The 576716-nt window shown below is 42.1% G+C and overlaps 5 protein-coding genes across 6 annotated transcripts; 1 reads left to right on the top strand and 4 right to left on the bottom strand.

Moving 5' to 3' along the window:
- Positions 1 to 76650: 76650 nt before the first annotated feature.
- Positions 76651 to 79367, bottom strand: LOC127043705 (zinc finger and SCAN domain-containing protein 29-like). The gene is made up of 2 exons (XM_050937775.1): positions 78450 to 79367; positions 76651 to 77318 (listed from the first exon to the last, which is right to left on the bottom strand). Exons 1-2 carry the CDS (start codon positions 78970 to 78972, stop codon positions 76735 to 76737), a joined length of 1107 nt encoding a protein of 368 aa, XP_050793732.1. The 5' UTR covers positions 78973 to 79367; the 3' UTR covers positions 76651 to 76734.
- A 63397-nt stretch (positions 79368 to 142764) lies between these two features.
- IGFBP3 (insulin like growth factor binding protein 3) lies at positions 142765 to 160570 on the top strand. Its single transcript, XM_050937801.1, has 4 exons — positions 142765 to 143853; positions 147713 to 147939; positions 149280 to 149399; positions 158473 to 160570. The coding sequence occupies exons 1-4, from the start codon at positions 143481 to 143483 to the stop codon at positions 158596 to 158598; spliced, it is 846 nt and encodes a 281-aa protein (XP_050793758.1). The 5' UTR covers positions 142765 to 143480; the 3' UTR covers positions 158599 to 160570.
- Positions 160571 to 192559: 31989 nt separating this feature from the next.
- On the bottom strand, positions 192560 to 198601 carry IGFBP1 (insulin like growth factor binding protein 1). Its single transcript, XM_050937802.1, has 4 exons — positions 198241 to 198601; positions 196371 to 196549; positions 194492 to 194620; positions 192560 to 192874 (listed from the first exon to the last, which is right to left on the bottom strand). The coding sequence occupies exons 1-4, from the start codon at positions 198599 to 198601 to the stop codon at positions 192743 to 192745; spliced, it is 801 nt and encodes a 266-aa protein (XP_050793759.1). The 3' UTR covers positions 192560 to 192742.
- A 22494-nt stretch (positions 198602 to 221095) lies between these two features.
- On the bottom strand, positions 221096 to 224354 carry CCDC201 (coiled-coil domain containing 201). Its single transcript, XM_050939725.1, has 2 exons — positions 223785 to 224354; positions 221096 to 221179 (listed from the first exon to the last, which is right to left on the bottom strand). Exons 1-2 carry the CDS (start codon positions 224352 to 224354, stop codon positions 221096 to 221098), a joined length of 654 nt encoding a protein of 217 aa, XP_050795682.1.
- Positions 224355 to 238425: 14071 nt separating this feature from the next.
- ADCY1 (adenylate cyclase 1) lies at positions 238426 to 479266 on the bottom strand. 2 transcript variants are annotated; one of them, XM_050937673.1, is made up of 21 exons: positions 478060 to 479266; positions 401254 to 401403; positions 376990 to 377108; positions 359881 to 359992; positions 336679 to 336806; positions 318474 to 318632; positions 316502 to 316643; positions 292247 to 292402; positions 288790 to 288984; positions 286330 to 286427; positions 279480 to 279564; positions 276094 to 276183; positions 272656 to 272912; positions 271787 to 271913; positions 260804 to 260920; positions 258836 to 258982; positions 258325 to 258423; positions 254657 to 254771; positions 252634 to 252758; positions 251519 to 251576; positions 238426 to 244792 (listed from the first exon to the last, which is right to left on the bottom strand). In XM_050937673.1, exons 1-21 carry the CDS (start codon positions 478720 to 478722, stop codon positions 244701 to 244703), a joined length of 3234 nt encoding a protein of 1077 aa, XP_050793630.1. In that variant the 5' UTR covers positions 478723 to 479266; the 3' UTR covers positions 238426 to 244700. The 2 variants fall into 2 exon arrangements, with proteins under 2 accessions (XP_050793630.1, XP_050793629.1); XM_050937672.1 differs by lacking the exon at positions 238426 to 244792 and having other exon boundaries at positions 250917 to 251576.
- Positions 479267 to 576716: the final 97450 nt, after the last annotated feature.

Genomic DNA, 576716 nt, shown 5'->3' with positions numbered 1-576716 from the left:
CTTCCACCTTAGGTCAAGAGGCATGCATTTGACTGCCATCTGTCTGATCCAGAATGTCAGGTAATAGACTGTTTGCTCCACCCTGCCTAAGGGCCTGAGCTCCTTTAGACTGCTTATAGTCCTACCCAGCCTAAGGCTCCAAGCTCCCTAAGACTGCCTGGTGGCTCTGCCTGTCCTGAGAGCCAAGGCTGTGTTATTGCTCAGCCCTGCCCCACCTGGGGCCCTTGTGCTCAATTTGCTAATTCCCTGATAGTGGGTGGTTCACCGGTGATGTAGTGAGGCCGAGTGGCCTCCCACTGAACCAGAGGGGGAGGGCCAACCGCCAGTCCACTACAGGCAACATCTATAACCCACCCTGGCAACACAAAATGAGTGTATAGGAAAGCTATTTGTTTTTCTTAAGGATACCGCTGACTCCCCATAAAAGCTTGGTGGATAGTGGCTGCTGTGCCCAGGAGAAGATTGGACTGGTACATGGTTCAGCAATACCTGACCATGATTCTAGATGCTTTCCTTCAAAAGCTGGATTTACCAGTTATAATACTTGAAGTTCATGTTAGGATATGTCAGCCATTCAGAGCCAAATAAACATATTCTCTCTCCAAAGAGAAATATATATGGAATTTAAGAACATGATTTGTGAAGATATAGGCAGTACCAGATGGTCTTGTGGCTAATGCATTGATCTGGGCTCCACACCTAGCTCTGCCAAAAATCATTTAATCTCACTGTGCCTCCATTCCCCATCTGAAAAGCAACGATGGCAATACTCCCTATGCCACAAAGATAAATTCATTAATATTTATGAGGTGTTAAAATGAGCACCATAGAAAAGCCTATAAATAAATAAACACAAAGTTGAGGTAACCTTTGGTGTCACTTACATCAGATTCAAAATCTTTTCATTGTTGTTGTCTGATACATCTCCAATAAGACAGTTTGTCTGTTAGTTGCTGCTGTTAGTTAGTGAAGGGAGAGTAATTTTTGTTTTACAAATTAACTTTGTGCTTTATTGTAGTTCATATTATAAGGAAGTATAATTTCTTTCCAGTTAATCATTTCCATACAGGTTTCTGTAGCTTCAGAGAGATCCAGATGTGAATTTCAAACACAGAGTAAAGTTCAGGCATGTTTGGATCCAAGACTTTGTTTCAGCCTATAATAAATACAGAGACTAGAAATTTGGATCTAAATCCACATTCAAATTCAAACCTTTCCAAGTTCCAAGGATATTTGGATCTGGGGATTTGGTTTAGACACATTTCTAGTGCTGCATTGTCTGCAGAACTGTATTTTGTTTATATGGTTGGTTCCCATGCTGTCGTTTGGACAGCATGGAGGCCATCAAACATGTTTGGCTACCAAACGCATTCTGTGCCTCCATGATGTTCTGTCCTGAGCCAGATATGATATTCTGGGGTAAGATGCCTGTGAGGGACAGATGTCTGTTGATGCCGTCCAGACATCATATTTTAGGTGTTATGGGAGGTCTTTTCCATCCTGCTTTCATTGGGTCAAAGTCTAAGGTGACTGGAAGTTGGTAGACATGCAGAGCGAAAAACCTCCAGGGCCTCTGCCAATCTGCCCTGGAGGAAAATTCCTTACTGACCCCAAAAATTCCTTACTGACCCAAGAAAGAATTCTCTGTAGTAACTCAGATCCCACGCCATCTAACATCCCATCGGGCATATTTACCTGCTAATAATCAAAGATGAATTAATTGCCAGAATAAGGCTATGCCATCATACCATCCCCTCCATAAACTTATCAAGCTTAGTCTTGAAGCCAATATGTCTTTTGCCCCCACTGCTCCCCTTGGAAGTCTGTTCCAGAACTTCACTCCTCTAATGATTAGAAACCTTCATCTAATTCCAAGTCTAATGTCCAGTTTATATCCATTTGTTCTTGTGTCCACATTGGTACTGAGCTTAAATAATTTCTCTCCCTCCCTGGTATTTATCCCTCTGATATATTTATAAAGAGCAATTATATCTCCCCTCAGCCTTCTTTTGGTTAGGCTGAACAAGCCAAGCTCTTTGAGTCTCCTTTTGTATGACAGATTTTCCATTCCTCGGATCATCCTAGTAGCCCTTTTCTGTACCTGTTCCAGTTTGAATTCATCCTTCTTAAACATGGGAAACCAGAACTGCACACAATACTCCAGATGAGGTCTAACCAGTGCCTTGTATAACGGTACTAACACCTTTACTGGAAATACCTCGCCTGATGCACCCCAAGACTGCATTAGCTTTTTTAACAGCCATATCACATTGGCAGCTCATAGTCATCCTGCAACCAACCACTACTCCAAGGTCCTTCTTCTCCTCTGTTACTTCCAACTGATGCGTCCCCAATTTATAACCAAAATTCTTTTTATTAATCCCTAAATGTGTGACCTTGCACTTTTCACCATTAAATTTCATCCTATTACTATTACTCCAGTTTACAAGGTCATCCAGATCTTCCTGTATGATATCCTGGTCCTTCTCTGTGTTAGCAATATCTCTCAGCTTTGTGTCATCCGCAAACTTTATTAGCACATTCCCACCTTTTGTGCCAAGGTCAGTAATAAAAAGATTAAATAAGATTGGTCCCAAAACCAATCCCTGAGGAACTGCACTAGTAACCTCCCTCCAGCCTGACAATTTACCTTTCAGTATGACCCATTGTAGTCTCCCCTTTAACCAGTTCCTTATCCACCTTTCCATTTTCATATTGATCCCCATCTTTTCCAATTTAACTAATAATTCCCCATGTGGAACCATATCAAATGCCTTACTGAAATTGAGGTAAATTAGATCCATTGTTTTTCCTTTGTCTAAAAAATCTGTTAGCTTCTCATACCCATGCCTGTATCCTTTCTTACTTCATTTTCTTCCCTCTCAATGTTAAATTCCAGTGTGGAGATTACCTGAACATGTCCCAACCATCTCCCCCAAATTCCTAGTTTAAAGCTCTCTTAATCAGTTGTGCCAGCCTTCATCCTAGAAGTCCATTTCCCTCCTTACTCAGGTGAAGTCCATCCTGAAAGAACAGTCCTCTGTCCATGAATTCTTCCCAGTGGCCATAGATCCCAAAGCCCTCCCTATAGCATACTGCCTGAGCCAACTGTTGATCACCATAATCTTGTCACACCTTTGTTGCCCTTCTCTAGGAACGGGCAGAATCCCACTGAAGATCACCTGAGCCTCGATTTCCTTAAGTGTCTTCCCCAGTCTGACATAGTCTCCCTTGATACATTCCAGTGAGAATCTAGCTGTATCATTCGTTCCCACATGAAGGACAATCAGCAGATTCTTTCCCGCTCCTGTTAGGATCCTTTTCAGCCCCAGGTCCACATCCCGTATCTTAGCACCCGGCAGATAGCATACCCTTCTGTTCTCCGGATCAGCTCTAGTTACATGCCTGTTTATTCTTCTCAGTAAGGAGTTCCCAATCACGTAGACCTGCCTAGCTCTCTTAGTTTCCACAGCAAACTCCCCTTGCAAACTCCCACTGAAATTTTCCTGTTTACAACTCTGTTTGCTGGCTCCTGTGCTGCTGCAGCTGTCTATGCCGCTGCCTGACTGGCTGACTACCTTTATAGGACCCCTAAGCAGAGAAGCCCTGTCCCCTAATCAGGGCTTAGCTTCTCTCCCAGCACACTGCCCCTACCAGCCTCCACACATATAACTACAAAATACAATACACAAAATAGTTGAATTCGTACTATTTAATGTTTTTCAATCAGTCAGAGGTGCTTCATCTGAATGGTGTCTAACTGCTTTTTAGTCTTGTTAGAGGGGGGCCATGTAAGTGAAATCACTGACAATCTCAACTAGCTGGTCACCCACCCATTCAGATCTTAGAGCCTGCAATATGTTCAAAATTGCCTACTAGAAGAATTTGGATTTTACTCCAATCAAGTTTCATGCTCATTTTTGCCACGGAACTTTCCAGCTTGCCTTAATTAGCTCAACCATCGATTTAACAGCTAGAGATATGTTGTTGTCAAAATCAGTGTTTGCGAGGTTCTTATTATCAAGGCATACATCTAAAATGCAGTCATTTAGTGTCTGGTCAAGTCTATGATAGCAGCGAAGAGCGCTTGTGTGGCAACGCAGTCTGATTAAACGCCCAACCTAATTCAAAATAAGGTGGATCTTTTCCCATTTACAGGAATGCAACTTAAGGACACAGAAGGTGAAACATTCTATACAGCTTGTCAGGGAGGCCTGCAAGTTTTAAACTGAGTCAAAACAATTTCCTGTCAACAGAATCAAATGCCTGGCTTGTATTCCATAAATGAAATGTGAACATGGGACTTGAATTCTCCTGACTTCTCAATAAGTTGACACACTGAAGATTTGCTTCATTATGAAACGGCTCAGGATGAATCCAGGTTCTTGATCTTCTCTTGCTCCTTAAAATATCAGAAACTCAGGTCAACAATTAAAAAAGCACAAGTGTTCCCTAGTATGGATAGAAGAGTAATGCTGTGGTAGTTACAACAGTCTCCTTTGCTGCCGTTACATTTCCAAAGCGATAAAATAATGTCTTCATGTTGGCCGCATGGGACCGACTCTGTTCTCCAGAAGATACTGTATAGTGTTTGCAGGCACAAAAGAATAGCTGGTCCAGCAGCTTTTAACAGTTCTGCAGGAATTCCACAAATTCCTCACACCTTATTTCCCTTAAGCTTCTTTACAGTTCTGTAGATTACATTGATAGTAAATTTGCCAGGATCATTTTGTCAACTTGGCAGCAGCCTTATGGTCAGGGTCCAAAGAAACTGAGGGTGTATTTAGCAGCTGGATGAAATGTTCATTCCAGTGTGCCATGCACTCTGATTCTGTATTGATTACCTGCACAGAACTGGAGTGTACCGCACCAAGTGAATGACCTTTCTTGTCAGTGAGGTTGCACAAATATTTATATAAGGAAGCAACGTCATACCTCGCAGAAGCTTCCTTGAATGCAATACCTTTGGCTTCCATCAAAGCTCTTTGCTCAATGTGTATTGCTTTATTATGAGTGCCATTTAGCTTATGGTACATGGCCATATCATCTCTCAAACACTCTGTGCAATGCTGTTCAGTGATGGTTAAGGTATTAGCAGAGATGCAGAGCTTCTTGGCTCTTTTTCGGAGACCAATGACAGTCATAGTGGCATCGATTTATCTGGGATCTGAAGTCTGGCCAGCCAGATTCAGCATCAGTATATTCTGGTAGGGTCTAAAACCTGTTTGAGATTGCTATCAATGCTATCAATTTTTAGGTTAGATCATTCAAGTTTTGGTAACCCAGTTGTAGCTTTACCTGTGCTCTTTAATCTAAAATGAGAAATTTGCAGAGACTAATTATCATCAATCATTATCTTTGTTTGGCTGTCATTACTTGATCAAATAAACTGGTGAATTTTCTTCCTATAAAACCAGGTGTTTGTAATGACAATCTCAACAGAAACACACAACTGTAAAAGGTATTCATGTTGTCATTTAAGGCATATGAGCAACAGGTCCAAGAGTGTTTTAATTATTTAGTCTACCAAAAATAAGGATTAAAAAAACCCCACTAGTGATGGCAATTGTGAAGTTTCTGAAAAATCTGGGTATTTTCTTTTTCTTTTCTTATCTCATCTTTTTGATTTGTTCAGAAACTCTGGGTTATGAAAACCATGGATGATGGCTCTTTTTCATCAAACTTGACAAAAAAAAACAGCTTCTTAAACTGCAGGCAGAAAAATTACACTATAAATTACAACTCAACCAACTTTATTTTTTTGCAGAAAAAAATGGTTATGAGCTTGTAAGCTCCTGTGCCAAGTTAAAATCTAATTGAATTTGAAACAGCCAAGATATTTACATCTTGAAAATCCAACCATCCATAGAAAGGATTTAGAACTGCTTGAAATAATTAATGGCTTCAGAATGACTAAGTGTTACCCGCAGAACATAACCAAAAAGCGTCTGAAACCATTAAAAGGCTGTTTTAAAATCAATATAATCTAATTACTAGTAACAGTGGTACCTAAAAACCACACACCAATTTCACAATGCTCTCAGCCCATTTACATTATAAAAATATGTCACACCACTGACAGTAAACATAGAGCCCAGAATTTAGCTACTTATTACCACCATAAAAGAAAAGAGACTCAAACACAAACACCAGCCAGCTCTTTAAACATGAGGTAATTTCTCCAAGCCGTTATGGAGGCCTAGATCCCATGCTCCTAAACTGGGCTTGGAGAACCAATGCTAGGAAAGAGTTCTAGGTCCAAATCCCGATCCCACTAAAATTGCTAGTAAACTTCCCATTGACTTCAACAGACCAGAGTTGAGGAGTTTTAGAGTTGAGGATGTTCAACCAAAAGCTCCCTGCAAATACTCCTTTGGGACTGTTTACAGGAATTCTTTAGCTATTCTCTGCTTTTGGGAGAAGATGTGTGGAAAAAGGTGGTCACTTAATGCCATTCCATGCATCTCTGGATCCTGGTCAGTTGTTGAGTCCGGACGGTTTTGAATACTTGAGGGCTGTGGTGAATTGGGTAATCAGTGAGATGGAGAAGGGTGCGAACCCTGCTGATAGGGACAATCTCCGCCAAGATCTGAGCCCTTTTTCACATTCCCAATAAGGCTAGGCGCTAAGCTGACAGGGACCACTCAGTGAGGAAAGTCTCTGGATGGCAAGTCCTACCGCCACCTCCTCTTGATGAGAGTCAGTAACTGGCTTGGATAGCCTGGCGGAATGCAAAGGGTGAACCGCTACCCTTATTGAGGTGGTCGGTTGGGGCAGGCAGCCCCAAGAAAATCTGCTCCCCTGGTAAAGATAGTTTCCCCTGGCAAGAGTAACTTCCTCCAGATACAGGTGAATCCCCCTGGTAAGGGATAGTTTCCACCTGGTAAGGGATAATCTTCCCCTGTGAACAGTTACATCTTTTTAGCTATGGAGGAAAGTAATTTTAATTTATATACAGAGTGGTGTGGGTAAACCATGCCCCTGCTGCCGGCTTTGGTGCCCCGGCCGGCAGTGTTAAATATATTAGGGGACTAATTGGGGTTGCTGGACCTTTGGACAGAACATTTTTGGGTGATTAGATTTCTCACGAGACTGAGAGAGGTTACCTCCCCATCAGAGTTGATATGGGAGTGGAGAAATCTGGATTGATAGGTGAGGACCAGGGTCAATAATGATTTATCATTTTTACCAATGGTTTTTACCAATAACACCTTTAATAATTTAGATGTGGACTATTTTAATTCTGGTTTTAAGTATTTGGATACATTGGAAAATCCATATTTTAAAGAGTATGGGCATTTTAGCACTAATTTAACTACTGTTTTTGTTAATACAAATAATTTATCAAATTTAACAAATAGCAGTTAATGGAAGGATGGAGTTTTTTATTTAAAATGTCCCATCGATTGTTATAATTGTCCTATCTGCCCACAGACTTTAGCTACATTTGGAAAGTGGGCTAAGCATATAAATGTGGTCCATAAGAGCAAGGCCATTAGAGTTGTTTGTAAAAAGTGTGGTAAATCTTCTCAATTCTACAATATAGCTTGCCAGTACCCCAAGTGTGTGCCCAAAGAAGTGGATAACCCGGAGATGGGTTGTGCCTCTTCGATCTGTGGGTTGGCTTTCCACACTAAATCAGATTTGAGCCAATATTTTAGACACAGACATCCCACAGCTAGGAATGAACAATGAAAAGAAAACAAGGTAGCTAGGATTGGTGGTAGGGAGTCAACTCGATCTCGCATCTGGAATGAACAGGAGATTGAGCTGCTTACCCAATTAGAGACTAAATATACAGGTAAGAGAAACATAAACAAGTGCATAGAAAGTGAACTGGGGATGAAAACCAACAAGTAAATTTCTGATAAAAGATGCAAATTGGCAAAGAAAAGGGCTAAGAGGGATATTGTGATTGATGAAGTGAGTAATGTAGATATTGGTGAGAAGTGTGTATTGGCGGCTCCTTCTCCAAGAAAAATTTTTTGCCACTAATGGAGCATCCATATGTGGGCACAGTGGGTATGTTGTGTAGACAGAAAAGATGAAGTAGGAAGGCCAGACAAATTTTAAATAGTCTAGAGGAGAAGATCATACAATGTTGGTTGGGTGGGCAATGATAGAGATGGTATGTAATTCATTGATAGATGTTGATTTGAGTAGAGATGAGGAGGAACAGGAGATGAGGAATGAAAACAGAATAAGGAATAAAGGAAAGGGAGATAAGAAAAGGCAATCTAACTCTATTCGAAGATATGCCATTAAGAAGGCTAGATATAAATCAAAACTAAGTGATTGGGCAACAAAATGGCAAATGAAATTTAATGTGGATAAATGTAAAGTAATGCACATGGGAAAAATAACCCCAACAATATGATGGGGGCTAATTTATCTACAACGAGTCAGGAAAAAGATCTTGAAGTCATCGTGGATAGTTCTCTGAAGATGTCCACGCAGTGTGCAGAGGCTGTCAAAACAGCAAACAGGATGTTAGGAATCATTAAAAAGGGGATAGAGAATAAGACTGAGAATATATTATGGCCCTTATATAAATCAATGGTACGCCCACATCTTGAATACTGCATACAGATGTGGTCTCCTCATCTGGCACTAGAAAAGTTTCAGAAAAGGGCAACTACAATGATTAGGGGTTGGAGAGGGTCCCATTTGAGGAAAGATTAATGAGGCTAGGACTCTTCAGCTTGGAAAAGAGGAGACTGAGGGGGATATGATAGAGGTATATAAAATCATGAGTGATGTGGAGAAAGTGGATAAGGAAAAGTTATTTACTTATTCCCATAAGACAAGAACTAGGGATCACCAAATGAAATTAATAGGCAGCAGGTTTAAAACAAATAAAAGGAAGTTCTTCTTCACACAGCGCACAGTCAACTTGTGGAACTCCTTACCTGAGGAGGTTGGGAAGGCTAGGATTATAACAGCGTTTAAAAGGGAACTAGATAAATTCATGGTGGTTAAGTCCATAAATGGCTATTAGCCAGGATGGGTAAGGAATGGTGTCCCTAGCCTCTGTTTGTCAGAGGGTGGAGATGGATGACAGGAGAGAGATCACTTGATCATTGCCTGTTAGGTTCACTCCCTCTGGGGCATTAGCCGCTGTCGGTAGACAGGATACTGGGCTAGATGGACCTTTGGTCTGACCCAGTACGGCCGTTCTTATGTTCTTATGTTAACAATAATTATTCGCTAAAGACAAAAAAAGATTAGCACGTGTTATTATGGGACAACCTGATAGGGCTAAGTATAATATTCCCCTTACAGAGATTGAAACATATTATGTAGATACATTGGATAATATTGGTCATGGAAGTATGATAGGGTGGCCCCCAGCTATCGAAAGTGCGGATAATGATTTATTATTGAGTCTGATTTCGGTGGATGAAGATAGGAAGACCTTGAGAAAGATTCAGAAAGAGAGTTCCCCAGGCCCTAATAAAGTCACTGTGAATGATTTATGGAATTTTTGTACCCGGACTCTCAAATTCTCACTAAGATTTTTAATATATGTATTTAAATATGCAGGTCCCAGACATTTTTAAAGAAAATAGAACTATTTTAATCCCAAAAGTACAGGATGAGGAAGAATTAACTGAACTGTGCTCATGGAGACCACTAACAATTGGATCTGTTTGGGTTAGGCTGTACATGAAAATTTTAGCTAAAACATTGATGACTGCGGTTAAAATTTGTAACAGACAAATGATTTATTTCAGCTCCAGGATACGAAGAAAATATTTCAATTTTAGATAATTTACTAAGGGGTGCAAAGTGGAATGTAGATGAATTAGCCATAGTACTTGTTGATTTAGCTAAGGCTTTTGACTCAGTAGGACATGTGCACATTATGCCCTGCCTTAAGAGATTTGGACTTGATGAACATTTTATAGAAATCGTTAGGTACCTATATAATAATTGCACAATTAAGATTTGGGTTGGTGATAAAAGTACTCAGTCTATTTTAACAAGGAGAGGGGTTAAACAAGGTAATCCTTTATCTCCAATTTTATTTAGTATATCTTTGGATCCCTTGTTAACTAAACTAGAAACTGAGGGCTCGGGGTTTTATGTTCAGGGGAATAGTATCACGTCATTGTCATTCGCTGACTATATTGCAATATTAAGTGGATGGGGTGGTTAAAAACCTTGGGATTTTAGACTGCTTTTGTAGAAACACCAATTTACGAGTCAGTGTTAAAAAGACTAAAGGGTTTCACATATTATCTAAATACAAAATTTATGTGATTAATCCCAGGGAGAACTGGGGATTGGGCACTGAGAGCATTGACTATGAACAACCAGGTCAATTTGAAGTACTTGGGGGCAAGAATAAACCCCTGGATAGGGGTGGGAGGCTTGTCTCTTAAGGATAAATAGACTGAGTGGAGTGACAGTTTGTGCAAGGCTCCTCTTAAACCTACCCAAAAATTGATGATTTTACAGAAGTACATTTTATCTAGGTTATTTTATAATTTGCTTTTAGTTGAGCCTCTTTTTTATATTTTAAATGAACTTGATGTTTTATTTAGGAAAATTGTCAAAAAGATTTTACACCTCCCACAGAGTACTATAGACAGGCTATTTTATATTAGGGGAAGAAATGCAGGACTTGATACCAGTCAGCTCTGTGTTCTTGGGGAACCAGGGCGCAGTATCCAGCCTACCTGACTCATGAAACAACATCCCACCCCCAGCGTCTGCTTGAACCAAAACCAATCAGAGAAAAGACTTGCAGAGAGCAATAAAGAGCAGTGGGAAACACACCTAGACCCCTCCTGACAAGGGTGATAGGATTAAGACAACTACCCTAGCCTCATCTGCATCAAAGATGGGAGAGGGAGGCATCTCCATTAGCATACAGAATGGAGAACAGAGATTCCAAGGCAAGAACCACACGGAACTCTGGGACCAGAAAAGCAGGGAAGAACTGCATGATGGGGGATCTCTGCTCCAGATGTTAATGAACCTATGCCTGCACACACCCAGCTCAGCAGTTATCAGACGAATTCTAGTAATGAATCCTTGATTGATATCTAAAATACTGAAGCTGCCTAATTGCATTGTGAGCTCCCTGGAAGGAACACCTCTCATAGCCAAGAGTGATCAGCTCCTATTGTCTAGCCTAAAGAAAACCCTTGAGTTATCAGTTTACCCATAAACAAATCTAGTGTTCTCCCTTGAACCAGTGTTGTTTCCCTACCAAAAAAAACCCTACCCACACTCAAGTAAGTGTTCTGATGCACAGCTCCAAAATCTGCATCAGTTCCACTGGGATTTTGTCTTCTACTGACTGATCGTGCTGGGGGCTCTGCCTGTGTCCAGCACCCAGGACCACCATCACCTGGGAACCCTGACCAGTTCAAACTTCATGGAAGTGGTGAAATATCTCTCTCTGTTTCTCTCTGTCTCTGTTTTCTTTTCTACCTCAGGTATAACTTTCTAACCCTGACTTGTTTGATCAGGTATAGTTTTCTATATATGACTTTTGTAACCTTTAATAATGTAACTGTTATGTTGGTTTAGGCTCTCCTTGTGTGGTTATCACTATTATTCAATAAATAACTTTTATGGTTAAGCTGGTTGCTTCCCTCTCTCTCTCACCTTATCTCTCTCTCAAATCTTTACTCTTGTGTTTTTAGCTTCCCCATTCACTCTGCAGCAACGCATCTCTTATCTAAGCTAAAAATCCCTATACCGCTCAAAAATACTGTGGAGTTGGCTCATCAAGTGGGTTATTGCCAGTACAATTGTAATGTTAAAGTGGGGATAGGGACATGCTGAACCTGGGACATACAAGGGAGCCAGCTTGGAAGTGCTGCTTGACCCAGCCTGCTCAGGCTTACGCTATTCTGCTGTGGTACCTGTGGCACATAAGGATGGCAGCTTGAAAGTGCTGCTTGACCTGGTTCGCTCAGACTTGCTCTGTGTGTGTGTGTGTGTGTGTGTGTGTGTGTGTGTGTGTGTGTGTTCCACCTGTTCTGGGACTGGTGGAACCAAGACCTGGGGAACCTAGGTCCTGCAGGATAGCTCCATTGGGAGGAGATTTGCAGAAGGGAGAAGTAGAACTCCATATGAAAACACAAGTGACAAAAGCAGTACATTAATAGAATTACAGTACCACCCCCCCCCCAAAAGTAACCCTAATGAATGAGCATACCCCAAAGTAATGGGCACATCTGGTAAGAGGCTTGCACTAACTAAGTTTAGTGTACAGATACCTAATAGACTAATTCATAAGTGGAGGAGGTATATCGTATCTAGGGATAATTGGATCGATTTATCCTTTATACATGCCAGAGAAAACTTAGTTGATAAGATTATGATTTTTAGTGCAGCTACTCCAAATCCAAAGAAATGGAGAGAGGAGGAGTTCTCCAGATGGTGTAGCCTGAGATGTCAGGGTGTAGATATCAAGTATTTTTAAAATGACATAATTAGTAATTCATTTTTAAAAAAGATCTTATATGGTTAAATCTTTCTCTTTTATTGCCACACTGCAGCTGAAGACTAATGTCTATCCAACCAGGGAAACACTGGCAAGAGATAGAGAGGGAGCAAATGCCGTGTGCAGATGGTGTGGAAAGGTGAGGGAAACAGTACCACATATATCTGGGCAATGTTTTAAAACTAAGGATGCACAGATTAGCAGACACAATAGGGTAGGCTCTGCAGTAATTGACAAAGTTAGTAAATTTGGATGGAAATCAATAGTGGAACCTGATCTGAGGAATGGAGAAGGAAATTTGCTTAAGCCAGACATTGTTTTTGTAAAGGGTGATACTACAGTGGTTGTTGATGTTACTGTTCGTTGGGAAGATAATTCCAATAGTTTGGAAAGATCCCACAGGGAGAAAGTTGCCTTTTACTCCAAGTTGGAGGAAGATATCAAGAAGATATTGGGGAGTACAAATATTCACTTCTTTGGTCTCGTAACTGGGGCTCATGGTAAGTGGAGTGAAGGTAATGATGATCTCTTAAGACTCCTAGGAATTGAGAGAGGTAAGAATTTTAAAGATAATCTTTGCAGACTCGTTTTATATGCCACTACAGTGATCCTGGAACGTCATTCCTTGTATCCTACTATTATTTAAATTCTAGTCATTTCTCTATATTTTAATCTCAATGGATTATTGGTTGTCAGTACCTCTATATCCATTGGCTACTTGCTCACCTGTCCCTTTATATAATGGTTTTAATTTATAAATAAATGCTTATTAATTTGGATTAATGTCCTACTTTAATTTTTTTTACTGGAGTTGGATGCGGACTGGCTGTGTACAGTAACCAGGAAAGGACAGGTAGTCACATCTGTACAAATGTAGCCAGGACTCAGAGCATGTCATTAGTCTTTGTGACAATTCCTAGAGGCTTCAACTAAGATCTATCTCCTATGTCTCACTCTAGTGCCTTAATCATAAGATTATCTTTCCTCTCAAGAGGTGCTTTACATATTGTCACCAATATCTTGAATTTTACTCTGAAACAAAGAAGAAGTCACAATTTTAATGTATTCAGCATGGTTAATCTCACTAAGTACAGCACTAGCTGAAGTTTCTGCACTAGCTGAAGCTTCTGATTGGTCTTTAACTGTAGTCCAAAGGAGAGTATAATACATCCAGCCTCTATGAGGCAAAAAAATAATAATTTATTTAAATTAATATCTGTGATGAGGTCTGTATACCTGCGATGAGGGCAAAGGTCAGATTCCTTTGCGCAGTCAATCATATATGAAATAAGTACTTTTGGCCGCTGTTGGTCCCTGAGACTGCAGGAGTAAAGAGGAATCAAAAAGACTTCCTGGACAGTGTACCTCCTTGACAATGAGTTGGTACATTCCTTCAACTGAGTTTGAAGACACAATCTCTACAAAATTTTCTACAAGCTTTCTTCTAACTCTGGCTCACCTCCATCTTTTCTTGATGAATCTAAAGCCAACTCACCTTCACTCATGCCCAGCCTTCATCCAGGAACCTCTTTCAGTCACAAAATGAAAGTAAAGAGATTGCACCATGAGGCTTTTGATGAAAAAGAGCCACAGATCTGAATATCATCAGCATGCTGGTGGCAATGTAGCCCAAAATATCTTTCACTCTTCCCCAGAAGCTTCACATACATAAGGAACACAAGTACAGACAGAACATATTTCTGCAGAACTCCACATTAAAGAGCCTTCAGGGTGAATGATATATTACCCAACAACAATCTCTGGTGTCCCTTACAGACAAGAATAGATCCACTGTTTTTTGCTGCCAGAGTCTGCAGACAAGTTAGAACACTTCATAGAATATGATATGAAAGATAAATGGTTGATCAAACATTGTGATTGTGAAGACTTGAACTCTGTCCACTGGCAGGAATAAATTGTTAACTAAGGAAATCTATGCATTCTTTGTGCCACACTTGGGCTTAACCTCAGATGGGATAAAAGGAAATCAGAAGAATCAAGACAACACTAGAATTTCTTCACTATCACCTCCTTGAGTGACTTTGCCCAAAAGGGGAAGATTCAAGAGAGTGCAGTACATATACTGATTATTAAACATTCAGGTACAATACCGAACAGTTGATATATTGTACATAAATTATTTAATATTGGAATTCTAATACTGATAGAAACTTAATTTTGTGCAACATTGCAATATGCCAACTAATTTTATATTCAGTACAGAATTTGGACAAAAGACAGCTAGGTTTTTGGGTGCCTCCATTTTGGGAGTCCAGTCTGAGTCACTTGGGCTGTCTTTGTTACCTAATAAACCACTAATCAATTAAGGTGGGCTATTATCAGCAGACAAAAAAAACATTTGTCGTGATAATCAGGATGGCCCATTTCCAACAGCTGACAAGAAGGTGTGAGTAACAGTAGGGGGGGAAATTAGTATGGGGAAATACATTTTACTTTGTGTAATGACCCATCCACTCCCAGTCTTTATTCAAGCCTAATTTAATCGTGTGCAGTTTACAAATTAATTCCAATTCAGCAGTTTCTTGTTGGAGTCTGTTTTTGAAGTTTTTTTATTGGAGTATTGTGACTTTTAGGTCTGTAACTGAGTGACCAGGGAGGTCGAAGTGTTCTCCAACTGATTTTTGAATGTTATAATTTTTGATATCTTATTTGTGTCCGTTTATTCTTTTGCATAGAGACTGTCCAGTTGGTCAATGTACATGGCAGAAGGGCATTACTGGCACATGATGGCATATATCACATTGGTAGATGTGTAGGTGAACGAGTCTCTGATGGTGTGGCTGATGTGATTAGGTCCTATGATGGTGTCCCTTGAATAGATATGCAGACTGAGCTGGCAATGGGCTTTGTTGCAAGGATAGGTTCCTGGGTTAGTGTTTTTGTCATGTGGTGTGTGGTTGCTGGTGAGTATTTGCTTCAGGTTGGGGGGCTGTCTGTAAGCGAGGACTGTCCTGTCTCCCAAGATCTGGGAGAGTGAGGGATCATCCTTCAGGACAGGTCGTAGATCCTTGATGATGCGCTGGAGAGGTTTTAGTTGGGGTGAAGGTGATGGCTAGTGGCGTTCTGTTACTTTCATTGTTGGGTCTGTCTTGGAGTAGGTGACTTCTGGGTATTCTTCTGGCTCTGTCAATCTGTTTCTCCACTTCAGCAGGTGGGTATTGTAGTTTTAAGAACTACAATAAAGATCTTGTAGGTGTTTGTCTCTGTCTGAGGGATTGGAGAAAACGTGGTTGTATTTTAGAGCTTAGCTGTAGACAATGGATTGTGTGATGTGGTCTGGATGAAAGTTGGAGCATGTAGGTAAGGTCATGTGGGCTGTGGTGAATTGGGTAATCAGTGAGATGGAGATGGAGAAGGTTGATGGTGGAATGGAAATTGTTGAAATCATGGTGGAATTCCTCAAAGGCTTCTTTTCCATGGGTCCAGATGATGATGTCATCAATGTAGCGCAAGTAGAGTAGGTGTGTTAGAGAACGAGAGCTGAGGAAGCGTTGTTCTAAGTCAGCCATAAAAATGTTAGAAAAGCTAAGTATTACTATTATTTAACTTTTGGAAAGCTGAACAACGTGTCTCTTTTGCATAAAGGAGAACGACGGCCTACCTCTTTCACATTTTGGATATTAGGAGGCCTTTGGCATGCACGTTGATTATATGCTCTATAATTTTAATTGTTGATTTAGTCATGTATTTTTTTGTTATTTTTAACTAGTTAATTGTCTGATACCTTTACATGTGAAAAGATTGCACTAACCTTAATTGCACCATTTCCTAATTTTGAGAGCTTAACTTTGTAAAATGAATAATATTCTTTAGCATGTAGTATAACATACCTAAGCTATACCAAAACATGTTTTCGTAGTGAGTTTGTCATAAACATATAGCTAAGGGTTAATGTCTCTTTCACTTGTAAAGGGTTAACAAACAGTGACCTGCAACACCTGACCAGAGGACCAATCAGGAGACAAGATACTTTCAAATCTGGGTGGAGGGAAGCCTTTGTTTGTAGTTTTTGGGTTTTGCTTTGTTCTCTCTAGGCTCTGAGAGTGACCACACTTACCTACAGGCTCTCTAATCTTCTGTTCCAATTTTGTAAGTACAAAAGTAGAAAGACAGTTTAGTCTTTTTAATTGTTTTTCTGTATTTGCAACTGTGTATCTGGCTGGTAGAGTTTTACTGTGTATTTGGGTGAAAGTATTCTAAATTGTATTTCTGCTGGAGAAAGCTTTCTTTCTATTGTCTATAAGCTGAAAAACCCTGTAACTTTTTACCATCTAAATTGCAGAGATAGACCTTTTATTTTTTCTTTCTTTTTATTAAAAGTTTTGCTTTTAAGACCTGTCTGATTTTTCCTCTTGTTGAGGCTCAAGGGAATTGAGTCTGTACTTAACAGGGAAGGAGAAGGGAGAGGGAGAAAAAGGGTGGGGGAACCCACCTGATTTCCCTGTGTTGTGATTCAAAAAGTTTGAATCACGGTGATCTGCTAGTGTACCCAGGGCGGGAAAGATCTGGGAGGAAGAAAGGAGAAGGGGGAATCCCTTTGTTTAGATTCACAGAGCTTGAATCTGTATATTTCTCCAGGAGCCCAGGGAGGGAACACCTGGAAGGGAGGAGGGGGAAGGGAAATGGTTTATTCCCCTTTGTTGTGGGACTCAAGGAATTTGGGTCTTAGGACCCCCAGGGAAGGTTTTGGGGGAGACCAGAGTCTATCAGGCGCTTTACTCTAAGTCCTGATTGGTGTCAGCGGTACAGGATCTAAGCTGGTAATTAAGCTTAGGAGAATTCAAGCTAGTACCCATATTTTGGACACTAAGGTCCAGATTTGGGAATTATACTATGACAGAGTTATAACAACATTGCACCAATTTCATGTCTATCAAACTATGTATACTGATCCTGAACTAAAAGAATCTGTGTCGTGTATAACACTTTCTAACTTCTCTAACGCTTAAAAAAGATTTTTGAAAAATATGAATAAATCTTTTTCTTTGAAAAACCACAAATATCTACATAAGTTTACACTGAATTACTTCATGTACATATGTGTACATCTCTTGACTGATGAGCTGTGATATTATGTGTCCAGTTTCTCTTCTACTACAGGAATCTCATCATCATAGCAGGGTTCCTCTCCAGGGACTGACAGGCACTGTAAGCAGCAGGGAAGTGTACTCCTAATGGCTTCTGATGGCTATTTGCTGCTTTTGACAAATGCACGTATTAACGAGTAGAGCTGGACAAATAATGGATTTTTCAATTTGCTGGAAATTCCAAAAAAAATGGAAAAGCAATTTTGCTTGGAATTAAATTTTTCAAATTTTTCAATGACTCAAAAAGCATAAAAAACATTGAAATGTTTGTGGAGCTCTTTGTGAATTCATTGAATATACATGCCTCTGCTGTGAAGAGTAACTTTTAAAAAATATATATTTACTTATTAAGTATGTTTAAAAAAAGCCATGAAAGAAAGGTCTCACTTCAGCAATAATAAACAGAATAAAATCGTAGAACAGGACACAGAGTAATGAATGTGTAAAAGCCCCAGCAGAGTCTATAGAGTTGAAGGTAGTAGACTAAGGGGTTACCATATAGTAGTAGCAATAGTAAAAATGTGCTCTTTTCACACATGACGGTGAGATAGATTGTGCTTCTATATCCAGGGTGATATGCAGCCCATCCTCCTCCCTTGCGCCTGAGAAGAGGTAAACTGCTGATGGCCCAAACTAGCAACAGATTACTAACCCCAGCTCTCCAGGCTGGCTCAGTGTGCTGGTTTGGTTGCAATAGGGGGGAGCCAAAACTCTGCCCACTCTCTATCTACTCCATGCCCACCTTTCTGAGGAGGGGAAATACAGGATACACAAGCCTTGCTTACCTCTCTGTGCAGGCAGCAGGGATTCAGGGAGGCCACACGGGAGGCTCTTACTCCTTCATTACATCCTTGTGTGGTGACATAGGCCAGGGCCCAGGTAAGTATTGCAGCCAGATTGCTTTTTAGTTCCTTTGCATTTGCAGTAGACCACTTAAATTAAGAATGACCCAAAGAATAACTTTTGACAGAAAGAGGCAATGTTTTCTGCTCAGCCTAGTTTTTTCTAGCTTGAGGTGGTAGAAACAGGGTTGTGGGTGCGCGGAGAGGGGCTACTGTGCAATGGAAATATTGTTGTGTCAGATGTATGTTTCTGCCTCCCCCACAATGTTTCCACCACCACATTATCTTGCAGAGGCAGGAACAGATGGCAGGTAGGTTTCTGCCCCTGTGTGCCTGAAGGAAGAGGGCAGAGGCAAAATCAGGACCAAGAGGAGGAGCTGGAGCAGCAGCTGCAGTGCACGGGATTGGGCTGGCTGCCATGGAGCAGATAGGAACAGCTCTTCTCTCTCTGTTTTCTTTCACTTGGGTGGCTGTTGCAGCCACGCTGGCCTCAGCTGGTGGGCAGGGACCACATGGGGGTGGCACAGTGTATAGAGAGGTTCTGTCAGAGACACCCAGCCTCATGGGGGGGCAAGACCATGTGCCCCAGCCGCTGGGGTGAGGGACAGGGCACCTGCACGTGGGTGGGGGACAGTGGGTGTCAGTGCACAGGGCACCAGTTGCCAAAGGCAGAGAAGCATAGGATACTAGCTGCTGCGGGAGGAATGAGGTGTGCAGGACACAAGCCACTAAGGAACTCCCAGAAAACCCTTTCCAGCTGGAGCCAGCTCCCCTCCCTCCACCCTGCTGAGTCTCAGTAGCTCCCTCTTCTATCCCTCCACACCTCTACCCACAGTGAGCTTCTTCCACCCACCCATCCCCCACCGGCTTGATGTATATGTATATTGTTGACTGAGAGGATAAAAGACACAATGAGGACAGTTATCAGTCCTCTTTCACCTGCATACACCAGGTCTGAATTTAGTCCAAAGCTAGGAAAGCAATTTATTATTGAAAGAAGAAAGGATTTCATAGATATCCATGAAATAAAACTTTTCCTTATGCACCATACCATTTTGTAAAATCATCATGTAGTAAATTGCATAAGTGAACCGGCTGAAGACAATGTACTAGTGTGTTTTCACTGTGACTCAAATGAAACCTTTGTGTATATCCCATGAGCATGGATTTTCCCAGGCACTAATCAGAGCTTGTAAATGTCACTGAACACATTTTTATTGATTCCCACAAGCTATGAATGTCCAAAGATGGTGTCATCTGGTAAAATGATTAGTCTCTGAAAGAGAATTAAGTACAGTTTTGTTGATATACTAGTTTTAAAATCACTTGTGCTATTCAAAGTCTCTATTATAGCACCACAAAAGTACTATAACCAACCCCACTTCAGGATGTTGCTGAGAGTGCTGTGGTACCTCAGTCCCCTAGATCTCTGGGAGCATGTTACGTGCGCCAAAAACTTGGTGGCAAGTGTAGGTGCTCCACGCACTAGGCCCTTCAGGTTATCCCCCTTGGTGGGTTCCCGTGAACAAATAACAAAGCATTGCTTTATTTGGGCTGCCAGAAATAAATGTTGCAATTACTCTCAATGTGGGCTTTAAATTACAGCAAAAGATGAACAAACAGTTCCTAATTCAGCCCCTAAGGGGCAGGGGTATGAAAGTCCATTTTGTTAGGGTCTATCTGCACAGCCTCCCTTTTCGCAGGCCACTCCAGAGCATCTTCCTGTCACACATTACCACTGGCCCCCTTGCCAATAACAGGCTGCTTCCCGGCCTTTCAGCCTGGCTCCCCAGACTACTCTGCATAGCCAATGCTCAAGCTGCTGCCTCCAGCCTGCTGCTCTAGTTCCCATGCATCCTCCAGCAACCCTCTCTTAAGCCAGGTGCCTTCTGCCATCTGGTATTGCTGTCCCTTTCCTGTGCTGAAGGGATTATGAAGCCTTCTGCTGGCTGGATGTTGCATTTGAAGTTTACAGCAGTGTCACTGCAATATTATGACACTATAGAAAACCAGATTGATTTCATATCAGTAAGGCCTTATTCTGCCATCCTCATTCACACTAGGTAGGTTATGGTCAACTCATAAGTCTCATTGAAACCTGAATCTATATTACTGAGCCCTCTATTTAGTAAGAACTTTTAAGCAGTGCCTCCAGTCATTCAATATCCTTCTGGAAAAATTGTGTGGGCAGAGTTCCGTACAGAATTTTCTTGTTTTGTATTGCTCATATGATTTGTATGCTGTTCTGAAGTTCAATACCACAGGCAGTTTGGAGGTGGGGAAATTGATCTGATTTGAACTACTAGATCTGATTTGAAAACATCCATTGTATTTTGAGGGAAATATTGATTTTTTTTTTATGCAACAGAAAGCTAAAATATTTTTGGTTTTCAAAAAGTACTTTTAGCAAAAATGTTAAACTTCCAGTAAAATTTTTAATAATGACACTTCTCTTATGGCTGTGGGTGGTGCCCCCTTTCATTCTCAAACTAAAAAAAAAAAAGTTTTTTACCATCTCCCACTCTTCTGCCTGCCTGTTTTGGGTTTCTGTTCATATATATACAAAATATTCTTTCTGTTCTTCTTTTAAGGATGGCCCACCTATACCTCTGATTACCATGGCTCTGTTAGCCCTACATTCTCTCCTTCTTTCTCTGTCTAGCAACTCCTCAAGGAAACACAAGATATCTTGTCTAACAGAAAGGCTAGATTAAGAATTTACCGTGTTCCTGATTAAGGTTTTGTAATAATAAAACAGTGCTGGAAGCTGTCTGTTGGGAGCTGCTGAAGAAGCAAAGACTGGGCTCTGGAGGGAAGTTTGGAAGCAGCTGCCTTGCTGTTTCTCTCTCAGGCAGCAGTTCACCAGCATCTTTTAATTTTCACATTGCCCAAAATTCAGTGGAAAGCATGGACATTCATTGTAAGGATTATATTGGTAGTGCTGGCTGAAGGAGTGTCCATCCCACTTATCCCATCTCTACTGCAGTAGTGATAATACTTGACTGGCACTATTCCTCCAAGGATCTCATACCAAACTAGGCATCATTATCCTCATTTTACAGATAGGGAAGCTGAGTTAGAAAGAAATTAAGTAACTCACCCAACATCACACAGCATGGAAGTGGCAGTGCTAAGACTAGAAGCCAGTTTCCTGACTCTTATTCAAGTAAAAGCAGCAAAGAATTCTGTGGCACCTTATAGACTAACAGACGTTTTGGAGCATGAGCTTTCGTGGGTGAATACCCACTTCTTCAGATGCATGTGGTGGAAATATCCAGGGGCAGGTATATATATGCTAGCAAGCAAGCTAGAGATAACGAGGTCAGTTCAATCAGGGAGGATGAGGCCCTGTTCTAGCAGTTGAGGTGTGAAAACCAAGAGAGGAGAAACTGGTTCTGTAGTTGGCAAGCCATTCACAGTCTTTGTTCAATCCTGAGCTGATGGTGTCAAATTTGCAGATGAACTGAAGCTCAGCAGTTTCTCTTTGAAGTCGGGTCCTGAAGTTTTTTTGCTGCAGGATGGCCACCTTAAGGTCTGCTATAGTGTGGCCAGGGAGGTTGAAGTGCTCTCCTACAGGTTTTTGTATATTGCCATTCCTAATGTCTGATTTGTGTCCATTTATCCTTTTCCGTAAAGACTGTCCAGTTTGGCCGATGTACATAGCAGAGGGGCATTGCTGGCATATGATGGTGTATATTACATTGGTGGATGTGCAGGTGAATGAACCAGTGATGGCGTGGCTGATCTGGTTAGGTCCTGTGATGGTGTCGCTGGTGTAAATATGTGGGCAGAGTTGGCATCGAGGTTTGTTGCATGGATTGGTTCCTGAGCTAGAGTTATTATGGTGCGGTGTGCAGTTACTGGTGAGAATATGTTTCAAGTTGGCAGGCAGTCTGTGGGCAAGGACTGGCCTGCCACCCAAGGCCTGTGAAAGTGTGGGATCATTGTCCAGGATGGGTTGTAGATCCCTGATGATGCGTTGGAGGGTTTTAGATGGGGGCTGTATGTGATGGCCAGTGGAGTCCTGTTGGTTTCTTTCTTGGGTTTGTCTTGCAGCAGGAGGCTTCTGGGTACACGTCTGGCTCTGTTGATCTGTTTCCTTATTTCCTCGTGCGGATATTATAGTTTTGAGAATGCTTGGTGGAGATTTTGTAGGTGTTGGTCTCTGTCTGAGGGGTTAGAGCAGATGCGGTTGTACCTCAGTGCTTGGCTGTAGACAATGGATCGTGTGATGTGTCCGGGATGGAAGCTGGAGGCATGAAGGTAGGCATAGCAGTCAGTAGGTTTTCGATATAGGGTGGTGTTAATGTGACCATCACTTATTTGCACCATGGTGTCAAGAAAGTGGACCTCCCGTGTAGATTGGTCCCGGCTGAGGTTGATGGTGGGGTGGAAGCGGTTGAAATCATGGTGGAATTTTTCCAGAGTCTCCTTCCCATGGGTCCAGATGATGAAGATGTCATCAATGTAGCGTAGTTAGAGAAGGGGCGTGAGTGGACGAGAGCTGAGGAAGCGTTGTTCCAGGTCAGCCATAAAGATATTGGCATATTGTGGGGCCATGCGGGTGCCCATAGCGGTGCCACTGATCTGGAGATATATATTGTCATCAAATTTGAAATAGTTGTGTGTAAGTATAAAGGCACAGAGCTCAGCAGCCAGTTGTGCTGTGGCATCATCAGGGATAGTGTTCCTGACAGCTTGTATTCCATCTGTGTGTGGGATGTTAGTGTAGAGAGCCTCTACATCCATGGTGGCTAGGATGGTGTTTTCTGGGAGGTGACCAATGCATTGTAGTTTCCTCAGGAAATCAGTGGTGTCACGGAAATAGCTGGGAGTGCTGGTGGCATAGGGTCTGAGTAGAGAGTCCATATATCCAGACAGTCCTTCAGTGAGAGTGCCAATGCCCGAGATGATGGGGCATCCAGGATTTGCGGGTTTGTGGATCTTGGGTAGTAGATAGAATAACCCTGGTCGGGGCTCTAGGGGTATGTTGATTTCTTCTGGTGTTAGTGTAGGGAGTGTCCTGAGTAGATGCTGTAGTTTCTTAGTGTATTCCTCAGTGGGATCTGAGGGAAGTGGCCTGTAGAATTTGGTATTGGAGAGTTGTCTGGCGGCCTCCTTTTGGTAGTCAGACCTGTTCATGATGACAACGGCACCTCCTTTATCAGCCTCTTTGATGATAATGTCAGGGTGGTTTCTGAGGCTGTGGATGGCATTGCGTTCTGCACGACTTAGGTTGAATGTTGTTCAAGTGCCTTCTTTGTAGATGATATAGTAGTAGAAGGGAGATTAAGTACCATAGTGTGCAAGCAGCCCCATAAAGTATTAGTTTATCCACCTTGGCAGAACAGAGAGGACCATATTTACAGTACCAGAACATTACATTTCTGCTTGTGTTACAGAGGATGTTCTATTTTGCGATGTAAATTCTATTGATGAGCCCTGAATTCCTATACAAAACAGACTGCAGCCATTCAGCACCAGAAAGATGTTAAGGTTCCAGGATTGTACCATGTGGAATGTTTTCCACAATGAGACAGCACAGAACAGTTTACCTTAGCAAACCACAGTAGTACCAGCTATCTCAATGGTATACGGTGCTGATGGGATGGGATGGGATGTTCCACCACACTGGCACAGCTATTATGGGTAACAAGTACATGCAATTATGTCTTAATATCCTGAGGCTTCAGTGATATTATCCCTAATTTACAATGGCGTGCATGGTGAGATTGGCATCAGGTCAGAGTGTAAAACTTTCCTATTAAATACAGCACAGCATGTATGGTGTACAGTTAAGGAAAAGACTGATAGAACTGTAAGTAAGGTTGACATAATGGCATGACACTATGTGCAATACTTGAATGAAGGGAAAGAGTTTTGACTATGAAATGAATATGAACTGCAGGATTTTAACCCGTTAGTAATAGTTTCTTTATTAACACATGTATGGGCGCATGTTCACATTCTGTCATGCACCATTTTAAAAAGTAATGAAACTTCTTTCCTATTCATTGCAATTAGACCTCCTGCAGGTGGTCAGAGATACCAAACACCTGAATGCTGCAAAGATCTGATGGGGCTCTGCACCGAGCATGGGTGAGCAAGGTGGGAATATATAAGGAGTTTTCCCTAATTTGCATCACACAGCCAGAGGCTGGTCACATTTGTGATCCCTTGAGTTCAAGCACCAGTCCTGGTTAGAGCCATTCACCTCCCCAAAAGAGATAGGGAAGATGTTGAGGCCGTGATAGCAGACCAGGCCAGCTGGAAAAGCGAAATATTTTTAAGAATGACATTTCCTGGGAGGTGTAGTGTCTTCTGAAGCTCTCACTGGGTAGACTAATCATTTGTATTACAGTATCTCTTAAAGGCTCCAGCTGAAACTGGGGGTCCCCTGGTACTAGGCACTGTACAAACACATAGCAAGAGCCAGCGTCCCTGCCCTGAAAAGTTTACAACCTAGACAGAAATCATGGACAAAGGGTGTGTGGGGAAGCAGTGACACAGAGTTGAAGCAACATGCCTAAGGTCACGCAGAAGGTCAGGGGCAGACCTGAGATTAATAACCAGGTCGTCTGACTCCCAGTCAAGTACTTTAAACCATTAGATTATCTGGGAAAAACATCCAATTTTTCAGGTTGTGGCCCTTGTTGGTAAGAGCAGCACCCAGTCTGTGCTGCTGCAGAGCATCTCTCCAACTCAGAAAACTGCATAGGAATTCTTTTAAAGTTTCCTTTTTTCTTAAGCCACCGATGACTCAGTTTTTTCACATGACAGTGACTTTTGATGATGCCTTTCAGTGATGCCAAACTAAACTAAAGTCAGATCATGTAAAATTAATTTTGGCAGTAGCGTCACACTGTGAAGTCCTTCATGCATGTCATTGTTCAGCAGCAGCAGCAAAAGGCTTTCAAAATGGATGCCATACTCTGCCTGCACACTAGTATTGGTTCCAATCATCTGGAATTTTGTTACATGAAGAAAAAATGTAGTACTCGTTGCATTGGACACAACAGTTATTGTTTGCAGTGTTGTAGTAACCATGTTGGACCCATGATATTAGAGATACAAGGTGGGTAAGGTAATATCCTTTATTGGACCAGCTTTTGTTGGTGAGAGAGACAAGCTTTCGATATGTCTTTTATCATTTTTCTGTGGGAGTTCAAGTGCACTAAATGGCCCAGTAACAACTACGTGAGTGAAACAAGACACTCACTGCACTCTTGAATGAACTCTCACAGAAAATGATAAAAGACAAACACCATAACACCCGTGGATGAGCACTTTTCACAAAGCAATCACTATATCTGACCTCTGAGTCCTCACCTTCAATGGAAACCTGTGCACCACTTTCAAAAGACAAGCCTGGGAGCTTAAATTCATAACTTTGCTAGACACTAAAAATCATGGACTGAATGGAGATACTGGATTTATGGCTTATTACAACAATCTATAACCTTCAACCTTCCCCTCCCCCTAGCGCACACACACCTCTTTTTTTTTCTCCTTTCCCCCCATGACTGGAGAATTGTTAATGCACCACTTCACCTTGAATGGTCCCTTGAAATGTGTTAACAACATATGCTAAAGAATCTGTTACACCTTGTACTTAGCTGTGATGCTCTGCCTACATTTCCCAGTCTTGAAGAAGAGCTTCATAGAACTTAAAAGTTTGTCTCTCACACCAATAGAAGTTGGTCCAATAAAAGATAGTACCTCACCCACAATAGTTATTGTCAGCAGTAAATACGTAGGGTCCAGAAACCAACATCATCAGCAGGACCACATGAACAGCAAAGGGGATAGAATTCAGGCAGGCCAGTTCCCAAAACTCAAGCCTCTGCCACTTGAGCTAAAAGAAAACTGTCTGCTGCAGGTTAGCATTATAGGTTTCTAGCCTCTCTGTAAGTCAGCCATGAGCAGGTGACAGTACCTCAAAGGCCAAATCCTGGTCCTTTCACTTAGCCTGAGTAAACAGGTCAAAATTGCTCCAGCCTAGAAGCAGCACAAAGAGCACACATTGAAATTGTTCCTGTAGCCTTCTCTAGTGTGAAGCCCCACCCCACAGATCAGTAGCTATGCTGTGAAAGCTGCCCCCCCCCCCAACTGGCAGGAGGATGAGCAAAGCTACTGGCCTCTCCCCTCTGACAGAGCTCTGGTTGGCTGGAGAGCCAGCAGGAAATCCTGCCCCACTCCCTGCTGCCATTCTCCCCCAACTGAAGAGGGATCTGCCCAGCCTGTGGAAAAGAGTATGCATGGTTGCTGCTGCAGATATAAAACAGGTGGAGAATCAAAGCTTCTGAGCACTGGCAACTGTGATCCTGCAGCATACAGAAGAACAGCCAAAGATCATAGGGAAGTAGGCTGCTGATTGGTAACTGAGGGAATGATGTTGAGGGGCACTGGGGCTGTTGGTTTGCTCATAAATTGAATAAAGTTTGTTACTAGTAGCTATGTGGGAGTGATCTCTGGGTGATTTCCTGCTGCTGCATGGGGTGGAGGAAGGTGGGCAGAGGGAGCCAGGGGCCTAGCTCTGACAGCCCATCTGGGAAAGCTTTTGTTAATTTCATGGCAGAAAGAAAGATTAACATGAGTCTTCCAGCTGGGGAGCTCTCATTTCAATTTTCCCTGACAGAAAACTTAATTTTTGGTGGGGAAAACCTGAAATTTTCTAGTGGAAAACTTTGGTTTTGCCAAAAGGGCATATTTTTTTATTGGGAAGTCATTCCACTGAAAAATTTGCAGCCAGCTCTAGTTACAAGCGTGATTCAGACATCAATAGTATGTGTTATGGCTGGTTCTAAGTCAGTGATATCAACAGCCTGTTGACCTGTGTGCTCCATAGTCTGTAAATGGAACCTCAACATAAAGTGACCCAAAAAGTTGTGTTGGAGTGATGATAACAGTATCATTAGACATGGGAACCTCTGTTGGGGAGGGGAAATGTTTTGTAGTCAAACTATTTTGTAGAACTGGACTTCTCAAAACATTTGGTGCTTTAGGGCAACTCATGATTTTTTAAGTTCTTATCTACAGATTTTTACTAGTTATACTGTCCTTCTCACAGATGTTAATTTAAAGTTCCAGGGAACACCTTGCTGATATCTCTTTTCTTTCATATGCTTGTTCAGTAATAATTCTTTTCTTAGTTTAGTGGCTTTCAGGTTCTTTTCCATAGCATTGTGAGGAGTATACAAATCTTTGAAAAAATGCTGCATTGGGTCTTAGTTTTGTGGTGCAGTTTGCTCTCTGCTTTCATCTCTCTAACTAGAGTAAATTATTGGGACACAACTGCTCCCTGTGAACCAGGTATTGGTGTTAGGGCTGAGATACCTGGAAGAAGAAATACCTCTGTATTGTTTGTGACCACCTTTGTGCAAGGTTCATGGTGTATGCATGTTAATAAATTAAGTTACAGTAAAAATATAGCCAGATTCTCCCTCACTAATTTCTCCTCCAGTGGAAAACTGACCTGCAAGGCACCAACACTTGCTACTGTTCAGACAAGGGGCAATGCTAATAAGAAGCCTGTCGCCTAGTATCCCTGCAGTGTTCTCTGGTTTCCTGCTCTCCAAGGATCAGTGAAGGTCTGTGCACCACTTAAGTCCTCAATAGGCTGTGTAGCAACAGCAATTAACTACACTTTTGGGCGTGTATACCCATTAATCCCCTCTCTACGCAAGTTACTAGAAAAAAGCAATGTGTGCAAATCCATGGATTTACTGCCCCCTTATGAGCTGGTAAACAGAACTGACAGGACATATGGGGAGAGAACTGTATGCCTCAAAAAGGTGTGTAGTAAATGATTCCCCTCTGTACAAGATGGGGAGCCCAAAGAAGTAATGAGTCTGAATCATAATTGGCTCCCAATGTTCCTCCTGGCTAATGCAGCTATGCACCACTCAACATTCTGGGCTGAGCGTAAAGGTATAATCTTGTCCTAGGATTGCAAAGTGTAGTCAGAAAGTGACAAAAGACAAAGTTAAGATTCCTTGAGCTAAACTTCCTCCCCAGTTTGCACCATGAGTGCTGTGAGGAGGCTCTCTACCACGCCTTAGTTGGCATGTTGTTCAGTTTGCACAATCAAGCCCTATATTAATATTTTGAATCCAGAAAGGATTAATGAGGGAGACATATGTGCTTGATCTGTGTCCAGTGCATGTAGACCTTTTGTCTAAAACCCTAACCACACCATACTTCACTAATGTGTAGTATGCATTAAACTTATTGTCAGTAATGGTTGGTGGCACTGGTAGTCATGGTCTAAAATCAAATCTCATACATCTTCTGGGAAATAGACTTTACATAAAGTAATCCAGCACCTAATAAATATAAGAAGAAGAATGAACCAGTGCGGGCTATTTAATTTCCAGATCAATGTATAATGAGAGGTGTTATTCCAATAAAAATGGCCAACTTTTTAAAAAACGTCTATTGTAAGCCCAAATATCACTGACTACTTAGAATATGACCTTTTGAATGTTCTAAATCTAAATTGCTGGATGAAAAAGCAAATATTTATTAGCTTAAATTGTACTTTAATCTGGTTATACTTTTACTAGATTTTATTAAAAAATGAGTATTTTAAAGTCCACAATCACCACAGACAATTTTTAAGCAAATGTTCTGTTTTAACGTTGCCATAAAGTGAGTATGTGAACCATTCAGCTGTCTCAAGTACATTTTTATCAGCTTCTATAAACAGAGATTTTGCTTTTATTAAAATCACTATTAAAGTGTCTGCATTTTTTGCTACTGCTGCAAGCTATAAAAAGTGCCTCTTAAATGATTTCTCATAAACTTAGAGAATACTATTTTGTGCTATAAAATGTAAAACTACAGTATGGTTTGGAAAGCAGAACTTTATTGACTAACTTGGCATGTACGCAACCTTAGATCTTGGCTCCACTATAAAGTAAAGTAATCAGAAGCTTACCTTCCACTAGACATTCCTATCCACTGTTCTTAGCAATGTTTATATTATACTGTTAAAAGAATATTTTTCCATCTGTAGCGACCAGTTTGTGTATGTACACACCCACGTACAGCCACACGTGTGTATGTGCTGTAAATTGGGCAAGAGGAAAAGAAGAATCTGGTTGCTACTCAGAACTTTGACTGTCTGTATGCATTATAGGTCTATCTTATCTATCTAAGGGAATTATACATAGACAGGATAGATACTTATATACAAAATGTATTTATCCTCACAACACCTCTGTGAGGTAGGGAAGTACTATTATCCTCATTATATAGATGAGAAAGTGAGGCTCAGAGAAGCTAAATGACTTGCCTGAGGTCTCACGGGAAGTTTGTGACAGAGAAGGGTATTCAAACTTGGGTCTCCCATGACCCAGGGTAGTGGCCTGGCTAACCACTGACCATCCTTCCTCTCAATAATTCAATAAGTCAGAATTTATTACCCAATATTCCCTCTTGGATCATTTTTCTCATCAAATATAACAATCTACCCCCTCCTCCCCCACAAATTTAAGAGATTATCTCTACACTGGTTTTAATGTAATCATCATTTTTCTAATTCAAAAGTATTACTAACAGGCCAAAAATATCCCAGTGTCTGTCAATACTGCATTTTTGTAAACCAGCAGCCCCTATGAAGGAAGAACTTTGAATTTCTGACCATAAAGTACCAATCACAAACAAGAATGTGGGCTCCAATATAGTGCTGGCAGTTTTCCTTCCAACTTTACTGGGGTTGTATCCCACAGGCTAACTTTTCTCTTGGATGGGTAATCAATCAATCAATTAGCCCTGAACTTAAATCATAGAATATCAGGGTTAGAAGGAACCTCATCTAGTCCAACTCCCTGCTCAAAGCAGGACCAATCCCCAGACAGATTTTTACCCCAGATCCCTAAATGGCCCCCTCAAAGATTGAACTCGTCTCCCTAGGTTTAGCAGCCCAATGCTCAAGCCACTGAGCTCGCTCTCTTTTTCTCTCTCTCTCAGCTAAGTCAAGCCAACACAAGGTAAACTACCAGACAATAGTACAGTTAATAGCATATTTTATATTAGATAGTTTTCACTTCCATTAATGATGAGCCTTGAATTTAAGAGAAAAATACTCATCTAAACGCATCAATAACATATTTAATCATTAACACATTCCAGTAATCCAAAAGACTCAACATGATTTTAGTTGTACAGTGTCCGTTCCATATGAAATTTGGCAACAGAATGTCATTGTGGAAAGCTGATTGAAAGCAGGAAAGGAGGCAGTGCTGTCACTTGAAAAGTAAAGGCATTTTGCCATGGCGTGACTTGCCGCACAGTATTTTTTCAGGCTTCCAAGAGAGCTTGTATTCAAAATGGCAACTCCAGCGCCAAGTGTAACCTGATAGCAGTGTAATACTCCCTGTTTTGTTTTAAAAATTTTTAAAAGAGATTTGAACATAGGAATTTGGGCCTGTGTCCAAAGCCAAGGGTGTAGGACAATTTTCATCCTTCCCACGCAAATATAGATGTATTTAAATGTCAGCCTTAAAAGTGCCTAATAAGATAAAAGGACCAAATTTTGCTCTGAACTCCAACAAATGGAAATGTGGAGTAAAGCCAGTGGGTTACATAACAGGCTTAGAACTTTCCCCAAATCCTAGTGAAGTCAAGGAGAGTTCTTTGACTGATTTTTAAAGGGTTTGAAACAGACCCTTTCATCCTGTGCAATCCAATTGATTTCATTGGGTCTTTGGCCCCTTGACATCAGTGGAGTTATTCTGGATTCACACTTGTATATATTGCAGAGTCTTTTCAATCTTCACTTACCCTATTCTGGTCTTAAGTCTACTTCATACATCTATTATAAATATGCTTCTCTGGTTGAGGACTAGAATAAAGAAGGCTCTAGAAAGACAGAGATAGGATAAACGCCAAATTTCTGTGAGGTCCAGAAATGCTGAGACTCTGTCACTAAGGTCAATGTTCAAAGTGTTTATACATTGAAAAGAGTTCCTCACCATACAACATATGAGAGGTCAGTTGAATTGTTTGGGATTTTTTGCTTTTTTAAAATGTTTATTAAAATGGACATTAAACTGATTCTAGTGGCAAACCTTTTTTCCAAAACTGCCCTCATTTGTAATATGACATAGAAAATACTGCAAACATGCTTCTATTCTGCTTTAACATGTATTTCACAATGACAGTCATTAACATTTGCTTTAGTTGCTTGGATAAAACAGGATGGATGACAAGTCAAATTATGCTGGGCCAAATGTCATCCTCATTGACACCTGTGCTATTCCTACTGACATCAGTGAGCTGAAATTCTTCTCTCCAGCATTGCCCTGTAGACCTAAAGATCAAGCTTGGTTCTTTCTACCTGCTACATCATCACCACATTAGCAAATATTCTCCAGTTAGGAGCCTGATCCTGTTTCCAATGAAGCCAATGGCAAAAACTCTGTAACTTCTATGGAAGCAGGAATGGGCCTTACAACGTAACTGAAGATCTTGTTGATTACTCATGAGGAATCAGTCCAGCTCACCTTGAATAATGGCTTTGCTGCTCTAAAAATAGTGAAACTTGTTTCTGGCTATAGGTTAAGCAGTTCTGCCCTTAAGAAGCACAGGAAGGGAATTTGTTGAGTGAGAAGGTGCCATTTGTACCACAGGTTGTCAACATTCTAGCCATAACCACTTGAACTTTTTTTTTTTTAAGAAAATAATGTTCAAGAATGAAGCTCTCCTTTGATGGTCAAATTAGTAGTAAAAACTGTTTACAGTTTATATATGATGGGAAAAGCTAAAATCTATGCTGAGAAAAATGGCCACAGCTTTCCATTAAATCACAAAGCCAATAAGAACCATAGTTAGCCATATTTAAGGGTATATAAATGATATTTGCCATTTTAGCAACAATCATATCAAATACTTGGTGACTCCACCGGAATTAGCTATTTTAGAAGAAAAGTAGAAGTTCAAACTGTAAAAAGAGGAGCTTTAATAGTAAAGCACAGTTACTGAATGGAAAAGAAGATTTTAAAGATTATTTTTGAATTACATCTCTGAGTCTTACATTGTACAGAAATGCCTTGTAATACAGTAGTAATGATAACTTCTCAAAACCCAGAGAAAATAGAGAATTTTAACAATTAGCAGGTATATCCCCTTTCCCTCAAGATGCTTTATAACATTTAACATACCTACAGGCAGCTCTAGTTTTCAGCAAGGTTAAGCCAGAATGATTGGTAGCATGATAAAAATGCAGTTTTTTGTAGACCCGGCCAACAACAGCGGTTAAGTTTGAATATAGTATCAGCCTATAAGAGACAAACTTTTGAGCTACACAGACCTGAAGAGCTCTGTGTAAGCTCAAAAGCTTCTCTCTCTTTCACCAACAGAAATTGGTCCTATAAAAGATATTACCTCACCCATGTTGTGTTGTCTCTCTAGCCTATAAATAGGGAAGTGAGTTTGCCATGGAAAATACAAAGGTGAGTTGGAAATTTTTAATAAAAAACAGAGGCCCAGTCCTGCACAATATCAAGTGGTCTCGGTTCTTGGGATCTGGGCATCTTGTTGCCCTGAGCCCTAGAGTTTTATTAAAACATTTGTATCTAATCAAGATTCTTTTACAAATTATTCTGTTCCTCTGTCTCTTGTGATGTTTTGTGGGCCTTCCTTCACCTAGTAAGATGTCCCAGGCATCAACAAGATGTCTACACGGACCGTAGGGAGCACTGCAACCTGTCTAGCTGGCTGGGAAGCCTGATAAAACTCATTATTTTTGATTTAACAAACAAGACAAAGCCTAAAAATGCACAGATATAGTCATAGCCATGACAAAACCAGTGTCCTGGTCATGTGAAATAATAAAAAGGCTTACATGATGGTAACTACTGTTGGGAGGCGAGGCATGAGAGAGAGGGACTCTCCTTTAACCTCTTTGCACACCTGTACAAAGTAAGGCACAAATGCTTTAGGGGTCAAAAGCTTCCTGATGGTTTTTTAACTGTAAAAAAATAGTATTTAAGAAAACTTCCAGACTGTCTACTTTGGACAGAGGGACATGCATCTGAACTCAGACGTTTCCTCATTTCTTCCTTTAAGGCAGAATTCATTTCTTTCCCTAGCAGAGATGATCTTCATGAACAACTTACAAAACAGCCCTTCTTTAATACAAACTTGTGCTATAGAGGGTTTAATTTCATTTCAATTAATTTCAGTTGTCAACAATAGCCAAATGTATCTCCCATTGGCAGCCTTATAGTTACAAATTGTAGGAACAGTACTTACTGATTTGACAACAAAGAAGCCTCTGGAAAAGAGCTCCATTAACTAAAACTTTTAACTGGAGAAAAATATTTCTCTTCTGACTTGCCAATTATTCAAAAAGTGTTTTTATAATCCTTAATATTGGTATCTAAATCTCTGCTTATCCAAGTTACTTAATCCTGTGCTTCATTTTGAGAACCTGTGTGGTTCTATTGACTCATTATGTGGGACTAGTAAGATACTTGGAATTAGGCACATGCTTAAAGTACCTTGATGGTTCATGGCTTAAATCCTGAATAATATAGGAGTGTTCAGAGGTACCACTTGTTGCCCTATATTCTAAACAGCATTTGCAAATGAACAAGATTAGAGCTGCAAATCATCCCAAACCTCAGTGAAGAGCCACGTAGCTGGGACTGGAGCTCTGGAATCCTGTCTCCCTTGGGATAGAACATCGTTTGGCATCCTCCATGGAAAAGGTCAAGATTTTTGGTTTCGACGCTAATTCTGGTCTCTGTGTGTGGGTGTTCTTTGTTATTTATTCCACATGTACAGACTGGATAACCATCACATAAACTGTGATGTTTCACCAATCGTGGAATAAACTGTGAACTGTTTGCTTTATTCTGCACTTTACGGATGTCACTAAGTTCCAACCATAGCACTGTGACATCATTGTTTCCAAAATAAAGTCCTGAAAATAAAATGGAAAAAAGCAGTGAGCGACTGAAAACACATGCACATATTTTTGTCTGATTTTTGCTGCATATATATCTAATAAAATGCAACACGTTCTGGTATCATGTTTTGTTTTGAGATTTATTTGAAACCTTCATAAAGTAGGGGTCTGATTCTTCCACCTGTGCCAGATATTTAGCTGAGAGTCACTCTGACTTACACAACATTGGATCTGGCGCATTGTACAGTACATTAGGGCCTGATCCAATGCCCTTATGTGTCTGCCTGCACAGCATTTTGGAGAGAGCCTGAGTTTGACAAATTCTGGTTAGCGGCACTCACACTAGTGCTCTAAAAATAGTTCTTTGAAGTTGTGGCTTGGGCTGGACCTTGGGATCCAAAGGCCACCCCCTCTGCCAAGGGTTCAGAGCTTTCAATGCTATTTTTAGAGGGCTAACCAGAGTCTGTTTACCCAAGCTGGGAGACTCACTCCAAAATGCTGGGTAGACATAGCCTATATGTTCATGGAAAGACTTCAGTGGGCTTTGGATCAGCCCCTTACTTCACATGTAGTCCCAACGAAATCAGTGAGACTAGACAGGGAGTAAGTTACTAAGTGCTTGTAAGGGTGCAAAAAAATCAGGCTATAAAAAATTGACATAGCCCTCTCAAACACATTGCCAGAAAATCTTTATATCCAAGCACACCATCATATTCTATAAGTGTTTATTATATGCAGGGATTGGACAATAGTTGAGGATGAGTTTATATTAGTTTTTTTCACTCTTGGAGAAACACAAGGTCTGGTATTTTTAACCATATGATGGCCAGAAGCTGCTATGCAAAGACATGGGAAAAAACATACAAATGCAAGTTTTAATATTGGTTTTGTTATCATCTCAGTCACTGAAACACATGGCCTGTTGACTTTACTCTATTCATCATGGGCCAGATCCTCAGCTGGTGTAAAATGGTACCACTCCTGTAATGATTTCCATAAGATGAGGATCTAACTCTTACAGTCTTAGAATTTATCAATTTTTTTCACTTCCTAAATGTATGCTTACCCATGATTGTGAATTCAATGATAACTGATCTTGCTCGGGCACATCCTTCTGGATACAGGCTGATTCTAAGAATGGCTTTCCTGAGAACAGTGCCTCCAATCTGTCACTGATAATCTTGCTGCTCAGAACCCAGACTATTTTGTAGCTCTTTCACATCCATCTAGTTATGCATTTTCCACAGTGGGACAATTACATCAGTAGTTTCAAGAGTGTGAGTGTTAAACCACATTTTCTTCCAAATCTCTATTATCCACCAAATGTAAAGTCCCCATATGTTGTTTTAGTCTCTTGATGTGCGATTTGGATTTTTTGAATATGGATGAACTCCCTCCTGCTTTGAAGGTACAATATGTCTTCGTCTCATAAAATACTTCCTCTGAGCAGTGTGAACCTGCACATATGTTCAGCTAATTTTTTTATATCTATGCCATGCCTATACATCTGAATGTGTTCATTACATATTATTATATTATTGGTTAGTAAAATAACATTAAAATGGCTGAAGAGTCCTGTTCTTCATGTACAGGTGTTTCCATGGGTTGGGTAGGAATATGGAGCAGTGTTTTTCTGGTTGTACGTAACTCCTCATGTGGAGTAGTACCTTGCTTCACCAGTAGTTCCACGGTATGACTCAATGAGAGCGAGAATGGCAGCTCTTGCCCCTCTGTTTCAGAAAAGCTCTTTTCTCTCATTTTTGAGAAACATAGCTTCCATACCTTCTGCACCAAAAATTACTTTGTCTGTCCAAACTGCCTGACTTGCCTTGTAACCTCCTTCCTGATGATATTTATGTCAACAGATGAAATATTTTTCAGGACAACTTTTTCCTCTCTTCTCTTGCCTGTCTCTTGATCTTTTTTAAGCCATTAGAAATAAACTATCCAATATTTTCTTTGGGAGTCAGATATCCACCATGGAAAGTTGTACATTTTGAAAGTATCACTGTAGTGCAGTTTAGCCCAACTCTATGCAGAACCATCCTTACTGGTCTTGTCTTATCTTCCCACTTGACAGAGTTTCTGTAGACCAAGCTCATTGCGCTCACCTGAGGTTCCTTGTATTCCTCCATTTCACCCACGCCCACAAGCCTCCTGCATACCACTTTCCCATCTCCCTCTATTTCAGGGATTCCCTGCAACTCCTCCCACACTTCCATCGTTCCAGGGACCATGGTCCCCCATTTCTCCCACCACACATACCCAGTCCTCCATTCTCCATCCTAGGCCAGGGACTGTCTGTACTTCCCATTCTCCTTTCCTCGGACATAGCCTCTCCATTCTCCTCCAATACCAGGGACTGTGTGCACTCCCATTCTCCCTTCCCTCTTTTCCTCTATGTCCACCTTCCCTCATGGTTCCACATTTCCCTCCTACCATGTTTGAATTATAGGATCCCCTGTGCCAGGGGCTCTGTTTGCCTTTCCCCCCCCATCCTCCTTTTTCTTCTATTCCAGTGTTCCCCAACCTTCTTCCCCCCAGGGAGCTCCATGTGTCTCCGACTTTCACCCTTCTGGTTTTCTGGAAAAAAAATTCCTCAAAATCACTAGAGTTCTGTCCATTGACGCCTAGAACATTCCCTGAAATTTTGGAATTAATCGGATGTGGCAAACCTGAGAAATGTCATCAAATTGAGTGTAGGGCCTTGCAAGTTTGGCCAACAAATCAAAAATGCTATTAGTTGATTTACTGAAAAAATGGTGGTGGCAAATTCAGCCAGAGCTGTCCAGAGCGGAGCACGAGTAAATATTTTCAAACCTGCAGGAGTCCTGGTGTACCCCATGGCACTGAAGCTCCAAGCCCTAGGGCTCTCCAAAATAATATGGAGAATTTAAGCCTTGATTAATATAATGATCCACTCATAAGAAGCCTGAAGCATAAACAGGTCCTTCTACAGTCGGGTGCCATTTCTAAGCAGTGCAATAACCAGTAGGATAATGGGGTGGCCAGTCTGAGCAAAATACTTTTATTAGTGCATAGCATTAAAGACCCACTGACTCCTCCCTTCTTTCTGCACTTATTGAACTCTTCAGACTGCATAGCTAGCAAAAAATCTAATGGGTATGCTAAGGATTAAATCTTGTTGTCTTATTGATTACTGGTCTGGTCTTTATCTGACAGGGAAAGACCATTACTATAAACAGAACACAATATCCATAGCAATGTGCAGTTCAACTTATTACTAATCACTAACAGTTTCCTTGGCGCTATACGAGACAGCATACAGACAGACACTGCCCTGAATAGCTTAAAAGATAAAATTTCTAACTATTCAGCACATAATTACATGTTTTTCCTTTTTATATTTTCACCTCTGTCCCTCAACTCCTTAAACTGGTAATTTAATTGCTAGGAGTTGCCCTCCCTGTTAGTTACTATTGCTTAACTTATTTACCACTTTTACTCACCAAACATCAGCTCAAACAAGCTGTCGCATAGTTATGGAGAAAAGAAGGTTATGGAGGAAAGCCAAAGCCTATTTTGAAGAATGCTTTACATGCTCCTTAAATTGATTTAAGAGTCACTATATCTAAAAGAAGAATTGATGCGATTAAATACACCTCTATCCTCATATAACGCGACCTGATATAACACAGATTTGTATATAACACGGTACAGCAGCGCTAAAGGGGGGCGGTGCTGCGCACTCCAGCATATCAAAGCAAGTTCAATATAATATGGTTTCACCTATAACACGGTAAGATTTTTTGGCTCCAGGGCACAGTGTTATATCAGGGTAGAGGTGTAGTGAAACACTAAGATTATGATAGAGAAGCCACTGGCCCAAGTTGAGTGAGAAGATGTTCCTGTGCACAAAGAGCTACAAACTAGGGCATTGTCCTTTTCTCAAGCACAATTAAGGAACAATGTGGTTTTTCTTCTCACTTTTAATTTTCTTTCCTTCCCAAGCCTCTTGATTTTTTGCTTTGCTTCATGTGATGGTTAAAGCAGATGATGAGACAGTACTTGCAATGGCCCCAGGCAGTCCTCGATTGAGTACAGAACACCCAACCCACACTTGGTACCAGACAGGCCAGTTATTTCAATACCCACCCATGTCTGAGTTTGCACACTCATTTCTATAAAGGCTATTCTAATATCAGCAATTTTCTTTGTCCTCTCTCTCTCCCTCTCCCTTGCTCCTTCAGTTGTCCGAGTGATTTTGTATGTTGTGTTATATATTACTGCATGGAAATATCATCTTTAATGAAGTTAAATTCCAAAAAGAGAATGGATGATATGCCAAATCCAAGTTGAGGGTTGTTGTTTTTTACTGACCAACTATTTACAGAAACATATGAACTTAATTCAGATAAAGGACCTATGAAGCTCAGGTCCTTTTCCTTCACTAAAGAATAACAAGTGGAGTTTTCTAGCTCTCATGCTTTGGCACCAGGCTGAAGATGCCAAAAATGGAACAAGAACAGAACCAAAAAAAAGTAGTTAGGTCTAGAATCTCGGGGAGAGCTCTGAAGCCTTCCTCCCACCCCCAGTGGTTTTTTAATTCTGAAGATTCCAGCCTCCAGAGTAGTCTTTCCAACAGCCTCAAAGCAAACATTTTCTAAAAAAGAGATTTCAGAAGAAAATAAAACTAAAACTCAAAACAGATGGCTGAAATCTGTCATATGGAAAATGCTAATTAATGTTATTCCCTCTTTTGACTTGCACAGGCAGGAGCATTAAAAAATGTGTTCACTGGTACAACCTGATATACTGTATATCCTTGAATTTCATTGAGCATACACAGTCTAGGAAATTGTTAGAAAGTAGGGCAAACCTTATTATAAATATGGCATCTTAAAGGGCTTCAGACTAGACTACTCAAGCCTGAGTGCATAAAGTTAGGCTCCTAAATCCATATTAGGTCACTTTTATGTTGGTGTCTAGATTTTCAAAGGTACTGAACATCTGTAAATCGCATTGGAATCAATGATTGCTGCTGGATGTTCAGCACCTTACATATGGATTTCAGGAGCCTTATTTTAATCAAACAAACCTGACAATTCTGGCCCCACTGTGTGCATTGTAAGAACTCGGTATTATTTGGTTCTATACTGAACTCGATAAATTATAAAGGGAAAAAATGCTTACTGATGTAAAATTACTATCTGAACATAGCTATCTCCAGTTGGTTAGGCAGCCAGCAAGTTGTTATTTTAACAAACAGAGGCAAGACTTATTGGAGCCTTCAGTATACAAATACGTAATGAAGGGATTAGCAGACTTAACCTATGGTTCAATGGAGGACATGCTGAGGATTAGGTGCGGGAGATTTTAGACCCTTTGGTAAACAATATTCTAAAACAAATGTACCCAGTTAGTTATATGTTTAATTTTATTGTGTTTTAGCTGGAAGCAGCTCCCCAGACTGCAATGCATTCCTGACAAGGTTCAAATCTCACATGATCTCAGGCTTCTGATATGTGCCAAGCATGCTGGGGCATCACAATTGGGAAAAGGGAGACTGTAATATTCAAAAGGAGAAGCTGTGGGTCCAGTATCACTGTAATTTTGAACTGTTGCTGGGGAGAGTTCTCAAATCTCTTACGAGTTTTTTTAGATGGGCTGGGGGTGGGGCACAGAATGCACAGGTTGGCAACCAGCCTTCTCTGTCAGTGTGAGGGATGGAGACTCCCTCTGGAAAAGTGCTGTATGACGTATGTCCAGAATGAGAGGGGCACAGCATTTTCAGTAAAGGAACCCAACTGTGCAACACTTTACTAGGGAACAGACCTTGACCTAAGGGTCAAGTGTTTATGTCTAAATGAAAGACCTACTGTCATAAACTGATAAGTAAGAGTTAATAGAACAGAAGTACTTCATATCTCTTTTGCCTGTAAAGGGTTAACAAAATCAGTGAGCCTGGCTGTCACCTGACCAGAGGACCAATCAGGGGACAGGATACTTTCAAATCTTGAGGGAGGGAAGTTTTTGTGTGTGCTGTTAGTTTTTGGTGGTTGTTCTCTCTGGGTTCTGAGAGTGACCAGACGTGCAACCAGGTTTCTCTCCAATCTCCCTGATACAAGTTCTTATAGATTCAAAATAGTAAGTACTAGGTGATAAGGTGAGTTAGGCTTATGGTTGTTTTCTTTATTTGCAAATGTGTATTTGGCTGGAAGGAGTTCAAATGTGTATTTGGCTGGGAGGAGTTCAAATTTGTATTTTGCTGAAAGGATTTTACTTTGTACTTGTATACTTAGGCTGGGAGGGTATTCCCAGTGTCTATAGCTAAAAGACCCTGTAACATATTCCATCTTAAATTTACAAAGATAATTTTTACTGTTTTTTCTTTCTTTAATTAAAAGCTTTTCTTGTTTAAGAACCTGATTTTTTTTTATTCTGGTGTGAGATCCCAGGGGATGGGGTCTGGATCCACCAGGGAATTGGTGGGGAGAAAGGAGGGAAGGGGGAGAGAAAGGTTAATTTTCTCTCTGTGTTAGGATTACTCTCTCTCTCAGGGAGAGTCTGAGAAGGGGAGAGAGAAGGAGGGGGGAAGATGAATTTTCCTCTCTGTTTTAAGATTCAAGGAGTTTGAATCACAGTAATCTTCCAGGGTAACCCAGGGAGGGGAAGCCTGGGAGAAGCAACGGTGAGGGAAAGGGTTTACTTTCCTTGTGTTAAGGTCCAGAGGGTCTGGGTCTTGGGGGTCCCCGGGCAAGATTTTGGGGGGACCAGAGTGTACCAGGGACTGGAATTCCTGGTTGGTGGCAGTGCTACAAGTACTAAGCTGGTAATTGAGCTTAGAAGAATTCATGCTGGTACCCCATCTTTTGGACGCTAAGGTTCAGAGTGGGGAATTATACCATGACACCTACTTATTGGATAAATGCCTACACACACACAAATGAAAGGGTTGTTGCTCTTTTTTTAATGTTTTAAATGTTATATGTAATTCCCACAAGCAAATCCACCCAATCCTCACTTCTCTCTTCGCTCTTCAATCTCCCACAGATGTGAATTGGTGGCCAGTGGCAGTCTCAGATCAATGAATTTCACATGGAAAGTTTGACAGACCCAGCTCAGTGATGGAGCTTCAAGTTCTGCTTGTCAGGAAAAATTAGTCTGTCAGTTCTTCTCTCCTCTTGGCCCTCATTTCTTTTATAGGATGGAAAATGGGGGCAAAGAGAGAAGTGGGGATAGCAATGTGGGAATTAGGGAAGAGGGCAAAATCAGTACTGCCAAATTCAAGCATTCAAAAATCATGACTCAGGCCCACAAAATTAGGACACAATCTTAAAAACCATTAGACAACAAATCATCCCCACCTCCACCCCCCCCCCCGCTGCCCCGTCTTTTGATTATTATTTTTTGAGCTTTTAGAATGAAATTGTCCACCACAGGCAGTAGGTGCTCTTCTTTGCCCCCACTCTCTGTGTGAGTGGCAGGCGGGGCCTCAGGGGGCAGGGGCTGAGCAGGTCCTTGGGGCAGAGCACAGGTGAGGCCTCAAGGCAGGGCCATGGTCTGGATGCCAGGGCCCACAAAAGATTAATCCAGCCCTACAAGTGCACCCCCTTTTTTTTCAGTGGATGCTTGAGCCCCAGAGTACCCATTGAGTTGGTGCCTAGGTTGTCCACCCCTAATTTGTGTGTATGAGCTTTTCAGATTAAAAGGTCAATCCTAAGTGCACAAACAAAACGGTGAGACTTTCCATTAGCTGTTTGAAGTGGCCTCTCCAGTCCTCTCTCCTCTCATCTTCTTTGCTGTGAGTCACAAGTCAATACCTAGATTGTTCAGCCATCTAACTGCTACACCACTGATGGTAGCAAGATGTTGCAATCCACCATCGAATCTTCTAATTGTGTACTCTTCCACTACATGTTTCACTGTAGGCATTGCTGCCCACTGCAAAGACTGGACTAAACCAATTATTTGGGTTGTGGCAGTCACTCTGTCCACTCCAGTCAGCAGCCTGCTAACCCTATTCCAGGATCTGTGTCACAGGGTTCAAACAGGTGGATGTATATTAGGGTTATGAAATTCATCAGCATGCCTATCTCTCTCTTCTACGGTGGCTGCCACTCTGCAAGGACCTAGCATTGGCCTTTATATGCCATTCATCCAAGACTGACGCTGGGCTGGCAGCACTGGACAGGAGTGCATTAACAGTCATTGCAATAGGATGTTGCAAAGTCAGTCATGGCAACTGCATATGTTGGTGTGTTTTCTGTGACTTTTTTTTTTCCCGGTGGCAGGCAGATTTTCTTGTATTGCTTATTTGCACCTATTCGAACCATTGTCAGCCTTGTGTGTGGCAGATTATTTTCATCCATCATAGCTTTTTATGCAGTTTTAAGAGCTGTATGAGCCAACACATATAAATTAGATGTCAATGTGTGACTAAGGCAACAACTAATGATATTGGCAGCTGTATTCAGTTCCAAATCAATGAGATGTGTATTCCAACTTCTGCTGCTTAATATTCGCTGGAGTGAATGCCAGCACCAGGACTGAAGTAGAATATTTGCCTCCGCTCCCGAGGAGGTTCCTGCTAGTTTCTAGATGAAGGCAATGCGGGAGATGATCATTTTTTTAAACTGTTCTAGATGGGATTAGTATGTTACACTGTAGTCCAGTTTGACTCCCAAATAAGCAATAAGTGGCTGGAAAGGGAGCGGACGAAACTCAACACCTACTATAAGGGATTGACTGGCCAAGCAATTGTTCAGATGGAAACTTGTGGTCACTGTTTTAGACTCACTTAAGGTAAATCTCCACTGTTGAAGGTAAGTGGCCAGAGCATTCATACCCTGGCTGTGTGACTGTTCAATATTGTGTAAATTATTACCCACGTCAGCAAGATAGATGTCATCTTCCAATATGTACTTATTGGCTTAGTTGTTCATAGGTCATAAGTATATATGTTGAAATGGAGAGGAGCTAGATGGTTTCCTGGCCTTCAACTACAGACCATCTCTCTTCCCATATATGTCACATACCATATGCATTGTGGGGGTGGGGGGAAGGTTGTTTTATATGGCATAAATAACATCATCATCAAACATGCAAAGTCTACTAAGGACCATTGTGCCAGCCAAAGTGATCACAGACAATTGTTGTTACACCAGGCATTGTGTGGCATGGTTCCCAGATCTTGCACAAACCTGCAAATCTATGAACTATAGGGCAGCCCTGCCAGTGTCACCACATAGGATCAGGGCATGCACCCCTTTGTGTGTCAATGGAGAGTTTGAGAGCATGGTGTGCTGGAGTGTTTTGGCCATCCTGGTGACATAGTCAAAGAGCATGCAATCCCACTTTTCAATATTATAAATGATTGAAGGAGGGACAGATCTTTGTGACATTTTGTACACAGTTAAATCACTTTATGCTCGGAATTTTGCACTGATTTCAATTATCTATCACATCTTCAATATGACCTTTCACCCAGAACAATGTACATAATGAATGCACAGAGTTAAGTAGATTAAATTGACAAAAAATGTGCACATCTTTAACCACATTTCTTTTATGCATCCAATGTGCATAGCTGCATATGCCAAATTCAGATTGATTCCAAAGTTTCTGTGCCTTTGAACCACCTCAGTTATGCTCTGAAGAATGAGCTGGCCAAAATGAAGGAATGTGGAAGTCTATTTTTTTAACCCTTTGGTTATTCATTAAAGATAAACCTCAAAAACAGTTAGGTAAAGATTAGGATGTTAATTTCAGATAAATACTCAAAAACCTTGATGTTTACCCAGATTGTTTCCAAATTAGCCAAACCTCTTCTGTCTAAAAAACGTGACTGGAAATCTCCTGAGAATAGGGTGACCGGACAGCAAATGTGAAAAATCAGGACGGGGGTGGAGGGTAATAGGAGCCTATATAGGAAAAAGACCGAAAAATCGGGACAGTCCCTATAAAATCAGGACATCTGGTCACCCTTCCTGAGAAGACTGTTATTTGTTAAAAAGATCATGGTGTCTTTCTCCAATCACACTGAAAATATTAAAATTACTGCTGTTTTTCAATTCCTTTGGGGTTTTTTTTCTAGTACCAGCCTTTACATTCAGTGCAGATGTGCATGAAACTGGAAAAAAATATTTTTAAAAAACTGCATGAACTTTTCCAAATGACTATCAAGTCTCCCAGCTGAGTTTACAGTGAAGGTTTGGACTGATCCTTATGTTACCTAAACTATTTCACTGATATCTAATCATCCACATTGTTAAAATCTGCCTCTCTCATTTGGATGCTGGTAAAACTTTAAATTCCTTGTGGGTTTAAACAAAAAGAAGAATGGCTAATTGACTAGACTTGATTTTGGCTTCTTTATCAAACTAGAATTTCCACATAAAAGTATTTACAAGTCTTTTGTACTTTTGTGATTTTTGGTAAATTATTTAACTCCCAGTTTTTCCCCATTTTTAACATACTTCTATTTAAGATACATCATTTACAATTCTTCACTGTAGGTGTATTTACACTAATCTTTTGGAATAAACCTTACACAAGAAGCTATACACGTGCAAAATACATGAGTCCAGTATTGCATATCTTTTCAAAAGGTCTTTTCATTCCCTATCTTGACTTGGCTGATACTACCAAAAAAGAACATTCAGGATGGAAAATGCACGGTCCAACTGTTATGCTCCATTCCTGCCTTCACAAATCCTCATGTTGAGTTTCTGAGTGAGGTGCCTGAGTTGATCTTATGGCTGCAAGGCATAGGTCTCCCTGATCAGATTACCACGTGGTCCTGACATGAGTTAGAAATGCAGGCAGTTGTAGAGGAGTAGTACAAGCATGTAGGCTGGATAGATTTGCAGCATTCATTTTTGTTCATCTTCTGCATTAACCTTGAAAGCATCAGGATTTTGTGTTATGTTTTCTTATGTTGCTGAAGAAAGCATTATTTTATTGATGTCACTAGGACTGAAACCTGGGAAGATTTAAACCAGGGGATGGGCAAACATTTTGGCCTGAGGGCCACATCTGAGTATGGAAATTGTATGGCAGACCATGAATGCTCACATAATTGGGGGCTGGGGTGCAGGAGGGAGTGAGGGCTCCATCTCGGGGTGTGGGCTCTGGGGTGGGGCTGGGGATGAGGGGTTGGAGGTGCAGGAGGGTGCTCCAGGCTGGAACCAAGGGGTTTGAGGGCAGGAGAGGGATCAGAGCTGGTACAGGGGTTGGGGCACAGAAACCAGTCAGAGGTGCAGGTTCCAGGTGGCGCTTACCTCAGGCAGCTCCCAGAAGCAGTGGCATGCCCCCCCTCTGGCTCCTACACAGAGGTGTGGCCAGGCAACTCTGCATGCTGCCCCATCTGCAGTCGCCGCCCCTGCAGCTCCCATTGGCCATGTTTCCCAGCCAATGGAGGTGTGGGGGTGGTGCTTGGGGCAGCATGCGGGGCACCCTGGCTACCCCTACACATAGGAGCCAGAGGGGTGACATGCCGCTGCTTCCAGGAGCCACACGGAGTAGGGCAAGCCCCTGAGCCCATACCTCGGCTAGCGCGCCAAAGCGGGGCAGCCCCGGACTCTGCTCCCCAGCGGAAGCTCGAGGGCCAGATTAAAACATCTGGAGGGCCGGATGCAGCCCCCGGGCCATAGTCTGCCCAGCCCTGATTTAAACAATAGCTGTATACCAATTGTTTTTGAACATATTGCCTCTCTAGCCAAACCTTTTCCTTGGTTTTCTTTCTTTCTTTCTTTTATCCAGTTCATATTTTTCTTCCTAATTTTCAAGTTTTTATGCACCCCCAGTCCCACTTGCATCTCTTTTTACTTTATTTGAATATTGTTGCTATGTCCTCTGTCCAATCTGCTCTCCATGGTGCCTGCTTCATCATCTACTTAATCTCCAGCTTTGTGATTTTTTTTTTCTTCACACAATCTCCATTGGATAGAACAGACTCACTCTTTCCTGTAGCAAACATCTACCATCTCCTCCTTCAAATCCCATCTAGAAAACCGCTGTGTCTTCAAATGTTAATCTTTGTATTGTCTGCCCTCTCTCATCTAATTGAATATTTTTCTATGTTGTTCCATTGTATCTGAGTCTCCAGTTCAGGACAACAACCATATTATTAAGTATGTGTTCTCCTAAATAGATATGGATTTAAATTTATGCTTAAGTGATTTCTTGAATCCAGGCCTGAACACTTCACAAACATTAATGAAAATTAAGGCTCACAATGATCCTGTACTTGGGCAAGGTTGTAATTTCTTGGGACAGGGACTTTTTTTGTATGGGTTTGTCAGATGTTTTGTGAAGTTTAGGGTGTAATGATATATAATAACCCCAAGTTTTTCCAGTCAATCTCAGAACAGCTGAATCTAAATTTTCTATATTATTCTTCACATGGAGCCAAGAAACAGAAGTAAAAATACTTCTGTATTTGAAAACAATGTGCAATTAATTGTGTTCACAAGGAGTACGCTAAAAGGTAATCTTTCTCATTAAGTGATATGCAATCAAAATCCAACAAACCTTGTATTTTAATAACCTTCAATAGCATGCAAACTTACTGTGCACCAAGTATATTTCAATTAAGGCTTTTTAAAGGGGCTTAGCCAGCGAGGAAAAATATAACTTGGTTCATGAAAAATAAATGTGTATATGGCTTAGTTGCAGATGCCCCAGTTGAAATGCCTCTGTTGTCTCGCAGGGCCAGACTTGAAGCCCAGTGAAGTCAATGGGAGTCTTTTCACAGGCATCAATGGGCTTTGGCTCAGATCCATACTTTGGAAGTTCAAAATATATTTGTTAATGAACAAAATATTAAATTCAGAGGGTAAAGAATCATGGCTATGAATAATTTAGACAGCCTAGAAAAGTAAAGTAAATTCACCATTCTAATATTTGCACTCACAAATGGGTATATTTGTTCTTCCTCTAGATCTTTGTATAGCATGATAGGTGCATTGGCTACATGGCCTTCACCAGCATCCAAAATATGCAGCTCTTCACTGGCATCTAAGCAAGCTCTGACTGACTGTGCACTTGGCTACAGATTTCAAGTAGAGACTGGTGCCCAGGATATTTTTAACTAGATAAAGGAACTCTGTCTCGCAATACAAACTCCACACTTTGCAGTCTAGCCATCAACCAAGAAACAGATGAGGTAGGTTGATTCCATAGTGTCAGTGACAGACCACAGCCTCAGTGCAGCCTAATCACAGCAAAACTCCTAATGCTGCCACTTCTGGTGCCTACAAAGCTTTTAAATGTTTAATGTTGTCTCGTCGTGCACCTTTCCAGATTGCGCTCACATGCCAAAATGAAGGCAATTCATTCCCAGTCTGCCAAATTATGGGTGCCGAAGGTCCTGACATATTTCTAATCTTTCTTTGGTACAGGAGTCTTTTTCAAAGGAAAGTCAGTGGTGGGTTTTTTTGTGTTTTTTGTTTGTTTGTTTGTTTGTTTTAAGTGAACATGGTAGCAAGATTTCAAACTCTCTCAATAACTGGAATGCCACAAGCACTTCTAAAATGGAGAATGGGATTTGGTTTACATTGTCATAATAAAATTGGCGAGGGGGACGTCTGTTTGGTTCATGGCTTTTTTTTGGTTATTGGGGTGGGTTGTTTGTTTTTAAAGAATGAATTGCAATTAAAAAGCATGTATATATTTAAGAGTAAACAGGTTTTTGTGGGGGAGATCTGCAGAAACAGAGAGCTGACAGAATCCTCCCCTACCACCAAGCTATCAAACAGCCTCACAACCACCACCAGTGTTCTCCCTTCACCTTCTCTAATAAGGATGGGAATAATGGCAGATGGATCCCATACTCACAGACCCACTGGCTGCTTCTTTCTCCCCTGGCTCCATGCTATAATAGCTCAGTCTTCCCTCTCTGCCCCCTTCTCCCAATAAGAAATACTCTAACAGAGATTTATTGCAGCCTGCCCCCACAGCCACTGCAACACCCAAAATCTTCCTTGGTCTTTTCTTGAACCAAATATTAGCCTAATGGAAGCAGTGCTAAGCTGGGCAAGCGACGTATTTAACTTTTTTTTTTCATAATACAAATGGATTCATGGTACCAAGTGGATTTCTGAGTTCAAAGAAGTTGAGCCTTTACTAGGTGTCAACAGTTACAGCCCTCTCTCACTGTAGCGGAAAAAAGCTTGTTCCTAACCAATTGGGGCAGAGAACGGTGAATCCTTGGCCCTAAAATGTACCAGATCTCTCAAAATCACTTTGTCTTAAAATTACACTCCGGTGTTAGTTGGTTAATTGGTTTTTGGTATCAACTTTAAAATGAAGTCAACATCTAGAAAACAACTAGACCTGCATCAATGGTTGATTCAACAATGTCTACTACACTCTTACCTTTGCTTTCACTGAACATTTTTAATCTTAACTAGTATAAGCAACCACAAAAGAGCAAAATTTTAATCTGAATGCTTGAATATTTGCTGAAAGTATATTTGAAGGTGAGGACAAGAAGATAGCATGGTCACATGGAAGGCAAATGCTAATGCATCCTGAGGGCTACAGTTCTTAATAGGGTAAAAATTAATTGTTTTGATTTGACTAAAGCTATACTGTATAGTTTGAAGAAATAAGTTTTGAGAAGAAACTTCTAGGAGGGCAGGGGGATGCAAGGCAGATTGGATCAGACAACAGTTCTTCACTGAAGAAAGTAGGGATCCAAACAAAAATACCTGAAGTCAGTTGCAGGGAAAAGACTTGGGTAGCAAAATGCAGTGTAATTTACTGTTAGCTAAAGGGTATTGGCTTTATGAGAATGAATCAAATCTTCAGGTTGTGGGAGCTGATAGTTGGAGGAGGCAGCTGGTTTTCGGTTAGACTGATAGATTGACCTTAACATGAGTTAAGATGACCTGAGTTAAGATGCTTGTAAATTGTATATATGTTAACTATGTATTTAATAAAGACTCTTGTTAAGTTACTAGCAATTATTATTAAGACTAGTGGATTGCTTGAATATAAAACAACACAGGCATAAGAATATCTATCTGTAGAAACAAACAACAGAGAGAAACCCACTTTGACACAGTATCATGAGCCGATGGAGTTACCTGAGTCCTTTTCTTCCATCCAAAGTGTTTTATAACAAAATTTTATATTATGTGTTCATACTTTCTTTTTTTGTTAATGGCTGAAAGATTGAAATGCTTATTTAAAGTTCTTAACAATAAAAATAAAGAATGGGTCCGTTTGTTGCTAGAACTGCAGGCCCACAAAATTCTTTGAAACAAACACTTTTCTTTTGCTGCCATCCACACTAGCATTCTTCCAAACTGGTTTATCACAGGTAACAAGAATGCTACATACGAACACCTCTGAGGTAAAAATAGTCAGATTGCAATGAGTGTCGCAAAACAATCTGTCCAACAGTTGTGTGATGTGGTCTAACAGTAACACAAGCACTAACAGTGATCTATTGGCAGAATAAGGTATTAAAGGAGCTGCTTTATTTTCTCATTCATTTTCTTCTCTGCCTTTATGAAGGCCAGAATTGTCAGAAAGGGCCAGCGGATTGGAATAACAAAGAACCCAACAGCTCTTTCTTGCAGAGAAAACTTGGTGCTTGCCATTTTAGAATCTGTGCTATCCTCACACAAGTTCACATCTGTCCATTCTGCTAATGATGCTAGCCATTCTAATGGTCAGCTCAGCCATGCTAGTCATTCTTGCTTAGCCTGAACTTCATTGTTGTAATTTGCTATCAAAGTTCTTCAGCTGGTCCCTTGAGCTAGGCACACAGAATCTGATTTTTCTGTGCCAATCAGACATCAGTATACCAACTAGAGATGACTACTAGCAGAAATACGCACAATGGCTTGTGATGGGATGTTAGATGGGGTGAGATCTGAGTTACTACAGAGAATTCTTTCCTGAGTGTCTGGCTGGTGAGTATTGCCCACATGCTCAGGGTTTAGCTGATTGCCATATTTGCGATCAGGAAGGAATTTTCATCTAGGGCAGATTGGCAGAAGCCCTGGGAGTTTTTTGCCTTCCTCTGCAGCATGGGGCACGGGTCACTTGCTGGAAGATTCTCTGCACCTTGAAGTCTTTAAACCATGATTTGAGGACTTCAATGGCTCAGACACAGGTTTGATACAGGAGTGGGTGGGTGAGATTCTGTGGCCTGCATTGTGCAGGAGGTCAGACTAGATGATCATAATGGTCCCTTCTGACCTTAAAGTCTATGATTCTATGATTCTAGTGTCACGGCTACCAAAGGAGATCCGTCAAGTCATGGCTACTTTACCCAGCACTTGAAGATCTTTTAGGGAGGCCCAGCACACTGATGATGACATGAAGGGATTCGGAGGAGTAAATCTAGCTGGTCTAAACCAATTGTTCCAAAGTTAAAAATCAAATCCTCCTATAGTACGCAGAGAGCAGTGGTGGAGGGAAAAGTGAACACAGAACTCTCCAGCGGAAGTAATATCTTTATTAAAACATATTCCGGATTCCATAGTCTGCCCAATAGCTATAAAGTGGTAGAACCTTTGGCCTCCTAGGTTCATTGGTGTGTATTGTCTGCCCTCTCTCATCTAATTGAATATTTTTCTATGTTGTTCCATTGTATCTGAGTCTCCAGTTCAGGACAACAACCATATTATTAAGTATGTGTTCTCCTAAATAGATATGGATTTAAATTTATGCTTAAGTGATTTCTTGAATCCAGGCCTGAACACTTCACAAACATTAATGAAAATTAAGGCTCACAATGATCCTGTACTTGGGCAAGGTTGTAATTTCTTGGGACAGGGACTTTTTTTGTATGGGTTTGTCAGATGTTTTGTGAAGTTTAGGGTGTAATGATATATAATAACCCCAAGTTTTTCCAGTCAATCTCAGAACAGCTGAATCTAAATTTTCTATATTATTCTTCACATGGAGCCAAGAAACAGAAGTAAAAATACTTCTGTATTTGAAAACAATGTGCAATTAATTGTGTTCACAAGGAGTACGCTAAAAGGTAATCTTTCTCATTAAGTGATATGCAATCAAAATCCAACAAACCTTGTATTTTAATAACCTTCAATAGCATGCAAACTTACTGTGCACCAAGTATATTTCAATTAAGGCTTTTTAAAGGGGCTTAGCCAGCGAGGAAAAATATAACTTGGTTCATGAAAAATAAATGTGTATATGGCTTAGTTGCAGATGCCCCAGTTGAAATGCCTCTGTTGTCTCGCAGGGCCAGACTTGAAGCCCAGTGAAGTCAATGGGAGTCTTTTCACAGGCATCAATGGGCTTTGGCTCAGATCCATACTTTGGAAGTTCAAAATATATTTGTTAATGAACAAAATATTAAATTCAGAGGGTAAAGAATCATGGCTATGAATAATTTAGACAGCCTAGAAAAGTAAAGTAAATTCACCATTCTAATATTTGCACTCACAAATGGGTATATTTGTTCTTCCTCTAGATCTTTGTATAGCATGATAGGTGCATTGGCTACATGGCCTTCACCAGCATCCAAAATATGCAGCTCTTCACTGGCATCTAAGCAAGCTCTGACTGACTGTGCACTTGGCTACAGATTTCAAGTAGAGACTGGTGCCCAGGATATTTTTAACTAGATAAAGGAACTCTGTCTCGCAATACAAACTCCACACTTTGCAGTCTAGCCATCAACCAAGAAACAGATGAGGTAGGTTGATTCCATAGTGTCAGTGACAGACCACAGCCTCAGTGCAGCCTAATCACAGCAAAACTCCTAATGCTGCCACTTCTGGTGCCTACAAAGCTTTTAAATGTTTAATGTTGTCTCGTCGTGCACCTTTCCAGATTGCGCTCACATGCCAAAATGAAGGCAATTCATTCCCAGTCTGCCAAATTATGGGTGCCGAAGGTCCTGACATATTTCTAATCTTTCTTTGGTACAGGAGTCTTTTTCAAAGGAAAGTCAGTGGTGGGTTTTTTTGTGTTTTTTGTTTGTTTGTTTGTTTGTTTTAAGTGAACATGGTAGCAAGATTTCAAACTCTCTCAATAACTGGAATGCCACAAGCACTTCTAAAATGGAGAATGGGATTTGGTTTACATTGTCATAATAAAATTGGCGAGGGGGACGTCTGTTTGGTTCATGGCTTTTTTTTGGTTATTGGGGTGGGTTGTTTGTTTTTAAAGAATGAATTGCAATTAAAAAGCATGTATATATTTAAGAGTAAACAGGTTTTTGTGGGGGAGATCTGCAGAAACAGAGAGCTGACAGAATCCTCCCCTACCACCAAGCTATCAAACAGCCTCACAACCACCACCAGTGTTCTCCCTTCACCTTCTCTAATAAGGATGGGAATAATGGCAGATGGATCCCATACTCACAGACCCACTGGCTGCTTCTTTCTCCCCTGGCTCCATGCTATAATAGCTCAGTCTTCCCTCTCTGCCCCCTTCTCCCAATAAGAAATACTCTAACAGAGATTTATTGCAGCCTGCCCCCACAGCCACTGCAACACCCAAAATCTTCCTTGGTCTTTTCTTGAACCAAATATTAGCCTAATGGAAGCAGTGCTAAGCTGGGCAAGCGACGTATTTAACTTTTTTTTTTCATAATACAAATGGATTCATGGTACCAAGTGGATTTCTGAGTTCAAAGAAGTTGAGCCTTTACTAGGTGTCAACAGTTACAGCCCTCTCTCACTGTAGCGGAAAAAAGCTTGTTCCTAACCAATTGGGGCAGAGAACGGTGAATCCTTGGCCCTAAAATGTACCAGATCTCTCAAAATCACTTTGTCTTAAAATTACACTCCGGTGTTAGTTGGTTAATTGGTTTTTGGTATCAACTTTAAAATGAAGTCAACATCTAGAAAACAACTAGACCTGCATCAATGGTTGATTCAACAATGTCTACTACACTCTTACCTTTGCTTTCACTGAACATTTTTAATCTTAACTAGTATAAGCAACCACAAAAGAGCAAAATTTTAATCTGAATGCTTGAATATTTGCTGAAAGTATATTTGAAGGTGAGGACAAGAAGATAGCATGGTCACATGGAAGGCAAATGCTAATGCATCCTGAGGGCTACAGTTCTTAATAGGGTAAAAATTAATTGTTTTGATTTGACTAAAGCTATACTGTATAGTTTGAAGAAATAAGTTTTGAGAAGAAACTTCTAGGAGGGCAGGGGGATGCAAGGCAGATTGGATCAGACAACAGTTCTTCACTGAAGAAAGTAGGGATCCAAACAAAAATACCTGAAGTCAGTTGCAGGGAAAAGACTTGGGTAGCAAAATGCAGTGTAATTTACTGTTAGCTAAAGGGTATTGGCTTTATGAGAATGAATCAAATCTTCAGGTTGTGGGAGCTGATAGTTGGAGGAGGCAGCTGGTTTTCGGTTAGACTGATAGATTGACCTTAACATGAGTTAAGATGACCTGAGTTAAGATGCTTGTAAATTGTATATATGTTAACTATGTATTTAATAAAGACTCTTGTTAAGTTACTAGCAATTATTATTAAGACTAGTGGATTGCTTGAATATAAAACAACACAGGCATAAGAATATCTATCTGTAGAAACAAACAACAGAGAGAAACCCACTTTGACACAGTATCATGAGCCGATGGAGTTACCTGAGTCCTTTTCTTCCATCCAAAGTGTTTTATAACAAAATTTTATATTATGTGTTCATACTTTCTTTTTTTGTTAATGGCTGAAAGATTGAAATGCTTATTTAAAGTTCTTAACAATAAAAATAAAGAATGGGTCCGTTTGTTGCTAGAACTGCAGGCCCACAAAATTCTTTGAAACAAACACTTTTCTTTTGCTGCCATCCACACTAGCATTCTTCCAAACTGGTTTATCACAGGTAACAAGAATGCTACATACGAACACCTCTGAGGTAAAAATAGTCAGATTGCAATGAGTGTCGCAAAACAATCTGTCCAACAGTTGTGTGATGTGGTCTAACAGTAACACAAGCACTAACAGTGATCTATTGGCAGAATAAGGTATTAAAGGAGCTGCTTTATTTTCTCATTCATTTTCTTCTCTGCCTTTATGAAGGCCAGAATTGTCAGAAAGGGCCAGCGGATTGGAATAACAAAGAACCCAACAGCTCTTTCTTGCAGAGAAAACTTGGTGCTTGCCATTTTAGAATCTGTGCTATCCTCACACAAGTTCACATCTGTCCATTCTGCTAATGATGCTAGCCATTCTAATGGTCAGCTCAGCCATGCTAGTCATTCTTGCTTAGCCTGAACTTCATTGTTGTAATTTGCTATCAAAGTTCTTCAGCTGGTCCCTTGAGCTAGGCACACAGAATCTGATTTTTCTGTGCCAATCAGACATCAGTATACCAACTAGAGATGACTACTAGCAGAAATACGCACAATGGCTTGTGATGGGATGTTAGATGGGGTGAGATCTGAGTTACTACAGAGAATTCTTTCCTGAGTGTCTGGCTGGTGAGTATTGCCCACATGCTCAGGGTTTAGCTGATTGCCATATTTGCGATCAGGAAGGAATTTTCATCTAGGGCAGATTGGCAGAAGCCCTGGGAGTTTTTTGCCTTCCTCTGCAGCATGGGGCACGGGTCACTTGCTGGAAGATTCTCTGCACCTTGAAGTCTTTAAACCATGATTTGAGGACTTCAATGGCTCAGACACAGGTTTGATACAGGAGTGGGTGGGTGAGATTCTGTGGCCTGCATTGTGCAGGAGGTCAGACTAGATGATCATAATGGTCCCTTCTGACCTTAAAGTCTATGATTCTATGATTCTAGTGTCACGGCTACCAAAGGAGATCCGTCAAGTCATGGCTACTTTACCCAGCACTTGAAGATCTTTTAGGGAGGCCCAGCACACTGATGATGACATGAAGGGATTCGGAGGAGTAAATCTAGCTGGTCTAAACCAATTGTTCCAAAGTTAAAAATCAAATCCTCCTATAGTACGCAGAGAGCAGTGGTGGAGGGAAAAGTGAACCCCTGTTCATTAGAAGGTTATATAAACAGTAACTCTCCATGGAAGTAATATCTTTATTTATACCATTTCCATTCCATATTATGGAGTGTCCTAGGTTCTGACCAATAGCTATTTTTTTAAAGTGAAGTATCATTAACCTACATTTAAACTCCATTAAAGAACCTATGGCACTATATTTCAGGTTTATTATGGAGTATCATACTCTGAGAATATATGAGTACTTTCCAAAAAACACAGTAAGGGATGCAGTGGTAACGCCCCTGAAAGACTTGGGTTATCACAGATTTTTCACAAAGTGGAGAATGTCTATGTCTATTGACACAAGGTGCTCTGCAATCCCTCAAAAGTTCTATACTCCACTTCTTATTTAAAAAAAAACTATTTCGTTATGAAATGTCTCATTATGTCTTTGCATGCAATTATCCATGCTAAGGTGCAGCTGCAGCATTCATCCAGTCCCAGGGCATGCATTGGATGTGAACAGCTCCTGAGTAAGTATTGTAGCGCTATAAATACTATACATTTTTATTCCAGGAACATCTCCCTAATCCCCCAAAGCTCTGAAAATATGGCACATCACATTATACAGGGCTCTGTCTTGCACGGTTTAATATCAAACTTTTTTCTTTTCTACAGGTTTCCTTATCATATCATTCTTATCATTTAATACTTATATTGTGGTAGAAACCAGGGAACTCAATCAAGATCAGAACCCTCATGTGATGGGCATTGTCCAAACACAGTTGTAGACATAATCTTTGCCCTGAAGAGCTTACAATCTAAAGTGGCAAAGGGGACAAAACAATATATACAACACCTTTTAATACAAAAAAAACATATTTCCTCCTTTTGGTTTTGTATTCTATTAACAGATAAAACAGCAGCTATCTGTAATGGCCCCCAAGCCTTGTTATAATTTGTTGACTTTTTTTTTCCAAGCATGGCAGAAAGGTATATGATTTGAATTGTTATTTCTGGAACAAATTTTTTCTAGAAAATACTGCAATGAATATATGGAACACCTTGAGGATGTGCTACTATTGTAATTGAAAAGGGAGGAACTGCCAGTAGCAGGTAGCTAGGAAAACACTGTCCTCTTTTTGTACATGGACTTCACGTTGCTGTTGTCTTTTCCTAACTGCTTATTTGAGTCCAGAAAGGAATTTTACTGATTCTTAACTTTTATTCCCACATATACATATCTACGCCTATCTATATATAGCTAATAGATCTGTGTGGGAAATTGCCTTCCTGTCCCATGAAAAATGTTGAGATTTTGACACTTTTTCCCATTCTGTATCAGGATGGCGCTGAGACCATGGATGGTAACTGCAAGCCAACTGCATCAGCTGAGAGTTCTCTGTTGCTCACTAGTGGGGTGGAGCTAGCTGGTCCCAGGCTCAGTTGCAAGCTTTAATTCCTGACAGGGATGAAAGTTGCATTTAAATTGACCCTTTTTGCAAAAATTTTGTTCAAATTAATTGGCATTTCCTTAAGAAAAAACATTTTGATAAAAATTTCCCAACCAGTGCTAATATCCATATCTACAGTTATTTATATATCCATATATATAGCTATCTATATTTCTATATATGGGGCTATTTTACAAGCATGGTTTCACTTCCCTCTTTTAGAATTAGCTGGTGGAAGGTGAGCATGAGGAAGGCATTATTATCTTGACATCCTTCCAGGATCTCAAATCCAGCTTCTGCAAAATCAGTTGCTTGAAAACCTAGTGAAGACAAAGCTAAGGTATTGGGGGAACCCTGCAAGGGAGCTTCCACACAATGCAAACTAAAGGATAGGCTGTAGAGATATGTAGAACAATGAGTCAATAGGCAGAACTGCACTCTGCATCTTAGATATTTGGCATAAGAAGGGAGAAAGGGAAGGTAATAATTCTTTGTCATACATCTACTGCATTTGCTTCCGAAGTCAATGACTTCAAAAAGCCTACAAGGGGTCACAAAAACCAAGGAACTGATTAACTGTTTGCAGCATTTTCCACATCTGATATTTCAGGTGGAATAGGTGGGAATTTCATACATTGGGACACCTTTTCCCTGTAAATACTGTGCAACCTGTCCAGAAATAGCCTTGGCAAAGAAGTTAAGCAAAGGTATGTACTGTAACTTATTATGTTTTTAATAAAGTCATTGTATGTCTAGGTAGCATAAAGGCCTACATTTCTGTATCACATAGCCAGGACTCACACATAGGAAATCAAGAGTTCACTGAGATATGTGTAACCAAATTGGCAGAGAGCTTGAGCAAAAGCTTGGAAGCCAAAGCTTGGAAGCCAGGGGAGAGAATGTAATATGGGAAAATATTCTCAGCTATCATCAGACTGAAAGGAAAGAAATTGTAGCTTACAGTTGTTCTTTGCAAGCATGGAACAAACTGATGATTAAAAAAATATGGCAACTTATCTTTTTACATTCATTTTTTGGCTCTTCAAGGTAGGAGCCAAAGACCCTAATGGAGTGCTGTTTGACAAAATATGTTTTAGTTCTCATTCTTCAGAGAAGTCTGCAGTAACATAGTAAAATGTTTGCACACAAAATCACACATCCTGATTAGGAGGTATATGTATGTACAATATTCACTCAGACAATTACTTGGTACAAATGTAAGAAAAGATGCATCAGTACTCAACATGTGCTCAATCAAGAGCCAGAAAAAACATGTTCATGCCAGTGTGAAGTGCAGTTCAAAGAGCTGGAAAATTCAAAAGACTGCCTAAAAGTTTCCACTATTGTTTTTACTAAAAATACTTCCATTTAAACTAGGGGTTTACCTTTTATAAGGTAGACTATTCCATTTGTTCTTTTGATTGAAGGAGATAAACTTAAAGGTCATATTCTTCTACATACCATTAACAAGTTGTAAAAGACTCTAATTAGGAAAAAAAACTTGTTTGACTCTGATCTCATCTCATGAGTTTAACAGTCTTTCCTTAAACCATTAAATACGTAACCACTCCTCGTTATTATTATGATGTGTGTTAGATCATCAAAGGAACAATGTGATTTCTAAATTAGTGGGAAGTCTTCACTGGTTTCAGAAAAGCAAACATCATACTGTGAAAGTCTGAACCTAACTATCTCCTACCACAGCAACAGACAAATGCAGAGAAATTTTCAAAGTGTTTTAATGGCACAGCCCTCATTAAAGTCCATTGAAGTCATACAAATAAAATAGAAACAAACCTTTGAAAATTTCCCCTTTAAAGTTTACCAATCTTAATATATACAAAACCTAAAATATAGGTTTTGTATATATTAGAACCTTCAATTCTCTCTCACACACACAGCCCTCTACTGAGCGGTCTTCGGAAAATCCAGAGTTAGCGGGAAAATATCCTGCTATGCAATATATATACCTACTCCATGTAAATACCAAGGATTTCAGAAAATTTGACTGGCTTGCTTTACATAGTTAAACACTCAATCTATTACAGATGGGGTGCACGGAAGACACCAGTATTCCTGGACTAAGGTGTAGTTTTGGAAGTCTGCTTATGGAGTGTATGTTTTCTTATCCACACCAATATTTCTTCCACAGAGGACAAAACTGTGTTTTTCATGTCATTCCCTGAAGTATGTCTTCCGGCAACAATAGTAGTATTGGATTGGGATGGTGTTAGTGTTGGAAAAACAGATGGATTTGGCACTCTGATGATGCCAATGTAAGACATAGTGGAGGAAACTTAAAAGATGTTGCAGGATAGCAGTTCCCACATATTTGATTTTGGCTCTGCCAAGCTACAAACCAAGTGTAACTTCCTTTGGATAGTAGAAAGGAAGAGAAACCCAAACTAGGAGCATGTTATAAGCAATTAAAACAAAATAAAGGAGATTTTGCTTGTTTTCATGCATGTAATGTGTATATGTATGAGTGTACATGTTTGTATATATGCATATTTATGTGGTATGAGTGTGTGGTTGAAAATGAGGATATAGCTCTTTATCAGAATTCTGCCCTAGGTATAGTGGAAATCAGTAGCTTTGTAGTGTGCTTTTATATTTTAACTACTTGTTTACCCCATTTTATTACAAACCTGCGGAGAAATTACTTTAAATATTGGCCCAGCGTAACTGATATGAACATCTAGGCAATGTGTAAAGCATAAAATTTTCATTTCAGCACTAAGTGTAAGCAAGAGTACATCTCTGAGAAACAAGGTTTTGAAATAAAACCAAAATCAATTAATTTCTGTAAACACCACCAAACAAGTTCCAAAAACTCTGAGCTGTAAATTGCTAAAAAACAAGGACTGTGCCGAGTTAGAAATATTTGAAATCCATTCTTTCCACAGTTCATTTAAATCCAAACTCCAAATGGAACTTGAAACTTAAAAAAACAGAAACTATTTTACAGCATTTTACTGTTGGAAGGTGGTCAAGAGGATGTAGCCTAGCCTTAACAGGCTAAGGCTGGCACCTGAGGTTAGATCTTCAAAGAACAAACCATTGGCAACAACGGCTAGAAGACAAAAGTGAAATGTCTAGTGTAGGGCTCTGGATTATAATGATTTAATAAGTATTTTATGTCCAAAAGGGAAAAGAAAAAAATTAAGTGTACTTAGTGGACGCTCACATCCACGGTATTTCCACTCAAAATCTGTATTTGCTTTCTTAATTTTTTACATAAATAAATAGGAATGTTTCCCAACTTGGAACTTTAATGAAAAAACTGTGCTGCTGTCTTTTTTTTTCTTTTTTTAATTCCTTGTGACCTCTGAAAATATTAATTGTACATTTCCTTGGTTTTGAAAGTTTGCTGTAGTATAGGTTTGCTACTTGTTCGCAGTTATACAGGGAACTCTGAGAGAAATGTGGATTCATTAAAAGAAAGGCACACAGGCTCTGGACACCCAAAATGAGTGTCCTTAAGTGTATTAGTAGGCTGCCCCAAAGATCTAGTTGCCAGGTTATAGGACGCTGTTTTATTACAGGGCTGACTAGTCATGTGTCAACTGTGCCTTCCCTCCTATGAGGTTCTTCATGTCATAGATGGCAGTTCTCAGGAAAAAAGCCACCACACTCTGCTTCTCTTCAAGTCTATCTTGCCAGTTCTGTGAGGAGTGGAAGTTTCTCTTTGGCCAGTGCTGTATGCTGTTGTCTCCATTTCCTGTAGAACATCCCCTTGGCAGTACAGAAGCACCACCTCCCTGAAGGGTAAGCCCTCTCAAGTCGGATTTTCCCTGTGATGGCTGGCAGGTTTTGTGGGATCCCTGGGATAGTGCGGATTGGGAAAAAGTGGACATCATCCCTGAGGTGAAGGCAGGGCCAGTCTGGAATACTGTGGGGCTGCTGTTGATGAGAGGAAGGGGGAGAGAGGCTTGGACTTGTCCCATCTCTTAGCTCAAGTCCAAGCTGGGGCTGGTCTTCCCAGGAAAGGGACTGTCAGGGTGAGATGGGGATAAGATGTTTCAGCCCTTGCCCCAGCATCCTCTTCCTCCTTCATTGTCTCAGGGGAGCCCTCTGGGGCTGGATGGGCTAGTAAAAGTCCTGGGCTCATAAAGCCTGAGTGGGGATAAAGAAGGAAGGGTGCTCTTCTTTGCTTGTTGTTCCTGTGGGAAAGGAAACAGTGAAAGTACTGTCCAAATTGAACGGTCACCATGCAGAGTACAGCAATGCTAGGAAGACACTACACCATATCAAAAATGAGGCTCTATCTGCAAAGCTGTAGAAGAAGAGGAAGGAAAGGAAGAATGGAAGAAAATTCTTTCAGTCAACTGATTCTGTCTCCAGAATTAGATAACTCCCATGCATAGTAGTGGTTGAGTCCGTGAAAGTGTGTTCTCATGGTGCCAATGCACAGTGGAAGGAGAAGGAGGGCTGGGAATTGGAGAAAGGAGGGGAAGAGCAGGTAGCTGCCGTAGACAGGACTGCCCACTCTTAAACAAACAAACAAACATTTAATTCTAGTGCTAAACTTTTCCACTTCAAGGTCAAGCTAATGTATCAGATTCCCACAGTGCTAGAATGGCCAAGAGTACTGCAAGAAGCCCCTGCTTGGTCTGGCCCCTCCTAACAAGAGACAGCCCCTATCTAATTTCAGTTTTTTCAACATTAAGTATCTGCTTGACCAGTTCCAGGGCAACATTTAGCCAAAGGGTGTGATATTGTAAAGGGTCTTGAGGAAGTTAAGTGCCCAACTCCCATTAAAAGTGTATGGGAGTCAGCCCTTAATTCCAGTAGATGCTTTTGGAAATTTCATTTAAACTGTAGAGAGGATTCTGGGTAGTGAGTGGAATGTTCAGCATTGTTATGGCATGTGACTGGCTTCCTTGGATGTTCCTGGCAGTTTTATTAGTGTACAAAAAGAGGAAATTTATTAGAGGGCTGTTCCTGTGCATGCCCCTGCTCCTGCTTCCTTGGCTGTCAAAGAGCAAGCAGTCAAAGTCCATGTCCGTGGAGGCCTCCTTGCAAGTTCAATGTATATTTGATCCAGGTATCAAAAGACTGTTTCTATTGTAAACAAGCCAAGGAATTTGGAAAGAAAGCTGTGTTGCTATATACTTGAATGCCAGCTAAGCAACTTATTTTTGAAAACCTTCCAGTTTAACAATTAAGCTGCAAATTACTAGATGGCAAATTAATATAAAACTGTGTCCAATAACTGGGAAGGTTCCCTCTTAGATGCAAAACTTGATTACTACATTTGAATTACCAGGGAAGTTATGGGTAACCGAATGCAAAGCATACGTCCTTTTGAAAATCCCATCTCTTGTGCTCATGCAACTACTCATTGGCAGCCAGAGTGTCCTGAAGTATTTAGACAAAATTTTAAACACTGTCGGTGACTGTTACTAAAAATACCCCTAACTAAATATTACCTTCTGGGTGTGTGTGGGGGCGAAACTCCAGTGGACGCTGCTGCTCCTGTGGGTTGAGAGTGGCTTGGGGCCCTGCTGCCGCTGCTGCTGCTCCAAGGGGTGGGTCTTGGCCATAGGCCACACAGCCACCACTCTAGGCCTCCACTCTAGGCCCAGGGCCCCAACACTGCTGCTTCTCCTCTGGACGGGGATGACTCCACTGCTGCTCCCAGACCGCTGCTTCAGTGCAGCGCCTGGGACCAGTTGCCTGGGGCTGCCAGAGCAGTGGCCAGTGCAGCTGGCCCCAGGGCTACCCCAGCTGCTTGGGCAGCCTTGGGGTCAGCCACACCAGCCACTGCAACTGTGGAAGTCACAGAGGTCCTGGAAAGTCACGGAATCTGTGACTTCTGTGACCTCCATGAAAGATTTGCAGCCTTACTTATTATATGAGACTGACCTTGGATCAGAGCTAGCTGGCTGAAGCTCAGTCTAGACAACACTTGCGTAATATTGGTAGTGTGGTGACAACTACAAGAAGAAATAACAGAGATAAATATCAGCCACTTAGTAGGCATACTCAATCAGCTACTTGGGAGTCCTGTCAGATCCTGGACTGCTCCTGGCTTATTATGTACAATCTGTGGCCAAGGTAGCCTTAAGTCAACTTGAGATTTAGACTACTGTAGTATACACTGCATGTAGCTACATGGTGGGGCCATTTAGAAACTTAAATCAGTGCAAATTGGCACTATTATAGTGTGGTAATTTTAATCTATAAAGCCTTAAATGGTTTACAGCCTGTCAAACTGCAATACCTCTCACTTCTTCTTTGATACTGATGCACTTGTGATCAACAGAGAGCTAAGGTTAAGCGCCCTTAGTTTGTAAAAGGAGAGGCTGGCTACAGAGCATTCTCCATTAATGGTTTTTGACACTGAAACTCACTACACCTGGGTCTGACAGAGCCTGAATTTGTTGATATTTGAGGCATGCTACAATGTTCATGTATTTTCCCGGGTTTGGCGGAAACAGGTGAATTGAGGAATACGAAGGCCAGATGAGGCTGGTAATGCTTCTGGAAGTGGTTATTATTTGGGAAGGGGTTGTACAGTGAGCCATGGCCTAATACTTGAAACTTCTATCTTTTGCTGTATTTAATTTTTTTGTAAAGGTGCTTAAAACTTTGTATAAATTCTTTATTGAAATAAATGTGACTAAATAAATATGTGGTCATGATACCCAAATGATTACCTGTTTTTCTTATGCACCTTTGACCACTTAGCCATGTACATTTTGCCCACTAATCCATCTCCATTCTAGGACTCATTTCAGCATTACAAGCCTCGGAGCAGCTTCAAACAGATGCTGTTGTATTTTTTTAAGCCAGAAAACGATTTCCTTCTTATCCCTGCAAAACCTAGAATTCCCTCCCCTAGTCCCTTCCCACCTAAAGTTACTCTGGTCTGAGGCAACATTTAGTCCTTGACCAGTGTCAAGTTCAAAGTCTTCAAAGTGAAGGTGAAAGTGTGTTGTATTTTCTATCAGTATTAAATATTACTATACAATATGAACTAATCTGTTTGTTTATCATAGTACCACATACAATACTGCTTATTGCTGCAGTATCTTTATGCCCAGTTTTCTCCCACAGGAGATAAGTAATTCCAATTAATTTCAATGAACACTATGTGTAAGGTTAAATAAATGAAATCATATACTACACTGTTTCTCTGAGCAGATTTCCAAGAATCATTTTTCTTGCTATTCTTCTTTGCAATGAAATTTTTAGAACAGAAGTGATTTATGATTTAAGCCAACTTTAATTCTCCTTTGTGCTGTCAGAGAGCAACTAAGCATTGACAGTGTGTTTCTGGACAAACTTAGTAAACCAGGTTTCTTAAAGTGTTTTATTGAATTTCTAAGAGCACTGAATGTCATTGCCATTGGAAAAGAAAACCCCAAAATATTCAGTAGACAAGATGAGGTAAACAGCGAAACTTCATTCTTTATACACATCCTGCTTGGAATTATTAACTCACTTGAGAGTAGCCCACTATTCAATCAGAATTTGTCCACATCTTCTACCCTATATTTGAAGGGAGGAACACAACATCTAATTTTCAAATTCATTTTTAGAACAAGGTCATCATTTCTCAACATTTCATGTACTTAGTAAAGAAAGTGGTTACTTGGCACTATGTATAGTACATACATAAACGCCCTCCTGTTTTCTGTGCAGTGCACAGTGCCCATTATGTCTATATTCTTATTCCCAACATTTGCACATGTAACCTCTTTGGGATTTAAAGAGCATGGCCCCTTTGGGATTTAAAGAGCATGGTCCCTTTAAATCTTTTTCCTGCGGGGAGGGGGAGAGTGAGAAAAAAGGAGGGAAACTCCAGGTGGGGGCTCTGGAGCTCAGAGGGAGAGAGAGGCAGCAGCCCCCAGGCCCTCGCAAAGTGAAGCAGCAGAGAACCTGCCTAATGCCTGGGAAGGACAGAGTGGCTGATCGGGGACACCCCAGGGCAGGAGCCAGGAGGAGCCTGTGCCAGGGAGAAATCGCCCAGAAGGACAGGCAGGAGCTGGGCCCAGTATCATGGCTGCCCAGAGCTGCATGGAGCTGTGAGTACTGGGGCTTGTGACTCTGCACTGGGAGGGAGGCTGTAGCTAGTTAAGTGAGGAGATGGTCGCTCTGTGTGGCTTTGCAGAGAGAGGCGGAAAGGGCACCGGAGCGGTTTGCTTGGGAAAATTCACTGGTGCCAAAGATGACCAGGTGCACCCAAGACTCGGCACTGGACTGGAACTTTGCTCAGGCCTCCTGAACTCTGTGTGCAGGCACATTGCTCAGTGTCTGCCCCTCCAGACTGTGCTACCACTGGGCCTGTGGGGCCTTGGCTTGGATGCAGCCCTGTTTTGCTGCTTCCCCTATATTTCCCCTTGTTGGTTTTCTCCTCTCATCCCTCTGCAAATAAATACTTCCTTTTGTTATATCCATTGTACTTTCCCTGTGGGGGAGGGGTGTCCACTTTGCGGGGAGGGTTGGAACAGGCGCCCCTGGGGTGGAAGGTATTTCTCCTGCTGCACTCCTACGCACGCCTTCTCTTGGCCAGAGCTGTCTGCAGAGCAGACTCCATCTTGGCCATGGGGGTGCTAAAATTACACACAAAATTCTCGACATCTATTATCTTAAGAGGAAGTGGCAAGCATCTTATAGAAGTACATGTTCAAAGTACGCAAGAATATTTTGTGAACATCAAAAGCAACTCAGTAGCCTGGCTCGTAGGGCTTTCCCTTTATTCCTGAGGTTTATTTATGCATGTTTTGCTGTTGTGACATTGTTTTGAAAGCTTACTGATGAAGTATATGGGAAAATGTAAGTCGATATACAGTACATGAAAAGATGGGAGTTGCCTTACCTTACCAACTCCCATCTTTTCATGTGCTGTATATTTATACCTGCCTACTGTATTTTTCACTCCATGCATCTGATGAAGTGGGTTATAGCCCACAAAAACTTATGCCCAAATACATTTGTTAGTCTCTAAGGTGCACAAGGACTCCTAGTTGTTTTTACTATTTATTTAGGAAGTTTTAACAGGTTTACAAATCCTTGCTATTTAAATATCAGACAAAAAGATAATCATTGTAACAGAGAGCTTTTGGTTAATGAGACATTACATAGGAATATAATTGTCAAATCTCTCTATTTAATAGGGTGTAATTATATTACATCATGAGCATCATTACAATACCCATGACATGGCATTTCTAGTGATTTTATTAAATTAAGAGCAATCTCTGATTGCTCATATTAGAATCATAGAATATCAAGGTTGGAAGGGACCTCAGGAGGTCATCTAGTCCAACCCCCTGCTCAAAGCAGGACTAATCCCCAGACAGATTTTTATCCCAGTTCCCTAAATGGCCACCTCAAGGATTGAACTCACAACCCTTGGTTTAGCAGGCCAATGCTCAAACCAGATCAGACACATCTATTGAGTGTTAATATTCAAAAACATGTTTTTTGCAGATTTTATATATAGCTGTTGGCAGTTGCCAGGCATAATGTCCAGTTTGGGTAATAAGAATCATATTAAAGAAATCTGTTGGGCCAAACTTTTGAAACTTGCATAGATTCTTGGGACCAGAACTGTACTTGTTTCAAAACACTGCACTATATGTTTATTTCCAAAATATATCTAAATGAAAAAACAAACAAAACTAAAAGTTTAATTGCACATGGCTAGCTTTAACTTTCTTAACCCCTTATACTATATGTTGCCACAGAGAAATTTTGGGGGTATTTCTGCCTCCAATCACAGTCAATTATATCACTATCAGTAATATAGCAACATCTCCCTGGATTCTAAATAATGCAATTGGTATAGTTCCTCTATTATTCATAAGCTACTAATAGAGCAAGCAGCAAATGGTCTGTCTAAGGAAAGAGTGAGCTCTGACCATTCATCTTGGCCTCCATTTTGAGAGGAAGCCTCAGTCATGGCAGCAATTTCCATGGAGTTATGGGAATTTGACCCCTTCTCCCACAATTCCTGGGACCCTATTGAAATCCTTCACAAGCCACTGGAGATGCTGGGTAAGTACCCCAAATGCAGTGCCACAGCAACAGCAGAGTGCGGGCAATGTGGACATGCAGTTCTGCTAGATCCCCTTCCTTTTCAGAGCTGGAGTCCTTTTAAGGTTTAGTATCCCCTTTGATCCTAGGTTCAGGTCTGGGGAGAATAACCCTGGTCAACCTGGTTGGAGCCAGGCAGGAGTCTTCTCCAATTAATAGTTCCCTTTATTGATCCCTGAAGGTATCTTATCTCTGCCATTGTTGTGTTTCTCTCCTAGCAGCCTCCTTTGATTTAACCCTGTGCACTCAGGCAGGGTAATGCCAACAGGTAAACTGAAGTCTACGCAGTATTCAGAAAAAAAAGACTACACATAACTCCCTCATTCTTCACACCCAGTTACCCCAGCTTCCTCTCCCACAGACCTCTACCCTCTACTTTCCCAGCGACTGCACTTGATCCAATCTTCCCCTTCCCTGGACACTGCCATAAACCTACTATCCCTAGCTACCTCCCTGAACATCCCCACAAACCCACCTTCTCTTGGTTACCACCCAACTTACCCCATCCAACCCCCTCTTCTACACAGTCATCTCCATAAACCAGGTGTCCTGGCTTCCCCAGCACCCAAGTTCTTCCTAGACACCTTTCAGCCGCCAACCAGCTGCCAAGTTTGGTGCTGTTCCCATGTCCTACACTCACCACTGCTTGGAGCAGACTATATCGAACTTAAGATGCAATGTCTAGACATATGCAAATTACATGATGGGCTGATTTGCAAATAATATCACATGCATGGAGCTATTTTGTCACAACATAAAACCTGGTAGCTTTGACTTTATCCACAGTAGAACAATGATTGGACTAGAGAGAGAGAGAGCAGGAATGACGCTGTAGACCAGTGATCCAAGGGACCCACCGAGGAGGTAGGAGACCACAGTTCCCCTTCTTCACTCCTTTCAATATTTATCCACAGTGGAACAGATGAAACAGGAGAGATTGAAAGAGCCTCCTCCACCCCCATGAATCAGACTATCCCAGACCCCAGTGACTAGAGCAGTCTCCTGAGAGGTGGGAGACTGCTATTCAAATCCTTTCTCGCCCTCTAGCAGAGGCAGGAATTGAACCTGGATATCCCACGTCCAGGTGAGTGCACTAACCACTGGGCTAAAAGTTATAAAATCAGCATGAGAACCACCTCCTCCTTTTCCTGTATCGAGATTTTGAAGGGTAACTGATACAGTAGACGGCCTCTGAGCCCATCTATCAGATTGGGCATTGCAGGAAAATTAGGTAGATAACTCCCCTGGCTCACGAGTCACTTTGGGGCTTAGGCAGGAAATAGGAGATTGGTCAACTAAAGGGAGGCTGCAATGTACATGCCCAGAGGCAGAAACAGAGGTGCCTAAGGAAATTTTACCCTGAAAATGTAAGTACCAAGTGAGTTTGAGCACCTATAGGGTCTGTTGAGAGTTTTGTGCAACGCAGTGGTCCCAGAACTGTGACTCAGATGCCTACAATATGTCTTATGTGCCTAATTGCTTATGTACATCTCGGCCTATGTATCTTTGCAATGTTGGTAATGATAGTTTTTATTATAAACATGGAAGGTATTAAATTATAACTTTGCTTTTCATCAACTATACTATCTGTTTTCTTTGCACTTCAATCAGCTTGGACATTAGGCAATAGCTTAATCAGGGTCCCCTTTTGTTGTGATTTCAATGCTGGCGAGGTTGTTTAGACACAAAACTCAGATTAATTTCAATTAATCAGACAGCTTTGAAAAACCTCAACCTTTGTTTCTAGTCAGTTTCACTTGTGGGTTCTCAATGCTGAAAAAGTTTGATTGCAAACCCTGAAAGGCAATGCTTAAATTCAAATGAGGACTGTTTTCCTTGGACATACACTATTGATATGAAATATTAGTTTCATATTTAAAAAAAAACTGTCTGCCAGTAAATGTAGAATCTAAACTACCTGACAATGTCCCTTTAAACCAAATATTTTCAATACAAACAAATTAACAAAGGTATTAAATACAAAAAGATCCTAGAATTTTCCCCAACTTCACATTCCTTATTTTTTTAGTATATGAACTACCCTATCTTGTTACAGAAAATCAAAAGAAAACTCAAACTTACACTGTAGTGTAGTTAGAGATCTGACTTGGGAGCCTGTAATGCTATTTTTCCAGCATGCCACGTCTTCAGTGTATCAGCATTTTTCAACATATCAGTGATTCAACAAGAATAGTTTCATGAAACTGCAGTGATTAATAACAGCCGATAAAGCTTCAACTCCTGTTTTATTTTGCAGATAAACACAGATCTCTCATGAGAGAACGAACTACAGAAATATTGATTTTAAAATGCACCATTTTTAGGAACCTGTTTGCCCCCTCCTTCTTAAATGAAGGGAGAAGCTTTCATGTCACTTGCTGATTTAAAGGTGAATGGCTTAAAGGTGAACTGCATGGTTTGGCACAACTGGCAGTCACAGATGATACGCCAAGGACTGGAATAGCAAAGCTGTTGCACAGGAAGTGCACTGCCAGATGATGTTGGCAAAAAATGAGATAATAGTAGGCTGTGCTATACCCAGCACTAGCTAATGCACTGACTTTCATTTCCCTCAGATATAAAATTTATGCTGTGCTTGTGAGAGAGAGAGAGAGAGAGAGCATCAACTTTATTCAAGTGCATTGCATTTATATCAGCAAAGTGTTTCAGTGCACAAGACTGAGCAACTGGTATTTTTAATATTCTTTAAAAAGCTATATAAGGAAATATCTACATGCTGTTTAGATGAGTTTGAGCATGCTTGATACTTGGCTGACCACCAGCACTACACTGAATTATTCATCACAATACTTGACATCATTGAAATTTGATGCATGCAGAACTAAAGATTAAGATCCTTATGTAATTTTTATCCTGGCCTTATATAGGTAAACTGCCACTAATCCCCAAATAGCAAACAGGGAGAGTTTCTCTCCAAATAGTAAAGCTATTGGTTTTTAGAAGGTACAAAGACCCTGGGCCAGTACCCTCAGTGCTACAGCCCACTACAAAACCATCAGGTTGGTGAAACTCAGCAGTATTAGTCCCACTGCTTAAGGTGAACAGCCTCTCTTCACCTTCTCTCCTGCTGCAGTCTTGTCAGCCTGTCCCAGCTGTCATTTGGGGCTTCAGCTGAGTGGAATAGAAGAGGCAGTGTTACCTGGGAGGTTGCCAGCGGGTGCCAATCCCACAAGTGTGAATGCACAGAGGTAACTCCCAAAGAATAACATTTGCCAGTAAGTAACCTTTCTTTGACAGTGCATATACCAAACACACCAGTACATTGTAATGACCTGGCTAATGTGTATGTGTAACATTGCCTTCTGCCAGATGCAATCAGGACTGCCCAATTGTGTGCCCTATAGGCCAACAGTTCTCAAACTCTGGTCTGGGGGCCACTGGTGGTTTGTAAAGAACTGGCTGATCACTTGGTGCGGGTTCTTCTTGTTTACACTAAATCATATTCAAAGAAGCTTAAAGCAGTGGTTCTCAAAGCCGGTCCACCGCTTGTTCAGGGAAAGCCCCTGGCGAGCAGGGCCGGTTTGTTTTCCTGCCACGTCTGCAGGTTTGGCCGATTGTGGCTCCCACTGGCCGCGGTTCACCACTCCAAGCCAATGGAGGCTGTGGGAAGCGGTGCGGGCCAAGGGATGTGCTGGCCACCCTTCCCACAGCCCCCATTGGCCTGGAGCAGCGAACCACGGCCAGGGGGAGCTGCGATCGGCCGAACCTGCAGATGCAGCAGGTAAACAAACCAGCCCAGCCCACCAGGGGCTTTCCTGAACAAGTGGTGGAGCGTCTTTGAGAATCACTGACTTAAAGTACATTCCATACTTATCTAATATTGCTTTTCAATGTTTCCAGTTGCTGTAGTTGCTACAGGGATGTTATGTGAGTGTGAATGGAAGGGGGGGTGGTCTTCAGGATTACAGATAAAGCAGAAGATTGAGAAATAACTTGGAATGATATAAAGGCATGTAGAGCCAGATCCTCAGTTGGTGTAAATCGCCATAGCTCCATTGATGTTAAAGTTAACTTTGAATATGTCTACACTGCAATTAAAAACCCACAACTGGCCCAAGCCAGCTGACTTGGGCTCCTGGGGCTCGGTCTGCAAGGCTATTTAACTGCAGTGTAGATGTTTGGACCATGTGAGGCGGGAACTCAGGCTTCAGCCTGAGTCCAAATGTCTGCACTGCAATTTAACAGCCCTTTAGCATCTGAATCCGCTGACTGCAAGCCCAAGTCAGCTGGTGTGGGCCGGCCACGGGTTTTTAATTGCAGCGCAGACATACCCTTTGAGCTTTCTGTATTATCTCTGCATTTCTTGAATGCTGAGTGCTTGATTTCTCAAGCTTTAACATTTCGTTAATGCTAATCCTTTGACATGGAATAGATATGGGCATTTGGTCTTACCACATGAATATGCTATTCAGATTAATCAACCAAGTGGAGCCAACTTTTCCTAATGTTGCAATTCACCTAGGAGGCAACAAGGTAGTTTTGACTTTTTTCCCCTCAGTCAAATTTTCTCTCTGCTTGCCTGGTCTTGGGGTGGGGGGAGGGGGGAAAGAGGAGAGAACATTTAGAAGAGCTCTTTAGAAATTCACAAAAAGCTGAAATAAGTTCCTATGGGTCAAATCTTCAGCTAATATAGATGGGCATAAGTCCATCGATGATAAAGGAAGTATGCTGAGGATCAGACCCTGTAAAAGTACATTATTCAGGGATGTTTGGGAGGGAGTTCTTTTTTAAATAAATTGCTGTCTTTAAAATAGCAATATCAAACAGTCCAGGCTGACTTTCTATCCCTCTGAACTCAGTCGTGCTTCCAGAAAAAAACTGGTTCAGAAAAAGGTCACGATGCGAGAATCTCATTTAGAATTCTGTTTCTGCCTTGCATTGTAGTATCAGTGCAGACAGCTCTGACAGCTTGCAGCAACAGTTCAGATTCCGGAGCATGGTGTCAATTTGATGCCATTGTCAAAAGTTTTCAGGCTTGAGTTTTCATTACAAAGCAAACAGCAGCATTTTCACACGCATTTCCATGTGAGCTTGGAGCAGCTTGTTTCCCGAGAGTAATAATTTCTGGCTACTAGTTAGTTATACCTCTGTTCTCTGAGCCTTTTGATTTTTACTCAGAGGTTTCTCTTAGTTTTTGCACAAGGAGACTTGACTGTCTTTAGACTTTTGCATTGACAATAGAATGATTCAGCAAAATTAACAGTGCTGATGGCACTGATGGCTATAAAGGTTTTATTTACTCTACCCAAACCCATCCATTACACTTTGTTCCAATGACACAATCGAACATAATTCCCTTATGTTTTCTTTTTAATAGATTCCACCCCCCTGCCTTTTGCTACTTTCTTTGGCATGTTACTTTGGTAGCAGTGGGTGCCCATCTGTGTATTCCATCAAGCCACATTGGACAAAGAGCGTTCTCTTCCCTCACACAGTCTGCATCGGGGAGGCCAAACTACAGCCGGTGGGCCTGATCCAGCCTGCCAGCCGTTTTAATCAGGCCCTCGAACTCCTGCTGGGGAGTGGGTTCTGGGGCTTGCCCTGCTCCGGCACTCCAGCCAAGGAGCAGGGTCAGGGGCCGTTCCATGCAGCTCCCGGAAACAGCGGCTTTGCCCCACTCCAGCTCCTACGCGTAGGGGCAGCCAGGAGTCTCTACTCTGTATGCTGCCCTAGCCCCAAGCACCACTCCTTCAGCTCCCATTGGCTGGGAACTGTAACCAATGGGACCTGCAGGGGCAGTGCCTGTGGACAGGGCAGCGCGCAGAGCTGCCTGGCCACAGCTCTGTGTAGGAGCTGGAAGGGGGACATGGCTGCTGCTTCTGGGAGCCGCTTGAGGTAAGCGCCGCCCAGAGCCTGCACCCCAGAGCCTCTCCCCACACCCCAACCCCCTGACCCAGCCCATATCCCCTTCCCACCCTCCAAACCCCTCAGTCCCAGCCAGGAGCACCCTCCTGCACCACAAACTCCTCATCCCCAGCCCCACCCCAGCCCGCACCCCCAGCCAAAGCCCTCACCCCCTCCCACACCCCAACCCCAATTTTGTGAGCATTCATGGCCCGCCCATGATCCTTGGGCCAAAAAGTCTGCCCACCCCTCGTCTACATAGAATATATAGTTTGGTTTCTCATAAGCTTTTGCAAACCTTGTATATCTTTTCAAACTCTTTTAAAAAGCATTCAGACTCCTATATTGTAGCGTTGCTGCCATGTAAGAAAGATTCAGACTAAAGTTTTACTAAAGGTAGATCATGTCAAACCAACCTGATCTCCTTCTTTGAGAAGGTGACAGACTATTTAGACAAAGGAAATGCAGTAGACCTAATTTACTTCTATCATAACCTTAGTCCCAGATTTGGACCTTAGCGTCCAAAATATGGGGGTTAGCATGAAAACCTCCAAGCTTAGTTACCAGCTTGGACCTGGTACCTGCTGCCACCACCCAAAAAATTAGAGTGTTTTGGGGCACTCTGGTCCCCCTGAAAAACCTTCCCTGGGGACCCCAAGACCCAAATCCCTTGAGTCTCACAACAAAGGGAAATAATCCTTTTTCCCTTCCCCCCTCCAGGTGCTCCTGGAGAGATACACAGACACAAGCTCTGTGAAACTACACAGAGTGACTCCCCCTCTCTGTTTCCAGTCCTGGAAACAAAAAAGTACTTTCCTATTCCCCCAGAGGGAATGCAAAATCAGGCTAGCAAATCCAACACACAGATCTCCCCCCTGATTTCTTCCTCCCACCAATTCCCTGGTGAGTACAGACTCAATTTCCCTGAAGTAAAGAAAAACTCCAACAGGTCTTAAAAGAAAGCTTTATATAAAAAGAAAGAAAAATACATACAAATGGGCTCTCTGTATTAAGATGATACAATACAGGGTCAATTGCTTAAAAGAATATTGAATAAACAGCCTTATTCAAAAAGAATACAAATCAAAGCACTCCAGCACTTATATTCATGCAAATACCAAAGAAAAGAAACCATAGAACTTACTATCTGATCTCTTTGTCCTTACACTTAGAAACAGAAGACTAGAAAGTAGAAACTGCTTCTCCAAAGCTCAGAGAAAGCAGGCAGACAGACAAAAGACTCAGACACAAACTTCCCTCCACCCAAAGTTGAAAAAATCCGGTTTCCTGATTGGTCCTCTGGTCAGGTGCTTCAGGTGAAAGAGACATTAACCCTTAGCTATCTGTTTATGACAACCTCGATTTCAGTAAGGCATTTGACACAGTTCCACATGAGGAATTATAGTCAAATTGGAAAAGATGGGGATCAATATGAAAATTGAAAGGTGGATAAGGAACTGGTTAAAGGGGAGACTACAACAGGTCGTACTGAAGGGTGAACTGTCAGGCTGGAAGGAGGTTACTAGTGGATTTCCTCAAGGATCGGTTTTGAGACCAATCTTATTTAACCTTTTTATTACTGACCTTGGCACAAAAAGCGGGAATGTGCTAATAAAGTTTGCGGATGACACGAAGCTGGGAGGTATTGCTAACACAGAGAAGGACCGGGATATCATACAGGAAGATCTGGATGACCTTGTAAACTGGAGTAATAGTAATAGGATGAAATTTAATAGTGAAAAGTGCACTTAGGGATTAATAATAAGAATTTTAGATATACATTGGGGACACATCAGTTGGAAGCAACAGAGGAGGAGAAGGACCTTGAGGTATTGGTTGATCACAGGATGACTATGAGCCGCCAATGTGATATGGCTGTTAAAAAAGCTAATGCGGTTTTAGGATGCATCAGGCGAGGTATTTCCAGCAAAGATAAGGAGGTGTTAGTACCGTTATATAAGGCACTGGTGAGACCCCACCTGGAATGCTGTGTGCAGTTCTGGTCTCCCATGTTTAAGAAGGATGAATTCAAACTGGAACAGGTTCAGAGACGGGCTACTAGGATGATCCAAGGAATGGAAAACCTGTTATATGAAAGGAGACTCAAAGAGCTTGGCTTGTTTAGTCTAGCCAAAAGAAGACTGAGGGGGGATATGCTTGCTCTTTATAAATATATAGAGGGATTAATATTAGGGAGGGAGAGGAATTATTTAAGCTTAGTACCAATGTAGACACAAGAACAAATGGGTATAAATTGGACACTAGGAAGTTTAGACTTGAAATTAGACAAAGGTTTCTAACCATTAGAGGCGTGAAGTTCTGGAACAGCCTTCCAAGGGGAGTAGTGGGGGCAAAAGACATATCTGGCTTTAAGACTAAGGGTATGTCTACACTTACGGTTTTGCAGCGCTGGTAGTTACAGCTGTGTTAGTACAGCTGTATAGGGCCAGCGCTGCAGAGTGGCCACTCTTACAGCAACCAGCGCTGCAGTGTGGCCACATTTAACAGCACTTGCAGCGCTGTTGGGAGTGGTGCATTGTGGGCAGCTATCCCACAGAGCACCTCGTCCCATTTCGGCGCTGCGGCTTGTGGGTAGGGGAAGGAAGTGTGATTGTCTTTCCGCTTCCTGTTCCAACGCCCCGTGGTGCTTTGCTACACATTCCGAGCAGTTTGGCGGCATTGTGATTGTACAGCGTTTATTCTGCGATTTTCGTTATAAATGGATCCTGAGCAGCTGACGACCTTATTGATGAATGTTGCCAGCACATCGCGCTTGGCAGTGGAGCTATTCCTTCAGCTGCAAAATGAGAGTGAGAGTGACAGTGAGAGTGCCAGTGACAGTGAGGAGTCAGACGATGATATTGAATCGCCTCACTGTGAAGACAGTAAATTGCTTGTAGCAGTAACAGACGTGCTCAGCTCCGTGGACCGGCGCGTTTGGGCTCAGGAAACCAGCACTCAGTGGTGGGATCAAATCATCCTGCAATCGTGGGATGACGAGCAGTGGCTGCAGAACTTTCGGATGAGAAAAGCCACTTTCATGGCACTGTGTGCTGAGCTCGCCCTTGCCCTGCGGCGCAGGGACACAAGATTGAGAGCTGCCCTGCCAGTGGAGAAGCAGGTGGCTATTGCAGTCTGGAAGCTGGCAACTCCAGACTGCTTCAGATCGGTGGCGAACCAGTTTGGAGTGGGAAAGTCTACCATTGGAATGGTGCTGATGCAAGTTTGCAGGGCCATTAATCGCACCCTGCTAAGAAGAACCATGACTCTTGGGAACGTGCAGGACATTGTGGATGGCTTTGCAGAAATGGGGTTCCCTAACTGTGGAGGTGCAATAGATGGGACGCATATTCCTATTCTGTCATCACCCCACCTGGCATCAGAGTACGTTAATCGCAAGGGGTATTTCTCCGTGGTTCTGCAAGCGCTTGTGGATCACCGTGGGCGTTTCACTGACATTTACTCAGGATGGCCTGGAAAGGTGCACGATGCACGCATCTTTAGGAACAGTTCCCTGTTCAGGAGGCTGAGGGCCGGGACTTTTTTCCCAGACCGCAAGATAACAGTAGGGGACGTCGAAATGCCCACTGTGATCCTTGGAGACCCCGCTTACCCCTTAATGCCCCTTAATGCCCTGGCTCATGAAACCATATACAGGGAAGCTTGACAGGAGCAAGGACCGGTTCAACTACAGGCTGAGCCGGTGCAGAATGACTGTGGAGTGTGCCTTTGGCCGTTTGAAAGCACGCTGGCGCTGTCTTTATGGGAAGCTAGATTTGGTGGAAAGCAGCATCACCGCTGTTATATCCGCATGCTGTACCCTCCATAATATTTATGAACGGAAGGGTGAAAGATTCAGTGAGGAATGGACCTCCGAGGTTCGACGCCTAGAGGATGAGTTTGCTCAGCCAGAGAGCAGGGCTAATAGGGAGGCCCAGGAAAGGGCTTCCAGGATTAGGGATGCTTTAAGGGAGCAATTTGATGCTGAGAGCCAACAGTAATGTTTGATGCATTTTATATGCTTTGCTTTACCTTGGTGTATAATATTTACCACTTCCAGCAACAATATAACGTAGTGAAATAGAAAAAAAGAACTTTATTCAACATACAGTACATAACAGGCAAGGGGGTTGGGGTGGTGGATTGTGGATTCTCAGGTTTTAATATGTCCTATTTTGATCACTATTCAATGTCTGCTGCAATTCAGGATTACTATGCTGCAGAATAATGGGGGTGGAGTGAACAGGGTAAGAATTATAGTTCTCAGGGCTGGTAGGTGATCTTACAGGTGTTGGGGGCAGCTGGGGATAATAAGGAACTGGCTGCTGGAGAAAGTTGTTTTGTGGAAATACTGGGGAACAAGGAAGAGGGCTTTGGGAGGGCTGTGGGTTACCACGGTACATATTTGTCTGCATGGCTACAATAGACTCGAAAGACTCAGTTTGGCGAGCCAGGAGGCTTATCATCTGCTTTGTGGTTTTTTTGGAAGACAATTCCTTTCTCCTGCTTTCTGTTTGCCTCCATTCATGCACACTCTTTCTCCATTCATGTACACTCTTTCTCCATTCATGTACACTGCTTCTCCATTCATAGGTCTCCTCTCTCCATTCCTCTGTCTTCCTACTTTCTCTGTTGTAGTGGCTCATAACAGATTTCATCAATTCCTCTTTTGATTTTCTAGGATTCCGTCTCAAGTTCTGCAACCTACGTGAGGCCGGTGATCCGGCTGCAGTAGTCAAGGTCACTAGAAAAAAGAGAGATAGAAACATGTAATACACAGAGGCTACATTATTTATTATCACTTGGTGAAGGACTTTTTAGACTTTTGGTAGCATCCTTCTCACATACCTCACAGAGGGCAGGCAAGCTAAGTCATGGCGAGCAATGGGGTGAGTGGTTTTGCCCTGATTTCCCCTTGGGAGTGGGAATTGACCAGTGGGTCACTGGGGTTTATCAGCAATGGGTACAGGAGGTAGCTGGTGTCCTGAAGAGGGGACAGTAGTGAACAGGAAGGTGGTGAGCTAGCTGCTTGGGGGGGGGGGGGGTGGTCTATGGTCCGCGTTCACGCTGTCCTGCTGGTGGGGGGGGGGAAGCAACGCAGTGCTGGATGCCTGCTTGGAGGGGGGGGTGGGGAACACCGGAGCACATCGCGGTGCTGGATGCCTGCTTGGAGGGGGGGGTGGGGAACACCGGAGCACACCGCGGTGCTGGATGCCTGCTTGGAGGGGGGGGTGGGGAACACCGGAGCACACCGCGGTGCTGGATGCCTGCTTGGAGGGGGGGGTGGGGAACACCGGAGCACACCACAGTGCTGGATGCCTGCTTGGAGGGGGGGGTGGGGAACACCGGAGCACACCGCGGTGCTGGATGCCTGCTTGGGGGGGGGGGAAACACAGGAGCGCACCGCGTGGCTGCCTACGTGCTGGGAGGGGGGGTTAAAAACAGAGCACCATGGGCTGGGGAAACGCGAACCTGGCGCCCTGCACTCAATTATCCCTAAACTCTCAACAGGGTTTCCTACTGCCAGACATATCACTGCTGCGTGTTACCTGGGAAGAGAGGGAGGGTCTTCTACAGGAATGTGGATACTGCCCTGGCTCCTATACAGCTTGCCTGTGTGCAGCCATGGTCCCCCCATCCCTCGCTGCACAGTGGATCGGATGAGTTAGCCTGACCGGGACAGGGACCATGGTGGCTCTCCCGATCAATTTGAGAAAGCAAATTGCAAACGCTCTTGCAGCAACATTTCAAGAGATTACCGAGGCAGATTACAGAGACGTGATAGAGCAAATCAATGGGCTATTCCACGTTTAGGCATGCATGCAGGCAGCCATAACCAAAACCCTCCTCTCCCAAAACATAAAAATCTACTTACCCCGAGCACGATCCTCAGCTTCTTCCTCAACATCAACTTCCAGCTGCTGCGACTGGCTAGCCTCCTCCGGGCTTGAGAAGAGCTCCTGGCTGCATGTGTACTGGGACTCCGGGGTGTCTCCCTCCACGCCAGTAGCCTCACTGTCGCCGTCCTCTACACCCTCCCCCACTTCTCCCTGCTCTGAACTCTCCATCGTGCTCCTAGGATTGGCAGTGGGGTCACACCCAAGTATGGCATCCAGCTCCTTGTAAAAACGGCAGGTTGTGGGGGCAGCTCCTGAGCGGCGATTTCCCTCATGGGCTTTGCAGTAAGCACTCCTCAGCTCTTTAATTTTTACCCTGCACTGCAACGCGTCCCGTTCATGGCCCCTTCTCATCAAGGACTGCGATATCTGCCCATAGGTATCATAATTTCTCCTTCTGGAGCGCAGCTGTGCCTGCACAGCCTCCTCTCCCCAAACACTAATGAGGTCCTGCAGCTCTGCATTGGTCCATGCTGGGGCTCGTTTGGTGCATGGAGGCATGGTCGCTGAGTGATTGATTGATTGATTGATTGATTGCACTCCACGCCTGGCTGAGCAAACAGGAAGGGGATTTTTAAAATTCCCGGGGCATTTAAAGGAGGGGTCAGGTGAGCCCAGGGCAGTGGAGTTTGCATGATTACCAGAGAGGCTTCTCAGGTATGCTGGGATACCTGCTTATGCCACGGAGGTCAGTAAAAACGCTGGTGAGTATCTACACTTGAGGACCAGCGCTGGTGATCCAGTGCTGCATCCTCTACACCCGAGGCTCGACCGGGTGTACGGCCAGCGCTGCAACCAGGGAGTTGCAGCGCTGGCCGTGCTGTGCAAGCGTGTACACCACCTAGGTTGCAGCGCTGTAACCCCCTCACCAGCGCTGCAACTCTGTAGTGTAGACAAGGCCATTGCTTGATAAGTTTATGGAAGGGATGGTATGATGGGATAGCTTAATTTTGGCAACTGATCTTTGGTTATCAGCAGATAAGTATGCCCAGTGATTGGTGATGGGATGTTGGATGGGATGGGATCTGAGTTACTGCAGAGAATTCTTTTCTGAGTGCTGGCTGGTGAGTCTTGCCCACATGCTCAGAGTTTAGCTGATCACCATATTTGGGGTCGGGAAGGAATTTTCCTCCGGGGCAGATTGGCAGAGGCCCTGGAGGTTTTTCGCCTTCCTCTGCAGCGTGGGGCATGGGTCACTTGCTGGTGGATTCTCTGCAGCTTGAGGTCTTCAAACCACAATTTGAAGACTTCAATAACTCGGACATAGGTTAGGGGTTTGTTATAGAAGTGGATGTGTACGGTTCTGTGGCCTGCTTTGTGCAGGGGGTCAGACTAGATGATCACACTGGTCCCCTCTGACCCTGGAGTCTATGAGTCTATGAGTCTAAATGTAAATGGGGATGATCAGCTATTTAACTAGAGGCAAAGCTTTAACTTTTTATATTTCCAAAGAAAATGGGCTAAATTTAGACCATTTTCCATTTAATAAAATACTAATAATGTTATAATAAGAATGGATTTTTGTGTTTGTTTTTATAAGAATAATTTTTAGATTTTTATTGAAAGACCAGAAATACTGGAATTTCAATAGTTCATATTTTGGAAACTGTTCTAATTTTGGGTAGGATTCTGCTCCCCTTCCTCGTGTGGAATAGGGTCTTACTATGCAATGTTGATCGCAATACAACTGAATGTGTGTAGTGATGAAAGAATTGGGTCCCTGATGATTTTTGGTATTGGACATTCTGTTTCTCACTGTATTTATCAACATTTGTATCAAATGTATCAACATTTGGTTGATATTGAAATGATTATGTCTCTAGAGCTTTTTGGTATTAAGAACAAAATTAACATAATTATAAACTGCTAACCACTGGTTACATTCTGCAAAAAATCAGTTTTGCAAATCTGGCCGCAGTTTCACTGCTACAGACGCTCAGTGTGAGTCAAAAGCTAGAAATTTCTTCTCGGATGACTCATGCAGAATACAAAGTCCAGGAACCAGCATAAAGTCTCAGTTTCCACCCTTTGCTTATAAAAGGAGGATAATCATTCCTGATGACATAGCACTGTCTCAACTGAGCATGCTCCAACAAGACTGATTTTAGCACACCAGGAACACCATAGAAAGACCTACTGTCAATATATCTGCAAGTGACTGTCTTCAAAGGGGAATGTACTGTGTATCTTTTCTGCCTAGTTTATACTTGACTGTGCTCTGCTATATCTAAGAGCTAGGTTATGCAACTCTTTTTCATATTGGTAGTATGGGACTTCTCATCTGATTAAGGGTAGCACAGTCTAAGACAAAGATTACAAGGCTCTGGATTTGGATATTTGAAACCAGCAAATTTAATTTATTCTACCGTTAGGATAGAGGCATAATACCCATGTCAGTGCTTTTGCTGTACCTTTACATGTGCTTCATATCAACATATACAACATACCTAATGTATGAACTCTCCTTGATCCTTTGTACCCTTTCCCCAAAGACAAAAATTTGAGGGCTGGCAACCACTAGAAGAACTCTCTGTAGATATATAGATATAAAGGCTTGCCATGTTAATTAGAAAATTTACCAGCCTGGGCATAGAATCTACTTGACCATTCTTTGCCATGGTGACTGATGTTAACAAGACAATGAATGTTTTTTAATTAATTCCTACTTACTTGACAGAGTGAGTAGAATTTTGCAAATCTGCCCTCTCCCACTGCCATATGGCCTTTAGAGGGAAAGCCAGTAACTAGCCAGAGGCTCCAGCCAGTACAAGCAGCTGCAGACATGTTGTGTTATAATATATGACTGTCGTAATATACTGCTACTACTCTTGATATGCCATGGTATAATGTAAAAAATAATAAAAGTAGTATATAAAAAAAGAAAAACTACAAAATAATCAAACTGAACATATCATTTTGAAAGGAAATTTAGAACATTTTCAGAAATGAAATTTTCCTAAATGCAAACTTTTCAGAATTTCCATTTCATGAGAAATTTCAAAAATTACTCTTTTCATTCTAATTTATGAAACCACATTTCAAAATGTAGAAATTTCCCATGAAACAGAAAATCTGAGTGTCAGTCGGCTCTATTTGTGATACCATACTAACAAGACAAACCACTTTTAAGTCATATGCACATTTACTATTGAATATTTACTTATATGCAAAGGATCATATGATATCAAAGAGAGAGATACAGACAACCTAGGTACAGAAAGGATCACAAACCCTGACCCTATTGAAGTCAATGAGATTTCAAAGAAACCAGGATTTCACCCAACTTGTTTACTGTTTACAAATATTTACAAATGGAGATGTGATTCTTCAAATAACAAGAGCCTGGCCATCATCTGAAAAATAAGAACAAAAGGCTCCCATTTTCAAGGTAAACTGCATCGTACTCTGCAGCTTCCTGAAAACACAATCTATTGGTCACTGAAACATGACTGGGGCCACACATAGGTCAAATGGAATAGTTATAAATGGAAAGAATCCATGGGCCTGGTTCTTTTTCAAATTTCCCTGGTTTTAGACTGGTAACTTCACTGATGTCAATGGGTAACTTCTGATTTACAGTTATGTGAGAGATAAATCAGGCTTCTTGACCAAAAGTTGCATTTGTGACTGTACAAGATTCTGAACTCTGCTTGCTACCATTGGTTAAGGCAAGACTGATATATAGAAAACCCCAATTACTTTATCAATATCTTCATCTATTCTGTACGTTGAATAGTTAGTAAATCAAATACAAATGAGCACTTGTCATAGACATTATTTCAATGGTCTATGGATCAAAAAACCTCCCCTGTACCCCATTGGCATGTCACCAGTATCAACCATCATTTTTCATTTGTTTCATGTTCCAAGTATCTTTGAAAAGGTGGCCCGTATTACCTCCATCTTCCTATTTTCTTTTCTCTCTGAAGTGATTCTTGATTATATCAGATCTCTCTTCATTGGTTTGGTATTCCTACATGGATTATAATTAGTATGAAATTGCCCAGTGTTTATATTTTTATGGTAATATCATTAGGAAGGCATCATGCTATACTTACTTTTCTATATCTGGGCTACATATGTCTCAGTCTATGTTCCTTGCTCTTGAGTCACCATCACAATTACTTGGCCTTTCCTTTTGGTGACTCCTTTTCTGTGCTCAATCAATAATTGGGCTGCTGATCCTCCTTTGGGCTTCTCATAGTCCTTTCCTTCTGGGCCTTGTTGAGGTACAGGTAGAGTTCCATGTTAGCACAATTAATTGGCTCCTGTTTCTCTATATCCTTTAAACACCTACTGATTCTTGAGGCCATATTCCTTTATCTTCTGTCATTTTTCAACTGATTTTCATTCAGCCTGTCAGTGGTTTCACTTGCTATGGTTTATTCCCTTGGAGCTAATTTTCTGTAGAATTTTATGCATGTGCTCAATCAAGTTTTTGGTTTTCTATGTATCTCTTAGGGATTATAATTGCTCTCAATTTTGTGTTCTAATAGCCCATGAGTTTGTGGGTGATGCGGGATATTTCCCAGTACCTGAGCTCCCCCAAAAGACACAGTTCTGGGTAGAAGACTGCAATATTTCCCTCTGTATGACGTGTGAGAGCTCTGGCTCAGTTGTGGGTCCCAAAAAGTCTTATCTAGTCAACTATGATCTCAACCAATTCTGGACACTTCTGACAGAATATAAATGAATTGCTTGATCATATCCCAAAAGTCAGATATTTAGGCAACACTTAACATATTTGGTTTCAGTTTCAGCCAAATTTTTCTGGAAGATTTCAGGACAATTCATTTAATCTATTTTTCTCCTATTTTTTGCTTAAGTGACCAGGAAGAAAATATGCTATTTTATTTTTTCAGAATTTGTGCACAAATTATTTTTTTTAAAAGCAGAATTTTAAATGCATGACAGAGACTATTCCACAGTGAGGACTAGTCAAGTGCAAATGTTGACATTTTGTTAAAATGACAAAGTTATTACAAAGTTTTGTTTGCAGCTTGAGCGTCCCAGGGCAGAGGCCATGCCTTCGTTTGTGTTTGTACAGTGACTAGTGCATTGTGTTTGTACAGTGACTAGTGCCACCAAAAACAATGTATTATTAATATAGACACAACAAGAAAATAAAAATACATTTTCATATATAGGTAATAAGAAATTTCCCTCAGATTTTAGTTATATATTTGTTGTGATAGACCCAGGCCAGTTGGGTATAGCAGAAGGCAGATATACTGGCCACTGGATTAACAGTTTTCTGTTCCCTGACTGACCAGAGCAGGGGCTACTCCAGGCTAATGAGAACACCTGACTCCAATTAACCTGCAAAGAGTCAGGTGAGGCTATTAAGCTAATGTGATCACCTGACTCTAATTAAGGCCCCAGTGATACTATAAAAAGGGCTCATTCCGGTCAGGCAAGAGAAAGCCAGGGAGCCAGAGGAGAGGAAGTGTGGCTGAAGGGCTGATTAATGAAGACTCCCTCAAACCATCGGTAAGGGAGCCCTAAGGTAAGGGTGAAGAAGGGAGAAGCAGGAGAGCTTTGGGGAAGTGGCCCAGGGAAATGTAGCAGCTCTGGCAGTGAAAGGTTGGCTGCCAACAGTTGCTACCATTAGGGTCCCTGGGCTGGAACCCGGAGTAGAGGACAGGCCTGGGTTCCCACCACTACAGGAACATCTCCTGGGTGGGGAAGTCAGGCTCCTGTCAGGAGAGGAGGCTAAACTGTTCTGAAATAAGCCCCCAGGGACAATAGAGACTGTGGGAGTTCTCTCACCAACCTCCTTGCTGGCCTAAAATGAAAAGGGCTCAGTAGACTGTAACCCTGGCCCTAGAGAGAGAAGGGCTATGTGGAGGGCCACAGTGAGCCACTGAGGCTAGCAATAACCCCCTGGAAGTGCAGGACCCACGGGGGCAAGGTCAGAGCTCTGCCACATTGTCTGTGGCATTATGGAGTTACACAAAATTAATTCTTCAGGTTTTGTACAACTCCATAGTAGCAAAGTCAGGTTTTTGTTTATCTACTGAGAGGAAGTATTAAAAACTTTTGGAATTAGGAAAAATATAATTGCAGCACTCTGTATTGCTAGGTTCTATTTCTTTTTCATATTTCTTTTCTCTCCCTGTCCTATCAGAAGGCACTTAAGTATACACAAATTCATTAAGGCTACACAGTTTAAAACCAGAAAGTCAGAAAATGCTAAGGCTTTTCTAGCAACTATAATCCACTGACATTATATTCATATGTAATATTTACCTTTACCTATTAAACTGTTAGAAATTCCTCTTAATTCCCAGGCAAAAACTACATTAAGATGTATTTAAGGTAGAGAATACTTATGAGTAATTTAAGGTAAAATGCATGAAAGGAATAATATAATTACTCCACAAACAGGTATCATAAACCCAGGAAATTTGGAGTTAAGATTAAACTTAAAAGAAATCCAAATATTTATGGAAATGCACAGCAGGCACAGGTGCTGCCTTGTAGCAATACTATCAATCGTATGATTATGTTTAAAGCATTTCAATGTTTGTTTCCAAGATTATATTAAATTGACTTTTAAAATATCTATTAGATTTTTTGCTTTTCTTTGTATTCTCTGCACAGAAGCCATTCATCTGTAGGACCCCCTTACTTCTCTCTCCAATATCCCCCTGCGCACAACTGTTCCTAGTGTACTCCTCACTCAGGACATCTGTGTAGACTATAGCTGGTACAACTGACACTTTTAAATAGGAACCTTTGGGATTAATGATAATTGTTTTCCTAACGGACAGTTTATCTCTCTGTGGAATCTAGTGCGTAAAATAGTCTCCTTCAGAGAAACTCAGACAGAATTGCTCTCTTTCAAAATGGCCACTCTATTCCACAGTTCTCAATGTAAATGAAGACACTGTCTTCAAAGAAGATGGTAGCTCTCTTTATGCTGCCAGGAGGTGAATAGAAGCAGCTATCATCTTTGCTAAAGGTAGCCTGTGGCCCCAAATCCCCTTGATGGCAGTGATTTTGAAAAAGAGCAATTCGTCATGGAATTTTCTGACTATTATTTTTCAGCCTCTACTGAAGGAGAAACATTCAGTTACAAAGAATAATGGTAACAAATGAATACTAATCCTAAAACACAAACAACCTTCAAATGTGGTCAATACACAAGATTTCACTGAGTTTTAACTATATAGGAAGTTTGAAGAATCCATCATTCAGGACAAAACACAGGTCTGACACAGGATGTTACGTTTCTTCAAGGGGACATTTTAAATTGATTTTTTAACTCATACATTAATTAACAGCTTTATTGGAAAATTCTCACAACACTCATTCTGTAGTCAAAAAGTTCTGTATTTTTGGTAAGGATATGCTGCATTGGTCATACAAAACGGAGAGGTCGAGTCCCTGCTTTAAGTGCAAAACTATTTGCTCTCATTTTCAGTGCTCTGCACAAGTATGACCTCTGTTTACATCTCTTCTCTCATTTTCCTCAACATGCCAGCCCGTTCCTTGTCTGCTCTATTTCAGCAACACACACACACACCCGAAGGCCCACCTGTTCCGTAGAGCATTCCAGCTTTAAAAAGTCCACACCCTGGCTGTGTTTGTTCTGTTCCGCTTTGTTCTGCAATGGACTTGACTTATAGACTAAGTTCCTTCAGGCAGGGACTCTGTTATCTGGTTGGTAAATGTTCCCATTGTTCATTCTCATGCACTCTAATGATGCTGCATAAATAATTAATAATAAGGATCAGCTTGGACATAGTTCATTTGATTTTCTTTGATGTTTTCAAAGATAGAAAAGAATTTCACACTCTTCTGAATGCCACTTGGCTGCAGGAAAAGACTGTTAAACTTGTGGGAGTGCCAGTTAGAGCCCATTATAACTTAACTAACTTGCCTTGGCATGAAAACTAGTGGAACTTGCTCTGCCTTGGTAAAATAGAGATTTTACTTCTATGCACATGTCTGAATTTGGGATATTGTTTTATGGGTCTGGATGTACTGATGTTTTGGGTATAAGGATCAAAATAGGGTTGCCAAAACTAACCCCAGGGTTCCACGGCAGTACAATACAATTATACTTTGCACAGTGCAAACTGCATCACAAAATGATTTACAGATTTTATAAAAATGATTTCAGAGTTAAATAAAATAACAGCTCATGAGGGAAAGTGAGAGCAATCTGTAATGGAGGGGAAAAAAGTATGACTAAAGGTGATTAAATAGATTCTGTCAGCACTAAAGTTGTTTTTTTAAAATATCCTGCCATTATCAGTACGGATTCTGCAAAAATGGGAACCTTCATGTAGACAGGGCTCTAGTATTTTTAACCACACATCAGTTAGCCCTTTTATGAACAGGATTTTGTGACAGAGTGTTAAAAGCTCTGACAGCAAACTGTTCGCTCTAGGGCTACCAGCATTACTAACCTCAGTGGAGCTAGATGAATGTTTAGAAAATATTCCTTGTGTACACAGAGTAATAAACAGTTCCAGTGTTGTCTAGTGGTTGGAACTGGGGATGAGGACTCCTGCATTCTGTTCCCATCTGTAGCAAGGTCACAGTTGGTTTGCCGAGCTGCTCTGGGGCAGTGGGGAGCTACTGCCTCTCCAAAAGGCCTTGGTCACACCTCTCCGACGACGGAGAATTAGTGAAGAGAGGTGTGCCATTGCAATTGGTGCGACACGGGAGTACTAGCCAGAGTCAGTGGCACGCCCCTCAGGCAGGGGAGCGCCAGCAAGAGTATGTGATGTGCCCCTCAGGCCAGGGATCATCGGAAGAGTCCGTGACGTGCCCCTCAGGCAGGGGAGCGCCGGCAAGAGTCCGTGACGTGCCCCTCAAGCAGGGGAGCTCTGACAAGAGTCAGTGACATGCCCCTCAGGCAGGGGAGTGCCAGCAAGAGTCCTTAGCACTTTATCCGGGTTCTGCCACCCCGAGACAGAGTAGCAGGGGTAGGGGAACGCAGATTCACCCAACTCCACTGCGTTCCAGCTCAGGGCCGGGACAGTGGCGGGAGGAGAGGGTCCCGCCACTGGATGAGCGGGGATCTGTCTATAACACGCTGATCAAACACTAACTCACCTCACTGTCCAGTTCTGCCCCTGGGCTACTTCCTACCCGGTTTCTTGAGTGGGTCCCTCTGGTTCCTCCAACTCGTCAGGGTATTCAGCCACTGGTAGCCTCGGTAGCTCCAGCTCGCCCTCAGTGTTGGGCTCACTTGGGCTCGGGTCACTGCTCAGCTCCTTCAGTTCCTCAGGGTACTCTGCCACTGGCAGTCCTGGTAGCCCAAGTCCTTCCTCTGGGTCAGGTTTCCCCTGATCCTGGGCATACCCTGGTTCGGTAGCAGGGTCTACAGGGAACAGCCACCAGCCTGTGTCTGTCTCCTTCCCTGGTCCTGCCCACACTGGGCTAAGGGCCCCACCTTTTGTATTTCCTGTTCAACCCTTCCCCTTCTGCGGGGGTGAAGTAAGCTTGGCCTGGCTCCATCCACTCAGGCTGAGAGAGTGGCTCCTTACCCTCTGGTTCGGAAGGAGGCCACCCCAGCTCCCTACACCATCTCTGTAACTGACTGTGTGACCTGGGCAAGTCACTTTAGCTGCTGTGTGTCTCAGTTTACCCATGTATAAAATAATTGTAATAGAACCTACTTCTCTGCGTTGCCGTGAAGCTCAGTTCAGGCTTTCACATATATCGACATTCTCAGCTGAAAGGCATTACAGTTGTAAAGTGTAATGTTTTCATGACTGTGACTCTCCCAATGGTGATGTAAAAGCATGAGTACCAACCTCAGGGCAGACTGTAACAAACCAGGGCACAAACCCCAACTTGGCTGGGAGCTCTAAACTTAGGTGTCACCAAGCAACTGCAAACTGCTCAGGCAGCCTTAGCACGGAGTCACAGACAGTCCCCTGGGGTACTCTAGTCTGTCTTGCTACTAAGGTGAGGGTACTGCTGTGATAGATGGCCCCTTTCACCAAGATTCACAGCAACATTCAGCTTACTGCTAATCCCAAAAGATCACTCATTTACCTTAAGTCAATTGTGCTTTTAGTTCTTGCACCAAAGATGATGTTTGTAGTTAATCCTATAGCAAACTATAGGAAGATTTATTAAATAGGAAAAGGTAAATTAGAAAGTTATTGACAAGGTTAAAGCAAACAACCATAGACTCATGACTGAGTTATGATCTTAGGCTTCAAGCTTCTATAATCAGCAAACTCTATTTGTTCTTTAGGGCTAACCCAGGCAAAGCAGCTAGCTTATGCCTAGAAACAGCTTGCCCACCCAGAGTCCAAGCAGCTTTGGTTTGGAGTTTTTATCCTCCTCCTGCCATGTGCTCTGAGTTGAAAACTCAGCTGATGTGAGGAGTCATCTTCACAGGGAGCAGAGAAGAACAATAAGAGTCTTTAGACCCTTTGTTGATGGCTTCTCAATACAAATGTAGGGAGGGTCCAATTGCTAGTTCCAACCACAGCCTGTCTGGTATTGATGGGTCTCCTCTGTTAGCAGGGGCATTACAATTTCTGTAGGAGAGCGGCTTGTCACACTAATTAATGACCTTCTCCTGAATGGCAATACATACAGTCACAAGAGCTCACAATACAACCACTCAAATATTACATTTTAACATGGAACACAGATATTACAAGTAAAATTAAATCAGGAAACAATTCACAGGCATTCAATAGAGTTTAAACCCTAAACACTTTCTTATAATTCTAATACCTATTTTATCAATATGAACCCACAAGTGAGTCAAGCAGAGTCCAGCTATGTATCTGTTAGTGTCCAGTTGAGAAATGGGGACCTAGGCATGAGCTGGCACCTGACCTTCCAGTGTCACAATGAACATTATGGGAGCTATGAACTGAGATACAGAATTGAGGGAAATGGAGAGGCACAGGAAGACTTATCTAGATAGTAGGCACTAATGAGGAGCTCAAGCTAATAGCAGAGAGAGCGTCTGAAGGGGTAGAAAGGAAACTTGTGCTGGATAAGCAAAGGAAATGCTAGAAAATGCTACCATAATTTTTGTATGGCTTGTTTTATATTAAAAAAGCCAGGTGTGGTGGTGGATAGTCTGTTACGTAATTTATGTTCAGGCTAGCTTAGAGTTTGGACAAATGGATTGTTGTATTTATAATGTTGTAAGCATAATATTTTCTACATGTTTATTAACTTAAGTATCTTTCATATACACATGATTAAAAACATTTATCTCAGACCACTGACTCAGGGTACCAAAGGTTCCAGCTTCTATTACGCAATGCATTTGTTATTTTAATTTCATTTTTCAAGCTGATTTAATTGTATATGAAACATTATTAGTCAGAAGTTCCTCAAGACAATTTGTTTAAGGGGGGAGGATGAAAAAAGGAAAACTGTGCTTCTTTGTTTACCAAAACTGGGAATAGTGAAATTAATATTCTAGATTAAAAATCTACACATTTTAAATGTTGCTTTGCCATAAATCTTGACTAAAATGTGGCTGCAAAATAAATGAATGCTAACTTACCATCTAACTAATAACAATGATTCTCAGATATTCTTACCTTGTTATAATACTCCCTTATTTTTTGGAGGAATTGCTCCAGAACATAATGTACTTGAGAGTTCTCTGTTTGATACATTTTAATATATATTGGAAATAGGAATGATGCCACCAAGTTAAAAGAAAAGTGTTAAATCTCTGTTGCTTAAGAAGAGAGGATAATCTTTGTTTTATATTTTTTCACTACTGCAATTTTGTTTAGTCTTCTAAAATTATACATTTCTGCTAGGGTTGTTGATTAATCGCTCTTAACTCATGCAATTAACTCAAAAAATTAATCTTGATTAAAAAAATGAATCATGACTAATAGCAGTTTTAATTGCACAGTTAAGCAAAAGAATACCAATTGAAATGTATTAAATATTTTTGGATTTTTTCTATATTGATTTCAATTTCAGCACAGAATACAAAGTGTATAATGCTCACTTTATCATTTTTACTGTGCAAATATTTGTAATACAAATAATACTATAAACAAAATAAATAATATTTTTAAATTCACCTCATACAAGTACTGTAGTGCAATTTCTTCATCATGAAAGTGCAACTTACAAATGTAGAATTTTTTGTTACATAACTGCACTCAAAAACAAAACAATGTAAAACTTTAGAGCCTACAGGTCCACTTAGTCCTACTTCTTGTTCAGCCAGTCGCTAAGACAAACAAATTTGTTTACATTTATGGGCGATAATGTTGCCTGTTTCTTATTTACAATGTCATCAGAAAGTGAGAACAGGCATTCGCATGGCACTTTTGTAGCCAGTATTGCAAGGTATTTACATGCCAGATATGCTAAACATTCCTATGCCCCTTCATGCTTTGGCCACCATTTCAGAGGACATGCTTCCATGCCGTTGATGCTTATTAAAAAAAATGTATTAATTAATTTTTGACTGAACTGCTTGGGGGAGAATGGTATGTCTCCTGCTCTGTTTTACCCGCATTCTGCCATATATTTCATGTCATAGCAGTCTAGGATGAAGACCCAGCACATGCTGTTCGTTTTAAGAACACTTTCACTGCAAATCTGACAAAACGCAAAGAAGGTACCAATGTAAGATTTCTAAACATAGATACAGCACTTGATCCAAGGCTTAAGAATCTGAAGTGCCTTCCAAAATCTGAGAGGGACAATGTGTAGCACGTGCTTTCAGAAGTCTTAAAAGAGCACCACTCCAATGTGGAAACTACAGAACATGAATCACCAAAAAAGAAAATCAACCTTCTGCTGGTGGCATCTGACTCAGATGATGGAAGTGAACATGTGTTGGTCTGCACTGCTCTGGATCATTATCGAGCAGAACCGATCATCAGCATGGATGCATGTCCTCTGGAATGGTGGTTGAAGCATGAATGGACATACAAATCTTTAGTACATCTGGCTTGTAAATATCTTGCAATGGTGTCTACAACAATACCATGCGAACGCCTATTCTCACTTTCAGGTGATATTGTAAACAAGAAGTGAGCAGCATTATCTTCTGCAAATATAAACGGACTTGTTTGTCTTAGTGATTGGCTGAACAAGAAGTAGAACACAGTGGACTTGTAGGCTCTAAAGTTTTACATTGTTTTAGTTTTGAATGCAGTTATTTTTTGTACATAATTCTACATTTCTAAGTTCAATTGTCATGACAAAGAGATTGCACTGCAATACTTGTATGAGGTGAATTGAAAAATACTATTTCTTTTGTTTTTTACAGCGCAAATATTTGTATTAAAAATAAATACAAGGTGGGCACTGTACAATTCTGTGTTGTAACTGAAATACATATATTTGAAAATGTAGAAAACATCCACAAATATTGAAATAAATGGTATTCTATTATTGTTTAACAGTGCGATTAATCATGATCAATTTTTAATCGTGCGATTAATTGCAATTACTTTTTTTAATTGCTTGACTGCCCTAATTTCTACATCAGGCAAGTACAACTGGCAGTAGTCCAGATCTCTAAAACTACTACATATAAAGCAGTTGACAGTGTAGTATCTTAAAGACCTCTCATAAACATACAGCATGTGAACACGAACTTACATGAGCTGTGAATGTTCATGTACTTGAACAGTATGTATGAACTCACAGTTAGCTGTTCTTTTAAAAAAAATCAAACTTTTCAAACTTCTTTTTTGGCTTGCAGCACAAAGATCTCTGGTGTTTTGTTCAGTTTCTTTTTCAAAGATTTCCAGTGGTGAAATGCCAGTGAGAAACTTCCCCATACTTAGTAGCAAAGTGGGTCAAATCAGTGTACATTAGTATGTATGTTCAGTTTTCCTTTAATTCACATTTATAAGTATCTTTTAAGTTATTTTGGAAGTGAAATCTCCATAACTATTCCATTTTGCATTGACACTACCAGTAAAGATTTTAAGCAAAACATGCTTTGTGCCTTCTTTATAATAGCCCATTCAGGGTGACTGAAAACTGATTTCTTTCCCTAAAGAGCCTGATCAGTGGGAGTTTTCACATCAGACCCTTAATGAATAAAATGTCTGGGTGTGGGGAAGTATAAGTTAAAACAGGCCACCCTCTACTTTAACTTACAGTTATAATTGATGAAGATGATGATGATTTATTTCCAGTGGTACCCAAATTATGTTAGCTGCCTTCCAAACCAAAGTGGCACAATCCCTGCCCTGATCAAAATTTAAAGTCTTATTAAATTAATCTTATTTTAATTAATCTGAAATTATTTTGGGGGTGGGCGGGTTTTTAATTACATGTTGTGATATTTGATTACCATAAAGTGCACAGCAGCTGAAGGCAAGCCAGGGAGAACACACTGTGCATACCACAGTCCCAGTTAGCCTAACTCATGTGTGAGTATCTCCACAGCAAAGTCTTACCCGCGTTATTGTGTCTTCACTGTTTCTGAACTAACTTATGGGCAAATTGGGGGCATATCCCATTGTTCTGTGTGATGAGATGTGCTAGGATTCTCTCTTAGTCAGCTGTGTCAATTGAAGGAGAACTTGGAGAATGTATCTGTCCTTCATGGAGAATTGTGGGGGCGGGCTTTTGAAGACCATCGTAATGATTATCGTTAATGATTTTGCCTGCATCCTCATGCAAAGTGTGTGGGCTAAAACCCAGGTAAGAACCTGGGTTAACTGTGCAGTATTGACATAGCTTACATAGATAGATCTAAGCAGGGCTTGTGGAAGGCCAGCAAAATGGAAAAAACACCATTGGCCAGATTACGTGTAAGGGTTGGTGTAGCGGGGTGAGCATCCGCTCCGGCCCTGGAGGGTTGGAAAAGCCTGCAGAGGGCTGGGTGCAAGATAAAATCCTAGCTAATTAGGGGAAGTGGCTGCAGCTGGGGCCACACCCCAAACTAAGCAACTGGGCCTTATAAGAAGGCCAGGGATGCCAGAGGAAACAGTCTCTCTCTGACTGGAGAGGGAGACAGGCCTGGCCGCTGGGGAACTCGCCCAGGGGACTTAGAGTGAGGCAGGGCTGAGGAAAGGCCTTAGGAGCTGGGAAGCCCTAGGCCAGCAACTCCCCAGGCTGCAGGGCCTAGTTCTAGGCCTCCTAGGTATTGGGCTTGCAGAGGGGCAGCCGGAGCATGGGTAAAGGTAGCCAGTCCAAACCCCTTGTTGCCTGTGATGAGTGGCTGATATTGCAGTCTGCCTCAGTGAATGGGGGCTAGATGGAGACTGGGCAGTAGCCAAAACTGAGGCAAAGTGGGGATAGTGGGCTGGGGGTTCCCTGGGAGGGGAGACCCAGATTGGTGGGGTACTGCCAGGGGGCAGCACCCCAGTTAAAGAGGCACTGGGGTCCAGGGAGGGACATGGGGGCCAGGAGGACAGGCGGATCACTGTCCTGCAGAGGGCGCTCCGGAGCTGGAAGAGCTAATTCCCAAGGATGACCAGCAGGAGGTGCTGTAGGGATGAGTCCACTTCTCTACAGTTGGATTCTCAACTTCACTTATTTTTACACTCTGCACAACTAAGGAGGACAATGAAGACGGAGGGAAAAGTGGCTCTAAACTAGATAGGTTCATTCCCCTATCCTGGGTCAGGTGGGGACTGACATAGCCGTTGGTATTATTTAAAGCAGTGTAGGGCTTTGAGCCCTGCCCTAACATGTCCCCTTCAGACATGGTGGGGAGAATGGGTTATGTAGAGTAGGAATAGCCATGCACAAATTCTCCTGACCAAGGAACCTTCCACTGCCCTCTTCTGGCTAGCATTCCGCCTGCTTTGGTTGATGAGGCAAACTGTACATTAAGTACTGAGGCAACTGTATATGGAGCATTCACTTAAATTCATTAGTCTGTTTGTTTACTTTACCACAGAACTCAAACTCTGTTGAAGGCTTATGATCAAGATAGATCATGAGTCATAGGAAGTAGCTGTCCTGGGTTCATTTCTGCTCTCCAATACTTTGTTGGGTGTCTATAGCTGGTCAGCTTGTAAAATTGGCAACTGCAGGTGAAAGAAGAAAGCTAACAAAGGTGTAGTGCACTAGTTTAATGTAATTGTCTAACATCTATAGAAGTTTAATTCCTGGAGATCAGCGGTAAACAAGTCTTTACTTAATGACCCTAAGGAGGATCAACAATGTTACAAAGCCAGGTCTGTTTCTACTAACAGCCACTGGAAAGAGACAAAGTGATTTTCATTTGCAATGTAAGTAATTCTGAACTGCCTTTGCCATGGCCACTGGAAGACAAGAATTTGGGCTCAATCCAAGATGCTTTCAAGTTTTCTTTCCCAGCTAAGTATGTTTAAAGTGCAAAGACCAACTAGCCCATCAAAAGGATTTTATTTCAGTCTTTCACCACAAACTCAACTCTGTTTGTCCAACCATAGTAACGAAGAAAAAGTTTATTTATAAAATTTTGCTGAAGAAGTTCAGTAATATCTTATTAATTCAGGCACAAAGAAACTTACAATATGATAACAGTGCCTCAGCAGAACAGTAGAGATAAGACAGCTGAATGTTTCTGTTATAAATCTTGTTATTTTTATAACATCAGTTAAATGCTGAACAAAAATACATGTAGTCTCATTTGACCAGATTCTCGTTTACACTAGTGCAAATTAGAAATTGCTTCACTGAAGTGGCGTAGAACTGGAGTAAGAGTCTGATTCAAAATCCATGAAGTCAATGGGAGTCTTTTCTTTGACTTCAGTGGGCTTTGGAACAGGCCCTAAATGAGAGGCAAATCAGGCCTTCTGTCTCGTTCATCTATTATTCTGTCTCTCTAAATATAGTATAAGCTAGTGCCCAGAAATTATGTAATAGCAACACAAGCTTGGCAATATTCCAACCCTAATGTTATCACATCAAACATCCTGCCTGCCTTAGGTGGGAGCCTGTTAAGTCAGCTGGTCTTGCCATTCCTTTCCATGTGTATCCTGCTGGAAATAGAGGACGGCATTAGCCACTATTTTCAGAGGCTCTTCTCATGGGTTCTCTTTCTATCCCCAAGCAAGGATATTCTTGGAACGTGGAGTGCAGGCCTCTGGTGCTTTTTTTTCTGTTGAGGGGACGAAGAAGGCCAGTTAGGTCCCCTAATGCAGGTGACAGAGAAAGGGCACAGGAGTTTTTCTATTGCCTTAAAACAAGGGAGGTTGGAAGGGGGACTAGCCGGGGCTCACTGTATTGCCAGTTGCAAGTGTTCGGATATTATAAGTCAGGCCTCGGAAATCATGAGATTTTTAAAAAAAGAATTCACTTTGTATTCTTTTTTTCTTGCTTTCTGTTTTTCAAGCCTTTGAGCTCACATTTTCAGTCTTTTCTCTGTAACCATGAGGGCTATAATCTTTCTCTTTTAGAAAAAAAATGAAAGCTGAGCTTTGTATGTAATCATATGACTCTGGGAGCAGGGGAATCTAAGAAAAATACCAAAATTAACAAGACTCTCAATACTATCATGCGTAGTGGCAACACCATGCTCATAACTATGAAACTGTACCTGGAATCATCACTCAATAAACAATCAATTAATAGTTCAGTGGTTTGAGCATTAGCCTGCTGAACCCAGGGTTGTGAGTTCAATGCTTGAGGGGGCCATTTGGGGATTGATCGTACCTTCAGCAGTGGGTTGGACTAGATGATCTCCTGCGGTCCCTTCCAACCTAATAATCTATGATTTTATGAAAACAGAAGATTTAACAAAATAAACACCAACGGTCTCCAAGTATTGAGAAAAGAAGCAATGCCTTCATATTAAAAATGGTCCTTCAGTGGTTCAGCTTTAGATAATATAATTGTCTAAACAGATTCAGGAGCCATTATAGCCCTTAGGCAATATCTTACTGCTATTTTGTGAAAGAACGTGTTTCAGTTTTACATTTTTTTTCACACTGCTGCATGGCCCCTTCAAGCAGGCATGGACCCTTGTCCATTACTAGAAATAATCCTTGTACATTAGGTTTTTTTCTACCAGTAAAATTCATGCATGTGCAGGGGCGTGGTAATACAGAGGTTAAAGTGGACACAAATGTTGCGCAGGGCCCTCTATGTTAAGTGCTGATGTTAAGGGCAGCACAAAGGAAGCTATTTGCATTACGCACAACAAGTTTTACTGGTCTTACAACACCCAGGAACTATGCTAAATATTATTGAGTGTCTTCTACTGGCATTTTATTAACTAATGTTTTCCACATACACAGTCAAAACACTCCTGTAATTCTCTGCACATGGATGAATTTCACCCACAGCTAAATTGAATTTACAAGAGATTTCCAGTTTTTACAGTAAATACTCTGTAGCCCAGTGGGTAGAACCTATAGTTAGGCAGGGCCAGCTCCAGGCACCAGCCCAGCAAGCAGCTGCTTGGGGCGGCCAACGGAGAAGGGCGGTACGTCGGTGTCTTTGGTGGCGGGTCCCTCACTCCCTCTCGGAGTGAAGGACCAGCCACCGAATTGCCACCGAAGACTGAAGTGGCGGCGATAAAGCTGCAGATTGTGATTGCGGGGGAGGGGGTGGGTTGTTGTTTGGGGTTTTTTTTTGTTTTTTTTTCTGCTTGGGGTGGCAAAAACCCTGGAGCCAGCCCTGTAGATAGTTATCCCCAAGGATATTATCCCACAGGAGGAAAAAAATCTCATCATGGCAATATCACAAAGAGTATGTCCAATCATCTATATAAAAATATTTTTACTGTCCCCTGTTAAGTATGTATATTTAAAATGTAAATCATTTTTCTACTTTACGATTCTTCTTAAATATGTAACAAAGAAAAAAACAACGGCGTCTCTTGAGACTAGCAACTGTTGACCAGATACTAGAGGTGAAGTAAAGTCCCCAGTGATGTGACTGTACTTGTGTGTGCAGCCTGTACATTGGCCCCAGCAGGATGCTGGAACTGGGTGCTTTATAATGGAACTGGGTGCTTCATAGTCGAAGAAGCAAGAGCATTCAAAGAATGATTTGCCTGTTAGTTTGGATACTTTAATCGTAGGAGGCACTTTCCTACCATGGTTATTCAATTCAGCACTTGAATTGAATAACCATGGTAGGAATCACTGAAGGACTGTCTGGATATATGGACTCTCTACTCAGACCCTATGCCACCAGCACTCCCAGCTATCTCTGCGACACCACTGATTTCCTGAGGAAACTACAATGCATTGGTGACCTCCCAGAAAACACCATCCTAGCCACCATGGATGTAGAGGCTCTCTACACTAACATCCCACACACAGATGGAATACAAGCTGTCAGGAACACTATCCCTGATGATGCCACAGCACAACTGGCTGCTGAGCTCTGTGCCTTTATACTTACACACAACTATTTCAAATTTGATGACAATATATATCTCCAGATCAGTGGCACTGCTATGGGCACCCGCATGGACCCACAATAGGCCAATATCTTCATGGCCGACCTGGAACAACGCTTCCTCAGCTCTCGTCCACTCACACCCCTTCTCTATCTACGCTACATTGATGACATCTTCATCATCTGGACTCATGGGAAGGAGACTCTGGAAAAATTCCACCATGATTTCAACAGCTTCCACCCCACCATCAACCTCAGCCTGGACCAATCTACACGGGAGGTCCACTTTCTTGACACCACGGTGCAAATAAGTGATGGTCACATTAACACCACCCTATATCGAAAACCCACCGACCGCTATGCCTACCTTCATGCCTCCAGCTTCCATCCTGGGCACATCACACGATCCATTGTCTACAGCCAAGCACTGAGGTACAACCGCATCTGCTCTGACCCCTCAGACAGACACCAACACCTACAAAATCTCCACCAAGCATTCTCAAAACTACAATACCCGCACGAGGAAATAAGGAAACAGATCAACAGAGCCAGACGTGTACCCAGAAGCCTCCTACTGCAAGACAAACCCAAGAGAGAAACCAACAGGACTCCACTGGCCATCAAATACAGCCCCCAGCTAAAACCCCTCCAACGCATCATCAAGGATCTACAACCCATCTTGGACAATGATCCCACACTTTCACAGGCCTTGGGTGGCAGGCCAATCCTTGCCCACAGACAACCTGCCAACCTGAAACATATTCTCACCAGTAACTGCACACCACACCATAATAACTCTAGCTCAGGAACCAATCCATGCAACAAACCTCAATGCCAACTCTGCCCACATATCTACACCAGCGACACCATCACAGGACCTAACCAGATCAGCCACACCATCACTGGTTCATTCACCTGCACGTCCACCAATGTAATATACGCCATCATATGCCAGCAATGCCCCTCTGCTATGTACATCGGCCAAACTGGACAGTCTCTACGGAAAAGGATAAATGGACACAAATCAGACATTAGGAATGGCAATATACAAAAACCTGTAGGAGAGCACTTCAACCTCCCTGGCCACACTATAGCAGACCTTAAGGTGGCCATCCTGCAGCAAAAAAACTTCAGGACCAGACTTCAAAGAGAAACTGCTGAGCTTCAGTTCATCTGCAAATTTGACACCATCAGCTCAGGATTGAACAAAGACTGTGAATGGCTTGCCAATTACAGAACCAGTTTCTCCTCTCTTGGTTTTCACACCTCAACTGCTAGAACAGGGCCTCATCCTCCCTGATTGAACTGACCTCGTTATCTCTAGCTTGCTTGCTAGCACACATATATATACCTGCCCCTGGATATTTCCATTACATGCATCTGAGGAAGTGGGTATTCACCCACGAAAGCTCATGCTCCAAAACGTCTGTTAGTCTATAAGGTGCCACAGGATTCTTTGCTGCTTTTACAATTCAGCAAGGTCCATCATCTTATTTTGTTTGCAACAACTCTATGAACAAGTAGAGGCTTTCACAGCCTCTAATGTTCCAAGTGCACTACTGTGATCTCAGTCTCTTTCAAAGTGGTGTTATGGCTGTGGTGATTCCATCCTGCAGAGAGAGACCATAGAAACCCAACCCCTCAGCCTCTCTGCCAATCTGAGGGAAAATTCCTTCCTGGCCCTAAATATGGTGATCATGACCCTGAGCATGTCAGTGAGCCCCACCTGGTAAAGAATTTGCTCTAGTAACTCAAAGCCCTCCCCATCTAGTGTCTCATCTCCAGCTGTTTGTTTGTATCAGGAGGGGATGGGCGATATGCCACTGTAGGCCATTTCATCATACCATCCCCTCCATAAACTTATCAAGCTCAGTCTTGAAACAAGTTTAGAGAAGGCAAGGAAACAGGAGATGATAACCAGGCAGTCAATGATGGCATCACTGGTACTCCCTTCTGATGCCCTCACTGGAGGCCCTGGTTTCTGTAAATGCACGATCAAGACGGGGCTCAGATTCTCTTAATTTGAGCCAAGTTTGCACAAAAGTTTTGCAAACCTTTCAGCAAAACCAGGGCTGCTCAACATTGTAATAAAGCTCAAACCCAATAGATCTGGCATGGTTTTGGGGTTCCACGATGGATGTTTCATACAGCTCGAAAAGAAATCTTGAAGAGCCATTGCTTTGACTAGAAGAAGGAAAACATTATTTTTGCCAGGCTTGCCACACTGTTCCCTGACAGATGCTTATGGGTCAGTCTGGACCCATTGAAGTCAGCAGGAGTTTTGTAATTGACTTCAATGGGGCCAGGATTTAGGCCCTGAATAAGAAACATTTCAGAAACAACCTTCTTGGTAAAGTAGAGTCTATGAAAACAAAAATCTACCTGCTTTCCAAGTAGCTGAGGCATGCAACGCATTACAATTAATGTTCATAAGCTATAGCATACTTTATACCCAGTAGTGCAAAATACTTAACAGAAAAAGTAGTTCAGCTAAAGGGGAAAAAAGAGAGACTGTCCATAGGGATTTTAAAAGGTTTTACTGGAAGAGGGGAAGTGACTCAGAAGAAAGGAAAGAGTTCCCAGATAGAGGAAATAAAAGAGTGATGTCCCCTTCCCTTCCCACCCAGGGCTGGTGCAAGGAAGTTTCGCGCCCTAGGTGAAACTTCCACCTTGCACGCCCCCCAGTTAACCCCCCCCCCCACAGCAGCTAACTCAGCCCCTGTCATAAACGGATAGGTAAGAGTTAATAGAACAGAAGTACTTCATATCTCTTTTGCCTGGAAAGGGTTAACAAGATCAGTGAGCCGGCTGTCACCTGACCAGAGGACCAATCAGGGGACAGGATACTTTCAAATCTTGAAGGAGGGAAGTTTGTGTGTGTGCTGTTAGTGTTTGGTTGTTGTTCACTCTGGGGGCTTAAAGGGACTGGACATGCAATCAGGTTTCTCTCCAATCTCTCCAATACAGGCTTTTATAAGTTTAAAATAGTGAGTACTGGATAAATAAGGCGAGCTAAGCTTATGTTTGCTTTTTTTTATTTGCAAATGTGTATTTGGCTGGGAGGAGTTTAATTTGTATTTGTATACTTAGGCTGGGAGGGTGTTCCCAGTGTCTATAGCTGAAAGACCCTGTAACATATTCCATCTTAAATTTACAAAGATAATTTTTATTGTTTTTTCTTTCTTTAATTAAAAGCTTTTCTTGTTTAAGAACCTAATTGTTTTTTATTCTGGTGAGACCCCAGAGGACTGGGTCTGGATTCACCAGGGAATAGGTGGGGAGAAAGGAGGGAAGGGGGAGAGAGAGGCTGATTTCTCTCTGTGTTAGGATTACTTTCTCTCTCAGGGAGAGTCTGGGAGGGGGAGAGAGAAGGAGGGGGGAAGGTGGATTTTCCTCTCTGTTTTGTGATTCAAGGAGTTAGAATCACAGTGATCTTCCAGGGTAACCCAGGGAGGGGAAGCCTGGGAGAGGCAACGGTGAGGGAAAGGATTTACTTTCCTTGTGTTAAGATCCAGAAGGTCTGGGTCTTGGGGGTCCCTGGGCAAGGTTTTAGGGGGACCAGAGTGTACCAGGCACTGGAATTTCTGGTTGGTGGCAGCGCTACAAGTACTAAGCTGGTAATTGATCTTAGAGGAATTCATGCTGGTACCCCATCTTTTGGACGCTAAGGTTCAGAGTGGGGAATTATACCATGACAGCCCCCCACCTGGGGAGCCCCCCCCCAGCAGCTATCCCCCCCACCGCGACAGCTAACCCCCCTCAACCCCCCGTCCCCCCATGGCAGCTAACCCTGCCTGGGGAGACTTCCCCACCCTTCCCCCTCCCCCAGCAGCTAACCCTGCCTGGGGAGACTCCCCCCCCGCCCCCGGCAGCTAACCTTCCGCAGAGACCTCCTGCGGAAACTAAGTCTGCCTGGGTAGCCCGCCCCGGCTCACCTCGGCTCCGCCTCCTCCACTGAGCACGTCGGCGCTGCTCTAATTCTCCTCCCCGCCCAGGCTTGCGGCGCTGATTGGAGGAGACTTAGATCTGGGCTGTCTGCTCAGCGGAGGAGCCAGAGAGGAGGTGAGCTGGGGCAGGGAGCGGTTCCCCTGTGCGCCCCCTCCCAGGTTATTGCAGGCAACCCTCTCCGCGCGCCCCACCACCCAGCTCACCCCCACCTCCTCGCCTGAGGGGGCTCTTAGGCGCCCCCAACCACTAGGCGCCCTAGGCGGCCACCTAGTTTGCCTAAATGGTTGCACCGGCCCTGTTCCCACCTCAAACTGTAGTGAGTCAAAGGGATGGAAGCATCAGTCTAGTATGTTCTCAGCACAGTGGGGTGCTGGTCAATTGCTGAGACTTGTAGGTCCTAGTGCAATACAAATAATAATAATCATAATCTATAAAAATGACATATTCTGTGCTGCTGCATCACCAATATATTCATCCAAAATATTGATTATATTCATGGTAGAATATAAACACAGGTACTATCACGATAGTAAAATATCTTGGCATCAATATATTTGAAAAAAAAAACAGGTTTCAGCTTCACCTCAGTATTTATTTCCCTCCAAATGCCTCCTCAACTTTGCCTCAGAATTTGTGCAGCAGCTGAGGATTACTCTATTCCATTGGTATTAATTTTTCATCATGTAGCAAAATCAGCATTCCCACAGACTTCTAATTTTGACAGGGAAAATAAAGGTCAAAAGTGTTTTTCCTTCTGACTGTAAATCATCTCTCAAGGAGTTTTTGTGTCTCACAGTGCAGCTTGCCAATGGCTGGCATTCCATTCTGTCACACTGCCTGTGAGTTAATCAGTTTTCACTGTATAAAGCAGGTCCGACAGACTGCATTTGGGTCACTTCAGGTGAGTGCATCCAGTATCACCTGAACACCTTGTCAGCAAGTGACGTGACATTGCTGTGAACTGACTGTAGTGTTTATTAGGTAACATCCTGAAGAATTATGGCTGATAATAATCACTGTACAGATTGTGCACACCCATTCAATCAAGCCCTCAGCTTGTTGACAAAAATGTCAGGTGCTCTAATTTACTGTTTAAATATTATGAAATGAATTGGTGGTTTCATCACCTAGTCAGCAGGTGAGGTCTCGTTTCATACACACAAACAAAATGTCACAATTGTTTCTAACTGGCAACCTTGTTGACATTTCAGCAGAAGCAAGTATAGAATTAGCACAGAGAGTGGCTCATCCTCTCAACTTTCTCTGGGACACAGATGAGGCACATTGGTAGGGAAATGTGGGGAAGCTTTCATTGCTGTTATCCAGGCAATACCTGATCTGTGGATAAGTCTTCTGCCATTAAACTTGAAGTTTGGATCAGGCCCTAAGGGGATTTGGGGTAATCTAGACTTGGGTAGCATCTTCTTCCAAACATCTCAGCATGTAAATTAAATCAATTTAAACTTGGTTGGTCTCAGTTAGATTTCCCCAGACTTGCATCCACTTGCTGATATGGGTCTTACATCCCATTACACCTCACCTCTAAATTTGGTCATTGAGTCTAAGGTATATTAAATCAGTTCTCTTCTCCTCTTTCCTGAGATGCAGAGAACACTGCAGCAGGAAAAGCAACTAACAAAGTATGTAAGTTAAACTAGTGGGTGACTCTTGGAACCAAAGCTGACTTCTCCTGTAGGCAGAGGTTTTGTTTGTTTTAAGTATATCACATTGTAAAGTTTTCCCAGATTAAAAATGTGACAGGCTGGTGAACCATTATTTTAAGAATGGTTTAATGACTGGTGTCTTTTATCAATAAGTATGCAAGGCTGGTATACAGCAAGGCTGAAATGCTGACACTAATTCTACACATTTTGTATAACAAGCTGATTGTAGTAGTTTTCATTTCCTGCCAGCACAGGGAGCTGGGGGGAAATGCTGACTCAGGTCTATTTTCTCCAGCAGCTGAACATGACTCTCTGAAGACTTACTTAAACAAATAAATATAATCCTATGGCATAGAAGGTGCTTTGTTTATTGTTCTTTTTCAGTTGGGTTACCCTAGGAGCAAAGTATTAATAAATGACAACAGAATTATAGCAGGGTGTCCAAACGGAGGGTGCTCTTTGTTGTTGTTTTTAAAAGGCACAGCAATATGTTAAGTTATTTATTTATACAGACTGCCTATTATTCCGTTTATTACTTTATTTTAATGTGCTCTGGCTGAGCAGGCACATGGTGGCTGAAAGAATAAAAAATCTGCTTCTGAACAGTCTGTCACTATAGGTAAAGTGCAGGACAGAGCCTGTTCATAAGACTTGACCTCAATTAAGCACTCTCTCTGGGAATTACATGAGGTGATTTAACCGCCGAAGCCTTTCAAGTCTGTGTTCTGTTTAACAATCAGCTGAAAGCTTGACGAATTTGGTAGCTTTGCCTTAAAGAATTTCCTTAAAGAATAAACTCATTGCTTCTGGGTTATTTTTTTTCCCACCATTTGTAGCTGAATTTAAAACTAGAGAATATTAATGAAAACAAATGGCTGTCATTTGTGACACACATTTGGCTTTTTACTGTCCCTGTAAAAGGAATGATACTATACTGGCATAAAGTTCAAAGAAGCAATTGAGATGGCAAGTTGAATTTAGAATACTGGCATCTATTTCCTAAAACTTACAAAAGTCAAGATAAAGTGGCTCATTGTATAAGACCCTGAGAGCTAGACTGTGATATATCGTTACTCATGCTGAGTGCTATCTTACTCAACAAGTAGTTCTGCTAATTTCAGTGGGTCTGCTTGAGGACCAAAATACCACTAAGTAAGGGTATCACAAATACAGACTGAAAAAGTTATATTTAAGTTACCCTTTCCCTCTTATCTATGGCCAGACCATGGCATGGGATAGCATTGATTTTTAGGTAATAGATTCAATGGGAATTTCTGCTTTTATAATCACTGGCTTGACATGGCCCCTAAGCTTTTCAGGTAGCTTAGGAGCACACCAATCTTTTATATATCAAAATAAATTCTGATTCTAAGTGGCTTAACCATCTGCTGGTGAAATCTTAATACAGGCCACCACGATACACAATACGTTTAATTTAGGGTAAGTCCACATTGCAGACAGGTGTGAATGGGTTGTGTAGACATACCCAGACTTGTTATTCTCTAGCTAGCTCACGAGAAATAGAAGTGAGGATGCCGCAGTGCTGGCTGCCTGATTCTTTCGAGTACATACTTGCTTGTACAGCCAGTGCTAAAGCCTCACTTCTATTTTTAGCAAGCTAGCTAGAGTACAGCTATTGGGGTTATGTCTACACAAGCAGCTATTCATAACTCTGGCTGCAGTATAGATATACCATTAGAGTTAGCTGATCTCATACCCTGTGGAACTCCCTCTCTCTCTGGCTCGCTCTCTCGTGGTGGTTCATTTCCAAAGAAACTAAAACTCAGATTACTCTGGCAATGGGGATTATCAAACACTCTTGGTGACTTGACCTTACTGTCCACCATTAGGACTAGAGTTTTTCAAGTTAAAGTAGATTAATAGTGATTTAGAATTCCTTATATAGTTAAATATTTACTAAATAAAGGCCAGACTCTAATACCCTTACTCACATTAAGCAGTAACTTACCCCCAAAAATCAGTGAGGTCAGGGCCGGCTGTAGGCCGATTCCCCTGATTCCCCGGAATCAGGCCCTGCACCTAAGAGGGCCCCGTGCCTGCATCAAAGAGGGCCCCGCTCCAGGGGGTCTTCGGCGGTGGGGGGATTGCTCCGGGGGTCTTCAGCAGCAAGGGATCCTTCAGTGCCGCAGAAGATCCAGAGCAGACCTCCTGCTGCCAAAGTGCGGCCGAAGCCCCGGACCACCCCTGGGTATTTGAATTAGGCCTTGCGGGTGATAAAACCGGCCCTGAGTGAGCCTACTTATGAAGTAAGGGAATGCTTCATGTGAGTAAGGATATCACAATCTTCCCTTCGGTGTTTTATGCTGCGTGTCCCCTCCATTTTTCATTTCCAGCAAATATACTACCTCATTGTCCAATTGCATTTCCTGTCTGAACAGTATCCTTTCTTTTACAGGAACAGCACAAAGACTGTATAAGCATCATAAAAGGCAGCCATTTGGTTTCACTGCAACAAAGTATATTCCATTCTGGCCCTACATGTGGGGGGTTGTTTGTGTATTTAGACAGATAGGTGCCACAAGGAATGAGATTTAGAGACATTCCCCTATTATTTTCAGAGAGATTTAACAGATACAAACATATAGGGTGTCATGCACTTCTGTACCAGATATGGACTGGCTACAAAACTTGCTTATACATACCAGATGAGTTCATCAGAAGATCCTTTAATGCTCTCTTCCCTATGGCTGTTAGGTTTAAATAAGGCATTTTATGCACAGTGCCACCTACTGGCTGAACAGCATAATACAATTTAGCATTCCATTACATCGCTTCCTTTGTTTTACATTCCTACCATGCACAACATTTACACTATCACAATGCCTTTGAAGTTCAGTATGTATGAGTCTGTTAAGTGTCTCTGAATAGTATTGTTTTTTTAATTGCACAATTCGAACACATAACAACTTGGTCATCTGGCTGTCCATTAGTTGCAATGACTGACTGTGGTTGCTTTGGAATCCTTGAGTCATCATCATCTTCTTGTTCTGCATGTGTCATCCGTAGAGTTTGCTCTGGTTTTTTTTTGTTTGTTTTGTGGTGGGGGGAGTGAGGAACAAACTATGGATGTTGATGGTTTCTATTGAACCTCTCCATTGTTGGTCTTGATCACATACAATCTGGGTGCTGAATTCTTTTTCTTAACAACATCTGGAGTTGTCCCTCCCTTTTCTCGTCCAATTTGACATGAACATGGTCACCAGGTTCTAGATCCAGCAATTCTCTAACGGAGTGAGGTCTGTTGTAAAAGTGTTCACAAGCTCTTTTAAACTTTTTATCCAATTTGTCTACCCTCTTCATGTTTGGCCACTTTGGAGATAGATTCTGTTCCAAAGTTGGAACAGTAATTCTGAGTTTTCTTCCCATCAGGAGTTGTATTATGCCCAAATAGAAGACTAAATGACCCAGAAGCACCAGGAAATCATTACAAGTGACTATCCTTTTCACTGTGCTGTTTAGTCATATATATAAAACAGCAAAATATTCTGAAAACATTTTAAACATAATATATTCCATGTTAGCTGCTGTTGGTGTTGATCTGTAACTCGGAAGAGGAAGGAATGGATCTTCCTGCTGTAGTATTTTCTTGGCTATCTGTACAACTGACGGTCTCTCCATTTGCTTGTCAAGGCAATGTGGGCTGCTAGTAATATGATCAAAATCATATTTTGTTCAGAAGGATTTAAATGCTGCTGCAGTGAATTGTGGTCCATTGTCCATCTGAATTTGCAGAAATCTGCAGTTAGTCTCTTCCAAGGACTGTCTGGTAGAAGTATTGTTATTAAAGTTTCATGTGTTGTGTTGGTCCGTTAGTCCTTCAATGTTCACATGCAGATGCTTATTCTTTATGTCCTTGCTGATGCCTGGCCACCACACTGACTGGTTGGCCCATTCACAGCATTTAGTTAATCCTCAATGTCCTTCATGGAGGAGATTTAAGATTTCTCTTCTCATTTTGTCTGGAATTACAATTCAGTTGTCTTTAATCATAAGTCCATTTGATATTGGCTTAATTGTCCACGTGCCACAAAACAATTTCTTGTTGCTTCCTTGGTGTTCTTTAGGTACTTGGTCCAGCCACCCCAATGTATCTTAGAAGTTTCTTAGTAGCTGAATGTCTATCAAGATTGCTTTTTTGTAGACTGTTTTCTGACACTGGTCTGTATGTATCCACAGCAGCCTCCATCTACATATGCATTTGTGTCATCTTCAAACTCACAGGTTGTTGAGAGCAATGCTGGGCTCCCTGTGAGTGTCGACTTGGGGCGGCGAGCAGCAGTAGGCAGGCAGTGGGGGGCAGCCAGCGGGACTGGTGGGGAAGCGGCAGTCAACAGGGAGCAAGTGTTCAGGTGAAGCAAGGTAGGTGTCTTTTTCCCCGGGTGGGAGGTGAACTCACACAGATGCACCTCTGAACCCTGGATCCTCAATGATCAGGGACAACCATTGTGAGTGGGGCACGATGAGGGAGCAGAGAGGGGCACATTAAAGGAATTTTGGTTGTAGAACTCAAGAACATGAGGTAGAAAACACTGCCCCATGCACTCTGGGGTAGGTGTCCTGCTCATAGTTTTATGATTATTAATCCTGCTTGTGGCATTTTCCCTAATTAATGTTGGGGACTTTCCTCTTTTCATTAAAAGTTTTCTTTTCTATACTCAGACTCTATGCTTGCGAGTGGGGAAATATTGCCTCTCAGTGGTGCCTAGGGATGGTGTGTAACTTTCCCATGTTACTGGGTGGGAGCTTGAGCCGGTACTGTGTTGTATTATTGAAAAGGAAACCCTAGATATTGAAACTGCCCCTAGTTGCTGTGGGCCCCACCTAGCAGAAGGGTTACACTTTTACTGTCTCAGGCTTAGGACTTTCCATCTTTGTTTATTATCTGTCCCAAAAATTCAATTTGGGGTAGGCAGAAAATGCATTTTCCTTGTTTAGTCTGGACTGAAGCTAACAAATTAAGCTTAAGACTCTGAGAGTTTTGTTGTTCTTCCATCAAAGATTCATATGTCAGGATATCATCCATGAAAATGATAGCTCCATTCCTTTTCCTTAACAATTCTGCCATCTTTCTTTGGAAAATTTCGGGTGCATTGATCAAATATAATGTTCAAAAGCAAAATCTCTCAAAGGGTGTGATAAATGTAGTCTGTTTAGCACTTGGAATTTTCCAGAATCTGCTTGAGGCATCTTGCTTGGAGTATACTGTAGCTCCTTTCACTTTGAGGAGGAAGTCATGCAATAGTAGGAGGAAATATTTTTCTGTTACAACCGTTTCATTAACTCTTTAAGATCCATATGGATTCATATTTTTTCCATTTTTCTTTGTAACTGGTAATGCTAGGACACACCCATGTTGTTGGCTCAGAGACTGGCATAATCAAGAGAATCTGCTCCATTCTCTTTAACTCAGTATGAAGTAATGTGAAAGGAATCCTATGAGGTGAATGTATACTATATGGTTCTGCATTGTCTTTTAAGGTTATTTGTACTGGATTTTCTTTCAAAAGTCCAGTTTCACCAAATATTCTATTGAATTATTCCACCTTTATCACTAGGCCCCTCGTGGCTGCCATACTGAGGCAAGAGGCTGTTGGTCTGTGGTCCTTTGATCACATAGACTCTAAATGCATAGCTTTGTCTGTGTAAGTTGTTTTTGTGGTGAACTGGCCTGTGCAGTTCAGAATACCTCTAGGGCCAGTCAGAGCTGTGGCAGGTGACTTCAGCTCTGGAAGGGGCTGAAGCTGACTATAAATCCCTTATACATTCACCCCAGTGCAGAGGGTAGTGGTACCAGTTCAAACTTTTAAGGTCATAAGTCAGGCCCCAAAACATCATGAGAATGGCATAAACATGAGATTATAAAAAATAACAAATTAAGGCATTTTTGTAAACATGCCTGCTGATTGTGAGTCTTTATCGTTTCAATTTCTAAAAAGTTTTTGCCCCTCAGAGTTGCAGAGAAAAGCTTGTTAATGAAAGCTGGAATTCTCATGTAATAAAAAGACTCTAGGAGTTGTGGATATAGAAAAACATGGTGAGATTCTTGATAAAATCATGACTTGGCACATTGAGGGAGCCAGCAAAAGGCCTATGCACACTGGAATCATTTCAAAATAAGATTTAATAGGCCTAACGCTGGCTCCTTGCAGAGGGGGAAATTTCATCTGGTCTGAGCAGTTGTTTACAGGGCCATTAGCTGACAGTAGGGAATATTGGTATAGAGGTCAGTGGAGCTCCCCAAAAAGATCCATACTATTCTGGCCATAATTGGAACGGGGGAAATCATTTCCTGAAACAATAATGGTGTGAATGGTAAATAAGGCATTGGCCATGGTGACAGAAAGGTGAAGTGTCCTAAAGCCTGGTGTCCAGGGGTTTCACAAGTATATCCTCTGTGACTGTAAGCAAAGTCTGGGTAGTCTGATAAAGCAAACCCTGTTTACTCTGTTTCCTGAATAGGGAGACAGTAGGGACATGGACCACTATTTTAATGCTGTCATCATTCAAAGATAAAAACATAAAGGTAAAATTGCATCTAATTCAGGGATTCTCAGGACAAGTTATCTGGTGGCCTCACAGTGCAGCTGGTGGCTGCTCTCACATTTTTTCCTAAAATACTTGATTAACTTAGGGAAAATAAATAAATATGCACATATACACTTCCAACTCACTGTAATTTATTTATTGCTAGCTAGTAAGTCTGCTGTGAAAAGTGATATTAACATATATATATATATATATATATACTTATATATATATATATATATATATATATAAGTATCACTTTTCACAGCAGATGTACTCAGCCCCAGCAAGTCTGGGGACAGATTAAGCCCTGGATGGGAGGGCTGGGGGAGGCAGCAGCAGGGGCCAAGGGTGATGGGGGTGGGGGTTGGCTTGGGGAGACAGCAGGGGGCTGGAGCCTGAAGCCCCACAGCTAGGGGACGGAACCCAAAGCCGCAGGGCCGGAGCCGAAGGCTGGAGCCCAAAGCCTCATGGCCAGAGCATACCTCCACACCACTCCCAGGCTGAAGCCCAAAGCCTGAGCCCCACCATCCCTGGGAAGGTGGGGAACTCACCGGCTGCCTGCCTCTCCAGCACTGTGTCTCAGGTGTTTTTAGAGGGGGTCAGGGCCCAACCCTTGCTGAAAGCCCCAGCAAGCAACACCAAGGCATCCAGGAGCACCAGGGAAGAGCTGCTGCTTCCCCCCCACACTCCATCACAGCCCAGGAGGCTGTGGCCACATTTGGGAAACACTGATTTAATTCATCACTACACTGGCACAGATGGAATAGATGATTTAACAGGTGTTTTCCACCTCTCTAATTTGATTTTATGGGCCCTTCAGTTGCTTGTTGCCACTCTGGTGATACAAAGCAGATGGAAATTCAGCTTAAACTGATTATTACTTGGGAGTTCTCCCTGCAAAAGTGGAATTGCAAGGTGGTATAGAGTTGATGTGGCAGCTCTGCACCACCATCACGACACCCATTTTCAACCTCTAACATCAGAGGCATGATTAAGGTTGCCAGTTACGCTTGGACATATTCTTGGAGGTTTCATTCATCATATGACATAAACTTTAATTAAAGATTGAGCTTTAATACCTGGAGACTCCAGGGCAATCCTGGAGAGTTGGCTACCTTAGGCATGATCAGACACACAAGGGACATGACCACAACACCTCTGTGCCCAGGCTATTCTAGAAGGCCGGAATGGCCCCTTTGTTGAGGTAAAATATTGTTTTGGTATGTTTCTCCTCTAATCTCCATCTTGTTCTGTAAAAACAACGAGTAGCACTCCATTTTGGACACCCTCCTTTATGGAGAGCTTCCCACCCCTCCCTTTGCCTCTTTCAAATTAGAGCAGGAAGGGCAGGGAGTGGTTAAAACATGTGACTGCATAGTCTGCCTAGCAACAGCAGACTATATAGATGATAGCCTTGGGGCTGTCCATCCTAGAGGCAGCCAGTGTCTCCCAGTTACCAGCCTGTGGAAGGAGTCCAGCTAGGCCAGGATTATAGGTGTCAGGTTCCATCGGTGTCACACAGTGCATGCACCCGTTCTCCTTTTTCCACCTATAAGTCCGCACACTACCACTCAGGATGATGCATAGGGGACAGAAGAAAGGAGACGAGCCACTTATCTGGTGATCATTGCATCTTGTTCCACTGTTCCTGTGGTCCAGCGTTTCCAGTTTTCATTAGTTCTGTCCAGGATTCGTTGCAGAGTCAGGGTTTGTTGCATGGGACAGTTGGGGGGTCCATCCCTTGGACAGTCAGGGTTTGTGCCTAGGACAAGGAGAGCGATGGTACCGTAGTTTCCTTTTATTGCCTTTTGGCTATCCCAGTGTATCAGGTTTGTGGGTTCCAGACTTCAAGTCCATTTTCAGCTGCTGTTAACAACTGAGCCATTTGTTATTGTGCTTTGTTATTACTTGTGCTTATGTTATTTAGCTTTGTAACAAGGGTTCTGCTTCTCAGACCACGTTGGTCTAATAAATCATGTTGTACCTGCACCTTACCCTCTTAACTACCCTACGGGGGGATTGCAGGTTAGCCCATCTTCTGAGTGGCCTCAGAAGGTAAACACCTTAAAATCTGTTTCAGGCTAACATCTTGATGCCATGGACTACCAGCTGCTCTAACATATGCTAAGGACCAAACCAGCTCACAACTTGCCCCAGATTCTGGGGCCTGCAAATGTGGCTTAATGTCACCTTTGCCTCCGTCTTGGGCTGAAGATTGGACTCAAGCCATAGAGCTAACGTGGTTTCAGAAAGGTTAGGTGCTGTGCTAGGGGGCCAAATTCTGATCTCCGTTACACCAATATGATTCTGGAGTAATATTATTGAAGCCAGTGGGGTTACTCCAAATTCATATAGACAAAATAATCAGAAACTGGCTCCTAGGGTTTCCTTACTTATCAGATATGCACAATCTTCACCTCCTATTTGTTTTGAAAATGTATAAAGCCAATCAAGTTTGGCCTTTTTTGGTTTATTTCTATAACTAAAATTAACACAGTGAAAATGAGGCAGGCTCCCCTACCACTCATCCAAACAAAAGGAAAAGCACAGTAGCTGGTCAAAGGGATGTTTGCTAATCATGTTACTGTCATCATCTCATTTGTCAGTGTCCATATCTGTGATTCTTCCCATTATAAAGAGAAAACACTGTTGAATTAATGCTTCTCAGTATGAACAGGAAACCCAAACTGAGAATGAAACCCCTATCTACTGCCATGGGAGGGCACACTTCTTCTCCCTTTGAAGATAATTGGGAGTTTGCCATTGATTTAAATGGGAGCAGGACAGGGCCCTTAGCCTACTGCTGATGCTGAAGCATGTAGATTTGAAGGAGGAAGCGACCTGCTCATCTGCAAAATCTGCTACAAAGGACCATTAAAATAATGGTTGGGAAGAGAGTGTTAGTCAAAAAGACAAAATTTGACATGAAATAGAAGCACTCCCCCACCACCACCCTATACTCTCTTGAGACAATTTTAAAACACTAAGGGGTAGACTGAGCCTTAAGGTTCCATCCTGAGTAAGGGGTTGTACATAGCTACTCAGTTCCAGGATGAGGCCAAGGAAGGAATCAGAGGGTATGTCTGTTCTGCAATTAGACACCCATGGCTGGCCCATGCCAGATGACTTGGGCTAAGGGGCTGTTTCATTGCAATATAAGCATACGGGCTCAGACTGCAGCCTGAGGTCTGGGTCTAGGATGACCAGATGTCCTGATATTATCAGGACCATCCCGATATTAGGGGCTTTGTCTTATAGAGGCAACTATATCCTTCCCCCTCCACCCCCCCCAAAAAAAAAAGTGTCCTGATTTTTCACATTACTATCTGGTCACCCTCTCTGGGACCCTCCCACCTTGTAGTGTCCTAGAGCCTGGGCTCAAGCCCAAATGTCTTCACCGCAATTAAACAGCCCCTTAGCTCAAGACTCACGAGCCCAAATCAGCTGCCACGGGTGAGCCATGGTTTTTTAATTGCAGCGTAGACATACCTTGCATCACAACTCCTGCCCTGCTCCAAGGAATTAGTTATTTACTGCAGTCCTGAACCCTTTAACCCAGTTCAGCTCTGCTAGCTGGCACTTTGATGGGACAGGGCCAAAGCTCTACCCATGCCCCTCCCCAACTGGAAAAGTTGGTAACACTGATTTAGTCATTTTGCCATTTTCCTGCATTTAAATTAATCACCAAGGGTCACATGTCAGCTGACCTTCCATAATTGTGCAAGGCAGTGAGTAAATGAAAGAAGTTTACTCATCCTTGCATCCCTGTGCCAGGGCAGTAACAATCACATTCCTTGTGCTCTCTAAATTCAAGGACCAGAGAAGTGTAAGAATCACTAGACACCCTCAAGGGGGAAAAACAGAGCCATGACTCCTCCCATTTCTTTCCTGCCTTGGGAGAGTGCAAGCAGCACGTGTTGAGCATAGACTATACCTTCAAAATGGAAGAGGAGGAACCTTTTTTGAGCATGCACACCAGATGGTAGTCTGCTTGCCTGTGTGTTGTGTTGTGCTTTACCAGTGCACGTGTTCCTTTTGAAGGCTGCTTCTTATAAAGGCACAGAAAAGCTGCAAGTTAAAAATTAATTCACAATTTCACTATCTCCTCTCCTGCTTTCTTAGGGCTTATCTACACAGGGAAATTCACTGGCATGTCCCTACCACTACAATTATACTGGTATAACTCCCCATATGAACACATTTGCTGAAATAAGAATGCCTTTTCATGGTCAAGAGTGAAACTTAGTAGGGGTCCGGGGCCCTAAGGTAGGCCAGTAATAGGTAGAGAAAGATGTAACCTTACCCAAGTCAAACCTTTAAACTCTGAAGCTTTGCCCATCACTAGTATCTTCTCAGAGAGAACAATAACAAATTCTTTTTAGTACAATAAAGCCAACAAATGTCATATGTATCTATTCGTCTCTGTTTATGATTCAGGAGGAGTGATGCAGACTGAGTAATCTGTGTGAGCTTACTGAGGCCAGCGTCAGCCAAAGACATGCCTTTTTCTACTGAAATATGTTATACATACATACATTTCTACTTCCTACTGAAGCTGGCAAGGATTTGATGCTCACGAAGGATGCCAGAATGACTGTACTAAAGGCTGAAGTCTTATATTTATTTATAGAGTATGCACAACATGGATATCAGCATAAACAACCCTAAATCACACAACAGTTGTGCCTCAACCCTCTCCTGGATGAAGTCTCATTAGTGTCCAAAGAGCAGTTCAAGTTCCATGATCATTCAATTATTGTTATTTGTGATATAAGATACTAGTTAGTGCCAGCTGTGGAAATGTTGTCTGTGACATGGCCATGTGTCTGCTAGAAAGTGAACTAAGACCACCACCTCCTTTCACACAAATCATGAAATTATCTACTTTTAGTAACAACTTCTGACATGAGCTAGGCTAAAAACAATCCAGTGATGAAAGTTTCTATATCCTATTATCAAATCCTTTAAGCCATTCAGACCTTCCACTCCCAAGGCTTGGATATAGAGTTGTAAGGGCTTCTGGAACCTATATGTTACCACAACACAGAGTGTACACTCTGCTGCACAAGGGATGAAAAGGGGAGAGGTTCAAACCCATTAGAGATTGTGGGATAGGAAGGGGATGGTTGTTACCGGGCAGCCATCTGCCCTGTAGGTCTAATGGAGAATGGGAGCGCTTCGCAGCCCACCAAAGAGAAGGAGGAGGAGCCTCTTCCACAAAGACAGTAAAGGTATGTGCAGTTTGAGAGCCCCGGTTGAGAGGGATGTTGCCTGAGGGAATGGACTGGCTGCGTGGGAAGGAGGGTGCTGAGTGCAGTGGAGGGTGTCAGGTGGGTGACATGCATGGGAGGTCAGGTCAGGGGAAGTAAGAGTGCCAGGTAGTATAGACATGTTGGGTGGGTTCTGAGAAGCTGAAAGGGGTGCCATCTTTCTGTCAGCCTTCATATGATTCCTGGGGGAGGAGGGGGAAGACATATTGCTGAAGTTTACTTTTTCAAGACTGCTATGAGCCTTTACCAGTCCAAAAGTGTTATAGATATTGTGCTGTCTTAGAAGAGGTAATGATTTGTTTGTTATAAGGAAATTGCCACCCCTGTCTCCACAATTTGGCTCTAAATCTCCACTAATTTCAGCCAAGGAACGCATTTTTCAACCCCCTCCATATGTTTATCCATAGTTTATATTATCATTTGCTAAATATATTAAGTCATGCTATTTACTTCATTCTGCAGCTTCAAGACCTTTGCATGGCTTTTCAACGCCCTACAAATTTGACATATAAATCACCGGAAAAAGGCTAACCTCCTATTGTTTGCCTGTTCAGCTTTCCAAAGACTTCAGTAGGAAAAAAGCCACCAGTTGAGATTGTTCATTTTACTGCCACCTCATCCAAATATATAGGGCTGAAAATGACAAAGATCTGCAGTAGGGCTAAAATGTTCAGATTTACATGTTAGGTACTTAGAGTCAGATTTTCAAAGGTATGAAGAAGCCTAAGAGGCAGATAGACTCCCCGTGATATTTTCAAAAGCTAGTTTCCTAACTCCCTTTGGAAGCAATGGGAATTAGGCACCTAACCTGCTTAGATGCTTTTGAAAATCCCACTAGGTACCTATATGCATCTTTAGGGGCCTAGATAACTTTAAAAATCTGGTCCCTAACTTTGTATTTAAGTTGCCTGGTCTTCATAGCTGCTGAGCAGTAGGAGCTGTGAGGTCGCAACACCTCTGAAAATCAGACCACTTCTTTAGATGCTTAAATTAAAGCACCCAGGTTTGAAAATGTTGGCCTGTATATCTACTTTGTACACATATACATGCTTATTAGGGAGCATACTTTTAACTGTTTAGAGTATACTTACTGTACCATATCGTTATGTTATATAAGGCCACTTCACCAGCCTGTCCACAAACAAAGTCTATAATGATTATGCAGATTTCTTCTCCCTTGCACAACCAGGGCATACGGAATGAAGTAAAGCATATTAAAAGTGAAAACAAATTACAGTAATATTGTTAAAGTCACACTAAGGTTTAACTGCTTGATTAAACTCTCCTTGGAACATGTCTGTTCCTAAACATTCATGGCATCTATTCTCCCTGGGGATGCACAGCATGTGAATGTATAGAGAGATGATGTCATCCCACATTAGCTCTAAGGGAAGCACTCTGTCACCTCAATGAGATGTTGCTGAAGGGTGGCAGGAGCTGCACTTGCTGCATGTGTTTAAATCTAAGATTTCCAAAGGGTCCTTTGTCTGGCTCAGTCTGACAGACAAGTTTGGTTGCTTATAGATGGTGGGTCTTTAGTTTCCATAAGAATGCTATACTGGGGCTTAACAAAAAAAATCCATTATATAATAGATTCAATTAGCTTAGATTAGAGATATCAAAAGAAGCAGGTATAGCCTGGACTAAAGAATCCATCTTTAAAGCCTAGGCCAGAAGGTTTTCAAAGAAAATTAGGGAGAAAGAAGAAATTGAGGTTTTGTCAAGAAGTCATTGGGAACTGGCAGACATAAAGGGGCAGATAATGAAGAACTGCAATGACCAGCAGTTACAGGATAAAAGTTTAGGAAGGGGAAAAGCCACTGAAATTAAAGCTGATGACCATTATTACTTAAGGATATGAAATGATTATGCGGTTGTTTGACCTGTAGACGATATAAGGAATTGAAGTGAGAGCAATTTGCCAGTTGCCCTTCCTATTGGGTACCTTCAGCCAGTTTCAACACAGAGTTCCCACATGACTACTCTAACTCAAATTTACAAACTAGGTAAGTGTTAAGACTTTGTTTTTTCTTTGGGTTTCACCTTTAAATTTCCAATGAATCTGCCTATCTGGAGGGGTACTTGCCATTTTGTGAGGCAGAATTAGTGCAGCATGTTGCACAGAAGACACTATGCTCTCTCGTGGAGACACTACTAGGCACTATTCTTTTGTTGTTGTTGTTTAGTTCCATGGAGCTATGCTGATTTTCATCAGCTGAGGTTCTGGCCTAAAGTGTACGCTTACTTCTTGTATTGAAAAAACATCCACCCACACAGTTAAAAACCTCTCATCCAGGCTCTCATCTCAATTTTGCAACATCTTCTTCCCTGGCCTTGACAAATGCAAGCTTGCTCTGCTCATATCTGTTCAGAGTGCTGCTGCAAAGGTCATTAGGAAATTAAACTGTAGTGCTATCCCCCTCTTTTTCCAGGAGATGCTGCATTAACCTCACTCTCCTAAAGCCAAGTTGCTGCCCCAAACAAGTGTCTAAAAGCCACTTCAGACAGTCAGTATAATTTAATTTTTATTCATCATTGGTTATTTTTGTTATTTTCATCTCTGGAGGGGATGACTTAGTGCTGTGAGCGTCAGATTTTAAATATCTTGACACTCTGGAACAGATTCCACAAATAATGGCATGGTTAATTCAGTCCTTCACCCTTCTCTGTAAGATAAGCTGAATATCATGCATTTTACTCTGGGCCCAGTTAAATACTGGGATATATAGAAAAGGTGGCTGTGCAGCTCCTGAGATGGGCAGTGACATTGCAACAATTTTTACAATGGGGGTGCTGAAAGCCATTGAACAAAACTGTAATCCCTGCATCTGATGGAAACAATTTCATCCTAACACCCCTAGTTCAATCACCCCTGGAGATGGGTCAAATTTATGCTGTTTCCAATTAAGTTCAGCAGTACCTTGGAGAACAAAATTAACTTCATATTCAGTACATGGCTCTGGAGCAGCTTCTGCAGCCCCTGCTCAATTGCAGTTTCTTATCACTGTACAAAAAACTGTGGACTGCCCACAGTAAATTATAAACAAAAAAAGTGTGTCAAGCTTTAAGGTCTACATATACCATCCCTGCAAAATACACAGTGATCCAAGTCACCGTCATTCACAGTTATGTTTCCATACACAAAGAGCAAGGTCTCATTCTTTATTAACTTAGGCCTGTGTAAACAAGAGTAAATCCATTTACATCCATTTGTCTTCACTGCTGTGAGAGGATAATTATACCCTATTAGAATAAATAAAATAATTTGATTTTTAAATTTAAAAAAAATTAAGAAAGAACAAAAATAAAGTCTCTATGAGACTGGTGTAAATTAGAGTAGTTCCATTGAAGTCCATTGGATCTACACTGATTTACACCAGTTGAGGTTTTGGCCCAGAATATGTAGGTCCTCTGTAGCAAGAGCAATTTTGAGAATAAAGTAATTGTTATCTTTGTAGAACCGTGAAGGTGCAGTACTTAGTATGGCATTGGAATAGTTGTAGATTTACTTTACATGGTATCACTAGTCAGTCAGGGGGAAGTTTGAGGACTTACAGTGTCATTAATCAGTACATATTAATCATTTGGGGATGGTTAGGGACTTATACACATCTTTATTATCAATTATAATTTGGGAGTGATTGGGGCAAGGATTTTATGTCACAGAGTCATTACTGCTTAAGTATGTGAGAGTTGTTTGGGAGAAATAGTGGGGGTCATATTCTGCTCTCCTTTATATGAGTTAGAGTCACCAGGAATCTTGCTATTACCAGCACCATCCCGATTTAGGGCTTTGTCTTATATATGCAACTATACTCCTCCCATCCACCCCCAAAAAAGTGTTTTGATTTTTTACACTTGCAATCTGGCCACCCTAAAATCCCACCCCAAATCACTCCAGATTTAAAGGAGATTAACACAGTGCAGAAAATAGCCCATTACCCTTCACAATGAACTGCTAACTAGTTGCGAGTAGCTGAGGTCATTAATGATCCCTTATGATTATTTGGGGGTAGCTGGCTGGTGCACCGTGTTTTTGTTAGTTAGATGTATAGGTTAGGGGCCCAGCCAGAGAAATCTGGTGCATGTTCGCTCTCCCGTTTCACTTTATTGACACATGGAGGTTACAGGGGTTTTTTGGATGGGGAGCTGATTTGGGGGCCCTGGTGCAATTGCCCACCCTTTGCTCCGCACTCGCCTCACCAATGGGGCCAGTGCCTCTCCATCAGGGCGGGGGTCCTGCAGGAACGGGGGAGCGATCCCCTCCGCGCTGCTGCTCCCCCCGCCCTCCTCGGATTATGTGCTGAGGGCCAGGCACCAGCCCGGCAGCCAGGGAGGCGGTGGCCGGGGCCAGGTGGATGTTGTGTGTCGGGCTCTGCGTCAGCGGCGGCTGCCGCAGGACACGGGCTGGCGGCACAGGCCGCCCGGTGACACATTCTTCCGCCACCAGCGGCTGGGAGCCGGCGCTGGACGGAAGCGTGGGGGACGTGCAGCTCTGCCGGGAGGAGGAAGTGGCCACGGCGAAGAGGGGCCGCCTCACCCCCGGCTGACCCGGCTGAATCATGCCGCTTCCAGCTGCCTCCGAAAGGACAAAAGGCAAATGCCGCGCGCTTTGTTCGGCTTCCCGGGTCTCGATAGGCTGGCGAGCGGGGAGCGGAGGTGGGTCCCGCTGGCGGCTGCATGTTCCGCACTCTCCAGTCCCGCCGCTCCCTGCCCCGCGCCCATGCGCTGCGGGCCGCTGCCTACCTCCAGCCCTGCCCCGCCCCGTCCCACCATTGTCCGCTCGGCGATGTGCGAAACGTGCGCGCTGCCTGCTTCGGGCTTCCCTTCCAGCCGGGCTGCTAGGTAACTCGCTGCAGATCCTCGTGCTCTTTACGTGCTGAAATGGAAAGGGGTTGGCAAACGTTTGTCATGACAGGCTTCTCTAGCGCTGCCTCTGCCTTGGGCAGGAACACGTAGCCTGGGCAGCGTTCGGCAGTGACTGGAGCATGTAGCCACACAAAGACAGGAAACTCACATGGTGGCCGCGGCGTTGTTATGCTTTAGTGTGAATGGTTAGAAAGCCCCACCCTAATAACACTTCGCGCACTAGGTGAGCGTTATGAAAGGGGAAGCAGATTTCCCTGAGCAACACGTCCCTGCTCAAGGTGCTACTTCGCTTCTGTCGCTAGCCCTGCAAATAATTTATTAGTATTATACAGTAAGCTCCTCTAGTTTAATGGATTTTTACATAGCTGAAAAGAGATTGGTTTTGACATGCTTAGATCAAACAGCATACCTAAAAGCATGAGATTTTTCAAATGGAGCATCAAACTTTTCCTACCCTGTAAAGTGTTTCAGCCCTAGGTCAATGTTGTCTAGGACTGAAAAAGTGAAGGCTCTGGATGCTTTTATAAAATGTTTTCTCACTCTGTTTTCAGTTTCATATCATATTTCTGTGTTACCCAAGCATTTAATCCCTATGTTTTTTCTTACTCTCAATTTACAGTTATTCTTCAGGCAAATTACAAAAGATGGGTTTTATTACAAATGAGTGAAACAGCCTGAAATGCCCTCTACATAATCATGTGGGAAATTCAATTAGGCTCAAATTCTGGGGATTGGCACACAGCTGAGTCCAGAAATGTGTACCGTTCTGCTCAGGGCACTCTGGGAGTCATTTTGGGGCCATTACTACTGAAGTCCCTAGGTTGTAGACATAGCGTGACTCTGTAGCTTCAATATGGGCGGTCTCTGGGAGGGGGAGGATAGGACGATTCAGGAAGCAGTTATCCTGTCACCCGGTTCCCTCCTATATTGGCACACAAAGGTCCCCAAGCAACTGAGCTTTGTGCTGTATGTGAGGACTAAGCACACTGTGTTCCCCCTGGAATCTTGCCGCCTCAATGTGCAGCTGGTAGGAAATCCTCCATGGCCTCTGTTCCAGGTGCTAGGTTTTCCTCTTTTAATCTGAAGAGGACCTCTCCTTTAAAAAGAGTTAACTAGGTTTCACTTAAAATAAACTAATTATTCACACATTTTTTTGAACTGATAGAATAAAGAGCTGAATACAGATACAGGTTATTTTTGGAGGCCTATTTAAATCTTGGAGTCATGGGAGGAGCTCACCAGAGCAATGAATGGCTCCGCCCCTTAAGGGAAGGGAAGGGCCACAGAATCTTGAATTTTAGTGATTATGGAGGACAACTATGGAGGTTGGAATCTTCCCTCCATAGAATAAGTAAAAGCATAGGTGCTGGAACCAGGGGTGCTGGGGGTGTTACCGCCAGGGCCGACTCCATGCACCAGCGAAGGAAGCAGGTGCCTGGGACGGCCAATAGAAAGGGGCAGCAGTTCATCTGTTGCTGGAGCGGCACGTCCGGGTTGGCGACGGTGGCACTTTGGTGGCAGCTCAGTTAGCCTGCTTGAGTCTTCAGCGGCAATTTGCTGGCGGGTCCTTCACTCTCTGTCATCCTCTTTGGCGGCACTTTGGCAGCAGCTCAATCGTTTGTTTTGTTTTGTTTTGTTTGTTTGTTTGTTTTCCGCCACTTGGGGCAGCAAAAAAGCTGGAGCTGGCCCTGGCTACCGCATCCCCTGGTTTGAAGTGGTTTCCATTATATGCAGGCTTACAGTTTGGTTCCATGGCTTTCAGCACCCCCATTGTACAAATTGTTCCAGCACCCCTGAGTAAAGAGTAAGGCAATAGCAGGTAAAGCAACAGCTCTGCTCCAGTAATCTGCTTCAAATCTGATTTGGAGAGATCACTAGGGGTAAGAACATAATGGCCATACTGGGTCAGACCAATGGTCCATCTAGCCCAATATCCTGCCTTCTGAACCTGGCCAATGCCAAGAGGTTCAGAAGGAATGAACACACCAAGATAATTATCCCGTCATCCACTCCCAGCTTCTGGCAGTCAGAGGCTAGGGATGCCCAGAGCATGGGGTGGCATCCTTGACCATCTTGGCTAATAGCCTTTGATGGACCTATCCTCCATGAATTAATCTAATCCATTTTTGAACCCAGTTATAGTTTTTGCCTTCACAACATCCCCTGGCAACAAATTCCACAGGTTGACTGTGCGTTGTGTGAGAGAGTATTTTACTTTCCATATCCACTCAGTGTTTGTTCCCTGTGGTGAACTGCTGTCTAGGTTGCCAGTTTGCATATAAATTTCCAAGGACAAAGAAATGGTCAATCCATTTGCCCTTTGTCAGATTATAAAAATGTAGCATGTTGTTGAAGGTGGATCCTTGTTAGATTACCTGTCTCTCAAACTCTCTCGCTTGTCATCTGTTTTCTCAGTTGTTTTCCCTTTTATTTTATGTTTGTATAGCTCTCTGCACAGTGGGGTTCTGATTCGAATTAGGGAATTTGAGTATTGCTGTTATCACTATTATTTATTATTAGTAATATAATCTCATTACAATCTATTGTAACTATAATCATAAAACTAGGGGGAATGTAAAGCTATAATTTGATTATATATTATTTTATGCTAACCTTCAAATCCATAGCAGATATAGATGAAAATAAGCAGAAATAATATTTATAATAAAGCAAACACATTCATATACAGTAAAAGCTGTGTTATCATGCCCTGTACCAGCCGATAAGCTCTATAACCCAGCATTTCTAATCTTCATAGAAAGTCCGATTTATAGTCCAGTTGGCACGGGGCCAGCAGGCTCCCTACTGGCTCCACATGGCTCCCTGGAAGCAGTGACATATTCCTGCTGCTCCTATGCGGAGGTGTGATTAGGTGTCTCTCCGCACTGCCTCCGCCTGCAGGCGCCGCTCCCAGAGCTCCCATTGGCCGTGGTTCCTAGCCCATGGGAGCTTCAGAGCCAGTACTTGGGGCAGGGTGGGAGCAGCATGCAGAGCCGCCTAGCCATGCCTCTGCCTAGGAGCAGCAGAGACAGGTCAACCCTTGTGGGGAGCTGCCTGAGGTGAGCGCCGCCTGGATCCAGCACCCCAAAACCCCTCCTGCCTCCCAACCCCCTGCCCCAAGACCCCACCTGCACCCAAACTCCCAGAGCCCACACCCTGCACCCCCTCCACACCCCCTCCCCATACCCCTTCCACACCCAAACTCCTTCCCTCTTAGTTAACCAGAATTTTTCACTTACCCGCACCCCCCTTTCCTCCAGCATGCCAGATAAAAAAACTTCTACTGTACATGAGACTATACAAACGAACTAAGTGTCAGAGGTCTTTAACTCTAGATAATCTAAAGTATTAATCATCATAATCCATAGACCCATTTGTCTGACAGATGACACTTAGATCCTTTTTAAGTGGATACATGGTTACCTGGATAAAGTAATGAATGTTGTCCTTTCCCACTTTCCTATTTGTCTGGCATGGTCTCAGAAAGAATTTAAGTAACTAGAGATTCCAATAGTCTACCTCATCTATATTCTATGGATTTAGAAATCCAAGTTTCTCCTTAATAAATCCTATCATCAGTACCTCTTCTGAGTTGACACAATGCAGTGTCAAACGAACAATCACTGCCAGATCCAAAGCACATGAAAGAGAACTGGAACCTTCATTTCTGATTTCACTAGACTGAAAAATATAAAAAATACCTGACTCCATCATCAGTGTCTCCTTCTAACAGAAATAACCCATAAGATTCTTAACATTAGCCAATTGTTTGTGTCAAAAGGGGTAACAAATATACAAGATAAAATAGAGGGGTACTGAAGTATTTTTCCATTGACTCAATTGATGTTGGATCTGACCTCTGATCTGTTGTTTGCATGGAAATCAGTTTGAAAAAAATAAAAACTAATCTTCACCTGCACACATTGCACCTTTTTTTTCTTTTCAGAAGGTTCAATTGATACTTCTGTGCAGTTGCCAGCTCTCACAATTTTATCCCAAGTCTTGAGATAATTGTTTTCTGAAAGCCCCAGCTCGTAGATGCATTTGATTAGGTGAAAATTTCAACTTTTATTAAAGAAAAGTTTCTAGCTGTCCCACGCTTTGGGGGAAAGCTTGAAAATGCAACTGAAGTGCACCATAAAAAGCTCAAAAAGCAGAAGACAAATGTAAACATTTACAGTTTTTAAAAATCTCATTATTTTTAAGCCAGTGTTGATTTTTGGGCCAGACTCATTATTTTTAAATACTTGGGCATGACAGTACTTGCAGTATTAGGGCCCAAATCTAAAAACTCTTATTCACGTGAGAAAATAAGCATATAAGGACAATGAATAAGGATCACCACATGAATGAGCATTTGGAGAACTGGGCCTTTACTCTTCTGTTTTTCCAGGACTGAAAGCAGAAATACAACAACAACAAATCAAAACTGGATAATTTTCTGGTGAGACTTGTACTTGTGAGATTTCTATCCTGATTTCTAGACCAAAGAGTATCAGATAATCTTTGGATAAGTTTTCAAATCAAACTTCTGTAACTTTTAGGCCATGGCTACACTCACACTTTACAGCGCTGCAACTTTCGCGCTCAAGGGTGTGAAAAAACACCCCCCTGAGCGCTGCAAGATACAGCGCTGTAAAGCGTCAGTGTAATCAGGGCGGCAGCTCCCAGCGCTGCACGCTACACCCGTAAAGGATGTGGTTTACATGCAGCTCTGGGAGAGCTCTCTCCCAGCGCTGCCGCTCCGACTACACTCACACTTCAAAGCGCTGCCGCGGTAGCGCTTTGAAATTCCAAATGTAGCCATACCCTCAGGTTCACACTAGTTAGTGTTTTGCTTATACTTTGCATGAGTTTACAGTTGCCCATTGGTATTGTAAGCAGGGTCTGAATGAATTCTCCCCTGACAGCTAGCTGGGACGAGGAGAGACTTCAGGAACTAACTGTATTTACATGAACACATTTATCTGCTTAGATATCCAGCAGATAGAGCGATGTTTCTCAAAGTAATCGACTTTGACTGGTGTTGGGTTACAGATCACTTTACTGAATGCAGGGGTAATTAAATGCTGTTACCAATGTTATCATTATTTTATGAATAAAGAGGAGTAGAACTGTGCTTAACCTGTTCCAAATGAGGGAGTCACCCTCAGCTGAAAGGACCTCATTAAGCCAGAGGCTTGAATACCAGAGCCCCATGAAAGGAAGAGGTGTGGGGCTGGAATACCAGAGCCCTGTAAAAGAAGAGGGGTATCCTAGCCAGGAGGTGTGGACTCTTTCTAAGGGTCCCCAGTCTGATTTAACCTTTTCCTCCCTGCTGTTCAAAGAATGAGCTAACTAGGCTTCATTAGGAGCCTCTTTGTTATGTTACCGTGCTCAAATGAGAGCTGAAATCACCTGAGATGGAGCAGTGTTTCTGCCCAGACTGCAGAGAGCTGAAAATCACTAAGATACTGATGTGCAGAGGTCACAGCAGAGAGACAGGTCACAGCAGAGAGACAGGTAGCAGCAGAAGGAGATGAGTCAGCCAGCAAAGGAGTGGCTGATGAGGCTGTAAGCAGCAATGAGCGGCTGGCAGGGCAGCCAGCAGAGACGAACCATAGCTGGTGGGACACCCAGCAGAGATAAACTGCAGCTGGCGGGGCAGCCAGGTTATGAGGAACAGCGGCTGGCAGGACAGCCAGCCAGAGCAAGCACAAGCAAGGTTCCTTCTTCTTTGAATGGGAGGTGAACTCAATATATGCACCTCTGACCAAGGACAACCACTGTGAATGGGGTATGGTGAGGGAGCAGAGTGGGGCACAGAAAAGGAACTTTTGGTTGTAGAACTCAAGAACATGGGCAGAAGACACTGCCCCACGCACTCGGGGGTGGATGTCCTGCTCGCAGTTTTATGATTATGAATCCGGCTTGTGGCATTATCCTTAATTAATATCAGGTGACTTCACTTCCTTTCATTAAAAGTTTCTTTTCTACACTCAGACTCTGTGCTTGCAAGTGGGGAAGTATTGCTTCTCAGAGGTGCCCAGGGTGATGTGTAATTTTCCCAGGTTACTGGGTAGGGGCTCGAGCCAGTTCTGTGTTGTGTTGTTGAAAAGGAACCCCTAGATATTAAACCTGGCCCTGGTTGCTGCTGGCTCCACCTGGCAGAAGGGTTACACTATTATACAAAAAAGTATGTCACAGTTACAATGTCAGGAAACTGGACAACCACAGTTATGGTAAGTTCTTTCACCTTGAGCTGATCAAATAAAATCCAGCCTCCCAACTGCCGAAAATCAGTTTCCCACAAAACACCACAAGCTGCCATAGGAGAGAATTATCTATCCTAAATAAAGGATGGCTGTTTCCCTGGCTTCAGATATCAACCCCCTGAATATCAAGTGATACTTACAAATGATGGTCTTTGCATCTTCTTCATCCTTCTTACAACAATAGAGTTAAAGAATATAAAAATGTTTTACCTGGCACCCATTTACCAAGGATTTGATCCTGTAACTCTTATATAAACTTCCTATGGAAGGCAATGGAAATTGCATACACTACAACTTCAGGATCCCTCCCTTACTAATAAAATATTACCATTGCATGTTATTTAAACACATCTAAAACAATAAATTTAAGTCCGAACAGTTACCATGACAAGCAATGTTATTGTGTAATACTGTGAAAGATACTGCACCATATGGAAATGATAGTATCTTCAAAAGGCATAAAATATCACATTTATCTTATTACTATTAGCACATTTTAATGTGCTGTTGAAAATCATGGTTCTGTTACTTATGAAAATGCAAAAATCAGAGTATGACAAATTAATTCCAAATGTAGATTTCTTCTAAGAATTTGTTTTTATGTCTTCTGTTATTGCCACATGTTGCCGATCCCACAACATAGGACAGCAGATGACTTAGCTGAAATGGTTCTTCACTGTTTTTAATATTTTTAACATCCCAAAGGGCTTTTTATTTATATGTGTAATAATTTCCAGATTTTTGAACTGTTGGACTGTGCAGTGGTCTGAAAAATCTAGGGGCTATTATACATATTTTTCTCTCAAAGATGGCTTTGGAGTGTGGGAAGATGGACCTTTGGGTTGAATTATTAAAGTCGCCATGATGAGTTTTTTCAATTTTTGTTTACATCTACTTGGGAATTACTAAATAATTTCCTTTTTTTAAAAAGGGTATATTTTGCTGAATTCCTTTCCTTCGGTCATTTGGGACATAATGGGCCAAATTCAGAGGTGACTGTGTCTAAGTCTAGAGGGAGTATGAAGTTTATATAACTTATACTTTCTTTTTACCTTCTCTCTCTCTCTCTCTCTCTCTCTGTTACACCAACTTAGACTCAGTTTGACTCCCTTAGCATTGCTTTCTTAGTACCAGATTCTGCCACCATTAGACTGAATAGCATATGGCTCTACAAGTAGTCCCACTGATTTTAACAAGACCAGGGGTCCCAAACGTGGTGCCCGCGGGCGCTATGGTGCCCGCGGGCACATCTAACTATGCCCACGTCCTGGCCGGCGGTCGAGCATCCGCTGAAATGCCACTGTAATTCGGCAGCATTTCAGCAGCGACGTGTCTGGATGACGCCGCTTGCTGCTGACAAGTGGCGTCATCCAGAGGCGTCGCCACTGAAATTCGGCAGCATTTCGGCAGATGCTCGACCGCAGCCCTGGTCCTTCGTCTGGTGCCTGCCAGACGAAAAAGGTTGGGGACCACTGAACAAGACTATATCCAGAGTAAGATGTTATTCAGTATGAGAAAGAGGACTGAAACAATGCTCTTACTTAGCAGTGAATCCTACTAACACTTAATACTGAATGTACTAGCATTTGAAGTTAATGGTGTCATTAGAGGAGGTTTTGGAATAAATTGATAACCTAAACAGTAATAAGTCACCAGAACCAGATGGTATTCATCCACAAGTTCTGAAAGAATTCAAATATGAAATTGCAGAACTACTAACTGTAGTTTGTAGCCTATCATTTAAATCAGCTTCTGAACCAAATGACTGGAGGATAACTAATGTGATGCCAATTTTTAAAAAGAGGTCCAGAGGTGATCCTGGCAATTACAGGCCTGACTTCAGTACCGGGCAAACTGGTTGAAACTACAGTAAAGAACAAAATTGTCAGACACGTAGATGAACATAATTTGTTTGGGAAAAGTCAACATGGTTTTTGTAAAGGGAAATCATGCCTCACCAATCTCCTAGAATTCTTTGAGGGATCAACAAGCATGTGGACAAGGGAGATCCAGTGGAAATAGTGTACTTAGATTTAGATTTTCAGAAAGCCTTTGACAAGGTCCCTCACCAAAGTCTCTTAAGTAAAGTAAGCTGTCATGGGATAAGAGGGAGGTCCTCTCATCAATTGGTAACTGGTTAAGATAGGAAATAAAGGGTAAGAATAAATGGTCAAGTTTTCAGAATGGAGAGAGGTAAATAATTATGTCCCCCAAGGGTCTGTACTGAGACCACTCCTATTCAACATATTCATAGATGTTCTGGAAAAAGGGGTAAGCAGTGAGGTGACAAAATTTGCAGATCATACAAAACTGCTCAAGATAGTTAAGTCCCAAGCAGACTGCAAAGAGCTGCAAAAGGATCTCACAAAACTGGGTGACTGGGCAACAAAATGGCAGATGAAATTCAATGTTGATAAATGCAAAGTAATGCACATTGGAAAACATAATCCCAACTATACATATAAAATGATGGAGTCTAAATTGGATGTTACTACTAAAGAAAGAGATCTTGGAGTCATTTTGGATAGTTTTCTGAAAATATCCACTCAATGTGCAGTGGCAGTCAAAAAAGCGAGCAGAATGTTGGGACTCATTAGGAAAGGGATAGATAATAAGACAGAAAATATCATATTGCCTCTGTATAAATCCATGGTACGCTCACATCTTGAATACTGTGTGCAGATGTGGTCACCCCATCTCAAAAAAGAAATACTGAAATTGGAAAAGGTTCAGAAAAGGGCAAAAAAAATGATTAGGGAGATGGAACGGCTTCCATATGAGGAGAGATTAAGAAGACTGGGATTTTTCAGCTTGGAAAAGAGATGACTAAGGGAGGATATGATAGAGATCTATAAAATCATGACTGGTGTGGAGAAAGTAAATAAGGAAGTGTTATTTACTCTTTCTCATAACATACGAAGTAGGAGTCACCAAATGAAATGAATATGCAGCAGGTTTAAAACAAACAAAAGGAAGTATTTTTTCACATAACACACAGTCAACCTGTGGAACTCCTTGCCAGAGGATGTTGTGAAAGCCAGGACTATAACAGGATTCAAAAAGAACTAGATAATTCATGGAGGATAGGTCCATCAATGGCTATTAGCCAGGATGGGTAAGTATGGTGTTCCTAGCCTCCATTTGCCAGAAGCTGGGAATAGATTATGAGGATGGATCACTTGGTGATTACCTGTTCTGTTCATTCCCTCTAGGGCACCTGGCATTGGTCACTGTCAGAAGACAGGATCCTAGGCTAGATGGACTTTTGGTCTGACCCACCGTTCTTATGTTCTACTCATGGTAATTAAGTGTTTGTAGGATCATGCCCTTAGATTCATGTAGGGCTTGTCTATATTAGCAAACTTTCACCACTGTAACTAAATAGATTAAAATCATTCTAGTCTAACTGATTTAGCTTAATCAAGTAAATTAACAGCAACCCCAGTGATGTTAAGGTGGAAAATTATCGGAAGGACTAGAGTAGGTGACAATGTGCCAATCTTTTGATACAAATAGAATTGGAATAAAGGACATAGTTGCAGATGTAGACCATTGAAGAATGTGGCCATATTTTTGGTACAGGTGTTTGCTTCTTTAAGACAGAAAAATATTCATAAGTTAGAAGCACTTAAAAAAAAGTTCAGTGGACTGTTTGGGGAAAGGGGCGGTTAAATGAGAGCTATACTTCTTAACTGGACCATTGGGAGGAGCTATTAATTAGAGCGTCCATCTGTCAGAACAACAGGCCTGCTCAGGGTAGTATGAGAGTGAATGGGTCCAGAATAACTGAGGAGGAATCAGTTGCTGAACTGATGGGCAAGAAGAGAAGTGAGGGGGCACATTTATTTCACATAAAAATGATTCCAGGTTGCATCAGTCTTTCAAAAAATTTCCGGGGAGAGCTTCAGAGCAACTTCTTCCCGTGCTAGGGCCTGGACTCAAAACCAGTTAAACACCTTCCTTTCCTCCCTTTATTCTGATAATCAGTTGCAGTACAAATGCTAACATATTAATAATACTTTGCACTTTTGCACCCAAGGGTGTCAAGCATGAAGGTATCATTCTTCCATTTTACAGATGAGTAAAATGAGATACATTGGGCTGGATTCTCCTTTTACATCAGTTTTAAACCCGTGAAACTCAATTGATCTTAGTGGAGTTACAGTTGAACCTTAGGGAATGGAGGTTGTTTGTAATTCTGAAATGTTCATAACTCTAAACAAAATGTTATGGTTGTTCTTTCAAAAGTTTACAACTGAACATTGACTGAATACAGCTTTGAAACTTTATTATGCTGAAGAAAAATGCTGCTTTTAACCATCTTAATTTAAATGAAACGAACACAGAGACAGTTTCCTTACCTTGTCAAATCTTTTTTTTAAAGTTTCCCTTTATTTTTTTAGTAGTTTATGTTTAATACAGTGCGGTACTGTGTTTGCTTTTGAAGGGGGGGGCGGTCTCTGCTGCTTCCTGATTATGTGCTTCTGGTTCCAAATGAGGTGTGTGGTTGACTGGTCAGTTCGTAACTCTGGTATTCATAACGCTGAGGTTCTGCTGTACCCTTGATTCCCAGTGCTGTAAGTGAAAAGAGAATAAGCCCAGTGAGTCATTAGTATAGACTGAAACAGGTCCCAGGAATCCTGACTCTTATGTTCGCTAGATAACATTCCTTTGTAGATTTTCCTGTCAAATATTTTTTTTTATGCAGACCCCACTAATAACTAAGCTGCTTCCCACTTTCCCTCCATACGGGCTGCTCTTCAAAAATTTTCAATACGTGATTCTGCAGAACCCATATTTTCAAAATTGCTTCTACACCACTATTTATTATTTATGTAACAGATTGTCCCTTATAATACCAGTGTGTGGTTCCATTGAAGTCAGTAGTAAATTTCTCATTTCCAAAGGGACCGGTATTGGGCTATTGTATTGTTATACATTATCACATCACACTATAAAATACAAGGTTAAACCCTGGTCAATGGGAGTTTTGCCACTGAGATCAGTGGAAGCAAGATTTGATTTGGCCCCTTCTGCACAGATTGTACTTGTGTATTAAAAATAGATTTCTTGCATCATTTATGACATCAGTGTTTCTGGGAAACTGCTGGTTTTCTACTGTACACTGAAGGATCACAATGTTTGTTTATGTATTGTGCTTTAACTTTCCAAAGTATCCTAACAACTGTTTGTGGCATATATCCAAAAGCTGAGATGTGTACAACACTCCATTGAATTGCTTAGATAGTTTTCTTTGCACAAAATGTAACCTATGCTGAAACTTTGAATCAGTTTATTTACAATTTGTTTTAAAATATCATAAGAATTTGCTTGGTTTTTTTTTTTTTTTTTTAAGAAACAGGATAACAGCAAGAAGCACTAGACAGCATGGATACCAAACATGCGCCATCCAATAGCTCACAAATGTTTCTGTTTTTCTCCTTCTAGATATGTCTTCTAATGCTGAAGCATGTGGCTGCACTTTGCAAAAAAAATATTTTGTGGTTTTCCTGAAACAGTCCTCCTATCAATCTCTAGCTTGTGTGTCAAGTTTAAGGGCCTAGTCCTGCATTCCCGCAAACTCCCACTGCCAAATCCATGCACTTAGATTTGCACAAACCAAAGAGACTGATCTGCAGCCCACTAAAGTCCATGCAGAAACTTCTGTTGACTCTGAAATCAGACTCCTATTGGGTTTGGGATCAGACCCATTCAGAGCAGTGTTCAGTGCATTGTGCTGATCTTTTGGCACCTAGATATACTACAGCCTTTTTGAGACATTTATTGTTTCTAACAAAGATAAAACTGGAGTCCTGCTTTGCTTTTGCTACTGGTGTTTTGGATGGAAAGGGTGAAATGTCCATTGTAATTATTATCTATCTGTGTAGTCAACAAAGGCAACACATTAAGCGAATCTTTCTTGTGAATACAGTCAATCAAACCATTTATATTTATATTTATTTTATATATATACGTACAGTGAAGAGGTGGGAGCCCATGAATGGACTGAGATAGGGGATGGCGTAGTCACAACGATTATTTTAGCAACAACTTTTTCGGCATGCTAAATGGTAGAAAGACTTCGAAACAAAAACTTTATTTGATGGTTGTTATTTCTTCCCTCTCCTCCCCCCATGCCCTGCTTTATGATTTCCAATTTATTTTGATATAGAGACATTTTGAAGTATCTATTCAAATTATTTTTAGTATTATTTTTCACCTAAAATTGGCCCTTGGTTGATATTATGTATTACCAATATATAAGTGGCAGGGTGGATAGCAATCTGTGATTTTTTTTAAAATAAATCAGATTTTTTTCATTTCAATTTGATTTTTTAATATAAGGAAATACAAGTTTATTTTAAAAAACTATTGAAAATTAAAGTTGAAATTGCCAACCTATGTTAAGGCTTACATTTATTATAATTTATTAAAATCATTTACATTAAATCCAAAAATAATATTAAACCATACATGTTTGCTGCCAAATTTTAAAGAGAAGTCCAATCACTGAACCAATGAAAGTCACCAGATAAACATCTGGAACCAGTTTGCTGAAGTGCTAAACCAGATTTTGACAGCAGTAGCTTCTTCTGCAGGTTGAGAGAGAATATTTTCTTCATTTCTATTTATTCAATTCAATGACTAGTTCATTCAAAGTTAAGAAACTGACCTGGAATAGAAAAAGCAGGAAATATTGTTTTCCTTTTTCAAGCTGTAAATAAAAACTAGGTTTGAGATGATGAGATCTACTAGTTCTAAAATCTTGAAGGCCATGGAAACAATCAATTTAATTTACTAACTACAGAGAATACTTCTTTTGCTTAATGAAACAGTTTTAAATGCATGTTTTATTATGTATTTAGCATGTTTAAGGAATTTTGTTTAATTTTAAAAAATACCATTTGTATGCACTTTTAATTAAATTCAAATTTCCATCCAAACAAAGCTTGACACAAATCACAAGTAAAAAGGTATCATTATCTAGTAAATAAAAAATGCATCATTCACCATTTTCTAACATAATAAAAATGTAAAAATTAAGAAGCTGAATAAATATTATTTAAGCTATATGATTATTTAAATAAACATGTATAGATATAGTGTATCCTCTTGGTTTGCAAAAAGAAGCACCAGTTTTAGTGTAAAGCCTATATTTAATTGCAAATCAATATGGTTTAATGGTTATCAAATAATAAGAATCAGCCTTTCTTTAGGAAAACATCTAAAAAGTACAAATGCAAAATACAATTAAAATTGATTATTTAAAGCAAGATTTCCTGCTTTATTACTTTAATCGTGATTAAAATTGGTGTTTTTAATTGCTTTGATTTAATTCTATCCACCCTGGTGAGTGGAAATAATTCATGTGTTCAGGTTGTAAACTCCTGAACAGAACTTTATTGTTTGAAAATAAGTGTTACTATGGAGTAATGCTTCTAGCCAGCTCTTAGGCAGTGGTTAGTTTTCAAGTAACATTTTATTGGGTATGTCTGTCATTTGATCTATCCATCCGTCTACTTTTCTCATCTTTCCATCTATTTCTCTGCCTTTCCACATCTAAAGCATCTATCACCATAATATCTAAGGTGCCTAACGGTATGTCTACACTACGAAATTAGGTTGATTTTTAGAAATCGATTTTATACAGTCAATTATGTATGTCCATACTAAGAGCATTAAGTTGGCGGAGTTCGTCCTCACTACCGTGGCTAGCATCGACTTACAGAGCAGTGCACTGTGGGTAGCTATCGCACAGTTCCTGCAGTCTCCACCATCCACTGGAATTATGGCTTAAGTTCCCAATGGGTTAAGTTGCCCTGATGGGGCAAAAACATTGTTGCGGGTGGTTTTGGGTACATGTCATCAGTTGCCCCTCCCTCTGTGAAAGCAACAGCAGACAACCGTTTCGCACCTTTTTTCGTGGGTTACCCATGCAGATGCCATACCATGGCAAGCATGGAGCCCTCTCAGCTCACCGTCACCACTGCTGTTGCATCAGAGAGGCTTTGAAAACCAGTTTCATGACTGGCCAGGCTTCAGTATAAGTTGTGTGTGTTTCTCCTTGATGCAAACCTTCCCCCTTAATTGATTTTAATTCCCTGTAAGCCAACCACCCTCCCCTTTGAAATAAAGTAATGGTTGTTTTGAAACCATGTATTCTTTCTTTATTAATTAAAAAAAATGAGATAACAGACAAGGTAGCCCAGGCGGGGTCGGGGAGGAGGGAAGGACAAGGCCACATTGCTTATTGTAGCCACACTAAAAATCAAACTGTTTGAATGACAGCCTTCTGTTGCTTAGCCATCTTCTGTAGTGGAGTGGCTGGGTGCCTGGAGCCTCCCCTCCCCGGCCCCCCTCCCTCCCACATTCTTGGGTGTCTGGGTAAGGAGTCTATGGAACATGGGGAGGAGGGTAGGTGGTTATACAGTGGATGCAGCGGGGGTCTGTGCTCTTGTTGGCTTTCCTGCAGCTCCAACAGATGCTTCATCATGTCCATTTGCTCCCCCAATAGATGCTTCATCATGTCCGTTTGCTCCCCCATTAGCCTCAGCATCATGTCCTTCCTCTGGTCTTTGCGCTCACTTAATTCTTTTCTGTCGTCTGCCACTGAATGCCTTCTTGCATTAAGCTGTGCCCTATCAGTGTGGGAGGACTGCATGAGCTCGGAAAACATGTCATTGTGAGTGCATTTTTTTTTTCTTCTAATCAGCAATAACCTCAGGGACGGAGATGATAGAGGGAGCGTAGAAACATCATACACTCTACGATTCGGGGGGGACTGCATGGTCACCTGTGCTGCTGAGTTGCCACGCTGACCAAACAGGAAATGAAATTCAAAAGTTTCCAGGGCTTTTCCTGTGTACCTGGCTCGTGGATCGGAGTTCAAAGTGCTGTCCAGAGTGGTCACAATGGTGCACTCTGCGATAGATCCTGGAGAGCAATACCGTCGATTTGTGCCCACACTACCCCAAGTTCATCCCAGCAAAGTCAATTTTAGCACTACAACCCTCACTGAGGAGGAGTAAAGAAGTTGATTTTAAGAGCCTTTTAGGTCAACAGTACAGGGTTGGTTGTGTGATCACAGTCACTTTTAAATGGACCTAAAGCGGCTAAATTAGACCTAAGTATCTTTGCAGATCAGAGCCTAAGTGCTTTGGATAACTTAAACACATTTTGTGTTGACCTTAAAGGAAAGAAATTATTATAAATACATAAAAATGGAGAGGAATGACAGTGAAGGAATTATAAATTAAACCATTTAAAATTTACAGCATTCAGAATGCTGTGTATAAATCTATATCTAGATAACATCCCTCTCTGCAAATTGCCCCAGAAATGTTTCCTTTTCACTCCAAATGCACAGTTTTCCAGGGCTGTCCAGAAGGGGGGCAAGTGGGGCAATTTGCCCCGGGCCCTGCAGGGGCCCCCATGAGAGTTTTTCAGAGCCCCTGGAGCGGGGTCCTTCACTCGCTCCGGGGGCCCCGGAAAACTCTCACGGGGCCCGGGCCCCTGGAGCTTCTTCCGCTCCAGGTCTTTGGCGCCCCCGCCGCTGAAGACCCCAGGCCTCCTGAATCCTCTCGGTGTCCCTGCAGTTTTCTCCAAAATTATACCATCCAGTCATCTAAGATAAGTAATATATCATCTACAGTGTTGTTGTAGTCATGTTGTTCCCAGGGTATAAAAGAGACAAGGTGGATGAGGTCATATTTCAACTTCTGTTGGGGAAAGGACAAGCTTTCGAGCTGTGTAGAGCTTCCCAACAAAGTTGGTTCAATAAAAGAAGATAAATAATAGCCAGTTATGGGCCAGTAAATTTTCTAAAATTATAAAATATTACAGTTTTAAATTACATTATCACATGGCCCTGCAAATATAAAAATGAAAATTTTATACCATTGGAAAGGAGAAATTTCCAGCTGCTCACTGGGATGCTCTCCTACCACATACTTTTAGCGCTGGCTCAGTCTGTGATAATAGACTTTAAAATTGTATTTTTTGTAGACATATTTATAGAGGGGTTTTAAAAGAGGTTTTTATGACTCAGTTGAACTCATGGTAACTAAAGCACCTGACTTTGAAGAGAGGTGAAAAAAATACCAATTTTTTTTAGAAAACCTCTAAAACATTTGAAAACCTTTTTTTTCCCTGTAAATATCTGTGATATATATTGAATCTATCATGGGCTGGGGGAGTGGTATAAAAGAAGAATGCTATCATTTCACACTCATGCTGATAAATACTTTGTACATCAATGTGTATATATATCCTTTATACATCTCTGGGTTTGTGTACACGCACACACACAGACACACACACACACACATGAACTTTCCATGACCCAGCAATTTGCAGAATGTTCTAAAAGTAAATGTGTCCAAGGACAGTCAGCTGCGTATCTGGAGAGTGTCAGTGCTTCTTACTTCCATTGTATTAACTGGAATGTCTTTCTTTTTTTTGGCAATCCAGAGTCAACTGTCTTTCTACCTTCCCTCCCTTTGAGATATAAAGGTAGAATCTGATTCTTTCACCTGATATTCATGAACAGAAGTTCATGTGTGTCAGTAAACGTAGCTCTGAGCACATCTATGCACTCTCATGGAAGCCACAGCAGCATTTCTCCTGTTGTTATTTCTTTTGACACCTGCATCTCTGGATATTACACAATAGCCAGATTGCTGGTGGTGGGATGGATATGGGAGATTTCTAGCCAAAAATCAATCTTTGCTGCTCCTACTGAAAAGTCTTGAGAGTTAGCCACCTCCCACCTCCCCCTCCCCAATCTCTTTCAGTTCTGTTCAGTAAAACTTTTGGACATGAAAAACTAAACAAGAATTATGAAAGCATAAAAGAGACAGCCTCCTTCAAGTGTCTGAGGTAGGCACAATCCACTCAGGAATGTGGAGGTTGAACAGTTTTAATACTTCAGTTCTTTGACTAGGAATATCTATGAGCTAGCCTCTCTTTTTTGATTGCTGTAACTGGAAGGATCACTTAGTAAACAGAAGTGTTGGAAAGATCACCCTGCAATACTGCCGAAGCATGTTTCCTTCATATCAGCCTTTGTTGCCAAAGTAGGGCCAAATTCTATAAACCAGTGCCTGTGAATAAAGTTACACTTCAGTGGATTACTCACATGAAAAACTTTATTCATATCTGTAGATGTTTGCAGATCACACCTTTTGTTTAGATAAGCATTCTTCACAAACACACATCCTGTCTTTGTTATCCCCACCCCCACCCCCAATTCTTCTAACTTTTTTGTCTATTTACAAGCATGGTCCTCATTTGTTGTGTTATGCTGAATTTACATTATATGGTCTCCAGAGCAGAGACATATTTTACTTGGATTTGTGAGGCATCTGGCATATTTTTGAGCCTTCACAAAAGTCGTAACTAAGAACTAGAGGGTAGTGCACTTTGTTGCTTATGTAGGCTGAGCTGCCAGATGGTGGGAGCTCTCTATCTCTGATCCTCTACCAATCATAAAAGTATTTGCCAGTAAACCTAAATTTGCTATAGACAGACAGAGAAAAGCCATTGAGTTGAGTTTTAGGTCTCACTTCTGTCAGCCAGCTATCTACAAAGAATCATGTAAATTAAAACTTCAGATACTCTGGCCAAAATTTTCAAAAGTGCCCATTCATTTTGGGTGCCCAATTTGAAATGTCTAATGCTTGATTTTCTGAGGTTCAGCGTACCTACAGCTCCCATTGACTTCATTTGGAGTAGTGGGCACTCATTATTTTTTGAAAAATAAGACCCTACAAGTGCAAGCCTTGACCTCCATTGAAGTCAATGGTGAAACTCCCATTAATCTCAATGCAGGCCCAGATTTCACCCCAGGTCTCTAAAGTTTGGAGATCCAAAACCAGAAGCACCTTAAGAGTTAACATTTTTGGATATTTGGATCTTTGTGCTCAGCTCAGCTCAAGAATGACTGAATTTTAATACTATAAACGTTCCAGGAGGGTCTATTTCAATGAAGAAGAGTTGCTGTATAGATCTGGAAAAGAGTAATTGTTAAGTTTTATGTGATTTAAAAATGATGTTATGCAAGCACAATAACATTTTTTTAAATTAAATTTTATGTGGCATAATTAGTTGCAGTACACTGGAACTGCACAAAAAACTGTGGTCTATGTTGTCATTAGCCCTATTGTGACTGTACAGTAGAATGAGAAGGAGTAACAGATGCCTCCTTGTGCAGCCACATGAGAGCTACCTAGATCAAGGCTTCAGTTCCCATGCAGTCCCTGGCACCACTTCAACCAGCAAGTAAGTAGATGGGGAAGAGGTGAAATGAGTGGGTTCACCCAGGACGTCAGTTAGCAGAGGTGGCTGGGTGCAAGGGATGAAATAAGATGCATCTTTTTTAGGGCTGCAGTAGAGTACTTAGCCCTCCCAGAGCACACAGGTGGGAAGTACAGGAGGAAATGAGACTCTCTCAGGCACAATTCCTGTCTGGTGCTCTTCCTGGGATGGTGCAACTGTGCACCCCCACCTTCCTGATTAACGGCTGCATCTAAAGGCTCAATGTAGGTCTGTGTAACTGTGAAGTACTATAACTTGTGTTGTTTTCCGTCATTCCCTCTCTTCCTCCTTTTTTCTTTCTGTCTTTGAAAATAAAAACAATCGAAGGAAATTAAATGCAAAAGTTATATTAATGCAAAAAGATTACAAATTTAAATAAAGGAAAGGGAATGGCAATTTAATAGTTCAGGTTTTTATAAAGTTTTATAAACATGGCCCTACGAAATTCATGGTCCATTTTCATAAATGTCAGTCATAGCTAGAGCCCTACCAAATTCACAGCCTTGAAAAATGCATCACAGACTGTGAATTCTGGTCTCTGCTGTGAAATCTGGTTTTTGTGTGTGTACTTTTACCCTATAGCAGAGTTTCTCAAACAGGGGTTCCAACCCAAAAGGGGATTGCAAGGCTATTGTAAGGGGATCACGGTATTGTCATCCAGCTCTCTAGCTGCCCAGCTCTGAATGCAGTGCCACTGCCAGCAGCAGCACAGAAGTAAAGATGGCAATACCATACCACGACACCCTTACTTCTGCATTGCTTCCAGTGGTGGCGCTGCTTTCAGAACTGGGTGTCCAGCCAGTAGCTGCCGCCCTCCAGCCACCCAGCTCTGAAGGCAGCGCAGAAGTAATGATGGCAATACCACAACCCCTCTACAATAGCCTTGAGACCCCTTTTTGGGTCAAGATCCCATTTAAGAAATGCTGCTATTGGATAAAAGTACACGAAAGACCAGATTTCATGGAGGGGTCCAGATTTCACAGTCCGTGATGAGTTTTTCATGGCCGTGAGTTTGGTAGGACCCTATTTATTAACCTTGCCACATTGCATGTTTTGCCTTTGGCCTTGTCCGTACACCAGACATTGGACCAATTTAATTAAGAACTGGTCTACACTTAAAAGTTTTATCAATATGCTTGTCAACTAGGAGAGGGATTTTTTTTGTCAACATAGTTATACCATTAAAAGCCCCAGTGTAGACACAGTTATACCAGTACATAGGTGCCTTATACCAGTATAGCTTATTTTGGTCCCAAGCTGGAATAAGCTATACTGGTACAAACACATTTATACCAGTGTAACTATGTCCTCCCATGGGGTTATTTTCTAGTGCAGATACGCTTTAATTTGGTTTAGAAACCAAATTAGCTAAATTGGTGCAACTTCCTTGTGCAGACTCATAGGGTACGTCTACATTACGTGCCAGATCGGCGAGTAGCGATTGATCTATCGAGGATTGATTTATCGCATGTAGTGTAGACATGATAAATCAATCCCGGATCTCTCGTCGACTGCTGAACTCCAGCTTGGCAAGAGGCAGAAGCAAAGTCGACGGGGGAGATGTGGCACGCTGCGAGGACGCGAAGTAAGTAATTTTAATACTTTGACTCAGCTACGCTATTCTTGTAGCTGAAGTTGCGTATCTTAGATCGATCCCCCCTCCTCCCCAGTATAGACCAGGCCTTAGATTGATTTAAGAGGTCCTAGTTTCTAAATTGATTTAGCTAAATCAGTGCAATTTTTGTGTGTTGGCAAGACTTCTGACTTTAATTGGTGGCCTTGATGTGTACAGGTGGTATTACTGATTGCTGGTTACAGCCAAATTCTGTGCTGATTCTGTGTCATTTGTTGCAATGGAATTGCACTGGGTGTATATCAGTGTAGAATGATGCCCATAAATGGTTAGTTTAATATATGTTAGGCCAAATTCAGCCCTGGCTAAGTGGGTACAACTACATATCCTTGGATCTATACTCAGAATAGAGCTAAATCTAACCTGTGGGTGGGTTCTTTAGTAATGGAATCTTAATTTTTGCATTTCCTAATTTTTGTTCAAATGTAGAACCTTCAAGTTGCCTAGGTTTTATTATTCAATTGGCATATAAGCTAATTTCACCAAAGGTAGCTTTTCTTAAAAATTCTTAAAATACTTTTATTTGGTGGCATTGCAAATATTTCCTAGTGTAAAAAGTGAAATAAATAATAACAGTGTACACAAGGATTGCAAATCATTGTAATTGAGGGGTGAGGGTGGACTGACAGTGGAGATTACATTGCTGGTTGATGGAAATGTCCATAAAGCAATATTAAGTAGAAGTTACTTCCAGACACAATGATGTGTACTTTGAGAACAATTTATGTGTGTTTTTGTGGGAAGGGAATTGCTGTTTTTGTATTATGTATTTATTTTGCTCAGTGTCTCCTTACCTTTTTGCTTCAATTTTGAAATCAGTGAACTATAAAAATTGTTTGTGGCTGAAAATGATGCTTTTATACATATTTGATCTACTGTGCTATCCTGCAGTGCTATTGCTGGGATGGAAAAGAGGAAGGTCTAATCCTTCTTTTGGACCTAATCTTTGAGCAATGTTGTGAGTCCTCCTGATACTAACCCTAAAATGATCCCAAAGATTTTCAGACTTTGCCATCTATAAGAATGTGGGGGTGAGGGAAGGCAACAGAAAGCTTTCCTGAGATAGTCTCTAAACAAAATGCATTCCGTTTAGAGCAAATTCATCAATCCCCTCTTTGTAAATGGGCTCAATCAAGTTTATTCAGTCTTTGACTCAATCCTGGGCAACCAGCGACCTCTATTGGTAAATTTATAAAATGAGCCGGAGGACAAAGAAGTCTGCAAATCATCGTGCATTATGGGGAGATTAAATGTGGCGGATCACTCTCTCCGTACACTTTAAATTCATTTTCAAATTTAAAATCTTGCATAAAGATCTCTTACGCATATTCTTTAGGATAGAAAATCAGACCTAGTTTAAAGTTGTTAAAAGGGCCACCTAGGACTGTAGCAGAAAAGTATGGGTGCCGAATAAAGAACAGGGAAGAGTAACTAGAAAGTTGACCTTAATGCTGAAAACATTTTATTTTAAATGTGCAGTGTTCTGAATAGACAATCTATGTAGAGTGGCAATATATTGGGTAATAAAGTAAACCCTTTACTCTTTTGTCTGGACTTAGACAACCGGATCGACAAGAATCACTGAAAGGGGAATCTCAGTGCCAAGAAATGGTTTGGAAACAGATTCGTATTCTGGTTCGTTTCGTTTCCATGACAGGAAACAGTTTTGCTAGACAGTATTTTGGAAGCGCTATTAATTTTCACTCACGAGGAAAAATGTTTACGGGTGAAAGGCCATACGTATGTACATAAACAAATTAGGGTCTAAGTATCTGTAGTATGTAACATATTTAGATACAATATACAGAAACATCGCCTATGCTACTTTAAAAGTTTTCTTGGTTAAGGTTATAACCAAGCACAGTGGGATGTTTAAAAAAAACAAGAACAGAAGTTGCAATTGCACTGATAAAAGTTTAAATTCACTGTGCAAAATCCAGTTTTGCATTTCAGAATTGGAAAAGGAAGTAGTTATGTAAACTGTTTTGTCTTGGCAAGGAGGTAAAGTCTTAAGAGCTCAGAGAGCACTTTTAAAAAGGTACTTAGGAGGAACATTCAAACATCAGCTTCACCGAAAGTACTGTGTTCCAGTGACAGAGAGAGAGAGAGAGAGAGATAAATAGATATTCCAGTTTTCCCAAGAAGTTGCAACTGTCAATGTGAGATGGAAGCTAGTCCAAGGTATGTCCTAAACCTGACTGTGTTAACAGGCACGCCTCCCAGGTTGTCTTGGGCTATCAATCAGCTCCAGTGTGGACAGGATTGTAGACAGGAATCCAAAAAGGGCACTCTCATTTAGCCAAGGGGAGTGGAGGAAGGAGAACAAAACGCATACGATGTAGTCTCTCTCTCTGCCCAAAGTCAGTCCCAGCGGCCATCTCCTCAAAGAGGGGTTTCTCAGAAGGGCACTTAAACTCAGCTCACAACCATGGGGTCCCCCCCCGCGCTTTACAGTGCTTTCTGAACCGAAATCTGGATTTCGATAGTCACTCCCCTTCTCCTGCAGTGCCAGAGTTGTTCATTATTCATAGTCCGGGGCGTGTCCTAAGCAGGAGTTGTATATAGGCAAGAAGTTCTGCTGAATGAGGGAACAGATGGGAGCCCAGAGTTACAGAGAGTAGAAGCCAATAGCAGGCAACAAAGAGAATAAAAAGAAGGGAACTTTGCTCTCTTAATTTATTTTTTCTCCTTCATTTCCCCTCTGCTCTCTTCTCTTTCCGTGATCATTTTGGGACCACGTTTCCTCCTAGCCAGACCATTTTGCTCGGTTTGGGTATTTTTTTTGTTGATTTTTTTTAATTTATTTTATTTTCAAATTTGTGTCTGCGGCAAGAAATCAGTGTGAAAGCCAAGTGATCTGGGAGCTATTGGAGGGGAAGGAAGCAACAAGCCGTCTTGGGCGCTAGCTGCTCTTCCTCCTGCAAGGGGGGCTGTGAGGGGGTGGCGGGTCCCGGCTGCAGACAGGGGGTGACGGTAGCTTTAGCCTCCTGGGCTCTGTTAGCGGGGCGAGCGGTTGGGGCTTGAGCCTTCTGCTCTGAACCTCCGTGGCAGGGGTCTGGGCTGGTCTCCCCTCGCCTGTGTTGGGGGGCGAGTGCCTGTGAGTCCCCCTCGTGTGGTGGGGGCGGCTCTGCCCCGGGCTAGGTGCGCGTGTGGCTGCGGCTCTGTCCCTCTCCTGCTCTCTCTGCGGCTGCTGCTCCTCGTCCCCTCTCCAGCCCCCCCTGCGCTTGTTGCTATGGTGGCGCGGCTCTGCGCGCTGTGGGCAGTGGCAGCGCTGGCGCTGCTGAGCCGGCGGGCGGTGGCGGTGGGGCCGGTGGTGCGGTGCGAGCCCTGCGACTCGCGGGCGCTGGAGCAGTGCAAGCCGCTGGCGCCCGAGTGCTCCGAGCTGGTGCGGGAGCCGGGCTGCGGCTGCTGCTTGACCTGCGCCCTGCAGGAGGGGCACCCGTGCGGGGTGTACAGCGAGCGCTGCGGAGCCGGCCTCAGCTGCCAGCCGCGCCGAGGGGAGCTCAGACCTTTGCAGGCGCTGCTGGAGGGCAGAGGGCTTTGCACCAACGTGACCACGGGCAGCAAGCTGCGGACCTTCTTCCTGCAAGGACCACATGTTCCAGGTAAGGAGAGCAGGCTCCAGCCGTTCACTCTACGTGTGTTTGTGTTGTTTAATGCCACCGGAAAAAAAGCCCCTCCAAAAAGGTTTGATGCAAATCAATCTATCAATCAGTTGCCTTTATGCAAAAAAAAAAATAAGTTTAGTTTGCACACACCAAAACAAAAAGAAAAGAAAAGAAAACCACTCTCTTACTGCAAAAATGTTTCTGTTAAGCGCCACCCAAGTATTGCAGCCAACTCCTGGCGGATGGATTCTTAAACAAAACTCCAGTCTTAGTGCACTGTTAAGACTGACGTGGTAATTCCTGCTCTTCAAAATAAATGGTCGTGTTTTCTGATCTCGTGGTCAGATCTAGGGCTGTGTGTCAAGTTTAGGATCATTTGGATGAGGGACAGGACAAGAAAGGTTCTTTAATCTCTGCTGTTGCAAAATCCTTCCTTGCAACAGAGGTGAGGATGCTTTTTTTAAAAAAATATGAGGGATTCTTTCTCCCTTTGAACTGGGTGACTGAGGAGGCAGGTCTGCCAGGCTGAGAGATTAAAAATGGATGAATTACTTGTAAAATTCATAGAAGAAACGAGTACACAGAAAATGGGACAAATATTTTCCCAGGCTGGAAAGTTATTGACTATTTAAAACAAAGTATCAGAGGCTGGTAGTTTTAAAAGGGGTGAATACTATGGGTACACTTTTGCAAATAACCGATAGGTAAAAACTAACCTTTCCAGTGCTCTCATGTAAGTAAAATCATTTAGAGTGTGTTTCTTTAAGAGGGAGGGAAGGTTGGAACAACTTCTGTAAGAATGCACATTTTGCAATGTTCAGAATCAGAGAAAGTTGGGATTCAGATCAGGAAAGCACAATTAATATTTGCACAAATTCCATTAGAGTGTTTACTAAGCAATATCGAGGATGTAACATCTACTATATAAGAAAGCATGTCAAAAGGTTTGGCGCTGTTGTTTTTAAAGCAGCGTGGAGTTTTTCTTCTGGGTTGCAGGCACTGGCTGGCCTCTCCTTAGCTGTGTGAGAGGAAGTGGCCGCCAGGGCTGCAGGAGCACAAAATGCCTTATTTTTGTGCTGCTCACCAGCAGTAACAATTTGAAAGAGGGAGAGTTCAGAACGTGCTGAGTGAAGTTTTAAACCTCATTGAAAGACATGGCAACATCCTTCATATAAGAGCTTGATGCTGTTAACTCTACCTTAAAAGGAATCCTGGATGAGTGGGGTATCCATCCAAAGGGTGGAAATTGACAATGCTAATTATCAGATATCATTATTATTTTGGAGCTGTATATATAATGAGGAAAGGAAGAGGTAGATGGCTTTGGACTCTCACTTCTGTTCCGGATCTCTTACTAACTTCAGCCCTACATAGTTAAAATACTAAAGCCCTATTCTTGCACTCCTTATTCAGACAAAATCTTGTTAAAGTCAATGGGAACTTTGACCCTGTGTATAAAGTGAAAGGTAGGCCCCTTCCTGGGAATACAAGTTGAGTGCTTAGTTTTCAAGAGGGAAGAAATCTGCTGAACCAATGCCATGCATAGTGCCTGCCTCTTTAAGGGACTACTAGAGTTTCAATCCTGAATCCAAGTTTCCAGTACAGATTCTAGCATACAACAAACTCTCAGAATAGGATTGAATCTGTTCCCACATATACAGATAGGTAGAATACCATGTAAAATTGTTTTTTGTCCTTGTTAAGTTACAGCAAATGCTAAAAAAAAGTTTTACATAGATTTATATTTTAAAATGTTATTTTAATGCCTGATTTAGAAGGCCACTAACTTCTAGTGCGTTAGATCTTTCTGGCATTAATACAGCTCACATTTTAAGGGACTATTATAATATTATTAGTAAAAGAAAAAGGCAACTCTCCCTGTGCTTTTCTCATGATGGTTTTGAATGTGATAGGAATGAGTATGTAATTAACATGACAACAGCTCTGTAGAATAAATTGTAGTCATAGCTCTTAAATCTGATTTGAGAACTGCTTAAGCACAGATTGCCATGATTAATTATATAAACTGTGAAGTGGCCGTTGTAATCTGTTGGTTATATAATGCTTGTTAAAATACTTTCTATATGTACATGGTTAATAAATTAGAATGGCTGCAAAATGCTATTGGGCAAATCATTTAGATTTAAGAGATCTAGATTATTATGTTCTATTGTATTAACACTTCCAAACATCATTGAGAATGAGAAAAAAAATACTACTAAAAAAAAAAGAAATTAAACCACAAAAAATATGTTCAAATACCGCTGAGAGTCTGAGTTAAACCCACAAAAGCCAGAAATTCAGAGTTAAGACTTAAACTTCCTTAATCCATTTGCGCTGGGAGTTGGATTTTCCTGGTCAATTATGTCTACTGCCAGCAGTGGCTACACCACAACCACTGGCACACGATGTTAACTCTGATCCCTCCTTCTCCTCCTTGTGCCTCTGTATTGCAGGGGCCTTAGTGCCATATGTGCTAAAATTGTTGGACTCAGTGGGATATGTTAGGAAGGCTTTCAGTCTTAATGATGAATTTCTTGGCTTTAGTGCTTTTTAGTGAGCCTTTTAGCACTATTTTAATATAGCTTTTATGCTTTAAGTTTAGTATAGCATGGAAGCAACAGTATTAAAAGTAATCTATGCCCTGAACATAAGTTATCATTTTACATTTCCAATGTGATTTCCTTTCCTTTTTTAAAAAAAGTTCAGATGGCCTGCAGCCAAAGGGCTGAAATGCAGCAAGCAGTCTGACTTAACTGATAAAGAGATATAAACTTTAAAAATATCTTAGAGGAAATGCAGCCATCTGCATTTACACTGGAAGAGTCCTGTATAGTATAGTATAGTATAGTCACATAATCTTAAGTATATGGAAACATTATGCCTGAACAATATTCTGGGGTACTTTATTTTCTTTTACTTCTATGGAAAGTAGATAGAGAAGAAAATATTTTTAAACTCTTCTGACTCAGAGTGAAAAGCAAATAAGCAAGATGTTTGTTCTTTGATACTATGGAAGAGTGGATGGCAGTGTTGTGTTCATAATCTGAAATGTGTTTCATATAAAAATAGAATCAAATTGGAAAATTCTCTATCAACTAAGTAAAATTTAACTTACCAAACTTTTGCAGTATGTGGGAGAAAATTAAGAAATAACTGTATTAAGGCCCATTAAAAATAAACATGGTAGTATTCTATTTAGTAATATCTCTTTGTTAATTCCCTTCCTGGAGAAGATATACAGGAGAGACACTACCTTACAGAATACTAATCATAAGACATTACAGGAATTCATTATTGTTACTAAGTGATAATAAAATCAGTTCTAGGGCAGAAATAAATTATTTGAATTTTTTGCATGTCTTTTATTGGTAAAGTTGATAACAGATTTCTGATTCAGATCCAACTCTGGAAATGATCAAGTCCCAGTGCAAATCTGCCCCCTTCTGGTGAGAAAAAACACTTCCAATTAAGGGAAGCAATTGGCTGTATATTCAGCTTAAATAGCCGTGATTTAAAAAAACAAATTGATGTAAAGTATAAATGAAATTTTTCATACAATTAAGTAGAAAAGCAAGATTTATAATTAGTAGCAAACAACAGTGACAATGGAATGGCAGAGTTTAAAAGAATTACTAGGAGTTTACAAGATATTTCAGTCCTGAGGACATTAGAATTCTTTCTGGTCACGAAATACAGACATTGCTGCTCAGAGAACGCTATGCATTTAAGGCTTTCTGTGTTTCTTAATAAAAAAGAAAAGAAAAAATAGATTTTTTAAAAAATAAGCTATTGTGTTCGTAGGCTTAACTGAATAATTAACTTTGTTTCTTTGTTGAATTTATTTTATTTGAAGGAAATTCCAGTGATTCAGAAGAAGACCAGAATGCCAGTAGCATAGAGAATCAGGCCATCCCTAACTCTCACAGGGTGTCAGATTCCAAATCACATCCACATCACACCAAAATAGATATCATCAGGAAAGGACAAGCCAAAAATACACAGCGGTACAAAGTGGAATATGATTCACAAAGTACAGATACACTGAATTTCTCTTCTGAATCCAAACAAGAGACTGAATATGTAAGTATTTTTATAAGTAGAAAAGATGAATACATTCTCATGCTTTTTTTTTTTTTTTTTTTTTTTTTTTTTGGCATGCTGTATTTGACAAGATAAATAGAAAACCAGATGGTGGTAATTGTTGTAGCCATTTAAGGAGTTTTGACTGTGTGACCAGTAAAACTATTGGAGATGCAAATACAGAGGGTCAGCAGGCCAGACAGATTACATTTGGAAAACACAGAGGCCTAGTGTTTGTTTTTAATCTGATTATCAATAGTAAACCTTGGACAGTAAAAAGCTTAATCTCACCTGTAGTTATCACATGTGGGTGTGAACAGATTCAGACTAGGACTAATAACTGCTTGATGAGATTTGATTACCCACTGGCAAGAAAGAAAGGGTAACGCAAAAAAGAAGAAGGCCTTACATTCAATCCAAAGGTCTGAGTCTGTGCTCCAGGAAGCAAAGTATGGAAAGTGCTCTAGCATGGCACTGAGTACCAGCTTTTGACTGATTATCAAATGTGCCTAGTGCACACAAATCTGTATCTAGATTTGTAGCGATTGTTCTGTCACACTGTAAATGTCAGCAGGTAATGACCATAGGGATAAGAGCTGCCACTGTTTCTTATTCCTTATTTACAGTATATGGGAAGATTTGCAGGGCAGCCTAGGTACAGGGAATGTGGGCAGGTAAAACTATGATTCATGTACTGCTCTTGGCAGACAATCTGGTTATCTTCATACCAGTGCCAACAGGCATACAAAATGTTGCTTGGGTATACTTTGGCACTTCATCAGTATGTTCATGGGTGATCCAGACGTATCTTTCTTCTGCAAAAAGAAGGCTTCAAAATCTATACAAAGTAGTGAGTTCCATGTAGAGAGTTTATGGCAGCTGAGATAAATTAGCAAGGTTGATTTTCCTGCATGTTCAATGTATTACTGAAGTCAGACATTCCAGTTAAAGCACATCAGTGTATGACGGGTTCAGAATGTCCTTCTTTCAAAAAATAAATCTGTGTATAGCAGAATTATCATTTTAGGTAGCTGTAAGGGCTGATGATAGATTATGGGCCACTGGTCCAGAACTAGGGCTTCTAGGGTATGGCTACACAGCAGCTGGGAGCAAGCCTGTCAGTAGTCAGACTTGTGCTTGCAGGATTCAAGCTAGCATGCTAAAAAATGAAGTGTGGCTCTTTCTATTCATTTCTGGTCAGATCCATCACCCTATTTTTCAGAGTTTTTTGCTGCTTAGTGCTTTTTAATGTCTACAGATTTACTATTTTTAAGAATATAGGAGACAGGGTTTGAGTAAGAAGATTTCATTTGTGTTTTCTAAAACGTGTTCATTGACAGGGTCCCTGCCGTAGAGAAATGGAAGATACATTAAATCACTTAAAGATCCAGAATGTCTTGAGTCCAAGAGGATTCCATATTCCAAATTGTGACAAGAAGGGATTTTACAAGAAAAAACAAGTGAGTAATATTTCTTGATCATTTCAGTAAGTGTATTTCAGCTTTTCCACATCGTTATCTGTTAATACGAAGTCAAATTTAATATTACTAGTAATGTTCATGTGCATTACATAGCACTTCACTGAAACATTACTTTTGGACCTGGTGGCATAGCACCAAGCCATGTCAGGTGTGGACAGTGTTTTTATTTGCTGTCGTTCCTGACAACAGATTAATCTGAGAAACTTCATACCCAATCACACATGGGTTGGCCAGAGCCCTGGATATCAGTGCCCATCAGTTTAAAAAAAGCATTACCTCTGTAATAACCCACTGTGTTAGCTGTTGGAGTCACCATATGACTGTAATAGATAAATGCTTTGAATTGTAAATAGCTGCTTAAGAGTTCCTAGAAGAACTGGATTAGGTCACATTACAAAAAGCAACTTGAGAAAGCCATGTATCTGTCCTTTATACACTGCAGAGATCACTTCCAAAATCTATGTCGTGTTATAGTGAAAGTGATACACTCAGTATTTACTCTTCAGTAATGATGGTCTCTCAACCACTTTGGTTTTCCATTTGCATTTGGTTTCTTGACAAATGCAGACACCACCACAGCTATTCATGTCTTGTTATCTCCATACTGAATTATTGCAACATGCTCTACTTAAGGCTGCCCATGAAGGGCTCTCAAGAAACTTTGGCTAGTGGAGAATAAATATCAGGGCCCTTGCTTAGTGTTTTTTCATGTCAGAGCCCATAATTCCAATGTTTAGTAGATTGCAATGGCTCTGAATTAGTTTCTTGGTGCAATTTAAGGTGTAGTTTTAAATTTACAGAGCTTTATATCAGAGGATCTCAAGCTTTTTCAGAGGCTGGATCACGTCTTTAAAGAGAATTTGTATTGTGGTGCACCTTCCTTCCCCCTCCCTTTCGTGATTACTCAAACCCATTTCTCCCTTCACATCCCTGTGGTAACCACAGCAGTGCTTATGCTAGAAAATAAAATTATGAAAGCATTCCATGTATTTTTAGCTGTCTTCTACTGTTTTTTATCAGTTGGAAATGAAAGTGAAGTGAGCAACCGTCCCGACTTTGCTACCACTCATCCATGGACTTCACTTTAAGTCCTGCTGCTCTCTGTTGCTTGGATCATGGATTTCTTCAAGTATGACTAGTCTGAAAAAAACAAAACAAAAAACCTCCAAAAAACGTATGTTCTTAACTTGGTTAGCTAATCTGCATTAGCTAACTTGAATTCAAGTAGCAGTGAAGGCACAGCAACTCGGCTTTTAGTTTGGGTTAGCAGCTCAAGTTCAACCCCAGGCTGCTTCATAAACTTTAACTCAAGCTTCTAACCTGAGTTAAAAGCCAAGTTGCTGTGGCATCACTACTGTTTTAACCCAGGTTAGCTAACATGAGTTAAGAACACACCTTTTTTCAGCACAGGTGTACCCTTAGAGACAGCCCTTCCTCTTATGTAGCATCTCAACAACTGAGATCAGCAATCTCTGCAGATTTGATGATGGGCAGTCTCAGTGAGAACTCTTGGCTCTAGAATACACTTCTTCCACTGGTCTGACAGTGCCTATGTTTGTTGACCTTTAGGGCATGCTGCATAGCTCATCTATTCACTCTAGCTTTTCCTGAGCAGCTGGTCATGTTCTTAAGTGGGGCAAGTTTCTTTTTTTGGGTTGAAGATCTCATTTAAGCTGGTGTGAATTCTTGTTCCATGATATTTTAACTTGATGTAAATTAACGTAGGGCCATATGCAGGTGGCAGCCCTCAATCTGCCTTCATTCCAAAATACCATTGATTTCAATGAAGTTATTCAGTGGACTAAGGACAACACTGACCCTCGGAGTGGGAACCAAGATTGTGTGCTTGTTCCTATGGCATAGAAGTGTTTAGTTTATTTAAAGCAGTAGATATTTTAACAGATTTCCAAGAGATATGCTTTTTGTTACTAACTATAGTCCTTGTGCTGCTTTAGCTATTGGAGAAGACCGAAGAATATGCTCTACTTTGTCCACTTGCAGAACTTGTCTGCAGTACTTTTGTCAACTTGCAGCTCGAATTGTGAGCTCTTTATGGAATGGACTTTCTTTCTTCGTATTATTCTATGCTAGGTGCTTTCCTGGGTACTACCATAAATAAATAATAAATAACAAGATCCACAGGCACCAAAATGTTGAGGTGCATTTTTGAGCAATGGCAATGGGCACTTCCCCATTCCAAAAAATGATATTAAAATAAGTGTACCTTGATGTCAATTCTAGTCATCATTCAAAGCTATTCATTTAATAGATTAAGATGAAGATGCCATGTAAGGGGGGCTGCTTCTGCACTCTAAATTATGTAGTGCATGTTCCACCAGAAGCTTTAAAACTGCATCTGCTGAATTTCAGAGAGAGTTCCTGCACTACATTTAGTGGCCTATCACGGTGGCATCTATGGCAAAGGATTGAGGGGTAGTTACAGATATGCCCTGTCCTGCCAGATGCCTGTATGTCGCACTGGCTTCAACAGGAATTGAGGGAGCCTCAGCATCTTGCAGAATCAAGCCCTCAATGAGCACAGGTGGAATCAACATGAGCTAGGACTGAGCTAGTGCCAAACAACACTTAGTACTGCTATCAAATTGTAATGCAGGCCTTAACTTTAGGGTAGGTGTCAAGGGTACAGTCTGCAGCTCGCAAAAATGCAAAGTAATATGTTTACAATATCTTTCTAAAATTAAATACCACAATAGGTCTGAGAAATAAGTACATATATAATAGATTGCACTTGCTGCCCTATGGAAAATGTAGTGATTGCCCTGCTTTTTGCAGCATCGTAAATTTAGGTCTGATACTTTAGGAACTGAGAGAACATATGTAATCTGAATAACATAAAACTAGGTTATCGTATGAATTTCCTGCATTGCTACTATTGACATCATTTAGCATTTGTAACTCATTAGTATCCACATTATGACAGAAGAATTCAGCGTGTTATACTAGGAAATAGTAAATCATCCCTAAATAATAAGATTTTCACTGTCCTATAAGGCAGGCATTTTTAATAATGGAAATATTGGCTTTCTGCTAGTACCTCTAAAGTAGCTGGATATGCAGCTCAGTGCACTATGGTGGCACACCACCTCCAAAGAATACTGCCCTGAGAAGGTTAGCAAGTTGTTTGCATATTTTGTAAAAGTAGTTCATTCTTTACCAAAGCAGTTTAGCTGTCATATCGGAAGCTTTGTGGTGTAATGGTTAGAACAGTGAGTTGGAATCAAAACTCCTCCAGTGTTCCTCTTTGGCTCTGCCACTGATATGAACCTTGATCCTGCAAGCTGCTCCACACAGGCAAACACACTCATGCCTAAATGAATCCCCATTGAATTCATGGACATAAGCATTTGCTCCTACAGAGCAAATTGCATGATTAGGGCCTTTTGGCATCAGCTTAATGTCATATTAGTACCCACCTCATAAGGTGCTGTGAGAATCAAATAAAATGTTAATAAATGCTCTGAGATGTTAAGACAATAAAGGCATTTTGTGAGTGCAAATTGTATGTTTGTAGATAGATATAGATACAGTCCAGTAGTACAATGTATTTCAGCATAGTGCCAGGCTATACAGTGCAGTGCAGAACTGACACAAAGAAACAATATGGTTATAAATAGGGCCCTACCAATCCCCCATGAAATCCGGTCTTTTGTGTACTTTTACCCTATGCTATACTCTTTTATACCATAGGGTAAAAGTATATACAAGTACACAGCATTTTTCCAACGCAAAAGAGGGTCTCAAGCCTATTGTAAAGGGGTTGCAGCATTGCCACCCTTACTTCTGCGCTGTTGCTGGTGGCGGCACTGCCTTCAGAGCTGGGTGGCCAGAGAGCAGCGGCTGCTGGCCAGGAATCCAGCTCTGAAGGCTGCACTGCTCCTAGTGGCGGTGCTGCCTTCAGAGCTTGGCACCTGTCCAGCAGCCGCTGTGCTCCAGCTATCCAGTTATGAAGGCAGAGCAGAAGTAAAGGTGGCAATACCGTGAACCTCCTCCCCAGCCCCAACAGCTTTGCCACCCCCATTTGGGTCAGGAACCCCAGTTTGAGAAACTCTGACTTAAGGGATTTACATATTTATATTTTGCCATTTTTCAATAAATATTCATGCTTTGTTACAACTCTGTGAAATTTAAGATTTAAATATCTGAAATAGTGAAATTCAAGATTTTTAAAATGCTATGGCCATGGAATTTATTAAAATGGACCATAAATTTGGTAGGGCCGTAGTTATGAAGGACCAGCATTTGACAGATAAGTGTTAGGTCTGGGATAAATCTAGTGAGGTATCATGATCATCTAGAAGAGCCATATAAAGTCTTACATAAGAAAGCTTTCCTCTTCATGTTCACATGAACCACCTCTTTTCCTCACTGACTGGCTCTTCGGGAACATGTTGAATGCAGTTGTTCTTCAGGTTTGATTTGGGTTATCTAATAATTGACTTTCCAGACACCCTCAGGGGTAGTTTTAATGAGTGAGAGGTTTGCTGTAAAGGAATTTTATCTATCCAGATACATCATGTAAAGCAATTGAAAGTATTTTTTTATATTTAATTATTTTTAAATCAGGAGCATGGGGAAATTATCAAATAAATGTGGTGGCCAATATAAACTTATCATCTTGCCAAGCCATGTGATGTACAACATGAAATCAAATAGGAGAGTCAGTGGTACTGGAAGCTACATGAACAGTTCTGAAAGGAATTCTGCCCTCCACTCTCTGTCCATTTAAATGAATATTTGTTATTTACTTCACTTTTCTTGACCGATGCTTCTTGGTAAACATCGGTTTAAAGGTAAAACTGGAAGACTGGCTTCGTGGTTATTCTAGAGTAGCGGGATCAGAGTCTGAGTCCCTAATTTAATTTTTGCTCCTAGATCCTCAGAACCTGGAAACATGACACAGAGTCACTGTCATCATGCCCCCTGGAAGTGAGGAGTGACACTGATGGGCTGTAAAGAAATCTGTGTTCAATCCTTAAGTAAATCGTGTAAAAGACAGGAAGTGATAAAGAGGAATTTGGAGGGACTTCTCCAGAGCATAATAGGACCCCTTTGTTTATTATATACCACACCAGATCTATTAGACGTTGATCCCTACTTACTCATGCCTCAGTCATTTATGTAAGGTTATACGATAGTACTGTGGTATATGGGTATAGTTTCATGGTGCGGGGGTATATCTGTCTCAAGCAAGCAAACAATTTTGTATAGAACTAAGATTCTCTACGAATTATCCCAAATCCACATAAATGACCAGCTTTTCAGGAGATGTGAATTGGCATAGCTCCATTTAAGAGAAAGCTCCCCCAATCCTGGGCCAGCCAGAGGCCAAAATAACCTTTGCTGTAAATTAGAGCTTTCTAAAGGCTACTCCAAGTTATGCCAATTGCAGTCCCATAGGGACGACTGTACTGACCAGGAATTAAGTGGTGGCCCTTATGCTTTGCCATGTCCCTTCTGCACTCCTCTGTGGAGGGGACGGAGCAGGGGGCAGTAGGGCTGGCATCTGGCCCCTCTGTCAGAGGAAATCCTCAGCTGCCCCATTTAGGGCATCATTCCAGCTGTTTTGCACTTCTGAGGCAGCACAAAGGCTGAGGCTGAACCAGGATTGGGGAAGCTTCTGAGGCAGAGGTACAGTCTAGTATAACAGTACTATCGTATAACCTGGTCAGTACAGTCGTCCCTATGGGACAGATGCCAGCCTTTAGAAAGCTCTATTATGACAGTTATGGAGAAGTCCCTCCAAATTCCTCTTTATCACTTCCTGTCTTTTACACGATTTACTTAAGGATTGAACACAGATTTCTTTACAGCCCATCAGTGTCACTCCTCACTTCCAGGGGGCATGATGACAGTGACTCTGTGTCATGTTTCCAGGTTCTGAGGATCTAGGAGCAAAAATTAAATTAGGGACTCAGCTGGAGCTGAGCCCAAGAATCTGGCCCCACTGGTATACAAAACACAGAATAAGAGATGTCTTTTTGATATGCACTGTCTATCATTTCACTTGATGTCAGGGCAAGAGAATGCAAAATATGGGATTTTAGAATAAAAACATCCCTTTGGGGCCAGATAAAACTATTATGACAGCTATGTTTGTCCCTTGCCCCAGTGCTGGGCAATCAGTGCAAATCCTTGTTTTGAACTTGAGAGATCTGAAAAACATTTCCATGTTGCTTTGGAGACAAAGCATTATTTTTGCTTCTTATCTCTAAGGCACACAGCAGATCTGAGAGTTTTGCCCAAAACAAGCTAATTAGAAGAAATGAAAGGTGGCTTCTAGCTGTATTTAATTCTGAAAGTCAATGATGAGATTGTAGAAAATAAAATGATATTAAAAATGAGACCAACTTTTTAAACTGATAATTTGGTTTACATATGTATGTCTTTGACAGTAATCAAAGTCAGTTCCTTTGAACCATTGAGATTTGTGCAACACACTTCATACAGTACCTCTAAAAGCAAGGAGGATATGTTACAGTTATTAGCAGAGGTACAGTCTAGTGGACTGAATATCAGGCTGGGAGTTAGGAAATCCTTACTCAAACACTCACTGTGTGTCCTTTGGAAAATCACTTAATAATTTCTGCCTTAGTTTCCTGATTTATGAACTTGTTATAATAAAAGAAATGTGGACTGTGGATTAAATTATTTTGATGCCAAAGAATTTTTAGGATTAAACATTACCACTTCAGTTAGGTCCTGATCCAGTGCCCATTAAAGTTAATGGAAAAATTCCCATTAATGGGCTTGTTAAATAATGTAAAAGGATAAAATCCATGTTGGATTTATATTTAAGGACAACTGACTGAATGGCTAACTTGTGATTCAAATAAAGGTAATCAGATAATTAGGCAAATTACTAATTCAGCTCTTTTTTCAATTGGCCAGTGATGCTTTTCTCTCTCAGAAAACAAGCATTTGTTTAGTTTGGACCTGATCTTGCAGACATTCTTCTGGCACAACTGCCATTTAAGTGACTACGATTGTTGCATGCAGGACGGCTGCAAAAGAAAGGTTCTGAAGAAGAGAAAGCTTTGTGTTATTTCGGCATGTGACATGATATTTGGTCTTCCTGCCCAAAGATGTAACAAGAATATAGACTTAGATAATCATCTTCTGGTCTTTGGAATCAGTGAATCTAAATGACTGCTTATTTTCAGTTAGACTGAGTGCTCTTAGTTCATGTACCATAATAAACATGGTAAAACTAAACATTCCTCAGGGAGAAGAGTCTGTTCAGCACAATATCTAGCTTTCTGAACCATGCAAGCCCTGAAAAGCTGTGGGTGACCTTCGCTTCATGGCAGGATGATGGAATCCAAAGAAAATTTTCCAATGATGGAAACCCCAAAGAGATCTCTTTCCCCAAAAGTCCATGGTGGGGAGTTGTGGAGCTGGCTAGGGATAGAGATAAAGGAGCAAATGAGTTCACCACTTTCCACAGTCTTCGACTAGCAGGGACTGTATGTGCTGCACTGTGCGGCCTTGGATGGGAAAATTAGTGGCTCCTGGATCATGGACTAATCAGCTTTGTTATAAGGGTGAAATGGATTCCTATGCAGAGGCCTATGCGCCGTTTAAATCCTACTTAAACCTTCTTTTGAGGACTTAATTGGTGCCTGCATAGGTCTTCTGTAGACTCTTTCAATATGGATACATTTCATCCTTAATTAATAAAATTTGTGAGCTGGAAATGTGTACAGACCACCCGCTTGCTATGGAGAATGAGTTCTCTTGTTCCTTCCAAAGAAGGTGGAGGTAGGCTTCTTTTTTTTGTGTATTTTTATTTTTGGTGGCAGAGGGCGGGCAAGGTCTTCAGGCTACATGGCTTCTCTGTTCTTGTCCCTAGGTAACATATCTGTTGTAGTTGTCATCTAGCAAGAGCCTGGTAAATTTGTGCCACAGATTCTTTAAAAGTCTTCACCAACTAAATGGTGGTCATTGTAGTTCTGATGAACTTGTCTCTGCAATAGATCATTCAGTGAGTCTGCAACCATAAAATCCCACAAGTCCAGTTGACATAGATTGTGACTCCATCCTGGGAAGGAGTTGACTGTAGAATGCTTAATATGACATTGCACAACTATTAGAGAGAGATGCTTCCCCTTGTAATAGAAGAAAACCGTCACAGTTACCTTTCAGCTGGACTGGGTCTAGCTGAGGAATGTGATATGCAATATGTGATCAGGAACTGTGTATGCTGCCTTAGATTCTCTTTGTAATTCTTGGGGTCTTTAGAAGAATCTCTTAGTGTACTTGGTTTTCCATCTTTCCTGTACTAAATTATTATTTCTAGGCAAAGTTTCATCTTTTATATAGATATATAAATAATTTATAGCGAAAGCATACGCACACTATGTATTACAATTTCAGGTTGGCTTGTATAGATAATTAGTCCTGCTAGGCAAGTGCTTTCTCTATAAATTACTTAGGTCATGGATTAATATGCAGGCAACATTATTTATAGGAAATTATATATGTAAAGCTCTAATATACCTAGCAGTTGTTGAAGTGATAACTCTGTTTCAGGGTATTATATATCTGCTAATAAACATCAACTACAGTACTGAAATGCCTTTGTCAAACAGATGCAAGCTGAGGTGTTATTGCTGCGAGTGCAGTCTCTGCCAAACGTACTCCCTTAGTATGGCAAGAGTAATCTGTTGAGTTTTTTCCCAAATGAAGGACCAGATCCTACAACCTTTACAGTTGCAAGTAGTGTCACTGAAGTTGGTTTTGCTCAATAATGGACAACTGTGCTGTGTAATATCATGTGGAGTGGTTTATAAAGCTGCCTTTTTGTGCTTCTAAGAATAGTTTTTTTGTAGGATTATTAGATCCCTAAGAGTTGACTGGCAGTAGAAATAAAATATCATTATAATCGTTTGTGCTGGTAATCAGAATTCCATTTACTCACTTTGATTTGGCCATGTTATATTACTGAAGCTATCAAAGAGATTAGAATTCACTGAAATCCCTGCTGCACCCCAAAAAATGGTACTAACTGAACCTTACATTCATTTTGTTTCAGTGCCGCCCATCCAAAGGCCGAAAGAGAGGCTATTGCTGGTGTGTGGATAAATATGGACAGCCACTTCCTGGATATGATGGGAAGGGAAAAGGAGATGTCCACTGCTACAACTTGGAAAGCAAATGAGGGGCTGGTGCCATCTCCTGTGGAATCTGTGTGTGGCAGTTCAACCCATCAGAGACCTTGGAGGGGCTGGGGAAAAAGCATGGACTGCATTGGACTTGGAGTTACGAGTTCTGTCTCCTACTGATATTGGGGGATTCATTGACTCTACGGACTCTGCAACTGCACCCCGTCACTGACACACTTCCTGCTTTCTATAAAACATAGGGAGCTCTGAATTCCCAAGTAAATCTGCACTATTTATCCCCAGAAAGAAAAAAAGGCACTTCAGAATGGATTCAGGGAGTCTCCACTGACTTTTTAAAATAACGGCCTGTGACCAATTTGATCCCGAAAGATACTGTGTTTTATTTTAAAGAATTTATAGATTGTAAGCTTGTAAAAATGTTAAAAAAAAACCCAAGGATTTAAAGTTTAAGCTTTTTCTATACAGGTCTGACGGGACACTTATCTTCACGGGTAAAATGTTTTATAAAAATCTCAAAGAACTTTTTAAAGAAACATGTTTCTAAAATAAAGACATGGCTATTTTTTTCTGTAAAGTATATTATGAATATTCTGTTAGTCTGTATTTAATATAATTGTTTTTTAATAAACGTTATTTAAATGTAACATGTGAATACTAAATGTTACACATTCATTTTGGTGTGTGCTACTGAATTCATGAAGTCAAAAAACAAAGGAGATTGTAAATAGAATGGCATATATACCTTTACTTAACATGGATGAGCCAAAATAGATTTACTGGCTGAAGAAAAAGTTTCCTAAAGAGGCTGAGTTTCCCTATTTGAAGTAGCTAAAACCATCAAAATAACTTTTTAATGAACCTTTCTGTTGTTTTTTCTAGTGTATACCTCACTGTAGTACTTAGATGTTAGATAAGCAATTAATAGTTGCATTGAAATTGACCATAAACGACTCTTCTGTCCTACTTGTTTCAGCTATTCAAACACAATTTTTTCCCTTCTTCCCCTTTTTTAAAACTGTTAACACTAGATTAATTTTCTGTCTGTGGATATTCTGCCTTCCTCTTATGATACTTCTTTTAAACACAAGCTTGTATCCATTTTTAATGCTCTTACTACAAAAACCTAATTAAAGGCCATATTCTACCTTCATTCTACATGAGGAACTCCTGTTAAAGTCCGTGCCAAACATATACAGAAAAGAGGATATAGACCTAAATTTTAGGACTTTCCAGGCTCAACTCTTCTATTGCATTGTCATAACTTCCACTGACTTCATTGGGAGTTGTCTGCTTGCCTTTAAGAGCGGAAGAGTAACCATCTGGTTCTGAAAAATATGTCTCTGTCATGAATTCACTTAAATTTTCAATCTGAAGAGAGGTTCTATGTTCTTAATTTGTGGTTCTTTCAAATATCTGGCATATGGCATCAATTGGAGTCAGATTCCCATTAAAATTAATGGGAAGGTCTACATGAAAATCAGTAGTGGGATATGGCCTACGGAATTGAGCATCTTTTCCTTCTGGGATAAGATTTGAAAAGTAATAATGTTTTATTACAAGCTGCATATAAGTGAGTGGTATAACTAAAAAAAATCAACATTAATTGAATGTCCTATTGAATATTTGGTGAGTCAGGAATTGTTGTGACTGCAGCCACCAACCTTGTATTTGGCTTGGGCTATTTGAACAGCCTTACTTGCATCCCATGCAGTTTCTAAGTTTATAATCTTAACAAAATGATCTTGCATCATGAGTAAAACTGAAATCCTAACTCAAATCCTAATCCAAACTCAGGTTTGTGAAATAATTGTTACTCCAAAATGTATACAGTCCTGAATATTTGGGTTTCAGACAGATTTGTGAACAGATGAAAATACTGCAATTGTAAAAGTTTTACCAAGAAAACATTGAAATAACATTTTTTTAAAGCTATAATCAATCTACTCTCATACTCTTACACGAGGAAGAAATTGTATACAGCACCATTATGCCATGTAACTGTAGACATGAAACTAAGGGCTGGATTCATGAAATGGAGTCAATATTTAACAATATTCAGTAATAATAATTAATAATGACAATTGTTCTTCGAGTGCTTGTTCATGTCAATTCCAATGAGGTGTGACAAGTATCAGAGGGGTAGCTGTGTTAGTCTGGATCTGTAAAAGCAGCAAAGAGTCCTGTGGCACCTTATAGACTAACAGACGTTTTGGAGCATGAGCTTTCGTGGGTGAATACCCACTTCGTCAGATGCAACATGCATCTGACGAAGTGGGTATTCACCCACGAAAGCTCATGCTCCAAAACGTCTGTTAGTCTATAAGGTGCCACAGGACTCTTTGCTGCTTTTAATGAGGTGTGTGTGCACGCACATGCATAGTAGCTGGAAGATTTTTCCCCTAGCAGCATCCGTTGGCGTCCTGGGCACCCCCTGGAGTAGCTCCTACATGGCCATCAATATAGAGGCCTGCCGACCCACCACTCCCTCACTTCCTTCTTACCACCAATGATGGTTAGCTGGAACTTCCCTGTGCTTGTCTCAACAAGCGCATTTAGCTGTTTCTTACATTGTTCTCCATGGTTTTCCATTGTTCATTAATAGCGAGTAGTTAGTAGTTCGTTAGTATTAGATAAGTTTCCTTGGGAGAGGGGGGGAAATCCCCTCCCACACTCTCCCTATGCCGGGGCATGCCGGGGTCTCCAGGCTTCAAGACCTGCGAAGCCTGCAGCAAGTGTATGCCCAGAAGCGATCCTCACATCTCCTGTCTAAAGTGTTTAGGAGAGGGCCATCGGAAGGATTGTTGTGCCATTTGTAAGACCTTTCGGCCCAGGATTTTAAAAGAGAGAGAGCAGCACTCTTTCCCCAGTCTGACCCTGGGTCGGCAGATCCTGCGCTGAGTACTTCCTCCTTGGTGCAGAGTGCTCCAGCACCATCAGCATGCGTACCAGTGCCAGGTAAGGATAAGGACTCACGGCACCGTCCTGGTTCCACTTGCGGCTTGCCGCACACAAGTATTGTTCACAATCGCCGGTGCCGCAAAAGAAGACGAAGCCAGAGAAGGGTCGCTCTCCCCCTGCAAGGCCTGAGGAGCCTGCTGCTGTTAGACCCGAGTCAGGCCACAGTAGTGCTGCTCCACCGGTGATGGTCACGCCAACTCCTGCCCATGTAGAAGGGCGGTTAAGTCTGGACCCTCCTCTCTCACTGAGGCTGAGCCGTGAGCTGCACCTCCCTTCAACACTGGAGGCGTCTGAAGTGGCCTAAGAACTGCTTCATCTAACGTCACCGTTCTCTCCTCCCAGATGGGACAGGTCGATGGCAACGTCGTTCCCTGGGCTCCTTCAAGAGGAAAGCCTGCTATGATGGCCCGCTGATTTCCGACCCTGACACGCCACTCCCCGGCACCGGAGCACACCCAGCAGCCACCCTGGTCCCTGAGCCCTCGGTGTGAAAACTCGGTGCCTAAAAGTACCGCTCCCCCGTGGTTATTGTTTTCATACACCTCAGAGTCAGTGTCTGTCCTGGAGGAGTAGGAGCAGACGGTCCACATCAACTCGAGATCGGCACCCTTACCCGGCACCTTGGCCTGCCCAATGGCAGATCCTGGTGCAGTGGCCCTTTTGGACTCCCTTATCTTTTCATCAAAGCCTAGGTCACAGCCAAGGGTCTCATTCCAGGGCACCGGAGGTAGCCTCGGCCTCGTTTGTATCCCCGCCAGCATCACCGGCACCGGCAGCGTTGGGGGTAGGCCCATTACTGCCCTGTGCTACCGTCTCGATGCCTCTGGTGCAGCCGGCATTGGGTCTGGGGGTCCTGGCAGCACCAGCACCGGTGCGGGCACTAGTGGTGATGTCGACTCCGACTTCAGAACCAATAGTGATTTCTGCACTGATGGCGATTCTGACATCAAGGATGACATCAGCACCGATAGCACTTTCAGCACCAGCAGTGCCTGCATTGGTGTATGCAGCCCCTACACTGAGCTCAAGAAAGGCTCAAGAAACCCAGGTTCCGTGGGACCCCTGGGGTGAGGAAGGAAGGGAGCAGCCACCCCTCACGGGGGTCTCTTCCTCATCCTCACCAGATGAGGCATTGGCAGGCACGGCGACAGCCCCAGCCTTGGAGGACAACAGGGTTCTGCAGCAATTGTTGCAGAGAGTTGCCCAGGGCCTGGGCATTCAGGCAGAGGAGGTAGTGGAGGATGCAGATCCAATGGTGGACATCCTCGCCCCCTCCAGACCTGCACATATTGCCCTGCCTCTCATAAAGACCATCTCTGACATCACGAAAACTCTGTGGCAGACCCCAGCTTTGTTGCCCCCTATGGCTAAGCACAAGGAAAGATGCTACTTTGTGCCATCCAAGGGTTATGAGCATTTATACACGCATCTCACACCTGACTCTCTCGTGGTCAATGCTGCCAACCAACACGAGCATCAGGGCTTCCAGGGACCATCCCCAAAGAATCAGGAGGCGAAAAGGCTTGACCTTTATGGGAGAAAGATCTACTCCACTGGAGACTTACAGCTCTGCATATCCAACCAGCAGGCCATCGTCAGCAGGTACTCCTACTATATCAGCTTGGCAATGGCTAAATTAATGGAGTTGCTCCCCTCAGACTCCCATGCCGAGTTTTGAGCATTGGTTGAGGAAGGGAAACTGATCTCAAAGGCGTCCCTTCAGGCAGCACTTAACAGGGCAGATGTGGCCACCAGGGTTATGGCCACAGGAGTGTCAATGAGAAGGGGCTCATGGCTCCAGGTTTCTGGCCTCCTCCAAGAGGTACAGCAAACCATTCAGGACCTGCCTTTTGAAGGTGATACTCTCTTCTCAGAGAAAACTGACAAAAGGCTAAACTGTCTTAAAGACTACAGAGCCACCCTCAGGTCCGTGGGTCTCTATACACCTTTAACGCAGCAGAGACACTTCTGTCCGCAGCCTCCACAACGGTTCAGTTGTCAGAACTGCCAAGATGGCTCCAGAAGGAGAAGTCGGAGTGACCGGAGAAGGCTGCGTCAACCCTCTGGCCAGAGCTCGGGACAATCCAAGCGCTCTTCAGGGGCCAAAACGACCTTTTGAAGGACAGTGCACCAGAGCGAGATCTGGATCCACCTCACCTTACTTTTTCATCCCAACCATCCCCTTTCTACTATGCTAGGTCCTGTATTACTCTGAACTACTGGGTGCTCCACACAGTGGAGAGGGGATACTCCATCCAATTCTGTGTCGTCCCACCCTTCTCCCCTCTTCTCTGTCCCTCTTCAGGGACCCCTCTCAGGAGCAACTCCTTATCTAGGAGGTGCAATCGCTCCTATCGCTAGGGGCATTGGAAGAGGTTCCTCAGGAGCAGAAGAGCAAGGGCTTCTATTCCTGGTATTTCCTAATACCGAAAGCCAATGGCAGCCTCAGGCCCATCTTGGACCTGAGACAACTCAACAAGTTCATGAAGAAACTCAAGCTCCACATGGTCTCTTTGGCCTCTGTCATCTACTCACTGGATCCAACAGACTGGTATGCCGCTCTCATCTTGAAGGACACATATTTTCATATCACAATCACTCAGTCCCACAGAAAGTATCTCATGTTTGTGCTGAACAGCACCTACTACCAATTCACAGTCCCTCCGTTTGGCCTGTCAGCAGCACCTCAAGTCTTCACCAAGAGCATGGCAGTCGTCGCCGCATTCCTGCACAGGCACCAGGTACAAGTGTTTCTGTACCTCAATGACTGGCTGATCAAGGGCTGCTCCAGGACCCAAGTGGAAGCTCAGGTCAGATACATCAGAGCCACTTTGACAACCTGAGTCTCCTTCTGAATGAAGCAAAATCGACTCTGTCTCCCGTCAAGAGAATAGAGGTTATAGGGGCAGTACTGTCTCCCGTCCAGAGAATAGAGGTTCTTCTTCGAGTGATTGCTCACATCCATTCCAGTTAGGTGTGCGCGCCGTGCGTGCACGTTCGTCGGAAACTTTTTACCCTAGCAACTCCAGTGGGCCGGCAGGTCGCCCCCTGGAGTGGCGCCGCCATGGCGCTCGATATATACCCTTGCCGGCCCACCCGCTCCTCAGTTCCTTCTTACCGCCGTGTCGGTCGTTGGAACTGTGGAGCACGGCATAGCTGTCCTCCACGTCCTTAGCTCTCCTTGTTAACTATCGTTATTGTTATAGTTGTTAGTTAGATCGTTAAGTGTAGTTAGTTAAGTAATTAGGTGTAAATAGTGTTGTAGATAGTTGTTCGCCGGGGGCTGTAGCCCTTCCCGGCACCCGGCACCGGGCTCATGCCTGGTTCGCCGGGCTTTAAGCAGTGTGCGGCCTGTAAGAAGCCTATGCCTACCAGCGACCCCCACGACGCGTGCCTGAAGTGCCTGGGGGAATCGCACAGATCGGACAAGTGCCGCATCTGCAAGGCTTTTAAGCCCAGGACAAAAAAGGAGAGGGACCAAAGACTCAGGACTCTCCTCATGGAGGCGGCACTTGACCCGGCAGCTTCGCAGGCCGTGATCTCGGCGCCGGCACCGGATCGCACCGGCACCGAGAAGACTCCCCGGCACCGACCTTCTCCGGCACCGGGTGCAGAGACGAGACCGTCAGCGTCTGCTACTCCAGCCAGGCAGACCCGATTGGAGCGCCCGGTATCGACATCGGCCGCGGCGCCACCGGCACTGTCGACTCCGGGCCCGGTGGGTCCGTCGAGTCCGGTGCCGCCAAGCTCCCCCATAAGATCTGGGGTTGAGCTATTGGTCCCATCCACGCCGGAGACCTTCGCCTCGGCACGGGACCTTATCGCCCTAACGGAGTCTACTCAGCTGCCACCCCCGGTACCTCCGGTGCGGGTCGCATCTAGAGGCAAGCCCATGATGTCGGCACCGTCTCGGGACTCGCGCTCGCGATCCAGGTCCCGACGCCACGGTCGATCAAGATCCCACCGCCGCTCGCAGTCCCGGCACCGCTCCCCTCGGCGGTACCGGTCGCACTCGCGGCACCGACTCCAGCCGCCGATACCGGCACCGTGACTCCAGGAGCCAGTCCCGCCGTCACTCACCGCGCCGGTCGACCTCCCGGCACCGAGCTGGTGGCAGGTCCCGGTCCCAGTCGACCTCCCGGCACCGCGTCGGTGGCAGGTCCCGGTCCCGATCCCGGCACCAAAGCACCGGCCGGTACCGTTCCAGATCCCGGCACCGAGACAGAACCCGGTCCCGATCCCGGCACCGCTATGACTCCCGGTACCGATCCCCGGCACCGAGAAGATCTTCGGTGCCGACCCGTGCAGACCCTTACCAGCCGGGGTCGGCCCTGCCATGGCCTTCTAGGCAGCCGTCGGTGTCTTCACAGACAGACAGCGTGTATGCGCTGGGCACCGACAGGCAGGCGGCACTATTTCAAGACCCTCCGCAACAGGACCAAGGTCTGCAGCAGTGGGGGTTTTGGACCCCCTGGGCATACCATCAAGCCCAGGGGCCCCAACAGCTTCCTGCTAGGCCTGCGACGGCGGAGCACAGGGTGCCGGAAGCTTCGTTGTCTCGCCCCCCTCCCTCCCCGGATGGAGAGGAAGGATCCAAGCAGCAAGACTCTGCTCTGGCTCCTGAGACAGAGGCGAGGGCCGAGGGAGACCCCCCATTGGACACTTTCTTGCCGGGGGTCTCCTCATCCTCCTCCCCTGATGAAGCGGTGGCTGGCATCTCCTCCAGTAGCCCTCCCCCGCTGGATCTCAGGGCGCACCAAGACCTCCTTAGGCGAGTAGCTCAGAATCTGAGCCTGCAAGCCGAGGAGGTCTCTGAGATCGAGGACCCGATCGTCACCATCCTCTCGTCTGATGCTCCCACCAGGGTCGCCCTACCCTTTATTAGGACGATCCAGGCCAACGCCAATACAATCTGGCAGTCACCGGCCTCCATCCCCCCTACGGCGAGGGGCATCGAGAGGAAGTACATGGCCCCCTCCAAGGGCTACGAGTACCTCCACGTCCACCCGACACCGTGTTCCCTGGTGGTGCAGTCGGTGAACGAGAGGGAGCGTCATGGGCAGGAAGCTCCAGCCCCCAAATCCAAGGAGGCCAGACGTATGGACCTCCTTGGACGCAAAGTCTACTCGGCTGGGGCCCTTCAGCTCAGGGTTTCGAACCAACAAGCCCTGCTCAGCAGATACGCGTTTAACTCGTGGGTGGCAGTGGACAAATTCAAAGAGCTGCTACCACAAGACGCCCGCCAAGAATTTGCGGCCATTTTGGACGAGGGCAAGAAGGTTGCACGAACCTCGTTGCAAGCTTCTTTAGACGCTGCAGACTCGGCTGCCCGCACCCTCGCCTCGGGGGTAACGATGCGCCGTATCTCCTGGCTGCAGGTCTCTGGCCTTCCACCGGAGCTCCAATATACCATTCAGGACCTCCCGTTCGAAGGCCAGGGCCTGTTTTCGGAAAAGACAGACCCCAGACTTAAGAGTCTCAAAGACAATCGGGTCATTATGCGCTCCCTAGGGATGCACACGCCGGGAACGCAGCGCAGACCCTTCCGGCCACAGCAGCAGCAGCAGCGCAGGCCATACCCCCAGTTCCGCCAACGGCAGGACCTCAATAGGCGCCGTGGCAGGAATGGAAGGCGTAGGCATTCGGGGAACCAAGGGGGGCAGAATCAAAGCTCCTCTAAGCCCCCGCCTGGACCCAAGCCTTCGTTTTGAAGGTGCGCCCGAGGGCGCAGTAACAGTTTCCCCCACGGATCCTTCCCCCCCGTTTTCCAACCGCCTTTCGTTTTTCCTTCCGGCGTGGACCCAAATAACATCGGACCGCTGGGTCTTGCGCACGGTGCAGACGGGATACCGCCTGCAGTTTATATCGTTTCCTCCCTCCCGCCCCCCTTCCTCGTCCCTCTTCAGGGACCCCTCTCACGAGCAATTCCTTCGACAGGAGGTACAGACGCTCCTCAACAAAGGAGCTATAGAGGCGGTTCCGGAAAACGAGAAAGGCAAGGGGTTTTATTCCCGGTACTTTCTGATCCCCAAGGCCAAGGGAGGCCTCAGGCCTATCCTCGACCTGCGAGAGCTCAACAAATACCTAGTGAAGTTGAAGTTCCGCATGGTATCCCTGGGGACCATTATCCCATCCCTGGATCCGGGAGACTGGTACGCCGCCCTCGACATGCAGGATGCTTATTTTCACATCGCCATTTGGCCACACCACAGACGTTTCCTTCGATTCGTGGTGGGCCCCCTTCACTACCAATTTGCAGTCCTCCCATTTGGCCTTTCTACGGCCCCGAGGGTATTTACAAAATGCATGGCAGTCGTTGTGGCACATCTTCGGCGCAGTCGTATCCACGTGTTCCCTTACCTAGACGATTGGTTAATTCGGGGCACGTCGGAACTACAGGTTTGCAGCCACGTCCGCGTGATCACCGGCCTGTTTGCTACCTTGGGCCTCATGATCAACATAGACAAGTCCACCCTGCTCCCCACGCAGAGGGTGGAGTTCATTGGGGCCGTCCTGGACTCCACCGTGGCCAGGGCTCTTCTGCCGTTACCGAGGTTCCAGGCATTGTCGGCGATCGTTCAGCGATTGCGGGCAGCCCCCTTGACATCAGTACGGTCATGTCTAACCCTGTTAGGCCACATGGCAGCATGCACATTTGTGACCGGTTACGCTCGGCTCCGCATGAGGCCCCTCCAGTTGTGGCTCATCGCACATTACCGGCCGGGAAGGCAACCGTTAGACATGCTGATCACAATCCCCCAGGGGGTGTTAGATTCTCTCGGCTGGTGGCTAGACCAGTCCGTAGTGTGTGCGGGGCTCCCTTTCCACCCACCTCAGCCCTCGGTGTCCCTAACAACGGATGCCTCAGATCTCGGCTGGGGGGCCCACCTGGGAACCCTGAGAACACAGGGCCTGTGGTCTCCGCAGGAGGTGAGGATGCACATCAACATGCGGGAGTTGAGAGCGGTCCGCCTTGCTTGTCAAACGTTCTGTCACCAGCTTCGAGGTCGTTGTGTCGCGGTGTTTACCGACAACACGACGACCATGTACTATATCAACAAGCAGGTCGGCACCAGATCCTCTCCCCTATGTCATGAGGCGATGCGACTCTGGGACTTTTGTGTAGCCCACTCCATTCACCTCACGGCTTCCTCCCCGGAGTACGGAACACGCTGGCAGATCGCCTGAGCAGATCCTTTCTATCACACGAGTGGTCCCTTCGCCCGGACGTCGCCCTCTCAATCTTCCAGAGGTGGGGTTATCCCCGTGTGGACCTCTTCGCGTCCGGGGGGAACAAGAAGTGCCAGGCGTTCTGCTCCTTTCAGGGCAGGGAGCCCAGGTCTATAGCGGATGCCTTCCTTATTCCGTGGACGACCCACTTGTACTACGCGTTTCCCCCGTTCCCACTGGTCCACAGGGTCCTTCTGAAGGTGCGCAGGGACAGGGCTCGTGTGATCATGGTAGCCCCGGCGTGGCCCAGGCAACATTGGTACCCCATGCTGCTGGACCTGGCCATAGCTGACCCAGTTCCCCTGCCCCTTCACCCGGACCTGATCACCCAGGAACACGGGACTCTCTGTCACCCGGACCTGCAGTCGCTGCACCTAGCGGCGTGGTTCCTGCGTGGCTGACCGGTTCTGAACTGCGCTGTTCCACCCCGGTACGGGAGGTTCTTTTGGGCAGCAGGAAGCCTTCCACTAGAGCGACATACTCGGCCAAGTGGAAGCGTTTCTCCTGTTGGTGCGTGGAGAAAGGTCTCCGCCCTATGGAAGTTTCGGTGGCCAATATCTTAGACTATGTTTGTTCCCTCAAACAACAGGGTCTGGCGATATCGTCGTTGCGGGTCCACCTGGCAGCTATCTTCACCTTTCACCCTGGTGGGGATGGCCGCTCCGTTTTTTCTCACCCGACAGTGTCTAGATTCCTGAAGGGGCTGGAACGTTTATACCCTAACGTCCGACTCCCTGCTCCAACCTGGGATCTTAACCTGGTGTTGTCTCGGCTCATGGGGCCCTCCTTTGAGCCGTTAGCTACTTGCTCCCTACTCTATCTCTCTTGGAAGACTGCCTTTCTAGTAGCTATCACCTCAGCTAGGCGGGTGTCGGAACTCCGGGCTCTTGTGGTAGACCCCCCGTATACAGTCTTCCACAAAGATAAGGTGCAGCTGAGGCCACACCCTGCCTTTCTCCCCAAGGTGGTCTCGACCTTCCACATCAACCAAGAGATATTCCTCCCGGTTTTTTTCCCGAAACCTCACTCTTCAGGCAGGGAGCAACAGCTCCACTCGCTTGATGTCCGTAGGGCTCTCGCGTTCTATGTGGAGAGGACCAAACCGTTCCGCAAATCCCCCCAACTTTTCGTGGCAGTAGCGGACCTCATGAAGGGGCTTCCTATCTCCTCGCAGAGGTTATCCTCATGGGTAACGTCCTGTATCAGGACCTGCTATGAGCTGGCCCATGTTCCTACGGGCCGTGTGACTGCGCATTCTACCAGGGCGCAGGCGTCGTCGCTGGCTTTCCTCGCCCGTGTGCCCATCCAGGAAATCTGTCGGGCAGCGACCTGGTCATCGGTCCACACCTTTGCTTCCCACTACGCCCTGGTCCAGCAGTCAAGAGAGGATGCGGCCTTCGGATCTGCAGTGCTCCATGCCGCGACTTCTCACTCCGACCCCACCGCCTAGGTATGGCTTGGGATTCACCTAACTGGAATGGATGTGAGCAATCACTCGAAGAAGAAAAGACGGTTACTCACCTTTGTAACTGTTGTTCTTCGAGATGTGTTGCTCACATCCATTCCACACCCGCCCTCCTTCCCCACTGTCGGAGTAGCCAGCAAGAAGGAACTGAGGAGCTGGTGGGCCGGCAAGGGTATATATCGAGCGCCATGGCGGCGCCACTCCAGGGGGCGACCTGCCGGCCCACTGGAGTTGCTAGGGTAAAAAGTTTCCGACGAACGTGCACGCGCGGCGCGCACACCTAACTGGAATGGATGTGAGCAACACATCTCGAAGAACAGTTACAAAGGTGAGTAACCGTCTTTTATAGGGGCAGTACTGGACTTGACCCAAGCCAGGGCTCCTTTATGCCTTTATGTCCATACCGCTCATTCACAAGATACACAAGATACTCCTCAAGATCCGGAGGGAACGATCTCAGGTTGTACTGATAGCACTAGCCTGGGCCTGTCAACACTGGTACACATCTCTCCTAGACATGTCTGTGGAAGCCTCGGTCACTCTTCCGCTCTTCCCAGACCTTCTGATGCAAGATCACGGTCGTCTTCAACATCCAAATCTTGAGTCACTTCACCTCACAGCATGGAAGCTCCATGGATGAACCTGATGGAACTTTACTGTTCAGCCCAGGTTAGACAAGTCCTCCTTGGCAGCAGGAAACCCTCTACGAAAGCCACCTACCTTGCCAAATGGAAGAGATTTTCAATCTGGTCAGCACAGCACCATTCGTTCCCAACACTGGCCTCAGTGCCGCTCATTCTGGACTACCTCCTCCATCTGAAGCAGCAGGGGCTTTCGTTGTCTTCAATAAGGGTGTACTTAGCTACCATATCGGCCTTCCATCCAGACACAGGGGGCCACGCGGTGTTTGCTAACCCTATGGTCAGCTGATTTTTAAAAGGACTCAACAGACTGTACCCTCACGTCTGTCAGCCTATCCCCACTTGGGACCTCAACCTGGTCCTCTCTAGGCTTATGGGACAACCATTTGAACCACTGGCAACATGCTCCCTGCTCTACCTCTCTTACAAGGTGTTGTTCCTGGTAGCGATAACCTCAGCCAAGAGGGTGTCTGAGCTCAGGGCACTAACGTCAGAGCCTTCCTACACAATGTTCTATAAGGACAAGGTTTAGCTCAGGCCTCACCCTGCTTTCCTCCCAAAGGTTGTATCGCAGTTTCACATTAACCAGGACATTTTTCTCCCGGTATTCTATGCTAAGCCTCATTCCAGCATCATGGAACAGAGACTCCACTCTTTCAATGTCCACAGGGTGCTAGCCTTTTACATCGAGTGAACGAAACCATTCAGAAAATCATGTCAGTTATTCATGGCAGTGGTGGACAGAATGAAGGATCTGCCCATATCTTCACAATGCATCTTGTCATGGATAGTGTCCTGTATTTTTGAGTGCTACAACCAGGTAGGGGTTCCTGCACCTCCAATCACTGGGCACTCCACCAGGGAGCAGGCTTCATCAACAGCTTTCTGGCTCAGGTTCCCATTCAGGAAATCTGCAGGGCAGTGACATTGTCCTCCATCCATACTTTCGCCATGCACAATGCGATTACGCAGCAAGCCAGAGACAATGCTGCCTTCGGGCGAGCAGTGCTCCAATCAGTGGAAGACCTGACCCCACCACCTAAACTTAGGCTTGTGAGTCACCTGACTGGAATCGAAGAAGAAAAAACGGTTACCTTCTCATAACCGTTATTCTTCAAGATGTGTTGTTCGTGTCCATTCCAATACCCACCCTCCTAACCCTCTGTCAGAGTAGCTGGCAAGAAGGAATTGAGGGGGTAGCGAGTCGTCAGAGCTCTATATTGAGAGGCATGAAGGTGCGACTCCAGAGGGCACCCAGGCCAATCTGATGAATGCTGCTAGGAAAAAATCTTCCGGCTACCATGCATGTGCGCGCACACACACCTGATTGGAATGCACATGAACAACAGATCTCAAAGAACAAGAGTTACGAGAGGGTGAGTAACTGTTTTTTCAAACATTCCTGAGCTGCTGGGAATATAAGATAGTATCTTAACAGAAAAGGAGGATGGCTGCCTTCCAAGCAACATTCTTCCTGCATGCAAGAAAAGTTTTAAAAAACTTCACCACCTGTAGTAACATTTCTGGTTAGCTTTTAAGTCCTTTAAAGTTTAGTTTTTGTCCCTTGACAGCAATGAAAAATATCTAAATAGAGGCAAAATGGGATGGTTGGTTAAGGTTCTTTAATGACACAAAGCCCTTTAATGGGCCATTGATAAGGCTGTGATTTGGTCACAGAAGTCAAAGACATCCGTGACTTCAGCTAGCGGCAACTGGGAGCTGCAGGGTCCCCTGCTGCCTGTGGAGGTAGAGGGGAGCCCCACAGCTCCTCGCTGCTTCTCCCAGCCACCATGGATAGGGTGGATCTGCTGCTTCCCGCCCCCGTGGGCATCAGGGAGATGTCAAGGGGAATCCCTGCCACTCCCAGATGCTGTGGGCAGCGGGAGATCCGCCACTCCCATCCATCAGGGGGACCGTCACCAGTCACTGCCATCCTGGGCAGCAGGGGAACCCCACTCACTCACTGCTGTCCCAGGTAGCAGGGGAGATCTGGCAGTAGGGGGATCCCTGCTGTACTCACCCACTGAAGACAGCGGGGGGACCCCTGCTGCTCCTTGCTGCCTTGGGTGGCAGGAGAGACCCCTAGAGCTCGTGGCTGCTGTGAGCAGCAGGGGGAACCCCGGCAGCTCCTAGTCGTGGTCAGCAAGGAGGATCCTCAGAGCTCCCTGCTGCTGCGGGAGGCAGGGGAACCCCACTGCTTGGAGCTGCCAATGGAGGGGGACCCTGGAGCTCCCCACACCTCATCCCGAGCTGCCCAGGCGACTCATTTTGTCATGAGTGTTTTTAGTAAAAGTCAAAGACAGGTCACAGGCTTCCATGAATTTTTCATTATTGCCCATGACCAGTCCGTGACTTTTATTAAAAATATCTATGATAAAAACTTAGCTTTAGCCATTGATAGTTTATAAAAATGCAAAATCTTTAACAGCTCAAACAAATTCCTTAATTCATGAAGGCAACTTGGGAGACACATACATTATTTTAAAAATATGATTCATTAATTAACTTTCATGCCGGTGCAATGTTAATGACTCTAGTCTTTTTGTGACATACAAAACACATAACCTTAGCAGTAAAAAGGATTTTATGGCTATGCACCAGCCAGTCAACTTTTCAACTTTATTTTTAAAAAAAGGTGAATGTATCTAAAAATAGTAAATAAAATGTTTCTCGTGTGTGTGTGTACCATTTCCTTGATGAGTAGTTAACTGCTATATATTTCACATGACCATGTGTGGCAAACTCAGGACACTTAGCTACCAGGAGAGGGGCAGTAATTAGTCCCAGAAGGCTTAACCATGGAGGAATAAGGTTCAGCTGGAACAGGGGTTACCAGGGAGCTAATTAGTTTCAGCTGGCCCCAATGGCTGGAGACCTTTTTAAATCCTCCCTGGCAGGGAAGCAGGGAGGAGGAGAGAAGTAGAGTAGCTGCCAGCGAGTAGGGGCAGCTGAACTCTGAAACTTTTCTTGCAAGGCAGATTGCACTTTCCCCAGAAGGAGAGGAAAACAGAACAAGGGCCTGACTGAGAAGGGGTCAGCCAGACCCTGCGTGACTGTGAAGGGCTTTTTGCTTTGCCCAAGCCTGTGTCTCCAAGGCTAAGAAGGACTGAGCTAGCAGAGGAGAGACAGGTACTTTGCCACGCGTGGTGTCAGGAGTGGGATGTACTAGTGAGTGAGGCTTGGTGGCAAGCCATCACAGGGCAAGGTACAAAAAAAAAAAAGAGAGAAAAAAGAGAGAGAAAAAAATTTGGGGGGGGGTGGAAATGGAGGATGTACTGAAGGCATTGATGCAGGCCACCGTGGCTCAACAAGAGGCTACCCAAGTACAGGTGGCGGCCCAGCGAGAGTCCGTACGGGTACAACAGGAGACCAACCAGCTGCTGATGAGCCAGGCGGCCCAAGATCGAGCCACCCTGACCGAGGTGGTGAACCAGTTGAAGGCCCTGACCACGATGACGCACGAGGCCCAGGGGACCCGGCCGCTACGGGCAAGCAACTACTTACAGAAGATGACAACAGGTGACGATATAGAGGCGTATCTCCTCGTGTTCGAGAGGACAGCACTGTGGGAGGCCTGGCTCCAAGACCAGTGGGCAGGTCTGCTGGCTCCATTCCTGTGTGGGGAGGCCCAGAAAGCCTACTTCGACATGACCGCAGAAGCAGCTATGGATTACCCTCGGCTGAAGGCGGAAATCCTGGCGAGGGCAGGCATGACGCCAGCCATAAGGGCCCAGCGCTTCCACGAGTGGAAGTACCAGGAGGACAAATCACCGAGGTCCCAGCTATTTGATTTGATACACCTTGTGCGGAAGTGGCTCCGCCCCGAGGCCCGTGGGCCAGAGAAGGTAGTAGAAACCCTGGTATTGGACAGGTACATGAAAGGGTTGCTGCCGGACATACGGGGGTGGGTCCGCCAAAATGATCCCTCCTCTTATGACAATCTAGTTGCTGTCGTGGAGAGGCACCTAGCAGCCCAAGAACTTTCTCACACCACCAGGGGAGGAAGGCTGCAGTATCAGAGACCAGCCTCTGCGCTGAGGCCCCAGTTTGCCCTAGCTCCAGGCCGGAAAATGGAGGGGAGGCAGGAGGCGGAAGAGCCGCCGGCAGTCCTGGAGAGACTGGAGGACTGGGGAAGAAAGGCTCAGGGGATAAATCCCAGGAGCCCGAAAAATAGGGGGCTGCCCCGATGGGGGTACCGATGTTATGCCTGTGGTGAATTAAGGCATTTTGCTGCCCAATGCCCTAATCTAGGACAGCCCATGCAGTGTGAACTGGGAGATATAGGGGGACCATGCGAGCTAATAAGTCTAGTCAGGGTTGCGATGGTCCCCCATAGGTACACTAGGCCTGTTAAGCTGAATGGTATAGAGACCACAGCATTAATAGACTCGGGAAGTGCAGTCACACTGGTCTCAGGGAAGCTGGTCAGGCCGGGCCAACTATCCCAGGCCAAGTGCTCGGGAATATCCTGTGTACATGGGGATATCAGCTATTACCCGACCGTCCCCGTCCGCATAGAAGTTCTTGGGAACCCCGCTGAGTTGACAGTGGGAGTAGTTCCGAAACTCCCTTACCCTGTCCTTATTGGACGAGACTTCCCGGGGTTTGATGGCCTACTCCCCGGGGACGAGGGAGAAGGAAAGAAGGACCCTGGGACCCAAAGGGTGGCCCAGATTGGGGATCCTCTCCCCGCCTTCCACGAGTTTAGCCAGGATGTGTTCTTCCCACTGGGGAAGTCCAGGAAGACTCAGAGGGAACGGAGGGCCGATAAAAGGAGGGGGACGAGGATCCTGACCCGGTACCTGACGCCTACACTGGCAGGGGAAAGAGGGGACTCAGCTGACAGCGGGACGGGGTCTGCCAACTACAACTCAGTTGTTGGACCGGGTTCCCCAGGCGCTGTCCCTGAGGGGGAGACGGAGGTAGACCCCCCCGAAATAGGGCCAATAGGGACCGCACGCGGGACTTTTGGTCAGGATCAGGCCAATGATCCCATATACCACAACATTTTTAAGGAAGTAGTCGAGGTAAATGGGGTCCCAGTGGAGGGGAGAACTAAAGGCCCAGGGCCGTATTATATGATTAAAAAAGATCTGCTGTATAGAGTAGTCCGTGTCCAAGAGCAAGTCATTGAACAACTCTTGGTCCCCTGGAAGCATCAAAAAGCAGTAATGGATCTGGCCCATAGTCATCTATTTGGGGCTCACCTAGGGATGGATAAGACCCTCGATCGGATTCTACAGAGGTTTTTTTGGCCTGGTATTTATGCGGCCGTCTGGCGATATTGTTCCTCCTGTCCAGAGTGCCAAATACATGGGCCTCGACCATACTTAAGGGCCCCTCTGGTACCTCTGCCAATTATTGAGGTTCCATTAGAGCGAATAGCTATGGACTTAGTGGGGCCATTGGAGAAGTCGGCCCGGGGCCATCAATACATCCTGGTAGTACTAGATTATACCACCCGATACCCAGAGGCCATCCCCCTATGGAATGCCATGTCCAAGACCATAGCCAAAGAGTTAGTCCAGATATTCTCCAGAGTAGGGATACCTAAGGAGATCCTGACGGACCAAGGGACCCCCTTTGTTTCTAAACTGATGATGGACTTGTGTACCATGCTCCACATACGGACCCTCAGAACGTCGGTCTACCATCCCCAGACCGATGGTCTCATTGAACGTTTTAATAGGACATTGAAGAGCCTGTTACGGAAGGTGATTAGCCGCGATGGAAAAGACTGGGATGCCCTGCTACCTTATGTACTGTTTGCCGTACGGGAAGTTCCTCAGGCTTCCACTGGATTCTCCCCTTTCGAGCTGTTATATGGTCGACACCCCAGGGGCATACTGGACCTGGCTACAGAAGACTGGGAAGAACAGCTGAACCCAGGGAGAAACATTGTGGAACATGTGCTGCAAATGAAAGACCGAATAGCCCAAGTAACCCCCCTTGTGCTCGAACATATGGAGAAGGCCCAAGGGACGCAACAGACGTACTACAATCGTCAAGCACGGTCCCGGAAGTTCCAGGTGGGAGACCGCGTGATGGTGCTCATACCCATGGTGGAGAGCAAGCTCCTGGCCAGATGGCAGGGGCCCTATGAGGTAATCGAAGCTGTAGGAGAAGTCGACTATAAGGTCCGGCAGCCAGGTCGCCGGAAGCTGGAGCAGATCTACCATACAAATCTATTGAAATCTTAGCAGGATAGAGAAGCTCTGGTAGCTGCGCTGGGGGCACCATCCCTTAAAGGCGATCAGCCCAACCTGGTAGGAATATCCCCGGAGCTGACGCCGGAACAACGATTCAAAGTGGTCAGCCTGATCAAACGCAACCAGGATGTGTTCTCGGAAAAGCCAAGCAGGACTACTGAGGTTCACCATCACATCTTCACAGAACCTGGAGTGAAGGTGCATGTCAAGCCATACTGGATCTCGGAGGCCAAGAGAGAAGAGATTACAAAAGAGGTCAGGAAGATGCTGGCCTTAGGAGTCATTGAAGAGTCTCATAGTCAATGGTCCAGTCCCGTGGTTTTAGTGCCTAAGCCAGACGACAGTATGAGGTTCTGCAATGTCTACCACAAGCTAAACGAGGTGTCTTGATTTGACGCCTACCCTTTACTCAGGACAGATGAGCTGATTGACAGACTGGGAAAAGCCCCGTTTCATGTCTACCTTGATCTTACTAAGGGCTATTGGCAGATCCCCCTGGCTAAAGCCAACAAGGAGAAGATGGCCTTTGCAACCCCAGAAGGACTATATCAGTACACTGTTCTTCCCTTTGGGTTGCATGGAGCCCCCGCTACCTTCCAGCGGCTGATGGACAAACTGTTACTGTCCCAGGGGGAGTACGCTGCTGCCTATCTTGATGACATCATCATATATAGCCCCGACTGGGAGATGCACCTCAGAAAGGTAGAGGCAGTCCTGGATACCCTGAGAAAGGTCAGACTGACTGCAAATCCCTCCAAATGTTCGATCAGGTTAGCTGAGGCCAAATACCTTGGATATATAGTGGGGAGGGGCATGGGGAGGCCCCAACTCAACAAGCTAGACGCCATACAGAAGTGGCCCCAACCACTCCAGAAAAAACAGGTCCAAGCATTCCTGGGACTCGTGGGGTACTATAGACGTTTCATTCCCCACTTCGCCACCAGGGTATGCCCATTAATGGACCTGACCAGAGCTCGGGGCCCAGACATAGTAAAATGGTCTGCTGCGGCCAAAGCCGCTTTTGCAGATCTGCGAATGGCCCTCTGCACAGACCCCATACTGCTAGCCCCAGACTGGAGTGAGGAGTTTATCCTTCAAACAGATGCCTCTGAAGTAGGGCTAGGGGCGGTGCTTTCACAAATGGTCGGAGATGACGAACACCCCGTCCTCTTCCTCAGTAGAAAGCTCCTGTCTAGGGAACGGAAGTACGCCATAGTGGAAAAGGAATGCTTGGCAGTAAAATGGGCCGTTGAAAGCCTCCACTACTATCTACTGGGACGGAGGTTTACCCTGGTCACGGACCATGCCCCGTTGCAGTGGATGCACCAAAACAAGGACAAAAATGCGAGAGTAACGAGATGGTTCCTATCGCTTCAACCCTTCCACTTCACGGTGCGACACAGGTCAGGAACCCAACATGGCAATGCGGATGGCCTGTTGAGGGTGCACTGCTTTCCGACCCAAGTAGCCCAACCCCGTAGTGTTGAGCGGTGGTGGGGGGGATATGTGGCAAACTCAGGACACTTAGCTACCAGGAGAGGGGTAGTAATTAGTCCCAGAAGGCTTAACCATGGAGGAATAAGGTTCAGCTGGAACAGGGGTTACCAGGGAGCTAATTAGTTTCAGCTGGCCCCAATGGCTGGAGACCTTTTTAAATCCTCCCTGGCAGGGAAGCAGGGGGGAGGAAAGAAGTAGAGTAGCTGCCAGCGAGTAGGGGCAGCTGAACTCTGAAACTTTTCTTGCAAGGCAGATTGCACTCTCCCCAGAAGGAGAGGAAAACAGAACAAGGGCCTGACTGAGAAGGGGTCAGCCAGACCCTGCGCGACTGTGAAAGGCTTTTTGCTTTGCCCAAGCCTGTGTCTCCAAGGCTAAGAAGGACTGAGCTAGCAGAGGAGAGGCAGGTACTTTGCCACACATGGTATACTTACTCTAATACCAGACACTGCAGTTTGTATATACAAGTATCCCAGCAGACAACATTCTTGGTGTGAAACACAAAGTAACCTTATTGCTATCACAAAAACACTCATTAAAATGAAGATGAACTGTGCTTTTTTCATGTTACTATTTCGGTTGAGACAGGGATTCAATTCAACAAACAAGGTACATGGGCATGTAATGATTTTCCCATGGAATGTTGCATGGGAGTTGGACTGTATAATGAGTGCCCGATTTAAACACAAAATATTTGTGGGTTATGTTTGAGCAGTAGAATGTGGGCAGAATCAGGTGAACATGCAAATATATATAGGTCAATCAATATCAGTTTAGGGAAAGATCTCCTTTCACCCCACCCAAATGTTAAAAAACTAGTCCTGTTAATAGCTGTAATTAGTGGAGGACTTTATTCAGTAAAAATGTGTTGCAGTTGCTATGTTATTGATGGCAGAAATAGAATCAATGTATTAGATAAAATACTGCTGTTTTTCATGCGTTCCCTATCTTCTGCTCAATATTTTATTAAGCGAACTTGTATTAGCTAATATTTTTGAAACGCTATTCTGAGAATTACAGACTCTGCAGATGAAAACATTGTAAAATTCTCAAGAAAAACATGATTATTTCAGACATTTTTTTCCCATTAGGTAGTGCAGAGAAGTAGAAAAGTTAATCTTAATGTCCATATTGTGAATAATGGCTTTTCTGATAGATAATTCATCTCTAGGTATTACATAAGTACCATATGCAGAACATATTGAGGTAGTAAGTGTTTATTTTAACCAGAGTAATAAATAGCTGCATAATAAGTCCCCATAAATGACCAGAATGCAAGTTAAATCTGCCTGCAGGCAGCTCTATTATCTTTCAAGCCATTTGAGAAAGTTTCCTTTTTAAATAAACATACTTTGCTATAATCTTTTGAGCTCAGAATATACTTGTCCACCATTTTGGCATGCACATCCTTCAGGGCATAATGTTAGCTATTTGTGACAAGGGAAAGGAGGCTTCAATGAATACCAAAACCACAGAATTAATTAGTTTTTAGTACAGTCTGAACTTTTTTTTTTAAGACTAAATTCCATAGAAACAGTAACACAGAATAATTCTTTATTGAACTGAACCCTAAAATTAAGTAATGGTTCTACAAATCTTTTGGGAAATCATTTTTTGGTATCTTGATTCACTCTTTAAAACTGGGTGCCCATGGATGGCTCCACAGAGATTTTATGTTAGCCATACAAATTATAGTTAAAGTATGAAAAGTGCCGAGCAACTTTGCTGGAGCTTCACATGTAAAATGACATGTTTATAGGGTTGCTATTTTGTAACCAATGTAACCATTTTGTAATGGGCATGTTGTGCATTTTAAAATTATTGATGTCTGAATTATTAATTTCTATGAGGATGTTTGCTTCTTATAAAATGATCTTGCTCCCCTTTGTTTATTTATTTATTTATAAATAATTCTAAAGACTGAGGATGTGTGACTATTCCAAGGTGGCTGGGTTTTTTGGGGGGAGGAGGTGCGGGGGGTTGGTTTTTTGCTTTTAGTCATCGCTGCTTGTAATAAGACTATGTTTGCCAGTGTGGGAAGTTCATTCTAGGTAATACTTACTATTAGGACGAAAATGTTTTTGTATATCCATTGGGGATAGAGATCATCTTTTATCTTGAACTCATTTAGTCTATTAACATGTGGTGTCTGGGTGACCACTGCTCCACTGCATTAGATCAGCTGAGAGGATATGATGTATCTTTCTACTAAAAGAAAACAGTCCTAGGTGCACTGCTAAGAAACATAAATGTGTTTTCCATTAGGAGAAGAACTTTTTAAACTCACTGTCTGTTTTTTGTGTGGCATAACTGCTGCTGTCCTGGTGATAATTTCACAGGAAGTTAAAAAAAAGTCCTAGTCAAGCTGTGGTTTTGCCCTATTCCTCCTCCTAACAGGTGAGAGGGCCATGAGGTATGATCTGAAACCCTGCAGAACACAACCACAAAGGCGAAGGATAATGCTCCAGATCCCGGCTCATCCTTGCAAAAAGCCTGCCACTTGTATTACTCTCCATTTACGCTAGCTAACTTGGCATCCTTAAGCAGTGTTGCCAAATGCATGCAGCCCTGTCATGCATTTCCATAGCCCAGCTGAAATGCCATGTATCCAGCTAAGCTGCAGGAATGGCTTGCAACTAATGGCTGCTGTGGCACCTACTGAGCTGCAGTCCTCTTTACTTCTCTTCTCCCATTGGTAGATCTAAGTGGAGAAGGAACAGCAAACGGAAGTGTCAAGAATACAAGGCAATGCACCCAACATGGGTCCCATGCTTACCTAGACACCCCTAAAACCAGCTAATTCCCCCACACACATCCCCACACACAGGAGCCAAAGCACCCATTCATGTACCCTAGCACCTCCCAGCCACTCTCCAGCACAGTGGTTGCATCAGGGTGTGTTGATCAGAAGCTGAAGGTGATGGTTATAACCAAAATATTGCAATATGCAAATTGGCTGATTAACTTATTTGCATACAAAGGTCTCCATGGAGCACAACAGAACTTGTCAGCGATGGTTTACATTGAGTTTTTGGAGTACTGTTCCCAAGATAAGAACATGATCAATCTTTCCTTAAACCTGTTTACTACTGAACTAACTTAGGGGGTAGAAGGTTACATTTTGTCAAGGAAATAAGCCTTAATGAGGAGAAGAGTCTTTGAGGGTTTGTGTACAATTTATTAGTTTACTGAGCCTGTGGGGGTAACCTTTGCAAATTCTGTGCTGGTGATACACAGTTCATTCTGTGCAGGGTTTTTTGCAAAGGCAGTAGTGTGCGTAATTAAGAAAGGCTTCATGGGGGAGACATAACTGCCTAAAAGTTGTGGAGTGAAAACCCTGCTGTAGATGTATGTAGTGTTGTTGTAGCCATGTTGGTCTCGGGATATTAGAGATACAAAATGGGTGAGGTAATAGTTTTCATTGGACCAACTTCTGTGGGTGAGAGACAAGCTTTTGATCTTATGCAGAGCATCATAGTAAAATACAAGGTGGAACAGATTGTATAGCATAAGCAGTTAAAACATATTTCAATGGACCATTAAAGGTGACGTGGCTCCTTATGGGGTGACAGAACTCGGGGGGGGGAGGTGGAACCTAAGGAGGGGCTATAACCCCTCCAGTTTTAAAAGGGCTATGCCATCCACTTTTTAACAAAAGAAACCTACCTTAAGGGAGGAAAAGAGCAGAGCACTCCACATCATCAACCGTATCAGCCCCTGCTCTGCTGAGGCAGCCTCTGACCTGCAGCCTCATGGGCAGGCTTCTGTGTGTGGCTGCATCTCCCAGCCCAGGCTCCACAGCTGGAAGGTGTCCCATTCTGAGCAGAGGGAGCTTGGCTCGGGGCAGGGAGTGTAGTGCCAGGACTAGAGACGGGGAAGGGATGGTTGTAGTTTGGGGGGCGCATTGCCCCCCAAAAAGAAGTGAGGCATGTGGGGTGCATATGGAGGTCACATACCAATGCCCTCCCCATTTCTGCATGCTCTAAGCTGCTCTGTTTGGCCCATGCTGGGGTGGAGGGAGAGGGGCAGTGGGAGAGGCAGTGGGGAAGGGAGATGGGATAGGCAAGAGACAGGGATAGGGGACTAGGTAGTGGGAGTGAAGAGGGATCCCGGCATAGGGTGTCCCCTTAGCAGCTGAAACATCCACAGCAGGAAGGCGGTGCAGAGGCGCCAGAGCAGCAACATCACTGCAGCACTCAGGTCACCGCAGGTGCCCCTGTGGCTCCCCCATTAGGCTGGCCCATCTCCCACCGCTCCCCTCCACCTGAGCACCAGCAGCGCAGGTACCATTCCAAATGGGGGGAGAGAGCAAGTGAACCAGGGGAACTGGCTCAGCACACACGTGTCCTCACATGCACGCTGCCCCACCCAAATATAGTAGTCAAACTTTTGCCCTGGTGGCCAATCTTGGCTCTTGCTACCCATTAAGCAATGTTTAAATCTGCGGTTCATACAAGCCACCCCTCCCCCATCATAAGAATAGCCTACTGGGTCAGACCAATGGGCCATCTAGCCCAGTATCCTGTCTTCCAACACTGGCTAATGCCAGCTGCTTCAGAGGGACTGAGCAGAACAGGAAATCATCATGTGATCCAACCTGGGTCACCCATTCCCAGTTTCTGGCAAACAGAGAGGGACACTCAGAGAATGGTGTTGTACCCTACCCAGCCTCGCTAATAGCCATTGATGGACCTATCCTCCATGAACTTATCTGGTTCTTTTTTGAACCCTGTTATAGTTTTGACCTCCACAACATCACCAGCAATGAGTTCCACAGGTTAACTGTGTGTTGTCTGAAGAAATACTTCCTTACGTTTGTTTTAGATCTGCTGCCTATTAATTTTGGCCTTGGCTACACTGGCGCTTTACAGCACTGCAACTTTCTCGCTCAGGGGTGTGAAAACACCCCCCCGAGCGCTGCAAGATACAGCGTTGTAAAGCGCCAGTGTAAACAGTGCAGCAGCACTGGAAGCGTGGCTTCCAGCGCTGCAAGCTAATCCCCATGAGGAGGTGGAGCCCATGCAGTGCTGGGGGAGCTCTCTCCCAGTGCTGGCGTTGCGACCACACTCACACTTCAAAGCGCTGCTGCGGCAGTGCTCCCGTGGCAGTGCTTTGAAGTTTCGAGTGTAGCCAAGCCCTTTATCGTGTTCCCCCCCCAAGGAGTAAATAACATTTCTTTTCTCCACACAAGTCAAGATTTTATAAACTTCTAGCTTATCCCCCTTAGTTGTCTCTTTTCCAAGCTGAAAAGTCCCAGTCTTTTTAATCTCTCCTCATATGGAAGCCATTCCATAACCCCTAATCATTTTTGTTGTCCTTTTCTTTACCTTTTCCAATTCCAATATACATTTTTTTTTGAGATGGGGTGACCAGATCTGAACAAAATATTTAAGATGTGGGTGTGAAGTTCCCCTCTGGTGTTATCTAGCCCGGTGATCTGCTCGGTCACTCCAATCCTTGACTCTGGGAGCCAGTCTTATCCTGCTCTGCTGTGAGAACCTTCTCCCCCCGCCAGGCTGTTCATGCACAGCCTCTGGCATACAAGTTGCTCCTTGGATTGTGCAATCAAATGACACTAGCCCATATCTCCCGTCCCACACACAACCCTTGGAACCTCCATCCTGCAGTATCCAGTTATGCCCACTGGATACACCTATATCCTAGAACTGGAAGGGACCTTGAAAGGTTATTGAGTCCAGCCCCCTGCCTTCACTAGCAGGACCAAGTACTGATTTTTGCCCTCAATCCCTATGTGGCCCCCTCAAAGATTGAGCTCACAACCCTGGGTTTAGCAGGCAAATGCTCACACCACTGAGCTATCCCTCCCCATATTGCAAGCTTGTATGAGTTTGTCAATTTAATAAAGAAATTGATATGTACCAGGCTTGTTATCCCAAGGGGAGACGCTGACATGCTTCAAATCAAACACACTGCTTCAGGTAGGATAAACAAACAGATTTATTAACTACAAAAATAAATTTTAAGTGATTATAAGTCAAATCATAACAAGTCAGATTTGGTCAAATGAAATAAAAGCAAAATGCATTCTAAGCTGATATTAACACTTTCAGTGCCCTTACAAACTTAGATGATGCTCACCACAGGCTGGCTGGTTGCTCTTCAGCCAGGTTTTCCCCTTTGATCAGGGCTTCAGTCGCTTGGTGTGTGGTGTCTGTAGATGTAGGCGGAAGAGAGAGAGAGAGAGCATGGGAAATCTCTCTCCCTTTTATCATGTTCTTTCTTCCCTCTTCGCTTTGCCCCCCACTTCAGAGTCAGGTGAGCATTACTTCATCGCAGTTCCAACCTGACCAAAGGGCCGAGGCGGGGGGGGACTCCTCAAGAGTCCAACAGATTATTTTGTTGCTGCCTAGGCCAGTGTCCTTTGTTCCTGTGAGGCTGGGCTGAGTTTGTCCCATACATGCCCTGATGAGGGCTGAACTGCCTCTCTGCTCTTGGAGAGTTTTTGCCTGGGCTTATTTTAAGCCATGAGGACACATTTTCAGCCTCGTAACTATATACATTAAATTATAACCTATTACCTTACTGTAACAATTACTATAAGCATCACTATAACAACCATGCTTGGTGCATCATGAGCCTTCTGAAGACACCCAACATGACAAACTGTACATTGGTTACCATACTATCATTTTACAATTCTTTTTTGGCCTGCCAAATTGTATTTTTACACTTGACTTGCCAGAGTTTATGATCCTTTCTGGTTTCCAGTTTTTAAAGGATGCCTTTTTGCCTCTAATAACTTCTTTTACTTGGTTGTTTAGGCAGAGTGGCAGTTTTCGCAGGAATAGCTCAGTGGTTTGAGCATTGGCTGGACTTGATGACCTTTCAGGGTCTCTTCCATTTCTATGAGATAGGTATATCTCTTATTATAATTTTTAATTTGGAGGTATACATTTAATTTGACCCTCTATTATGGTGTTTTCTTAAAGTTTCCATGCAGCTTGCAGGCATTTCACTTTGGGGACTGTACCTTTTTATTTCTGTTTAACTAACCTCCCCATTTTTGTGTAGTTCTCCTTTCTGAAATTAAATGCTACTGCAGTAGGCTGCTTTGGTGTTATCCTCCCACACACGGATGTTAAATTGACTAAATCAAGCATTGCCTCTCTTGTGGGTTCCAGGAGTAGCTGTTCCAAGAAACAGTCATTAAAGGTGTCAAGAAATTTTCTCTCTGTATCCTCGCCTGAGGAGACATGCACCCAGTCAATATAAGGATAGCTGAAATCCCCCATTATTATTGAGGTTTTATTATTTTTATAGCCTTTCTAATCTCCCTGAGCATTTCACAGTCACCATCAACATCCTGGTCAGATAATCGGTAGTAAATCCCTACTGCTATAGTCTTATAATTCAAGCACGGAATTTCTATCCATAGAGATCCTATGGCACAATTTTTTTCACTTAAGTTTTTTTTACTAAATTTGACTTTATGTTTTCTGTCACATATAGTATCACTCCCCGACCAGCATGACCTTTTCTGTCATTCTTATATATCTTGTACCCTGGTATTCTCATGTCCCATTGATTATCATAATTCCACCAAGATTCTTGATACCTATTATATCAACATCCTCATTTAATACCAGGCACTCAGACTCACCCATCTTAGTATTTAGACTTCTAGTATTTGTATATAAGGGTTGTCAGACGGCACCAGTGTGGCGCTCTGCTCTGTTCAATGATGATAACAGTCGGCAGTGTGTGTGTGTTCCCTCTGTGTGCTGCCCTGTCTCTGCAAAGAGCTGACACAGCAGACCCTGAGAGAACCCCCAATGACCACAGACTCCGATAAAGTACGAAGGGATCCAGCCAGGTTAATGGCCAAATGAAACACAGTCTCTAGCTCCCTGGATCAGATGTCTACAGTTCTGCTGGTACATATGTGCTCCCTGACAATGGACCAGCTCAGTCAGTGTCGGGATTCTCCACTGCCCTGAAGGCCAGAACAAGACAACTCCTCAAGGGTGCATTCTTATACACAGATACAAACAAGTTACACATCACTCCTGACATACTGAGGTACAACCCCTCTACATGTTAGTGTCCTGCCTCTCACCTTGTACATGTTGGTTCGAACAAAACAACTCTATCTATCCTCTTACCCTTTTGCCCCTGTCTTTAGGATGCGTCAGCCTGTTCCTTGTTAGCTGTGTGGAATGTGCAAGTATCAGAATGTTCTGGTACCATCCTAGCGTATGTTTATCTCTCTAGTGTCCAGTACCTTTTAAGTCTGTGTATTTTTGCAACATCAGCCTTTCCTTGCCAGCTTCTGTGAGGAGGGCCTGCCTCCGGCTCACAGTTTAACTTTGCTTTATGTTAACAAAGTCTTGACCATTACTTTACTTCAAGCCTTAGGCCTCATACCAGGCCTCTCATATAATAGTTTATGTTTCAGGGCCTCATCTTACATGAAGTACTTATAAAATTTGTCACTCTTTAGTGGTCAGCCTTCATATGATGCAATTGAATGGAAATCCTTTTCATTTGTTGTTTCTCATCATACACTACCTGTAATTTATCATCTGCCGTCCTTTCCTCCTTACTAGAATATAGAGAATTCCCATTTATAGATCCTGCCCCAAGGGATATCTCTGTCTGCGCCATGTGCTCCTCCACACCTGTCGGCTTTCCCCTAGTCCTCAGTTTAAAAAATCCTCTATGACCTTTTTAATTTACATGCCAGCCATCTGGTTCTGTTTTAGTTTAGGTGGAGACCAACCTTCCTGCGTAGACACCTCCTCTTCCAAAAGGTTCCCATCAGACTCTTCCCCCCCCCACACACACCCCCCTCAGTGGCCAGGCCACTCAGCAGTTTTGGCATTGGCATCCGCCCCCCCCATTTGCACAAATGTTCCACCCCCAGGCTCATTACCACCCCTCCAGTCATGGAGTGTGGGAGAAGGAATGAAGGAGGATTGTTAGTGGGTTATAGATTGTTGTAATAAGCCTTAAATCCATAGCAAGAAAGCTATTATCTCCAGCCAGGCACTCAGATACCACAGAATACACTCCAAGGAGAAAGTCTGAGATATATCTCTTAATACACTAAAATCATCTTCACCAAAGAAGGACACTCCACCACAGAAGTAGATTGCATCATGCAACAGGCCATCCAAATACCCCAAGAAAATCTGCTTCAATAGGGAAATCAAACCCCCTCCATCTGCACATCCCTAGTTGTCACCTACCACCCCACACTGGAACCCATACAGGGTATCACTGAACAATTACAACCTATACTCGATGGGAACCACATCCTGAAAGAAATATTTCCTGAACTCCTTTGTCAGGCCTTCAAACACAGATACCCTGCCTTGTCAAGCTCATCATGAGAAACAACTTCCCTATAGACGACTAAACACCAATTCAAAATAGCACCAGACCCTGCAGAGCAACAGATGAAAAATCTGGACAAATCTCCTCTACTACAATGCACAACAACCCCAAGACACACCTTTCGAGATCCATGGGTTCCCAAGTACCTATCACAACATGTGGTGTATCTCCTCCAGTGCGCTAAATGCGCCAACAACAACTATGTGGGTGAAACTGAAGAATCACAATGCTCTCGAATGAACTCACACAGGAAAGTGATAAAAGACAAAAATACCATCTCACCCTATGAATGAACACTTTTTACAAAGTGATCACTCTATATCTGACCTCTCAGCTCTCATTCTCAAAGGAAATCCGCATGCCTTCAAAAGATGAGCCCTGGAGCTTAAATTCACTTTGTTAGATACTAAAAATCATGGGTTGACTAGGGACACTAGATTTCTAGCTTATTACAACAATCTGTAACCCACTAACCCCCGCCCCCAACATCACCACCACCCCCATGCTGCTGTTTTTCCCTCTCCCTTCCTTCCCCCTCCCATGACTAGAGGGATGTTAATGGGCCACTTCCATAAGTGCCAACTCCATAGGTGCTCTGGGGCTCAAGCACCCACAGAAAAAAAAATTGTGGGTACTTAGCCCCTAGCAGGCACAGCTATTCGGAGGCACCGCCAATGAGCTGTTTGGTGGCTGCGGGAGATGCTTCAGGGAGGACAGAGAGCAATGAGATGCTGGTGGGGGCCTTGGTGGAGAGGACAGGGTGCGGGGGGGGGGAAAGAGGTGGAGCAAGGGTGGGGGCCTCGGGATGGGACAGAGCGAGGGGTGGGAAGAGGCTTAGCAAGGACAGGGCCTTGGAGGAAGAGGCAGAGTCAGGGCAGGGCCTTGGGGAGGAGCAGGGGTGGAGCACACTCAGGGAAAAATAGAAGTCAGCATCTATGGCCACTTCACCGTGAATGGGCCCTTGAAATATGTATTAACTACTTATGCTAAACAATCTATTTCAACTTAACTATGACTGTGAGTACGTTTCCTTGGCTGGAAGAAGAACCATGTAAGCTCAAAATATCTCTCTCTCTCGCTCTCTCTCTCTCTCTCACGCTTCCCGACAGACACGGATGCAATAAAAAGCTACCTCACCCACCTCGTCTCAGTCAGGCCAGGTATACACTACACACTTTGGTATAACTATGTCCCTCAGGGATGTAAAAATACACACCCCGAGCAATGTAGTTATATCGACCGTAGCCTCCTGTGTAGACAGCACTATGTTGGTAGAAGACCCTCTCCCGGAGCACCAACCCCAGAGTGGCGAACAGGTGGAAGATGCAGTTTCTAGTCCTGGAGTGCCAGGTGGGTGGACAGTGCGAGCATTGGCTCCAGCCGCCCAGAGTCCCTGGCCGCAGGCTGGCCCCCAACTAGGCCCAGACCCAGCCTGGGGTTCCCGCCAACAGAGGAAGAGCCACAGAGCACCGGGAAGCTGGAGGAGACCTGGGGGAGAAGCATGGGTGGGGCCATGCAGGACTGTTTGTGGAGGCTCAGTCTCCCTTGGCCTTTGATACCCATGTCCATGGCTACTGCATCTCATGGACGTGGCGTTATTAAGCCGACGGGCGAGTTCTCTCCTCTCGGCTTAGAGCATCTTCATTAGAAGTTCCAGTGCAGCTATGCCAATGCAAGTCTGTAGTGTAGACCTGCCCTAAGCCTACTCTAGGTGCATTTTGCCTGAGCATGCAACCCTTCACATGGTCCCTGAAGAGCTAATTGAAATATGAAAGTGCTAAGAGGGTGCTGTCCACCATGCAAGATTTGTTTGCTCATTCTCATGCACTTACGGAGGTTAGCAGCATGTGTTTTCAGAAGAGCAAGTTCTTCATCTAGTCCTCTTAATGTGCATGGAATAGGGTGATCCAGTTGTGGTTATGGAATTTACTGGCACTGTTGTGGCCAATTTTTTGCAAGCCAGGAAAGATTCAAAAGGCCTTCTGAGGGAAAGAAACTTTTTTTTAATGGTCTTTTTCCACCCCAACATTTTTAATTAAAAAATTATAAAATTCTTTACAAAAAAATTTATCCAAGATAACCTTATGGATGCACATTTGAGTATTAAAGTGTCAGGGATTAACACAAGATTGCATGTGTAACAGTAACTCTCTATATGTATGCATTATGGTACTCATTAAATCAGTGGTCCTCAAATTTTTCACAATCACGCTTCCCCCAAGTGCTGCTGGGCCATGATACACCTCTGCTCCCAGTCACAACTCATTAATTTGGAGGAGAGGGAAATCACAAATTCCTAGAATATGGATGATTGTGAGATTTGGAGCAGTGGGGGAAGCAGTACCAGGAGCACAGCTGAACTTCAAATTTATCATTTAGGTCAGAAGTGGGGCTCTCTTCTTAAAGGGCAGAGGCTTTGTCATTTGTGGGCACCTCTCCAGATGACCTTTCAGGAGGGAGCAGCCCTCATCTATTTTTCTATGAGCTTCTGTTTAGGTTCTTATACCACGCCCATTACCACAGTATGTCTATGCCTTCAAGAGTACCTTAAGCAACGTGACTAGTCTCTGTTACCTGTGACTCCTTCCCCAGTCCATTCCCCAGGGGAAAAGCCGTGTGTGAGTTTTATGTTTGTTTGAAGTTTTTATTAGTGAAAACAGGGCCCAAGGAGTGTGCTTTGCTCTTGGAAAGGAAAGTGGTGAGGTTTGAGGTCGTCCTTAGTCCTTGCTGGCGTCTTGGACCAGCCCCCAAGAGAGCTCTGCTCCCTGCACAAACAAACTTTGCAGCGGACACGTCCACTGTGGAAGCAAAGCAGAGCTGACGCTATTGATCTTTCAATCCCTACACTTTGCTGCCCCTCCAAAGTCTGCTACGAGGCACAGCTGCTGATACCCTCTAGGTAAGTGACGCACAGGCAACATTACCTAACGCTTAGCGGAGCCCAGTACTAGGAGACACAAGAGTGGGGGGAAATTCTCTGCTGTACTAAAGCCAAGCCACTTTGGGGTAGGGCATGGCAAAGAGGCGATCTGGTTGGAGCAGACTTGGCTACCTACGATTCCCTGCTGGTGCAAACCCAACAAAGCTATGGCAGCAGAAGGCACAAGTTAGGGCAGCCCCAGGGCTGGCTTAGAGTCTTTCTTGGCTGGGAGCAGCAGTAAAACAGGGGAGATGCAAGCAGCTTATGCTCTATCTCTGCCTTGACTCTACTCCTGGGGCAGCGATTAATGTGGCCTAAGTTAAGCAGTGGTGCCCTGCAGAATTCTCTTCGGGGAGCACCTCCAGCCAAAAAGTTGTACAGTGTCTGAATCATATTCTATGGGAGGGAGCCCTGTCTACAAACACTCAGACCTGCTGTTTGTGTTTACTATTTAAAGGGACAAGATATCTAAAAGCTAGTCATTTTTAAGAGTTGTGATCCACTTTTTCCTAGCAAGCTGACTGAGGTTAAAAAAAGATTCCTCTGCACAGGAAACCATATCTTGATAAGATGCCACATGAGAAATATTACAGCTCATTGTCCATGAGGTTGTGTCTTGGTTTAAGTGTATTTCCTTAAGCCCTGATAAAATAGCTGTAATGTACTGAAGTCCAACAAATATACCCAATGACAAGGATAGAGAGGAAAGAGAGCAATTACCCACTCTCCCTATGGAGAACATTTTCGTGTGTGTGTGTGTGTGTATAATCCCTAAGGAGTGATTTTTTTTCTGTATCCTACTCCCTCTTGAGTCTTGCTGCTCTCATCACACGCCAGCAAACAGCACAAGGAGTTTGTGACCTCTTTGCAAGCTGATACCTGCCTCCAACTATACTGCCCACTCTGCTTGTCTGCTGAGAGCAGACTGCAGTTTCACTCCTGCTCCACGGAAAGGATTCCATTCTGACTCTACAGCTTAGAGTTACAGTACAGTATATCTCCGAAAGCAACACGCCAGCAGTGTCCAAAGGAAATTATTTAATAGCTCATCTTAAATAACACGACAATGTCAGCATGTGAACCATTTACACCTGTTAAAAGTTGTACAATATTTCCTGTTATTTTTACAATATATCCAGTGCATATGTTTGGAAAATACAAAGTAATATTCTCCTGTCAGTGTTTCACTATATATTCCAGAGTCACTGTTCCTTAAACAGCAAAAAACAAAACAGATTGACATTGAAACTGAGGTGCAAAGCAACATGATATACAAACAAGATGGGTTTTTAATAAGTTCCTAACCCTGTTCTTTTCTGACAGCTTTTTTTTTTTAAATTCAGCTTTACAGCTGCAATCTATAAATACATAATACAGAATACAAGTTTTACATGCTATTTCCCCGTGATATTTAGTGTTATTCCAACTGAAGTTTAACTAGCAGTGCTCTTCCAGAATAGAAAAACGCATATCTTTAAGAGCAATAATATTATGTATTTACATATAAAGTTATGAAGTGTTTGAGGATATAAATTAATAACAACACAGACACAAAAATAAATTTACTAAGAAATAAATAATTCAACGGGTTTACATATCATGGAATCTGTAGAGTACAAAAGCAGTTCATTATTATATATATATATATATATAATATTATAATATAATATATAGGTTAAGGGGCCCAATTCTGCAATCACTTAGACATGTGTGTCACTTTAAGCATATGACTAGTCCTGCTGAATTCAGTGGTACTCCTTGTGGGAGTGAGCCTTACCACATGCTCACATGCTTAAAGTTGGCACATATTGAAGTACTTTGGTGAATCGGGCCTAAATGATGGCAGGATCAGGCCCTGCAACAGACTTCATATGAGCGAATGGAAATGCCATCATGTGTTTGGTCTTACTCTTGTGAGCTGAGATACTGTTGGCATTCAGGGTCGCCTTTCAGTTCAGGAGAGCCAGGAATTCTTTTCCCACTCCTTGGATAGACACACCAACATCCAGCAGGCTCTCCAGCCAGCGAAGTTTCACACTGGGATGATTGGGGGGAAAAAAATGACACTATGAAACTAAATGCATAAGTGTTTGGAAATAGCAAGAACTAGAAATCAGGAAGCTGCACTGCACAGGCTTTTTGTATTATCACACCCAATTCCTACAGAACCTCTCATCCTCCTCACTCATGGCTTAGCTTTTAGAAGCCATATAGCAACTGGGCCTGTGACCCCAGTTGAACTACACTGGATGCAATATTGCAGCCTACTGATATTTAAAGCAGTTTGCAAAATTCTGCTTGCAGACTTCCTGATGGGCAATCATAAATTTCTCCTGGGGGAGGGGAAGGGAAGGCAGAGTATAGAAGTTGGGGGTAAGAACATTGACGCAGGGGCCTGATTCTCACTCTACTGAAGTAAGTGGGAGTTTGGACATTGATTTCAGATGGTTCACCTAAGACAATGGCATGTAACTCTGTATTAGAAGAGAACAAGAGGGAGGGGATTGGGCTGTCGGGGTGTGAGGGAAGGATGAAATCAGGAATGCAAACAGTGGAGACTGTGGATATGGTGTAAATTTAAGGAACCTCAAATGGACTGGTAACTTTTCTTGACAGTTTTTCAAGGTTATATTAAATCATGACAAATCATCCAGAATTTGGAGAGTCACGCTAGTCTCAGCCGTGAAAAGACAGATATGAACTAAGCAGGTATGCATGGAGTTTAGCCTAAAGTCTGAATTCCTTCCATGTTAGATTTAATCTGGACTCTTATTATTTGAATATAGTGTTGTGATTCTTCTAAAAAGGGGAGGAACTTAACCCATGTACATGGTCATGCGTACAAGACTTCTGTGAACCTGATATAATAGCCAAAGTTTGTAGATTGTTCTTAATATCCATTCATAATAAATCTCATAATGACTTCTTCAGATTAACTATACAGTTTATGAATCTTATCGGTAATATCTTCCATATATCTTCCATATGCAATGTATTCAGCTGTATTTTGTGTTCTGTTCTTAGAAGGATAATCTCATCTCAAAACACGGAGGGTAAAATCCTGACCTGATGTCCATGGGGCCCTAGGGTGACCAGATGTCCTGATTTTATAGGGACAGTCCCGATATTTGGGTTTGTTTCTTATATAGGCTCCTATTACCCCCACCCTCTGTCCTAATTTTTCACACTTGCTATCCGGTCACCCTAAGCCTAATGTCGCCCACAGTACATAGATTTCCTTCCCTCTACATAGGCCTTATTACACAATTACCATGCTGACTACAAAGCATATTGTGAATGTAGATCAACTACAAATGCCATAATGGCTTAGGAGCATAGAGATAGAATTTGTTTAAGGATAGGCAGGAGGTTAAAGTACTTTGGAGGGGCTCTGTACTGCATCTGTTCTATGTGTAACATGAGGACTTTGGCCTCCTTTTCTGCCAATCTGAGCATTAAGATCACATAAAAAGAAAAAAAAAAGAAAAGAAACCCAATTCGCTCCAAATCTGAAAACTCAATATTCTTATTTTCACGATCAATTCATATAACCACTGAAAACTCTGAGTTTGGGGATCGGTAATTATAATGGAAAGTTGGCGGTAACTGACCACTAGACACAGTAGCTTGAGAGGGCAATAAAAAGAAAAGTACCTGTTTGCTGTGGTAAAATCCATTCTTGTTGCAGTTTGGTAAATAGAATTTGTATATGTCTTCTCCAGCTCTCTGTTGAGCTTTAGCTAGTTTATCCAGTGCTCTGTAGAGATCTTTCTGGCAAGGCCCCTGAAAGAATATTTATATACGTAATGGGTAAATGCTAACTTAAAAAAAAAATCTGTAAAAATAGGCATAAAGTCAACTAAGAGATGAAGCTGCAATTTGGGCCTAAAATCTTCATTTTGACATATTGCCTGCAGTTTCCATTCATGTCACTAAGTAGGAACCAAAATGGAATATGTCTTTTAGTCATTAGGGTTATTTTCTGATCCCCAAAACATGAGGATTTATGTTCCTAAATTCCCATGCATTCCCCTTACTAAATAATCACGTTAATGATTAGACGCGATTGGCCATATCATCAGCTGGTATAAATCAGAATAGCCCTGTTTACTTCAAAGAAGCTATCCCAGTTTATAACACCTGAGGATCTGGCTTTACATTTTCAGGTATGTACGTTTCCTGTGTTATTTTTAATGTATACAGAATAGGCTTTTTGCAAAAATGAATACCATAATGTTTGTTGCCCTCTGTATGTACTGTATTGATATTGCAAGAGTAGATGGCAAATTCAGTCAAATGAATCATTATTCCTGATACATGCACAAAACATAATAAAATGTTTGATTTTCAAAGATTCTTACTTAAAAATTATTTTCTGCTATTTATTTTTGCAAATAATTATAATACAGTTAAACAATTGGACATGGTTGTCAACCAATCCTTAAAATGCACTCGACAATAATTTTATAGCAAAGGATCATATCAAATCAGTAATAAGAAACAACAAAATCCAGAAATGTAAAATTGAGGGTAACAGATGCTCTGTAATTCTCACTGTTATTTAAAAAAAAAGCATAACTGCATGACCAAAGAACTGAACAGTAGCTGACGTGTTTAATTTTGAATAATGGTAAACAGGAGTGCTAAGATCAAACTCATATTTTTACTTTAGCAAAACAAAAATAACCTGAGTGTGTGATCTGCAAAACTTTACATAGTGGAACCCTCATGTAAGCACTTGTGGCCCCAATTCAGGAAAGCACTTAAAAAAACATAGAGCTCAACTTTAAGCTCTGAAGTCAACGGGATTTAAACAGAACACTTAAAGCTAAGCATCTGCTTAAATGCTTTGCTGAATACCAACAGACTAAGCACATGCTTCTGTGCTCCTTTGAACTGAGGGCCATACAAGTAAGGACGACTACTGTAAGGGTTGCAGGATTGGGTCCATACCACGTCTCTATCTAGTTTAGATCCATCCACGTTATACAAATACTCTGGGTGATGTCTTCTAATGTCTATTCTTTGGTGCCCTCAAGTGGTGCTTTAAATTACCGATATATACACCACACTGGATTTTAGTAGTCTGGCAGTGTCAAATGTAGAAATCAATCATTATTATTTGCCTTCCTAAATGTTTTATGTGCACCTGTTTAATACTATTTTTGTGATCGTAAATAGGCAAATATATGTGGTTTTAGCTAGTATCTCATTATCAGTGTCTGGAATTTCTGGGCACTGGAGAGCTCTGACAAAATCAGGTATTTATCATGGGATGAAATTTACCTCTGTGCAGGGGCTTACAAGGAGCTTAAGTGATACAGAGACCTTTTGCATTTACTTCTAATTTGCCTATCATTTAAGCACCCGATCAAGATATTCCAAAGGAAAAGGGCTATTGGCCGGTTGCACAAAATAATGTGAAGTCAATGGAGCTACTAAGCTCATATGAAAATTTCATTCTGAATTTTCTTAATTCTAAATCAAAAGTTTATTAATAAAAGGCTACTTGAAAGCTTGTAGGAGAACCCACCTGCTCCTTCCATTTCTTTAGTTCGGTGATTCTCTTTGCTTTCATGTTTTCATAAGCACTGATGGCGTTCCAAGGCAAAGACTTGTCCTGGCCAGTGGGAAACATCAGTTGATAGTTAAACAGCTGATCCTGTGTTATTTCAGTACTTTCTAGAGGTGCATCTTCAGGTTCCAGAGAGTCTATATGAGAACAATGGTACCATTAGGATAATAATCTATGATACAGTAATCTTCTGCATTTATTTGAGTGAACCAATAAAATGAGTCTAAGAAAATTCAGTTAGTTCTCGTAGCTCACACAGGAATTAAACTTTACGTGTGTATCACAGCTAAATAAACCCATCATAAATTTGTGTCAGCATAAATATAGCAGAGGATCTTTCATGAGCCAATTATTTTGTTACCATTTAGAATGCAAACTACTAGAAATGAATGATCTCACCCAACCACGGTATGCAGTGCAGGTGGTGGGCTAAACTAGAGGAGACTCAGATCAAAATTGTAACCCATTTGGAGCCTTCAGTAGTGTAAGGAGGTGCAGTTTTCAATCTTGGAAGGGACTGCCCTACACATGCACTCAAGAGTGTTTCAGTTAGTTCCAGGACCTAGCTAACACATGCCAACAAAATAATTCATACAAATAGGCAACAGATCTGGCCAACATGCAGTAGATCAAATAAACAGGAACAAGCCCAAACAATGAAGCACTCGGGCCCTGATTCAGCAAGATACCTGTACCTAACTTTAAGAATGTGAACAGTTTCACTGAAATCAACAGAGGCTGTTAACACTCATTGAGACTACTCATATGGTTAAAGTTAGGCACATACTTAAGTTTCTTATTGGATCAAGGTTTTAAACAGTAAAAAGTGAAAAAAATAGCAATTAGTACTTTTCCTGTGATCATATTTTGGGCAAACTGAGGGGGACAAGAGTGTAAAATCACCTACTGGCCCTTTTTACCTGGATTTCAATCACAAAAATTGCTGAAATTCTGCAATAATATCCAAATGCATCTCTCCTTGTAATACTTGAGCAACTGTGACTGGTTTTGACCTCCGTGCAAAAATCTTCTGTCCACTACCATCTAACCATGTGTTACAGTTCAAATTAAGTTTTTCATGAGCTTCTGACCATTTAACACTAAACAAACAAAAAAACCATAGATCCCTGGGAATCCCTTTCCAATGAGGTGTAGCTGATTCTGTCACTTCCACAACCTATGTTTTGGTTTCTCCCCTGTCCTGCCTTCTCACCTTGAGACTGCTATAAGCTTGTCTGACACTTGGAAGGGGATGTGTCATCAAATATCAGGGCTGGAAGGGACCTCAGGAGATCATCTAGTCCAACCCCCTGCTCAAAGCAGGACCAATCCCCAGACAGATTTTTGCCTCAGGTCCCTAAATGGTCCCCTCAAGGATTGAACTCACAACCCTGGGTTTAGCAGGCCAATGCTCAAACCACTCTGAGGGAGAGTGGCTCAAATGATGGGAAATTTTGTCAAGGAAAAAGTGCTGATTCTTCCCCCAACCCTGTTTTGCATCTAAATTTTAAATTTTTCTAAATTTTCCAACCAGCTCAACCACAGCTGATCATTGTTAATGTCCTCTCCTTCAGTGGTGCTGGAACAAGGGGTGCTGCTGCTGCACCCCCTGGCTTGAGGTAGCAATAACAAACCCCACATTGGTGATTTGCATCAGCAGCACCCCCACTATAAAAATTGTGCCAGCACCCCTAATCTCTTTCTATCACTGCTTATTCCATGCACCCTGTTCCCACAGTATAATCAACAGTAGCTAAGCTTTAAGTTCGGTATGGCACCTGCCGTAAGAAGCCTGGAGTATATGTAGGGAGACAAAGTATTGATATACCTGCAGCCTCTGCCATCTGCATCCCTTCTGCATCTGCTGTTGGCAGGCATGCCCCTTGCCCACGGGTCAGGGCATACAGGGGTCTGAGCTCCCCTGGCCGCACCTGGCAGCTGAGCCCCCGGCCACAGCCCGCTGTGTACACCCCACAGGCCTCCCCCAGCTGGAGGGCACAAGTCTGGCAGCAGCCACAGCCTGGCTGGTGGGTCCTCTCTGGGCAAGCGGCAGCCACCGGCGGGCACAGCGCCAGTTTCTCCTCCGTGCAAGGGGCGCAGTGCAGCGGCTGGAGGGCGGCCCCGGAGGCGAGGCAGGGGCCGAGGAGCAGCAGCCAGCAGCCGCAGATCAGAGCCCTTCTACTGGTCATGGTGGCGTGGAGCTAGGTCCGCTACACTCCGTGGCTACAGGCTGCAGGCAGAGTATTCTCAGGCGGGCCCAACCGCGGCCCTTTATACCCTGCTTTGCTGCCTATTAATCTTTAACCCCAGGTTAGCTATTATCTGAGCGGGAGGGTTGGCGAAGCATCCTGTCATTGGCAGTTCGGCTCTCCTGCCTCTTTCGCCCCCCTGCAGGTCTCCCCCCCCCTTAATTAATTTTCTCTTTAAAGTTGCGATCATACTTTTATTTGTTCCGCTCTGCTCCAGCCTGCTTGAAAAACAGGCGTGGGAGTGAGCAGTGGGGAAACGGATGATGATGGGCTGTTGGTTTTCCCTCTTTCTCCTTTTGTTTGTCACCAGACTCCCCTTTTTCTGGACTGACTCTCAATAAAGATTTAAATACAAAAAGGAAGGAGGGGGGAGGCGGCGGGGGAAAACCCCTTGACACAGAAGCAGCTGAGCTAATAGCTCCACAGCGAGGAAGGAGGGGGAAAAAAACCACAACCCCCCTTGTTTAATTTTCGTCATGTGGCTGTGGGTTATGAGGACACAGACATACCAAGCGAGAGGCCCCGAGGGCAATAAAACTATCAGGATCCGGTAACTACTGAACGCATGCACGTAGGAGCTCATGTCATTAACCTGTTGGGAAGGGTTGTTTAGCCAAGACTGGGCTGGTTTCCTGTGGATGTACTCAGTTTTTGCCGCTCTTTGATGAAAGTTACGGGGAGCGGGGGAGGGATCTCAGCCATGAGCACTTGGTGCTGTGGGAAAACAATGCTTGTCAAACAGATAAAGAAATGTATCTTTCCTGCATCTCTCAGCCACTTTGCCTCCCCATCTCGTCTCAGATCTCATCTGACATTTGTTTCCTCTTTTGCATACAGTGGTTGTCACTAAAATAAAGGAAAAAGAAATCAACCTTTACTGCTGTACCACAGTAAAATAAATGTATCATGGCATTTGCACTATGTCCTAGACTTGAAATAACGAATTCCTCAGTAAAGGTTTCCTGTTTGTTCTTTAAACTGAATTCCTCTCCCCCTCTGCTCCTGAAAACATTTTGGGATACATTTTGCATGAAAGAAAGTGAAATAAAGATGCCTTGTACTGTGAATTGTTTTGCATTGTGTCCTTTGGTCTTGTCTTCAAGCTGAAGACATCCCTCATTTACAGCTGGAGGGCTACATTTTCAAAAGCGACTAGTAATCTTAGGTACTCAGCTTGACATATTTTGATGAGGTCTGGTTTTCAGAAGCTGCTAAGCACTGACCCTCTGAAAATCTGGTTCCTTTAGGTGTTTTCAGTTGCATACCCAAAAATCAAAGCACTCCAAATCGCTAGTCACTTGCAAAAGTTGTAAGCCAGAGTATCTTCAGTGACTTTAAAAGAGTTACTCTGGATTTACATTGATGGAAATAGGAGCAGAATTTGGCCCAACGTCCTGGCACGGGAGTTCCATGGTAAAAGTACAGCACTTGTGTCTTTTCCAAGTCTGATGCTTATTTTCTCATGAGCTTGTACTTTCTTCTCCACCTGCAAATCTTGCACAGAAAGAAGCTAAGGAGTCCCAGGCAGTCTGCTGGGTGAGGAAAATTACAATGTTGTGAAATTCTCTTAAACTAGTTACTGGAAATGGTAAAGACCCAAAGATCATATATGTTTTTGCTTTTGAAATGGACTATTTTGCACAGAATTGAGTATAACTACTGATTGTTCAGCATCAAGAATCTCCTGCACATCAAATGACTGTATAGCACATATTTTAGCGACCCTAATTGCTATCTCAAGTTCCTTGAAGCAAAAGGGGGACATGGAAAGAGGTGAAGCACCACTTTCACTATAACAAAGTGCAGCCCTTTAAAAAAATGTTTTGTTTGTTTTTAACTACATTATTAAAGGTTTAAATAAAGGAAGAAAATGCTAATGCATATGTTACCACTCCTAGTTGAGCATTACCAACAGTAGGGCTGATCTGCCAAATTCCAATTACAATCTTTTTCTTCCCAGGGTCCCTGGTGTTCAGGTCCTTGAAGTTTTATTTTTGGTTCATTATGTTGATAAGAGACAGCTACAAATACCTGAGCCAGATCAGAATTTTTTCTATTAGTTGGGGGTATGTGGCTCTGGGATTTGTTCAGACTCATCTCTAATTATGAGCAAACAAAATTATGAATTATACAGTATCCTGAGGATTTTTTTCTTTCTACAGTTGCTGGTGCACATCAAATTACAGGCCTTCTCCACTGTTTCCATCTTCTGTGGTTATTTACACCTCTACACAGAGAGAGTAAAAATCTGCTAAACCAGATGTTGCATGGGTTTAAATGACTGCTCCGAGGTCAAGGCAGTGGGGAATCAGGCTCTAGCTATCTTTTACTATGTAAGTAGTTTACTTACTTTAGAACAGAACAGAACAGAACTACCAAAGACAGCCATAATCAATGAAGTGATGCTTGTGCAGCTGTTTATGTATGCTCTGTTTGATGTAATACTACAACTTCCCAACCCAACCACATCCCTGACCTTGACATAGCTTTAAAGAACACAAACAGTGCAGATAAGAGTCATAGGATAAAAAAAAAGTGTTCACCGTGTAAAATTGTGTTTACTGAAAACTGTTGACAGTAATTTTTAGGTGTTCTTACTAGTGTCATCTTATCTGAGCTATTCATCATGGAACAGCACATGAATCATAGTCTCTGTGTACTTGTATGCACTCACCAGTCTCATGTCATTCAGTGACCTCATTTTGTATGTTAAAATAAGTTGCTTTTTTTTAAAGAAAGATACGATTAAGGTGCTCCTTGAGGGATCATGTCACATAAGTGTTATGTGAACCTTGTCTCAGTGTACGGAAACGTGGAGGTGATAATTGCTCCTCCTTTTCCCCTATTCAGCAGTCTTGTAAAATAATGTCCTGCTATTTCTCCTAGCCGTTCCCCAGGCAGTAGAATCATTGTTATAATTTCCCTCTACATGCGATATTGATCCTGAGTTCCAAATTTAATATCCTAAACTGGTCCTTGCATACTAGAGAGCAGCAAATAATGCATTCAACCAACTTAGCCCTTTATTCTGTTTGAGAAACTTGTTTGAGATTATGATTTTTTTCAAATGTATTCATTATTCAAATGTATTTATCAAATAATTTCTAGGAATAATTGTTGGTCTGTAGATTGCTCACAAGCAGTTTCTTACAAGTGTCTGAAATCACATCTATTTTTGGTTAATTTTGATTGGATACACAGGTCACATGGTGTTGTTTCTGTATTCAGAACGGATACGGATAAGTCTTAGGGTGCGTTTACACTAAACACTTAAGTCAACCCATATTAAGTCAGTTTACTTCCACCACAGTAATTACTGTGGTGATTCATGTCCACACAACCCACCTTGGGTTGGTGGTATGTGTCCTCACCAGGTGCGTGTTCCCACCGATCTAAGAGGGGCAGTGTGGGGAGCTGAGAGCCTGGTCTCTCAGCTATGCTAGCAGTTCCCTCCCGGGAACTCTGTCACATTGGCTCAGCTGCCCCACAGGCTTCTGGGTTCCCGGGGTTCTGCTCTTCCCGTCCCTCAGCTCCCTGTTCCCCGCTGCGAGTGCGCTTCTTGCCTCCCTGTTCCCGGCCTGGAGTGGGGTCCATTCTTGCCCTAGCTCCCAGCTGGGAGTGGGGTCCAGCCACCCAGCTCTCCAGAGGAGCAGGGGGTAAATGGGCTCTAGATGTCAGCTTTCTTGTCAATTTCACAGATCCGCTAGAGCCATGAAATTTACAACAGCGATAACAGCCAGTGTAGGTAACACAGTGTCTACACAAGCACTGGGTCTCCCTAACTCAGGGGTTCTCAAACTGGGGGGGGTCAGGACCCCTCAGGGGGTCATGAGGTCATCACATGGGGGGGTTGCGAGCTGTCAATCTCCACCCTAAACCTGCTTGCCTCCAGCATTTATAATATGTTAAATATATTAAAAGGTGTGTTTAATTTATTAGAAGAGGTCGCACTCAGAGGCTTGCTATGTGAAAGGGATTGCCTGTTAAAAAGTTTGAACCCACTCCCCTAACTACACTGACATAAGCCCTACGCCTCTTGTGGAGATGGAGTTATGTCAGTGTAGCAGGGCACTTATGTCGGCAGGACAAGACTGTAGTATGGACACTGACATAATTCAGTATAAGCTGCCTTAGGTTGACCTGTGGTGTGTAAACCAGGCATATGAATCAGAGCCAATATTCAAGTTTATGTGTTCAAAATTTGCTTTTCACAAATATTTTCTAGCATTTGCTTAAAATTTGCTCTTTCCATTTACTTTCCTGCTAGAATATTTGTGGGCAGCTGTGAGATTTTCAAAAGCACCTCAGTAAATTAGGAGCACAAGCCCTATGGTAAGTCAGTAAGACTTGTACTCCCAAGTAGGGTTGCCAGGCATCTGTTTTCAACCAGAACGTCCAGTCGAAAAGGGACCCTGGCTGCTCTAGTCAATGCCACTGACCTGGCAGTTAAAAGTCTGGTGGGCGGCTCAGTGACGCTAAAGCAGGCTCCCTGCCTGTCGTGGCTCTGTGTGGCTCTCGGAAGCAGCTGGCAAGTCTGGCTTTTAGACACGGGGGCAGCTAGGGAGGCTCTGCATGCTGCCCCCACCCTGAGCACCACCCCTGCAACTCCTGTTGGCCAGCAAATGTGGGGGGTGGCACCTGCGGGCAGCATGCGTAGACCACTGTCCCCCCTTTGCCTAGGAGCCAGATGGACATGCTGGCCACTTCCTGGGAGCTGCCTGAGGTAAGCGCCACCTGGATCCTGCATCCCTCACTTTCTCCTGCACCCCAACCCTCTGCCCCAACTCTGAGGCCCTTCCTACACTCCAAACCCCTCAGCCCCAGGCTGGAGCCCCCTCCTGCAACCCAAACCCCTCATCTCTTTCCTCACTCCAGCGCCTGCACCCCCAGCCGTATCCCTCACCTCCTCCCATCCCCAACCCCCTGTCCCACCCCGGAAGTCCCTCCCACACTCCAAACCCTTCAGCCCCAGCCCCCAACCCAGAACCCTCTCCTGCAACCCAGACCCTTCATCCCTGGGCCAATGCCAGAGCCCACATCCCCAGCCACAGCCCTGAGCCTCCTCCTGCACCTCAAACCCCTAACTTCGGGCCCAACCCCATAGCCCACACCCCCAGCTGAAGCCCACACCCCCTCCCACATTGTGAACCTCTCAGCCCCAGCCCAGAGCCCCCTCCTGCACCCAAAACCCCTTAATCCCCCCTTATTCCCAGCCTCACCCCATAGTCCGCACCCCCAGACAGAGCCCTCACTCCCTCCCACATCTCACCCCCCTGCCCCAGCCTGGAACTCCCTCCCACACTTCGAATCCCTCGTTTCTGGCTCCACCCTGGAGCCCACACACACCCTCAACCCCATGGCACCCCAAGCCCCTACCCCAGCCTGGTGAAAGTGAGTGAGGATGGGGGAGAGTGAGTGATGGAGGGATGGGGGATGGCGTGAGCAGGGGAAGGGCCTCAGGGAAGGGACAGGGCCTCCGGGCAGGGCTGGGGCAGGGCAAGAGTGTTCAGTTTTGTGCGATTATAAAGTTGGTACCCTAGGCCTAAGTCACTTTGGCCTAGATGCTCAATGGAAGTTAGGACCTAAATACCATTAAAAATCTGGTTCTTAGGCTCTTCTGAAAATGCCACTTACTGACCACAAAATGGAGCAAACACAACTCCTAGGTCACACAACAATGGTCCTGCCTGTCCCATTCCCATCTAATTCAGAAAGTGGCAGGTGTGGGAACAGAGTTCTTGCATATTTAAACAGGAGACATGCAGTATGTGTTTCTTTTTTTTTTTTTTTTACAAGCACTTGCTTTTCACTTTCTGCAGGAATCCGCATAGAAGCTGAACATTAATGTCTAGTGTGCCCTTTACTCAAAATTGAATTAACCACAATAATTCACTACTAATTTACTATGTACTGTACATCAATAAATAAATCCATTGACCAATGATGACATCCCATGTGCCAAGTTATGTCTGCACAGTGCAGCTAGGGCTAGGGGCATGCCAAAGAAAGGGAGGGTAAGAGGGAAGCCTTCCACTCTGTTTTTGTCTCCCAAGCCTACCCTGCACCTCTCATAAATGCAGGAAGGCTTCTCTTCAATCCTTTGTGACTTGGAACATTCCAGGGTGGGGCTTAAGGTTCAAAGACTAATTATTATTATTATTAATTTGTGCTCTGGTAGCATCTGGTGACCCTACTCCTGCCTCAGGACCCCACTGTGCAAGGAGGTATAAAACCCAATACAAAGAGACAATTCCTGTCCCAAAGATCTGAAAATCTAAATATATGATGACACTTATGCCCCCAGTTTGACAACTGACATATCCTTTAAGCACCCCCCAGCTTATCTGCTAACATAACAATCTTTATCTATTCTGGAACATAGAATGGCAGCTGCCTGAGCCACTACTCCTGCTGCAGGCATTTATTTAAAATTGCGGTGAAGAGAAAATGAATGATATCTCCTTTCAGTTACAGGGGTACATACATCAGCAGGGCCGTATCGTAAGAGTAATTTGTGTAGGCGTACCATTTCCAATCACAAAAGAGGAACATATCATGCCACTGCCTTTTCTACCCTACTCTGGCACAAAGAAACTCTCAACAATGAGAGTAGAGCTCGTCTATGTGGAAAAGAAAACTTTCTTTGGGGCTGGTCGAAACTGCAGCATGAAATCCCTCCAGGTACTAAGGACGATCACAAAGCTCCCCACCTTCTCCTCCAAGTGCAAGGCATATTTCTTTGATCTTTCCTTCTCTGACATAAACACATAGCAACAGATATATTTAAAAAAAACAAAAAAACCTGCCAAAACAAAACACTCCACTGCACATGCCTCTTTCCTTAGGGAGACGATGAGGGAACAAACAACACATGACAAGTGTGTAGTCACATCTCGCAATGCACTACTGGAATGCACTCAGCTACTCCTAGTGGTGAGTGACATTTAAAAAAAACCTATTCAGAGTAGAATAGAGTGTACATGTGAGTCCCTATGGGAGAGAAGGAATGATGCATCTATTTGTTTTTATTTCTTAAACCAAAATTCCAGGCCTTTGATGAAACAAAATGGCAGAGGTCCAAATCCTCCAAAGTAGTTAAGTGCCTAGCAGTCACACAAATCAATGGGAATTAGGCACCTAAATACCACTGAAAGTCTGGGCTGGCTGCAAAATATAGTGCCCTGCTTCACAGCTCATGTGAGTCAAGGAGGTACGCTTTTTGCCTCCAGGAGCTCAGTTCAAATACATCCCAAGGTTGGTAGTGACTGAAAGTTTTCTGCTAGCTGACTTAGAACCCTTAGTGCAGTGAACACTTAGACTGTGGTTTGCGAGCCGCAAGTGGCTCTTTAATGCCTCTCCTGTGGCCCTTTGCAGCACATGCTATTAAAACATTGTGTGATTTATTTATTAACTAATCAGGATGCTTTAACTGTGTTATTACCCAATTAAATTATCCACTTGAACTGTTATTAATGTATTTGCTATGAGAATAATATACTAAACATTTTGCCTGCCATACTGTTTAACTATGAATATATAGTACCATAGTAAGGGAAACAGTTAATTCACACTGCTGTGGCCCTTTTAGGTAATATTGAAGGCTAATTTGGCTCCTGAGCAATTGAGGTCTGGGTATCACTGCCTTAGTATGAAATGATTTTCTAGCTTCATGTGGCGTTCCTGGTGAACAAGTATCCAGATCATAAACAGATCATCACAACTAGCACAATTGTTAGCAGCCTAATAGAAACTAAGGCGACGGCTACACTATGCACCTCTTGGCCACACAGCCGTGCCACTAAAAGGTGTACAGTGTAGCCGCTCTTTGTCAGCAGAAGAAAGCTATCCTGCCCGCAAAAAAATTCCACACCCAACGAGAGGCGGTAGCTTTGTTGGCAGAAGAGCTCTCCCGCTGACAAAGCGCTGTTCAAACCGGCGCTTTTCGTTGGTGAAACTTTTGTTGTTCAGAGTGTGTGTTTTTTTAACACCTCTGAATGACAGAAGTTTTATTGATGAAAGTCCAGTGTAGACAAAGCCTAAGCTACCCTCCAGGCCTGCCGACAGCAATTCCGAGCCCGAGGATAGAACAGCCAATGGAGCCCCTAGAAAGGGATAGCTGAGGTTTACGACACTATGTTTTATCCTACTGCTAACCCAGTAGAAGTTGTGACATTGCTTGATCTAGTTACATTTTTTTTCTAGTATTAAACAAATTGTGAGCCTAAATATAGGATGTAGACTTTTTTATTTTGAATTATATATTTAAATTAAATAAATACATTATGGAATGAAATTAATTAATATATACAACATTTAAAGACACACAAAGTAAGAAAATACCTGAAGTATCAAGTAGGCTAATTAAACATCTAATCATGATCCATGCGTAATCTAAAGACAAGGGGGAAAAACTGATATAAAAGGTGTAACTGAATATGACCAACAAAGTTAAAATACACACTACAATAATTGCGCTGCTGGTGCTCTGGGACATCAACACCCAAAGCAATGAGGAGACGGCAGCCATGATGTGCCATATGTACTGGGAGATCTCCAAGGAGGTGACCAGGGGTGAAGGCAGAGGCTGGGGTGAATTCCTCATTCCCTGGCTGAGCGATGGAGGTGGCCCCTCATCTTGCGCTCCTGATAGAGGCTCGTCAGCCAGTGCTAGCGGCTGCAAAGTAGGGGCTAGCTTAAGCTGCCTCTAGGCAAACTTAGGGCAGTTCAGTTGGGTAAGTGAACTTTCTGGCTTGTGTTTGGCAAGGAGCTACCTGCTTGGGAATGAAATCTGGTAGCACAGAGGGACCTTGTTGCTCTTTAAAGTCTCCCTCTCCTCAGCCCTGCAGCTCATAGGCACCGACTTCCCTTCTACCTGGGAGGTGCTCAACTCCCCACTCCTCTCAGGTCCTGACCCCATTCCACCCCTTCCCCAAGTCTCTGCCTCGCCTCTTCCTGCCCCTGCCCCTGCTCTGCTCCTGCCCCACCCCCACTCCACCCCTTCCTCCAAGTCCCCACCCCATTCCGCCTATTCCTGCCGCTACCCCGTCTCTTCCCCACTTCTTTCTGCCCCCCTCCCTCGAGCGTGCCCATCCCCGCTCCTCCCCCTCATTCCCATAGCCAATCTGCATGCTGCAAAACAGCTGTTAGTGGCGGGCGGAAGGAGGTGGGAGGGAGGGGGAGAAGTGATCAGCGGGGCCGCTGGATGGGGAGAGGCACTGGGGAGTGGTGGGAGCTTGGCTGCCAGCGGGTGCTGAGTACCCACTAATTTTTCTCTGCGGGTGCTCCAGCCCTGGACTACCCAGGGAGTCAGTGCCTATGCCTCAGCCAGAGGGCCAGCACGGCAGGCACAGTGGCTCCCTAGCAGCCAGAGGAGGCGGCAAGCTCTGCGGTTCCCCCGGCTGCTGTTGCTGATGCTCTGCCAGACTGCCAGTCCAGCAGGCAGTGCTCCGGCAGACTGTTCCTGTCACAATGAGGGGCGGCGCTCACTACAGAGCAGCAGGAAACCGGATTTCTTTTTTTTTTTTATTCTTAATTTTTATCCATCCGCATGGGCCCTTTTAAATTGCTGCGCCTCTGGGCAATTAACTCTCTCCATCGGCAGGCCTGCCTCTCTCCCTAGGGGCACTGTTATCTGTCAGGACAGAAGCACATGGACTAGGTAGTATAGACTAGCTTGGCTGTTGCCCGCTGGGTAGTAAATATTGAGTTCATAGAAAGTGGCCTTGATCCTCATGGACTGTCATTCCAAAGCCCTTTGCAAGTGCTGCATTTTTTTTTTTTTTAAAGTTTGAAATTCTATGCTGGTCAAACAAACACATTCATCCCTGAGTTATTTTCACAATTTAAACACAGTAGCGCTTTCAAACACACATTAAAGCATCTCCTTCAAATTATGGCTTTGAATAGTAACAGAAGGAGAATTGTTTAACTTAAAATAAAGTCAGAGTCCGTACTGTGGGCCAGATGCTGCCAATGTTGTGGAAGGCCCCTAGGTCCTCGCTGGCGGAAAGACATATAGAAACGATATTGGAAATCTTAACATCCTGATGCATCATGAGGCAGTACAGTGCATCTTGGCATGGTGAGGATAGGCTATAGATGGGGGAGGCAACCTATGGCACGTGTGCCGAAGGCGGCATGCGAGCTGATTTTCAGTGGCAATCACACTGCCTGGGTCCTGGTCACCAGTCCGGGGGGCTCTGCATTTTAATTTAATTTTAAATGAAGCTTCTTAAACATTTTAAAAGCCTTGTTTACTTTACATACAACAGTAGTTTAGTTATATATTATAGATGTATACAAAAAGCCCGTCTAAAAACGTTAAAATGTATTACTGGCACGCGAAACCTTAAATTGAATAAATTAAAACTCTGCACATCACTTCTGAAAGGTTGCCGACCCCTGGGCTATAGGATTACTTGAGCATCTCCTGTGCTGCATTGATTTACTGTCCCATGTACAGTAGGGTGATTAGGGTGATTAGGAACTTCCCTACCAAATCAGACCAGTGCTCTGTCACCAACAGAAGCTGGTCCAAGAAACATTATTACCTCACCCACTCTGTCTAGCTTGTATGCATGGAATGCAAGTGTGAATGGTCTCATTCACCATATAAAGATGGGATTTTCAAAGGAGCCTAAGGCCACGTCCAGACTACCCGCCGTATCGGCAGGTTAAAATCGATTGCTCGGGGATCGATATATCGCGTCTAATCTAGACGCGATATATCGATCCCAGAGCGCGCTTATATCAATTCCGGAACTCCATCAACCCCAACGGAGTTCCGGAATCGACAGGGGGAGCCGAGAACATCGATCCCGCGCGGTGTGGACGGGTGAATAATCCGATCTTAGATATTCGACTTCAGCTATGTTATTCACGTAGCTGAAGTTGCGTATCTAAGATCGATTTCCCCCCCCTAGCGTGGACCAGCCCTAAGGGAGGTACATGACCTCAATGGGATTTGAGCATAGGGTGACCAGACAGAAAATGTGAAAAATCGGGATGGGGGTGGGAGGTAATAGGATCCTATATAAGAAAAAGACCCCAAAATTGGGACAGTCCCTATAAAATTGGGACATCTGGTCACCCTATTTGAGCACCTAACTCCCTCAGGCCCTTTTCTGAATGCTGCTAAAAGCTTTGTCTCAGTGATACCTTTTGGCAGTGAGTCCTACAGGTGGATTATGTGTTTGTTTCCTTACAGTCTTTCAATGCCATTGACCATCATGTTTTAGGAGAAATGGTAACTAGGCGTGCAGGATTTATCTTCCCTACATGGTTTATTATTATGTGCATATCTGGTATATTCCCTCAGATCCAGGTTCTTGCTAAACTACCCACACCCCAATTTTCTCAGTCTCTTCTCAGACAGAAATCTATCTGTGCCTTTGATCACTTTTGTCACCTGTCTCTGGACAGCTTCTAGTGCAGCCAAATCATTTTGTGAGATTGCAGAGATAGCAGCTATTATTACAACTCCAGGGCATAGGCGAGAGAGAAGTCCATTTCCTCTGGGTCCCATGGAGATCTTTTGAACAAAGCCCGTTTACTCAGGCTGTGCACGCGGGACTAGAATTTTTGCATTATGTATTTTCAGATTCACAGTCTTCTATCTCATTAGCTCAGTTTTATTAAGATCAGAATCTGGCCCCTGAGCTTTGTCTAGTAGGTCAAAATTAATTATTCCTGTTTACCATCTTAAGCTCTAACACCATGACACATTTGCATGGGGTAGGGAAGCACTCAGTATTGCAGGGGTTAACCCAATCTGTTAATATATCGAAATCACACTGGAGCCCAGTCTAAATGTCACACTAATATTTGCCTGCCCTCCCATATAAATAATCTGATCCATCAGGCACAGAGATCACATACAGTTACTGGATAAAAAAAGAATCAATACTATTAATGTATAATGAAACAAAACATAAGGCCAAGATTAGATTGTTGAGCTACTTCGCTAAAGATGAAAGCAGAATGCCCTCTTTTACAGACAGCTGTTGACTGCTTTCAGTAAATGAGTACTCTTTCTCCTCTGTGACTGAACCACGATATATAACCTTTGGTACAGGAAAATAACAAGATTTTAGTGACCTAAAATCAGTGATTTAGGACCATCTTTTCAATGGTACTTAAGCACCTAATGATGAAGACAGGCATCTAGTAGGATTTTCAAAAGCAGATTCACAGAGGAGAGCCTTGCATGAATTACCTGAGTATTCATGGAGGTGGGGCTGAAATAGGGTCTCCCAGGTGAGTGCCCCTAACCACTAGACACTAGTGTCATTCTCACAGTCTCTCAGGACCAATGACTATTGTAAGCATTGCATACAAATAGCAGTTAGTCAGCTAAGTGCCTTTGTGGCTCTGCTGCTAGGTGCTAAATCTGACCCCTACTGACCAGTTAGTGGTGGTTTTATGCCCTGAAGTGTGAGTTTATAAAAACAAATGTTTTAAACCTGTAGCTATTCCTATTCCATAATATGTCTAACCCTTTTCTGAATCTTACAGATTCCTTAGCCTCAATGATATCTAGTGACACTGAGATCCACACATTAATTATGCACTGTACAAACAGTATTATATCAGTTTTAAAACTGACTTCTTTAAAAACATCTTTCAGTTTCATTGATTTTCTCCTTGTTCTTGTATTGTAAGACACAAGAGTGTCTGATTTATCTTTTTTCTACTCGTTCATTATTTTCTATACCTCTATCATGTCCTCTTGAAACTAAGCAGTCTCATTCTTTTCATTTTCACCTCACTTTTATTCTTTCTTCTGTTTTTTTTTTTTTTGTCACTTATCCCTGAATCCTGTTTCATTCAATGACATCTTTTTTAGCTATAGGGTGGCCACAGTATTCCAGGTCAGGCCATACTCCTGATTTATCTAATGGCATCATAACATTTGTGGCATCATTTTTTTATTCCATCCTTTATGCAGCCTAACTTTTTCTTTCTTTTTTTAGATCATCCATGCACATTCAGCTGAGGATTTCATTGAGCTTCATTAAGTGTCACTCAAGCCCCACACCCCTCTTTTTTTTTTTTGGACCGTCACAGTTAACATAGCTCCCAATCAGGTTTAGGAATTCAACTTATTCCTCCTATTGTGCTTTACCTCCCATTTGGCACCAATGAAATCAGTAGTCACCATATTGCCTATTTTTCTAGTATTATGAGACTCCTTTTTAAATACAAAAATTTGCTACCCACTAGTCTCCCTGCTAGGTACTTGTGAGGAACATTCTGTTTGACCTACTTGCCAATTTGATCATGCAGTCAATTGATCAATGATCTATTAGCTGGAATTACACATCTAAGCCTACTTTATCTCTGTTTTGTACTTTTTCCTGGCAAAAGATGCATCAGTTTGAATGTTTAAATAAGTCTCAACCTTCATGTGAGGTGATCCTGAACTATTTTGTTTTCCTAGGGAATTTTGATAGCAATATTGCTCAATCCTTAGTTTATTTGTTCCCAACTTACTGTATCTGAACTCATGACTCCCCTCTCCCATTCCAGAGAGTTGGATCACCCTTTTTCAGGGGCATACACATTCAAGTCTCTCTCAAGGTTGCATGCAAGTTCTTTTCTACTTTTGCAGTTGCCATGTTTTTCTTGCATCATTTAGATGTCCCAAGGCAGCAACCAGTGGGTCAGTGGCATATAAGCAATTTAAAGACATAGAACTGCAAGAAAGTGACCAGACATAAGCAAAAACCTTGTAGAAGAGGAGCTGGAAGAAGTAGAGAGCCGGGATGGAGTAGGAGGTGAGGACGGGAAATAGGGAGAGATGAAAAGGTAGTGGCAAAGTATGAAGAGAGAGAAGAGACGAGGTGCTTCTGAGAGTAATCAAAAACGTTTTCTCTGTTGAGACTGATTTTAGGTCACACAGCTACTTTATTGGATTGAACAGAGGAAGAGTCCAATTTGCTGCTTGCATAAATAGGCACAGCTCTGTTGACTTCAGTGGATTTGCAGCTGTGTATGGGGTGAATTTGGCTTACTCTCTTGTCTTTCTTTCAGTCGGTTAGCTTTGTAGCTCTGTGATAGTCAGTGGGCGGGATTTTGAAAAACAGCTCCTCAAAGGTATTTAGGTTCCTATCTGCTGCTGTAGTCCTCCATTTAGGTGTCACTGACATTTTCAAAACAATTGCTCAGCTGCTGCCAAATACCATAGGTGCCAAAGTCCCAAAGGCAGCTAATTTCCACTGGTCGGCATTCACAAAGCCACCAAAGCACTGATGCTGCCCAACAGCAAATGAGCAACTCTGAGCTGTCACTCAAACCAATGCCTTAGAGGACCTGAAGTGGAATTCTCCAAGGATGTAGATGAATGCCTATTTGCCAGCAGGACCCAATCCCCCCAGAGGCAAATTCAGAGTATGCCTAAGACCTGATAGCTGTCAAACCCCACATTAGGAGGGCTGGATGCAGGCCAGCAATAGGCTGTAGGGGGCAGCACAGGTCTTGTACAAATGACACACATGGGCACAAGGAAACAAGGTGAGCATGAGGGCGGTATCAAGCAGGAGACAGAGACACGGTTTTGGCTGCTAGGTCAAGGGCTATCTAAGCAGCTGACCTGGCTTAGGTGCCTAACTCCATAAGAGGGTTTGTTGCTGAGAATCCTAAGTGGAAGAGGGCCCCAGTCTCTGGCCCATCAGTCAGACCCATCAGGTCTAAGCCCTTCTCCCTAATCTTCTTCTCAACATTTAATACTGATTAGCTTAGGTCACACCCGATCAGCTTGCTGGCTTCTGTGAATCCTTTTTTAGGCACTTAACTCTCCCCATGCATTGTATGAGGTGCCTGGGTCATTCACTCAGGGCTGTGCATTCCATTATGCTGCAGGGTGCCTAAAAGTTAGGATTTAAATGGCTAAGCCTCAGTCCCCTTTGTTGAGCTGGTCCCTAGTCAATATTAGCCTATAGCTTCAGTTTTATCAGCTTCTTCTCTTGTTATATGGGAGACTACAAGAGCTGGCCAACATTTTTCAAGTTTCAAGATTTTGATCACATTTTGCAATATCATAATAAATACAAATAAAAACACAGGGAATAATGTTGAGGCACTTTTTCCCCCCTCCAATTTTTCCTTCCCTTTTTGAACCAGCTCTTCAGAGTACAGATGTTCCTGAGCTGAGAGAGAGTCTCCAAGCATTGTGAGAAACTGAATACAAGGAGGGAATTTAGACTGAGAGGTTGTCTTCGCTAGGAAAAAAGGTGGAATTTTATCACGTTATCTCACACGGTAAAATCCAACATGGACACGGCTGCTGCGGTTTTAACGTGTGTTAACAGGTTGAGATAAACACTTGTAAGCCACCCCAAACATGGCAGCTCTCAGGGGATCTGTGGACAGTGAGTGCCATCCAACTGGAAGCCCTGTATGCTCAGAGCAGTCTTTCCGTTCATGTTGCAGCACTGGTGCTGACACAGCTTGCAAGCAGCCATGCTACCAGGGTCCCCCTCTGGCCAGGATTTGCAAGGTGCAAGGCAACATCTGCATTAAATTTAATACAGCCTGGGCCTGTGTGAACACCTGTAGAGGTAGCATTGTGCATCTCTCTGTTACCATCCTCAGTCTGTCCCTTTTTTCCCTGGCCCTCCCTGACTCCACCCCATTTCTTCGACATGGACCCTTTAGAGGACCAATAGAGGAACGCAGAGAGGAGGGTGCCATGAGGCCTAGGAACCCCACTTATGCATGGAATGGCTCATCCATGTATGGATTTCAGGGGGCATGATCTGGTTCTATGGTCTTATGTAACCGTACATAGCGGAACACAGTTCCGTAATACAGTACCGCACTGTGCTGCTAGTAATTTGCTACAGAGTATTTTTTCGTTTTGTTTTTATTGGCTATGAAATTGTACTGTGACTTCCGAGGAAATAATCAATTACTATTAAGTTGTTTTTCTTTTCAAATAGCCATTAATGCATTAAGTGAATCATTAAAGAGAGAAGCTAGACAAAATATGGCAAATTATTTCTTTACTATGAAGCTATTTCAAAAAATATATTTTAACCTGTCTCTTTAAAATTATCTCTATATAATAGTGCGCTAGATTTTTTACCCAACAGGAGTATTACTAGTTCTTGCACCTCTGATGTGAGTGGCAATTTTGCCATTGCCTTCAGTGGAAGCAATATCAGTGTCCTATGCTTAACCTGAAGTCAATCTATGGCATTTGTTTTCAAGTAACCCACTTCTATAGCGTCTTTGTGGTATTTTGCACTTCTCCATCCAACATCCTGCTTAGTCACTATCAGCAGGTAGATTGTGTAACAAATGAACTGAAAAACAATGTTTGGGTCAAGGTCACCATTTAACTTCTAAAGGGAAAAATATTGTCATGAGGGGGAACCCTCCAAGGGAAGGTTGTTCCGAACTTCAGGAAAAACACATCCTTTGTCACGTTTGAAAGGCAGCCGGATAGCATGATTGAAGAACTTGTTCAAACCCTTGTTTTCACTTGAATCCTACAAAAGGAACTTTCCAGACTCCCGTGCAAAGAGATGAGGACCAAGGTCTAATGTCCAAAGGTGTTTACGGGAGCTAGCCCCTTCCTCCCACTTCTGCACTTTAGGCCCTTTTGGAAATGCCGTCCCAAATTTTCAAACCTGGTTGTCTAAACTTCAGCACCTAAATCTACATTTAGGCACCCAACTAAAGAAGCCTAGTACTGAAAGGTGCTGGGCACCCGCAGCTTCCATTGACTTCAGCTGGATTTGTGGGTGCTTAGCTGTGCTGACAAGCAGGATTTTTGTTATGCAGTAGGCACTGCCAGAATGCAAATAAATAATAATAATAATACACAAAAATAAACTTTTTCACAATGTGTAAAGCAAGTAGCAGAACAAATCAGCAATTCACCTTTGTCGCCACTAGAGGATGAAAATTATAACATTGAAATGACGTGTTGCTAGTTCCTATGGCTACTCTGGACCTGCATGCTGCAGAGGAGAAACAAGTAAAATATCCGGTATTTAACTCAAATCATAAATATCTGTAACCAAAATAAACATTGGGTTGTTTTTCCTTGGATATTGTACTCAAATATACAGTTGCTGAATAATAAATTAGTCAGCACATAGCCTTTTCTTTTAAAATAGTTGAACTGATGACACTGAAATGGCTCTTCTCAGCTCTTTGGGCAGTGGCTGTTAATGACTATATGGCCATACACTGTCTAGCACAATGGGGGTCTTGACCCTGTTGAGATCTCCTCCTACTATCTGCACATAGATCATAATTAACAATAATACTGTTATCATACCATGGTTACCTGTCAAGGTCTCAAACTTTGCTGAAATTCAATTTGCTTTGATGAGCCTTTTAAGTGAGAGACTAAAAGCGGTGATAATTGAGTGTGACTTTTTTCTAATCCACAAAGACCTGAATTATGGCAAGGAAATGCTTTAATTGTTTCCATTTATCATTTCATAGTCATAATTCAGATAATTTAGACTATCCAATTGTACTTAAAATAAGAAAAACAAATCCATGGATAAATCAAATGCTTTTCTCACATGGAAAAGAAAATGAAAGTGACATGCAACATTTTGGAAAGGGTTAGTTCTTTCTGCCTGCTGCAGTTTCTGGAAAAATACAGATTCTGTGAGTGAAATTCAGCCCTCACTAACACTTGTGCAATCTGCTTCCCCCACTGAGGAAATCCCAGTGGAGTTCATTAGAATCTTACAGCTGGCCTCTATAGTTGTTTCCTGATCTCTGTTGGTTTCTACTAAATGTTACTTACCACTTTCTATCATAGTACTGCCTAGAGGCCAACTCTGAAACTGAGGCTCCATTGCACAAGGGGCTGTATATACACATAATGTGAGAGTCCTTAATCAAAAGAGCTTCCAGCATACATAGACAAATGAGAGAGAACAAAGTATTATTATCCCCATTTTACAGCTGGGAATTTACAAACAGGGAGGTTACATGACTTGGCTAGGCTCACACAAAGTCTGTGGTAGAGCCAACAACTGAATCCAAGTCTCCACCATCACAGTCCACAACTTTAGCCACAAGACAACCTTAGCCTCAGTGATTAGATCCACAAAATAACTTAGGCTCCTAAATCTAACATTTCAGCACCACTGTGAACCTCAAACTCCACACCCAACTGCTGCCTAACCTTGGAGGCACCTGAAGGCCCTAGGTGCTTATATTTCTGCCAGTAATGTCCCCTAGGCACATATGTCCTGATGCTACTGAGCTGCTCAGCATCTTAGCAGGATTCTCAGACTGGGCAATCCCTGCTTATCTCACCTGTGACCTCATCTGGTAGGTATGCTCTGCCCATATGTACCAGATTGGGCCCTGCACAAAAGACAGCAGGGGTGAGAAGGTCATAAATCTAGGGTGCGTGTGTTCTATTATGCCCAAAGGACCAGAGGTTGTTGGAAAGCCCAATGGACCTTTGGGTTGGTAGAAAGCCAGGTTCAAATCCCCTCCTCCTGATCTGGAGCAGGAACTTGAAGCTGACTTTCCCACCTGCAAGAGGAATGCACTAATCACTCTGCCATAGAGTCACTCTTATTTTTTGCTCTCTAGACCAATGAAGATTTGTTTATTTACTACAAAGTGGAACAGGTTCACCAGGAGAGATTGAGAGAGAGAGCCTTCACGCAATAGCTTGGTGGTCAAAGCACTCAGCTGGGAGACTTTGGTTCAGGTCCCTGCTCCAAATCAGACAGAATAGGGGATTTGAAAAAAGATCTTCTGTATTCCAGGAGAGTGCCTTAACTACAAGGATAGTGGCTCTACCTCTAAGGAGTGGGGAGGAAGGCTGAGCAGTCTGAGGAGTAGGTCTAGGATGCACCTAACTCCAGGCAAGGACTCATGACTGCAAACCCTGAGTGAAGGGAGATGCCTCCTTTTGCCTAGCGTAAGATGCCTATGTAAGTCTTGCCCCATCCCTTTCCTCAACATTTCCTTCAGGCAGCTCCCCACTCAGTTGCTGGCCTTCCTTTCTTAGGCAACTAATTCTCCTCATGCAATTCATAGGGAGCTTGGGCACCTAACTTGGGGTGCAAATTCCACTGAGCAGCCGAGTGCCTAGGAGTTAGGCACTGCAACATCTAATTCCTGTTTGTGGATCTAGCCCCAGGAGACTAGAAGATCCACTGTTGTGTTCCAAACTCTAATTGCCAATGGGAATAGGACCAGACAGCTCTGCCCACTATTAAAGATTAATTAGGAAGCTCTTGCTATTAGTTCTTGGAATGAAACTCTCCAGGACAGGCATTAGATCGATCTCAATGGTGTCTTCTTTGGAGTACCTGCTCCTCGGCAATGTGACAGAGGCTAGCTGTGGTGGCCATCAGGTCATGATCCAAGGCATATTCATTTGGTTTAGTATGTAGCTAATTTTCTGGTGCTTGTTTGTCCATGCTACTTTAGCTGTTGATCTGACCTCCCTAGGTTTCCACTTGCGAAAAGGGAATCCCTTCCTGGCAGAAGTAGAATCAGGGCTACCCCTGGGAGAAATTAGGGGTAGCTGCATAGTCTTCAGGCCAAAGCAATCCCCTTGGAATCATAGGCAACTGGGCAGCTGCAGTCATAGGCACCGACTCCATGGGTGCTCCAGGGAATGTGAGTGCTTAGCACTCACTGGCAGCCTCCCTATCAGCATCTCCCCCTTCCTCCCAGCACCTCCTGAGGCCCTGCCAGTCAGTCCCCACCCCCCTCAGCATCTCCCACCCACTGCAATCAGCTGCTCCACAGCATGCAGGAGGCGCTGGAGGGGAGCAGTGAGGGTGGGGTGCGCCTGGAGGAGGGGGTGGAATGGAGCAGGAAGAGGCAGAAAGTAGGGGCCTTGAGGGATGGGATAGAGTGGGGGCAGGGCCTGGGACAGAGCCAGAGGGGAAACCCCCCCAGCATATTAGTGAGTCGGCACCTAAGGCTGCAGTAATTTGTGCCAGAAACAGACTTAGGAGCAGACAGCTAAAAGGATGGTATAAACGCCCCTATTCCTGGGCTCAGTACAAATTGGTCTGACCACTGCAAGATCGATTCCAGCCTCCTTGTGCATATGTGTTAGGATATAGTCATTAATTACATGGTCACAAGTTATTTTTTCCCATAGGATCCATCTTGTCTCTTCCCCGCTCCTAGCTCCTTGTTTCAGTCATATTTTCCTCACCTAGCGTGGCCCACTCCTCAGGGCTCTCATCCCAGTCTACTTGTCCATCACATCCTAGTCTCTTCCCTTCAGACTCCCAGTCCCACTACCCTTGCCCAGCCATTACCAGTTCCCTCTCTCAACTCCTACTCCTTTACCCCTGCATCCTTGGCCAGGCAGTCCCAATCCGCCACTTCCATCTCCTTATCCAATCTCTCTCTTCTTCACACTCGCCTTCTGCCCCACACTTCCCCATTCCCCTTGGCTCCCACTCCCAATCTTCCTCCTGGGGCAGCGACTCCTTGTCCAAGCTCAGCATCTGCACGCACCCCTTCCTAGCTCTCTTGTCCAAGTCTCTTCATTAACCCAGTCCCAGATCTCCCACTTGAAGATCTTGGCTTCTCATCTGATCTATCTTATCCCCTCTCTCCCTTGTTCTCCATCCCAGTCACCTTCCCAACCAGTTCAAATCTCTCCACCCACTCCTCATCTGCTCTCAGTTTCACCCACCCCTACTGGCTTCCTTTCCAGCTCCCAGATTCTGCCCCACTTCCCCACCACCATCACAAGATACTTGTCTTAGTGTATGCCCCACACGGACACCAGTCCAGCTCCTTCATGCTGCCTGGGACCAGCGAGGGGTGGGGGTGAGAGGGAGAGAGTTCACTGGAAGCACAGGAGAGACAGGCTTCCTGCTCTCAGTTCCACTTCTGTGACCTGGATGTGGTACAGCCTGCAATCACCCAGAGCTGCAATTGCAGGAGAAGCGCTGCTTAGCCCCAGGTTGGAGCATGCCCAGTGCAGACAGAATTTAGCTGCTAAAATTTAAGAAGCGCCACTGAGTATGTGTAAGCTGCCATTTTGCAAATACTTATAACTTGGCTGAATTTGGCTGAATATTCACAGAAACAGTGAGACACACATTACCCTCCCCCATCCCATCAAATCTCTACTCTAACATGAGGGCACTAGAACTTTTCCAAGAAAGACTTTAACAAAGGGAAAATAGAAAAGTTTGTCCTAGCTTTGTTTTCGGAAATGGGTGATCCATTTTGGCTGAAACTTCCAAAAATATTCTGCCTGAAATAGACATACTACCTGTAAAATTTCAAACCAAACAGTTGCTAATGGGACTGTCAGGTAACCTTAGTAATGTGTAGTGCTACCAGCCTCACCCCTAATAATTCCATTATAAACTGTTGGTTGAAACCAGAGGTGTATCAGGTGGTTTATAATGGAGTTATATTCTCTACATTATGTAGTGGCCATTATTAACATAGTTGAATGTCTACAGTGAATTGAACAGACATTTCAGTGATGTCTTTCAAAACAGGTTGATTTTTTTTCCAGGGTACAGTAGTTCCAGTGAGCACTCATAATGGCAGGAAGTGCTTGGGGCAAGTGGCAACAGGGGAAGACTCAGTCAGCCATACATGGTGCATTTAGCAGAATATCAAGGGCTAAAGCAAGTTCAGTTAGAGTCAACTATTCAAAACAAACTGCAATTAATTAGTAATCTCCAGAGGCTGTCCTCCCTCCTTTGTGCCTCTCACTATTTCCTCATATCCCCAGCCAACAGCAAGAACATTCCTGATTGCATCAGCATTGATTACTCTATAGATGAAGAAATTCTTGCAATATAAACTTATTAGCTAGAGAAGAAGCCTCGTGAAGCAGTTACTCATGTTATTTAAACTACATCCAAAGTCCTAGAAGATTTAGGCTGTGTCTACGCCACAAATTACTTTGGTATAATTTACGTCACTTGGGAGTGTGAATAATCGACACCCCATAGAGACATAAATTATACCAGCCTAAGCGCTGGCATGGATAGTGCTATGTTGGCAGGAGAGGCAGGAATTATTAAGCCGAGGGGATACCTCTCTCCTGTCAGCTTAGAGCATCTTCACCAGCAGCTCTACGGTGATGTAGCTGCACTGCTGTAGTGTAGATATAGCCTTAGATATTACATGAAGAAACGTGGGCCCTTACAAGATGAAGTATAACCCTTGTAGAGGGGCAGTTTTCCACCCCTGGGGCCTGCTTGTAAGCTGGTGTTAGTGGCATGGGCTCTGCTAAGGATCTGCCCCCGTGGCATCAGGCCTCTTAATGCTCTGGAGGTTCCTTATTTAAAAAATTTGCTACAGGGTTTGCTTTAATGCCGTCCTTTCCTCCCCGCTCCCTGTTTGCCACACAGTTACAGCAGACCCAGTAGCCGAATCTATAGTTTAATGGAACCACTTTTTCCAGTTGTACAACGTGCAGCAATACTCACTTGGGAATTCACTACATCAAACTTCAATTGTCAGCTCATGTCTAGTCGCCTCTTCGATATTTTTGAGTTGACGTAATTCCCATTCTCGCTGTTTTGCTTCCTATTTTAAAGAGAAAAATGTTTAGCCTAGCAAACCGTTCTGCACAACCAACACAACAGGACTTTTTTCTGCAATTAAACAAACCAAACATCTGCTCTATTTAGTAAAAGCCTGACCCTTCTTCCACACTACTTACCTTTAGTGCAGTAAAACTGCTGTGTAACAGTTACTATGGATTCACACTGGCATAACAACTATCAGACGTTGATGCCGAGTCTGGACAAGTCGAGAACCTGATCCAAAGCCCATGGAAGTTAATAGAAGGACTCTACTTTGTGACAGCCAATAGACTAAATTGCAGGAGGTGGCGTCAGTACTTAGTGGAAAGCCGGGAGAAAGAAATGCATCTCACATAGGCTTTTTCTACACACATTTCCTTAACATTCAAACTAAGTCTAAGTTTTAACTAAACCAGATATTTAAACAAATACATAATGAAAGGTTCCAGTTACTGGATCCTTTCCTACATTAGTGCTGACATCTGGTTTAAAACCAGTTTGAATTGCTGGGAGAGTTTCCACTTGTGAAGACAAAGGCTATGGGTGTTCTAGAAATGAGCAGAATTTGACATGTTTTCATTAGAAGCAAATCCTAGAGATGAGGGCCTAACTTTAAGCAGTGCCCGGCAGTAGCTTAATTCACGGTCTCCAGCGTTCTACGAGGAGTTAAATCTTTTTGTGTTGTTTTGTTTCATTCCGTTGTTATTTTGGCTTGTTTATAGTTTGAGCTTGAAGCATGATAAACGTAATGCTTTGCAAACTCAATTCATGCAGCCTCCAACCAAGAATCTGTTCCTTCGTTCTGCATATTTACCAGTTTATCTCCAAAACGTAATCATTAAGCATGTTCCCAGAAGAGGTTTATAGAAGGCAAATAGTCATTGCTAAATAGAGGCAAAAATATTAATTAATCCACCCAATGTGAGTAAACTTTGCATTAGAACTGTGTGTGAGTTTTCCAACAGAGAATGCTTATTTTATTGAAATAGTAAAATATAGATTTTGACAAAGCCTGATGTAACCAAGGCTAGTTTCCGACAGAAACCTGCCTGGTTTCCTGACAAGTTATCCACCTGTCTACTTCCCCAGCTCCTTGGCAGCTGTGGTTTCCACGAAGCCTATTTTGTTTTATTGTTTCCTAAACAAAATATTGTAGAATTTCACTTCAGCAAGAAATTGAAGGGGTGGGGGAAGGGGGAAAGGAAATTTGTTCCAAATTAGGATGAAAAGCAAAACCTTGACATTTTTCACAGAGAAATTCAGGTTTCCAGTGAGCAATACTTATCATTAATCACTATTAAAAGGACACACATAAATGCAATATAAGTACAACCCTCCTAAATTGAAATTATTGTTTGAAATTTTGTAACACTCCCCTTGATCAAATTAAAAAGCGCCAGAGTTTTGAAGTATCTGGACCAGGTCTATAACTGAACAAAACATTGGATGTGCAAAAACACCACCACCCTCTCCCACACTACAAACAAAGAAAACCACATTCCCCCCCAAAAAAACTTGCAAAAATATCCCCCACCTGCTGAATTTCAATTTTTCACAACAAGCTTTACTAAGGATGTTTGTGTGGAAAGCCCAATTATAAGGAAGGCTATTGTGTATGTGCACAATAGCCCTTTTCTGGATTAAATCTGAACTGCTTAAATTCGTGTAGTGAGCAAGGCTATGATGTAGCCATGGATATTTTTAGTAAAAAAGTCATGGACAGGTCACGGGCAATAAACAAAAATTCACAGCCCATGACCTTTACTATAAGTACCCTGACTACATCTTAACTGGGGGGGAGGGGGAGCGAGGGGCAGGGTACTGCTGCTCTGTGGGGCCTCTGGAGAGCCGCTGCTCAGGCAGTCCCTGAGGCCAGCCACACTGGCTGCTGCAGAAGTTATGGAGGTCTCAGAAAGTCATGGAATCCGTGACTTCCATGCCCTCCATGACACAGACATGGGCCATTTAGCAGTAACAATCAATGGAGATTCTCCCTTAATTCAAGAGGTAGTGCTTGTTACCGGAGAATGTGGGTTCTATTACATAACTATTTTTTCCCTTGTGTATTGTCTTCACAAAGATTGAAAGAGCCTCAAATGTATTCGTTATTTGAAATTAATCACTAATTTCTGCAAGCAAATAATTCTTGGGCTGCAGATTGTTCTATTAAAATGGAATATACATTTTGCAGTTCAAGCTAGTTAATTAGCTTGTTATACATTTGACAGTACAGTACACAAGTCACAGTTGATGCTGTATTTAAATATGGCATTTAAGAGAGTAACACAGGTTATCCAGCCAGGGAACTGAAATAGAAGCACATGACTTATGTAACTAACCATCAACATCTCATAAATTGAGTTATACATTCAAAAATATTACTTGAAATTTGCTGTTGGCAGATATTGAGCATATAGGCTACACATTTACTTTGTGAGTATTCATGCTAGTAGAGTACAAGCAAAGAATTTAAATTACACAACTTTTATCAGCAGATTTAAGACTGTCCTGAACAGCCACTGAAAAGATTTGGATTCACCCGCCAGATATTGATAGAATGTCACGCAACTTAATCACCTCAGAAAATGTATGAAAATTGTATTTACCAAAAGGTTTTTTTCAAATTTCTTTTTTCTTCTTTTTCTTAATGTGGGATTTTTTATCCCAGGAATTTCGGTAACAAGCCATGCAAATATACTTTTAGAAGTTACTGTGGCTGCCTTCTTAGATGGTTCAGCAGGGACTTCAGCTGCTGCACTTACTATAGGGGGAACCATTGTCTTGAAGCTTGGCTCTTCACTGGATTCCTCTGAAGCCAACACTGTTGAAAGTCTTTTTCTAGGAACTGCAACCCAAGAGCTGAGGCTCACCTCTTCACTTGATTCCTCTGGGTCCAATACTGTGGAAAGCTTTTTTGGAAAAGTGACTTGAGAAATGAGCTTGTCAAGGTGCATTAGTTGTTCTTGAGATGATGCTTGTTTCTGGAAGGATGATTTTGGCACTGGAGACCCATAGACTCTCTTACTTATGTTTTGTTCTCTGATAGATTGATTCGTCATATCCACCAGAGATAACATACTTTGGGAGAACATTGAATCCACCGGAGTGCTATGTTTCACCACTGCCTTTTTCAAAGATCTTTTGACATTCAAGAAAGAATCTTCTTCCTCTGACATATTCTAATTTGGTTCTGTTCTTCAATGCAAAAACAAACAAACAAGTAAGTCTTTGAAGGACTATGGAATCTATTACCATGTGTAACATGATAGCACAATAGCACTATTAGGGCAATTTCATTGTAAAACTCTATCATGTATATTCTCTGCCACAAGTTATGCATTTGTTTGTTTGTTTTTAAGGGGGGGAATGGCAGTTTAAGTCACCCACGTGTTTAAAAAAATACTAACAAGTGCTTTTATTTATGCTCAGAAGTTACATGGAGTTAGTCCTTTTTGAGGACTAATGCACTGGAAATGTTTGAAGAAATGTCATTTTAAAATAAAAGGAAGGAACATTAGAAGATTGCTTACTGCACAACTGATCATGCAGTTTTCTTTCTTTTAAAAAATAAGAGGAGGAGGAACTCTCAGGTGTGGAGCTGTACACTAGGATCTTCATTTATTTAAAGATATTTCAGGATATCTGAAACATTCATTAAAATAATGGCGGTTGGGATACTCAGGTTCCTCCTAGGTCAGTACAGAGAGCTAATAATCCACTTAGGTTGCAAAATTTCAGTGGTAGGGGATAACTGCTGCATTCCAAGTCAATCAGTGTAGTATAACCCAATTATAGAAGTGAAACTTCACTATAAAAAGGGAGAAAACCCAAGAAATAAACAAACAATCTGAGAATATTCCACTCTACTCTGAGCAAGAGCTTGAAGTCACTGGCAACACTCCCCTTGATTTCAGTGGGACAGGATCAGATCACATGTTGCATTCAGCTATGCTCACATTGACTATAAAGTCAATGTATTTAAAAATAATTCTTTCTTTTACTTACTTGCCAGACCCTAATGTCAGAATCCTGCAAAGGCCTGCCTGAAGACAACACAAACACCTAAAGAAGAAGCAAAAAAGCAGCTTTGGTCTCTGCTTTAGGTGTTCTGGTCAGATCCTGTAGTAGGAATCTGCCCAGGCACAGCCCTGTACAATATATGGGCCTTAATAATGCCACAAAAGCTTGCAGAGAAACCTTTGACTTTTTAAGAGAAAAATCTGTCACCTTAAGATTTTTTTTTTTGAAGGTCATGAAAGTATTGGGTCAGTGTTCTTATACATTTTGTATTTTATAAAACAGTTCTTTTATAAAATTTGTAGTGTTAACTATTTAAATGGCTTTTTAAACTAAACCAACAAATGTCTACACTCCAAACAAAATAGAGCAAAAAGATCTTACAACAATCAATTCTTCTACTGAAGAAGTGAGGTCTGATTCTCTGCTGCCTTCCACCCTTTGCACCTGTGCCAGATACTATCATTTGGGTTTAGTAGAGTTTAACATCCATCTTGCACAGGTGTTAAGCAAAACAGGGTGAGAAGCCCTAGAGAATCAGGAACATTAACACTTTAAAAACCATTAAAACATCCTTTCAAAGATATTTCTCATCAGGACTACTTTCATCCAGGTGTATCTTTTTCAAAGAAAATTAGTTTCTGCTGCATTGTAATAGAAGTTATAGATTAGAGGAGCTGCTTTTTCCTATGAAAGGTGTATGTGGCCACAGATTTATTCCTTTAATCAAATCATGACTTTAAAAGAAAATAATATTTTTGTTTCTATAGAAGCCCAGTGGAGGTAGTTACAGGGCTAGTAGTATTAAGTGGGATTCCTTTTAATTAGTAAAACTTAGGGGTAACTAGCAGCTAATTTTAAAAGCCTTCCTTAATAAGCACTTTAATTAAAGAAAGAAAATAATTACAAGCATTGGTTAAAGCTTAACTATATTAAATTGAACATTAGTTCTCTTCTAAAGTTGGATTTCTGTTTTAGACTTCATTTCTAATATAAGTGTTGGATGAGGCTTGCCATAAAGTGTGATAAGTCTTTTGCTATAGTCAGATGGATTCTCTCCCTCCAGGTCACTCATTTTAACAGATAAACAGGAGATAAAAGAAAAACCACCTCAAAACAACACATACTGAAACATTAGGTTCTTTGGCATCACTCTCCTGGTTCCAAGTCAGATGTTTTAGGTTTCACTACATTTGGGCTCTTGTAGCCCAAAGAGCTTCCCAGAATCCTTTGTTGTAGTGGGGGATGGTAATTAATCCTCTAAATTCCCCTAATCACAAACTTGGCACCTCTAATCTGCTCCAAATTTCAAAGAGAAGAAAAAGCAAAAACAAAATGAGGCTCATGACAGGGACCTGGGGTTAGAATCCCTCTAGAGTTTGCAGACTAAGGACATGTTCAATTGTGGAAATGGCAAATCCTTGTCTTGAAACAAACCTCAATGGATGAGAAACGTGCAGAACTGAAATGATAGAGTCTACATATAGCACCAAATTTAGCTTTCAGTGCCTATTAGAAATTTATTAAGGTTCTGATTTTGTCACGGAGGTCATGGAGGTAACAGAATCTGTAACTTCCAGAGACTTCCGTGACTTTGGCCATGGTGGTCAAGAGCTGCAGAGTCTCCCCGCTGATGGTGGTGCCTCTTCCCCACCCCCCCCCCAAGCTCCCAGCCACCACTGGCAGCAGGGGGACTCTGCAGCTCCCAGCCACCATGGGTAGCAGGGACCTCCAGAGTTCCGGGCAGCCGTGGGTGGTGGGGGTACCCCGCTGCAGCTGGGTCCTGCAGGTGGTGGGGGTACCCTCCAGCTCTTAGCCACTATGAGCGGGGGGGGGACCCCAGAACTCCCAGTTGCCATGGGTAATGGGGGACCACGAAGCTCTGAGACACCACAGGAAGTGGGAGCCCTCGGAGCACCGAGTGGGGCTCCTGCATTTGCCTAACCGAAAGGGGGTTGTGGAGACCCAGCAGTTCCCCATGGATATGGTCATATGCTTCCATTAATTTTTCTTTATTGCCCATGACTTGTCCCTGACTTTTACTAAAAATATCTGTGACAAAATCTTAGCCTTAGAAATTATATATGCACAGCACCACCACTGAACTACAGCCATCTCTGAGGTGCATGATGGTAAACAACTTATGCACAGGACACTGCAAAACAAATTTTGTTGGTGGGGTCCACTTACAAGGACACTGAGGCAACTCCCTTCTCAGAATGTGCCATGTGATCTGTAATATCCACACAGCACAGCCAAGACCTGACCTCATTTCAGTGTGTTATCCAAGTGACCCCCACTTTGTAAAGTGCATGGAATGTATTTAATCTGTGACAGAAGGAGGAAGGGCTGAGTTGACCTTGCTGGGACTTGAACTTGCAGTTCCAAGGAGTCTAGGTATAGCAAACCTAATCTTAGAGAACTAAATCACCCCTTGTTAGCTGTATTAATAATTGCACTATGAATAGAGAACTAGGAGATGCCATTTAGGAATAACAATCTGTTAGTATATGGGCAAGATGCTTGCTTTAAGTTATGTGCCCCAGAGGAATTGAAAGAGAACTTGAGAAATGGAGGCACACAATCACATGGCTTGCACAAGTAAACATCCTGAAAATAAGCAGTTTGTTCAGAATAAGCTATTTATTTCATAGATTCCCAGTGGAGGTTCCTGACAAGAACATTTAGAGAACTGAACAAAAGCTATTTTGAGATATTTGTGGCTGGGCAAAAATCCCAGAGTAAAGCCCTCAGTTCTTTACAAACATAGGAGAAAGTAGACCAGCCCTTACCTCATTTTGAATATTAGTAGTTAGTTTTTCAAACGAGAGGTGTTGTGGCTTGGTGGAAGAACCAGCTAGGTCATTACTGTACCTTGGAGGGCTGGAAAGTCAATTCATTATATAATGCAGAGCAGAGAGTGATGTCCCGACATAGCATTGGCGTATTTTTACTGTCGCGTTGTGTCACACGGGGACACAACATTGTTGCTTGTTTCAGCAGGGCTATGAGGCAAACATCACTGTGTAATGCTAGGCAGTTGAGGCTCTGAGTATTATTTTGTGGCTCTGAGTAATAGTGCATCACCTCATTCTATGGATACGTCTCCACAGAGCCACAGGATGGGCCGAGGAGGACACAGCATGGGCTACCAAGCCACATTCATACTCAGGCCTGTGTCTCACGTATACTACTTGCACTGAAGCCTTGGCTGTGCAGTTTTTGCTGTTAATGTTGCCCATACTAGTTGGATTCAAGCTAGCTCAATTAAGCCAGTTTGTGCACAGCTTTTGCTGTGTATACATACCTTATGCATCCCTTTGCTGATTTTTTATTGTATATCAGAGCAAGTTGAAACTTTTCATCCTTGCCTCAAGCCCCTATATAACTTTGTCCCGTACCTGCGTCTTTTTCCATACTGCCCCCTAGGCATAGAGCTCTATTTCACAAAACCATTTCCCTTTGCTTCATTCCAATTCCTCTTTCAGAACCCATCTTTTCTGGCATGAACACAAGAAGGACGTTGATAATGTAACAGTAATTTCGGTGCTGATTTGCAGGCAAGTATCGCTATTGTTTAATCTGCCGATTTGTCTCTTTTGAGGGGTTTGTGCTCAGAGTAGGGCCACTGTGAGCTTTCTCACACCAGAAGGGGGTGGTTTTGATTGGCATCTTCACCAAGTATCTGGACATACATTTCACAACACATAGCAATGACCAGTGGGCCCCGGCTTTCATGAAATGTGTGTGTTAGCTTCTGCGATTTCTGGGAGCTTGTGATAACTAGATTGCTTTACATGGAGAGAGTAGACTTGGGATGCTTTAGCAACATACTAAGGAACAGCTCATGCCACCATTGTGCAAATTTCCCCACACTCTGTGCCCAGGTCTTGACTTGTGTGACCACGTCTTCCGTCTCTGCTGACAATGTGTGCCTTTTGCTGGGCACTCATTAGCGATAGGCTCAAAACAGTACCCTGGCCTGGGTCCAAGACTTCCCTAATGAGTGCCTTGTTGGTCCAGAGGTGTAACTCCAGCCTGAGAAGTCATATGTTCAACTAGCCTCTAACACTGGTCCCAATGCAGCTATAACAAAAATACCTAGTTCTTATACAATGCTTTTTATCAGTAGCTCTCAATGTGCCTCACAGTCTTTAATGTATTTATCCTCACAACACCCCTGCGGAGCAGGAAAGTATTAGCCCCATTTTATAGGCACTTAGCAGTTAAGGCTCAGATTTTTAAAGCAACTTAAATGTGGCCACATTCAACCTCTCACCTCCTAACTGATTTAGGAACCTCAATCACATTTTCCAAAGAGATTTAGACACTTGGGAGTCTGAATTCCATTGCCAGTCTATGGGCTTTTGAGTCCTAAGTGCCTAAATCCCTTAGGTTCCTCAATCAGTTAGGTATTGCTATGCTGAGCATAGCAATGCCTAAAAACAGGTTTAAGTGACTTAGGAAGCTTTAGGTAAAGCAGAGAATGGAACCCTCCTTTGTTAAGTGCTAGGATAGTGTCCAAACCACTGGACCATCCCTCAGCTACTAGAAAGTATTAAGTCAGGTTCTTTGACTGTTATGCAGGAGGTCAGACCCCCTACAATGGTCCCTTCACTATTGCTCATGCTACCATTCTGCTGGCCTTTGGTGCAAAGGTTCCAGATCCCATGGTGAGCAAAATCTGCCATGCAGTGGAAAAAAAAGACTCTTCCTTCCATGCCTTCCTCCTCTCCCATTTCCCACTGCCAGCTTCACCGTCTGGCTGTGGTGTGATGTCAGTGAACACTCTTCAGTTTGGAGAAATGAAAATGAAACTGGGAGGAGGTGGGGAGCTTGATGGAGAATATAGCATGAACACACACAATGCAATGACAGCTAGAACAGAAGGAGAATAGATGGGGCAGGCAAGACCAAGAGTAAATATACAGCAGAAAAAAATGTGTTAGCTGGAAGGAATGGGACGGGGAGGAGAAGACAGAAGAAATAAAGTAAATGATGATGGAAGTAAAACTACATTTTTAAGGTCACCAGGTAAATTTTTCAAAAGGGCCTAGGTGATTTAGAAGCCTGAGTCCCATTTTCAAAAGTAATTTAGTTAGGTATTTAGATGCCTAAAGATGCTAGTTGGATTTTTCAGAGGTGCCTGTCTGTAGATTTAGGTGCCCCAAAAATCATGCCCCTGGGTGGTGGTTTTTTGTTTTTTTTAAATAGGACGGATTTAGAATCATAAATTCCAAAGAGCCCATTGTGATCATCTGACTTCTAGTGTTACACAGGCCATAGAATGTCCCCAAGCTTATAAGGCACCTAGAAGTAGGTATTTAAAGATATTTTAGGCATTGTTGTGTTCAGTGTCACAATGTCTAACAGATTTAGGAACCTAAGACTCATTGTTGCTAAGGATTTAGGCACTTAGGAGCCTAAGTCCAATTCACTGTTGTCTCACAGGCACCTAAATTTCATTTGACAATGATACAGTCTCCTAAATCAGCTAGTCATTAAAAAGCTAGGGGATAGGGGCGGGGCTTCGGCTTTTTTTGAAATGTTTAACTCATAGTCAGTCAATAGTTGCATGGCACTGTTACCTTTAAATAACCACTAATAAGCTTTTTTTTAAACAACAGAAAAGTGATGGTCCTGCTTCTGGTGGACTATTGCTTATTGAGGAATACTGTTGACCCTTTCCTACCAAAGGTGAAACCAATAGGTTTTGTAGATGCTCAGCAACCTTGGGGAGAACCCCTCCCCCGACCCCTTAGTTAGGTGCCAAAATATGGCTTCAGGATGAAAATTTCAAAGGCTTTAATGGAGTCTGAAAATCATTGGGAACTGGGTGCCTATCGGCCCTTTGTACTCTTGAACATCTCCTCTTTAATTGCCTTTAACTTTAGGCATCCATTTTGGCCTAGGTTGCCCCACATCCCTACATGGCCGAGGAGTAAAAGTTAGCATCCCTCTAGCAGAACCTTTTCTGGACTGATATGCTGCCGGTACTGGCATAAACAAAGCATTGAAGAGTACATACGTGAGAAATATTGCATAGACAGGGCTATGTCGGGGAGGTAAAAATTCATGTACAAGCTCAGAAATGAGTATTTTACTACCACCTACACCCAAATGGCCCAATATGCCCATCAAATATATAACTTCAATAGGATCCTTACTTGTGTCTGCAAGAGGAGAATTGGGCCTTATGTATTTAAAGATTTTTTTAATGCCTTCAAATGTTTTCAGTGGATCATGGGATAAAATCACTATGGCACTTTTTAATTTATTAAAAGGGGATTGAAATGTATAGGTGGTTGTTTTTAAAATGTCCCAGGGAATGCCAATCAAGGGAAAATATTTATTTTGCCCTATGAGCTAGCTACTTAGTTTTTGACCTCTTTTGTCTAATTACCTTGCTGATAATGACCTAGGCACCATTTGATAGTTGTACAGGTCATTAACCGTCTGAAAATCAATACATCATCTGCTTTATAGTGATGTCAATGATTCCTCTGCATGTACCCCATCTCACTCATACATTGTGCCCATTCATTCCTGTCATAGCTTCATGCCACATACTGCTCTGTCTTTGTGTGTCACTTGGCCTCCTATACAATTCCTGCATGGTTCTACAGAGTTGAAGTCAACCGTAGTTAATGTTCAACAGGAATCCTTCCCCTGTACTTGCTGTGTATTTTCTGATGTGACTGCTCCCTTCTAATTCTGTTGGCAGTGTTGCTAAGCAGCACAGGATACTATTGCCAAAGTTCAATGAACATACATAGTAACTATACAGTTTGAGGGGAAAACAGTCAGTGATGCTTTCAAAACCTTTGGCAACAATATGAGTGCTGTTTGACCAATGCCAAAGAAATGTCTAAACTCCAGCTCTCTCAGTAGTCAGTAAGTGATGGATTTTCATTACTTTGTTCCAGCTACTAAAAAACAAAAAAGTTTGTGTCATATTCGAGTGGTCGGATTGTAACCCAGATCTAAAATGCACTGAACTGTTGAAAAGATGCAGGAATTAATGGGTGAAATTCTATGGGCTGTAAAAACAATGAGGAGTCGTTTCGGCACCTTAGAGACTAACAAATTTATTTGGGCATAAGCTTTCGTGGGCTAGAACCCACTTCATCAAATGAAGGAAGTGAAAAATACAAGAGTGGAATATAAATAGATGAAAGGATGGGGGTTGCTTTACGAAGTGTGAGGTCAGTTTAACGAGATAAATCAATTAACAACAGGATACCAAGGGAGGAAAAATAACTTTTGAAGCGATAAGAGAGTGGCCCATTATAGACAGTTGACAAGAAGGTCTGAGTAACAGTAGGGAGAAATTAGTAATGGGTAAGTTAAGTTTAGGTTTTGTAATGACCCAACCACTCCCAATCTTCATTCAGGCCTAATCTGATGGTATCCAGTTTGCAAATTAATTCCAGTTCTGCAGCTTCACGTTGGAGTCTGTTTTTGAAGTTTTTTTGTTGAAGAATTGCCACTTTTAGGCCTCTTATTGAGTGACCAGAGAGACTGAAGTGTTCTTCAACTGGTTTTTGAATGTTATGATTCTTGATGTCATATTTTTGTCCATTTATTCTTTTGTGTAGAGGCTGTCTGGTTTGGCCAAGGTACATGGCAGAAGGGCATTGCTGGCACATGATGGCATATATCACATTGGTAGATGTGCAGGTGAATGAGCCCTGGATGATGTGGCTGATGTGGTTAGGTCCTATGATGGTGTTCCTTGAATAGATATGTGGACAGAGTTGGCACTGGGGTTTGTAGAAGGGTTTGGTTCCTGGGTTGGTGTTTTTGTTGTGTGATGTGTAGTTGCTGGTGAGTATTTGCTTCAGGTTGTGGGGGCTGTCTGTAGGCGAGGACTGGCCTGACTCCCAAGATCTGTGAGAGTGAAGGATCTCTTTCAGGGTAGGTTGCAGATCCTTGGTGATGTGCTAGAGAGGGGGATGTAGGTGACAGCTAGTGGTATTCTGTTACTTTCTTTGTTGGGCCTGTCTTGTAGCAGGTGACTTCTTGGTACCCTTCTGTCTCTGTCAGTCTGTTTCTTCACTTCACCAGGTGGATATCGCAGTTTTAAGAACGTTTGATAGAGATTTTGTAGGTGTTTGTCTCTGTCTGAGGGATCAGAGCAAATGCAGCTGTATCTTAGAGCTTGGCTGTAGACAATGGATCATGTGATGTGGTCTGGATGGAAGCTAGAGGCATGTAGATAAGTATAGTGGTCAGTAGGTTTCCGGTATCGGGTAGTGTTTATGTTGCCATCACTTATTAGCACTGTAGTATCTAAGAAGTGGCCCTCTTGTGTGGACTGGTCCAGGGTGAGGTTGATGGTAGGGTGGAAATCGTTGAAATCTTGGTGGAATTCCTCAAAGGCCTCCTTCCCATGGGTCCAGATGATGAAGATGAAATCAGTGTAGCGCAAGTAGAGTAAGGGCATAAAGGGAAGAGATCTGAGGAAGCGTTGTTCTAAGTCAGTCATAAAAGCGTTGCCATACTGAGGGGCCATGCAGGTACTCATAGCAGTGCCACTGACTTGAAGGTATACATTGTCCCCAAATGTGAAATAGTTGTGGGTGAGGACAAAATCACAAAGTTTAGCAACAGGTTTGCCATGACTTTATCGGGGATACTGTTTCTGACGGCTTGTAGTCCATCTTTGTGTGGAATGTTGGTGTAGAGGGCTTCTACATGCGCAGTGACTAGGATAGTGTTTTCTGGAAGATCACCAAAGGACTATAGTTTCCTCAGGAAGTCAGTGGTGTCTTGAAGATAGCTGGGAATGCTGGTAGCGTAGGGCCTGAAGAGAGTCTACATAGCCAGAAAATCCTGCAGTCAGGGTGCCAGTGCCTGAGATGATGGGGTGTCCAGGATTCCCAGGTTTATGGACTTCAACGTGAAGCTGCAGAACTGGAATTAATTTGCAAACTGGATACCATCAGATTGGGCCTGAATAAAGACTGAGAGTGGTTGTGTCATTACAAAACCTAAACTTAATTTACCCAATTCTTATTTCTCCCTACTGTTACTCACACCTTCTTTTCAATTGTCCGTAATGGGCCACTGTCTTACCACTTCAAAAGTTATTTTTCCTCCCTTGGTATCCTGTTGTTAATTGATTTATCTCATTAGCCTGACCTCACACTTGGTAAAGCAATCCCCATCCTTTCATGTATTTATACCTGCTCCTGTATTTTTCACTTCATTCATCTGATAAAGTGGGTTCTAGCCCACGAAAGCTTATGTCCAAAAAAATTTTGTTAGTCCCTAAGGTGCCAAAAGGATTCCTCATAGTTTTTGCTGATACAGACTAACATGGCTACCACTCTGAAACCTGTCTCTCTGGTCTGTGTTATGTAGGAGATTAGACTACATGGTGGTTACAGTACCTTCTGGCCTTACAGTCTATGGGCAAGAACCTCAGCTGGTGTAAAATGCTGTAGCTGCAATGAAATTGGCTTTACATTGACTAAACAACAGCTGAGGATCTATATCTGTTGTAGTTTAACAATACTAGTATGACATGTCAATTGCTAGAACCGCACCAACTGTTTCTATTGATGCACTCACTGGTATATCCAGACCATGTCTAGCTACAAACAAATGTAAAGTAGACACCTACCCTATTCAGTCAATATTCATCCTAAGTATATAGAAAACTATAATAATATTGGGCCAAATTCTGGCTTCAGGCATGAAATTGCATAAAAATGTGTCAAACAGTGGGCTCAAGTGAAGCCTTGTTAATGTAAGCACATATTCTGACTGTCCTTGGCTTCATACACAGTAAACCTATGCACATTACTACTGCTGCCAGCAGCAGGAATAATCTGCATGGGACTGGGTATGTAGGATCAGGTCAGGACTCGTATGCATCAAACCGTGTGAGCCATGCTCCCTAAGGCCCATCCTCAAGTATACCCTGCACAACTCCCTGGGCCTGATAGGGAGCCAGAATCACAGTGACAGTTTTTGACATATGGTTCCCTTTCCAGCTGTGGCATTTTGGGTACGTGTGTGGGGGCAGCCGCAGCCAGCATATGGGCCGTGATTAGTACGTGTATAACTGTGCTAGTCTATTATGCGACAGCACATCATGTTCCACCATCAGCAATGGGAACCCAATTGACCTACTGATTCAAGAAAAGGTTGCAGAACTCTGGATGAAACTGGCATGCTTTGACATAGGTATAACCCAATGACAACCAACCAATAATGCCCAGGCAATGCACAGAATGTTCTCTTTTATTTTAAAGGTATACAACTATTTCTTAACAGCAAGAAGTGTAATTCCACTCCTTGGGTGGTTTGGCCTTCTTGTCCCAGAATATCACTCGAGGCTATGAATCAATTGCAATGTAGCACACTACCTGTAGTACTTCATTGCTTAAGCAATACAAAAATCTCAGAGCGTGTGATTATGCTACTGACCCAATTCAGCTGTGTAGGGGGGCACAAGAGGAAACAAACTGTTCCCAAGGTTCAAGGTACTTGAGCGGGTCATTAATCTGCACAGCTGCATGAGCTAAAGTGTCTCACTGAGACTGTTTAAAGAGAAACACTGTGAAAGTTACAAATTTTAATATTAAAAAAATGGCATTAAGTACTTATGTGGAAAAGAATTCCAAGCACAAAAGGCCAGCTCTTTAGCGAGTGTAGCTCAGCATATCTCCATTGACATCAGTGGAGCTCCACTGATTTACGCCAGACAACAATCTGCTCCACAGAAAAAATGAATGAAAATAAACGGTTATTTAAGGTCTGATACTACACCTCTGACTTATACCAGGGTAAATCAGACATGATTGCATTACATTCAGTGTCATTGTGATCACTGTCCAGCATAAGCTGTGTTCTTTAAGTTACAAGCTAGAGTGTCTGGGAACTACAGTCCAGCATGTTGAATAAAGAATTCACATGAATCCTGACTGGTTTCCATCACACGGGGCCTCCACACTTCCAGTCTTTCCAAGGTACCTATGAGATCTCCTTTTCTGCAGTGCTAAGCTCTGACTACAGAACCCATGTCCCAAAGCAGAGTGGACTGACCATGGCACACACAGCTTTCAGATCAAAATGCAAAACCTGCTTCTTTGCTATACCTTCCCCCCATCATACACTAGGAAGAGAGACGAGAATGGTGTTTCATTGTCTGTCTCTTGCTGCCCATGCCTTGGGCTGAGCCCACCTGCCCCATTGAACATATGTGAGAATTGTTTGTATATATTAGAGGGCAGAATCTAGGCCTCATTTTGAGTGAATGCAGCATGAATTTTCCTCAAAGCAATGTAAATTCTTTATGCTTATCTTCTCAATAGCTTCAGACTTTTCCTCTAGGGGATAATCAACGCTCCATCCCAGTCAATGGAAAGACTCCAACTGCTTTCAATGGGCTTTGGAACAGGCCATTAATGAATGAAGCTTTCTGGTAGTATCCATCGCTTTTTCACACCCTGATCATAACATCAAGGCTTTGTCTTCGCACATTTTAAGCACTGCCACCACCTCCTGTGATCACTCTTATTTCAGATTAAAAGCCTGCCCTATTCTGGACCTTAAGTCTGTAAGGGACTGATTTAAGCACAGTCAATGTGTTTAAGAAAGTCCACACAGGGGTTTTGTGTTAGTGTAACTACATCTGTTTTAAAAGCAGTTCTCTTTAACTGCTACCCATTCTGAACATTGTGTGGATCCCTAAATAGTTACTTGCTTGGAAGGACTGCTGTTAGGGTGGCAGCATATAATCTAGCTGCCATTCCCCTTCTACTCTTCTCCCTGGACACACGCTGCCATTATTTGAATTTCCCTTTGCATAGCTCAATAAATGGGAGCATATGGCCTGAGCTAGCTCCAGTTGTAGCCAATGCAAAGACTCCCAATGACTAAAATGGGAGACGGATTGGGCCCCATAGGATTTTGTAGTCCAAGGCAATCCTGAATGTACAATGGCAATCCTAGAATGTAAATGTAAAAGCAGCGCTGTGAGCCCTCTGAAGCACAGCTTAGTGTGGTTAATATACAGAATGTAGTAAAAGAAACAGCAGTTGTTTACTCAAGCAGATTTTTCCTTTATTTTTTTAGTTAGATTTCAGAAATTATAATTAGTGCAAACACTCAGTATAAAAGTTGCAATAAGAAATTTACATTCACATTTACCATTTCAGCCCATTCACTTTTTAACATAAAAATAGGACAAATATTCAATTGCTCTTCTCAAATTTAACAATGCTGAAAAAGAGTGGAAGATACTCTACAGTATTCTATTTACATAAAAATAGACCCGTATTTATGCAAAACTAACATTAGATGTTACCCAGTGTTATTGTATTAATATTATATATATATAGTATATGTGTATGTATGTGTATATAATCTTTCTTTGAAGCATCAGTGGGCTACAGTAGTTGGAAAACAATGACATCTTGGCCCATTAGTCCATTCCTCAAAGCTATGAATATCCATGTTGTTTTACCTAGAGATGTTCTATTACAACACAACGAGCCTCACTCTATTCCCATAGAAGTCAATGGCAAAACCTCCTTTGGGGAGCAGACTCAATATAAAACCTGATACAAATCCCATTGAAGTTGATGCTTCCATTGATGGCAGTGGATTTTGGATCAGGCTGACGGGATCTTCTGATGTCTCTCAGACCAATATAACTGAAGAAAATGTCTGATTGGCTTCCCATAATTAAAGATGGAATTACAGTATATGTGGTGATAATGAACTCAAATACTTTCATTAAAGTATGCAAGTTAGTTTGGAAGCCACATCGAATTTACTGCAATCATCTATGGTACAGGTAAAACAGCAGATAAGATTACTGTAACATGGTCTTCTTACTTAATGGCTGGATTCAAGTTAGTTCACAATAAGGTAGAATAAATGAAGTTTTAATCCCAAAATTGCACAGTTCAGAGTCAATCTTTGCTTTGATTTTTGGAGGAAAATATCCCTATAACACTCAGACTAAATGATCATTTCTGAATGATCATCTTTACATATGTCATGTATTTTCAGCAGAAGAAAAAAAATCAAGTTGCTTACACTATATCATTTGGGCCACATTAGTGCTTTCCTAAGTCTCTCTAATAATATACATACTGTGTGTAAGCCGCATCAAAGCATGTATTGACATATATATCTTAATACACAAAACAGAATTATGTTACCTTCTGAAGAGTGAGAGAGAGAGAGAGAGAGAGAGAGAGAGAGAGAGAGAGAGAGTGTGTGTGTGTGTGTGTGTGTGCGCGCACGTGCACACGCCTGGCTCTTTTTCTTCTTAGCATCATTCTATTTGTGGATAGGAGTTTAAATGTCTTTGGCATACTTTCAAGCATTCCGTGGGGCTACAATGGATAGTATGGCTGGCTGTCATCTGACCAGACCAGTTTTGATTGTGAAACATAATGCTCCATTTTTGCTATCTATCTGCATGGTGCGGGACAGTTTGTGGTAGAAAGCAGAGACCCGGGAGTCAGAAAGCCGGATAGTGCATCACATCTATCCTTTTCTATTCAACCATTTATAATTGTTTGTTTGCTATCTTGTGAGGTGAAATCAAGCCCACAGAGAGGCTAGGACAAAGACTCACCAACACTTGAAAGTGCAGTAAGTCAAGGCACACTCTTGGAACTTCAGCAAGCTGTAGCAGTGTCCACATTGGATGTTGCATGGCAAGCTGATGCTCTGGAGATTCACACACTCGCTTGCCAGGCAATTACTTGCCATGTAGACAAGCCCTTAGTCCTACTTGAGAACCACATAGGAGGTGGATAGTTGTTGAGTGAAATCCCGGATCCACTGAAGTCAATGGGAGGTTTGCCGTTGACATTAATGGGACCAGGCTTTCAGTCCTTGTGCTGACTCTTTGAACAAAGCCAAGCTCACTCTTTAAACACACATCTAGGACACTTTAAAGGACCCAGGATTTCTCAGAGGAGAAACATAAGTTAAAACAAGGCATATTAAACTTTGTAGGCCAGATCCTGCAGAATTTGGTTGTGTTTTGTGCTAAACACCCAATCTTCCCAACAGCACAGTTAGTAGGAGATGGGGACAACCCATAATGTCAAATGATGTTCAACTCAGATTGCATTTTTGATTTACAATTCAAATCACGGGGTGAAATCCTGTCCCCACTGAGGTCAATCCATAGACTTCCACAGAGCTCAGATTTAACTTAGGGTCTTTAATTAAGCTGTTGAAATAATAAATAACAATATGGAATTGATTCTGTTTTAATAAAAGGAAAGTTGAAAATTAAAATACATGCAGGCTGCCATATATTAAAAATGATTTAGAGTAGGGGAAATGCAGCAAAGGAGCATAGCAATATATGTTAACAACAATGCCATACGAGAGAGTCAGGCAACTACTGAGCTTCTGAAAAGGACAATCTTTGTGTAAATGGGAACAGACACGGCAACAAAACTTACTCATGTCAATAGCCTCATTAACTTTAATGGGACTATTTGTATGAGTAAAGTGAGCAGAATTTTGCCCATAGTGTTATGCAATAAGTAGACTTTTCATACTTAAACCAACAATTCTTTCAAGATAATGGAGGAAAAAATAGGTACAACATTGTGATGGGGTTTACAGACCTGATACTAAGGCTAAGGGCATGAAGCAGCAACATTGGGCCAAGAAGGCCCTGACCCTCAGCAGCTGCAGAGCATGCGACAAATGGAGGATCTACTTAAAAAGGGACTCAGACAGTCAAGCAGGAGGGAGAGTGAAGGAGAAACTGACTGTCTGAAGCTTTTGGGACACAGAGATCTGGAGTGTGAGCAAAACCTGACTGGGAGAATAGGGGCCTGACCCCCCCTTCACCCCGACAAGGGAGAAATGGGGATGCTGAAAGTGAGGTGGGAAATCCCAGCTGATTATCTGAATTGTTGACCAACCCCCTTCTGAGAGGGAAGCAGAGTGCTGGGACTATGCTCCAAAGCAAAGAGAGAATCAGGGAGGTATGAAGGGGCACAGGGGAGGCTGGTCTGGTGAATCAGCTAAGAGGGGGCTGAGACTCTCTCTCCCCTCTTTCCCCTGGGGCCCTGGGCTGGGAGCTGGTGGAGCAGAAGGGGCTGGGTCCCCTTACCCTTCCTTTCTCCTCTGGCTAATTGCGAGAACCCCAGGAGTACCACACTGACTGTTACTTGGCTGCTGAGCCCTCACACTGCCTGGCAAGGCCATTCCAAGGCTCTGAGAGACTGTTGAGCTGTGGCCTGCCCACTAGGCCTGCTGACCCCCAGTGAAACCTGCTACAGACATTGAAAGAAAATCACTTTCTATATAAAACATATTGTACAAACTCCAAATGTTAAGGGCATGTTCACATGAACATGAAAGCAGGCCAAAGATCTGTAAATCTGCAACATTTAAAAGCAAGTTGTTATAGCTCCTGTACTATTGACTCCTGTTAAAAATGTTTGTGCATGAAAATGTATGTACGCACACATACATTGCTGTAAGACATAATACTAATGGCCAAATTCTGGTATAAGCAAAATGATCCCCCTAAATGAATATTTTTGGAAAAGCAGCGTTAATATGCACCTGTGTTCTGGCTGATAACAGCTTCACATCCTGTTCCCAAATGGAGGCATAAATCTGTGCAAGTGTATGTGCATATGACCATTGCTGGATCAAAAGTGTAAATGCATCAACAAGTGAATCATACTTCCTGACTGCAGTACAGATTACACCTTGGCAGTTGTCACGCAGATTGTGGAATGTCTTCTCTCAAAGGACATACAGGGCCAGAATAAGGGTTGTTGCTACGGGATTTCTAGCTTGCTAGGTAAAATTTGTCCCCAAAAGCTATAATTTTGAAAGGCATTTTTTAAATGTTACAGTGCCTTATTTTCAAAATTGCATGCTTAATTTTTGTGTAGAATTACACCAAATCTGCGCAACAATTGGTCATTTGCACATCTATACCATGTGGAAAAAACTTAATAGAATTTAACAGAAAATTATACCTATCTATAGAATTTCTGAACCACCTGTAGAATTCCATAGAGAATTATGTCCATGCTAGTTGCTATGGAATTCTATAGATTGGTTTAAAGTTCTAAAGAACAGATGTTCTCTATTGAATTCTGTTTTTAGAATAGTTTCTACAGAAGCTTATTGGCTCCATCCCTATTAAGTTTTATAGGACTTTCCCATCTGGTTGCCTACTTGTGAGTTTAACTGCCTGTCTGGATGCACAGATAACTCACTATTTGCATATGCTAAATACAAATCTGTAAATGCAAATGTTACAAATTTGCTGTGTGTGCGTGCAAATCAGGTAGTCAATTTACCGTTACATAGTTTTGAAAATCAGGCTGCAAATGTTCAATGTGGTTATCAAAGCAAAAACAAGAGTAACAAGAGAAGGTTTTTATTGGGGCTACTCTTTAAAAACGTTAAGTAATTTTATTTAGTAGTACACACAATTAACCTTAATCTACATTTAATTAGAACACATTGATGTATCACTTGGATTTCCAACTGAAAGTGAAGAAAAAAAATCTCTAGGTTTCTAAATAATACAAGTTTTACAATAGTCTAAAATGACTTCAATTTGCTAATTCCAATCTGTCATAACTGCTCCCAGCATCAACACATCTGGGACAAAAGTCATGTGCCAGGCACTTTAGCAGTAAGACACATGGAGTGTGCAATAGCAGTAATTAATCCACACCTTGGCCTAGTCTACAATGAGAATTTTTAGCAGTTTTAACACCATTGGTCTAGCACAGATACAGTTACATTGGTGCTAATAAATGTGAGAGTGCTACTGTAGATTGGAAATTGGTGTTTTTATCAAGATGTCTATACTGTACAATATAGGGCCAGCTCCCCCATTTAAGCACCAAAATAACCAGCCAAATTTTCAAACTAGATTAGCATGTTGAATGCTGAGGATTTAGGAGAATCTGGCCCTTATTTAGCTTTCTAAATGGGAGCTGAACACTTTTTAAAAGCAGGCTCCTTAATGATAAATAACAATAATGGTGGTAAACATTCCTGTGTGTGGACAACACAAGCACTTCCACCGCTGATGGCACTGGTGCAGTTGTGTTTGTGCTAGATCAAATTGGGGAAGAAGTGGTAAAAATGCTCTATACAGATACAGCTTTGCGGCCTGACTCTCCATTCTGTTCCACCAGTTTTCAGACGGCGTGACTGACTTCTTTGATTTCAATGGAAGCACAGTGGATAAAACTGGAGTAGCGGAAAGGAGAACCGGTCCCCTAAACCATATGGTAAGGCACAAGCAAAGCCAAGTGCTTAGGCACATTGGCCATGTACATTAATCAGCGCTAAGCCACAGTCTGAAATACTGTGATTATAAAACAGACATTTAAAAAAAGAGAAAAATAACATTCCAAATTAGTTTAAAATTCTCAATACAGGTGAAAAACCAGCCTATTGAGAGATCTTACACCTTATTGTGAAAATGTAACAAACAATACAAATCTGGTCCTGATTCAGCTAAGCACTTACTTAATTTTAAGTACATGCCTAAATCCAGTTGAAACTAGGCACATGCTTGAATACCTTGCTGACTCGGGGCCTACGCACCACTAAATCCATTGGGAATTTCACCACTAGTTTCAAAGGCTGCAGTATCAGACCAGTACTATTCCTCTTCTTTACCACAGATTTTCATCCCCTTCAGCATTTTGGACCCACTACCTGCTTTGTGCTTTTTAATTGCCCTCCCAGTCCTTGCCCTTGCTGAAGTCTGGCCCATGCTAGGTGAGTCAGCCTGTGAGGTGCTGTCTGGCAGTTCGAAAAGAGAAATAAGGACCAACAGGCAGCTCCCAGTTAAAACGACACTACCAGCAAGATGGGCTGTGATGGGGCAGGTTGGATGGCTGTGACAGGAGAATGTGTGTAAGGTGTAGTACAAACACTCGGTAAGGAAGGGGACAAAATGGAGAAAGAGAGAGAAAATTAGATGGAAAGGGGGAAAAAGCAATATATGAATGCGAAGAAGAGGGTTAGGGTGATGATGGGAGTAGGGGAAGAGATAAGCAGAGGTGTAAGAGTCCAGACTGTCATTACTCATAACAAATATATCACATTTACAATAAAAACATACTGAATTTGAGATGAATTAATCTATACATACTATTAAATGGGTTTAGAAAATCCTTAATTGTCATATGAAGCCAGTCATTCAATAGGATATAATGATTCATGTATGAAGCCAATTTAGATACATGGATCGATGTCTGCCTTTATGATGACAAGGTTACTTATAGAAACACTAGTGTTAATTAACCAGGCAGTCATGTGAAAGGATTTCAAGCCCTATAATAATACCAGATAAAAGTCTGCAAAATGTAAGAAGTCCATGTTAACCCACAGCATAAATTATGTGTACTATACAAAGTGCATACACTTTTTCCACTTCCATCAGCCTCAGTGCTGTTCTGTGGTTAGTGGTCTCAAATATATTATTGAATTATTATGTAGCAGAATTGCAGTTGTGTAAATAGTTTGTCAAATCTTATTAGCTATAGTAACAGATATTACAGCACAACATTATAAGGATTTAAAGTTTTCATGAGACATTGAATAGGAAATTGGCTTTGGAATAATTTTCCCATCTTCCCTGCAATGAATGGGATTAAATTGCTTTGAAGCATAAACTACAATCAGTTAAAGGGACAGATTCTGATCTGTTATACAAATGCACTTGACATCAAAAGCTGGCTCAGGGCCTGATACTGTACCATTGCAGCCAATGGTAGATTTGCCATTGACTTCAGTGGGAGTACGATTGGTGCCTTATACAGGAGGTCCCAGAAAAACCAACACAGAAAAGCCAAGTTTACATATTTTTTTATCACAATTATATGCAGCACTCTTATATTTTGAACTATGGGTCATTTTGCAACATGAGTCAAAAAATAAGGCCATAGAATGAAATGTTTATTATATACACACATATATATTTATATGAAAATGATGTATTTGTATAGTGTATTTCTCAGATACAATAACTGTAGTATTTATTACTACATTAAAAAACAATCTGGGTAACACCAATGGGCCAAATTTACTTTTTTTCCCCTTCAAATGAATTGTGCCTGCTCACCGCACTTATGAATTTGACAATGGCTCTTTCTCCCTTGATGCCTGTCCTAAATCAAACAGTACCTGTTGAATGCCAGACTTGTTACACAGTTAGAAACTAATATGTCCATTCATTTTTATTTTACAGTAAATGGTGTTTAATTTATTGCTTCTGATGACCAAAAGGTACTTTTTAAAAGATAGCATAGATGTCGATAGCACATTTCATATACCATAACATGGATTTAGCAACACTGAGGTTGGCGTGATTATTAGGTTACAGTTTCTCTTTGTTTTGTTGGTATTTTGCTTTTGCTTTGCAGAATGCACATGCAACTAGTGGATTAAACTCCGTCAAAAGTGATATGTCAAAAATATTTAGGAAAAACTTACTGTTTTCTTTTGTTTTACTGAAGTCAGGCATGTGCAGCATGCAGTAGATTGCAAGGAAAAACAAAAGGATGTCCATTTCCAAAGGATTTATAATCTTCATGCGCATGTAAAACCTCTGTTACAAAAATCATTAACATTTGTTAAAAGTGTGCCTTTTTGTTTGTTTTTTATACAAGTGTACATGCAACAACCTGTCATAGCTAAAACTATTTACAAAATTTCATACAATATCTCTTAAGTGAATAATACATGAAAGGCCAATGTTTAACACTGTACAAGATTACAAATAAATAAGGCATTATAATACAGTTTTATCACAAATTAAAAAATGTTGGTTGTCACTGCAATACAAAACTGTAACTTGAAAGAACATTATGGCTAAATAGTCCTCCTGACTGGACAGAACATGTACAGAATTTGGACTTGCTGATGGTAGAGTAAATGCTTAACTTGTGCTACAAGCAGATAATCAGATGAATTAAAATTATTCATATTGACCGCTTACTAATATATTCAATTCCTCAGTTTTGAAATGGCACAGGACAAACACACACAGATGTTTCCCAAGTACTTTCTTTGCCTTATAGTTACAATACAGGCAAAAATAGTAAAGACATTTAAGTCTGTAGTCTATTCTGTTACACTGTTGTAAATAAGGAGCAACTTCAATGGCATTACTGGAGATTTACTTTAGTGAAACCAAAAGCACAATCTGGCATGCACGGGGCCAAGTACTAAACTCCTGCTGCACCCCAGACATTCATTGATTTCCATAGAACTTTTGGGTGCATAAAGAATGCAGGTTCAGGCCTGATGAGATGAAAGTTCAGGCTCTCCCAAAATCTCACCTAAAGGGAGCAGAGCTCACTATTACAAGGTGTGCTTGTGTTTCAGGTGATGGTAATGGAATGTCAATACTCACAGGTGAGAACATCTACAGAGAAACAATGCACTTTACCTGTTGGGTAAAATTGCTTTTTAATCGATCTGTGTGTTAAATGTTTGGAAATATCTAGCCAGCAATTCAGCTGAATGCCAGTTTGTAATCATGGTAGAATAAAAAATAATCATTTAAACATAAATGTAACATAGGAACATTTTGAAATTAGTTCCCAAGAGAGAAGAAAGTTTGAAGACTTCTGATGTTCATCTGCTTATGTAAAGAATGAAAGACTTTAAAATTATTACTATTATCTTAAGAGAAAACATGCAAACTGATGTGAAATATTGTGCTTGCAATTGACAGACATTAACGACATCTTGCCAAAACTGGCACCAGTTTATTGTAGGGCTCCTCCCAGTTAAGTGTTCAAGCCAACAGCTACACAAGAATAAATGTAAACTTAGGACACTATTCTGCCCATGATGTGTCCATGTAACTTCCCTTAATTAAAATGGGAAGTACATATGTGTATCAAAGGGCAGCACTGACGCCTTAATGGGGCTACAGCAAGATCATCCAGTGCAAAACCTCAGAGCATGAATTGAAAAAATAATAAATCTAATATAGGAGAAATGCACCCTGATCCAAAGCCCACTGAAATCAATGGGAAGCTTTATATTTACTTCCATGGTCTTTGGATCAGGCCAATTATTATCTTCAGATGGTTGCCACAAAGAAACATAAGGATATTTCTTAAATTTGTCAAGAATCACATGCTTTTGTGGGCTGAGCACAGTTATTACTGCTATTTTCTTTCCTGCATAAAGCTTGCCAAAGGCATACATGGGGACGCAAAAGGGTGGAGAGACTACAGAAATATGTCATTCAAAGGAGGATACAAAAATGTACACAGAGAAATTAAATTTGGAAGGTCAGACAAATAGGAAATGAGAGCAGAAAGGCAAAAATACACTTTTAATACAACATTAGTAGAGTGAGTACCTAGTAGTGCCTGCTGTAATGGCTGCAAAACAGTTTCTATTGTAACTTTGTTTTAATTTCTGAACCATCTGTTTTTCCCATTGGAAAGATGCGGCCATCACAATGTAAACCGATGTACTGCTGCCTTGTTAAACCAGTGCTGCAGAATTGCCTCCAACTACAGCAACAGCAAAGGGAGGAATTCACTCTTCCTCAATCCATCACTTCAGTGACATTAGATGCCAAGGCCATTTCCCCTTCATATTTCCTGCTTTTAAACATCCTAGACAATTATTTAGATTGTAAGTTCTTGGAGCCAGGGACCAGCTTATTGTTCTGTTTGTACAGCATCGAGTGCAATGGAGTCCTGGTCCATGACTGGGGCTCCTGGGGCTACAGTAATTTTACTACTAAAAGTAATAATAAATGAAAAAAAATGGTTTTAATTTGACATAACTGGAATTGTAGTAGGAATGAATGACCCTAAACTGCACGGTTTAACTCACAACGTCAGTAAGTGCATAAGTTAATGGATGGTATTGCACCTATACAGAATTGTCCATTTTGGTTAAATGTCTAGTTTAACATAGGTTGGTTTACTTCATAAAATGCATATTATACAAGATACAGGATATGCAATGTGACCAAGTTCTCATAGCTCTTGGAACATCATCCTTTGCATTTCCTGATAACTTTTTATTTGAACAATACAATCTCAATGTTGCATTAATACAGTTTGCTTCAATTTAAATTATGCAATTTTTTGTTCTTGCTAATATGTGTGATCTGTTAACTTAGAGGGCCCTCATCACTATAGTTTTTGAATTAATGATTTTATTCCCAGCAACACCCTTGTGAGGCAGGGAACTATTATTATCCACACTCTGAAGACAGAAATACACAGAGATGAAGTGACTAGGCCAAGGTCACACAGGAAATCTGTGGCAGAGCCTGGAATTGAATAGATCAATCTAGTTCAGTGCTTTAACCGCAAATCTAGCCTTTCAATCTCTGTACTGACACACTGAAAATTGCTACAGAAATGAATAAAATAACTTCTACAAATCCATGATACACAATATAGTATTGATTTGGCTACATGGAGAGCTGAAAACAAACTTCATCATGTTTACTCCCACACTCTGCAACTGTTGGGACAACATTTGTCCATAAAGAGACCCCATTAAAAACTCTTTAAAATAAGAACAAAAGAGCTGCTATAGTGGGCTGACCCAGTATCCTGTGTCCAAGAATGGTCCATGGCAGAGGTTTAGGGGAAGTGTACAGAAAGGGAAATTGTGGAGTGATCCATCCATCTTCCACTGCCAGCTTCTGGCAGTCAAGAGATTTAGGGTTGGCATCCCTGACCATCCCAGCTAATAGCTATTGATAGACCTATCCTTCCTGAAGTTACCCAGTAATTTTTTTAACCCATTTGTGCTTTTTGACATCACAACATCCCATGGCAATGAGTTCCACAGATGAGTTGTGTGAAAAACTACTTCCTTTTCTTTGCATTAAACCTGCTGCCTACTAATTTTATCAGGTGACCCCTGGTTTTTGTTTTTTTCTATACCATTCATGATTTTATAGACTTCTATCATATACCCACTTAGTCATTTCTCTTCTAAAATGAACAGCCCCAATCTTTTTAATTATTCTCATATGGAAGCTGTTAATCTTTGTTGCCCTTCTCTGAAACCTTTTCCAGTTCCACTATATCCTTTTGGAGATGGGGCGACTAGAACTGGACACAGTATTCAAGGTGTGGGCATACTATGGTTTTATATAGTGGCATTATGATATTTTCTGTGGTTTTTTTTATCCCCTTACTAATAGTTGCTAGGATATAGTTAGCCTTTTTGATTGCTGCTGCACACTGAGCAGGAGTTTTCAGAGAACTATCCAAAGTAATTCTGAGATCTTTCTTGGGTGGGAACAGCTAATTTAGAATTCATCATTATATATGTACAGCTGGGATTATTTTTTCCAAGGTGCATTATTTTGCACTTAGCAACACTAAATTTAATCTGCCATTTTGTTGCCCAGCACCCAGCTTTGGGAGATCCCTTTGTAACTCCTCAGTCTGCTTTGGACTTAACTATCTTGAATAATTTTGTGTCAACTTTAAACCGTGACACTTCATTATTCACTCCCTTTTCCAGATCATTAATAAATATGTTGAACAGCACAGGTCTCAGTACGGATGGCTGGGGGACCCCGCTGTTCACCTCGCTCCATTGTGAAAACTCACTGTTTATTCCTACTCTTTGTTTCCTATCTTGCAACCAGTTACTGATCCATTGATCCCTCTTATCCCATGGTTACTTAGTTTCCTTAAGAGCCTACGGTGAGGGACCTTGTCAAAGACTTTCTGAAAATCCAAGTACGCTATATTTACTGTATCACTCTTATCCACATACTTGTTGACGCTCTCAATAAATTCTAATAGATTGGTGAGGCATGATTTCCCTTTACAAAAGCCTTGTTGACTCTTCCCCCCCAAAATTGTGTGCTTCTGTGTGTTTTATTCTTTATTACAGTTTCTACCAATTTGCCTGGTACTGAAGTTAGGCTCACTGGCCTGTAATTGCCAGAATCTACTCTGAAGTCTCTTCAAAAATTGGCATTAGATTAGCTACCTTCCAGTCATCTGGTACAGAGTGATTTCAGTGATAGGTTACATACAACAATTAGTAGCTCTGCAATTTCATATTTGAGTTCCTTCTGAACTCTTGGGTGAATGCAAGGATCATTGCAAGCACACTGGCATATGGATGGGCAGTTTACAAAAGAAGTGGCCTATAGAACTTGACTGGGTGTATGCCTTAAGACTTAATATAGGTGTTTGGATACCACAGTAATGGATGTGGTATAAGATGATAGACAGACTTATCCATGACAAAAGCCTACTCCAAATAAGAGCCTCTAGTATCAGAATCACAGTCAGAATTTAAAACCCAATCCTGTTCCTACTGAAGTCAATAATAAACTTCTAGTGGCTCCTGCACTGAGATGGGAACTGTGCAACTGACGTGTGCATTAGATAGTAGGAAACTTGTACAGCAAATACAACAGTTTTGTTCTGTTGTACATTCTGCATATTTAAAAATATTTTTTAAACAAAACTAGCTTCTAGCCTCTCCCAGTGGCAATGTGTATTTCACTTGTGTGTGCTGCCTGTACCTTGGAGTGTTGTATGGCAGCAACCCCTGGACTACCTGTGGCCTAGGCCTCTCCGCAATATGACCTGCTGTCCTCATCTTTAATACATAAGTGCATTCCACATCATCTTGACTCAAGATGAAACACTGTATGCTGGGACACGTAATCTTTGTGGATTGCATCTGTTTATTAGAGATCATGAGAGTGGCTGAAATATGTTCTCTTTTATGCAAATTAAGAGCAGCCCTCTAACTCAGGGGAAGTTTACCAACATGATCGTCATTTGGAGAAAGTTTGATGTGCTTGCCTTTCAGAGTCCTATCTTCAAAAATAGGTATATACTTTCTGTAATTGTGTAACTAAGAAGAACAAGCCTGGTGCTGAATTAGGATATATAATAAAACAGTGGCATCAATTTTTTAAAAAAAAATATTGGCAAATATACAAATATAACAATACTAACAGCACATTTGTAACTGATACTGGTCAGCCCTTTGAAGAGTTCCAACAGGCCTAAATCCTCACTGAGCAAAAAAATCTGTGCTTTCAGTGGAAGTCTGCTACTGCAAAAAGAGAGAGTGTCTCACTGTTCTCTACCTTCAATACAATTGGCAATGTGCATAAAACAGGAAAGATTGTTTCTATATTGCATAAGCATATTGCTGTGCTTGCAGGATGGCACCTCTGTCTCATACAAGGCCAAAAAGGCCTACCGAAAGAGTAATTTAGCAACCTTCTTTGTCAATGGAAAGAACATTTATTAGTATCTGGTCAAATTCCTAAGCCCTGTCTCTTGTCTAGCTCATAGCATTGTGCTGTAATTGTAACTGGAAAGCATTCAAAGCTACTGAACATGCAAATAAAACTTAAAAGATACCTCAATTTAGCAGTTGGCTTTAATTCAGCCTTCATTTACCAATCTCAGATGAATTCTTGTTTCCTTATTTCAAGCAGTGAAGCAAGATTTCCATAACTCTTGCTATAGACCCAAATAATTTTCAATCATCTCACCCTCCTTTCCTAATAGCAGTTTTACTAACCTCAGACCCAACAATACTGGATATGGTGGTAAGAGAAATCTCTCCCTTATGCCACTGCAGGTGGATGTGTAAATAAATACATATTATATATATATATATATATATATATATATATATATATATATATATATATAAATCTCTATTATCTATCTCTATATAGGAGTGTTTGTATATGTGCATATATAGATTTAATATATATATATACACACACAAATACAGTGTCACGTGTACACTTTTTTCAGTTATAGCATTTATCCTTTAAAAATGCCAAGAAAATATTCCCTATTTCCAAAAAATTGGGTTTAGACTTTTCCTAACAGAATTGCTAGCCCTTATTTGTTCCATTCCAAGAGTTTGTTTATGCAGTTCCCAAGTTCTCTTTGGTTGGGTTGTAGTGATCCTTGGTTGATGCCATGGCCTATGATCCTTGACCTCCTGGTGAAAATTCAGGCAATCTCTGCTCTCTGAGTTCACTGCGAATTTTATCTGCTCTATGCTTCTTTCACAGCTAGCACAGAAGGAAGGTAATGTAATGTTTGATTTGTGTGGGTTGTTGATGCTTGAAGTGCTCCAAGCCCAGCTTTTACAGTAAAGCTGGCGACTGAGGACACTGATGGACAACTGGTGCCGAGTTTGGTTTGAATGTTTGTTCTCCCGTAAGAGTACATTTTCCGCTCTAAGTTTAAAGACCGTGGTTGCGAATTATTTCCATTGGTCTTTCCTTCAAGAAAATAGGTCAACATTTCGCCTTTTCCCTTTACACTGACTTTACCTCGGCACACAAACTCGTAAGTGCACCTCTTCAATATCCGCTGAGCTTCTTCTGTCACCTGTGGGTAAGAAAAGCCAGTATTATATTTTACCATTCCTATCAATTAGCTAGGGTTAAGCCTAGACTAAGAAAACAGAATTATACTTCTCTATGACACTTTCATAGATGCGGGGAGGGATAGCTCAGTGGTTTGAGTATTGGCCTGCTAAACCCAGGGTTATGAGTTCAATCCTTGAGGGGGCCATTTAGGGAACTGGGGTAAATATCTGTCTGGGGATTGGTCCTGCTTTGAGCAAGCGGTTGGACTAGATGATCTCCTGAGGTCCCCTCCAACCCTGATATTCTATTCCTTTAACTGTGATGAAAGATGTTCCATGGAATGAATGAGTAACTATTGGTTTATGGTTTCCCCTGGTATGTGCTTTGGTGCTAATAATTATAATAATGAATAATGAGATGGGCCCTAAGGAGCTGGGGTTTTGGTTCTCTCATTAGAAACACAGGGTCTAATTCTCTGGTGGTACAAGCTAGCACAGCTTCATTGAAGCTAGTTTACAGTAACAGAGATTTTGGCCAAATGTGAAGTTCAGATACAGGTGTCCCCAAAGTTCAGTCTGTGCTAGGAGTTGCAGCTTTGTTTCAGGACAGTCTCAAAGATTATTAATATTTTACAAGTGTGCGGCGCCTTTCATCCAGAAAGATTCCACAAGCTATAGAAGATGTGACTGAATGCAATCTGATATAGGTCCTTATCCTGTAGACCTTATTCAGGCAAAATTCCCAGAGTGAAGTGGAAGTTTAGGGGTGATTGGCCTGCGTAAAGACTGCAGATTCAGGCCTATAATCCAGCGGAGTGCAGTACAGCAGGAATTTGAAGGTGAAACTTCCCTTTGTGGTTTGTTGATCCTTTGATTTCACCACCTCAAAGCAGTGGAGCAGATAACAGAAGAATAACTACACAGCAGGCACCTGAATCACCTTGGGGATGTTGTCACATTCATAAGAAACATGAAGAGATTGAGGCTGAGCTTTCTAAGTAGCCTTGAAAATGTAATCATAGGATTGTTAATAAACAGGAACTTCAAACTGATACAGAGTGATTGGAATGTACTCACCTGAATTTTACCCTGCACTCCAGTACTATCCATTCTGCTGGCAACGTTTACAGTGTTGCCCCAGATATCGTATTGTGGTCTTCTGGCCCCAATAACTCCTGCCACTACAGGCCCAACATTAATACCTAAAATCAGAACAATGGCTTTTATTTTGTTGTTGCTGCTTCAAGTGCTGTGACATAGATCTAAGAGAAACAGTCACTCTTTCCAACTGTTTCGCCATAAATGACTTCAGTGTTTTTACCTGTCATAGTACACAATAGCATCATCTTATATTAGAGCTTTTCAACACCCAGGATCCCGAAGAGTGCTAGAAATTGAACTACACAGGCACACGGAGCACACTTGAAATGTAACATTATTTTAACTCATATTAAAAAACTGTTCTAATCTCATGAGGGAAATTCTCAATTTCAATCTTCCTGGGGGGAGGAGGAGGAGAAGAAGAATCACCTATGGCATAAAATGTATCAGCTATTTAGTAGCACATGTCATGGCACGAGGTTATTGACCCTTGATTACTTCTTATGGGCTCTATTGTGCTTTTTAAGAGACAGCATCCTAAGCAGGAATACACTGACCAGGCACCGGAATTGGGCTGGGAAACATCAGAAGATGGGGCAAGGGGAAGCAGGTCCAGACAAGGGATATATTCTGCATGCAGAGGCACACAGGTTCCCCTGGGAGTGCTATCAGGGGAGAAGCACTCAGAACTGGCACACACATTTCCTTTTTGGAGGCACAGTATTAGCTCCCAGGCCCTATGCTGATTTCACCAGCTAGTGTGGAAGTGGGGAGCGGCATGACCCTACCACTTTTTGCGGTTTCTTGCACAGCTGCTGGTTCTAATGGTCTCAGGTCCTATGCAAGGATGAGAATTGTGGCTTCCCCATGACAAGTTGCATAAGTTAAGTGGGGAGAGGGATCCTGGTGCTCTGTCTGTCCCTTGCACACTTGTGCATGGCCAGCCACACTGTGGTCTTCTAAGGACACTTTGGAGGAAGTCATTATACCAGTGATGGAGGAAATCTTCTAGTTGCTGGGCAGTGGGGGAGTTTAGGACCGTAGCATGACTTGCCTCTCCTCACTATTGATGTCATGGTCTATGACCACTTTCACCACTTGGCTGCTAGTGTATCCAGTCCACTTTATGTGCACAACTGATCCGCTCCAGTTTGAGCGCACAACTCAACCAATGGGATAGGAAACAAAAGGAGTGAGGGTGGGGGAAGCATGTCAAATTAGAGGATTTCACTGAGATGAGAACAGCCATGGAATTACTGTTGAGGAAGGGCCAGAAGGAGGGATGGCACTGAAGCAACAAAGGCTGCAGAAGGGAATTGGCTTTTAGGGGTGAGGATCACAGTGCAATTCTTCATGTGGAGGAGAGAATGTGTGTGTGGCACGAGAGGGCTGAAGGAGGAAGCAGGGGGGTTTGATTTGTTGGAGGAAGCAGAAGCTGCAGCAACTAGGAGAGGAAATGAGCTAAACGACCTTTCTTGATACCGTAAGAAAAGTCTCAAAGATTCCAAAGCATTTTCCAAACTATATATGCACACAAAACATGTACACACACCAGTGAAGTACAGCTAGCTCTGGAGTGGAATGCTGCAGCAGTTTAACAAAGCACAGCAATGTTAGAGAACAGAGCATGTCAGGGAATGAAAGCAAACCATACGCAACTGAAACTCTAAAAGAATTTTAGCTAAGCATCACATAACTAACCAAACTGGAATTGGTCCTGAACATAAAGACTAGCACCCTTAATCTCGATGCTTTCATTCCCACCTTCTGCATGTGTAACTCCCCTTAAATTAATGGCAGTTGTGCAAACATGCTGATGATATAATAGCCATCGATCTAGACTCGTCTGGTTCCATGCTCTTGAGTGAAACTTGAATATGAGCAATTTTCATTAAAATATATGGGCAATTCTCTACTACTGAACCTCTTCGGATAAAATGGGGAAGGCAGCCAACAGCAATGCTACGTTTTTTAGGCTAATTCTAGAAACATGACTTACCAACTCGGAGGACAAAATCGTTGTAAGACTGATAGTTGATTTCATCAAGAACGTCAAACATCTCTATTGCAAAATCTGCCAGTGTACTCAAGTGGGAAACAATTGATTTTTTAGCCTAGATAAAAAGTAACATTTTACATTAGATTTACACAGTAGTATGAGCCAGATGAAACACTGCCATACCCTTTCATTCTCAACTGCATCTAAACTATTTTGCTAAACGTGAAAGGGAACTTTCAATTGTGTTTCAGATGTTTGCATTATTTTTTCCAGTGCTGAAATGTTTTTGTTTCTCTTTTTGACTTCTGGGAGTCATGGGGGCAAATCAGGAGACATAGATACTCAATGGGAAAAAGGGATCACAACAAGAAGTCAGATGTGGCCAAAGCCTAAGGTTACATGAAGCTCCTCCTTCTATATTCCATTAATTGAAATTCTTTGTCAATTTATTATGGATTAGCATTCCGGCTCTGGCACATGACTTACCAAGGACTTACTACCAGCTTAAACTTCAAGACAGAGCTGTCCTTACTTTTGATCATCATCTTTTCTGTCTGAAACTCAAATGCTCTGGATTCCTGCCTTCCTCAGGTGTTTTTGAGAGGAGAAACAGACGCGTAAACACCAGGAAAGCAAAACTGATGTGGAAAAAAGTGTTTCTGCTGCTGGGCAACAGCTATTTGCTCAGAGCTGTAAGCACTGCTTCTTGTGGTAACTAATAACTGGGGCTTTTGCTAGCTATGTGAGTTCTGGGAGCTTCATGCTGCTCCTGTTGACAACATTCCCATTGACCTCAGTGGTGCAGGATTGGACTCAATCCTGTGAGGAATGGAGAAGCCTTATCTCCCTTGCTTTCAGTAGAAGGTGAAGGCTGATCAGACCCTTCAAGGTCTAGGTCCTTTGTAGAGATTTAGTCTGAATTATGTCAAGATTAAATATGAATAGGTAGAACAGATTTTCAAAGTGAAAAGCTTGGAACAACTGTATAGGGTGGGAGAGAGGTGGAGGGGCCAGTGCAAGGGATGGCAGGAAGGTTTGCACAGGAGGGCTTTGGTAACTGGCATGGGATGAATCATGGTAGGTGAGAAGGGAGCTCACTGTATGGGCTCATGATGGTGAAGATGTGACACGTCTGGCTGGGGGAAGTCCAGAGTGGTCCCCAGAGAGTTTACTGTATTGCTGCTCTGTTGTCTAGCATTATTCTGATTGGGTGGCCCTTGATGTGTGGTGGGAACTATTGGCGAGTATAACAAACTGCTCAGAGCGTCAGTATGTTGACATGGAGGCTCATCTCCTGAGGGGTCCATTTGCCCTGTGCTGTCACTTTCTGGAACTGTGCGCCCCAACCTATCAGGGAACATCTGGGATAATAATCCTTGTGGGAGGAAAATGTAAGAAGGGAACTCCCACACATTTTGTGGGTTCTTCTACCAATTTAGTGAAGTGAGGACCTTTTGAGAAACACACCTGCTTGGATAGACTATGATTGTTGGGGATGTGGATGTTTTTCAACCATGCTTGAAGACACCAAGATTGAAGTCTTGCTAAAGGAGTCAAGAATGAAAAGGCTGTCATATGTCCCAGGAGTTATAGGCAGACCTTTGCAGTGATTTGGCAACATTGTTGAATTGTTGAAACAAGGTTGGACATTGTGGCGAATCTGTTGTTGGGGAAGTACACTCTGGCAAACAGAGTGCAGTGTGGACCTGATGAAATCTATACACAGGGGTGAAAGTAAGTGAGGCCATTTACTGGTATGGGCCTGGGGGGCGGGAGGGGCGCGGCTACAGCTCCTAGAAGGGGTGGGGCCTCAGGTGGCAGGGGCAGGGCTGGGGTCAGCATCTTCCAACCAGCCCTTTCAAGTCGCCTGGCCTGCGCCACCCGGGGCTCCTGTGTTGATTTAAAGGCCCTTTTCTCTTAGTCTTTAGTTATTTTTTCTTTACTTGGTCTGTTAATTAGCAGAGTTTGTGCTTTGAGTGGCATTTTCCGTCTCTGTCCTTGTTTGCCCATCTTGGGCTTTGTATGTTTCTCTTCAAGTTCAGGTTCTGCCTAAGACCCTGGGTTTCAAATCCTACTATAGACGTCTGAGTGAATATTTTCAGTACTGGACTAATTCAAATGACTCCTCTGCTAGCAAATACACAATACATGAGATAAACATATTTAGCTTTTGGACCATACACAGCTGGAGTTACCCAACATCATACTTGTTTTTAGGATTCTAGTTCAAAGAGCATTTATACCAGACATACTGATATGCCTCTGCTTGTTTGCCTGAGATCACACTGATACAAAATTCAAGTGATCAATTTTTGTCTGTCTCAGGACCTCAATTAGAGTCAACAATTTTACCACACACATGTATTTTAAAAATACATCTCTGTAGGTTTGGACTGATGTTCATTTAATAGTAGCACAGAAATGAAGAGAATTAGGAACGGCAAAAAAAGCATCAATCAGAGGCATCCTACAATCACAGAATATTCATTATTCTGGGATATATTCCAAACTGATCCCAATAATTGATTCAGCTGTAGTCTTGTTTTTTATTTATTTAACAAAGTTAATTGTATCCTTGAAAAGTTCATGGCTCGTTCTAGCCCTATTGCCCTCCAGTGCACTGTTATTCTGCAAAATCTATTTCAGCTCACTCAAGGGTGCCTCTGTGATTCGTGCACACGGATATCAGATCAGGCATGGACAAATTAGGGAGTACATGCTAAAATGCATTCACCATGGCCTCTGATATAGTAGTCCAACACCAGATTTGCTGTGATTATTCTGATTTATACTAGGTTAATGCCCAAAGGATCCCCCATTGTGCTAGCTTCTGTACAAACCCTTGGAAAAGTGTGATCCCTGCCCCCAAAAGCTTACAGTGTAATTTAAAATAAGACAATAAATAATAGGAGGAAAAAGTGTAGGGGAGAGGACAAGGGTAGCAGTAATAAGTTCACACAGTTACACGGGCTAACTGCACATGGGCAGATGCTCAGAACTATGCTTAAAACTAGATGGTTCTGATGTCATTTAAAATTTAAAAGGGAAAAAAAGTTTAACTATGGGGTTGGGGCTAGAGAAAGGATGAGGGGAAGGACAGAAATGGATAGGTTTTGGAGGAACCAGAATGGCAGTTCAACTATCATACCTGAGTTACTTTCCTTGTTTCTGGGTGTTTGGCTGGAAATGTAGACCAATGTCTACATTTGGCCTCAGACTCTTTAACAAACAAACAATCCCTAAGTTATATTCTGGTGGAACTGTCACTGCAGGACTTCCTGCTTCTCTGTTGCACTTAGGGAGCTGACCCGAGTATAAAGTAGGTGTAAAACACTTCCATTCTGCTCGGGTAGCCTTCACACTGAATTTGCACTGGTGAAGATAACTACATAGGGTGCAGAGGAGCACAGGATCAAGCCCCAATTCTTAACCATCTCGGTAATGCTCAGCACACCATGCTTGCATTGTATCTCTAGAGTCTTAAGTTATTGTTTGTTTTTCAGATGTAAAAGGTTAAATTGTTGCAAAGAAATCAAATTGTTATCAGTTATTATTTCTAGCCACATTTTTACAACTGATGGTGTTTAGTTGTTCAGTTGGAGACTGAATTAACATCATTTGCACATGGAGTACACAGAGTCTTTCATTATACTGTGTGACCAGCTTACCTTAGTTCCTGTAGTTGGTACAAGTCCTACGGCTGCCATATATGTACTGCCAATTGTCTTGATCTTTTCTATGTCCTTATAACATTCTTTGTCCAGAAGCTTTGTTTAAAACATAAAACTGTTAAACATTACATAATATTTTAGACAATAAACCCCATAGCTATCAGATAATATGTGCATATTAAAGTTGATAAACCACTTCAGTCTTTACAGGACCAGTCTTGGCAGTGGCAATATTCTCAGTGCCTTCTGTGGGAGCCACATCAGACATTAATGTTTTTAAAGGCATTTTGGGCCAGATTTTATAAGATATTTAAGCATGTAAAGAAGCAGATAGGTGCCTAATGGGATCTACAAAAGCACTTAGACTCCTAACTCCCACTGAAATCAGATGTTTACAGAGTCACATTATTAGATAGCCAAACTAAGACGAATTTTCCACAAATAACCTTGAATTGGCAGAAGTCTGGTGGACTCAGTAAGATCAAATGACAGAGAGTTTAGACCTTACCTCATCAAAATCAGCAATAATTTCATTTAAGAGGCGTAAACACTCCACTCCCATGTTATTGCCATCCAGTTCAATGTAGAAATCGTTGAAATTTGGGATGGAAGCAAACATCACTCCCACTTGTGAATATGACTGGTAATAAAGGTCCTGAAATTTTTGAATTATATGGGGTTTTAAAATTAGAGATTAACATAAACAGGCAGTATCATCCTTGTGATTTCTTGAGCTCAGATTTACTTTTGTTAAAGAGAAATTCCATAATGTTTACCAAGCTCTGTCCTACAAATGAAACAGGTCATAGAACGTTGTTTTATTTCCTATGACATATCCTGCCCCATTTTCCACCCCTGTGCCTGGGAGGTGTAGAGGGTCTGAGATGCAGCACAAACAGTGTAATTTTGGATTTACAGAACTCCTAGAAGGTTGCATGCTTGAGAGATGGGAGCTTGAAGCAAGGTGTGTGATGAAAGCAAAGAAAGACTGTGCAGGTTCACAGGCCATTCTTCCCTGTGAAAGAGGAGCAATGATGGTTGTATAGGCTACTGCAGCACTGAAGATGCTGTAAACACTATAGAGTGGCTTTGCTACCACGGAGCAGGCCGAGGGAGGAAGGGACAACTTCCTCCTCTTACAAGATATTACATATAGATCCAAGTCCTTCACTCAACACACAACCAGAGTATTGAGGCTTTGAGCTGGGGAAATCTATAGGGTTGTATCTGTTTATTTGCTCCACCATCTTTTTACTGCGAGACATAAATATAGTCCACGCATGCATTGCATTTGTACAACAAATAATTATAAGAGCTCAATCATGCCTCTCCCAAGGCTAGGCCAGGCGGGGGATAGGCAGCAGAAGTATTGCTGGAGCACTGGTGCCTGTGGGAGAGCTGCTCCTTTCTCCATTTAGTCAATGTGTGCAGTATAAGCCCAGTGGTGCAGCTGTCTGGCATGGGGAAGGGAAGGGCGTTGGACTTACCCTCACACTGGGCCAGAACTAATGGCCAAGCTGGGTCCATTAGTTCTGACTGTAGCTTTAACACCTTCTCCTACACCCACATTTCCATACAGATGTGCAATGGAGGCATGCGAGGTGGGTAAGGAACTCTGCACAATCCTTCCCCACCCCACTAGCTGCATCGGGGCAACCATAATGTAGCCCTAAACATTTTTATGAATTTCACATTACTACCTAGCATAATGGGATGCTGACCTCAGACTGGGCCTTCTAGGTGCTATTGCAACACTAGCAATAACAGTAACAATTCATAGTGTCATTAGTTGGTCAACTGGTCCATCCCCTGCATTACTACAGGATTTAATTACTCCCACACTCTTCCCTTAACGAATAGGTGCCTAGATATTATTATTATTATTAATTATTATTCTAATCACAAGTATTCCCAATTATCATGATTCCGCGCTATCCTGTAGCAGTTTGTTCCCTTGCCCAAGCTTTAAGATCAGTTTTCACCCTCAGAGTTACTGTATCCTTCTAGGGTGTGTAGAATTCCTTATTTTGACTTTTAGATTTATGTTTTTATAAATGAGGCACATTTCAAGAACCTTGAGTGGCTCAGCTGGAAGCGTCTGACACGTCACACTATATTCCATTCGGAACCAAACTGATCTCAGTGGAAGATTGTAATAAACTCTGATCTTTTGACTTGATTGGAAAAGAAATTGGTTACTTGCATGTAGGCACTCAACTTCATTGATCCAGAATGACACCTCATTCACCTGAACAGTATTGTACTTAAGTCCTTCAGAAAAGTTGAATGCTACTGAGAAAGGGAAAATAACCCCGAACTGACATCTGACAATGGCTTTTACCAGAACTATTCACTTTAATGAGTATGAAATGTAAATGTTTCAAGCTTTTAAAAAAATATATCATTTCCCTGACCTGGGTGTCACACAAAAATCATGCATATCATTACGTGCTTATTTTCCTTCCCATAGCCTTACCATGTTCCTAGGGTTAGACATAAGAAAGTGCTGTGCAACATGTGCTGGCAAGAGATTGAAGAGAATTCTTTTATTATCCAGCTTTACTCTCTCCATATCATCTCTCTCTTCTTCTGCCTAAGGGCGAGAGTGGGAAAAGCTCTTTAAAATTACTGTTTTATAATGAGCATAACATTAATTCAGATTATCAAATTGCTTCGTCCGGCTCCAGGCTTTAAAAATCAGATTGCACGGCAAAATAATAAATATCACCCTCTATTACAGTTGCAAGATCTGTCTGCTTTTAACATACAGGGAAAAATCCTGAACTCCTTATTATGGCAAACTCCCACTAAAGTCTGTGGGCCAATTTCTGCTACTAGGTCTTGATCCGAAGTCCACAAAAGTCTCCCATTGACTTCAATGGGCTTTTGATCAGGACCTTAGTTACAGGTGTAACTCCACTGAAGGCAATTTGGTCCAATGAGAGTTTGTATGAGCAAGGATTGAGTCAATACTTCAGGATTTGGCCCAAAAATCCTTCAATGGCTTTTTAAAATTTCAAGTATGCAGATGACAGTTTCCTAAGAAATATTTGCATTCTTGTATGATTTCTACATTATACAGGAGTTCTTTGTGCTTCTATAGAGACTTTATCACTTGCAAATGACAGAATTTCTCCAAATGGGGCTGAAGATTCCTACACATTCAAGCAACAGATTCTGTCAATTGCTGTAGCAGGTGATAATGCTCTAAAGGATGTTTTAAAACGTTTGTACAGGCTAAGGAGCATGCGCACAAAAAGAGCTTGGATGTTGCAAGCTAATCTAACCCTGGGTGCCTAAAGTTAGATTCCTGGATCCATATTCAGGCATCCAAATATAAATGATTTGATCTGCAGAAGACAGAGGTAACTGCGGATTTTCAGCACTTTTGAAAATCAGACCACTTTTATTTAGCTGTGTAGCAAGGCGGTGGGATATCCCACAGCCCCACTGTGGGACAAACCTTTCCCAACCCTGCTGTGGGCGGGGCCACCGCGGCCTGCGCCCGCCCCTCAGAGGTCATGGTGCAGACCCAGAAGTACAAAAGCTGACCCGCAGAACTCAGTGGGCCCCCAGCTCCGGCAGCGGCCAGAGGCCTGCGGCCCCTGCTCGCCAACGCTCACGCTCGGACAGCTGAGCCTGCTCTGCGTTCGCTACCCTGAGGAGGACCGGCCGAGCCTGCCCTGCGTTCGCTACCCTGAGGAGGACCGGCCGAGCCTGCCCTGCGCTCGCTACCCTGAGGAGGACTGGCCAAGTCTGCCCCATGCCAGCGACCCTGAGGAAGACTGGCCGGGACCGCCCCGCTCCAGCTACCCCAAGGACCCGCTGAGCCCACCGGTGAACACTTACCCTGAGGAGCCGATGGTGGTTGACCCCTCTGCTGACACCATGAAGACTCAGGTACTCGATAAGGGGGAGAGTGGAAGTGGCCCGGGGGTAGCCGACCCCAGTTTGGCTGCAGCACTGCCAGAACCAATGTCAGTGTGTTGCGGCTTGGACCCCACTGACAGCAGCGACTCCACGACACTGCTAGGGCCCCGGGCCGGCACGCAAAGGAGTGGGAGGGCCTGTGTCCCCCTCTGCCACCCAACTCCTAGGTGGCGGGCTCCACCTTTTCCCCTGCTCTGAGGAGGCCGAAAGCCACCTAGTGACTTGCTGTGTTTGCTGCTCCGCCCTGACCCAAGGGCCGGGCCTAGAACTGTTACTGCTCAGCCCTGCCTAAGGGCCTGAGCCTATTAACTTACTGTGCTTGCTGCTCAGCCCTGCCTAAGGGCCCGAGCGTAGTGACTCATGGTGGTTGTTTCCCCGTCCTGACCAGGGCCCGGGCTTAAGGCTACTGACAGCGAGGCCGTGGGATATTGCACAGCCCCGCTGCGGGACAAACCATGGCTGCGCCGCGTCACAAGCTGCCTAAACATGGACTTAGGAATCTGACTTTAGGCACCCTGGTTTGAAAATGTTAGCCTCCGCTCTGAGCAAACACATTCCCCCCTAATTGTACATCCCTAGTCTTTTCTCAAGACAAAGTACTAATCAGATCTTTCATCCAAACACTCCTTGTAAATCAGACAACTGCTGATCAGGAGGGTAAAATTCAGCCTACAGAAATCACAGCAAGTAGAATTTATTCTTTTAACTTCAACTCCTTCACAAAGCTGTAACATACACTCCATTTGTCATCAAGCACAACAATAATTCTTGTTTACCTATTTGCAAAGTCAGCAAAAAGATGGAGGGCCAAATTCTCTGGTATTATAAATGAGTATATCTCAACTGAAGTCAATGGTGGATTTACACCATCTGAGAATCCAGTCTAAAATTTCCCAATGTCTTTTTTATATGTAGACCTTGTCACACTACTAATATTGCAAAATCTGTTTGCTCTTCCGACAAAGACTATGCACATACTAACGTGGAGGGTTGCCTGGTACACATTTGCCTCGGAGAAAAATCAGCATGCTATCTCCCATATACATACATCCTTATGATTAGAAGAAAAGTTTTCATGAAAACTCTCCCTTTTGAGGAGAAAGCAGGTTTTGCTGTTTTTGATGAAAAGTTTTCAATGGAATTCCCTGCATATTTTTTTTTATAATCTCTACACAACAGTCATTGTTCAATTATAGATGGCTTTGCTTAGCAGCCATTTTCTGCAGAGTGTTCTTTGAACTTCTTGTCATTCTTTAAAGAGACACAGAAAAAGCAAGCTGAAAAACCCTAATTTTGTCAAGTAAACCTCTTTGGGAATCATCATCCCCTTTGGAAATACACATTCAGCTTCTGCTCTAATTTGGACTGCAAGAATGTATTATAATTTATTCCTGATCCCTTACTGAAGCTGAGCCCTCCAGTGACTTTGAATGCAATTTGCAGTCCAACCAAAGTCTCTGTTTTCCATCTGTGAAGTATTTTCTTGACACTTTTTAATGCTTAGTGTTCACACTCTGTCTGCTTTCTCAAAACAGCATCGCCTCCTCCTATTTTAGAGACACAAACACTGTTCCGTTTCTTTATCATTATCTACAAGCATTTGAATATGTGAATGATGACAATCACAGCCTTATTGGTGGAGTCTGAGTATTTTACGGTAAAAACAAGAATCTTTTCTTGAACTGCAAACTGAAACTGAGTTGTGTACATCCTGGCTTGTGTTACACTCAATGCATGAAGCTAGGGTTCTGAGAACAGCAATAGGTGTCCTGCACTTCTGAATATTTACTCTACCTGTAGGCCTTACCAAATGCTTCTATTCCTTCATCTTTAACTCCGGGGAGTGTTATGAGGATTAGTTAGTAATGGTCTGATTTTAGAGGTGTGGAATACTTGCAGATCCCATTGAATCGTTGCTGCTGAGAGCTCAGCATTTCTGAAAATCAGAGCACTTATTTAGGTGCCCTTGTAAGGCTTTTGGGGCACAATTTTAGGTGTCTATTTTTTAAGGCCACCATTTTCAAAAACAGGAACTTAGGAAATCTAGAGAAACTCTTGAAGGTCAGTATGGTAATATTATGCAGGAGGTCGGACTAGATGATCATAATGGTACTCTCTGGCCTTAAAAATCTGTAAAAGGATACTTGTTAGTTAGCTGTGTCTTTACCAAAATGGAAGTGTGAATGATAAACAAGAAATACACATCAATAAACCAGAATACAAAAATTTATAAAGTTCGATGTGAAGAACATCCCATGTAACCATCAGGTAAACGTTCTGTGGTGATGTGCACATCATGACATAAGACAGATGTAATGTTCTCTTTTGGGAGCGCTTCCAGTTTTGGCCTTTTTTCTTGTTAGCATTTATTAGGATCAAGATACCTTTAAATGGTGAATATGCATAGTCATGTAGTCACCACAATCAGTGAACTATGGGTGTTATCATATAACTTTGTATGAAGCAAAATACTCTCCAGATTAACATAATGGGGCAGATCAGAAGTTAAAATAATAGTATACCAAATTCTTCCAGTCAGGTAACAGATGTGTGGACACATATGGTCAAATCAGAGTAGCCTAACAGTAAAGCTGGGTAAGTGGAGTAGAAAATTTGAAGCACTGCATGGACATTAATGCTATCCAGTCACTATTTGTTTGGCCATCTGAGGCAGGAGTGTATGATTAGCATTCCTCTAACTCTGATTTGTCCAGTTTAGGCCAAGCTTCCGACTCTTGGGAAAAATAATTGAGCAAGTACTAACCATCAAACTTCATCAAAGTGTAATATCAGCCAACATCCTAGATGCCTCACCATCAGGGTTCAGACCAGGACACAGCAGAAACAGCTCTAGTGGCACTAAAAAAGGTAGGGAGCCCAAGGTTTTACCACACCTCCATGACACAACAGGAGTCTATAGCCCAGCACTACAGTGGCTCCAACCACTCCTCTCCAACAGAACTCAGAGTGGTGTTCTCCTTTCCAAATGTCCTCATCTGCAGGGCCTTGCAGGAATCCATATCATTCCTGCTGATCTTCAATATCTATGTAACTACCACTGGGTGATATGTAGTGGATTCAACTGCCAAGAGGAGGTTGACAACACTCAACCACAACTACTAAAATGTCAGAATGCCTGCAAGAAATTAGTTCTTGGATGAAGAGCAGCTGCTCAAGCTGACCCCAGGGAAGACCAAAGTGATGCTGGGTGCAAAGAGGAGACACTTCCAAGAGCCAACACTGGCCAAGATGGTATCTCCACCTTTCACCAAAGTTATGCGGTCTCCGTTAGTCATAGTGGTACAAAGTCTCAGGGTCTTGTTTGACTTTTCACTAAACTTGGATCATCAAGTAGCATCAGTTTCCAAAACTGCCCTCTTTCACTTCTAGTTTGCTATGAAATGTCATTCCTTTCTCCCCAGTGAGAAACTGGCCACAGTGATACATACATTTGTCACCTGCAGGCTGGACTGCTGTAACTTACTGAATATGAAGACAATGCACCGGCTCTAGCAGCAACTTGCCATTTCCATACCTTAGCCACAATGGATCAAGACTTACCAATGTCTTCATCAGCTTCTGATGCCAGCTTAAAGCTTTGGTCCTAATTTTCAAACTAATAAATGGATTAAGCCACAGCTACATCAAAGACTGATTTTAAATCTATGAACCCCCACGACATCTGGCACAATGCAGATCACAAAATCCTGGAGGGAAGCACTTGAGAGGGGGTACAAAGAATTCCCTGTTGCAGGGATCCAGCAAGAGAGAAGGTGAATCCCGAGACTGACTATCTTTAGGAAATCCTGCAAAGCATTCCTCTGAGGAAGAGTTTCCAATATAAATGACACTCACAGTATAACCCCCCCCCACACACACTATTCCAAAGCCCTTACCAATTCCATAACTCTACCCCCTCCACAAAAATACCCAAACCATATCCTACGTAAAGCTTTGACTCAAAAAAGGACAGGTGCCAGAGACCCCATGAAGTCCACTAGGGACTTTGCTATTGCTGTTGATTTTATAAGGAAGGACTCGGATACTAGAGTAATGACAGCAGTATAAAACTCTCAGATAGATAGCAGAGTTTGGCGGATGCAGAAGGTAGTGTTTCAGCTCATGCACTCTCCTCTCCTCCCCACCAGATAGTGGGTGTGAGGAATAGAACCTTCCCCAAGTCTCAGGGGAAAGGGGAGTAAAGAATTCCACAGGTGCTCCCCTCTCATTTTGCCCTGTTAGGGAAGAGGACTAAAAATTCTGCTGCTGCTAGGCTCTGGAGATCCTTCCTCCCCATACCTCTTAAGGCAGTGCTCATCTTCATCTCCATGGAAATCAGTAGGGAGGAGAGAGAAGATCTCTTTGCCTCAGTACAACTGCAGACTTCCTACCAGGTGCTAAGGAATGAAGACATCCCAGCTCTCAAAGTGAGGTGAGGAAAGACTTCCTTTGATTTTCATCAGCAGAGAGAACTCCAGTACTCCCCTCCTCAGGTGTCTGAGGTGAGGGGAGTGAGGCAGTCACTGTTTCCCTTATGGGCCCCATTATCCTTCAGAAGGATGGACATGACTGCTATGACTCTAGCTCCGCTCCTTGGGCCTCCTGAAGAGGATAGCAAAGACTCCTGCTGCCCTCCCTCCATGTAGCTGAGATGAGAAGATCTGGCTGGGCCCTTTCCCTGCCCAGACAGACAGAGGCTGACAAAGAAGAAAAAATGGCGTGAGGTCTGCAGAAGGAGGAATAGACCTATATTCATAGGGGATGATATTTACATTCAGGGACTGAATATTATCCATATAGTTTAATGCCTGAATATTATCCAAGCATTGGGTTGTGTGCCCCCTGTTTCTATTGGTTAGTTCAGGATAGCTGACAGCGTGCTGTTTATATAAGAACAAAGTAGATTATTGAGAAAAAGCATGAGCAGGAACTCAGCAGAAATAGCAACAAGAAAAGTAACTGTCATATGGACCACAGTAGTTTAGTAGTTATAGCATTTACTGGCATTTTGGTATCATTTTGAGAAATCAAAATTGCAATATTATTAAATTAGGACTTTTTTTTCTCTGATAAAAGTAAACAGTTCTCTGATGTCATGTTTTCTAATGTCAACATGAGATCTGGGTAGACTTATAGCTTTGCATTACATAGTTGCATAACAGCCAGACTTACAAAAAGCTAAGGCAGAGTAACTTCCCTTTATCAAGTAAAAATTGTGTACAAGTACTGACAAATTCTCAAGCTCTATATTACATAGAGGTCAGCTGAAATGTTCTATGCAATTAGTTAATAAACAAGAAAGGATCTGCTTTGATAAGGTAACTAACTAGGTAAAAATTATCACACAAAGTTTCACTATCTGATGACATAGCTAAAAATAACTTGGGCTACCACGGTTCCTTTACCAATACATTCATATGACCTGAAGGGGGCACTAAAATCACAAGAAAGAGCCAGTATATCAATAAGCAATTTTGTGAACATGGAATATACAGGGCCAGGTTTTCAGCATTAGGTATGTAAAAAACTTAGAAATTCTGGCCTACAGACTACAAAACTGCAGTTAGGACAGAGTTTCTAGCTTAGAAAATTATTAATGGCTGACATTCTAGTATTGCCTAAATAATTCAACTAAAGAAACAATCATACAGTACGATAATCCTTATTTTCCTTCCCTAAAACACAGGTAATTTTCAGAGGCGGGCAAACAATTCATAATGAATAATTTATCTGGTAAGATTAACCTCTTTTTCAGGTTCTTGACATTGTAATTAATTTGTTCATTATTTGCAACAGTTTGTTGAATCTTTTGTACAAGCAAATTTTGTGATTGCACATACTGTTAAAGTACTCATGTGAGTGTCTGCAATTCACACTTATGATAAGTCATATAAAACACACGAGCTGTATGAAAACTATATCAAAACTTTTTTGGGGATAAAAATGGCTTTTTGAGAAAATGGAAATTTTTGTAAGAACTTCTTTAGTTTTTGTTTACTTCAAAGTTTTTTTTCAGAAACAAAAATACATTTTTTTTACCAGATCTATGCTGATTAATCGAGAGTGTGAACAGAAAATACGAACACAAATATTTGAATTGTTTATAGGAATCATAAAGTTTGTTCATACACATGATTTGGCACATTATTATTATTTCTGTTCCTTGGTTACATACCCTTAAACTCTGTGAACTACTTTCACTTCTGCCTGAAACAAATTTTGTTGATTTACTTAATTTTGGCTACCAGCTCAAAATTTGGTTTCCTCAAACAAAACTTCTTAGCACAATTGGAGCTAAGAAATCTGAGACAGCCATTGTGTTAATGGGGTTAGAGAATTATCATCTTACTCCTTTCTTAGCTCATGTTGTCAATTTTTACCTAGCTCTAATGATTACCTATGTTTATTGGGAATTACTGAAGAAGAATCTTACCATGTGATACTTTACTCAGTTGTTTCTCTTAGGGAACACTAAAATGTTATTAAACAATATTCTCTTTCCTGTTTCTCAGTTGTTTCAGTAACCCTCTTCTCCAAACGAAACTGGCTTAAGTCATGTACATTTGCGGTTGCAGAATTTGTAGGAGCAGTGACTATTCAGCAGTTCTTGGCATAGGTGGTCTACGGCAAGAATTTCTTACATGTCTCAGACTGTGCTTCCTGGTTCTTTGTGCACACACTGAATTTAAATTCAGCTTTGACACCTGTCCTCGCCCCAGTCTTTCATCAGACTCAAATATATGAAAGAAATTGGAATTTCATGTGAGTTTTGCTTTAAGAGAGCAGAACTGAACTCTCAGTGAAGGAAAAAAAACACAAGGTTTTAATTTGAGGTCAGATTTCTAAAGGTATTTAGGCACCTAAAGATGCAGATAGGCACCTAGTGTAATTCTCAGAAGTGCCTAGGCACCTGACTTTCTATTAGTGCTGAGGTACCTAACGTCCGCTGGAGCCCAGACACCTCATTTCAACTTCCAATGGGAGTTAGGTGCCTATGCACTTTCGAAAATCCCACTAGATGTCTACCTTTATTTTTAAGAGCCTAAATACTTCAAAAAAAACTGTCCCTGGGTCACCATTTTCCTAGAACACAGTTTTCTACCTTTAAGACTCAGGTATTTAATTGTCAGATAAGTGTGCTGCCTGTCGAATTTGCCATGACATAATAGGGCTAGATTGTGGTCAGTCAGGAAACAGAGAAAAACAGAGACCAAATCCTTAGAACCTGTCACTCCCATCAAAGTCAATTAGAGCTGTGGGTACTCTACATTTTCAGGATTTGGGCCAGACTTGTATTGCTGGATTTTCCATGGAGTATAAACCTCTATACATATTAATCAGTGGTAGACAGGTGACATATACAATCTCTGCCATACGTTGTATCATCTGTTAACTCTATAAAGTATTAGGGGCAATGATGAAAATCAGGCTGAGATATTACAGAGATGGGCACTGTAGAAAAGTGTAAGACACATACACTACCCAAACAAATAAGTAATAAACTCTATGTTTGAATTTTGACCTAATATTATTCTGAATATTTAAAATCCATCAAAAATGCTAACAGGAAATATCTACATTTTAAACCAGCCTTCAGATAGTAGAATGATTATAAGTAACTAATTGAGTCATCTTTATATCCTTATTAACAGTGGTGCTGCTCTCTGGACGCCTCTGTGATGTTTAAAACATGATTTTATTAGGACTAGATTGCCATGCAGCATTGGGTAGGCAGGATATGGTTTATAAATCATTGGGCAATCAGTAGGAGCAGCATTAATTATTGGTACAAATGTAAATAAACAAAATATTGAAAAGAAAATCCTTCACACTGCAGTGTCCAAATGGGGCTACTCAGGCAGGTAAGGTTCTATAAGATCAGCCCGATGGGGAGCTTGGATAGAGCTAAGCAACGTGAAGGACAGTGTAAAGTATATTTTGGCTGTAATGAATCTCCACTGGTGTAGAGTTTAGTCATTACACCCCACTTCATTTGTTATTATTTGTGATTTCTTTGACACTTTGCAAAACACTTATAAGAAGATATCCAAATAAAATTTTGGAGTATTACAGTCAGCACCACCTCTGGGCACAATGAGTCCCCATAGTGGCTCCAAGGCCGCCCACTCAAGCTCAGGGGGTGATTCTAGAAGAAAGGGGACCTGGCCAGGGTGCCACTATCCCCAGCAAAGTTCAGCTTCTGGAATGGTCCCTGCAGACTGTGGGCTTCTGGGGATATGCCCTCAACATCAGGGAAGCACATGAAACTCTCATTTCTTTTATACATTTGAGTTTGTAAAATTATAAAAGTAAGGCCTTTTCAGTTTTAAGAATCATATTCCTTAGGGATGCATAATTTTCTTCTCCAAGCAGGGCATGAAAATCTGAGCTTTGTGCAGAGTATTTAGCAGGGTTTGGAAGGATGGAATTCACCTCTGATTCTCAGGGAAGCTTTGGAGCTGCAAAGCATCCCCTCTGCAGTTGCTAGTCCACCTCTTGGCTGGAATACTGACTACTGTGGTACAAAGCATTAAAGCCAATGGATTCACATAGTTACGGATCAGAAGGTACCTCCCACAAACCACCACTATGCACCAGACTTTATGGGGCCAATTGCTACCCAGTTATTCCAGTTATTTGCAGCATACATCCCATACATTACAATTTTGTGCATACACAGAAGACCAAATGCTGTGATAATTTATACCTGGTGCAATCCCATTGCAACTGCATTAAATGGGGTATAGGTCAGCACAGAATTTGGCCACCAGGATATATAGGAACATTGGAATTCTCATTCTGGATCAGACCCAATGTCCATCTAGTCCAGTATCCTCTCTCTGACAGTAGTCATCACCAGATGCTTCAGAGGAAGGTGCAAGAACCCTGCAGTAAGCAGATTTGGGATATTTTGCTCCCACATTAGGACTCATCCTGATCTTGTATAGAGATTGACTTATGCACAAGGTTTAATATCCCTTTCATAGTTCTGGATATTCCTGTTTTCTATGTAAATGTCCAAACCCTTTGAATCTTCCCAAGTTCTTGGTCTCAACAACTTCCTGTGGCAATAATTTCTGCAGTTTAAATAAACATTGTGTGAAAAAGTGCTTCCTTTCATCAGTTTTCAATTGGCCACTTTTTATTGTAATTGAATGCCGCTCCGCCCCCACCCCGTTGCGGCATGAGACAAGGTGAGCAGAAGCCTTCGATCTACCTTCTCTATAACAATTCTATAACACTGTTTAGTTAATTACATTCCTTAATATGAAATTCCCAATATAGATAAAGTTACTTTAATTTTGATGTGTTATTGTAAGACACTAACACCCACAAGATTCAGTTCTTGGAGGAAAAATATTGTGAAGTTGCATGTGGAAAGAAAATAAGGGACTCCTTTGCTGGTGAGCCACAACAAATATGGAGTTTTGTTTTGCCTAGGCAATGCGTGAAATATTAATGGACAATATACAAAACAATTAGACAACATTTTGTGTGTGTGTTTTGGAAAGAAAAGTAAGTGCCTTGCCTGCACAGCCCAGAGGTAGTCCAGACGTAACTTCAAGTCCACCTGCCTGGAATGAAGTGCCAACGCACAAGAAAACAGCAAAATGGCTAATATAGGTTCATAGCCACGCATATAAAAGGAGCCACCCCTTTAAAAAAAATGAAAGCATAAGTTAATACAGATCTTTTGGAGCAAAAAATCTTGGTCTAAATTCTCAAAAGTGACTGGTGATTTGGGGTGCCACACTTAAAACACACTAAAAGGGTATGATTGTCAAAGTGTTACGTATTCACCCTCTGAAAATCAGGATCCTTTAAATTTAGGCACACAGAAATGGAGGCACCCAAAACCACTAGCCCCTTCTCAAAATGCAGGTCCTCTCATGCAAATACTGTCAGTTCACAGGCTGACACTGCTGCAAGTATGATCCCTGCACCATGCCCCAAAACAAAGTGTGCCCAATTTCTTCAGGGTCTTACCCATCAAAAGCATAAATTTAGATAATATGCACCATGTACATGTGTGTAGCTTTGTTTAACATTATTTCAGCATTTCAATTACAAATAAGGGCTTCATTCACTGCATTGTTAACACCATTTTTATACCAGTGAGTGTGACTCCAATGAAATCAACTCTGTTACACTAGTGTAAAACTGGAGTAACGCAATGGGGAACCAGGCCATAGCTGTTAGTTCACAAAAGCAAATGTCCCATTCATGAATATTACCACAATAGCCAGATTCTGCAAGATACTGTGAGTTAAGCATCTCTCAGTATCAGTCTCTAATACAGTACTGCAGTGTTTTAGGACAACAGTAGTAAAATGGAGTTGGCAATATTTTGGACCAGCTGTAATGCTGCTACTTTCCTTAACTTTACAGTGTACTTACCCTACTGCTTTTCTGTATCCGCTGAGTTCCAGAACAACTATGTACAAAATAGTAACAAAAAGCAGGAGGATCATTTTTGGCAAGGAAGAGACACGTAGAAATATTGCCAAGGTAAGAGTCCCCACAACGCAGGAAAGGAAAGCATAATGGGCTGTATCACATGGAAGTTCATTCATTGTTTTATTCATTCCACCGGGAGAAATGATAACAATGGAACTGCTGGAATTCGTACTCCATACCCAAGGCATGCATCCAACCTGGGGAAAACAGAGGAGTTTAAAGTGAACCATTCCATCAGAAATTCAGTAGCTCTCGGGCCTGGTTACAGCCCTCTTCCCTCAATCAGATTCTCAAGCCAGAAACAGTCCTCATATTTCCCAGCTCCTAGCCTTGCCTCTCAACAACAAGACTATTCTTCCTCTCCTAGTACATTTCCACCTTTACTTGAGGCAGGAATCATACTCCCAGTCCACTAGATGGCAGCAAAGGTGGAGAATTAGAGTTTGCATAGTTAAAAAAAACCCTCTCCCTTTTCAATGCTCAAGCAACAAAAGGATCCAAGAAAATATCTATTTATTAATATTTAAAAGTATTTTAGTACCCATATAAGTGGCGATCTTTGCTAGAATACTTCTCACACACATCAGAGGAAGAAGCATGTTGATTATACACACACTGACTAAACTCTAACAATTTAAAAAAAAAATCAAGTCATAGGCATAAAACAATATTTAAATCTCTGATGAAAGATAAGGGGCATGTAATTATTCTCTTTCATCTATGGAGCTAAACGTGAATTATGTCAATAACCATAATGGATTCAAATAAGCCAGATATGGATAAGCAGGAAAAGCAGAGATCCACAGATAACTAAGGATAGGGATCCTATCTCCCTTTTCTCTCTACTCTAATCACCATTAGTTTGGCACTCATCCTCCAGCTGGGAGAAAGTATGATCAAATTCTTTCAAAGCTGATGACAGTGACACATCCCAATTCCAACAGCCCGGAAAGTGAGGAACCCCAAGTGCCAGATCTAGTCCCCAAATTTTTGTTATTATAATCACACATCAGCTTTTATCTTACACCACTGGGGAGCACTGGAGTTAACATTAAATGGGAGAATGTGGTGGTAATGTGGGTTCAGGAGGACATCAGTGTCGGTAGGCATCTACAGATAAGCCCTACCTGTACTCTCCTTCTATTCTGAAATCTATTATTAGCCTTCTAAAAAATATTAACCACCGATAATTAAATTTTATAATGTGCCATAAAATCAGTGACAGCCTGAAAGGTGATGACGCAGTACATTTTATAGGCAGTTACAATCATTTAGCAAGATAAGACTATGAGATAAATACTGAAAAGATAATATTGTGATACATAATCAGAAAGAGGGAAGCAAAAAATTAATTGAACACAATTATGTTCAACAGCTTACTTAAAAATGTCACTTGCACTACAGAGCAGCCAACATTTCAAAACTTAGAAACGTACAAGGGCTTTGTAAATGATAAGCAACTCATCCAGGAAAACACCATCTGCTCTGTAACTAACTGAGGTGAAACCACATCATCTATATGATCGTGAAGAATTCTTGAGGGGTTTTTGCAGGAACTTATTTTACTGATTAAACAGCTCCCCTAAACATTTGAAAGGTAACAAGTTATTGCTACACTAAAGTGTAGAACTACAGATGTGAGATGCAGCATAGTGTAGTAAAAGAAACAGAGGATTGGAGAGGTCAGGAACTCTTGAGTTTTAGCCCCCACTCTTCCATTGACTTGCTCTGTGGCCCTGGGCATCACAATCTCTGTATCTCACTTTCCCTATGTGCGAAATAGGGGTAATATTTATTTCACAGGGGACAGAGAAGTGAGGCTTTTATTAAATACTTTGAAGATTTAAGGTGGTGTGTAAAAGCTGCTTCAGAAATGCTTGCACATACATACAAGTAGATATTCTTACAACAGGATGGGATTAAATTCTTGGTGGCACTTCTCGGAACAGCACTGTAATTTCAGCGAGAAAGTCTGTGTTACTTGCAATTGTTACTCTACTTTAGGGAGTAGCCAAATAGCAGGATGTGAAAGTAGTGGTTTAGGTAATTAAAATACCTAAGTTCCCTGCAGATATCTAAATACCTCTTGGGGAGGGGGGATGCCTGTGAGGAGTTGAATCTTTTTTTTAAACCATAAAAGGTCTCCAAAATACTTGGCACTATACATCTTTAAATGCTTTATAAACAGTGGGTAATCAAACCTCACAAGACTTCTGTGGCTAGGTAGATATTACTATGTCAATTTTAGAGGTTAGGAAACTGAGCCACAGAGAAGTCATGTGACTTGCCCAAGGTCAGACATCAATCCAACAGAGGAGCCAGGAACAGAATTTAGAAATACAGAGCTTCTAGCCTTTGCTGCACCACTCTGCTTCTCTAGCTTGGCTTTCAGTTCTAGAATGCCATATTGTGACACACCACATTTAACTGACAGCATCAGTCATCTTGTAATATATTCAAAGCCTAATTATATTAATAGAAAGACTCTCTTTGGCTTCAGTGGGATCTGGATCAGGCCTAGTGTTATTTCTCTTGCTTTTTATATATATTTGTGTCCACATTTTCAAACCTGGGATCCTAAATCCACATTTAAGCACTTAAGTGGTCTGATTTTCAGAAGTGCTGAACACCTATAACTCTATACAGGGGCGGCTCTAGGCATTTTGCCGCCCCAAGCACGGCAGGCAGGCTGCCTTCAGCAGCAGCCTGTGGGAGGTCTGTGGGACCAGCTGACCCTCCGCAGGGAACCTGCCTGCTGCCCTAGTGGCACCGGCAGAGCCCCCCCGTGGCTTTGCCGCTCCAAGCACGCGCTTGGCGTGCTGGTACCTGGAGCCACCCCTGACTCTATACCAGAGCAATTACAAAGGCCTAAGAGATAGATGGATATTATGACTAATATATTTATATACCTCCTTTCATTACATAATACTGTCATGATTTCAAGATCTGCTCTCTCATGATTTATCAGGTATAGAAATAAATGTGTTATTCCATTTGAAAGTGTGGATTCCCTGACAAGCCACAAAATATCGGAAGTTCAGCTGGTCCCTGGTCCAATACTGAACATTTCAAACACAATTCTTTTGTAAAGTATGTGACATATGCAGAACATATGATAGTGTGGTTTGATATGAAGATTTATTTCAGCACTAATTTGGAACGACTTGTATAGTTTACTAGTGGCTTCCACTACTCATAACTAATATAGCCTTTAAATTACACCACATTGCTATAGATACTTTATTAATATATTTACATATTTTGTGCATAAGAGAGAAAGAAAATGGGATGAGGTGGGAGACTAAATGTGATCTATGATAGATTGTTCTTAAACTTAATGTTAAACTTTATATATTTGGCTTATAGTTGTATACTCACCACACACCCTTGAGCCACAGAGTAAATTAAGATCACAATAAAAATACACAAAATGGTACGAATCTGTATTGTCAGGCACCCTGGAAAACACTGCAGGAGAAAAATAAAGGATATTTTAAATCCAAATAACATAAAAAATGGGTATGTTATTGTTTACAAGGATAGGATGTCAAATAAAATAGAGAATAGATATGTAAATTCTGCCTGTGTTGTAAATTCCAAATTTTAATAATAAAATAAGAAATGTGCACAAATATTTTAAGGACAGTCATATTTTCGGTAACAAAAAGAAAACAGATTTGTAAGTTATTTCTCACTACAATTAAAACTGGCTTTTATTTGATTTTTAATAGGATTTCTGTTCACAATAAATACAACAAATTAGAATGCTCAAATTAGCATTCTATTTTATAGATGTGAAGAAACGAAAATAAACAAACATTATAACTATCTGTTTGGAAACTGTCAATTGCAGACAGCAACCCAAGATTCCAGACCATATATATCACACAGAATTTTGTAGTGATATTGCAGTAACAGTGAATGCCAGTTGAGTTTAAATTAGTAGAGCCCATATTTAAAAAAAGTAATCTAATTTGTCAGACTGGGAAAAGCAGTATGGAGCAAAAATAGTTAATGAAGGCAGAGTCTTGAGCATCTCTCTCTCATCATTCATGTTCATCTGAGTATCTGAGCACTTGTTCTCAATATAAATGAAGCTCTTGGGTAAAAAGCGGGAAAGGGAAGATAACCGTTTGCCTGGAATGTGCACTCATGCTGGGTTGAGTTATATTGATCTACTTTGGTCCCATGGGGAGCTGCTTGCTTCCTTATCCCCCTGGCTTGCAAATGAGTGGCACATTTGCTATAGCTTGGGGCTTAATCCTGCACCATTCAAGTCAACCTCCAATGACTTGAATGGGAGCAGGACCAGGACCTAGAAGACAAAGGAGTTTCAATGGAGGAACATCAGTGTGCTTCTAAGAGAAGGAAGGTGTTTAGCCTCATCTGGGCTGGATTTAGTTTAGGCCAGTGACGATGAGGGAGAACAAATTTTTGTATGCCTGCTGGTAAATATATGTAAGCCATGCATGGTTGGTATGGCACTTTGTCCCCCTCTAGTGGTGGCTAGGCCAACTAGAGATTAATGAGTCTTCCCAATTCAATTGGCTTACACATGGTATCCACCTAACTGAATGAGGAATAGAGAAAATACCATATATACCTCACTGCAGAGTACCACAAAGGGGCTTCTGTAGGAACAGGTATCATGCGCTGGAACTCCTGCTCCCCCTTTCACATGTGGAGACAGACTCAATGGGTTTATGTCACCCCTACGCATGGCAGTGACAGAATGTATGGTCGGTGATTGCAGGTGAACTGTACTCATTTGTATTGAAAACAAACCACAGGAATACCAATTCTGTGGCTAATTAATTAGACCAACAGATGAAAACAAAACAATGTGTATTATGTGATCTTGAAATACATCCTGGCTTCGATGTGGACCAAGGGATAAAACCCACATGGATGTAACAAGAGAAAATATTATTGTAATATGAATAGTAGATTGCTATAAACAACATATTTAAAACAGAATGGGATAAACTGGTCCCTAGTGAGCGCAATAAAGTTACACCAGGAATCAATTTGATCATCTGTCAATATCATTAAAATATGATGGAACATCTGGGATATAACATTAATAAAACAACGATAATATTGTGGAACAAATCTTTCCTACAGCAGTAAACTTGGTCTGCACACAGTATCTTCACACATTGTCCACTATGAGAATCAAGTGTTAAAAATCTACTGTGTCATAATAAGGGGAAAGGGTCAGCATTGTGACAAATACTACAAAGTGCAGCAGGGGGCAGAACTCATAGCTGGAAACAAAGTCCAATATGCGTCTTACACAGGTGATGTGATTCAGTACCTAACACAACAAAGGATAACTACAATCCCATCGTATCACAGGAAACATTTTTTCATGATGCAGTTTGCAGTGGGAGTAATTCAAGGATAATTTCCTTGTTCTTCACAAAAGCAATAACAGCAATAATGAAATGCAGGATATTCTGTTAGTACAGTGATAACATTGCATAGTTAAAACGACAAACAAGTAACAAAAGGTTCCAACCGCAGTCTTGTATCCTGTACATTTTATGGTTTACGTACAGTATGAAGCGTAATTACATAAGCAACAAATTTAACTAGAAAAACCAAGTATAAGTAATGCATGTAAGACTTGGTCAAGTTAAAGTTACACTTAAACTTTTGCATTTCCTGCCTTTTTCTTATGATTTTAATATTGCAATCTCTATATTAACATAGGTTTTTGCCTTTATTTACATTTATTTTCAGGACCACTGTATAGTCATTAATTAATCACCCCAGATTCCCTAAGAAGGTTGGTAAGTACCTGTATTATTATTTTTTCCATTTTATATGTGAGAAACTGAGGCACAGAGAAGTTGAGTGACCTGTCCAATGTCATACAGCAAGAGAGTGCGCCAGAGCCAGGATTAGAGTACAGGGTTCCTGGCTCCCAGTCCCACACTCCACAAATAAGGCTAAGCTGCTTCTCTAGACAATTGCTGATGTTTTATATGGAATTTTCATTTCTCTCTTTTCAGATATAGGGTTCAATCCAGTGAAGTGAGGAACACCTTTATAGGGGTTGCCATTGACTTTAACAACAGCAGGAGTGTACCTTAAGTTTACATTAGCCTCAAAGGACCTTAATAATGGGGACGATTTCCTACGAACTGCACGAGTATGAACTACTGTGCCTTTTTGAAACAAAAGAGACTAACAACATTACTCCTAAATAATTGTATATGTTTGTAAATAAAGATTTGCTTTTCACTAGATACTCTGCTAATTAAACTATTTATGTTTCCAAGAAAACAATTCCTTTCCTCTAACCAAAGGGTATTTTGCTTAATTTAAAACAATTGTGTACTAATCAGCAGAGCTGATTAATTGAGTGGGTATTTCCTCCTGCTCTATATCTGAGAATTCCAAATGAAGACTAATCCAGTGAGGACTTTCACCAGAAAAATTAGTCTCTGCAGATCCCTACTCTGATTTTCTACTTCTACAGTGTGCAGAATGTCCTTCTGCTTTATTACCATTTTGAAAACCTGCTCAAAAACATGTCTAGCACAGGGAAAGAGATATCTTTAAAGTGAGCCAGCCCCAGGTTTGTTGGTTCTGTTTGGAGTTTCTAATGAATTGCTTTGCTACAGATTAGGCAGGTTAGAAAAATACACAGATTACATCATGCTATGAAGTGCACATAAGTGTTACCAGGTTCCAAATAACTACCACCAAATAAAACTCCTGAAGGAGGAGGTATCATGAAGACTCAGATCACTTACCTGTACTCGTGTGACATGTAGGTACATAATACAAGCCACTAGGAAGCATATACAGAACACCAGGAGGACAAGGACTATGGTACTCCTAAAGAAAAAAATATAGAAGTAAAGCAATGCAACTAAGGAATATATCTGAGCTAGCTGTATTGGTGTTTTTCTAAAGCTATTTGGTGGATCAGGGCAATGTATGTGGGATTTTCCCCCCCAATGTAAAATTGACGGACACAGAGGGGATTTTCATTTTTTTTTTAAACCTTCTTCCTGTTGTGCTGCCAGAAATGCTTTAGTGAAATTCTCAAGAATGACAATTCAGTAATTTTTTTTATACAGTATCTATCAGAAACCTAGTAAGGGGATCACGCAATCTCAGAGCCTCAACTGTATTATGTCTCAGGGGTTTATATTACTTTTTAATTGCAGACTAATACAGGATATCTTGCACTATGTCCCTTATAAATAAAGAGTTTCTCCCAATTACTTAGCCTTCAGGGCTCGGCCAGGGGTCGGCAACATGTCCCCGGTAAAAATTTTGAGGTCCGTAGGGGGAGCTCATGGGCAGCTCCTCACAAGCTGGAAAACACTGCTGCTCTCCATCCCTCTGCATGCTGCCTCCATCCTCCCTCCCTCCCCGAGCGCTGATTCCACGGTTCCCAGCCCATTGGGAACTGTGGCCAATGGGAGCTATGGGGGAAGGGCACCTGCAGACGGAGGCAGTGTGCCTGCAGAGCTGCCTGTCCATGCCTCTGCCAGCAACAGCAGGGACAGCTTGTGGGGAGCCACCTGAGGTGAGCCTCCCGGCAAGAGGCTTCTCATCCATTTTGTTGCTGGCAGAGGCACAGCCAGGCAGCTCTTCACATTGCCTCTGTCCCCCATCCCCAAGCGCTGACTCTGCATCTCCCCGCCCATTGTCCAGGAACTGCAGCCAGTGGGAGCTGCGGGGGCGGTGCCTGTGGATGGGGCAGCGCACACGAGCTGGAGTGGAGGATGTGCTGCTGCTTCCAGGAGCTGCTTGAGATAAGTGCTGCACGGAGCCGACAATCCCTCCATGCCCCACCCTCCTACCCTGATCCCCCTCTCACCCTCCAAACCCCCTGGTCCCAGCCCGGAGCACCCTCTTACACCCCAAAGCCCTCATCCCCAGCCCCACCCCAAAGCCTGTACCTCCAGCTGGAGTCCTCATTCCCATGCACCCCAATCCCCTGCCCCAGCCTGGAGCTCCCTCCTGTACCCCAAATCCCTCATCCTCGGCCCCACACCAGAACCTGCAACCCCAACCCCCTGCTCTAGCCCGGAGCCCCTTCTCGTACCTTGAACCCCTGATTTCTGGCCCCACCCCAGAACCTGCACCCCCAGCCCAGAGCTCATACCCCCTCCCACACCCCAAACCCCTGCCTCACCTTAGAGCCCCCTCCCACCGCCTGCCAATGTCTGTCACCAAGTCCGGTAATTTTGTCAAGGGCCTGTCGTGCAACATGGTGGTGCTGACCCCTGGGCTTGGCTGATATATAATGGTTATCACAGTTCCTCTCTCTTTAACTCTTTGTGAGAGAAAGAACAGTTATAAAGATTAGAGGTTTGTCCACTTGATCACTTATTGAATCAGTTCTTAGCTGCTCCATTTCAGCTGCTCCATGCAAAGCAACCAGGAACTTAACCAGATCTCAGTCCCGAGAATTCCCTATACATAGGGGACAAACTAGGTACTTCAGAGTTGCTACAGTAACTCCAGTATCAAATTCCCTCCCAGCTCCCAAAGCAGGATATGAGGCTAGGAGAAAGGGGATATGGCCAGGCATTCCTACACCTTGAGGATCCTTGGCTGCTGGACTAGTCGATTGGGTATGTGGCTAGCCAGCCACAAATTACAGCATACATGCAGGTGTGCTAATTGGCCCCCGGTAAGCCCCAGGACTGAGGGAGCATATAAATTGTGTAACCTTTTTATAAGCCATTGTGTCTATGTCTGTGCTCCTTATTGTCACCACTAAAAAGTTCTTGTTCTAATATGGGTTTAGAATCCAATAGTGGAAGAAAAAGTGAGTGACTGCTTTACAGTGGAATTTTTACAAGTCACTATATGATCCCAATAAATATCCCTGATTTAAAATTTAGAGAAGTCCTGCAGTAGTACTGAGACATTTTTTTAAAATTGTGAGAGACTCTACCTGGGGGAATGTTCTTTAGGACAGGAATGGCAGAATGTACAGAGCCTGGCACTATGTGTCCATTGTGATAGATATGGCCTTTTCCTGCAATATATCTTTGGGGGATCTTAAGTTTATGCATCATTGTGGGCCAGAAATTATAAGTATTTCCATGGAGGGGGGAACCACCACCCTCCAGAAACTAAGAAGTGGGTAGGGAGGGGATTAGGCAGATTCACTCAGGCTGTAACAACTTTCAAGAGGTACCACCACCAGGAGAGGCTCACATTCACTAGATTTTCTAGAGACCAACACAGTCAGAAAATACTTTTGGATAAATAGCCTGAGTTTACACTGACTCATGATCTGCTTTCTGATCCAGCAAATGGACAGAACCTTCTGTCCAAGGGAGGCCCTAATCATTCCTGGGAAGTGTTGGAAGGACTTGATGTATTCATGGGGTATTTTTGTTGTGAGGAAAACATGTTCTAAACATGTAACCACAGAAAAAACAGTAGGGGGTTAAAAGAACTGTTCACCTGCGAGAGCTTATGCTGGAGTTGGGATGATCTCTGGTAAGCTTATTAGCATGTGTGTATGTTCTTTTATTGTTTGTAATATGTTTTCTCTTTAATGCTTTTACCTTAACAATAAATGTGCTTGTTTAGAAAGAGCTGTGTAGTAACTTAACTATGGGTAATTATGCTGGTTATGGCCTCTTAGGAGAAGGCAAAGCAGGCCTGCTGAAGCATTCTGACTTTCTGGGGAATTCACAGTGTAGGCAGGGCACTGTGCAGCCTGGAAACACTCCAGTCGGGAGCAAGCGAGATACGCATATCTTCATCCAAAACAGATGATGGCTGATGACCCAGAAGCGTAAGAGTGGGTGCCCTTGCTGGACCACGGAAAGGGAACACAGGTAGTTGCCCTGAACTGTGACACCCATGATCTGGCTGGCCTGTAGGTGCTGCTGCAATATAAATATTAATAATAATAGTAGAAAGCAGGTGCTACCATGCTTTTAAGGCACTGGCTTGTGTATGGTACAGCCTCATACCACCTTAGCTGGGAGGGGCGCATCTGCTGCATCACCCCAGAAGGTGGTGAAGCGTACAGTCTCCTCCATAGTTGGCCAGCGTCGGTAGACAGGATCATGGCCTAACTTTCCCCCAATCCTTTTGGCGAAGCAAGTACTACTTGGTCTGTGCAGTCCTTTAGCTTAGTTGATCACAAGGACTGTGAAAGTGACAGAGCCTTGTGATGGTCTGTATCCCTATGTTTACCCTTTCCACAAGACTATGATAAATTTGGTACAAGTATGCCTTGTGAGGTATCATTTGAAAACTCAGTCTGCTGAACATTACTGTCCTGGTAAAATGTGAGTGGCAACACAGTATGTAAAGTTATTAAATTCTACAGTATAAGACATGTTCAAAGTTTAGAAAAGCAGGCACAAAACAGTTCCTTAGGTACAAACGGCAAACTAACACCTCAGTTGGGTATTAATCAAAATCAAATGGACTGTCACCAGGTTAAGTGGCCATTCTTTGGCAAGAAAAAGGGTGTGAGCGATAAATTTACATGTTGGCAAAGAAAAAACAGCTGGAAGTTCCTGTCTCACAAATTTGCTGTTGGCTGAAGCCCAGCTGAAGATGATTCTCAAAGAAGAGAAATGCTATAAGAAAGGAGAACAAACTCCTCAGATCACCTCTCTCCCTTCATCTCTACTCAAGGCATTGACAATGCCTGAAAGACAAAAGAAGCATCACTGGACCGAGGAGTGATCCTGGCTGAAAGATTCAGCCAGTAAAACTGCTAGAACATGTGGTGACAGAAATCTGTCGCTTTGAATTCACTCTTACGTTTGTGTTGTGTTTTACTTCTATTTTTTTGTAACCAAATTCTGACTTTTATGCCTCATTACTTGTAACCACATAAAATCTATGTTTTTTGTGCCTCATTACTTGTAATCACATAAAGTCTATGTTTTTATGCCTCATTACTTGTAATCACATAAAATCTATCTTTTGTAGTTAATAAACTCATTTATTGTTTTTATCTAAGCCAGTGTGTGTTTGGATTGAAGTGTTGGGGAAACTCCATTTGAGATAACAAGGTTTGTGCATATTAATTTCTATTAATGAAAAGACAGACTTTATATGAGCTTGTACTGTGCTGGGCAGTACAAGACGCACATTTCTGGGGGAAAGTCAGGGACTGGGAATTGCTGGTGTCGCTCTGCTATATATTTCAAGGGTGGCAGGCTGGCTGATTGAAGCATTCTTGCAGTATAACTGGGGGTAAATTTATATGCTGGAGGCTGTGTGAGAGCAAGAACTGAGGGGGCACAGCTGCCCAAGAGTCCAGATTGTACCCTGGGAAATGTCACAAGCCTTTAACAGACAGCACAGTGAGCAAAGGCTCCTTCCTCTTTATGTTCTCATGCAATGACTGACCGGAGTCTGGCTTTTAACACGGGGAAATAATGTGAAGGATTTAGTTGTTGTTATTGCATGTTCCCTCTGGGAATATTTCTCCCATTAAGAGTCATCAAGCTTTTTGTTGCTTTGTTATATTTTCACTTCTGTTGCAATAACATGACCTACATGCTTCCTGCCTGTCTTTGTCTCTACTGACCAGAAACTCTTTTGTCATCACATGCAGCTTTTGGCAATTTAAATAGCACTTCCAAGTCAAAAGTGTTGTGGGCAAGGGAGATCAGGGCTTTCCTAGCAAGAATTTGCTTTTTCCAAGTTTTGGAATGTGGGCTGTGATTTTGTCACAACCTTCAAAGGTACTCAGAGAAACATTGTCCAAGAACCCCTCCTGTGGATCCTGCAGAGTAGTACTAGTTACTTGGGAAGTGCAACTTTTCTAAATCAATAAATAACTAGTGCAACAGCATGGTGTTCAGTAGTGCTGATCAGCTGGTGGTCTGTCAGATTAGATGTTAACCTGAAGGCCTGACCAGATGGTCACTAAATAACTACGCCTCTTTTTATAAGAGTCTATTTCCTATATTTCCAATTCCCTATATTTTTTGTCCCCTTAAGTTCATTCTCAAGTTTCAACTGAATCTGCTGTACTTTTGCACTTCCTGTCCTGAACTATATGCTTCTGCTGGGCTTTACCTTGACGGTAAGTGAAGCAATTCCTAACTATGTTTTACCTACTTCAGGGAGGCCTTTTGAGGGTTAATTCCCTGATTTTTGTAATTGGCTTTGAAATCCTCAGATGAAAGATGTGATAACTCTTTAAAGTATTATTATTATTTCAACAACAAACACTTGACTCAAACTTTCATATTACAGAACCTTATTAAACTACAATTTAGTTTAAACTACCAGGAAAATTTAGTAAGGAATCACTGAATTAAGAGTGGGTGTCATAAGGAAGTGTTTCTCCCCAGCTTACTAATGGCTCACTCACACCCACGGTCTCTTTTAGGCAAGATTTTATTGTCCAAACTTAACCAGCCAAAAGCTCAGTTTCTCAGATCACCCGTCATGTCTCAGGCTGTCATTGCCTTCCCTCTCAGGGGACTCTGGCAGTCCTGCCACTCCTGCTTCCTGCAGCTAGCTAGCTTGCTTGCTCTCTCTCTCTCTCTCTCTCGTTCTGTTCCCACAACCATCCTTTCACTGGAACTCCCTCTAACCATTTAGAACCTCAGATGCAGCCCTGCCCCCTTAATTGGCCCAATTGGGAATACTTGCTTTTGCAGAGGGGCACTTGACCTACTTCAATTGCAGGGGTCAGCCACTCTGTAACAGTGGGATTTTCAGCCATGGCCTTCCTCTATTCACATCAAAATCCTAATGACTTGGATGGGAACAGAGTTAGCCTAATATTGATTGCTTCTTACGATCCCACCCTAAAAAGGATATTGTCAAAAACATTTTTTTTTTAATAATTCTCCCCACTTGCTGACTATAATAACCCCTTGGAAACGTAACTCTAATGTCTGCTTCTTTACTGGTTAGAATCAATTCATGAGACTCAGTGCAAATTACTGAATTATATGAATTAGCCAATAAGCAACGTACAATCAAAAGACAGGATACTGCATCACAAAATATTCCTGGCTCTGTTATTTCTCAAGTGCAGCTTATTTTTAAATACTTATGATAAGACTTCATAGAAAACTAGTAAATATTCTAAAATTTAAAAGTATTAGTAATATGAGACCTTACTGCAGTGCTGCTCTGCTAGTAAACCTTTGCTGAGAATTGGGGAGAGATCAACATTTTGTGTGTGCGAATTACTAAGCTATGTCCCATTTCGCAAGTTTCCACTGTATTCTTCTTCTGCATGCATACTTTACTTGTTCGTTATTAAAGGGGTTGAGCATCAGAGGTAGGATGCTGACAATGTGAAAACCCCCCAAAGATGAGCACTGAAGCATTTGTTTTGAAACAAGCCAGCTAAAAATAATTATATGGTGATTTTGTAGACAGGTGGAAGGGACAAGGCTGGAATTTGGATTTATTGTTTTACCATTGAATTCTAAGTTTACCAACTTTGTCTGTATACTTTCAAAATATCCCTTGAAATGCCTTTTGTTGTTTGGGGGTCTCATTTTCCCTGCTGAGTTACAGGATCTAATAGTATGCGCTTCAGTTCTCGCTCCAGAGCAGCTAATGTTTGAATCAATGTATAAGATCCTTGAAAACGCTGTGATTTGAATTTAAATAGTGGGAGATACTTACTGTGGGATTATTAAAAGGTAGACAAAGCCAAATAAGGCAGCTAGAATTAGCGAAAGAACTACAGCACTGGTGAAGTATTCATCCTGAAGCTGGTGGTACTGTGAATGAGAAGAGATGCACAAAGACAGTTAGTGAGGCATCTATACCATACCTTCCGACTCTAAACGAGGAACAACTATGGTTTAAAACCAGAGTGTGCTGCTATATTTCCATATATTTACCAACTCAGGAACAAACATGTTTTAATTCAGACCCAGAAAATATTTTTAAATGTTATTATTCAGTATCTGATGTAGTTAAGGCTGCATGACACTTTCCTTTCTCACCTCCTGTTTCTGTACCCCATATCTTTCCCAACCATTCACCTTTCAGTCTGCAATTATTCAGCTTTGATCTCAGCCCAGAGGTGAATTGGTTTTTTGAAAGATTGAGCAAAAAGAGTTCAGTTACTTCGTGGCAGAAGGGGGAGGAAAAAATACACTTTTCCCATTATTAAGAAAAATCAAACAGCCCTTCGACTGAAACAGCTGAGGGAAGCACACCGATTTGTGGCATGGAAATACCTCTTATTGAGAGATGTGAGTGAACCATTGGTTTTGGTGTAACCAAGGCATGATTCTGAGAAAACAGCAACAAAGAGTTCTGTGGCACCTTATAGACTAACAGACATATGGAGCATTAGCTTTTGTGATGACATGCATCTGATGAAGTGGGTATTCACTCACAAAAGCTTACGCTCCAATACGTCTGTTGGTCTATAAGGTGACCCAGGACTCTTTGTTGCTTTTTACTGCTACCCCTCTGATACTCTGAGAAAACAGTATGCTGCACAGGTGAAGGAGAATATGTTTTCTTATTAAGTGCCAGATTCCTATCTCAGTTTCACCAGCACAAACCTAAACTCGTTTCACTCAGAGTTATTCAGGATTTACACCAGTGTAGCTGAGATTGGTATGTGGTGATAAGCTTAGAAAGTGTGCAGCTACGTAAGACTGCATGTGCACCATTGTAAAGTGTGCAGAGGCTGAGCCTAGGTCCCACATGCTCAAACCCTGTGAGCCTGTAAGATGTAAGTGCACTTTGAAAGTGCATAGGTGACAGCCCTGCTATAATGCACTTCACAAACAGCTCAGAGGTTGTCTTCTGTGGAATTCTTAGGGGCAGGGCTCATCTCCTGAGGTTTAGCCCCCCAAAGTTCCAGGTTATAGCATTTACAAACTATTGCTTTTTTTTTCTTCTCCCGAAATTAATAGACCTTTGAAGCTTTTTCTGTGGATTTTTGTTGTCCATACCGCCCCCTGCCCCATCTCCTGTCTTTTCCATGTAGAAGGAGTAGACACTACAGCGAGGGAGTGGGAGGCACAGAGCTGGCTAAACTGGCTTTACAGGACCCGAGGATTCCCTTCTCTCCAATGGAATCCTTGGCTCCTTCTTTAGGGCGGCTTTGCAGATGCTTTCTGCTGTAAACCACATAAAATCACTAGCTAAACAAAATGTCTTTTTTCAAAGCTCTAAACATATATTTTCACAAGATTCCATATACTTTTACCCCAAAAAAGAGCTGTTCCATTTTCATTGGTAAACCTCACCCTTTTTTTATAACTATACAGGAAGGGCTTGTTTGCTTTTTAAACAATGAAAATTAAATGATTAATTTGTGGCATCTTGAAATGAATGTGAATGGGTAAAAATTCAGTATTGTGTGTGGGACATTGATCAGAGGTGACAACGTACCCTTGACTGTGTGGCTTACATCTGGTGTGTGTGTGTGGGGGGAAGGTCTACTACTACACTAGTCTAAAATCAGACCACTTGTGCCTTCCTTCACTTAAAAGAAAAAAATAACCATGTGAGTTATTCTGATCTCATCTCAGGATAATTACAATAAAATCAGTGGAGTTACATCAGATTTATATCCACAAACATGACATCAGATCACAGTTTGGCCTAGAGAACACAAGGCTATAATCCTAACATGGGATCCCCTACAGCTCCATGAGCAGAGGGAAGCTTCTGCATGTGACTCTCCCCTCTTCTGGAGAGAGGATCATCAACTCCTGGCTCCAGCTTTACAGAAATTCTCCAGAAAAGATAATTTTGCCTTTTTACACGGGGTAGGCTACTATAAGGAACCACAGAACCTGTGGAGACAAGTGCCTCTGCATGGATCCTGAGCTCCACACATATGTCCCTACATATGGACCCTGCAGCCTATTACGCAGGGCAGGAAATACAATCTCCATGCTCCCAATGCAATGACAGGAGAGGAAATCCACAAAAGAATCATCACTGGGATTTTCTCCTCTTTGGCCCCATCCTGTTGATTTCTGCAGGAGTGAGGAGTCAGGCCTTGTAATATTGTTTAAAGATAACGAGCAAAATTTGGACCTTGTCTAAGAAGGTGCAAGCCCATCTGTCCAATTATCTTTGGTCAGTGAACTTATTAAAATTCTCACTTACTTTATGCTCACGTTCAATTTGTTTATACTTGAGGGTAATGAAATTCAAGTCAGCCATCTCGGACTCAGTTTGCCGGGCCTCTATCAAACGGCTGATGTATCTGTTTACTCGAGTTCCTGGGGTGGTGTGTACCACATTTGTAGAAAAAGAGGAACGATTCCTGAGTTTTTCAGAGGCTGTTCTTAATGCTCTCCTCTGCAGCACAAAAGAAAACAAGAGGATAATAGCTATTCACTGCAATGACATTATCCGTGACTGAAAATGTCTCATCATTTGTATTGCCAAGTCCCCAGTCAGCATCAGGAATCTTTTCAGCTAAGCAAATATAATTTGTAGACAAATACATGAAAAGACATAGTCCTTGCCCCTGTCAAGTTACAGTCTAATTACAAATTAGTTACAATTTCTCTGGTAAAATCCTGGCCCCACTAAATTCCATGGCAAAACTCCCATTGACTTCAATGGGACCACGATTTCCCCATTCATCCTTAAAAAAATCCCTCTACATATTGTCCTTGACAGCACTCTACTCTGCCACTGTGGAGAAAGCCAGCTCATCCCAGATCAGGGTGACTTGATTAGTGAAGTACCAAGAAAATTGATCACAAATGAGAAAAGCTCAATTCTGTGGCTTAGCAGAGACAACCCAAATTAACCTAGATTGTCCATGCCTCTGAACAGTTCTGCGGTTCAGGAGGACATGGATGGGATAGTATTTGCAAAGCAATTTTTCTTCACCTTCTTCACATCCACAGCATAAGACTTTGAATAATTTTACACCACAACTTCAGCCATAAATATAGGGCTAATGAAGGGATTCCCTTATAATTATATTTCCTCTGTTACCATTTCTCTTATGTTACTCACTCCTGTGGCTGCTATCCTGCAAGCTTGGGCCTGGCTCCCTGCTCCAGGCATTGCGACCCGATGCATGGGATGACAGCACCGCTCAAGTTTGGCCTGGCTGTGCCCCTGTCATGCCTACACAGAAGGGCTCAACCTGTTTCTACATAGTCAGAAACATATTTCTTTCATGAAACATTTGCACATGTCAGGGAAGGCCATTTAATGCATTAGGTTATGACTAATAAGCTTGGGAAAAAACCCCAGATGTCTACCACCTAGGATATAATAAGAAGAATCTTTGCTGTCACTATTAGAAACTTGTTACAAGATCTCAGTGCAGTGCTGTCAATGTTGAATAGCCCACTTTTTAAAAGGTTATATACCTAGAAAATATCTTTGAGATTTTACAATCCCCTTTCAAAGTCACAGCTCAGGGGACAAACTAAACATATGCAGAATGAGTAGATGTTTCCTTTCTTACTGTGTGTGAAACAGGAGTGGCAGCTCTTCTTAAAATCAAAATGAAACACAACACACAAACATACACAGGTCAGCAGCTAGTTGACTAACATACATAAGCAGACTTCCCTGTAAAGTAGATATATGAAGCTAGTGATCAGTCAGGAAATACTACAGACCAATGGCTTGGTTCAGGAGTGTCCCCTGATAAATACTAGAAGAGACTCTGAAGCATAGCTAAAATATCTTTTCAGTTCTCTCTCTGTTTTCTTGTTCTTATATTTACACTATAGTATCGGTGCTAAATGCTTCTGACACAGCTAAAATACTTGCTTGAGTTTTGCCTTTTGAGTTTAATACATTGAATAAGCATGCAATCTGAAGGGCCACTATGTTAACATGTACTTAAAATTCCAGTTAACACACACAAATAGATTACTAACAATTTCAGATGCTTATATTTTGGTGCCTAATTGTTTTGCTTTCTAAACTAAATTTTGCATGCTGTTTTTTCAATTAAATGACCTAGGTTTTGTTCGAGTTGAAGAGAATTAAAATGGAGTGAGCTATTAGCTAGTAGCTATCAGCTACTGTGCACATATAACTACTTTTTCATTTATTTTCTAACATGCACTTTACCTCTTTTTTCATGTTACAGACTTTCAGGATGTCTCAAGTTTTTGCAAGGTAAACTATTTTGTCAGAGAGATTTTTTTAAACTTTATTGTAGCACAGACGCAGATAATACTGGGCCAGCTTCAAAGACTTTTGAGCTGTATATGGCTTTCATGATTTAAGGAATAATGATCTCTGAAGGAAGCTTGGAGAGCAGGTTGGTTTGTATAGATTAACCTGTTACATCATGTTCCCTGAGATAAGAGTCTCATATGAGTTGCAAACACTTGACACACCACTAGGTAAGTTAAAGATAACATTATAGCAGTGACTTTGAATGTTCTGACTTTGGGAAATTTAAGCCAGTTCCCTAACATACTATAGGTTTTGTATGTGTACTATGTATACATGCACTACACACACACACGAAAAAGACTAAATTGCTACATAACTTTTATAGAATAAACAGATTTTTCAAAATATTCAAAGAGCGTTTAAAACACTTAATTCAGAGCTATGATGTCATATGTGAGTTACATGCTATTCCTATAAATGGAAAATAAAGTCTGCAATAAGAGATTTGAGATTTAAACCAAAAAGCGCTGCTTTTTTAATTTTTGTGTTTCTGTCAGTACTGGGAGTAACAACATTTTCACAAACAGGGAAGTTCTTATACTGCCAGAAAGGCAGATTTGAAGTTTTTCAAAATGTATCTTGTTTATATCAGAGACAGTCCAAGACATAGTTCAAATCCCAATGAATGAACTTCCTGTTCTACCGCAGTTGCATTCAAGCAGCAAACTATGTAACACTGCCACCTACTGGCAAAATAAATGATCTGACAACTCTTCCAATCTTCTGGTTTCAACACCAAGCTTTATGATTCATGGTTACCATTCACATTTTCATATAGAAATGTATAGGCATACAAATCTACTAACTTTCTGTATGCTACTGCATGTACAATGCTATCAGCTGAAAACTGTGGAGGATTCCAGGGATTTGAGAAACAGTTTTCTGAAATTTCTGCAATGGCCTCAGGGACTCTTTTCTGAAGGACAAGTCCCAGATGGTTGCCACTTGTGAGATGTGTGTGTACGCACGTCTGGGGGACTCTGCACCTGAGATCTCCTACACTTAAGCTTTGTCTATACTGGGGAAATTCTGCAAAAGTTTCTCATCATTGCTAGCAGTTCAGCTCCAGCACTAATGGGAACACTGGGATCCCTAGCACATACAGGATGCCTGGTGCCATTTGCCTTTTCAATAGCCAAGTCAATTTACTATGCTCTAATTTACATGGTGCTTGAAATGCTCAGATAAGGCACCTGTGGTGCCTCAGGATTAAAGCTGCTATTACTTACTGAGCAAAAACCATATTAGCAATGATGAGGAATTTTTTTCTAGACAAGGGATTTTTACATTGATAGCACTTATGTAGTAACAACCTGTTTTGGTTTGGTTTGTGAGACAACACAGAGCAATGTACATTTTCAAAGCACACATTCAAGGACCTCAGAGAATCCTTATTAATTACCTTATCATCATCCTCACATGTCATGACATTGGAGAAAGGTATCTCAGCTTTGAACATCTTACGACAATGCATGAGCTGGACCAGCAGGTAGCAGACTGTTTTGAACTTCATTCTTTTGGCAGGCTTTATGTCTGAGAGAATCAGTCCTGGAAATATCTGTCAGGCAATTAAAAATATGAAAAAGATACACACAGGTTTACATACATATAGACATACATACATACACATATCTCATCCAATGATCAGAATAAGCATGAAAATATTGTGATCAAACAATGCATTTTGGTACACACCATATTTTCTTAGGGGTAGAATATTTCTCCTTTTTATATCTAGTATATAGAATATGTTTAACATTATCTTTAAGCACAATATAACTAATATTTCAAAATTGAGTTTCTATAGAAACTATGAGTACTAAGACCCATTAGTGACTGATGTAGAAGAGAGGCATTATTTGTATTTCTTCTTTTACTTTATATTCATTTGACTTACTAACCATTTTTTCCCTGAAAATAAAAGTAGCACGTAAGAAGTATAAGCATGAGTGAGCTTTTCTGTTCATTCCTTTTCTTTTTAGAACATTCCTGTCATGTTCTACTTACCTTCACTATCCTATTTTAGCAACTAGAGTTCTGGTTCCAGGATACACGCATGAATCCATGGAACCATGATCAAGTGGGGAGCTGGGGGACCCAACTATTATACCCATCTTGCTTCTTCAAAACTGGGGACATCGAGCCATGGAGCGGAATTCTGGGGTTGATGTTTATGGGTCCATTTCTTTCAGCACAGAGGACCCGGATTCAGAAAAAGCACTTGCTTAACTTTTAAGCCTGTGTTTAACACCCATTGACTTTGATGGAATGTAAGATATGTTTATGTGCTGGTCTTAGATTAGAACCACAGCCAGAACCCCCTGATCTATTTTCAGGAGCCATGCAACCTCCTCTGCATGGATTATTTATGCTTCTGGCTGTGTCATCTGTGAAGGAGGATCTGTGAGAATTTTGAAAGGCCACAATACTTGCCAGCACTGTAACACAAAGAAGTAGTCACTCTGATCAAATTATTATGCATCTATTTTAGAAGCAAAAGTGAAGAGTCCCAGAGTTTGGTGCATAGTGCTCAGACACCTGAAACATATTCTCAACCCCAAACAAAGCTCAGATCTTTGTTCTTAGGAGCCAAGGAATATGGCCACTGAAATGAGTAAAAAGGATTTGGTTTATAATTGCCATTAAGAGTCGAGAAGTGTGATGGTTGTTTACTGCAGCATTATGGGTTTACCACATGTTCACAACTGGGAGTTACCCATGCCTATCAGGATCCAGGGAAACAATCCCTTACTTCACCAAAATCATTTCTTCTATAGCTCCCCTCTACCTACACCAACCATAGGAAATGTTAAATAATTTTTTTTTGACTAATTAAAGGGAATCCAACAAAGTGATTCAGAGGAACGTGCTGCAGATGAGTGAGAGTCCCAGCATACATGGAAGGCTGAACTTCTCTGTCTTGATAGCACAGATCCAATGTACTATGGCCATGTGTCAGCCAGATACAGTACACAAAATGGAAATGTCATCTAGGTCACTAAAAGTTCTATCCATAAGAGAAAATGTTTGGTCCAAGCTTCCATTATTTGTTTATATCACTTTTTTGGGGAGTGCTCACTTTAATAGTTGGCATTTAGGGTCTGATATCTAATCAACATAATGCAGTGGTGTCAACTGCTTTATTACATCAAATCTTAATGAGTAGGGTAGAAAGGAGGAAGTAAATCAGATCTGTTTGCTCAGATAGTAGGGTGAACGTGTACATACTTGGTTATCTGAATTTAGAGAAACTGGGACAAATTTTCTTCAGTTATACATCCCATATTCAACTTCAGGACCAGACTTCGAAGAGAAACTGTGAGCTTCAGTTCATTTGCAAATTTGACACCATCTACTCAGGATTAAACAAAGACTGTGAATGGCTAGCCAACAACAAAAGCAGTTTCTCCTCCCTTTGTGTTCACATCTCAACTGCTAGAAGAGGGCCCCATCCTCTCTGATTGAACTAACATCGTTATCTCTAGACTGATTCCTGCCTGCCTCTGGAAATTTCCACTACATGCATCTAATGAAGTGGGGTATTCACCCACAAAAGCTTATGCTCCAATCTATAAGGTGCCATAGGACTCTGTCGCTTTTAACACACCCTATATTGCACACAGAGTAAATCAGTGTGGAATTTAGCTTTATATCCAGATTAAAATATGTGTATTTAAGTACTGAGAAATGCATTGCATTTTATGGTGTAATACAGAGCTTTTCCTACTGAGTTGTGTGGGTACTGCTCAGCAGACTACATGTTGCACTGCGACAACCAAACACAGAAATCAGTCTGTTTAAATATCTGCATAACATTTGAATTAATGTGTGACACAACCTGTTATTAAATTAAACAGGAAAAATATTCCTGAATGGGCACAATTAGTGTATTGTGCACTTGAAGGATGATTAAAGTAGATTAATACTATCTGTATTATACTGCACATCTGATAGTATTTCAATTTAAAGGACAATAGTTTACTGTGCATGTTATTCTGCTATATAAGGAGTTGATTATGTTTAGGTTAGAAATAGTGAAAAAAATCTCTCTTAAGTGGCTTCCCATATAATCTCTCAGTTGAGGAATTTCTGGCAAGTGACTCACTGCTGGAAAGCAATATTCTGCCCAGAGGACATTGTATAATGGCATTCACTTCACTAAATCTGTTGAACACATTCCTTAGTTGTTCATACCAAATAAGATATTTTTAGGCATAGATAGCCCTTAGATCAGAATATGGCAAATGGGATCTACCTTCAGACCAATGCTCTTCATGGCCCCAAGCTAGAACATAGCCTTTGAGTAGCTAGTTATGAGGTTACTGATTAATCCTATCATGTTTTCTTAACACATCCATAGCTCTTCTAGAAATATGAGTATTTTGCTGCATGCCTTTCTCTAAACCCGACAAAAATGTAGCAGCTTTTTTTTGCAATTAACTCCAGTATTTTTGCTCTATTTTCCAAGTCACAGTAATAGAAAGGGAACACGTGGAAGGCACAAGGTGAAATAGATCTTAGCATCACCACGGAAGCTCAATTCCAAAATATCTAGTCCCCTTTCCTATGTCTGTCAGGCAAGGTCAGATCTCTCACCTGGAAGCCACATTGAGCAGATCAGTGATTTTGTCGCACATCTTGATTTTGGGGGCCATATTAGGCTGATTCTGAGTTGATCTTCTAGGTAAAGAATGAGAAGGTCCTTTGCACCTCAGAGTACCAACAAAAGAGAAACTTTAATATAGCTGGGTGTGCTAATGAAAGTTTCCGTTAGCAGAGCTAAGAGGGCATGAATGAGAGAGCGGCAAGAATAGGGCCATGGTCTCTCTCCCCCTGGAAGTGCTGGGAGAAGGGTGCTTTGGAGAGTACAGTCTAAACTTCCTTCAGTGTATCAGATCTCCTGTGAACACTATGCTTCTCTGCCTGCCCAGAACCATTATGACTTATAGAGGAATAATGTTGCCTGACAACTTAGCTCAGGCTGTGTATCTCCTCCCTTTCCCCAACCTAGCTCTCCCTCAGAAGAACCCTAATGTGTGCAGATAATTTTTAAAAAGGTAACTTCCAGAGTTTATAACAGCTTCTTTAATATATCCTCAAAACAGCAGATGGAGCAAACTGTTTATTTACCAGTCATTGGGCATTGCTGGGCTACTGCTATAAGACAGACACATGGTCATTGCCAGGAGGGCAGTATTACCTTTTTATGCCACACTTAAAAAAAAAAAAATTAGACCATCCTTGACAAGCATCCCACTGAACTTGCTCCTGGCCTGCTTTATTTTATTTTGGCACTTCCTTTTTAAGTGCAGCTGAACTAATGCCTGTTCATTTGCAACATAATTTTAAGAAGGATTCTTTGTAGTAACATAGCCAGCAAATCAGGAGAAGAATGGGGATGTTCTATCAGACCTCTACAAAACGCAGACAGCCTGTTTACAGCTTTGACAGTGCATTGAAGCATGTGGAATACAACAACCATTGATTAAAATTCTGAGAAAACAACCCTCTGTTTGCATCTCTTGTAATATTCTGGTAAAGGATCCACTGCTGCTTATCTAGGCTCCTCAGAAAGAGCATCAGACTGCAGTTCATTTTGCTATGGTCAGCTAGGGGCATGAAAAAAAAATCACAGAAAAGGAGGTACCGTTGATATTCAAAGTGCATTCACAGAACGCTTCCATGCTGTATTGTATGTGTCTCTCTTGCTTATGCCTTCAGTTAGTCAGGTCTGAGCTTCTTTGTATTAGCATCTCTCCTGTTATTACTTGCAAGTTACTGAGCTTTCCTGAGGACTTTTTTTTATCCTGAGATAAGTGAGCAGGTTTGTTCAGGTTTGTCTTTTCATAGCTATGGTAATTAGCAATTTTTAGGCAACTCTCTCATATGCCATATTATATTTATTTGTAATCATTGCTTTACTAATATACTAAAGTCCATTTTACTTAGTGGTGAAAGAATACAACTTGTCTAAGAAAGAATTCTCCATAGTTCAAACCAGTTTATCTACCTATCCAACACAAGTACAGCAAATATTTCTAATGGTTGCAAGTATTAAAAGATTGCTGGGAGACCAATAAAATAGACACAACCATTCTCTAAGCCCCTCTCCTCTCTCGTCTCCAAGTGCCACATCTTTGCGGAGTAAAATAAAATGGGAGCAACAGAACACAAAGCAAAGGACCAAATCCCACTCCCACTGACAGTGATGGAAAACCTGAAATAATTCCAGATTGGGGGCCATCAGACTGACATATGTGCATTTCTGTTCCTAGCGCCATTCACAGTGACAGCAGGAGTGATATGTGACCCTGGCAGACCAGGTCAGATCAGGGCCATAGGCTGATTCACTTGTGTATTAGTGTAGATTGAAGAGAGTAACATTTTAAACTTCATGAAAGCTAGTGGAATGTTATTCATATTGTTTTCACTTATCTGTTTCTGTTATAATGTAATAATGAACATTTACATTGTATATACCCATGTAACTCAATAACCAATCAAAGAAATCTTGTGAAATGCTAATTACGGAATTTATCAGAAAAGGTGCTAATTCCAAAGCAAATGGCCATTATCATGATGACTGGAGGTCAAAAGACTGAAGTGCATTCCTCACTCACTGTCATCAAAGGAAAAACCTACATGGGTAGAGACACTGTCAGCTTGCTTTCTGTGTGAAGATACCATAAATACGGATTTAGAGAAAGACCTTTTATCTCGGATAGTTTGGACTTTTACAGGGAAGTGTACCAGATGCAAAGCAGAGATCCCTAGAGACAATTTGGGTACCCTGAAAGACCTTTGGGAAACTGGCAGTTTATTACATCACTGCTACCATTTGAAGTTACAAACTATGATTCACCTGTACATCTATTTTACCTGCTTTAAACTCTCAATAACTCTCATTTTTTGTTCTTAGCTAATAAACTTTTAGTTAGTTTACTACAGAATTGGCTTCCAGCTTTGTCTTTGGTGTAAGGTCCAGAGTACCAACTGATCTGGGGTAAGTGACTGGTCTCTTGGGACTGGGAGAAACCTGATGTGTGATTTTTGGTTGAAGTGACCTTTTATCACAAAGTCCACTTTGTCTGGGTGGCACGATAGGCTGGGGACTAAGGGGACTGTTTGTGACTCTGTGGTAAGACTGGGATAGTGATCCCGGAGTTCACATGTGGTGCTGGCTTGGTGAAATCTAATTATAGAATATACTACCAGTTGGAGTATCAGCTCTTGTTTTCTGACAGTCTGCCCTGAGGCAAGCACTCAGTTGTGAGCCACTCCAGATAGCACAACACCCTTATCTCCTTCTTTGGTCAGTGGTAAGCTACTTCAAATGCTAGTTGTGTGTTTGGTAGACCTACAAACAGTGCTCTTCACTGGTAGCACATTTCTGTGCACAGTTTTTGAATTAATACAGATACCCTTTGGTGGAAGCTTTGAACAGTCCCTTCACTATGTCAGATCTGCATAAACAATGATCATAATGTTCAAATTTAGGTGGCTAAAGTTAGGCATTTAAATTCAAATTTAAGTGCCTGAATAAAAGTGATTTCATTTTCCAGAAGTGCAAGACACTCATTTCTCCCATAGACAAGCAGACAATGGGAGCTGTGGGTGTTCAGCATCTCTGAAAAAAAAATCGGACCACATAATTAGGTGCCTAACTATGGATTTAGGTGTCTAACTTCAGGAACCTGAGTTTGAACATTGTTGGCCTAATGTTTTGGTTTTGTGGTTTCCTCTTTGCTTGTACAGAACACAAGCCTTAAAAATTTCACCCGTGCTGCTGGAAGAAAGTGTTTTTTCTATAGGGACGCACAGTTATTCAATGGAATTCACCTTCCTGCAAGGAAGGATATTGCCAGCAAATAAAGATAGAAATTTAAGACTCTGTTAGTATATAGATGGACATAAAAAAAGAAAATAAATTGGCTGGAATGCTAATTTTAATCCTTTTCCTTCTCTCAATTTATTCTCTCCCCCCTACTCCCTGCCCATTCCTTTTTTATTTGTTTACACAATGTTCACTAACAATTTTTCAGCTCATTAAGTTCAGGGGTTTTTCGGTTAAGAGTGAAAATCTAGTCCCCACCGTGGTAAAGGTTCTTTGGCTGGTCTGACAAAAATAACAACAGCCTGCTGTCAAAAATCCTATTCCAGGATAAGAATCATACACATCAAACAACCTACACTTGATGAATAAAAGTCACTTGAAAGTCTCTGCAATATAGAATGAAAAGCAGCCAGGGGCCACATACAGAAAACTAAATGCACTTGCTAAATCTGAAGAATGCAAACTGCTAGCAATGATTCACTGATAAGAGTTGAATTGTAAAATCCACACAGTAATTGTATATTCTGGGTGTTCTTTGACGATGCTATCACTCTTTGATATTGAGTGTTAAATTCTATTTCTGGAGGCAGCTTTACAGGGAGACTACCAAAAAAGTATTGGTAGACTAGCTGAAGCGATATTTTGGAGGTACAGGGATATGGGACCCCTGGTATGTCCTATTAATTGTTTTTACTAGAAGATGGAGCCATGAATGGAAGGATGGAGATCTGAGGGTGGGGGATACTATGATTAAATGGAGGAGAGAAAACTTGAGTTCTCTACCCTCTCATAAATGAATTCTCAGTCTTTTTCATACTGATATCCCTCACTCAGGTACCTGTAAGCCATCCTTTGTACTGTTTTTCACACTGCAGTGGGAATTAGCACAATGCTTTAGTGTCTACTTTCAGTATCTGTTTATATGCACAAGTGTCTAAGGAAACTGTTTCAGACGAAAATCAGAGACAGAGAATGAAAGCAGATTCCTATTATATTTGGATCCAGCAGAGGAGATAGAAACACAGCTCTCTGCTGTGCTCTCTTTATTGTTCTTACAACAAAACTGAAACCAACATGAAAGTGAGGCTTTGCACTGGGTGGGATAGGGGAGTGCTCAAACATATAAAGGGACAGGACATCACTTTCGTCCACCCTATTTTAAAAAAAAAATCCAAATGTATGTATACACACCATCATTTACATGGCTAACATAAAACACTATGCAGCCTAACTAAAAGTTGTGGGTAGCCTACCAGAGATTCTCAAATGGCAGGGGATTATACTGCCCTGAAATAGCAACTCACTGCCATATAAGATCAGGGGCACCACTTGTTTTCACACTCTCTTGGGATAATGGGGTGATGGTTGTGTGACAGTGTCTTGAACAACAAGGACAGTCGGTAAGGAATCTAGTATGGCTCTAGTATGGAATCAGCTGTGATCCCTTTGGGTGCAGATGCACCTCTCCTCATATCATGGTGTGAACTGTGGCAACCTGCTGCAATAATCCTTGCACCAGTCAATACAGCTGTCCCTGACACACTGAAGGGCAGTTGGAGTACATGTAGATCAATAAAAGAATACCTTTCTGTGGGGGGAAAAAAAACACAGCACATAAAATGGCACATTTACTTTGTCAGTCCTTATGTCTGCTTATTATAGTGCAGTCTTAGCTGAAGCATACTGACAGTATATCCCCACTGGTTTTGGGGGCAGAGTTAAGGTTGTGTGACATAGCTTGTGTGTACTGTAACTCTGTACTTCCTGGGTTTTAGAGATTTAAGTACAGGTGCACGTGACATTCAGGAAGTAGATGGTCATACTTAACTCTGCATCAATGACATTTTGGGGAAGTGAATAATCAAGGTTGCTTAACATTTTCCACTGTAAGACTCTGTTTTCAGTTACTTATAATTTTCTCAAGTTTTAACTGTTTGGACTGAAATTTTCCAAACGGAGTGTCAAATATTATTGGAAAGTTTGGACAAGTTCAACAACCCTGGTTCAGTCATTTTTGAGAACGGCACTGGAGAAAATAGATTGTTTTGCCAATGTTAATTTTTTTTACAACTGTTTATTTGATAATCTCTGGCATCCCATGCTTTGCAGTAGAGACTTTAAATTTGGCTAGGGTCAGAGAGATGCTTTTTCCTCCTGTCCCTGTAAAAATCCACCCACATTTGGCAGTTATAAGCCTCTGAAAATTGCCATTTGCACATGGCCAGTAGAAGTTTGCTAGAGGCTTGCTGCTAAAAAGTATCTGCATGAATGAGCATCAAATGCTGAGGAGGATAGGACAGGCTGAAGTCATAAGAACATAAGAATGGCCATACTGGGTCAGACCAAAGGTCCATCTAGCTCAATATCCTGTCTTTTAACAGTGGCCACTGCCAGGTGATTCAGAGGGAATGACCAGAACAGGTAATCGTCAAGTGATCCATCCCTTGTTGCCCATTCCCAACTGTTGGCAAACAGAGGCTAGGGACACCATCCCATCAAGATAAATGGGCTTTGTAGTTTTTCGTGTATTACTGAATTTAGAGTGTGTGTTGGCATTAAAGTACCATATTCCACAATTCATGTTATGCGGCCTATCATAAAATGTTTATTTTGGGCTTTGTGGAAAAGTGCTAATACAGAACATGCTTTTCCTTTTGCGTGAGTTGGTGAACTACTTGTAGTGAAAAAGTGAATGGACATAGCTCGTTTTTACTTTTTGTGAGTTATCTACAGAGAGGCTTTGTTTTTTACAAATATGCTATTCATTCAAAATTGTTTGGTGAATGCTTTATGCAAACATATATCAGTCAATCAGCTAGTCCAAACGATTTGATTATATCTTCAAATATTTACTATTCTTCATTAGTAGTGTGTGCCTGGTCATCCAAGTCACCAGGTGTTTGTATTTCTGCTCTCTGATAGGATGACAGAGTGTTCTGAACAGGAGATTTTTAAGATGGTTACCATAATCAATTCTGGCATGAACTTTTGCACAAACATACATTTGCAAGAGTACTTCCCAGACTTCACCCTTCCCCACAATGAGTATTTCATTTTCTTTCTGAATGTTGATTGAAAAAACAAATGCTAAACTTATTTCATGTTGTTTGCACATCACAAAATAAGCAGCATAATATCACATTGATTTCCTCTTCAGCCTTCCTAATTTCTTAGCGACCAATCCTGTAATCTTTGCTTGTGTCACTCCCATTGAAGTTAATAGGATTTTTATGTGAAGACAAATCTCACAATGGCCTAACCAGAACATTTCCATTAAATATCAAAAATGTCTGTGTTCTTCACATAAGAGGGGGAAATATACTGAATGCTGATAGAATCTGAAGTCTGCTCTGTGCTGTTTGTTCTATGCTATAATATGCAACATTTGTTCTATGCTCATCCCCAGTGGCAGCTTTAGAGTTAGTGGGTCCCTGTGCACAGCTTCATTTTCCAGGGCTCCCACTCAGGCCCCAGCCAAGAAAAAGAACATTCTCTCTTATCTCCCCACCACATTTTCCATTTTTTTTCTTCATCCTGCTCCTATATTATAAATAATGGGAAGTAAATGAAAATAAAGTGAGGTTCCTTGATTGGGGCAGGGGGGCTGGGTGCAGGAGGGAGTGTGGTCTCTGGTAGGAAGTTTGGGTGCAGGGTTCAGGCTCTTGGCTGCAGCAGGGGGTTGGGGTGCAGGAGGGAGGCTCTTAACACTGGTGGCATGGTTCCCAAAGTGACTGGCACACACACCCTTCCAGCAACGGCTTCTAAGTGAGGGGACCCGGGGTCTCCATGCACTGATGCCCGCAGGTGTCACCCCTGCAGCTCCCATTGGCCGCAGTTCCTGGCCAATGAGAGCTGCAGAGTCGGCACTCAGGGTGGGGACAGCGCGCAGACACCCCACCATCCCAAAGGGCTGCAGGAACATGCCGTGCGCTTCCAGGAGCAAAGCGGCGTGGAGGGAGGCACGCAGAGCTGGCAGGGAGCTGCCTTAGCCCTGCTGCTGGCATGTCTCTGTGCACCCCTTTGGTGGAGGGGGGCAATGGGTCTCTGTTCACTGCCCAGGGTGGGGGTAGCGCACAGAGCCACCTCCCACCCCGTCAGGGGCAAATAGAGATGTGCCAACAGCCGTCTGCCCCTGGGAGCGGCATGGGGCCACCGGCCACAGCATTCAGGCAGCTTGCCTGCCTGAGCCCTGCTGCGCTGCTGGCTGGGACTTGGGGGCAGGTTGTCAGATATTTGTCCTGCATTTTGGGGGCCTCATGCCACTGCATGATTTGTTTCATGGTAAATCCGCTCCTGCTCATTCCACGTTGAACAAAACCATCACATCAATTACAGATAAGATACATTAAACAACATTCATTGTTTAGTGGTGGGAAGGCATAGGGCTCAGTACAACATACAGGGACAGATCCTCAGCTGATGTAAACTAGCAAAGCTCCAGTGAAGTCACACTGATTTATGCCAGCTGAGGATATTGCAAGGTGTCAAAATAGTGTTCTGATCTCCTTCTGAAGCATCAGAATTCTATACAACCTGTTTACTTTACAGCCACTCACTCAGTGACAGGATTGCGACTGCAGGAAGTTTAAAATCACATCTGTTTATGTTAGATGAAACAACAGTGTATGACAGTGATGTGACAGCCATCAACACTTCTCCTGCAGCTGAGAAACCCAGGTTACTGAATTTCTGCCTATTACATCATGAGTAAAAGAAATTAATTGATTACCTTTTGAGCTATCAAATGTAATTGTGGTTTATAGTAAGTTTTCCTCAGAGGTGTACTGTAGATAATTGCTTTGGATCTCTCCAACACTCAAGCCAACTGGTAAATTTTAAGCATTTAGTGCTACATATTCCAAAAGATGATCCCAAAGTGTTTCATATGTAGAGGAATCCTGCACTTAAGTGTTTTGAACAGGTCTCTCCTAAAACAAACAATTACTGATTTCCTCTCATTTGTAGATATGTCATTGGTAGCAGGGTTTGGCTGGAATAGCTCCTAGATTAGAGAAAAATGCGAATTGTAGTTCTCTGCAGCAGAAAGTGTTTTGTAAAAGACTTCCTTCACCAGAGTAGACCAGATTAGTAACTGAGATGCAGAAGTCCATCTAGCTCTCACTTCCTCCTGTCAGGAATCCCACTCGCTGGACACCAGAGAGATTAATGAGGGACTAGGAAAGATCCTATGCCCGTTCACCTGGGAATTTCTGATTGGTCACAGTCCCACTGAGTGACCACAACTAATTAGATATGACTAGGCTTTTAGAGGGAGTTGTAGGGAGGTTTTGCTGAGATTTCCTGAGAGCTCCATATTCATATGGCGAGGAAGGAGGGAAAAATGCTAGACCATTCACAGAGAAAATGGAAAAAATAAGGGAAAGATGAGACCGAGAGAGTAGACATATGAAGGAATCTGACTAGTCACAGAAAGTAAAAGGAAAGAGATCTTTTTGCAGTAGGGTAAGTTGAGTATAAGCCAGCTGAGTGATGAGAGAGCCTAATCAGAGAATGGACTGCAGATCAACCAGGAAGATAATGGATCTTCAAAATTTGAAGAAAGGCTAAATGCAGATACAGATTAAGCAGGCCTAGTGAAATGTACAAGTATATGCTAAGCAATATTCACTCACAAGCAAGCCAAAACTCATGCTCCTTGTGATAATGAGATCCATGTACATTGACTTGCTGCACCAAAATGAAAACAAAAGGGAGAAAAAACAGGAACTGGTCACTGACCAGAAAGGCAGCAGGAGGAATCACCTGACACATCAGTTATGAGCATGTAGAACTGTCACAATACCAGGCCTGAGTACTGAAGGACCTGGGATACTCATTTGCATGAATAGGCCCTTATATCTGTGCATAGTCCTACAGAAATGAATGGACTTTCCACAAGAACAAGAGCTCTTTTGCACAGATCTCTTCGCAGAATCAGGGTCTTCATTGTAATTCCCTTTTAGACAGGGCCCAGTAAGCTGTGCACGTGTCTACAATTAAAAGTGCACTTAACTGTCTTGTGAATATACAGTTTTTACTGTTTCCCTGTACTAATTTCAGCCACACTTCATATTAATAGAATATTTTAAATGATTAGTAGATGTTGTAAGCATGTTATAGAAATGAGTAGCATGTGTTATGGATGAACGTTAATGTTATCCTATCAGAGAGCAGAAATAACTACCACCTGATTTAGGTGACCAGTCACACACCACAAATAAAGAATAGCAAATAATCAAAGGCAATTCAAATTGTTTGTTAATAATTCACAAGCACATTAGTAGAAGATGTTGCAGACAGCTGTAAGGAAGCCATTCACCTGCTGGACTCTAGCAATTCATTACAATTTAATAACTATTAATTAAAATATTCATGATGTATTTATTAACCCTTTATAAACTATTTAGAAATGTAGATTTGTATTTAAGTATGACCATTATAATTTTAGTATCACTTCCATGGGTACAATTCCCTTAGGTTTTTTTTTTTTTTTACTGGTGTCCCACAGAATCATCTTGCTTCTTTTGTTTTTCGGGGTTATCTGTCTTTCCCAGATAGTACTGAATCAAGCAGGAGAGCTTAACAAGTCAAAGAGTGACACCGATGGCATGTACTATCCAGGTGACCACAGAAGTTGAGACTTCCTGGGATAACTTTTTGTATGTTTCTCCCCACCAGGTAAGTCCAGAGTTGGCCACTGTTTAACCATCTGGTAAACTATCTGGACACATCACATCATTAAATGTGTTTTGTTGTTTTCTTAGCATGTGAGATAATGAGGCTTCTTAAGAGGCATGAAAAGAACTAACACAATGGTTACAAATGAAGTATACCTAAGACCATAACTGTCTGGATTTTACCAAGGCCAAAGAACAAACCTCATAGATGCATATGTGCCAACTATACAGCTGGGAGCCAGCTGGAATCCATATTTCAGCTGTACAAATGAAGCAATGATGCCTTGACTAACTGGCTGTGGTGATTATGAGGACCAGTGAATCAGAGAATGCAGTCCGGTGAAACAAAGGAAGTTAGTCACACACTAAAATTTAATTTCGAATGCAGAACAACATTAGAGTTGGAAGAGTATAAGCCAGGAAAGTTATGAGGGTAATTATCAGATCCAGAGATTTAGCTGGGGCTGGGCAGATATACTGAGCTCTTGCAGGGAGCTCTACTGCTGCTAGGAACTGGCCTAGTATTTTCTACAGGGAGCTGAAGTACAGTAACATCAGCAGAACCTCAGAAGGCCAAAAACATCTTTATAACTGGGGTGGCCCCATGTGTCTCAAGTTGAAAGCTCAATAGTTAAGCCAAAATTTTAATTTGACTTCAGTGGCAAAGATCTGCATTCAGCACCATTGAAAATCAGATGAATTATTTAGGTGGGTTTAGGAGCCTGATGTTAGGTCACTAAGTTTGAAAGTGTTGGCTATAATGCTTGCTGATTAAAAACAACAACTATAATTAACCAAACCCTATAATGTAATCTCACGCTTCCAAGGAAATAATAATTGTAACGAAGCAAAACATAAAATAAAAAATGACTCAGTGGCTGCTTCCAATAAGTCCCTCTCCACTTGCTAATGTGCATTTTAAGTCAATGATCACACCAGACCTCTAGAGTTGGATGTTAATGGGCCTCAAATAAAAGATTAAAAAGTTGTGAATATTTTATAATCTGTTCTCATTTAAAGTGCAACTGGTACATGAAAGGGCTTTCGTGTCTTATTATTCTTGTTCTTGGCTTACATAATCATCATGACGATAGATCATTCCGACAGACCAGATTTTGAAGGAAGTGGGGAATATATCTTCCTCTTAATTAAAACAAAATATTCCAAACTGCTCCTATTTACCTTTCAAATTGAACAGATTCTTGGCCATCTGTTGCTGATAACATTGATTTTCATTCCTGTTGGCATCGTACCTGCTAAAGTCAGTTCATATTAATGTCAGAGATGACGCATAAAGAATAAAAAATGTGACCATGTTTCAGCTATTGAGGTTCAGGAGGAAGGAATACAATATTAAACCAGTGGACATCTGAACTCAGCTAACTGTATCAGGTTTTGTCCAAGCTTCAGGGACAGTCTTCCATTTATCTGTCTCTAGAGATTTAGTGGTTGATTCAAGAGGGGTGGGGATACTATGTGCTTTGTGTTGAATGTAAAGATAATATAAAACATTTTTAGTCAATGTTTTACAGTCCAGTGATCAGTATGCAAGTATACAATGACTATGGAAAGGTTTGATATGCTGCGATGAACTGCAAAGTGACACACTGATTGATCTGTGAGCCCAGTGGAGAAATCAGTCGATACCAGTAAAATTCACCAAGTGTTTTTCTGCCAGTTTCACAGACACTCCATTGATGCATATCAGAGACCTAATGTTATTAGCTAAGTTGTACAGCAACATCTGGCATTTCCATAAATCAATCAGTGACACAATAATGGGGAAGGTGCCATTTGCTTTTTGCAGCTGATGACAAGCTAATCATTAGCTTCTCGCAATTCAACACACCCCTTGCAAATATAAAGAACCGTGTGCTCACTTTTTATTAGCCCTTCATCCTTGCAATTAAAATGCATGTTGACCTGGTTACCATATTTAAAATGGTTTCAAGCCATAAATTTTGCTTTGCCAACTCCTCCCTCCATCTTCTATTTGTCTCTGTGCATCAAGTTAGCTTGCTCTTTTCTTTTAAGTCCCTCCTAAAAGGTCACTTCTTTTAGTTAAGCCTTCCTGCTTCCAAACCACCACCAGCACCATCAATATAATAAATTATAGATATAATGCACTAGAAGTTATATTAAAATAATGGAGGGAAAAAATCTATAACCAAGAAGCAGTATTTTTACCCTAAATAATTCCTTCTCCTGCCTCTTCCTGTGTGTCTACATTGTTTAATTTAGGGCCTAATCCTGCTTTTATGGAAGCCAAAAGTAGAACTCCCTCTAGCTATGGGAACAAGATATAGCCCCTTGGTGTAAAGGGACACAAACTTCACAGCAAGTTTATATTGGACCAACAACCTTTACTGAAAAGGCCTCTTAGGAAACAGAAACACAGGAATTGCTATATTGGATCAGACCAGTACCTCATCTAATTTAGTAATCTCTCTTCAACAGTGTCTCCAATATGCTTCAGAGAATGTGCATAACCCCTACAACCACCATCTGGGATAACCAGCCCTGAAGGAAAGCTTCCTCCAAACCCCCATTACTAAGAGGGTGGCTAATGTCCTGAATCGTGGGGACTTATTTCTCTTCCACCTCTCTGATTTATTTTTTCATATGTGCTCTTATAACTCTAGGTACACATATAAACATCCAGTGACTAAGAAAAACTTGTTAGGATAGACTAGGATGGTCAGGTGTATGGAGGTCTGTGTCCCAAGTTGTCTGACGTGGTGTGATGGGGCACGCTCACCCCGCACTGAACGGGGAAGGGTTAAGCCTAAATTGTAGGCTGAGGAAGCCACATCCCCTCAACTCTACTGGGCATGCTCCAAATGCACCAGTATAAAAGGGAGCAGGTCAGCTCAGTTGAGGCTGACTGCCAGAGAGGAAGGGTGCATGATACTGGCTCCAGCCAAGGATCAGCCAAAGTCCAAGGCCATGGGAGCTGGAGATGCCATGACGCAGGCAGACATCAGGCTACCCCCGGAAGCCCCACAGAGTCCAGCGTCACCATGGACAGTGCAGACCAGGGAACCCAGAGACAGCCGAGACACCAAGACTGCAGCAGCAGGAACCACAGTTGGAAGCAGCCCAGGGGAATCAGATAGTGGACCAGTTAGTGAACTGGAATACTGAGTCAGCATGCTTGGGTCGGACCACCCTCACTGACTCTGGCATGCGCTCCTGCCACTACCAGGGCTCTGGGCTGGAGTCCAGTGGAGAGGGAAGGCCCAGGCCCCGTACCTGGGCTGCCACCATCCCCCTTTCTGGGCATGGCGGCCCCCTTCCCTGATTGAGGCCATTTGGCCTCTAGGCCTTACTGCCCTGCAAACAGAGATGAATCAGTTGACTGTGGCCACTAGCCCCTACTGCCCGATAGATGGGCAAACCTATTGACTCTGGCCACTGTGCCACGCTGCCCTGCTAACAGGGGCAGATGCAGATGCAATGACGTTGATCCTCAGGCCTTGGTGCCCTGCGGACTGGGGCAAATCCATTGACTTTGGTCACTAGGCCTTACTGCCCCATGGAGGCAGGCGAATACATTGACTTTGGCCACTAGACCTCATTGCCCTGCTAACAGAGGCAAATATATTGACTCTGACTACGGAGACATAGAGGCAGGTTATGCACACCCTGCTCCTACACCTAAGGGAGATGAGGCACACTCACTCCGCATAAATGGGGTCCACCTAACCATGTCACACTTGGTAGAGAATGTGGGCAACACCCCACGCCTGAGCAGAGGCCTAAAATAGTAGATCCGAGGGAGGTACGGGTTCTTCCCTTGACCTCCCTAGCATTCTAGCTACCTGAAATTAGTAGATGCCAGCATGGAATTGGACAAGGTCTTGAAATGGCTCCTAGAAAACCAGCAAAAACAGGTAGCACAACAACAGTAGCAGCAATATGCACAAGTGTTGCAACAGGTTACTAGCCACCAACAGGAGATGTTGCAGCATCCAGCAGCAAGTCCAACAGGAAAGGCTCGTCCAACAAGTGGCGGCGTTATCAGGGAAAGTGGGACACCTTTCTAGTCCATTACTTAACAGAGTCAGCGCAGGTGGCCTATCGCAACCTTGACCACCAGGACGCCGTGGACTATGAAAAAGTGAAGGTGTCCGCACTAGACCAGACCGATATCAGCCCCGAGACATATCGTCAATCCTTTAATCAGAAAAGGTACCCTGCAGGGGCTAGGCCACGACCGGCGGCTCAATTCTCCGGGACTACACTTGGTGATGACTAAAGCCCGACAAGTCATCTGGTGCTCAACTGGCAGAAGTGGTAATTTTGGAACAGTTCACCCAAATCCTCCAGACATGGGGGAAGGAGTGAGTACATAGAGACCGCCCTGCAATGCTTACGGAAGCAGTTGGACTGATAGAGGATTACTTGGTGGCTGAAATTATGGAACCCCAGCCTCATAAAATGGAGGAACTCGGGGGGAAAGGCTGGCCAGCCGGGAGAAACCCCACCCGGCCCCACTGGGAGGACTGCAACTCCTATCGAGAGCCCCGACCAGGAACACTGACATGAGTCTGAAGTCGACTGCTACCCGAGGCCTTACGCAGTGGGATGAAAGCCCTCTAGTCGGAGCCAATCCGATTAGAATGGACTCGCCAGACAGAGGGGCCAAGACTGTTGTTATGAATGTGGTCAAGAGGGGCATTTCTGACATGATGGGGGGGGGGATAGCTCAGTGGTTTGAGCACTGACCTGCTAAACCTAGGGTTGTGAGTTCAATTCTTGAGGAGGCCACTTAGGGATCTGGGGCAAAAATCAGTACTTGGTCCTGGTAGTGAAGGCAGGGGGCTGGATTCTATGACCTTTCAAGGTCCCCTTCCAGTTCTAGGAGATGGGTATATCTCAATTTATATATGGACAGCAATTATGAGCAGGTCTGGGTAGCCAGCCCCCAGGCTTGGAAGAGGGGTCCAGAGAAGCTTCAGATCCCGGTGCTCATAGAAGGGGTTCCTGCAACAGCACTGATTGACACTGGCTGTAGCCAAACTGTCATCCAAGGTGATCTGGTACCAGACACGACCAATGTGTCCATGGAGACCTACATTTGTATCCTGCTACCTGGGTGATGCTGGAGATATACCACCAAAGCACAGCCCTCTCAGTCACACTTGATTCCCAGGCTGGCCTATTCAGTGATTCTGGGGTGGGACTGGCCGTGATTCCTAGAACTATTGCAAGAGCCCTCTCAGTACCGTCCAACAGCAGAAGACAAAGGGCTGACAAAAAAGGGGCTACTTGTGAGGGATCGGGATGCCAATCCAGGGGAAGGGCACTCCAAGTCTGCCATGATCTCAGTGCCCCCACCTACATGAACAGACTCCTCCATCAATGATGCATGAACAGAGCTTGAACAAGATGGTGACTTCTTCTGGGAACAATGAGAGGACCCTATGCTTAGTCACCCCTGGGAGCAGGCTACCGCTATAAATCAAGAGGGGAGGGGTGCTCCCCAAAATACTCCAAGGCCCATGCTTCAGAATATGGCATGACTACCTCTATCGCCTGGTGGAAGAGCCACATACTAGAGAAGTGCTTCGCCAGCTGCTGGTCCCTTGGAGGTTGCACCAGGGTCTTTTACACCACACCCATTTGGTGCTCTGGGCAGGGCACCTTGGAAGAGAAAAGACCTTCCAACAGGTGGGACAGCAGTTCTTCTGGCCGGATATCCACCAGAAGGTGAAGAATTATTGTGCTTCATGTTCAGAGTGCCAATGCATGGACCCAAAAGGAGTGCTGAAAGGGCCCCTCATCCCCTCCCTGTGGTTAGGATCCCCTTTGAGTGAATAGAACTTTACTTGGTAGGCCCACTAGACAAGATTTCCTCTGGCCACCGGTATATCCTTATGATAGTGGATTATGTGACATGCTACTCATATGGACTGCCATGCCCCCTAAGATAGCCGCTGAGCTCATCAAGGTCTTTGCATGGGTAAGGATACCCCACAAAATCTTAACAGATCAGGGGACGAACGTGACTTTCCGATTGATGGTCGACCTCTGCCATCTCTTAGATATAAGAGCTCTCAGAACTTCCCTGTACCATCCCCAGACAGACAGATTGGTAGAATGTTTTAACAAGACCTTAAAGAGCATGCTATGCAAATTTGTGGAAGAGGATCGGCAACGTTCGGATACGCTGCTCCCAGCCTTGTTGTTTGCCATATGGGAGGTACCTCAAGTATCAACGGGGTTCTCCCCCTTGAAACTCATATGGGAGACCACCCTGTGGTATTCTCAACCTTCTGAAAGAGGGCTGAGAGGGCAAGAGACACAGGTTGGTAGGGGTTGTCCACCATGTGATATAGCTGCAGAAGAGGCTTCAGATGCTAGGGACCTTTGCCAGAGAAAATCTGAGGCAGGTGCAGGAGATTCAGGCACAATCGTGTAACAAGGGAGCCAGGCTGACGAGCTCTGAACCAGGAGACCAGGTCCTAATCCTGCCGCCCTCAACCGAATCCAAACTATTGGCTAAATGGCAAGGCCCCTTTGAAGTCACATGGGCCGATCGATTATGAGGTCCAGCTGCCAGGCTGGTGCCACAAGACATGCATGTATTACATCAATTTGCTAAAGTCCTGGAGGCACAGGGAGGCTTTACTAATCACACCCTGCAACCTTGAACCAGAATTAGGACCCATGGCTGATGAATCCTTTGAAGATGGGCCAATGTTGATAGGAACAGAACTCGTCCAGACCCAGAGAGAACAACTACAAAGACTCCTGAAGTCCTATCCAGATGTCTTGTCGGCTCATATTGCCACTGTACCAGGACAAAAGGTACGCAACCCCCACAGACCTTTGCCCAAGAAGATGTGGGGGGCCATCCAGAAAGAACTGGAAGTCATGCTGGATATAGGTTTGATAGAAGAATCTCAAAGTGAGTGGCAAAGCCCAGTAGTCCGAGTCCTGAAACCAGATAGGTCCATCTGGTTTTGTATTGACTTTAGAAAGGTGAACAGTATATCCTGATTCACTGTCTATCTGATACTGTGGGTCGACAAACTCCTCGAGAGGTTAGGAGAGCCTGGCTCCCCCTATTGACTTTGGATCTCACCAAAGGGTATTGGCAAATCCTTCTGACCCCAAACTCACGCTCGAAGATGGCCTTCCCAATCCCCTTTGGCTTGAAGATAGCCCTCCCAACCCCCTTTGGCCTGTATCAATTTATAACCATGCTCTTTGGGCTACATGGGGCAGTGACCACCTTCCAGCGACTTGTGAATCAGCTGTTACGACCACATGGGCAGTACACCACCGCTTATATCGATGACATTGTCATATATAGTACCAGCTGGGAAGACCATCTTCAACATCTCTCTAAGGTCATACATGCATTCCGGGAGGCTGGACTCATGAATTCAACAAAATGCCATCTTGGGCAGAACGAAGTAACATACCTAGGTTATACTGTTGGAGGCAGAGAGCTGTGACCCTTAGTTGGAAAGGTACAAATGTTGCAGAGCTGGCCCATGCCGATGACAGAGACAGGTTCAGCAATTCCTAGTCAGATATTGCCTTTGTACTGGATTTTGTGAATTTGGCCGTCCCTCTGACTGACTTGAAGAAATCACAATCCCAGAGAGTTCAGTGGTTTAGGGAGTGTGAGGCAGCCTTTCAGGCACTAAAGGAACGGCTGACCTGGGAGCCAATCTTGGTCCATCTCGACTTTCAGAAACCCTTCATCCTGCAGACGGACACATTTGAGGTAGGGATCGGGGCGGTACTGTCTCAAGGAGACACCAGAGAGGAACTTATTGTATCTGAGGCGAAAAGTGTTCCCTGGAGAGACCTGTTACTTGACTATAGAGAAAGAGGCCCTAGACGTCAAATGGGCCATAGATTCTCTACAGTATTAATTGCTGGGGAACACATTCCGGCTGATTACTGACCATGCACCCCTGTGCTGGTTACACCACATGAAGGAAACTAACCCCCAGATAATGCAGTGGTACTTATCCCTACAACCTTATGATTTCCTGGGAAATGTGCATGGCAACGCTGATTTCTCTTCTTGGCTTCAGGGCGAGGAAAGAGGTGCAGGGGCCCTGGCAGATCCACTCTTAAAGGGGAGCGTGTGTGACAGGGCACACTCGCCCAGCACTGGGTAAGGTGCACTCACCCCACATTGGATGGGGAAGGGTTAACCCCACATTGTGGGCTGAGGAAGCCACGCCCCCTTCAACTCTACTGGGCATATTCCAATGCATCAGTATAAAAGGGAGCAGCTCCGCTCTGTTGGGGCTGACTGCCGGAGAGGAAGGGCATACAACACTTGCTCCAGCCAAGGATAAGCCAAAGCCGGAGGCCATGGGAGCCAGAAGATGCCCCGCAATGCAGGCAGACGCCAGGCACCCATGGAGGCTCCACAGAGTCCAGAGTCGCTGAGGATAGCACAGACCGGGGAACCCAGAGACAGCAGAGATGCCCAGAAAGCAGCAGCGGGAACCACGGTAGGAAGCAGCCCAGGGGAATCAGATAGTGGCTCAGCAGTGTGTTTCCATCAGACCACCACGGGTGACTCAGTGACACACGCTCCTGCCACTACCAGGGCTTTGGGCTGGGATCCGATGGTGAGAGAGGGCTCAGGCCCCCTATCCAGGCCACCACCATGCCTCTTTTTGGGTGTTGTGGCCCCCTTCCCAGACTGAGGCCACTTGGCCGCACTGCCCCACGACAAGGGACGAATCCATTGACTGTGACCCTAGGCTGTACTGCCCTGCAAACAGGGACAAATCCATTGACTGTGGTCCTAGGCCGCACTGCCCCGCAAAACAGGGACGAATCCGTTAACTATGGCCACTAGTCCATACTGTCCTGCTAAGAGGCACAAATCCATTGACTGTGGCCCTAGGCAAAATGCCCTGCAAACAAGGACAAATCCATTGACGGTGTCCACTAGGCCTAATTGCCCTGCTAAGAGGGACAAACCTATTGACTCTGGCCACTGTGCTGCACTGCCCTGCTAACAGGGGCGGATACAGTGACTTTGGTCCCCAGGCCTTGCTGTCCTTCAGACCGGGGCAAATACACTGACTTTGGCCACTAGACCTTACTTCCCTGCTAAGAAGGACAAATACATTGACTCTGGCTATTGGGCCATACTGCCCTGCTAAGCAGGCCTAATACATTGACTTTGGCCAGTAGGCCTCATTGCCCTGCTAGCAGACTCATTGACGCTGGCTATGGAGACACAGACGCAGGTTATGTACACCCTGCCCCTGCACCCTAAGGGAGATGAGGTGCACTCTCCCCGCACTGGATGGGATCCCCCTTACCCCGTCACACATGAATAAAAAGTACCAAAGTTCCTTTTGGCCTGTAAACATGTTATGGAAAGATGGTACAAATTGGATGTGTTTAAATGGTGAATAGGGAATTTCAAGGCTTCTAGTGAGGTCACAAATAGTTTTAATAACAAACCAAGACACCAGGATGAGAGGAAGCTGTTGTAATCGGAACCACTGGATAGTTGTTTTGACTGGTTAGTTCTTTTGGGATGGGCTTCAGGTTTTAAAAGGAAGGAGCGAGGGCCGGAAGGAGAAAGGTGTTACAACATATCAGCCAGCTTCAATATCATTTTTGTCACCAGCCTGCATTTTTGTCGCACTGCTGAGGCCCAGGAATTTCTCATCACACCACTGGGCCTCCACTTTCCTTATCCTCAAAGACCTGGCAGAGAAAGGGAACTAGATTACATCAGTGTCTCCATCAGAATCAGCTCAATTCTAAGCAACACCAGAGATGTGAAGTGAAGGCTCCTGCTATCATGCCTTCCCTAGGGTGTTAATTTCCTCCCCACCTTATCCTTACCCCCTAACATTCAGGGTTGGCCTTCTATGGGGTGGGGTGGGGGGAAGGGTCAGGAAAGCGCAGGTGCTGCAGAGGGCAGAGGAGGGAAAAGGGATAAGGGGAGCAGAGCTTTGGGAAGGCCGTGGATTGGAGGGGGGATACTGAGGGCATGTGGGGACTGTGGCTGAAGTGGATGAATGAACAGGGGCAACAAATCTGAGGCCTCAGGAGCAGCTCAGCTCATCAGGAGGAGAGGAATGAACACACTGGGCTGAGTATTGAGTATTTGCTGTGCTACTCTTATAAGATTTGTTCTAAGGTGCTTGAATGATTAGCAAACATGATGCAATGGTATATGGACACAAAACCAGGCCTGCTAACTCTAGCTTCTTCCCCTGACCTAGATAACTAGGTGTGTGCTGTAGAGCTCACATGGCAACTTTTTCAAACTCCCATAGTACGTTAGGTCAATTATGGGTGAGTTCATTTCACTTACTTTTCTGCTGCAGGCAAGACATGACTGTAATCACTATTTCTGCTGCTTCTATCCCCTGAGAACTCGTTCAGGCCTAGTAAATGGGCCACTAGTATCACACATTATTGTAGGAAGGGTTAGGGGAGCATGATTGGGAATGAAAACATGTCCAAATGTGGACACTGGAGAATAACCGGAAAAAAAACACCCCAAAAAACCAACCAACCAAAGAGTACAAAGATGGAAGGTTTGATGTTCAGAAATGCATATATAAAAGAAAAGAGGGAGAGAAGAATGAACTTCAGTCACTGGGGTGATATTTTATCATGTACTATTTGACAGTACAGTTGCAGGGTTTGAATGAACCATCTGCTTTTCTGACAGTTCATACTTAAAAGTAGATTATTTTTCAGAGAATGATCAATTTTCAGAACTAATCATGTATGATGTCCCCCTCCCTTCAAAATAAAAGATCCTATTTTCACGGATAGTTTGAAGAAATGTTAATAATTAAGACATTGCTTGCAGGGTTGTTGTAGCTGCGTTGGTCCCAGGATATGAAAGAGACAAGGTAAGGTAGGTAATACCTTTTATTAGACCAACTTCTGTTGATGGAAGGGACAAGCTTTTGGGCTTCACAGAGCTGAAGAATTGCTCTGTGAATCTCACAAGCTTGTCTCTTCCAGCAAGTGAAGTTGGTCTAATAAAAGGTATTACGTCACCTACCTTGTGTCTCTCAATAGTTAATACATACAGATATTGCCTCTGTTTTAAGGGTGGTTTCACAATATAGTTGTTAAACTATGAAATTACACCATGGAACAAGCTAAAATTTGTAAAGCCTACCTTCCTCCGATGGGATGGAACAATAAAAAATGTTTCAATATTATGCTTCTTCAAGAAACTGTTCCTTTCATGGCCATACCCTGGTTCTACCTCATAGTCACCGTTCAGGCACTCTAAGGTGGTCTTTGTTATGTGAACTTTCCTAGAAAGAAAGAGAGGAAAAAAGATTTTAAAGCAATGAGCCAGGACCTATTCATCTGGGTGAAATCCATCACTGTGCAGAGGGCCAACACAAAGGTGAATTACATGCACAAACAGTAGGTGAACTTCTGTCGTAGGGCAGCTAAATTCTCGCAACCAACTCAAATGCCAAGGTGTTTTTAGCATATAAACTTCCTAAATTTAGCAGATGCTTTGAACAAATGTAAGTAACTATAGAGAACCACATCAAATTGAAGTCTTGTTGATTTTACAAAGTATGCAGGCATACATGTTATATTTCAAGTACTCTAGCTTTCTAAGTATTTATTAAAGCACTTGCTGGAGATATTGTCCCTCTATTTTATGCATGCCACCCCACTCTTTAAATCTTTCCAATGGCTGTTCTTTTTCTGCTATATAAAGGTCAGGCTTTTGTTTTCACTTTCCCATCCATTTACAACTCTGAGGGCTCAGTCTGCATAAGTGTAATCAGGAAACTGAACCTCAATTAACTTTCAAAGTGGATTAGTTAAACCACATTAGGACTCTGGGTGGACACTCTAAATCAGCATTAAAGTGCCCTTAATTCAGTTTAGTTTAATTCACTTTGGAAGTGAAATAAGCTACACTGAATTACAGTCACTTTAATTTTGAACAAGATGGTCCACACAGGGGCTTAATGAAGTTTAATCCACTTTACATACACACATTTGGTTAACTTGGATTAATTTTCCTGAATGTCCCTATGTAGACAAACTCTGATGGTCTTAATTTAGCCAACCTATTTTATTAGCTGCCCCCACCCATTCTGTTCTCGCAACAATGCCAGCTAGGTTTCTCTCCATTGGTCTATTTTTCCTTTAACTGTTTTTACACTTTCTTCTATGCCACCCTTTACACATGGAACATTTTCATAGAAATTTAACTGTGAAAGTATTACTTCTCTTAAATATCTTTTTAAATTCATTTTACTGTGATGCCTTAAGATAAGCGAGTTTCCAAAGCAAACTAAACTAAACTACCAAAATCATCTATAGTAAACAAATGTCAACAAAGTAGGAAATTTCCCATCTTAACCACAAGAATTAGCAGGCTCCACCTCTCCCTGTTCAGCGGAACACGAATTGTTTTGTAAAAATCCAACAAAACTCCAGCTGATACAAGGGGTCCTGTTCTAACATATTTGCATGCACTTAATGTGTACTCAAGAAAGCTCAATGCGGCCTTGAAATTTCAGTACCTGCTTGTGCCCATACCCAGTTAAATTACTGGTTCTCCAAGAGCACATGCAAATACATGATTTGCACACATATGCCTAGTATTTGGATACATATATTAGGCACAAACTAATGTTTGCATGGGATCGGGCATGCCTAACTTTGAAAATCTGGCTTTGTAATGGTAATATTATGCCACGTATTTGGAGGCAGAGATGGGCAAATCCTCCCTTCCATTGCACTGAGGTAACTCCATTTTACTGAGAGGAGTATGTAGCTCTTTTTTGACTGAAATTTTACCATTGCCTCATTCCTACCCCTCATATTTGGCAGTTTCTAGTGAAAAGCTTATTCAAAGGACATTTACATTTTAACAGAATTTTGTTCACATTACCTTCTCTGAACCATTACTAACAGAAATCTACAGGTCACTCAATCCTAGTGTTCCGTAGGAGATGTTTGAACAGCAGGAAATACAGCCCATAAGAGTCCTTAACCTGAAACACGCTTATGTATCAATTATTATAATAATTGGCTTTGCAAAATACTTTCAGTTAAAGAGAGAAATAATTGATGCTCTCATTCAGGGCTGTAGTTTTTTCTCTAAGACTTACCCAGGCAATCCTCCAGTTTCCATTACATTTGCTAGAGTCACGTCATTTGACCAGACATCATATTGCCATTTGCGGAGACCAAGGACCCCACAAAGCACCCTGCCTGTGTGTAGTCCAACTCTCATGTTGAGATCCACTTCAGTGGCTTCTGCTACAGACCTGCAATAGATGGTATCAGATCTTTAGAGAAGAACGTTTCTTTCCATCACCTTCCTGTCTCTTTCTTCCAAGACTCATCGTTTCTACACATTGCCAACTGCAGAGAAATGATCTTTAAAAATTTCAGACAGGTGACATAGCCAGTTAAGGTTCTTGCCTTCCCAAGCTTTTGGAAAAGTTCAAACCCTGATTTCACTAATCACTAATGAAAAAGATTTGGTGATCTCATCCCAGCTAATCAAAATCTCAGTATCCCATAGTGGATTTTCACCTAGAATCTGGCTACTTCATGCTAGCTGCAAAATACAAATTCAAACAGCTCAGTGCTAGATGGGCAGTTACACTTAGAACAGAACAGGGAAGAGAAATGATCCCAGCAGTAGAAAAGTTGCTGCAACCACAATGTTCCCCAGCAATGGGCTTTCCATCATCAGGACACCCCATGTCACTGTCTATAGCACACTTGTAAAGCTGATTTATTTTCTTTTATTGCTCTCTGTTTTATTTCCTTTCACTTTCGCTCCTATAAAAACTTCTCATTCTGGTCTCTTGGAGTAATGGCAAGTTTACCCAAGATCTAAACCATAATAATAATATAATGTTTTGTTTCTTACAAGGAGTGAGTGGTTTAATTCCTAACTTCAGCACCAAATGAAGTTTTGATTTGATTTTCAGGTTTGAATGAATCCAAACACTCAAAACAAAATTCAGTCAAAGATTATGTTTCACTTAATTTCATCCAGAAAAAAATTCAGGTTTAAAGCAGATGTTATATAGAGCTTCAATTTATGTTGTCCCAGGGTCATCTGAAAGTGGGTTAAAGTTCATTTGAAAAGTCTGCTCCCCTTAGCAAACATTTCTGTGAACGTGGTCCGAGATTCAAGTTCTGCAAACTGTACTATGTAGTTCTAGTTACCACCTTCTCAGTATTTGCTATTAAATTCCTTGTGAAGCTTAGATCTCCTATCAAGATAAACAAAAATACACTCTGCTTGTAACTCAACTGATCCAGTGACAGCCAAACTACAGCACTTGCTTATTTATCTTCTGTCTCCACTTATTTACCCACAGTTTTTTCTGTCATAAGTTTTCCTGTTTCTTAATGCATATTTACTTTAGGCAGCTATGACAGCTGACAGCAAACTGATGGTGGAATCAAAAGAAAATTGTTGAAATTATCTTATTAAGTGTAATTTTAACCTGACATGCATCCAAGCAAACATATTTAAATATAGTATTACAAGGGATTGCTTTCAATTGAATATTAAAATGGACAATATTACTTTTAGAGATCCTTCATTTCATAGAAAGCATATATTCTATTTATATAGCCTGGCTTTGTGTTAGAGGCTGGGGAATTTTGCCTGGTAATTCGTCTCACACAAAGAACATGGGATTTATATGGGTAAAGGGATTTCACCATAAGCATTCATACAGGGCACTGAGGGGAAGGTTGGTCTTGTGGGTAGAGCACTAAACCAGGATTGAAGAGCTCTGGCATCATTTCTTCAGCTCCACCCCAGACTTCCTGTGTGACCTTGGGCAAGTCACTTTATCTCTCTCTGTCTCAGTTCCCAGTCTGCCAAATGGAGATAACATTTCCTAGCCTTTGTCTGTAAATGGCACAGTGGTTGGCCTCTAGGTGTGACTGTAATACAGACTCATAGCAATGATAACAACATGATATGGAGGAGATGGTGCTAACCCTCTGTACTAAGGTGAATTCCATCTACTGTTTTCTCTTTGTGCATCACAGAGAGTCCTAAACAATAAACATCAATAAAAATATTTATCTCCTCTGATGTATTTCCTTATTCTGTTGTAATGTATTTGCTTGGTATTCTACTTAAGTTTTATTTGATGAACAACTCCACTTCATTTCATTGATTTAAAACTTACTGAGGTAAAAAATAATTTTTGAAGCGTCTCTGATTGTTTAATTCCCTCCTCTACAATGATGCATATTTAAAGACACCAGGAATCATTTTCTTGTATTAATCTGCTTACTGATCTCAAGATTTCAGATTCAAAATCAGTAAGTGGGAAAGTTCTGCCCTTCCCCCTCATCCAGGTCACACAAACATGATATTCTAGTCCTGATACTTGTGCTCCTGTATGTAGTTGGGTTAGCTATTCAGAAATACATGGGGCCAGATTTTATCTAGTCTTATGAGACCACCCAGGGAAGTAAGGTCCCCCGGACAGCCAGATACTAGATTAGACTCAGACTCAGACTCATAGACTCTAGGACTGGAAGGGACCTCGAGAGGTCATCGAGTCCAGTCCCCTGCCCTCATGGCAGGACCAAATACTGTCTAGACCATCCCTAATAGACATTTATCTAACCTACTCTTAAATATCTCCAGAGATGGAGATTCCACAACTTCCCTAGGCAATCTATTCCAGTGTTCAACTACCCTGACAGTTAGGAACTTTTTCCTAATGTCCAACCTAAATCTCCCTTGCTGCAGTTTAAGCCCATTGCTTAAACTGCAGCAGTTTCTCAGATTCTCAGACTAAGGCTCAGGGAGCAAGGCTGTGCACATAAGACTTTCCCCTCATCCGCTTGCAAATGGGCATGAGGAAATGCCATGGGGGATATCAGGGATGGGGCAGTCTTGGCTCCACTCTTCATGCGTCAGGCAGCTCAGCTGGCTAGACATGGGGGTGATGGTAAGTAACCCAAGAAAGGGTGAAGCAACACAATTGCTCAGGATAGGAAGGTAGCAGGGGAGGAATTGTGACTGAGTCGTAATATCTTTCCTCCTGTAGTAGCAAAGTTATCCACTGCCCTATATGCAGGGCTGAGCCTGAAGAGATTTACATTTTATACATGCAGAAACTGTAATTAGCCGTTAAAGTCAGTGTTAATAGTACTCATCTCACTCGGGTGGCATTGAGAGGACTTTTTATTTCTAACAATTGACAACATCTATTGCACTGAAACTGCAAAAACTTACACATGTGCTAAGCAGCTATCTCCACAGTTAGGATTGCATTCTAAAATGGGGCATAAATTCCTGTCTCTCTCTAGAAGTAGGTGGCCAGCTGGGGTGAAATTTCACACAGGGTTAACTTTATGCTGTTTGAATTTTCGATGTAGGTTTTAATTTGGGTTCACCTCATACGTTTTTAGTCAGAAGCTTTTGAATTTGGGCTATGGCTAAAATTTCCCTACAGCAACTTTTCATTGTTGACTGACATATCTTTGAAAACATTGTCTTTTTCCACATAACTTGGCAGAGAGGCAGACCGTGAGGAAGACTGATGCAAGAGGGAGTTTGTTTTTGAAAAATGCTGAATCTTATGGAATTGATAGCATTTATTCACATTATACTCTAAAAGTTTATGCGCTGAGCACACAAACCTGATGGCCAGGAATACACAAGTTGGACCGGTAGATGGCGGTGGTGCTAGGTGTATACAAGTTTGATTGATTGGGGGTTGGGGAGGGCCATTTCATAAAAGCTTCTCTGGGAGGAGCTACATTCTTCTATAAGATTTTTTTCCTACAGCAGGGAAGGGCTAACATGCAACTGCCAAGGGATGAAATACTCTCTTGTTGCATTTCAGCCCCCCCAATAGGTCCGCCCCCATCCAATACCCCACCCAGTTAAGTATTAATGCCCTACGAAATTAATAGACAAATAAAAAATAGACAAATAACTGTTGTGAAGCAGCTAGGATGCAACACACACAACCTACCTGACACTAACCCACAAAATCAAGGAAATGGAAAATTAACCCACCTAACAGTACATACCGTTCACCCCCACTCACAAGCGCACACCTTACCATTACCACACCAAGAATACACCACAGACCAGGCACTATGACAGGGCTGGGCAACTTCTTGGCTTGAGGGCCACATCGGAGTTGCAAAACTGTATGGAGGGCTGAGTAGGGAAGGCTGTGCCTCCCCAAATAGCCCGGCCCCTGCCCCCTATCTGCCTCCTTCCACTTCCTGCCCCCTGACTACTCCCCTCAGAACTCCCAACCCACCCATCCCTCCCCCCACCAGCTCCTTGTCCCCTGACTGCCTCCTCCCAGAACCCCCTCCCCTAACCACCCCTCGGGACCTGCTCCCTGTTCCCTGACCCCATCCACACCCCTGTCCCCTGGCAGGCCCCTCAGGACTCCCACGTCTATCCAACTCCCCCACCCGTTCCCCATCCTCTGACTGCCCCCCTCAGAACCTGCACCCAATACAACCGCCTCCACTCCATCCAACCGCCCCCCTGCTCCATTTCCCTTAGCTTCCCTCCGCGACCCTCCACGCCCTTACCATGCCTCTCACAGTGGCAGAAGCTCGCAGCCCTGCCGCCCGGGCAGAGCCAGCTGTGCTTCCCGCGCAGCAGCGTTCCTGCGGGGAGATGGGACAGCAGGGGAGAGGCGGGGGCTAGCCTTCCCTTATGGGAGCTCAGAGGCTGGGCTGGATGTGGCTTGTGGGCCGTAGTTTGCCCACCTCTGCACTAGGACTTTAACTCTGCCCCTACAAGGATACCAGCCTTCCATCACCTCCTTTAACCACCCATCTGTGCACAGCCTTTTACCAAAGTAGCTTTTTGCAATACAATAACCTACTTCCCCAAACTTTCACAACTGTTAGTGCTGGGGAAAAAGTAATTTAGTAAAGTGTGTATGCAAAATGGCAAAAACAGGGCAAAGCTAGGATTGCTGTGCATGGTCTGTGATATATGGTAGGAGTGGTAATTGTAAAATATGTGCCTGTGGGTGGAAGAATGAAGAGTATATACTATTAGGTGGGTTAATTTTTCATTTCTTTGGTTTTGTGGGCTTGTGTCAGGCATGTTGCGTGTGTTGCATCCATAATTTCTTCAAGATGGAAGTTGTGTATTAATAGTTATTGTATTTACGTCCTATTCTGTGAACTATACTCTCCTTCCTGCTAAGTGGCGCTTCCCTATTAACTTCAGTGTTGCCTGGTGTTACTGAAGGAAGAATTAAGTCCATATGTACATTAGCATCGTTAACTAAAAAGAGACTCTGGTTTATCATTTAGCAGAGTAAACACACACGTTTACTCACTTTTGACATGTCAAAAAACTTTGAAAAATAATTTTTAACATTTGTTCTTATGTTACAGTGTCAGGGCAGCTTTGCAATAGTTGAAGTTGAAAAATCCTTTCCATTCTAACCCCCTAATTCTAAACTGTCATTACTTTCTCAAAATTACACCATTTGGGTTATAATTTCTTAAGTCAGGTCTTAACCAGAGATGAATTTTCACTGGAAATTTGAAGATAATCAGTCTAAGATATTTCTGAATTAGGTAAGAGTTAAAAAAAGAAACACACACTTTTTTAATTAAGGGGGGGGGGAACAAGGAGAGACGTAACCACAAATGTTTGCACATTCTTACTATGCCTAAATGTTTGAAAAATAATTCAGCTCTTGTTCTCATGTTATAGTGTTGTGGGTATAGTGCTTTTATGTTTAAAAAAAGGCCATTCATTTTTGTGCTTAATTAATTCAAACTGATCATTTTGAACATTCAAACTAAGGTCACAGTCCTGCATACACATATGCATGTGCTTACCTTTATTTCTATGAGCAGTCCCACTGATACCAGCGAGACAATTCACATGGGTAAATGTAAGTATATTCATGAGCGTTTCAAGAATCAAGATTAAGGCCTTACTAGCCTTTACATAGTCTATATCCCATAACACAGCAGCTGTGTATTAACTGGAGTCAAGCACCTGCAAGTACCTATGCATAAATTATTATTTTGTATTCACAAAATATTAAAAACTCTTTCATATTACAAAAAAAGTATGTTGAAACTTACATTAAATGTAAAGAGAAGGGGAAGGAAATATCCCCCAAACGGGAAAAGAGGCACAATCCATCAAGACCTTGAAAAGAAATCTGTTCTTTCCTCTATTCTAAATGTCCTCAAAGAAAAACAAAAACTCATCTTTCAAGGAAATATGCTTTTCAAAACTGGAAAATTGTAACAAAATTTGTCTTCAAAGTTCCAGTTAAAGATCTCAAAAGATAGAGTAAATACTACATTACTGATCACTACATGTTAAGGAAAGCGAGCTTTGCAATATATTCACAGATTCATGAAGTAGAATCTGAAGGCAGTTTGTGCTTTGCTCAATTAATACAAAATCTAAATTGCAAATGTATTTCTACCCTCTTCCCAGAGACTCCAAAATGTGTCAATGATATTTGTATCATTATTGAAGCCAAGGAGAAAAATTAAAAACATTGTTCATGTATATTTGTTCAAATTTTAAAATTCCCAATTTGCTTTGGGTGTGTTTGTACCTCTTTTGCAATTAGATTCCATGAATTTTCTAGCAAACATATGAAAAATGGGGAATATTAAGCAACTATTAATGAATACATTGGTGAGCAAGTTTCAGACACAAAATTTCAGCATGTCCTCCCAATGTTGTGACATTTCTGTCTAATCAAAACGAATCAAAATTGTTCTATGTGAATATCAGAAATTCACTACAGTCTGCTCATTAACAATCCACAGGCCAAGAACTATTTGCCAACAGTATTCAGTAAATAATTTCAAATTATGAATACATTTTGGAAAGTCACCAGCTATTCAAGGACAACCATATTTTTAGAAAAGAAATTGAAATTTGTCAAATTATTCATTCTATGGATTATTTCTGTAGCTAATGAATCAGTTTTTTGCTTTCTAAACTGGACCCAGAAACAAACTGAGGCTGAAATTCATTCTACCCTCATAATCCTAGTATACTGTGGATCTGTGTAAATGGCCTATGGGCAGATGAAATCCACTCTACCAACCCAGCCTCTGCCGCTCCTTTAATTTTAAGAAGTTATAGACTTAGCTACAATTATTTAGAACATAAGAACGGCCGTACGGGGTCAGACAAAAAGGTCCATCTAGCCCAGTATCCTGTCTACCGACAGTGGCCAATGCCAGGTGCCCCAGAGGGAGTGAACCTAACAGGCAATGATCAAGCGATCTCTCTCCCGCCATCCATCTCCATCCTCTGACAAACAGAGGCTAGGGACACCATTTCTTACCCATCCTGGCTAATAGCCATTAATGGACTTAACCACCATGAATTTATCCAGTTCTCTTTTAAGCACTGTTATAGTCCTAGCCTTCACAACCTCCTCAGGTAAGGAGTTCCACAAATTGACTGTGCGCTGCGTGAAGAAGAACTTTCTTTTATTTTTTTTTAAACCTGCTGCCTATTAATTTCATTTGGTGACCCCTAGTTCTTGTATTATGTGAATAAGTAAATAACTTTTCCTTATCCACTTTCTCCACACCACTGATGATTTTATATACCTCTATCATATCCACCTTTGGTCTCCTCTTTTCCAAGCTGAAGAGTCCTAGCCTCTTTAATCTTTCCTCATATGGGACCCTCTCCCAACCCCTAATCATTTTAGTTGCTCTTTTCTGAGCTTTTTCTAGTGCCAATATATCTTTTTTGAGGTGAGGAGACCACATCTGTACACAGTATTCGAGATGTGGGCGTACCATGGATTTTATAAGGGCAATAATATATTCTCAGTCTTATTCTCTATCCTCTTTTTAATGATTCCTAACATCTTGTTTGCTTTTTTGACCGCCTCTGCACATGGTGTGGATATCTTCAGAGAACTATCCACGATGACTCAAAGATCTTTTTCCTGACTCGTAGTAGCTAAATTAGCCCACATCAAATAACCTCATTGGGGTTATTTTTTCCAACGTGCATTACTTTACATTTATCCACATTAAATTTAATCTGCCATTTTGTTGCCCAATCACTTTATTTTTTGAGATCTTTTTGAAGTTCTTCACAGTCTGCTTTGGACTTAACTATCTTGAGCAGCATAGTATCACCTGCAAATATTGCCACCTCACTGTTTACCCCTTTCTCCAGATCATTTATGAATAATTGAATAGGATTGGTCCTAGGACTGATCCTTGGGGAACACCACTAGTTACCCCTCTCCATTCTGAGATTTTATCACTAATTTCTACCCTTTGTTCCCTGTCTTTTAACCAGTTCTCAATCCATGAAAGGACCTTCCTTTTTATCCCGTGACAGCTTAATTTACATAAGAGCCTTTGGTGAGGGACTTTGTCAAAGGCTTTCTGGAAATCTAAGTACATCATGTCCACTGGATCCCCCTTTTCCACATGTTTGTTGACCCCTTCAAAGAACTCTAATAGATTAGTAAGACATGATTTCCCTTTACAGAAACCATGTTGACTATTGCTCAACAGTTTTTTTTTCTATGTGTCTGATAATTTTACTCTTAACTATTGTTTTGACTAATTTGTCTGGTACCGATGTTAGACCTACTGGTCTGTAATTGTCGGGATCACTTCTAGAGCTCTTTTTAAATATTGGTGTTATATTAGCTAACTTCCAGTCATTGGGTACTGAAGCCGATTTAAAGGACAGGTTACAAATCTTAGTTAATAGTTCTGCAACTTCACCTTTGAGTTCTTTCAGAACTCTTGGGTGAATGCCATCTGGTCCCGGTGACTTGTTAATGTTGAGTTTATCAATTAATTCCAAAACCTCCTCTAGTGACACTTCAATCTGTGACAATTCCTCAGATTTGTCACCTACAAAAGCCAGCTCAGGTTTGGGAATCTCCCGAACATCCTCAGCCATGAAGACTGAAGCAAAGAATCCATTCAGTTTCTCCGCAATGACTTCATCGTCTTTAAGCGCTCCTCTTGTATCTCGATCATCAATGAGCCCCACTGGTTGTTTGGCAGGCTTCCTGCTTTGGACGTACTTAAAGAACATTTTGTTATTACCTTTGGAGTTTTTTGGCTAGCCATTCTTCAAACTCCTCTTTGGCTTTTCTTATTACACTTTTGCACTTAATTTGGCAGTGTTTATGCTCCTTTCTATTTGCCTCACGAGGATTTGACTTCCACTTTTTAAAGGAAGTCTTTTTATCTCTCACTGCTTCTTTTACATGGTTGTTAAGCCACGGTGGCTCTTTTTTAGTTCTTTTACTGTGTTTCTTAATTTGGGGTATACATTGAAGTCAGGCCTCTATTATGATTTCTTGAAAAAAGTGCCTATGCAGCTTGCAGGGATTTCACTTTAGTCACTGTACCTTTTAACTTCTGTTTAACTAATCCCTCATTTCTGCATAGTTCCCCATTTTGAAATTAAATGCCATAGTGTTGGGCTGTTGAGATGTTCTTCCCACCACAGGGATGTTGAATGCTATTTGTATTATGGTTACTATTTATAAGTGGTCCTGCTATAGTTACCTCTTGGACCAGCTCCTGCGCTCAGCACAGGGTTCCTGTACTAGCTGCTCCATGAAGCAGTCATTTAAAGTATCGAGAAATTTTATCTGTGCATTTTGTCCTGAAGTGAAATGTTCCCAGTCAATATGGGGATAATTGAAATTTCCCGCTATTATTGGGTTCTTAATTTTGATAGCCTGTCTAATTTCCCTTAGCATTTCATCATCACTATTACTGTCCTGGTCAGGTGGTCGATAATAGATCCCTAATGTTATATTCTTATTAGAGCATGAAATTTCTATCCATAAAAATTCTATGGAACATGTGAATTCACTTAAGATTTTTATTTCATTTGCTTCTACATTTTCTTTCACATATAGTGCCACTCCCGCCCCACCCCACCATGACCTATTCTGTCCTTCCGATATATTTTGTACCCCGGAATGACTGTGTCCCATTGATTGCTCACAGTCCACCAGGTTTCTGTGATGCCTATTATATCAATATCCTCCTTTATCACAAGGCACCGTAGTTCATCCATTTTATTATTTAGACTTCTAGCATTTGTGTACAAGCACTTTAAAAAACTTGTCCCTGTTTATTTGTCTGCCTTTTTCTGATGTGTCAGATTCTTTTTTACATGACTGTTTATCATCTGATCTTGCCCTCACATTATCCTCTTCCATCCTCTGCTTCTTACTATAATCTGGAGATTCTCTATCATTAGACTCTCCTCTAAGAGAAGTCTGTGTCCAATCCACATGCTCCTCTGCAGCAGTCGTCTTTCCCCCATTTCCTAGTTTCATACAGCTCTTACAAACTATCAAACTCATTTTGAAGAAGCTACTGAACTGTTATCAGATGGAAATGCATTTCAGAATAGATCAGTAGTGGCTGAGTTTGAACTGACAGCACTGAAATAAGAAAATGCTTTTTATCCCATTTTCCACAAGTTATTAAGTTCCCATCTTCATTTACCATGTAAGTCCAAAAGTGTCTGCATACAAGTAGATATTTCCTGGTAAAGCCAAAGATGAGCTTTTCCAGCTATTTAAGTGTATGAACTCTGCTTTCTAAGTCTAACGAATTCCCAGCTGGTGGTCCTTAAATATTAGAACAGAGTATGTCCCTTGAAGTTTTCTGAGAAACTTTTACGATGGTAGTTCCATTTAAGAACCATCAGGAAACAGTTAGTTCTTGGATGCTAATGACAAAGACTGTCTTACTATGAATTGCCTCCAGATTATCTGGATGTTTTTGAATAAATGTATTAATTGCTATGACAGATGCCATGTCTGGGAGGACCACACATTATCATATTCTTCTGTTGTTTAATATGGGTGTTTCACTAGAGAGTACAGAGTACATAACAACCGAGTGTCATTTGTATAGCTACACTGTATATACTGTGGGCCAGTCTTTGACAGGCAAACGTCTTAATTGGATCCCTAAATCCCAATGCCAAGATTTACAAAAATAGAAGGCAAATGTTAGGCTCCTAAATCCATGTTCAGACACCTAAATAAATTACCTGATTTTCGAAAGGACAGGGCAGTCAGCAGCTCCCACTGAAATCAATCCATCTGATACCAAGAGTTTATATGACTAAACAATCTATTACACATCCTCATCAGTAAGAATGGATAAAGCAGTCTGGGTAAAATATGGGATGAAATGTTGCCCCACAAATGAATTGAACACAGAAACTTCTATGATCCATGTCAAAGTCACACCTGATTCTGTACTGCAGGCAACAGCCTTCTGAGAATGCTCCTGAGCTGACTTAGAGCTGTTGTAAGAGTTGTATGCTAGCCAAGCTCTCAGGCCCTAGCTTAGGGACATATCTGCTTAGGGAGAAAAAGGATAAAGGCAGGCCAGAAATGAAAATGGAGTATGTCTGTAACATACTATGCAATAGCCATTTTCTGCTTGTCTGAGCCCATGGGATGCCATGAGAAGGAGAACATAAGTAAGGCTACGATTTAGTCACGGGTATTTTTAGTAAAAGTCACGGACAGGTCATGGGCAATAACCAAAAAGTTACGGCCAGTGATCTGTGACTTTTACTAAAAATATCCCTAACTAAATCTTCCCTGCTGGGGGCGGGGGGGAGAGAGGGGAAATGGTGCTCCAGTGGATGCTGCTGCTCCTGGGGGTGGAGGGCACTTCAAGACTCTGGCACTTCTGCTGCTCCTGTGGGCCGAGGGCGGCCTGGAGCGCTTCAGCTATTCCTGGACCACTGCTCCAGGGCAGCGCCCAGGACCAGTTGCCTGGTGCCACCGGAGCAGCGGCTGGTGCGGCTGCAGAAGTCACGGCGGTCCCAGAATCCATGACTTCCATGACCTCCCTGAAAGATTCGCAGCCTTAAACATAAGAAAAAGCAGCTTTGGGTCTGCTCTAACTTACCCCAGAGAAAAACAGGCTCTTTGTTGACTCAGAATATATAGTGGGATAAAGTGGCTTAAAGCCACTTTCCTTCACATTCCCATCTATTCTTGCCCCAAATGCAGGGAAGAACCTTACCTTATCCTGCTAGCTCCCACAGTTAAACAGAATTGGAACAGGTGAATATCTGCATGGGAGACTGCCCAGGAACATCTAAGTAGTGCTGGAAGTGCTATTAGTGATTCAGCTATGGCATGCTTCCCTCTGTACTGAACCTGTGCCCCAGCATGAGACTGTAGTGTGATATGCGCCATCTAGCTGAGGAGAGGTACACTCAAAGATAGTGATTAAAGATCCCCTAACACATTTCACAAGCTTATGAATGTTAACCCCAGCATTCTGGCCACATTCCAACTGTAATATTTATCTCCTCCTTACCCATATTCATTTTCAGTTGGATACAGTACACTTCATTCCCTGCCCTGTGGCACTACTGAGTATGATTAAATAATTCCTACATTACATCTCTGAAGAGGTTGTATTTCCATCCTGAGTAAAGGAATTCTTTATATGTAATTAGTATATCAGTTTTTGAAATACTTTTGGATCCTTTGGAATGAAAGATGCAAGTTATTATTTTCTGTTTAAAGACTCATAAATCTCCCACCTTTAAATGAGGCTGAGGCTCCCACTTCCACCCACTCTACTGGGGAGTAGACAGCATCTTGGAAAACTTAAGTTACATAATAAATATACCCTGGCAGTTATATAATAAATATACGATTTTTGAAAGTAAAATACCCTCATAAATAATACTGATGACTGAAACCTTCAAGGTGTGACAAGCAATTTAAATAAGATGAAGCGAAAGAATCCCTGGCTTAAATACTATTAAAAAGTGAGATGATGACACCTGCCACATACTGATGAGAAGCTAAAGAATATGGGCATGTTTAACTATGTCACTAATGAATCTAATAAAAAAAGATTTATGGGCAGAATTCACATCCATGCTGTGGGCCAACAAGTTCTATGTAACACTTAACTCCACTTCAAGTCCCATTTAAGCCATCAAGGTAAGGCTTAAATGGGGCATACGCCTTGTGCTGTACCCCTGCACAGCGGTGAATTTTTCCGTTACCATAGGGCTATTTAGGAATTCAGCGTGCAGAACAAGGATAGGACTGTAGCCTAAGCATTTTACTACTATGAAAGAGATGCCTCACACACTGACCATAGTCTGACTTGGATTGTGCATTTGAAGAGATTACTCTGAGGAAGAAAGAAGTTGGGGCAATGATAGGAAATTTTCAATAAATTTCTTAGAGAATCTCTGAACACCTCTTAGATCACTCTACCGGTAAGAAAGAGAAGCACCATCAAATGGAACCTAAATGCAGGACCATATTTAGGGCATTTAGAAAAGGCACATCTGCATGGACATGTTAGAGAGCACGTACCTTATTGTCCTAGAGACTATACAAAAATGTAGTAAAAGACAGTCCCTGCCCTAAAGAGTTTGCAATCTAAGACCCTGTTACTGCAAGCATTTGTGCACATACATAACTTTGCACACGTGATTTATCCCATGAAACAAACAGAACTACTCACATGTGTAAGTGTTTGGAGAATCAGGAGCTAATTCTATACACTGAGGACTTTTTTGTTCATCCCAAAGAAAGCTTTACTGGAAATGTCTATTGTGATTACCTAATCATTAAACCCTTTCAGAAGATCCACCAGGTGAATATCAAACAGCTCAAATAGATGATTTTTCATTTCATTGTGTAATGTGACAAGGCTGATACTAGGGATGGAACCTTTTTCCAGACAAGGATTTATACCAGCAATACACCTCTTTTGCAGTGGGGCAAATAGACCTTGAGAAGCCCACTAGTTTTACAGCTCTGATGTTGCCTGAAACAAAGGGTAATTTAAATACCTAAAATGCTTCCACATCTCACGGAACTGACGAACAGCAGCATCTTCAGATACGGAATCACTAACCAGGCTGATGGACTATAATTAAAGTTGAAATTAAACTTCCATTATAAACTGTGTCTTAATCCCCTTTTTCACTTGCTCATTACACTCTCAAACTAAATTCCTTTGGAGTCTGAAATTTTCCAAGCTTGTTATCTGTACAGAAGTAAAAAATATATTTTTTACCTATGCATTGACAAAATCCTGTTAGCAGCTCTTGAGTTCTGTGAACGTCTCTTGGCTTGGCTATACATTCCAATCAATCTAATCACTGCACACAGAGCTCAACAATGTTTGACTGGATGATGCCCCCCGTCACAGTGTTATATACTGGCCATGGAGCCAGGCTAGCCTCTGCCTCAGTTTCTGCTTTAGTTCCAAGGCCAATTGCCTATCTGAATAGCCCAACCTTCCCAGGAAGGTCTCACTGCCATGCCCAGAGTATTTCAGGCCCTTCTTCTAGGGCACCAGTTTATTAATTCAATTAAAGCTCATAATCAGTGCAGGCTGCTGGGACCCAGAGGTTTTTCATTCTACTCTCCTATCTTTTTGTTCCAGGGCTAGTCATAGGAGCCAAGCTCTCTTCTGCAGCCCCCACCCCTTTCAGCTGAGGGCTCTCAGCTCTTTGTAAGGCTCACTTGACCCCCCTCCCCAGCTGAGTCTGATAAACTGAACAAGGCTGGTTGGTCCTAGGCTCCCGGCCCTTAAAGGGGCAGGACACCCTGGTACACTCATATTAAAGCGAGGAAAATTTTTGCAATGATTTCAAAGGCAACAATAGTTGTTCCCTGACCCCCTTCTGATTTCTGAGATGATCACAGTTTCTATGTTAGTTAAGGCATACGCAGCAGGTCTGGGTCTTGCAATCCTTACTCACACAAGTAATTCCACTGAAATCAATGGATTACTTAAATGTGTGAAAGATGAAGGATTGGCCTCTGCCAATTTAACTCTCTTTATAAATCTGACACCACCAATTACTGCTCCCTCAACCTTGACTCTTCATCTTGCCCCCTCTCACCATCTCCTAATCTTCAATGCACACACTGTGCTGTCTTTTCCAATTTATTAAACTCTCTCAAAAAGAAAATGCTGAAGTTGCCTGTTACTTATCTTCTACCATGAGTTCTCACTGACTGGGCCCAGATAATACACAGCACCCCATCTGCTTCATTCCCTCTTCTCTAATTTGACTTTTTATTGATGTTTACTTATGATAGCAGACATAAACGCAAACATAAAAAGAAAATGTGCCCCATTTCTAATATTAGCATAAATGAGATATCCAAAGAGTGAGCAGCTCAAGTGATATCATTACACTACATATATACACGTGAAAGAGAGTCCAACTAATGAAATCATAGATTAACTTTCATATTTAAAAATAGGTAAGAGGAGGAAGCAGTGCCTTTGTGTACATTTTAAATGAGAAGTTCACAGAATTTGTAGAAGGTCTATATGTCTAACTTTACTTCTCCCCAATCCAAAAACTTTCTCTAAGTGGAACATCTATTTACTACAGAAGGAATGCTATGCATAGATGGCTTTGCAGGATACATTTATTTAGTAAAGAAATAATGATTCTGATCCTATTGTGTATATCTGAATTGCTGAATTATCCCTTGTTACTATGTTTTAACTGTATTTACATAACAAAAATAATAATTATTATTACATAATAGAAGAAATAATAATAGATCTTTGGGTTTGTATATCACCTTTCATCCTAAAATGCTTTACAAATTTCACAATATATACAATACAATAGGAATTTATACTGGATGAAAATGGACAAGTTTATCCAAACCTCTTAAAATTTTGGTTATTTTGATAAATGGGACATAGAATCAAATCATGCCTGAGCTAATGTATCTCAAGAAGACAGAAATGCGATACAGACACTAGCTATATCCGATTCTTCTCTGCCGTTCTCTGCACTATGGAATTCTACTAAAAGGAAGTCTAATGGAGCTATGCCACCACGAAGCTCCAGAGCTGGTATGGTGACATAGAATTGTGTCTCTATTGCCAGGTATCTCTAAAGGATCTGCAAAGTTTAGAAGACATAATCCTTGCCGTGATTTCAATGCAGACAAATCCAGCTCTCAAAAGAATTTGGAATAAATAATAATAATAATAATTGAGAAGAGCCCCATAAAATTTTCCACAGATCCGAGACCCTTCATGAAGCAGCATGATCTGGCTCTTACACAGCTATTGTATATGAATGGAATACATGATGGTGTGGTATTCATCAGCATACATTTCAGGTTCTATCAGCATGCGTTTCAGATAGTCACATTACATACAGGTGGCAAAGTCACTTTTGAGTTATGTAGGTCGCAAGTGCCAGAAAGACTTTTACAGCACAGCACACCACCATGTACTGTAGAGCTGTCACATACTATAGACAAAAATACTCATAGCAATGTTTGAGAGAGTTTTTTCAAATGTTATGAGGACTGTTTTTTCATAATGCTCCGGCTGTGAAACTATGATCTCAATTATCCTGTTTGCATGTGTACTGGTCTGATTGCTTTAAATGGACTTTGCACACGTACAACAGACAGCATGCACTGGCCCCCAGTATCTTTGTCCAGCTGTTCAGGACTCAGAAATATAACTAATGCATTAAAAATACCTCTAAAAAGTACTTAATATATCACCAATTTAAACCTGGCATTCAGAGCCATTCCTAAGCTAGGAGTGAATGCCAAGTCCCCGCCACAGGAAAGTTGGGAGGCTCCCATTTCAAGACTGAGTTTTGTCAGATATCTGTCCTTAAATCTGTCCTTGACCAAGAACTGAATTTGCTCATTCTGCAACTTAGGCAATTAGAATTCTGGGAGCGGGGAGGGGGCACTACAAAATTCACCTTTGGACTGCAGAGGAAATATTTCTTTGGCAAGCTGATTTAAAAAGTAGACAAACATGGCAACTGTGCAGAAACTACTCAATAGTGACTGGAATGTTAGCCCAAGTCCTGAGAGAGATGGATCAGTGAGCAGAGTGGAGGTGAAACGATCAGAGTTACATGCTAATTCATTTATGACATGGCTCTGTAAGATAACACATGGACACTGCCTCCAAATATGTGGGATAGATAAAGACTGAGAGGCAGACTAAGACAGAAAGATACTACATTGTAAGGCACTATAGGCTCTTCATAATATTTCTTTAAAATAGGTACTGAAACGTTACTGAGGACTACAAATGCATACAAATTATGCCTTTCAAAAACTATATAACTTTGTCATTTTTTTTTGATCACTCTGTACATAGCACAACTATAGCACAAAATGTTTTACTGCCTGTTTTCAAATTAAAGGCTAGACTGTACCTTGATCTATGTACCTCTGCTGGGGACAAAAGGGCTGCAGGTTTGTAAGGATCACTTCTCTTTCTCCCCCAAGCAGGTAAGTAATGAGGGGAGGAGCAGCCTTGGCTCTGGTCCCTCTCCTGTCAATGGGACAGACAGTGCAAGGGGCAGCGGCAGTAATTAGCTACTGGTAAGAACTAATAGCCAATTACTCCCCCTGTCCCTCAGAACAGGGCTCCTGGAGTGTCACTCTCACAGGGCTTGTGGGAGAGCCATAATCTAGTCCAAAGGCACTAGCATTACATAACTCAGTGTGTATTTATATGTAGCATGACTATGTGTCTGTGTGTTCACATATATATTGTCTTTGAAATATTAGATACATGGTAATGAAGAAATTACACAACAACGTCTCCCCCCCCGCCTCCTCCCCAATGTCAGTATATGAAATACATTTCCAGCTCTTGCTTAGTAACTAGTAGGTCATTCAGAACTCGCTCACATTCACACCTGGCCTTTTGGTAAAAAGACAATCAGTTCAGAGCTCCGAAGCATAACAAAAACTTCTCTGAGAGGCAAAATGAATTTCATATTACATCTCTGATGAAAGGCAAAATAAAAGTTTCAAAATGACATACAGAAAGGCAAAAATCAGAGTGAACAATTGATTTGGGAATATGAACACACGCAACAGATATACATCAAAGTCTGTTTGGAATTTACATACAAGTGGGTGAACTGAGAGCCGTTTTAATACTGAACAAGCAGGAATTAGATTCCCTGCTTACTGGTTCAATGTACATTGCTATGGCAAATAGTAACAGAGGTAATTCATGAGTTCCCCTTTTCTCTCTCCCCTTACTGCGTGGCGCATGTGCACGCACGCACAAGCTCATTTTTTCTCATCAAACTGATTAAATGGAGTAGAAAAGCAGTGCCTAGAATGCACTGTGTAAAAACAGGACCCTCTCATGGCACCAGTGAACCACTGTAAAGGTTTACATGAGCATAGTTCCAGCAGAAACTGCCACTCTCTTAATAACACACATCACAAACATGGCAGAGATGATACTGTTTCCCACTGGGCACTGAAGCCTGAGTACAATGACTGAGATACTTACGTGATGGTGTCAATCATATCCAGTCCCATTTCGACACAGCAGTGGGCATGGTCCGTTTTGGGCTGTGTCAATCCTGATACACAATAGTAACAGTCCCCTAGAATTTTAATTCTTCTGCAGTGGTTTTCCTTTAATAAAAACAGACAGGAATAATAGATTTTTAAAAATATTTACAATAGAAATCACATATTTCTGCATAACAAACTTTTTTCATATAAAGTTTATGTGATCATAGTCATGGGAGGCAAGTTTGTAGAAATTTTGGTGGTGCCCAGAACCCGCCCCCCGCAACTCAGCCTCCTACAACTCCGCCCCCTCAAACTCCACCTCCACCTGCCTAAGGCTCTGGGCGGGGTTTCAGGGGGGAGGTCTGGGGTGCAGGTCCTGGGCTGGGGATTAGGGTGCAGGAGGGGTGCAGGCTTTGGGAAGGAGTTTGGGTGCTGGGTGCAGACTCCAGGCTGAGGCACGGGGTGGGTGTGCAGGAGGGGGTGAGGGCTGCAGGCTTTGGGATGGAGTTTGGGTGCAGGCTCTGGGCTGGTGGTGGGGGTGTAGGAAGGGGTGAGGGGTGCAGGCTCTGGGCTGGTGGTGGGGGTGTAGGAAGGAGTGAGGGGTGCAGGCTCTGGGAGGGAATTTGGGTGCTGGGTGCAGGCTCTGGGCATGCAGGAGGGAGTGAGGAGTGCAGGCTTTGGGATGGAGTTTGGATGCAGGCTCGGCTGCGGGTGGGGGTGTAGGAAGGGGGAGGTGGTGCACGCTGGGACAGAGGGTCAGGCTGCAGGAGAATGAGGGTTGGGGCTGAGGATGAGAGGTTCATGATGTGGAGGGGCTCAGAGCTAGGGTAGAGGCTCAGGGTGCGGGAGGATGAGGGCTCTGGCTGGGGCAGAGGATCAGGGTGCAGGGGGATGAGGGTTGGGACTGAGGATGAGGGGTTCATGATGTGGGGGGGCTCAGAGCTGGGGTAGAGGCTCAGGGTGCGGGGAGATGAGGGCTCTGGCTGGGGATGAGGATTAGGGTGCAGGGGGATGAGGGCTCTGGCTGGGGATAAGGATTAGGGTGCAAGGGGATGAGGGCTCCGGCTGGGGATGAGGATCAGGGTGCAGGGGGATGAGGGCTCTGGCTGGGAATGAGGATTAGGGTGCAGGGGGATGAGGATTAGGGTGCAGGAGGATGAGGGCTCTGGCTGAGGATGAGGATCAGGGTGCGGGGGGATAAGGGCTCTGGCTGGGGATAAGGATTAGGGTGCAAGGGGATGAGGGCTCCGGCTGGGGATGAGGATCAGGGTGCAGGGGGATGAGGGCTCTGGCTGGGAATGAGGATTAGGGTGCAGGGGGATGAGGGCTCTGGCTGGAGCAGAGGATCAGGGAGATGAGGGTTTGGGGTGTTGGAGAGGCTCAGGGCTTGGGCAGAAGAGCAGGGTAAGTGCAGCCTGCCTTGCCATTAGCGGGTGGCAGGCGCTAGGACCCAGGGGCAGCAGACAGCAGTTCTGCCAGGAGCTGATCTGCGAGCAGGCAAGGACGCCACGGAGCGGGGACACAGGGGGAGGGGTGGAAGGTGGAGGCCGGGACCCGCTCCAGGCAGGGACGCGGCAGGGTGGGGTGGTGGGGGGAGACCCGTGGGGGCCAGGGCCGGGGCCGGAACCCGCTCCAGGCAGGGACGCTGCGGGGCGGGGTGGTGGGGGGAGACCCGCGGGGGCCGGGGCCGGGACCCGATCCAGGCAGGGCCGGGGGAGAGACCCAGCTGCAAATATTGCTGGAGCAGGGTACCAGGCCCTGAATATTCCTGGAGCCCGGGCACCTCGAGCCCATATAACTCTCTGCCTATGGTCATAGTAAACAATCTACAACGCAGAAGCCGTGAGGTCCCAATGCTGAACTGTCAACTTCTGTATATCAGATAGGGTAATCAGTCCAGCTTTGTTCAGTTGGGCAGTATTATAATTCCAGATTACAAAATAACATTGTGATCGTATGTTTTCCAAAAGAGAAGCCTCAAATCAAAACACCGTATCTTAACAATCACAAACAGTGCATAAATTTGGATCCAAACTTTGCATTTGGACTGCATGTCTATAATAGTTCAAACCAAGAGGCTGGAACCAAACTACCTCTGAACATGGAGAAAATTTGGATTCAGATGAATTTGTGACTGAAACCCATCTGTAATTTACAAGGCAGGTGTTTTTGTTGCTATGGTGGTGGTATTTTGTTTCTTTCTTTTCTTTTTTTTAAGAAGATGCTCATTGGTCTGTATTACCAATACATAAATCTGATAGGGCAAACTCATTCTCAATTTAAATGTGCGAACATGGCATATGGACAGAACAGAAGATGCAGTCATGCACTGTTATTGAATTTCTCTTTACATGGGTTGGCAAGTTTTTCAGTAGCAAGCGTATGACTAAATCTCCCATGATTTGAAGAAGAAATGATGGGAGGTGGTGATAGCTATATTATTTTCAGCAGCACCTTCACCACTTGCAAACTAGAACACTGCTTAATAATAATGCATAAGGGTTGAGTTGCTTGACAAATCTCTGTCCAAAGCCCTGACATGGAAGGTGTTTCCAGTGATCAAATGCACTGCTGCCAGCTAGGACCTGACACATAGAACTATGCTGAAATTGTTACTCATTTGTTTGGGACAATGACTATGTTGAATGGTGAAAGGTAATAACAAATTTGAGATCAGGAAATTCAATTAATATAGTTGGTACATGATATGAACTATATAGTCCTGACCAACAATCCAGGACAATGTAGGTAGGGGCTATTTTCCTGAAGCCCCTGGTCAGGATCTGGGATTACACAGTTAAACAAGAAAAGAGGGTGATGGTATCCACTGCAACAAGGATTGCACAAAACCCCTGGTGAGAGCAGTGACACAGAGTACTTAAATAAACCAGATTAAAGGCTCCCACTTTTATGGCTGGGACTATGAAGGCACGTGCCTCATGGGAACAAGGAATCAGCGACCAAAAGCAATAGTATGTCATCACCACATAAACTTGTAACAACAAATAGCAAACAATTTGGTAAAAACTTTAAGATTAAGGGCTGTTTACTGTATTTTCATAAAATATATAAGTATTTCTGACTAGTGAACAAGCCTGTATGTATACACATGCACACACACACATATAAATTATAAACAAAATCAACATTTTCCTTGAACAGAAAAGAGGGTGAAATCTGTAAAATGAATGGTGAATAGTTCGCCCAATTCCTTTTACACAGAGCATTAATTAAGGAGGAACCCTATACAGCAAATAAAAGAGAAGGCCATTCTTTCTAGGTATGTTCTAACTAGCAGCATAGATATTTTCGTAGGTCAACGAACTCTTTAATATGCCATAGGGCATGATTTGTACTGTATTAGTTTTTATCTTTGTCCATATATATTGTTTATTAATTTCTTCATTATTATTTGGAAAAGTCAAAATAGCTTTATCGTGCAAAATAACTTCTGTTAAAGAATGTGTGTATTTGGCAGTTATTCTTCAAAATTATGCTTTATTGCCTAGGAACCCAATATTTCAAACACATATGAATGTGCTTAAGTTTAACCACTACAACTGGGGCCTTAGTTAGGACCATTCCTGTAGCCCATACTCAGGAATAGTCTTATAGATTGTATTGCAAGTTTTAAGTAAGTAAGGATCAAGCCTGAAGTATTTTAAGATGCTTGGCTGAATGACAGTATTAATGGAAGGTATTATTACTACAAACAAAATACCTATGAATATACAATCCAGGAAGTCTAGCCTGACATGAAACACCTCTTCTTACTCCATGTACTAACTTTTGAACAGGGACTGCTAAATTATGCTGACAAATTAAACATTTTTAATGGAGCAAATTATGGAGCACTGGTAGCTGCTCCAGAGTAAAGACTGAAACCTGCTTTTTGTCCTACTCTACATAAAGTTCTTTTCAGCTTCAAATTTGGTATGTGTGGTCATGTAGATGACTACGTGACCTAATCAGAATTTAACTGAACAAAGCCACTTAGAAATATGGATGCAGAAAATTAATTGTGCCACATTGCTTCTTCAATGCCTACTTACAAAATGGCTTGAATGAAAAACTTAGTTTTATTTAGGGTGACCAGACAGCAAATGTGAAAAATCAGGACAGGGGGTGGGGGAGTAATAGGAGCCTACATAAGAAAAAGACCCAAAAATCGGGACTGTCCCTATAAAATCGGGACATCTGGTCACCCTAGTTTTGTTAGAGAGAGCTTGGTGTACAGTACTGTATAAACCACCTGTGAGATGATATCAAGGGAACGTACTAAGTTATTAGAATCATCACAGCAGCAAATCAGAATCCAGCAGATTTAAGGATTGCTGGGTACTCCAAGGTGTAAGATAAGACAAAGCTTTTATTATAATTATGTGTATTACCAAAGCGCCTGGGAACCCCTTGTACTAAGCATTCTACAAACACAGAACAAAGGATGTTCCCTGCTCCAAAGAGTTTACAATTTAAGTATAAGACAAGAGAAAACAGATGGATAAAGACAGACAGACAAGGAAGAACAATGAGACAATTTTGGTCACCACGATAGCCAGCAATCTCAGCACATCAGCAACCTAACTGTTGTCAAGATTTTTGTCAGCATCATGGGAAGGAGAGTTTTTTTTATTATTATTATTATTTTCTCTCTCTCTAATTTTTTTTAAATTCTATTTTTGTTCCCCTCCTTTCCATTCCCCAGCCTGGACATAAAATAAGGGAGAAATCAGCTGCCTTCCCTTCAAAAAATATGGTTGATAACTACTCTTCCTACATCAGCTATCACTCAGACAGAGAAAACCACCCCACTCCAACATTTTCTTTAAGATTGGTTGAGATTTAACCATATCTTCCATCAAATTTAATGAAACACACATGGTGGTTGAGGTAATATCTTCTAGTACATGTATGTCTGCCCAAGCTGGAAACTACACCTTCAGCTTCTGTTAGTGGAAGGGACAAGCTTTTGAACTCCACCGTCACTCCTTTAGCCCCCTCCCACAAAACAAAACAAAAACAAAAACAAACACGCTTATGGAGGACCTTGGCCTAAATCATCTGCACTGCTTTGAAAAATCCCACTATATTCTTTATCAGCTCTTTTCCTCACTCATATCTATTTATAGCAACTGACTAATGCACAGTGATCTGTAAGAGCTTGTTTGATTTTCTTCTTGCTGCTCTCTCTGTATGAGGCTGATTTCCAATGCTAACAGTGAATCTATATGTGAACAATCCCTTTAACTTGATATGCAAGTTAACAAAAGAAACCCTTTCTTTTTCTCAATTTTGTTTTATTGAAACTCCCAGAAACCACCTGAGTCAACACAATTCCACGACAGTGATAGTTATAAATTCAAGTCACCATTGATTCAGGCAGCTCCTGTAATAGTTGATCATTTTGGCCTCATGAGGGTAATAGAAGGCACCAGGGTTTGCCAGCATTTCCAGCCCACTGCACCCGCCAACCAGGCCGTCCACCTGCAGGGTTTAATCAAACTACTTCCAAAATGAGCTGCAGAGAGTTCCCTCCAGACAAGAGAACAATTTGTTGGTATCAGGTGGATGCCTAAATCTACAACTTCACAGATGGCAGACTCTTTCAAGTTGCTAAGTAACCTTTAAATTTTCAACTGAAGTATCTTATAAACCCGTTAGTCTCCTCTGAGTGGGGCAAGGGGAACTTTCTTAATTCAGAAAGGGTTCTGCTGTTTTTACATCTCTTCAAATGCTCTTGCAAAAGTCCTGGTTGCCACCTCGGGATACGGAATACAAAACTGGAATCTCAGACACATTAGATCAAGCCCCTTGTACTGCCCAACCCAAATTATGTTTCATGCTCAGTGGTTAAATTTTTTTAACAAAATAAAGGGAACAGAATTCACAGAGGAAGAAAGGACCACATAAAAAGGTATTAAAGTTTTGACCTTGAAGGAACTCTTAATAAATACTTGAGTCCCCTTGAAGTCAATGCCTTGCCGACTCAGCACTGAGGACTATAACTGAGAGACCTTCTCAACTGCCAAATTCTAACAAGTTCTAGAATTGCTTTTTGTTTGTCTGGTGCCAGTGGAGGAGATAGACAGATGCTGATGGGCATACAGCTGTCTGCTGCACAGGCTTTATTGTTCTGGCTACAAAACTGAAACTAACTAACATGAAAGTGAGGCTTTGCACTAGGGACAGGGGAGACCATAGAGCTCCCTGAACATTTAAAGGGACAAGGCATCATATTGTTGATCAATGCAACTCCCTTTTTGTACAGGACTGGGAAGAAATTTGTTGTTACATGAACAGATCTAGGTCAACACTTTGAAAATATTGGGCATGTCTACACTGGAAACATCTTGCTTGAGCTAGTGCATTGAAAATAGAGGTATACCTGCACAACATGGGACGCGGGAAGGGGTAGCCCCAAGTGCAATCCTGCCCAGGACCCTGGGTACATAATCAGGCAGCTAGTCAGTACTAATGTCCACACTGCCATGACTACACATGTCTGCCCAAGCTGGAAACTATACCTTCAGCTGAAGTATAGCTGTAATCACTGATGCTTTTAGTTTATTTTTACAGATATTAGAAAGTTACCAATGCAGAAATCAGATGCTTCTCTATTCAGAGCACCATGGAAGCTCTTGGGTTGCAACTGTCTATCAGGGCTACAGCATAGTTGCTGTGCACCAAAAAAAAAAAAAAAAAAAAAGGCGGAGGGAATGAAGACTAGTTAACTTTAATTAAGACAAACACACACTTAAAATCTAAATGTCAAATGTAGCCCCAAGGTAACTCCATTAACTTCAGGGATAAATTTGACCTTATTTGACTTAAATACAGTTAACTCACTGTTTGACATATGGATCCAAATTACTTTCTGTAGGCCTATTTTAACCTGTTTTGCAATTATGTTCTTTGAACAAGTTTATTGCTTAACCCCTTTGGAGTCACAGTCCATGAATAGGGGCTGGAGGGAAATCTGTTAAGAGGTAACATTTTTTTATTAGTAGAAAAAGCAAGAAAATGTGTATCAGCTGAGCCACAGAAAGAGCTCGTTCACCATAGGAGTTAGATTTGGGCTCAGTTCTGCTGTGCAGAGCTACAGGAATGATTAACAAGAACTAGGAAAAGATGCAGAAGCAGGGCTCCCCATCTCTTCCACAACAGACTACAATAGTCCTACTCCCTCTCCCAGACAGCTCATGGACATGATAAAGAGTAATACTTGGCTCTTATACCATCTAGACAGAATGAATGTGAATTCAGTTACTGCTTAAGAATCTATTTAAAATGATTACAAGAACCAGAGTATTTAAAAAAAGCAAACAACAAAAATAACCCCCCATATACATATTCAGCTATCTAAATTAAATACGGGAGTCAGTTTGTGCCTGATAAGCACAGACCTGCACTGGAGATGGTGCTGAGTTTCTCTCTCTCAGGGGAAGCTCCTACCTAACCTGAGGCTTTTGGCCAGAGACCCAAGCTTTTGTGAGATTTCTCAGTCCTGCCTCCACTGCGCTGCAATCATGAGACTGGCCTTGCATAGAACAGAGAAGTAGGCATATGGGTCATGTCTGGGCAGGCTGGAAAGACAAACGGCTCTTGGGCTCTTCTTCCTCCATACACATTTGGAATCATTATTGCCATGGTCTTTTAAAAAAATACAGTTCCTTTATGTCCATTTCCCACCTCACATGTCGAAGAGGAGAGGGAAACTGCTAAAACGAACATCTCTGGTTTTTCAACTTCTCACTGAAGTCCCAGGAGGGATTGTGCAAGAACTCCAGGGAGTGCAGCAGGAATGTACTCAGCATGGTGAGCAAGCTCCCCTCTCTGTGGCTAGCCAGTGCAGAAGAGAGGAAGGACTGCAGGGCCTCATCTCCCCAACTGTAATCTCTGAGGTATCTTCAATTCATGGTGGTCACAGGTGTGATCAATGAGAAACTGGTCCTTGACTGAGGGAGCAGTCTCTTTGTGCTCCCTCTCTCCTTCCATATTTTCCTTGCTTCTCTTTGTTCCCCATTTTCACTTCTCTCTGCTATCCCCCACTTCTCCCCTCATTTTTCTGTTCCTCTACACCAGTTCTCAAGGTCCAGAATGTTGCTATTGTTATCCAGTCTAGCTTCTTTTCAGTTTAATAAACATGCCCAGCTGTAAAGGACTAAGAAGCTCAATAGAAAATTAAAATGGTTTTAGAGACTTTTAGAATCACCCTATAGAATTTAATAGGGAAGTACTGTACACCTCTATTACTGAAATATATAGGATGGCCTAAAAAAAAACCTATAGGTTCTTACTGGTTTCATCCCTATTAAATATTATAGATTTTTCCATTAAGTTAGAATACTTTATACAGAGGCAGAACAACAGATTATCTTGGGTATAACACTGCACAAATATTCATGCACACAATTCTGTACATTCAAATATTCAGCTTCTATAATTCCTTGAATTCAGTTAATAACTAAGGTTAATGGTAATAATTGTAGGAAACGTTGTAAAAGCCAAATTGAATAAAATGTATACTCCCATACCACATTAAATTCACATTTAAAAAAAACCAACAGATCTTTTTATTCTTCCCGCCTACTTTATTTCTGCTTCAGTCCAGGAAAGAAACATGCCAGATTAGAAAATAAAAGGAAGTATAAAACAAGAATAATAAAGGATGGATGACTTTATTTTATACTTTATAACATTTTCTTGAATTATTAAACAGAAATCCTGCTACTGCAACTCACTTCAGTGGGGCAGCGTGCAGGTACAGGGGTTTCCTTACAGGAATGCAGTTGCAGGATCAGCATCTCAGCTTACTGTCTTATGCATTCTATATTGTATTGTATGCACCTATCGGAAATTCTGAAACTATTTAAATGGTGGGAAAGTATGGGTATTCAACACAACCTGAATCTAATAGCTTTTTGTCTAGATGCTAACCTAAAGTTGTTTGTTTTCAGGACAATATTTCGTATTTCCCTTTCCTACATCATATATGAAATGTGGTCTCCTGCCAGTGGATATTATTTGGGATAAACCACTAGAAATGTGAAATATGAACATAATGGAGAAAATAGTTGGCATTTGATCAAACTGAATAAATAGTATTATCTGTACTGTGTCGTTCATAAGCATCTGCCACATCCCCCCCCCCCCCCCGCACAAGAAAAATATTTATTTTATTTCAATTAGTAAATCAACTGACCACTTGGTGGCTCCAGGCAAAATGTGTAGTCTCTAAAAAATACAGCATTTTGAAATGACTGCAAAATAGCTTCTGACAAGTTATATACATTGTTTGCAGTGTTGTTGCAGCTGTGTTGATCCCAGGATATGAGGGAGACAAGGTGGATGATCTAATATCTTTTATTGGACCACCTTCTGTTGGCAAAAGAGACAGGCTTTCGAGCAACACAGAGCTCTTCTTCAGGTAGCTTGAAAGCTTGTCCCTTTCACCAACCGAGTTGGTCCAATGAGAGTTATAGAAGTGTTATTTATTCCAAAATGGCAAGTGTATAAGCAGCTCGTTTTAAGCCAACAATACTGAAGAGCTGTTGAAGAATGTGGAAAAGTAATTATAAAACCATTCCCTCTTTGTTACTAAACTTGTTCAGTCCATGAGTGCTGAAAAGAGCACATGTCTGAATAACCATCAAATGCAGTTATGAGATCACTTAACCTTAGTTCAAAATGAGCATTGGGAAGGATTTAGAAGCTTATCAGGCAGAAGAGTCTTCCTGTCCCTGGAAGATGGATGGAGCAGGCACTCTGCACACACACCCCTCCCTGCGATCCCATTCACCCAAAGGAACTGTTGTCTCTGAAGTAGTATGCAGATACTACAGTGATTATATAAAGTGGATCAGCCCTGAAAGAAGGAGTTGACCTTCAACGACTCTCACATGAAGTGGTCTCTGGAAGCAGGAACGTGCCACCAGTGGCTTAATCATTACAATATTTGTTGGCAACAAAATATTTGAGGCTCATTCTCCCTCAGGTATCTCGTGTAATATAAGTCTCTCTAATTCATTTGAATTCTTTTCGCATGACAACAAAATAGTGGACAAAGCATAACTGGCTCACACAATTTTAGTTTTAAAAAAGCCTTTGACAAAGTCCTTCACAGGACGGTCTCAGAGAAATAATGGCCACCTTGCAATCATGGGGTGTGACTACAGCACATATAGACCTACACCAGCTAGCTTGGGTTATTGGTAGCAGTGACGGCATGGTAGTGCAGGGTTCAGCACAGGTTATAGAAGCCTACCCAAAACCCAGGGTACTTACTCAAGTGGTTAGCCTACACTGAAGCCTGTGCTGTCACAGCTGCACTGTTACTGGTACCTAAGCTCGCAGGACTAAAGCTAGTTCAGGTATACCTACACAAGCTGCAAACACACCCTCTGACAGCAGTTTAGACATTTCCTAAATTGTCATAGGGTGAAAACTATGGATTAGAAACTGGCTAAGAGAGTAGGTAGATTAAGAATAAAAAGTCAATTTTCATGATGGCAAAAAGTTAATAATGGGATGCCTCGAAGTCCTCTACTAGCATTGGGGCTGTTCAATTATTTATTAATGATCTGGAAGGGACAGTAAACAGGCAGGTGTTAAAAACTACAGCCTGCACTAATTTACTTAGAAAGAAGAACAGGAGTACTTGTGGCATCCTAGAGAATAACAAATTTATTTGAGCATAAATTTTTGTGGGTAACAGCCCACATCAGATGTAGCCCACAAAAGCTTATGTTCAAATAACTTTGTTAGTCTCTAAGGTGCCACAAGTACTCCTGTTCTTTTTGCAGATATAGACTAACACGGCTGCTACTCTGAAACCTGTCAATTTACTTAGGTCATTCATCCCTAGAGATGGTTGTTAGGAACTTTAGAGGGACATACGAAAACTAGGTGAATGGGCAACCCAGTGGCAGATGAAGTTCCTGGTTCAGAAATGCCAGGCTATGCACATGGGTAGGAGTAATTCCTGAACTACTCAGGCATCTCATCAGACTCTTAGGTAACTGTAGCCACTCAGGAAAGAGACCTGAACATCACTCTGGACAGCTCAATGAAAACCTCTGCACATTGTGTAACGATAAACAAAAAGGATATTGCAGAAATGTCAAACAGGTGAGGAAAGTGACCCCCCCCCAAAAAGATAACAAAAGTGATTAGATGAATGGAAAGAAGATGGGGATTGTTTAGAGACTAGATTAATAAAAGAAGAGGTATGCAAACTGTACTGAATGGTGCAGATAACATTAGTTGAATATTCTTCTTTACCATTTCTCACAAAACATGGAAAAGGGCCCCATCAATGAAACTGAAAGCAAACACATGCAAAAATCATAAGACAAAAACTGTTTACCTAATGCCTAACTAGCCTGTGGAACTCACTGCTGTAAGATATCACTGAGGTTAGCAGGATTCAAAAGAGGACTGGACATTTACATGGATAAGGAGAACATCACTGTAACACTGAGTAGGAGTAAAAACAAAACAGAACTGCAGCAGTTACATGCTTCAGGGCATAAGCCAACCTCTAACAGATGAGGGTTAAGAAGAAACTTTCCCTATGAGCAGGATATTCTGTAATCATTCACTTTGAGGTTCCTTACAGTTTCCTCTGAAGCATCTGGTACCAGCCACTGTAGGAAAGAGGATGCTGGACTAGATACAATATGGAAATTCCTGGGTCCATATGCTATTGTGAGTAAGGGAAAATGGCTTATGGAATACGTGCAGCATTCCAAACCTCTATATTTGTGGGTGGCCGTCAGGAGAGGTGTATACAGTAGAAGATGCTTATGAGAGGCTTATGCTTATACTGTAGCGAAACTCTCGCTATAGTGAAGTAGCATGAGTTATAAATTGTTTCAATGCACTGCAGTGTGCCAACAGCACTTCTAGTTAGAGGGAATCTCTATTTATGAGAGAAGTAATGCTGTCTAAAACAAATGACTTAACTATAAGTGGACTTCACTATGTCCTGTCCATTACAGTACACATATTTAAAGAATATTTCTGCTGCATTTAATTTTGAACTTTAGGGTAAAAAAATACTGCTTTTTGGCTTCAGTGTAGTCACATTCCTGGAATTTAATGTCGGTAACAGTAACTTTACAAAGTTACACTAGTTTTCTTTCATTCCATAGTCCCATGCATACAGAAAGCTTAAGAAGGAGCAGCGTGCAAGACCCTACCAAGTTCAATTTAGCTGGGTAATGGAGAAATGGTCATAGCAATAATAGTGAACATGGGCTTAAAGGGAAGTAAAGCCTTTTACAACATGAGAGGAATAATAGAAGAGGAAAACAAATTTGACTCCAATATAGAAAGTCCCACAGCAAATGACTTGATGGCTTTGATGGCAGAAAATTGGTTGTCTACAGTCAAGCCTACATAAATTTGCAATTCAGTGATGTGTTTGTGAGGATGAAGTGAAGTCACAGTAAATGCCCTACCATCCTGGGAACTATATTACAGATGAAATGAAGCAGAGTTATTTAGACTAACCATGAAATGGAAGACACATTTTGTTTCAAATAATTTTAAATTAGTGTGAAGTATGTATGTTAATTTGTAAGAGTCCAGCGGCTTTTCAAACTTTTTCTTATGTGGAACACCTCTTCCGCCTTGGAATTCCCCTCTAATCTAGTTGGGCTCTATCTCTAATTTGTATGGGAATGTCAAAGTGGTCGCAATAGCTGGGTTGAGACCAGTTTAATAGTCACATATGTTAATTTACATGCTTGACTATTATAAGGCACATTGGTAAGAGCAATTTAACATGACAGACTTAGACAAAACTTTTCATTGCCACCCTAACTGTTGTACAGTGTGGATATAGTGGTCTTATGCCTAGCTTTCAGCCTGTTCCTATTCCTAGGAAGCTGTACTTTGGACATGCTTTATGCATGTCCTATGCAACTACTAGCACTAATGAAAGATCAAGGTTGAAAAGCCAACCGTTGGAAAAAAAAATAAATCGGGAAGCAAAGAATTTCTTTCCCAATCTCTCACCCCACAAAAATCGCTGAAAAGATTTTGTTTAAGCTTTCCAAAAATAATGTCATTTTAAGCAGGGACTAAACATGTGAAAATTAAGCCACACCCCAAGGTGAATATTTTGGAAAATTATGCATGTATAAATGCCTGGCAATGGCAGATGACCTTGCATAACAGACATTACTGAAATATGGTGAAATGAGAAAAATCAGAGGGCTGCTGTAATACCTGGCTATAAACTGAACAGATCAAAGGATGCGGGGAGGGAGGGAGAAGTAGTGTTGTATTTAAAAGATACCACAGAATCTAGGGAGATAAAAATTCTGAGTGGAAAGGACCACAACTGAATCGGTGTGGATATAAATCCCATGTTACGAGAATATTGGCAGGGTAAGAATTTTGACTATGTTCTACCAACAGCTTCCAGACCAGGCCAAGAATTGCACAGTGCTGAGAAAGCACAATGAGGCAATATTTAATGAAATGACAATCATGGAGCAATTCAATTATCTGTATACATTAACTAGTCACAATGGGATAACTGAATAGTTTCTCCTCTTTAAGAAATCATTTAAGAAATTGTTTCTGTAAACATAGACTCATAGAGAATGATTGTAAGAAATTGTTTCTGTAAACATAGACTCTATGAGTCTATGTTTACAGAAACAATTTCTTAAATGATTGCTTCTCGAAACAGCTAGTCCTAAAGCACAAAAGAGGAGAAACTATTCAGTCTTGATGTAGGACAAAGTAAGGGTATGTCCAGACTACCCGCCGGACCGGCAAGTAGCGATCGATCTATCAGGGATCGATATATCACGTCTCGTCTAGACGTGATATATCGATCCCCGAATGTGCTCCTGTCGACTCCGGAACTCCACCAGGGCGAGCAGCAGAAGCGGAGTCAACGGGGGAGCCACGGCCGTCGATCCCATGCCATGAGGACGGGAGGTAAGTCAAAATAAGATACGTTGATTTCAGCTACATTGTGCCTGTATCTGCAGTTGCGTATCTTACATGGACACCCCCCCTCCCAAGGTAGACCAGGCCTAAGAAACAAGTGTTGGTTCAAGAAGCAACTACAGTTAAACCTCTGTGTAACAGTGACTATAATATAATTAAGTTCAAGGTTTCTGAGGGAGGAAAGGTACCACAAGCTTGCACTTAACTTTAGAAAGAGGGGACTTTAATAGAAATGAGAAAGCTAGTCAAAAAGGTCTTAAAGTCGAGAGTGAATAAATTAAAATACTTAGATTTAGCATGGATTCCATTGACATAGAGTCTCATAGCATATATAACTCTACACCGAAAGGTAAATAGGAATACAAGAAATAAATCAGTGCAACTAAATGGCAACATCTAAGACATTATACAAAGCAAACAGAGATCTTTCACCATATGGAAGCCCCATCCTAGTGAAACCAATAGGCAATTTGTAAGAAGGAAATTAGGTGTAGAACTCAGGTGGAGTTTGAAAGGCAGATAATTGAAGGCATACATACAAATAGTAAGAACTTCTCTATGTATATCTGATGTAGGAAGCCTTTGGGGAAATTTTGGATTCACCACTATGACAGGGAGTATAAAGCCCTCACTGGACAGGAGGGGATTAAGGATCAGCTCTGGGCTTAGGAGGTCCCGCACCTCTGCCCATGCTTGGGTTGGAAGTGGGGTTTAACAGGTAGCCATACAGCTCAGTCAGGGCCTGGCAGGCCAGAGAGAAGGACATGCTCTGGGAGCACCTGCGAAAGATGTGAGCCGAGCCCTCACCAAGCCAGAGAACAGGGGAGCCACAGCACCTGGACACTGAGACCATGGCTGGAAGCCCTGAAGGCAGTGCTCCCAAGGGGTGGCTGGCAGGGATGCAGAATGAGATAGGACATAACCCAGGGAAGCTGACTTGAGGCTGAAAGACGACACCACAAGGTGAGCGAATTTGAACCAGCCTTCCATGGCCCTAGGTGGGAATCCGATGGAGTGGAAGGGCCCGGGTTCCCCTACCCAGCCCCAGGACTGCACCTGCTAGGTGGAACTGTTGCTTGAGAGCTGCACCCACCAGGAAGAACTGCTGCTGGGGATGAATCATTGGGTGTGACTGCTGCCTTGGGTCCTAATCGCTGGGGGAGAGCCTGCTCCAGCTCACAACCATTACAGGGAACAATTAAAGAAGACTAGAATATTTCTGAGAAGCTAATTTTTTTTTGCTTCAATCTTCACCACACAGAATGTTGGGGAGATACCTACTCTTTTCTGATAATAAAAATGAGGAACTATCCACAAATTAAAGTGTCAGAAGAAGGGATGCTGGAACAAATAGGCACACTAAAAAGCAACAAGTTACCCAGTGCAGATGGCATATGCCCAAGAGTTCTGAAGGAAGGTGAGGATGAAGTGGATGAGCTGTTAAGAAAAATACACAATCTCTCATTGAACAAGTTACCACATCTGACCCAAGGGCCTCTTGATGCCAATTAGCAGTAGGCACAAGGATACACAGGGATACAGGGATCCCATGACTTCACCAAGAAATATCAGATAAGGTCTCTAATGAAAGCCTCTGTCACAGTGGTCATCAATCATTGTAAGATGTATGTATGGAATAATATGTGAAGAGTTACATATATATGCTGAAAATTACATTCTCTAGGTCTTGTAGTTAAAGCCAGATTACTCAAAGATAGCATGCTTTGAGACAGGAGGTGGAATACACTTATCTTCCTGGTGGACCATTGACTCAGTATGCTAATCAACTTCTGTTGTAAGATGCACAAACGCTAATGAAGGGCTTGTGGAGATTTCAGAAGGAAATCAACAGGAAGAGGTAAACAGTGGGGAGGGAACGCTGTTTTCAGGTGAAGATCAAAGGTCTGATTTATCTGGGGATGTAGACAGATGGTCTGGCATCCTTCCATCTCTGAAGACAAGTTGCAGTGGGCTTGGTCTTATGAAATGGGAATTTCATCCAACCTGATGGAAAAAGTGGCTAGGAAAAGGACTTGGGCCAAGCTATCCTGTAGGAGACAGGGGAATGTCCTGAGAGTTAAGTTTAGGCTCTAGAAAGAGTTTTATGACTTTGTTTTATACCTTACTGTTTGTTTAAAATATTCCTGTTTACTACCATTTGAATCTCTGTTCTTTGATAATAAACTTATTATTGTTTCCACTATAAAGATACCTAAGTGCTGTGTGTTAAGCAGAGCAGTGATCCTCAGTTAAACTAGTAAACTGGTGTGTACTATTCCTTTGGAAGGAGAGATCTGAGTGTTCAATGAATCAGCGGCTGGGCATTCCAGAGGGATGCTTGGAGGACTTGGGGCTTTGTGTGTGCTTATTGCTAACAGTACAGAGACAGTGAGGTCTGTGGAGGACTGGAAGGTAGTGCTTGTGTTGCCAGAGGCTCAAGGAATCAAGGAGCTGACCCACAGCAGGTTCAGCCATGACTTTCTCTTGCTAAGGGCAGGTGATATCGAGGTGCCTCATAACCCTTGATATCCCTAGGAGGCATCACACCATATAAAATAACTGAAATGAAGCAAGTATTGTACCTATATTTTAATAGGAGTGATCTGAGATTTACACACCAGTAAGACTTTCGGTACCTGGTGAACTGACTGAAGTTATAATTAAAACTAAAATACTTAGAACATGGGTTGGCAACCCTTTCAGAAGTGGTGTGCCGAGTCTTCATTTACTCATTCTAAATTATGGTTTTGCGTGCCAGTAATACATTTTAAACGTTTTTAGAAGGTCTCTTTCTAGAAGTCTACAATATATAACTAAACTATTGTTGTATGTAAAGTAAATAAAGTTTTTAAAATGTTTAAGAAGCTTAATTTAAAATTAAAATGCAGAGTCCCCTGGACTGGTGGCCAGGACCCAGGCAGTGCGAGTGTTACTGAAAATCAGCTCACATGCTGCCTTTGGCACACGTGCCGTAGGTTGCCTACCCCGACCTAGAAGGTACATTCGCTTCTAACTAGCACAGCTGCTACTAAGAAAATTGTGCCTATGAAATAGTGGATAAAGGAGAACTGGTTGATATAGTTTATTTAAACTTTCAAGAGGTCTTTTTGACAAAGTCCTAAACAAGAGGCTGTTAAAGGAAATAAATAGGCATACCGTAAGAGGCATGGTGTGAGAGTGCTGTCACGGATCAAAAACCGATTAAGAGAGAGAAACAAAGAGTAGGAATAAATGGTCAACGTTCATCATTGCAAAAGGTTAACAGCAGGGTGCCAAAAGATTCCATGCTAGAACCTGTGCAGTGTAATGGATTTATTAATGATGTGGAAAACAGGATGAACAGCAAGGGGACAACATTTGAAGACAAAGTAATGCATGCTGGAGGGAATAATTTCCCCTTACTGGATTCTAAATTAATTGCATCAACTCCAGAAAAAGGCCTGACATCACTGTGTACAGTTCAATGAAGATCTCTGCTCCGTGTAAAAAGAGCAGTCAAAAAGCAAGGAAAATATTAGGATGCATAAGGAATAGGATGGAGAACAACAGAAAATATTACGTCACTATGTAAATCAGTTGTGTGCCCTCTGTGTTCAGTTCTGGTGACCCCATTGTAAAAAACGACATAGCAGAAATGGAAAGGTTAAAGACTAAGGACTTGAAAAAACTCTTATATGAAGAAAGATTGAGAAGACTGGGATGATTTACCTTAGAGTGAAGATAAATAAGAGGGGACTCGACAAAAATATACAAAATAATCCATAGCAGGGAGAAGGTAGATCATGAACTTCTAGTCAGACTGTTATAATACAAGAACAAGATGACATTCACTGAAATTGAAAGGTGGGAAATTGGAAACTGACAAAGATACTTTTAGAGAAAACACAACACAATTTGCCTGTGGAATTCACTGACCTGAGCTATCACGGGGGCCAAGAGCCTAGCAGGATTAAAAAAAGCATTAGCTATAGATGAATAAAAAGAATATCGAAGTTTAAACAGCAAATAGTAAACGAATAAATAAAAGTTTAGGAACTGATTTTCAGAGCATTAGCCATCTTCTCTAAGTATTGGGGATTAGCAGCAAGTTTCTTTTCAGGGCCAGGTTATCCCAAAATTGTTTCCTGCAGGGTTCCTGCCCCTTTCTCTGAAGTACTTGGTGCTGGTCACTTTCAGAAGAAGGAACTCCACAGGATCACTGATCTGCTCCAGTGTTGCAATTCCTATGTTCTTATGCAATAACAGGGCATAGAAATAAGAAGAAATATTTTGTTTTGTAATCTTTTCAGAACTCCTTTCAGAGATGCCCAGCTACATGCCACCCAATACTCAGTGCTAGAAACAAAGACTCAATATAGCCCTTAATGATTATTATAATAGATTTTAACATAGTTTGGGATCATTTGGGATGAAAAGTGAAATTTAAAGATTTAAAAAAAAACTTACTAAATTGTTAATGCTGTGAAACATTCAAGCCCATCCGTTTCCATAAGATTTACTAACAGTAAGTAAATGCTGTTTTAATATTTGCCCTTTCCTCCTACCATACTTATTGCAGTGCTATCTAAAATCAATTTTCTATATTACTTTTGTAAGACAGGGCAATTATTCTACCAAGGGCTGGCACAAGTTTCCACTTCCAAATGATGTTGGTTCCTAAGCACCAACAACAAAGACAATGTACAATCACAGATCACACTTCAGTAGTCACAGGGATCGTACACATCGCAACTAAATGACCATAGATTTTCATGGCATTCCCCCCTTACCCTGGACTTTTAATGCACACCATTGTTTATAACCAACACAGACTAGGACTTTGAACTAATCAGGTACAAAACACAGGCAGTAATTGTTCTAATCAGCAGATTAGAATCCCTGTGAAAAAAATCATGTATCTCTGTGCACATTTCATCTGACTGAAAGAGACATGACTACAAGACTCTCTTTGCTGCAGAAAAAAATAAAAAAGACAAGTTTTGTCCTCTTTCACACTCTGCTGCCATACATTACAAGCTACTGTCGCATGCAAATGCTGGTTCATGCTTTTGTATTGTTAAGAAGAGACAATAGGTTTCATTTCATTCTCAAAGGAAAACTGTGTGTAAGATTTTAGACATTTGAGGTGGGGAGGGGGGGAAGAAGGGGGGTTCACTGCCCCATTCAGAGGATTAAATTCGCCCATGAAGTGAAGCTCCAGAGGGCAAGAACTCTGAAAGGTACTTAAACACATGTGTAGTTTTAAGTACATAGTAGTCCCAATAGCTTCAAAGTTATGCATCTGCTTAAGTGCGCTGGGTGCTAAGCTTCACATTTTGTCTGGGCAAGGATTCCGATGGTGGATTGATTTCTGAGAGATTTATGTGCAACCCCAGCGTGCCATGTAAACAGTTTCACTACTGGCTCCGCATATATTGGCTCAGGACACAATGGAGCTGGAACGGGAAGGAGCCACACATTCATGTTTATGCAGCTCCAATAGTGTTAATATTCAGTGCAAGCAGCTCAACCAGGCTGTTCTAGTCCATAGGTTACAGTAGCAGCCCTGCACCCTGGTCCTGGTTTGGGCAGTGGATTTCATCTTTCCAGTTGCTCCATGCTCTACTCACATGCAGCTTGAATATTTGGGATTTATGTGCAACTATCTTGCAAGTGCATAACAGAGTCACCATGTAGTTCTAAAACTCTACCTTACACCTTCTTTAGTGTTTATATCTGGGTTAGATTTATGCTCTTGATTTGTTTATTGTCACCATTTGCATGAATGCACTGCATGCTGCCTCAGTGCTAGAATGATGGTGTGGAATATCACCATGAGAGGAGAACCAGGCCTATCATGTTCTCATTAGAAGTACAGGCCCCAGTGCAGAAACAGACTTACTACAAGAAAATAAATCATAAGAATTAGATGGCTCTCTGTTATAGCATAAATACAGCCAAAGCAGAAACAGGACTTTGATAAGCCTTCCTAGCAGATGAACGATGGTCCAGTGATTAGGACATGAGCTTGAGGTTCAGGATACCTAGGTCCAATTCTCTGTTCTGACACAGGCTTCCTGTGTGACCTTGAAAAAGTGAGTCTCTCTATAGCTCATTTCCCCATTTGTAGAACGGGGATACCTCACAGTGGTGAAGATAAATGCATTAAAGATTGTGAGCTGCTTAGATTCTACACCTAAGTACTGTAGATAGATAGCCTTCTGTGCCATTCTCTCTTTCGGGTATCAAACACTTGCATCTTTGAGTTCTGAGAAAGAAAGTGAGAAGAACGACTAGATGTGTAGGAATAATTGTGAACCACTGACAAGAATCCTACTGTAATGCTGAGAAACACTTTAGTGTCTCCTCATGCTGTTGGAAGGAATTGCAAGAGAACTTGCTCACTTAAATCATGTCTGTTTCACATGGTCTACATTAAAGAATTCTCTGAGTCTTCTGGCTGGACCTTTATGGCACACTGAAACGTCAGAGGATGAATCTACTTTCTCATCTGGTTTCTCAAAGGATGTTTATGCTTTTGCTACATTACTCCTCACGAGGATGTCCTGCCTCTGGGAAAGGCAACCCAGACAAGAAATACAGTGCAAGAAATGAATGATATATAACAGGGAATAGGTAGGTGCTACACCTGCAGGAGATAAACTGTCAACAAGATGAAATGGAGCAAGAAAGATGGTGACAGCTCAGAAGAGGGAAAAGAGAACTGGTGGCAGGGACAATCCCTTTACCATGATAATCATATATTTAATGCATATGCCCTACAAAAGGGCAGTTTTGGGTCCTCTTAAGGTATCCTTGTATGATCTGACTACTAGGCTCTTCTTTGTATCCTGACACAGGCATTATCCTCATTCTGATCTCCCCTCTATAGCACACAGGTTGCAATAGATTCCTCTTATGGAAGTCATAGCAACCAGAGGAAATGCAAGTACCCCTATTAAAATCCGGAGAAAGACAGGCTAACTCACACCATAGATATACCACTGCTCAATCAGCATGCATCCAGTACAGAGATGTCCCTGGTCTTTGGCCATATAGGGTACCACTGCTGTACGCACATTTTATAAATAAAATAATAAGTTCCACTGAATTCCTGGAGTTTGAATTTTTTTTTAAAAATTTTAAAATGTTTGTTCTTATTAGTTCCTTAACAAAGATAATGCAGAAGTCACCTTGAGCTGAATGTCTGGTCGAGAGCTAGGACCTAAGGTCTGATTCAAAGACTCCCATTGACTACAATGAACTGTGCCCCATTGCAATTAGCGATATTTTTTTTTTTAACTGTGAAAAACACTCAAGCGTAAAGGGCATCGGGAATGGCCCAAATGCTTATTTATTGTCACACAAAGTTGACATTCATGGAGCTGTGCTGGCATTTAGAAATTATGCAAAGCTTCCCACCTAAATCCATTGTCACTTGGCATCCATCCCATAGGCCATCAGTCTAATCAGCTCTGCCCATGCTAGTGTTTGGTGCATCTGGCATCCCTTAAATGCAGCTCTGAGGCTGAATAATTTTTAGACAATTATAAAAGCTTCTGTGGCTACATGAGGCAAGTTTTTAGGCTACTTTGATCTAAAAGGAAAAATGATTTTCTCTCTCGCTTTTGTTACGCTACAGGCAGTCCCTACAGAAACAGCTAAAACATGTGGGATGGGGCTCAGGGACACTAGCAGCCCTGCCCCCTAGTCATACAAGCTAAAGAAGGAAGAACATTTCCCAAGGTGGGGCCAGATCCCTGGGAACAAACACAGTGTCAGCAGAAACCGTAGCTGCTCCACTTGCAGGATGATGAATTGAGAAGCCCAGAAATGGCTGTTATATAGAGGGATGGAGGGCACTTCAGCTGGAATTGCAGCAGCAATGGGGCAGGGAGGCTTCAGCTCAGTCAGAGCACCTCTTTGGGCCTGAACACCATTGGGTGGGGGGACTTTAAGGGATGGGAGAGAAGGTTCTGTCATGGTCTTTCTTCACAGTTTCTGGACTCCTGTGACACAGAAGGAAACTGGCATTTTACAGTTTGGCCCTGATCACCTCATGTAAAAGTCCCATTCCCTTAGACAACTGAGAGAAAAGGAGGGCCTGTAGGTCACCACACCCTCCCCACCCTCGGTATCGCATACAGTGGGAGACTTCCTCCCACCCAGGAGACATTGCCAGCTATCTTATCAGCAGGCAGTTTGGCAAAGGAATAGGGGGATGGAAACTGCTCATCTGTCTCAAAGCTTGACATCAGAGTTATATACAGGGTCAGGGGATTTGTACTGAGGAAATGAAGGGAGGCTAATCCCTGGGAGGTGCAGAAGTACACACTCTGGGTTGCTGTGCGGAGTCAGGAGAGGAGATGGTAGGATGGTGAGAGAGCACAGTGCATGGAAGGATGTTTTTAGATGGTGAGCGCCCTGTCGGAAGGAATGGAGAGTCTTGATTAAGGGATAACTGTATATGGAAAAGGACATTTGTGGAAGAAACATTTTGTACATAATATAGAACATAATTTGGAACAGGACATGTGTGTCACACATAAACACCACGTGAACTCATTTGGTCATCTGCAACCACACATCCTCCAACTTCCCCACCAACTGTTTGTATTTCTTGACTGGTATATCTTTGTACCATTAGAATATCAGATCTTATGGGCAAGGAATGTGTCTGTCTTTTTATTCCATAAGGCATCTACTACTCTGTGGGTGTGGTGACTAGATAATAAATACTTGTAATCGGAATAAATCTATTACATCCATAATAGCCTCTCTGATGACCCATCACAGTGTCTGTGACATGGGCAACTGTCAGTGAGGAACTGAACTGAGACACTGAACTCTTGTCACCAACACGCAATAGATTTATACTACACATTCAATATTCACATCTTTGACTATATATTTATTTTTTAGGAATGGTACAAAATTTACATTTTTAATAGTTATCTCCATTAATTGTAAATAGGTCCAGTCAAGAGCACTGGGGGAAAGTATTTTAAAAATAGCAATTGCAGTTTCTTTTCTTACCATTTAAATTGATTGCTTTATCTCAAAAATATGAATCAATGAAAAGAAACGTTAGCAACTCATGATTTATGGGCCTCACAGTGGAAATGGGGCTAGCAATCAATCTATTTAATGTCTCTAACATATGTAATCCACCCAAGACATCATTATTCAAAAAGCAATTAAATTAAATAGGGGAAAAAAAAGAAAAAAAAGAGAATGGCATGCTTACTGTAGCTAATTCATCAAACTTGCCAAAGAGTTCATTCAGAAGCTTCACCAGCTCTTGAGCAGTGCACTGTGATGCCAAACTAGTGAACCCCACAATGTCTGCAAACAAAATGCTGTAAAGAGAAGGAAGGAAACATGGAAACATTAGTGCAAAACACACCTTCTTATTCTAATTATCATCTTCTTCTATGCACTGAGTGCAACCCAGAACGCAAACCCAGACAAATGAGGATTGCCACCATTAAAGTGTTATGCAGAGCACAAAGATCCAGGATCATATTGCATTTAAAGCACAGAACTAGGAGTCAGGAGAATCTGTGTTCTGTTCCTGGCTCTGCCACAGGCTTCCTGGGACCTCAAGCAAGTTTTGTCTTAGGTACTTATATCGCTCCCCTCTCCATCACCATAGGGGGTCTGAGTGCCTCAACACCCCTGTAAGGTAGGATAGTACTATTATCTTCATTTTACAGATGGGAACTGAGCCACAGAGAGGCTGAAGTGTCTTGCCCCAGATTAGAAAGGAAATCTATGGCAGAACAGGGAATTTAACCTGGGGCTCCTAAATCCTAGGCTAGCACCCTAACCACTCGACCATCCTTCCTTGCTTAACTTCTAAGTTGTATAACATTTATCTGTTTCAGTTCGCCTATATGAGAAATGGGGATAATTTACAGACAGTACTGTGAGGCTCAACTGATTAATGCTTACAAAACACTCTGAGGAATTAAGGTTGTGGATGAGGACTCGAGAGATCTGGATTCAGTTCCTGCTTTGCCACAGACTGTAAAACCCTGGGCAAATCACTTAGGCTGGAATTTTTAAAACATCCTTAGGGGAGGTAAGCACCCAAATCCCACTGACTATCAGTGGGACTTGTATGCCCAACTGCCCTCTCTGCCTTAATACACTTCCCTACCTCATAGCAATGTTGAGAGGATAAATCTAAACATATTTGGGAGTTACTCAGATACTGCGTTGAAAGGGGCCATATAAATACCTAAGTAGATCCTTAAATGGAAGCAACTACAGAAGTATTAATTATTTAGATTTACTCACCTGCTGGCCCAGGCCCTGTGGCAGCTGTGGAAATGCTATGGATCTACTCACATGCAGTACCCAGCCTAAATAACATCAAATAATTATTTATTTAGGTTTATAAAAATGCCTCCTACCCATATGCTCTAGATGTGCTTGCATGACTTAAAATACATCTTGAGAACAGCAATTTAAGATAACCCAGCACAAATCTCCCTCCTCCAAAACAATTCTCCATTCTTACAATTGCAGCTCCTTCCCTCCCAATTAATGTAACAGATGCCAGAAACACAAACCTAACCAATCCCTATTCTTGCTTCCAGACAAGGTCATCAAATCTGATCCCTCACCTGGAAACCCAAGAAAGGGAAAATATAACCTTCTTAATTCCTAGCCCAGCCCCACATAAGCCACCTCGCAGCCACAAATCCTCCTAATACCTAATTTGATTCCATGCAATTGCTAAAATCACTTCTGCCCCCCAAATCCTTTTCACCTCCCCAACCTAGGTAACCTAGCCCAACAAAACACTGAACTTTCTAAATTTCAACAGCTCCAAACCTTAATACAAGTCTACAGGCTCATGTATGTGCTGTCATGCATATCCTTAGAGCAACTCCTCTTCACTTCCTAGAACATGCTTTCTTAGAGCATTGTTTAAACATACTACACTCTGAAATTTGATCATTTACATCATCCATGTGTTTTATCACCATAGTAAGGATTTTTTAAATATAAAATATGTACAGATAGATTAATCTCTGGTGCCTTGTGACTATAGTGTCATGACCATGAGATACCATGGAGATGGTACGGTGAGATTAATCTCTGGTGCCTTATGATTATAGTGTCATAACCATGAGACGCCATGGAGATGGCACGGTGAAATACTTAAATAGAGGCTATGTATACACTACAAAATTAGGTCGAATTTACAGAAGTCGATTTTTTAGAAATCGATTTTATACAGGCGATTGTGTGTGTCCCCTTCACTTAAGACCATTAAGACTATTAATTCAGTGGACTGCGTCCACTGTACTGAGGCTAGCATCAACTTCCGGAGCGTCGCACTGTGGTAGCTATCCTACAGTTCCCGCAGTCTTCACCGCCCATTGGAATTCTGGCTGAGATCCCAATGCCTGATGGGTCAAAAACAGTGTCGCAGGTGAAAGCAATGGCAAACAATCATTTCTTGCCTTTTTTCCTGGGTTACCCATGCAGACACCATTCCACGGCAAGCATGGAGCCCGCTCAGCTCATTGTACGTCTCCTGGGTGCTGGAAGATGTGGGACTGTATTGCTACAGAGCAGCAGCTCATTGCCTTTTGGCAGCAGAGGGTGCATTATGATTGGTAGCCATTGTCGTCGTCTCCTGGGTGCTCTTTCAGCCGACCTCGGTGAGGTCAGTCAGAAGCGCCTGGGCAGACAAGCGTGCTCCTGGCAGATGCTGGTGAGGTCTGTCAGGGGCACCTGGACATAAATGCAAGCAGCCAGAAGATGACAATGGCTAGCAATTGTACTGCACTGTCTTCTGGCAAGCAGCCAGGAGACGATGATGGCTACACTCGTACTGCACCGTCTGCTGCCATCTTAAGATGTATAAGAGAGATGGAGTGGATCAAAACAAGAAAAAGACCAGATTTGTTTTGTATTCATTTGCTCTCCTCCCCTCCCTCCATGAAATCAACAGCCAACAGTCATTTTGGTGAGGTCTGTCAGGGTCACCTTGAAAAGTTTAATGGAGATTCAGTCCTGCCTAGACTAGTGGGGGGAGGGATAGCTCAGTGGTTTGAGCATGGGCCTGCTAAACTCAGGGTTTTGAGTTCAATACTTGAGGGGGCTATTCTGTGACAGTTGTGTGTGTTTCTCCTTGTTGCAAACCCACCCCCTTTGTTGATTTTAATTCTCTGTAAGCCATATTGTCAGTCATCCCTCCCTCCATCAGAGCAATGGCAGACAATCGTTTCACACCTTTTTTCAGCGAAGACGCCATAGCACAGCAAGCATGGAGCCCACTCAGATCAACATGGCAATTATGAGTACTGTAAACAGCACATGCATTATCCTGCAGTATATGCAGAATCAGAATCTGCAAAGGCAAAACCAGGCAAGGAAGCGACGGCAACACGGTGACGAGAGTGATGAGGACATGGACACAGACTTCTATCAAAGTACGGGCCCCAGCAATGTTGACATAATGGTATTAATGGGGCAGGTTCATGCTGTGGAACACCGGTTCTGGGCCCAGGAAACAAGCAGAGACTGGTGGGACCGCATAGTGTTGCACGTCTTGGACGATTCCCAGTGGCTGCGAAACTTTCACATGCACAAGGACACTTTCATGGAACTTTGTGACTTGCTTTCCCCTGCCCTGAAGTGCAAGAATACTAAGATGAGAGCAGCCCTCACAGTTCACAAGCAAGTGGTGATAGCCCTCTGGAAGCTTGCAATGCCAGACAGCTACCGGTCAGTCGGGCATCAATTTGGAGTGGGCAAATCTACTGTTGGGGCTGTTGTGATCCAAGTAGCCAACACAATCAAAGAGCTGCTGATATCAAGGGACTACCACAGTAGACTCTGGGAAATGTGCAGGTCATAGTGGATGGCTTTGCTGCAATGAGATTCCCTAACTGTGGTGGGGTGATAGACAGAACCTATATTCCTATCTTGGCACCGGAGCACCAAGCCAGCGAGTACATAAACCAAAAGGGGTACTTTTCAATGCTGCTGTAAGTACTGGTGGATCACAAGGGACATTTCACAAACATCAACATGGGATGGCCGGGAAAGGTACATGATGCTCGCATCTTCAGGAACTGTGGACTGTTTCAAAAGCTACAGCAAGGGACTTTCCTCCCAGGCCAAACAATAACCGTTGGGGATGTTGAAATGCCTATAGTTATCTTTGGGGACCAAGCCTACCCCCTAATGCCATGGCTCATGAAGCCATACACAGGCAGCCTGGACAGTAGTCAGGAGCTGTTCAACTATAGGCTGAGCAAGTGCAGAATGGTGGTAGAATATGCATTTGGACGTTTAAAAGCACACTGGTGCAGTTTACAGACTCGGACAGACCTCAGTGAAACCAATATTCCTATTGTTATTACGGCTTGCTGTGTGCTCCACAATATCTGAAAGAGTAAGGGGGAGACATTTATGGCAAGGTGGGAGGTTGAGGCAAATCGCTTGGTCGCTGATTATGCGCAGCCAGACACCAGGGCGGTTAACAGAGTACAGAAGGGCGCGGTGCACATCAGAGAAGCTTTGAAAACCAGTTTCCTGACTGGCCAGGCTACAGAGTGAAAGTTCTGTTTGTTTCTCCTTGATGAACCCTCTCCCCCTTGGTTCACTCTACTTCCCTGTTAGCTAACCATTCTCTCTCCTCCCCCCTTCGATCACCACTTTCAGAGGCAATAAAGTCATTGTTGCTTCACATTCCTGCATTCTTTATTAATTCATCACACAAATAGGGGGATAACTGTCAAGGTAGCCTGAGAGGGGTGGAGGATGAGGGAAGCACTGGGTGGGGTGTGGGACGAGGGAAGGACAAGGCCACACTACACTTCAAAACTTGTTGAATGCCAGTTTTCTGTTGCTTGAGCAGTCCTCTGGGGTGGAGTATTTGGATGCCCAGAGGCCCCCCACTGCGTTCTTGGGCGTCTGGATGAGGAGGTCGCAGAGGAGGGTGGTTGGTTAAAAAGGGGCTGTAGCGGCAGTCTGTGCTCATGCTGCCTTTCCTGAACCTCAACCATATGCCGGAGCACATCAGTTTATTCCTCCAGTAGCCTCACCATTGCCTCTTGCCTTCTGTCAGCAAGCTGACGCCGCCTATTATCTTCAGCCCTGCCATTTGTTCTCACATTCATATTGTGCTTTCTTGGATTCTGACATTGTCTGACTCCACGCATTCTGCTGTGCTCTGTCAGTGTGGGAGGACTGCATGAGCTCAGAGAACATTTCATTGCGAGTGCTTTTTTTTCGTCTTCTAATCTTCGCTAGCCTCTGGGAAGGAGAAGATAGTGAGGGCGTTGAAACTTTTGCAGCTGGTGGAGAGTGGAAGTTAAAAAGATACATTTTAGAGAACAATGGGTAGACTCTTTCACAGTAAACCTTGCTGTTAACATTACATAGCACATGTGCTTTCGATACAAGGTTCCATTTTGCCTCTTATTGAGTGTATGCCGGTTTGGAGTGAGAGATCATTCATGCAGGGTCGGGCAACAGAACTCGTCTTGCAGGCAGCCATGGTAAGCCACAGTCTTTTGGCTTCTTTAACCTTCATAACATGTGGGAATGTTTCAAACAGCAGCACCCTCATTTCCCATACCAAGCAGCTGTTGGGTTGGACATTTAAAATAGGTTGGCAATTTAAAAGAAGGAGCTGCCATTTTTGGGTTAACATGCAGCACAAACCCAACTACCACCCCCCTGCACACACACACACAGTTCTCTGGGATGATCGCTTCACCACTCCCCCCACCGCGTGGCTAACGGCAGGGAACATTCTGTTCAGACACAGGCAAACAGCCCAGCAGGAACGGGCACCTTTGAATGTCCCCTTAATAAAATCACCCTATTTCAACCAGGTGACCATGCATGATATCACTTTCCTGAGGATAACACAAAGAGATAAAGAACGGATGTTGTTTGAATGCCAGCAGACACGGGGACCATACACTGTGTTATGCAATGATTCCAGACTACATGCTACTGGCCTGGCATGGTAAAGTGTCCTACCATGGAGGATGGAATAAGGCTGCCCTCCCCAGAAACCTTTTGTGAAGGATTTGGGAGTACATCCAGGAGAGCTTTATGGAGTTGTCTGTGACGCTGTGCAGTCTATATGGTTTTATAAAAATATGGTAAATGAGTGAATATAATGCAACTGGAATATGCTTCATGCAAAAGGTCTCTTGTAAGGTATCATTACAAAGCTTATAATTTACTGAGTGTGATCATCCTATTTGTATAAATGTACCACTCTTATATTTCATATTTCTAATCTCAGGGCCAATTGTAATTATGCAAACTGTGGGCCATTAATGGTGGTTTGGAATCTTGATGGCTCCCATCAACCAGGACAATTGACTGGGGCTCTGTTTGCAAGCAAGCCTTCCTGTGAGTGAGGCTGTGAGGAATGAAGGCTTTGGGTCTTACAGAGACATGTGATCATGTCACATGGACTGGAATCCATCTTTAACCTGGTACTTTTCCAGTGGGGGGGGGGGGTGGAAACCCAGAGAGAGACAAAGGATTCCTGCCTTATGCAAAAGATATATAAAGGGGTGGAAGAGAACAAAGCAGGAAAGCCATCATGAAGAATCCCCTAGCTACCACCTGAGCTGGAACAAGAGCTGTACCAGGGGAAAGAATTGTGCCCAGGCCTGGAAAGTGTCCAGTCTGACACTTTTTTTTTCCTCAGAAAAAACTTACTGAAGCATCTCTGAAGGTGAGATTATCTGTATTCAGTTTGATTAGATATAGATTTGTGCATTTTATTTTATTTTGCTTGGTGACTTACTTTCTTCTGTCTGTTACTACTTGGAACCACTTAAATCCTACTTTCTGTATTTAATAAAGTCACTTTTTACTTATTAATTAACTCAGACTATGTATTAATACCTGGTGGAGCAAACAACTGTGCATATCTCTATATCAGTGTTATAGAAGGCAAACAATTTATGAGTTTACCCTGCACACGCTTTAGATAGGGTAAAACAGATTTATTTGGGTTTAGGCCCCATTGGGAGTTGGGCATCTGAGTGTTAAAGACAAGCACACTTCTGTGAGCTGCTTTCAGGTAAACCTGCAGCTTTGGGGCAAGTAATTCAGATCCTGGGTCTTTGTTGCTGAGCCAGAAACTCCTGTCTGCTCCAAGATAGGGTGCTGAGCTGGCAGGGAAAACAGGAGCAGAGGTAGTCTTGGCACATCAGTTGGCAGCTCCCAGGGGGGTTTCTGTGATCCAACCTGTCACAATGTCCCTGGAGGATTTCTGCTCCATCTTCAGACATGTTAAGAGACTTTTCCAGTGGCTGTACTGCCCGCAAATGCCAGGGCAAATTAATCATTAAACACTTGCTTTTAAACCATGTATAATATTTACAAAGGTAAACTCACCAGAGGTCCCTTCTTCACCTGGCGGGTCTGGGAGGCAGCCTTGTGTGGGTTTGGGGGGTACTGGCTCCAGGTCCAGGATAAGAAACAGTTCCTGGCTGTCGGGGAAAACAGTTTCTCCGCTTGCTTGTGGTGACCTATCTTCCTCGTCCCCAAAACCCGCATCCCTGATGTGTGCTACTCCATTGATGGGAGTCAAAGCACAGGGTTGGGGTAGTGGTGGCTGCACCTCCTAGAACGCTCATCATAGAAGCAACATGTCTGGGGCTCTGAGGCGGAGCGGCCATTTGCATCTCTGTTTTTTTGGTAGGCTTGCCTCAGCTCCTTAAGTTTCACGCGGCACTGCTGCGGGTCCCTGTTATAGACTCTGTCCTTCATGCCCTTGGAGATTTTTTCAAATGTTAGGGCATTTAGTCTTTTGGAATGGAGTTCTGATAGCATGGATTCGTCTCCCCACACAGCGATCAGATCCTGTACCACCCGTTCGGTCCATGCTGAAGCTCTTTTGCGATTCTGGGACTCCATCATGGTCACCCCTGCTGATAAGATCTGCACTCATCTGCAGATTGCCATGCTGGCCAAACAGGAAATGAGATTCAAAAGTTCGTGGGCCTTTTCCTGTCTACCTGGCCAGTGCATCTGAGCTGAGAGTGTTGTCCAGAGCGGTCACAATGGAGAACTCTGGATAGCTCCCGGAGGCCAATACTGTCTAATTGCGACCACACTACCCCACACTATCCCAAATTCGACCTGGCAAGGTCGATTTCAGCGCTAATCCCTTGTCAGGGGAAGAGTACAGTAATAGATTTTAAGATCCCTTTAAGTTGAAAAAAGCAGCTTCGTCGTGTGGACGGGTGCAGGGTTTAACGCTGCTAAATTCGACCTAAACTCGTAGTGTAGACCAGGGCATAGAACAGAAATAAATATGGTAGTGCCAATAAGTGCTCTTCAGATTTACCCCCAAAGCTCCGCCAATGTACTTCATTTTGGACCTACAACATCCTTGCTTGACAGACCTGGATCTGTCTTTCATGAAATCAGTCAGCCAATGCCAAATCATCATACTAAATTCCCTGAAGTTTTTGAAATACACTCTTTTGTGCATTAAAGATTTCTAGAAATTGATCCAAACACACATTGGAATTCAGCTATCCAAAAGGTAAAAAGCAAGGACCGGTACAATCCAATGTACCACCTACCTGTCAGAGTTCAATTATATTCAGTTAGACATCATTGGTATTTTCTTTCATGAATTATTACTATTCTATTAGAAACTCTATTTGGTTTCTCTTCTCTGTCATGCCAGAAGTTCCCAGGATCTATATAAGCATATGATGAGTTTTTCTGGTTATGCCTGATGTATTGCTCTCTGCGTTTTCCTATTCCTATGCAGCCAAATTTTCAGCAGTGGTCACTGATTTTGGCTGCTCAACATGAGACAGCCAAATGTCTCATGAGATGCCTCACGCTGGGCACCCAAAATTAGTGGCTACAATTTTAGGAAATGGTAGCTTTAGAATTTTATGGTGGTTTGTTTTTCAAATCTGGAAACTTCTTTAAATCTTTCAAAAACATATAAGACAGTAAAACTCAAGTATTTGCTAATCAGGAAATTGTCAAATCAACACTCGGGGCAAACACTTACACTTCACAGACTGCCCAATGTTGTAATGGAAAGAATGTAAATGCTCAAATAGTTAAATGTTGTATATAGTTGGTGACCTACAGTTACTTTTAAGAACAGGTATGCTGTATGCATTTACATCTAGAACTCTTAATTATTTAACCATGGCCTACAGCAAAGGTACTCATTTATTAGCTTTGCTTAAAGGAGGGTTATTTTACAGAATTGACACAATGAGTTATACAACAAATACATTCATTTAAAAGGAACATTTGGCACAAATGTTGATCCTCATATTTCGTCCATAGGGTTTTCATTTATTAGCAACAGGCCAAATTGGGGATGTATAAAGTGACCCACAACACATACTTGCAAACACTTTTATTTCATACATCACTAGTATACGCATAACTAACTATGTAAAATATATAAATAGTTGTCTGTTAAGAGAGTTCTGAAATGTATATTGTTACATTTGTTTGTGAAATCTGAAAGGTGAATTTCTCTATATCAATACTGTTAATTGAACGTAGACATTTTTTAAAGTTAAGAAAATCTTTATATATGTTATCTTACCTTATGATTATTTCCATTTAAGGTTTAGGGGTTTTGTTTGTTTTTAATAACTGTAAGTTCTTGAACATTTTAATTGTAATGTTCCAATTATACACAGCTGAATATTAATTACCAGTCTTTATTACAAATTTATAATGTTCAAAAATGGCTGTTTTGAGTAAAAAGGCAGTGAAAATGTCAAGTCAAAATTGGACCTCAAATTAACTCTGTCCTCTTGTGCGTATGCACAACAATACAGTCTAATTATATGATTTCAAATAACTGCAGGATACTTGCCTCATTCCATGTATAGCTTGGACAACACACACTGAATAAGACAGAGGTCCTGTGGATCTGTGCCTTATGTTGGATTAAATTATATTTTTCCATTACCACAGTGAAAACCTATAGCAAGCCATAGATTTATTCTGTAAGTCATATTCATTCTACAACTCATATTATTTAGGCATGGATTTATTCTCAACAAGTGATAGCAAAACTGAGTCCTCAGCACAGAGGACAGATAGTATGCAGTGAATGAAGTAGGGGTCTTCCAAATTTCAGGCCTCTGCCGTATCCTGTATTGCAACCTCGTTCATTCCATGGTTTATTGTTGTGCAAAGAATGGGGTGCATTTAGGCCCTATCTTCTACTTATGTGGGGGGAAAAGTATTTTACACACACAAAAGTGGAACGAAGACTCATTTTCCAGTTCAAAAACATTTAATACCATATAGGTTAGTACTGGTCAGCAAGATGTTTCATTGGTTCCATGTACTCCCCATCCATCAGTATCCATCCATTATCTTTAGTATTATATTTAGGTTGTAAGGTGCTTGGGGCACAGACCATGTTTTTGTTCTGTGTGTGTAAATCACTTGGCACAATGAGGTCCTGATCCATGACTGGGGCTCATCTGTGCTACAAGTAATAAATAATAATAATAATTCCATTTTGTGGGATAAACACATTGCTTTTCATGATGTCCTTCCCCCTTTGTTGGAATGAAAGGGACATTGAAAGGAGGAGAAATTCATCCCTATAGTAAGAACATGAGAAGATTATATGCTTTGTGTAGCCACAGGATTTCTAAAGTTGTTAAATAGAGCAATTACAAGAAAATAATACACTAGAGCTATGTTGTGACCTAATTACTTGCAATGTAACCAGTATGTGAATGGTCCAAGTCCCTATCTGGTCCTCAACAGAGCACACCGATCCTGAATTAGAATCCAAACTCACTCCCTGCCTGTGGTTTGGCTTTATTGTTCACTCAAAAATAATGCCTAATCCATCCCACAAGGATCTTCTCTGCCTTAGCTCCCTCCCACTGCCCTTATAGCCTTAATGGCATTAAGAAGCTGCACCTGCCACAATGAGTCAGCAGACCTTCAGCAGCTTTCTGCTCGGTTCCAACATCTGCTAAAAAGTGTGCCTCAAAATTCTGCTGCATAGCATAGCAGATCTAGGCTGCTATGGTTCACTGCTATATCCCATTATTTATATAGCATCCTTGGTTTTGGAAGGAAAACACTGCAAATACTATAGCAAATTTAAATTCTACAGATAGCGAATGTTCACTTTTTCACGGTGTTCATGCATACACTTTATTCACATAAAGAGTCCTATTGACTTTGTTGGAACTACTCACATAAGTAAGTGCTCAGCAATGTGAGTAAGGATTGCTAACTGAGCGTTTAGGTCACTTTCAGTCAACATACAATAAGAACGATTTTCTAGTATAACATACTGTCACAGGACGGAATCTAAAACAGTTTGATAAATAAAACTGTTTCTATAGGAACATCTACATTTGAGCTGGGAGGTCTGATTCATAACTTGCATAGATGAACCTTTGCTAGCTCTAAAAATAGCAGCATAACCAGGATAGTACAGGCAGCAAGTTAGTCTAGCCACCTCTGGGTGGGTACATATTCCATGAGCTAACCTGAGCTGCCACCCCTGCTACCCAGGCTATGCTGCTATTTTTAGCATGGTAGCTGGAGCACAGCTGGCATGAGTATGTCTATGGGAATGAGTTGGGAATCACATCTCCAATGTAGACACATTTTGATGTACTAAGATCTACAGTAGGCTGTGTGAATTATGAACTAGGTGCTCACAAAAAGAACATGGAGTTGTTGGAGGGAAATCATGCAAGGAGGAAAATATATTTTATTTTTTTAGAAATTTCCTTAAAATCAAATCCCAATGAACCATCTGCCTAAGGAGCATCACATAACACAAGCTTTGAAACCTTGCTACAGGGTAAATTAAGGGAAGTTTTAAAGCCATCTTGACATTTCATAAACATCTGATTTTTAACGAGACTAGTATTTCTGGTCTGATCTCTCTTGGGACTAAAGATTCCACTATTAATCTAGGAAATGTACTGTTTCTTAAGAATAGTAGCCTCTATTTAGGCCTTGAATGTCCAACCCTTACATGGTGGCAAGCATTTACAGGAATAATCCCAGAGATTTGCAATGGGACTACTTTCACAAGTAAATGTCAAAAGAACCTATAGGGTCTGATCCAAAGCCTGCTGAAGACAATGATAATGTTTCCACTGACATCAGTGGGCTTTGGATCAGGTGCTCAGTTTGTAAAAGATCAATATTTTCAATTTAATTCTATATTGTTGCCTGCATTTAGTGCATTATTAAAATTAGGCTAAACTAAACTATCATAGTAGAGAGTAGAAAATTCATAGTAGCTTGAATGCTCATTATCCATTTGTATCTTGAAGAACATGATTCATAGAGCAGAGTGAGTACTTGTCTGTTTACATTCCAAACTGGCCAGATTTCTGTAAGCTGCATATATTAAAATAGCTCTATTAGCACCTGATTATGAGTAAGAAAAGCTAACTGCAAAGTAGATGAATAGGCAGATTCTCTGCAGACCCATATAAAGTGTGCAGATGAGATTTTTTTTAGTCTTTTAAGCAGATGTTATTTTTATTAGTCTTATAAGCAGCACCTAGCAACTCCAACCAAGTTGGAGTCCCATTGTGTTAGGCACTGTACATACATACATATATATTAGTAAGAGATGGTTTCTGCCTTGAAGAGTGTACAATTTAAATAAAGCAGACAAGAAATGGAAAAAAGTATTATTATCCCCATTATGTCCTGATCCACCCTCTTTGTGCCACTCTAAACCTGCTTTTCAATACCATCCCCCCTGCAATGCCTTTTCCACATCTTTCTGGATGCTGTGATCATGTCAGACATGCAAATCTAACCACATCTTTCTTTCTGCTTTCATCCCTTTATTATATGAAGAACTTTTTTCAGGTAACCCGTGGCATTTGCATTTGTTTCTATTGTTACATTGAACAGCCCCATTAAAAACAAAACACACGCAAGCAAGCAAACAGTTTGGTTGCTTTCTTGATAACTAACCCAACAATTGATGTCTCTCTGAGGTCAAGGTCCATCCATTAGATAATCACTAATTATTACACACAACATCATGTAGGAAGAGGAAACAAAGCTACCCAGAAGAGTACAGATTTCATCTGCACAATATTGACTCCCATCAGATTATGAAAAGTCCATTTGACCTCTTCCCTGGAAAGCTTCCAAAGATCAATGTTTTCTGTTTTTAATCATGATTTTTATGTACCTCAGTCCACATTCTAGATATAATGAAACTTTGCCTTGGAAAGATTTCTTCCCCCCACCCACACATATAAATACACACACAGAAGCCTACCATAGCATAATATTTTCTTGTGCAATTATTTGGCGTCTAAGTCTGTGGTCAATTTTGGGCTCATTGATCCTTCTCCTTTGATAGGTAACAGAGCTCAAACTCAAAGTTTTCATGCTCTTTATGGCTTTACATGATAAAGATTAAAAAATGTAAAGCCACTCTTAACATACTGTTTTTTTAACTGTAAATAATATAAAAAGATACTATGCTATAAACAGCCATGTACTTCAGTTATAAGAAAGCAAGCAAGAATAGCTTATCACTGTTGTGGCTGTGAGTATGATGGAAAAAACAAAGGCTGTAAGTAATTATTTGAGAACCCATTTAACCATTTAAATTCAGAATGATATAGCTACAGTCATATAGGCAGAAAATAAGTTGTCTTCAAAGAAAAAAATCTGTAAATAGATGAATGTTGATAGGGAAAGAAATGCAGCACCAATAAAGAACGAAGAACACTTTAAATCATAATTAATACTAACATTCTAAGATAATTTATTTAGCACCAACAGTTAGCACAGCATTGCATGAACAAGTGCCTGATTCTGCTCTCTCTGACACTGGAGCAACTCCATTTCTGTGATTGAAGTTAATAGCAGGGTGATGGAGTATCAACCTCCCAATCTCCATCTCATCACTGGTGGCACTTCACATATAATAGTCATAACAACAGCTCCTTCCCAAGGAGTTTACTTTGACTTTTTGCCCCTAGACAAGAGCTTGTGACTTTGTCTTCCTGTCTAGTCTAACCTCTTCTGCGGAGTTTGCCTATGAGAGAAGATGAGTCAAGATTCCTGGGTATTATAACTAGCCCTCCACCTGGCTAGGTGAAGGCACTTAATCGCTCTGCCTCAGGCTATTCATTAGTAAAACAGTTAAAACAAGACTTTATTTATCCTTTTTACTCACAGAAGTGTTGAGAGACTTTATTATTTTATGCTCATGGCTTAACGTTTGTGACATCCTTGAATGCAATGTGCTGGATCCTACAAGTATAAATTATTATTTAGTTGATATGATTATTAATGACAGATTTATTGCACCTGTAAAACCAAGTGAAAATTCCTCTGAGTAAGCTTTTAAAATTTCTCATCTAAAATGTATTAATTTTATTTTCATTTTAGGATCATCACTTGGAAAAGAATTCACTACAAAATTACTGAAATTGCCAAAGTGCTTGCAAGTTTCTGGGAGGGCAGGATTTACTGATATCACTACAGTCACAATTTAAGAATATAATGGTGTCAGACTTAAGGAAGAAGGTAGCTTGTTCTTTGACAGGGCGAAAGTTTTAAATGTGATCCATTGAGTTTATGGAGCAGAATCAAGTTAAAAGCAAATGTAGTTTAAAGTTTTAATCTCGCCCCCACTCCGCACACACAGCTTCCATTGATGTTAAGGAGAGTTTAATGCTTTGAACTGCCGAGTGAGAATAAACTCCTATAGTACTAAGAAGGAAGCTTGAAGTGACTTACAGCTGGAGAGATTTGTCTGTGAACAGATGAGAATACAGAGAGACAAAATTCACTGAGAAACATGCTGGAAAAATGTTTTGGAATAAGCTAAGAGGCACATTTGTTAACATTTCCAACTGGCTCCACAATGGTGGCCAGATCCAGACCACAGTGGGTGAAGGACACCCAAGAGTTCAAGATGTGACATGTACTGTCCTCACTTCACTCTCTCAGTAACCTTCCCTGAAAACATTAGGGTAGAGACTGGTAGCTGGCACCACAATTTAATAACTCACTATTCAGTGAATATGATGCATCCCTCCCTAGTGAATGTTCTACAAAGGATAGTCTGACAGAGACTCATATTTCTTAAGCACTGGAGGTCCCAAATTCAATCCCTGGTGATGACCTGTTATGACAATCATTACCCTTTCACTAAGGAAAGCATTAACAGGTCTCAATAATTAGCCCCAAGTTTTCTTGTTCATCTTTACAAGCCAAGAAGTGCAGGTTCACCTCCCAGCTGACTGACTGACTAATTACTTCAACACTGAAGATTTCACTTAACAAAATTGTACAAAATCCACCCAAGATGGTACTGCGTTGAAACCATCCTGGTGACACTGATTCCAAGTGTCACTCACTCAGCTTGGATAGATTGTTGCAGCAAAGTAAACTGAAGGCTTGTAGGTAGAGAAACTCAACTCTTTAAAAGAGTAAGATAAAAAGGGTTCACTACAGAGCCCAACACGACTGGTTCTGTTGGACAAGGGCTTGCTGATGGTATGTCTGAGGAACAGAATGTCTCCTTTGACTCTGTCAGTCACAGCAGCACAGGAATGTGATACAATCTATCTGGCTTAGAAGGTGTTTTCTTCAATTAGTTCTCCAAGCTCCCATCCTTATTACTTTATCATTTGTAGGCCATCTGTAAACTATTATGAGTTGCAAAGATGATGGAGAGGGTGGCATTTTAGTGCTAGCCACAACAAATAAAGATAGGGGCAAGATGTTTAAAAAATAAGGACCTAAAGTTAGGTTCCTAAATCCATTCTTGTACCTAAAGAAATGGCCTGATTTTCAAAAGTAGGTAGTTCTTATTTAAGGGAGGAATTTTCAAAATGTGTATAAGTGACTTAAGAGACCAAGTCCCATTGACTCTGAATGGGACTTGTGCTCCTAAATTGCTTAGGACCTTTGAAAATCTCATCCTAGGCACCTAGTTATAGGCACCTATTTTTTAAACTTTCAGCTTGGGTTTTGCAAAATCCAAGATCAATATAAATGCAGTATTACCAGCCCTAAGCATTCAAAAATTATGATCCAGGACCACCCCCCCAAAATAATGAGACTGGCTTAAATCTTTTGATTTCTGAGCCTGTAGGAAGCACTTGGGTCACATTTTCAAGCTTTTCTTTGAAACTTTGAGGGTTAGAAACTCATTTAAAAATAAAAAGGAAAAGCTGAGATTCTTATGTAATCACAAGATTCCAGGAACTGAGGCTTAAAAAAACCCAAAATCTACCATGAGATCTGAACTAAAATCATGAGTGTTGGTAACACTATAAATGTTTAAAAAAAACCTTTTTACTAGGGTCAGGAAGTTATTTGGACTTTCCCGCAGAAGTGTTTGGAAACTAAATATTTCTCTGAGGTAAACCCAAACTCTGCAGCATTGTGCTTGTTCCGAGGAAACAAAGTGAAACGGACTAGAAACTGAGTACAAATTTCAGTGAAAGTAATTTTTCTGTTTTCATTATCCAAGCTGAATATTAGAAGCAAATGAAAACAAAGAGCATTAACGGCGGAAAGCAGTGTTTTAAAAAATGTTTTCAGTTTTTATAATATAAGTTTCTGCTAAGAACACAATTAGTAGATAAAGAACTTGAACTACTGGATCATTTAACCAGGGCTTTGCAGTAGTAAGAAAAAATTTAAAAAAGACTCTTCGTGGAATGGAAGGAACTGTGCTCCTAAGCACTAGCAGGACCAGGTCATTTGAGAGGAGAAGGGGGGGAGTGGGATTGAGAAGAATAGCAGGACTCAGATAACAACAACGGATTGCAGAGGGAGTGCTCATGGAACAGCATGCTACTGAACATGAGAAAGGTGGCAGAAAGAGGCCCTCAGTCAATCATCTGTGAGGCTGAATGCTCAAGTGATGGGGACAGATATACATTTTCCTCGGATGACAAATGGATGCACTGCACTAACATTTACTTCCTTCCCACTGTCTGGATAAATGAGCTATTGCACAAACAACCAATGCTTCCTGTTTGTAGGGAAATATAGTCTGTTACTATCACACAAAATAAATATTTGTATCCACCACAAATATAACAGACTGTATCAGATGACTACTAGGTCATATACATTTTGGTTTCACCTAGCATAACTATTCTAAATTATTTATCAACTCAAAATTGTTATCCACAGTCTCTATAGGCATGTTACCACTCAGCCATCCCAACCTCCCCCAAACCAATACAACGCATCTCCACTGGGCTTGCTTTCTTGTGCTGGAAGATCTCAAAGTCACTGCGTGTCACTCTATTTGCACTACATGTTATCTGCTTTACATTATTTCGTGAGCTGATGTCACTCCTACCTAACATTGTCATGCCTTTGAATGTAAATCTTGTGAAAAATCCTTTCGGGTGGCTTCAGGAAATCTTCTTTCATTTCCATGGCAACGTTCCTGGGCAAAAGACTCATCAAGAGACGCTCCTAAAAGAAAATGCAAACCCATTAGTTTTGGAGTGTATTTTTTTCCCCATTCAGCAATTCTGAATAAAATCGAACCATTCCCCCTATTCTAGCATATGTCCTGAGGATTTCTGTTTCATAAAGAACATGAACCCTTCCCCTCTTATATTTCTGCCGCCTGTGGGAGAGTCTTTTCAAATTCCTCTGTACAACCGAAGAGACTGTACATTAAGGAAAGAGCTAGTTTCAAGAATAGATCATTGTCCATAATTATACTTATAATCATAAAACTAATAACAATAACTTACTGCATCACCAGTATCATTTATCTGGGAAGGAATTCCAGAATCATTTGCTATGCTTTTGTATCTACTGGTTTGGAACTTAATCAAAGTGTTACTGGGTCTATTAAAGCAGGCTTTTAAACAGTGCAATCTGCTATAAATTTTTCCACACAGCCTGAATCAACTGAACAGTAATAAAGGTACATTTTTATAAAATATGGGCCAGCATGGAAAGGTCTAGTTCTAGCAAGCACAATAGACAACTCCAGGTTTAATGAAAGGCCTGCTATGTCATTGAGAGTGGTTTTATCATATGTCTCTCTCTTGCTTAACCAAAATCCCATATTTCCAAAGGTTTTGGATTCCTCTGATATTGGTTAAATTATGTTCCCCAAATTGTGACCTACTCACAGGCACTTTAAAAACTTTTGAAAGCTACCCTATTTAGATAGTCCCAGAAGTCCTCAAAGAGAACACAATCTGAGCACCAGCACTTCTTCACATTTAAAACTCAAATATGCCAATTTTTGCCCTAGGATGTATTTAAATTTAAGGACCCAACTCTGCAATCAGATCTGTTAGCATTCCACATGGGAGATGGAATCCATGCTGCCACATCTGATTGCAAGGTTCAGAGCTAAAAGAGTGGGAGTTGTGTATGACTGCCCAAGAGCAAAGTTTGGCCCAACATTTCTCCTTATTTCATTTGGCCAAGAAAAATAAAGGGGACAAAAATTAAAAAGAGTGAAATAAACAGTAAAAGGAAGAAAGAGAATGGCGAAAGAGAAGTGGTTGATATGAGGTCTGATCAGACTAATGCTCTGCATTGTTTGGTAACATTTTACCACATACTCTTTGTGCTCTAGCCATGAGCTCGGGACAGGGCTAAAGTACAACACAAGTCTTCCAGCTTTGAATTCTGACCTATAGTGTTGCTTCCAAAGGCTCATGCTTCAGATATTTACCACATGGAGGAGTGAGTTAAATTTTGCAAGGAAAAGATTACTGATTCTCATGTACAGTAAAGCCCCTTACCATCCCTGTAGCAGCATAGATGGAAGTTAGCATCAATGAGAATAAAGTCCCATTAGTTTTAATTAGGTCTCTTAATATCCAGATATAAACTATAGTAAATAAAGTCATAAAGAACATGCAGGAATTAAATATTTGTGAGTGTCTTTATACATCAACCAATTCCCTTGCAGAAAACTCCTAGAGCATTTTAGGAAAATACACTCTTACTATAAGCTTCTGTTTAATTACCAGCATAATTTTATATTCCTGCTACTGAGGGGATTGGACAACAGGATATATCACTCGATTAAATTGCCCTGTTCTGTTCACTCCCTCTGAAGCATCTAACACCAGCCACTGCTGGAAAACAGGCTACTGAGCTAGATGACCCCATATGGCCATTCTTATATTCTTAGAATTTTACAATGTGGTTCAAAAAACCCTAGTGGGCCAGGCTATGAAAGACCCTTATAAAAGTGAGTGGGGGGTGGAAGGGATATCTTATAGATTCATAGATTCATAGATTCTAGGGTCAGAAGGGACCAATGTGATCATCTAGTCCGACCCCCTGCACAAAGCAGGCCACAGAACCCTACCCATCCACTTCTATAACAAACCCCTAACCTATGCCTGAGTTATTGAAGTCTTCAAATTGTGGTTTGAAGACCTCAAGCTGCAGAGAATCCCCCAGCAAGTGACCCATGCCCTTGTGTTGCCCCAGCTCCCACATTACACATCAGAAATGTACAGATCTCCATAAAGTGCAGAGAGAGGAGTGGGACAGCCACTGCACTGGATAGATGGAATGCACGCTGCACCACCGTACAGCTGATCACATATGTTAACAAGAAAGGTACACATTATGCTGGAATTCAATTGGCTATAACAAGAAAGTATGGTTTAAAAGGTTTTTTTCATGGTAAATTTTATTTTAACAAAAATCAGAGACATTGCCAAACAAGTCATTAGCAACCACACAACAGCCACAAAACCTTTACACAAACAAGGTTAGTTGCCTAGAACTGATTGAATGAGTAAAGTCCAATTTCAGTACAGCCTTGGAAAGAGGACAGACATTGGTGAGCTTTCCAGACCAAGAAGGGAGGTAGCAGAAGGGTTGGATAGCAGAACAAGGAAGAGGGAGGCTGGCAAGTATAAGAAATTATAGTTTTCTAGCATATAAAGCAGCAAGCAACAAACAAATCCATAGATGACATCAAAGAGTTTGTCTCAAAAAACATGAGAAAAGCTCATTTCCTTTTGGCCAAAATTTGAGATTCCAAGAAACATGGGATTGAATTCCAGATTACCTTAGTAAGGACTGGTTAAGAAACCCAGTATTTGGACCTATGAGTGAAATAACAGTTCAGGCTATGCAGAAACATGATCAGGTTTAGGAAACAGCATTGTCTGGATCTCCATTAAGTGAGCCCCACTATGTTGTATCTTCATTTTCCCAGAGAGGGCAACAAAACAGACCCACACAAGAGAAAAGGAAAGGAGATCAGCATGGCTGCATAGAACACTGAATGGGAACAAGAGACAGCATAACAAGCAACATTTGTGTTGACATTCATACTCGAGCAGCTGCTGCCATTGAGGATGACAGAAAAAAGTGAAACAAGCAGAAGAACAGGGAGCATCAACCGATGAATAACAACTTTGACAAGGAAAAACCACACACATTGCAGGCCCCCTTTTTAGTGACAAACAGCCTTGTCTCACATATATCATCAGGATCTAGTGTATTATCATATTGGATCCAAATAAATAGACTCAGCCAGTACACAGAAAAATATTAAGCTATATCTGGCTTTCTTGCTGACCTCTGGAACTCTTTAAACATACCCGCAACACTACAGTGTAGCTGGACACCACAAAGAGGATGACATGCTAGTCTCATTGAAGACAATGGCAAAACTTCACTGACTTCAATGAGGCCATGATTTCAGCCAGAGTATTTTTATTCTGTATTCAATCCATTTACAACATATCAATCTTCCATGAACATTAATGAATTTAAAGTGTGGTCATACTCTGCAAAAAAACATTAAAGGGTTCCATGTTTATGGTCTATCCATCTAGAGGACCCAATCTGGCATTCCTTGTACAAAATCTCACTTAGGCCAAGGAATGGCAGAATAGGCTATAAATGTCCTCCATTAACAATGCTGCATTAGGTTTGTATTTTAATTGCCAGGCTTACAAACTCAACCGGGAATCTGGGAATGTCAAGCTTGGCTCTTTCTGCCTAATGTCTCATCATTAATGAAGATTTCTGTGAATGGAACTTAATTAATTCTCATGATAATGCTTGAATCAGAAAAGAATCCAGAGATCACTGTCTCACAGTTATATTGGTTGTGCATTGCTAAGAGAAGTAGTAAAAATATTTTTCTTACTAAAGTCAGCAGCTATGACTCAGAATATACATGGTAAACAAAGTGGGAAATGGCAATTTTTATGTTGTCACTATTCTGACCAATAGAACACTAACTTTAAACACACAATGCAAAAGGAAAAGATATATAAAAGATCGCCATACAATAAGGTCTATTGCATTGTTATTGTCTAAACCGGACATTAGCAAAACAAAACAAAACAAAACAAAAAAACAAAAACAAAACAAAACAAAAAAAAAACCCCCTCAAAATAACTGCCCCAAAAACTTCAAACCGTACCTTTTTTTGTCTATGGTCTTTATATTCTAGCCACACAATAAATTTCACTAACATAATGAACAAATTCAGATAGTATACACAGAATATATTATTTTGGAATGTACAGTCCGTCTTCATCATCATCTCCTTGCTACTCTGATAATACATCATTATACCCATAAGTATAGTATTGTTCAGATAAACAATTCCATTGCAGTAACAGATATTAGGAAAGCAAAATAGTATTTTGTTTTGCACACTGTTCAACACTGATTGAAAATACAACTCTCACATTTTTAGTAAGTTACTGAATATGGTGACTTCCTACTCTGCCTGCACCAAAGCAGATATTTCAAATAAATGAAACTGATGGCAAAACTCCTATTAACTTCAAGATGAACAGTATTTCACTCGATGTATTTTTGGAATTACCAATACAGGGAGGTGTTATTACATTAGGAAAATCTTTAATATTTTAGTACATTGGAACTAACACTTTCATCTCCTGTGTATTTGTATTTCCAAACTTAAATTGCCATTAACATAATATTTTTGTACTTTATTACTTAAAAACTGAAATGGTTTATATAATCTTACATGTTGTACAGTACAAAGAATATATCTCACCATGTTCAGTTAATACTGAATTATGGTAATTTGTATTGCTTCTTATTAACTATATTAAATTTACAAAATAAACTCAATTAAAAAACTGAACTTTAACTCACCCCCAAAAAACCCCATGATGTACACTTGCCAACTGTTCAGTCAAGGAAAGAGTTCAACTTCCAGAGTTTAGGATTTCCTCGATTCTGCTATATTAGACTTTTGGAGATTATAAATTCCTTGATCTAGAGCTATTCAACAGCCTGAAATCAGCCACTCTTATGTAAGGCCTCTTGAACGCAGTCAAACGTAACTCACTTGCATTGTTGACTGAATGACATGCTTAACTCAGATGTTTTTATTTAGCTTGTTTTTTCCAAATGTTCAATATTTTCTCAAACAAATTCCTTCTGAAGGTTCTATACTGATTTATAACACTTTAGGCAGCCCCCAAACAATAGCTTCCAACACAATATAAAATGCTATTATTTTTCTATGAAATTCTTTGTATCAGTGTCCATATGGGATATGGCTTTGACACATTTTTGAATCCTTTCAGCAATCTGTAAATCACTTATGAAACCAAACTCTCATCAGAACACCGGCCTCAAATCAGCAAATTCCAAAATGTTCTTGGCCAACATTTCCCCTCTCCCTTCTGTTGCACACTGTGCTATGGGATGATTGGTTACAACCGTCTACCCACAAACTGGCTGCTTTTCCATTTATGCTCTTCATTTAAAATAATCTATTACTAGTGCACCCATGAATTCATAAAATACCATGAAATCTAGGTGCCAGTAGAACAATCAATAGTAGCAGAAACATCACAGTCTGAGCATGGAACACCTTAGCTGTCCCTCACTATGCCAGGTCATATTTTTAAGGATCATCAAAGGAGAAAAATATATTTAAGAAAAGGGAAATCTCATCTGATAGTTTTGTAGATTATTTTATCAAGAGAGGTGTCCTCTCTTATGCTCTAAAAAAGGTAAGACAAACTGATCTTCAAGATTGGCCTTCTGGACACCCTGACCTAAGGCCTTCTATCTAGGCTGCCCTTTCGCCATCTCTATTGAGTTTCACTTTGGGCTCCATTAGCAAAAATATCCCTGTGCTATGGTGGTATTGTATATATCTCCAGTAGAATCCAGATACAGCATTCAGTTATAGTGAAACACGGCTCAGAATGAAGTAAAGTGAATTGCAGTAGTGCATTCCAAAAAGCTTTAAGACCTCTTACACAGCTCTCATTAAGAGAACATATAAAGATGTATGCATAACAGTCTTATTCAGCAGCTACCTGCTGGGACTGGAAAAAAAAATGGTTTTCTTGACACCTTCACAATTGCTAGAGTCCCGTGCATTTTCAGGAGGTAGAAACAGCTTGCATAACATCCATAGTGAAGGAACAGGAATATTTTACTAGTCCTTCTCCTGCTATAGTAAAATTCTTTATGTTGACAATTTGAGGGGAGAAGTTAATAGACATGTAGATTTTAAGGCATGAAGGGACCATTGGGAGTCTCACTTTCTGCATAATACAGGTCATAGAACCTTACTCAGTAATTTCTGCCTCAAGCCCATAACTTCTGTTTGAGTTCTAGATGTACTGAATTACTTCACTATAAGGTTCCATCTCAGTTTTTATTTCTTTTTGAGAAAAAAGGCACTAATATCATTAATAAGAGAGCGTCACAGTTCAATTTACCTTCATTTTGAAGCTCAGCATTTACTTTATCAACAAAAACTCCTAAATGCACCCTAAATATTATTACTTGCTACACAATAATGCCTGCATCAGTTTTAAGATAAAATCACTGAGCAGCAGGCTCTCTGCTACCCCTACACTACATTGCATAGCTATTTTAATTCTTTCTAGAGCTAAAGTACTGTAATGCCCTCACAGTAACTTTATGTAAATTTTCCTGAGAGAGTCAAGATAGGTGAGGCAATATCTTTTATTACAACAGCAATGTGTGTGAAACCAGACAATCACTACCCTCTTGAATGAACTCACACACAGAAATATGATAAAAAACAAAGACATCCCATCAAAGTGATCACTCCATATCTGACTTCTCAGTCATCATCCCCAAGGAAAATCTGTACAACACGTTTACAAGATAAGTCTGCAAACTTAAATTCATAACTGTGCTAGACAGTAAAAGCCAGAGATACTAATTTTATGGCCCATTTCAACAATTTGTAACACACCCTGCTGCCTGCTAACATTTAATTGCCCCTTCATTTTAAGTGGTAGCCTACAGCATATGTGAACGCCTTATGCTTAACAATCTGTCCCAACTTGTATTTAGCTTAGACACTCTGGTTGCCCTCCCCATACCTGAAGAAAAGCTCTGTGAAGCTCAAAAGGTTGTCCCTTCCACCAACAGAAGTTGGTCCACCAACAGAAGTTGGTCCAACAAAAGACACTACCTCACCTACCTCGTCTTTCATATATCCTGGGCCAACATGGCTATAGCATAGTGCAAACAACCATGTGAAGTTTACTATCATTCATTCTCGTCAGCTGTAAAACAAAGGCAGAAGACTGCATTTATACATTATTTTAAAGTAAATTATGTTGTGAACATACTGTTATTGTTATGTATACCCTAAATAGCGTTAGAGGAAAGAACTACTATATTAAGATGACTTTGCCTTTTTTTTTTTTAAAGGCCACTAGATGGCAATGTTTCAGAGCATTACTGTAATGTCTCAAAAGTTATGATAATTTGTTAGTGCTTTATTATTGAAATCATAATTATTGAAGATCATTAGCGAAGCTGTACTGCAATGCACGGGTTGTGAATATCAGAGAAGCTGGTGGCTCACTGCAGTGTTATGCTAGAAGATGATCAGTTGTTAAAATGCAGATTTTACATCTCGCAGTTGATTTGTCATTTAAAGCTACCAGACGTAAATCTGACAATCAAGCTAAATGATAGCAGCATCAGCCTCACACAATCCTTCTTAGCACTCCCTAGGGAGACATTCCCACACCACTGAAACCTAATTGACAATGGCCTATAAAATGATCAGTGGCCTATCCCAAAGCAGGTGTACTTTAGATGCAAGAGCAGTCCCCTCCTTAGGCCTGGTACGGTAGAGAACATTCTACACACTTAGCATTGTTGATATGTAAGAGGCAGCTGGGGAATTTCTGACCTCATAATAGCAATTTCTAGCAGTAAAACCAATTTTTTAGTGAGTCTGCTGTTTCGTAACACATTATTAGCTGACAGAAACCTAAGCTGCAAGTTCAATGTCAATAAGAGGATCAAAGATCTGTTGACAGAAAAAGAAGAATCTTTACTAAGTTCACAGAGAGCCTCCTCTTGGAAACAAACAATATGAAATGAAACTAGATTTACATAGCCAGCCAGCTAGAGACATTACACAGAAAATGACATTGCTTGCCCTAGCTTCTCCGACACAGTAATGGCAGTGAAGAAATCTAGCAGGAGCTATATACGTTTCTCCTTGAAATGATGCAATTGCCACTTACCAGCTTGGTGTGGAATGCTGTATTTCACCTCCATTTCCTCCTCTGTTCCCAAAGAGAAGAGTCAATGGGAGGAAGGAAAAAGAAGGCACAACTAAGCAGCAAGGAGTGTGGGAGAAGAGAGGCTGTTAATATTTCTAGAGCGGCTACCAACAGGGAATGCAAAGGAAATGGAACAGCATAACTGCAGCTGTTTCCTACTACAGATTAAGGTCTTCTCTCCCCACAAACCTATCAGTGCCATATCATCTGCAAAGGCTGAATTGAGTTCCTATTATTGCTATTGGGATGAAGAAGAAAAGCACCTGTACCCTCTCCCTGTTATAAAGAAAACCCTGCTTATATTGATGAGAGAGTTTTCAGACAAGAAAAAGACTTTTCACAGTAGGAGGATTTCACTGTTCCTATTTTATGGCAACTGAGAACTTCAGCCAAATTAGAGAAAGGTGAAACAGTCCATCCAGGAAGTAGTGCCCTGGGAGGAGAGGAGTTGTCATTAGATAGAGATCATCTTACTGGACGGTGTGTGCCACAGGCCTGACAAAGTCCTTCAACCTCAACACCATGCCAGCATGTTCAATAATTATGAAACCGTGTTACTTAAATCCTGCATTTTCATACATCAATGTTCTCCTCCCAAGGACAGAATGACTGAGGCAATGTGGTAAGCCTTCACGTTTACCACAAACTGTACACATCAGTCTTGTTCATGTCACTGTTCAGTAAACATCTCACTTTATTCAAAGAATTTAAGGGTCTAGGGGTATCAATGACATCAGCTGTTCAGGGAAATACCTGGGAAGCTTAGAAGGCCCCTGTGAGGCAAGGGTTCAAACTCATTTAAGTTTGAGGCTGACATAGTCTATCAGTAAATGTTTGTTAGATGTTGTTAAATTAAAGGTGTGAAAATGTATGCTAATTAAGAAGTGATATTGTCTTACGGTCCCCACACTAAGGGCCACACTCCTTCCTTTTCTTGGTTGTACGTAACTCCTATCAACTCAAGTGGAAAGCACATGTATAAGTCCTTGAGGGTATATTATGGACTGTAAGGCACTCTCATACTCTGTTAATGTCTGTGTGTGTGTGGGGGGGGTCACATAAGTACCTAAGATACATAAATACCACCCACTTACATAACTCCAAATCTTCATGTTTGTGTTCTCCATGGCGAACTGAGAATATTCTGTCCACCTCCTATTCCCACTGAAATCAATGGTAAAACTCTCAGGGAGTTTAATGGAAGCAGGATCAGACCCACCAAGTTTGTGTGCTTGCGTTTTAGATCTATTATCCAGCCATAACAGCAGTACTGTCCAAATCCTGCTACACGTGCTAAACAGATTTAGAAAAACAAGTGAGATGTTAAAAGCATAGCTTGAAAAGCTGCTTTACTTTACACACGGCTGGTCTTGTTCAAATAAATAAATGAAACTATCAGAAGGAATGTGGGTAACGTGCTACCATAATTCTTAATCAGGCAAGTACCTGGAGATGTGTGTGCTAGTGGCTGCTATACACTGATGCGCTCCGTGATCACGGAGTTGTAAATCTGAACCTCACTTGATAATCGCAGCATTCTATTGTCATTATGAAGTTGACAATAATACTGTCATTCTGATCCTCTCTCATTGCTGCTGCTAAGATGATGGCATTATAAACAGCATCTTCCCCGACACTGCTCATTTTCAAGAGAAATGGTAAAGAAGATGGCACTTCACACATAGTGCAGCACAGAACACTCTCTTGCTTAAGGATCTCTTGATTTCCAACCTTGAACCATGCCTTTGTTGTTAGTCACACCACGCTAACATTAAACCACCCAGTAAACACCCTTAGTCCTTTCTCACTCTCAGTGAGTGATAAGTCCTTTATGCATATGATCTCTCCACCATCTGGGACAACTGCCTTAACTTTCTATATCTCAGTGCTAAGAATTATAATACGTAGAGACATTACAACATTAAAGTGAGTTGGGGAGGGTGAAGGCAGGGAAGGAGGAATCAGACTTTATCTCTACAGGTTAAAATAAACACATATTTAGAGGTGAGGCACCTCACCACAACATATTACGGGATAGAAGAAATCGTTTTGATAATACTGTCCAAACACACAGAAAAAAAATAAGTATGTATGAAAACCTGGATCTGTAGATTCTTAATAGTGGTAGAGCAAGTGGGCATGCCAGAGGTAGATTTACTTTTAACTCAGCAGAGAGAAGCATTATGACTGATCATGCGATAACTGATCTAGACTTCAGGAACATAAAAATACACTAGACTCCTTGTTTTGAAAATCTTGATCTTAAATTTAGGCTCCTAAATCAATATTTAGGAACTCAAATAAGTGGTCAGATTTTCAAAAGTGTGAGCACTGTAGCGAGGCGCCCTGGCTCCCCGCCGCATTTGAGAGGGACGGGCCAGAACTGATGCCAGAGTTGGCGGAGCCACCGCCGCCTGTCCTCGCCCCCCAGAAGTCCAGGGGCGGGACAGGAAGTATAAAGGCCCGGCCCCAGCGCTCAGTTAGGCGCAGGCTGCTGGAGAGGACAGATGCCGGTGCTCGAGCTCATGCTGGGCCCAGCCTGCCCCGTGCTCGCTACCTTGAGGAGCACTGGCCGAGCCTGCCCCGTGCCTGGTACCCAGAGGAGCGGTCTGAGCTTCCCTTCGCCCAGTACCCAGAGGAGCGGCCTGAACTTCCCTATGCCCGGTACCCAGAGGAGCCCATGGTCTGGGGCCCACCCGACGATGCCAACGAGAGACAGGTACCTAGACAGGGGGAGGTCGGAAGTGGCCTGGGGGTAGCCAACCCCAGTCTGGCTCCAGGGGACCCCGAACCGATGTCAGTGTGTTGCGGCCAGGATCCCCACTGACTGCAGCAAATCTTTGCCGCTGCTAGGGCCCCGCGCTGGGACGCAGTGGAGTGGGAGGGCCTGTGTTGCCCCTGCCACCCTTCCACGGGTGGCAGACTCCCCCTCCCCCTGGCCTGAGGAGGCCTCCTTATACTGTTTAACTCGTTGCTCAGCCCCTGCTGGAGGGTCTGACCCTTACCTGTGTTTGCTCTGCCCTGCTGAACGGCCTGAGCCTGAACTGCTTGCTGCCCTGCCCTGCCCAAGGGCCTGGGCTTCTATACTGTGTTTGCTCAGCCCTGCTGAATGGCCTGAGCCTGAACTGTTTGTTGCCCCGCCCTGCTCCAGGGCCGGGCTTATATACTCCGTATTTGCTCAGCCCCTGCTGAAGGGTCTGAGCCCTGGACAGATTGCTGCTGTGTAGCGAGGTACCCTGGCTCCCCGCTGCGCCTGAGAGGGACGAGCCCCAGCACCGGACCCTTACAAGCACCCAACAACTCCTTATTGAAAAATCTTGGACTAATAGTCAAACCACAAGCACACTTATACCTATGCAATCAGAATCTCATTGTAAAACTAAAAACCAGAAAATCTCTCTAGAATACCCAAAAACCAATTTGGGAATCAAATTTGGGAGGAAAACCATAAATAACTCAAGGCATAGAAAACCAATTGATATGTTTCTGAACAAATTATATGGACCTAGTAACACTTGTCACTGGCTATTTGTCCACGTTATCTCTACAATGGAAAACAAAGCAATCCTAACCATGCAATCTGCCTAGGATTGCTTTGTTTTCCATATTTTTTATATATCTATATCTATATGGCAGATATGATTGCAACTTAAAGAGAAAAAAAAAGGAAGGAAAAGAGCCTGGAATAAACTAAGGAAGCTCTAAGGAACCTCACCAATTTTAAGCAATCGGATTCACTTGATACTAATCTACACTTACCATATACAACAGAGATTTTTCTATCAATACTAAGACAGAAAAAGAAATAAGACCACATAGGAAAATTAGCACAAGTCAAAAGATGTACTAGATACCTGTTTCTTCTGTGAAATCTGAAGGAATCTGGAAATCTAAACGAAATACAAAAATATTTCCCACTCCAAAATGAGAAAATTCAAACAAAATACTCCCATACAGGGACAAGTTACTACATAGTCTGGTATCTTCTTACCAGCAGAGGTGTGGTCTGCTAGCTTGGGACACATGCAGCTCTCTAGTAGGGCAAAACATACGTTTGGACCATATGCTGTCCTATATTAGATTCAAGCAAAGCACACCTGCCAGAATACACATAGCTTGCTGAATTAAGGTTAGGATTCATTTCCTGCAATGCCTTCTGATAACACATGAAACACAAGTAGGGCCCGATTTTCAACTGATGTAAATTGCTGTTGTCCTACTGGACTCCGTGGAGCTATACCAATTTATAGCACCTGAAGACAGCCCATGATATTTTAAAGAAATATGAGAACATACGTTAACTTTCACTAAAGAGCTGGTTGGCTTTTAAGATGAACTTATGGGTGAACACATTTGTAGGGACATCAGTGAGGGGGAGGAAGATTTGATTTAGAAACATGCAGGAGATACAGCCCTATAGGAGTATTCAGGATATCAGTCTTCTGCTGCTGAAATAAGAACAACAGTCTAACCACACATTCATAAGGATGTACTATTTTGCACAGTGGTTGGTTAGTGCCTCCCCTGAGACAACTAACTGAAATGCACAACAAATGCTTTGTTGACTTGAAACTGTCTCCCTGTATTTCCATTCTACAAAGAACTCACCTCACGTCCATGAACCCGTGTGAATGCACACACAAGATTACATTAGAAAACAGAGCTTTAGACTTAAAAGTCAGCCTTGACAAAATGCCTTCTCAAGAATCTGTTTTCTTATTCAACTTCCGTGTCATATGTTCTTACTTTCTAGAGTTCTGATGATGATTATTTGCTCTAACAAGTGTGACACAAGATGTTATCTACTGAAAGCAATATGGCAGCCTATTCTTAACTATGTAATGACAAGCTTTATAGCCTGGATCCGCAAAGGTACTTAGGTGTTTGTCCTGTTTTTAGGTACCATTGAGATCCACAAAACTCCCATCTGGCTACCATCTAACCCTGTACTCACTTAATCTCTGGGCGATGGGATATTCCTCAATCTCACCTACTGAAGTTGTTCCACTTTAATCAAATAATTGAATAATTAAATATTAATTGAGCCAGGGAACAAGCGAGAATGACTCTATAGCCCAGTAGTTAGGGTATTGACCTGGGAGGTGGAAGATCCCTGTTCAAATCCCTTCGCCTCATCAGGCAGAGGGGGACTTGAACTGGTGATTACTGTAACCACTGGACTAAATGTTATAAGGAAGGGCATCCTCCTCCCCTTTGTGCATTTATGTGGCCTCTGAGCATGTCCACTGGATCCCACATGCAATGTAGGCACAGAAGCACCTATCTACCCCTGGTTTGTCGATCACTAGAAGAGACAAATACCTCCCCTACAGCATGGACTTGGGTGCCTAGCTCCATGAGGGGCTTAACATACCCCCCTCTTTCATTGGCTAGCTTAGGCGGCTCCCCACCTAGCATGCTGGCTTTATGGATCACATTCTAAGGCACCTATCTCTCGCTGTTCACTGTATAGGAGCCTAGATGCCTGATTCAGACTTTGTGAATCACAGCATTGTTCCTGTGGCTTTCTAGGTTTCTAAAAGTTAGACCTTTTGTGCATCTGGCACCATGTCTTTGTGTCTTTATCCTTCCTCCCTTATCCTCTTTCATGGAAAACTGTGAGGTAACAAACAGGCAAAACCAAAACAACCACCACCACTACCAGAGGCAACACATGGGGGGGGTACATGGGGTCACATGCCCCCCTAGATTTCTTGAGCCGCTTCCAGGGCCAACTCCAGCTTTTTTGCCACCCCAAGCAGTGAAGAAGAAAAAAAAGAAAAAGAAAAACCCGATTGCGCTGCTGACGAAGAAGAAGAGAGGGAGTGAAGGACCCGCCGCCAAAGATCCGGACGTGCCTCCCCTTTCTACTGGCTGCCCTAGACATCTGCTTCCTTCGCTGGTGCCTGGAGCCGGCCCTGGCTGCTTCTCTATGGGAAGCCCAGCAGGAGGCAGCAGCTCCCCCTGGTGGTAGCACTCAGCATGTGTCCATGCAGTGTGGAGAGGGAAACTCCTGGGGGAATTCTGCGCCACTATATATGCACAGAATTCATGTGTCATGCTGCAGTTACACCTTTCACCCTACAGGGGCCACTGTGGCATCAAAACAGAGAGCAGCTGCTCCTAGGCAGGAGCAGCCCCAGCTGTGCATACGGAAGAAAAGAGGCTGTTCCTCACAGCGCCCTGCCTGTGGGGCCAGGTCAGGAGGCCTGGGATATAAGGGCACATGGGGCTGCTGTGGGGTCACAAATTGTGATTCAGAAGGGCTAATATTGGGGAGACAGACTGGAGCTGAGTGGAATGGGGCTGCAGGGACAAATGGGGATGGAGAGGGACATGGTTGAGTGAGGGTGCAGGGCCACATGGAGGGTGAATGGGGATGCAGTGACACACGGGGACAGGGGCAGATGTGTCTGACTGAATGAGAGAGGCTATGGGTCAGCTCAGTCTGCATAGGGAAGGCTCCCTAACAATCCCCCTTCGCCACCTCCCTCCCAAAAAAACCCTGTTCCATACTTCTCCCATCCACACCCAACAACGCTCCAAGTTTACATCCAGGCTCCTTCCCAGCAATTACTTCCTTCTTCCTCAGCTCCCCCATTACCCCTGATTCCCCCAAGCCCTTGCACTGCTTCTGGGGTGTGTGGGAAATAGGTTTCTGTATTGTCATTTAAATGAATTATTAACAAAGTTCTATATTAACATGCCTAGTAATGAACCTATTTGTCAAAATATATTTCCTGAATCTTTTTTGTTCCTGAATCATACTTGCTGACAGGTATTTTGAAATCAATTACCAAAATAATTGAAACTGGCATGATTATATTGTGTCATTTTAAAAATAAACCATGCAATATTTTGCAGAATTTTAAGATATTCTGCACAGAATTTTTAATTTTTTGACAAAGAATTCCACCAGGAGTAGAGGGAGGAAGCAGCAGGGTGGCTGGCTGAAGCCTGAGCTCCTCCCCACTGTTACATGGGGCTCCTTCTCCTTCCCTGCTGCTGAAATCCCAGCACTTCCCACTTCCTGCTTTGCAGACCGCCCACTGAACTGAGATTGGGAACTGGAGCTGTGACGTGGTGCTCAGCGCCAGGCCCCATCCAGCCCAAGAGCTCTGGGGGTGAGTGAGGGGTCCTGGGGGTTGGGGTGGAGCCTGCCGCTGCGGGAGCATTGAAACAGCAGCAGCCTCTTATGTGCCTATCAAGGAGAAGGTGATTTGAGGGTGTCATATTCCCCACTCCAACAAAAAATGACTGATAATTCTCCAACTTCTTGTTAACTGAGATGATCCAAACCCAAGCACCATCCCACTCCAGCACCACCCACTGTGATGGCACATGGGGGACTGGCATCCCAACTGTGTTGCCCCTTTTGCTGGTCTTGTTTTGAACACTTGCTAAATTGATCAAGGATAGCTCAGGCAGGGAGGGATGCCTGCAAGCTCTGCAAGGGGCTGGGCCACCACAAGACAGCGAGCAGGAGGAGGTAGTTCCTAGTGTATGTTGACTACATACATATCAAGTTTCAGGGGGGCGATGGCAGAGGCAACACATGGAGTGCTCACATGCCCCCACAGAACCTTTCAATTGTGCTGCTTCTCCCCCTGCCCCCCCCCCCCCAATATCCACAGTTATGTTACTTCTGTACCACCACTACAATCCTTTGTATGTTTCATTGAGGGTTTTCTAAAAGAGAACACACTTGAACGTTTCCAGGAACGATACTATATTTATCACTGAATCCCCGGTAGCTGCTGGAGTTACAACAGTTTTTATAATGCTACAAAATGGAAAATTTTAATTTAACTTTTTTTATTCATCTCGTCAACCTACAATGAGCCAGCAAATGTTCCATTAAGATAATTAAGAGCTCATTTCATTTTAGTTGCCTTAAATATTTTGACACATCTATGAAAAAGATAATCTGGAATGAGGAATAGTTCAAAACCTCTCTCCTACATTGTATCCATTATTAATAACTAGAGCCTGCCCTGTGCAACTGGGAAGAAGTTAATAGAGACATTCGCTTAACTGAGACTTGTGACTGGGAACCAGAGTTCATGTACTGTATTTTATAGGCTTTAAAATATGTTTACTTGGCATAGCTCTGAGACCTTGTGCCAGATAATGGAAATGGCTGAAAGCTGATTTTGTTGTTTAAATGTCAGTGTGCTATTGGGGTGGAATTAAACTGTAAGTGCAAGTGTTAAAGTGCCTGATATGACAGCAGGTATGAGTAATGTTCTTTTATGAATTTCTTAAGTTTTCTGTATTTTTAAAATGATATAATGATGTTATAATTATTCTGTATTTTATAAATATTCTAATAATGCAAGTAAAATTACAATACAAGTAAAGCGTGTAGCTAATACAGTTTACAGTTCTATACAAGATGCCTTGGGTGTGGTTTTTGTTTTGTTTTGCACTTCTAGATACCAATGCTATATGAAAACCTCACCTTCTGCTATTAGGCACATTCAGCTAATTGAGACATTTCTCTGCCTACTAACAGGGCCCTAGTGACCACAAATGAATGCGGTTACTAATTCAGCCACGTACTCCTTTCACTGCCGGTTGCAGAGAGGAGCAAAATGGAGTAGGATAGCCAAATCTGCAGAGGGAGGGAGCATCAACCTAAGGCCCCAATCCTGCAAACACTTACACAAATGCTTAACTTTAGTACCGTGAGGAGCCTTAGGATTTACTTGGATTTACCTGGTACTTAAAGTTAAGCATGTGCCTAAGTGTTTGCAGGAGCAGGGCCTAAGGGATATATTACACAGGAGTAGAGCTGAAGGGATCTTTATAATTACTGCTGTGTTGACCAGCAATCACTCCACTTCAACACCTTCTACTTTGGAAAGGGGAAGGGAGGCAAGAAGTAGGGCAATGTAGTGGACACAGCCAACGGTCTGCCCGAGATGAAAATAAGATAAGCATTTAAATGGTCAACTGGAGTGGAGAATGAGGATGTTCAAAGCTTTGGTGCTTGTTATTGCTTGGTGAGGGACTTTTCTTCTCTGAAAGCCTGGGTTAGCAGGGCCTCTCAGGACATCAATTTACAATGCAAGGGCTCTTGTCAAAATGGACAATGGTAAAACCCAACTTAAAATAAAAGAAACAGATTTTTCAGAAAACTGCAACTACAACAAAAACTTTCAGTGAGAGTCTGCAATTGTGAACATAATTTTCTCTTCTCCCTGAGGCTAAGGAAGCGTGTTCTGTTTTATGGACGCGGGGATTTTAAGGCCAGAAGGGACTATTAGAGTTATCTGTTCTGACATCCTGCACAAAAAGGAATATAGAACCTCACCCAATGATGCCTGTATCAAGTCCATAATTACTGGTTGATCTAGATTCAGGGTATAGCTTTTAGACATAGACAGTGTTTTACTTTTTTTTGGAGGGAGGACTGTACTGTGTACGCCGCCGTGATATATTTAGGCTTCGATTCTGCATGGCCATGTATACAATGTTGCAATTATAAATTCAAGTCACAAAGCACTAAGAAGGACAGGAAGTGTCGGAGAAACCAATTATGCATTAACTAGAGCACAGCTGGCAAGTTACGCTTGCCTAACTGCAAGAGTAAGGCATAAGGGAAACAAAAAGCTGAACACTTACTGGCATGATACAGAACATAGCCCAATCCTGCAAACACTTTTATATACGTACAGTTATATGCACATGAATCATCCCCTTCCACTCAATAGGAACACTTACATGTGTAAAGTTACATAGGGGTGTGTTCGCAGAATCTGGGTAAATGGGTACTTAAATCCACCTTTCCTCAGACACACTCATACTCCATCTGTATCAAACCTCATTTTTTAATCCTGTTGATTAGTTCACGCTCCTATTCCTTGCTGCCCTGGATAACATTATTAAGGGCCTGTCAACAGGACAAGTCATTGCACAGCACATCAGATATGACTCTACCATGCACCAGCTTGCCACACAGTAGTGTCATCCCATGTTGACACTGCCACAGCGCATTGTAGCAGTGGCCATACAGGATGCTGTTACTGCATAGTAAATTGGTGTTCTATAGATTCACATCCTGGTTTGCTGTGCAGTACTCTGCAGCATAGACACGTCCTAAGAGTCAAACCTGGACCTCTCCACAGCAAAGTAGAGACTTAAACTGAGACCACTAGGTAGGACTAGAAATCTTTTTTAATACAATAGTCTACATGAATTAAACACAAAGATGTAGTGGACACAAGGAAGGGTTAAGAGGGATTATGTTGAGTGGTGGGAGACTGTCACTAAACTAGACAAAAATCCTGAGCCCAATTTGCCTTCATTGATGTTAATGACAAAACCCTCTATGATATTAGGACTAGTTCCTGTGATTTGGCAAAAAGTCAGACTTTTTCACCTTTTTTGGTGAAAACAAAGAGGCACTTTCACAAGTTGTTAATGCTGCAGAAAGTAAATCATTTGGCTGATGGAAGTGATGCACTTTCACCCTGGATCAAACTCAGGAATATGTTGCCAAAAAGAAAAAAAAAATCATTGGCAAGTGAATACCCAATAAACAAGCACTGCTAATATCACACAACTCTAACATGGGGGAGTGGGGTTAGTTGTATCTTTACAATCTGCCCATGGTAAGGAACACCAGGTAGCTGCCCCAACCCAAAGGCAGACCAGGAAGGGAATTATTGCGACTTGGTGAGTAATTCCCTCCCTGGTTCCCCCTTTGTTCCAGTACCAAATTACTCTCCTCTCTGCACTGGCCAAGATCTCACTCACTCCCCACCAACCTGCTATGGAGGGGAAGTAGCAGCTCCAGAAAGCTGCTTTTCCCACTGTGCTGTGACTTCCAATGCAAGTAGCTGATGCAGTGTAAGGGAAGGGAGCTCCTTGCCCATGAGGCAGGTGACAATCCCCACCTAAATTAATCTTTTCCTGCTTTCTTGATTGTAGAGCAGAAAATATAGGTAAAACGGAGAGAGAAAAATGCAGGTATTTCGGTTGCAATTACACATTCCAGACCTAAACCCTACTCCCTTGGGAGTTTGGCCATTCATTTCAGTAGCAGCAGGATGGAGCTCACAATATTTACATTAAGCGGCTTGCTCTAGAAAGGATGGTATTGCTGCTGAGATTTATGAACAACAGGAGCACATGCTTTTCCCAAGAGGATGATCACAGTTATTCTCTTATGCGCACAGTCTCTCTTGGCCCAGAGCCTTGGATTCAGTGGTTGCTTTTGAACTTTAGCTTCCCATCTGGCAGCATAATGAATGCATGCTGCCATGCCAATGAGATAATTTATCTGTCTTAACTGCACGCAGCAGAAAAGTTGTAAATGCTAAATTAATTTTTTTTAAATCATCCTACTTCAAATGCCTTCTTGCATGCTCCTAATACAGGGGATGCTGACTTTCTGAACATGCTGTATACAAAAAAAGAGAGATCTTAGCTTTCCCCATTATAAACAGATTTACCACAATTACCATGTGTATCTGCTACTACAGATGTAGCAGCAGAAGGAAATCTCACAGAGAAGGAAATCCACAGAGGAGGAAATGTCCCTTGCAGGTAGATACAGCTTTAGCTCTGTCTTCACAAAGTCACCATTTTAAGTCTAAAAGATTGTGTGTGTTCAAAAGTCAAGAGGGGTCCGTTTTTGCTGTTTCGTTAATTACATGCATAGAAACATCAGGGAAAGGGTTTTAACATTTTGGTTTGAAATTCTTAATGTAAAAGGGCTACAGTATTTGGGACAGGGCATTTACATTAGAACAAATTCAGATTAAAAGTATCAGTAATTTTTTTATATATATTTAATATTTGTAATTCTCCAAGTGAAGGTACCAGGATGATTATACATGCCAAGTAGTTCACTAATGTCATTTTATCCCCATCTCTCCCCTTTTCAACAGCCCTAGAGTTCTAAGTGGGACTAAATCGCATAATAGCTAGGCCTTAGAGTGCTATCAACTGGAAACTTGGGCTACATTAGGCCATAATGGACTGATAAGAGTATGGTAGCTTGTAATCAGGTCTTGGTAGGGTTTTGGAGGGAAGGAGTTGGGGTTCCCCCCCCCCCTCACTGTTTTAAAAGTGTTGTTATTTAGTTTGTGTGGAAGTCACCAACAGTTGTTTGAAGGTACTGTATATTGGTAAATGAGTGCTTTTCACCACTGCGTATTATACTGCATAAAGTAATTTCTGCCAATGTATTGAAGTGAAGAATGTAAGCTATTAACTATACTGGTGTGCTTACATATTCTATTAGAAAAATGTTTATCACGTGTATCTTACTTTAAAAACTATGCAAAGTGCCTCTCTTTTGTCTGTTGTTTTTGAGGAAGTGTTTGCTTCTTTGCTTTTTTTACAGATAGTTATCAAAGACATATCAAATAACTAGAGATGGGCAAAATAAATGGTGCTTTGGTTTGAGAACACAGAAGTAGATTTTCAAAAGGCACAAACAAGAGTTAGGTATTTAAGTCCCACTGAATTTCATTGTGACTTGGGTGCCTAAATGCCATGCAGTTGGAAAATCTGATCCCTTGTCAACTGGGTTTAATCTTCGTAAAATCATAACCAAAACAAAGAGTGATTTGAATGAAGGTCACATTTTATCCAAACTCCCAAAACTCAAAGGCAAGGAAGTCAGAGGTATCTATGTATGTGTTATATAAATACACATGCACATGTGCACGCACATGGTACATCTATCTATGCAAGGAGTATGGGGAACAAACAGAGAGCACTGGAAGTATTAGTACATAAGTTAAATTATGACTTAAGTAGCATCATCGAGATTTGGTGGCCTGAATGTCATGACTGGAATATTGGTATGGAGCGGTCCAGGTTTTTCAGGAAGGACAGGAGGAAAAAAGGGAAGAGATGCTATATTATCCAGCAAGAATATATACACTTGTTCTGAGGTCCAGAAAGAGATAAGAGAAACACCACCTGAAAGTCTCTGGGTAAAGATAAAAGAGGGGGAAATAAGGGTGGCATCATGATGGGGTCTACTATAAACCACCAAATCAAGAAGAGGCATTTCTAGAACAATTTGTAAGCACCTAGAAGATAACTGGGTTCTAAAGAATAGCCAGCATGGATTTGTCAAGAGCAAATCATGTCAAACCAACCTAATTTCCTTCGTTGACAGGGTTACTGGCCTAGAGGAAAGGGGGAAGCAGTAGACTTGATATACCTTGATTTTAGTAAGGCTCTTGACACAGTCCCACATGATATTCTCATAAGCAAACTAGGAAAATGTGGTCTAGATGGAATTACTATAAGGTGGGTGGCACAAGTGGTTGAAAGACTGTACTCAAAATGCTGTTATCAGCGGTTCACTATCAAAATGAGAGGCCGTATCTAGTGGGGTATCACAGAGGCCATACTCCGCTAGCCATATATGTACCATGCAGTGGGTCCAGTACTATTAAATAGTTTCATTAATAACTTGGATAATGGAGTCAAGAGTATGTTTATAAAATCTGTGGATGAGCCCATGCTCGGAGGGTTTGCTAGTACTTTGGAGAATAGGATTATAATTGAAAATGACTTTGCAAAAAAGCAGAATTGATCTGAAATCAATTAGATGAAATTCAATAAAAACATGCATCCGATGAAGTGGGTATTCACCCACGAAAGCTCATGCTCCAATACGTCTGTTAGTCTATAAGGTGCCACAGGACTTTTTGCTGCTTTTACAGATCCAGACTAACACGGCTACCCCTCTGATACTTAATAAAATCAAGTGCAAAGTACTTCACTTAGGAAAGAACAATCAAATGCACAGCTACAAAATGGAGAATAACTGGCTAGATGGTAGTACTGCTGGGGTTATAATGGGCCACAAGTTGAATACGAGTCAACAAAGTGATGAATTTGCAAAAAGGCTAATATCATTCTGGGATATATTAACAGCAGTGTTGTATGTAAGAAATGAGAGGTAATTCTCCTGCTCTACTCAGCAGTGGTAACACCTCAGCTGGAGTGCTGTGTCCAATTCTCGGCATCAGGCTTTAGGAAAGATGTGGACAAATTGGAGAGAGTTCAGAGGAGAGAAACAACAACAACAAAAAGATTTAGAAAACCTGTCCTATGAGTAGGGCCCTACCAATTTCATGGCCATGAAAAATGCATCACAGACTGAAACAAACACTTCCGTGAAATCCAATCTCCCCCGCTGTTAGGAGTGCCCCAGCCATGGGGCTCCTAGCTCTGGCTGGGCTGTGGAGGGACAGGATTTGTCCAGTCCCTGCACAACTGCTCTCGGTGGGAGCACAGACCCAGCTTTGGGTGCTTTCCTCTGCTGCAGTATGCTCTGAGACTGGACAGCAGCCCCAGAGGTTCCTGCAGCTGGAGGAGGCTTCTGGAGGTGGGTCTGATCTCCCCCTGCTGCTAGGAATGCCCCAGCCAGGAGACTCCTAGCTCTGGCTGGGCTGGAGAGGTACATGACTTGTCCACCCCTGCACAGCTGCTCTAGGCGGGAGCTCAGACCCACCTCTACCTCTGGGAACCTCCTTCGGCTGCAGGAAGCTCCACGGTTGCAGCCTTCAGAGTCCAGCTTTGAAGGCAGCACAAAAGTGAGGGTGGCAATCCCGTGATTCCCCTAAAACAGGTTTGCAACCCCTCTTCCTCCCCACACACACACAATCCCCTTTTGAGTCTGGACCCCCACTGTTACAAAACCATGAAATTTTGGATTTAAACACCTGAAAACATGGAATTTACCAATTTTCAAATCCTATGGCCACAAAATTAACCACAATGGACCGTGAATTTGGTAGGATCCTACCTATCAAGAAAACACTAAAAAAAAAATGGGTATGTTTAGTCCTTAGAAACGAAGACTGGCATAGGGCCTGATAACAAATCTTTAAATATACTAAGGACCTTTATAAAGATGGTAATCAGTTGTTCTCCATGTCCACTGAAGAAAGGACAAGAAGTAACTGGCTTAATCTTCAGCAAGGGAGATTTATGCTTGATATTAGGAAACACTTTCTAACTATAAGCGTAATTAAACTCTGGAATAGGCTTTCAAGGGAGGCTGTGGAATCCCCATCACTGGAGATTTTTCAGAACAGGTTGGGGAAACCCTGTCAGGAATGGTCTAGGTGTACTTGATACTGCCTGAGCACAGGGGGCTGGACTAGATGACCTCGCGAGGTCCCTTACAGCCCTACATTTCTAAGATCTATGGTCCCTGTTTTGGATTGTGTTACAAAGAGAGAGAGACAACGATAGGGTTGGGGGAAGACCTGATTTTGCAAAATCTCCCCAGAGTGAGTTTTGTTTCACAAAACCAAACCTAAGACCAAGGAGTGGTTTGGATCCAAGTCCCATTTACCCAACTACCCAAAGTTGTTTAAAGAAAAGGCCCTACATATTCATCGTAGACTATGAACAGTATACCACAACGAAAACCTGATCCAAACTCCACTGAAGTCAGTAGAAAGACTCAGTGGGATTCAGCGGGATTTGGATCAGGCCTCAAGTGAGTGATAATGAGTTTTGCTGCAGTGATTTTCCTTATCATACCTTATTTCTGTGTCAGTGTGGAAGGCTGATTGCTGTAGTTTTATGTGAAATATACTAAAAACAGTACTATTTTTAAATGAGTGGAGGGATGGATTGTGGTCCAAACTGTATGGCTGCAACACTGGAGTCTGTTCTCCCTGTAAAGTGTGTTTTTTCCATAACTCTCATTAATATTTATTGGAAGGGCAGACATACACCTAGGCGAAGAGAGATTTGTACAGGATGTCTAAAATCCACCTTACATTCCACATACAAATAAAATTTGATTTCTATATGGTCTAAAATGTTACCTTTCTTCCCAGCCTAGAAATTTTTCCCTTTGGTGCTTGAGCTAATGCTGTGTGGATGCTCCTGCATGTTGTGTTTTTGTGACAGATCAAGAGTAAAATGCAAAGCAGAGAAACTCCCCGGGCAATAAGGTAATTAAAGACCTTTCCACATGAATTAGTCTCTCAACTTACAGTGCATGTATCTATAATGATGCCCAAGAAAGAAGAGCTAAGCAAGAGCACTTTTAAACTGACCTGTTTTTCATTTTCATCCTCCAGCTTTAGCCTGTCTTCTATGCAGTTCCTGGCCTGAAGGAATGCCTTCCTCTGAGCCCTTTCCGTCAAAATCCTCACAAAGACCCCATACAAATTTACACTGACAAACAGGATAGCATTGGCCATGAGCTGTAAGGGAAGAAGAAGAAGAAGGAAAAAAGAAAAACATATTTTAATATACAGAATTTTTTCATATTACTACTCATGAATGAAAAAGTGACTATTTAAAATCCGGCCCTATAGACTACATTGGTGAAACACTTTCCTATATTACAATAGTGTAGAAGCAACAATACCAGCTGTCATGCAGCTAGGCAGGCATATATCACAGTCTACAACTTTGAATTTGCTAAAGGTAACTTTTCTTAAGGCAACCAGTGGCTTCTTATTATTTTTGTTCATCATTAGGTCTTCCGTTGAGTCATTGGCAAATCTGTCTGTGTACCAATATGACCCTTACCACCATCACCTCACAAATCAACAACAGATTTTAGCCTCACATCACCACTGTGAGGTAGGGAAGTATAGTGCCCTTTTTACAGATGGGGAACTGAGGCACCGAGAAATTAACTTAGTTGCTCACAATGACACAGGAAATCTATGATTGGGCCAAGACTTGAACCCAGTTATCCTACATCCCTCTTCAGTAACTCATCCACTAGGCTGTCTGGCCTGCATCTGTGCTGTTAGCAATTATATTGTGTGGTTTTGAACATCTCCTCTAGAGATTATTGACAATGATCCTGCAGTGTGCTGAGTGCCTCCTACAACATGCTGAGTGCTTTCAAATCTCATTGACCTTAGCAGGAGTTGAGGACACTCAGTATGTTGAAAGAGGCACTGAGCAGGATCAGTGCCTACCAAAATAGTGAAGATAGGAGGAAATGGACTAGCATACAAATTTCAAATTGAAAACTGCACTTCTACCTAGGAAAGAAGGGAAACAAAAAGGTGTGTTAATCCAAAACAAGGCCCTACTGTGTGAAGTACAACCTTAGATTCATCCCATTAGTTCTTGAGCTGAATTAAGAAGTGAGGCCCTGCTCCAGCAAAGCACTTAAGCATATCTGTAACTTTAAGGATATGAGTAATTCCATTCTACCCTAGTGAGAAACTTAAAGATGAACTGCAAAACAGTCTGTGCTCCTACAGCTCCGTTTTTGTGTCTACAGGAGATCTCACTTTGTTACTGATTTCCTCCCTGGCTTTAAAATATTAAGTGCTAGCTTCTTTTTTCTTTGGAGCGATCGTCAAAATGACATCACCCCAAGATCAGAACTGAAGTACAGGTCTTACAGCCGCCTCTTGAGGGAGGAAGGAATGAAGCTGAGTCTTAGGTTGTCTTCTTTACACAGGCACAAGATTCTCTATGGTCCTGGACACGAAAATATGTGGCCTCTCTCCCTCCATGTTCACGTCTATAAAATGGTGATAAACATATTTACTTATATAGCCACTGCTCAGAGGTGGTCGTGGGAATGAGTTACTGGTTGTACAGCACTTTGAAGATGTAAAACACAATGTGAATGTTATTATTTAAAGATATTAAAGGCATAAAGAGATGTCTCCAGTTCTTGTCTCCATTTATCTTGTATTGTAATAGAAAGCTGTTCATGGTGTTATCAAATTTCAGCACAAATAAAAGCCACTGAAAATGTACAAGAGAAACTTCAATGGAGCCTGATTTTTAGAGGCATGAATGGTGCCACTATCACCGAATGTCTACATTTTATCATACACTATGCATGATCTAATGGTTGTGACTATTGCAATACCAGTGCGTTGTAAAGCTGATTTGTGCTGGTACAATGGCTGAAAAAAATTGCATGGATATCTAGCAGTCAAGTCTGGAGGCAGCTATCAAACACCACAGACTGAACAATCAGAACAACTATGGACAATGCAAATTGCATGACTTTGCTCAGAAGTGGTTCTAGCAACATGACTGTGTTATCAAATGGTGTCAAAACCTAATATTCTTCTTTGGATATTGATATTACAGTGAGATAGGAGCTGGATAATTGTTTTTAGATGGAATAAAAAAAGTTAATTCAATTTCTTCTATTGTATGCAGTAAAAGAGCATATATTTTAACAATCTGCCAGCTGTTCTGGGGCTGTCATTACGATTTCACTCAAACTCTGGTGATCTTCTGGACCCTGAGCAACCAGTAGGTGGGTCGTTGCAATCATGCAGCCACTTTCAAACGCAGCAGGGTAAGTCATTTTTTGACAAAGTTTGAACAGATCAAGATAAAACAGAGGCTTAGCTGTCAGCACTGGCCTGCAGGGAATCAGGAAAAGCGATAAAGCAAGTAAAAGTCACAGAATTAAGAATGTGAGAAAAGAAAGTAGGGTAGATTGTCTCCTGATTGAAGAGTCTCTCCCTCCCCTCCCAAGGCCCTCTAACTTTTTTTTTTCCTGACTGCAAATGCCATATATTTCTTTCACTGTTGGTTTCTTGGATGTATGCCATTTTGTTGTCCCAATATACATACGCTATCTGACATATGACCTAGGAAAGGTTAGTAAGGTTTTCAGAATTAAAGCCAATAACGAAATGGCTTTTGCCAACTAGATGGACTTAAGCAAGAAACCAAGATTAGGCCATGAGTCTTAAAAATGCTTAGTGACTTTAGGTGTCTGAATTTCTGGGTGCCCAACTTGAGACACGTTAAAGGGGCCTAATTTTCAGAAAGTGCTGAGGGAACTTTGAAAATTCAATGCTTTTAAAAGGTGTCTTGGATTGGGTGCCCAGAAATTGAAGCATCAAAAAGAAAACCACTAGTGATGTCCAAAAGTCTTAGTTTAAATCCTTGCTCATAAGATTGTAAGCCCTTTGGGGAAGGGACAGTCTTTTTGTTCTATGTTTGTACAGTGCCTAGCACAACAGTGTCCTGGTCCATGACTAGGGCTCCTACCTGCTACAGTAATTCAAATACATTCATAATAATAATAATACTCAGAGTATACGCCACTTATTACACTAGGGCAGTGTTTCCCAAACTTGGGATGCCGATTGTGTAGGGAAAGCCCCCGGTGGACCAGGCCGGTTTGTTTACCTGCTGCGTCCACAGGTCCAGCCGATCACGGCTCCTACTGGCCGTGGTTCGCTGCTCCAGGCCAATGGGAGGTGCTGGAAGCAGCGGCCAGTAAGTCCCTCGACCTGCCCCACTTCTAGCAGCTCCCATTGGCCTGGAGCAGCGAACCATGGCCAGTGGGAACCGCGATCGGCCGGACCTGCGGACGCGGCAGGTAAACAAACTGGCCTGGCCCACCAGGGGCTTTCCCTACACAAATGGCGCCCCAAGTTTGGGAAACATTGCACTAAAGGGTAGTAACAAAAAGGTGGTATTTTCTAGGTAATTACTATCTTCTATTTGCTTAAAAAGAAACAATTATTTTTTGTTTATTTAATGTGACAAGAAATTGCAAAGAAGCTTTTGGGGTCCTCATTTGGAACCGGAAGCACACAATCAGGCAAGCAGCAGAGACCCCCTCCAGAAAAAACAACCCAGAAAACAAATACAATACAGTACTGTGTTAAATGTAAACTACTAAAAAAGGAAAAGCAGCGTTTTTCTTCTGCATAGTACAATTTCAAAGCTGTATTTCGTCAATGTTCAGTTGTAAATTTTTGAAAGAACAACCATAACGTTTTGTTCAGTTACAAACAGCTGGGAGTGGAGGTTGTTCATAACTCTGAAATGTTCATAACTCTGAGAGCTGGTCTACACTAGGGGAGGGGATCGATCTAAGATACGCAACTTCAGCTACGTGAATAACGTAGCTGAAGTTGAAGTATCTTAGATCGAGTTACCTACCATCCTCACAGCGCAGGATCGATGTCTGCGGCTCCCCCTGTCGACTCCGCTACCGCCGGTCGTTCTGATGGAGTTCCGGAATCAACAGGAGCACGTTTGGGGATCGACATATCGCTTCTAGATGAGACGCGATATACCGATCCCCAAGAAATCGATTGCTACCCGCCGATATGGCCGGTAGTGAAGACGTACCCTGAGGTTCTACTGTAAATAACTGATGACGTTCATAACCAGGTTACCCAGTGGCTGGAATAACAAGGTCCTCAGTAAATTCTTTCCTGAAAACCATTTTCTGGTTTTAATAGAAATTTTTTTTGAGGTTTTGACTACCAGCCTTTCCCATTGGACTATAACCTGGTGCACAACACAAACCTGGGAAATCACAAATGCTAAAATGGTTTCTTGATTACTCAGAGGGCCTCCTATGTAATGGCTCTAATAGGGAAGGATCCTAAAGTACACAGCTGGAACAGACTAAAAGTAAATGAAGGATGTAAATCACTGTGGAACAGTTTTTAACAAGAGACTCTAATCAAATGAAATTTTGCTCTCTGAATGAGAAAGTCAAGGTTGTGATCTCGTATAGGATTGAAGACTGATTTTAATGGGAGTTGCAGATGCTTGGCATTCTCTGGATGAGGCCTTAATTGCAAATATCAGTTACTTGAGTCACTCCCACAGTGGCACAGCTGTTCGTGAGCTGTTACATTGTCCTGTGGGAAGTGGGGAATGCAGCAGAGCGGAATAGTGAGGGGTTGCTGTCAGCAGTTCTAGTAGAAGGCCAAGATCTGCAGAAAATGCTGGTCCAGTTCTTGTGGATCCTTAGGCATCTGTGGCCAACTGAAAGAGCAAAAACTAGTAATCAGAGAAACTGAGTGGTATTCCCAGTTCTTTTAATTGACTTGTTGAGTGACATGGGGCAAATAACTTATCCTTTCTGTGCCTCAATTATCTTCTCTGTAATACTGGAACAATAACATTTACTCACTTCCATAAAATACTTTGAGATGTATGGACGAAAAATATTATCATTTTTACTATAGACAATACATTTGCCATTATAACTCATGCATCCATGAAAGAGCAACAGGCTACATGGAACATTAGTAATAAGAGTCTTACTTAAATGAGTTTTAGGCCTGGTCTACACTTAAATTTAGATTGACATAGCTACGTTGCTATGGGATGCGAATAATCCACAATCCTGAGAGATGTAGGCATGCCAATTTACTGTGTATGCAGCTAGGTAGACAGAAGAATGCTTTCATCAACTTCACTACTGTCACTAGTGGAGATGATGTTCTTACACCGATGGATAAATTACTTCGATCTGTGAAGGCTGCATCTCCACTGTGGGGTTATGCTGTAGCGACGCTGGTATACTCCCCATAATAAAGACCTGGCCTTAACTAACACTATATCACAATATCATTAAATCTTTGCTGAAAAGTGACAAGACTGGGTTTTTGTGTGTGAGAATTAGAGAGGATGTAAGTGATCAAAAAGCGAATGAACAAGGTTTTATCAGAGTTTTAAATGAGAGCATCAAATATTTTTCTTTTTCCTTCCATGGGATATGTTAACATTAGAGCACCTCCTTTATTTACAGCACACGACAGACAGCATAGAAGAGAATTTCAAGATGCTGTCAATTCTAATATTTCCCAGTGCACAATTGCCTCTTGATCTTGATGTGGCTTTGTTAGGTCTAGTAATTCACCTAATCAACTCATTTCACAGCCTCTTGAGAACACTTAATTACTACATCTGCTACCTCCTTGTGCTGAAGTGTCATCACACACAGGAGCAGATCGCTGACAATGTTCCTTTAGTTCATAACTGCTTCCCAAACAGCACTCCCTGGTATCAGTACAGTAAAGTCCAGCCAAACAGATGATCTGTAGCAGGGGTAGGCAACTTATGGCACGAGTACCAAAGGCAGCACGTGAGCTGATTTTCAGTGGCACTCACACTGCCTGGCTCCTGGAAACCGGTCCGGAGGGCTCTGCATTTTAATTTAATTTTAAATGAAGCTCCTTAAACATTTTAAAAACCTTATTTACTTTACATACAACAATAGTTTAGTTATATATTATAGACTTATAGAAAGAGATCTTCTAAAAACGTTAAAATGTATTACTGGCACGCAAAACTATAAATTAGAGTGAATAAATGAAGACTCGGCACACCACTTCTGACAGGTTGCTGACCCCTGACCTATAGATTTAACATTTATTCCGAGCTCGTATAAAGCCTTCCTTTATTTTTGATATTTTATTTTTCAATTGGATTATGCCAGTTATTAAGCAGATCTAGCGCTTCTGTGCTGACCACTCTTTCTTCTTCCTTTTCAGATTCAAGAGGAAAGTAAATGGTAGTAATGTTGCCTAATAGGGGACTAGCCATCATGGATATTTCAACAACTCTATAGGTGACCATAGGCAAGACACAGCCTTTATGTGCCATATTTTTAGGAAGTGCACATGCACAATGCATGATCTGCACATATAAATCAAGGATTTGCACATACGCTCACTTCTGTGTGCATGTGTATTTCATCAGGGTTCACAAAGCTCATGAGCATGGTTTTAAAAATGTAAGTTTCAGCATTGTATATAATCCTGGAGAAAGATGTACAATAAGAACAAAGGATTATCATCAAGCACCATCAGGTCCAACATCTTATTACCACTAAAACCAAAAGAAGATTTTTGTGGGGAGAAAGAGAGCTTTGAGGATTGCACTTAATATGTTTACTTTCATTTAAAGCATATAGTTCAAAGAGATTAAATATATTTCTGTTTTCATCAGGGCTTTCATTGAAATAAAACCCAACACTGGTTTTTTTGTTTTGTTTTTTAGCAATTGAAAACCATCTTTTTTCAGGTTTAAACTAAAAATTGAACATATTTTGGTTTTCAGTTTTTCAAGAAAACCTCCTCACAATGTCAATGAAAATAAATAAAAAAATTAATTTCCCAATCAGATTTAATATATAAGCATCTAAATATTTGGTCTCATTTTTTAAAGTGAGGACCACCTATTATCTGCTAGGTGCTCAACAAGCTTCTTATTTAGGTGCTTAAATATGGCTTTATGAGATTAACTTGAGGTTTATAATTTTGAATGTTGTGGCCATTGTAACTATTTACAACTCTAAATACAATTTAGTACAGAACAGTTACAACCCCTTTTTTGTATTACGGGAACAAGTTACAGAAATGTTTTCTTTAAACATACACATGTTCATGGAAAGCAAATTTCAGGCTGTAGCCCGGGTTCACCTAATCATAAAGAAAAAGTTGTTTCATGGCAAAATGAAATTCATTTCACAAGGAACCAGCAGTCAGTTATAAAGTTTCAGTCATCTGATCAAAGTGTAGAGAGAAAAAAAATACCCCGTGTCGTAGGGGACTAACCTGCTTTCTAATATTAAAACCTAAACTGCCATTCAAATATAGAACTGTGCAGATGAAATACAGGAAGGAATAATCACAACAAACATTTTGCAAGCAACTCACAGGCTGAAGCTTGTTCAGTCATAAGATTCAAAAAATTGCAAATAGTCCAGTGCAGACACTGTTTGTTATGAATAGTTGGCTCAGCTCTACTCAGAATGCTATAAGCTGTTGCCAAGTACAGCAGTGGCCTGCAAAGTCCCAGCTATAAAAAAACAAACAAAAAAAAAAACTCAAAGCCCCAATTTGTTTCCATTTCAAGCCAATTTCTTACCCATCCCGATATGCTCTAGGTCTCACTCACTGGATTTTGAATTCATAATATTTGAATGTATTATTTTTCTTGTTTTCTTATCAGCACTTACTCAGCCATACTGAAGTTAAATACCAACCATATTTCCTACGTATAGTCGGGTCTTATCTAAGTGCAAATGCAGGTTTCCTTTTTAAAAAAAATTGTGCAGGGACTACAATGGATGGAAAGCAATATTTGAAGGAAAGTCAAATAAGTCAAAAGCATTTCCCGCGCCTCAGAACAAGTCTCACAATTCTGAGAACATGGTTTAACACCTCTCTCCCTTTGTTTTGTAATGATATAGTGAGAAATGCAGATAATGGTTATTATTGAAAACCGTAACATTATACTAATGACTTTGAAATTTTGCACTCTCACTTAGTGGCAATGTTGTATTAGATGCCTAAAATGTTACTTTTCCACCACTTTAATATAGGTGAGAATTCTGAATATGAGCGTTCTGAGCAGAATATACCCCTTTACTATAATTATAGGGCCAAATCACTCCCCTTCTGTGAAAAACCTGCAGGAGTGGGCTACGGAGGAGGAAAGCTTGGGGAGGTTCCCTTTCTGGAGTTTCTTGCAAATGTTTACGTGGTAAGGGAAGGAATGGACAGGGGTTGATCCTATCCACTTCCGCAAGAAACTGCTGGATCCTCTTGCATCATATTGTGGTCCATTATTGGATATCACTTCTCAGGTAATCCACAAGGATAAATAAAAATAATAAACTATTTAGGGTTTTTATAGTCCTTTTGCAGGATGTTTTTTTTTTTGACATTTCAATTATTTCTGTCCAGTCTGAATAACTATCGATTCCTACAAAAAAGTGTTGTTTCTTAATCAATCAATATATAATGTGTCACCAGAATGGTTTGCTGCCATTTCCACAGGAAATTATGGCCAGCATACCTTTTTCTATTTATGCACAATTGCTTTCATTACCTATTAAAGTTCTGTTAAAGGCAGTGCCAATTAGTCCCTGCTTGCTTCGCATCAAAATGGGAAAATCACAGCCTCTATCCTCCAGACTATGTAGTACAACGGTGGGCAACCTGCAGCCCGCAGGCTGCCAGACAGTTTGTTTAAATTTGCACGGCCGCAAGCAGCTCCCATTGGCTGTGCTTCACTATTTCCGCTTGCTGCAGCTCCCATTGGCCAGGAACGGCAAACCATGGCCACTGGGAGCTGCAGGTAGCCATGCAAATGTAAACAAACTGTCTGGCGGCCCGCCAGCAGCTTACCCTGACGGGCCTCAGGTTGCCCACCACTGATGTAGTGCAATACAGGCTAAATGAAGTAGGTTTTGACAATTATAGCAAAACAGAAAACATTGCTGTCTTAACATTTGTTTCCTTGTATTAAATGTAACTACTTAGTCCTTTGACCACTTCCTAGGCTTGTTCCTGTGCAACAACTCATTTAAAAGTTGAAAGATTTTCTAAAAAAGCCATGGTAATTAACACACACTTAAAAATAATGTCTTCAGAAAATATGTTTTCCAAACTATTTTTGCAGCTTTTCGTGGAGGTAGAGTTGCTACGTGAATGGATGGGTTAAGCGTTTATGCACAATTTTTCTGCAACTATGTTCCAGAGACTCCATGCATGGTTGTGAGAACTGAGATACAGTCAGCTTCACTAGGGCTCTATATTGCTCTAGGTGGATAAGCATTGCTTCCTGAGCCTGCAGTTCTCATTCTAAACAGGTACAGGGATAGACCATGGCTTCAGTTCAGATCTGCCCTGAGCAAGGGAGAGAACATTGTACTACTGCCTATGAAATAGCCTAGGAAGGAGATTGTCACTTGAGCCTAGATTCACAAATGTACTTAGGCACCTAAAACCCTGACTTAAGTCCCACTTTTAGGCACCACTGTTATCCACAAAATTCCTACTGAAATCTGTAGGTGTCTAAAGTCACTCACTACATTTTTTCAGTAAATGTTCCCTCAGTGCCTATGTTTCTGCCTTTGCACATGCACACTGCTGCATCCCTATAGGTGCCTGGACCCCCATCTCCTGCCTAAGCCACAGAGTGATACACAAAGCAGAGGAGACAGTTGTTCAGCTGCTTAAGCCTGGGGGGCGGGGAATCCAGTAGGCATCCTCTGAACACACCTACCAGATAAGGTCCCTCAGACAAGTTTACAAAGAATAGTCAGGGGAAGGATCTCACTCAGTGGTCAAGATGCTTGTCTGGGGATGTGGGAGACCCCTAGCTCAAGTTTCTCTTCCATCTGAGTGGTAGAAGGGATTTAAACAGGGATCTGCCACTTTTTAGGCAATTCCCCTGGACTCTATAAACCTTTCCTATTAAAGCTGTCCCACTGTGGATAAATAATGTAAGACTCATTGGGCCTGAGGAAGATGACAACCATGAAAACAACTGTGTAGCCTGGTGATTAGAGCATTCACCCAGGATGGCAGAGTCCGATGGTCCAGAACTCCTGCCCCAGTGACTATTTATCCACAGTGGAACAGCTTCAACGGGAGAGACTGAAGGATCCTCACCATCAGTGTATCCCATAGCCCAGCGGTTAGGCCCTCACCTGAGAGGTCGCAAATCTCCTTCCCCTCAGATGGAGGGAGGACTTGAATTCATATCCCAAGTGAGTACCCTAACCACTGGGCTAAAGGTTATGAATGCGATCTTCCTCCCTTGTCCTCCACCACCACTTTTTGCAAAAACAGCGTAGGCACGTAACTCCAAAGAAGGTCCCTGGCTGTAAATCATTAGCAGCACTGTCCCCTCCCTGCAGCCCAGCCTGAGACAGCTATCTCCGTGACTGGAATGGGGCTTAACACACCTTACTCTGGTCAGCTTCTCCTGTTGGTTAACTTAGGCAACTCCCCAGCAACACTGGCTTTGGTGAATTGTATTCTATGGCACTCATCTCTCCTCAAGCTTGGATAGGGAGCCTGGGGCCCACTTCTGGCTTTGTGTATTCCAGTGATTTTCTAGGCACTGAGATGCTCAGCGTCACAACACTTAACTCCTTTTGTGCTTCCAGGCCTTGGAGACCAACAATCTTCCAGTTTCCCCACTGTTCTGGGGAGGGAGTAAACTGCACTGTGTCTTTACCTGGTGCAGCACAAACAGCCTGATGTGCTAGTAGCAGCTATGTTGCTGGCCACATTGCCCCCTACCCACCTCAGTGGTGACCACATATTCAGAATATGTGTTTGGTATTACAATTGGTACTATCTAGTGACTTCTTTCTGACCTTGATTGTCACCTGACTTCACAGACATTATCAGCTCTTTGTTCACTGATGCTTGGATTGTCCATTTTCTCTCACTAGGTTTGTGAGAAAATGATTGGCTCCAGGGTAAAATCTACCTTTTTCTTTAAGCTTTATAAGGGGGGTCCTGGTACTCAGTTCTGTGTCAGTCTTGGATTCTTTCACTACCTTATCCTGGTGTATGAGGAAGTTACTCCCCTTGTGCAGTAACAATGGTTCTTTGACTAGTGTCCCTATGGGTGCTCCACTATAAGTGTGTCTGTCCCTCTGTACCTCTAATTGGAAAATGTAGGTTGCAGAATCTATTTGGCCTGCACACGCGCCCTCCCTCCCTTGTGGTCTGCCTTGAGGCTATCTAGCGTTGCATGGGCAAACCACGCTCAGTTCCTTCTCAACCACCCTCGGCCTGAGGCAGAGTGAGTAGCAGTCCAGTTTACTTACTTACCTCTGTTGCATTTGTTAAAGATGTCCCCATCTCAGAACTCTGCAGGGCAGCAACCTGGCCCTCTGCCCACACTTTTACGGAACACTATGCGATTGTTCAGGACTCAGCCTCTGATACCATCTTCGGCTGCACAGTCCTACTGTCAATACCCGACTCCACTCCGAAGCCCCAGTCCTCCATGAGGGATACTGCTGTGAAGTCACCTACAGTGAAGCACCCATAGGGACACTACTCGAAGAAGAAGAGGAAGTTACTCACCTTGCGCAGTAACAACAGTTCTTCAAGATGTGTCCCCCTATGGGTGCTCCACAATTCACCCTCTTCCGCTCTACTTCCGAGATCTCAACTAGAAGCTCTGCGGCAGAGAAGGAACTAAGGCAGTTTGCCCACACAGTGCTAGATAGCCTCAAGGCAGAGCAGGAGGAAGGGTGGACGCATGTGTGGGCCAAACAGACACTGCTACCTACATTCTCTGATTAGAGGTGCAGGGACCCAGACACACCTACAGTGGAGCATCCAAAGGGACACTACCTGAAGAAGAAAATTCTGTTTTGTCCATGTGAAAGACACTGGTTCAGTTAGACACAGCTGTTTGAGCAAGTAAATAAACCTATACAGTTATTACTATAGTTAAATCTTTTCCTCACATTTAACAGGGACTTAAATATGGCTTAAGACAGGCATTTCTTATCCAGAAAATGTGATAAACATTATATACATTGAACTGAGTTGTATGCTGGCAAAACAGTGAGCCAAGCATATCTGAATGATTGCTCCTGTCTCCCGCATATCTCCCTGGCAGCAAACACTATAAATATTCCCAGATCATTAATTCCCAAAGAAGCAGGAAGTCACTCTTCAATATGTGAAAGCAATGTCTAGATTTTGGGCCATATTCTCTCCTGAGCCAAAATCTGCTCAGTGGAGGGCATAAAAGCAGTGAGCCATCAGGGAGCCAGTCACAGCTCCTTGATTCATAAGCCATATCTGCTTCTGCTCCAGCAGGAAGAAGGACGCAGAGTAGTCTGTGTGATAACAGTAGAAGTAAATGCCCTATTAGTGAAAATCAGGAAGTGTCACAAAAGATCAGAGGGGTAGCCATGTTAGTCTGTATCCACGAAAACAATGGGGAGTCCAATGGCACCTTAAAAACTAACATTTATTTGGGCATAAGCTTTCGTGGGTAAAAACCCACTTCTTCAGATGGATGGAGTGAAAATTACAGATGCTGGCATAAATATATACTGGCACATGAAAAGAAGGGAGTTACCATGCAAGTGGAGAACCAGTGCTGAATAGGTTAATTTAGCCACGGTGGATGTGGTCCACTCCCAAGCTTCTAGGCATAGTGAAATCTACAAAGTTGTGGCCCGAATCTTGCAAACGGACACTCACACACGATGTTGTCTTGACTCTCAATAAGCTACTACTTCTGTGGGTAAAATTTAAAGCTTTTTTGAGTTTGCAAATCAGAGACTAACTAACTGCCTTAAGGGCATAGTCCATACCATTCCATTTCAAAATGCAACTCTTTATTCTAGAGGTCTAGTAAAAAGTACAACCAGAATGCCTCTAAGAAAGAAAAATGGGTTGGCCTTTCTTCACTCTTATGCACAAAAACAGCAGAAGGGATTTTGGTCCTTCCACAGACCAAAGCTGGGAAATTTCAGCTCATATTTCTGATTTTTTCAGAAGCTGTGTTTAAAAGCAAGGAGTTACAACAGACAACGTTCTGCAGGCTTAGCAAAGGAAATGTAAAAGTAGAGAATTGTTGCAAGGGAGAGCAATCTGAGTTTTTTTTAATTTGTTAGTTTGCGGATAGTGAGATATACTGAATTATACTGCTGTGTTTTAGTTGTATTTGAGTATTAATTTTGTTGTATGTTTAAGTTATGCCAAAGCAACTAGAGCACAGGGCTGGGTGATCCTTTGTAACATAAATAAAAATACACTTTTTAAGGAGTGTGCAAACTAAATCAAGACAGAAGAAGGGTGGATGAAAGCAAGAATTATTGCTGAGGCACAAAAAATTAAGTGACTTATGCAAGGTCCCATAGGAAGTTTGTGGAACAGCCAGAAATTGAATCTACATCTCGAGTCCTTCCAATTTACCTAAATATGATTATAGACATTTTTACAGATTGGGAAACCAAGGTACCGAAAGGTTTAGTGGCAGATTTGCAAATGGAATGTAGAAATCCTGCCTCAGTACCCTGTTTTAAAAACCACAAAACACTCCTTTCCAACTAGTGCAGCATGTACTTTATAATTAAAAAGTCATTTCTTGTTAAGCAGTCTGTGTCAGATAGATTTTAAAAACATACCACCTGGCTTCACATTTATTTTATGCTTAAAAAAAGAGTTCACCAAATAAATGCCAAATAAATATAAATACACACACACACACACAGAGTCCTTCTAACAACTCACCTGCAAATTAAATTGAGTGACTAAATGGTGAGGCCCAGGTTCTCTCTGCAAAAACACCTGATCCCTTTCCAACCAAATGAGGGCAGTTTGGGGGGGGAAAAAATAAAGACAAAGGGAAGGAAAGTATGTGCACTATTTGTTCTGACTGCCTGCATATTGCTAAGTGACAGCATGACTGCATTAGGATTAAACTGGTCTCAGTCGGTTTCTTTCTCTCCCCAAAAGACTGCTTAGACCAGACAAATCTTCTCTTGTTCTCGCTCTGTCTCTTTTTTCCCCACCATGCAGATATCGGAAGCAGTCAGTGAATGATGTTACATTTGGTAAAATGTCCTCAAAAGATGAACGTGTTTGCCTTGAGAAAACTATCTCGAACATTGATTTTTCATGTTTTATTACACTGAGTTGGTTTACTTTTCTCCTATTGTGCTTTATGACTTGCAAGAGCTGTCACTGCAGATAAGAAGATTTTCATTCTGCAGGGTCCTTTAAGGTATGGCTTCTGTCAGCATTGGTACTTGAGAGCTTTAATATGGACAAAGTGGCTGAACAGTAATTTAAACTGCAAAAATAGAAGAGGATAGTTTTAAATCATTTTCAATATTTTTCTATCCAACTTTAAAAATCATTTTTCAAAAGAGAACACATTCATACAGCATATTGGCACACAGCTGCTCGGATACTATGATGATAGTCACAAGTAGGCACATAGATAAGAGATAATACTTTTTATTTTTGTTTTAATACTGTACATACTTGTTCATAAGCCGAATATTTTTGGTAAAAAAGTGACGCATCAAAGAGCAGGGGTCGGCTTATAAACGAGTCTACACCAAAATCTGATGATTTTAAAAACTCTATGGAATCATTGAATTGAATATCTAATACATTGTCGTTTTGTTTACCTGTAGCATCTGCAGCTGGGAACAGCAAACGGCAGCCACAGGGAGTTGAGGGGCTCCATGCCTGCAGATGTTCCAAATAAACAAAACGTCCCAACTCGCCAGCAGCTTACCCTGATGGGCCGGGAGCTAAAGTTTTCCAACCCCTGAAATATAGGGTCAGCTTATGAAAGGGTCATACAGTTTTTGCTATTTTTACTTATCCATTTTGGGGGGTCAGCTTATTAACGAACAGGCTAATGAATGAGTATATATGATATTTTTGAGGGGAGTGGCAACTTTGGGCTGTAGAATGTCTTTAACTTGAGAGACCTACCAGTTCCGTGGGAGGCGGTGGGGCAAGGAGGGGGAAGCTGTCATCCCCAGGTCCCAGAGCTAAGATCCAGGTATCACAATAGCTAAGCTGCTCTGCTTCCATATCCAGACTGCTTCCATATCCAGAGCCTGACCAATTCAACATTCATGTTTTCCCTCCTCAGAGGTTGAGTGATGGATGTGGAATGGGGGAGACATTTCTGAGTCTGGAGAGAGGAAGGCAGAGGACTCAGAGTGAATGAGTGTGGCATTAGATAGGAAGAATGGGTAAAGAAAAATAAAACAAATGCATAAAGACTAGAAAAGAGGAAAAACAAGGAGGGAGGGAGAATAATGATTAAAAAGCAGAAGAGGAGAATTCAAGCATGACCTGGAGGAGAGGATATTTAACAAAATAAAAACACAGGCCACAAAGTGTCTGAATTGAGAGAAAAAAATAAAGGGGTACAGAAGGATAAATGCTATTACCACCTCCTCTGGAAATGAAGCCACATAGTGATTAATTTCATTGAGTGTCCTCTTCCTCTCTAGTTACGGAACATGATAAAAAGTAAGGACTAATCTGCTTTATAGCCTTCATAATTCTTGATACCTCAGTCAGAAAAGGGGAATGTAGGCAGTTAAGAGAGAGAGTGGTATTTTTCTATATAACATATTACAAGAGATGGCAAACACAAAGATTGTGTCACCTGGTAAAAACAATGGGACTTAATTGAGGTATCAAGAATTATGAAGGCTATAAAACAGATTAGTCCCTACTTTTTATCTTGTTCCATAACTAGAGAGCAAGAGGACACCCAATGAAATTAATCCCCATGTGGCTTCATTTCCAGAGGAGGTAATTAATGGAGTCAGTTGCTATGACTAGACTGTAAAAAAAGATATTGGAATATTTTATAACTATTAACGATGTGATTTATAGTTATGAAACTAAGACAGGAAATCAAAGATCCTGTTTCAGTTCCTGGTTATACCAAGTTCAGAAAGCAATTCCCTGCACCCTCACATACAGCCAGGGCCAATGCAGGATATTTCGCACCCTAGGTGAAACTTCCACCTTGCGCCCCTACTCTAGCCCCAGGATCCTGGGCTTTCCCTAGCTACTTTGGTGACCTATGCAGCCCCCCCACGAGGGACTGTGTGGGGCCCCAGACCTCCATGGGGGGAGTGGGGTCTGGTCTCAGGCTTCTGTGGGGGGGGAGGGGGCCTGTGTGGGGTCCTGCCCCAGGCCTTTGCAGGACGGGGCGTGACCCAAAACCTCCATGGGGGATGGGGTGGGAGGGGGACAGGCCACTTCCTGTGGGAAGTGGAGTGACCCAGCCACAGCCTGCTCTGCTCCCTTGGCTCCCAGCTTGGGGGGAGCAGGGAGGGGAGAACTGCCCCCCAGCACTTGCCGGCAGCGCGGCTGGGAGCCAGGTTATATTAATTTATATTCCACTCTGTACAGTTATAAATTCTAATAGAGATCAGCTTTCACTGTAAATTTTACAAACAATTCTCATAATGGTCTTTATTTTTTTTTAATACAAAGAGTATTTGTTTTTTTCAAAATCTGTCACGTCACTTTGAAATCCTCACTTTCCCTATGGTAGAGTGCTATTCTATGAGGGTCTCAGCATCCCCTGGGGATGTAAATGCTTTCAGCTCCATTGAAAATGTAATGCCGTTTGCCTTTCAACGTAATCAGTCTATCCCCAAAACTCTTACATGAGTAGCCCCTACAAAAGACAGTTAGAAAAGAGAGCTGGAACTGGTGTTTTCCAAGATGTGCTGCTCATGTCCATTCCATATTAGGTGTGTGTGCTCGCCACATGCACAGATGATGGAAGTTTTTCCCTTAGCAGTATCCGTAGGGACTGACTCTGATGTCCTCTGGAGTGGTGCCCACATGGCGCGGTATAAAGGGCATCGCCAGTTCCCCCCCCCTCAGTTCCTTCTTGCTGTAAACTCTGACCGTGGGGAAGGAGGGTGGGTTGTGGAAGGGACATGAGCAACATTTCTCGAAGAACACCAGTTACAAAACAGGTAATAGTCTTTTCTTCTTCTAGTGCTTGCTCATGTCCATTCTATATTAGGTGACTCCAAAGCAGTACCCCTGGAGGTGGGTAGGAGTTCACAGATGTGTAGATTGCAACACAGCTCTGCTGAACCCAGCATCATCTCTGGCCTGCTGAGTGATGGCATAATGAGAGGTAAACATGCAAACAGAGGACCACGTTGCGGCTCTACAAATGTCCTGGATAGGGATGTGTGCCAGGAAAGCCACCGAAGATGCCTCTGCTCTCATTGAGTGGGCTCTGAATCAGCGGCAGGTTGTAACAGGTCATTATGCACAATGTGATCCAATTGGAAATCCTCTGTGAGGACACTGGGTGACCCTTCATCCTATCTGCTGTAGCAATGAAGAGTTAAGTTTATTTTCGAAAAGGCTTGGTATGTTCTAAGGAGAAAGCCAAGGCCCCCACAATGTCCAGGGCGTGAAGATGTCTCTCCTCACTGGTCTTGTGGGGTCTGGGACAGGACACTGGGAGGAAAATGTCTTGGTTCACAGGGAAGCTGGAGACCATCTTTGGCAGGAAGGCTGGGTGGGGCCGCAAATGAACCTTATCTTTATAGAAGACCGTGCACAGAGATCCTGAGGCAAAGGCTTTAATTTCAGAGACCTGTCTTGCTGATGTCATCAACACTAGGAATGCAACCTTCCATAACAGGTGGGAACGAAAGCAGGAACCCAGGGCTCAAAGGGTGGGCCGGTGTGCCTAGAGAGGACCAAGTTAAGATCCCACTGCAGGACAGGAGTCTGTACCTGTGGGAAGAGTCTCTTGAGGCCTCTCAAGAATCTGACTGTCATGTCATGAGAAAACACCATCTGGCCATGGATCGGTGGGTGAAAAGCAGAGATGGCCGCAAGATGCATTCTACTGGAAGAGTGTGCCAGGCTCTGGTTCCTCAAATGGAGCATGTAGTCTAAGACAGACTGTATGGAAGAGCGCGAGGGAGAGATGCCACACTTGGATGCCCAGTGGGAAAAGCTTGTCCACTTGGCCAGGTAGGTTAGTCTGGTTGAGGGCTTTCTGCTTCCCAGGAGGACCCGTTGGACCTCATTTGAGCAGGTCTGCTCCTTCAGGTTCAGCCATGCAGCATCCATGCTGAGAGGTGGAGGGATGCAAGGTTGGGGTGCAGGAGCCAACCATGGTCCTGGGACAGCAGGTCCAGTCGCTTGGGTCGGGGCTAGGGAGGGGCCGCTGCCAGTTTCATGAACGTGCCAAACCAGTGCTGACGAGGCCATGCCGGGGCAATCATGATAACCTGACCCTTGTCTCTCTTGATCTTTGCCAGGACCCTGCTCATGAGAGGAATTGGAGGGGACGCATACATCAGATTCCCTGACCACAACAGGAGGAAGGCATCAGGGAGGGAGTTCTTGACAAACAAAACCGATGGAATTTCCTGTTTAGCCAAGTGGCAAACAAGTCCACCTCTAGAAGATCATGCAGGCTACCTCCGGGTGGAGTGATCACTCATGGTGAGAGGAGAAGTTCCTGCTCAGGTAATCTGCTAGCATGCTCTTGATACCAGGGAGGTGACAAGCTTCCAGATGGATTTTGCGGCTGATGCAGAAATCTCAAAGTCGGAGTGCCTCTTGGCAGAGTGTCGATGAGCGTGCTCCCTCTTGCCTGTTGATGTAGAACATTGAGGCCGTATTGTCTGTCAGGGCTCTGACCACATTGCCTGACAGGTGAGGTAGGAGGACTCCAGATGCCAAGCAAACAACTCTGAGTTCACTGATGTTTATGTGTAATGTCATCTCCTCGGTGGATCACGTACCTTGGGTCCGGAGGTTGCCAAGGTATGCACCCCAGTCAAAGTCCAAAGTGTCTGATACCAACTCAATGGAGTGATGGGGGGTGTCGAATGGAACCCCTGCTAGGATGGTCGTGCGATCGGTCCACCATTGCAGTGAGGCAAGTACCGTCAGGGGAAGGGTAATGACCTTGTCCAGGTGATCTCTGGACTGGGAATAGACCATTGCCAGCCATTTCTGCAGAGGCCACATCTAGAGCCTGGCACAGCCGACAACATATGTGCACAATGCCATGTGACCCAGCAGGCACAGGCAAAGAATGCGGAGATCTCTGTGATGAGGTTTATCAACGTCTGGAACCTTTCTAGCGAGAGGAATGCTCTGGCACAGTTTGAGTTGAGCATCGCTCAGATGAACTCTGTCCTTTGCACTGGAACTAACAGACTTTTTATCCTTCACCAGGCCCAGGGAGCAGCCCATGGCTTGTAGCACCATGACATCCTCCTGGACCTGAGACTTAGAGTTGCCCTTGACTAGCCAGTTGTCGAGGTACGGGTAGATCTGAATACCTTGCCACCTGAGGTAAGCAACCACCACTGACACGCGCTTGGCAAACACTCTGGGTGCTGTTGCCAGGATGAACAGTGAGACAGCCAATTGGTAGTGGTAGGAGCCCACCGTAAACTGGAGGAAGCGTCTGTGACCTTGAAAGATCGCTATGTGGAAGTATGCATCCTTCGAGTCAAGGGCAGCATGCCGGTCTCCCAGATCCAGGGAGGGGATGATAGAAGCCAAGGAGACCATGCAGTACTTTAGCTTCTTTAGATACTTGTTGAGGTCCCTCAGGTCCAGGATGGACCACAGACTGCCCTGGGCCTTTGGGATGAAGAAGTACCAGGAAAAGAACCCCTTCTTCCTGTACTCAAGAGGAACTTTTTCCATCACACTCAATTGTACCAACCCCTTTACCTCCTGTGCGAGGAGACTCATGAGAAGGGTCCCTGAGGAGGGGTAGAGAGTAGGATAGAACTAAACTGTAGGGTATTACCCTCCACCACAGTATTGAGGACACAAAAGTCTGAAATTATAGCTGTTCAAGCAGGGAGGAAAAAAGAAAGGTGGTTGGAGAACAGCAGGACAGATGGATCCAGAGTAAAGTCTGGTAGATCGCCCTTGAGCGCACCCTCAAATGCTCGCTTGCCCCCCTTGCTTATTGCTAGTCAATCCTGACTCAACAGAGGGAGACGGTGGTTCGCTCAAGCAGTGCTTGTAGCCCCTACTCTTCTTATGGGGAGGCTCCTGGTGGGGCTGACTCCCTTGGCCCTGAGATTGCTGCAGTTTGAGCCACTTACGGGCTGGACTGGGAACATACAGCCCCAGAGTTTTCAGGGTAGTGCGGGAGTCCTTAAGGCCAGGCAGTTTACTATCAATCTGCTCTACAAACAGGGCCTGGCCGTCAAAGTGGAGGTCCTGCATCGATTGCCGAGCCTCCATTGACAGACCCGAGAGGAGCAGCCAGGATGCCCTTTGCATGGAGATGGTCAAGGCTATGGTGCAATCCATGGAGTCAGCTGCGTCCAAGGCTGCTTGGAGGGCCGCTCTCGTAGCAGACATGCCCTCTACGAGGATCGCCCGGAATTCCTTCTTGGACCCTTCAGGCAGCGAAACCTCAAATTTGGCCATAGACTGACACACATTGTAGTCTTAGCAGCCAAGGAGGGCTTGGTGGTTGGCCACGTTCAACTGAAAGGTGGAAGACGAATAATTTTTTGCCCAAACAGATCCAGTCTCTTCGAGTCTTTATTCTTGGACATAGCCCCGGATTGACCCCGCCTCGCCCTCTAGTTAATGGCCTCAGCTATGAGGGAGTTTGGGGTGGGGTGAGTATAGAGATACTCATGGCCTTGGCATCATGATTTCCTGTGCTGCAAGCAGGGCCTCAGGCATCGTGGGGTCTTTCAGTTGACAGAAGTCCTTATCACTATCCGGTGTGGCAGGCATAGTATGGGAGGGTCTTGACCGCTCAACATGAGCTGGGGCCCGACTCCCTGATGGAGGTATTGAGCCGCCCAGCATGGGTCTTGGCTCTCCTCTGGCCCTCTTTCCCCTTACAGGAAGTGGGAGATCTTCCCCTTGTGGATCTCTTGGGCTTCTTGACCTGGGTCAGGGAGAGAGATCAGTGCTGGTTCACAGACGGCACTGGCAAGGCTCTCTGTACCAATGCTGTGGCGCTCGGGGCTGAGTTGGTCCTCTGCTCCAGTGCCAGGGTTGGTGTTGACTCCATCAGGAGTGCCCTGAAATGGATGTCTCTTTCCTTTTTCATTCTGGGTTTGAACAACTTACAGATGCAACACTTGTCGCTTGTGTCCTTCTCCTAGACTCCTTAAACAAATAATGTGCAGGTTGGTGATGGGCATGGGCCGCTTACAACAATTGCATGGTTTAAAGCCTGGGGATCGGGGCATACCCCATCCCTAGGCTGAGTCCCATCCAGGACCAACTAACTAGAACTAATACCAAGGGTAAATACTAAACTATATTCAACTATTTTACAAAGAAACATTCACAAGACACATGGAACTAAGCGAGAGCTAGCCGAAGCAGCAGAAGTTCCAGCACCATCACTGGTGACAAGAAGGAACTGAGGGTGGGGGAGCCGGTGGCGCCCGCTACACTGCGCCATGCATGCACCACTCCAGAGGGCACCAAAGCCAGTTCTCTATGGAAACTGCTAAGGTAAAAACCTCTTGCACCAGTGCATGTGGCAAGAACAAACACCTGATATGGAATGGACATGAGCAAGCACTTGAAGAGGTGGTGAGCTCACTGGGCACAATCTCATTACCTTCAGAAGCAAACACTATGGACCTGATCTAAAAGCCCAATGAAGTCCATTTGGAGACTTCCATTGACTTCAGAGGACTTTGGATCGGGTCCTATGTCTTGCGGTGCTTGCAGGACCAGCTCCTAGTGGAAATTCAAGGAGACTTCATTAGAAATATTCAAATGGGGTGAAATCCTGAGAATTTTGCCATTCATCAAAAAGTGTCCACTGGAGTTGACACTTCACAGTTAATAATATAAATTATCCCACCTACACTGAGGCAGTGGTTCTCAACCTGGGGTACATGTACTCATGGGTGCACACAGAGGTCTTCCAGGGGATACATCAACTCATGTAGATAGTTGCCTAGTTTTACAACTGGCTACATAAAAAACACCAGAGAAGTTTGACTTGTTTATACTGCTTTATATACTTTACACTGAAATGTAAGTACAATATTTATAGTCCAATTGACTTATTTTATTATTATATGGTAAAAATGAGAAAGTAAACAATTTTCAATAACAATGTGCTGTAACACTTTTTCATTTTTATGTCTGATTTTTTAAGCAAGTAGTTTTTAAATGAGGTGAAACTTGGGGTATGCAAGACAAATCAGACTCCTGAAAGGAGTACAATAGTCTGGAACGGTTGAGAGCCACTGCACCAAGGTTTTAACATGTTAACTAATGTGTTAAATCGAACCTTTTTTCCTAGTGAAGACAAGGCCTTAAAAGCACAAATGAGAGTAGAATTTGTTCCCAAACAGTTTTTGAAACAATATTTGTTTGCATTTGTATAGTACCTTTCACCAGATGATATCAAAGAACTTTACAAGTATGATTATGCATTTTTACCAATATTTAAAATGGAGAAAGAGGCTTGTCCAAGACAACAGACCAATTAGTGATGGAATTGGGCATAGAAGACAACTCCTGACACTTTTTGAATTTATTTTATTTTTGTGTATATCACTTTTATAGCATCAAGCTCAAGGTCTTGGGACTTCATAAAATTAAAAAAAAAAAAGAATAACTGGCACCAAAAATAAATAACTAGAGTCTAAATACGTTAATATGTAAACAGTTGAATTGATAATTTTTTCAAAATTAATTCCCTGTATACTTTACTTGTATGTAAAGTTTTAATAACCACCAATTTTACTAGCCATACATTACCTAGCTTCTTCTCTTGTCCCTGGAAAAGTGATCCCTTATTTATGCAGTAGAATGATCTATAGCCCACTAACCCCTCCCACCAGCTTTTCAATTTTTTTCTCTTTTCCTCCACTTCACCGTAAATGGTCCCTTGAAATAAGGGTTGCCAACTTTCTGATTGCAGAAAACGGAACATCCTTGCCCGGCCCTGCCCTGGCCTTCTCTGAGACCCCACCCCTGGCTCACTCCATCCTCTGCTCCCTCGCTCATTTTCACCAGGCTGGAGCAGGGGATTTGCATGCAGGATGGGATGATGGATCTGGGGTGGGGTTGGGGATGAGGGGATTAGGGTGCAGGAGGGGGCTCCCAGCTGGGATTGGGTGTAAGAGACGGTAAAGGCTCTGGGCTGGGATCAGAAATGAGGGGTTCAGGGTGCAGGAGAGAGTTCTGGGCTGGGGCAATGGATTGGGGTGTGAGGGAGGTGAGGGCTTTGGCTAGGGATGCAGGCTCTGGGGTGGGACTGGAGAAGAAGGGTTTGGGGTGCGGGAAAGGGCTCTGGGCTGGGGAAGAGGGTTGGGGGGTGAGGCTCTGAAAAGGAGTTTGGGTGTGGCAGGGGGCTCAGGGCTGGGGCAGAGGTTTGAGGTGCAGAGGGGTTTCGGGCTTCAGGCGGTGCTTACCTCAGGTGGCGCCTGGAAGCAGCAACATGTCCCTCTGACTCCTAGGCCCAGGGGTGACCAGGGGGCTCTGCGCGCTGCCCCATCCGCAGGCACCACCTCCACAGCTCTGATTGGCCATTGTTGCTCCCATTGTCTGGGAACCAAGTCGCTACTTGGGGCGGTGCCTGCACCGTGGGCAGGGTCGGCGTGTGCAGCCCCCCTCGCCACCCCTGTGCCTAGGAGATGGAGGGACATGTTGGCCACTTTTGGAAGCCATGCAGAGCCAGCTGTTGCAGCCAACCAGACTTTTAGTGGCCCAGTCAGCAGTTCTGACAGGAGCCACCAGGGTCCCTTTTCGACCGAGTGTTCCAGTGGAAACCAGATGCCTAGCAACCCTACTTGAAATATGTTTAACTAATTATGTTTAACTAATCTGTTCCACCTTGTATTTAGCTGTGACACTCTGAGTACATTTCCCAGACCTGAAGAAGAGCTCTGCATAAGCTCAAAAGCTTGTCTACATCAACAGAAGTTGGTCTAACAAAAGATATTACTTCACCCACTTTGTCTTTCTGATACTCCTTATTTAGGCAGAACTCTGCTATCTTTACCAAAGAGGGTAAAGTACCTACTTCGCTCTCCACTCTCATTATTATTTATGTCACAGTAGTGCCTAAGGACCCCAATCACAAGCCAGAGCACCACAGTGCTAGGTGCTGTACAAACACAGAACAAGACTGTCCCTTTGCTGAGGTATCCTTTGGGTATAAAAAATCCTTAGTTAATATTATTCTGTAGCTTGCTAGCAGATTTATTGCTTTTTACTCTAATATTTCAGTTTACTTTATCTACTTATTTTTATATAAACTTCCATAATCTCAGTCTTTTTTCTGGTTTTCAAATGACCCGTTTGCCTTTTATGTTGCTCTTTACTTCCCTATGTAGCCACTTTGGTTTCTGTTGCCCTTTAGTTCTGTTGATTTTACTGGAATTAATTTTGCTTGTAGCTTCTCCACCTGTACTTTAAACACTTCCTGCTGTTTCAGTATTGATTTCCCATGTGGTTGAATTCCAGTCAATTTTCTTATCTTATTTCATATTTCTTTACATTCTGCTCTTCTAAGGCTGAATATTTTTGTGTTCCTGCCCTTTCCATATACTCTCAGAGATACTAGACACTAAGAAGTTATACTGCTAGCAGTTTTCCAATTTCAACATTATATCTAGCTTATTTCCTATTATTACACCCAGAACAGCCTCTGACCTAGCTATCTATTCAACATACTCTGTAGAGAAGTCCTGTGTATCTGTGTACAAACCTCCATCTTTAGATTTTTACATGCAAAACTGAGTCTCTTTCTTTTTTCAGGACAAAACTTGCTGTCAGACACATGGTATTGCTTTTACTGATTTTAAAGGGACTAGTGAGACAGATCCTTTTGTATGTCCTTCAGTCATATCTGGATAGCTAAAAGCTAATGTAGCGGCCACAGAGGATTTCTTAACTGAACTAACAGACAATTTGTCACATACAGAAACATTTGTTTATCTTTTTGTTCTAGCCAGGAATCCTCCAGCAATATCGAACAGTCTTTACTGTCATTCACTCCAGAAATCCTGAAATCCAACCACCAGCGAGTAATCAAATCAGCACAAAGGGGATGCCATCACAGATCTCAACCGTGAAGACTACATCCATGAAGCCAACCAACAACTCTCTGACACCATCCACTATAAAGAACTCAAAGAAAATCCCACACCACAATTCACACAGCAATTTAAGGATATCATCAAATTCTTTCCCAAACAACTCAAAGAGAAATTCTACAAACTCATCCCCCATGAACCCACCCCAGGGGCCTGCTACATGCTTCCCAAGCTACACAAACAAGGGAACCCTGGCAGATCCATTATATCTGACCGTGACCAATTGCTGAAGGTCTATCAGGACTCATAAAAAACATCCTCAAACCACTCACACACAAACGGTCACAACCAACTTCCTCCAGAAACTGCAACATTAACAACCTCCCTCAGAACACCATCTTTGCCACCAAGGACGTCACCTCCCTAAACCCCAACATCTATCACAATGACAGCATGGCTGCCTGCCTCAAATATCTCCAAGAACATGGACACTCAGCTGTCCACCCCAAGCATATTGCCAAACTCATCCATTTCATCCTCACTCATATCAATTTTACACTCAACACACACTTGGTCCAAATCATGGGAACAGCTTTGGGTACTAGGATGGCTCCCCAAGATCCCAACCTCTTCATGATTCACCCTGAGGAAGAATGAACCACGAAACCAATGATATACTTGAGGCATATCAATGATATTTTCATCCTCTGGACACACAACCTAAACTCTGTCACAGAATTCCACCACAAATTCAACAACCACCACTCATGCATCAAACTCTCTCTAGAACACTCCCAAACCGGCAGCAACTTCCTGGATACCAGGAGCAGCTTCAGCAATGGAACTCAATGCCAGAAACCCATGGATCACCACACTTACATTCAAATATCCAGTAGACACCTCAAAACACACCAAGAAATCTTATCTACAGCTAGGCACTCAGATACCAAAGAGAAAGTCAACTCTAGGATACACGCCTTAACAATTAAAACTACCATCACCAAATCAGGAACTCTGCCAGAGAAGAAGATTGCATCATGGAACAGACCACTCAAATACCTCAGAGAACCTGCTTCAAAAGGGAAATAACCCCCACTCCCTGACTGCACAATCCTAGTTGTCACTTAGCACCCCAGACTGGAACCCATAGGGGGTATCATTAAACAATTACAACCCATATGCGATGGAGACCCCACATCTTCAAATAAAACTTTCACAGACCCCCCTCTTCTGGCTTTTAACCAACCCCTAACCTCACCAAGCTCATCATCAGAAGCAAGCTCCCTAGAGACCAGGACACACCAACTCAAGGTGGCACCAGACCCTACCAGAACCTTGAATAGCCTCTCAGAATACGATTAACTACTTACGCTAGACAATTTGTTCCACCTTGTATTTAGCTGTGACACTCTGAGTATCTTTCCCAGATCTGAAGAACAGCTCTGTGTAGCTTGAAATCTTGTGTTTTTCACCCTCAGAAGTTGGGCCAATAAAAGATATCTCACCCATCTTGTCTCTCTAACAGTCACTCCTTAAATCTAAATAGTCTCTAAAGTGTCAATCAAAACACAGCCTTCACTCAGACAAAGTTCTCACTCACAATAGTAAGATCAGGCCCTATATTTTTATGTTAATTTGATATCCTCTCTCACCTGTAGTACAATTGCCCTTCTTTTCTTTTAAAACTCACAGAAGTAAATTCTATTGTCATTAGGCTAAATTCTGCTGTTACACCTGCGCGATGTCATGGACTTCAGGCGAACAAACAGGTGTAACTGAGAACAGAGTTTTGTCCTGATAGTTTAATCGCCCAGTCAGTATTCTAAATTTTAGTTTTTACATGTATATCACAATTCTCCATCTACACATAGGCTTTTAGTATAACTGTGACAAGTTCCCCCAGGATGCCACTTGGAACTGGGGTACCATTAAGCCACCCTAACCTACCAGCTGGGCTCCCTCTCACGCTGTGCTGCTGTGATGAGTTGCTCAGCTCTCCAAGATTTCTCTTCCAATAAACATACACACAGGTAGGGACACACCCTGCTGTGGCAACATGCAGACAGGCTTTCTGACCAGCCCCTGAAAGGGAAGGTTATACAGCTAGGGCACTTACCAGCTTCTCAGGCATAAAACTCCTCTGGAGGGTAACCCCAAAATTATACCATCTTGTGCTGCACAGAGATTTTCACAGCATAAGCTCATGAGATTCGCCCCCTCCCTCAATGTGGAGAGGAATATACACAGCTTTCTGCCCCAAGTTATGATTTCCACACACTGGTTTTAGACAAAACAAAAACCATTTTATTAACTACAAAAGATACATTTTAAGTGATTGTAAGGGATAGCAAACAGATCAAAGCAGATTACCTAGCAAATAAACAAAACACTCAATCTAAGCTTAATATACTAAAGAGATTGGATATGAGTAGCAAATTCTCTCCCTAATTGTTGATTTAGTCAGTTCGCAGAGATTCTTGTGGGCTAGCTGCCCTTGCTTGCAGCTTAAAACCCCAGGTATTCCTTTCACTGGCTAGAAATCTCTCTAGCCTGGGTTCAGCCCTTCTCTGCCAATGCAGTCCTGGTTCTTCAGGAGTTTCCATCAATCTTCTTGTGTGAGGAGTCATGAAGAACCACAATGTCACTCCCCTGCCTTAAATAACTTTTACAAATGGCGGGAACCCTTTGTTTCCAACTTTAGTTCCCAAGTCTTTCAGTGGAAAAACACTGGTATTCCAAGATGAAGTCCAGAACCAGGTGATCTGGTCACATGCCCCTGTAGCATTATAGCAGCCATGACTCTGAGGCTGTTTGTAGCGTCCTCAGGAAGGCTGCCTGATGAGAGATTAGCATCTTCTAAGACCTACTGTTCTTCCTAATGGCCCTTCCCAGCCAGCCATCTAGACTGATTGCATTCTGCCTAGTGGTTGTTCCCTCAGGTGTAAACACACTTGTAATAGATGCATATACAATACTCCTAACTTCAGATACCAAAATGATTCATGCATACTGTGACAGGGTTGGGTCACAGAAACCCTCTTGGGAGCTGCCACCCAATGTGCCAAGACTACTCCTACCCCTGCCTTCCCTGCTAGCTCGGGGCCCCAGCTCCCTGTCTTGCTGAGCCAGACACTCCTGTCTGCTCCAACAAAGACCCAGGGTTTGAATTACACTGGTCTACAATTTTTGAGAAGTTGTCTGCTTCAGAGATAAAATGTGATATTTATTATGTATTTTGATGTGCTGAATTCAAATATGACAATTAAAACAACTGATTGGCTACTGTTTCTAAGATATTTAAGTTTTTACATTTTATGTCTATGTATATTGTGTAGATAGTAGAGTTTTAATCATAACTTGTAAACCTAGGTCCTTTCATGTGTTTATGGTTGCTTTACATGATAATATTTCACCTGTCCTGTTTATGTAACACTTTAAAAATCAGCAAAGGGGTTATATAAATAAAATTGATTATGAAACAAAAGGCAAAAAACTATTATGTACATAGTTTAGTCCTATTCAGTGTCTACTCGGTGCTTCTTGGCTTCTCTCTTGTATTCATTAAATGGAGCATCTCTTGTCACTGGTCCAGCAATAGTCTGCAAGCATTGATGGGCTCCATTTGCCCCAACAGCGTTTCTCCATTGTTGCAATGTCCTGGTGAAATCGCTCGCCGTGCTCGTCGCTCACTGCTCTGCAGTTCGGTGGAAAAAAATCTAGATGAGAGTGCAAAAAATGTATCTTTAGTGACATGTTGCAACCAAGGCTTTTGTATGCCTTGAGGAGGTTTTCCACCAACAACCTGTAGTTGTCTGCCTTGTTGTTTCCGAGAAAATTTATTGCCACTAACTGGCAGGCTTTCCATGCCGTCTTTTCCTTGCCACGCAGTGCATGGTCAAATGCATCATCTCAAAGAAGTTCACGAATCTGAGGACCAACAAAGACACCTTCCTTTATCTTAGCTTCACTTAACCTTGGAAATTTTCCACGGAGGTACTTGCAAGCTGCTTGTGTTTTGTCAATGGCCTTGACAAAGTTCTTCATCCACCCTTGATGTGCAAGGGTGGTAACAAAATCTTCCTTGATTCAACAAGTGGTGGATGCTGAACACTTTTCCTCCCAGGTTCCAATGACTGTCGGAGTGGCCAATCTTTCTTGATGTAGTGGGAATCTCTTGCACGACTATCCCATTTGCAGAGAAAACAGCAGTATTTTGAGTATCCAGTCTGCAGACCAAGCAAGAGAGCAACAACCTTCAAATTGCCACAAAGCTGCCACTGATGTTGGTCATAGTTTATGCACCTCAAAAGTTATTTCATGTTGTCACAGGTTTCCTTCATAGGGACTGCATGACCAACTGGAATTGATGGCAAAACATTGCCATTATGCAGCAAAACAACTTTAAGACTCGTCTTCGATGAATCAATGAACAGTCTCCACTCATCTGGATCGTGAACGATGTTGAGGGCTGCCATCATACCATCGATGTTGTTGCAGGCTACAAGATCACCTTCCATGAAGAAGAATGGGACAAGATCCTTTTGACGGTCACGGAACATGGAAACCCTAACATCACCTGCCAGGAGATTCCACTGCTGTAGTCTGGAGCCCAACAGCTCTGCCTTACTCTGGGTAGTTCCAAATCCCTGACAAGGTCATTCAGTTCACCTTGTGTTATGAGGTGTGGTTCAGAGGAGGAGGATGGGAGAAAATGTGCATCCTGTGACATTGATGGTTCAGGACCAGAATTTTCATCCTCTTCCTCGTCTGACTCAAGTGAGAAGGATTCTGGTGCATCAGGAACCGGCAGTCCTTCTCCGTGGGGTACTGGGCGTATAGCTGATGGAATGTTTGGATAATGCACAGTCCACTTTTTCTTCTTTGACACACCTTTCCCAACTGGAGGCACCATGCAGAAGTAACAATTGCTGGTATGATCTCTTGGCTCTCTCCAAATCATTGGCACTGCAAAAGGCATAGATTTCCTTTTCCTCTTCAACCACTGGCGAAGATTTGTTGCACAAGTGTTGCAGCATATGTGTGGGGCCAACCTCTTGTCCTGATCTCCAATTTTGCAGCCAAAATAAAGGTGATAGGCTTTCTTAACCAGAGTGGTTAGACTGAGCTTTTGTGATGCAAAAGTCACTTCACCACAAACATAGCAGAAGTTATCTGCACTGTTCACACAAGTACGAGGCATCTCTGCTCACTTTGGCTAAACAGAAATGTCCCTTTGCAAAATCAAACACTGACAAATAAGAGAGCACGACACTGTATGATTTCTAGAGCTGATATAGGGCAATTTGTTCAGCAGGAGTGATGTAAGCTTCGTTATGATTGCATCATCCATGACTTCTAGGAATAACGTGATGCAATTCATATCATGTATGATGCAATACCAGCTTCAGATTGCATCATTCATTGTTTTGCCTCAAAAGCAAGTACTGTCCAAACCCAGTCATAGATTTATTCATAGATCCAGTCAAAGATGTATTTTAGTCATTTCTGGTTTAAATTGAGATCCCTTCCCTTTATAACTCACTTATCCTCCGCTATTCTCAAGTCAAGGGTCGTATATTCTGACCCAATAGCATATCTTGAAAACTAGAGCCAATCAACAATTTTAAGCATCATTTTCGTTCTCAGTGACCCAGAATTAGTGAAGTTGGACTACATTTATTTCAGAAGCATTTTGACGGTAGAGCAGTGTTATTTGCCCCAAAGCTGCAGGTTTACCTGAAAGCAGAGTGTTCCTGTCTTTAACACTCAGATGCCCAACTCCCAATGGGGTCTAAACCCAAATAAATCCGTTTTATCCTGTATAAAGCTTATACAGGGTAAACTCATAAATTGTTCGCCCTTTATAACACTGATAGAGAGATATGCACTGCTGTTTGCTCCCCCAGGTATTAATACATACTCTGGGTCAATTAATAAGTAAAAAGTGATTTTATTAAATACAGAAAGTAGGATTTAAGTGGTTCCAAGTAGTAACAGACAGAACAAAGTAAGTCACCAAGCAAAATAAAATAAAATGCTCAAATCTATGTCTAATCAAACTGAATACAGATAATCTCATCAGTTCCAGAATGCTCCCTTTTACAGACTAATCTCCTTTTAGCCTGGATCCATTATTACTCACACCCCTTGCAGTCTCTATCCTTCATTCCAGTTTCTTTCAGTATTCTGTGGAGGAGAAGGGGTGGAGATGCTCTCTCTTTAGCCAGCTGAAAACAAAATGGAGGGGTCTCCCAGGGGTTTAAATAGACTTTCTCTTGTGAGTGGAGACCCCCTAGTCACTCCTATGCAAAGTCCAGCTTCAAGATGGAGTTTTGGAGTCACCTGGGCAAGTCACATGTCCATACATGACTCACAGTTTTTACAAGTAGCATCCATTGTTTACATGCTACCTTGAATGTCCTCAAGTAGACAATTTATGTGGACTGGAGCATTCCAAGATCCATTGTCCTTTAAGTGTTTCTTGATTAGGTACTTAACTTCAACATTCCTTTCCCCAGGAACTGACCAAATGCTCTACTAAGGTTATTTAGAAATCAAGCAAGTATACAGCCAATGTTCATAACTTTGAACACACAAATGGTACCTGCATACAACTATGATGAACATAACCAGTAGATCATAACCTTTACATAGATGTGTTACATGGCATATGTAGCAAAACCCTATTCCAGTTATATCATACATACATTTATAAGTACCCCCCATAAAGCCTTATGGGGTACATTGTCACACATACAAATAGGATATCATATTCAGTAAATCATAACCTTTTCAATGATATCTTACCTGACCTATCTTGGGTAAAATAGATCATAGTTATGCCATAATCATATCAGAATAATATGGGGTGTAATGCCACAATGACAATCTTGTTTCTTTGTCTTATTTCACCTTCCTATCCCACTTTCCTATAACATATGCTAATAATGTTTATGGATAGCTTTCCCTTGTATTCTTCCTAAACTCTTAGTTTAAAGAAAAGGATCAGTCTACTGCATAATCCAATAAGGAGATAGTTTTGCCATATAGAAATTTAGGGCTTGGCTACACTTGCAGATGTAGAGCGCTGTGAGTTAAACCAGCCCTCGGAGAGCACAATAGGGAAAGCGCTGCAGTGTGTTCACACTGTCAGATTCAAGCACACTGGCGTGGCCACATTAGCAGCTCTTGTAATGCCACAAAGAGCAGTGCATTGTGGTAGCTATCCCAGCATACAAGTGGCTGCAACTTGATTTTCAAATGGGGGCGGGAGTGAAGTGTGACACGAAGTGTATTGTGTGTATGTGAGAGGAGAGAGAGTGGGTTTGGTGGGGGGGGGGCTGAGAGCATGTCAGCATGCTGTCTTGTAAGGTCAGACAGCAGCAGACTCCCTTCTTCCCCTCTCTCTTCCTCACACACACTCTCAAGGGCACCATTCCACACTAATGACTTGCTTTGTCCCAGGGCAGATAAGCATGACAGCTGTCAGACACAGAGCTTTGAAAGGGCATATCTGCATTCCTACAGCCAAATTCAAAACAATGGCACGAGTGGCCACTTGACTTAAGGGGATTATGGGATGTTTCTGGAGGCTGATCAAAGTGCAGTAATGCAACACCTCATTTACACTGACACTGCGGCATTTCAGCCGAGGTGCAGCAAGCGTTATGCTTCTTGTGAAGGTGGATTACCAGGAGAACTCCAGCTGCAGAGTCCAGGTGCTCTAAGTGTCTTGCCAGTGTGGATGGGTCGTGAGTTAGGGTGCCTGGGGCTGCTTTAATGCACTCTAACTTGCAAGTGTAGCCAAGCCCTTAGACATGCATATTTTCATACTGTGTAATATTAAAAAGCTTATGCAATACAGTCAATATGGGAAATAATTGATGCAGATGGGCACTGTGGTAAATATTGTAGCTGGACTTTTATAAGAAGTCTAAACAATTTTCTGACCACTAATAAACACAAACTCATGCCCTCGGAGGCATTATGTGATAGCCAGCAATGACCAACATGACGTTTCTGCCTCCCCTCTCACCATGTACAGCATTACTCAGTTAGCTTCGTGTGTGAAATATATCAAGTTAATTGCATTTTGTCCATCTAAAATACCCGTTTCAACTAGATTACAGAAGTCTACTACCTGTTAAACAGCTTCTGTATTTCACCTAACCAGTGATTGTATTTCAGTGGTACAATAGGCAAAGGATACCACTAAGTTTGTAAACTCTCTTGATGAAAGAAGTAAAAAAAGGAAAGAAATAAAATTGAATCTGTAGTATTACAAAATTAACTAAGTCCATGTAATTCCTTACACAATCAGATCCCTTTATGACTGTATAACAATGCACACTTGAGCTTAACATTGTCAGCGGATACTGAGGGACATGAGGTGATTGCTGTAGAATACTGTAGTATTTGTATAAGACGTAGTGCATGTACAATGCTCTGCATTAGTCTGGTGCATCCAGTTGTGGTTAATGCCGGAAATGGGACATAAAAACAGATGGACTCATGATCTGAACTGGTAAGGAAACTCCTTGGAAAAAATGCATTATATACTTTTAGGAAATTTAAGGGATCTCAAAACCCAGCAATCAGCCTTGGCTTATTCTCAAACTCTATAGTAAAACGACAGATTCTTTTGTTCAAAAAGAAGAATAAAAGCAGTCTTCTGTAGTTTTCCATTTTTCACTATCCAGACACAAACCTCATTATTAATTTATTATTGTATACCCAAGATTATTTTGATTTGGAGTATGATTTCCAAACACCTAATTGATTAAAGAGCCTAAATTCCATTTCCCCAAAAAGTGATTTAGGCACCGAGGAGCCTAAGTCCCATTGACTTTCAATCACAGGCACATCTGAAAATGTTATGCATAGTTTACAAATAATTCCACTTTCTGAATGTGTGAGCCTTGTGAGATTTAGCACTTTGGAGCTGTAAGTAATGTGTCACATACTACAATGTATGTCTGTATTCCAAGTAGCTGAAGATTATGAAGCAGTTAGCTACATCTGATCCTACTACATTATAAAATGTTCCCACAGCCTGTTTGCAAGGGGAAGTAGGAAATGGTTATAAACATGTGGACCAGAGAGATACTTAACTTTTTTTGTGAAATAATCGCAAAAGGGGACTGACAGAGGACTTTAATTATCAAGGCTATTTAAAATGGAACAGATACAGTACAACAAAAATTTGAGCTTCTCATTAGGACAGCTCTGACTAGAGTAGTGGTTCCCAAACTTCAACAACCTGTGAACCCCTTTCACTAAAATATCAAGTCTCACGAACCCCGTCCTAATAATGAATATTTCCTGGGATTTTCTCGATTGCCTGAGTATAAGTTATAAAAGCAGTGATTTTGGAAATATAAAATTTGTTTTTATGACATGCTTATTACACACTATTTATTAAGTGTCCCTGGCCTCTGTTTGCCAGAAGCTGGGAATAAGCAAAAGAGGATGGATCACTTGATGATTACCTGTTCTGTTCATTCCCTTTGGGGCACCTGGCACTGGCCACTGTCGGAAGACAGGACACTGGGCTAGATGGCCCCTTGGTCTGATCCAATAGGGCCATTCTTATGTTCTTACTTACCATTTTTATTACATTATGAAAATGGCAACACTTTTCCAATATCTCACTTTTGTAGCTTGTATCACTTTGAAAAAGCTTGTTATAAGACAAGGCTCCTATGTTTCATCATAATAATTTAAAAAAAAACAATACTAGCTGCCCATTTAATTTTAAAAACAGCAAAAAATATCCACTTCTCTTTCCATTTCTTACAAGGAGTCTTGAAGTTTAAATCTTCTCAGTGTGAAAGATATGATTGCTTTGATCCTCTTCGCTCTTGAAAGTCCAAGGGCTCTGGGCTGCTGGCCCTGTGCTACCCAGGGTCCCTAGGAAAAGCTCTGTCCGCCATTAGGGAATTTTTTCCCCTAAGAACCCCCTGTAACATTTTGTGAACCCCCAGGGGTTCTCGAACCCCAGTTTGGGACCCTCTAGTCACTGGAGGAACAGCCTCAAAATGAGGGAAGATGGTTCAGTTTTTATGTTCAACCAAAAAGAAGCCTCTGTGCCTAAATCTCTAGGTACAAATTAGAAATACATTTACTTGTGAAGCACTTCTGAAAGGTCCTGGAAGCTGAATCCAATACAATTAACAATAAATAAGCATTGTTTGAACTGTGGGGAAGAACTGCTCTTCAGAAACACATTCTGAAGATGCCAAGGGCTACAAGATTTGCAGCAGGACATACAATATAAGAGCAAGAGGGTAAGAGCGTGTAAAATTGAAAGGTTTCTTCATTAATGAGAAGATCTGAATGGTGAATGTGATATTAGGGTGTCTTACAAGGGGTAAATGCTTCAGGAAAGGGAACATGGAGAAGATAGGCAGGGTTCCATTTCTAGCATCTGCTCCCTCTGAGGCCAATGGCAGTTTTACCACTGACTTCAGTGGAAGTAGGACTTGGCCCATAGTAGAAATAAATCAGGCTTCAAAATTCTGTGTTCCAACTTGCCCAGGGACAGCAAACCATTTCAGTCTCTTGTTGACAATAACAGAGTTTTCACTGGAATCGTGACCACAATAAAGGGTGGGTCAAGCTGATTCTGTGATGGGCTGGTAAACAAACTGGGTGAATTAAACAAAATAGCAATGTACATGGGATTAGCTTTCAGATCTACAGGCAAGAAGTCCCAGGAGAGATGTAAAAGAGAGACAGGGAGGACTATAAAGATTCAGAAATGTTGACTTCAATCTGCTAAACCCACAGATAGGCAGACAAACAAGAAAAGAGACAGGCTGCTTTTAGGTCCTGAAGACAGCAAGGCAGACAGAGGAGAGGAAAAATTGGCAGTTAACTATTTATCATCTGGGAGATCCAGTCAGGCAGCCAAAATTTAGTAACAGATAATCAATTTATGCACCGTACAGGGTGGAAATGTTAGTGGTAGCAGCCATCTGTAAAATGAGCCAGCTAGCTCTGCTGCCAAATCAGTCCCAGTTCACTTGATATACCAGCTATCCATGTGACCAGAGAATGAACCAGCCACTGCCTACCAAAAGAGACAGTCAGATAGCCACCGACTGTGCAGTAATTTAAGGGAATTACAAATTGCAACAATCAACCTGAGGTACCAAAGTTTCAATGATTTTTCACTAAATGCAGTTTGAGGCTGAAGCTCCAAATCAATACATTTTCAACAGCCACTGGAAGGTAGTGATATGTAAACATGCTGTGCTTTTGTAGCTTTTATCATTTACATTAGATTCCCATGAATGGAATGCAAAATTTCTGTCCTCTCTTGTTAATTTACCCCAAAAAAATCAATTTAATTTCATTTACAAAAAGATTTGGTATAAATAACCTTGGCCGGATTAGATTGTTGTAAGTACATATTGGTAAATTTTGATTTCACAGTACACACACAAACTGACAATACAATATCTCCATCAATAATCATCAAAATTTACACACAGGGAAACAGTGCCAATTGAAAACTTATTAGAATTTGATGTAATGATATTTGCTTTATATATTTTGATGTGAGGTTGACAAGTTGAGTTTTAATGGTTATAAAGTGTAATTTTTTCAATCTTGAGGTCTACTGTCATTAAATAATGATCGTCTGTTCCCCCCACATAATTCCCCACCGCTGTGAAAAATGTAAACCAATACAAATAAAAATAAAGGTTTATTTTTAAACGTTGATAGTATCCATTACAATGGGAAAAAATAAAAATTAAATTCTGTCAACCTTAGGTATAAATATTGACCCCCTTTATTGATTTTAGAGTGGAACTCGGCCAGTTAGTGCAAAAAGCCAAGCCAAGCCTTATGAACCATTCCTGACCCATTTAAGATCTATTTTGTAGTTTTAAATGGGAACTGAATAGGCCTCTTGTAGGTTTAAATGGGAGTGATGCTGGCCCTCCGCACATGGGAGAAGCACTGCCTCAGTGTTATAACACCAAAGTGGCACACGGACAAAGATGGTGAGAGGAAAAAAATGATACATACATTACTGTAATCTCTCCTGACTGTTCTGCTGACATATAAAGAGACTTAAAACAGATAAGGTAAATTACTGGAAAACCCAGCTTTGCATGTCCTGCAATCCCACAATAAACAAACAAGTCCATAGTTTCTGCACAGTGACAGAAATGACAATCTGTGCAGAAATATTTCATTATTATTGTGATTGAGATTAAATATGATCATAAATATCTGTCAATTTCATAAATGAGTAATGTGCTTGACTTCTAAGATGGGATGGGACTGTTTCCACACACTCATCTCCAGGGTATCAGGTCAGTGACGACAACTCATAGAGAGTGAATGTGTTTAACTGCTCAAACAACGGAGCAGCCATCATGAAGCATTCTCCTGAATAGCCCCTAATGGATGCTTCTGCTAACTGGAGGAGGAAAAACACAAAACAAAAATAGTTTGACCCATCTGATGGGGACCCGCAGACTATCACCAGCACTCAGAAGGAGTAGAGCAGCAGAGCATGCTGTGAGTGATAACTGGTGGGGAACCAGGGGGTTACAGAAGTCTCTGGGCTGGTGGGAGAGAATGTAAATAGGGTCTGTGCTTTCCTTTTAAGTTACAGGAACAGCCCATCTAACTTAGCTTGTAGTGAAGCATAACATTAGATTATGATAACTGAGAATCATTAAGATTAAATATGCCTGTAGGCTGTTTGCTGTTTTAGATGCCTCTGCTCTTGGATACTTTATTCCAATTGCAAAATAAAAATAAATTGTTTTAAGAAGGCTGTTTGGTCATTATCACTAGTCACAGGTTCCAGAAGGGAAGAAAGGCTGAGGCCCAAAACCCAGTTGGACCTGCAGGGGGATAAACAGTTGGTACACACAGGATAGCACACCTGCTCTGAGAACTGAAGAATCATGAGATTCTACCCAGGGCCCAAGACCTGGAATCCAGAGAGACCAGAAAGGAGCAGTTAGCCCCGTAACTGTGTCAGAGATCCAAAATAGAATAGCAGAAAATCCCTAGCTGACCTATATCCTGGGTTGTCTCGTTTCAATTTGTAATGATCTAAACATTTTTCTACAGAACTTAAAATTCCCCTGTGGATTATTTGATAATTGATTACTCAGAATTATTCAAAAGGGAAATTGGGCTGACAGATCTGTCTCAATAACAGGAAATATTCCTGTTCAGCGAAAACTCCTGAGTAATATATCACCTATTTTTTAACATTACAGCTTCATGAATGTAGGTCAGAAGGCAGTGACTATATTTGACCGATCATCTGACTAGAATCCCCAGTTAAAGCAGCCTGAATTTAACTTACTGCAATATATCATTTTAGAAGTAAGAAACACAGTCCTAATTCCAAGTCAGAATAACTAAAAAAAATTATCACAAATATTATTATAAATTCAAAACACACAAAGATGTCCATGTACATTATGGCCCAGATCTCTCCTTTTACAATATACACCAATTTGCCATGTTTCTCTGACCAGGCTGTTCCCTCCCATGAGACAGAGCTGAGCTTCCAGGTAGTGGTCATGCAAGTGAGAAAGCGATGCTAACACTTTGATACCACTCAGTTCCAGGTGTCCCTGGACAAGTTTTACCCGTTGTGTGATTATTTAGCTCTCCTCCATGCCTGCAGTATATGGGAATACACACACACGGTCTCTATCTACACACACATGCACACAACTGTAGATCACATATATACTATTTGGATTAGATAATACAATGCAAGGAACATGCACGTTTACTATAAGGCTTTAATATTTTCTAAAAGTTGTTTGATCACAAAGTAAATAATAAAAACTAAAGCACAATGAGCAATGTGTTTACCAATATAATAACAGAAGTGACATGCATTAATTGCAAAGTTTCGATTCAACAGTGCTTTAAATAGTTACTTTGTAGGTATAACTATTGTCAATGTATTTGTCATGTAGTGATCATAAAATAAAAGTCCACTGCTACATATAAAATCCAGATTACATTAGCAAATTAGCTGGTGTCAACCAAGTAAATTCTGGTCTTAAATTCTGCACTCGTTATTGCCATTGGAGTAAATGGATTTATTCCAATGCAGCTGAGAGTAGAATTGCTCTACAGTTTGGTTTTTGTAGTTGTATTGGTTTTGTTTAGCTGTTGACCTTTTTGATTAGTTATTGTGGAATTTAAACAGAATGCAAGGCACAAAGTCAACAACTAAACCTTTTAGTGCTTTCGGAGTTAACCAGTTTGACGGCCCTTAGGACTGACCCACAGAACATGGATGATTTTGGCTCCACCAATTACCTCATTGTGCCCTATAGGAATGGCCTCCCACATTGAGAAGGTAGCTCATTCTACATACACATACATTGCTAGACACTCTCCTGAATCTGGCAGCAGTGGTGCCACATTGTGAGGTCAACACACATCCACTAGTATTGACAGAGCCCACCAACTCATTTTATTTAACAGAATGAACAGTTGTCAAATGGTAATGATGTGATCACTACAGACCTGAGATTAAACTGAATCAGTGATCTGGATGTGAAAACTCCCTACTCCAGTCTCCAGTCACCATTTGTGATCTGGGTTATATGGACCTATACCTTCTGTAGGGGATGGAGGGAAGTGGGAGGTACACAAAATATCTGGAACATATTTCTGGAAGGTGCAAGATTGGAACACAGACTACTTAGTGCCTTGATGTATGTCTGGAGCTGTGTTTATTGTTCTCTGGGTGTGTCAGGCTAAAATATTTGTGTGGGGAGTATGTGTAGTCAGGGACCATCAAACAAAACTGGGATAGAAAGAGGAAAATTCTATGCACATTTGATGCATGCTTGTTACCTTACTTGTTACTTTCACCCATTATGTTTTTTTTATTTACAATTATTATTGATGATGTGGATGGGATAGCTTCACTGACAACTTGTTTGACACTGCAGGTTGTTATCTGTCTTCAGATTTAGCTGCTTTCTTATGATTGTGTCTAAGTGGGTAACATGATATGTATATTGACTTGGGATTTGATGTTATCCTTGGACAACACAATATGCTGGTTCCTAGAGGAGTGTGTTCAGAGCCAATACAAGTACCTGAAATAACTTCACTGGGAGTCTCTCATTCTGCAGTAGAATAGGGGCCCTCAAGAAAAAGTACAGTGATCTCCCAAGCAACTTGGCAACAGCAAAGGATATCAAGGAAAATGAGACATTTATCAGTGAGCTTCAGTGGAGTGAATATGCCACAGGCAGTCGGAATGGAATGGTGACGCCCATAAAGCAGAGCATGAAGTGACAGAGTGACAGCGCACAGAGTAATAAAGAGGATTTTCTGACAAGCTGACACACCATGCTCTTGACCTAAGAATAGATTACCAGAATCTTGAAGATCATAACAATGTAAAAGATAATATCTGGGCAGAAAAACATCAGATAGCCCGTCTCTAAGAGTAAATAAATATAATAGAGCTTCCCTCAGCCATAGTCCAATGCAAATATGTGTAGTGTGGCTCAGTTCAGCTAAGTTCCAAGGTGAAGAGTAAAACACTCCAGTTCTTCTCTCACCTTCAGCCCTTTTCCTGGAGGCTTTTCCTTTGTGAATCTCACTAAGAGATTCAGCTTCCCTCAGCACATCCCTTTTACAAGAGTATTCCAGGAAGGGGGGACGGGATAGGATAGACAGGCTCATGTTGTCCCTCTAGCTTCGAAGAGGGTTAATCCTTCCCTAGCAGACATCTATGGATGGGTTCTAGTCGCTCACCCAAACATGCAATACAGCATTTCTTATGTCAGGAACTGTTCCACAGACGATCTTGTAATTAGGAATGATTAGGTGACCAAGGCTGGCTCCAGCTTTTCTGCCACTTCAAGCAGCAAAAAAAAAAAAAAAAAAAAAAAAAAAAAGGACAAGCGGTGGCACTTTGGCTGCAGCTAAATTGCACTGCTTCTTCGACAGCAGATCAGCACCGGGTCCTCTCTCTCTTCCTCTTCAGAGGCAGTTCAAAGGGGAAAAGAGGGAATGAGGGACACGCCGCCGAATTGCTGCCGAAGACCTGGATGTGCTGCCCCTTTGAATTGGCCGCCCCAAGCACCTGCTTCCTATGTTGGTGCCTGGAGCCAGCCCTGTAGGTGACTGACTGCACACTGTAACAGTAAAAGATCAAGGGATTGGTAATTGATACTAAGAAGGTTAGGAACATATACAACAAATCTGGTCCTTTCCTCTCACAGAAATAAAGACTCTTCTTAAATCCATTGTACTGAAATAGGCATATCATCCTTTTCCTTACGCCACCAGGGTGGATATCATTTGTTATTGACATGATCAGTATTAGGCAGCACTGTCAAAAGATCACAGGTCATGTCCTACTTTCTGGGACAAAGACGGACTTTGTTGTGCTTGGCCAGCACCTAGCACAGGGGAATTCTGGTGCAAGAGTGGAGCTCCTAGGCACTACCACAAAACAAACAACAGCCACTAGCCTACAATGATGGCGGGTAGCATGGAGATTTAACCAACCCACAAGAAGCACTGGCAGGAATTCTGCCTAGCATGCAGGTAGACCTGACAGGATTCACCATCCATTAAGATGGCCTCACTTCCTTTCTAGTCCTTCTGGGACAAAGTGCTCTCCAGGAGGTCCATGGGGCCACAGTCCCCGTGCTCCCCTGCAGAGACTGCAATTACAAGTGGTCCCTGAGTAGAGTACACATACATGGGGCCTCCTTGGGTGTTCCATCCCTGCTCACCACCACTATGGCCACTCCTAGTCTGGCCCACGGTGCTTTGCTGTATTCTCTTTTTATCATCACTGGTCTTCCATGGGCTCCTTTCTTTTAACCTCATTAACTCTCTAGAGCCAATGATCACATTGCCCAATACCTACAGAAAGCCATGGAAATAATATCACAGGGTAAAAGGTGTGAGTGACTGTACTCTGGGTACCCAAGACGGTGACTCACCTTGCTACTCCCTGCTCTAGCAAGAGGGAGTCTGTCTCGTGGTAGCTGGGTGTCAGCTCCCTGTCACTGCCAGCCCTTCAGCCACTCAAGCGCTCCTCTCTGGGCTATGCCAGCCCTTCGTTCACCTTGCAGGTTAAAAATAGGTGCCACCCAATCTCCAAATCCCTTTGAATTGGTCCCCTATGGTATCCGGCCCCGGACACTGGTTACTCATAGAATTTCTACACCCAAAGGTTCAACGTAACCCAATTTACCAGTTGTACCTTAAATCACCACTACCATAAGCACAAAGCACTTGTGAGCACTTAAGAAAAAAAAGAAGGCTTATTAAAGAAAGAATAAAGATCTACCTAGAAAAAGTGATGGAAACTGTTACAACACAAAACAAAAATCATAGAAGACGCACCTGTGTTTACACTTAACAGTTACCTTTCCTATCTCATAAAGTAGGTTTCCTCCCAAAGTTCAGTCCATCGCAGAGCTGGCTGGTTTCACAAGAACCAGATCCAAATGTTCATGAAAGCACTCCCTACTCCACCAAGGCTTTTCCCCAGGGAGTGAATCCAGAGTGCCTTTCCCTATACTTTATTATACTGAAAACAGTGTTTTATTTCTATTGACAGGCAGAGCAAATCCCTGCCTTATTGTAGAGTTTCTTTTCTACCTTTAAGTGGTTTCAGTTGTTTGTCATTGTCTCTGGTGGTTTTCCATTGACTGTTTGGGGATATGGCAAGGGTAGAGCACAGAACCTTGCATTACCTTGCCATCTAACTAGGGATGATAACTCCTTCTTGCTTGAATGGATCATCACTGAGAAACCTGGTGACTGATTTCTACTCAAAATCTATGACGCATACTTTCACTATAAATACATTATTCCTTCAATATCATCCATCCATACATCTCAAAATGATTAGGAGTCCTGACAAGTTTTGAGTTTTCAATGGATTCTTTATATGTTATTCTTTTGGAATAAATATCCTGTAAAATGTGTTTGTTGTAGCAAGCTTGTCACGTCTGATATGAGAACTAGTTGCAAAGAACAGGGGATCCTTTGCCAAGGGGTCTCTGTGTCACAGTATCTTAACTTTAATACAAATTGTTTGGTCCCTGTTTTTTATTTTCCTTAGTTCCTAACATTTTGATTGAATAAAATGAGGTCTTAAGTTACTCAGTGCCTGAGCTAAATGGAAGTCAACATAGCATTCCCATTGCAGTTTACAAAAGAATAATGTTCTGGGGTTAGAAACAGCTGAGGTATATACAAGTTAACAGGACACATTTTGTAGCAAGCAGGCAGGACAAGGACTGATTGTGGGCAGCACTGATTACATTAGTACAGCAACTCATGGCAGCAGTTAACAAGGTGCACACCATGCTAATAGGTGACACTATGCCTGCTTACAGAACTGCTACAGAGCTGGCCCACAACATTTTGGCACCTGAGGCAGGGAGCTCAAATGATGCCCCCATGCTCCCTTGCTTGGGCCAAAACTTTGAAAGGTCTCAGTTCTGCCTTCTTCCTGTTCTACTTCTCTCATGGTACTGCTCTGCTACCTACCCCAATAAAGGAGAATGAATAACTTAAAATGCCTTGTTCAAAAATTTTAAGTAACACTTAGCTTTGAAAAGCCTGAACAGCAAATGTCACTTTTCTTGTCTGTATAGTAAATATTGGCATTTTCACCTGTTTGAATAATCAAAGTAGTGCTTTCTGTGCCTTCTTGGTTGCAAAGATTTGAACTGCTTTCTGCTGAAGGTCCACAGTCTGGGCCAGCTCATGCTCTATTGAGATGGTTTCAAGGCCGACCAGCCTTGCCTGTGTCACTGTAGAGCATAGATGTGTTTTTATTAACTTCAGCTTCGAGGAGCTGCATTTTCCACTGACAACTGTTACAGGAAGTGTTAGAAGTATGCACAGAGCAACAAAAGCATTTGGAAAGAGGATGGTCATCTTATTTGTGCACATATATTCCAGAACAGCCTTTGGAGTTGATCCTGATGAGATGTATCTTGAAAGGGCTTTCAGATCATCACCTAAATCACTTGCATCAATATCACGCATGTCATCATGTGTCAACATTGTCTCTAGTGCTCTGCATTGCTGGCGTAGGTCTGCCTCAGGTATAGTGAGGAGTTTTGGAATATCATACAACGTCCCAAATATACTGCTGTGTTCCTTGAGCTGCCTGAAACATTCTTCAACTGACTATATTGCACAATCTAGCATCTGGTTAAAGAATTCAACTCTGAATTGTTGTTGGGGTCTCTTATGGGATTATCCCATGCCCCATAATCAAAATGTCTTCTTCAGTGACTCTTGTATTTTTGAATGGGTGGGAAAATAGCTTCAGCATGAAGTTCCCCTGCGAACTTCTGTGCACTCTTCAGAACGTTTTAAAATCCCTCATCTGACCGGTAAGACTGTAGGTATGACTATGCTTTGTCCAGTTGTTCCATTGCTCCAGATATATCAGGGTCAACACCTTGGAGTCTCTTGCTTACAACATTTATTTCAAACAGTATGTTATGCCACAGCACTAAGCCACACAGAAATTTGAAGTTATGTATGTTTCTGGTGATTCCATTTCCCTCTGCCACTGTTCTCCCACGAACAGTTCCTGTCACAGCATTATCCTCCATAATGGCAACTATGGCATCATCTATCTTCTCAATCTGGTGTTATCGCCTCCACTCAACTTTCCAATCATGTGGTACTCAGTGGTTTCAGTGTCAGAGAGGATGTTCCCAGATGTTGCTTCAAAATTTGCCATCAATGAGTTGATGCAGAGAAAAGAATACATAGATGTTTTGAATGATATTAAAAAATTCAGCAGCCTCACTAGAAGCTGATGCTGCATCACTGACCACCAAGTTCAATGAATGAGAACTACATGGGACAAAAAAAGCTTGAGGGTTTAACTCTCAGATCCGTGTCTGAACTCCTCTGTTCTTTCCTCTCATGTTGACACCATTATCATAGCCCTGACCTTTCATGTCAGCTATCACAATTCCCATATCTTCCAGCTTTTTAAGAAGCACATTTGTCATACCAGCTCCTGTGGTATCAATGTCAATACATTCTAGAAAATGCTCTCTGATAGTCACCATTGCAGGAACATTTTTCACTAGGTTCAGTTGTTGTTACAAAACGCACCATTAAAGTCATTTGTTCCGTATGGCTGATGTCAGGTGTGCAGTCCAGAATAACAGAGTAATATCTTCCTGACTTCATATCTCCCACTATCTTCTGTTTGACTTTTGTTGCCAGTAACTGTATGCTCTCATTTTGAATTGTTTATCCAAGGTAGTGGTGTGTGTGCATTTCTTGGGTGGTGACTCTTCCTAGATGCTCCTGGAGTACAGCATCAAACTCAGCCATCAGCTCCACAATGTTAAGGACATTTTCATTGTTTAGCACATACAGCTGATCTGAAATGCCACACAGGGCTAGGTTTTGGGTAGCAAGCATTCTCACAATGGCAATGAGCCTCTTCAGAACATTTTGCCAGTAAAGAGACTCTGATGCAATCTTTTCTTGACGCTGATCATCTATGGTGGCCTTTAACCTTAGTCTCATCTCAAGCTCTTTCCACCTATGGAATGCTCTCTGGTGATTTGCTGCCTTCTCATGGCATGACAGATTTCTAGCCAGATTTTTCCAGTCCTTTGTTCCTCTAGAACCCAATGTCGCTGGAACATTAGACTGGAAGAGTTTGCAACAAAAACAGTATGCAGCATTCTGGGTTTTTGAGTGCATAAGCCATGGCCTCTCCACTTTGTCACCATTGGGGATTTCACGTCAGTAATGTGTTGGATGGAAACTTCTCTTTTCATTGTCTCTGGGGAACATGAAGTTTTTCACTTGCTGTGGCCCAGACAGTACAAGGAAGTTCCTCAGGCTACTGCTCAAGTGGGTCCACAGTCCTGGATCATCTAGACTTATGGAACTAAACTCAGCAGCAGCTGTTTCTTGCACCTCCACCACACTCTGATCTATACTTTTCTTCAGAATGTGCATGGTTACATCAATTTGAGATGGAGATATGGATGCTGCACTAGCTGCCAGGTCACCTGCACTCTGACTGGAAGATCAGGCATCTCCTCACCACTCACATCCTCACTGGGGCCGGAAGGCTCAGCATGACCATTTGTATCTATGTATCTCAGGAGAGCTCCTTCCTGCTTAGATAGAAAAGCTTCCTTTGCTTTCTTTCTGAACGCTGACCCAGAAGGGCATTGTCTTCTTTCACTCATGATTGCTGTTCTGAGCCAGCTATAGTGGCTCTCGACATGCAGTTGAAGGGGACGAATAAGCAGGCTGGTAACAGGGTCTGAGTGAGGGAAGATATCAGTGTCTTAAGGGCCTAACTGGCTCGTACTAGTTCAGTTGACTGCCTGTTCTCCTCAAGTGGGTTCAGGGAAGCAGCAGGAAACAGGAAGCTTCCTGAGAAGCTGGTGTTAATCAGTCCAGGCTCCTGGGGGTGCTAGAGAGGTACATAAGAGGCTCCTCCTCCTCTCTCTCCCTGCAGCGCCTGCTGCTTTCTGTTATTCCCTCTCACCTTTTCTCCTGCCTGCCTGTTATGTCTCTTGTGTCCTCCTTCCTCTAGCACAGCACTCCACCATCTCTGTGCATCTAGAGCAGAGAGAATACATATGCACCAGCAGTAGACACAATTTTCTACACTCTGGGCCCTAGTGACACCCCCCCACCCCCCTACAGTCTGGCACCTGAGGTAGCTGCCTCAGTTCGCCTCATGGTAAGGCCAGCCCTGAGTTGCTGTACTGTGGCATAGGGGCCAAAATCTCTGTTAGGTAACATGTTAGTTCTGTTGTAGGTACTGCAGCTAAGGCACGTTCATTTAAGCAGCCCTAGCGATATAGCACGAGTGGAGCACATAGGGCCTAAAACATTATTCTAGAGCTTAAAATTAGACTCTTGGGACCACATTAGAGACAGCAGGCAAAACTTTCAGATTTAGGCATGCTCAAATCTATGCCTATATTGGTTTATGCCTAACTTATCCCTCCAAATATCAGATGTATGTGCACATATCATGTATGTCCAGGAAGGCACATGTTAATTGTATTTTTATACAGATTGTCTATACACTCAGAGCAGTGGATAGGCATTTTTTCTATAAATCAGAAATGAAGGAATATAAAAACAGATTAGGCAATGGTTAAAAGAAATCTAAAGGAGAAAACAAAACAAAAGGTAAACACCAGGTAAATGTCTTTGCTTAGACTGCATTGAACTAAATAGGACTTCACACTGGCACAAAGAGCTACAGCAGAAGATCCCAGTCCAGGACCAGTGCTTAACTGAGCTAATTTACAGACAAACTGGGAGAGGGAAAGGGATAGAATAAAAGACTGAAAGTATTATTTGATCCCCTGCCAAATTCCCACTTTTCATTGTCACACATCCCAGACCAAACTGCAGTGATTTCTGTTGTTTCTTGTATCAGAGGGGTAGCCATGCTAGTCTGGATCTGCAAAAGCAGAAAAGAATACTGTGGCACCTTATAGACTAACAGACATTTTGAAGCATTAGCTTTATGGGTGAATACCCACTTCGTCAGATGCATGTAGTGGAAATTTCCAGGGGCAGGTATATATATGCAAGCAAGCTAGAGATAACGAGGTTAGTTCAGTCAGGGAAGATGAGGCCCTGTTCTAGCATTTGAGGTGTGAAAACCAAGGGAGGAGAAACTGAAGTCTACAACCCATCCTGGACAATGATCCCACACTTTCTAGTTCAGTTGACTTTCACAGGCCTTGGGTAGCAGGCCAGCCCTCACCCACAGACAACCTGCAACATATTCTCACCAGTAACTGCACACTGCACCATAGTAACTCTAGCTCAGGAACCAATTCATGCAACAAACCTCGATGCCAACTCTGCCCACATATCTACACCAGCAACACCATCACAGAACCTAACCAGATCAGCCACACCATCACTGGTTCATTCACCTGCACGTCCACCAATGAAATATACGCCATCATATGCCAGCAATGCCCCTCTGCTATGTACATCGGCCAAACTGGACAGTCTCTAAGGAAGAGGATAAATGGACACAAATCAGATATTAGGAATGGCAATATACAAAAACACTGTAGGAGAACATTTCAGCCTCCCTGGCCACACTATAGCAGATCTTAAGGTGGCCATCCTGCAGCGAAAACACTTCAGGACCAGACTTCAAAGAGAAACTGCTGAGCTTCAGTTCATTGGCAAATTTGACACCATCAGCTCAGTATTAAACAAAGACTGTGAATGGCTTGCCAACTACAAAACCAGTTTCTCCTCCCTTGGTTTTCACACCTCAAGTGCTAGAACAGGGCCTCATCCTCCCTGATTGAACTACCTCATTATCTCTAGCTTGCTTGCATATATATACCTGCCCCTGGAAATTTCCACTACATGCATCTGACGAAGTGGGTATTCACCCACGAAAGCTCATCCTCCAAAACGTCTGTTAAGTCTATAAGGTGCCACAGGATTCTTTGCTGCTTCTGTTGTTTCTTGTTGTTAATCCTCCAGTTAAAATGGGATATTTATTACATAAAAGCAAGCAGGGGGGGACACATATGGGGGGGGACATAACACAACACATTCTAGCCCATCTTTATACAATGCAAGAACCCAAAATGACTCATCTTCTGCAGTTCACCTTCAAAATGATCTGCCCAAAGATTAAACAGAAAGTCAGGGTAGAACCGGAATCAGAATTAAGATCTCAGCTTCCAGCCCCATGGTCTCTCCAGCAGACGACAGGTTCTCAAACTGTAGTCTATGAAGGATTGTTGCTCCATAGAACACTAACTGGTGAGCTTTGGAGAGTCAGATAGACATATGCCAATGGCTTCCCTCTTTGTGTCAAGCTGAGAGACACAGAGCACATGGAAACGAGAGATGAAAGAAAGATCAAAAGGAGATACCAAGATTAACTTTAGGAAAAAAAAAAGACAGACCATTTATCACATTAAATACAATGAAAACAACATCAAATACTTTCTTATCTATCTTCGGGTTTTATACAGCCACCCATCACCCTATTATCTTAGCACCTTCCACAAAAAATAGAGAGCAAAACCAAAGTCCCCCAGGGACCTTGAAAGAGACTGTGGTGGTTTTCCATTTTGGGGATTAAAAGGCTGCTTGGAGTAGAGAATTTCTGTTTTGATTGATTGGTTTATTTGTGTCAGAGTTTGTCTGTTTGCCTGCTAATGTTGCTCTCAAGGAAAAGTAACTTCTGCAGTTCGAGTAGGGATGTTATTTAAGAGGACAAGGAGAGGAGGTAGTGAGATGGTCCCAGAGACAATCTTTCTGTTAAGATCACCTGCAGGCACGTCACCTCTCATATCACAAGAGCTTGAAAAGCGGAAGCTTTCTCAAGCAGTGGCCTAACACCAGTGACCTGAAGACAACCTCTGTATCAGCTTGAAAGCTTGTCTCTCTCATCAACAGAAGTTGCTTCAATGAAAGATATTACCTCACCTAGCTGGTCTCTCTAATAACCTGGGACCGACATGGCTACAGCAACACATCACCAATAAAATCACTTTTTAAATGAGCTAAAGTGTTTCCTAGGTACATTTGTCTAATGGTTGCTTTGTGAAGGAGCTGCTTTCCTGTACCTACCGAGCTAGCACTGGTCTCCAGCTGCCGCAGGCTCATTAAACTTCTTAGCATGAGAACACAACATACGCATCTCACATGCTCTGCCTTCAATAACTGCTATGTGCCTGAAAATCCCCAGCCTTGATGCTATATTATTGTGCTCATCAGCATGATTAGAAAACAAAAATCCTAACCTGTGCACTAAAACTCATGCTACCTTGGACACAATCCCACCTAGCAGGGCAGAAAACACTTATCTGTGTGATTCTGCCTGTGTTGCTCTCTCCTCAGACTGATGTCACACAATCAAGTTGTATTCTCCATCTGTAGTACAGTATACTCTAATTTTCCAATTATCCGAACCTCTGCTTCATCCAAATTCCTTCCTTGTCCCACAGCATGAGAGACATGCCCTCTGTAACATGCATCTTATGCCGGGGTACAAGGAAGGGATTCAGCTAATGAGGAGGTTTGGATAATAGAGCAGAGACTCCCGGCCAGGACTGCAAGGAGAACAGCAAGGAGGATGAGCTGCTGGGGAGGCCACCCTGCTTTTTAATGGCTCTTGTGGCAGTGCGGGGAGCCCTGTGCAGCACAACTGTCATGAGAGTGAGTGAGTAGGGCTGTGACAGCGGAGCTGCAAAGAGCTCTCTGCACTGCTGCAGGGCCAGTGATGCCCAAGCCCTGCAAGCACAAGGCACAGAGAAAGCTGGCACGGCAGAGCAGAGCCGAGCCACACACTCTCCCCGCACCCCACCCCAGTCACACCTGTGAGGAGGCTAAATGACTCCTCCCTCCTCAGTTTTCTAAACTCCTGATTCTCCATATAAAATCCATGTCCCCGTGCTATGTGGAAATATACTGTATATCCCTTGTTTGAGTGCATGACTGTGGGAGAGATACTATTAATAATAATATTTTCTTCCTAAATTCTTCAAAGTACTAGTTCAGTGATGGTAAATGTATTATGGCCTGATCCTGTAAGTGCCTACCACCAGGTGCAGTGTTCAGTGGACTCATTTCTAGTTATTAGTACTATGGGGCAGACTGTCAGCTGGTGTAAACTGATATCAATAGAGCTGTGACAATTTACACCAGCTGAGGATCCGCCCCTATGCCTGGTAGTAAGTGTTTTCATGATCAACCCGTGGGACTCAATTCTTATTGATGGAATATATAATGAACTCACAGCTGTGAGTTCATCTGTTTGCTCTGGTTTACATAATTAAATGAAGCACCTATCTAACATTACATTATTTTGGGAAAGATCATAGACTGCAAGGCTAGAAGGGACCACTGGGATCATCTAGTCTGACTCTAGTACACCAAAGGCCAAAGAACTTCCCCAAAAGAACTCCTAGAGCTGATCTTTTCAGAAAAAAACCCTCCAATCTTGATTTAAAAATGGTCAACAATGTAGAATCCACCACAACCCTTGGTAAATTGTTCCCATAGTTAATTGCCCTTTTGTTAAAAAAATCACACCTTATTTCCAGTCTGAATTTGTCTAGCTTCAACTTTCAGCCATTGGATCATGTTATACTAGAATGAAGAGCCCATTATCAAGTATTTGTTCCCCATGTAGGTACTTACAGCCTGTAGTAATCAAGTGACCCCTTAACCTTCGCTTTAGTTAAATAGACTCATGGAGCTCAATCACTATAAGGCAGGTTTTCTAATCCTTTAATCATTCTCATTGTTCTTCTCTGAACCCTCTCCAGTTTATTAACATCCTTCTTGAATTGCGTACACCAGAACTGGATACATTATTCCAGGAGCAGCCACACCAGTGTGAAATACAGAGATAAAATAACCTCTCCGCTCCTACTCAAGATTCTCTTATTTATGCATCCAAGGATCACATTAGCCGTTTTGGTCACAGCATTGCACTGGGAGTTAGTGTTTGGCTGATTACCAATCCCCAGCACCAAATCTTTTTTTAGATTCTTGCTTCCCAGAATAGAGTCCCACATCCCGTGAGTATGGCCTATGTTCTTTGTTTCTAGATGTAGACGTTTACATTTAATTATATTAAAAACACATAGTTTGCTCGTGCCCAGCGTACTAAGCTCTCCAGATCGCTCTGTATCAGTGACCTGACCTCTTCATTATATCCACTCCCTTAATTTTTGGGTCATCTGCAAATGTATTTAGTGATGAATTTATGTTGTGTTCTAGGTCCTTGATAAAAGTGTTCAATAGCATAGATAGAAGAAACAATCCCTGCAGGATTTCACACTCCCGCTTGCTAATTATTCCCCATTTAAAATAACATTTTAAGCCCTATAAATTGGTACATATTATAGCGATTAAACGTTGGATAATTTTATATCATTCTAGTTTTTTAAAATCCATGTCAAGGCTTGCCTACAGAAGTCTAAGTCCATTACATCAATGCTATTACCTTTAGCAAGCAAACTTGTAATCTCATTGCTAGAAAGTATCATGTTAGTTTGATAGCATCTATTTTCGTCAACCCACGTTTATTGGCATTAATTATGTTACCTCCTCTAATTCTTGATTAATTATGTCCTACATCAGCTGCTTCATTATCTTGCCCAGGATCAGTGTCAGACTGACAGGCCTATAATTAGCTGGGTCATCCCATTAACCCTTTTAAAATAAGTTCTCTGGCATGGGCTATACAGGAGGTCAGGCTAGATGATCACAATGGTCCCTTCTGGCCATGGAATCCACAAAAGGCACCATATTAAGGGCCTATACATGGTTGCTTTTACAGCCTCAGCACCACCTGGCATGAAGAAATCACATTGCTAGAGACTTTGCCTTTCATGCTCCCTGTTGACCATTTCCCTGGGCTTATAATGGGTACCTCTGTCTGGTCATTCTCTGGCCTGGCCTTCCAGCCAGGTCACCTCTTAAATTCAGCCACCTTCTAGGATAACAAGAGGTTCAACTGAAAGTCCAAAAAATTTCCAAATAGTAATTCTTCTGTCCCATTTGGCTATGCTGAAATTCCCCACTTTTTGATGCCTACTTTTGGGCCCTGCAGAATTTCTCCTATACTACTTTCTCCTAGCAGGTTTTCCCCCACTGCCTCTCCTCCCCAGGAACTCCGGTAGCATCCCTCAGGGAACTCGCCTCTCCTTGTAGGCCCCAGCTCAGAACTCCCCCATAGGAGTTGAGCCTACTCTGCTCCAGTGGGAATTCCACTTATTCATCTCTCTTGGGTCTCCACACCCAGAGGGAGTTCACAGCTCAGTTTCCTCTGATTCTCCCACAGCTGGGGGCAGTCATTATAATTGAGTCTCCATCACCCCCAGCTGGGATCATTAATCATCACTATGTTGCTCGATCACCAGTGAGGCTGAGGGATAGCTGCTAAGTCACAGGCAGGCTGAGCCTGTGAGAGGTACCAATCCTGTGAATCAGCTCTGGGCTAGATTCATAACAAAAACTTAGGTTCAGCATTGCAATGGCTAACATTTAAAAGCCCTGCCACTCAGTGGAATCCACAGCCCCAGGTTAGGCACCCAGGCGCCCTATATAATGCATGGGGAAAGTTAGGTGCCTAACAATGGGATTCACAGAAGCCAACAAAGTGAGCAGGGTGCTACCTAAACTATCCACTAGGAATTACCAAAGACAGGGGTGAGGCCTAAGCCCTGCTCTTCAAAAGGAGTCAGACATTTTCTACCACTTGGAATTCACAGCTGTGAACTCTCATTTGGAGGCAGGTACCCTAAACCAGATCAGCCCTTTCTCATGAATTGTTGTGGTAGTGGGGGTACATCTACTACCATTACTGCCTCCAAACACTATAGCCCAGTGTCTAGGACATTTAAGCGGAAAGTGAGAGATCTCAGTTCAATCCCTGCTCCAAACCAAGCAGAGGGGGAACTTGAACCTGGTTCACTCACATCCTAGGTGCTCTAACCACTGGGATCGAGAGTAAGAGTGAGGAACTTCCTCCTTGGTTGTTATGTGCAGGGTCTGATGCAGCAGGTGGCCTCTGAGAACACCTACTGCATCAGATCCCACAGGAGAGAGAGGTGGAAGAATACTTAGTTTGAGCATCCCACTGGAGTTTTGGAATTGAGCAGCTCAGCAGCATCAAGAGTTAACGAGTTTTGCACACGCACACTGGCAGACCCTTAGAGTATGCCTATAATGCAACGTAAGCTCATGTCTGAGCCTGGACTCAAGTATAACCCCCTTGTGTCTATGCTGCAAGTGTGCTAACCCAGGGTCCTAGGACACGCTCGAGTTAAGCCAGGACCCAGGGCCTGAGTCCTATTGCTTTGCATTGTAGACACAGCCCCACTTGACTCAGGTCCTGGGAGTCAGCCAGACATATCCCACAATTCCATGGGAGAACTTCCTTAGTCCTTTCTATCCCAACAGTCTGCAATCACTCCATTGAAAACAGAAGCCATCCCACCTTTGCAAAACAGCAGCAGCTCAAGTTAGCATTAACTCATTCTGTTCTGATCACCAATCTGCAAGCACACTATCAGAGGGCCTCCTGGGTTTGCAATGGAGAGTGAACCAACCAAGCCTTTTCCAACATGAGCTGTTTCCTGGTAACATGCAGGGCAGGCAGTAAAGTTTTCCCACAGTGCACGATGGTCCTAGAGCTAGAGCAGCCATATTTTGGGATGTGTCTCTGTGTGTGTGTGTGGGGGGGTGGATTGGTAGGGACTCTGGGAGAGGGTTACTTTGACTTGGGTCTGCACAGTGCAGTTTGAATGCCAGAGTCCTAGGTTCCAGCACAGTTAGAAAATCTTAACCTAGGGTTAAAATACAGTGCAGATCCTCAAGCCCAGGGTTCCCTAACATGCTTCCTCTGCAGTGTGGGGCACAGGTCACTTGCTGGTGGATTTTCTGCACCTTGAAGTCTTTAAACCACGATTTGAGGACTTCAGTAGCTCAGACATAGGTTAGGAGTTTGATACAGGAGTGAATGGGTGAGATTCTGTGCCCTGCATTGTGCAGGTCAGATTAGACGATCATAATGTTAAAGCCTATGATTCTATGGATCAGCTGACTCAACTCCCACTAACCCTTGGCTTACATTGCAGTGTATATATACCCTTAGGGGCCTATAATGTTAGTTGGAAGCTAAGGATCCAAATTTTGGATTGAAACATTTTAAGTAGCAATTAGGCACCTAAATCTCTCTGTGGCTCTAGCCCAATATGCTTTCTGTAATGTACTAATAGTGGAATTTTCAAAAGCATCTACTCAGATTTGGTGCACAACTTCCATTGATTTCAGTGGGGAGCTAGATGCTTCGCCTGTTTAGGTGCTTTTGAAAAAAAATCAGCCTGTAAGTGCCCTCATTTCTTACTGACTTAAATGGGAGTGAAGGGCTCTCTATAGCACACTGTGCTATTTTATATTGGCAAAAAAACACTACGCTAAATATTTGTCTCAAACACCATAGTGGCAAATACTGAGAAACTGAGCACCTCTAAATCTCACTGCAGCTAATGGGTCAAATCTTGAAATCTTTACTCCCTTTTTTTCTTAGGACCTAATTTGTAAAGATGTTTAGGTGTCTAAAGATGCAGATAGGCACCCAGTGCAAATTTCAAAAGGAACTAGACATCTAACATCCATTGATTTCAGAATCAGGCCCTTAAGGAATAGAGTCGTGGGGCCAAATTCTGATCTCACTTACATCAATGTAAATTTAGAATAATGCCAGTTGAATTGTTTCAGATTTATACTGGTTTAATGAGATCCTAATTTAGCTCATTGATTCATATTCTGTCCTTAGATGTGCTCAAAGCAGTTTTCCAAGCAAATCAATAGAATCTGTGCAAGTGCATCTGAGGGCAGAATTTGGACCATTTTGCATAATTACAGCAGTTGTCCATAAAAATCGTCAGTTACCTCAGATTACTGTAAATGCGGTGGTAACATTATTTCATTTTCTCCAGATACTTCCCAGACTAACCATACTGTAAATACCATGGAAAGGTTATCTAAGGCAAACCTGGAAAGCTTTTGAGCACAACTACTGTATCTTTGAACTGACTGATTTCTAATATAACAATAAACCTCTTAAATCCTACTGAAATCAATAGGACTTAAACAGGCACTCATATTATGGTGATGAGCATGGCATAAAAAACTACGTAGTGTAGAATAAAGTGCTTTACTGAGTCAGGGCCTAATAAACTGAGCCAAAAAGCAAGCTTGTAACTCCACTGACTTCAGTGGGGTTGCACAGACTGTAACTAAAACCTTTCAACGGCAGTGGTACCAATGACTTTCTTTTTTTTAAGAAACAACCTCCTTCCTAGAATGATTTAATTCAAGCTATGGAGGTACATAATGTTTGTTATGTACATAACGTTTCTGTATTGCAACATTACATCTTTCTCCTCTGCTCCATAAAGCGCGTACAATCTTCTCAACCAGATTTCGTCAAAAGAAAATTATGCTGCTTATTTTCCCAACTCTGCTGAAACCCATATATCGTCTGCCAGACAAAGCCGTTTCCTTTTCAGTGAATTAATAGCAGCAAATTTAATCTGGGATTTGAAGATCATCAGATACATATTACAAACAATGCAGTATTTTGAGGGGGTTGTTTGTCAGACTGCTTATTGGACTCAGCAAAGATGATACTGGCAGCACAAGGGAAAACGTGTCAGGTTTCTTTTAGTATAATAGTCATATTTATAGTTACACAATATATTTTAAAGCCTTATTTTCAAATAATCCTGATCTGAATGAGTATGATAAAAGACATTTTTTCACTGGGGGATATGATTTTCAAGATGAATGTGCTTAAATGTTAAATCTTCCAGCAGACAGGCAAATGTTTCCAGTTGAGAGCACAGTGATTATGAAAGAGTAGACCCTTTAGTTGCCCTGGAAACTATATTTGTAAAGGGCCACTATTTATATTGTCCCAGAAGCTTTCAACAAGAAGAAGAGAACTGTCAGTGAGTATTTATTCACCAAAAAAAAAAAAAAAAAGTCATTTCAGGGAGGTGAAGTGATGCACTTTTTTTTCTAATTCATAATAAATGATCTCTCTTCTTGGGAGGTAAAAAATGAAAGTTGTGGAGTTGTAACATGTTCATGGAAAGACAAGAGCAGCACATTTTCAGTGTTAACACTTGCCGGCTTGGGTTACACAGAAAACCTTCATAGATAAACATGAAGAAAAATCAACACCAACACCACCATAGTTTTAAGTATGTCTGTGTTTCTACTTACTCTTGTTAAACAGTTATACTGAAGTTGCACCAAGAGGCCTCAACCTGGTCGGGACCCCATTAATCTAGCCACAGTACAGTTGCACAGTCAATTGCATTCCACCCACCAAGAGTTTACAGTACAAATAGACTGACACGTTGGCAGTAACATTTTGATTTAGCTTGAAACTTAACAAGAAATCTCAACGTTAAGAATGGGGTGGATTTTATTTTTTAAAAGGATTATATCTTCATAACTTTTTAAACATATTGGTTTGTATTATTTCTGTTTTACAAAAATAAAAAAGAAATCTACTTGTCTCTAATACCTGCCTTCACACATATTAACAAAAAGCAGCTTTGGAACGAATCCTGAAGTCCATGGTATAAGGGCTGAGTAAAAACTTCAGGATTTTACCCTTCAATTTAAGACATTTCAGGGACTATTCTCTTTACCCAAAGATTCTGGCTCATATCCACTCTTTTGTGAGCGTGAGGAGTAGTAACATGAGATGCAATTTGCATCATAATTTACTAGGAATTTCCAGGGTAGAACACTGCATATAGTGACTATTTCTCTAGTTCTTGCCCCCTTTGACAGATCTTGCTCTCCCATACTTCCTCATACAGAACTAAATTCAAAGGCAATATCCAAGGAGCTTCCAGAGGAGGCTACATGGTCTGGATATGTTACCAAATAGTTCCGTTTCTGAACTCTCCATCCAGACCTCAATGCCTCTGCCCACTTTCATTTTTTTATTATTATTTTTTGTTCTGGAGGAGCTCACATGCCACAATAATAGTAGTTCACACAATGGGTGGGCGGGCACCCCGGGCCAGAGATTATTCCATACTTCCATGGATCTCTCAAGCCAAAGGGAACATGGCAGTCTCAATAAACCAATTTCTGTATAACTGTATTTGCCTCACTTGCTCATAAGAACGGCCATACTGGGTCAGACCAAACGGTCATCTAGCCCAGTATCCTGTCTTTCGACACTGGCCAATGCCAGGTACCCCAGAGGGAATGAACAGAAAGGTAATCATCAAGTGATGCATTCCCTGTCACCTATTCCCAGCTTCTGACAAACAGAGGCTAGGGACACCATCCCGGCCCATCCTGGCTAATAGCCATTGATGGACCTATCCTCCATGAATTTATCTAGTTCTTTTTGGAACCCTGTTATAGTCTTGGCCTTTACAACATTCTTTGGTAAAGAGTTCCACAGGCTGACTGTGCGCTGTCTGAAAACAGTTTTCCTTTTAATTTGTTTTAAACCTGCTGCCTATGAATTTCATTTGGTGACTCCTAGTTCTTGTGTTCCTTTTGTACAAGTCTGGTGGACAGTGGAAATCTTGCAGGCTCACATAAATGGTACCTAAGTGGACCAGTTTCCTGTGGAGACATGGGAACTGGAAAGGGACGACTGGGGAAAGGTAGGTAAAAGTAGCATCAAGGGGCAGATCAAGTCCTCAAGCAACGACTCTGGGGGAGAGAAAGGCACCACACACATGGATTCTCCAGCTTAACTGTGTGAAGCAGCAAAGGAAACATCCCTCTTTCCAAGAAGCTCTCTATAGCTGCAGAAAGAGAGAGATGAGACTCCATCACCTGGAGTCTTTAAAATGAAGACTGAATGTCTTTTGAAGAGATATGCTCTAGCATTCAACCAGAAGTTATGGGCTTGAGGCAGGGCAAAGTTCTATGGCCTGTGGTATGCAGAAGGTCGGAGTAGATGGTCATAATAGTTCCTTCTGCCCTTAATTATGGTTCCTGTGGAGATGCATGGAGAGAAAGTTTGGGATAGGAGAGAACTTTGGAGAAGGAAGAGCATGAGTAGAGCAAGAATGAGAAAGAGAGACTCAGGGAACAGAGAGAACTAGAGGCCTTCAGCCTGTTTCCTTTGCAAGGGAAGAAAAATGGAAGAGGGAAGAGAAGAAATATTAAAGAAAACCAGCCTGATTCTCCTCTCACTAATACTGGTTAAGTGTCAAAATAACTCTCCTGACTTACACCTGCTCTCTCCTGGTATAGGTGAGAGGAGACTCAGGCCCAAAGCACACAAAATTGAAAAAGAACTAGGGTTAGAGACATTAAAGGACAGAGGTACAGTAGAGGTACAGAAAAGCAAAGCAAAACCTCACAATGAGGAAATGGTAATTTTGTACATACTGTTTTATTTAACTAAGTTTAATTATGATACTGTATATATTACCGGCATGAAAAGCCATTTTATGAGTACTGATAAAATACATGATGCAGACAAAAAGTCTTTAATGCGAGTCATGTGTCTTCTTGTTATGCTGTTGAGAGTTATGCTTTCAACCACAAGGCTACAGCTAAAAGCTACCATCCTTCCAGGCCCATGAGACTTGGCAGGATTCATTTCTGTGTCTGTGATCCCATCACAAACAGCTAAAGGAACTGCTGTTGAGCAACACAGATGATAAAATGAGGACAGCTCCCCCTGCTCTGCCTGGCTCAGGTAAGCAGTGCTCTCTTCTAGCTCCCCCTCTATCTTGCCTGATGCAGGGAAAGCTTTCCCTCCTGCCTGTTTTCATCTACTTTAACTACTGCAGTAACAAAGCCAAAATTCTCCCCAAGGGGTAGCAGTAAGACGCTGCTTCCAGGCTGTCAATATTCCTTTGAAATATCATTCATAAAAGAAAAAGGAATTCAACACAGTTTTTTTTAAAAAAACAGCATTTAAGGACCTTTTTTGGTTCTTTCTTTTTACAGAATCAAGCACAATCAGGTCCTGGTTCATCAGCGGCACACTTAGGCACGACTGTAATACAAATAACTAATAATAATAATTATGATGTAACACAGGCTGGCAAGAGTTCCTTGATCTGCATCCCTGAATCCTCTAGACTGCTGTGTTTAAACAATGAATGTTTTTGTATACCATGTTTGCTGCATCAGATAGACCACAGTAGAACAAACTGTAAAGTGAAACTATCTCAGCTATTAGTGGATAAAAATAAACCAACGTGAATATAATTATTCTTCTTGCTTTCATTCATTGTCAATCTTAACTGGGTCAAATAAGAACTACATTTCAGGCAAAGTTTATGCTGTTAATAATCAAACTACTGAGGGAAATGACTTTTTTAAAAAAGTCTAAGCAGTTCCTAAACACGCTCCATTTAACTGTAGCATGAAACTCCTCGCTCTTTTGTGAGCATCGTGCCACAAGTCAGAATGCTGACCCAAGAGAGAGGAAAGTGTTCACCTCAAAGTAACTGGAAAGAAGAGAACATGACATCATAGGATAGCCCAAGCTAAACTGAAATATTTTAAGATAATCCTAGGGGGTCTATTACCCTCAAGACAAATTCTTATTTATGACATCCTGGTCTAGTAGACAGGACACTAAACAAGGAGTCAGGAAACAGGGGTTCTAGTCCTCATTTTGCCACTGACCTGCTATATAAGCCTGGATAGCTATTTGTCTGCTTTGTTCTTGTTTCCCTTCCAGCTCTTTGTCTGTCTTGTCTATACAGAGTGTAAGATCCTTGGGGCAGGGGTTGTTTCTTAGGTGTTTGTACAGCACCTAGCACAATGAGAGGAGTGGAATCTGGGTTATGACCTGTAGATGTTACCCTAACATAAATAGTAAATAATATAAAACAATAAATAATATAAAACAATAATGAATTGAGCCAAGCATTTGTAGTGGGTAGCTGCAGAAGCTCTCTCTGTGTTAATATTGTCTGAACTGGGGATGAGAAGACGATAACACAAATAAAAGGTTTTCCTTATCTAAGCTGTGCTTAACTGAGACTAGTACAAAGATACTCGTTTCGGGATATGTAACTAGTGAACTTTAAAGCACTGGGTCACAAAATTACTAATTTTCAGAGAGGCATCTTTTGCCTTTTCTGTGAGTTTGCTGTAAGGCGATATTATTTGAACATGTGTGACTACAGCATCATGCGAGCTCACTTTTTGCAAAATACTGTAGGGGGCAAATTTAAAATAAAATATCATGAGGCTTCTTCTGCTCTTGAGTACTTGTGGCTGGGAATGCTCAGGCATTGCAGAGTACAGCTTATTATAAGATATAATTTATGCTCCTATAATTAAGGTTTTCTTTGGTGTTTTCCTTATAATACAAGTGTTCCAAACCCGGGCATTAGTAATGCAATGGAATTATTGCAAGGTTAATATCAAAGGTGGAACAATTATGTATGTGGAATAAGAACATAAGAATGGCCATATTGGGTCAGAACAAAGGTCCATCTAGCCCAGTATCCTGTCTTCTGACAGTGGCCAATGCCAGGTGCCCCAGAGGGAATGGACAGGGAATCACCAAGTGATCCATCTCCTGTAACCCATTCCCAGTTTATGGCAAACGGAGGGTAGGGACACCACCCCGTCCATCCTGGCTAATAGCCACTGATGGACCTAGCTAGTTTTTTTTTTAACCCTGTTATAGACTTGGCCTTCACAATATCCTCTGGAAAGGAGTTCCACAGGTTGACTGTGCATTGTGTGAAGAAATACTTCCTTTGTTTGTTTTAAACCATCTGTCTATTAATTTCATTTGGTGACTCCTAGTTCTTGTTTTATGAGAAGGAGTAAGTAGCACTTCTTTATTTACTTGTGGCTGACGTCAATACAATGCTACTTTAAGGGTGCTGGGCCACATTTTCAAAATTATTTAGGTGCCTAAAAATGTAGATACACATCTAGTGAGATTTTCCAAAGTACCTAACCAGGTTAAGTAGAAATCAATGGGATTGAGGCACTTGTGCTTCTGAAAATCTCAGTAGGCATCTCTCTGCATCTTTAGGCACCTGTATACCTTTAAAGATCTGGACCACTGTGTATAAATGGCTAGCGGATCCAGTGAAGAGGAACTGCAATTTGATTAGCCTTTACATGTATCTTCTGAGATTTATTTCTTGCCAGAGCATCTGGATATGGATTAAAAATACATGCGCTTGGACATGAAATGAAGAATAATATGATGAGAGGTTGCATTTTCAAAAGCACCCTGCATCAGCTTAATTCTGCTCCCACTGAAGGTCACTCAGAGTTTTACCACTGACTTCATTGAGAATAAAGTTAGGCAAATACTGAGCACTTTCGAAAGTCCTACTAGCCATTTGATCTTTTTTACCCAATATGTCAATGTATTGCAGGGGTCTTGGAAAAGTTTGCAGTTTCATGATAGCACAGGCACCGGCAAAATTAAGGTAAAATGGAAACTGGAGGGAGGGAATCTATGGTGCAGTTCGTCAGTGTGCCAGAATTCTATCAGGAAGTTAGTTTACTAATGCACTAGCCTTCCACCTCCCAAGTCTCAGGTCCCAATCCCATATGGCCAGAAATGAAAATCCATTAGATTAGGCTGGCATCAAATTTACTGGGCATTTATACACATTACGAAAAACAGCACAGCCTTGGTATACAAGGTCTAGAACTGGAACAGCATTTGTTTTGCTGATCAGGACTGAAGTGCATTAGCAGACATGTGCAAGCAGAAGTTTACTTAGTGCCTTTCAGCTCTATGTCTGGCACTGTCAGTGCTATTTGTCCATCAGTTTAATAAGCCCTAAATTAATCCATAAATCTGAAGGCAGAATCAAGCGGTTAGCATTTACTAATTGCAATCAGATGATAGTCTTACTTTTATTTATGTGTAATACCCCACTGGGGATTTAGTTTAAAACAACTTCCAATGATATTTCCCTTTTAGGAGGGTATGCATTAGAAGAATTACTGTATTCAATTTGTGTAATACCAAAATAATCCTGTTAGATTGTGGACTAACTAAATAGGTTAGGCTTCAATTAAGTTACAGCAGTAGAAGACCCTTCAGGGGTAATGTCTGTCTGTTGCACAAACAACATGTGTTTCGAGATCATTACTGTTAAAAATGTTAACCAACAAAAGACCAAGTTAATTTTACCCATAAATATTTCTCTCTCACACACACTTGATGAACAGATGCACACAGCTGCACTTCTGATATGAACTGGGATTTGCAACTCTGTCTTTGAGAGACTTTAGAGAGTTAGTTATTTTAACAACTGCTTTATGAAAATTTTCTATAAAATTATTAACAGAACTTACCATTTTTTTTATATAGGCACAAATTACTATTCATATTTGAGACCTCAGTCTTATTTCTAGATGCCTTATATTTGGGGCTTCTAATTTGAGGTTTTAACCAATAAAATACCAATAAATCATTGAATAAAAAAGGAAAAAAGAAACTGTTTATACAATAAACACCAGAAATAGTTAGTTGTATCTATGGGCTTGTCTATACAGAGCAGCGACGCAGACTACAGGGGTGTGAAATCTAAAGCACACAATCATGTTGTGCATAACAGGCCCATGCAGACCCAGCAGGTGTGCACTAAAGTTTCCCTAGTGCGCTTTAAAACACTACTACATTAATGCCCACTAGAGAATATTATAAGGAGATAACTCATTACAGAAATACATTCTATAATGAGTAAGGTAAATAATATTCATTACTCATTACGGTGTATACTAAGAGAAAGCACCAAAAAAAAAAAAATCAACTTTATGGGCATCTACATAAAACTCAAATCCAACACCCTAAAATAAAATGAATAAACCCCCTAAAAAGAGAAACCCTACATATATGCTATATCTAACCTGAATAACGAATTATATAAAAACACAAGTTGGCCAAATCCTGAGGTCTGCTCTAAGACAGATCTTGTCCTCTAGCTCTGTATGAAGAGGGGACCCTCCATGTGCAGATATCCCATCCCCCAGACAGAAAAAGGGGCATTCAGTTACCTCCATAGCATCATCTCCCTCCTCTCTATAACCCACAGAATATTCTACGTGAGGAGGGATCAGGAGCTAAGTGGACCAAGGATGAGAAATATCCTCCACTGGACCCAGTGAGCAAACGTGGTGAAAGCTAAGGCTGTCCTGTCCTGTTTCTGTGGAAATGCCTCCCTGGGAGAAAACCTCCATGAAAGTTGGTACTCAGGTGCTGCAGAGAGTCCAGAGGCACAACAAAGACGACACTAATGTCTGAGTGGATGTGGCCATGCCACCACCAGATCTCTGAGATTCATGTTGATCCCAAGGGCTTCCTCAACAGACGACTGCACAAGAAACTCTGAGGGGAATTTAACTGAGTTTTTAGCCCTTCTGTAGGTATTTCTGTAGAGACAAATGAGCTGGCCCTCAGTTTTCACTTGATCTTGACTTAGAGTCTATGTGAATTTTGCCTGAATAAGGATGTCAATATTTGGCTCAACACATTATAAAACAAACACACACACAAACCCCAGCATCAGCCTATATGTTTTGTTCCTTCCACTTTGATTTATTAAATAAGTTAATACTAGCAATGGGCAGTAGTGTGGAAGGTCTGGAGTAGTTACATTCTCTGCAAACTAAACCTTAATATTCTAAGATGTGCATGTTAACTCAGAGCAATTTTTGATACTTCAGAAAAATGCCTCTCTTCTGGTCAATAAACCAAGTAAACAAGAGAAAAGCTAAGCAATTCTGGTTTAAAAACTCCAGCCACCTAGTAACTATCCCTATATGCAAGTAGCTATGTCATGGAAAAAGTAGTATGTAAATCATAACTTGTGAATAATTTTCCTCTGATGCACTCTTCATGTTGAATCATGTCTGCAGGCCCGCCCTATGGTCCGCACAGGATGATTTGTATGACCAAGGGTTTATCTTAATTTTTTTAGTTTTTGATTAAATGTGGCAGATGAAAAGGCCTAATCTGCTGTCCACACAATAGGTATGGTATAAGTGACCATGGATGCTTCCCCCACAATATTCGTCAACCCCGACCTCGAGGGGCCATCTTTAAGTCTTCTTAGGTATGGGGAATTAAATCTTTGGCCACTCTTTGCGAAAACTGGTGGATTTGTGTGTCAGCTGTAATGATTATTTGTACATATGCCCAGCACAAACTGGACTAACACTATCAATCCATTTTACATGCCGTAGGGCATCACAAAAGATATTAGATAGTAATGGTGTTTAGTCATTGTCAACCTAAATTAACTGGAACTGCTGACCTACAAGAGGAAAAGCTCTTCATTGCTCTAGTCCTCTCATGAGTTATGTAATTTAAAAACAAAACAAAATACTCTTTCCAGGACTCTGATGGCGGAATAGAACAGTTTCTTTTAAAGTTTGTACTTAGAAGATCTATAGTAATTTAATTTAGCAGCATACTATAAATCAGCTTTGGAGTTCTTTGTTTTATTGCCAAAGGACAGTCTCAGAAACAAGAGCCTTCAGTTGCAATGTCTTCTACAAAGTAGTTCTGGCCTTGGAAGTAGAATTCCCTTATCTCATCTCTTTCTTCTGAACGACAGACCTATCACTTGTGATCATTCTGGATAAAGATGAGTTTTGATTTATTTTGGTTGGATTATTCGTTGCCAGGATGCATCTCCTTCCCAAATCAACTTCTGATTTTCCTTCTACTTCCTAGCCCTGTACTTCCCACAATTAGCACATCATTTTTTTCTATGCAATTGCAGCAAATGTTAGAAACCATGCAAAGCAAGTCTACATACTGTTTGACCCCTCTTTTTCACTACACAAAGGATCTTTTAAGGTGGGCTAGGTTATGAGTTTTGTGTATAAGTGAAAGTCATCCCTGTGCAGCAATCCAAGCCTATTCATATCAAGTCCCAGTTAATCCACTCAAAACATATCTGGGATTTTAGGGGTGTGTAGGCCTCATGCAGCCAATGTGAATAGAGGCTGATTTTCACTCACTTTAAATATTGTGCATTTCATTCAATAAAGAGCAACTTCCCTGAACTTATGCTCTACAGCTGAACCTGACTCATCATATGAGTGCACTGGGAGATGGGAGAGACTGGCTCAGAGATCATGCTGCTATCTCTCTAGACATTGCGGAATTAAATCAGAGGAGTCTTTTGACTACAAGGTCCAAACGCCCCTGAACTGGAGCTACCAGTCATAGTGGAATAACCAGAAGGTCTCCTCTTCCTGAATAGCAAGGGACATCTCAGCTCTTGCTCCAATCACATCCAAGGCTTCCTCATCCAAATGGGAATACTCTGTCTTCTCATCCCTAGTCCATTCCCTCACTTGGAGCAGATCTGGTAGGAAAACTGTTATTAATTACCAGGGAACCCCCAATTCTCTTATGAGGGTATTCCAGCTCCACTGAAGTCTTTGTGTTAATATATCTTGCACTTCACTGTGTGCATTAATGACAGAAACACCATCATAGTGGGCTCTGTGACAGATACTGCAACCACATGTAATATCTTTGGAGGAACATATTGTATTAAGCAGTGGAGGAGTGAATAGGGGGCTAGAAGTGGTACCTGCCCCCCCACCAGCAGTTGTTGGTGCTCGTGTGGCTTTTCAAGCCAAGAGGTGACATGAATTGAAGGTGGCTCCACTACTGCTCAAAACCCAGCTCTGCTACTGGCATTAATTTTATGAATAGCTTATGTATCACTCTGGACCAGGAATTATATGCAACTCCAGTGGGAAGAAGGGTTGCCACAGCTCCATCAGAAACTAAAAAACACAGGTGATTAAGGTAAATCACTCAGGTTGTAGACATGTCCAGACAGGTACGACTCTCTGGGAAGGTTTGAATATGCTAGTTCAAGCTGGGTTTTCCAGAGACCAACAGACAAAGCTAGGGCTTTTGGAATATAAAAAAAAGGCTGCATTTAAACTGAATCAGAGCTTTCATTCTAATCCAGCAAACGGACAGAGCCTTCTGTCTAAGAGGGCTCCCAATCCTTGTAGAAGGGTTGAAAAGTTGTTGGCCTACTAGGCCCCATAAGATGGTGAAACCCTCCAGTGAATTTTTAGTGTGTGCATACGATGAAGATCAGAAAAGTAAATAGAAACTTCCAAAGTGGTAGAATAGTGACAGCTGCTACAGTCATTTCATCTCCTCCCTTACTCAATTGGGGGTGGCTCCATTCACTCATTCAACATAATGACACTGATTTCAAAACAACCAGCAACTACATTTCAAAGCTTAGTTTAATGCAAGGAAAGCAGACTTATCTCCACTAATGCAGACATAGGGAACTAGGTTTCTTCTGACTTCTGTGTCTACCTTGCTACAATTCTAGCTACAGAACAAAGACAAGGATTGAGATATAAAAATAGGCAAATAGTATGCTGTAATACAGTGGAACCCTGGCCTAGTGGTGCTGTCATTTTTTGTTTTACAGACAAATTTCTCTACAAGCAGAGGTTCCCTCTCATTGTGGTTGCTATTTACAAATTACAATGCACATAAACACACTTCTTAGCAAGTCCCATTAAATGGAATTCCACTGTATTTGGGTTTGCAGTGAGTGGAATTCACCCCAGTGCAGAAGGCCTATGCAGGACCCACACACCCCACATGTGTCCACAAAGCCTTTAGTAAGGGCTTAAGTGGACCATAAGTGGGATGAGGGCCTTGCCTGGTCCCTCTGCACTATGAAGGAGTGCATTTCATGATAGCAACAAAACCAAATAGCATGACAAAATACAACATTACTAATTTGAAAGTAGTTTTTATGAAAATGTGAACTGACCCAGTTGAACTGCTGCCTCCAATATGGAATTTATTAATTGTCTCTTTTAGCTTGTTTTCCTCCCAAACCTCAAACATGAGACCATCCAACATTGTGTTCAACCCCACTAACAGGCTGGAACAGGAAGAAGGAATTCTTCACTCTGAACTAGATGATCTAGTTGGCAGTTAATACTATAGCAAACATTAGAAGCACTGGCCCATTCTCCACTTTTAAGTAGGGAATTGAATAAGTACTACTCAAGCACAGTACTTTTTTCTGGCTCGTCAATACTTCAGACTATGAGTATATTTTAAGCAAGGCTTTATCATAAATGTGTTTATTAATGTTGCTTTATTTCCTAATTCTGTGTGGGTGGATAATTACTTATAGTCCTCAGAGCTTCATAAGTGAATTACAGAAGTCTAAAAAATGTCTCTGCTATTATAGTATATGAATGAACAACCAAAGTACTCTGTGAAAGAAAGGCAGACTAGTAGATTTGCTATAATTAGAGACATTATTCTTGTGGCAACAGTTGGAAAGGACAATTAATTGTAATCCTTATGTTTATCTCAGAGGCTGCATAACCATTGTTAGCAAATTCAATAATACACTCCTTTGTGCGAAAAGGCAACTTCTGGATTGTGTCAATAGCACTTTATACTATAGCGATATTTTAATGCATCCAGGTAGTGTGCATTTCTTCTTTCCTATGGAAGATTTTACAGCCCTGCAGTTTCTGAAACACCCAAGAAAATAGTATCTTGGACAACACTGGATCTGTATTTCTATTGTAATCTACCTAGCCTGGCCTAAGTAAGTTCTCTCCTTACATCACAATTTACTATTTCATTCTGTACAAGAATTTTTGGAATACTCTTTGTAATGAAAATACTACTCGGAATAAATTTGCATTGTATTACATTTGCATTGTATTGTCACATTTATCCATACTGAGATGAGAATTTGGCCCAGTAACACTAATATAAATCCACAGTAACTCTACTGAAGTCAATATTTCCTCCAGATTTAGTACAGATAGATGGACAGTGTAGTGAAAATGCTATTTCCTCAAAACTCCTGAACTATGTACTTCAGATCGTTAAAGATTTTGAGCTATATCATCTTGTCTGAAGCAAAAGTGGTCCTGTGGTTGGGGGCGGGGGAAGGGGGAGTCACATATTTCTGCAGCTTAGAAGTAACAGAAAACATGAGCTACCTTCCCTTCTTCGGGGACGAGGGGTTCACAAGCCCCTCCAACCATACTAAGCCAAGGATTCTAGTCCCCAACCCTAGAGATCTTGGAGCATCTGCAAAGAGGACCTGCCCTCTGTGTTGCTCCCCAGTCTCCTATAGTTCCCAGCAGCAGTGCTCCTTCAGGAATTGTATTCCCACTGGCTTCCTCCCTGACAGCAACATTCCAAGGAGAGTAGAATATGGTAGCATTAAGTCCTGCTGGAATTTCCTTAAGAAATTTCAGTAATTTGCTAGGGAATAATGCTGCAGAGAATGGTATCACCCTGTCCCCCTTCTAAATCCCCCCAAAATCTAGAGATCCCAAGAATTTAGTGTTCACGCAGAGAAGCAAACATGAGCTTAGGAACAGTGAAGGATGATACTATTAGGCTCTTCTTACGCCTTCCAAATGTGCCATCTGCATTTGACTTTGATTTGTGCTACTCCCATTGTCACTACATCTAAAGTGAAAGTGAGGATCTGGCCTGCCAAATTTAAAAATCACGACAGCCAAAAGCCGTTATTTTATGTTTGCCAGCTGTTTATGGAAATGAAAGCAGCATAGGCCACTATATGAGAGAGTATAATTTACCTACATTGTCAAGCAACAAAACTTAATAAGAAGGTTATAAATGAAACTTTTCACAACAGCCACCCTAGTTAGAAAGGATCATATCACACAATGCAAAGCCACACTGAAACACGTAGAGATTAATGATTGCCGTTAAATCTGATCAAAACAATCTGAAACCCACCGTATCTAGATACTAAGATATACCAGATATATACAGTAGTGTACTGTATTACAACTGTAATTGGGAAATTCATATTGAGAAAAAATAAAGAGTTAGAGTCAAATTTTGCACTTACATTGGGGGGAAAAATATCTGCTCCAACCTTAACTATGCTGCTGTGACCAGCTCAAGCCTAAATTATAAAAATATAGTTACACATACACTGTGTGATGCTCCTACCCAAATGATGACCACCTTCTCTGTCTGCATGTCTTCTCCCTCCGCCATACCTGGGCTACTCACATTCCAAGGCACCAGAGCTTGAGACAGGTATGTTATATTGTTAGAAAGCCAGAAGCTTTCATTCTAATGGGACATTTGCTTCTAGTCCTGGTAGAGCTCAAGATATCCAACCTTTGAATGTATCATTACTATGTATTGGAACACTATTTTAGTTAATTCTGTAAGCTTCTAAACTATATTAGTATAACATTTCCTTTCCTCTGAGGTCTCTACAGTTGTACTCATGATTCTAAATGAGTTTACTATTCCCAGAAATGGGATATGAAAAACAGAAACCCAAAAAGAAATGTTTACATTCTCATCCAATCAGCGGACAAAACTGTAAACTCTTTGGGGCAATGACCATTTTTTTTTAAATATAGCACCTAGCACAATGGGAGTTCTTGGTCCGTGATTGGGGTACCTAAGGAATGCAATAATACAAACAAATAAATAAATAAAATAAAAATCTACATTATTTCACCAATCACAACCATCCAGCCTAGCTTAAATAATGAATACTTGTAAAGAAATGCAAACAAACAATTCAGAGGATTTTTCTTAAAGTGCAAAAGAATTTGATAAATATATGTTTGAGGGAAGCACTGTCTGCTCAGAGACATTCTGTAAGCAGAAGAAAAATAGCTAAACTTATCTGACAAATTATTCATTGTTAATGATTTCCTCAGCTCTGTGATTTTTGGCAGTTTCACTGATGCCCACTGGTTCTCAAACACAGCTGAGAAACTGACTAGTTTTGAAACTGCATTCTGTTCCTGCCTAATCCCTAAGCAGCAACAGAGGTACTAAAGATCCCTGTCTACAGACTTAGGAAGCCAAAGCTATTAATTTATAGAATCATAGACTTTAAGGTCAGAAGGGACCATTATGATCATCTAGTCTGACCTCCTGCACAATGCAGGCCACAGAATCTCCCCCACCCACTCCTGTATCTAACCCCTAAGCTATGTCTGAGCTATTGAAGTCCTCAAATTGAGGTTGAAAGACTTCAAGGAGCACGCCCCCATGCGCAGAGGAAGGCGAAAAACCCTCTGCCAATCTGCCCTGGAGGAAAATTCCTTCCCGACCCCAAATATGGCGATCAGGTAAACCCTGAGCATGTGGGCAAGACTCACCAGTCAGTACCCAGGAAAGAATTATCTGTAGTAACTCAGATCCCACTCCATCTAACATCCCATCACAGGCCATTGGGCACATCTACCGCTAATAGGCAAAGATCAATTAATTGCCAAAATTAGGCTACCCTATCATACCACCCCCTCCATAAAGTTATCAAGCTTATTCTTGAAGCCAGATATGTCTTTTGCCCCCACTGCTCCCCTTGGAAGGCTGTTCCAGAACTTCACTCCTCTGATGGTTAGAAACCTTCATCTAATTTCAAGTCTAAACTTCCTGATGGCCAGTTTGTATCTATTTGTTCTTGTGTCCACATTGGTACTGAGCTTAAACAACATATATTCCGTTCACATGTGCAAAATCATCTTCACAACTGTAGCCCTTCATGTGATTTTTTATAATGCAACTCTATGCTCTGCAGAAACAAATGACATGCCATCTCCAACTCACCAAGAGCTTACCTATTCACCACTTTTCAAGGTATGTTATAACTGAAGACTAAAATTCTACTTTAACTACAAAGACATCAGTGTCCTTCACCCTTCCACAAGTAAGTTTCCTTCAAATACCGGATGAAATTCAGCTGAAAGTTATGCATGGAGGCTGAATATACTACCAATATTGGCCCCAATCCTACAAATGCTTTGTGACTTTAGGCATGTGGAGAATCCCATGGATTTCAATGGGACTACTGATATGCAGACGCATTTGCGAGACTAAGGACATACTTAGCACTTCTTGTACATAATGCTTTCCAATATTAACTACTGCATAAACGTGGAAAATGAAGAAGAGGAAGTAAGCAACTAGTCCAGTGCAACAATATAAGACTGCATCAGATACTGGATTAGACTTTAGTAGCTCTTGACTTCCACTCCTTTATTATACCACTAGACCTCACCTCTGTTTTGCAAAGGGAACAGGGGGATCAACAGTCCTGTCAACAATGTGGTTAATTAACTGCCTTTTCCACACTAGCAGAAAAATACGAACCATATAAAACACGAAATGTGGACAACTCTTTGTGATATTGTGGATTATTTTACCAGTCGCCTGGGAAATGCTACAATAACTTAATCAAATTGTTAAATGTTAAAGGGCATAAAAATGTGTTATGTCAACATTTTCTATATCACCAGCCTTCCTCCAGCTGCTCTTTCCATAATTTACCAGTTCCCCTCTACTCATCCATTTTCCAAGTTGGCACTATTTAGTTACTCGCTTGACCCAATAAATTTTCAGCTTGCAATACATTTAAATATAAAATAGATTGAAGGGTACAGTACAAAAATATTGCTCTGTCCACAGAGTTGAAAAGAAGATATATTTATGGTAATTTAAAATGGTATCCATGTTTCTGCTTTGTTCTGTTAATGTGTGTTGCAATTCTTTAGTTTGCATACACAATTCTATATCAGCAGGGTGCTACCACATGCCTACTACTTTACAAAACTCACCTACTGTGCAGGTGGATTATTTATATATGATAGGTACATGATATACCTATAGGGTGTGCATGTATTTTATACATATATGCTGTTAATGAGCAAGAGAACAAAATATTTAAAATGTTATACAAAGTTAATTTGTTTAACAGCAACTTAAGCCATGAGTCCACACCACAGATAAGTAATTACAGTAACCCTTGCTCACCCCATCTGCTTTTAGTATCTATAATGCCCACTCATTGCATCTCAACATAAATTAGACTAATCTTTTGGGGCAGGGATTACATCTTTTTAACTGTGCTGTTAAGCACCTAGCACATGTTTGGGCACTGCATAAATAAATCAAACTAGTGCAAACGTCATTAAATCCTCCTTTGTAGGTTCTACCTTTTCCAGATACTACTTTATGGTTTTGCTCACAAAAACACTGGGGGTAAGGGAGAAATAGTCAACATGCAATCATGGCTCCCACTGCAGTCAATGAGAGTCATATGGCTAAAATGCTGTTACATATACTATGTAGACCTTTATGACTATGTTGTAGCTAGATATACAAAAATAGTTGAAATCCTGCCCTCAATGAAGTCAGTAGGAGTTTTATTATTAACTTCAATGTCAGGATTTCACCCTAGCAATGCCCCTCTGCCATGTACATTGGCCAAACCAGACAGTGTCTACGCAAAAGAATAAAATGGACACAAATCAGATGTCAAGAATTATAATATTAAAAAACCAGTCAGAGAACACTTCAACCTTCCTGGACACTCAACTACAGACCTAAAAGTCGCAATTCTTCAACAACAAAAAATTCAAAAACAGACTCCAATGAGAAACTGCAGAACTGAAATTAATTTGCAAACTGGACACCATTAAATTAGACTTGAATAAAGACTGGGAGTGGATGGGTCATTACACAAACTAAAAACTATTTCCCCATGCTAATTTCCCCCCCTTCTATTACTCTCACCTTCTTGTCAACTGTTTGAAATGGGCCATCCTGATTATCACTACAAAAGTTGTTTTTCTCCTGCTAATAGCAGCCCACCTTAAATTGATTAGTCTCCTTAGAGTTGGTATAGCAACCCTCATCTTTTCATGTTCTCTGTGTGTGTATACATATCTTCCTACTGTATTTTTCACTCCATGCATCTGATGAAGTGGGTTTTAGCCCACAAAAGCTTATGTCCAAATAAATTTGTTAAGTCTCTAAGGTGTCACAAGGGCTCCTCATTCTTTTCGCGGATACAGACTAACACAGCTAACACTCTGAAACTGGCACCCCAGATATGTTATACATAAGTAACACTCAATTCTTTATATTTTATTTTACTTCAATTATTCTGTTAACATTGGGGATTGGGATCCCTCATTTAGTCACAAACAGGTACAGCTACAGTGCAATTCTCTCCATCTTACCCTGTCAATGTGCTTTATCCCTGATTTGGAGGGAACACGTCAAGTGGTGTAGAAGGCTGTGTGAAATAAGCCAGGGAGCCCCCATAAACAACTCCCTGCATTACTAGCCACAATCACATTTGATCTAAACATTCGTGAAGTTCACTTAAGGCTTGAACCTCATGAAAAACTATTTTCACAACAAGCTGGTCTATTGGTTTTAATGCAAAATTGCTCATACTTTTATATGAATGCAAATATTAGGGACTGATCCTGCACCACTGAAGTCCATGGGATTTTGGCACTTCAGGCCCTGATCCTGCTCCCATTGATGGAGGTCTTGGATATAAAGAAACTCTGTTTACAATGGAATGAAAATCTTACGGCCAAAAACTTGTCTAAAGTGGCCTCTGTATTTGTCACCTCTGTTTTTGCGAGTCCAGCTTCAGACACGTTGGGCCTGATCTTGCTGACAATTCACTTCAGTGGAAGTTATGGGCACTGAGCATTTCTGAAGATCAGAGCCAATGCATCTCAACTTGGGCTCCCAAAAGCTGAGGCACCCAGGAGTCAGAGGCCATGTTTGAAAAAGCTGACCTCAGTTGTTCTATTGCTTTGCACATCTGGTTGCAGTAAATCTCTGTTTACGGGGCCCATCCAAACCCTTTCATTCAGTTGCAGCTCTGCACAGCTCCACAAGCCTAGACAACGGACTGTGTCCTGCGTTCATACAGGCCAGCACAGAAGGGAGCACTGAGGGCAGGCTGAATTAAATCCTGTAGCTAGAACACATCCCCTGCCTGAGATACAACTGCTATTGCAGCTCATGCATAGGAGCAGCTCCTGCAAAAGGGCTGTGCTGCCCCCAGGATGCCCACATAAGATTCAATTACTCTGGTATTATGCAGGCTTCAGAATTTCAACGGTTGTGAAAATACTGTGCGAAAAACTGACAACTTCATCATAAGTAACACACATCTCTGTTAAATTCACAGACTGATTAATTTGCTCGACTTGGAGCAGATTTCTGCCTAATATTCTCACCAAAGCATAATACTCATGAGATTTTGTATAAATGACAAATTATTTTGTGAGGGGGAAAATGTACAAATGCTATACCAGCCTCTAGCAGGATTTTTTAACACTGCCTGTTGATTAGCTGAGGGGAGATCAATAAGAGGACAAAAAGCTTATCAAAATGTTTATCGTCAAGCCCTGGGTAAGAGAATACCATAAACAGACGTGGTCGTGCAAGTTAGATCCTTTGTTTAATTCTGGTGGAACAGCAGGTGCCACTTGTAGCTGTAACCCAGCATCAATTAATATTTGCCTCCATGTTATGGGGATTAGGATTGCCTGGGCTCCATTTGGGAGTAAAAGGTTCCCGACTTCTGGTACAAGAAGCAATCTGTAACCCCATTCAAAGCAGAGTATTTTAGTGTTTTTCTTTTATCCTTTCAGATGTTTTCAATGAAGCCTCCCTGAATTTCATCAGCACTCTCTCTCATGGAAATTCTAAATCACGCACTTAAAAATAGACACATCAGATTATCTGGGTAAATCATAAAGCTCGGCTTATCTCTCTCTTCCCCTTCAAAACATAAAATTTATTTTGTCCACCAGCATCAAACCAAGAGTAATCCTGTAGTCCCAGCAACCTCACTTCCTTGATTATCTATTATATCCATATGTGTGTGTGTGAGATTCTAGGTAAGGGTATATGAATTCATGCCTTGGTGCATGTGATTGTGTTTGTGTTACTGTGTCTGGGGGTGTATGTCTAAGTGTCACGACGCAGCCTGATATGACCAAGAAGAACAACATCAAAAATCAAAAGCAGTAAACTAGCAAATTATCTAAACAAGGAATAAAGTATCACTAAATATTAATCTAAAATCTCTAAGACCCATTATTGTTCCTCTTCAGAGCAAACATAACTGATCCAGTACTAGAGAGAATAAAATCAGTCTTTCCCAGTGGTTCAGATACACAACATAATAGAACCTAAACAGACAGACAATCCTGACTCCTAGCCCCACTGCTTCAAACGTGTATCTCCCTACTCTCCTCCTCCATTCCCAGTACAGCCCATCAAGCCATGGGAGCTGGAGAAAGCCCTGCAGGGCTATAAATAGCCACTCCTGGGAGGGGGCACAGAGGATGGAGGAAGTGCAGCAGCACAGTTCCCAAAAATGCTGCAGAGGGAGGCATCACTGGCTTAATGCTTTGGGGGGGGGGTGAGGGGGAAGACTGTTAGGAAGTTTAATTACATACTAACTAATCTGCGTGGGGAGGAGGAAATGGCTGGAATTGGGAAATGAAGCTGGAAACGTTATGCACACTGGGAGAAGAAGAGGGTGAGATTTCCATTTCTGGCTTCCCACCCTCTTCCAAGGAGTTTCTCCAGCTCCCCTGAGCTCTGCTATTTGGGGTCCAGGGTTGGGGAGGGCCTCCTGGGGGTAGAGCCTGTGGAAAAAATAAGAATATCAGTTCATGTCGATCTCACCAAACAAGTCTAGCTACCTATTCCAAGTCTATAGTGAGTCAGATGGAATTTATTTATGTTCATTGACTGCACCTCCCCCATGAAGTGTCCCCATCGTCGAAGTACTGCTGCTGCTTTTTATTATTACTATTAGACAAAGTCAGAAAGCTTTTCCTTGCCTTTTCACCCAGCAGCCAAATATCCCTTCCTTAACTCTGATCCACCTCATCCCTACATCCCCCCTCCAAACTTTGCGATGTTGGGAACCAGCAGGCAGACGGCGACATACCTTCGCTAAGCACACACGTCCCAACACAGATTATTCAGCATCCACTGCGTCCCACTAGCTGCTAAGCAGACCTGATACCCCGATATACTATTAATACCCCAGCCATAGGCACACTCCATGCATCCAATAGCACCACACAGGCACCATATGTCTAGCTCACACACTCCCCCAATACAACTACAGACACACTGCAACACAAACTCTCTCTCTCTCACACACACACACACACAGTTCCCCAATGCATAAACCTACAAACACACACCCCACATGTCCCACAATGCACACCCCGTCCCTGCATTCTATACACAGCCCAGGTCCAATACACACACTCCAACACACACAAACTAAACTTCCCAAACTCTGGACACCCCCTAACCACCACCCCCCAGCACACACAGCAGCTGCAGTGCCCCCCACCCCCCGGCTGCTCCTCTCCTTTCCCTGGGACTTACCGTCCTCCAGAGCCGCTGCCTCTTGGCACTGACCGAGGTGGCGGTGACGATGAGGTGGGAGACCGCCACCACCAGCCCGAAGACGATGGCTAGCAGGGTCCGCACGGGCAGCAGCGAGTAGGAGACGAAGGTGACCAGCATGAGCTGCCACATGCCCTGCTCGGGGGCGCTGGGGGGCTCCAGGCCGTAGGCGCCCAGCGAGAAGGGGCAGCAGAGGAAGGAGAAGGTGAAGCTGAAGAGCAGGGTGAGCTTGACGATCTGCTGCAGCTGGGTGACCTGCAGGTACTTGACGTTGGTGACGATGAAGAGGGAGAGGAAGATGATGCAGTGCACCGGGTGCGAGCCCTTGGAGATGGTCAGGCTGGGGCCGGAGAGCAGCTCCACCAGGGCCAGGCTGGCGGTCAGCACGATGAGCACGGCCAGCGCCTTGAGGGTGGAGGTCTGCTCCAGCTTCAGGTTGTAGCTCTGGAAGAGGGACTCCAGCTCCTTGCAGTCGAACTCGTCCTCGCAGGCGATGGCATCCAGCAGCAGCAGCGGAGGGGGTCCCCTCAGCCCGGTGCCCGCGCCCGCCGCGGCCGGGGGGGAGCAGCAGCAGTGGCAGCACTTCTTCCTCTTGGTCTTGACTTTCTGAAACGGTATTTCCTCCATGTCAGTGCCATTCATAAACCCCGGGGAAGGAATGCTCCTCCTGGCGTCCCCTGCTGCTGCTGCTCCTCTGCCTCTCTGCTCATAGAGAGAGGGAGAGAGAGAGGGGGGCTGCGAGCTGGAGCAGCAGCAGCCGCCAACTAGGAGCCGGCAACCCCCAGCTGCCAAGCCTCCTAGGAGCCGGCAACCAGAGCCAATCTACTAGCAACCAGAAGCAGCCCTAGGGAGGGATCCAGCCACCCCCAGATGCAACCTGGTATCCAGAGATCGCTGGGATGGCTGCAGGACAGAGTCAGAATCTCAGTTGTGTTATTATTCCAGCTTCCCCCCGCACCCGGAGCTCCAGGGCTGATAATCTCCTAATGACACCAAAACACCATCCAAAGGTTTGAAATCAAGCAAGGAAAGGGGGGCGGGGGGAAGGGAGTAATCAACAGGCAGAACTGGCTTCAGAGAGCCTGGTTAGAGGAGCGGGAGCTGGGGGGGGGATAGTTTCCTAGGGAGTAGGCGACGTTAAAAACAAGGGGGCCTGGACTAAGCAGAGGAGAAGGGGGGGGGGGGGGGGAGAGAGAGGGAAGGAGACACAGACAGGGAAAGAGGGTGATCCCCTTCCTACGTCCAAGAGCATTTTACTGGGACTCGGGAATGATATGCGCCTGCGCACTGATTGCTTGGGAAGCCAGACACGTCTCCCCAATCGGAGCAGATTGACAAGAAGAAAACACCGATTTGACAACAGGACCACGTTTGAGTCTGCTTTGCAACCCCCGTCCCCCGCGCCAGCCTGCTGCCTCCCTCCCGCCTTCGGAACACACACACCCAACCATCGCTTGCCCAGAGTCAGCCTTGCTTTGCTTCACTTCGTGCTTTGATCAGGCTCCGCATTTGTTTTACGTCCCTGTAAACGCATTAGTGTGCGGACCCGCCAGCGGCCGAGGAGGAGAAGCCTAGCCGTCTTGGTACGAGTAGAGTAATAATACGAGCCACGAGGAAATTAAAAACTTTACACCTACAGCCTAGTTAGTTTACAGACATTCTGTCTGATGTGGGAAAAACATAACCCATTACAGTAGGACGCGAAATAGCATAATGTGATTTTAATGGGATGTGTAAAAGAAAGATTGCAATTTTTTGAGTAAAATGTAGCGCTCGCTTAATGCTCGTCTCTGCCACCGCTAGTCAGTTATACATTAAATTAGTCCTTACATCATGAAGAGTTTTACTTCCTTGTGCACCGTTACATATTCTGCGCCAAATTCTGTCCCTGTTTACGCTTATGCAATCCTATTGACTTCACAAGCTGTCATTTAGTGCAGAAGTTAGTCTAAGATCTGTATTTAAACTGAAAAAAGTGATATTATGCAAGTGCATGTTTCCGAAAGAATTTATATACCTGGGGTGCACAGAAGGATTACATTTTTAATCAGTAGCTGTCAATCTGACCACACACACGATTTCCATATAAAATCAAATTTATAGATAGGCAAAAAAAGAAATGGTTTGGAATTAAGTTTGTTACAAATAAATTAGCAGATGAATTGTAAAAACAGGTATACTTTGTTTATCTAAGGATATTGACTTTGTATATTTTGATGTGATGTTAACAATTTGGGTTTTAACTGTTTATAAAACTAACTTTTTGAATGGCAACATCTCCTGTCATTAAATAATTGTCTGACTCTCTGCTCTTAATTTCCTATATCTGTGAAAATTTAAAATCAATAGCCATCTAAAAATGCTTGCAAATAGACATTATAAAAAAATCTACCAAGCATATATATAAAATGTATGTGTCCTTCAAAATGTGTGCAGATATTAAAATAAGTGAAAGGCAACAAAGAACATAGAAAATTATCCAAAAATCTCAAACAATATTTCTGTCAGCACTTCTGACTTTTTCAGGGAATAAATCAGGTCAGTAGCTGGGGGCAAATATTCTTATTATAGGAGTTATTTTCCATTTGACATAGGAGTATATTATGCTTCAGCAAGATTTTTTTTTAAACTTTCAGTGCCAACATTACACTACTGCACAGTAATACTGCCATGTTATCTCCAATTTTAAACTTCTGTAACCCTTGTACTCAGGTTTGAGGCTATTGACCTGATTCAAAGCTCATGAAGTCCAGGCTAAATACTCCCATCCTCTTCAATGGGCTTTGAATCAGACTTGAAAATGCTTTCCTAATTATTTTCATATAAAGATCTAGAACATTATAAACTGTACATGTGGATGATATTTTTTTTTTCTGTCTGAAAAAGACCAAAGGATTGCTTTAATGATCTTGTGGGTACATTTAAGTCTCGATGGCCTACTCTCTCTCTCATTGATGTCACTTAAATCTTGATCATCAACTTCAGTGCATGACCCCTAAGTCTGATGGTTTGCATTTCTTCCTTGGTGTTTACATTGCTTTTCAGGATGCTATATATAATTTCTGAAAGGTAAAAATTGCTTTTAAAAATCTCTGATAAATGTTCTAATGTAGTGTCAAACATAATAGAAAAGAGCAAATCATGAACAAAGTTGTCTGTTATATTCCTGTAATCAATGTTATTTTAAAAATGCCAAGAGTCCAGGTAGCTTTGACAGGCTGGCTATTTTGTTTAAAAACCTTGGATTTTACGCAAAGTCCTTGATGATCTGAGTTTTAAAGCATGAACATTGAAATTTATGATATCATGACCACTCATTGTGTGGTCTACATTTGAGAAAATAGCTACAGTGCTCAAACATTAAACAGATATAACACTGTTTATAAGTACTTTGCAACCTGCTTTTCCTGGAAAAAAAAACACACACACACACAGCTGAATTTGGATAATTTCTCTTAGCTGCAAAGTGCATCTTTGAAAGATGGAACTATAAAGGTGGTACTGCAAGTCCTGAGGTAATAAAAGGTATGCCTAATTTCCATTAACAAAAGTAGTGGTATAAATCAAACTTGCTTTAAATGAGTTTGTAAAAGAACCTGAAAAGCTGTTTGATTTCTTTTACTGTTTAGTTGTATATGGTACCAAAGAATTAAATCTCTCTTCTACAGAAAGCTAATTGGTACTTCTCATGCTGCCCAATAATAGGGAGAGAGAAATTCTTTGGCCAAGAACATCTAAATAAGCTCCTTTACTTTAGATATCTCATTGCCCCTTTGTTATATATATACAGAGCAGACAGGAACTGTTGTTAAAAAAATAAATCTTGGTCTCTAGACTCAGTATAGACATAGAAAATGTACTCTACCACAAGAGGGTTGCATTTACTTCTTTTCCCTAAGTCTACAGAATTGAGTATCCCTGCAAATTAGGGTGTCTCGAACTTCTTCAACTCTTGCTTCTCATATAAGCTTTCCAGGACAGCATGATGCTCCTGTGACCTACTGAACTTCTATGTTAATACTAATGAATCATTTCAGCAAGCAGGCAAATACTGTCTGCTTACTTTTCAGCCAACATGATTTATGGCAAGTCAGCTGGATCCTCCTTGCTTTTGACAAATCATTCACCACCACCAGTACCATATCCATGCTGATGCATCTGTTCTTCATTTAAAAAATATACATACCTGAGGGCTGTTTAATAAGATAACACTAAGATTATTCAGTGCTATCTACATGAAGAATCCACTGATTGATTACCTGGCTTCACTGGTCTTTTCTATCATTGTTCCTCTTCAGGTGCCTTCAGAAAAAGGACTCAGGACAACACCACCACCATCACCACCACCACGTAGGCTGAGATTTCCAAAGCTGCCTAAGGAGTCTGACACCCAGGTCCCATTAATGGGCATCCAGCTCCCCAAGGCACCTTTAAAAAAAACATCAGCCTTAGTGTTAAAACTAAAATGTTTCTGTGTGTCCTAGACTTATTGTCCACTCTATCCTGCAATTTGCATTTAGGATTTTAGCAAAATACTGCATCACAGAAGGCAATAATAATTGGTGGTTGTATATGGGTCTGATCCAGTTTCATCAAAAGCAATGAGAATTTCACCATTAATTGCAGCTGAATGAGGCCTGAGGTGCTCTGCACTTTAAGCAATAACCCATTCTTCTCAGGGAAGATCCTAACTCCATCTCTTTGCTTTCAGATTACCCTTTTTCCATGGCAAGTGGATGGCATTGACTGATCTTATTGGTTGTATTTGCCTAATCTGAATTATTTTAATTGCCATTTAAGGAAAAACCTGGCCATAATATTTTGAAAGTTCAAAAGCTAAGGAACTTATGAAAAAAATGAAATGTATGTAAAAATAGAAATTGTAATTACAGTTGCACTTCTGCACCTATTGCTGGTATCATATTGTATTCATCCAGCTACATATAACTACTACTAAAAGAACAATGTACTCACAAGAACTAATGAACCCCTTACATGGCATACATATTCCTGGATCTACCACTGGAAAAATTAGTTCCAAGTCCTCAGGGGAAGGGGGTGTAAAGAACTGTCTCATTTTGTAAGATTTGTGATTTACTGTATCAATTTCATTTTGCAAGTTTTCCTTCTCATGTGTATGTTTTCCTTCTCTCTCCATACTATTCATTACTACTCCATACTGTTCATTACTTTCCATCATAGTGAATTCATTCTGCTGAAAAGCCACCTGAACTCCTGATTCAGGCAGGATTCCTCATTGACTTCACTGGGGGCGATTTTTATCTCAGTAAGGATTACAAGAGCAGGCCCCTAATGGGCACATATTTTCATCTGGAAAATTTCTTGTCTTATTGGAATGAAAAATACATTCTCAGTAAGATCATCATCATGAACAACTTGTGTTTCAATTCCTGCTGGAGGAAAAAACGTGTCCCTCTTTTAGCAACACCATGGTGCTTCCTGTTTATAATGATAAAGCTAATAATAATGTCACCTGGTTTCAAATCCACTGCACCACATAATAAACTCTCTTTTTTTTTTTTTGTAAGTCATTGTGGCCCTAAGCCAAAAACCCACTGAAGTCAATAAAGAGTCCCACTGATTCAATAAGCTTTGCGTCAGGCACTAAGTTACTGACTTCCAATGGCCAGTTATAGGTTTGTATAGCACTTAGTACAATGGGGTCCTGGTCTATTATTAGAGCTCCTGGACATTACAGTAATACAAATGAAATAAGAAGATAGTGATTAATGCAGATTTACAAATTTTAACACAAAATTTTGTTACTCCTTTGCGGCTCCAGCTCAGACATATTAAACATTAATTTAAAAAAACACCTTAGTGTGCATGGGGGACAAGAACAGGGACCTGCTCAGCTTCATTTAAATAGATAAAGTCATTGGATTTCCCTACTAGTTACTACTGACATTCTATCACCCATGAGGTAAAAAAAGGTCTATTCCTTTGCACCTATAACTACAAACAAAAATGGAGCATCCACATAAGAGGGCAAGACCTTGATAAGTATCATTAAGATTTTTTTTAAACAGAAGATGGTAGATGTTTTCTAGAACTTCAACCTCACCTGCTCTGCAAGTACTGGACTTCATACCAAGATAGAGGATGTATCCGGTATTTACTGATACTTCTTTTGATCTTTGCCAAAGGCCAAGATTCTATCTATCTTACATCTAACCTATATAATGAGATTCTTCATATAATTCCTGGAACTAGTAACAACTAATTAGGTCAAATTAGCTGCACATATGTTACTGGTTCTATTTTGAGTTTAACCCCTCAGGATGGAGCTACCCTCTTCTTTGAGGTTCAAATACTGCTCTGATGATAGTAAAAAGCGTATTGTGTTTCCTATTCCCTTAGTCATAAAATTACCCATTTTTAAAACAGATTTCCATTGGTTTTCAGTGCTAGGTTCATTCTCTTGTCTTTTACTGTCCCACTCTTCACCCTAAACAAGTTGCATAAATCCACTTAATGCTATTTAGCTTATGTCTCCATTGTTACTATAAATAAATGAGCAAGAGCTGCAGCTTAGCGAGCCAATTCTTTTCTTGTCTCATTCTTTCTTACTTCCTTATGTCTGGATAAGTGTGAAAATTAAGTAATAAATGTTTTTATGCTCAAAGCACAAACGTCTTTTGAGGTAGTACAAAGAAGAGTAGCTGTAAAAACAACCCATAATATTGTAACATTTCTGTTCATGACGTAGGATTCAGTGATTTTCTTTTAAACTCAGAAAAGGGAAATATCTTTATTTTTTCTTACCAGAGAAGCTGACGCCACAAGAGAAGAAACCGGTTTACTGACGTAAAGAATACACTGCTAGAATCTCATCTAATAGATTTCTTTAATGTAAAGAATGCACTACACACTGACAGTTCTCTTAAAATAATTTGTGTTCTCATCTTTTTGTTGGACTATCATGACCAAGATTGTCAAACATTGATAGGCCATTTCTTTAAATGCCTACATATGAGCTTACAAGTCTACTTGTAGACACCCATTTTTAAAAATCTCTGCCAAGGCTCTGAAAGTGGGAAAGTGAAGATTTTAAATTCTCCAACCATTGATGCTACTAACCATCTCTCACTTCTCAGAACAGTGACGTAAACCACACCGGTTTATATATATAGCACTTAATGCCTATGAAATGTATTCATTTCTGGAAAAGCTATTGCCATAGCACTTTAACAGTTAATTCCAGAAAACCTTTCCTCTCCCCAGTCCTGTGGGTAGCAGGTTACAACACAGAGAAATATTATTCTATATAAAATAAGCTTACAGATGCTTTTAACTCTAGACTGAAAACCGACAAGCCCTAATGCATCTATTGTAGAGTAGGTCTTATCCTTTAGCCTGAAGTGTACCTCACTTGTGACAACAAGGTTAAGTGCTGTTTTTCTTCTTCTAATTCTGATTAGGAGGACAGCCCTAGTAGCCCAATTTAATGGGACAAAGGTCACACATAAGATTATTTCAAGGACATCAAGTGGCACCAAAGGGGGATTGCTTTTTCCTAAAGGATTTTGGCTCATTTAGGTAGAAAATAGAAACACCACAAGATCAAGAAAGACGACAGAGGAAAGAACATTTGAATAGCCATACAGAGTCAGAGACAAGTGGCCCATCTAACTAAGTGTCCTATCACTGATAGCAACTAGTGCCAGATGCTTCAGAGGAAATGTAGAGAACAGGGCAATTTTAGACATCCTGTTGTCCAATCCCAGCTTCTGGCAGCTGAAGGTTTAGGGGCACCCGGAGCATGCAGTTGTGTCCCTGATCTTCCTGGCTAAGGAAAGGAAGAAAAATATTAATATTGAAAAAAAATGAAAGTTAAAGCATTTCAGTAGTGATCTCTGCTAGTGGCTCCGGTGATTTTGTGATTATGTTTTGGAGTTTTATACAATGTACATTAGATCTTGTCCTTTTTTAGCTCTTGATCCAACTCTCATTGAAATCAAAAGGACTCTTCCATTTGACTTCTGATCTTATGTACTGCTCTAAACTGCCTAAGAAGGTACTCTAATATGCGATAACTGTAAGTTTGGAAATCTGCTACAAGAAGAATTAGATGGCTCAGAGTACAGGGAACTACTCATATCTGGTTCAAATCCAACCATGGTCAGTAGCATATAGAAGCTGTTGCCATCTCATGGCTCTTTGGCACCCTAAGTGAAATGAGTTTGGTGGATTAGTTCACCAGACAGGTGTCCATATTACAAAACCCTTCACGCAGGACCAGCTCTAGGCACCAGCTTAGGAAGCAGGTGCTTGGGGCGGCCAATACAAAGGGGTGGCACTTCGTCTGCTATTGGGTGGCACGTCCAGATCTTTGGCAGGAATTTAGCAGCAGGTCCCTCAGTCCCACTCTTCCTCTTTGAGCTGCCGCCAACCTGCTGCCGAAGAAGTGTAAAGAGAGCGAAGGACCTGCCGCCGAAGACTAGAGCGGCGCGATTGAGCGGCCTCCGAAGTGCCACCGATCGACCCTCCCCCGCCGCTTGGGGCGGCAGAAAACCTGGAGTCAGCCCTGCCATCACCCTGTGCCAGTGCTAGCCCATTGGGGGACCTAAGCAGGAATATTTTGGGCCCTGCCCCACACAGCACATACTAATAATTAATAGGGGACCCTACCACAGGTTCTTCCTTCCCCTTTGTTGTTACTCTGAGCAGAGGTAGCCAGGGGCATAATTGTACGGCATATACAAAAGGGAGCACTATGTTCTTACCTTGATAACTGAAGTTTTCACAATGGGTGAACCTTTTAGACACCTCCTTCTCCCCCACCACGCACAATGTTCCCTAGAGCATATAGTTTCTAGACACTCCCTGCTGTTGCTGGCTGGGGTTGTTGTGGCATGGAGGAAACATTTTAGTCTGAGCCCTGTTTCATACAGACCCTTGAGTCTCTCTGTTCTGCATTACAGAAATGTGCTATAAGTTTATGCTTTAAAGAGTTCTAAAACATTTATTGTCTACAAATAAAATGGTTTAAAGTGCTAGGAATATGTTGGTACAGAAAGTAACTTGCAGTCTGTTGTTTTGCTCTGTTGGGTCAGGCCTTGAACACTATGTACTGTAAAGGAGCAGAAAAGCTTAAACTACACGGCTCATTGTTGTTAGGCTATTAAAATCAAGTTGCCCAGCCACATCAAACTGTGTTTGAGATATTTTAGTTTGAACCCTGTTCCATGTAGACCCCGGAGTCTCTCTCAGCTCTGTATTACAGGTGTTTATGCTATCTAAGATAAAGAGTCTGGTGCCTTCAAAGAGCAGAATCTAAATTTGAAATGTATTACATAATCAGCATGGAGAATTAACCAACTCCTAGAGGAAGTTTCTTCAAGTCAGGCTTGAAGCACACTCCTAGGAAAGAGTGAAGGAATGTGAACTGTCACTGCATATTTGAGCTGGTTGGGAAGACCTGTTTTCTTCCCAATTCTCTGACCACCTCTGCTGCCATGCTCTGTGGGGCAAGGACTTCATTCTCCTTCAGCTGGCTCTCCCCACCCTGAAGGATATGAATAACTCCCACGGACTTTAATAGAAATTATTTGTATAGGACCTGATTCAAAACTCTCTGAAGTCAATAGAAGTTTTTCCACTGACTCACTGGGCTTCAGATCAGGCCCCGAGTGTATATATTTATGTGTGTTCACATGAGAACAGAAATTAATTCTTATTCTCAAGCCAACATTTTTCACAAGTACTGAAGTATTCTCTCTCTGGGTACCAAATTTCAAAATGTATTTTTCCCAAAGTTTTCATTTTTAATGCTCTAATTTAATAGCCTTTGTATTATATTGTAGTTTCTCCCTGCCCCCTATTAACTACTTCATGATTTCCATGGCTTTTTGATTGGCAGTATCATTTTTTTCTCATGCTTGCATGTACACTAGTTTATACGATTAAACTACACAATAAAACCAAAGGAAAGGAAGTGCTGACTGCATGAGACACTACTCAGCTAGTAGATCTGCACTGAATGCCATATGTCTTGGTTCATTAGCATCCTTCTATGTGTCCTTTTTTTGTATTCTTGTGACTGTGGCAAAATCCTTTATAGACTTTTAATATGCAACAATTCCTTTCACCTAGTTGCTAGTTGAGCTATTCAGATTAGATGAAACATAACTCTGAAATATCATTTTTCTTTTAAATGGATCAGTCTTGCTTTTAAATAGATTCTACGAGGGTTGATAGATTTACCAAGGGGTATTTTTGTTAATGTAAGAAGTATTATGCATACATTTATGGTAATGAGTGCAAGCTATTATGCTAGTCATAATACCCAGCAATTCATCTGAAATTATTTTCAGAAAGAAGATTTGAGACAACACCACACACTTACAGTTTAGACTAGGTGAGAACACTTACCACTTCTCCCTGCCAGGTGCACTCCAGACTCTAAGGACATTCCTAGCTAGATGAGACAAAATAATGACTATGGGATTCTATGGGTTCAGGCTGGGGATGATGCAGTATTTGTAGACTCAGATGGGCATCACTGGGATAGCATTTGATTGCCTCACCATTGTAGAGTCCTGTGTATGGGGTGGTGCATTATCCCATGGAAGTACCAGGGCAGATAGTGCCCCAAGAAACAACACTCCATCTTGGGGTTCCTTGGGGTGCAAGAGGGAATTAGAGGATCCTTAACTTTGGAACTTGCTTCCCCCACCGCCTCAGGTTCACCAGAGTATTCAGATTTGTTAACCTTCAAGTACATTGCAAAGCCCATTAACTTCCTGAGGCTACTGCATATAGGGTGAGCATAGGTCAATAGCTTCCACACCCAACAGCCTTGCATGGGCACCTCTACATATTTTTAAATGCAAATACATACATATATATATATGAATCAAGCCATTCTTCCCATACTACTGTTCCAGTTGCTCTGAAATCATTGTCGTCTCCTGTATGGATGAAAATAATCCATTAGCAGCTGTTGCTCTATTCTTGCTCTAAATTAGAATTTGTGTTTCATCTGGAGATCTTTAAAGCAGATGGAGGCTTATGGACCCTTTCATGGCACACTTCAAGAGATCATGGCTGGTAATCTGTTTGGAATTTGCCTGTCTGGCTGTTAAGTTTAAAGAGTCTGAGAAAAGAAGGAACTGTTTTAAAGTAGCGAAAGGGTGGAATTCCTCCACTTTTCTTTGCTGTTCCTTGTAGAAGTAATGGGGATAAGGAAAAACCTTTATGTTGCAGCTGCTTGGATATGGCTGCCGTGGCAGATACACCAATATCACCTTCGGTATTTGTGGTGTGCAAGAGAAGAATGAATGAGAATGTAATTTCCTGGTGAACAGTTTGGAGGTAGTATCTGCAATAATGCCATGTTTTACCAGGATTGGTAGTTAATTGTATTCTGATAGCACAGTAGAACTCTGTTTAGATCTTCTAGGTACTAAGTGCTGTATAGATACCTAGCAAGATACTGTCCCTGTGCTGAAGAGCTTACAATCTAAACAAGACAGATGAAGGCTGTAGGCACTAACAGACATGAAAAATATGAAGAAAATCTTTCACTGAATGTCTGAGGCAAACAGATCTAGGGAGAAATGCTGTGTTAGTTGAGAGACAATTCTTTTAGAATCTATTGCATCCACAAGTAAGATTTGTTCACTGAGTCAGTTTTTTTTTTCTGATCAGAATAATTTCTCCAGTGCAGAGCTGCAAAGGAATAGAGGCTGATTCCCAACTGTTCCATTAAGATTGTTTTCCTTTATGCACAAGTCCTACTCTGGTTTTATTTCTCTGTCTGCACGCAAAATGCCTCCCACTGCACATGCCATAACAAGTATCCATTACATTTAATGTCAAACAATTAACAATGGCTATGGGCATATATTAATAAAATGACAGAGTTTATATGAGATTGTATTGTCCATTTCTGTGGGGAAGTCTGGCACTGGGAATTTGCTGGTGTTGCTCTATAGCGTAATGCAAGAGTGGCTGGTTATAGCACTCTTGCAGTATAACTGGGATTAATTTACATGCTGAAGGCTACGTGGGGAGGACCGGCGCCAGGGTTTCTTGCGCCCTCGGCGCACGGCCATTTCGCCGCCCCCCATGCTGATCCCGCTGCTCCGGTGGAGCTGCCGCAGGCATTCTTGCGGAGGGTCCGTTGGTCCACTGGAGCCGCAGGAGCAGCTGACCGTCCGCAGGCATGACTGCGGCAGCTCCACCGGAGCCACGGACCAACAGACCCTCCGCAGGCATGCCTGCGGCAGGTCAACCAGAGCCGCCTGCCACCCTCCTGGCAAAATGCCACCCCCTCAATAATCCTGGCACCCTAGGCGATTGCCTAGGCTGCCTAAATGGTAGCGCCGGCCCTGTATGTGGGGGCACACCAGGAGTGGTTGCTTTCACAACAAAGCAGTGTAAAAGACACCCCAGGATGGAGAACAGAGAGGGGGGGGACAGCTGTTCATCAGTCCAGATTGTATCCTGGGTAATGTCACACTGGCCTTTTAGTTATCAGAAGTACAGGACGGTGAAGTATTTGCATCATAGCTCAGAGTGGGATGGTTGAGCCAGGGACTAGTTCCATTCTTACCATACTTATCGGATAAATCATTATTATAAAAACCTAAACATATAGGAATAATCTGTTTCAAAGCCCCCTGAAGTCAATGAAGTTTCTCAGCGTACTTCACTGAGCTTTGGATCAGGCCCATAGTGATTGTCAGGCTCTACCTTTTCCTACAGAGTCTTTAAAAGAAGTTGTAAGATAGGCACTGGTGAGGAAGATGAGGAAGAGATCCAAAAGGAGTCAGGCATTAACAGGAAAACTTAAGAAAGTGTCTTTAATATCTTCTCAAATAGTACATAATTAAAGCTATATTTAAAAATTGGTCAGCTTAGTGACAGAATTTCTACTAATGTGGAAATGGAAGTACAATTGTTGCAAAAAGGGGGGAAAGTGCTGCTGAAAACAGAAGAGATTTATTTAAAAAACAAACAAAAACCCTAAACTTGAGAATTATCCTGAACAAAATAGCATGAAGTATTCCAGAGGATGCAGAAAAACGTGTGCCACTGACTTTTAGCTAAAGAACTAATTAACTGAATCTCCCACTAGGCTTTAACTTGGAAACAGAAAGAGTTACCCCCACCTACACACAAAAGACACTTTTAGTATGTGTCAGAGGACCTACACACAGAAGTAAGTTGTTAAGGTTTAAACATAAAGGAGATGGCGCTGGAAAACGTACATGTTTATTATACTGTAAAAATTCAAGATGAGTTATATAAATTCCAGCAGACATTAGTGGTGTAGTCCAGGAATGCTCTATGGGTTACAGAGTGCCTGTTCTTTTTAATCTACCTCTTAATTGCTGAAAAATTTGAGAAAACCCATCATGTCCCTGGTCCTCTGGTGTTTATATATGTGAGTATCTTTATGCACATGGTTAGTCACACTGAGCTCAGCACATAAGTTTTGGCAGGAACTGGGCCTATTTTTATTATATTAAATTCACATCCTGAGCCAAATTCATCTGAGCTACTTACCCACTTACACTAGGCTTAAAGTCAATATACCTCACTATAGGACTTTTCCATTTCTAAAGCCCATTATGAACTGAAACTTCCAACTGATATTCTGGCTCAGGGAAAAAATGAATATACCCCTAGGCACACAGTATGATTCAGGTTCCAAGTTCACCTGTACCGACTGAAACGGAGACAAAGCCTTTCCATTTGAAACAAACCAACCACAGTCTGATCACAGGGGTCAAATATATAATATAGTTAGTCTTTCCCCTTCTCCCTCCCCCACAACATATATATAGCCAATCAGCCTGAACTTTCTAGTGAAATAGGTGTTACCCACCACCATTTCACAAAACTGAATAAGTGTATTACTCCTTTAAAAACTGTCAAATCCCCAAATCCCAAGTGATAATAGGAAACACTGTAACTTCAAAGATATTGAATATAGAAAACCACCAGTAAATATGTCAAGAATATCCAAAAACGTTTTGCTATGTTTGTTAAAAAAGTAAACAAAGCAAATATGTGATATGATAACTAGAGTCTTCAAATTAGTACAGAAAAACCACTTTACTACATACAAGGTAAGAAAACTGCATAAAAAAGGTGCATCTCCAGGGACAGATATAATAAGCATAGCAGCAAAGTTAGTAATATGAATTTGATCCAACTCTCAGTGAAATCCATACAGTTTTCATTTAATTCAGCAGGAGCTGGATCAGGTCCCATTTGGGTAATTTTAATCTCCTTTATAGAATTTTATGCTAGAAAATAAACTATAAAGGAAGAAGATAAAAATCAACAACATGCTGTTTGTGTTATAGGTGGTAAAACAATGTTCGAGAGCCTAATGGGAATAGACACTGCCTGTAAATCTTGTCACATATAATGAAGAGCAAGAGTATAAAAAGAGATGTGAGCAATCGGTTACAGGACACTTAGGTCATACATGCTTTAAAATAGCTTAAATAATGTTATCTAGATGCCAAAATAGAATTTTCTATATCAGTCTGCAATAGCCAGTATTAGAGATTGTTTAAAGAGACACAACTGGTATCCTAATTAATTAGAAAAACAAATACTCCCTCTCCCCTGCCACCTTTTTGTGCCTTTAAAAGATATAAAAAACATGAATGTATTTTTTTTCTTCCAGCAACAGAAGAGAAACTAACACAAAATGAGGTGGGGGCAGCTGACCAGCTAAAGTCCAGACATGCCTGAAGTAGCTGACACCATGATCAATGAGACTTTTTGCACAGGAAGCTAAGTGAGGGAGGTGGGAGGAGAGAATCTAGCCATTATTGGTAAATTGGAGGACTAAGTAAACTGAGTTCACCCAAAATCCTGTGTGAATCGCACAAAACACAACCTTTTTCTGTAAAAAGCCTCATTCATCCGACGAAGTGGGTATTCACCCACGAAAGCTCATGCTCCAATACGTCTGTTAGTCTACCAGGTGCCACAGGACTCTCTGTTGCTTTTTACAGATCCACACTAACACAGCTACCCCTCTGATATTTGACAACCTTTCTTCTGTTATACTTACCAGAGCCAATAAAAGACATTTCGATGAAAAGTGACTTTTGGACAAAATGAATATTTTTACCGAAAGTATCATAATTCTTCATTTTGGTCAGTGAAAAATTCAAAAGAAAAATATTAGTTTCATTTTGAGGTTTTTGTTTTTTTTTTAAAGGGCCCAATCCAGGAAGAAATTATGTGTCAGTAAACCTCTGCATGGACACAGCAAATTCAGTGGGGATCTGCATGGGTGCAGGACCCCACCTTTGGGCAACAATCTATAGGAATACCACCACCTCCACCAACAAATTCCTATTCATCAGTTGATCGCACAGCATTTTACAAAAAGAGGTTTGTCCCCACTTTACAGAACTGAGGCACACATAAGTGGAGTGACTTGCCAACGTCACCCAGCAGGTTAGTGGCAAAGCTAGGAACAGAACCCAGGTCTCCTGAGGCCCAATCTAGTACTCTATCCACTTGATCACACTACACCAGGCTTTAGCTGAAAGTGATAAAAAACATGACTGGAATGATAAGCTTCTGGGTGCAGGTACTCTCTTTTTGTTCTGTGTTTGTGCAGCACCTGGCACAATGCAGTCCTGGTCCATGACTGTGGCTTCTCGGCACTACTGAGACAGACAGTAAACAATACTAATTACAGACAATGCTTGGAAAAAGATGTGTTATGTGTCCATCATCAACTCTACTATGACATCATAGAACCCCAGTCTTAAGATTTCAATCTTTGATACATAATATTTTTGGGGGTGGGCTGGGGGGAGGCAAAGCTGAAATGTTAGTAGAATAGAATTTGTGTTTACATATCACTCTTCATATTCAAAATGTCACAAACTGATTTACTAGCAAGGAACTGCATATCAGGTTGCATACCCAATTCAGAGTCAACTTTTCTGCTCTTTAAAAATTCTCCACAGGCTCACTGCCCCATGTTTTTGTTTTCTTGTTTCTTTCGCCCTATTTTATGGTTATACAAATCTTTGCCAGAACCAGAGATCTGGAAACAATGCTTATAACCAGATCAACAAGCTCAGGGATAGGTCACAAAAAAGTAGTCTATGTTGCAAGTTGTGCTGCAAATAGATACAGCTATTTTGAGCCATTTGGAGGGAAAATGAGCCTTTTACTTTGTGCAAGGTATTTTTTGATTTTTATAATGCAGAACTGTTAAAAATGTATTCTACAAAATGTGAACTATTTTACTAACAATAAAGAGATGATTTTCCCTCCTTTTACCTAAGACGCTCAAAGTTATATAAAGGATACCAATATGGATATGTCCAGGCCTATCATTTTGGTGCATCTCTGGCAGTTTGCACAGAAAAACAGTCTCTCTCCAGAATAGCTACCTTTTCCTTTGGCACAAATATGATTAAGTTATTACTACCAGTCTGATTGGAGGTCTCATACAATTAAGAGCTGATATATTGGATGGATTATTGCATGTGAATTTCCCAAGGTCTAAGAGACTGACAGCTTTTATAATCACATCATGTAGACAGAAACAGCAAAGGAAATGATGTCCCCCTGCCAAAAAAAGGGGGGGAGATACAACACTTCTTAAAATTACCATCCTTTAATAAGAATCCATAATCCCAAAAGCGCTGACACTGTAACAATCTTCTCTTTCATGACAATCAGGGCCGGTGCAACCATTTAGGCAAACTAGGCGGCCGCCTAGGGCGCCTAGTGGTTGGGAGCGCCTAAAAGCCTCCTCAGGCGAGGAGGTGGAGGTGAGCTGAGTGGGGGGGGGTGGGCCGAGAGGGTTGCCTGCAGCAACAGGGGAGGGCGCACAGAGGAACCACTCCCTGCCCCAGCTCACCTCCGCTCTGCCTCCTCCGCTGAGCACACAGCCCAGCTCTAAGTCTCCTCCAATCAGCGCCGCAAGCCTGGGCAGGGAGGAGAATTAGAGCAGCGCCGACGTGCTCAGTGGAGGAGGCGGAGCCAAGGTGAGCTGGGGCGGGCTACTCAGGCAGGCTTAGTTTCAGCAGGAGGTCTCCCCAGGCAGAGTTAGCTGCTGGGGGAAGGGAGGGATGGGGGAAGTCTCCCCAGGCAGGGTTAGTTGCCATGGGGGGATGGGAGGAAGAGGGGTTAGCTGTCGCAGTGGGGGTGGGTAGCTGCTGTGGGGGGGGGCTTTCCGGGTGGGGGGCTGAGTTAGCTGCTGTGGGGGGGTGGGGTTAGCTGGGGGGGTGCAAGGTGGAAGTTTCGCCTAGGGTGCAAAACTTCCTTGCACCGGCCCTGATAATAATGCTAGGCACTGAGACACAGAGAATGACATGCTCTCTCCCCTCGGGAGCCATTCTGTCTCCCTGATATGCTGATGCCCTCTTTTTCCAAGTTTCAGAAATCTGGTGAAATCGTGATCTTACTTAAGTCAATAGCTATTGGGTCATTGACTTCAATAGGACCAGGATTTCATCCTGGACTTTGGAGTCCCTCCTAAGGGCAGTGCAATCACTGTTTGTGGTGCCATTAAGGTTATTGGCCCAACCCAATGGAAAAGATCTTAATTGGCCAACCAATTGATTAAAGCCAAACACTATCTACAGTTGACATTTTAAAATCTGGATCAGCTGTCTTGTGGGTCCTTATTGTACATAGTATTATTTAAGGAAGAAGTAAAATTTCATTCACTCAGCACCTTGTTTAAAAACAAAACAAAATGCTGACAGACAGCCCTTGCCAGCATAAGTCAGATGCAGATTCTGAAGCTTCAGTTTGTGCAGCTAGTTTTACAGAAAAATTATATAGCTAAAGGCCTGTTTGCCTCACTAAATTGAGATAATCATTCATGTATTTGCACTGGCTGGCACACAGCCAGTTTAAAAATCAGACACTCCCAGATTTTACCTTTCAAATTTCTACAGTTTGATTAGTACAAAAAAAAAACTCACCAAATTTAAAGTTGAAATAAATTCCAAATGATATAATCTGCATAATTTTAATAATTTATCTGGCAGGAAATTAAAAGCATGTCCGAGAGTCAGTGGCATCTGGTGTCTTGAAAGGCCAAGGCATGCTTATGAATTTCACAATTGCAGTGCTAATTTTAGTTTTATTACAGCAAATATTAATTTTTTAAATTTAAAACGTGTTCACTTCCTCACCGAGCCAATCTCACCGAAGAACAGAAATGAAAGGAAGCAGATCTTGGTTTTATTGGGGTTGTTTAAACAGTTTGAAGCAATAAAAGGCAACAACTCTCATCTAGGTTTCAATTAACCCCCTACAGACATAGCTACAGGTATTTACCACAGCCCTAATGAGAATGGGGTAGCTCCATCTGATAATGCATAGCTGATTGGCTACTTGGAAGAGACCCAGTGTAATTCAACTCAACTCCACTTTTAAAATGCCACCTACAACAGAACCATAAAACAAACATTTATATGCTAACATCTATGGAATTCCTCCACCAGAAGAGACTCACAATGGCCCTGTTTCCTTTTTCAATTTGATAGTGCTTGAAGAGCATTTTATTTACTGTCCCCTCAGAAGGTAGATTGTAGGGAGGGGTTATTTTTTTAACTTTTCTATTGCTCTGGGAGACAGTGTGGCTAGCAAGTAAGACAAAGATTGGGAGTCAAGACTGCTAGATACTATTCCCAATTTTAAACTACAACTTGCTATGTGAATTACTCAAATCACTTATTGTTATAACCTCTTTCTTTCTCTCCAATTTGGGTATTTTCCTAAGAGAGGCACTGTGAGGCTTAGGATCAGATTATGTTCAACAGAGACATGCATAAAGATGGTGAACAATCCTTTCTTGTGTCCCAGAAATTGCCAGAGGAGTTTATACATTGCACCATCCTTTACCAGCTTGCTCTAGTGCTAGAAAGCTCTGATATGAAGACTTTTCAGTAGACTTCAGATACTCCTCAGAGATAGTTATCAAGCTAGGAAATCTGGAGTTCAGAGTGAACTGTTGAAGCTACAGAGTCTGTGGAATTTATAAGCGTAACAGTCCAGAGAGTTACTTGGGCCAGGACTCCTGCAGTGCTTAATAAGCTTCATAGGTCAGAAGCTGCAGAAACGGCCAACGGATCTCAGAAGTCTGATTTTTCCAAGCACCTCACAGCCAGAGTGTTTCTGCTGCATAAGCTCTCTCTGGCTCCATGGAACTTATATGTTCTGCAGGTGCTCTGAACTTGGTAGTCTTGCAGCACTTTTAGTAATTCCATGCTCTAATAATACGAATATAGCAGTAGGGATATATTACCAACCACCTGACCAGGATAGTAGCAGTAACTTCGAAATGCTCAGGGAGATTAGAGAGGCTATAAAAATAAAAAAACCCTCCATAATAGTGGGAGATTATAACTATCCCCATACTGATAGAGTGCATGTCACCTCAGGATGGGATGCAGAGAAAGTTTCTTAAATTTACTTAAATGTTGAAGTTCCTTAAATGACTGTTTCTTGGAGCAATTAGTCCTGGAACTCAAGAGGTGAGGCAATTCTTGATTTAGTCCTAAATGGGACCAGATCCTATGCTCAAGAGGTAAATATGGCTGGACCACTTGGTAATAGTGAACATAATATAAATTAAATGTAACATCCCTGTGGTAGAGAAAACACCACAGCAGTCCAACTGTCATAGCATTCCTTCTCAGATCTGAACCTTAGAGTTCAGAAAATGAGATACTAGCACCTGAATCCTCTAAGCTTAATTACCAGCTTAGATCTGATAGCACTGCCACCACCCAAAAATATAGTGTTTTGGGGCACTCTGACCTCCCCAACCTTCCCTGGGGACCCCAAGAACCCAGACCCCTTGGGTTCTTAAAACAAGGAGAAATAAACCATTTCCCCACCTTTCCTCCTCCCAGAATTTCCCTCCCTGGGCTATCCTGAGAGATACTGATCCAACATCTTAAATCACCATACAGAGAAACATCTCCCTTCCCTTCCACAAAGAGGCAAACAGATTCAAGGAAAACAGAGAGAGATTCTATCTCTCCCCCCTCCCGTCTCCACCACCTGTCCTGGTGAGTTATCCCAATCCCCTGGAATAAAACAAGGGAAACAAAAAAAAAATCAATCAGGTTCTCTAAAAGAAATCTTTTAATAAAAGAAAGGAAAAAGTAAAGAATTATCTCTGTAACTTCAAGATGTAAATATTACAGGGTCCTATAGCTTACAGACACCAGAAAGAGACTTTTCCCCCAGTACCAATACAAATCAAAATATTCCCAGCAACTACACATATAAAAGTTAACCAGCCAGATCCACAATTGCAAATAGAGTAAAACAAACAATCAAAAAGCCTAAACCGCCTGTTTTTACTTACTATTTGAAAAGAAACTTAGAGAGCCTGTAGTAATGTCTGGTCTCTCTCAGACCCTCTGAGAGAAGAACACACAACGGACAAAGAACACACATAAAAGCTTCCCTCCACCCAAATTTAAAAGTATCGTGTCTTCTGATTGGTCTTCTGGTCAGGTGTCCAGTTCCCTGATTGTAACCCTTTACAGGTAGAAGAGACATTAACCCTTAACAATCTGTTTATGACACCAACATGGTAGCATTTCATTTCAGAAAGGTGGACTACACAAAAATGAGAAACTTAAACATAAAATAAAAAGTACAGCGCAAAAAGTGAAATCCCTGCAAGCTGCATGGAAACTTTTAAAGATACCATAATAGAGGCTCAAGTTAAATGTATACTCCAAAATTTAAAATAAATAAATAATAATAATAGAACCAAAAAAAAGGCCACCGTGGCTAAACAACCAGATAAAAGAAGCAATGAGAGACAAAAAGGCATTCTTTAAAACGTGGAAGTTAAATCTTAGTAAGGAAAATAAAAAGGAACAAACTCTGGCAGTGAAGTGTAAAAATATAACTAGGAAGTCCAAAAAAGAATTTGAAGAACAGCTAGCCAAAGACTCAAAAAGTAATAGCAACATTTTCTTTAAGTACATCAGAAGCAGGAAGTCTTCTAAACAACCAGTGGGGCCACTGGGCGATCGAGATGCTAAAGGAGCACTCAAGGACGATAAGGCCATTGCGGAGAAACTAAATAAATTCTTTACATCAGTCTTCACAGCTGAGGATTTGAGGCAGATTCTCAAACCTGAGCCATCAGTAACTGGTTAAAAGATAGGAAACAAAGGGTAGGCATACATGGTCAGTTTTCAGAATGAAGAGAGGTAAATAGTGGTGTCCCCTAGGGGTCTGTACTGGGACCAGTGCTGTACAATATATTCATAAATAATCTGGGGAAAAAGGATAAACAGTGAGGTGGCGAAAATTTGCAGATGATACAAAACTACTCAAGATAGTTAAGTCCAAAGCAGACTGTGAAGAGCTGCAAAGGGATCTCACAAAACTGGGTAACTGGGCAACAAAATGGCAGATGTTATTCAATGTGGATAAATGCACAGTAATGCACATTGGAAAACATAATCCCAATTGTACATATAAAATGATGGGGTCTGAATTAGCAGTTACCACTCAAGAAAGATCTTGGAGATATTGTGAATAGTTCTCGGAAAACATCCACTCAGTGTGCAGTGGCAGTCAAAAACACTAACAGAATGTTGGGAATCATTGGGAGACAGATAGGTAATAAGACAGAAAATATATTGCCTCTAAATAAATCCATGGTACGCCCATATCTTGAATACTGCATGCAGATGTGGTTGCCCCTTCTCAAAAAATATATATTGTAACTGGAAAAGGTTAGAAAAGGGCAACAAAATTGATGAGGAGTATGGAACAGTTTCCATATGACGAGAGATTAATATGATTGGGACTTTTCAGCTTGTAAAAGAGATGACTAAAGGGGGATATGACAGCTGTCTGTAAAATCATGACTGGTGTGGAGAAAGTAAATAAGGAAGTATTATTTACTCCTTTTCATAACATAAGAACCAGGGGTTGCCAAATGAAATTAATAGGCAGCACGTTAAAAACAAACAAAAAGAAGTATTTCTTCACATAACGCACAGTCAACCTGTGGAATTCTTTTGCCAGAGAATGTTGTGAAGGCCAAGACTATAACAGAATTAAAAAAAAAAACCTAGATAAACTTATGGAGGATAGGTCCATCAATGGCTATTAGCCAGGATAGACGAGGATGGCATCCCTAGCCTCTGTTTGCCGGAAGCTGGGAATGGGCGATGGGGATGGATCCACTTGATTACCTGTTCTGTTAATTCCCTCTGGGGCACCTGGCATTGGCCACTGTCAGAAGACAGGATACTTGGTTAGATGGACCTTTGGTCTGACCCAGTATGGCCATTCTTATGTTCTTATATATTCAGTAGCCTTCCTGACTTGATTCTTGCTGATCCTCAGAGTTGATGAATGCCACCAACACCCCAAGCCTCAGCAGCATTCTCTGATAAGCCTGACAATAGCCAATGGCTAGTGGCTCTTTCTAGGTAGCGTCTGGAGTTTATAAATGCCACTGAGGAGCCTGCAAAATTTATAAACTTTGCAGATTCCTTGATAGAATAATTCTCAGAATGTAAAAGAGAACAACTCAAAAATGCATTGTTTAAAAATATGATACTCCAAGTTGTCAGGAATAAACACACGTTAGAAATTGACTCTTTTGTTTTAGAGATATGAAACCTCATACAGGTTTCATATAAGGTTAGGAGACTAATAAACGTTTTCAAAGCTCAGCTCTTATTAGTGTCTTGTCTGATTAGCTTAGTTCCCCCAACATACTTCAGTGGCATAAGACTACACATGAGAAACGTCAGGCAGAATGGCACTCTTCTCATGAAGTAATAGAAAGGGGCACATGTCAGAGAGTGAGAGAAAACAGAAAAGCAGAGCCCTTGTTACAGCCCTAATTGTGAGCTTACTGTTGTAGCTTAGTAGCTTTTTTTAAATGTCAAACTTACTGTCAAATGATCACCTCTGAGACAACAAACAGCAATGTATGTTACCTCTCTAAATCAATCACATCAGAAGGCAGATAATTTGTCTGACCTTGTGGAAATCTGAAACTGTTAAATAGCTTCCAGTAGTTCTCCAGTTGCCTTAATCTATCCATGGCCTTCCCAGCTCTCTATGTATGCTTGTCTGCAGAGGATTCTTTAACTACATCCGGAGCATCTTTGATTCCCCCTCTCCCTCACACATACAATACCTTCAGCCTTCTAACCTTCTCCTACTATGTACCAGTGCAATCCTCATCCATAAGAACCAGCACTTTGTCAGGATCTTTTAAGTTGGTATTAGAAGTTATTTTGTAAAAGGAATAGGATTAAATATTTGTCTGAGATTTAATTTTACCATGGGTACAATGTTGCATGCGTGCTTGATATCCAGAGACAGAAATGTCCTACATCTTGTTGACTAACAACAAAACAGATGCCATTTGCACACCCACCAATTAGCATCAGGCATCTCATTCTGCAAGATATCTCTTTTGAGTTTTGTCCTACAAAGCACAAGTACAATTTCGTTGCACTGGAGTGCAGCTACTTCCTGTTCCCCACTGACTGCCAAATGAGTACTAGTACTAGTACAGGGCCTTTATGTTTTTCCTTCTTTCAGTGACACATTTGAGAGGTGAACATTTACTAAATTAATTTTTCCAACAAATGGCGTAGTATCATAGATGGTACATATTGACATAATTCTGTACTCCTCCATTCTATGCACAGCAGAAGTCAGTGCAGTTACACCAGGGATGGATTTGGCCCATTGTTTACAAGAGACTCACACACACACCATTTAACAATGGAGTATGTGTTACTCCAATACAACTGAAAGGACTTGAGAAGTTAGGGCATAGGCTGAACAAGTTTTTGGGGGTGAAGGTCATGAGGGGATGGTAATAAGAACCCAGCAACGAATTTTTCAGGAGAGAAGGCATAGAATGTTTTCCTCAACAGCAGGAGCATACAGCTCTGTCCACAACTGTTCAAGCTTTGGAAATATTCTGTTCACACTGGGCATGCCAAAGGTATTTGCATAGTCACTCCCCATACTAGTGATTTGATATCTATCTTTATGTATGGGTGTAGAGGAGTGGACTCACTGCTAGAGCACCCCTTTGTGACTATGCTTGGTGCAGCAGCTCTTTCCTGTCTACTATTCCCTGCCAACAGTCACATCTGTCCTGTGGTGGTCTCTGTCTTCTTGTGACTTAACCCTCCAGCAAGGTCAACTTACAGTCTCACCCCTTCTGGGGTATCAGTGTCCCAAACATACGGATGATGTCCCATGTGTCACTGGTAAATGGTATAAGTCGTCTGCCTCTCCAGGGCTCGTCTTCCATTGCACTCTGTTAGAGTAGTGACCCCAGGACTTCTCCCTGGTGTCCTTCAAACAAATTCAAAAGCAAAACAAAAAACTACAATAAAAGCCATTTTTGCTATCTCCCTTGGACTGGAACTTTTAATCCATCCTGGGTCCTCCCCAGCTGTATGTTCTTCTCCAAAATGCTGGCTCTCAAGAATTGCCTCGCTGCACTCTACCCCCAATGCTGTTTGTCTGGTGGTTGGCCTTCTCTAAGGCCTACTTGAGGAGTTACTTTAATCTCTGCTGCCCTTTTTCATCCAGGCCTGTCCCCAGGTTTAAACTACCCCCTGAAGCTCCTTTTCAGTGGAGCACCTTCCTGAGTTTCTTCCCTGAAAGTGTAGGCCCTTTTGTCAGGATTCACCACCAGGGCATACTCCACCCTAGTGGTTTCTCTGTATCTCTCAGATACTAGTCTCTACTGCTCACTCAGAGAGGGACTGCAAAATTCCTCTTCCTCTCTCCCTGCAGAACCCATCTACTCTGGGCTTCCTCTCTTTGCAGAAGCTGTCACAGTTCAGGGCAACTGCATCCTCTGTCTATGATCCAACATGGGCACCAACTCTCAGTCTTCTGGATCCCCAGCCATCACCTACATTGGGTGAAGAGCTGCCTGATGAGGGTTTTCCACTCTGCAGAGTTCTCTGCCTACAATGAGATCCATAGCAAGTCCAACTTCCTAAGCAGGCCTGCTTGGCTGTCTCCTCAGAGGCTACAAACAGCACAATTGCTCATGGATCTATGTTACCACACAACTCTTTTTAAGCAAGCACATTTATTCTTAAGGTGAAAGCATTACAGAAAAAACACATTACATCAACTACCTACATGCTAATAAGCTTACCAGAGACCACCCAACTCCAACAAGGACTCTGGCAGGTCCTTCAAACCCCACCAAGGAGTTTTTCTGTGGTTACCAGTTCATAACCACCTTGGCTCAGAACAAGACCACCATGAATCTGAGAATCACTCCTTTATACAATTTGGGCCTCTAATATTGTCCTCATATAACAGGTGATCAACAAACAAAAGGTACCTTCATCAGGGTGAAGCTTCAAAAGGCTTGCATAACCAGAGCGGGTATATTTGCATATATCTCCCCCTATAGATTTTCTGGGAAACTTATTTAACTTTGAAAGTTCATTCTTGTCTGTCCCATTGTTTCAAATAGTCCTTTGAAGCTCATAACATTTCCCATGATTTACACTGTTGTCTCCCCCTAGAGATGCTACATACAATACCACAATAAACAGTTGTGTTTTTAAACACAATGAGCTCCTAGACACAAAGTTAATTCAGTAAAGTTTGTCCAGGATATTACAGAATATTATATCTATCATAGAAATTAACCAGGTCTCCATCAGGACCCTAAACAAGCTCTCTATCTTCAGTTAACTCTTTTAGAGCCGGAATGAGCTATACACCCCATCACAGTGGGGTTGCACTTTCATGAAAAAACTTGCTTCCCCACCCCTTAGTATCTGATCACACAATTTTCAAGAGTAATGCTATGATATTTTTACATTTTTGATTAATAATACACCTTATGCTTTGCTTTGTAATCTAATTTTGTTTGAATGTAAAGGATGCATCACCCCCATCATCTCAGATACGTACTACCCAAGATTATTACGGATGAAACTGTTTTGTCCATAGTAGGTGGGCAGAGAAGTGAACTACAGGCCTCAAAATAAAGGCACAGTATTTTCTCTTCCAAAGGAAAACTGAAAGGACTAATACTGAAGTGCAATCTTAGTATCTTAAAGTTTCAGTCTGCATCATATGCTGTAGGCAAACACAGAAAGGACACATCATCAAAACATCTGGACATGTACTTTCATGTATTTAACTGACACTGATTACAATTCCCAGACCCGAAGAAGAGCTCTGTGTGAGCTCAAAAGCTTGTCTCTTACCAATAGAAGTTGGTTCAATAAAAAAAGGTATTACCTCACCCACCTTTTCGCTCTAATATCCTGGGACCAATACAGCTACAACAACCCTTCTCTATATTGGAAGACATTAGAAATGGGGCCAAGCTACATAGTTGGGACAAAGATTCAGGCCTAAATCTGAACTTTCCTAAAGTCTGGAGAGGTTTGGATCCAGGGCTCCAATTCAGGGCTCTTTTAACTGAAAGGGGTTATACAGCTAAATGTCCTTAGTTCTCGTATTTAAAATATGCTCTTTTTTCCTTTGCTTTATTTGGATGACAGTTTTCGTAAACACTTTGCTCCTGAAGGGAGCAAGGAAACAAAGACTAGCAAATAAAAGTGACAAGGGAAAATATTGCCACAGCTCTTGTGATCCAGCTGTGCATTCATATTGAACTATGAAGCTGTAGCATTCCATGCCAAATCAGGAACAGTTTGTTCTTCATGGGAACAAGTACTGTGGGGATGCAAAGTGATAAATTTTAAGTTACAGTACCTTCTTCCATACTAGTGCAGCATGTTATGAAAGAACAGACCCATAACACAAGACATAATCTTCAATAACTTAAGAGGCCCTTTGCCTGCTAGTTTCCTGAACTGCCCAACTGTAATTCTAAAAGGTGTGTAACAAAATATCTCGGCATACTTACTAACAGTCCATTCACTGCTGACAACACATTGATCAAAAAGAAAAAAAAAAAAAGCCACAGAAAAAAGACAAAGAAAAAACAAAGAAAAAGAATCTTTAGCTACCCTGGAAAAAAGTCCTTTACAAAAGTCAGGTTGTGCATTTCAGTGTCCCAAAAAAAGTACTCCACATGTCATGATAAGTACCTCATTTCCGAGGGAACGCGGGTGGAATTCACAGATTTCTATAGAGTATTTTTGAAGCGATGCATATGTTTAGGTGGTCACCGAACAGAGACCAATCAGATTCCTCTCTCAGTGCCCGTTAATCTAAGGGTATTCATAACAACCAGGAAATTTGAGATGATCAAGGATCCCGTTTTCAGCTGTGTGGTTTTGAATGCTGGCCATGTGAATAAGATCAGCATTCTGTTTTATAAAATGAGCTAGCCACCTCAAGGTGTCAGACTGTCTGCTCTACCCAAGCTTCGCTCAGCATATGAAAGATGTGTGTGTAAAAAGCGAGAGGAGGTAGGTGCATTTTAGTCACCTTTGGGCCTTCCTGTGTACGAGAGTTGTGCAGGGCCAGTTCAGCCCTTGTGCAACTTAAGTTTAGTCTACCCTATGAAGTTTTGCCAGCATAGCTATGTCAAGTAGAAGTGTTAAAAATAAATTGCACCCTTTAGCTGACACAGCTATGCCAACAAAAGCTATAATGCAGATGCAGTTATTCAGGCACCAGAGGCCATTTTCTTAGATCCTTCAGGGAGGCAGTTTACTATGGCAGCAAAAGAATTTAATTTTGTTGGTTTAACTGTCTCCACTAGGGGACCATGGAAAATTTCAGCCTGAACTGTTTAAGTTTGCTGAAGTTATAAGCAACTGAAAGCAGGGTGTTTATAGTGGAAAATGTCAGGCACTCAACTACAGGCAATGCTGCCAGCTCTGCCTATAATATAGAGATTACCTGAGTAGGACTAGTCCCCTCTCTAATTGCACAAATTAGATGCCAGTTCCAACACAATATCTTGAAGTCTGGATTATTATTTCAGATCCAGCTCTTGCGCATGGCACACAGCACAAAAGAGCTGATTTTTGCCAGTAACTAGCCTGTTGAAAAGTTCCCCAGCAGGTGGCAATGCTCAGCTTGGAGCTTACTCCTATGCAAACACCTCTTCCTCAAGGATAGGGGTGTGCTGGGGGTGAGGAGAGTGGGGACTACACTCTGCTGATGTAGGGTCCCTTATAGACCATGCACCACTGGCATAATTCATTGCAATCTCTAGGGCTAGGCTGCTAGAACTCAAGCTGGAACTAGGGCTGGCACAGACCTGCTCAGAGAATCAAGGATCTATATCTACCCCCATATGTAGCTGATCTTGGATGCAGGGGTCCTGAGTGTTGTATTTAATACATCTTTTGTTGAAAAAAAATTGTCACATTCTTTGCTATTACTAATATTAAACATCAGCAATTTATAACAGCACAATACCACTGCACAGGCATATTTGCTAGGAAAAGAAACAAGCTCAAGAAGGAAAACCATATACACTATAGCATAAAGTAATTCTATTTTTTTTTTTTTTGCATAGCGCAGTCAATAAAAAGTTGCCATTTGTCATTAAAAATCTGTTTTATTCTGAACACCAAATATTGTTCTCATAACCTGAAGCCCAGGAGAATAAGGTAATCAACTCCATTCTCTTGTAGGCAAAGCATCTGTCCAGCGACAGTGCATGCTATATTCCAATACTTCTGTTTGGTGCAGTGGTGGCAGGCATTAATGACTGTCATCAAAGGATCCTTGCCAACATTCCTGTATTAAGCTGTGTTATGCCAGTCAAGGTAACAACTACATTTGACCATGATGGTTCTAGTGGACTCGTTATAGTTAGCAGTGGGGCAAGATTATCAAGGAGCAACGTGTATGTAAACCACAACCTCAGGATCCTATTGGGAGTTCTAGAAGGCATCAAGCCATGATCTGGCCACAAACCCCAACACTCCAATCCTCCTGCTTTGCATTGCTCTCAGTAACACAACATAGTCATAAAGCTGATTTACTCAACTCTCTGGGTCATTGAAGCAGAATTAGCTGAGTGACAGGGCAATACCTGCTCTATGCCACCTTCTGTGCTGGCCTTGGTATTAAAGTGAGGCTGGGGAATAAGGGGCATAATAAATTGCTACACTCTGGCTATTCCTGGCTGCTGGAATGATCTCTTAAAGCGATAGAGAGCCAAGTGTAAGTTAGAGGAGACAGAGGGTTCTAACTTGTACAGAGCACTCTGGACCAGTTCCCAGCCTGCCTCAGGATACAGGAACTGCAACAAGGTGATTTGTTATCTCCTCCTTCCAAGCACCCCAAAGCTGCGTACAGCCGTTGTTGAGATTTGCAGCCAGTGTGTCTCAAGTAGGCACTCACGAAATTTCATTGGGCACAAAAGCTGCTACACCCCTGAAGGCTACCCTTCAAGCATGGCCAGCTCCTGTAAGATAGCACAGCAAAGAGGGAGGTATGGAATTAGCCAAAAAATTTACAAGAAGAAACATTTCAAAGTTGTTTCATGAGAGTCAAGAGACCCATTTTCATGAAATCATTTTTTAAACATCCTAATGATATTTTTTCATTTCTCCTCATTTCAATTCCTCCTCCCCCTCCACCATCATTTTTCAAAGAGATAGATATGGAGTTTCAAAAATGACTGGAGAAAAGAAAGATAAAAGTCAGAAAATAGAAAAAACAAATGACAAAATAAAAATAATAAATGAAAAAATTGAAAAAAAAGGAGAACATAGTGAAACAAAAATATAAAAATGTTGGTGAATTCTTTTTAATAAAAGGGGGGGCTTTTTTGAGAAGAAACCGTTTTCATTTGAAAAATATTGATCAGCACTAGTAAATGTCAAAATGGACTGATAGCAACAAATACCATCTCTGCACTGTACCTCAAAAGTAGCACCCTGTCACTCACATATTAATCATTTGTATATGGTTGTGATATTTCATACAAAGCATGCATTGTAAGATCCTATATATAAGCTCACAATTTACTGAAACTCATTGTTCTGTCAAAATATTTATATTGTTATTGTGTGATTTTGTGTGTTATATGAGATTTTGCTATATGGTCGTTATTGAAATATGCTGTGATTCTAGGTCTGCAGTGACAACAGAGGAGGTGACCCATCTCCAAACTGGCATTATGCAACCAACATGAGCCATTGACCAGCAGGGGAATTGTAAACAAGAGATTTACAATTCTGCAAGGGCGGTTGCCCAAGCACCACACAATGGAGATTATTCAAAGTGTGACTCAGCAAGCCTCACCAGGACACATCTAGGCCAGTATCTTCCCTGGGACATGAACTGAGATTATAAAATAAGGGACAGTGGCAGCATGAGACCACCTCTCCTCCCCCAACTACGCTGAAGGCAACAAGAATGCTGGGAGGACTTTGAACTGAGGAGACTAGTCGCAGGCCAAGAAGGAAATTCAGCCTGTATATTAAGAACCATAACCTACCTGCAACATCCACTGGGGTGAGAAAGGCTGTTTGATTAAAATCTTTCTTAGTCTGATAAAAAGTTTTGAATTTAGACTGTGATTTTATCTTATTTTATTTCTTTACCACTTATAATCACTTAATCTTTCTTTTAACATTTTAACCCCTACCAGTGAGTTTGTCTAAAGTGCTTGGGGAATCTGCTTAGCTTATAAAGTTTGGTGTACATCCACTATCATTTGATGAACTGACAAACTAAGTAATGAGTTTGCATTATTCAAGACAAGGTCTTGAGCAGTGTAAGATGCTACATTTCTGGGATGCAAGGCTGGGAGGATTTACTGGTGTTTCCCTGGGTATGGTTCATGAGTCGCTTAGAGAACATTCATGTAACTTAACTGGGGGTGTCCCTACATGCTACTGACTGAGTGACCACAGCACCTGGAGAGGTTTGATGCTTGTCACTAGCAAAGCATCATGAGAGACAGCCCAGGCTGTAGGGGGCACAGCGGTCCCCAGTTCCAGGTTGTACTCGAAGGATCCTGTCATATCAACCTCTTTTGAATACTAGCTCAAAACCAGATTGTGACCAGATGACATGTTTAGCCATACTGGCTTAGAGGCTAAGGCTCTATAATCACTCATGATGCAACCAGCCACCACCTGGCACTAAAACCAAAGGGGAGTTAAATCAGAGCAATAAAAACAGAATCCCACCCACACTTAATGGTCACTGTGCATGTGAAACTCTGGCTTATTAGGACATCAGCATACTAAAGCAAGAAAAACTTCAGTTAGCTATCTGCCTTAACAAAGCCCTGTTGTATGGATAAGAGCCCAGTCTTGAACGTTCTTTCACACAAGGGCCCATCTTCAAGGGGATTACTCACATGCATAAATGCTTGCAGGATCGAGCTCTGAGACTCACCACTGATATTACAAAGTCCTGTTATTATTCTAATTTAATATTTATATGATTGTAGCACCCTAGCATCCAATTAGCATTGGAACTTCATTACACTTGGTACTATACAAACAGATATAAAGATACTAGGTCTTCAGAGCTAGCTAGTTGTATTCATAGAGACAAGGACAAAATCATCACTGGTGTAGCTGCTTTGATTTCAGCTGCGATCGTCTACTCCCAGCAAGCCCTGTAAACTCACCCTTTCCTTGGACTGGGCAGTCACATTTTCCAGAGGATTTTTTGATTGTATTGTTCATCCAACCACCTGCACATACCATTTTTGTACACTATCACAGACTAATGACAGGCTTCAAACTATTTTATATACCTAACTCCCCCAAATATTTGTACATATACCTCGAGCACAAATTGAACGTAAAAAGAGTATTTGCAGGCCTCTCATTTGTATGCTTGAGTCTTAGTCTGCAATAGCTGTACACAAAAGAAAATGGAGTTGAGGCCCCTTTGATAATATGGGGCTGGCTGTCTTTAGAAGCATCCCATGGCTTGTTTCAGAGAGGGGGGTAGAATAAATAAGTTGGCTGGCTGAGGGAGATTCACAGGCTTTTCTACAGCATAAACAACCTTGTGAGCTGGTGTCTTTCCCAACCTGCCCTAAAAACAAAAACAAACAAAACAAACAAAAAACTCATCCCCTTCTTGTGGGTTCGCTTGAAAGATATTTAAATAACCAACTGTGAATTTTAAGGCCAGAGGGGACCATTAGATCATCTAAGCTGACCTCCTATATATCATACACCATTAAATTTTACCTACTTATCCCTGTACTAGGCCTAATAACTTGTGTTCAGCTAAAGCATATCTAATAGAAAGGCTCCAGTCAGGATTTGACTGCTTTAAGAGATGGAGAGTCCACCACTTCCATTTGTAGATTAAACATTAAAACAAATCACCCTCAATTAAAATTTGTGCCTTATTTCTAATTTGAAAGTGTCTGGCTTCAACTTCCATGCACTACTTCTTGTTATGTCTTTCTCCGCTAGATTAAAGAACCCTTTAGAACCCAGTATTTTCTACCCATTGAGGTATTTAAACACTGCAGTCAAGTCACTTCTCAATCTTCTTTTTGATAAGCTAAACAAACTGAGTTCTACATAAGGTGTTTTTTCCAGTCCTCAAATAATTTTTGCAGGTCTTCTCTATGTTCTATTTTTTTCAAATTTTTTTCCAAACTGTGGACACCAGAATTATATGCAGTATTCTATTATCAGTTTCATCAATTCTATAGAAAGAGATTAAATCGCCCCCCTACTGTCTACTTCCCTCTTTATGTCTAAGGATTGCATTAGTTCTTTTTGCCACAGCATCATACTGGGAGATCATATTGAGTAGCCCATTCACTGTGATCCCTAAATCCTTTCCAGAGTAACTCCTTTCCAGGAAAACGTTCTCTGTATTTCTTGTTCCTACATGAATAACTTTGCACTTAGCTACATTGAAACACATTTTGTTTGAATGGGACCAGTACCACGTGATCCAGATAGCTCTGTGTGACTGCCCTGTCATTATGTACCACTCTGCCAATCTTCGTGTTGTCCACAGCTACCATCAGCAGTGATTTTATGTTTATTTCCAGGTCACTGATGAAAATGCTGAATAACTTAAGGTCTACTTCTGATCCCTGAGGAACCCTATTAGAAACACTCCCATTTGATGAGGATTCTTCATCAACTACTTTGAAATCTGTCAATTAGCTAATTCTTAATCCATTTAACGTTATTCATATTGTACATTGCTCTTTTTAAAATCAGAATGTCATGTGGTAAGTCAAACACCTTACAAAAGTCTAAGTATTTCATATGTACATACATAGTTCATTTTATCGACCAAACTCAAAGCATGAAATCAGGTTTGACAAGATTTATGTTCCAAAAATCATGTTGACTAGAAATAATTATATCCCTCTCCTTTACTTCTTTATTAAATTGGATCCAATATGAACTTTTCCATTATGTTGCCTGGGACAGATGTCAATCTAATCAACCTATAAATATCCAGGTCATCCTGCTTGCTTTTTTGAATATTGGCAACATATTAGCACTCTTCCAGACTTCTGGGATTTCCCCAGGATTTAAAGTTTAGTAAAAATGATCATCAGCAGGGCAGAAATCTCAGCCATCTGTTTTTGGACTCTTGGGTGCAAAGTTATACAAGGCTGCCAATTTAAAAATATTTATGCCTAGTAGATGTCTAACATCTGCCTCACACCTTAATGGACTAGAAAGTACTTCATTATCCTCATGCACTATGAGTGCATCATGTCATACCAACCTAATACCTTGTCAAAGAAAGCTTACAAGCCTTTTGGATAGGGGGGAAGTGGTAGATGTGGTATCTTGACTATAGTAAGGCTTTTGATACTGTCTTGCATGACCTACTCTTAAACAAACTAGAGAACTGCAACCTAGATGGAATTACTAAGGTGGGTGTGTAACTGATTGGAAACCAGAGAGTAGTTATCAGTGGTTCACAGTCATACTGGAAGGGCATATCAAGTGGGGTTCCCCAGGGGCCAGTTCTGGGTCTGGTTCTGTTCAACATCAATGATTTAGGAAATGGCAGAGAGTACACTTATAACATTTGTGGATGATACCAAGCTGGGAGGGGTTGCAAGTGCTTTGGAGGATAAGATTAAAATTCATGATGATCTGGACAAACTGGAAAAGTGGATGAAGTTCAATAAGGACATATGCAAGGCATTCCACTTAGGAAGGAACAATCAGATGCACACATAGAAAATGGGAAATGGCTGCCTAGGAAGGAGTACTGCGGAAAGGGATCTGGGGGTCATATCACAAGCTAAATATGCATCAACAGTGTAATACTGTTGCAAAAAAAACCAAAACAACCCAACCCCTCCCTCTCAAAAAACTCTCAAACAAAAAAACAAACAAACAAAAAAAACACAATAATCATTCAGGAATGTATTAGCAGAAGTGTTGTAATCAAGACACACAAAGTAATTCTTCCACTCTACTCCGCACTGATATGGCCTCAATTGGAATATTGTGTCCAGTGCTGGGTGCCACATTTCAGGAAGAATGTGGACAAATTGGAGGAAGTCTAGAGAAGAGCAACAAGAATGATTAAAGGTCTAGCAAATATGACCAATGAGGGAAGATTGGAAAAATTGGATTTGTTTAGTCTGGAGAAGAGAAGACAGAGGGAACACAATAACAATTTTCAAGTACATAAAAGGTTGTTACAAGGAGGAGGGAGAAAAATTGTTCTTAACATCTGAGGATAGTACAGAAGCAATGGGCTTAAACTGCAGCAAGGGCATTTAGATTGGACATTAGGAAAAACTTCCTAAATGTCAGGGTAGTTAAGCACTGGAATACATTGTCTAAGGACGTTGTGGAATATCCATCACTGGAGATTTTTAAGAGCAGGTTAGACAAACACCTGTGAAGGTAGTCTAGATAATACTTAGTCCTGCCATGAGTGCAGGGAATTGGACTAAATGACCTCTCAAGGTCCATTCCAATCCTATGATTCTGCTTCTTTCCAACTAGAGAACAAAAATATTTATTAAACACTTGTGTCTTTTTGGCATTAATAACAATCTTACCCATCTTTATCTAATAATGGGCCTATACCACTGCTAGGATTTTGTTTGTTCCTAAGATACTTCCATTTCTTCTTGTGCATATACCAGCCAACTGTAGATTTTTTTTTCCTGATCTTTTTAGCTTCCCTTATCAAATCTTTGGATCAATCCTCTTCCCTATGCATGGCTGTTCCTAGAGAGGCTTCCCACTTCAGCCCACTAGAGAGCCACTCCTAATTCCCTTATGTTCAGGTTGGGTCATACACCACCTGCCTCAATGTGTCAGCCAAACAGGCAGAGCCGTTCCGTCCATAGGGCAGAATGGGGCAACAGCCCTGGGCCCCGTGCTTTGGGAGGCCCTGCTCCACTCTGTTGGCTCCTAGCATTGCCTGCCTCCGCAGGGTCCTAGCACCCTCCACCACTAGTGCCAGCGCAGGCTGACCCTGATACTGCCCTTCCGCCTTGGACGGACCCTTCCCTTTTCCGGCAGGACCCTCCACCAGCACAGGGGGCCCCCTTGGTCCTAGCACAGGTGAGTGCCAGCCAGTCGTCTCCATCATCCTTCACCTGTCACCCAGCACTGGTGTCCCTCCACTGCTCTCTCTCTCCTCGCCCAGCACTGGGTGGGGTACTTCAACACCACCTCCAGGCCAGGGCCAGCACTTATCACCCCCTTGACTCAGGGTCCTCCTTGCCTTTCAGCTCTCCAGCCTTGGGGTCCCCCTTCTCACAGTACCAGGATCTGGGGTCCCACAACTCTGCTCTCTCCACCACCTACTAGGACTGGGGTCCTCCATCCATCTGCTTTTCCACCTCCCCGCCCCCTCCCAGCCCCCAGGGAAAATAGATCTTAGAGCCCCTCCTCCATGCTGGAGGGTCTTGGGGTCCCCCAGCACCAGGGCACATATAGGCCCTCCAAGAGCCACCCACTTTCTGAGACCTGAGCTCCCAGTGTTGCCAATGTGTAATTACATTTTAAATAAATCCACTGAGGGTAGCGAGAGCATATGCACCTGGGAAGTGAGTTTGCTGCAAGGAAGTCCAGGAAGGTGGATTTCAGAATGTAAGTGGCACGACACTGATCATGATTGGTGAGTTTATTTTTTTTTTTAACGTATATGAACTTCATTATAATTATAAAAAAGAATTAAAATATACAACAATTATTCAGTGGGGAGCTATCAGTAGGGCTGCACTGAAGTTTGCTGTAACCAGATTTCACCTGTATAAAAAAAATGTTAAGGGGTGCCCCATACAGGCTGATTTGCCCCAGACCCCGCACCTCCCCAGGGACGGCCTTGCAAATAGGATGTGCTAACAGAGTCTGGTGTTTCAGGCAAACACTGTCAGCTTCTTCCAAACTCTCCATCCATATTAGCCACACTCTTTCAAGCAGAGGCTGAGCTTAGGGAAAGTATCAGACCACCATGAACAAAAGGCTAAACTGCAATGGGCTTGAGGTTCAATGAAAAATCTCTTGCCCAGCTCTATTGCGATTGGCTTCCATTTCAAAAAACATACACCCGCCTTCCTGTGTTTTGTTTTGCTTAAAGTTCATTCTGCCACCATATGTGGCAGAGCACAGACTGTTCCTGCAAGCAGCTGTTCGTTTTTTCATTCTGGTCCACATTATTTACTAAAGTACTCCTAGCATAGAATTAAAAAGACACAGAGTTTAGTTGCACAATAGCTACTCTCTCCTCTCCTCCCTCCTTCACTTCCCCTGCTCTTCTTACTTTTTGGTTCACTTGCAGAGGCGTGTGATATCAGATGTATAGTTTGAGAGAGGAAATACTTGGTGAATTTGGTCAGAACTGTCTGTTTCCCACAGCAACTCCTCAATTTAAGAATTCTTTTATAAAAAAAGTTTTAGCGATACAAGTTACATAAGCAGGCCGAACACAAGAAAAATAAACCCTAGAGATCTATTCACAACATGCAAGCTCATTTACCAGGTAATCTTAAAAAAGGACCTCGGGGCAAAAACATCAATTGCATTTTCTTCTTTCTGTGGGTGTTTTCATTAGTTTGCAGCTCTGACAAGTTAAGTAAGCATCAGATTTAGGGTAAGTGAGCACATGGAGCTCTGACTTTTATTCTGTTACAGGACATAGCCTCTGGTGTAGAGGAGCTCCTCCCTCCCCAACCCACAATTGGTCAGAAATTAAAGATGGCCTATTTGAGCTAATATAACTCACTGCCAAAATTGGATTTAATAATAGAGATTTGAGTTTGTTATCCTTGGCCACATGCATTGCAGTTTCCCTTGGGTTAGGAAGCTAGTTTAAAACACATTTTGTGACACTAGTTTCCATGAATGTGGCTAAGCCAGACAGTTTCACAAAGGCATAACTTCATAAGACCGTCACCAAAGTCTGGTGAAGAATTATTTCATAACAGCTTTTACAAAGCTGTGCGCCTTCCAAAGTCTGTCCTACATTACAGGCTACCTGTTGGGATTCTCTCCAAGACACTTTTTACTCTGCTTATCCAGAACATCTTATTCAGTTCTTGAAGAATACTTTATCCAGTTCTCTGGGATCCAAAAAACTCTGTATGACTTCAACTCGTTACTCAGGTTACTTTATTAAGTCTGAAACAACTCTTTGCCCAAATTGGCCAGGTACAGACGCAGGGAATTTAGGTAAAGAGTGATACCATAATTCCAACTCATATCATGCACTATGCAGTTTATATACATCATTCCTAGTTACTAACACCTATACTTTTTGCATATAAGGACCAATTACTTTGCCTATTTATTAAACATACCCAGAATAGTTAGTTTCTGCCTCCCTTATTTACTGTAAGCATATTCACAATAGTTAATTGTTTCAGCAATTACTTGTTCACTTCTGTTCAACAGTTACTTGTTCAGGCATGGACCTGCTCATGTTGGCTAAGTTAGCCCTAAGTTAGGGGGTAGTAGACAAAATCCAAACATGTTGCCAACTCTCATGTTTTTATTGCAAGTCTCATATTCGGTGTTGTCTTAAAGCCACAGCTATTGGAGTCTGGTGATCATATGGGAACCCCAGCTTTCATTTAAAACAGAAAGCATGTAGCCCTAGTGGATGCAAAGAAAAGCTTAAAAATGTGAGCTAGGTGCACCCTAAAGGTAAGAGTTTAAAAATAGACAGCCCTCCCCACGCCCCATAATTTACTATTTAAAACTCTCAAGGTTTGAGTTGTTGGGGTTTTGTTTTTTTTTGATAGCTATAACTCATGATATTTGAATGCTTCAGATTGGCCATACTGCAAAGGAGGCAATAAGATAAACCATTTCTTGCTGCAGCTTCTTCTCTTTATCCAACCACAAACTCTGGCTCCTACCTCCGCTTTCCTTTCCTCTATTTCCAGGTGGGCCACCATCCAATCCCATTTCCTGTGCTCCTCAACACAGGTTTCTACTCATCATTGTCACACAGATTTCTTGTATAGTCCGTGCAAAGCTTGTGTTACATCACCATTCTGAAACATGATTCCATAGCGAGTTCGAATGTGATGACCAGTGTCATCATTTCCCTGCACAATAGGTGCAGGGCAAATGGCAAATCAGGCTCAGAGGTTCCAGCCAGTCCCCTGCCGAGCAGTTGATTGCAATGCAGTTTATTTAATTTGGTCTGAGATTAAATGATACAGAAACAGCAGAGTCTTGATGAAGGCATTTAGTTTGGAGACCCAGCTCAGTGCTCTCCTCCCCCTGGGAGAGTGGTGAGGGAGGACTTCCCTCTTATTGTAGCCTTTGTTAGAGGAGGAGAAAAAGAGGTTCCCTTGGGTAAAGAGCAAACTTTTCTTGAAAGTATGTTACAATAGCTCTCCCTAAAGGCCGCTCAAGTTTGGAACCCACTTACTGCCTTGATATAGCACAGCCTGGTCTCGTTAGCCTGCCTGCCTTTTTCCCCCACAGCAATTTAAGGGGTGCATCTGTGTGTCTCAGCATCAATGGCCTCGACATGGGGGGTTAAACTGGGTTTTTTAAAGGCTGTTCAGATAATGTAGGAAGGTGCATCTCTGAACTGGCTAATATATTTTATTTGGAAGCATCATGAGCATGGAGACATTGGGTAAGAAAGAGGAATTGAGTTAGTATTTACAATCTGTTTAATTAATCTGTCTAGTTAGTATTTTGCACCAGATACTTATTTTTAGTTTTGTGAAAGAGAATTTTGATATCTGAGCCATATTATCAAAATACATACATTAAGTGATCTCAAACAGCAGCTGGATCTAAACATTTAGAATTCTGGAGCATCATTAGCCCTTCTACAGTAGTTTAGAGTTTAATGCCAGAAGGGACCCTTAGACCTTCTAGTGTGACCTCCTGTACAATCACTGGACATTAAATTTCACCTAGTTACCCCTTTACTGAACTAGACGACCTGTTGACTAAAGCCCTGTTCTGCTGCAAGCAGCATTTGACTATAAAGCTGATTTAGGTGCCTCTTTCTACTATTCTTAATACTTAAAAATTCTCATATTTCTGCTTCATATTTGTATGCATGATCTTTGGAAAGAGGCAAATCTTTTAATCACATTTAGAGTAAATCTGGCAAGCCATTTCTGAAATATGGGAAACAGCTGGCAAATTCTGAAATTTTGAAAATTCTTATACTTTTTCACCACATCTCTCAAGAATGGTTTGACTTAGAAACATCAAATTTGATATATTCGGCATTATCTGGGAAAAAGTGTACCTTTCATCTGTAAAAAAGTTATGTGGATGTTTGGGAAAATTATCCATTTATTAGTTAGGAGTGTCAGAACAATCTTCAGGGTTCAGTTAAACTTTTATAAAGTTGACTCCAGTTGACAGGTTTTGTCAACTTTCCAAAGAAACAAAGAACTTATGTAGTCCAAGTGTCAGGATAATCAGTATTCATTCACTGAGGGTCAGGGAGACCGAAGCAGTGGCAAGACCTGGGCACCATTTAAGACCTATTTTGTGTATCAAGTGGTCCCATGCACAGGCCTTCTGCACAGGGGTGAATATCACCCTCTGGAAGCTAAAGCTACAGGGCCAGTGTGCAGTCAGCATCTTGAATCCTCTTTGTATTTACTATACCTGAGTCTTACAGTGGCCATCCGGATGGCCACTGTTTTTGGAACAAGGAGACAGCAGTAACTAACCGAGAAAATATTAGTTGTGTCCTGATTTTCTGTTTTGCTGGTGCAGGGGGTGGAATGTCAAAACGGAAAATCCATCCCCAAGAAACTGCAAAACAGGGCTGAGAGGGAGAAGCCTTAAAACCCATACACTGCAGTAGGTTTAGTTTCAAACAGACACTGTGAAACCAACTAACCCTTCAAACTGGTGGCACAGGGTGCCCTAAGCTTCATAAAGGCAAAACTGTCATACACTGCAAGGCATTTTGTAATTAAACTCCCTAATATTGTAGTTTTTTTAAAGATACATGAAGACAACAGATTTTTTTTTAAATGATTAGGGACAGTAGCAATGGACTAGAGTTCTGGTGACCTTTGTTTCAGCCACTACAATGCAGACAATTTTTATAGCCCAAGTTTAACAGGTTTCCAGAATTCCGTTTCCTCTACGTTTTATATTATACAAGTACCTCCAAAGAGCAAATATTTTAGTGTGAGCACTGAGGAAAGGATACAAGTTAAACATTATTATGCTGTGCACACTCTTTAAATGTTGGCAGGCAAGCCATGACATTTGGGAGCCCAGCAGCAAAAACTGTTTTGTCCTGAGACATCTAGCAAGCGAGCTGTCCATGATCCCTTTCAGAAGGCTTTTTTTTTTATTTCCTCTTTGTCAAGTTCTTTCGGTTCTGCTACTTATGTAACCAATGAGGTTCAGGTCCTAGGTCTCTATTTAGCAATATTTGACCTGAATGACATCTATTTATGTGGAGTCAGACAGGGATATTGGATGCACTGCCTATACCTTTGCTACATGCAATACCTATCCCATTTTTTTCCTTTGCAGTCTTGTGTGACCTGATATACCTAGAGAATTTTCTAGTAATAAAGTTACACTCTGCTTACAATTCACATAGGCAAACATTTTTTAAAAGGCACCAGGCTATTATCATAATAGAACTGGTCAAAAAAGGGAGGAAAACTGATATTTTTAAAAAACCTTTCCCCTTCCAATTAACTAAAAAAATTTTAAATGAAGTTTCATAGAACCATTATGACCAGTTCTACACCTTTATTGTATTATCTAATACAATCCTGGCTCCAGTGTAAGATAGCATGTCCAGTAGCCATGCCCCTTAAAAGGTGGGTTGTTAAAGGCTGAGTAATTTTCTATCTATTGGATCCCCAGACTCACCTCCTGCCACTTGCAGGGTGTTGGAAGATGCTTTTGACCTTCAGGTATCCCCTTGTGGTGCAGCTGGGTAACACAGCAACCCTGCCTCAGTTTCCCTCCTTTAATGGACTGATCACCATCTAGTTCATTTTGGCTTTTTAATATGACATTGGCCCCTTTGAACTGGTCTTTGGTAGTCCATTCTCCTTGGGGTGATAAACAGTCCAGAACATCAGCAGGACAATCACCCTAGAGGAAGATGTGCGGTCCCTGCTCTCTTCAAGAATGGCTTATCTGTTCAAGGCTTTAATATATCCCTTGCTGGCTTTGGCTGGGGGAACCCTGGGTCTGCCCACTCCTTTGAGTTCTAGGCCAGTGATCCTTTAAGAAGTGGTTGGCACCAGTCTCTCCCAACTCCTTACTATTTCCCTAGCATACTTCATACCATGACTCTGTTGCAGGCTGTTCTCAGGATCATGCCCTCTTCCAGGAGGTCCAGCTTGCTGGTGGCTTCTCACCAGCCTGTGGTTGGAAGGTTCTGCTCTCAGCAGCTCCTCGGTCTCTCAGGCAGCCCCCTGGAATCCTTTTATGCTTCCTGACCTCTCCCTTCAGAACCAGTCCCAGAGGATAAGCTTGTACTTCAGCTCTCCTCTCTCAGTTCTTCCCTATTGGCTCTGCAGTCCTTTCTTTATAGGAACCACCTAGTCTGGTTCACCCCACCTTAGTCTAATACTTAATTACCTATTTTCTCTTCAGGTGCTACAAAACAGGCTAACCCCTTAACACCATCACTGCCAGTGTGGGGTCTATACAACCCATCACAAGGAGATTCCTGAAAGTCTCTCAGCCAACAGTGCATACCTCTGCTCAGCTAGTGAGATTGGCCAAGGTCACAATAAACATCTATACGCTAGATGTCCTGTGTATGAACAGGTAATCGGTTCTAAAAGCATACCGGTTTTCTCATGTTTTTTAACTCTGAGTATTACTAATCATGTTTTATTATATTAGTGTGTAAGGGCCTACCTAGAACTGCACCCAACTGTGCTAAGCACTACAGAAAGAGTATTAGACAATCCCTATCCCATAGAGTTTGCAGTCTAAATAGACAAGACAGACAGAAGGTAGGGGATAGGGTATACATGTGCATGCCTAATTAGATCATGATCAACTGATTGCAGTGTTTTCAGAATGTTTAGTCAATATTTTTGCAATAAGGAAAAATGCATATAATATTAAAAGAAATATATAGAGAGCACTTATCTCCAAAGTACTTTATGAGCAAGTTATACTACACTGATGAGTGCAGTATAAGAATCTATATGTAAGAGAATAGAATTGGTATCTTTACTGTTATTCAGATTCTCTCTACAGGCAAAGACTGTGTGGGGAGGGAGTGAATCATTGAAGACTGAATCAGAAGCTTTGGGGGATGGGAGGAGTGGAGAATCTATTAATTATCTCTGAACTGGAAATCTCAAAGGCTCATTTTAGTGTTCTGATTAAAAGACAGTGCCTTTTATACCCAGGCATTGGACAGATGGAAATTAAAGCTGTAGCAAACTAGCACCAAGTCTTCCAGACAGAACAGATTACTCTTACTAAATTTGGGACTGTATCTCAATCTATATTTACCCAATCCTCATACAGAGGGTTAAGGAAATATTATATACTGTATAATTTCTCTCTTCCCTGCTCTATACCCCTTTCTGTTGACATCAGGACATGCCCAGTAACTAGATATAAATGTTTTTATAAAAAGTGTTGTGTAGAGTGGGTTCGGTCCTGCATTTGAATCTGCGTGAGAGTGCCCCTGTGAAGCTCTGTTTGCTTCCATCAGGTTCCCCCTTGCACATTGTAGATTGCAGGACTGGGGCCACATATCTTTTTTTGGTGACAGGACATATCAGATTTTAGGGGTAGGGTTTTATTTACGTGCAAGTTAGGAAGCGTGGGACAAAAATTATTCAGAAGCAATCTAAGATGGGTTTTGTTTGGTGTTTTCTCTAATAAGAATTACTTGCATGCACAGATTTGTGCATTTAACTTTAGCTGTAACTAATAAAGAAACAAAGACAAAAAATGCATATCTCACACAATGACTTCCATTTCTGTTAGAACCAGTTACCCTATGGTGATATTTTCTATTTGGTATTCAATAGATGATGTTCTAGAAAAAAAAAACACAACACAGTGTGCCCATCTAGACTACAAGCCACTTGATTGTAACATCACGGAAAGTTCTGTTCTGACCACAGGTGACCATGGGAACATGTTTACATAAAATGTTAATAAGATAATGAGAATAAGGAGAACTCAGAATAACCTATGAAAAGCAGAGTAACCCAAAATTTATGGAGTGTGAAAGTACAGATAAGGAAAAGGAGGGTTGGAATCCTCATGGTCGCAATAATGGGATAAGAGAGGTTCTCTGCTATGGATAGGGTGGACAGATCCTGAAGGAAGACCTCATTGGGAAGCTCCCAGCAGGAGTTACCCCTCTATTAATGACCACCCATTGAGAGCTGCACCAGATTCTATAACATGTGTGAAGTAGGAGCTATTGCATTGGCTCTCTCAGGTTTTGTATACTTATGTGTGATTGTAACCTTAGTCATCTGCTTAGTGAAACTTATAATACAGACAAGATTTCTCACTTGTAACTGTGTGTGTAGTCACTGTCTTTGTTCTTCATGTGTCCTTAGAGCCTCCAAAACTAGAAAGATTTTCACCCTGTTGATCTCAAAACTGCAGCAAACACAGGAGCCGGACTCATTATGATTTAACACAGAACTATCAGTTCAAACAAAGTCTACAAAATAAATGGTCTTAAGTATCACACAAATCTGTAGTATGTGCACAGGAGTCTACTTGTAGGAGATATGTTGTAGTGCATTCTTAAAATGATCTGACTTAGAAGAATTTGCTTTCTATCACTCAAACCCTACTAAATTACGGTGGCAGACTTCACCTTGCTTTCTCCATAATATCTGGATTCATCCCTAGATTGTAAGATGAAAGTATGGAAAAGGCTGAAGAGAGTGTATTGTGAGTCATGCAGCTCATCCCTGACAAGTCTCTAAAGGAAGCAATCTGTTCCCTGCAGAAAGATGAGCAGGACCTATACTTAGCTCAGACAGACTCACTACAGCTTTAACAAAATAGGTATGTTGAGTTGCAATGGGTCACTAGTGAAGTGCAGAATCAATACCTGGCTCAGCCTCAAACCTTGCCAGATATACAGGTACAAGAGAGCAGCGAGATTCACACCCACTGGTTGCCAAATTACAGATTTTGAGAACTGTAGAAGATGTGTCCATTATAACTTGTAGTCTGATTTCTGTACCCAGTGTTCTGAGTTCTGTTTCATAGGCAGAATTATTGTCAGTCTATATTCTCTGTGCACTTTTTAGTGCGCACTCTTCAATTATCTACCTGAAATTTCCATTGATTTCAGTAGGAATGTCATACACAGAACAAGGGCAAACCATGCAATGTGGATGTCAACAGAGAACTTTGCCATTTGAAATATAAAAAAATCAATATACGTGAATAGAAAGAATCCAGATGTTCTAATTTTGCTGCTTCAAAGTGGCAAGGGTGTCATAAGAAGAGAGATTATTTTGTAGTTTGAGTCTGGTCTTTCTACTGTACCTTTTTTGCTAGTAAATCTATATATTTGAATATTCCTTTCAGCTTTTGGGCTAGACTGTGCCTTTAAGCACCACTCTGAGCAAGGGATGGTGGGCAGGATACACTCTCTCAGAAAACACTATACCTCAGGGGGGCCCCTTCTGAAGCACAGTTCCTCCAGTGCTTCCCTCTTTCACTGGGAAAGCACTTTACAGATTACAACATACTCCTCCCTCCTGTACAGCCATCTCTGCTGGATGGTACATGAGGGGTAAGGAACCATGGCTCCCACTCCCTCCTCGACCACCACCTTCCAGTACTAGACACTCAGCCCCTACTCTTCTACCAATACCCAGGGCAGGGCTGAAGTGACCATTCAGTGGTGTGGGACTCATGCAAGACAAGGCAACAATGTAGCCTCTGAGGGGTTCTTGTCACAATAGCTAGTTAGCTTATTACTTGTGGCCAAATTTCATACTAAGTAGCACCTTATTTTGGGGGTAGTCCCATTAGAATCAACAGGGCTACTTGCAGAGTAAAGGCCCAGTTCATCATTGCTCTGCACCTTGTGCAGCCATTTACAACAGGGTGAGGTGGACATAGAGAGCCACACTACTGCTTTGATTTGGTAGCAAAGTGCAAGACACAAAGTGCAGGATAATCATAAAACAGGACCCAGTAATTCACTAGAAGCTTCAGGAGGTTTTTGTAGCATTAACACAAGTGAATGCTAATAATCTATGGTGCTGAAGAACGCTCCCAGGCTTTCTTAGGTCTCAGATCACAATATTGACTTTGATGCATCAGGAGGAAAAAAAATAATATGAATTTCAAATAAGATGGAAATCACTAACTTGATTGCAAGTTAGTGACAATGCCCTTCTCTTCCTCCCCCGGATCATGTGGTCTAAAATATCAGCAGGTGTCTGGAAACCTTCCCCTGGATATCATACAAGCCTTGTTGACAGAAATCTTTGGCAGATGGTATGTGAGTGGAAAGGAGGATGAGCTAAAGTTTTTGGGCTAACAACCAGTTAAAAGTAAATCAAGGTATAGAAAATTCAAGAGGCCAACTATTTTCCCCTTAATACACACAGACACACAACTCCTACAAACATTAAACGGCACCATGGGTATGCTGCCAGGAGAGAAATAAGAATCCTATATTAGTACACTTAGCATAGCAATGAGTATGCACTAACATAGATGGAATGCTAAGAGAGTTAGAAGTGGGATGTCTTCACAAGTAAGCTTTGAAAGAAGCTGTTCATGTGCCCTCCTGTTTAATTTTAGCATGGAGGCCAAGCCTGCAAGTCACTGTTTCACAGAACTCTCATTGATTTCACAAAGTAGGTAAAGCAATAATAAGAACAACATTTTATGCTCTTAAAGGAGCCATTTAATTCTCAGTTTGATCATCAAACAAAAAGGTCTGCGTTTTGGTTCACTGAGTTCCTTTAGGGCCTTATCCCATATGGCCAACTCACAGAGAACATCCAGCAATTTTCATGGAAGTTCTACATGAAGTCAGCTTGCAGAGAAGGAAAGGCTATAAATCTAGTCACATTCAGACAGGGACAATCAAAATGGGCTATGGATCCCCTAATACAGACCACACTTCCATAGCCCTATGGACAGACTTTTCCTCCCAGTCCCCTTATCAGGCTCATTCTTGCATAGTCACAGCCAGTCCTAGATGGAACCTCCTACCATCCTGGTTTCCCCTTCCTAAACTCTCCCTATCCATCATTTTTCACTGTTACCTCCCACAAGCAGAAGAAATTTGAAGAGTCAGCAAGATAATATAAAAGGAACAACAAAAAAGATTAAGAAATAGGGACATGTGGGAGGAAAATACATAGAAAAGTGGGGAGGGAAAAGGAAAAGTGTGAGGAAACAGAAAGAGACATGATGAGGAGGACAATGACAACAACAGCAGATCTGAGGTGAGCAGCCCTGTAGCGGGGCGACAACTCACCTGGTGGCACCTCCTGCTGGTTGTTCAGGGAATTAGTTCACCAGCCTCCGGAGTGCCCTCTGCAGGCCGGTGTCTCACTTTGCTGCTAGCCCCAGTGTCCCTCCTAGATCCCAGAGCCCCTTCTTTTGGGGTTCTTCCCCCTTCAGTACCCTGCGGTCTCGCTGGGTCTCCCCTCCCCAGGGAACCCCCAACCCCCTATCCCCACCTTGCCTCAGTCTTTGGCTACTGCCAGTCACCATCTAGCCCCTGCTCACTGGGGCAGACTGCAGTATAAATGCCAGTTATCATTGGCAAGGAGGGTTTGGAACTGCTGCCTCTGTCTACCCTTGGGTTGCCCCTCTGCAACCCCAGTACCATTCTTAGCCTTTAAGAAGGCCTGCAGCCTGGGGGTTTTCCAGGCCAGAGCTCACCAGCTCCCTCTGGCCTTTCCCCATCCCTGCTCCACTTTAGGTACTCTGCTCAGCTCCCAGCAGCCAGGCCCATCCCTCTCAACATCCAGAGAGCGAGGGGGAGAGAGAGAGAGAGAGAGAGAGAGAAAGAGACTGTCTGAGCTCCAGCCTAGCAGCCCCTTTACAGGACCAGCTGTGGCCTGATTAAGGCATGGCCCAGGTGCAGCTGCTTCCCAAATCAGCCCAGGCTTACTGGTTCCCTGCCACAGCCCTCTTGCAGGGCTGTTTTAAGCCCTTCAGGGTAGGAGTGGGGTTACTGCCCTGCTACAAGCCCTCAGTGATGAAAGAACAGGTTAAAGACTATTTAGTAATGCTGGACATGCACAAATCCATGAGGACAGATCTAATGCATCCGAGGATGCTGAGGGAGTTGGCTAATGTGATTGCAGAGCCATCTTTGAAAACTTGTGGTGATCGGGGGAGATCCCGCATGATTGGAAAAAGGCAAATATAGTGCATATCTTTTAAAAATGGAAGAAGGAGAATCCATGGACCAGTCAGCCTCACTTCAGTCCCTGGAAAAATCATGGAGCAGGTTCTCAAGGAATCCATTTTGAAGCACTTGGAAGAGAAGAAGGTGATCAGGAACTAGGGTGACCAAATGTCCCAATTTTATAGGGACAGTCCCGATTTTTGGGTCTCTCTCTTATATAGGCTCCTATTACCCCCTACTCCCGTCCCGATTTTTCACATTTGCTGTCTGGTCTCCCTATCAGGACCAGTCAACATGGACTCACCAAGGGCAAGTCATGCCTGACCAACCTGATAGCCTTCAATGATGAGATAACTGGCTCTGTAGATATGGGGAAAGTGGTGGATGTGATCTATCTTGACTTTAGCAAAGCTTTTGATAAGGTCTCCCACAGTATTCTTACCAGAAAGTTAAAAAAATATGAATTGGATGAATGGACTATAAGGTGGATAGAAAACTGGCTAGATCGTCAGGCTCAACAGGTAGTGATCAACGGCTCGATGTCTAGTTGGCAGCTGGTATCAAGTGGAGTGCCCCAAGGGTCATTCCTGTTCAACATCTCATTAATGATCTGGATGATGGGAAGGATTGCATCCTCGGCAAGTTCACAGATGACACTAACGTCAGGGGAGCGGTAGATATGCTGGAGGGTAGGGATAGGGTCCAGAGTGACCTAGACAAATTGGAAGATTGGGCTAAAAGAAACATGATGAGGTTGAACAAAGACAAGTGCAGAGTCCTGTACTTGGGATTGAAGAATCCCATGCACTGCTACAGGCTGAGGACTGACTGGCTAAATGGCAGTTCTGCAGAAAAGGACCTTGGGATTACAGTGATGAGAAGCTGGATATGAGTGAACAGTGTGCCCTTGCTGCCAAGAAGCCTAACGGCATATTGGGTTACATTAGTAGGAGCGTTGCCAGCAGATCAAGGGAAGTGATTATTCCCCTCTATTCAGTACTGATGAGGCCTCATCTAGAGTACTGCATCCAGTTTTGGACCCCCCACTACAGAAAGGAAGTGGACAAATTGGAGAGAGTTCAGCAGAGGGCAACAAAAATGATTAGGGGACTGCGACACATGACTTATGTGGAGAGGCTGAGGGAACTGGGCTTATTTAATCTGCAGAAGAGAAGAGTGGGGGGAGATTTGATAGCAGCCTTTAAAAAGAGGATGGAGCTCGGCTGTTCTCAGTGGTGGCAGATGATAGATCAAGGAGCAATGGTATCAAGTTGCAGTGTGGGAGGTCTAGGCTGGATATTAAGAAAAACTCTTTCACTAGGAGGGTGGTGCACTTGAATGGGTTACCTAGAGAGGTGGTGGAACCGCCATCATTAGAGGTTTTTAAGGTTGGTCCTGCTTTGAGCAGGGCGTTGGACTACATGACCTCCTGAGGTCTCTTCCAACCCTAATCTTCTATGATTTGTTAGGACTTGAAGCCCCTCACCATATCACCTTGCACCATTTGCCAGTCCATCAAAATGGAGACTTCAACAAGTAAAGGGGAGGGGGAATTTCTGCCTTGTTGACCTCAATGGGCTTTGGATCAGGATCTTTAAAAAAAGATACCCCAAACAAACCTATAAGTAAGATTCTTCTATTTGCCTGATTTATTTTCTCTTTAACTTGAGCAGTTTTCATTGAAGAAAATGGATCCAAGAACATTTGGCTTTTGCTAACATCAAGACAAACTAACAGAAAATGATAAATTTTTTACAAAAATCAGAATGACATCTTTGTGTTGCCATTGTATAAAACACTAGTTTCCAGTGAAGCAACTTCACTGAATTGGCTAACATCTTATTGCTCAATGGAAATTCAAACTGCTAGTACCTCACCAAATTACTTAAGCCAGAATAGTGTTCTAGCTTCAAAGCAAGTGGTTACTATAGACCCAATTTCACCACCTTTATTCAGGTTCAGTAGCAGCTTACTCCACAATTAGAGCTACTGAAGCCAATGGATCTTCTTGTGGAGCAAGGTACTACTCAACCTGAGTAAGTTTGGCAGAATCTGACCCAATATATTTTAAAGTGGCATGTAATTTATTTGAATACCAAGTACAGTGGAGGAAAAATAAGTCCAGCAAAAAAAGCTTTCAGACTTAGTTATCAAAGGAACCAGGTGCTACAAAAGCTTCTTAAATTCATTGTACATCAATAAATGTACATTTACCATGTGTCTTTTTTAAACCTAAGCAGGAAAATGGACAGTATCATTTACAGCAGTTTATAGTTCACATCATAATTCAGTAGTGCTAATGAGAAACAGATGTATGCCACCCTCTCCTTCCCCCTCCCCCCCCCACAGCAATTTAATTCACTTGGCTACAATCTTTGGATGGGGGTGGGGAGGGAAGAGGATGAAGAAGTGCCCCACAAAATCATTTTAGCATGTGTCAGAGCTGTGATAGTTGACATGTAAAATACATTATGCCTTTTCTATTTTACAATTTGTTAACAATTAGTCAGCTCACGTTAAGAATAGCAAGTAGCTTCTGTGTGAATTGCTCACAACTGTCATTGTGTTCAATTAAGCACCCCATCACCATGTGCGCTAATGTTTTGCCAATAAGATGTCATCATAACTTTTAAAAATAATGAAACCATTCTCTTTCTACTTGACAAGCGCAAAATATTTGACAAATGCTAATGGATTAAATTTCACAAAATCTCCTGTGAGGAAGTGAAGCATTATTCTGAGTTTTCAGGAAGGGAAACTGGGGCATAGAAAGGTCAGGTAATTTGCTCAAGGCTAAATAGCAGTCTATGGCAGAGCCGGGAACAAAATGCAGATCTCCTCACTCCCACTGCTGTACCAGACAATGTCTCCTTTGTAGAGGCCTGGGGATCGTGTCCTCTAAGATTCCATGTGTTAAGGTGTTCTATGTGAAAATCTCCCTTCTTCCGCAGGAGGTTAAGTGCCCCACATGGCATCTCCTCCCCTTCTCCTAAGCCTGCAGAGGGTACTCACACAAGTCCAGGGACTGCATGCGTGCATGGAGGGGAATAGTGGGCAAGTCATCCCCACTGCAGACCCATGGAATGTACTTAGAATATAAAGTTAAAAAATAATCTGAGGGTGTATTAACGGCCCTGGATCCCCTGCCGCACATCCAGGAACCTCAGAAAGCACTGTGGCCAAGGGGTGTGTGTGTGTGTGTGTCTTTTTTTCATTGTGAAACTGTCAGGCTTAGAGATGGCTTCTTTGTGGGTAGACTAATCGCACTTTGACGGGTCATTGCAGAAGAACACCTAAAAAAATCTTCAAGGAGATTTTCATGCAAAACATCCCTTTAACACATGTGGGACAATGTGAACCAACAAGAACATTGCTAGGTACTGGAATAAGTGTCTCTCTCTACATTTTGTCAAGTTTAGCATTTTACAGTTATATGAAGATACACCTATCTCATAGAACTGGGAGAGACCCTGAAAGGTCATTGAGTCCAGCCTCCTGCCTCCATTAGCAGGACCAAGCACTGATTTTGCCCCAGTTCCCTAAGTGGCTCCCTCAAAGACTAAACTCACACCCATAGCAGCCAATGCTCAAACCACTGAGCTATCCCTCCACACACTCACAGCAGTAGTACATAGGTAGTTCATCTGCTTTGTTTCAGCCTTGTTGGATCTAAAGATCACTGAAGTAATGGCAATTGACAAGCAATTTAGATCAGGAAAATATACCTTAAGTTCTACTCCACCTCCTTGGTGAAGCATCAATGTTCCAAGGGACAACAGGCCCTCAAAATGTAGGAGGCAGTGTAGTCTAAAGGATAGGGCATATGAAGAGAATACAATAAGCTAATGGATGGAAAATAAAGCCAGAGAAGCTAGGAAGGCGTACAAGAGAGGGGATTCTAAAAAGCTTTTTCTAGTATCTAAACCATGGATATCATAACTCGTGAACCATAGTACATTGTGAAGACTCGGGATGGTACAGCAAATATCAGGTTGGAAATCAATAAAAAAACAATTTCCACCATATGATAATGTATCACAGCCCAAGGGCTATGAATTTATGTTGGGTTGTATTTTCCTATATTAAATCACTAACTGTATTCAAGGCACTAAGAATTCTATGCATTATATTATAAGTTTGATGGAGGGTGGCAGGGAGGGGAGAAATAAGACTCCGATCCCTCTTCTACACCAGTTTTAAATATATGTAATTCAGTTAAATTCTTGGTTTACACAGATGTAAGTTAGATGAGATATGACTTTCCCTTAAGTGTAGGGGGATCTTAATGGCATCATGCCCAAAACAGTTAGGTACCCAAAATACTGTATTTGAATAGTTCAGGAAGTTTATCTTTAAACACTATCTCTTTAAGCATAATAATAGACACGTATGAGACGGACCTAAAAATCCTTTCAAATAACTGGATAATGAGCACTTCTAACCACTAATTGCTAAAGTAAGTTGTAGCAGAAAACATGAATCCTGAACTTTCAAAGGAACAAAATGAAGCTATTTATACTTATAGTATATACTATGTTTATACCAGAGGAATATAGATTTTAGTTATTTCATTCAGATTTTTAAAAGTGCACCCATCCTTTCACCCTACGTAGGTGCAGGACTATATAACTATACTGTTGGTGATGTGCTGAGAGAAAGTTAATACTAACAGATTAATTAAGTGTTTTTATTACAGTTTGGTTTAGATCTAAATCAGAATTTTTCCTTAATTAAGGGTTACTTGCATTCTTGGCTGTTATTCAGATCCATTTCTAGCTTCTATCTAAGGGAGGCTGGCCTCATGGATAGAGTAGTGGCCTGGGATTCAGGAGATCTGAGTTCTAATTCCTGATCCTACCAGTGACCTGGTGTGTGACCTTGGGCAAGACACTTCCCCTCTCCATGTGCTGAAAATCAGCTAGGGGATAGCTGCTACATCATAGGCAAGACCAGCCTGTGGCAATAGGTTAGCTCCATTTGCCATCAATAGTTTAGTTCTGGGCTTTAGGATGCATAAGGGACGGATCTGGGACTCAAGGCCAAGATTTTCAGACATAACCAGTGATTTTTAGATACATCTATTTAGGGGTGTCCAACTTCAGATATCTTGAAGAGGCCAGACCTTCAGAGTGGGGGCCTTAAGTACTTTCTGAAAAATCAAGACCCTTTTAAGATTTCAGAAGTTGGAAGCTTGCAATTACGAGTCATGGTTGAAAATCCAAGATCACTGGATACCCAATAGGTTCTTCCACACCCTATATTATATATATATATATATATATATTCTTTTTAAAACAAAGAGGCTTGGTTTTATCTGCTACATTTAGTTCCCACAAAAGCCTGACAACCTGCATCGCAATTTGCATTGTGGTTGAGATGAACTTTGAAAAACAAAAGCTGGAAAGCAGCAGGGATGGGGAGCTAAATAATAAGCCTTATATGAATTTATCTTCTGTAAGTTTTTAGTCGGTTTCAGTCAGTTTTCTGTAAGCCAAGTATCCAATCTTTATCCCTTGTTTTCAACAAAGCTGGAGAAAACCCTGAACTTTTCCTGACAAAAGAGCTATCTGAAAACAAACAAACAAAACCCACAACACTGTTATTCACTAACAATCTCTCCCCTCCCAGAAAAACCTACAAACTACATGACCTAGCATTTCCCCTAAAAAACTCTGTTTCTGCCTGCACTGGAAGAAAAGATTCTACACAGTCATCACAATCAATCCTGCCACAACTACAGCGGGACAGATCACTGGGGGAAAGTGGCCTCTCTCTGGGAACAGGAGAACTACTAGTGTTAGCTGCAATGCTACAGAGACTGAATAAATCTCTAACCAACTAGGGAATCAAATGCCCTACCTGAACAGCCAGGGCCAGCACTGGCTAGTCAGCCATTTATCACCTCAGTGTCTCAGCACAGAAGTTAGAAGAATTAGGTCTTCCTCACACCTCCCTGTTGCCAACAGAATGTCCAGATCAACAGTTAATCCTAATGTTATTAAAATATCCAGATTGAAAGCCCTGATCCCACAGCCCGAGCCATGCTAACAAAATAGTCTGTGCAGAATCCCACTGAAATCAACAGGGCTCTGGTTGGGAGCAGAGGTCTGCCTGATGGTTCAGATAGCAAGGTTAGGAAGACAGTCTGTCATATCACATGGAATAAGCAATTATTCAGTAACTAGGAGTAGTCTGCTTTTTTTTTTTGCATTCTGAGACTTCTATATGATTAGCATGGCAAAGTTGTCACTGTGCCTTTAGCTACTCATTGCTATGCTCGTGTGTGTTTTTAGAACTAACATGAATTTGCAGTATTTTACCCACTCCCACTGCACTGAAGGGTACTAGTATGTACTACGCACATTAAAATAAAATTGTGTGTGGAAGATGCTCCCCCTTAAAAATCGATAGTGTTTTTAAGTGGTACTGTGCCAAAATGTTAAAGATAATGCTTAATATTTTTCAACAGAATTTGTGCTGAAAGCACTCTTATGGTTATGAGAGTGCCTCTTCACACATTTTTAGAGTGTTGCATCTTCTCAGCTTAACTGCATGGTTCTCTCACCATAAAAACATGTGAAGGATGCACTCAAATAACCATGAGTGCGTTCAAGCACTCTCACATTCAGAAATGTTCTCTGAAAATATAACTGGCATCATTTGGAAGTCAAAATCTCTATGCTACAGTCTCAGGACATTTCTTCTGAAACAAATCCAACCAAGTAGACTTCATTTCACATCTTTAATAGTGGCACGAATAAGACATGTTAGGGCTCCTAGTTCTTGATCCTAATTCCTTGAAGTAAATGACAAAACTGTCTGTGACTTCAGTGGTACAGGATTGGGCCATTTGGATAGCAAGATGGTAGACACCTTAGAGAAGTTATCTGTATTTTTCATAGCCCCACAGATTGCAACTAAAATCAGAGCTCCAAGATGCTGTACACAGACCCATATTAAGAAAAGAAACACAGTCCCTGCCCTGAATAGCTTACATCAAACAAGGGGTCTGATGTTATTATCACTCTCATTTTACAGATGGGGAAACTGGAACAGAAACACCAAATGCCTTGTCCAAGTTCATACAAGAAATCTGTGACAGGAGGCGCAAACTGAATCTTGAGCTCCCATCCTAGTACAGTGCCTTAAATACAAGACCTTTTCCCTCTCTGTGATGCACACGTCACACTCTAATGAAAATAGTTAACTACATGTTCCATTTCTGTTTTACTGGCAAAAATAATGAGTGTCTATTCCTAAGTATAAGTGAACCCACATAGAGGCTGTAAATTACATTTTAGTGGTTAGAAGCTAGTATAATTACCATTCAAATCAAATTCAAATGCACCATTATCTTTCTGTAGGGGTCTGACACATATCTTTTCAAGTGTATTGCTCCTGCTCTCACTGTGGCAGGGGCAAAAGAGAAGCAATGATTCATTTTGTGATGTTACCAGTCTCCTAAACTTTCTTGACTGACTAATGAATGAGCTTAAAAAATCGATTCCCATTGTAAGCAGGATCTGTATGAACTCTCCTCTGACAGTTAGTTCAGGAGAGGGAAAGACTTCAGGAGCAAACTGTATTTACATGAACACACCTGCTCTGCGTAGGTATCCAGCAGACAGGACTTGTGTGGCTCCAAATGATCAACTTTAGCTCATTTTGGGTTACAAATCACTTTAGTATCGAATGCAGGGGTAGTGAAATGTTATCAGTGTTATCTTCATTATATGACTAAAGGGGAGCAGAACCGTGCTGAATTTGTCCCATTTGAGGGGTCACCCTCAGATGAAAGGAATTGGCTAAGCTAGGGGCTTGAATACTAGACCCCCTATGAAAGTAAAAGGAGGGAGTACAGGTGTACACTCTTCTTAAGAGTCTCCAATCTGGTTTAACTTGTTCCTCCCCACTGTTCAAAGCTAGAGCTAAATAGGCTTCATTAGGAGCCTTTTGTTATGTTATGTTAAAGTGCTCACATGAGAGCTGAAATCACTGGGAAAGAGCAAAGAGCTGAAAATCACTAGGAGACTGATATGCAGAGATCACAGCAGAGAGGCAGGTGGTAGAAGGTGACGGACAGGTGGCTGACAAAACGGTGAGCAGAATGAGTGGCTGGTGGGGCAGCTGGGCAGATCAAGTGCTCAGCAATTACTCAGTGTTCAGCAAGCAAGACCTTTTCTTCTCTGGGTCAAAGGTGAATTCACACAGATGCACCTCTCAACCCTGGATCCTCACTGACCAAGGACAACCACTGTGAGTGGGGTATGGTCAGGGAGCAGAAAGGGGCATAGAAAAGGAACTTTTGGCTGTAGAATTTTTTGAATTACACCTCCCACTCCCAGACGTCTCTGAGAGGCAATATTTCCCCAGGCAACCTGAAAGTGAGGAAGGACTATGCTCATCTGAATAGAACTTTTAAAAAAAGACCTCTTGAGCTTATCTTGGCAGGCCTCTCACTGTTATCTACATCTGTCTATGCTTTTCTACTCCGCCTTTAACTTCTTTCCCATCTTTGTGAGGTTATCAGATTTTTGCTTCATAAGTCATTGCCAGCAAAGTGAAGGAATAGTAATAAAATCAAATAGAAAGAAAGACTTCTTCAAAGCAGAAGTAGGATCTTCTCTCCTCATTGCTACTTCTAGGCTCTGTTTATACTATGATTAGTCAGACCAGTCAAGAGCTCATCTAATATAATTCACAACATAAATAACTTGCAGTAAAACAGGCCTATTCTAAAAGGTTCTAAGCAGTTGCAGTGCTCGCTAATGTCACCAAAAAGTTGTAGATGCTAAGGGCCTCTGAGAAATTAGGCTCATGATACAGCGGCAACCATGAAAGAACAAAACTGTCCATTTGCCAAAGGGACCATCACCCAACAACTTTTTTGTAGTATACCTGATGTTTCATTTTTAATCATCCTTCTTACATATTTAATGAATATACTTTGCAGTTCTGTACAGCAGTCTCTTTGAGGAACTCTGGGCATGTTACAAACATTAAATGAATTAAGTCTTAAAAACAGTCTAGCAGAGTAGGTTTTAAAATCCCCATTTTGCAGATGAGCTGTTCAGGCAGGGGAAAAAGGCCCACATTTGAGTGCATAAAGCTAAGCATTCAACTCTATATTTCTATGTATAAAAAGTATATAGAGAAAAAGGTTGTTTATGCCAGGCTTGAGATGCCGTTGACAAGAGTTAAAAATGCAGTCAATTAAAAAAAAATAAAGCTATGAGGCTGCTCTGCAACCCCAAACCAAAGATAACGACCAACTATAATAAATCAAGTTCAAGCAGCAGCCCCTTCTCAAATAGGCATTGGCCATTAGTGGGTCCCTTCCTTCCAAAAATCTTGGGTAAAGTGATGGGCTTTGGAGTACGAGCTGAGGGCCAACAAAGCTGGGCTATCAAAGCAAGAGACAGGAGTAGGCTTCACATTTGAAGAGCTCCCATGCTGAGGGAGGTCCAGTTATGGCATGGGGTCTCAACTAGGCATGTCTAGAGCCACTGATGTCTTTACAAGAAGCAAAACACTTTAAACTCAACCCAGAAATCAATAGGGAGCAAGAATACTCCCAGAACTCCAACAATGTGCACTCCCATACAGACACCACACTTAACAGGTAGGTGGCTCCATTTCATGCCAAGTTGAGTTACTGGGTGGATTAAAGGGGCAGCCCCACAAAGAGCCCAGGGGAGTAGCCTAATCTCAAGGTGTGATAAATGAAGATGGGGGGGGCTTCCTTTTATGGACACCCAGTTAGCCAGTTACGTATAAAGTCCCTCTTGGTGGCTGCTTGCTTTACCTGTAAAGGGTTAAAAAGTCCCCCAGGTAAAGGAAAGGGATGGGCACCTGACCAAAAGAGCCAATGGGAAGTTTAGAATTTTTTAAAATTGTGAAAAAAAGCTTTCCCTTTCTGTTCTGCTGTTCTCCCGAGAGAGGGGAATAGAGCAAAAAGTCAGGGCTATGATTATGCTGTAAAAAGCTTTTTGCCAGGTATGGAAATTATCAGATTATACCTAGAACTACCCAAATATGTAAATAGATTAGGAAATGTTTAGAAAGATGATATTAGGTTTATTTCTTTTATTTTCTGTAAGGCTTGTGGACTCCTCTGTGCCAGTCCCCAAATGCTTTTGTTTTGCTTGTAACCTTTAAGATGGATCTCAAGAAGGTTGTTCTTGACATTTAATTTTTGTAGTGGGTTTTTTAAATCTAGCAAAAGCCTAAATTCCAGATGTATTTTCTTTCTTTTTGGTTTTTAATAAAATTTACCTTTTTTAACAACAGGGTTGGGTTTTTGTATCCTAAGAAGTTTGTGCATATGTTGTTTAATTAGTTGGTGGCAACAGCTGATTTCCTTTGCTGTTTTTTCCAGCTCGTCCTTGGGCTTGGGGGGGGGGCGTGAAAGGGCTTGAGGTTACCCCACAGGAAGGAATTCCCAATTGTTCCTTCCTGGGTTATCAAAAGGGGGCTGGGGGAAGAGGTTGCAATTGAGTGGTGGCAGCATTTACCCATCCAAGGTCAGAGAGAAGCTGTGACCTTGGGAGTTTAATACCAGCTTGGAGTGGCCAGTATTAATTTTTAAAATCCTTGAGGGCCCCCACCTTCTGCACTCGAAGTGCTAGAGTGGGGAATCAGCCTTGACACAAGGTGACTGAGGAATAGATCACAATAGGATGGTCTGCATCTAAAGGAAACCATGAGTCACTATGAAGGAGATAAAAACAAATTTAGCCCCTCACACTCTTTCCTCAGAGAGGTAAATATAATATTTTTGCCACTATATTTTATTGCTTCCTATAATCTACCAGCAGCAGCTCATTGTTAATCCAGATTGAGCACCAGTGAGCTAGCTGTCATCCATGCCACATTCTCATCTAAATTTACGTTTTGGCTTAAAAATAACTTATCCAAAGTTTCACAGTGAGTTTTTGGACAAATGTTGAGCAGAATCCACATCCTTTGACTGAAGTCTGTGCCTGGTTCACAAGAGTAGCCTTTCCAGCTATTTTTTTAAAAGAACTAACGCCCTCCCAAATATTGTTTCATGTGTTACACTAATAAAATACAAAAAGACACAGTATATAGGTGCAATATCGCCACCTGTTATGAGACCCACTAGTTTAATGGGTTGATACCCTAGTTTCTTCTGCAACAGAAGGATAAACATATTTTTCTCCAGAGGGAAAGTCTTATAGCTTCTGCCTGACCATAACTCATGCAGTTCCATGTCCAAGGGGGATTACTCACTCAGGGGATGAATTGGCCTTTATTACTAGTATGTGTCTGTTGGTAAACTGCTCTTACAATGTAACTGAAAATGCATTGATTTAAGCTAACTTTCCAAGTGCTTTATTACGGTGTAGGCACTCCCAAGGCAATTGGAAATAAAGAATAATCTAATTAAACTGTGAAGCTGTGTCACAATGGCTCCAAGGGAAAAATCCCCTCAATCAACTCCACTACTAATGTACTATGATGCTGCAACTTAATGGACTTTGTCAGAGAACCTGTATGGTTATAAATAACATGAGCTGACAAAGCACAGGTAAGAACCTGTGAAGCTAGGGAGAGCTGCAGCACAAACGCAGTTGCAAAGGGACTGAATGTACATTCTTGACAACAGATGTGGGGAGGTTTTACTGAGATGGTGGAAGGAGAAGAGTATGTCTGTGGAGAGGGGGAAGGACAAAGACCCGGCCAGATCCCAAGCTGGTGTAAATCATTGTCACTCCAATGACTTTAATGGAGTTGTACAGATTTACACCAGCCGAAGATAAATGTAACTAAGAACTGTCATTTGTAAAGAAAGGCTTTCTAATATTTCATCAAAATACTAGGCTGTTCAATAAAACAGTGTGATTTTGTTTTCCTTCATTCTAGTTTAATTAAGTCTGTATTAAAAAAATCACTTTAAAATAGTTTGCTTAAAAGAAAATGTTACACCTTTAAAAATTTCACCATTTCAAAATGAAAGCCTAAAAAATGTGATGTTCACTTTAATGGGCCAAACTTCAACTCAGGTTGTACCTATTATACCATTAGTAGTGATGCTTGGCCCAGTTGTGCTGTTTCTTTCCTCAGTCTCCGTAAATTTAGCAGTTAAACTGCTACTATTTGCCATGGGTACCTAAGCTAGCCTTACAAGCTCCACTCCTCCATTTTCCAGAGATTAATAATGTTTCTTGATGGGAAAGTAAAATATCATTACAGTCTTCTTTCAGTCCTGCAAAGGGCAGGCAAATAGATTTTTTGTTGGAGCTGATTGAATTTCATAGCTTAGATCAGCCTTTAAAAACTGCTAGTGTATACACCATCTAGCCACTGTTTAATCACTTCGAACTTCGACCCCTGCTTGGCTCACACTACCACTGCAAACCATTCAAGGTGCCTTTTGCACCCGAAAACACTTTCCGGGGCCAGGAGTACTTTTTGAGAGACAAGTCAACTCTTGCAAGAGCTCTGTTATAAATCGCAAATATCCAACTGTCTTTTCAAATAAAATACCATTTGTTGGTTTGCCCTGAAACTGTCTCTTGCCTCAATTCACAGGATTCCAATTATCCGGCTTGGAGAAGTTCTTCACAACCTCAAGCTGAAAATTTCACACTGTGAAGCTCTGAGGGCTAGAGGACTCACATAGGGCATGATCCTGGTTATGTTGACACTCCCACTGACTTCAGTGGAAGCAGAATCAGGTCAATGGAGCAGGGGGGGAAGGAAGAGTTAAGCTCATAAGAACTTCAGTTTGCTTTAAAAAAAAATACATAAAAAGGTGCAAACTACCCTCCATTTTTCCAAAATGGCAGTCTAAACCAAATTCCCTGACTTCATTTACACATTTTTAACGAGAATCATTTTGTAAAATTAGATCCACAGAATGATTACATTGGTTACTTAATTGTTACAGACAGTGGGCCAAATTCAACTTGAGTGGAACTATTTCCTTCACTAGAGTTGCATCAGGAGTAAATGTGGACAATGTGTTAAATATGCAAACAAATTAAAAGGCGTACATCCTTTTCCTGGCTATTAGTTTTGAATATATTTTATGGTACAGATGTTCAAAGTCACTGGTGGTTTTAGAGTCATCATTGCCATTAAATGTAATAGAAGTGATGGCTCCAAATCCCTAAATGGATTTGAACATCAAAACCTATGAAGGATACAGGTGGGCCAGACCTGCAAGATTTTTAATCCTGTCAAGGGCGGAAGATGATGTGGAAGCAGTAGAAATTTAAGGATATGTGGCCAAACCCTATATAGCAAAAGCAGTGTTCATTTCAAACTAAATGTTGTGCACATTTTAATAAATGTATTTCATGTCTACATGCTACAGTAACTGGTGCTCTATAAAGGCCATAGGTCTGGGGTGGGCGAAAAATGGCTCACGGGCCGGATCCAAGCCATCAGGGCTTTGGATCTGGCCCATGGGATTGCCACCCCCTGTGGTGCTGTGGGCCCTGCGTCACTCCTGGGAGTGGCCGGCACCACATACCTGTGGGCCCTAGGGGAGCAGGGGATAGGGCAGCCACGCACTTGCTTCGCCTACAGGCACCACTCCCCACAGCTCCCATTGGCTGGGAACCGTGACCAGTAGGACCTTTGGGGGAGATACCCACAGGTGAGGGCTACGAGTGGAGCACTCTCCCAGCCTTCCTCCAGGGGCCACAGGGATGTGGTGCTGCCACTTCCCAGAGCAGCACGGGGCCAGAGCAGGTGGGGAGCCTGTCTTAGCCCTGCTGCATGCCACTGCCACCCTGGAGCCACTCCAGGTAAGCAAAACTAGGCCAGAACCTGCACCCAGAACCCCTCCACCCCAACCCCCCTTCCTTACCCCAACCCCCTGCCCTGAGCTCCCTGCTGCACCCAGCACCCTTCTGTACCCCAAATCCCTGCCCTGAGCCCCTTCATATGCCCTGCACCCCCCTGACACTCCAACCTCTTGCCCTAAGTCCCTTCCTGTACACCACACTCCCTCCCATACCCTGCACTTCCTCCTGCACCCCAACCCCACATTCATGGCCCTGCATGTAATTTCCCCATCCAGATGTGGCCCTCAGGCCAAAAAGTTTGCTCACTCCTGCCATAGGTGATTGATAGGTTAGAAAAAGGAGTTGATTAGAAAGATTAGATAAAGTGTACAAAGGAATTTGGACCCAGGGTCTTGATTCAGGTCACTAAAAAGACACATGGGCAAGCTACAAAATACTGATTCAAATGAAGATTTTGATTACAGCTTCCCATGCTCAGATCTGATGGTGTCAGATCATCTCTTAGTTTGGGTACCTACGTATGTGGCCACCACTGTATTATTGCTACAATCTCGCCCTAGAGTGGCCATGTACTCATATATCAGTGATGAGTAACTCAGAAAATCTAGATACTCAAACTCACAATGGATTCTGGAAGAGGTGAGTGTGGAGCATCCCTCCACCTTGTGCCTGGTCCATGTAAGGGCTAGCCAGGCTTGCCTCCCCATGCTTTGGGAAGGGCAAGCTGCTTGGAAGGAGTTCCTCCAAGGGAGCAGGAAGTACACAGAGCCTTGGCTTTGCCCTTACACGCAAACATTCTCCTGCACACTAGCCAACAGAGCTTGCTAGGGAGGGAAAGGAGAGCATGTTGCACTCCTTTAAGGGGTGTAGATGTTTGCATTCCCCCAGCACACTGGGGTGCTCTGGTACTCCCTCTGGGATGGAGCGACTAAACACAGGAGAAAAGTCTTCAAAAAGGTACAAACTGGTCTGTAGTGAATAAAGTCTATTTTGCTGATGGAATCAAGTGGATGATTTTCCCACCTTGAACATAAGACACTTTTGCACACATGGACTACTGTTCTCAGTAGTCAATATGGAGACACCAACAAGTAGTATTGGCCTTAATCTTCTGTGGGGCAAGCTTGTGTTGACTATTAGTACACTAAACTTTACAACTTAAAAGGCTTTGCTAAGCAGAGAACAAGCTGCCAAAAGAGGCTGTGGAATAGCCTTTATTTGAGGTAGTAAAGGCTAGCTTTGACATACAAAAGCTAGGGACGGTTCCACAATGCAGGAATGAATCATCAAGATACTCCTTCCAAACAAAATAATTCATGGAACATATCTGCTCAATATTAACACTGGGACATTGTGCTGTTACAGGCCCACACAGGAGCTTAATTGCAATCTGTTTGAATCAGACCATACGAACTCTTGTTTCTAAGTACAGAATATGTTGTGATGGAGGGGAGAGGGGGATGGAAATGGAATCTCACTAGTTGCTCCAGTTGTGGTTATTGCCTAAGAAACCCTGCAGAGATTTTTGTGCAAACTATGAATGTAATACATTTTAAGTACCTCCTTTGAGCACTGGCTGTTGTGCGTTGAGATTTTTTAGACCTGGTACACAATTTCATACCTTAACCCAAAGAGTTTTTTTTTTCTTCCCAAGAAATCCTGTATTTTTAGCGTCCTGAGGAGTATATTTATCTTCTTTATTATATTTCAATGTATAAAATCACAAGAGACTATCTGACTCACTAGGCATATCAAATATTTAAAAGTGCAACAAATCAGTGTAGCAAAATAAATAGTAACCCATAACATGTGAGATACTTGGACAATGCAACACAATAGTTAAAGGATATGCAAGAGTTCTATTTGGTATCATAAGCCTTAGGAAGACTCTATCCTCCACTCTTATTTGCCTTGTGCTTTTTACCAAGATTCAATTGAAGATAGCTGACAGAACTGTTTTTATATATAATCTGGAGATTATTTGATTATAATCAGTGCAATGTTAAAATGTATCAGTGCTATCTCTGGAATAAAATCAATACAGAAATAGGACTTTCTGGATTCATAGCACTAACCCTGGGTCTGTCAACATGCCTAGGCTTTTATTTTGGAGCATAGATACCAAGTTTGTGACAGTCATTTTGATGCCACAATATACAAATGATTAGGCCATTTATACAGAAGTAGAGAGACTTCCCTCACAATTTGCTAGTTCATTTCAGATTGCGGCACTTTCAGTTTGTTCTTTTGCCTGCCATTTGTGCATGATATCTTGGCAATTAGCGATATTCTGAAGATAAAATTTCTCAAAGTGGCAGATAAATCCTTTAGATTTCCATCATATACAAACAAATAGCAAAGCACTACAATGTCCCCAAAATAATCAGATTAAGATGGCCCCAAAGCTTAATTATCTAGCACATCCAAGGGAAATATTCAGTTCATAAAAACAAAACAACAACAACAACAACCATGTACAGAGATCACCATTAAAAACAGCGTCAAGTATCAGAGGGGTAGCCGTGTTAGTCTGGATCTGTAAAAAGCAACAAAGAGTCCCATGGCACCTTATAGACTAACAGATATATTGGAGCACAAGCTTTCACATGCATCTGATGAAGTGAGTATTCACCCACGAAAGCCTATGCTCCAATATGTCTGTTAGTCTATAAGGTGCCACAGGACACTTCGTTGCTTATTAAAAACCAGTATTTACCAGCATTTCTCAGATATCAGTATCTAAGGTATTGGGCCAAATTCGTTTCTGGTGTAGAGGCTTTCTATTGCTGAATGATATACCAAGAATAAATTTGGCCTACTGTAACTCCACTGAGTACAGATTCCCATGTCTTTTCTGCAGTCACATACATCTGCCGGAGGTCCTCAACTACCTGATAAGCTGGTCTCATGCTATTCCTGATAGGACTTGAACCCACTGGGCAGGGTGAGGAAAAAGACAGGAGTGAACAGCCCTTTGATTATTTGTTATAGAGAACTAGAGTGAGTATATGAGATTCCAACCAGATTCCAGGTATGAGCCATTTCTAAACACAAATATTATGCCATTAAGCACAAATTCACATTTATGGTATAAGTAGCTCAAAATGAATTAAAACCTCACTACGTTGTGCAGAATTTTTAAGCACTTTTTTAAGAAGGGAAATGAAAAAAAGTCATTGTGGAACTGCAATTCCTTTTAAAAATCTATGTGCATGCTTATAAAGATAATTTTTGACCCTTTTGTATGTCATACTCACATATAGAAACTTGACTAAAACACAGCCAGCTCACACAGATGACTTCTTTTTTCAGGAATTTCTCCCTGAAAATAGCAAAACAGGATTTGGTCCAAAAGAGACACTTACTTAAAAAAATATATTAAAATGACACAATCCAGCATCTCTCTATTATTAGCAACTAAAAACCCTTATGTTGTGTGCACATACACATACATCCCATACATCTCCACTGTGTCAGAGACAGACACCCTTGTGAACAGAAACGTGCCTGGATCAGAACACCAAAACCGAACACTCTAGAACTTTGAGGCAAACCCAGATTCAGACAAACAACTAGACCTGACGCAGAATCCAACCTGTGACTCAGACCTGTAACGTGCAATGCAATAATTTATATGCCAGTGCTCAGTTAATATAACTGGAACATACAATCATTACATTTAGTGGGTCAGCTCTTCAGAGCAAGAGCTACTAACTACTCTGTGTTTCTATGGTGCCTAACACAATTCTTGGGTGATGATTAGGCACTACAATAATACACATGAATAATAATTGTAATAATGATAATTTCAAAACAGCAAATTAGAGTAGTCAGAGTTCAAAACTGAAAGGCCAAAGGCCTCTCCAAAACAGCATTTAATATTTCAACTTGAGTATGTAAATTTTTATTTTTTTTTTAAATCCAAGTCTTTCTGCATTATCAGATACATCTGTGATCAGAGCAGGTATCTTCCGTGTGGCTGAATAGTCACTTCACGGGTACACTGCTGAGCAGAGCTCCTACTAAAAGCCGGTGCAAATTGCAGATAGATTTGGAAGTCTGATTGCATTCTGTTTCCACTAGCATATGAGGTAACCTGTGCTGGGCACACTGAGCTCAGTGAGATAAAGAGATAGCTCCTTCTCCAAAGCATTTTAACGTATGGACAAGTTTGTCATAATCTTCTCTGCACAGCAACACACTTGCACTACTGTATACATGCAGGTTTCCTTTACAGGTGGGTAAACTTGGTTTCTCTCTTTGGTTTTGTTTTGCCATCTCCAGTTTGTGCTGTTTCTTATCTTTGTCCTTCTCCCCCCTGAATAACAATTTACCCCTTTGAACTAAATGGTTAAGATTTCAATGTAAGATCTTATATGCAGGCAACTGTGGAACTTCATTCACTGAGACCTGACATGGCTACACTGGTCCCAAATAGTTCATAACAATTTTGCTGTCTGGAACATCTGTTTTTTGGATAAGTAGCCAGTGCACAAATAGCAGGGATTGCTACAAAAATTGGCTAGACCAGAGTTTTTCTGGTAAGTCCACAGCTCAACTATTTAGTGAGCTTAAATCTCCATCTTTGAGAGACTGCACCCATGACAGAAACAGTGCGCTGGCATCAAAACCCTCAGAGCAGATGACAGTGAGATCTCTTATTTCTAAGCAGGTTGTAAGTAGCGTCATGACATCTTGAAACAGCTGGGAAGCAGCCAAGCCTAGATTGTTTTGTAAAAGATATGTGGCTTACAGAACATGAAACAAGAATGTCCTTAGAAATGGCAGACCACCTTCTGGCTAGCTGTGACTAAGTTTGCCATAGAGGGCTGCTCTTGATGCAGAACATGTGTGAAGCTTCCTAAGCTGTATATATTACAGTCACAAACACCTTTTGGGTTAGCTTCATTGTCTCAGAACACCATACGGAGGATATCTTTGGCCACCTGCCATTTATCAAGCATGCCCAGAAATGCCTACTAAACAGCATTTCCATGTGATGTTTTTGACAACACACACAAAGCAGTACAAAAGTGGAGGCCTGTTGCAGTCACACCTGCCGACCTGATTTCTTATGACTGTTAACTGTCCACTGACAGGACCTGCCAGAGTTGAAAGGACAGTGCATGAGTAACCAACACTTGTTCTTTTCAGAAACGTTATTCTAGCAATTCCAAAGCTTTTACTAACAGGGGAATCATATACAAATCAAATCCAAATGAGAGTACACTGGATCTTGAGAACTGAAGGCTACTATTATTTGCTTTATTAAAATGCACCCCAGTCCAGAGTGCACATGCAGACTTTCCCAATAAACAAAATATTATTAATAATTTTTAAAGATCAGCTACAGAGGGGAAATAAAGAAATAATTGGGAAAGATTTAGGATTTAAAAAATAATAATCTAAGTTTTCCTGGTAAAAAAATACACACAGTTGACTAAGGTTCCCATTCTAGAATGTTACAGTTCTCTGATGTACTGCAGGCTACATAGTTAGAGATAATCATTACCAGTGGTGAGTAGCATAATCCACTGCCAACTAATTGTAGGGATGCTTAGCACTGTGTCAGAGCAAGCCCTCAAGGTGTCTGAGTTCTTTAAAGCGGCCAGAACTCATCTGCTACAGCAGCAACTTATGCTATGCTACTGCCAACCTAAAAATACATTGGGAGAAGAAGAAGTAGGTGTATTTTATCTACCTTCCGACGGATGTCATCTTGTACTCCAAAAACAATTTGAAATTCAGCACCACATATCAAAAAGGTGGCATTTAACGTTCTGCAATATAAAGTCTGAACAATTTTTACCCTGCCATAGTGTTAGCTTGCTGTTTTTGCTGTGCTGTACATAAAGCAGGTGGAATATTTGTATGCAGTTCTTTCATTAGTTCATTTTATTGTGCCAGGGACTAATATGATTAGTACCGGGGAATATATCAGGTACATATGAATAGACACACACTTCCCACTAAGGCTAATGGCTGCAACAGACAAAAGAATTTGATTATAAGGTTTTATTTACCCCAAATTTCATGCAAAATTTCATTTTCCCTCTGAATAATATTATATATAAAAAATTAGGAAGGGATCCTAAATTAAGATGAGCTCATGAAAACAGTCCTTGTTTTACAGTACTACTGTCTCACTAAATTCTTATTAAATGATACTTCAATTGTTTTTACAAACAAATAAGGATATGTGCACATGATATAAAGTATAACAAACTGACCACTATATTCATACAGGTATCTTATTTTCCCTCTATATCTTTGAGAAGGAATGGAAGCAGCATTAGTGGTAAGTAATACAGCAGCTTTAAAGTCCTTCCTTATAGAAAGTAGTTGCATTGCATGCAATTACCCTCACTTGCTAAGAGACTACAAGACACATGGTTCTTAACTGTATGAATAAATGTAGAACTAAAATAAACTCAACACAGCAGGACACAGAGAATTCAAATGCCTAAAAGTGACACTGAACTACAGGGTGTCAGAAGCCCAGTGCTGTGAAACCCTTTAAACAAATGTGAGACTTATGAGACTGTATGTCTTTCATTCCCCTATCTACAGTACTTCTATCAATAAAAATATTTCTACAGTGCCCATCACATTAAGAAATATTAGCTGAGAGAGCCTGTCATTATGAAATTCAAACAGGAGGTCAAATATTACCCTTGAGCCATACATTCAACTCCTTTGGATGTCTTTTTCAATAGATCAGTATCAGCAGACAACTAGTAATATTCTAAAATAGGATTCTAGTTACAGGAAGCTCCACTGAAGTGTAAAATATTATTTTATTTTCATGGGAAGAACAAGTCCTTGGATTCTATAAAAGCAACTGTAAAACAAGATATTGTTCATAGCTGAATTCCTGTTCCAATGAACTTCACAGATAGTTCTAAGAGGGGAGGGGAGAGCTAACAAATAACCAGTTACCATACAACTATTGGATTTCATGAAGAGGTAGTGGACAAATAACTGGAAATGCCGGGAAGCAACAGGGTCTGTTATTCCTGAGATGTAGGAAGGACACCTTACTGGAACTCTGGAGTCATCGGCGATCCCTCGAGGTCGAGGACAATCTCTTTCATAGGTTTTATTTTTAATGGGCTCTTTGGCGACTGAAGAGTCCAATCCTTGAGCCACAGGCTTGTTGGCATTGGCAGACAAGGTAGTGTTGGAAGACAGGGTTGGGCTGCGATTGCTGCATGACAGTTCTCTTTCCTTTCATTTCTGGTGTTTTTCTGAGACCAGGGCAAGGCGATTTTCCTCAAAAGTGGACGTTCCCTCTCGGACAAGTCTTTGCCAGTTATTCCTATCCTGGGCTGCCATCTCCCAGTGTGTGGTGTCAATGCCACATCTCTTGATGTTTATCTTGAGGGTGTCTTTAGGGTGTTTCTTTTGGCCTCCCCGTTTCCTTTCTCCTTTGGTGAGCTGGGCGTATAGCAGTTGTTTTGGTAAGCGTACATCAGGCATGCACACACAGCACCTGCTCCACCTCAGCTGGTGCTGGATAATCAGGGCCTCAACATTGAAGATGTTGGTCTCTGCGAGGACACTGACATTAGTATGATGATCCTCCCACTTTATGTCTTCTGAAGAAAGTGCTGGTGCTGGCATTCCAGGTTTTTCAGGTGTTTTCTATAAGTCACCCAAGTCTCTCAGCCATAGAGAAGAGTTAGGATTATCACCAGTTTATAAACTAAAAATCTATTATGTCTAGTATAATATAAAAGTCTGCCAGGAACTCTTGAGTAGGACTGGCTGGAAAACAAGAATTCTGTTTCACACACACAAAAAGGAGGTTTTGACATTTGTTTTGTCCCACAATGGCACAAACAAATGAAGAGCCCCTTTTTCAATTTCACAAGAGAAAACCCCCCACCTCAGAACAGCTAATAGGTGATCATCCTAGCCAATAGGCTGACATGTGAGACAACCAAGTTCAAATCCCTATTCCAAATCAGAGACTTAAACCTGGTTCTCCCATATGTCAGGTGAGTGGCCTAACTATTGAGTTATTGGCTGTTGTGGGGCGGGAGTGCTCTCCCCATCATACAGCTCAGAAAAGTGCTAATAGGATTAAATCCATGAATGATTGTGAGGCGCCCAGATATAATGGTGATTAGGGATTTATAAGTCCCTTGATATATAGTGGGATGTCACTGAGGGCAGCACTTTCAAGAATTAAGACAATTCAGAACGCAGTAGTATCTACTTTGATCTGAAGGACAGGTAAAGTGATTGAATTTAGGTGTGCACAGAAGGATTAAAGATTACAAAAAGGGAGCTGCCACCTGTTGACCAATCTCTAATTTTTTTTTAAAGGTAGAAAGATACTTTGGGAACCAAGTTCTCTGTTGGAAAGTGTTTGCTTTAGTAGTGTGTTTTTTGTACCCAGAAGAACTCTTCAGTAGCTCTTCAGAGGAATAATGAGGGAGTTTTGCTGTATGGTGAGAATACGTCATAGGATCTTCACTGCAGAACGGAGATGGGGGTTACTGCCTGAGGTATTCCAAGCTGTATGTAATGGTAGATAGTTGTATGGAACATGCAGACGTGACAGGAGTGGGGACTGCTTGGGAGTAACTAAAACCTCTCTTGAAAAATGAGGTAGTTAACATAAAAGATCTGGCCAGCTAAAAAAACTTCAGTACAGCCAAATGAAGTCAGAACTTCAGAGAACATTGATCTGTGGCAATGCAAACCACTGGGGAGAAGCAAGCACTGCTGCAAGTTTGATAAGACAACTTGGGATGGCTGTGGGACCTTCGAGGACAGGTCTGTTTTGTGTGTCATGTATGACTACAGTTTTAGTCTATGGACTAGCACTATAACGGCTGAACATTTGTCTAGCTCTGTTTTTCTTGTCCCTGACTTATTACTGTTCAGGGACAGGAAACAGAGCCAGATCATGGGACAGGTTTGGATTAAAATCAGGCTAGAACTTTGATTAACCCGCTCGCCTCTAGGGAAAGTATATTAAATAAGGTTACAGGAGAATAGCAAGAGAAGCAGAACATTCTTTTATTTAAATATGAGACAACTGGATATTTAACTTTACCTCCTACAAATCTCCAAGTCAAGGATTTTCTATTCTAACAAATACAACCACATTGTCCCAATCCTTTCTGGACACAGATGCATGAGCCAGTGATTTAACATGGTATTGCAACAATGCAAGGTCAGACTTTTCATCTTTAGACAGTGAATTCTCAGAGTCATACTGAAGACCCATATTTCATTTGGAAAGAGAAACATTGCTGCTGACCATTTACTTGGTTTAAAACAAATTTAACTGGACCCTTGAAATATACCAAACCTAACTCAAGTCAATAGCATTTTTAATTCATTTCCTCCTCCCAACCCCCCCCCCCCCGCATCCCCCTCACACTTTTTCCCATGCTGCCCCTCCTTGTTAGCCAGTGTTAGGACCCAGCAGAGCTGGATGTTAATTACTAATGACCCACCTAAGCAGAGGGACTTGTTAGACTCTACCATTAATATAAGAAAGGTGGGATAGCCCTCTGGAGTGAGGAACATGGAGTTTGAGACAGACATCTTCTGGGACAGAAGCTCTAGAGGCAGCCAGGCCTACGTAGAAGGCTTAGTTTGGATAACCATTTTCCCTCACTGTCTCCCACATGCCAGCCTCATTTATATCTCAAAACCGATGGGACTTTGAGGAAAGGTTTTGATTTTAAAGCATTGCTTGCATGTTCTTGATAGATACTTTCCAAAGCCAGTAATAATGATTGCAGTAATTTTAATACAACAGCTATGGATTGCTTATGAGAAAACCAGCAGTTTTTCCCAGGTTGGACTAATTTGAATTTCAGTCTCAGTTTACCTTCTATTTGTTTCCAAGACCTTCAGTCCTTTTGTCCTCTTTTCCCCACCCCCCAGCAAGAGTATAACAAACCCATTACATTTATGGTTTTTTAATGCCTTTTGAAGATTCTGCAGCTTGTACTAGTGCTAGCTGGAGTAGATGGCCTCTGCAGTGTGTATAGGAGAGATTAGGGTTACACTTTTCTCTGAGCAAAGCTTCCACTTCTATAACCTGCACATTTAGAATGCATCTACTGGCTTACCATGGACATCAAGATAACATACACAATGACTTAATATTTGATGCCTATTTGCATTAGTGCATTCATCAACCATGTATGCACATTTTTTGAATATGGGGAGAGAATTCTTAACTTTTTCAACTGCTGAATCTTTCACTGTTGCATCACTTGCTTCGAGACAGTCAGCTGAGTCTTTTGCAGAAAAATAGCAGACATTTGCCAGTCTTGTTCGGAACCAGTGTCCAACTTCACGATTAACAAGTAACAATGCATTTAACATTGGCCTCCAGTTTTTAGTGTGTGGTACCTCTTGCTTAAATAGAAAGTATGATGCAACAGCCATGTTGGTTTACATAAACTGAGTTGTGTCTCTAGCATTATTAACAGCCTCATTAAGTGCTTTAAAATTGTCTTTGACAGTCATTGGCTTATAAGGCTTTCTGCATGGTGATGCAGTCCAGAGACATCGTGTTTTGCAGCCTTTTCATGTAGGTTGTCAGTATTAACTTGGCTGATCAGTTTGGCAAACCTAACTCCTCCACTTTTACTATATAAATCCATGATATGCCCACATTTTGAATACTGCATGCAGTTCTGGTCACCCCATCTCAAAATGATAGATGGATAGATAAATTGGAAAAGGAACAGAGAAGGGCAATAAAAATGATTAGGGGTATGGAACAGATTCTGTATGAGGAGAGATTAAAAAGACTGGGATTTTCAGGTTGGAAAAAAGAGACAACTAAGAGAGGATAGGATAGAGGCCTATAAAATCTTGACTGGTGTGGAGAAAATGAATAAAGAAGTGTTATTTACCCCTTCACTTAACACAAGAACCAGGGGTCACCCAATGAAACTAATAGGCAGCACGTTTAAAACAAACAAAAGGAGGTATTTCTTCACACAGTACACAGTTACCCATGGAACTTTTTGCGAGAGATGTTATAAAGGCCAAAATTATAACAGGGTTCAAAAAAGAACTAGATAACCTCCATGAACTTATCTCCATCAATGGCCATTAGCCAGGATGGGCAGGGATGCAACTTCATGCTGAGCGTCCCTAGCCTCATCTGCCAGAAGCTGGGAGTGGACGACAGGGGACAGATCACTCAATGATTCCCTGTTCTATTCATTCCCTCTGAAGCAGCTGGCATTGGCCACTGTCAGAAGACACAATGGTGGGGTAGATGGACCACTGGTCAGATCCAATATGGCTGTTACATAAAAATTTATTATAATAAAAGTTTAGTACAGCAACGTTCCAAGATAATGACCTCTCGAGATAGCCATGATGTGAGAGAACAACCCTGGCAAATAATGTATTTTAAAAACTTGGCCTACTAGGAAACATTTATATAAATTTGCCACTCACAAATCTAGCATTCTGAAGTGAAATCACTAAAACATAGTCCAACAAACAAATACTCTGGCTGCTGTTGTTCATTGTGCCACCGTTAACTCCACCACCAGGGGTGGCTCTAGCTTTTTTGCTGCCCCAAGTACGGCAGGCAGGCTGCCTTTGGCGGCCTGCCTGCAGGAGTTCCCCTGCGAATTTGGCGGCTTGCCTGGGGGAGGTCCGCCGGTCCCGCAGCTTCGGCATACCTGCTGCTGAATTGCCGCTGAATTTGCGGGACTGGCGGACCTCCCACAGGCAAGCCACCAAAGGCTGCCTGATTGGCACCCTCGCAGGGACTGGCAGGGAGCCCCCCACGGCTTGCCACTCCAGGCACGCGCTTGAAGTGCTGGTGCCTGGAGCCGCCGCTGTCCACCACTTCATCCCCAATAGCCCTGTACTGTCACCTTCTGCTGTCACCTGCCACAGTGACCTCTGCAAGTCCACCTAGCTCAGTGATTTCATCTCTCAATGGGGGAACCTCACTGCTGGTGCAGACTGGGCTGCGTCTTCCACAGAAACATTGTCCCATAGCAGATCTAAGCAGCGATTATCAGTGATTTCAACTCTAGTGGTCACTTAAACCAAAAGACTCTCTATGGAGCCTAATCAGCTCGATCTCTAAAACAGGACAGAAGGGTAGGTCAAATAGTGTCTGCGACTTTTAGGCATAGCCCACCTCACCAAGAAAAACACCTGTGCCCCACCTCCCCCCTTTACTAGGATGTGGCATCCAAACCTCCTGCTTAGAGAGTGCAGTTCAGTTGAGGGTGACCAGCACTTAATTTGTAATGAAAGAGGTGCCAGGGCTCAAGCAAGTTTGTTACTTTCATAACTGATGTGACAAGCCCAGGGCTATGAACTGCCAAGCCTAGAGGTGCCAGGGCTCAGCCCTGGCAAGCCCTAGCACAAATTATACACCGAGGGAGACCCCTTCATTCAGGCAGGCTAAGTACAGTTCTGCTGCCCTTTACTCATACAATAAGGATAACAACATTGCATGACCCCCACATTCAATACTAAAGTGATTCGTAATCCAACACCAGCCAAAATTGATCACATGGGCAGCACAGCTCTGTCTGCTGGATACTTAGGCAGAATAGATGTGTTCATGTAAATACAGTCTGGTCGTGAAGCTTTCCCCCCCCGCCGCTCCCTGGCTCCTAACTAGTTGTCAGGGGGGAGTTCATTCAACAAGTCATAATTTGTAATTATTAGGAAGGCCAATATAGCCAAAACAAATGCATCGACATTGTGATAAACAACAGCTCTATGAGGAACCCATTATGCATTCTCAGGTACAAGTATTTTTGCATATATTGTATATGCTTTTAAAGTGTGTATTAATGTTTCAATTCTAATTCAAATTTTCAACCGACTAAATTGGCAACACTACATGACCACTGGAGAGGGAGTTGGGAAAATTCGGGGGGGAGGGAAGTGGTGTAGGTAAATCCCTGCAGATATTGCTGAACTATTTGGGGATAATCATTGCATCTTCCACATTACAATGAAAATATTTCGTAAAAACAGTTGAATGAGACATGATTTATGGCTGGTGTTTATCAACATAGCAGAAAAATAATATGAAATTCATTAATATCTACGAAACAGAATTTGAATGCTTATCTAACAGTATGTTCCATGCTGCGTGACACCTTTAGAGTCAGCTCTTTCAGGAATATTAAACTGTGGAGAAAGGCACTTTACTGACTTACAGAAAGATAAATGAGGTATATGGTGAGCTCTGTGTTGTGGTAGATTTTACTTATGCTGCAGAAATTGTACAGTATCAGCACTTTAAAATTACAAACATGTGCTGCACCTGGATCCTGAGCAAACAAAGCATAACATGAGACTCTCCCTTGATGACTTACTTTTGATGAAATCATTGAGCCAATTCAGAAAGCTGGAATCATAAAAGCACTAGCCTGAATAGGTCAGTTTACCTCTGCTATAATTACTTTTTCTCAGTGACGTCTGCCTATTTTACCAATAGCTCTGTCAACAGTCGAAACCCTCTCAGCCTCAGCTTGTTGAATGTAAATAAGCTACCTGCATTTAAAGATCAAAACAAGATTTGTTCAGGTAGAGATGAGATCCTGGATGAAACAAATACCATTACCCATTCTCTTTCCTTAACCTACAGCTGGGGAAAGTATAGACAATGTTCAAACTGAGGACCAGAATAAGAGACACCAAGGGAATTTAATAGCTTATATATAATGAAAATACTTAGTTCTTACATAGCATTTTCCATCAGTAGTACTCAAAGTGTTTCATAATCTTCACAACATCTTTATAAAGGAGGTAAATATTAGGATTCCTATTTTACAGATGGAAAATGAGGCACAGAAAGACTTGCTGAAGGTCACACAGGAAGCCTGTGGTAAAATAGGGAATTTAATCTAGGTCTCCTCAAGGGCTAGGTTAGTGCCCTAAGCACTGGATCATCCCCTCGGAGCATCAGTTGGTCTATTGTAGAGTCTACTGAAAATGTTATAAGAGTATTCACTTAATGCCCATATAGTTAGTGAAAAAAAATAAATTCATATACACATCAGCTAGGTTTCCTGAAGGTAGCATGGCAGAAATGGGTCAATGCAAAGGACTGGCTGTGGGTAAGGGCCTTGTGCATGGGCTCAGGAAGGTTGAACTGCGCACAGAGGGCAATATAGTCAAGGTGTGCATGCAAGAGATGGAAAAATGGGTAGTTGAGGGTGGCAACATGAGTGGCATCTTCCCTTCAGCAAGGGAGGTGGCAACAAAAGCTAAGATCTGGCCCCAGCACTCTGTTGGTGCACAGCCCAGACAGTGTTCTGCACTTAGCTGAACTCTAGAGGATCCAGGAGAGGATACCACCATCAGAGCAGCAGGCCCAGAGGCTCTAGCATACATGGCAACATGGGCAAAGGGGAGCGATGACTACTGGGGGCTGTTCCTTTAAGGGCTGTGCTTCACAGCCAGGGTCTGGACAGGGCACCATTGTTATGCAAAGCCAGCTGGAATCAGAAATCAAATAAAACAGAGTTCTTGCAAGCACTGAGTGACCACTGGCATCACATGGTACCAGGGCCGGCTCCAGGCCACAGCGCGCCAAGCGCGTGCTTGGGGCGGCATGCTGCAGGGGGCGCTCTGCCGGTTGCTGGGAGGGTGGCACGTGGCTCCGGTGGACGTCCCGCAGGCGTCCCTGCTGAGGGTCTGCTGGTCCCAAGGCTTCGGTGAAGCATCCGCAGGCACGCCTGTGGGAGGTCCACCGGAACCGCGGGACCAGCGGACCCTCCGCAGAGATACCTGTGGGAGGTCCACCGGAGCCACGGGACCGGCGAGCAGCAGAGCACTCCCCTCGGTGTGCCGCCATGCTTGGGATGGTGAAATTGCTAGAGCCGGCCCTGCATGGTACCAAGAGTAAAAAGGAACCAAGAATATATCTATTTAACAGAACAGTTAAAAGCCACACCAGAGCTGAAACTCATGAAATGTGGAGAACTGGAGAAGGTTTAGTGAGTGCTTGACTCTGCATTTCATTGAGTGCCAGCAAAGAAGATGACAGTCAGAAATAAGGCTACTTTTGACAATAGCTGGCTCTGAAGCATTCGATGTTTCACAGTTTTAAAGAGGAGGCTAATTATGAAACTAGTACAGAAATTTGAGGAGTACTGCATTCCATGTACAAGTGAGAGAGATGTTTTAAAAACAGAGTACAAAAAGGAGGTGAAACCACAGCTGTGAGGGGAGGGAGAGAGAGAGAAAGAAACCCCCCCCACACACTCTCCCCCGACACCTCTACCTGAAAGACTTAGAATTAACCCTGGACTAAGCATTAAGAAGTTGCCAAGCAAAAGATGACACTCCCTCCAGAATAAATCTTACAGAGGGGTAAGATTACATGAGCAATCCCACCAACTTCATCAGTTCTCCAGGTCCTAAGTGTGGGAGTTATATAGAGCCACTTCTCCCCCTTCCTCTCTCATCCATTCTTTGGCCCTCAGAAATGGGCAGACCAGTGCAGAGCTATCCTGCACATACAACAGGTTCAGAATTTGGTGCATTCATCTTAAACGCAAAGTTACTTCAAAGTTCTCTGGAGTTCTGCAAATTTTTGGCAGCTAGTTTGACTCCCGTTAATCAGCAGGAAAATTAAACACTTAATTTTCACCTTTCATTATATAGGTGAATTCAATGTATCATGAGGAAAATAATTTTTCTGAATTTTCAATAATTTCCTTCTGTCTTACTTTATCAGTATAACATTTCCTGACTTGGGAGATGAGGAGGTTTGTACAAGCTTATCCAGAACCTCTTTCCATTAACAGTCCCAAACCTACTATCACAGATGGCAATGGGAGTTTTGCCCTTGGTTTTAGTGAACGCAGGTTCAATGTCCACAGTGCAAGAGCACCTTAAAAATGGCTAGTTTTTAAGATATCATCCTACTTATGGTACATGGGAAAAGAGTTATATTGACCAATTTCCAATACAAAAATATTATTGTTTTTTTCCTCCAGATTTTCTAAGAACATGGACTGTAAGAGCATGCTTTCTCAAACATGCTTTCTATATAGCAGATCTGTTCTCTCTCATTTCCTAGCATACCCATTCATGTATTGTCAAAAATGTAAGATTTCAGTGAGCGTACATGTATAAACATCTGATGGCCTGATTTGTTCATTGCTTATTGCAAGTATGGCCAAATAATGCCCAATAATAAAAAAGACACGTAAATCAAAAAGAAATAAAACACCTCACCCACAAACACCAAATCAGAAGGATGGCAAGCTCAAAAAGTACAAATGCCGATATCCCACCACATGTACATTTCTTTGTGTGGTTTAAAATTGATGTTCTGACATTTCCACCATCCTACATATTTTGGGCCTTGTTCAAAATACATAGAGACAGTTGCACATCCAGAGAGAGAGCCAGGTTTACATCAAGTAGGAGTGTGGTATAATGGAAATTGAATTTTAGTAAAGAAAACAGTAGCTTTCAGTAAGGGTATGATAATCTATCCAGGAAAATAGACCACATATTTTACAAGAAAAATGAGCAGATGGTTCATTAGCACATCATTTTCTCTTTCCTCCCATCTCACAGTAGGTAGGGGTAGATTGAGAAGTGGATGTTAGAGAGCAATATTTTATTTTGAAGGAAATCTAGAGCACAGATGGTCTTTTAGCTGTAACTAAAGGTAACCAGGTTCAAAATCTCCCACTGACCACGGTCTCTCAGAATGGAGGAAGGCAAAATTACAAACCTGTACCTGAAGAGTTTCCTCTACATCTAAGAAACAAACCTAATAAAATAAAATGTGGTCAAAGGAATTCTTCTCTAACAGGCTCTGAATCTGGTGCATTCATCATTCTCTGCCCATCTGTCAAACTGGGGCTTTAAAGATGCCATTAAAAGAGGGGTGAGTCCGCTAGGCTTATACTATAAACAGAGTCTGAAACCTTTGTTAAATATCCCAAAGTCTGTTTGGTAGTTTTAGGTGACAGATACTTGGACTTCTAATTATCAGAAATTAACAATGGATTACTGCCACTAATTCTGCCTTCTAATATACTTGTATGATTCTTATTTGAATTATATCCAAACTTTAATAAAAATGGGAAAAATAATGCAGAGTTGTGTGTTGTTTTTGGTACATGTGATGCAAAACAATTTAGCTCAGTCCAATGCTGGAAATTCTCAGAGCTGGACAACCATCCCATGATCAATAGTTAACTTGATGGATCCAGCATCTTTTTGATGTGATTTTCTTCAGTGTATTAGTTACTTGAATTTTTTCCACTAGATACTCAAACAAATGGGGAACAAGAAAGGAAAACTCTAAAACTCTCCCACGTTCACCAAGGGCCTAGAAGCCCCAATCCTCCAAGTTATCTGAAGCATTGCCCTTTTAAGGAGGAGCAATTGGACTCCCTTGGTGGCAGCCCAAAGATTTCAGAACCAAATGAGACCATTGAATTTGGGGATCACGCACAAGGCGTCATTTCACTGACTCATCCCAAAATCCTAATGTTTGTTCTACATGTAGAGATGTGACACAATGAACAGACAGAATCTGGACAAGTTAGGAACGTGTGTAAAATTGTTTTGTCAGCCCATCCAAAACAGCTTGGAACAGTAAGAAAAGATACTCCTTCCTTGGCTTGGGTCCATGGGGGTGGTAGAGTCAGAGCACATGAGGCATCAGCAGCCTGGAGGAACTGAAGGTAGAGTCACTGGATAGCAAAGCAGCAGCAGGATGTGAAGGTGGTTTCAACCTCAGAACTTGCCTGTTTTGAGAAATTCTGGATTGCAAATCCTCACAGAGAACTGGAGACTACCTTCATGTGAATCCCTGTGGAAAGCAGGAACCAAATTTGGCATGATTCTATGCATGAGCATGTGGAAGTGCCACAAGAGACTGTGGGGGACACAAAACAGTAACTAAAATGAGATCAGCGATTCCTCTTTGACCTAATGAATGGCTAAGACAACATATATTTTTGCAGAAAAGATGGTTGGCCTTAGTGTGCCCATAGAAAACAGCTTTTAGTTTATCACACCAAATGAAGATACAGAAAGTAGTGCTGAAGGGCCAGATGGCCTGGATTTTTTATTGGTTTATGCAGTTGTTATTCTTGCAGATTAGATGGATCTCATCTTCACATAATAAAGTGCTATTTTGCACTAAGTTACTGGGAACAGATAATTCTTCATTAAGAAGAGATGGTACAATTACTGTAGGTACCATGAGTTATTTATTTATTGTCATTGGTTTCCACCCACAAAAGCGAGTCCTGATGAAATCAAGTCAAATCATTTGTCTGATCTACTGAGCCAGAGTCTGGAAGGAATAGATCTGGTCCAGTGATTTTCATAGGCTTTTGGAAAGTCTATACACCCCAGGGTGTAGCCTGATCTATAGATTACGTATTACTTATATTGATTACTTAAGAATTCCCAGTTAACACTTTGAGGATTGACAAGTTCTTTTCTGAAGATCAAGCCCAGTATTATTAAAATTACCATATTATTTGGGAACCCTGATGTTTACAGTTACAACACTCACATTATAGGAACTCTTCTATATTTACAAATAGTTTGTGACTTTGCAAAATGGATTAATAAACATTCTAACTCAGTAAAGTAGAGAGAGACACTACAGAATGTGCATTTGAACATACATATACTCACACTATCCCTTGCAGGACAACCTGAAGTGTTAGCTATCATCTTCCTCATCACCATCACCTTCCTCATCTTCACCAGTGGCCATCATTCTGGCACCTCCCAAGAGATACGTCTCTCTCTCTCTCCCCTACTGCCTACAGGCTAGGATGCCACTTTTATAATATGTTACTGACATTACCATGTCTAATACATATTCAATAGAGGTTTCTCTCCTCTTTCTTATTTGTATTGCCTCACCTTCCTAATGTTGAGGTTTCCTTCTACAGGTTAGTATATTAATGATCTCAACTTATTATCATGTACATCAGTTTGTTGCCATGGAACTCTTGGGGCTGGATGTTCTTTCCAAAACTTTCCAAAAGCTGGTGTTAGCTCATGTTTCTATAGTTGGTTGATGTCATTATGGGCAAAATTCTGCCCCACCTCTATTTTCAGATCCTCAAAAGTTAGGAGTTACTGTCTAGCTGTTTATCTGTGCCAGTGTTTGTAGGGCTCAGGCCAACTGCTCACGTTAATGTCTTACAGGATACAAGCCTGTAGGTTCTTTACATTATAACTGAATATAATAATATTGATAAACTTGATATAATAAAGGCAAGCTAGCCCCATGGGCTTCTAGAGGAAGTCAAGGGGAAGCAGTCCTTGCCCACAACTGCTTACATGCACTGCAGGAGGAGGACAGAGATATTGTGCCCTCGCTACTCAGTGCGCCTACCTAAGGCCAGACTATCTCTGAGAAGGGCTTTATAAAGGATAGGACAGGTGAGAAGTGCACAAAGACATATTGAAAGTGTTCATGGACCTGAAAGTAAAGTGAAAGTTGAGAATGGCTGTATTTGCTTGAAGGTCTGATGAGTAAGGAAAGTTTAATATTCAGACAGGCTTTCTGATTGCAGGTCTTTTCTTTCTTGGTCTCCTTTTCAGGTTATTTCTTTCAAAAGTTTGGTATGATTTTGATTGTTAGGGTCTTATGGGAATTGTATTAGATTGAGAATACTTGTATGTGAAGGCATGAAATAATACTTATGTGTAGCTAATTTTTACTCTGTAATACTTACTATCAGGTCACAATATTTAAATTAAGAACAAGCACGACAATAGCAATTTTGTTCTTATCCAAGTCATGGTCTAGGGGAGGAAGGGTGAAGTGCTGGAAGTTATGGGTCAAACCAGAGGAGGATGTGTGATTCTGCTTTGTCTGCCCATGTTTCCCTGCTAATTGCATAGAGAGAATTCAAAAATAGTAATGATAAACCACATACTTTAATGGATGGGTGCACGTGTTTATTCCCCCAATATCTTGTCTTGGGGAGCACAATGTTCCACAGAAAGCCATTAGAGAAAACTTGACTTAAGCCATCCTAGTTTTCCTGATATTATACCCTTTCTGTATACACTATGATATATACACTATACAAAGAGATATAAAAACATACTGAAGTCTGAGCTAGTCCTCACTGAAGTCAACTGAACCTGTATTATCCTCACTGAACTCCCAAAAGGAGTTGAATTGGGCTGATTCACTATGCTATGAGTAGGGCTGTAAGTACCAGGGCCAGCTCTAGCCATTTCGCCCCCCCAAGCACGGTGGCACGCCGTGGGGGGCGCTCTGCCGCTCGCTGGTCCTGCAGCTCCGGTGGATCTCCCACAGACGTGGCTGCGGATGCTCCACCGGAGCCACGGGACCAGCAGACCCTCCAGAGGCACGCCTGCGGGAGGTCCACCGGAGCCACCTGCCACCCTCCCGGCAACCGGAAGAGCGCCCCCCGCAGCTACTGTTCACAAAACAAAAATGAGAGTTGACATGTTTTCCAAAGACTGGCTGAATGTCATGGTGCTTTTGGTTGTCACTAAAGCCCTTCATCTGGAACTCTTACTCCATTCAATTTGATTGGACTGTAGATATGAAACTCTTGCTGATGGATGGCTCATTATTAAGTCAACTAATGCCCCAGTCTCTCCTTCCTCTTACTAAGAAAACCAAAATGCCATGGGTGCAGATGGTGGCAGAGCATGGATGAGATAAGATACAGTAGCACTCCAGATTTTTCCACAGCACTTTCTTAGAATGCAAAAACAATAGCAGCCTTTGCATTTTTTTTCACATCAGATGTTTGAGACTTTTACTTTTGCCTTCAGGTACAAGTAGTCTACTAGATAGATCAGCCACACTGGTATTCTGGAATAGTTCTCTCCTGCAACCAGAATAGGAAAGCTCAGCACAAGAGATGAAGGCTAAAGGCGGGTGTCAGGAAGCTGGATGCAGCTCTGCCCTGATGCATCTTAAAGCTGCTGATATGTAGCTTAGTTGTCTGTGTGGTCAAGATTGGCCTTGTCCACTTCTGACGTGCCCCTTCTGCATCCCCCAGAGACCCTTTCCCAGTAGTAAACATACCCTCTCTGCCTGGTTGCTTCTGCTTTGTTTGCCCTCCTTCTCTTCTCCTTTTAGCACACTCCTCTGAACTCTTTCACTTCATCAATTTCACAATTGCTCATATTCTGGGTATTCAGGTCTGTATGAGAGCTGGGTGAATAATTACAAGAATAATTAAATTTACTTGAAAAGAAGAAATTTATCTAATACATTATTCAACCAGCTCTAGTCTGGACAGACACAGAACCATGGCTGCTACTAGATGCTAGATTTCTGCCTTCATAAAAATGAATGGTAACTATTACGACATCTGAAAAAACAAAGCACATTTTTATTGCATACATGAAAAGGTGCATGCACATTAGTGGATGGCCAGAATGGTTGTTGCACACATTTCAGCTCTGTGCTTTAATGAAAAATAGTTCCCTACATATCAAAAAATATCTGTCACTTAGGGGAGGGATTTTAAGTGAGAAAGCCATTTGTGGGTTCTCAGAGATAGAAGATAGATTAAGCAGATACACACCAAGGACTATTCTACACAGGAAAAACCTGTTAGTTATACCAGTATAACTATTTCAGTTAGAAGTGTGATTTTTTTTTTACTGATAGGGTAGAAGCTCTAGTGTGGACAGAGTTATAAAGGTGTCTTATATTAGTGTAGCTTATTTCCCTTCCTGTACAGGGATAAGTTATATCGCTATAATGGTGTCATTGCCAGGGTGGGAGTTGTACCACTGTAACTAGACCACTTTAGTTAAGCCAGTGCAACTTTTTGGTTTAGAAAAGGCCGAAGTCAAAGCAAAGTAAACCTGTTCACAGTTATATGCAGAGCTAGTTGAAAAAGTGCAGAACACTTTTCATGGAAATGTTCTCAAAAGTTTTAATCAACATTTTCAAAAATTCAAAATGTTTACACTGCTCTGGAAGGTCATTGGGGAAAAAAAACAAACATCAAAAAACAGCAAAAGATCGTGGAAGTGGAAGTTTTTGAATAAACAATGTTGCAAAAATATCTCATCAAAAATATGAAAATTTGCAACCAGCTCTATTGTGAAAGGAGTTTACAACATAGGCCTTGATCTGACAACATGCAGTGTCTGGGAAGATTTTTATGCCCATGAGATATGTATTGGTGGAACAGGGCACAAGAGTCATTGTATCTAGGCAATATTCAGGGCCTTTAACTACAAGTTTGAAAAAAAAAGTATGTTTTTTTTTTTTCTTCCTACCTTGGACCTCTTGGCGAGTCGGCTTTGATTTTGCTGTTATTAACATTAAATGTCAGGGTTTATGGGAGCCAGAAGTTCTAAGTTAATTAATCAAGCCATAATAGATAAACTTCATAAACTTGGGACTGTCACCTCATGTGCTGAACTTACCTCTGAGCCCATTTTCCCTGCCAGCTTGGGACTCCAGAACCCTGCCTTGCTGAGCTAGACATGCTAGTCTGCTGCAACACTGACCCAGGGTCTGGTACACGCCCCTAAAGCTGCAGACTTAACTGAAAACAGCTCAGCAGGTTACTTGCCTCCAGACACCCAGCTCTCAATGGGATCCAATCCCCAAATAAATCCATTTTACTCTGTATAAAGCTTATACAGGGTAAACTCATAAATTGTCTGCCCTCTATAACACTGATAGAGAGATATGCACAGCTGTTTTCTCCCCCAGGTATTAATCACTTACTCCGAGTTTATTAATAAACAGATGTATAAAAGTAGTATTTAATTGGTTTTAAGTAATAACAGACAGAACAAAGTAAGTCATAATGCAAAATAAAACAAAACACACAAGTCTAAGCCTCATACATTAAGAAACTGATTACAGGTAACATATCTCACCCTCAGAGATGTTCCAATAAGCGTCTTTCACAGATTAGACTCCTTCCTAGTCTGGGCCTAATCTTTTCCCCTGGTACAGTCCTTGTTAGTTACAGCAGATGTCTCAGGTAACAAGCAGGGGTTCTGTCATGACTGGCAGCCTCTTTTGTTCTGCTCCACCCCCTTTTATAGCTCTGGGGCAAGGCAGGAATATTTTGTCTCTCTGGGTCCCCACCCCTCCTTCTAAATGGAAAAGTACAAGATTTAAAATGGATTTCATTACCAGGTGACATGGTCACATGTCCTGTGAGACCCCAGCCTCCATTCTTCCTGGGTTGGCCCACAGGTTTGCAAGTAAACAGAGCCATTTACAGTTCATTGATTCTGAAGCACTCTTAATGGTTTCCACTTAATATGTTTACATCAGTAATACAAGTTTATATCTTATTCTCTTAACTCTAGACACAGAAATACTACATGCAAACAAATAGGATGAACACATTCAGTAGATTATAAGATTTGTAATGATACCTTACAAGAGACCTTTTGCATAAAGCATGTTCCAGTTACAGCATATTCACATTCATAAGCATATTTTCATAATTGCAACATCATACCAGGGGTTGCCACCTTTGAGATTGAAAAATAAGAGCTAGAATAGGCTTCAATAGATGTCTACAGGAGAATAATTTCCAGTTAAGGAAAATAAGTAGTTAGGATGCTCTGAAGGTGTATAGCTTGTAGAAATAAGAAATTATACAAAGGAATAGTTGACACCGGACACCCGAAATAAGTTCCAAGTGTTAACATCTATCAGAGTTTCTCCCAAGGGAAGTGATGGAAACCCGATCTGAGTAAACTCTTGGATGGTGGCGTGCACTTCCCTTCTCAGCAGCCCTGTCTCCTATCTGCCCTTTATGGAGCCACAGAGTAATATAGAAATTGTCACGTCACTGGCTCTTGCACAGGGTAGATTCTTGTATCTTGTCTGCTCTTGAGAATCCATGCTAGATACAAGCAAAATTGGGTCTGATCAATTTATGCGTTTCTTATTTTAATACCTGTTATGCTTTGACTAGACTCTCTACACACAAAGCTTGTGTTTGTCTTTGCAGAAAAGAGATTCTGTGGCCTACATTGTGCAGGAGGTCAGACTAGATGATCACAATGGTCTCTTCTGACCATAAAGTCTATGATTCTGTGAAAAGCCTGGCTTGATAAATACACTTAGAGATAAGTTAAAATGCAAAGGGAACCTCAAGCTCTGAAAAAGAGATAACAAACATTACAGCTTGGATGCTTTCAAGATTGGATACTTTGCCCACTTCCTTAACGCTACAGACACAGAAGCTCTAGAATGTATAAATAATTTCTCTCATAAATACAGAAATGGCTTATATCCCCCTCCCTGAGTCATAAACTGTCACAAACAAGCCATTGACCTACATAGTGCCATGATAAAGGCACCTCTGTGGTGAGCTGCTGTCCCAATGCTTTCATCATGCAGAAGTAGTAGTATGAAAGTTACTCCTAAATGCAGCCATCGTTTCCCCATGGAAACATCAATGCAAACTGCAAAGACTTCAGAGCTGACAATAAATTCATGTTCAAGTCACAACTGGTTTAATGGGCTTTTTACTATTCATTGTGGAGAGGGGACAGGAGTTTCTCTTGAACATCACATTTTGCTGCACCCCAGATCGGATCGGTCATATACTCATAAACAGAATGAATAGGAGCAAGGGGGGCATTTTGCCAGCCAAAGCATACAGAGCTATGATTAGCTTCATTTCACAAAGCTAACAATAATGAGATGGATGGGATATATTTATTAAATATTAATGACACATTTGCTTAGCTGCAACTTCCTCCCACATGCCTAAAAGCTCAAGGACCCTTCTCAGTTTCTTCCTCACTCACTTTTCTTACATGCTGCAGCACCACTAATCTAGATGGCATTTAGAGAGAATGCCTCCTGTCAGGGAAATATTGTACTTTGTTACTAACATCTAACATTGTGAGGGTAGACGGCATTGGTCTCAGACATTCAAATGTTTCTCTGCACCATCCTCTTGGGTCTGTATGACAGGCTCCCTTCTCTGCCCTTTGCACCAGCAAAAAGAGGCTTAATTCTTTAAAGTTGATAAACACCAGTGTGTTATTTATTGGGTCCCCACCACAAGTACAGCCTTGTGCAGCACCATACAATTAGAAGTAAACTTCCCCTTACCTACTCTGGAGAAAGCTCTCCTCATATTGAGATGCTAGAACCCCTAGCTGCTACCAGCCTTCTTCTTTGTACTGCCTTCCTGTCCTTTAACTGTTCCGAGCTGATGAGTTGATTGCTTTCATTAGCTCACCCACCTCCTGCCTAATTGCCACTAAGCACCCATCTCCCAATTAAGTCCACTCCAGGAAGAAATAGCTAGTACCTTAATGACCAGGCTGTAGGGTTAGCTCTAGGCTCCTAGCACTGTATCAGTCTGAAAAACTGGGTAAAAAAACCTCAGATGATCAAGTGCCTTATGAAATTACTGCTATTCCTTGCTTTCAGTAGGGCTGAAAACATAATAGGCAAAACCAGAATGGCTTTACAAAACTTTTTCAATCAGGGTAGTTTGGATTCAAATCCCATTTATCTGAACCACTCTCTCAATAAGGTTGGATAAATATCTCTGGTTTTTGTCCATCTCCTTTTGCCAGAGTGACTGTCAAGCTCCAACACTACATCTGCCAGCATCCTGGAGGCTTTGTAATCAGGCTTCAGACAGGATGCAACATGTAGAAAGCAACAGTAGTACTAAAAAATATCCCTTTTATTGCAACGGACAGCGGCAGTTTCTCAATGCTCATGCTAATCAACCTCTCTGCAGTTTTCAACAATTAACTTCTGGAGTGACTAACTCACCTTAATTGAATATCAGGCAGATTGTGCAGTACTACAATGGAAATAGTCTTTATCTTTCAAGGACCCAGAGAGAAAAATAATCATCTGCTTCTAATCCAAGGAACCTGCGGACTCTTACATTGGAATCTGCTCTAGAATTCTATGTTTTTAAGATTCTAGGGAATCCTGTTCCAGTTTGGTGTGGGTCACAATTGGAAATGAGTGTGGTGGTCACAGGTACCTGTAAACCCCAGCAGACATGATCTACATCAGTACTATCACACAATTGCCAGTCTCTCCTGAAAGAACAGCTTAGTAAATAGGATTGCAGATCTGGGTATGGAGAAGCTTACATCTGTGAGGTGCTGAGTATCTTCAACACTTACTGACTGTAGTCAACATCTGTAGCTATTTGGTCTACACTAGAATTTTTTTACTTCAGGTTAAATGATTGCCAGGTAGGGCTGGCTGTAAATCAAAAATTCCATGTAGTGATTTTTTTTCACAATAAAAATATATATATATGTGTGAGAGGAAGCTCCCAACCCCAGCATGGCCAATAGGCTAGTGGTTCTCAGCCAGGGGTAGTACTCAGGTAGTACTCAGAAGTCTTCCAGTGGGTACATCAACTCATCTAGATATTTGCCTACTTTTACAACAGGCTACATAAAAAGCACTAGCGAAGTCAGTACAAACTAAAGTTTCATAGACCATAATTTGTTTATACTGCTGTATATGCTATACATTGAATTGTAGGTACAATATATTCCAATTGATTTATTTTATAATTATGTGGTAAAAATGAGAAAGTAAGTAATAGTGTATTGTGACACTTGTATTTTTATGTCTGACTTTGTACGTTTTTAAGTGAGATGAAACTTGGGGGTACTCAAGACAAATCAAACTCTTGAAACGGGTACAGTATTCTGGAAAGGTTGAGAGCCCTCACTGAGGATGTAGGAAATCCAGGCTAAAGTCCCTTCTCTGCCTGATTCAAGGTAGGGACTTGAACATGCATCTCCCTGTAGTTACTGAGCTATTGGTTATTCTGGCTTGTCCAGGCACACATTATGTGGCTTGTGCGCACACACATTCTCTCTCTCTTTCCCCTACCCCAGACCTGAGAAAGTTTTGTCAAAACCAATATGTTTCTGGGAAAAGTTTGTTTCAACAAATTTCATTGAAAAATGCCTGACCAGATCTATTGTCAAGTGATTTGCAGTATTTAAAACATTTGTAAAGGCTACTCTAGATACTCCAGAAAGGTTTGAACCAGGATAAAGACATCTGTGGTTTACATATATCTTGAAGCAAGTGTTCAGAGCAGGGGTTGGCAACCGATTGCACGCGAGCCAATTTTTAATGGCATACGGCTGCCTACTGGGACTCCGTGTGCCATTAAAAATCCTGCCTACGTGGCAAGCTGCGGGGTCCGCGGTCCCAGGCTGGAGTGTGGCCCGAGCGCAGCAAGCTTCCGCCTCCCCTCAAGCCCTGTTGCCGCGCACGCAGCGCTCTGGGGGTTGGGGCTAGGCGCTCCCACAGGGCAGCGTTTGGCTCCGTGGGTAGGGAAAGATGTTCCCCGCTCATCCGGAGCCCTGCTGCAGAGCGCACAGTGCTCTGAGGGGCAGGGCAGGGCTACGCACATGGGGGTGGGGGCGGCGGCAGGGCTCCAGATGAATGGGGAGCCTCATGGTACGGGGGCCAGGTCTGGGGCTGGCAGAGCGGGGCTTTGGGTAAGGGGTGGGAGAAGTCAAGGGACTGGGAGCAGGGTGGGTGGGATCCTAGGAGCTGCTTAGGGCTGGGGGCCTCTGGAAGGGGCAGTCAGGGAGCAGGGGGGTTGGATGGGGCATGAGAGTCCCGGGCTCTGTTTGGGGGGTGGATAGGGGTCAGGCCAGTCAGAGGACAGGGAGCAAGGAGGTCCTGAGGGAGCAGTTAGGGTGGGGGGGGGTTCTGGAGGGGGTGGTCAGGAGAAACGGAGCTGTCGGGGGTTGGATGAGTTGGGAGTTCTGGGGGGTCCTGTCAGGAGGCAGGGATGTGGAGAGGGGTTGGGGCAGGCAGGGAGCGAGGGAGGGGTTGTATGAGTCCAGAGTTCTGGGGGTCCTGTCAGGGGTGGGGAGCGGTTAGATAGGCTTGAGAGTCCAGGGGGTCTATCTGGGCGCGGGAGTGTGGATAAGGGTTGGGGAAGTCAGGGGACAGGTAGGGGGTAGGGTCCTAGGGGGGCAGTCAGGGGATAAGGGGCAGGGGTCCCGGGGGGGTAATCAGGACAAGGAGTGGGGGAGTTGGGGGTTCTGGGGAGGGCAGTCACACAGCCCTCTGCCCTGAGTCCTGACCCCCTCCACACCCAGCCCTCTGCTCTGAGCCCTGCACCTCCACACACCCCCAGGTGCCTGCCCTGAGCCCTGTATCACCCAGCCCTCTGTTGACTCTTTCACCCCCCCCATGACCCCAGCCCTGACTGGCACCTCCACACATACCCAGCCCCTCTACCCTGACACCTGCACCCTCCTCACATGCCCCCAGCCTTCTGCCCTGACTCTTGCACCCCCCACATTCCCAACCCTCCCACATCCCATGCACCCCACACATCCCCACCCCCACCCTGAGCACCAAACGGGAGCCCCTGCACCACCACTCACATTCCCACCTGCACCCCTCACACCAAATGGGAGCTGCCCAGGTGAGTACCCCCACACCTAAACCTCCTGCCCCAACACTGAGCTCCCTCCTTCATTCTAGCTCCTGGTCAGACCCTTCACCCCCAGCCCTGTGCTCAGTCCACTCCCACTCTCAGCTCACTGCAGAGAGAGGAAGAGAATGGGCCAGAACCAGGGAGAAGGTAGGTACCCACTGTATATGGGCAGGACTGGGACCCCAGACCGGCACCGGGCTGAGCGGGTCCAGTAGCTGGGATCCCGGCTGGCAGGAGTCGGAGGATGGAACCCCTGAGCAGCAGTCTGGGGTCCTGGCTGCTGGCCCCGCACAGCCCACTGCTGGTCTGGGGTTCTGGCTGCCAGACTCTTCCCAGCTGGGATCCCGGCCGCAGGCCTCACTCAGCCCCCTGCCGGCCTAGCAGACCAGCAGCGGGCTGAGCGGGCCTGTGGCGTAAGATCAACATTTTGATATAATTTTAAATGAAGCTTCTTAAACATTTTGAAAACCTTGTTTATTTTACAATACAACACTAGTTTAGTTATGTAGTATATAGACTTGTAGAGAGAGACCTTCTAAAAAACATTAAAATGTATTACCGGCACGCAAAACCTTAAATTAGAGTGAATAAACGAAGACTTGGCACACCACTTCTGAAAGGTTGCCGATCCCTGGTGTACATCATGAAATACCCAGACGCTCATGCTGCATTACGCTTTTTATTTTCCTTTAAACTTTAAGAATCCTTTTAATTTTTGGCACAAAATTATTTTGATCATTCTAAATAAACAGAATTGGTCAATAATTCTGATTCCAGCAATTGCTTAATATGTAGGCAGATTTTGGCAAGTCAATGGCAAAAATAAATAAGATCACTCTTTTCACTTTTTTGGCCAACACTGTCTTCTGTACACACAAATATAGGTTTTATATTGTACAATTCTGAGGGCTATTTTTAGTAGTGCATCAGAGGTACGTGGATGTCTGCCATTACAAGAGACAGCAAAGACAGAGCTCTTGAGGTTTTGGTGTTGAACAAGAGTGCAGGAGATCTGGGTTCTATCCCCAGCTCTGCTACAGACTACCTGTGTAATTTTGGGCAGATCACTTAACCTGTCTGTGCTTCAGTTCCCCATCTGTCTAATAACAATAATGTTTCCTTTTCTCATCGTTTAGGCCACAATCCTGCAACAATGTATGCACATTGTTAACTTCACACATTGTAATTAGTCCCCTTAATGTAAATGGAACGATTCATAGAGCATGAAACTAAGCCCATGAGTAAGGACTGGGGTCTTGGAGTGTAAACTCAGTAAACTCACAAGGTCAGGAATTTTCTTACCGTGTACAGCAGCTATCACAGAGGGACCCAATCTTAGTCAAGACCTCTAGGTATTACTGTAATACAAATAATAAATATAGGAAAAAATATGGCACCACTATACAAGCTTATCAAAAGGGATCAAACCTTGCTTGAAAACACTACTGCATTAGGGCCTGATCCAAAGCTCACTGAGGTCAATGGAAAGACTCCCATTTACTTCAACAGGTTTTGATTTAGGTCCTAATAAATGTCTAACCCTTCAATCTGCTGTGTAATAGCTTTAATTCCTGATTTAATATCACCATGAAATTACTGAGTATAGGAAAGGTTATTGTCAAGCACAAATATGGAATTTAACACCACAAATTTTGACCTGAGCAGTGAGCTGCAAGGTCACTAAGATACAAATATTCTATCTCTTCCTTATTTTGTCTCTTTATTGCTATTAGCATTTTGATATTTCAATTTTATGGACAATGGATGGATTAGGTGCCCAAACATCTTTTATCCTTGACCTCCACAATTCTGAAACACAGTTTTTACAACTAGTCTTTCCCTATGTAGGTTTTTTCTTTTTATTTATTTGTATTGTGGGAGCACTGATCATGGCCAGCATCCCATTGCACTAGCGAGGGTATAAAGCAGGCGTAGGCAACCTATGGCACGGGTGCCGAAGGCGGCATGCGAGCTGATTTTCAGTGGCATTCACACTGCCCGTGTCCTAGCCCCTGGTCTGGGGAGCTCTGCATTTTATTTTAGTTTTAAATGAAGCTTCTTAAACATTTTAAAACCTAATTTACTTTACATACAACAGTAGTTTAGTTATATATTATAGACTTAGAAAGAGACCTTCTAAAAATGTTAAAACATATGAACGGCACGCAAAACCTTAAATTTGAGTGAATAAATGAAGACTCAGCACACTGCTTCTGAAAGGTTGCCGACCCCTGGTAGAAAGATTTCTTATTTTATTTCAAACTTTAAACTAAAATAGAATACTAAGCAGTGAGGAGGAGATGCCTGGTTTTCATATGGTTATCCTAATTTGATGAACTGCATTTTTATAGAACTTTAGATTAAGTTTAGGTAGATTCACATAGTGATTGACCCGTAATAAGTTGATGGAGATAGTGTAGGCCAGATTTCTTAGATCAAACAAATGAACCAACACAACAAAATAAAACAAAAAACACAACTTTTTTCTCCTAATCTGATTGTGTGGGTGTATTATGCTTGAAGATGCAAGATATAATGTGTAGGGGACCTCAGTAAGCTTGTCGCTGGAAATCTTATCAGTCTTGGTATTAATATATCCAGAATTCCAAGACAGAAGATGAATTTATCCATTTTTTAAAACCAAAATATAGTCTGTAGCCTGGTTCAAACCTTTCTGGAGTATCCAGAGTAGCCTTTACAAACGTACTAAATACTGCAAATCACTTGGCAATAGAGCTGGTGAGCCTACTGTAGTGAACACAGCACTGGACGCAGAAGGATAGGGGAATAAACTTGGGTTCTAATCTAAGATCTGCCTGTGACCTGCTGTATGACTATGTGCAAGTTACTTCACTCCTCTGTGTTGTCTATTTAGAGTAAGTTCTGTGGGCCAGGGACTATGTCTTTATATGGTACGTTTCACAGAGGGGCTTGCACCTCAGTTGGGTGCCTCTAGGCATTACTGTAATATGAGTAAATAAATACAAGACCATTCATTTAAATCCTACTTTGGCATTCATATAGGGTCAGTCAACATGTTGACTGTCCACTAGGAAGCTAGAAAGGCATAAACAGCTTATAAAAATGCAATCACCCATTTAATAAAAGAAACAAGTATCTAATGGAGTTAGAGAAAGGATAAAGTCACTTGCAAAAGACAGTTTGGAATAATAGTTGTATAGTTCAACTAGGGGGAAATATAATGTTAATTGAAGCCAATGGCAAAACCCCCATTGAGTTCAGTGGAAGCAGAATTTCAACCAGTGTTTCTAGTTGCATTTGGTTTTGCCATCTAATTGTATTGATTTTCCTACAATAATAAAATAATGTTAAGTTATTTCAAAGAAACTACATCACAGGATTGTTAAGATTGAAAGGCAAGTGAAAATGCCAGAATTAAGGTTGCTTACAAAATGTGACAAAATGTTTTGGTCCTTATCTTTTCTGTTGAAAGGTCTCTGGCCTCCATGTAACATATAATGCATGAGAGAAAAGAAATAATTCTGGTGTAAAACTTCATTCAGCAATCATAAGTCAATGGGAGTTTTTCCTGCATTAAGACTCAAGATCAGGTCTTTAAATGCACAAACTTTGCAGAAATTAAAGATACCCTAGGAATGGGACCTGGGTTTAGAGACTGAATAGAATATGCTAGCTTCTCATCAACAAAGACTTACGGTATGCTGGTTTAAATGTATGTTTAAATTGTGAATCAGCTATAATGGACAGCAGATAGAATGAATAAAATGGTACTTTTAACATCATTCTGCACATGTAGGATCTTATGTCAGCATATTTGGGGTTGAGTTTAAAAAAATCTGGACTAAAATATTCAAAATAATGAAGCTGATTTTTCATTTTGATAGTGCTTTGTCAAAATTCCTCTGTCTTCCAAGAGATACCACTAAACAGAATACATTTTCAAGAAGTAAAATAAAATGGATTAAAGTAGGAATACTGCTTGCAAAGAAGGTAATCCTTCATTTCTCCCACTTCAAAAGGATGGCAGCCAGCATGGGCAGACATGATAGCCTGTGATAGGGTATCCTTCAGAAGAATAGGAATACATTTGCTAAGACACATCTTCATCTACCTGAACACTATGGTACAAGAAAAAAATATTAGTTGCTTTGAATGACTGAGGGATATCCGAGTGTCTCCTTGTTTTTATTCATGAATGGCTGGGCATAGCATTCATGTACTCAGTTGGGAGTTACTTTGCATGCTGGTGGCTGTGAGTGAACACAGCCTGGAAGGGTTTGCTGTTCACTAGCAAAGTAGTGTAAAAAGGCATCCTAGTCTGGAGAGTTAAGGGGAGTTCAGCAGTCCAGGTTGTACCTTGAGTAATGTCACAGGTAGGTGTTACTGAGGGAATAATCTGAAGACAATAGGGTTTCATAGAAGTTGTTGAGGGCCTAATTTAATCTGCAGATCATTTATTACAGATGATGATGCATGAGGTGGAAAGCATCCAGCTTGCAAAGTAACTTCTAGCTGACTACATGAATGCTATGCCCAGTCATGCATGAATAAAAATAGGGAGACACCTGCATATTCCTCAGTCCCAGTAGTTCTGCCCCCCAGGAATATGTGTTCTGTACTGTTCAGTAGTCCACTGGACCATACACACTCATATGACTCTGTCATTCCAACAAAGGGTAAGGAATATGCACTGGCCTTGTTATCTCAAGTGGAGACCTCCCAAGTACTTCAACCAAATACACTGGTTTAGATGAAACAAGAAACAAAGTTTATTGGCTCGGCAAAGATAGATTATAAATGGTTTGGAAGTGATAAGATACAAAAGCCATAGTTGGTTACAAAAGAAATAAAAAGATAAACATGCAAGCTAATTCCTAAACTTTACCAAGGTAATAAGTTTAAAAGCAAAAAAGGTTTCTGTCACCCAAAAGCTTTCAACAGTCTGTACTGGCTGAAAAAACCTCCAGACCCGGACCATTCCCCCCAGTTCAATGACGTTTTTCAAGCGATCTTGATGGTGGGAATAGAGATGGAGGAGCAAACATGATGATGAGGTCACTGTCTCTCCTGTTTTATACTCTGGTCCCCTGGAAAAGTCTTTGCTGGTATCAGGCAGTTCCATGGGGTATGTGAGGGGCCAACTGTCCTTCAGGTGAATTGTAAATTTCTTAATTACAATTCTCCTGGTGGTGAATCTCCAGTTAACCTTTTAGCACCTGGCTGGCATGCCAGTACAGTGCCTTTGTCTTTGAGAAAATGGTCTAAGTGTGTTACCCAGAACTACATCATATTTCAATAACAATCATATAGTAAAATCTCATAGCTCCATGTGCAATGCTGATACATGCATTTTAACAGGGCAATGATGTTCAGTTGTCAAATAATACCTCACAAGGCAAACTTTGTACAAAATATAACTATATAAAAGTGGTGAACATGGGGAACAGAATGTCACATGGCGTACAGGATGTCACACTGCTTCACTTCATTTGAGTTTGCACAGGGATGACTGACTGGACCTTACTAAACATTTATGTTTGTGCACAATGTAAAAAAAACACTGTTGTCACAAAACTCATCATTTTTGATTCAAAAGAAACACCAAATGTGGGTCTGTTTAAGAAGGTATGTAGTGTTGTTGAGGCCATGCTGGATATCAGAGACACAAGATGAGAGGTCACATCTTTTATTGGACCAACTTCTCTTGGTGAGAGAGACAAACTTTGGAACTTACCCAGAGCTCAAAATCAAATAAACATGAAAAAAGTGACCATGGTGGAAACTAAACTACACAAAGGGCTGAACTTGGCCGTATAGTGTAAACTCTAATAACTGAATTATGATTCCAATATCGGAGTCTGCATTACCACTATTTCTATAAAGTCAGATATTGCACTTCCGTATGCACTTACAGTTGGAGATTTTATACAGAGCTCTGTGTAAGCGCAAAAGCTTGTCTCTCTCTCACCAACAGAAGTTGGTCAAATAAAAGATACGACCTCACCTACCTTGTCTATTTAACAAGGCTACATTTTTACATAGCTAATTTGCAGACTAAAACTGCATTTTAATCTGAGGAATTTAATAGCATTTCTACAGATAGATGAGCATCAACTAAAATATATGTTGTAAAATCTCCAACTATATGTGTCTATTTAAATACAATATCTGACTTTATAGGAACTTTATAGTAATGCACACTGATACTGGAAGCATAATTCAGTTGTTAGAGTTTGCAGTTTAGGGCCAAGTTCTGCCCTCTGTGGGGTTTCGTTTCCACCAAGGTCACTTTTTTCATGGTTGTTTGATTTTGCTTAAGATGCAGAAAATAAAAACTAGGATAGTATTTGCAGCTACAGTATAGGTGATTATGGTATAAATGATATTCATCAGATACCGTAGGGAGTCAATACATATAAAGAGCGTTTAATAACTTATTTACACAGTAAACTGAACTGGATTCTTAGAGACTTTTCAGTCTACTAGTTTAATCAGCAAGTAAGTTTTATATGGTGCACTAGCACAGTTACTGAGATAGACTCTGCATGCTGTTCCAGTCTACAGATTTACACAAAGCTATTTAGGAACTAGAGCAGGGAATGATGAAACTCTCCTAACAAGTAGGCAGCACGGCACGTAGAGATTATTGCTCTTCTCTAACTGACAGGCACCTCAGGCCACTTACACTTTACACATAATCCCATTTTAGGTCATGTGGAGGTTGAATTGAAACACCTTATATAATGTTGCATGCTACTCAGTCTAGCTGCATTTAGGAGTGGGTGAACTGGTTGAAATAAAATAAGAAGACTCTGCCCCTTACCTTGCTTTCACCCAGAATTGGAACCCAATCCAAAACTGAAAATTTTTGAAGGTTTGAGAAAATTCAACTAACATTTCCTACCCCTCTGTCCTGCCACACACCCACCCACCCATCCACCCACACACACACTTTTTCATTTTGTAACCCTTCTCTGTTGAAGATAAAGGACATAACATAAAATATGGAGTAAAATCCTGCCCCATTGAAGCCAATGGCAAAACCCCCATTGAGTTCAGTGGAAGCAGAATTTGAACCAGTGTTTCTAGTTGCATTTGGTTTTGCCATCTAATTGTATTGATTTTCCTACAATAATAAAATAAAGAATGCTAACACTTGACAAGAGTAAGGGGCAGGAGAAAGGAGTCTCTACCAAAAAGAGCAAGCAATATTGGAGGTAAGACACTAATTAAATTATATTTCTAACATTTTTGCCTACAGCCACAACTGACCAGAAGTGCCAGCAGCATCCCAATAGAGGCAGATCTTGTGGCCTTTCAGATTGGAAATAAAAAATAGTTGCAGCTCACATTTGCTGAACTAAGAGATTCAGTCAGTTCAGAAAGACGTAATACTAGTGCTATTAATTACCACTAGCCAATGTATTCAGAGGGACCAATCAACCACTGGAACTATTTACCAAGGGTTGTGGTGGATTCTTCATCACTGGTGATTTTAAAATCAAGATTGGATGTTTCTCTAAGAGATGATTTAGGAATTATTTGAGGCAGTTCCATGGCCTGTGTTATAGAGGAGGCCAGACTAGAGGGTCACAATGGGCCCTTCTGGCCTTGGAATCACAGGTCAGGGTTGTGTTGACCTGGCTGCCTATCTAATAGCAATAGGATCTGATATAATCAGTTGATTGAGTCAAAGCACCCAGCACTTGCAAGGAAATGTGCACTATGCATCTCTGACAGCACCTCTCACTGATCCGCTTACTGCTTCATAACAATCTTAGATTAATATAAATACCTCAGGGTCCACAAAACTAATAGGATCTATTTAAAGCAGCAAGATTTTTGTTGACTTAATTAAGTTACATCCATGCCCTTTCTACAGACGTAGTGGAAAGGCACATATTATTACCAACATTCAAGTGGACTATGTATATTGTTTTATCGATAATGGGAGTGATATTGCCAGGAAGTGATCTGAATTAGATAAATGCCAAAGATGATGGCAAATTCATTGAACTACCAGTCAAAACAGGGCATTGGGAACCTATTCAGAGCAGGAAGGATGGCATATGGGCCACCTGAGGCAACTAAGGAGTCAAGGGGCTTATCTAAAGTGGATTCAGTGCAACAAAGGAACTTTCAGTGCAAAGCAGCAAGGTTCAAACGAACCAGGAAGTGAACAATGTCCTGGTGTTCACGGGAACTTACATGCCTCTAGTGCAGATAAGCTCAAAGTCTTTTCATAATCAAAACAGTGACAAGTTAAAAATTGTGAGGATCCCCCATCAGTAATCAGCCCAAGTTTTGTACTTCTTTAAGTGCAATACACAAAGTGCTTTTATTCAAATGATGAGAGGTTTTAGATTATGTCTTGCTGGCATATCATGTTGAATGTCATGCATTGATTTATTTATTATTGGCATTTCAATCAAATATTTGCTCCAAAAATGGAGAGAAAGAGAAGATTCCTTATAAAAAAATGTAAGCACTTTGAATGATAGCGAGAGATGGAGAGAAAAATATTGACCAGTACATTTCTATTGGATACATAAAGTGTTCTGTTTGTTCAGAAAATTTGTGAAAATTGAAGATCTGTGTGATGCTATGCTAAATTGTTTCTTTATTGACTGTGTGCAGGACTTTCTACTAAAGTATTGTGCCTTATTTCATGACATTATATAAAACAACTGCAGTTCATCCCTTCCCAATCTCATGATCACTTATCAGAGTCATACGACACCTCTAC

This window comes from Gopherus flavomarginatus, chromosome 2, assembly GCF_025201925.1.
Source record: "Gopherus flavomarginatus isolate rGopFla2 chromosome 2, rGopFla2.mat.asm, whole genome shotgun sequence".
Classification (NCBI taxonomy): domain Eukaryota; kingdom Metazoa; phylum Chordata; order Testudines; family Testudinidae; genus Gopherus; species Gopherus flavomarginatus.
This window is presented reverse-complemented; position numbering and strand designations above follow the sequence as displayed.

Bases quoted from the DNA above. Each gene is read 5' to 3' on its own strand.
- CCDC201 (XM_050939725.1), bottom strand. From the start codon at position 224,354: ATGTCAGAGGAAGAAGATTCTTTCTTGAATGTCAAAAGATCTTTGAAA. The intron at 221,180-223,784 runs GTAAATACAATT...TCTTTAAAATAG, and splicing joins AATTTGAAAAAAACCTTTTG to GAAGCAAAACAGCGAGAATG.
- IGFBP3 (XM_050937801.1), top strand. From the start codon at position 143,481: ATGGTGGCGCGGCTCTGCGCGCTGTGGGCAGTGGCAGCGCTGGCGCTG. The intron at 143,854-147,712 runs GTAAGGAGAGCA...TTTTATTTGAAG, and splicing joins GCAAGGACCACATGTTCCAG to GAAATTCCAGTGATTCAGAA. The intron at 147,940-149,279 runs GTAAGTATTTTT...GTTCATTGACAG, and splicing joins CCAAACAAGAGACTGAATAT to GGTCCCTGCCGTAGAGAAAT.
- LOC127043705 (XM_050937775.1), bottom strand. From the start codon at position 78,972: ATGCCTCCATGCACCAAACGAGCCCCAGCATGGACCAATGCAGAGCTG. The intron at 77,319-78,449 runs GTAAGTAGATTT...TCTTTTTTCTAG, and splicing joins AGCTGAGGATCGTGCTCGGG to TGACCTTGACTACTGCAGCC.
- IGFBP1 (XM_050937802.1), bottom strand. From the start codon at position 198,601: ATGACCAGTAGAAGGGCTCTGATCTGCGGCTGCTGGCTGCTGCTCCTC. The intron at 196,550-198,240 runs GTATATCAATAC...GTTCTCATATAG, and splicing joins GCAGATGGCAGAGGCTGCAG to ACTCTCTGGAACCTGAAGAT. The intron at 192,875-194,491 runs GTACTTTTCTTT...CAATCATCCCAG, and splicing joins GATTTTACCACAGCAAACAG to TGTGAAACTTCGCTGGCTGG.
- ADCY1 (XM_050937672.1), bottom strand. From the start codon at position 478,722: ATGAATGGCACTGACATGGAGGAAATACCGTTTCAGAAAGTCAAGACC. The intron at 279,565-286,329 runs GTAAGTATCTCC...TTTTTTCTTTAG, and splicing joins TACCTTTTAATAATCCCACA to GAGTACCATAGTCCTTGTCC. The intron at 271,914-272,655 runs GTAAGTACACTG...TTTTTTTTAAAG, and splicing joins GGATACAGAAAAGCAGTAGG to GGGTGGCTCCTTTTATATGC.